Source organism: Ursus americanus, chromosome 22 (assembly GCF_024610735.1).
Source record: "Ursus americanus isolate L20-20 chromosome 22, mUrsAme1.1.p, whole genome shotgun sequence".
Lineage (NCBI taxonomy): Eukaryota > Metazoa > Chordata > Mammalia > Carnivora > Ursidae > Ursus > Ursus americanus.
The window spans coordinates 42,405,060-42,904,047 of NC_142148.1; the positions used below are offsets into that span (position 1 = coordinate 42,405,060).

Genomic DNA, 498,988 nt, shown 5'->3' on the forward strand with positions numbered 1-498,988 from the left:
ATTACCTTTGCTATTTTGTCAAAGATCAGTTGAATTTATTTATGTGGGTCTGTTTCTGAGTTTTCTATTTTTTCCCACTAATCCATTTGTCCATTCTTTTGCAAGGACTACACTGTCTTGATTATCATAGCTTTATAGCAAGTCTTGAAGTCTGGTAACATCAGTCCTCCAAGTTTGTTCTCTTCTACAATTGTGTTGACTATTCTGGGTCTTTTACCTCTCCATATAAATTTTAGAATCAATTTTTCAATATTCACAACATAACTTGTTAAGATATTATATCGGGGTTGCATTAAATCTAAAGATCAAGTTGGGAAGAACTGACATCTTGACAATATTGAGTTTCCTGTTCATGAACGTGGGCCAGCTCTTTATTTATATAGTTTTTTTATTTTTTTCATCAGAGTCTTATAGTTTTGCTCATATAGTTTTTCTACATCTTGTTAGATTTATGCCTATTTAATTTTTTGAGTGCTGTTAAGTGTATCATGTTTTTCATTTCACTTTCCACTTGTTCATTGATGGTATGTGGAAAAGTGATCAACTTTTGTATATTAATTTTGAATTCTGCAACCTTGCTATACTCGCTTATTAGCTCCAGGAGATTTTTTTTTTTTTTTTGGTCTATTCCTTCGGATTTTCTATGTAGACCATCATGTCATTCACAAACCAAAACCAAAACCAAAATATTTTTATTTCTTCTGACTCTGTTTAACTTGTATTTCCTTTTCTCATTTTATTGCATTAGCTAGGATGTCTATGATGTTGGAAGTGGCGAGAATGGTGAAAGGGGGCACACTTGCCCTTTTTGTCATCATTGTGGGAAAGCTTCTAATTTCTCACCATTAAATACAATGTTAGCTGTAGAGGTTTTGGTAGATTATCAAGCTGAAGAAGTTTTATTTATTCCTAGATGACAGAGTTTTTATCAAGAGCAGGTTGGATTTTGTCTGATTTTTTTCCTGCATCTATTGAGATGATCATGTGATTTTTTTTCTTTAGCTGTTTATGTGAAGGATTATATTCATGATTTTCAAATGTTGGACCAAGCCTTGCATACTTGGAATAAATCCCACTTGGTCATGGATTTGATTTGCTGATGCTTTTTGAGGACATTTGCATCTATGTTCATGAGAGATACTAGTTTATAGTTTTCTTTTCCTGTAATATCTTTGTCTGGTTTTGGTATCATGGTAATGCTGGCCTCATAAAATGAGTTAGAAAGTCTTCTCTCTCTTTCTATCTTTTAGAAGAGATTTTAGAGAATCGGTATAATTTTTTCCTTAAATGTTTGGTGGAATTTACCAGTGATTCCATCTTGGTCTGGTGCTTTCTGTTTTAGAAAGTTATTAATTATTGATTTAATTTCTCTTATAGATGTAGGTCTATTCCAGTTTTCTATTTCTTCCTGTGTGAGTTTTGGCACATTTCAAGGAATCAGTCCATTTTATCTAGGTTATCAAATTTGTGGCATAGAGTTGTTCTTAGTATTTCTTTATTCTCCTTTCAATATCCATGGAGTTAGTAATGATGACCCCTCTTTCATTTTTGATATTAGTAATTTGTCCTCTTTTTAAGAAATGAACCTTGCTAGAAGATTACTGATTTTATTATTTTTGAAGAATTAGTGTTTTATTTTGTTGATTTTCTGTATTGATTTCATGCTTTTCATTGATTTCTGTTGGTCTCTTTATTGTTTCTTTTCTTCTGTTTACTTTTGATTTAATTTTCTTTTTCTTGTTTCCAAAGGTGGAAGCCTAGATTATACACTTTTGATCTTCCTTATTTTTTAAGTATATGCATTCAATGCTATAACATCTCCTCTAAGCTAGTGCTTTTCCTGTATTCCACAAATTTTAATAAGTTGCATTTTTTTCCACTTTCATTTCATTCAAAATATTTTAAATTTTTTTCTTGAGATTTCTTCTTGACCCATATATTCATTGGAAGTGTGCTGTTTAATCTCAAAATATCCAGCTTTCTGTTATTGATTTCTAGTTTAATTCTGAAAGTATGCTTTATATGATTTCTATTCTTTTAAATTTATTAAGGTGTGCATTATGGCCCAGAATGTAGTCTATCTTGGTGAATGTTCCATGTGGGCTTGAGAAGAATGTGTATCCTGCTGTTGTTGGATGAAGTAATCAATGGATGTCAATTGCATCCAGTTGATTGATGGTGCTGTTGAGTTCAACGATGTCTTTACTGATTTTCTGCCTGCTGGATCTGTGCATTTCTGAGAGAAAGATGTTGAAATCTCCCACTATAATAATGAACTCATCTCTTTCTCCTTGCAATTCTATCAGTTTTTGCCTCATGTATTTTGACACTCTGTTATTAGGCACAAACACATTAAGGCCTGTTATGTCTTCCTAGAGCATTGACCCTTTTATCATTATGTAACGTCCATCTATATTCCTGGTAACTTGCCTTGCTCTGAACTCTGAGGTGTCTAAAATTAATATAACTACTTCTGTTTTCTTTTTATTAGTGTTACAATAGTATATATTTTGCCATTTCTTTACTTTTAATCTATATGTACCTTCATATTTTGAATGTGATTCTTATAGACAATGTATATTGACTCTTGCTTTCTGATCCTCTCTGATGATCTTCGTCTTTTAATTGTATATTTAAAACATTGATGTTTAAAGTGGTTATTGATACAGCTGAATGGGTATCTACCATATTGTTATTATTTTCTACTCACTGCCCTTGTTTTTTGTTCATATTTTTGCTCTCCACTCTGCTTTTGACATTTGTGATTTTTATTTAGTATTTTATTTAGTATTTAGCATTTTCTTTGCTTTCTTAGCATATCAGTTAAACGTTTTTCCTGATTGCTCTAGAGGTGAAATATACATTTGTAACTAATTCAGATCATTCTCAAACAATGCTACGTGGTTAGTGCAAATATTTTATAATAACAAAATAACCCCAATTCTTCCCCTCCATCCCTTGTATCATTGCTCATTGCCTTCATTCATTTTCATATACATACATATATATATATATGAATATATATCAGAAATTAGATCTATATAAAGATATAGCATCAGAGAAGAAATAAATGAAGGTAAAATAAAAACTTTCATCTTTCTTATTCTTAATTGATCTAAGAGATGACAGTTAGCATTTTCTCCTACCAGAAATTCGGAAGTCTCTGATATCTGTATACCACTATGAGTGATGATGTGATAGCTCTTTATCTTGGAGAAAGGAAAGAAACTGGGGTTTTTGTAAATGAGGAAATGTAGGCACAGGGGGCTTGTGACATTCTCCTAATCATGCATATCAGGAGAAGAGCCAGAAATAGCTCCTGGTTCCTTTGAGCCCTGGTTTTGGTCTCAATTCATTTATAGTTCTGGAACCAGAGATTTTTGCTTAGAAAGGAATAAAAGTGATTTGCTGTGTGGAAAAAGGAGCCGTTGTTGTTACTTCAGGCTCTCTGAGGTTTCTTTTAAATACAAAGAGAGAAGACTGCATGTTTTAAAAACAAAACAAAACAAAACAAAACAAAACAAAACAAACAAAACACCTTTGAACCATGAGGTTTTGAAGTTGGAGGTCACCAGTAACATAATACCCAAAGATTTCTTCATGAAAACTGGTCGAAGTAATCAAAGACAAAATTGCATCTATCAAATACTTTGTTAATACTGATAAAATACGGATGACAAAATAAAAAATACACTCTGTTTAATTGTAATAAATACCTCAGCTTGATTTATGTACTTTACTAACACTAGGTTTGGGATCCTATAGACAGTTATTAGATTTTTCTCCTATTTTGTTTTTAAAGCACGCTTGTTTTAAAGACACAACTCTGAATGATAAGCCTGGATTCCTTGGCTGGTAGATTCATATCTATGGATAGGTTGTGAAATCTGATCTAGGAGGTCTTGAAGTTGGGTACTGGACTACATGGGATACTGCCTGGGATACCAAGACAGGATGGAAACACAGCCTGCTTTCCTCTCCCCTTCTCTCCTTGTTTGTTGTTTGCCCACAGCTCACCTCCCTCCTCAAATTCCCACTTTACTCACAAACACTTAAGTCTTCTCTAATAATTATTAAAGGCTTCAGGGATATGGTCAGTAAATTTTAGACAAAATAGTTAAATACCACACTAATCATTATTGTGGATAAGATCCACCAATGGATGTTAAAATTAATGGGTGAAAATTTGAAGTGAAACAAAATTTGTATAGTTTCATAGTATCTCGTCACACCCCCAGATATTAACTTCAAGCTATCAAGGTTCACATCACCAGTGACAAGACATCTTGAAATCACAAACCCATGATAGATTCAGTATCATTTCCTTGCCGAAAATGTATAACCTCATGCAAATTATGAGAAAACATTAGACCAACCTACATCGAGGGACATTCTACAAAATAAACCATCAGTACTCTTCAAAAGCGTCAAAGTCATGAAAGGTAAGGAAACAATGAGAAATTGTCATAGATTGGATGAAATTAGGGGAGAAATAATAACTAAATACAATGTGGATCCTGAGTAGGTTACTGGAACAGAAAAAGAGCGTTAGAAGAAAAAGTGATAAAATTTGAGCAAGGTCTGTAGTTTATTTTATAACATTGTACCTGTGTTAATTTTATAGATTTGATTTTCATAGTGTAGGTGGATACTAAGATGATAACATTAGGAGGAGTTCATGAGGGGTCTACAGGATCTCCTTGTACTATTTTCGCAACTTTCTGTAAGTTTAAAATTAGCTCAAAACAAACAAGAAAAGGAAAAAAAACAGAGAAAGAGAGAGAGAGAAAGAGAAACCAAGAAACAGAATCTTAACTGTAAAGAACAAGCTGATGGTTACCAGAGGGGAGAGGGATGGGGGATGGGTTAAATAGGTGAAGGGGATGAAGGAGTGCACTTATCCTGATGAGCACTGAGTAACATATAGAATTGTTGACTCACTCTATTGTACACCTGAAACTAATATAACCCTGCATATTAACTACACTGGAATTAAAATAAAATACTTAATAAAACAACATCAGGAAAAAAATTAGCTCAAGATAAAAAGTTAAAAAATTTGTTGCACTCAATTTTTAACACTGCAAAGGACTATTTTTTCCATTCCTTTAATAATTTTTGTCATCCTACTAAAAAACTTGATATTTTTGGACATAATATTCTAACGAGAATATGACTAATGCAAAAGATGGATGGAAACATTTTGAAAGAAAATAAAAAATATTATACCAAGTCAGGGTTGTATTCTCAAATTCTCCAGCTGCTTTTTGAAAGTTTAATTTATCCCCTGTTTTGTGTTTCAAATGCATCTAGTGGTGTTGTGAACTAACATCGTTTATGATAGATATGGGATTTAACTTAGAAATTCTTCTTTTGAATATTTTCTGGAATAGAGGGACTCACTATTCACAGCTAAATGTTTAATGATGTGGCTGAAATTCTTTTTCCTTGGTGATTTCAGAATCTATTGCTTGCAGATTACTTTAAATGCTTAAGCATTTGGAATTTGGTTTTGTTGGTTTTCCTTATTTAAGAGGTGTTTAAAAGCAAATGAGACATTGCAAGTTCAAAAAATAAAATGGTATATATAATCTTGAGTGTTATAATTTGTAGTTAGCCATACATATGGGTCGTTATGAAGTCCTAGAGGAAGTACCAACCCCAGCCATGTTTCTCCATCTTTCCTTTGCATAGGAATCTTCTGTGGATTTTGTTAAAGAACGAATTCTGATGTAGCAGTTGTGCAGTGGGCCCTGAGATCTGCATTTCCAAACAATTCCCAAGGGATGCTAGGTTCTTGGCCCATGGATGAAATTTTGGGTAGCAAGGACCTACCTGGTCCTTTCCTGGTTGGAAAGGAAATGGTACAGATGAGTCCTGTCTACCTCAGGTGTAAATTTTCAAAGAAGAGATTTATTATTAAACAAGTGACATATTTATTTATTTTTTGTTTTAGTTTTGAAAAAAGAGTTTGTTCGTTTATTTATTTATTTGAGAGACAGAGAATGAGCAGTGAGGAGGGGCAGGAGGGGCAGAAGGGGAGAGAGAGAGAGAGAAAATCAGGCTCCCCGCTGAGCAGGGAGCCCAACGCAGGACTCAATACCAGGGCCTGGGAATTATGACCTGAGCTAAAGGCAGATGCTCAAACAACTGAGCCACCCAGGTGCCCCAACAAATGGCATATCTAAGTACCTGAAGGTAGCACCCACGTTATAAACATTTGAGGAAATCTCTCCAATGACTCAAACTCTGGGGACAGAGAGCGCTACATGTGACTTAGCAGTCACCTCAAAGTCAGATGTTGCCTGAGCAGAAAGGGTGGAGACTGGATTCAGTCTGAAAGTAAGCTGAACCAGTCAAGGGCAGGTAGGGTAGGAAGGAACCACTTCCAGGCGGTCGGAAATCACCCCTAGGAGGATGTCTACCACTGCCACCAGGGGGCGCGCTACCACCGCTTTTTAAGGTCCGCTGCGGAGACTGTCCCCTTCTCTTGGGGTGGCTGGTGGCCTGGGGGATGAAATGAGATAAGGAAATGGATACAGCACTGTACAACGTGGGGCCATCCCACTGACTTAGAGCCTGACCTCGGGTCTCTCGAGTGACAAGGGCTTGGTGATGGGTTACGTGTTTACAACTCTAAGGAGTTGAGCTGGGCTTGAAGTGGACTCGATCTGCAGTTAGATTCCAGGTGTTGGGGAAGAGGCGTTTGGTGTGATTACCCTCATTACAGATCACACAGGATTTACTCAAGTGTGAAGAGCAACAGGTTTGGCATCTCTTTCTTTTGGCTGTTTTGTATTTTCAAAATGCTGCCTTGCCGCAAACAACTTTCTGAGGAAGGGTTGGCACCATCTTTGTAGTTATCAGTGAGAACACCATGGAACAGGGAAGAAAAGCCTGCACTTTAGATCTGTGGCCAAATTAGAATCAGAAGTCCAGTTTCCTGCTCCAGCCAGCCAAGGCTGAGCACCTGGGTGGGCGGCCCCTCCTCTGCCATCCTAGGGCTCCTCGGAGACAAGCCTCAGGGCACAGGGCAGCCAGGAAATGCTGGGCAAAGTGGCCTGGAGCACCGACCTGGTCTTCTGCTCAGTCCTGCCAAAGTCAAACCATGTCAATTCCTCTAATTTAAGTCAACTGTCCTAACTACTTACACATGAACAGATTCTTTTAATTTTTCCTTATTTTTTAAATTAAAAAAAAATAGGACATGCCAATGCCAGAAAAATAATTCCAAAAATATAAAACAGTATAAAATAAAAAGTGAAAGTTCCTCTTTATTCACTGATCTCATCCAAAATCCTGTAATCCCACCTCCAGAAGTAACCATTGTCAGCCATCTAAAAATATATATATATTTTATATTACATAAGTGTAATTTTTAAAAATACAAGTATATTTACATATGTTTATATATTATACATATTTATATCTTTCTACATAAATGTAGAGAGATCTATATATTTTATATCCATCTATATTTATATCTATATATATTTTGACATCTATTTGCTTATCTAGAGACACATATGATTTTCCTTAACTTGACAAAAAGGACATAATTCATAATACAGCTTGCTTTTGCTACTTAAGATGTATACCATATTTATCAGGATGAGGTCTTGAAATGCAAAAATGATAAAACATTTTATAGATCTATTTTCTTGATTAAAAACATGGGATTCCTAAGCCTAGTATTTGTATGTTAATAAAAATAAGCCTCCAGGGCCCTCCCTGCCATACTCAGTGTCCTGTGTGCCTGAGTTCCCATCAACAAAATAAAACTAGTGGGGTTTATGTGTTTTCTTTCTGATTATTTATTTTTTTTTTTTTTGGAGAGAGAGAGCAAACCTGTGTGCTGGTGGGGAGGGGCAGAAGGAGGGTGAGGGAGAAAGAATCTCAAGCAGACTCTGGGCTGAGGGTCGAGCCCAACGTGGGGCCAACTGAGCCACCCAGGCACCCCTATAGGAATCACTTTTATTTGTGATTCCACTCATGTGAAACAGAAGGTAGATATAGCCATGGCTATGGGGTATGTTTGTATAGCCTGTCTTTATTTCTTCCAAACATCCAAAACAAGTCAATTAAAAATATTGACAAAAAGGCACGAGGTAATATATTTTTCATTTTTAGATTTGCCCCCCAGGATCCACCAAAAATATATGCCAAGCTGTATTCCCCAGAACAGCAGATCTCAAACCTTAACATAGAAGAACCCCTGGGAGCTTGTGCATACTGCAGATTTCCAGGCTGGGGCTGGGAATTGACATTTCTAGCAAGCTCTCTTGTACTTTTTAAGTCCACTGACATTTGATTGAAAGGCTCCACCACGGACTGGGGTGGGAATCTCTCCTGATGGTACCTATTCTACTCTACTCTCATTTAGAAGTAAAAGAGGGTGGAAAGAATGCACAAGAAATGGGTTGTGTTTTTTCTGTTCAAAGCTGTGTCCGAATCTTATGCACATCTGACAGCTTCTTCTAGGCTTGTCTTGAAAAGCTTGACCCCCGAAGTTTGCTGGTTGACCTGTTGTCCTGCAGTTACCCTGGGGTAGTGTAACCGGTTTGAGAAGCAGCTGGTGACTGTTTCAATTTCAGCCGAAGTTCCTTATACAACTAGCCAATCTGGGAGGTCATTTGTCTCTGATCCAGAGGCAGTGGTTTGGTTATTCTTGGCTTGCACTAAACTTGGAAGGGAACTGAAGCATCAGGTAAAAACAATCTACACCTACGCAGCATGAAAAAAATAAATCACAGCTCTACACACCAGTGTGGACAGATCCCACAGAAGCAAGCATCCATTTACCCGAAGTTCAAGGACAGACTACAATGACCTGAGAGGGATTATCTTTGGAGGGTTATTGCCTGCTGCGGGGTTGGCACAAGGAGTCTTCCAGGGAGGGGGTTATTAGGAAATGCTCTAAGTCGTGATCTGGAACCCATGTAGGGTGTACATACATACATACAATCACTGAGCTCAATGCTTAAGCTGCGTGCATTCTACTGTATGTATATTGTGATACATACTTTTTAAAAAAGATGATGGGTGGTGCAGTCTGTTAAGCATCCAACTCGTGGTTTCAGCTCAGGTCATGATCTCAGGGTCGTGAGATCGAGCCCTATGTCAGGCTCTGCGCTCAGCTCAGAATCTGCTTGAGAGTCTCTCCCTTTCCTTCTGCCCCTCCTGCTCGCATGTTTTCTCTCTCTCTCTCAAATAAACAAATCTTAAGAAAAAAAGATGACGGGCAGCTGTGAATATGACAGTGTTCCACCAGAGAAGAAAAAATCTACAGCCATATCCATGTGGCGAATCCAAATGGCCGAACAAATGCAGATAGTTGGGCAAAAGGAAAATAAAAAATTGGAAACCATCATAAAATGAGCAGTTTCTTTTAACTCCGGTTTTAAACCGAACACTTAAAGTAACGTGAGCCCTGCCTCGTAGACATGGTGCTCTCAAACAGCTCAGGATGTGGAGTGTGGACTCACACACGTACGGGAGTAATCATTCTGTGTTCTTTAAAATGCTGACAGCTCAAGAACAGTCTACAGGAGCAGTTTTACTGGCTTTCAAGGAAGGCAGCTGATAAGAACGGGGGGGGGGGGGTGGAGGGGGGACAAGAGTCAGGCTTCCCAGGGTAAAGTTGGAGCTTCATCCAAATCTGGGTGACTGCATGTGCACAAGGTGACAGCAGGTCACTTTGGTCAGTGCTGTAGTTCACCAAGGTCAGGCGGTGGCGGGAGGCCTGGGTGGTTGTCTCCAGGCACATGGAAGGAGTACTATACCTGAGGTCTGTTCCAGAAACATTCCATGGAAGAATTTCTCCCTTTTATTTCCCCATCTGCCAACATCTGGCCTTATTGTGCTTAAAAGTCTTCTGTGAGGAGCGCCTGGCTGGCTCAGTTAGTAGACCATGAGACTCTTGATCTCAGGGTTGTGAGTTCAAGCCCCTCTTTGGGTGTAGAGCCTACTTAATAAAAACAAAGTACAATAGGTGTAAAAAGGTTTTCTGTGAAAACCTTTGGTGGTCTTCCCTTTTTGCTTGGGCCACATCTCCCTGTGTTAGGGTGCAGCCATGGTGAGTACTTCAGCCAGCAAGTGGCTTCTGGTTTTCTCGTTTCTTCCCTTCCTTCCTTCTCAGTCGGTGGTTTGTCTGACACAACTGGCATTGTTTGGTGTTATGAAGATACGACCTTGCTTTGTTGTGGAAACTGCTCTGTCAGGTCTGGGTGCTGTGGGCGAGGTGAGGCTGGAGACCTGGAAAGAACGCAGGAGGGCCCAGAAGCTGCTGGTTGTCTGGGCGCAGATAAGGCCCCACTCACTGGCTGATGTAAGAGCTCTCCTGGGCTGAGCATCAGCGAATGTGGTCATGGGAGGCTTTTAATTCTTTGTTATAAAGGCAGAGCTAGGAGAAAGATGAATCACTTCTGTGCCCCCGCATCAGGCCCAAAGTCTTTACACACAACGGAAAGTGGAACGTGGATGGGAGGTAAAAACAGGGGGCATGCATGGTGAACCCCAGCACCTCGCCCTGGGTGGGGAAGTGCCTGGCTTATTCCTGGAAGGGTGAAGGCCCCAGGACATCTTGGGCTGATGCCTCTCTTCCCAAGCAAGCTAATCCTCAGACTGACATAGCAGGGCCTGGAATTTTCTCCCTACGGCTCCCTGCACAAAAATGTGAGATCAAATACAAACAGATTAAGAAATAAAAGGCAAAAGCTACCTCAGGATTGATGACGATCTTGATGGTGAAAGATAAGTAGCACATAAGTTATTTCAGCTCTTGCTTCTAACAAAATTCAGTTTCGGGATTGGGGGTGGGGGTGGGGCTTCTGAAAACTAGGAGTGAACAGGTAGGGCAGAAATAACTATTTTCCTTGGAAGAGGAACCCACTGGGGTCTTCCTCCCTTCCCCAGGGCTGACAGAGAACTTAGGCGTCTGGTCTCCCCCCACCCCGCAAGTGTGCCTGTTGGAGAAGAGGGTCTTCCCTGACCCGAGAAAGAACCTTTCCTCACCTGCCTATAGAGAAGCCATCACCTCAGATGAGGTGAGGGACTCACCTGCCAAGGGTGCTATCAAGCCGGGGAACAGATTTCCCCATCTTTCTTCCTGGGTGGTGATTGGCTCAGGGGTCTTTGTTTTACTTCAATACCCTCTTTGCTCTGAAATGTCACAATGAATAATAACTCAAAAGTCATTTCTATGTGCCACAGGAGTGAACTCTCTGTCCCTGTCTCTCCCTCCTGCCCTGTTTCTTCCTCAGACTCACTGCAGGTGCTAGGAGGATGTCTAGGGTATCGCCAGTTCCTGGTCTCCCCTCCCTGCTCCGTCTCGGATACCTCTCCCATCACCGGATTACACAATTTCTCATGCCTGTGGCCATTTCCCCCTGAGCTCGTGTTTGTTCCCCAGCCCAATTAGTTCCAGCTTCCCTCTTTCACTTTTATTTTTCCTCTTTACACTATTTGAGTGTCTTCCCTAGTTAGCTGAAGGAAAGACTGTGGTCTGTGCTCCTAACCTTCCAAAACTTCTGTGTCTCTGAACATTTAAGCGAGGTAGCACCACAGGAAAATCCCCCCCCGCCCCACTCCAGCCTGGAGGAACTTACATAGTTTTAAATCCTCCTCCGTACCTGGGAACCAAAGCAAAAGCACAACCACACCGGCATCATAGGGAAGGTGCTCTGTGTGTCTGGGAAGATGCCAAGCTGAGAACGGGAGTAAATAAATGACATGCCTAAGAAGCAAAAGTCTTCCAGTCTCTGTGAGTGAAACGGTCCCTCTGGGGAAAGGAAGCCACCTTTGAAGGTTTGCTTTGTCCTTTGCGGAGACCCTGCTGTCCCAGGTGCTGTTTGGGGTCATCTGAGAGTCTGTGAGCTAGGAGATCACCCACAGGAAGGGACACACTTGGACTCTGTGGGTACTCGCAGACCTAGAAGTGGAGAAACCTCCTTCCTGCTCACCTGTCTAGATGTCTGTGGCTAGGATATTCACAGAAGACAGTCACCCAGACAGATCCCTGGTTTCCAAGTAATCGTTTTTTGAACCCACCCCTTTTTTTCCCAGCCCCACAACAAAGGCATCTCCTTAGGACTATTCATCTGTCAATCTGCCCAGACATAGAGAGGCACCTGGAAACCCCAGGAGGCATGGTGGCTGGTTCTGAGACCACTAGGTGTTCTTTCTAAATGGGCACCTTCTGCAGGGCTGTGGGCCGGGCCAGACTCTAAGACACCTTATGTAGGTGAGTGATGGCAGGAGTAGAACTGGGGGCAGAGGAATGGGGAAACTAGGGCTGTGACCTCAAGGGGTAGGGGCAGGGTGGTCCTCCCTGCGGAAAGCCAGGGAGGGACCCTCAGACCGCCTCACTGAAGGACAGTGCCAGCTGCCCCCCCCCCCTTCCTTCAGCCACAGCATTGGGTTGGGTCCAGAGCGATCGGGGAGTGAATTGTGAACCGGGCCAGCAGGGGAAGCCAGGGCACCCCCCAGTGAGCCAAGAGCCTCCAGAGTCCGGTTCCAGGTCCAGAGCCTGGCGCGCAGGGGATCCCCACAAGGGGGCGGAGGGAAACCCAGGAGGCCCGCGGGAGGAGGCGCGGCCAGCGGCTGGGCGCGCGCAGCCGAGCGCACTAGCGGCGTCTTAGCTCGGGGCAGAGGGTGGGGAGGGGGCTGAAGAGACCCTCCGTTTCTCCGAAGTTTCCGGTGATTCCTTCAGCCCGGAGACCCGCCTCCCGGTGGCGTGCTCTCCAAGAGGGGGCCTTCTGCGCCGCCCCCCTCTCCCTGGCACCACACGGCCGAAGGATCGCGCACGGGTCTCCCTCCCCAGCGCAGTCTCCTCCTCACGCGCCCCCTCTCCGCCGCGCCGGCCAGGGAGGGCTGCGTCCCCGGCACTGCCCCCTGCCCGCGCCAGAGCCCGAGCCCGAGCCGCCGCGCCGCCGCAGGCTGCGGGAGCTGCGCCGCCCGTGCTCCCGCCTCGCTCGTGCTCCCGGCGCGCCCCGGCCCCACTCGGCCCCGGCTCCTCGCTCCTCGCGCACGGACCATGGAGTGAGGGGGCGGGCGGCCCCGCGACGCGCTCCCGCAGCCGGCGAGGCCGGAGCCAGCCCGGGTGGCCTCGCCAGCCGGCGGAGTTGGCCAGCGGCTGGCCCTCCTCCCGCCGGTCCTTCCCCGCTCCTCCTCCTCGGCCGCCGCCGCCCCCGCCTCCCGGCCGCCCCCGCCGCCCCCGCCGCGCCGCCGCCCGAGGCCGAGCGCGGACGCCGAGCGTGGGAGCCATGGCGCGCGAGGAGGAGAGGGACCCCGAGCGCCGGGAGGCGGCGGCGCGGGCCAGCGGCGAGGAGGAGGAGGAGGAGGGCGAAGAGGGACTGAGCGACAGCGACGACGAGGACGAAGACGACGAGCCCGGCAGCGGCGGGGAAGAGGAAGAGGAGGCGGCGGCGGCCGAGCGGGAGCGCAGCGAGGACGCGCGGCTGCAGCGCGCAGGGTTGCCTCCCGCCGCCGTCCCCGCCGCGGCCGCCCGCGATAGGAGCGGCCGCCGCCCGCCGGGGCCCCCGCCGGGGCCGCTGCCCTGCCGCCCGAGGATGCCGTCGCCCGACGACGAGGACCGCGAGCGTCGCCGGAGCCGCCGGAGGGACCTTCTGCTGAGCCAGCTCTGCTTCCTGGCCTTGGTGGCGCTGCTGCTCTGGTCGCTGTCGAGCATGCAAGAGCATAATGGTGAGTGCTCGAGGCTCGCCCCGAGTGGGCGCTGCGGCTCTGGCAGCTCGGGGCTCTCTGGCCAGGCGCGGGGCGAGCAGGCTGGCCAGTGGGAGGGGGTGCCGGGCACGAGGACTCCCCCTGCCCCTCGGAGGGGTACGGGAGGAGGGGGCCCTGGAGGCGAGAACGGCGCAGCGGAGAGCGGCCGGCATGCGGGGCCGCCCGACTGGCCCCAGGAACCCTTACCTGTGCCTTTTAGCTCCGTCCTTCTTACCCACCGGCCAGAGGGACTGGTGGTAGAGGCGGTGGGGACTGTTATCCTAAAGAATCCCCCCAAGGCCAGCAATAAAGTTGTCCTGCTATGAATCGGTACCTGCGCAGGTAACCACCTGTACACCTTTGGTTTGTTGAGGGCACGAAGAGGGCTGGTTGACTGGTGAACACGTAATTCTCCGGTGTTCCCCATATAGAACAGGCGGTATGGACCAGGTAGAGAGCTCTATACCCGCTTTTCCAGAACAGGTGCCCGGAACTTCGGGTAGGAAAAAAAGTGTTGGCCACCTGGCTGGGGTTTAGGAATGTACTGGTTCTTGTTCACTGACCACTCACTGGGAAGACTGATCCTTTTTGTGCACTTGCAGTTCTGGAAGAAATGGATTAGATTGCCCTGCCCATCGCGCTGTCTACTGCTCTCATGGTGCCCTGCAGTGGGTCCGCCCTTTACCCACAACTTTTGTCTTATCTTTGTCCTTGGCTTTTCTTGAGCTGAAATACACCTTGTGGAGAAATGTGCTCAGAACAGTTGTCCACTGAAAACAGTTTGGACCCTGGGGGGGCAGCTGTCTAAATAACGGAGGGAAAGACTTGGAAGAATAACTGTTGTAAAAACGGTTTTATATCCCAGCCGTTCAAATGGCACAGTTCGTGGGAAAACAGCCGTAAAAATGGTTCTGAGAAAAAACCGTTACAAATACGTGCCTTGGTGTTAAGAGAGATGTAGTTCTGATACAAGGCGTTAGGAGGTACAGAAAAAAAGCCTTTCGATAGTGATGGTAAAAGGGTGGTATCAATTTGAAAAGGGATCTCCCCCCAATTGGCTGGTCTCGTGCTTCCGGGGGGAAAGTAGATGGTCAGGCTTGGTGCAGGTCTTAACAGACCTCTTGACAGACTTCCTCATATATGGTAATACGAGAGAGTCTGCCCGGGTCTTCAGTGGAGCTGTTGGGACTCCACAGCTTTCTTCCTTTCTCCTGAATCCCAGATGATCTGGTGATGGGGGCTGACATCAGGCAGGGGACTGTGCTGGGGAGGGCAGTGCCAGACCTGCCAAAAGCAGCTCCTGACTGATTCTTACGAGGAGGGTTTTCTTTCCCTGCCTTTTAATCTACTGGATTTTTACGAGTGCAGAGCCAGTCTGTACTTGATGCCACCTTTGGAAAGGACCATGTGAAGTCAATTAAACGCCAGCCATTTTTCCTGCGTGCTGGGGCTCTGTGAGTCCTAGAGTTCCCACCACTGTCAGGAAAAGACGTTTTTCTGGATGGAGAATGTGACCCACATAGTTAAGTGTATCAGTGGCAGGGGGCTGCCTGGGCCCTGGGAAAGCTGGGATATTCAGGGGGAGAGGGGTGGCAGACACTCTGCAAACTTGAAACCTGGTGACTCAAATGTCATTTTGAAATGGTTTCCCTAGCAGTGATATTTGTTTTCAGGTGCCACCAACTTGGACCTGGTTCCATAGCACAACTCTTCCCCCTTCCCTTTCTCTCCTCCCATATTCTCTCTGCCTCTCTCTCCCTTCCATAAATGTAGGGCTTCAAGAGACCCCTACCCCAGCAACTGGAGGTAACAGGGAAAAGCCAGCAATGTGAAGGGGGATGCCATCCAGCCCCCAAATGGCATGCCAGTCGTAATTCTGTCTCCAGTTCCCTTTTCTTCAGGTAGATACTCATAATTTCATTACATGACACCTAGCTGATTCTCAGCAAGGCTCAGGTTTTTTGAGCTAATTTTTTTGAGCTAATTAATTAATGTGTGTGAATCTGCAAGTGCTCATTTAGTCTGGGGGGTTGTCAGCATACTGAAGCATTTGAATAGTGACTTTTACCCTGGAAACTTGGGTGCTGTTCTCCTTAAGGGTCCTTTCAGTATGGATAAAAAGTTTGGAATTTAACCTTGTTTTAAAGACACTGTGGCTGGGAGAGGCTGAATGATTCGCTTAAGGTCACACAGCCATTGAGGAGTAGAGGGAGGAACCAACCCGAGGTGGCCTGGCTCTTTGATCCCACCTCTGTTCCCTGGTATTCATGCCACCATCTGGGTGCAGCTTTGTAATATTTATATAACCACATGGGGGGTACCTTGCTAATGATCAAAGGGCGATATTTTTATTTATTCACCTTGAAAGCCACGCAGTGATTAAATGAAACTTCTCAGAAGCCTGTTTTCTAACACATATTGGCTTTTCTTTTCTTTTTTTTTTATAAAGAGGACACTCCTTTCACCAAACCAAAATAGGTGTGGCAGTTGTGTTACACAGTGTTGTATAACACTTCTGATCATATGGAATCTGAGCTCCCTTTCTGGACATCTGACCGAACTCCAGTATAGATTCCTTTCTGCTGAGATGGGACACAAGTATTATGAAAGGAAGTGTTAGTGCTGTAATCAAGACAAAGGTTAACCGTCAAGGCAACAAAAGCGGTAATAATAACTGGAACTTGGTGGGTTCTTAAGTACCAGCCAGGCACTGTGCTACAGTAAGGACTCCTCATGTGCATTGCCTTCTTTAAGTTTGCACACACTCTGCGGATGCTGGAGCCTTCAGCGATGGAGGAAGCAAGAGGGCCTAGGCGCTCTATTTAGTTGTTGCTGATAAAGATCTCCTTTTCTGACCTGTTTTCAAAGCCAATTGAAATAAGGTGTCAGATTTGATAATGAGGGTTTTCTTTTCTTTTTCTTGTTTTTGCAGTGAGAATGGGTTACTTTTGTGTGTTTTGAGTGGTTTGAAAGTTTGAACTTTTTCTTTGAAGTGAGGAACCTGGTCCTCTTTTTTCCAGAAGTCATGTGAAAAAAGCCCAGAGGTTCTAACTCGGTAGTAATTACAGACATCCCCTCTAGGAAGTTCCTGGGTGGGCGAATAATAAATAAGGAAAAAATATATATGTAATATATATATGTATAGCTCAAAGTTTATATATATAGTCTGACCCAGTTACTATTGCTAATCACAGATCACCCCAAAATATAGTGGTGTAAAACTACCATTTCATGTTTTTGTTCATGGATACTTCGGGTTAGGAATTTGGACAGGGTGTAGTAGGGATGGCTTGTCTGTGCTCCGTGTCTGGGGCCTCAGCTGGAAAGAGCGAAAGCCTCGGTGATTGACAGCTGGGTCTGCAGTCATCTGGAGGCAACATCACTCCCATGTCTAGGGTTTATGCCAGCTGTTGGCTGGACCCTCAGCTGCGCTGTCAACCAGAACACCTATGTGTGACCTTTCCGTTTGGCTTCTCCACGTGCCTTAGTTTGAACTTCCTCAGATCACAGCAGCTGGGTTCCAAGGGGATAAAGTGGAAGTACACAACATTTTTCTGTCTTAGCTTCAGAAGTCACACGGTTTGACTTCCACTGTTTTCTTTCGGCCAAGGCAGTGGCAGCTGTCAACCCAAGTTCAAAAAGGGGGGACACAGATGCCACCACTTACTCAGTCAGGGTATATTGTAACGTGAGCAGGTGGGCATGTGTGTTGTGGCTGTCTTTGGAAAGCCAGGGGTCCAAGGGATAATAACGTAGAAATTAGAGACACTCCCACAGTGGTAAATGGTGACTAATACACGCATATTGGAAATACCTTCCAATCATGATAACAGTGGCAGCGCATCTGAAGTCAGGTGTGGGGTCCACAGATGGTATTTGGAAAGAGAGCTGTGTGGGTGTTGGAACTGCAGATTTCAGTTGCAGATCTGAGAGCCCGTCTTTAGCTTTGTGGCTTCACCTTCCTCAGAGGACAGAGACCGCAGCCTCTGGATCCCTCGTGTGGCCGACAGGGAGGCCTTGCTGGATTCTCCAGCTTTATCTTCCCTCCCTGCTTTCCCTTCCATGCTTCGGGCCTTTCTTCTGCTTCTGAAAAGGGTGACACTTCTAGTCCCAGACCTGTCACACAGGCTGGTTCCACAGTCACTATGACAGCTAGTTCATCCTTCACTTCCAGGCTCAAGATCTTCCTGATCAGACTGGGTCCCCCGTTTTGCTCTTGGAACGCCCTCAATTTTCCCTTCATAGCATTTATCGCAGTTGGCAATTGTGTGTTTATTTGTGGTTGGAGCAACCTGCCCTGTTCACCAGATTCTAAGCTCCAGGAGGTCAGGGGCCCTGTGACCTTTTCTCACCTTTGTCATCTGTGTCAGCCACCCATAGCAGATGCTTAGAAGACACTTGTTAAGTAAAGAAGCTGTGTTGATTCCTGAACTACAGTACCTGTGATAAAAACGAGCTGCCATGCATCAGGAGCTCAGTTACTGGCATACATTTTAATCTCATGATTTATAATTCTGCCCCCTGTCCATCAGATTCAGTATTGTTACCCATTTTTCATGGGTAACACAGAGCTGCGGAAGGTGAGAGCTTTGCCCAGTGTCACTTCATTAAGTGGCAGGATTTGAATGCAAGCCCACTTGCGTCCGAGCTGGATGCCACTGCATTCCCTAGCCTCAGCTTGGGAGGACATGAATAGAAAGTGGGAATCACGCTGCCTTTTTCAGTCGACTGGGGAGAGTAAAGGAGTAACAGAAGGTTGCTTTCATAGAAGCAGTATTTTAGAAACACATTGCTTTTCAACCTTTTCTATTTTCTGCCTAAACATATATAGATGTGTCTCTCCTGGCTTTTCTTAGCTGCTCATCAACCCAGATTTTTCTCAAAGATTTCCTTTACTTGCAAGCCTTGAATCCTTGTGGGAAGATTTCTTTTCTTTCTTTCTTTCTTTTTTTTAATACCCCAGAGGGTTGGCAAAGCCAAAAGAATTGCAAAACCAGCCATTTGCTGAGAATTCCAAGGCTTGGTGGAAGTTGGCTGAGAGGACAGGATTTTGGCAACTCTCTTTTTCCTTAAGGAGATTCCTTTTCCTTGAGCGAAGTAAGTTTTTTGGGGGACTGATAGTACACAGACAATTGTGCTGGGGAGACTGAGGTACAGAGAGTTCAGAAGGCATCCTTGAAGTCACATAGCAAATGGCTGGTACTGCCAGAAAGGTGATGCAAGTTTTTCTGCTCTTTTCCTGCCTTCAGTTTCTGTAGAGCTTGTTTGGCAATGACTTCTGTTTATCTTTGCAATGGTGTGAAACGTGGTATTCTCCTGTAGGGTTTGAGAATTAAGGATTCAGTGGAAGATTTTCTCGGAGTGACGTGGTGGTGGGCACCATCCAGCCAGTTATAATCGTGGAATCCTAAGTTCTTAGGCATGGATGGCATCTTCCAGACTGTCTCCTGGAAGATGCAGTTGTCCTCTCCTCGTCCTCATCCCTGGGGGGAGTGATGCTCTTTATTGTCGGGAGTCCTGGGGGCTTCACCATCCCTTGTTGTTTTCCCCACCCTCCACCCCCACCTTTGTAAGTGGTCCCTTAGGAAACTATCTTCAGTGTCACCCCTTGAATGAATTCCTGCTGGGACCCTACTGGTAGAAGACCCAAGGACCTCCATTCATTCACTCAGTAAGCATGTGGCAGGCTTTTTCCTGGTTGTTGGGGTGACAGCAGTGTCTGAGATGGATACCCAGAATATTGTCCTCATGGTGGCTTAGACTTCAGTGGGAAGAGAGGTGTTGAACAGCTAATTTTCAAGAATTACAAGAGAGACGAATGAGAAATATAGGGTGGCGTGGTGGTAAGGAGAAGTTGGAACCTGGAAAATGAAAGGAATTGGTTGGTAATGAATGGAGGACAAAAAAGCTAATTTATAAAAAATGCGCAAAAGACAGGCAATTCACAAAGCAATTGCAAATGACCAGTAGAGACCGGTAAAAATCCTCAGTGTTTAGTAATCAGGAAAATCTAATTTTTTATTTATTTGAGAGAGACAGTCGGGGGTAGGGCAGAGGGAGAGAATCTTCAAGCAGACTCCCTGCCGAGCACGGAGCCCCACAGGGGGCTCAGTCTCAGGGCCCTGAGATCATGACCTGAACCAAAATCAAGAGTTGGATGCTTAACCAACTGGGCCACCCAGGCATCCCTCAGGGAAATCTAATTTAAAAAATGATGAGATACCATTTTTTAATATCAGATTGGCAAAAATGAAGGCGTATGATAATGTCAAGTGTTGGTAGAGGTGCAGGAGAGACAGCTTCTCTCATTTATTGCAGGCGAGAATGTAAATTGGTTCCCCAAACATCGTGGAGAATTGCAAGGTGATAAAGTTTTAGGCACAGACCCCAAACGGAGCCTTGGCTAATTTTTAATGACATGTGTAGAAAGGGGAGTGGTGGGATTAGAATGGCAGTGCCTAGACATTTGAGCCTTGGGTGGAAACCCAAGTTTCCTGGACCCATCTGTGACTGTGAAGTCTGTTGGTCATGACCCTTTGCACTCTAAAGACATTAGGTGGGAATTTGAGTGAACAGGGCAATGGCCTTTGTCATATCTGGAGGTGTTCAAACCAATACAAGTTGCTTATTTGAATCTTGAAATCTAGCCATTGTTCCTTGCTTGTCAATCACTCTTTATTTCTACAGAGCGAGAATAATTATTGTCAGTTAATCTGTGACCTAGGTGGTGGAATTTCACATTTGCAGCTTGGTGTTTCTCTTTTCGTTTCCCCCCTGCACTTTTGCAGTGCTTGACCACAGCAAACGTCATTTTCACTTCTGTGACATACCGTGAATTCTGAACCTGTGGAGGACAGGAAGTAACAAGCAGGTTTCTTGAATAGGACTTTGATGTAAGAACAAAGGGGGTGGGAGTGGGGTGTGGGCCACCAGGAGAGAGAGGATGCCCCCAGTTGACGTCAAGAAGTCAATAACACCATTTTTAAGAAGGAACATGAGATAATCACTTTTGGACGTTTTGATTGTGATTGCTGGTAGGACATCTGGGTGGAGTACAGCTGATCATTAAAAGTCGAGGTTATAAGCAGTTGCTACAGATAAAGGCCTGGGAATAGTATGCACGAGGGTGAAAATTGTATCTTTGTTTAGCTCCGTGGGTCTCAGTCTTCTCTGCACATTGTAATCACTGGGGAACTTTAAACTTTGCTTATGTCTGGGTCCTGCCCCCCAAAGATTCTGATGTAATGTTTCGGGGGGTAGCCTGGGCATTGGGACTTTTCACAAGTGAGGCAGATAGCTCCGATGTGCGGCCAAGACTGGGTGACGCTGGGTTAGATGGGTGGTCAGTATTTACCTTATCACAGCCACATGTACGCGCGGCTGGGTTTTTCTGTCCTCAACATGAATGCTTTGTTTTTTAAGTCTTCACCACTAATGGAAGCCCGGGCTTCCCTCCGGTTGCCTTCATCTTCTCTGCCTCTGTATACTGCCCTTAGATATTCGATCTGGTTCTCTTTTTGAAGAAATCTTTCTCGGATTCTTCCGGCTTGTTCCAGTCTGGACAGGTTGCTTGTTAAATCTGCTGCCCAGCTGTCATCTTGAGATCTCCCTCCAGCTTCCTCCTGCCTGTGGTTTCTTTCCCCCAGCTCTCCCTATGTGGAAAGGATCCCATGTATTTCCTGTCTTTCTTGCTTTATCCCTTCATTTGTGGTGCACGTTTCTGGAGATCACACACTGCAGGTGCCTTCTAAGACAGGGGGTGTGGAAATAACAAAACAAAGGTTTGAGACATTGTAGGTTTGAAAATACATCAATTCTAGCCTCGCACTTTGAAGATTGGGAGTGGGTCGGGAATTCAGGTTGGAACACAGTTTCCACACACTTTTGAAGGCGTTGCTCTTATAACTTGCAGGGTTGTCCCTGAGAAGTCTGATGCTGTTCCACTTTAGTTTTTTGATATGAAACCTGTTTTTTTTTTCCCCCCTCTAAAAGCATGTGTGCTCTTTGCTCTGCTCCTAACGTTCAGGGCTAGCACAGCTCAATGATTGGCCTGATTCTGTTTCCATGCATTTTCCTGGGTACTCACCTGGTTCTTTTAATCTGAAAGTTGATGTCCTTCGGATCTGGGAACTTGTGTGATTTCCTCTGTGCTAAGCTCTCTCTTCTTTCTGAATTGTCTGTTTTTTGGGTGTTCGACTCCCGAGATTCATCTTCTGATTTTCTTATCCCTTCTCTCCTGTGTTTTTCTCATCCTTTTGCTCTAATTTCCATAGATTGCCTAACCATATCTTCTGGTTCTACTGAGCTTTTAATTTCTGCTGTCATATTTTTAGTTTCCCAGAGCTCTTTTTTTTTTTTTTTCCCTGTGAAGGTTATTTTTAGCATCCTGTTCTGCTTCATCAATACAGTATCATTACTTACATCCCAACTCGGGTTCTCCAAGTTGCTGTCATCTATTTGTCTGTTTTGTTTTTCATGTTATGTGCTTTCTTCGAAAGTCAAGGGATCCTTGGTGTCTACTCATATTTATGTGAGGCCATTGAAATGATGATTGGAAACTGCGCAAGGAGAAGGGTCTGTTGACTGTTTCTCTGTAAGGTGATCCGACGGGGCCCCGTCACCGGGCAGTGCTCCCACGTCTCTGGTTCTGGATCTTTATCAGTGGGTGGTCAGATTTCCCAGAGAGGGGTCACCCCTTGTCCTGTCTGGAGGGAGATTTTGTGGGAATCCAGTGGGAGAGGAAGTGGGGCTTAGGGGGTGTCGTTCAGTGGAAACGTTCTCCTAGGCTCAGTGAGTTGTCTCAAGGGTGGTTATGAGTATGACAGGGCTGCGCAATTTATTTTGATACATTGCAGGACCATCCTGAGTTATTTCAGGCTCCCTTCCTCCTGCCCTCCTCCCCTCCTTTCCTGCCTTCCTCCTTTCTCTCTCTTAATCCTGTACACGCGAAACTGGTTAAGAAGTGGTAGGGGAAGAAAGGGATAAAGAAAGCGAGGGTAATCAGAAGGGGGAATGAAGCATGAGAGACTATGGACTGTGGGAAACAAACTGAGGGCTTCAGAGGGGAGGGGGGTGGGGGAATGGGATAGACCGGTGATGGGTAGTAAGGAGGGCACGTATTGCATGGTGCACTGGGTGTTATACGCAACTAATGAATCATCGAACTTTGCATCAGAAACCAGGGATGTACTGTATGGTGACTAACCTAATATAATAAAAAAACATTAAAAAAAAAAAAGTGTTGCCTCCTGGGAGGCCTTATGCTCAGGCATGAGGGGGAGGTGTAGTTTTCACCATCTTCTCAACTTTAACTGACTTTTTTATGGAGGTAGTTGTAGATTCACAGGCCGTTGTAAGAAATAATGCAGAGAGACTCCCTGTACGTTTTCCCCGGTTTCCTTCAATGGTAACATTTTGCAAAAGTCTAGTAAAATATCATAACCAGAGTAGCGCCTTTGATAGAAGCCACCAACCTTATTCATATTTCCCGAGTTTCAGTTGTATTCAAGTGTGCACGTGTGTTTAAGTGTATTTGTGTAGTGTTTGTATGTGCGCGTGTACATATAGTGTGTATGTGTGCAGTATGCGTGTACGTGTGTGCATGCATGTATGTGTGTGCAGTGGGTGTATGTGTATAGCATGTGTGGCATGTGTATATGTGTGTATGTGTGTGTGTGTGTTCTGCACAGGTTTATCACCTGTGTCAGTTGCTGTAACCACCACAGTCAGAATGTTGGACAGATCCACCAGCACGAGGATAACTTGTGTTGCCCTTTTCATAACCACACAGCCTATGTAGCTTTTTATAAAGAAGGAACAGTCAAGGTAAGTAACTCCTGTCATCTCCAAAAACAAAGTTAAAACATTATAACTTCTCCAACAAAAGGCTGCTTGTAAGTTGGGGGTAGGGAGAGGAGCATGAGATCCATCGATGTTCCTGAGCCTGGGCCATGGAGACCTTGCTCCGTGATTGCACTCCCTCCTTCCGGGGACGGCAGCATGCGCGAAGTGCCAGTAAAGGCTGCATGGGGCTGGTGACCGGTTTCTCTGGTGGATCCTGTTTTCTGTCATTTGCACAGCGTTTCTGAATGAATGCTCCATGAAAAATTTATTCAAGCTGCTTGTTCATTCAGGTGGGTTAGCTAAGCTTTCCGCAATACTATTTTCACCATTATTTGTTTCCTAGGGTATTAGAGATGGAAATCTCTTAACATCTGACTTTATGTTTGAAGAACCTGATGTGAAAGAGAATTACACTCGGGGCCCAGACCCCAGTTTTCTGACTCATAGTAAATAATCAAACCCCCAGAAAATTAAGGTTAGAAATATATTTAATGCAGATGGACTCAGTGGAATTATTTCAAATTCTGAAATGTTTCTGAAGTGCTGGAATCTTGCTGGGAATTATTTGGCATGCAGCGTAGTCACTAAATGGGGAAAATTAGGGAATTTCAGGGGGAGCTGCTTCTTTGCATCATAATAAAAGATTTGTTTTTTCAGAAATACTGGCTCTTAGGACACTCGTGGCTTGCTTCAGGAGAAAGTTAACCTCGTTGGTGTACCTTTCACCTGGCTAGTCACCTCATACAGCCATGAGAATGATTGGTTGTTTTGAAGATGTGTGCCCATGAATTTTTCTTGTTGGGGTCTTTGAGTTAAGAAGATTTCACCATTTTTCATACCTGGCGTTGCAGTTCTAGTCTGTGATCTAAACACCATTTCCAAGCAAACCTCGTAGGACCTTAACACCCTAGGTTTGGAAAACCTGATGATAATCCCCTTCTGAGTGGGATTTCACAGTGTGGTCATTTGAAATCACCAGTGTTTTTGGGGTAAGTGCAGAAAGGAAACTCATTGCACCTATTTTTAATAAATCTGGACCAGAAGACAGGTCAGTTGCAGTATTTTCCAACATTGTGGTATATTCCTCTTTTAGATATTACAAAATTGATAGAATGCTATATAAAATGTCTTGGATAATGCTTTTGAAACTAGAAATATTAATATACAAGAAAATTGATGCAGGATGCAGAACAAAAGTATCACCCCCCAGAAACTTTCTCAAACTAACCCTTTGTAATTATACTCTTCCTCATCCCAAACCCCCGATCTGTTCATGGTTTTGTCTTTTTGAGAATGTCATACACATCTGATCCTACAGGATGGAATCTTTTGACGCTGGCTTCTTTCACTCAGCAGGATGCCTCTCAGATTTGTCTACATTGTTGCATGTGTGGGTAGTCATTCCTATTTATGGCTGAGTAGTATTTCATTAAATGAGATGTACAATAGCTTGTTTATCCATTTGCCTGCTGAAGAACATTTGGGTTGTTTTTAGTTTTGATAATTATGAATAGAGCTGCCTTTAAACATTCAAATGCAGGTTTTTAAAAAAAAATTTCTCTTTCTCACCTTATTATAGTGCTGACACTCCAGTACAATGTTGAGTTTGAGTGGACATGCTTGCCTTATCCCTGATCTTAGGGAAAAAGCCTTCAGTCCTTCATCCTTAAGTATGATGTTTGCTGTAGGACTTTCATAGATGTCCTTTATCAAGTTGGAAAAGTTCTCTTCTGTTTACAGTTTGTTGAGAATTTTTATCAGGGATGGATATTGAAGTTTTCAGGTGCTTTTCCTGCATCAATTGATTTTTCTTCTTTAGACAGTTAATATAGTTTGCATGGATTGATTTTCAAATGCAGAATTTGAATCTGTGATCACCCAGGGTATTGGTCATGGTTTTCTTTCCGTGTACTATCTTTTTGTCTGTTTTTGCTGGCCCCAGGAAATGAATGAGAAAGTATTCCCTTATCTTCCTTTTCTAGAAGAGATTGTGTAGAATTGGTAGATTCTGCTTTTTAACTTATCATAAACATTTCCCCATGGCATCAAACTTCAAAAGTAATTTTTAATGTCTGCATAATAATAGTATTAACAATCACGGTATTTTTCTTAGTATTTATAGCAAGTGATATTTATCAAACGCTTTGCATGCTCGAGGCACTGTTTAAGTGCTTTTACCTGTAGTGGCTCCTTTAATCACCATATCCAATGGAGTAGGTACCATTATGGTCTCCGTTTTACATGCAAAGAGAAACAAGAGGAAGCTTATTTGCTTAAATTTTCTATGTGGCTGGGTAGTATTTGAATTCAGGCTGTCTGATTCCAGACCCCATGGTCTTAACTATTCCATTGAATCCTCCAGTTGTACTATAATTTATTTATTCAGGCCTCCATTTGGGGTATTTAGGTATTTTCTATGTCCTCACTGTGATGAATGTTCTTGTACTGAAGTCTTTGATAATCGATGACAATTCCTTTAGGCTGGATTCTTAGAAGTGCTATGTCAGTGTCAAAGTGCATGCCTATTGTAAAGGCTAATAACATCCTGCTATGTAATTTTCCAGGAATTTGAACAAATTAGAAGTTCCAACAGCAACGTTTGAGTGCTCAATTCAGTGTTCTCTGCCAGAATTGAATATTATGATTATTTTACATATTTTAAATTCAATTTGATTGCAGAGAGATGGTATCTCAGTGTTTTACTTTGCATTTCTTTGTACTAGTGAAGCTGAATGTTTAAAAAAATGTTTATATTTCTTGTGAGAAAAACTTATTCATGTCTGTTCTCCATTTTTTTCTAAGGGGATAACTGTTTTTCTTAGTGATCTGTAAAGCTCTTTATTCTATGTAGTCATCTTTTCTCCTATATCAGAAGTTTTGCCGCCTCTTTTTTTCCGGTGTACAGATTTTCACTTTTATCTGTCAAAACTGTATCTCTTTTCTCTTGTATTTTTTCATTGTTTTATTCTTAGACCCAGGATCTCAAGTGTGTGTTTATTCCACATAATCCTTTATGTCTTTTTCCTATTTGTATGGTTTAATTAAAAAAAAAAAAAACCTCTTTATTTCATTTGGAACTTATCTGAGCTAAGATGAAGATTTAATTTGAACAGATGAACAGATTTAACAGTTAAATTGTTTATTGAATAATCTTTCCTTTACCCACACATTTGTGGTATGACCTTTATTCTGTGCTTGTTTTCTTATGTATCAGAGGCAGTTGTTGTGATGTCTGTTTTGTTCTATTTTCTCATTTATTAATGGTTGTAGCTCATTAGCATATTAATTAACAGATAGGGCAAGACTCCTCTCCCCTTGTTCTGGGAAAAAAAATTATTTGCTATTATCACTTGTTTACCCTTCCAGGTGAACTTTAGAATCTCTGTTGAATTTTGCTCAAATGCCTCTGGGTTTTGACAAATCTATAAATAATTTGTGGAGAAATGACATTTTACAGCATTGATTCTTTTCATTCCTAGTGTGCTTCTTCATTTGATCAAGGCTATAAAACAAATCTGTCAAAATTCATAATTATTTCCCTATCTCTTTCTTACATTTATTTGTGAACACTATTGTTGTTATTTATTGACTGCTGTTTCATTCTTTACATATTCTCTTAAAATATTTAGTCTTTACAACTTATTCTTAATTCTCTTCTTTATCTTTTATTCTTAAGTTTTAAACTACGTAAGTAATAAACACAAATTTGTTATACCAACCAATTCCTTATATTTTCCAATAGTTTTCTATTAAAGGGAATTATTGTTTTTAAAATTTATTTTTTATGATAAAAATGCTCAACAAAGTAGGTTTATTTATTTATTTTTGTTAAATTTTTATTTTAATTCTAGTTAGTTAACATACAGTGTGATATTAGTTTCAGGTGTGCAATGTAGTGATTCCACACTTCCATACAACACCTGGTGCTCATCACAACAGGTGCACTTGGAGGGAATTTTTATTTTTTATTAATTAATTTTTTAGGGAGAGACACGTACAAGTGCGAGGGAGCAGGGGGAGAGGGAGAGACTCTTAAGCAGGCTGCATGCCCAGCATGGAGCCTGACATGGGCCTCGATCCCATGACCTTGAGATCATGACCTGAGCTGAAATCAAGAGTTGGATGCTTAAAGGACTGAGCCACCCAGGCACCCCAGAGGGAATTTTTAGATTCATGCTGTAGTTGGGTAGTTTTTTACTGTTGGTTCTTGGTTATGTTAGTTGCTTTTCATTATGCTATGGAAGTTTCCTTTTATTTCTCATTTTCTAAGAGTCTTCTTCTTCTTTTTCTTCTTCTCCTTCTTCTCCTTCTTCTCCTTCTTCTCCTTCTTCTCCTTCTTCTCCTTCTTCTCCTTCTTCTTCTTCTTCTTCTTCTTCTTCTTCTTCTTCTTCTTCTTCTTCTTCTTCTTCTATCAGCCATGGAGATGTTGTATGTGGTCAAATGCCTTCTTAACATCTGTTGAAGTGTTTAGTATAATGTAATGTAAATAAATATCCATGTGAAGCTGCTCCTGAGGTAAACCCCAGACAGCCATGATATATTTTTTTCTTTAATAGGATATTGGGTTTGATTTGTTCATACTCCTTATAGGATTTTTGCTGTTATATTTTTGAAAGATATACAGCTTTTCTGCCAGGTTTTGGTGTTAGCATTGCACTAATTTCACAAAACTAATTGGTGATTTCCAAGTTCTCCTATGTTCCAGAATATTTTACGAAGCATGGGGATGGTCTGTAATTTTAAAATTTGCAAAAACATTTATATAGTACTGTCTGGCCTTTACCTGGCCTGTAGCAATCTTCTTAAAAGTAATTTTGGAGAAACTTTTCAATTTCTGCCACTGCTTACTTTTCCATGGAGCTAATTTGTTTTCTCAGAAATGTCCATTTCATTAAGACTTTTTAAAATGAACCAAATTATGCATTGCATTTTGAAATTTCAGCTTGTTCTGTAATTGTGATTATGTAACACTTTCTCATTACTAACTTATGTGTTTCTTTTTTCCTTGATCAAATTTGACTGTATTTGGTTTTTTTAATTATTTTTGGAAGATCCATCTTGTGTATCTTTATCAATTTTGCTTTTCACCTTGTTTTCTGAAACAATTACAGTTTTAATAGTTCTTAAAAATCTTCTCTTAATTCCTTTGTTTTCTAATAGCTTGAATTAAGTGCTTTATTTATATATTTTTATTCCTTCTTGGTAATGGTGCATTTGCCATTGAGGGCAGCTTTAGACTCACCTTATAAGTTTTAAAGTGTCAGGTAGTCCTTATTATACTTTTCAAATAGTCTTGTTGTTGTAGTTTTATTTTTTCCTGCAATTAATTATTTAAGAGAGTGATTTTTAATTTCCAAGTTTATGTGTATATTTTAAAAATACCAATTTCTAATTGTCTTTCAGTTTGTCTGGAGAATATGACCTTTGCTTGTGGTTTTTCATTTGCTTCGGTTGTGTGTGTGTGTGTGTGTGTGTGTGTGTGTGGAACACGAGCTGTTTGTGATTGGATAGCCATTTGTCTGTCTTTCATATCTGTCATCTTCTCGTTTCATCATTTCCCTCTTTTTTGTCATTTCCTCTTCATTATGCAAGAGTTTCTACATTTTTTTTCCTCCTCAGTGGTTTTATTTTCAGCCTTATGGGTCTGCTTTACTGCCTTTTATTCCATTTAGGTTTTGTTCATGCATTTCCATCTTTTTAATTTCATATCTTGTCCATCCCCATATTAGCTAGCTACCTTTGTAATCTTAGCCTTTCTGCTCATTTTAAATTTTCTTTGCATGCCATTGAGCTTACAAAATAGAGTCCTTCTAAAATTTACTTCTTCTTTTAATAAATTATTTTTAGAAGTATAGTATTCTTTTTTATGTATCAGTGAATTTTCAGGGTTGTTTGTTTGTTTTTGTTATCCACCTTTGAAAGAGAAGATCCAGGCTCTGTGTGTGCCTGTGAAGGGACTTTCCTGTCTCTCCAGAGCACTCACCCTGCCATATTGTGTCCGGTTACTATTAGCATATCTTCAGATGAAGGTCTGGTTGCTGTTTGTTCACGCTCTTGACCGAATTCCCTGTGTTTATGTTGACTTTTCTAGGGTAACTCAGTTTGCTTGAGAGGAGATCTCCTGGTCGTTTGAATATTTAGATGGAGCTTTATTCATATAATTTCATTCAGTTGATAGTTCTTCCATCTAGAGACAGTGCATTAAAATCTACCACCCTAATTTGTATCTTCCCGTGGTTCTGTCTGTCTCTCCTCTTTTTGTTATTCTGCAGATGGCAATATTCCCCCGTCCATTGATTCTTTTCCCTGGGTTGAGTTGCATTTCCAGGAATTGGAGTCTCTGCATGGATGGATATAGAAAGACATATTCATGAGTTGAGGGTCTCCTTGAAAGCATTTCCTTTTAGCAGCCTGGTTCTGAGATAGGGGTTCACACCTAAGGACCGGTGTGCCACAGCCCAGCTGTCACTTCCCACAGCCCACCTGTCTTGTCCCATCCTTCTGTTTCAGGGGCTCATCCACACTCCATAAATGTAGGAAAGGGTGAATCACATATTGTTGACTGATGACCATAGTATCCCAGGATGCCCGTTCACATTTCCGCTTTAAAGTTTTAGTTCGTTACAAAGAAGAAGAAATTTAATTCCTGGATAGGGGGATTCAGGAACAGCTAAATCTATCTAATATTAACTGGTCAGTGTTTTTTGGTCACACCTGGTCACACCTCTTTCACATATTTTATCTCAATTATCTCCACAAAATGATGGATTAGATATTATTATTCTCTTTGGGCTAAAGTGATTTGCTCAAAGTCACACAGGTAGACAATGGTAGTTTCCACTGTGCTGAACATCTCTGAGGAACATTTCCTGCCAGGGAGTTCAAGAGACGTTACCCCAGAGTGGTAGGCAGAATAATGTCCCCCTCGATGGCCGTGTCCTAATCCTGGGAACCTGTGAATCTATCATGCATGGCAAGGGTGAATTGAGTTTGCTGATCAGTGGTTTTGAGATGGGAGAGTATCCTGGATTATCCAGGTGGGCCCATTGTGATCACAGGGGTCCTTGTAAGTGAAAGAAGGAGGCAGGAGGGGTTGAGTCAGGGAAAGTGAGGACAGAGCAGAGGTGGGGGTGGTCTACTTATTGGCTTTGAAGATGGAAGGGGCCATGAGCCAAGGAATGTGAACAGTTGCTAGGAGCTGGGAAAGGCAAGGAATGGGATTCTCCTGTGGAGGCTCCAGAAGGAACATAGCCCCGCAGACACTTCGAATTTAGCCCACTGAGACCCTTGTTGGATTTCTCACTTCTAGAACTACAAGATTTTGGTTTGTTTTAAAGCCACTAAGATTGTGGGAATCTCTTGCCCCACAGCATTGGGAAACTAATACACTTTGTACATCAGACTTTGTGGTCTGATTCTCTGTTTTTTGTTTTTTCTTAAAGTTTTATTTATTTATTTGGGTAGGGGGAGGACAGAGGGAGAAGGAGAGAGAGTCCATGGAGCCTGAGGCATGGCTCGATCCCATGACCCTGAGATCATGATCTGAGCCCAAACCAAGAGTTGGACGCTTAACCGACTACATCACCCAAGTGCCCTGTGGTCTGACTCTGAGAAGCAGGAACAGGAAGTCCTGGAGTGATCCACTGTGTGTGCACATCACACAAGCATTTATCTGGGCAGTTACTGTGTCCTCATTTGATATACTGTGTATTTATTTCTTCACTGTGCTGATGCTACCCTCCCAAGGAGAATGTCAGCTCCTGGGAGTAGGAACATCCTCTGTTGTGTTCACCATCTTATGCCCAGTGCCTGCTTTGGAGGAAAAGCTCAATAAATATTTGTTAGATTATTCCTTTTTGCCCAGATGATACTGTACCAAAGAAATGGAGTCTCAGTTGCTTCCTTGATGGAATACTGCCAACTGTATAAGTAGTAACAAAAATAAAAAGAAGTGAAATAAAATGATTACTTTTCTGTGTTTTTTCTAATGTCTAGTTATATACACTAATTTTTTAAAAATATTCCTTTCACAGATACTCCTCTCACACTCTATAGGCTCCTGTCATAAAATAAGATAGGTGGTCATCATAAATAAATACAATGTATATTATATTTTTGACTTATAAATTGATGCTTCATGTTGCGTTTTTGTGACTTAACATATTTTAATAATGATAACAGTTTTGATAATTATCATTTCATGGGCTGGTTGGCATTCCATTGAGTATGTGGGATATTCCATTGAATATGTAGAATATATGTATTTAATTGTTTATGGTTGGTTATTTAAAATATAGGTTATTTAAAATATTTAATCATCACGAACTAAGCCCCCTTGCCCATGAGTCTGTTACAAGTCACCGTACTCTCTAGTTATTATTGTGTTTGTAGTAATCTAGTAGGTCTGCTAGAGCTGCTGACAATGTCTGTGAAGTTATGGGCTTCCACATGTTCCTGTATAGAGGTCTGTCCATTAGGTTCCCTGTCTCAGAGTGTTTTTTTAAAGATATATGTATTTATTTTAGAGAGGGAGCAAGTGAGCATGAGTGGAAGGGGCAGAGGGAGAGAGAATCTGAAGCAGACTCCACACTGAGTGAGGAGCCCGATGCAGGGCTTGATCCCACGACCCCAAGATCATAACCTGAGCAGAAACCAAGAGTTGGACGCTTAACCGATTACGCCACCCAGGCGCCTGTCTTAGAGTATTTTGAATAGCTTCTTCGTTTCTGTTTACTCCTAAGGCATTCTCTGCCTGGTGTCGAGCGTCCCCGCCTTGTCTCTTCAACCTCACATTGCAGTTCTGTGTAAAATTCTTCCTCGTCAGAAAGCCCTAGAACTTCTACGACACGTGGAGGCAAAGAGAATGTTAATGGGTCAGTGATGGCAAAGAGGTACCAGTTTGGAAAACACATCAAGAGGCTTATGAGAATCCTCCCAAGGCATCGCATTAAAATATATCACATGATGACCTTCCCCTTTGTAAGTAGACACTTTATTTTTTTCTTCTTTTGTCTTCTTGACAGTTGCTTTGGTTTTCCTCTATGCTGATTGATCCTCTGATAACAAAATAAAAAGGAAAAAATGTTCACAATGACTCAGTTTCACAAGAGCAATGAAGAATCCAGGGGTGGGGGAGGAGATCTCTCCAGACGCCCTTTGGCTGTACAAGCCAGCAGTGTTAACTAAGTTACAAACAACAACCCTGACCCTGGGAGGAGAAGGATGTCCACTCTGAGGCCGATCTGGACAGTTGTTTTGCCTAAGATGGCAAGATCATCATCTTTCAATCTTGAGCCAAGGACGCCATACATGGGCACATCTTGTCCTGACTGGGAAAGAATGGTCCTAGAGGCTTCTGGGGTGCCATTGTGTCTCTTGATGGCCCTTCCATTTCAGTGTTTACTTTTTCATTGTTTTCTGAGTTCACTGGGAAGGAGAGTAGGGAGGAGAGAAGGAAGAAGGGAAGATAAGAGGAATGAATGCTTGCCTGGGAGCAGTGTCTTTTGATGAACATTGTGGCAGAATGAGGGTTTATTTTAGGAGACACCAGGAATGAAATCTTTTATGTTGATATTGTACAGGACTGATCTGTATTGTTCCGCCATGAAGGATGATAAAACTTCCTGATCTCCTGTATCTTTATAGTTTCTGCCATGAAAACATTCGTGGGTAGGAAACTTGGCCTATCCTGTCTGGAACAGGAGTACTGGACAGTAAGTCTAGAGACAAGGGTTCAAGTCTCACTCCTGGAAGTAAGCTGCATGTGCACGTGTATTCTCCCTTTCCCATCTGTAAAATGTGCGCCTTTGCGCTATGCTATCTTTCATTAGAAAACACTAAAACTCCCCAGTTTTATCAGTAATTTTAAATCGCTAGCCTCCTGGAAGTTGGAGATCTGCTTCCTTCTAAGGCTAATTTACAGCCAGAGCAATATAGTTTTGCTTGTGAGCATGCTCCGAATCATTATTCATTTTTATTTCATGGAATTACTCTTATAAATGTGATTTTCTGTTGGTTTCACAGAGCCATTGAGATTGCCCAGCTCGATGGATTTCTTCGTCCGGTCATAAATTTTTGCTTGTAGTAGAAGCCACTCGTGTTCAAAGCAAAATCCTCGGATCTGTAACGTCAGTATCAACCCCCTGTGAGCTTGCTAGGCACGCAGAGTCAGGCCCCACCCCAGCCTCCTGAATCAGAATCTTTGGGGATGGGAGCCAGGAAACTTTGTTCTAACAAGGTCTCTTAATTGCATGTGAAAGAAGGTTGAGAATCATCTACAAGCCAGGGCGGCAGACAAGTGCTGTGATTTTGCCCTACGCATGCGAACATATCCCGAGCATATGGTCTGCTCCTGGAGTGACTCTGCTTCCAACGGACCTAATAGGCTTTATCTGAAATGCCAAGAGAGAGACCTTTCTGTGTTCGGGAAGCTTGGGGTGCTCTGTTGAGGGCCTGTGGATGTTGAGAGGGAAATGCAGAACTTCCTGGTGGTAGAAAGGAGGATGCCCTTTCCTTAAAGAGTGGCATCATTGCCCTTGGTACCCCAGGCTTACCTGCCCATGTGGAGTGCCCTAAAAAGAGCTGTAGGAGTTTTAGGAAGGGGACAGCAGCTCTGGCTGGCAGGGTTGGGATGCAACACACACCAGAGGTGGCTCATGCATTCACCTTTTCAAATTAGTTGTTATTACCAAAGTAATTCATGGATTACTTCCTGTTTATGAAAATTGAAGACATGACATAGCACTCACGTCCTCTTTGAGTACCCTGCCTCTGTCCCCAATACTTACAGCCCTTTCCAGGAGCCACTTGTCTGGTTTATCCTGCTTAATCTCATTCAACAATGTATGCTAGAAATTGATCCACCTCCTTCTTTTCAATGCCAGAATAGTATTGCAGGATATCCTGTGCACCCTCAGATGCATTTCTTACCCCTCCCCTGCTCTTCTTTTATCACAGGGAGATACTTTTCCCAGCTCTGTGGCCCTTTGTATTCTAGGCACTTAGACCAACGGGAGTACAGGATGGGGAGAGAAAGAAGAGCATCTCCTTCCTCTTCTCTTTCTTCCCCTCCCACCCTGCTTCAGGCAGCCTGTCTCCATGACTGCATTCAGGCTTTCATGGCCTGGCTCCTGAAAGCCCTGGCTCCCTAGTAACACCCTGTCTCCCTGTTGCCCTTCCCACCCTAGGGATGGTAACAGCTTCCTGCCATTGGTAATCTCTGGTTGCCCCACCAGTCTGTTCAAGCCTCTGACTACCTCTACAGCCCATGTTACCCTGTATGACTTTCTCTTGTGTTTGTTTTCCTCACTGTCTCATTCACATGGGTGTATCAGAGATGATTTTGCTTTTTAGCTTTCCCCGTTCTGTTGGACATTGGAGGTGTTTTCATTGTTTTCCCCATCACAGAAAGTGCTGGAGGTGAACGTTCTAACACACAGCTCCTGTGCATGTGCCTTGGTGATGCCAAGCAGTGGGATCACCACATCCATCACTCACCTTCGGTGTCCCCTTGGGTACGCTCTGGATCTCAGGTGCTGGCAGCATGTAGTGAGTTGCTCTGCAGAGAGGAGCTTACTAACTTTTGAGTGAATGAGTACACGAATGAATGAATGAATGGATGGATGAATGAATTCCCGTACGCAGATGGAAAAAGCATTGCCTCATTGACTTCACATGAAATTGCCTCTCTTCCGTGGCCTGTTGACCTTGAACAGAGTACAAGTTATTTCGGGGTCCTGTTCCTTGGAGAAGCTGATCCAGCTCCAGACGAGCATGGATGTTCAGGAGCACCGTTGTGGCTCATGTGAAGAGAGTGCTGCAGAAAAGCTCCTTGGTTTCCTTATGACAGGGTGCAGGGAGCCAGGCATCTGCTATGACTCAGGAGAGTGTTGTGACTTTGCGGGCGGGCATAGGTGTTGATAATGAGGGTTAAGAGGACGAAACAACTTAGGGGAAGTGAGCAGCTCATGCCCGCAGGTGCTTGGAGTCTAGCTTACTCCCCAGAGAAGCAAAAGGCTGGCCTGTAGTTCCCTATACATTGCTCTATTCCACCCCCACAACGTTTTTAGATAAGAAAAAAACCCCTCAAAATGAGCATCAGTGACCATATTGAGAGGCCAGCAGATGTGACAGGCAGACAGGGATGTGTGTCTGGAAAAGGAGGGCGGGGTCCTTTGGGGATAGTGGACGTTTACAGCTCACTGACCCCAGATTTATAAATCTGACTTTTTCTTTTTTTAACAGTTGAGCTGGTAGAGTTTCCCCTCTTCTTCCATAGGCTGCTGTTCCCCAGGGAACTGCCCAGACTTCAGATACTTCCAAATCCTACAATTAACTTGAAAAAGTAAGGTTAGTTCTACTTTATAGTGCTTGGCCTATAAATGATGGTAATGAGGAGTTAGGGCCACACAACGCATGTTGGATGAGCTCAGTCCTCCTAAACACATTTGGCAGTGATCATGTTGTTCCTCCTTCTCGGGAGGAGCCTTTACGTTTTGAATTGAGAGACCCTCCAGGTTTCAGAAGCTGCAGCTGCTCATTCGTGTTCCTTTCGCTCCCAAAGCAGAGCTCTTTCTGTGGTGGAAGGGGGTGGCGTGATAGCACTGGGACCCAGCGTGCCCTCTGCTGCTGGCCCGGTGTGGGGGGTTGGGTGGATGGAGCGGTCAGGATTTGGTTAGCCAGCAGCACCATCTGCCCCTCTCCTGCCTTTGCCCACTTTACCGTCTGCAGCAGTCATCCTGGAAAGGGATTTCATGAGAAATTACCTTACAAGAAGGCCTGGCATGGGGTCCCTGTAAAGTCACGGGAATCTGTGCTCTCCAGGGTTCAGCATCTGCTCGTGTCCCGTGCAAGCTCAGCCTGGCTCTGGGGTCTGCAAGGCAACTGAAAATTGGCACGATCAGGCTGGAATTTGGGCTGCAGATGCAGTCCTGTACAATGCTTTCCTCGTGCAGAACCCTGACCTCTGGTTCTGTGTCGCATCGGTACACACATTTGAATGAGATGTTGACAACCTGAGCGTCCATGTGTGGCTGGATTCAGACAGATTGTGATTAGCCCCCAGTGAGAGGAAAATTGGTAGAGCGGAGAGATGTGACTCAGGCAGCTGTCCCACGGGACTCTGATTTAGTCCCCTTCTCACCAAATCGCACCGGCAACTCTCCCTCCCAGCCTCACCTCGGCTTCTGATGTAAGCCGGAGCCTGCGTCTTGCTTGCGTTGATGGACTTCCAGAGCCTGAGCTCCTCTGACGTTTTCCTGTTGACTTTTCTGTATTCAACGGAAGTAGGAAATGACAGGGATGGTTTCATGCAGAGAGAATAGGATTCATGTGGTTACTTTTAAAAACTCATTTGGAGGTTTAATGTATACACATACATATATACACATGGAGAAAAGCCTATCTATCACAAGTGTTTAGCTCGATGAATTTTCACAAATGAACAGCGGCTGTCAGATCAAGAAGCAGAGCAGGGCCAGCACCCGGAAGCCCCCTTGTGGTCCTTCCTGTCCCCCAAGACTGACCACTGTCCCAGCATCTAACGGCATAGATTAGTTTTGTCTGTTTTTGTATGTTACTTCAGTGTAACCTGTGTATATATTCTTTTGCTGAATATATGCTTGTGAGATCCATCCATGTCATTTTAATTGGCTGTAGATTGCTCACTAATGCTGTGCATTCTCAAACCTGCCTTTCTGTGGTCATGTGTGCACACTTCGATGAGTTCTATACCCTAGTGTGGAATCACTGGGTCTTGGGATGTGCCTATGTTTGGCTTTTGCAGGTCTGTCCTAGTAAGTAGTTTTCCAAAGTGGGTGTATTTACTTAAAGTATAACTTGGATTTTAAAGCAAAGTGGATAATTGAGTTTAAGCTTCATGGTCACATGTGGCTGGATGGAAAGTGTTCGTGGGCAAACCATAGCCAAGAGAGAGTCAAAACCTTTGGGATGGAGAAGTTGCTGGCGTCATGGCATCTTTACCCTTGTTTGGTGTCGGGGTCCCTGCAGTAGGCAAGAGGTGGCCAGACAGGCACATGTCTTGCTGTCTCTGAGCTGAAACAACAATTATTAACATTTTTGACCCTTCTTTGCATTTCCTCCTTCTTCTTCCCCTCTTCTTCATGGACATCTCTTCTTCTCTCCTCTCAGAACATTTCCAAAAAGCAGTTGTATCCCCATCCCTGCCCCGCCTGCCCCCGCCACTCACACATTCTCACACACACACCCCTTGCACGTGGGAGGACCAGTTCCTAAGGTAGTAATGCAGCCAGGGGAAACATAGCGTGGAGAAAAGTGTTAATTATATTGGAGAAAGTGTGATCACAATAACTGGAGCTCTTTAGAGAAAAGCTTATTTAAGAAAAAAAAAATAGTAAGAACCAGCCTTCCCAAAATGACTGTGCCTGAGGCCAGGCCTGTATGAGACAGCCCTGCTCTTGCTCTCCTGCTGTTCTTGCACATTTGTGATATGGCCAGCCCGTGTGTAGCAGGCCGGCGGCAGAAGCCACCCAGAGACCCACAGATGAAAATAAGGCAGCGCATTCTCTATATAGTGCATTGCCTTTCTAGCCAGCGCCTCCTGTGACTGGGGATCGCACCCCCAGCTCCCTCCTCCAGCTTGGGTCTGGCCCCAGAACCCATGGCTTCGAGTGAAGAGCCAAGGATCTGGACACCCATCTGGCTGCTGTCCCCAGCCCTCCTCAGGGCACCTGTTTGGGAGAGTGGAGTAGAAGCATGCCCAGGGACCTCTGCAGAGACCCAGCTCTTGGGCAGACCTCAGGCTCCTCCTGCCAGCCTGGGGACCCCGAGGGTCTCTGTCGCGGTGGCAGTGCCTCCTGAGAGCCACTGTGCTGAAGGCGTCTGTGCAGAAGCTGACTGGATACAACCCAGGGGGCCGTGGTCAGCCGTGCCACAAGTCCAGTGGCCCTAGACACAAAGAGGTGTCCTGGGGAGCGGTGCCAGCCTGGCTGGAAGTGAACATGCTAAGCAAAGGCAGGTGACCGAGTGGTCCTCGCAGGGTTGTATATCACCATCACTGGCTCCTCTCTGCCCTCTGACCCTGCGCGGCCCTCTCTCCTTGACCACCACAAAGCCCAGGGTGGGGTGGCCGCCCCTGTCAGTTCTGTGGCCTGCTCTTTGGGCATGGTAGGGTACTGATGTGGGAGAAGAATGACTTGGGACCATCCTCATCTCCATCTTCTCTCTGTCCCCTGAGGACTAATAGAGACAGCCACTTTAACGAGGTGCGAAGATGGTAGTTTCGGTACCTCCTATTATTATTTTCTTCCACCCATACGAAGTCTTAGATTTGTTGACTCATAAGGCCATATTAATAAAGCACCAGTCTGTTCATTTTCCCCTGAAAATCATCAAAGACCCATGTGACTGACTAGTTTGGGGGACTTTCAATCACCCTGCAGTACATGGGCTGCCACCGGAGTTTACATAAGTGCAGCTGAGAGCAGAGGCTGGCGGCATTTCCGTTAGCCATCACATTGGAGTAGATATGAGGGTTCCATTCTTCTGACACAGCGTGCAGATCCTCAGTACCACCTCGTCCTACTGAGAGGTGAGGGCAGGCTCTGCAGTGTGAGTTTGCACTGTGAGAGCAGACTGTTTCCAGTGCTCTCCCCATTCTGGGTTGCTGGGAGCTCCAGGGACGGTGACACTGTTCAGGGTGGGTTGAACTACGTGCATGCAGATGTGCAGACAGGCCCGGGGAGGCGAGGAAAGCCAGCATAGGTGGCTGCCTGCAGTAACTCATCCTTCTTGGGAAGGAGTAAATGAGTATGGAGTCATAGACCTCCTTCTACAGGGTGTCCACTGTCTCTGGTCAGCAGAGCCTGGTTCTTGGGCAAGTGAGTTATTGAGGATGGAAGCAGGATAAAGCAGGATAGGCTGGGGGTGAAGGCTAAGCTGGGATAGAGTCTCTGCTGGGGCTCGCTGATCCCACAGGGAGCCCCAGAGCATAGCCACATCCCAGAGTTGATCCTGTCTGGGGCAGAGTCAGCCATTCACTGGCCCTTGGCTGCCTCTGGCATGGGAGGGGAAGGTGACCTGCCAGGCAAGGCAGCTGCCTTGGAGAAGGGGGCAGGTGAACACCATTAACAACCAGTCTTCACAGCTGCTGGGGTGGTGCCTGCTAGGTGCAGGGCACCTGGGTGGGCACCAGCAAGTAAGCAGCACATGGCCCATGGGCCTGGCCAGTGATGGGCTGCTACTGGGCCTGGGTGCTTGGACCCAGTGATGGTAGAAACGAGGCTGGACCCCAAATGTAAAGGCACAGGCAAGGCTTTATTGGGGCAACAGCTGCAGCTGAAGGGAGACACAGTCAGGACAATGGGATCAGACTGGCTCTCTGAATGATAGCCAGGGAAAGTGTTAAATGGCCTGAGGTGGGAAAGGAATGATGCGTAAGCATGTAGGGAAGTCCCAGGAAGGTGGGCACACAGGCGCAGTGGGCATACATCGTATGTTTGGTGGAGTCCCAGGAAGGTGCGTATGTTTCATTTGCGCATTAAGTCTCCACCTCTTGGTGTTTTTTTAAGCATTTAAAGTGAGGGGAGAAGTTGGTAAAAGGTCACATTTGGCGGCCATCCCGTCTCGGTTCAGTTTGAACCCGTTTGGGCTTGCTCCTTGATCTGTGCTCTGCTTTTCCAGGAAAAGTGGTAACAGCCAGCAAGGAATGCCCCAGGTGCATGGGGACTTGTTCCCAAGGTCCCTGTCTTAGGGCCATCACCTCTCCCAACCCCATCCCTGGGAACAGGCCCCCTCTGGACCTACCACTTTGGATTATGCCAGTTGAGCAGGTCTGTGTGGCCCTGCAGGGATCTTGCAGCAGGTTTTGGCAAAGCAAATAGTTTTACGTGGTTGGATCCAAGAAGACCATGTAAGTGAACAAAACTGGGCTTCAGAGATGTGTCTGTGAGAATCAGAGAGGGTTTGGGGGGCTCCAGATGTTTGGGGAGGTGTTCCTGTTTGAGACTGCCAAGAGTTGATTTTTTTTTATTGGTGTATTTGCGCAGCCCGTGCGTTCTCGCCTTGTCTGTGTGTTCTGGGACACCAGCATCCATGCAGGTGCCAAGTGGGGCTTGGAAGCTCCTTTCATTCTCAGCACATGCCCAGCTCTGTGCTGTTGGTCCCCACCACCTACCTCTGTGCTGTGCCCACTCAGGCTGGGGACCGTTTCTCAGAATGGTCTGGCTCTTCAGGCCACTCCATCTCTCCATTTCTCCATTCTTGAGGTGGAGTTGGTCAGGAAAATCTCTCCTGGTCTCACTGGGATGGAGGCAGGCAGGCCAGGTCCGAATTCCAAAAAAACGAAAATGTGCTTCTAGGTAGATTTCCTGAGCATCCCTGCCGGGGAGTGGGGGGGAGGGGGTCCTTGGGCTGGTATTGACAAGTAACGGTGATTTAAAAGTAGCACTTCCATTGGTCTGTGTTGGTAGTTTGTGGAGACATACTGGCATTTTGAGCTCTGTCCCTTCTTGGCCAAGATGCTCCTTCCAGACTTGTAATGGTGGCTCCGAATTCAGAGCTTTTGGCACACTTAGCTCTCATTCAGGGCAATTGCGAAGAATGGTGAATCAACATCCCCAGACAGTGGGGGTCATTTTACTGCAGAATGGCTGCCTTTTGTCTCTCTGGCAAAAGGGTGCTGAGAAATGAATGTCCGGGGCTGTAGAAATGCTGAATAATAAGTGAACTTGATCCCATCAGGCGGCAAGGGCTGAAAGGCTTCCTCTGATTGACCCAGTTACACCTTCAGGGTCTCTAGACTGGTGCTTTGGAAAAAGTGATTGGCTTAAGCATATCTCTCTGTACCTTGATGTTATCAGATTCCCCACCGTGGACTTTCATCTCAATAGTGAGTTGTAAGTTTTGAGACTCAAAAGGGTTTCCTGGAAAAGGCGGAGGAGGGGAGGTAGGCTGCGGGGTTGTGAACGGGTGTACTGGAGACCCAGATCCAAGACAAAGATTTATTTACATGGGGAGGGTGGGGGGGTGCCAGGCCCCGATGGGAGTAAATAAAAACCCCAGTTCTTATAGGTGTTTCACCTTCATTCCTTCCTTCCTTCCTTCCTTCATTCCTCAACAGTTGATTCAACAGACGGTGTGGGATGAGATCAGTTTTGCTGGCATTGTGTTTGAGATGGCCCATATAGATTGGGGTTTGGACAGTAGAGGTCTGGGCTGTGGGAAGGAGCAATTCTTCACTCTTTTCCCAGGACTATACTGCAGGCAGCTGGGATTGCAGCTGACATTTTCTACATGTTTCCATGTTTTCAAAGGACAAGGTCAGTTTTTGGTTTTCTCGCTAAATTCATGGGGCAAGTTCCCTCACTTCTTGTTGAATGATTTTCAGAAATGGTAAACCTCAACTCTCATACAGATAGAAAATGAACATATGTTAAAGATTTTATTTAATTCATGGAGGAGGAAACTGGTAAGATGTGAGGAATATTTTAAAGGGGAATCCAAAGAACAGACACCTTTATAGATCAGGAATGTTGAAATGAATATGTAAATAGAGGCAAAATTGGTTTCTTCCACAGTAGGGGAGAGAAGTCAATTTGCATATATAGATAATAGTTATTATGCATCACTGACAATTTACGGAATGGTAAAGTAGCTCAAGGGCCACGAAAAGGGAGAGACAACTTGGAAAGGTGTGTTCTAGATAATGCTTGGTTTTCTGTTGAAGTGCAGGTTTTTCACTATACTCTTCTTAAGAAAGTCCAGTGTTGTAAGCATTAAACTTGCTCCAAAAGTGCCTTTCTTTCTCTTTTTTGATATACGGGTACCAATAATAAAAGTTTTTTTTTTTTAATTTTTGAATGCATTATGGTTGTTTTTGTGATACTAAAGCCAAGCTTACTACTTTCCAAACAACTTCAAGAGTTATTTTGGAAGAGAATTACTGACCTTAGCCTGTGTAGTTTCCCAGGACCTATATTAATGAGTAGAAAGTATGATTTACAGGAATTATGTATATGATTTATAAGATACTGGGTATATGAGTAGCATGGAAACAGTGAATCTATGAACCTGAAATGAATTGGCTCAGACAACATAGAATATTCCAGAGCACAGCTATTGCAGGGTCAGGGGGAATGGGAGGTAGGGGAAGAGGACATTTGTAGAAGCATCTAGATAATTTCAGAACCCAATTCCTGAAAAAAAATACTTGGGAATTTCTGCATGCGTTAATTTTTAAGATCAGAAAACTTTTAGTGTAATTTAATGGAAGCTGATATTTCTCACAGTTCCAAAGGATCTAAAATCCTAGATGTTTCTTCTATCTTGTTTGCCTTTCTGAAGTTTATTCTGAAAAGGTGTGTAGTTGTTATGAAAAATGGAAAGACTAGGGAATTTATAGCAGGATTAACTTTCATAGCTTCTTCCGGTTTATTGTGAAGATATTCCTTCATGACCCTTTGGCAGCCCTTGACATGGCTGACTCACCTCTCCTATTGGAAGCCTGTCCCTTCTTTTCTGGACCCTCTATAGTCCCTGTTTTCCATTGCTGGGGTTATCTCTGTCTTCCACTGGCCCCCCTTCTGCCCCCTTTCCCTTTGTTCCTGGGATGCCCCCATAGGCACTGTACTCCTTGTTTCCAGCCACCTCCCCACGGACGTTGCATCCTCGTGCAGAGAATGAGATCTCATTTGGATTCAGATGGTAATGATCTTCATTCTGCTCCAGAACACTGTACCAGCATTTCCACCTGCTCCTGGATGTTTCCATCTGAATATTCTTATACATCATACTCAGTATGTTTGAAATGCAAGTAATCGAATTCCTTCAAATGAAATGTAGCTCTTAAAAAAAAAAAAGAAAGAAATGTAGCTCCTTTTTGAACTTATTCTCCCAGCCACTTACCAAATACTGTCAGTTTGTTCTTCTCAGGACCTCTCTCATTGGACATTTTCTTTTATTCCATTGTTGCACCATCATCCAGGCCTTCATTCCTGCATCACTGAGTTGTTGCCACAGCTTTGACGTTATCTGAATTCAGTCAGTATCCCTTTAGTGCCTTAAAAGTGAATGCCATGAGCCAGGCCCTGACGCAGCTGTTAGGGGTCCAGTGCTTCTCAGTCTGCAGAAAAGACAGATGTCAATTAGATGCTCACACTACTAAGTGTATGATTATAAGCTGAGATAAGTGCTGGAGGAAAGTGCTGTAAGAGCCTGTAATGGGAAACCCTAAATTAGCCTTCAGGGCCAGACAAGCCTCCTTGGAGGACACGATCCCTGAGAGCACTGAGGGGTGAACAGGCACTAAATACACGAAGGCGACGACGTGGAGGGTGTGAGTTTATCAGGGGAGGAACCTAGTGTCTTTCAAGTCCTGGAGGTGGTTGGTGGCATGGTGCATTAGCGAGACTGGGCGGGAAAGACCCACGTGCTGTGGTGATGTGAGTGGGAGCAGAGTGATGAGGGATGAGCTGGGGGTGGGAGGAGGCAGGGGCAGGCTGATGCTAAGTGGCAGTACAAATTCAGGTGTCTGCATAGATGGACCTTGAGGCCCTAGGCTACATGAAATAAAAGAAAGACAGACACTGTATGATCTCACTTACACGTGGAATCTAAAAAAAGCTCAGAGAAATGAGGAGTAGAATGGTGGTCGACGGGCTGGGGGAGGGGGCATTGGGAGATGTTGGTCACAGGGTACAGACGTCCAGTTATAAGTAAGTTCTGGGGATCTGATGCACAGCATGGTGACTATACGTTACAATCCTGTATTACATACTCAGAAGTCGCTCTGAGAGTAGATCTGAAATGTTCTCACCACCCAGGTACATACAGTAATTATGGGAGTTGATGGAGTTATTAACTAATGTTGTGTGGGAAGCGTTTTGTAATACGTACTAGTAGCAAATCATTACATTGTGAACTTTAAACTTCCACAATGTTATAAGTCAGTTATATCTCAATAAAGCTGGGGGGGAAAATCAGGTGTCTATCTTCAGAGCCAAGGGGAGTCTTTAAAGGGTTTTAAGCAGGAAGGGAATGACATGCCCAGATAAGCCTTTTGAAAGGGTCATTATGACTGCTGTGTGATATCCAGAGATGTCCAGAAGAGAAGGTAACCTGAAAATCTTCTTGATCTGAAACAACAGGAAATGCTGAGTAGTATCATAGCAGAGCTGCACTTACTAGGAAGTAAGAGACCTTGCAGCAGCTGTGAATAAGGGGAAAGCTGCATACCCAAGGAGCATGCTGGCCCTGCCTGCTTCATCTCCCTGGTGGCATTTGTCCATTTCAGTAAGCAAAGGATGTGACTTCAGTGAATACACAGGGACAATAGACCAAGGGGTATAAATGGATTGGGGAAGTGATCTGAGACCTGACATGAAAGAGAAACCCTTTGATCAGTAAAAGGGGGACCATACACTAAATCTGCTCCCCACAAAAGAAAATGCTAGGAAGTTTGTCTCTTTTGAGCTGGGCTCTGGTTGGGGCTGGGACAAGTCTTCTGCAAAGATCTCTTACTATGGATAGTGCCCCAAGTGGGTATGGGAGTCTCCTTTATACTATTTTCATGGTCCTGGAGCTCCATGCCAAGAAATTAACATAATAATGGGTCCCACGCTGGTAATCACCCTGGGATTCCTAGAAGAAGCGTCACAATTTTCTCTCATGTTGTAAGTAGAATTAAACCTTGCAGATTTTCATATAATTGTAGTCTTTCATATATATGGATCTGTATACATGTATACGGATACATATATGGATAAACACATATGCATGTATTTAATATATATTCACATACATATGAAACATATATTTGAACATATTTTAGATTGTATAAAGCAATATTGACTATGTAAGTGCATGATCAGTTTGGGCAGGTGATCAGTAAAGCATTTTAACTTTTTGTACTTTTGCTGAAGACAGTGATGTATTAATTACAACTTAATTTTAGTACGTTAAATGTGTTTGTTAAAAGTTATGGGGAATTACCAAAATACTATGAATAGGGTATATGATTTCCTGACCAGTAGAGGAGAAAATCAGTACATAAAACCCAGTCAGTCCAAAGAGGGGAGAAAAGAACAAGTAGAAGGAGAGATGAAGTATAAGCAGAAGATACCAAATGAGATGGTAGAAATAAATTCAAATATATGAACAATAATAAATGAAGATGGACCAAATTCATGACAGATTGCTAGACTGGGTTAAAAAAATTTCATCTTTATGCTGTTTTCCCTAGGGAACATATCTTCAACATAAAGGCACAGATGGTTGAAATCGAAAGGACGGGAAAACATGAAGGCAAATACCACCTAAAAGACACCATTGGGTTGGATAAGATTGGATATTATTATCCAATCAAGTAGATTTAAAGGCAGAAATTATGACTTGGGATAAGGAGTATTTAATGGTAAGTGATACAGTTAACTGGGAAGATAGAATAATTCTAAACTTCTAAGCACTTAATAACATAGTCTCAAAATAGCATAAAACAAAACTGATGGTTTTTTAAGAAGAAACTGACAAAAGGGGGCGCCTGGGTGGCACAGCGGTTAAGCGTCTGCTTTCGGCTAAGGGCGTGATCCCGGCGTTATGGGATCAAGCCCCACATCAGGCTCCTCTGCTAGGAGCCTGCTTCTTCCTCTCCCACTCCCCCGGCTTGTGTTCCCTCTCTCGCTGGCTGTCTCTCTCTCTGTCGAATAAATAAATAAAATCTTAAAAAAAAAAAAGAAACTGACAAAAGGACACATTTATAATCATATGGAGAAATAATAATACAATTTTCTTAGTAACTCACGGATCAAATAATAAATCATAAAGGATATAGAGGATTTGAACAAAGTTTTCATCTGATAGACATGTATAGACTATTACTCTCAACAATGTGTAATATATACTGTTTTCAAATGTATAAAATGGAACATATAGAAAAATTCACCTTGTACCAGGCCATAATACAAGTCTCAAAATATGTCACAGAATTGATATCACACAGATTAAATTCTTTGATCATAGACATTTCTAACCTTGTTAAAAGTACAGTATGTTACATTATATCATAATACATTGCATTTTATTGTTAGAATAAAGGGATATTAAAATTAAACATGTTAACTGTTCAGTTTAAGAAGTAGGAGGAAAGAACAGTAAATATACTCAAATCAGAAGGAAAGAAATAGTAAAAAATAAGAGTAGAATGAATGAAATAGGAAGCCAAGTTATAATCAATAGAATTACCAAGACCAGACTTTGGTTCCTTATAAAGCACAATAAAATACACAGACTTGTTGACAAGTCTGGCCAGCACAAATGAATAGTAGTAGGCATGGAAAGGAGGACATAGGTAGACTATGGCAGAAATGAAAAAGAGTAACTCTCAGTGTAGTAGGAAATGCAGATGAAAGTGACATTCTTCAGGAAAGATAACATGACTGAGGAAGAATTGAAAACCAGAAGAGATTTTTTATATTAAAATAAAAATTTTTATATTATTTAATCAGTGTAAGGTGTTTCATCATTTGTTTAGATGCATTAATGTAATTTTCTTTATGAGCATATTAAAAAGGCTAAAAAAAGCGATCATCTCAATGGATGCAGAAAAACATTAAAAAACTCACACCTACTATCTGCCTCCCTTTCAGTTTCTCTCTTGAACTCTGCAAAGCAGAACTAATAGGCAGGTAAAGAATATCAAAACTTAATAAATATGTGGTCATTAGTTAAGAAACATTAAAAGCCTTTTCTTTAAAATCAGGAATAAGCAAGAGTTCTCTTTATCTTTTTGCGATCAACATCTTATCTGAGGTTGTAGCTAATCGTAATAAGTCAAAAACAGATCTAAAGTAGTAGAGGCAATCCAATGCAAAAAATATATTTATTTACAAAGATTGTGATTTTCTAATTAAAAAAAATAAAGAGATTATTATAGATTATTAGAACTAATAAAGTTCTTCCAGATTGCTGGATATAGGATCAATATACAGAAGTTAATTCCATATCTATACATTGGTCACATATACATAGAATACTATACACTGCTTAGAAAGCAAAACCAGTGATGACCTCCCTCGGGTACGATCTCTCTCTGTGGGGCCTTCCCTGACCAGGCAGTCTTCCTACTCAGGTACAGAAACCGTTGCTTGTACATCGGTATGCCCAACCTCCTATCCATCCTTAACAGAGTTACTTCCTCAGTTGCTTGGCTGAATAGTTTTCTGACTAAAAAAATTAAAAACTTGGGGCGCCTGGGTGGCTCAGTCGTTAAGCGTCTGCCTTCAGCTCAGGACGTGATCCCGGCGTTCTGGGATCAAGCCCCACATCAGGCTCCTCCGCTGGGAGCCTGCATCTTCCTCTCCCACTCCCCCTGCTTGTGTTCCCTCTCTCTCTGGCTGTCTCTATCTCTGTCAAATGAATAAATAAAATCTTTAAAAAAAAATAAAAACCTAAAAAAAATTTAAATCCAATTTTTGAACTGTCTTCAGCGTTTTACACGGTCTACAACTTTCTCAGTACGTTCTTTGCAGGGAAGGGTATAATTGACGAGGTAATAATTTTATGGATGAGAATATGAGGCACATAGCTACTGAAATTTTCATTCCTGGAGGCAGAAGGCTGTTTCCAGCCCCATCCCACACGGTAGCCAAGGGTCCCATGCAGCCAGTCGAGCACTTGAGTGTGGAAATGAGATGGGCTCTAAGTATAAAGGACCCACCAGATCGTGAAACTTAGTTCAAAGGGATGTGAATGTCTCATTCATAATTTTATATTGATTATGTGTGGTAGTGGTAGTACTTTTCATATATTGGTTTAATTAAAATGAATTATTAAAATCATCCTCACTTTTCTTTTTTTATTTTCTTCATGTGAATACTAGAAAATTTGGCACACATATGACTTGCGTTTGTCGACATATTCTTTCTGCTATTGAGCACGGTTCTAGGTTTCTCATTCCTGATGGTGTGGTTTGGGGTGAATGCTTCATTTTCTCTGAGGCTCAGTCATCTTTGTAAATAAGGGTGATAAGTGCCTCATGTACCTTGTGTAGTTGAGAACATTCAGTGGAGAAACCCATTCCCCAAAGAAGTACTTGATAAATGGCAAAGCTCTGTAGCTACACTGGATGATTTTGTGTCTGGTCAGTCTGTCTTTGTTCCAGAGCACAGCACAGGTCCAGAAATAGAACAAAAAAGGACTTGGAGAAAATTGACCACATTGTTGGCACCTTGCTGATTTCTTGGAGCCCCAGGGATCAGGACCCACCTCTCGGCAAAGCTTTGCTATTTGTCTTCTTTATGGGCTTCTGCTTTTAGAGAGAATTCTGTGTGCTTGACATCCTTTCCATCCTGCCGTGCTTGTACAGAATGGTAAAAATGACCAGGCACAGGGCAACTGTGCAGAACAATCTTAATCCTCAATCAGAAAAATTATAATGGTTTTATAAACTTTGAAATTTTTTGGTTAAATCCTTAAAATGTATCTTACCATCAGTGATATGTGTAAAGTGAAGTCAAAACAGTCTTACGCCAGTTAGAATGGCAAAAATTGACAAGGCAAGAAACAACAATTGCTGGAGAGGATGTGGAGAAAGGGGATCCCTCCTACATTGTTGGTGGGAATGCAAGTTGGTACAGCCACTCTGGAAAACAGTGTGGAGGTCCCTTAAAAAGTTAAAAATTGAGCTACCCTATGACCCAGCCATTGCACTACTGGGTATTTACCCCAAAGATACAGACGTAGTGAAGAGAAGGGCCATATGCACCCCAATGTTCATAGCAGCATTGTCCACAATAGCTAAATCGTGGAAGGAACCGAGATGCCCTTCCGCAGATGACTGGATTAAGAAGATGTGGTCCATATATACAATGGAATATTACTCAGCTATCAGAAAGAACGAATTCTCAACATTTGCTGCAACATGGACGGCACTGGAGGAGATAATGCTAAGTGAAATAAGTCAAGCAGAGAAAGACAATTATCATATGGTTTCTCTCATCTATGGAACATAAGAACTAGGAAGATCGGTAGGGGAAGAAAGGGGTAAAGAAAGGGGGGTGATCAGAAGGGGGAGTGAAGCTTGGGAGACTATGGACTCTGAGAAACAAACTGAGGGCTTCAGAGGGGAGAGGGGTGGGGGAATGGGATAGGCTGGTGATGGGTAGTAAGGAGGGCACGTATTGCATGGAGCACTGGGTGTTATACGCAACTAATGAATCATGGAACTTTACATCGGAATCCAGGGATGTACTGTATGGTGACTAACATAATATAATAAAAGAACATTAAAAAAACAGTAAAACTAATATTTATGTAGTACACAATTGGTTTTAAAAATATTGATAATTAAAGTGCTCTATTTTTCTGTAAAAAAAACTTATAAAGGGTAGTTTAAGTAGTGCTTAGGATATAGAATGAGCATCTTTTCTAGACTGTGGAAAGTAGTCTTACTCCTTTCTGAGTTTGGATCAGCTCCCAACATTTTATCTCCTCCCTTTCTTCCTTCCTCCCTTCCCTCCCTCCCCTCTTTCCATCCTATAGAGGGGGAGAGAGAGAGGGGGTGGGGAGGGGCAGAGGGAGAGGGAGAGAGAGAATCTTAAGCAGGCTCCATGTTCAGTGTGGAACCTCATGCCAGGCTCGATCTCACAACCCCGAGATCATGACCTGAGCCGGAATCAAGTGTTGGACACTTAACCAACTGAGCCACCCAGGCACCCCTTTATCTTTTGTTTTTAAATTGAAGTATAGTTGACACACAATGCTACATTAATTTCAGGTGCATAACGTCATGATCAGACACGTCAGACACATCGATACATCACTCAGTGCTTGTCATGATGAGTGTTGTCACCATCTGTCCCTGCACGACATTATTACAGTATTACTGACTTTCCCGTGCAGTACTTTTCATCTCCTTGACTTACATATTTTATAACTGGAAAATAGATGAAGGGGATTAAGAGGGACAACATTTTATCTCTTGAACTTCCACCATTGCTGAGTAACTCCAAGAGCTCCTTCAATGTGAAGGCTTTTGCCAGCATCACTTCCTTAGGGACATCTTCATCCTTTGGGTCACCACAGCTTTCTTCATTTGTCCTGGTAAGTTTGTTTGTGCTGAGCTCCTCTGGCTGCACATGTCGAGTCTCTGGACCACACTAGTGCTGAGCGACCCTGCTGTCGGCTCTTCCTTCTACAATGCCATTTATGCCCTGGCCACGTTTCCCTTCTGGCGTGACCACTTCTCATTTCCTTGCTGCATTTTTATCTTGTTGGCCAATTCCTTCTTTCAGTTGTTCATCTTAACAGAATGTCACATGGATTTATCACAGGGAGACAAAGGGGCAGCACAACCACACGATTTGCCGTCTCTTGGCATACTGAGTCAGCAGTGCAGTGACCAGTCATGATGGGTTTTGGAAACATTGACGTGTTGGTCACTGATCATGGTATGTGTGATATTTACATGGTGGTCATGGACAGGGGAGCTAGCTGTGAAGTTTGTACTTTGAGCAGTTCTTCACAGTTTAATATGTCATGGTAACAGAAACTTGAACCATGTTTTTGGGGCACTGCTGTTATTCAGCTCAACTTGTGGCACCTGAAATTAGTGCTTCTCATAACTGTGCAGAATGAGGACTCCTATTCTTGGCATGCTCAGAAGTTATTTCTTCGGGCAAAGACACACCAACCCCTCAACTTTTGTCTCTTGTCCCTTGTCTGATCCAAAAGACCACCTTTCCTGTTTGTAGTTCCCAGATGTTAACTCAAGGGCATGCCAAGTGTGCAGGGGGAGCTGTACAGGGCTCAGTGTTCATTAAGTCATTCAACAACTATGTGCTCCGTATCCGTCTGTGCTGGGCACCGTGCTAGGCTCTGGCATGTTCGCTGGCAACTGAAAGTGCCTTAAATTGCTCTCATTTTTGGGTTTTGGCAGTTGACTTTCCAGCATATTTTCCAAACCACCGCTTACACCATTTTCACAAGGTTTTAAAGTGACTTTTTCTTTCCATAAGTTTTTACTGTCTTGAAGTCACTTTAAAACACGTGCTGTCAGAGCATCAGGTTCCTGAGATTGGGATATGGTCTGCATCTTGGCATGTCAAATGGGACAGTCCCTTTTCTAAATACAACAATCAACTAATGGACACAGTCTGTACTTGCATAGTTGCTGGTTAATTATTCAAAGCATGTTTCATCAAAGCCAGTCTCATTTCTCAGCATCTTCTTTCTTCAGGGTTTTTAATTCACCTGGGAATTATGGCTACTCTACTCTAAAGAGTGTGTTAGGGTTTATTTAGAATCAAATGTCTCTGCCTGGAGCGTTAAATTCCACTGAAAAACTGCTTCAACTGGAAGAGAGGTGTGGCCAGAGGGAGAGGTTCACGATCTTAGAGCTTTAAAATTTTTTAAAAAATCCTTTTGAGATTCTTTGCCATTAAATACATTACATAGTTTTGGCAAATAATGTATTTGCTTAAGAAATCCAAAGCACTCTTTTTTTTTTTTTTTTAAATCAGCTCTCTGGCTCCTAGTGGTGATGGGAACCAAACGCTTATTGAGCTCAGAGTGTGCCAGGAGCTTTTCCATATCATCATACTTAATCCTCATAATAGCCTTATAGGATAGGAACCATTTATCTGCATTTATACAGTTGAGGGACCTGAGGCCTCGGCAGGAAAATTAAGATGCCCAAGACTTAACATCTGTTAAGTGTTAGGTTTGAATTTTGAGTTTTTAGTTTGTCTTATTCCACAGTGCTTATAGTTTTCTGTGTAGAAATGATTGCAGATGGCTGGCATACTGACCACTGCTCACCTATCCTGATCCCATTACAGACATCACCAATTGATAACCCATTTATTCTTCCTGCCTTATTCTATGCTGCTGTCCATAAAGATGCTGAATAGAAAATCCTTCTCACGCCTCAAATGTTTGAGGATGTCTGGACGTAGGGAGGCACTCGTACAGCTGCTGGTGGGCAGCTTTCAGGCCAGTTTGGCCACTCACTACTGAGGGCCAGAGGTGTCCTCCCCCACCCTTCCTACTAGCATTTTCCCCGTGCTCACTGTTTCTATATTTGGGATTCTAAGAGAGAGCTAAAGTGTTCTCTGTGGAATAGGCACAGACGGGAAGAAAAACAATTATGAATTTAAATCCTGTCTTGGTTTGGGTTTTCCTAAAAGCAGACCTTTACACCAAGGACTTGGGCACAAGGAGGTGATTCGGGACTTCTTCCAAGAGTGAGACCAAGTGGGGGAAGGGCCCAACACAAGGTGCCTTCTTCAGCAGAATACTGCTGTGGGCAACTGGGGTCCACGCTAGATCTCTGGGAGGCCGTGTGGGACATGCCTCAGAGGCAGGAAGCTGGAATATTTATCCACCATATCCACTCCCCTACTGACGGACAGCTGCTCACCCCCTGTCCCCAGAATGAAATCTTCTACACTTTTCAGTTGCCTCTGTGCTGATCAGCCTCCCTTGGTGCTAGGGAAAATGCTCAGGCTGAGAAGCTGGCAGGTGCAGCGCTGCGGCAGGGAAGTTTGGAGCGGACCCCACACCAGGGATACTTACACAGGGGCCGTTGGGGCCTGGAGTGGGGCTTCTCCAGTGCCTCCTCCAGCTGACATCTGTTGGGTGATTTTCCCACATGCTGGGCTGAAAGTTAAGCCGATCCCACTCTTCTCCCTTTAGAGAGTCCCCCAGATTCTTTATATCCTGACTGCCTAATGTCATGGGATGGATGGACCCCAAATGGCCTATCTCTGCGGCCAAGCTGCATTCTTAGTGGTTGCAACCCAGCCGTGCGGGTTTGAAATTTATGTTAGTGGTTGAGTCCATCAAGGACAACGCAGAGTGCTGTGTGTAGCTCCTAATAGATTCCTTGTTATCTTTTACAACTTCTTCGGCAAGCACTGTTCCTCCTGACACAGCGGGCCGTGTCAGCCAGAGCGAATGTTATCCCAGACAACCACGAACTGAAGACCAAAGAGTGTTTTGGCCAGAATAACTGGCTTTGAAATGGAGCCAAACAGTCTTTCAGCAGTGGGAGGGGCATGTCCAAGGCAGGGGGATCTCAGATGACCTTGGCACCCATGAGACGCTTAGCTTTGGGAGGCCCTTGAAGTTGCAGGTAGCAAAAATCTCTGCCCCCAAAGCTTGGAGTAAGAAGAAGAAGCCATGGTGGTGACAGGGTAACGATGTATTTGCGGTAATAGGCGCTAATTAACCCGGACGGCTGATTTTAATCATTGCTGTCATCTGCTGAAATCAGCTAGCTGACAGAGTGGTTCAGTTTCATCTTTTCCAATAGGAGGGTATGCAAAAACTGTTCTTTCCCCCTTCTCACTCACTTATTTTTGCTTAAGAAAAACCAGCCTGAAATGAGAACAGAGGGCACATTTCCAAGAACCCCCTTACGGTTTCCCTTGAGTTGACTTGGTACCTTCTTTTGTGTGTGGCTTTGTCTCACTGGATCACGTGAACCAGGCAGAGAACAATTCCACATTTCCTGTTTGACAGTTTTTTTTTCCCCCAATGGGGCTCCCAGGATAAACTTCTCTGGATCCTCCAGTAGAGCTTCCAATATGGGAGAAGGGACGGCGTATACTTAGAACTAATGTGTTGGTAGCTCTGTGTTAAATTCTGAGGAGATCCATGAAGAGGTGGTACTCAATTTCATAATCTCATGGTAGGAGCCGTATGTGCATTTAGATTTATAGAATTATGCAATCGGTGCTTTGCATCTTGGAGTGAAGCAAGGTCATGTGGAAACATCTGGAGCAATTCCTGGATGCTTGGTCTTCCCACGGGATGAGGCAATAGTGCTGGTCCTAATATGTCTCCAGGCAGTGGACAGAATGGTATCATTTATAGAAGGCATCCTGGCATTTGCCTGGCAGTCTGTGGGCTCCTGTGCCTTTTCCTATAGGAATAGGTGGAGGCAAGGGACAGACCTGAAGCTTCACATCCCCTGGGGGTCCATCTGGAGGCCCTAGGGCCCAGATCATGTCCTGGAAATCTCAATCTGTGACCCAACACGTTGAGTGTAAATGATCTGCTACTGTTGGTGTTTGGAGTTTGTCGTTCTTAAGGTATTTCCACTATGGGAGTGGTATGAAATTATTTCAGACCCTAGGGTCTGATGATGGAATATGTGGCACATACTAATGAATCCCTTGCCAAGCGTCACCCTGGCCCAGCCCCACTGTTACCCCCAGGGCCTGAGCTCTTCTGAGCAGTCAAGTTGGAATCCTCTGGGCTTCCCAGATCCTTAAGCCACGGAATCTGGCATTCACTTCTCTGATTGTTTCGTGGTTGTGCATTTTGAGTCATCAGCATCTTTCCTTGTACGAGCCACGTCTATACATCCTTCGTGGTCTTCTGGGGAGCTGTGTAGAGTTGTGCCTCTCCACCCATTGTCTTTCCAGGCTCTCCTTCTCATGCCACATCCCCCTTGTCAGGTACTGACAAGGGGCCCAGCCCAGTTTGGCAGCAAAAGGTGCCAAGGGAAGTGTATGAAATGTTCCTTTCCTCAAAGAGCTTCTGGAACGGGTGGAGAAATGAGGCATTCACATGTGAGAAAAACACAAGATCTGACATTCCAGAATTAAATGTGAGCAAGAGCAGCCTGGAAGTGGGAGGGCGAAGAAACGGGGCTTGGGGGCAGAGAAGGAAGGTGTCACAGACAAGGAGGGCTGCAGGCTGACCGCCGCTCTAAGTGTGGTGCGGGTGTGGATGGTGGGTAAGAACGTGCTGCTTGATAAGCCAGGGGCCTCACCGTCCTCTGCTCACGGTCAGGTCCGGGGTGCAGGCCCCATGTCTGCCAGAGGCCCTTTGGGAGAGAGCAGGGAGGTGGGGACTGTGGTGTGGGCCAGGGAGCTTTCCTTGTCCAAAGGGGAGTAGATGCTCTCCTAGGTGTCCACATGGAACTCAGGCCCATTCTGCCAGGTCTCCCAGTTTTTCAAGAGAAGCTGGAAGTGTGGCTTTCTCTGTGACATCGGGGAACTTTTATAACATTGTCTGAGCTGAACTCAACGCATCTGTGCTGCTCTCCTGCTAGACGGGAACTCTGGCCTCTGCCGTCACAGTGTGCTCTTTCCTCAGGGTGACAGTGCCCGGGAGCCTGGTATCCCCCCACTTCCCACTGGAACCAGAGCCCGGCTGCCTTTGTGCGGCCACCCCTGGTGCCCCGAGGGTTCCCAAACAGGTCATGGGATCCCAGCTTCATCCTCAGTGCAGGGGGAAGAGAGCTCCCCTGTGGGGAAGCTGCCTTTCCCATACTCAGTGGGCTGCTTGCTGTCTTGTTGGACGGGGATCTCGGAAGCTGGCAGTGGGGTGGGGTGGGCATGGTTTTGGGGACAGAAGCAGTGAATCCAAGTGTTGTGGTCTGTCATTTCTTAGCAACAAACTCAGCAGCTTGCGTCCCAGTTTAATAAATCTAGACCTTTGTGGCTCGTACAACAAGCGTGATGACAAGTAATAATAACTCAGAAGAAAAAGGAAGTTTTTTTTGTTTTTTTTTGTCATTCCTGACTCATGCCTCTAGCATGGGAAATCCAGGCAAGGGTGGCCACAGATGTTCTCTGGAGATGGAAAGCACAAACCCAGAGGTGGTACCGCATGGACCGGGAGGTCTGAGGGGGTCCATCTAGGAGGAGGACGCTCCACGGGAGCGCCCCGGGCTCCTCAGATGTCCCAGGCTTCTTGAAGGCATGTGGTGGTTAGGAGCCTGGATTCCAGAGCCAGACTGCCTGGGTTCAGATGACTGCTGTCCTGCTTCCTAGCTCTGTGACCTTGAGTAACTTACTTAACTGTTTGTGCCATACTCTATTCATCTTTAGACACGAATAATAATAGTAATAATAACAGTGATGATGATGATACCTCCCGTGCACTGTTGTGAGAATTAAAACTGCTGTATGTGAACCACTTAGAAGACTCTGGTTTGCAAGAAGCGTTTGCTGTTATTAGTTTTGTTCCTATACCTATACCACATACAGAAGAAAGACGTACCTTCCCTTGCCCATAAGTAGTAAATGCCTTTGACTCCCTGGGTGGGCACCCACGGGGCAGCATTATTTATAAGCAATGGAAATTCATTGACTCTCATTATTCCAGCAGACATCTCCTCCTCGGGTGTGTCCCTATCTCCTCCTCTCTTGAACACCCCATAAAGTAGGGGATGTATATACCATCCCTCTGTCAGGGGGTTTCAGGGAAGTGGAGTGGCTTCTTCGCAGCAACCTGTCAGTTTAATCTTTGTCACCCTTTACCAGTTGTTGCTTTCTGGAGTCAGCTCGTCTGGAGTGGTGCTTTCTTTAGGGAGAAGATGGGTTTGAGCTCTAGACATCTCAAACCCACGTGTCCCCAGGCCCATCCAGTGGCACCATGCTTCCTCCTCACTGACACTTTGGGCCACATAGGGAGGACAAAGATGAAAACCCAGCAGGCCAGACACTCTCCTCTCTCAACAACACTCCAAACCTGGCTGGCCATAGTTCTGTTTTCAGCCAGGGTACAGGCCCAATGGGACAGCGGCGGGGCACCCAGCCACAGTCACCCCCCAAAGAAAGCAGAGTCAATCTGCACTAATACTGGACTCACCGAGCACTTGAAACGCGGCTTGTCTGAGTGAGACATGCCGTGTGTGTAAAATACAAAATGGCCTCTGAAGGCTTAGTACAGAAAAAAAGAATGTAAAATAGTTCACTAATAATTTTTATCCACACAATGGACTATTATTCAGCAATTAAAAGCAAGGAAGGCCTGACGGAGTGTGCTAAGCCATGGATGAGCCTCGAACACATTTATAGGAAGTCAAAGACGCTGGTCACCGAAGACCACATACTGTGTAATTCCACTTATATGAAATGTCCAGAGCAGGTGGACCTATAGAGACAGAACGTACATGATGATTGCCTCGGGTTAGGCCTGGGGGTAGTGGAGAGCGACTGCTGATGAGTGAAGGATGTCTTTTCAGGGTGCTGAAAATATTGTAAAATTACTCACGATGATGGTTTCACAACTCTATAAACATACTAGCAACCATTTAATTGTACGCTTTACGTGGCTGAATTTTATGGCAGGTAAGGTAGATCTCAAAAATAGGTGGTAAAATAGTTTTTATATTTATTACATGGTGAAATGATAATATTTTTGGTGTATCAGGTTAAGTAAAAGGCATTAAAAGTAATGTCACCAGTTGCGTTGTACTTTTTTAACGTGTCTGGGAGAAAATGCGAAATTGCCTCCGTGGCTCACGGTGTATTTCTGTTGGACTGCGCCGCACCGCACGTTCTCGGAGGACCTTCCGGGTTCCAAAATTATATTCTTCCACAAAACGATCCCCAGGTTTGGACTTCTGATGACTCATCTGGTACCATGGCTAAAACCCAACTTGAAAAAAAGTTCATTTGGGTCTTTTTTTAAAACCATTTGCAAAAATAGGTTTTTGGAGAGAAATCCTGGAAGGAGGCACAGAGTCACATAAGGTGAGCCTGAGCACGGAGACTGTCACTTTCTCCTGTCCCCATGAGCCACCAGAGCCATCTGTAACTGTGGACAAGGCTATTTTAAAAAATTTACAATCTCAGCCTGAACAATGGTTTCTTCAGTCGATCCTCCCTTTGCAAAGTTGACTCTGGGGCCATTGCTGCCAGAGGAATGGGCAGTAAATCCCTGGTCGGCAATATGGCTTTAAAGGAGCAAGTGCCTGGCTTCCTTATATCCTTATGGCCCAGCCAGAGACCACAGGAGTGTCTTTCATTCCCCCAAAGGCTCAGTGTCAAAACACAAACGTTGGCCCCCAGTCTCATGCATAAGGAGGGCTGAAGATGATCTCTGGAAGTGTCTTTTGGCTTTAGTCCCCCCAGTAGCTGTTATTCACTAGATGCTGGTTGTCCATTGCCTTAGTGGGCCATCACTTACTCAATGGTGAGCCTGTACCCCTCACCTGGGCCTTGTGGTTGTACTCCATCCACACTGCCCCTAACTGCCTGAGGGCTTCCTCTGGCTCCTGGATCCCGCTGGGCCCAACAGAGGCCAGTCTGCTGCCTTTTGCTGGGTGCTGTAGGGAAATGCAGACTCCCGAGTAATATAGCTTTGTGGAGATACTGGACTCCTCCAAGAACAGGGAAGTATCAACGTGCATTAAAAAAAAGTCCCTGGGTGTGGCTTGTATTTCCCCTGTGAGGGGGTCTTTCCCTTTTGCTCCTTCAGCCAACCCCTAGAAGGCTGGCAGAGTCTCTGAGGCCTTGTCAACTTCTGCATTCTTCAGCACCTGGTCTTGCATAGGTCCCTGTTTAGAATGTTATCCCTAAACTCTACCTCTCTTTTGATCTCTCTTCATTTAAGTGGTCAGTGAAAGTGTTCATCATTTTGGGGAGGCCCAGCTGCTGGAGGCCGGTACCCCTGTCCCACCTGCTTCCGCCCCTGTCATCCCACGTCTCTGGATGAGCTGCTTTCTGCCCTGTGAGCTCTTGCCCATTTCAGCATTTGGGCAAGGACTTGCAGAAGCAAGGGCTTTCTGTAAAACCTGTTTTGTCATTTCTCCAGGGAGCAAGGCAAAAGTAAACTTCTTTATTTCCTGGGCTTCTTTTGAAATAACTGTGGTCACAGATACATAGTCATAGAAACAGTAATGTTGAGGAAGAAAGAGCGAACACTTTCCCATAGCTTTTCCACTAAGTGTGAGATTTCCAGCGATCTACAGAAAAAGAATAAGCAGACACAGAGCTTGCACAGAAGGATATAGCACAAGAGACAGAAAATTCGACCAAGGCCACTGTCCACAGAAATCCACAGGGTGGTTTCCAGGACACTGGGCAAATCATGTCAAGGCCCTGTCTCGTCCTGGCAATAATGCACCGAAGGAGCGTGCCTTGTCACCATTTTAACATTTTAACATTAGCGCAGCAATAGGGCCCATGTCATGATTAAATTAGGGTCAGGTACGTTTTCTTGTAACAATGATATCCAGAGGAGGGATTGAAAGTGGAGCCGCTCGAAGATAATCTGCCTCTGGACCTCCCAGGAGAAGACACTGTGCTGATGTGGCTTCGCTACTGAGGGAAGGCCTCCCCAGCCCTCTGATGAGAAGGCACGTCAGACTGTCTCCAGCAGAGGGAAGGAAACAAGTGTGTAGCCAGCCAGGCAGCGAGGCACTGGGATGTCCTGCCTTCAACGCCTGGGTGTCTCAGGAGCACAGGCTCTGGGGTTCACGAGTGTTGGTTCTGGAATGGAAGGCTTCCACCCGCTGGACACTGCCAGAACATTCTCTTCTCCGCGACTGGCGTTTGCAGTACATTTGGCCACTGTGTCAGTACCAGGCAAGGTGTTGTGATCACCCAGCGGCCAGTGCCCTGCTCTGCCTGGAGGGGTTCCCCATCCACATGGCTCTTGGCCACATCGCTATGATCTTTCTTTTTCTCCCTCCCAGAAACTATAAGGGGGGATGGTATTGATATTCATGTACCTATGGTATCTTCTTTAACATTATTTCCCCTCCAACATTTTATATGAAAATATTCAACCATAGAGCAACATGGAAAGAACACTCAGATACTCACCACCTAGACTCCACCATTAACTTTTTACTATAGTCACAACTTTTTATTTATTTATTTATTTTTTGCCATGGTGAAATCTAGCCCTAACCCTCCCATGTCTCAGATGGAAACATGGATGGGAATATAATGCAAAAGAGCATCTTAATGCAACTGAGGCGAGAATCCAGGTGTTCTGAGTTGAGGGCAGGTCAAGGGAAAGAAAATGTTCCCTGAGTGGGAGCTAGAAGGTGGGGGTGCCAGGCCAGGCTCCGCGCTAAAAAGCCTGTGTCCCTAAGGGGATCACCATCATTCTCACAGGACGGTCCTCATGCTGACCTTGGATGAAGTGCTCCCTGCAGTCTAGTCCAAGGCAGGGACTGGACCTTCAGTGTGGGACCTTTGGCAGATTACTGGCCTAGATTCTGAGCTGTTGGTTTCTCATTTGGGAAGCGGGGATAACGACACCCACTTCACAAAGCTGTTGTAAGATGACATGAGGTATTGAGATGCTATGAAAATGCCCCCAAATGATGCCTGGCGAGGGTCACCCCTATTGTGAATACAAAAACCTTTGTATGGTGTCCAGCACATGGTCTCACAGAGGGTCCACTTATTATATTGCTGAAGGTACATCTGTTCTGTATTTAGAAACAGTAGTAGTAACAAGAGCAGGAGTTTTTGTAGAGTTAAGTAAACCTGAACCAAAGACAAAAAGAGCCAGAGAGAAAAAAATTTCTCGGTTCACACCCTGAGGATCCTCTGCATGCATCTGTGGAAAGAGCTGTTACATTCATCTCTGTGGATGAGAATTTTCTGGCTTATTGCTTCTCATAAAAGATTGAAGCGATGAGAGCACTGTCCCCTGCGGCCCTTTGGAGAAGGCCTGGGGGCATCATGGCTGTATAGGACATGATTATCGGAGCTCTGCCCTCCTGTGGGGCAGCCGCCTCGGGCATGGATGGGCACACTCCCCTCACTCGGTGACTTCCTGCTGATCACCTGGCAGTAGTGACAGTTTGTGCTTGTCATCAGAGGGGGTGGGATCAACTCGAGTCACAGAGGCAGCGTGTTCTTAATTAAGCACCAAGTCAGGATGGCCCTGCAAGCTGGGGAAGGGCTCTCTGTAGCACTTCCGGAGCCCCCAGCTCCTCCTGTGCTGCCGGCTCCTCGGAAATTAGATGCGCCTTGCATGACTTCACGGAACTCTTCGAGGCAAGGAGCCCTCTCGGAGAGGGGGGAATTTATTCTAGGGACTCCTCATCCTTGCTAGGTTTGTCTGCTGCTGTTTGGGGCCGAGAGGCAATATCGCTGACTGTGAGGCTGTCATGATGGGCGACGAGGGAAGGAGTGGAAGTGGGCCAGGTGCCACTGCTGACTCCATCCATGGTGGTTTGACCTGATGGATAATGAAGCCCCGAGAAGGGGGGCAGGACTTTGCGATGAGCTTTCACTGCTTTTATTGGGAAGCTTTGTGTCTAGGTAGGCTCATCTATGGAACAGTTCACGTGTGTAGGGCAGCTTCCAGGAAGAAGTTCGTGCTGTGGGAAGGTCACACAGGTTAGAGAGTTGCACAACTATGGTTTGGGCTAGAGCATGATATTTCTTGAAATGGTACTCATTATCTTCTTAACAAAAGGCTTAATCTGGTATATCAGTCATGGCGCTTCATGCTGTCAGAAATAAACAATTCAGAATGCCTATCACATTGGGGGATTTTTTCCGGAGGGTGTATCTGCAGGTAGGCCTGTCAGTGGACCAGTGATGTCCTTAGGGACCCACTTTTTCCCTCTCCCTTTGCTTCCCTTCTTTATGTGAGCTTCATCCCAAGACCAGCTTCTCCCTTGGTGGCAAAATGGCTCTACAGGTTCTAGGAATCGCCTCTTCACCTAGAAGGAGAGAGAAATAGGACATGAGTAGCTCTGTCTGAAGAGTGAGAGGCATTCCTTCCCAGGCTGTTGGCAAACCTCCCCTCAATGTCTCACTGACCTAAATAGGGCCACTTGCCACTCCTGAACCAGTCTTTTTGGTTGGGCCCATCCCTGGAGATGTGGTGGGGTCAAGCTACCCCTTCTCCATAACTTGCTACTGCTACCCAGTTGGGGAAGAGTGGAAGAGGTCTTGAGAAAAGGACCACAGTGTCGATGATATCTACCTTGAGGGCCATTTACCCTACCACTGTGTCTGTGACCCCTCTGCTTTTCCACCACCCACTCATCCTTCTGCCGTAGAGCGACTTGGATGTGATTCCAGGAGTGAAGGGCATGCTTCTCTGTTCTCAGAGTCCCTCATTCCATCACTGCTTCTCAGCCTGTGTGCATATGTGTGTCCTTTTGTTGACCTCTGGTCTCTTGTTTCCTACTTCCTTCACGTTTAGAAACACTGGAAGAGGCCTTTTTTTTTTTTTCTTTCTGGCATCCTGTCAAAGGGCTTCCTGACCTTGGCTGGTGGTGGCTGTGATGGATGGGGTCTCTCTCAGCATTTGAAATGGCAGGGCCTCACCTTGGGAGAGCACTTGGGCTGGAGGGAAGGGTGCAGACAGGTGTGCATGGAGCAAACTGCACTGACTGTGATGAGGAACCATGTGGCAGGTCCTAAATACTGAACCTTGATTGTTGTTTTCGGCGGGACGTTACTGGCAGTCTGCTTTTGTCAGGATTCTGGAAAATAAACAAAGCCTGATTCTTTAGGCAAACACCAAATCCATAGAAGTACACTTGGGGGGCTTCACTGGGGATCAGGGCAAGGGAGGTGTTGCTCTCTGGCTAGAAGGTTAGAAGCAACCCTGCCCATTTCTCAGGTAGCAGATGATAGCCTGGAAGGTCCTGTGTGCATCCTGACCTAGTCTGGCCATTCGTGTATTTTTCTCTCCATCTTTCCTTTCCTGATGCCGATCTCTGACTTGGGACTGAAACCTGAGAGGGAATGAACGGATCCTATCTTTCTTTCCACTCAACCTTGTTTGCCTCCAATGGATGGCTTCAGTTTCCAACTTGGAAAGGGGCAAGCTGTGGGCCAACGAGTAGGAAAAAGTGAGAAGAACCAAGTGGCTTTGTGCTTAAATGAAAACCGCACTGGCTGTCCTCTCTTTGGTCCTGTCCTTCTCATTGTGAGGCATCAAGAGAATATTTTAGTTCTGGCGTCAACTTCCCTGGTGAGAGAAGAGAGAAGGAAAAGAAAACATTATTGGAAAATCTACATATCCATGGCTCTGGACCAGTCACATCTTCCCACTTGCTTCAAGAGGCGTTCTTTCCAAGATGAGGCCAAGGTTACCTTTGGTAGCTGACATCATTTGGTGTCTCTCAGCCTTCCCGGATTCTAGCTGCAGCTGCGGTGGATAGTTTGATGTGAGTTCAGACTCTTGTTGCAGTGGCCTGCAAGCATGGCCCAGGGTCTTTCCCAGCAGGTGGGAGCTGGCTTGGCCCACTCCAAGTACAGCCCAGAATTTGTGGGGGTTCATGCTCCTGGCGCAGCCCTCAGCTAGCAGGCCATGGGAACCACAGCCTTCTTCCTTCAGGTAGGCATCCTGGATGCATCTCTGAGCTTCTAGTGGGTTTGTACCCTAGTTTCCAGCAGAAGCAGCCTCCATAGTGTGTCCTTATATAGCTAGTGTCCCTTTCCCTGTCTTGCTTTCCACTCTGCCTCCCTCCTCTTACTTGGGATCCCCTTCAGAGGAAACTACTTGCACCCAAGTCTTTACCTCAGACTTAGCATTTGGAGAACCCAAAACAGGACACCTCCAACATGGTAGACATTGCATTGCCATCTAAAGCTTTACTGTGGTGTCACAGCAACATTTGAAGCTTTTGTTTGTTTGTCTTGGCCAACCTCTGGCCATTCATTGTCTGGTCCTGGCTGACAGGGTATTTTGGGCGGGTTTGTGCAGACTCTCTTTCTCTACCATCAGTGGCCAGCCTTCATCCCTTGCAGCCTGTACTTGAACCCCTTATTTCCCAAAGTCATCTCAATCCTCATACGATTTCCTAGTGCTCTCTTAGCTTTATTTGGTTCATAGAAACCATTGGGAGGCTCTGTGTTCATGGTAGGATGAAAGACATTTATTCAGAGAAAAGAAGGAGCTGAGAGTGCACCCCATGGACATGGTGTGGATGAAGGCTAGGGAAGTTTTGGGGACTGGCGTGTGATACAGATGTGGAGGTTCTAATATTTTCTTCCCACCCTTCAGTGAGTCATACAGCCCATCCTCTTGGAGTGCATGACTCTGAAGGATGGGAACAGAGGTACCATGGGACCCTGTTAACCTTTGGTCAGATGACTCTACCCTGTATTTAAAAAAATCTCAGCTCAAGGGACTTTAGAGGTTGGATCATTCATGCCTTTCAATTTTCAGATGCAGCAACTGAGATAAAGTGACTTAGCTTCTCCAACAGCCTGGAGCTAGTTATAGAACTGGCATAGAATTCCAAGTCACCAAATGCCCAACATGGTGAATTCCTGTGACCACAAGCCCTGGGGTCTTGGAACAGACCCACTTGCTTTATTTAGCAGGGCAATGAAAGAAGATGGAGCGATTTTGAAAAGAGAAACTCTGAAACCAGGTTGCTGGGGCCAGATCTTTCGAGCCTTTCCGAGGACTCTGAAGATGGATCTGGGGAGGCAGACATGGCAGGAAGTGTCTCAGGGCACCCGCCCAGGACCATGGGGGCCAAAACACCATCTCTGGCCGCGGTTTATGTGGTGCTCCATGAGGGGCCTTTCCAGTCTCTGAGGGTGTTGAGGGGTCCCTGCATTTCTGACTTCAGAGGTGGAGAGACCAAGCTGGGAACCGTACTGGGAACTGTGTAGGCACGCAACGATGTCTGTGAACAAGTTAGCAGTAAAATAGTGCACACAAGTCAGCTGTTTAAATGCAGCATTTCATGCAGTATGAGTCTGAGGTGGGCCCTGGAAGCTGCATTTCTAGCAAGCTCCCAGGCAACGCTTTCGTGGCTGGTCCCAGGACCTCTTTGAGGAGCAAGGCTGTAATGTGAACAGTTTTGTCCAGAAACCTGGAAATCCTGAATTTCTGGTTCAGGATTGCCACTAAAATTCTTGGCCTGTCATTGAAACATAATCCCCCTGGTCAAAGGGCATGACCCCTGAGGGATGATACAGAATCCCCCCGGGGATCTTTTCCTAGGGATTTGTGGATTACTCCCAGTCCTGCCCAGATGGTGGCTTGAGTGAAGCACAGTAACACTGTGGCTCTCCAGCATCACCTGAGTTCCAGGCCAGGCAGACACAGGGAGGAGGAAAACACAAGCAGGCTGGGTATTCCTGGAGCTTACATACAGATTGGAGGGTGGGGAGGAGCAATAAGGACAGATTATGATTCTGTCTGTGATATGTAATCTGAAGGAGGAGTAGCTCCTTTTCTGGGAGCTTGTGGTGAGAGAGGTCCTGGAAGATCAGGGAGGGCTGCCTGGAGGAAGGGCTTCCCTCTGGAAGCAGTGAGGGACTCAGTCTCACAACCAGGCCTGCCTTGTTTGGCCATGGCGGAGTCTGTATCTGGGGCTAATTTGGACTCTTGGCTCATGCCTTTGGTGGTACCTTGGGCAGGCCCTTGTCCCCAAGGCCACTCTTGCAGGAGCTGAACCAGCCTCTGTGGGCCTGGGGTGGGTGTGTGAGCTGGGCTTGGGGTGAGGAGGGAAGGGAAGGTGCAGCAGGGGTGGGGACTTTGCAGCGGAGTAGAGAGATAGCTGGGCCTTCCTTTGCCCCTCCTATGGGTTCGTTTGCCTAGGGACTGGTAATGGGACCGGTCTTTCTGATGAAGGACGTAATTGAACACCACAGCATGGTCTGAAGCCCCAGCAGTCTGCTGTGTGCTCCCTGCCCTCCCTTTCTCCATTGGAGGCCCTGGCTTTCCTGCACCCCTCAGTCTAGCAGTGGCAGGCAGGGACCATTTCCCTCTGCCCTGCAGGCTCCCTGTGTGTGTTATGCTGAGAAGACTGCCCCTTGTGCCCTGGGAGCAACGGCTTAGGCTCCAGTGTGCCCCATGTGGTTTCTGGCTCTCCGGGCTTGAGATCCGCATTTCCATCCAGCCCCCAGGAGGTGCCCATGCTGTAGCTAACCGACCACCCTGCAAGAGACCTCCAGAGAACAGGGCATCAATGGCAGTGCCTGCCTCTGGGGCAGGTGTTTCGAGGTTACTCTTCCCTTCTGAGTGAAAGGGTGGCCCAGTGGTGGGACCAAAAGGCTTCCACTTTCAACAGGGTTTTCGTTGAGGTGTTAAATGCCTCAGTGCTGGGAGGTTTAAATTCAGTGTGAAAGCTGTAGCCTGTGAATGCCGTATGTGGTTGGAGTGCAGGAGAGGGGAGATCTTGACGCAGCGCACTGGGTTCTCAGGGTCCCCCACGCATCGGACAGTGTGTATAAGCAGCTAGAGAGAGGAGAAGTTTAAATAGAGTGTGTGCCCTTCCCGCCGCAACAAGGCCTCTGGATCTGCCCTTCTCTGTTTTTCTTTAAGCTTGAGGCAATGGAGAAGAACCAGTGCACAGCCTGTTCAGCCTCTGGCTTCTTCCTCTCCTGGTGGTTTTGGAGAGCTCACAACCTCTCCACAGTTCGTGTTCCTTTCCAAGGACCAAGAACAGTACAGAGACACACTCTTCTTTCAGCTAGAAAATCCATGTGAAAATCCACGTGCAGAAAACCGGCGCCTCCATTGCCCCTTCTTCACCCCCAGAGGGTGAGAACCACTGGGCTCACCCTCGAGAGACTCTAGAAGTGGGGTCAGGAAGGGGGCCATGTGGAGGGTGCTGCTGGGGGCCGGCAGATTTCACCCCTGCTCACCGAGTCTGCAGAAGGCGGTCTGCTGGCTGCGGGCTTATGCAAACCTGACCTCCGACCCCGGGGTGAAGACCCGGGGCGCAGAGAGTGGAGACAGCTGTGTAAACTGCGGGGTGGGGTATTTATAGCCATGGTGAGGAGCGCTGAGCCAGCCTAGAGAGCCAGAGCCAGTTACTGCGGCCATTGGCTACGTCTCTTGTTCTCTGTTAACTGAGTTTTCTGGACATTATTTCTTCAGTTTTTGTATTAGGCATTCCAGACTCAGTTTCCTCATCTGCACATGGGGGGCTATTGCCACAATCCTCTGGGCATTTCAGAGTGGTGGCTGTCTCCATCCAGTGTTCAAGAAGAAGTGCAGTATTCCAGTTTTCAGGGAGGGGAGAGTTAACACAGCCTCTCAAAGTGAGCCTTGCTGACCCCTTGAGGCTGTGTCCCCTGGGCTCCCGGAGCTCTGGGACAAGGTGGGATGCGCATACCTGGGCTTGGGAGTCAGATCTGGGCTTGAGTCCTGGTTTGGCCGCTCAGCCCCATCAGCAGCAGCAGTGGGGCGGTGGAAAGGCTGCGGAGAGCATGGGGTGGTGTGGTGCATAGGCAAGGGGCACACAGGCCAGTTGTGATGCTGCTGCAGCATGCCCGCCCGTCTGCTGCCTGCCTGTGTGTCTGCGGGAGTCCCCTCCTCAGAGAGCAGACGGCCCGCCTCTCCAAGGGGTCTGGGGCCAGTATTTGGGAAGGATGGAAGACCCGTGGACAAGGGTACACACAGGAGAAAGCATGTTAATCTTTGGGAGAAGGCTGAGATCTGGGGGACCCAAGGAAGTCCATTCTTGGTGTCAGAAAACTTTGGGTTCTCCAAGCCCCAGTCCCAGGGAGGAAGAAAGGGTGGGGGAAGAGAGTGCGAGTGAGGGGGGGTTGGTAAGAGCAGGAGAGGGTGAGCACACAGCTCTGTAATGGAAACTTGGCACCCAGCCTCCACTTCTTTCCTTCCTTAGCGCATGTGGCTTGAGTCTCGGGTTGAGAACGTCTTCCCCTTTCAGCAGGCACCCCGCACGGTCTCCATGGCCCACTCCTGTCCCCCCTTCTCAGGGCCTGCAGTCATCCATGCTGCCTTCGCCGGTGACACATGACATGTGAGCCTCCTGCCTCCCTCCTCACACGCCCCCTCCCCCCCGGACTAATTAGGCCAACATGCAACTTCCAGGGCCCGGCAGATGAGGAGCCAAGAATGCGGTGGACAGGCGCCAAGTGTTTTTGTTGACATTGCTCAAGTGCAGCTTTGTGGAGCAGCCTCTGCCGGAGCAGAGAAGTCCAAGGAAGCCGGAGATGAGTGAAGGGAGAGCAGGGAGAAACCCAAGTGGGTGCCTCTTCCATTCCCCTCTGCCTTCCCCACGGCCCACTCTCTGCCCCTCCTAAATGCAGCAGTAGAGCCCTCCCAAGTCATGACCCATGGGACCGGCTTAGTCTGTAAGAAGGCCACACTGAGTGGAGCGCCATGCATTCACTGGGGTTTTCGGAGCCGTTTTCTTTTCTGTTTGTGGTGGCTTCGTGCAGTGCATGCCTCGCCACTGTTCCTGATTGTTTCCAAGGAAATGACCTTTTTGGAAGTAGGTTTAGGGAGACTGTCTTCACCCCTAACCTGTTAAAAGGTTCAGGCTGCATTGGTGACCTGCCTCACTGTAGCTGAATAATGCAAACCAGGTGGACTGCATCTTCCCCAGGGATCAACCTGAATGTGGCCATTGGGTCACCAGACCTGGGTTCAAATCCCCATTCTGCCCCTCATTGCTTGCCACGGGACCTTGGGTGAGTCTTTGAACCTCTTTTTGCTTTGATTTCCTTATTTGCAAATGGAGCTAATAGCTCAAAATAAGACTGCTGTTAAAATGAAACATGGATGGAGTGGAAAGTTCTTCACACGTAATAGACACTCAATTAATGGAAGCCATAACAGTTATTAAATGGTAGTTGGTGTAGCTGGCTATGGATTGGCTCTGATTTTAGGCAAATCTTTTCTACCCTGACTTATTTACTCCAGAGGTAGGTCGACCGAGCACCAACTGCCCCTGCCTACCTCACCGGAATATTGTGAGGACAAATGGAGTGGGGTATGATATTGTTACACTTGCTTCTCTGTGGGGAAGGAAGTGAATGCCGTACTAGCTGTCATCACTCTGATTTTCTCAGACTCTGGTCTCTGCATTAGTAGTTCAGTGGTTAGTGGTCAACTATATTTTTGTTGAGATAAAAATTTGTAGGTTTTGGAATCCAGAGGTGCTGCCTTAATAGTCTCTAATGCCTGAAGATATTGAATCATTATGTAAAAAAAAATCCTCTAATTTTCTGCTACAATAGCTGGCTTTATTTTTACATCTCTTAATTGGTATCAGCTTTTCTTTCAGAATTACAGAACCATGGAAACTTGGCCTGAGAAAGAACTTTGGAAGTCATTGGAAGGGACACTTGCTTCTTTGCAAATCTTTGGAGTCTTCCTAAACATTCGGATTGCAGTACCACAAAGCACTCTTCTCTGACCCTGATTATGACAGCAGGACAGTGGCCAATCTGTGGATCCATAGCGCCACTACCTTTGGATCCCATGCAGGCTGGGAAATGCCATTGGTGCCCTGCCTGTATCTCTTTTTCATTCTTGCCTCTTCAGTGCTCACTGGTGCTTGTTTAATGGTTAGCAGCTGCATCTCTTTGTTGAAGGCCTTTTCCTGGGCGCTAGAGCCCACCGCAGACACCCACGTGCCAGGTTGAGGTGCCAGGGAATTCATGTCCCCTGGGAAGAGCCTTCAGCCGTTGGCAGACCAGGAATAGGTGGATACATACCTAAGCTTGCTCACCCCTGAAGGTCTGAGATACCTGTCTACTCTGACCCCCAGAGCTGTCCAGGGAAGCCAAGCTCTAGTTGTCTCATTTTGGTGACTGGCTTGAAGTGTACCGTCTGTTGGCTGGCGCCCCTTCCCTGTCCCATGTTCCTGTTCCCCTACAGGTGCTTCCTGGGATCACCCCTACCCCCTATAGGAAACACCTATGTTCAGATCCTCATTTCCGGAGCTGCTGTGGAAACCCAGCCTGAGACAAACAGGTTGTCTTTCTCCACACTTGCAGATCGTTTGTGGTAATATGGTGCTATATTCACATTTTAGGGCTGCTTGTTGGATTTTCAGGCCACTGACCTTATTGTTTCTTCAGGAGTTTTTGAAATTTTTTTCTCTGCTTGTCACCATTCTTAATCTTAAGAATTAACTGTTGAGGTTAACCAGACGACACACATGCCTTGCTTTCACCTTGAATCATCTCTGGTACTGTTCTCTTAGTTATGACTAAACTGATGTATGTGCCCACCATGTAGGCTTCTGCATTTCAGACTCTAAACTGATTGTTTATTCTAGTTAGGCTCCACATTCTGCATTTTTTTGTGAATATGCCTAAAATAGCTCTTCTGGCTAATGTGTGTAAGTTGTAATGAGGAGACTTGATGATTTTATATCTGAGAGCAAATTCCGTTTGACTGAGGAGGACCTCAGTGCGTGAGCTGCTGTGTTCTGTGGCTCACGTGAGATGCCTGCAAGCATTGTGATTTCCAGAAACTTCCACAAGTCTTACTTTGTCCATCCCCAAAGTGGGAATAGTTATTTCTTTTTTTTTTTGTTAATTTTTTATTATGTTAGTCCCCATACAGTACATCCTTAGTTTTTGATGTAGTGTTCCATGATTCATTGTTTGCATATAACAGCCAGTAATCAAATCGAAAAATGGGCAGAAGATATGAACAGACACTTTTCCAAAGAAGGCATACAAATGGCTAACAGACACATGAAAAAATGTTCAAAATCATTAGCCATCAGGGAAATTCAAATCAAAACCACATTGAGATACCACCTTACGCCAGTTAGAATGACAAAAATTGACAAGGCAGGAAACAACAATTGCTGGAGAGGATGTGGAGAAAGGGGAACACTCTTGCACTGTTGGTGGGAATGCAAGTTGGTACAGCCACTTTGGAAAACAGTGTGGAGGTCCCTCAAAAAGTTAAAAATAGAGCTACCCTATGATCCAGCCATTGCACTACTGGGTATTTACCCCAAAGATACAGACATAATGAAGAGAAGGGCCATACGCACCCCAGTGTTCATAGCAGCATTGTCCATAATAGCTAAATCATGGAAGGAGCCGAGGTGCCCTCATGACTGGATTAAGAAGATGTGGTCCGTATATACAACGGAATATTACTCAGCCATCAGAAAGAACGATTACCCCACATTTGCAACAACATGGACAGGACTGGAGGAGATTATGCTAAGTGAAATAAGTCAAGCAGAGAAAGACAATTTTCATATGGTTTCACTCATTTATGGAACATAAGAAATAGCAGGGAGATCGGTAGGAGAAGAAAGGGAAGAATGAAGGGGGGGTAAACAGAAGGGGGAATGAACCACGAGAGACTATGGACTCTGGGAAATAAACTGAGGGCTTCAGAGGGGAGAGGGGTGGGGGATTGGGAATAGTTATTTCAAGACATACTTACTGAGCACCTCCTCTGAGTCAGGAGTAATTTGGTGTTAGAGAGACAACAGTGGACAGAGTGGACAACATCCTTGTGCCCTCTTTCTTTCCCAAGCAGTGTTGTGAGGTTCAAATTCAACAATGAAGGTGAAGCCATTTGGGAGACTAAAATCACCATGGAAATAGAGGAATGGGTATTATGACCTTCAGCTCTTCATTGCCCATTTCAGAACACCACCCTGATATGACTAGATGGGATGCACGCTCCAGCCTTTCATGAAGTCCACCCGGCATGAATTAGGCCCTTATCTTGTACTTAGATCCATTTTCTGCCCACAGCAAGTCTGGACACTCAAGGGGTGTCCCTTGCCTCATGGCACATCTTTCTTTAGTGCTGTGCTGCCAGAAAGACCATCTTTCCTTGCTTTTTCCACATCCCAGTGGCCCTCTGATGTCCAGTTCTGTTGGTTCTTGCATTCTGTCTTACCTGATTTGTCCATAGTGGTCAAGGCCATTGGCCACTCTTGCAATTCCCTTTCTGCTGACCTTGTCTTATGCCATTTCCCATCCTCTTCCCCTTCCTTTCATGATCCACTTCTGAATTCTTTTAGTCTACTTGCTCTCTGAAGTAATGTTGAGTTCCCCACGACCTCTTCTCTTCTCTTTAGTCCCCTCCCCTCTTCCAGAAGACCCCATACATCATGTCTCATACTCTTCCCTGTTTGCTTATGACCCTCCTGATGCTGTCTGTAGCTTAGCTTACTCCCCTGAGGTGTCTCCACCCACACACACACTGGCAGCTTACCTCCCTTTCCGTGCTCTGCAGACACTTCAAGCTCAACAGGTCCTTAACGGAACGTGCTCCGTTCTCCTCTCTGATGTGCCCTTCATCTTTGTTCTTTCTCCTGGTGCGTCGGTCCCTACAGTTGTCTCAGCTGGAGACCTCAGCACTGTTAATGCTCATCCCATAATGCATTCAGTGGTTCAGCGTTTCCATATTTGTGCTTTCATCTCTTGTGTATGGAAGTCTTGTTATTTGGCGTTCACTGGCCCAGACTCTAGGGATGTTCGCATGGTTCCCTAGCTAGGGCAAGCCTCCAGAAGCAGCTCCTGAGAAAGTGTTCAGCTGTGGGAGCTGTATTTGGGAGAAGTAAATGTTGGTGGGCTTGAGACAGTCATGCTGACTTCATGGACCTAATTGTGCCCATCTCTTCCCAAATCCGTGTTTAGTAAGATCACATGGGCCATGTTGAAATTGGCCATGATGAGAATATTTACACTCTGGAAATTGGCCAGGGGCTCCAAACCAGGACTTTTCCCCCCAGAGTTGGTGGTTAAACATTTTTCAGCATGTTACTGGGAGTGAGGAATTAAGGCAGGGAAGGACAGCTGTTAATATATTGTGTTTTATCAGGAGAGTTCTACTGTAGACAACTGGAGCATAATCCCAGTGGAGAAAAATCTGTAATCCAGTTTAGAATAGACACTTCACAGTCATCCCACTGGAGCAGGTGAGGTAGTAATACACCAGTCCCTACCAGTCAGTGGCTGAGGGCAGCCTCTGTTGGGCCCAGCAGGATCCAGCAGCCAGAGGAAGCCCGCAGGCAGTCAGAGGCCACATGGATGGATATGGTGATAAGGCCCAAGAGGGGAGGGATAGGCTCATCATTGAGCACGTGGTGGCTGATGAAGGCACTGGAGATTCAGCATTGGGAAAGGCCAGAACCCAGCTGTTAGTGATGTGTGGTTATGCTCTTCTTCTCCCTAGACCTCGACTTCATGGACCTCCTAGGGGAAGACCGACAATGGACAGTGGGGAGGAAGTTAATGCAGGTGAACGACACTCTGACTTCAGAAGATGCAGGACTCCGAAGCAGCAAGAACTGCACTGAACCAGGTAACAGTCACAGCTGCTGCTGTGGGCAGTGGCTGCCATTTTCTCTGGTTATGGCTAAGCAAGAGCTGGACTCCATCCTTTCCCTTTGAGTTCTAACCCAGAGAGATCATAGGGACATTTAGGGCAGGTGTCTAAGAAACTGAAAGGTGATATTCCCAGGGACCATTCAGGTGTGATTCTACCTCTGTATTGTTTTTCGAGGGCATGGGTGAAAAGGTAAGTCAAAGTCAGTGATTCTCCTAATTCTGTGCTATCAAATGTGGAGGCTGGTGCTCTCAAGTGGGAAACTGAGTTGGGAGCAGGATGGGTGAGGATGTTCTCTGGCCATCTTTGCTTTGATCCCTGGAATCCTCTCTGGCTGGTTTGTAAGCAGGAGCCTTGTTTCTGTCTCACTAAAGACACAGGGGTTGAACCATATCTTTAACTGTGTTGGTTGGTCTTCTTGGAAGAAGTGAATATTCATTTATCAGATGTCATGTTTGATATCTGTTGTGTCTTTCCTCAGAGAGATATGGAACATCTTATCTCCAATGTATTGAACTTGAAAGGAAAGCAAACACAAAGGGAATGAAGGGGACTTGGAATTGTCAGAACTCAGCTCACCAAATCTCAGGAAAGGCGAGCATCTTCTGGATGGATGAGGGCCTTGCTAGTTTAGACCAGGGGTCAGCGAACTTGACTCACAAATGGCCAGACAGGAAGTGTTTTAGCTTTTGCAGGATATATGCCATGTCTATAGTTTTTGTTTTTTAAAACACCCTGTTATAACCCTTTACACATTTAAAAACCATTCTTCGCTCACAGATGGTACAGAACAGGCACTGGATGGTATTAGGCATGTGGCTGTACCTTGCCAACCCCGACTTGGGCTGTTTGGCTCTCTGGGCCTCCTGTCTGTGTGTGGTGGGAACTTGGGCCCCATGCGTGCCCCCTCTGAAGGGTCGGGCTCAACCATGTGTTGATACCACATCCAAAGGCCAGTCTCATTTTTAGTGTCACGCTGGAAAGATATAAACAGTCTTCATTGCAGCTGAATGAACCTTAGACCTTTGAGAACAGAAGGTGCTCTGTGAAGTTGTACGTCTACCTTTCTCTGGGGGGAAGGTGGGCAGGGGTGTCCTTCACCACCATACTAGAATTTTAATAGTGCATTCCCAAGCAGAGCTGGAAAGAATTAAAACTAGATTACCAGTGCCCACCCCCACCCCAAACCCACAACAACCCACAATGCTACATAATCTGTATTCCTCAAGCTGGAGAATTCAGGGATTACTGTGGCTATTATTAAATGCTCTGAAGGAACACCCTTGAAGGTTAGTAAGCACATGGCTGCTCTGTGAAGTAGAACAAATATGGGTGTGATGGGTTTGAGTGCCGCACTGAGCCAACAGAGCCCTTTGTAGAGAGATGTACCAAGAACCCTGGTTGCTGATCTGGTCATGTAGCCAAATATTTTTCTGTATCTTCCTATAACTAAGAGGCAGGTGGTCAGCGAGATGTCAGAAGACAGGAAATACAGCATTAGGGAGGCCAGTTGGCACCTTTGGTATACCTTTGGTATGGGGAAGAAGGGAGTCACATGCAGTACAGTGACTGGCTCCAGGTTGAGGTCAGCCACCACGCTCAGAGCCAGTGGTGATGGAAGGGGCTTCTGTTCCCTGTTGAGGAATGTGTGTTGGGGAAGGTGGTGCTGTCTCTGTGAGTGGCATTGTTCATTGTATCGAGAAGTGTCTTTCTCAGAGTGACAGGTGTAGAAGAATAAAGCACATTAAAAGCCCTTGCAAGAGAGGAAATGACTCAGCTCCCAGGTAGAAAAGATGTCCAGGTTTTTAAAAAGAGCACCAGGCTAGCCCCTGCTGGTGTTGGCAGGGAGGGCACAGGGGGAGAGAAGAGGAAGGGTTTCTAGAGGGCAGTGGGAGGAGTGAACAAGAGCTCATAATGCTGCTTAGAGCTAGTCCAGAAAGAATAAAGACCTAGAAGGAACATTCTCGATGTCTTTGTTTGGGGGCTATGGGAACTGGGTTTGATTTCTGGGGTCCTTGACTCCGAGCCAAAGGCTACATACAAAGAAGGTGATCATGCCTGAAACAGGAGGGGTCTTTTTTAAGTCCTGACACAGCAGGGGCCTGCCTGGAGTCTCTGTTCTTCACCAATCCTGCTTTGACCACCCCAAGCTACTGTGACCATTGTTTGCTGAATGTTTATGGTACAAATGTCTCTAACTGTGCTGTCCAATATAGACACTCTGTGGTGACTTAAAGTCAAATTAATTCAAATTAAATACATAAAAAATTCAGAATCTCAACTGTGCTGGCTACATGTCAAATACCTAATAGCTGTGTGTGGCTCGTGGCTACCATATTGGAGTGCACAGATAATAGACCATATCTATCATCACAGAAAGTTCTATTGGACAGGCAGGTCTAGAACTTCCAATTGTCTTTGGACATATCTCCTGCCTTCCCAGCTTAATTACAAGCACCTCAAGGTTATCAAGCGGACATGTAGATTTGAGAGCCCCATCTCTTCCTGGGTTTTGGGGGTCACCCTCACCTGGATTTGAATCCCAGCTTAGAAGCTGTGGGCTTTGGGCAAAATAGGCTTTCTGAGCCTCTGTCTGCTTCTGTGAGAAACTGAGGTAATCACTCTGACCTTTCATGACTATTGCGAGGATTGGTAACGAAGTCATAAGGTATGACCAGCTTAGTGCCCTGTGTGTGATAGTTGTATAGTAGGAGCTCACTCGTGAATTTCTCACTGTCTGCTGGGGGCAGCCGTCCGTCCATTACTGGTGGGTCATGGAACTACCTTCTCCAGCCCTTTCTCACAGGAGTGGGCACATTCGGCCCATCTGGTTCTGTCAATAGACCATGTCCTCAGGTGGCCTGGGGTCCGCGCAGTTAGGAAAGTGGGCTGAGAGGTTCAAGCACTCTTTCCTAATACAGACAAGCTTGAAAGATCCTGCCACCATAATGAGCATAGCACCTCTGAGGAATGTTCTCTTTCTACGAGAACATGGTCGAAACATGACCACAGACACATGTGACCCCCAGTAACCTTGGTGCTCTTTCCAGAATGCTGTTGGAAGTCTGCTTCTCAATCTACATGGAACAGATATTTTATGCAAAAATGTCGAGAGCAACAGCACTCGTAAGGTCAGGATTTGGAAGTAGTATTCATCTTCCCTATCTCTTAACTTACTGTGGGACGGCAGGACTGAGCTGGGCTGAGCCAAGGCCCAGTTGCCCAGGTTTCTGTAAGAGGTCAGAGCAACCCTGTAAGCAGTGAATATTGCTTGTATGGGTTGAATGCAGTAGTGTCCTTTCTCAAAAGTCTTCAATGTTGGGGCTAGGAAGAGAGCCATGTGGTTTCTGGACCAGCCTCCCTTCCACTTTGTGATGTCAGTAGAACAAGAGTCTACTTCCAAAGATGATGGATCGAGCTTCCCTCTGTGCTCAGAGGGGTGATTATTTACTCAGGGACCTGAGTACTTGGGGTGCCAGCATGTGCCGTGGCCATGTGAATAATGGTGCCAAGGTCATAGGCAGGAGTTAATTTGGCTCTTGTCATAAGGTACACCTAGTGCTACTAGTCATGTCACTGGGCTTCTCAGACTGTGTTCTTGGAACCCCTGTCTTTAGGTGCCATTAGAGTAAGTAGATTCTGAGCCTGGAGATGGAATGACGTCCATCCTGGTCATATTCTCTCTTCAGGATGGGGGGATGGTTTGCTCCTCAGACGTCAATTTCCTCATCTATGAAATAGAACTGCAACTAGTTTATCCTTTCTACTCCTTCCACTGTACAAATCCAGTAGTTCCACAACATTTCAAGAAGAGAGATTCATGAAAACCCAAGATGCCCTGCTCCACTTTCCTGAATAACTTCTTTGCATTTGCAGAATTCCATGTCGTACCTCACCCCTTCCTTGGACCCTCTTTCCCCTCTCCTCTTCTGCTCTACCCCTTCCCTGCCCTGTCCCCCATCTCCCTCTTTGCCTTCCTCTTAAAAACAGGTGCCCAGAGCACCCTCCCAGGGGACGATCAGGTTGTAGGGTGCTCAGTATAGTGTCAGTGCGGTCTTTGGTTGGTGTGGGAACGTTAAGATGACACATTCTTCATATGACAGCTGCCACTATAAAGACATGTTGTTCTGCAGTATTTTGGATTTTTTTTTTAAATGGCATTCTTCTCTTGCCCCTCCAAGACATAGTTTTGGTGGAAATTGGTAATTTTTTGTGCCTCCAGAACTGCGTGAAAAAGACTAAGCTCTGGGCTCCAATTTTTCTGCAATCGTTCCAGTCCTCTGTGAATTTTTAAGGTTGTTTCCTTAGCCTGACACTGCCGATTTCATCTAGAGCCTGGAAACATATTGTTTTTTGGCAAATAACACTTGAAACTGTTTACTCAGATGACCTATTAAGTGAAATTTAACTTTGAATAAATTTTATCCATGGAAAATTAAGTTAGCTAAATGTAATATTGAGAGTGGTGGACAACTGTAGCAGGAATGAACTCTTTGTAGTATTTATTTGTACACTTTGCAGAATTTTATTTATATACTTCGCAGTCTGTCTCCAGAAAAATCTATCATCTTTTGGTTTTTAGTTCTTTGATGTTTTAAGGAAATGAGCTTTTCCTCAAAGTGCCTCCTTCAAATAAACTTTGGAAGAAAGAGCTATTTAAAATGATAGCCTTTGGCATGGGCTTCACTCTGAGATCACGGGATGTACTTTTGAAAAAGGGCTCATCTCTCTCTCTCTCTGCCTCGCCTTACTTGGGTCTAAGATCCTTGGGCCTGTGCTATAGGCACCTATGGGGCACACCGGTAGTGTTTACTGGATCAGGTATCTATTGGAATATCCAGAAAGCACATGATCTGAGAGTCAAATATGAGTTGTCGTAGAGGAGGGAAGCCAGAGGTCCATGTAAGAGAAACAATATGGGTAAGGTCAAGGGGTGAGTATGGCCACAGACTGGCAAGCAGCGTAGACTGATTCATGGTGTAGGTCATGAGAAAGTTAAGTGTTGGGATCCTACTTTTTTTTTTTTTTGACTTTAAACCATAACATCAAGGCCAGTTGGTCTAGGGAGGTAGGTGGGAGGATGGGTGAAATAGGCGATGGGGATTAAGGAGTGCGTTTGTTGAGATGAGCACTGGGTGATGTATGGAAGTATTGAATCAGTATAGGTATGCTTGAAACTAATATTAACGTGGTGTGTTCATTAACTGGAATTTAAATAAAAACTTAAAAAAAAAAAGGGCCAGTTGGTCTATAATCACAGGGCTGGGCATGACTGATCTACAAAGCATGAGAAGTCCAAATCTCTCATCTTTCATGTGAAAAAAAAAAAAAAAAGATCCGGAGGATATGAGTGACTTGCCTAAAGTCACAGCACTTGTCAGAAGCAGAGTAGAGTGCCCTCCCAAACTGCCATGCATACTCAATACATATTGATAATTAGATAGAAAGCCTGACATTTGCATGATTTAGGGTAGGACTATCCTGTAGAATTAGAATACAGGCTACAGATATAGTTTTAAATTTTCTAATAGCTTTGTTAATAAGGTAAAAAGAAGCAGGTGAAATTAACTTTAATCATACATTTTAGGGGCGCCTGAGTGGCTCATTTGGTTAAGTGTTGGATTCTTGATCTCAGCTCAGGTCTTGAGCTCAGGGTTGTGACTTCAAACTCAGTGTTGGGCTCCATGCTGGGTGTGGACCCTACGTAAGAAAAAAAATACAATATATAATAAAATATATAATAAAATATAATATATTATTTACTTAATGAAATACATACAAAATGTTAAGGATTTAATATGTAATGAAATAGATACAAAATAATATAATATGTAATAAAATATAATACAATATTATGTATATATTTTTTATTTAAGGAAATATGTACAAAATATTAAGAATGACAAATCTCAAATCGCCTCAGTGTTTTATCCCTGGGTTTGAACCCAGTAAAGAACTAAGGTTTTTTTAAAGAAAGTCTTAAAATCTTTTCTTTATTGTACTAGCTTACATAACTTTCACCAACTTCTCTCTGCAGATATGATTTTCATAATGATTCACATAATACCTTTGACACTCTTAAGTGCATGAAGTTAGGAACTTATTGTGATCTGCTCTTTAATTTGTAGCAAACTCATTACTGAATTGGTTAGATAGGGTAAGAATAGCTGCTGTAACAAAGAAGTCCTGCAGATTTGGGAATTTAACACAGAAGTTGTTCATTTCTTTCTTGTGGAAGGTTCTGGCCTCTGGGGGCCCTATTGCAAGAGGTGGTCCATGGATTCTGAAGCCTTCCATTTTGTGACTTTCCCATCCTTACGCTTGGTTCCCAAGGGTGTTGTGCTTCTCTGCTTTCAGAGACAAAGGCATGGAGGATTGTGCCTAGCTGAGTTTGAGGGACTAGATTCTCACTCCTGCTCACATGTCACAGGCTAGGGCTCAGTCACATGACAATGCCTCACTTCCAAGGAGGCTGGGATTTGTATGTATTAGCAGGGTGCCCTCAAGGAAGAGAGAGCAGATCTGGTGAACAGCTAGCTAGTCTCTGCTACCGTATTTCCCCCCAAACTTGTTTTTTTTTTTTTTTTGAAAAAACAAACTTCTCAGTTTTCCTTTACGCTTATCTTATTATAAAAGCCAAATTCTAAAAAAATTCTTGGTTTGACCTTCATGATTCTCACTTGGTCAAGGTGACACAATTCGACTCTCTTATCCCCTCGGGAGGGTCACAAGTGAGGTAGGAACTGTCCCAGTCGTGCCTTTTTGAGCATTGCATCTCTTCTTTGTAAATATGAGAACCCCAGGAAACATAATGAATGTTTGATGCATGAAGTCATGGGCAATAACGTTAAGAGCTTAGGTTCCGGAGGAAATCCTAAATCTCAGTTCCATCACTTTAAAAACCTATGTGATGCCAGGTGAGTGTCTTAAATTCTTCAAACCTCATTTCCACCATCTGCAAAATGCAGATCAAGATGCCCACGTCACAGAATTGTGGTAATCATGAAGCCAGTTATGCTTCATAAACAGCTGGAGCCTCGCTCATAGTACGTGCTTATTAAATTGTAGCTACATTATCTTTGTTACCAAAAATATAATGGAAGACAGACCCACAGAGGTCATTTATAGAGACTTTGCCACTCTGAGGCACATTAGAACATGGTGGGATTATGAAGATTGTTTTAAAGATGGATATCTTTTGAGTGCAGTTTGGCCCCAGCGCGGTATTCTTATAGCTGTGTGAATGAGGCATGTCAAGAAATTAACCAGGAGGCTTCTGACTAATGCTGTTTCCTGGCCTCAGAGGCCACCATATAGACACATAGGATGAAATAAGGAGTACAGGACTTTCTATTGCACACTAATGAAGGGTTTAAAAGTTTCCAGTTCTGGGAGGAAAGGCCAGACGCTATTTATTTCTTCTAGCTTCAGCATCCCTTTAGGACTTGTTTCTTGAGACATTCTTAAAAGCCCCATTCTTTAAAAGTAGCCCGGGCAGACCAATCCAGTGGATGGTGCGTAGAATCTTCCCGAAACACAGGTGAAGGATGATGAGCTCTGCTCTTAGATGCTTTTGTGGGCCCGCCTATTTGCGCAGGACTTTAGACTTTTAAAGCATTTTTACATTCACTAGTTCATCGGGACATATTTGGGTCCTGGAACAAAAATACCTGAAGGCCAGGAATGACTATATTGTTGATAGATTAATTAGACCTAGACCGAGGCCAGTTGGGTTAAAGAATTGAGCATTCATACTCATAAATGTGGAAAGAAACTTAGGGATTCTTGATTCCAAACCCTTTTCCTCAAGCCAGGGCCCAGCTAACTATGGCCCTTGACCAGATCTGACCTGGTGACTGTTTTTGTAAATAAAGGTTTATTGGAACACAGCTATACACGCCCATCTGTGTCTGTGGCTGCCTTTGCTGTAGGAAGGTGGAGCTGAGTAGTTGCAACACAGACCTCAGGTCCTGCAAAGCCTAAAGTATTTACTCAGCGGCCCTGTACAGGAATGTTTGTAGCTACCTCCTGCTCTAGGCCTTGGGACTGGTACCTCAGGTGGCCTGGAGGAGAGGTTAAGGCAAGAATGATACCCCCACCTCTCTCTCTGTTCTTCCTGACCCTTCTCCCAGATGGTGCCCGTGCCATGTTAAAACGAGTGTCCTATTAAATATTTTTAACATCACTCCTGGCCTGGGACTCAGGGACTTCCCCCTTTTGGTTTTCTCTCTCATGCATAGACACACAATCAAAACCCTTCAGCATTGTCTGTCCATGTGTTAGGGATTCTATGTAAAGTAGAAGAGGTAATGTTCACTCCCATAAAGATGCTTGAAACCCACTGGTCTGGACTAACTCCTTGTTCCAGAGCATCCGGGCAGCTGGACCACTGGCCCAGGCTTTCTTACACCTGGAATTGCTTCCCTTTGGGTTCAGAGGGTGAAGCATCCATGACGGGCTGGCCGCTGAAGAGCACAGTCAGCCCCCACCACATGCAGACAGTTTGCCCAGGTACCTCCAGAGCAGTGAGCTCCCCTGTGTGTGGAGGCCACGGGCATCGGATGGGGTGGCTGGCCGTGGGGTCAGCTCAAGGGTCGGTCACCTCCTGGCCGTGGTGCACCCCTGGGCTGCACCTGCATGGCTTTTTGATAGTGGCAGCAAGAGCCACTGCTTCCTTGTGGCCCCGGCTCCATCTCCAGCCCTGTGGGAGTTTATTCTTGCCTGCCTTGGATTCCTCAGTGGTGCCACAGCACACCCGAGGTGACTGGGGGACGTTTTTCTTTTCTTTCTTTTTTTTTTTTTTTTTAAAGATTTTACTTATTTATTCGACAGAGATAGACAGCTAGCGAGAGAGGGAACACAAGCAAGGAGAGTGGGAGAGGAAGAAGCAGGCTCATGGCGGAAGAGCCTGATGTGGGGCTCGATCCCATAACGCCGGGATCACGCCCTGAGCCAAAGGCAGACGCTTAACCGCTGTGCCACCCAGGCGCCCCTGGGGGACGTTTTTCTTGATTTACACCTTCCAAAATGATCTTGTGCCACAGATAAACCCATTTCACGGATGAAGCCAGGACTGAGGTCGAGGGGCACGAAGGGGCATCTCCGGATCCACCTCTGGTTGGACCTGCTCTTGCACTTCCCAACCTTTCCTGCCTCTGGCCATGGGACTGGGCTGTGTCCCCTCACCCTGGGTCTGTGTAGAGTCGGCCTGAAATCACATCTGCAAATTGGGGTCACCAGGAGGACACCACCCTGCTCTCATACAAGTGCTCTCATGTAACTAAGGGCGGCCCTTCTCAAAGTGAGGCAGCCCAGCAGCCACAGCCGCAGCAGCCCTGGGAGCTTGTCAGAAATGCGCATTCCCGGGCTCCACCTGAGACTTCCTGGGCCAGAGCCGCTGGGAAGTGGGCCCACCAGAGGGTTTTCACAAGCTCTCTGGGAGCTTGTTAGATGCACTTGAGTGTGAGGAGCCCTGGCTTTGCTCCCTGGAGTCCCCTGCGGAGATTTCAATCCAGGCCCCATGCCGGACCAACTCAAGTCTCTGGGACTGGAAACCAGGCTTCAGGGGTTTGCAAGCTCCTGGGTGATGCCAGGGTGCAGTCAGGGCTGAGACCATGGCCTGTGGCCACCCACCTCCAGGCACTGGCTGGCTCTGGAAAGCAGGCCCTGGGAATCTGGCCAAGAGGAAGAGAACTGGTCTGGTGAGCCCAACCAACAACCGACCAACCAACCAGAGGGAGGGTGTCAGCCAAATGTAAGACACCAGACCTGTCTTGCCGTAGGTTCTGCATTCCTTCTGCATTCATTCATTCATTCATTCATTCATTCATTCATTCTTTGTGAACCACACAATCATTCATTTTCAGACTCCATTTTGGGGGTCCCTGGGTGGTGTTTCTCAGTTTCCTTCCCCCAAGAAACACCAGGATGGAGTTTCACGTAGCTGTATTTTAAAATATCCGAGGGGGGCACCTGGGTGGCTCAGTCATTGAGTGTCTGCCTTTGGCTCGGGGAGTGATTCCGGAGCCCTGGGATCAAGCCCCACATCGGGCTCCCTGCTCTGCTGGGAAGCCTGCTTCTTCCTCTCCCACTCCCCCTGGTTGTGTTCCCTCTCTCGCTGGCTGTCTCTGTCTCTGTCAAATGAATAAATAAAATCTTTAAAAAAAATGTTAAAAAAAAAAAAAGTCCATCTGAGGATGCCTGGGTGACTCAGTTGGCTAAGCGTCTGACTCCTGATTTCAGCTCAGGTCATGATCTCAGAGACGTGAAATCAAGCCGTGCATTGGGCTCCATGCTGGGCGTGGAGCCTGCATAAGATTCTCTCTCACCCTCTCTCTCTGCCCCTCCCCACCCTCTCTCTTCTTCTCTAAAAAATAAATAAATAAAATAAAAGGTATGTCTGTGAGAGTTGGGTGGGAAGGGAACGGAACTGCCTCGCCTTTCAGGAGATCTGATCTTGTGTTCCCCACCTTGGTTGCTGAGTGCTCACCTCTCCCACTCCCTGTCTCCCTCCTTCTCAGAACACTGGGCTGTCTGGGACCCCTGGGCCAACCCAGGACTGACTGTGGGCCTGGGGCCAGGGCCTTGGGGTGCTGACTGCCTCTCCCTGGGCACTCTGATCCTGACTGGGACACACTCAGGCCTGGGGTAGACTCTGGGAGCTTCAGGGTAGGGTGAGACCCAGTCAGGGCCTCTCTCCCCAGAGGCGCACGGCAGCTCCTCTGGGCCTCAGACTTCTTAAAACAGGCTTTGTGGAGTAATTGGGGCAGAGTGGCTGAGGGCTGTGGGAAGGGCGTGTCTGAGTTAGTGCACTGAGCATGCCTTCCACAGACTGCACATTTGGGCATCAGGCACCCAGCCTATTGCTTCCTCCTGCCTGGGGGCTCCCCATGGCCTGTGGGCCCCCCATGGCCTGTGGGCCGATGGCCACCCCTCCAGTCTGCATTCACTGAGATAGGCCCCATCTACGCCCATGACAAGGTTCACATTCCACCTTGGAGAGTAAGGTTAAATAAGTACATGTCTGGGTTTTTATATTGGTACTTCTGAGGTTCCTGATATAGTTTAAACCATTAGTTTGGCTGAAATTTCTATAAAATTCCTGAATTAAAGATTAGCAGCCTTTTTTAGAAGCGGACTCGGAACGAAATAGATGTGAGCCTGGCCCAGTGGCTTGTCCATCCCTGCTGAAACCTTTGTGCACAGAGCCCAGCCTGGCTTCCCAGCCCTGAGCCTGCATGGAACCTCAGGGCTCACCCAGTGTCCATGCCATTGGGATCAGGGGCACTGAGCTGAGAAAGGGAAGAGAGCAGGATGCAGAGGACTGGGGCAGGCCACTCTAGAAAGAACATAGGACTGGGGTCCGAGGAGTCAGGCTGGACTCAGTTAAGCTTCCATCACCTCAGTCACTAAAAAGTGCCTGGAGTTCCGACCGTGCCTCGGAGTCATTGAGAGAATCAGGAGATAAGGGGTACCCATGGTTTATAATTAAGAAGTGCTTCTGGGTGGAGGGTGGAGGTGGGGATGCAGACCAGGGTTCCACAGACCTGGAGAAGAGTCCTGGTTTGATGCCCATGAGCTGTGGGACCCTGGACCAGTCATGGAACCTCTCAAAGCCTTGGTTTCCTCCCCTGTGAAGTGGGAAAATTCAAACAGCAAGGGTTGCTGTGAAGAGTCCATGGAATACAGTATGTAGAGTGACATACAGCAGATGCTCAACCTGTGAATGGGTGCCCATATTTTGAGCACCCACTATGTGCTAAGGGGTTTCACACACACAGCCTCAATTAGTGATGCATAGGAGGAGATTGTGGTTATTATTCACACATCGATTAGGGCATGGAGATTTCTACTGCAGGAGCAGAGTGAATGGATCTGACACGTACTAATATCATACAGGCGTACCTCATTTTATTGCGCTTTGTTTTATTTACTTCGCAGATATCTGCATTTTTTTTTTTAATACACATTGAAAGTTGTCTGTCGGCACAGTTTTCTCAGCAGCATTTACTCGCTTTGTGTCTGTCACATTTTGGTAATTCTCACAATATTTCAAACTTTTTAGTTATTGTATTTGTTACGGTGGTCAGTGATTACAACTCGCCGAAAGCTCAGATGATGGTCAGCGTTTTTAAGCAATAAAGTATTTTTTAGTTAAGTTATGCACGTTTTTTGACATATACTATTGCACACTTAATAGACTACAGTGGAGTATAAACATAAATTTTATATGCACTGGGAAACCAAAACCATTCATGTGATTCACTTTACTGAGACATTTGCTTTATTGCCGTGGTCTGGAATTGAACCCGCAATATCTCTGAGGTATGCCCGTAATACCTAGGTAGAAAGTAAAAATATTCTTAATTGTCAAATTCTCTGTGCTGGCCCATGAACAGCCTGTTAGCATCAGTCTTAGCCTCCCGGTGGGTCTTTTTCAGGGAATGGGAATGCCACTTAGCTGCATTCATGTTGGTCTGTCCTGGGGAAATCCATAGGAAAATCACTGGTAATGGGTAGACTGAGATGCGAGGTCGGCTGTACAGAATGGACATCAGTGGGTGAAGGGCAGTGAGAAGATGGGAAAGAAGCTGGACTTGTTCTGTGCTCAGTTCTGTCTGCCTTTCACCATGAGTGTCTGCCCTTTGGACATAACTTTAAGTCAAATCATGTGAAAAGAGATAACCCATGTTCCTTGGGGAATAATCCTTTCATATTCCAGAAACATAGTTCCCCCACTGCCTGCGCCATTTTAACCACAAGTACGAGACCAATTTATTAAATTAAATTCTAATTTAATACTGAATGTAAAGGAAGGAAAATCGTAACACAGCTGTACCCAACCCTCTAATCAGGTGTTTTTATCCATCGACCCTAGTTTCATGCAGAATATTGGCCCCCTTGCAGGAATCATTGTGTGTTTGTGGCTCACAAAAAGATGTTTCCTTTAATGGGGCCCAGCACAAATACTTTGGTGCTTGGTGGTTCCCAGTCTTTCAGTAGTAGCCATTATGAATCTAGAATGATTGTCTTTTCAATGCCACAGTTTCATGTGCTGTTTCTTTACAAATTTGCATCCCCTCTCTCCCCATCCAGGCTCAAGAACCTTACCTTCAGGTACTTCTTTTTCTTTTTTTTTTTTAAAGATTTTATTTATTTATTCGACAGAGACAGAGACAGCCAGTGAGAGAGAGAACACAAGCAGGGGGAGTGGGAGAGGAAGAAGCAGGCTCATAGGGGAAGAGCCTGATGTGGGGCTCGATCCCAGAACGCCGGGATCACGCCCTGAGCTGAAGGCAGACGCTTAACCGCTGTGCCACCCAGGCGCCGCCCAGGTACTTCTTTTTCACTCCAATATTTTATTATAAAAATTTGCAAACATACAGAAAAATGGAAGGGATCACCCGCAGACTCTGCACCTCGGTTCTGTAATTAACATTTTACTCTGATGGCTTTCTTACACGTTTACTCATCTCGTCAACCCTATACCTGTCCATCAATCTGTCCTATTTCATTTGAGTGGATTTCAAAGTAATTTGCGGGAATAAATACACTCCCTTTCACCTAAGTTTAGCATGCATATCATTAACTAGAGTGTAAACTGTTCATTTACCCTTCTTTTTGGGTAACATTTATACACAGTGAAGTGCACAAATCTTAAGTGCATCATCAGTGAGTTCCGACATGTGCATTCAGCAGTGCTTCCAACCTCTATCAGGATCTAGGACATACATCATCTCAGGAAGCTCCTTCATGCCCCTTCCCAGGAAACCCCCAGCCCACCCTTCACATACACACTCTTCTGATTTCTCTCACCATAGATTAGCTTATGCCTGTTCTAGAACTTTATATACAAGAATCATGAAATATATACTTTTTGATATAAGGCTTGTTAGCACACTGTTTTTGAGATTCATCCATGTTTTTGTGTATAGACACATACTTTACATGCACACACGCACGTGTCAATAAACATCTATGTATGTGGATTACATTTACACATATGACAAACTTCCCATGTAAATGTTAATGTTAGGTATATTTCTGTCTAGGAAATGCTTTGTAGATTTTGGTTACTTCTCTTAGAAACTTATTTTAGATCAACTTCCAAAGAGACCTTTACGATGTCTAGAAAATTATTAAGAGCTCTGGTTGACCAGGGGCTAGATACAGATGAAAGCGAGTCATCCCTAATCCCACCCTCTCACTTCCCTCCAGAGCAGAACCGTGGACTAGACCCCAAAGCCTTCTGGTTGTAGGAAGGGAAGGGGGAGGGGGTGGGAGGGGCGATCTCCCTTGTCCTTAAGGCCTCTGGATGCAGCCCTGCACATTCAGTTACTTGGTTACAAAAAGAAGTGGGAGAAGCAGAACTGTGAAGGTGGAGAAAACGGTCTGGTTCATTGAGTAAACAGCCATGTGCATTCTGCTGTGGAAGCTGGTTCCAGGAGGCCTGTGTGGCATTCCTTCCTGCTGGAGCTGGGTATGCTTCTCATCACAAACGACGTCAGAGAAAGATATTCGCTCTCCAGGCATCTCCTTGGGTGCTAGATGTCTAGTCAGGGAATAGGAGCAGTACTGCATTCAAGTGGGAACTGTGTGTATGTGTTAGTGTCTTTGGAAAGGATGAGATCCTCATTTTCCCAAACAAGTTCTGTCCCAGCAGAACCCTTTGTTGGCACAAGTCTTCATTTGTTTGTGTTCTTTGTCTGCTTGTCTGCAGTTCCTGACACACAAGTTGATTTGGAGTAGGTAATTGAGAGGCACAAGCCACTGATACAATGAGGAACACCCTTGGTGATCATTAATTTCATGCTGTAGCCATCAACTCCCTTGACTCAGTTTTGGTTCCCTTTGAAGCAGACGCCAAGACAAGGGTTTAGGAACATGTAGTTTATCTGGGAGGTGATCCCAGAAAACACCAGGAGGGTGTAAGGGAAGTGAGCCAAGGGAGGGAGGACAAGGTAGCCAATGTCTGAATGTCAGTCATTTACCACTGGGGACAACAGGGTATAGAAGATGCCTGTGAGATCTCCCACCCAGGGGTGAGGGAGCAGGGTTATGTATACACCAGCTCCCATATACCCAGCCTGCCCCTCATCCAGGCCAGAGCAGCATCCATGACCAGGGACTGGCCCCAGGTGAAGGAGTGTAAGTGCTGGCAGCTGGAAGTTGGGGCACTGTGCACCCAGGTGCTCAGAAGAGGGAAGGTGAGTGAGGCACCAGCTGTGATTGCTAAATGCTGACTTCCTTCTTTCTAACTAAGCGGTTTCGTGTTATAAAGCAGGTTGGAAAGCTCATCCTAAACCAGGAAGAGCTCGTAACAGCACTCCGCACTTCCTCTGTGTGTGCACGGGTTTGTCTCGCTAGGCGCAGGCACTCAGATTCACCCCGCTAGTTTTCACTGTGTCATAATGTGTGTTTGTACAAGTGCTAACTGCTCGCCAGGCCCTGGTGTCACAGGCAGCAGGCTCAGGCCGGATGAACCAAGGAACCTTTCAGGTGGGGGTCCACGAGCAGAGAGCTTTCATGAAGACCAGGAAGCATGCCTTCCTTCCTTATTCATCTTTGAATGCCTCCATGCACGTGTTAGACTTCCGGGGACCCGGAGGAAGCTCAGGACATGTCAAAATCGAAAAAAGAGGAACCCACCAAGAAAATCCTGCCTAAGCTCCTTCTGTAAGCAAACAGAGCCTCTGCTCACCAGGCAGATCTTTTTATTTTACAATCAATTAAAGCAAAAGAGTTACTTCTACAATTGTTGCTAGGGCCTGGGGCCTGGAACTTAGTAAATCCAGGGAGAAGACACCGTTTAAACCCTGAATAGAAATTGGGAAATGTGGTGTCACCACCAACATGTGGCCCATACTTTAGTCTCTAGCATGGGTGTTATTTTAGGGGAATACACTGGCTTTTCTGGCTTCAAAGTTAAAAGAAAATGGATCCATATCCACAGGTAATCGTTTAATCCCTCAGTGGGCTCTATCTTGCATCAAATGGAGTCCATATTTCATACCAAATCTTCTTTCAAGATGACTCAGTATGTTTACAGTAGAGAGCCCTGTAGCCCTGGTCTTTAGGGTCTATATGCTTTCATATTCCAGAGCCCCCCAAATGTGGGACTTTCAAAGGCTTCTAGAAAAAACACATCCAGTTGAGTAAGATTCATTAGCCCAAAGCCTGGCACAAGGGGAGGTAATTCCCACCTGGAATTGGAGGCATTTAGCTTCCTCGAAGGCTATGGGATGTAGTTTTTAGCCCAGGAGGAAGGATTGTACCTTAGTGTTTTAAACCATGACCACAGGTGCTTTGATATTTCTCTGGGTATGGGGTAGGCTCTCATTGTCCTCCTCTTGAGTATGGCTGGCCTTCATGACTCACTTCTAACAGATAGACTGTGGCAGAAGTTGTGTGGCTTCCAAAGCTGCGTCGTAAAAGGCAATACAGCGTCCACTCAGCTCTCTCCCTTGGGACAGTTGCCGTTGGAACTGGGCCACCATGCTGAGAGGAAGCCTGGGCATCATGGAGACTGCTTGCAAGTGCTCCAGGCAGTGGCGCCAGCCACGGTCCTGTGTGATCGCTGATAGCCGGCATTGACAACCAGACATGCAAGCGAAGACACCTTCTAGGTGACTCCAGTCCCAGCCACCATCATAATGCAACCACATGCCATCCCGAGTGGGAACTGCCTAACTGAGCCCAGTTACCCCCAGAACTGTAGCGATAAAAACAATTGGTGATTATTGCTGTTTGGGACTGCCAGTTTGGGCTGGTTTGTTATGCAGCCATGGTGACTGGTACACTCATATACTCAACGGCCACGTTGCCAAAGAAGTTCCAGGGCCAGTAAAGGATCTCCGCTGTTCACTCACTTCTTTTATCTGGTGCGGTGACTCACTTCTTCCTCCCTGGGAAATCAGTGTCTGGGGAGAAGAGACAAGAGTGGGCATGTCTCCTCCTTGCTGCCAGCTTGGCAGCCTAGAGATGCATGAGGCTTCCAGCTGTTTCAGCCTCAGTAGGTTGGGGATTGAGGGCCTGTTCTGGGTCTGGCTGCAAGCACTGGGGGCAGCAGTGGTGGGAAGCAGCCCTGCATGTCCTCCTGATGCTCTGGGCTTCTGGGGCTGACTCTGTACTCCTAACTTGCTTTTTCGTCACGACCTCCCTAGTCTGGCCTCCTCCAAGGGAAGTAGCCTGTCAGAGGGTACATAGCAGTGTGGCCCCACTGTCTCTTCCAGCACTTCAGTCCTGGGGAGGGTGGGTCCCTGTGTGGTCAGCTGGGGGTCTCCCCTCTCACTTCTCCTCTGCGATTCTCCTCCTTCAGCCAGGGAATGGCTCCACCATTTCTTCACTGTCTTGGGAGAGATGTGAAAATGCATGTGAGAGAACTTTGAAAAATCTACAAAGGTCTTATGAAACCAGAAGGTGCTGTTAAGGGATTCGCAAACAATTACTGGATCAGGCAGGAGCAGGACACCTGTGTGGTGGTTTTATCTTCTCCGAAGATCGTAAGTTAAGGGTCATAAACTCTCAACACTCAGAGACCTTAAAAAAATCAGGTGGCCCAGGACTCCATATAACGCCCGAGTTCTCTTTATGGCATTGCCTGAAAACAGTCCTCTGTCATGTCCTTCAAATCCTCAGTGGCAGGGAGCTCACCGATTACCTCCTTTTATTTTATTTTATTTTATTTTATTTTAATTTTTTTAAATAATATTTTTTTATTGTATTATGTTAGTCACCATACAGTACATCCCTAGTTTTTGATGTAAAGTTCCATGATTCATTACTTGCATATAACACCCAGTGCACTGTGTAATATATGCCCTCCTTAATACCCATCACCAGCCTATCCCATTCCCCCACCCTCCTCCCCTCTGAAGGCCTCAATTTGTTTCCCAGAGTCCATAGTCTCCTTTTAGAGGCCTTTTATTCCCTTGGGCCACTGGGATCATTAAAATTGTCGTCTTTGTGCTGAACCGAAGTGATCTTCCTTTTAGTCATCTGGGGTTCTATAAAATAAATCATCTTCCTTTTCTGCATGACATCCCTATGAGGTGGGCTATAAAGGCCTTCCTTGTTCAGGCTTTGGTCTCTTCAGTTTTTTGAGCTCCTTCTACCCATCCCAACTTCATATGGCTTGGTTTGGAGAGCCCCTCACCATCCTGGTTACCTTCTGGACCAACTCTGAAAAAATCAGTCTCTGAATATTAGGAAAGAAATATTTTCATTAACTGTATTTCTAAGTGGTCACTTAAACTTAAATACTTTGTTTGCATCTTGTCTTATATTTTAGCTGAAGGGCAGCAATCACTATTTTTTTTGTTATGTTCAATTCGCCAACATACAGTACATCATTAGTTTTTAATCACCCAGTGCTCATCACCACACATTCCCTCCTTAATACACATCACCCACTTACCCTAACGCCCCCCCCCCATAACCCTTAGCTTGTTTCCTGGAGTCCAGAGTCTCTCATGGTTTGTCTCCCTCTCTGGGGTCCTAGGATCAAGCCCTGCATTGGGCTCCCTGCTCAGTGGGAAGTCTGCTTCTCCCTCTCCCTTTGCACCTCTCCCCAAATTGTGCGTGCGCATGCTTGCTCTCTCACAAATATATATATTTTTTGTTATGTTACATTAGTCACCATATAGTACATTGTTAGTTTTTGATATAGTCTTCCATGATTCATTGTTTGTATATAACACCCAGTGGACTCTGGGAAACAAACTGAGGGTTTCAGAATGGAGGGGGGTGGGGGGATAGGTTAGCCCGGTGATGGGTATTAAGGAGGGCATGTATTGTAAATAAGTAAATAAGATCACAAGTCACAAATCGCACAAATAAGTAAATAAAATCTGTAAAAAAAAAAAAAAAGAAAAGAAAAGAAAAGAAAAAAATCAGTCTCCTGTCATTGTGTTTGTACAATGTGAAGAATTGGACCTGATTCAGTCCCTGCTCAGCTGTTAGATATAATTATTTCAAATGCAGATTCATCTAATGCAAACCCGTGTTCAGATGCAAACCCACTAATTGCTAAGCTAGGATTTAAATCCATAGGTTCTTTTCAGAGACAGGGTCGAGTGTCTACTTGGAGTCAGGGCTGGGTTTAAGTGCTCTGCCTGCAAGTCTCCTGAACTCCGACAGGCGCGTGAGTCAGGCATTCCTTGAGCGCCCAGGGACGGCTGCCCAGCTGGAGTTAAAACCCAGCCGCACCCAAGTGCCCCTTCCCAGCACCGCGCTCCCCTCTACGCTGAACGTCAGGCGCGAATGTTGAGTTGACACGTGATTTCCATAAGTACTAGTCCTTGCCTGTAGGTGCTAAACCCTGTGTGGGCAGGTACTAGGGCTGTTTTGCTCACTCTTCTATCCCCAGGGTCTACAAAATAATCCAGAACATGTTGGTTGCATCTCAGATATTTGTTGCTGTTAAATCTTTGTCGAATGAATGATTGAATGAATGAATGAATCCTTGTGCTTGTAACTTCTATATGACAATTGTGCCTCCCCCCCCCCACATTTCATTTTGAAACAGCAAAAGATTAATACAGAAAACTGTAAGGGAAAATATAACAAACTTCAGTGTCTTTACTGTTAGAATTAATAAATGTTAACATTTTTATTTGCTTCTGATCTTTTTCTGTGTCTGAGAAATACAACATTGCAGATCAAGTTAACATCCCTTTTTTCTGCTTTGTCAGATCTTCTACCTTCAGAAGCAACCATCATCCTTATTTTGGGCATGGTTGGCCTGTGTTTAATGTTTCTATCTCACGTAGATATTTGTATGCATAAGCAATAACATTGTTTGGTGTGCTTTCAAATGCACCTGAGTGTTATTTGACTATGTTAATATTCTGTGATGTTTTTTCCCCACTCATATATTTTTGAGATCTATGAGTATGCATGCGCTGGTCCATTCATTTTAACTGCCGTCTTTTTTTTTTTTTTTCTCTTTCATTGTAAGATTCTGTTGGCATTTATCCATTCCCCAGTAATACATACGTGGCTCATTTTCAGTTCCTCGCTATGGGTAGTTAATATTCTCATCATCCTGACTTGTCAGACAAGGAGACTTAGAGCCAGCAGTGAAATGACCCCTTTAAGGTGCCACAGTTTTAACAGGTAGTAGACCAGAGGACGGGCGCATATATTCCGACCGCAGACCATGGTCTTTCTCACTGCACCACAGCTGTCTCCCTTTGGGAAAGGAGATGACAGGTCAAAGGAAGCAGGGGAGGACTTTATCTCCTAAAAGCTCCAGGAAGGGAAATCACCATTTTTAGAGACCAGTGTAAGCGTCCGATGCAAAAGGAGGTCACCCCCACGGGTTTCAAGGAAAAGACCTGAGTGTCATAGGAGGGGTATCCCTGATGCTGACTCCTGTGTCTGTTGTCAGATACCTGGTGGCCCCCTGGACAGACAGGTCAGGATAAGTCTTACAACCACCTTGGAGCTGGCTCGAAATTCACAAAAGCAGGAGGAGGCCCAGGTGACTTTATCTCCCAGCTCAGAGGGTCCTGGCTATGGGACCACTTTTGTCCTGGGGGTTAGTATCCTTTTTCCTTTTTTCTTTTTTCTGTTTTTATTTCAAGTGAATATAGGGTTACTATAGAGCAGGTTTTAAAACCAGTTAACATAAAAAGAGACTAATCATTTTTGTCCTTGTTTCTCTTTAAAAATTAAGGCTTTGAAAACATTAATCAAATTTTACAAATTTAGCCAAAGATGTTCAAGTTTCTGAGACAATAAAGACCTTCTTTTCCCTTCTCCAGAAATGGCATAATGGCCTTTAGGCCACCTGGCTCTGTGACTCGTAATGGAGAGAGAGCCTCTGGGGCAATTTGCATAACTTCTCGGTTTCCTCATCTTTCAAAGCAGATGATGTTGATAACCGCCTCATTGCCAGAGCAAATTTGCCGGGAAGTGGGAGCCTCGAGGCTCTTCACTTGCAGGAGCCCTTCCAAGACCTTCGATCTAATTTTTATTCATAATTTGGTATGCTTTTTCATGAAGAGGGTCCGCCAAATTGTGTGAGCTTGAGCCCCATGTGCTCTGGATTCACCTCCTTGAGTGTAAGATGGTTGTAAGGATTCCCTACCACATAATTAGTGCACAGTAATTGTAAGCTTTTGTTAGGATGGTTATTTAATTAATAGCATGCGCCTTGAGTGTAACCTCATGACTGGAACAGAGTGGGGTCTCAATTAGCAGGGCCTTGGTTATTCTGTTCTCAAATTTGGCACACAGTTCAGTTTTTATAGAGTCTTTCATCTTCAAGGATAATGTAAGGAGGACCAGAGGTAGCCACCCCAGCTGGACTGTGGCCCCGGATTCTCGGTAATACAACAGACAAAAAATCCCTTTGAGGCCTTAAAAGTTTTCTGCCTGTCTTCTCCATCATCTGGCTCCCCTGAATAGTCTGGTTGACTTCTGCATCCCATTGCTGAGGTGAGCAGTCAGCTAGGCAGGGACACCAAGACATTGACCTCATCTTCTCCCATGCTTTTTATTCTCAAGAGACCATGGATATGAAAGTTCCTCAACTAAAAGCCAGTGGCAAATGATTTTACTGCGCAAAAAAATGATTATAAGAGAATGCTGATCACCAAACAGAAGCTGAGAAAAAGTGTCTTTGGAGGGGATGGGATTGTGAAGGACAGGGAAGTCTGGTCTTAGACACTTTCAGAGCCTCGGCTTCTAAATCCTCCATGTTCTGACAACTTGGACCAGGATATTTGGGCCCCATCCGAATTTTATGACCTGATGAGTTGTTTTGTTCTTTCCTTCTTGAATGCAACATGACAGTTGTGTTTCTAAATTTAACTCTTCCTGTTTTGGCTGTTTGGAGTATTTGTTCACAGAAACCTGTGTGGGATGAGAGCAGTTCTCCCTGGGGCATGAAGCCCGCTATGGGCTGTCATGTCCCTGGGGAAAGAAGCCTGGGCGGGATGGCCTCACTGGCCCATGGAATTAGTGGCTTGTGGATGTCACTTTTCTTTCCTTGGGAATGATATAAATATATGTGTGTGTACGTGTGTGTGTGTGTGTGTGTGTGTGTGTGTATACATATACATACATATATTATTTTCCCCCCCAAGAATTAGTTTCCTTGGCATTCTGTTACTCCGTCTCTTTGTTATACCCCTTTTCCCTAGGAAGTTCTGAGCACTGCCATTTATGGAATCTTTCAGTTTCTAACCCCCTTGAACTTCTTAGCATTCCTGGGTAGCCTGAATATTTGCAGTTGAGGCACCTGAACCACAGGGAGAGTAAGGGATTTGTCAGAAGTATGCAGCATGCTGAGAACGGATGCCAAGCCCTGACGTGATGGCAGTGCTGCTCTTGCTTGGACCTCCCTCCTTGGCTCTGCTTGGCTGTTTGCCCCTGATACATCTACTTTTGGCTGCTGGACATTTGTGCCAATGGAGGTGCTTCCCATTGACTGTTCATTGAGCTTTCTTTTGGGGGGGATGGTATCTGGGCCTTCCAAGGACTGGAGGTCTCCTGAGTCGTCTTCAGGCTCTGGCTGTTCCCTGCCCTGGTGAGGACTTCGGTTGGGGTGGGGTTGGGAGAGGGCTGGGGGTTCTGGGCTAAAATGTGGGGAAGGATTTACAAGACAATTTGGTGTAGAAAAGCACCTGGGATTTCTGTAAACTGGATTTGAGTCATCATCTTTCCATGAATTATAGGTGGGAACTTGAGTCCCCTCATCTCAAGATGGGGATATGAATTACATCACTGGGTTGTTATGAAGAGCAAATGAGATCAGATCTGTGGTCACACCTACTATTCATGGGGTATTGTGTGTACAGTCAATGCTCAGTTAGTGGCCACTCCCTTTTGACCCCCCAATTCTTTGTCCGTGAAATGCGTGGAGTAGACTGGATGATCTTAAAATTCCTCCTAGCGCTAAACCGGAATGATTTTATAGCGAGGAGATGTAAAATCTGTCCTCACGTAGATGAAGAGCTTCCGGAGATGTGAAAAGATAGCAAGCACCTCAGTAAAAAAAGAAAAAAATAGTTGTTTTGTTTGTGAGGCACTTTGCACAAGATTATTGACCCCAGGAACGACCCCCCCCCCAAGGGTGGGTCTTGCTCTAGCAGTTTCTGCTCTGTCCCTAGGGCCTAGAACAGGCCTTGGCACAGCATGGGCTCTGGTCGGATATTTGGTGAATGAGTGAATGGACAGCATGACTATCTTTGTAGCACATGAGACCCCAGCATCATAGTGGTCCTCAGAGCTGGAAGGAGAAATAGCTGATGATGACAGTGGAGGGTAGGGCTGTTGATGAGGAACCGGCTTCAATTATCACTTCTCCTGCTCTAGGATCCACTGATCTAACTTAAATAAAACAAAAAGTTAACACTTGCATGGCCCATCCCGAAAATGTGTCCCATTTTGCAACAGTCTGGCTTGTTGGGAAAATAAAACTAGAGGCAGGGGCTTCCACGATCCCCTAAGTTTAGGAAACATGGCATCATATTCTTGGAGAGACCTCAGACACATTCCCATCAAAGCCTCGGAGAACTGCAGGAAAACTTGTCTGAATTTGTTTCAGCTTATGTTTTCCAAACCAACTGGGCAACAGAACCCCATTCTGGTAATTCTTGTTAACTTCCTAGGAATCTAGCATTGGGGAGAACACACCTGGGGGAATGCCCACGCAGGTGAATGTGAATTATGTTGCAAACCATGCTTTTTGTTCAGGACATACAGTTCCAACTATTTTCAAAACCAGGTGGTGATTCTCTGACATGTCTCAAGCTGGGCAACCGATTAAAATTGTAGAAATGCATCTTTAGTGCCCTGGGGACCTCTGGGCTAGTCATACATCTGTGGTGACCGAGCAGATGCCAGTTTATTAACTGAACACAGCACAGGAATATTTGCATTTCTCCTGTGCCTGATCTTATTGAAGAAACAAAAAAGTTTTCAAAGTGAAATATCATCATCTTTCTTCGTTACATTTCATCTAATATCTGCCTAACACAGAGGTTGCCCCACAGGGGTATAACAAAGGACCTTGGGAAACAGATCGGGCTGCAGGTGCGTGAGCGCCAAGGTCAGTCCTTTTTCCCTTCAAGCTTGGCCACTGTTTACGTTGAGGATGGATCATATTGAGCATATTTGACTTCCATGCTATGAGGTTTTCTAATGGACAAATAAAGAAATGCTTTGAGAGGAGGTCTCTTTCAAGGTGTATTGGCCCACCTTGATATCACTAGCCCCTTGATGTTTCGTTTCTTCAACTCTGCGGCTGTTATCTTTTGCTCAGATGGCCCTTGCAAGAAGGAAGCTCCTACTTAGACTGGGGAATGGCTTCATTCTGAAATTGCAAAAGACTGAAGATGCTTTTATTTGCAGTCCCCAGACACTAACTGGTGGGAGGTGACATCTGTGGTATTTTCCAATAGCAGGTGTTGGAGAACTAAATCATTCCAAGCTCCTGGCCATTTGCCTCATTGGCTGAGGGTCTCTCAGGATAGATTTGATACGTGATGCACTCTTCGAACCTTTATTGAGCTATATTTTTAAATTAAAATACCTGAAATCAGCTGTGTCATATGTGCTGGGCTGTGGTGGGGGCTTTGTTCATTGTTAAGGAGCCTGTGTTATGACCTCAGTACCTCATTTATCTGTATCATTGAGAAATCTTTCCACGTAAGTGGCCACTGCTGATAGCACAGTCTTGCACATCAAGGAACTCAAAAAATGTTTGTGGAATGAACTAAATAAAACATCCTTTCAAATGCTGGATCATTTAAAGGACTAGTAAGCATTTGATTGATGTCTTCCCAAAATCAATTCTATACATTTTTGCCTCTGAGACACAGTGCACTGAGTGTGGATTGGACTTCAACGTGATACATTTAGGCCATCATTTTGTTAAGGAAAGAACATGAGCTTTGGTGTCAGGCTGACCAGACCGAACTTCCAAACACTCCCATCTTCTAGCTGCAGAACTTGATCAGATTTTCTCATCTCGATAGTTGGCTTCTTCATCGGTCAGGTGGAGGGCAGTGCGTGAGCTGATGGCATTGCTAGTACATTAAAATGACCAATGTAAATTAAGGGCCTGACGAGGTGGCTAGCACATTCTCCAGCCTTTTGGTACTCATCATGAGGGGCCAGTGCGGCAGCTTCAGCGTCTCCTGGGAGCTGGCTGGGAATGCGGGATCACATCCCACCCAGACGCTGACTCAGGGGCTGCCTGCTAACAGGCTCCCCAGGTAATTCTCCAGCACAATGAAGTTTGAGAAATACTGGCCCAGAGCTCCCCATTTCTCTCCTGTTTGGGAGAAAAAGCAGTGAACTGGCTTTAGGTAGTCAAGGCCTTTGGCTTTCTGGAAGGGAGACGGATCCTAAGTCTCATGATGGTAGCCTAAGGAAGGAGCATGGGAACTGTTTTCTGATTCTTCTCCATGGAGATGGGTTAATGTAACAGCCCTGTACTGTTCAGTTCTCAGCCGTACACAAGCAGATGTAGAGTCATCTTTTGGGGGATATACAGACAAGGGATGTCCCCTTCCCCCAGGAGAGCTGGGTTCCCACCTGTGCCCCTTGTGCCACATGCTCCTGGGAATGATTCTGGGTCATCCAGCTAGAATGGGGCAGCAGAGCACCACTGTCTCGGCTGCAACATCCAGCCTACCCGAGTCTTGACCCCTACAACACCCAGCCTATACAAGTCTGGACCCTGCACAGTAGGGAATCCAGAAAGTCCTGAGGGCCTGAAGCAGAGCCAGGTTCAATGTCAGAAGCGGCCCCTAGAGATGGGCCTGACCTTGCTTGTTCCTAACAGAGCTGGACTTTACCTGGGCGCCTGACATCCAGCCACTGATTATGCAGTTTCTTGGATGGATGGACCCTTGTTTTCATACTGCCCCTTCTAACATCTTTCACTGTATTCTGAACTCTTGCTACTCAGAGTGTGGTCCAACAGTAGAGAGGCATCGGCATGCCTTGGAGCTTGTTGGCCACCCAGAAGCTCAGGTCCATCTAGACCCACTGAATCTGAATGTGAATTTCAAACATTCCCAGAGGATTCATGTGCATGGTAGAGTTTGACAAGCGCCAGGCTAGTGTATGCTCAGTAAATATTAATTCTCTCTTCCTTTGTTAAACGTTGTGTATAAAATAAAAATCAGTAAGTCTCTCCATGAGAGCTTGGGAAATGAGGGGCAAGATGTCAGGGCAGAAATTTTTTGAAACTGTCTCTTCCCTCTCCAGTGCAGGCCAGTTCTCTGGAAGGCTGGGGCCACACCACAAATGCCTTGTGGGTACCTGGGGAGGAACCTTACTGCTCCCGGCACTGTACTTCCTTGCGGGTGTCTGCAGCCTGGGCGGGAGACAGCCATGCTCTGTGTTGCAATCGTTCGGGCGGCAAGAGTATAAACAAAGCGTGATGCTGCATTCAGCTTTGTTACGTAACTTCGCTTGGGAGTCATATTTTCCAGATGTTGTGTATCGACATGCTCCCCACTTCTTGCACTACCTGTTTCTTTAGCCATGTTCAGCTCTTCTGGAAAAGAAAAGGTCTTTGACCTTTCTTCTGGGAAAAATGCCTTTTTTGAGCTCATTCTAGGTTGTGATTATTTGCTTTCCTGGAGTCTTTCTGAAAAAAAAATTTTTTTCTCTCTCTCTCTGTAATCTTCCCCTCCCTTCTTCCCTTCCTTCCTGAAGAAGCACAGTTTGGGGCCGTTGGGGCCTTGGTTTCCATTGCTCCCATGTGCACGTGGACTTGAGTTCATATCTCCAAGGAATTTGGGCATGAACCTAAACCCATGTTCAAGGGCCTGGGGCTGGGAGAGAACCCCAGACTTGCAGTGGGCAGCTTTGGGACAGTGGGGTCCAATGGTAGTTTGTCACCATGTGATGAATCATTCTGGGGCCGTACACGGGAAATCAGGATGAGGTGATAACAAAGACAGACCCACCCTCTGGAGCTTTCTTGCTGGTCCAGGCCCTCCCCTGGTGGCTGGGAGTCTTGGAGATTGAAAGGACATGGTTTCAGCCTTCAGGAATCCCATGCTGAAGGAAGGGGGAGAGAAATCCAGCTACATCCGTACAGAGTGATAAACACTCCACTAAATGTGTGCACGTTGGGTTGGGTGGGGTCCCAGAAGAGAGTGAGCTGGATGGGAGGGTGCTGGTAAGGAAAGGCTTTCAAGAGGAGGCAGGGTTTGAGTTGACAAGTACCTCCAAAGTAAGATGATTGGTTATTTCCCCCCTGGGAGGATGATGGTGCTCGTTTGGGAAAGGGGGCTGATGAGATCAGGACAGCCTATTGTAATCAGGACAGCCTATTGTACGTTAGCAGCAACACACAACACCCTTCTTTCCACTGTGGTCAGCACAGAATTCGTTTTGCAGCCCTCGCTTCCCATGCTCATTAGAATACATCTCTCAAAAGGATTGCACAAAAGAAATACGGCTGCAGTTGCCTGATATAATCCTTGGCCCATCTGAGAACATGGCTGCCTGTGCTGGGTTTGTTACATGGGGACTTTTCCCTATGAATTCTCTCCCTTTCATCTGCTGTGAGCAGTGAGTAATTTTGCACCCATTTCCTGGTCTCATTCTAATTCATGTTCCAAACACTAGAATAGCAAATGGAAGGGAGCCTATAATATAAGAACAATAAATTCAGGAGTAGCTGGAAGAAAAATTGGATGTGAAAATTGCCATGTGAACCAAAGCAGCATTTGATTAATTTATGAAGGTGATGAGTTTATTTTTAAGTGTCAGTGGATGTCCCTCAGGTCAGAGTATTAGAAGAGTTCTTTGGGAGTGTGAGACAGGGACTCTGTTTCCCCCTCAGTGAAGGGTTTCATTCTAATAAAAAAAGTGTCTTTGATGTCAGCAGGCTGCCCAGTGTATGGACAGGAATAGGGGAAGACATTCTATGAATCTGCCCAAAGCTCCAGTGATGTGAAAGCTTAGAACAGCTTAAGTATATGTAACTTTTATAGTGGTATCTTTGACTTTTTAAAATTACAAGTCATCTAAGAATACATACTTAGATAATCCAAATTGTGTATCCTGAAGTATGTAGAGAAAAAGTTAAAATCCTTCTTTACCCACACCTTGCTTCTCCCAAATCTGTGTTCTTGGAAGATAGCCATTGCAAACGGGGTGATTGGGAGGGCAGGATTTCTCATGACCTCCGTTTATTCACTCAGAAGTGTGCTTATATAGATTATTATAACGTAAGTGGTTAATATCCAAAATATATAAAGAACTCAGCACCAAAAAACAAAACCCACAGATAATCCAATTAAAAATGAACAGAGGACCTCAATCGACATTTTTCCAAAGAACACATACAAATGGCCAACAGACATGTGGAAAGATGCTCAACATCATTAATCATCAGGGAAATACAAATTGAAACCACAATGAGATATCACTTCACACCTGTCAGAATGGCTAAAATCAACAACACAAGAAATAAGTTCTGGTCCAAATTGGTCATGTGGGAGGACCCTGAACTCACCCCCTCCATGGAACACATCAAATTGAGCCTAGCTGTGGAACAGTTCCTTCTAAAGAAGAACTGAAGGCCGAATAAACAGTGTCTGCACAACAGATGACAGAGAACAGCAAAAGAGAAGAGCAAGAGAGACAGCAGACACGGATGCCTGCTACATGGAAAGCCCCAGGACCCCAGCCATGTCAGCCACAGCGCCGGCTGGCCGGCAGAAGTCAGCAGGCACACACAGTCTACATAGGGGCTGAGCATACACAAGACCATTCCTTTAAGTTTAGAAGTAACTGGTCCACCTAATGCATAGAAGCAAACACAGAAAGCCAAGCAAAATGGGGAGACAGAGGAGTATGCTCCAAGAGAACGAGCAAGAAAAACACTCAGAAAAAGAACTGAATGAAATGGACATAAACGCTATGCCCAATAAAGAATTTAATGATCATTAAAATGCTCAGTGGACTGGAAATAAGAGTAGAAAACCACAAGAAATAACAAGTGTTGGTGAGGATGTGGAGAAAGGGGAGCCCTCGTGCACTGTTGGTGGGGATACAAGCTGGTGCAGCCACTGTAGAAAACAGTACAGAGGCTCCTCCAAAAGTTGGAAGTAGAGCTACCCTGTGATCCAGTAAATCTATTCCTGGGTATTTACCAGAAGAAAATGAAAGCACCGATTAAAAAAGATGTATGTACCCTTATGTTTATTGCAATAGTATTTACAGTAGCCAAGATATGGAAGCAACCCAAGTGTCCCTCTAAAGATGAACAGATGAATGTTTGAAAGAGAGGTTTAATAGATAGATAGATGTATAGATATAACGGAATATTACTCAGCCATAAAGAAGAATGAAATCCTGCCATTTGCACCAACATGAATGAATTTAGAAGGATGGATAATGCTAAGTGAAGTAAGTCAGAGAAAGACAAATACCATATGATTTCACTCATTTGTGGAATTTAAGAAACAAAAAAAGAAAGTAAAAAGAGACAAACCGAGAAACAGACTTTTAAATACAGAGAACAAACTGACTTTGGGCGGTTGTCAGAGGGGAGGTGGGTGGGGTGTGGGCGAAATCGATAAAGGGGATTAAGAGTACACTTACCTCGATGAGCACTGAGAAATATATAGAATTGTTGAATCATTATCTTGTACACCTGAAACTAATGTAACAGCATGTTAATTATACTTCAGTTTAAAATAAAAAAAACACAAACGAGATACATCTTACACCTTATTTTACTATTTACACCTTATTTTACTACTTGTTAAACTGTTGCCCGTGATGTTTTTGTTTTGTTTTGTGCACACCTTTTTTGTCTAGATTTGTTTTTTTTTTTTTGAGGGTGGGGGCGGGAGGAACAGAGTGAGAGAGAATCCTGCAGCAGACTCCACTTCCAGCACGGAGCCTGATGCAGGGCTTGATCCCAGACCCTGAGATTGTGACCTGAGCTGAGATCAAGAGTTAGACACTTAACCGACTAAGCCCCCAGGCGCCCCTTTTTGTCTAGATGTCATGTGGACACGTGTGATGGGGAAGACAAGTTTTATTTCAGCACTTGAGTGAACAAGGGAGTTGCTGCGTGCCCATGCTGTTGCCCACAGTCTCAGAGCTCTGTCGGCCAGCTGTGGTTATGCGATAGCAGTGGGGGTACTGGAGCTCAGGGGTGACTGCCCGGCGTCTCCATGAGGTGGCCCAGCCTGACCATGCAAGTTTTCCCAGCCGCCTCCCTCGCACACAGTCACTCTCCTGCCAGGTGTACCCGGGGCTTTCTTTTTTTTTTTTTTTTTTTTTTAAGATTTTATTTATTTAGTTGACAGAGACAGCCAGTGAGAGAGGGAACACAAGCAGGGGGAGTGGGAGAGGAAGAAGCAGGCTCATAGCAGAGGAGCCTGATGTGGGGCTCGATCCCACAACGCTGGGATCACGCCCTGAGCCGAAGGCAGATGCTTAACCACTGTGCCACCCAGGCACCCCATCCCTGGGGCTTTCTAGAGCTGCAACATCAGGACCAACACAGTGAGGGCAGGCAGCTATATTCTTTGGTGTTTTCACTTAGCTCTCCCTTTCTCTTTGCCTTCTTTATTCCTGCTCCATCGTCCCCTGGCAAGAGACAGAGTGAAGCAGAGGGTGTTTCAGATCCTGCTCCTCCACTCGGAGGAGGAACAAACTCTTCCTCTCCCAAGGAAGAGCAGGGGGTGGCTGGTTCCTCGCCGGGTGCCCTGCGCTCTGCACCTGCGTGGCACTGCATGGGCCCAGCAACCTGAGCCAGTCTGGAACCCAGCCCCGTTCTGGGCCATGTTCAACTCCAGCGCCCCCACTTGCCTCTCTGAGGCCTTTCTTTTCTTTTTTTCTTTCTTTCTTTCTTTTTTTTTTTTTTTAAGATTTTATTTATTCGACAGGATAGAGACAGCCAGCGAGAGAGGGAACACAAGCAGGGGGAGTGGGAGAGGAAGAAGCAGGCTCATAGTGGAGGAGCCTGATGGTGGGCTCGATCCCATAACGCCGGGATCACGCCCTGAGCCGAAGGCAGACGCTTAACCGCTGTGCCACCCAGGCGCCCCATGGGGCCTTTCTTTTCTTAGTTGACCCAGCAAGTCAGATTTTAACTAAGAATCTGAGACTTTAAGTCAGTGGCTGTTAATTCCAGGTGGACACATAGCAGCTTCTGTTTTCAGAGTAGGCCCTAAGGATTCCTGTGACATTGGGCAAGATTCTCTTGTGCTTGAACCCTGTCTTCTTCTACCTTTTTGAGGCTGGTAACAGGGAAGTGTCTTGAAACTAGTTTAATCCCCCTGGGGCCTTAGAAACACAAGGTGCCCAGATCCCACCCCTCAGCAGGAGGTTATATGTTTTAAAGGGTGGGCAGAGGGACAGGGCGATGCTGGGCAGCTGGGATGACTCGTGGAATTTCATATATGGGGGTGCAGAAAGGAGATTCTTCTGTGAGCAGTTCCTGATATCGCTCATGGTCCAACTATTCTGATCATTGATCCAGCTCACGTTAGTGGATCTGGGGACTGTGGATGGATGATGAAAGATTTTGACTTGAAGATTCTCTGCCCCCAAGTTTTTCTCTGCTTGTATTGCAAGGTCAGAGGGCTGTAGACAGGATCCTTCCAGGGGCAGAATTTCCTGAGGAAGGTTGGAGTAAGGCTGTCTCCGGGTCCTGTTCTAAACCGTCTTCACTGGTGTTCTGGACACTTGTGTGTTCTCACTCAAGAGCAAGGGTTTTCCTCATCTGCAGGGTGCAGGGAGCTGCAATGGAAGGGTCTTGGCTGTGCAAGCAGCCACGCCGGCGTGCTGCCCATCCTCACTGTCTTCCAGAAAGAGTCAGCTGAGGCTTAAAATAACATACCTTGGCATTGGCCAGGCCGCGACCAGCCGTTGTGTCTGGATGTGGGCAGGAGGCCTGGTGTTTCAAATGTGTGATTTGCACAGGGTGTCTGCAGTGCACAGAATTAGAGTATCACTCTGTTGTCTGAAAACACTAGCGGTGAGCTTCGGCGTCTGGTTGAAGGCTACGCATAAAAAGTACTGAAGGAGAAATTTGCTTGATTTTATGGGTCATGGGGCTAGTGTGCTGGCAATCAAGTCACTTGCTTTCTGGGGCACCCACATTCTGTCCCAGCTCAAGGAGGTCATCTGTTTTGTTTTTGTCTTCCTGAAAACAACAGGTCCTTTGTGTGGCTATACTCAGACCTGCTCACTCTCACACCCATATCTGTTTCTAGCACTTTCACGCATGATAGGTCAGTTTCCTGTGTGCCGAGTGGAACTGTTTTTCCCTCTTTTCTACCAGACTAGGAATGTTTTAAATGAGGAATGGAAAGGAGACTCTTGGGCGGGAGCCTGGCAGCGTCCCCAGTGCAGGTTTTCCAGAGCATGACACTTCTAAGAGCCGTCATCAGGCTGGGCGTCAGAGACTCCCACTCAGGTGCAAAGTAGGAAGAGTTCATTGAAGAATTTTTCCATCAGGCACCACATAGGAATGAAATGGAATGTTCTGGAAAGAGGTGGAGTCATGGTCCCACCCTAAGTAGGTTGAGTGGCTGGGGGCAGATCCTTTACCTTGCAAGGCTGAGGCATCTCTGTCCTCCTGTCATGGCGGTGGGATGGTGTACCGTGCTGGAGATATTACCAAGAACACACATGCCGGTGAGTTTTACGATCTGTATGGATCCAGTGGCTCTGCGGGTGGGAGGGTCACTACTCTGTTATCACTCCAAGAGTTATAACATCATAATCAGAGTTCACAGTTCTTTTGTTCGCTCATGTGCAGAAATGCTTGGAAAGTGCTGGCATAAGGGGCATTTGCAAAGATGAGGCCCCAGGTCCAGCCTCCATCCGCATACTTGCGGATGTAGAAGGGGAGAGAGAGAGGAAGCGAGGCAGAGAACGCAAGTGGAAGAGGGATGAAATGAAGCCTCAAGACACAACCAGAGGAGGTATGCTGGTCCTCAGGGTTTGTAAAAACAGCCAAGGAAGGGAGTTGGCCTGCAGCCACCTTGGGGGCAGTGCACTATAAAACACCAGTGTTTGTGCCTCACGCAAGCAAGTGTGGTGGTCCGTTTGACAGGACAGGGTTGCCCTGTTTAATCTGAGCTATGGTTCATAAATCAGTCAAATAAAAAAAATCCAATCTTGAAAATGTCTAGCAGTTCAAAAACTCTGGGATTAAGTTATGCCAGTGGGAGCCATAAATCAGCCAGAAGCTAAGCCATTCCGATTCCTCTGGGCAGCAGCAGAAGAGGGTCGAGGCCAGGTTGGCTGCGGGGGGGGGGGGGGGGAGGGGGGTTGGGAAGATATGGTGGGGAGATCACCTGACTTGAGGTGAGCCTCGAAGAGAAGACAATGGGGGCGACCTCAAGGTCTTTGCTGAGGATGGGAACGTTAGGTGTTCCTACCTCTCTTAGCAGAATTTTAAAATGTGGAGACCCCTTGATTTCCAAGTGATGAGTGAGTGTGGCTGCCGCCCTTCATGGGTATCGGGATGATCTTGTTTCTCTTTCTCCTCAGTCACCAAGTGAGGCTTTCATGTCTATTCTACTTCCCATGATGATTCCTCTGTGACCTGTATTTATAGAAACGAGGCAAAAGGGAAAAGAGCCCTTCAGGGCAGAGCAGCCATGCAGGGTCTATGGGCCACTGCCCCTCACCCTTATGACCCCATATGGTAAAATCAATTTGGATCCCCAGTCACGCCTCAGACTTGCCTTGAGTAGCCCTCTGTAGAATGCAGACAGGGAGGAGCCACAGGGGAACTGCCTTTCCTCGCTGAGTTGCTGTGGCAGGGACATGGCTCCTTTGGAGGTCCCTATTGTTCTCCCCGAGCTCTCCCCTTCTTTTTTTTTTTTTTAATTTTTTTTATTATATTAGGTTAGTCACCATACAGTACATCCCTGGTTTCTGATGCAAAGTTTGATGATTCATTAGTTGAGTATAACACCCAGTGCACCATGCAATACGTGCCCTCACTACCCATCACCGGTCTATCCCATTCCCCCACCCCCTCCCCTCTGAAGCCCTCAGTTTGTTTCCCAGAGTCCACAGTCTCTCATGCTTCATTCCCCCTTCCGATTACCCCCCTTTCTTTATCCCTTTGTTCCCCTACCAATCTTCCTAGTTCTTATGTTCCATAGATGAGAGAAATCATATGATAGTTGTCTTTCTCTGCTTGACTTATTTCACTTAGCATTATCTCCTCCAGTGCCGTCCATGTTACAGCAAATGTTGAGAAATCGTTCTTTCTGATGGCCGAGTAATATTCCATTGTATGTATGGACCACATCTTCTTAATCCAGTCATCTGTCGAAGGGCATCTCGGCTCCTTCCATGATTTAGCTATTGTGGACAATGCTGCTCTCCCCTTATTGTTGGAGAAATATAATTGCTTTTCTGGGTGCATGGGCATGCCTTGTGTTATGGGGCCCCTCTCTTCTGAGGAGCGAGTGCAAAGCCTTTTACGTGTGGGTGACCTCCGGCACCCTAGCTGGTGCTGTAGCAGCTGGTTTGGGGTCTTTCAGGAAGCAGGTGTTGCCTGCACCCTACTCATGCGTCTTCCACTCAGTGCACAGTGGTCACATTCCCCCTGGTGCCTCCTGCATTCCTTCGCTGAGAGACTGTCACTGACATCAGAGTTCATTTTGCTCCCTGCGTGGCAGGCTAGGAGGTCACGGAGCCAGTGACCCCTGGAATCAGCCCTCACCCAGAGACTGACGAGAGCTGGTGCTCCACCCCTCTGGTGGGATGCCCACAGTGGGCACCTGCTTGATGACACAAGCTGTATTGACTGCTGTCCCCCTATGTCTCAACTTCCCATTCCTTAGTTGTACCGAGTATCTTTTTTTCTGAGTGTCTGTTCTGTGGACTCTTAAACCACGACATTTGCTTGCATCCTTTTGTGCAGGTAGGTGATGGTGGACACAGGGAAGAAGAGATTAGTGGTGAGCTCCAGCGATGCCTGGAGTAAGGCCTGAGTGGTGGGGGGAGACACAGTGGCGCCTCTGCCTGGGGAGGCCATGTTGTTTCCTCACCCCTGGTATCAATGCACATGGCTTTTCCAGAAAAGCCATGTTAGCTTCCCCAAGCCCATTTCCTGAGCTTAGCCGCTGTTACTACCAGATATGAAATCCAAGAGTGGGAGACATGGGGTGTGCTTTTCCAGGTGGTACAGAATATTTTGAGGGGGCGCCTGGGTAGTGCAGCCATTAAGCATCTGCCTTCGGCTCAGGGCATGATCCCGGCGTTCCGGGATTGAGTCCCACATCGGGTTCCTCTGCTGGGGGCCTGCTTCTTCCTCTCCCACTCCCCTGCTGTGTTCCCTCTCTCGCTGGCTGTCTCTCTGTCACATAAATAAAATCTTTAAAAAAAAGAATATTTTGATATTTTAACAACCGGTAGTCCATCTATACTGGTGTACATCAGCTGGCCTGGGCCTGTTTGATGGTGGGGTCGTGCACCACTCACACCTGAGGAAGTTGGTGCACGGGGCTTGCCAAAAGACAGCAGTGCCTCCTGAGCTGGAAGTTGGGGTGGGGAGGGATTCCAGGAGCTCCCTCCTGCAGACTCCCAGGGGAAGTTGTCCTGGGCCTGCCTCGTGCCTGGGCAGCTGGAGGCCTGGATTGGAAAGCCAGGTCCACCCAGCTTGCTCACCTATAATTACATTTGCTTAAATCTGCTGGCGTGTCCAGGCTGCACCTGGAGCCAAATGTGTTTAAATAAAAGCTGGGCTAGAGAGTGCCAATGCCTGTGTTCTGTGCTCAGCCGTCCCGTTGGCTTTGTTTTCTGCTGGGCACCGAACAGTCAGGCTTGTCATTTGGAGAAGGAACACATGTGTGGGTCTTTTCTGATTCAATCAAAATATGGTGATTTACTAACATTATAAAGGTTGCATTATGAAATTAACATGAGGGGATGCCTGAATGGAACTTAAAAGATGACTTCCACTTCATTTAAGAGATTTTCGCTGAATCGCTGTTCCGGAGCTCTTGGGTTTGGACATCTGCTCATTTCTCTGGGAGGGATGTTGTCCCTTGTTTGGTTCCTGCTGTGGTCATTCTGCCTCGCATGAGCTGATCCTTCTGACGCTGTGCACTCTGGCTCTGTGTCAACATCCTGTGGAGGGAGCATCTCATGTGTGTTTCCTCTGTGTGTTTTCCTACGTCACCACCCCCCTCTCCAAATCTGAGTGGACCCTTGTGTATCCTACGTATTTCACTCAATTCTGACACGGCCTGGGGATAGTGTCGTATCCCGCAGGCTGAGGGCTCAGCCCTGCAAGGCTTTCCCCACTTCAGACGCCTGTTGCAAGTCCACGTTGTCACTGGGCTTCTGACCGACTGGCTGTAAGTCAGAGGTTCCCACAGCCCCCTTCCTGGATTCGATGAATTTGCTACAACTAGAATTTAATAGAAGTCTGAGAAGTGTTTACTTATCTTTACCAGTTTATTATAAAGGACATTATATATGGCAATTATATCTTAATACAAAAATTGAGAAAAGATATTAGAAAGAATAAAGATACAGACAGGTGAGAGGTACGTAGGGCAAGAACCAGAAGGCTCTTGTGTGCAGGAGCTTCTGTCCTCATGGAACTGGGGTGTGCCACCCTCCCAGCAAATGACTCTGTCCACCAACCTGGGAGCTCATCAACTGTTGCTGTTCAAGAGCTTCGATACGGTTCACTCTGCAGCCCCTGCCTTCCCTTTCCCAGAGGTTGGTGGGTGGGGTTAAACATGTCAGCACTGATCACTTGGTCTTTCTGGTGACTGAGGCTCTCTAGGGGCCCCACCCTGAGTCATCTCATTTGCATATACTCAGGTGTGTTCAAAAGGGGCTTCTTAAGAGTGACAAAAGACTGCTGTCACTCAGGAAATTCCAAGAGTTTTAGGAGTTTTTTGCCAGGAACGAGGGACAAAGACTAAATATCTTACATTAGACATATTATTATGTGTGTGTGTTTGTGTGTGTAGCTTGTTTCTTTTTTTGGCAAAATCACTTGGCAGTTAAGTTGCAGGCAGACGTCAAAACCCTGTGTCTGTAAATACTTGGGACTGATCTCCTAAGAATAAGGACATGGTATTCCCACCCGTGAACATAATACTGCTTAAGAAATGGAATAGTCACATTGGAAACTTTTGAAATAGTACAAATGAAGTTTTGATCGAACTAAGACATGAGTATCAGAAGCATGCAAAATCATTAGTAATGTATTAAGCACACATTTACCAAGTCACTGGTATGCCCTGGTCACTAGGCGTGGGACCAAGGAAGCCAAAAGCGAAAAGAAAGACTGAATTGGTGAATATACTGGAAGTAAGTGAAGGACAGAAAAAGAAATTCAAAGAACTCATGCTGAAGGACTTCAGTCTTGGGAAAGTAAAAGCTGCTTCTACTTCCAGGCTGTCAGATCATCAAGACAGATCATGTTAAGGGGTGAGATAGTCTCATTCCGTGGGTCTAAGACATGAGCTACATTTAAATGTGTTTAAAATAACTAAAAGTGTATGTATGGTTTTGTATAAGTCCCTTCTGGTGTCAAGTAAATACAGTTAATTTTTTGGCCCCCCAAATCATGTCAATAGCTATATGTGCCCATCTTGACATTTCTCCCAGTTGTCCCCAAGAGTATTTTATATTTTCATATATTTTTTTAAAGATTTTATTTATTTATTCGACAGAGATAGAGACAGCCAGCGAGAGAGGGAACACAAGCAGGGGGAGTGGGAGAGGAAGAAGCAGGCTCATAGTGGAGGAGCCTGATGTGGGGCTCGATCCCGGAACGCCGGGATCACGCCCGGAGCCGAAGGCAGACGCTTAACCTCTGTGCCACCCAGGCGCCCCTATATTTTCATATTTTAAATCTGGGCTGTAGTTGAGGTTCACACATTGTGTGTTTTTTTTTAAGAATAATTTTTTATTATGTTATGTTAGTCACCATACAGTACATCCTTAGTTTTTGATGTAATGTTCCATGATTCATTGTTTGCCTATAACACCCAGTGCACCATGCAATACGTGCCCTCCTTACTACCCATCACCAGTCTATCCCAATCCCCCACCCCCCGCCCCTCTGAAGCCCTCAGTTTGTTTCCCAGAGTCCATAGTCTCTCATGGCTCATTCCCCTTTCTGTTTACCCCCCCTTCATTCTTCCCTTTCTTCTCCTACCGATCTTCCTACTTCTTATGTTCCATAAATAAGTGAAACCATATGATAATTGTCTTTCTCTGCTTGACTTATTTCACTTAGCACAATCTCCTCCAGTCCCATCCATGTTGCTGTAAATATTGGGTAATCGTTCTTTCTGATGGCTGAGTAATATTCCATTGTATATATGGACCACATCTTCTTAATCCAGTCATCTGTTGAAGGGCATCTCGGCTCCTTCCACGATTTAGCTATTGTGGACAGTGCTGCTATGAACATTGGGGTGCATATGGCCCTTCTCTTCACTACATCTGTATCTTTAGAAAACAGTGTGGAGGTCCCTTAAAGAGTTAAAAATAGAGCTACCCTATGATCCAGCAATTGCACTACTGGGTATTTACCCCAAAGACACACATTGTGTTTGATTGAGTATCTTTAATCTGTCTTATTTTAGAACATCTCTTTTGCTTTTTTTCTTTTCTTTTCCTGCCGTTGACATTTTGATGAACTCAGTCCTGTCAGCTTGTAGACAGAGCTTGCCCCACACTCTGCCTTTGTCCTGTCGTCTCTCCCTGGTTAGATGCAGGTTGAACTTTTTTTTTTTTTAAAGATTTTATTTATTTATTCTACAGAGATAGAGACAGCCAGCGAGAGAGGGAACACAAACAGGGGGAGTGGGAGAGGAAGAAGCAGGCTCATAGTGGAGGAGCCTGATGTGGGGCTCGATCCCAGAATGCCGGGATCACGCCCTGAGCCGAAGGCAGACGCTTAACCACTGTGCCACCCAGGTGCCCCAGGTTGAACATTTTTGGTGAGAATTCTGCTTATGGGGTGTGGTGCCCTTCTCAGTGTATTGCGTCGGGAGGCACATGATGCCAGTGTGTTCCATAATTCATTTTGGCCAGCTGGTTATGGCAGAGCCACTGGACTGATACTTTTTATCTGTGTGCCTATCCTGCTTCCCAACAGGGTTTTGCCCTGTGTGGCGTTAGCATTTGGAGATCATCCTTCCCTAGATTAGTTTGCAAAATGGTGATTTTCCTATTCAATCACTTTTACATTAGGTGGCATTCCTCTCTAAAAAAAGAGCGCTTCTGCCCCCATTTAGTATCACTATAGATTCTTTTTTTTTGTCTATTCATTATCATCATTTTTTTTTTTTTTAATGCTCAAATCGTCCTAATTTTGGCCACGGGAGCCCATTCAAGCCGACATGTTCACTAATGACTTGCTAGACTTACCTCACCTTGTTCTTTCCTACAGGGTATTTCAGACTTTCAAAGACCTGGGGGTTTCTTTCTAGCCTGCACCTAGCTCTTCTGTGAAACCCAGTTAGACTATCACAGTTTTCTGGTGACTACTGAGCATTGGTCTTAAAAATCCAGTGCTCCTTTGTGTCCACTTGGCAGACACAGGAGACGCCATCCCCCTGCCAGACCTGGGCCCGGCAGCCATGAGCTCCTGGAAGTCAGCAGACCCACGCTGAGCCCTTTTCTGAGCTTGTCCGGATTAATTCACATTGTCAGCTAGAGCTGATGACTTGACAGTGAGACACAAAACACGGGGACATAAAGGAATCTATTTTGGGTGAACAGCATTTGCCTTTGAGGAGAAATATAATCTTTATTCTTCAGGCTTACAAAAGTTTAAGAAGGGTATTGTAAACAGAATGACCTGGAGCCAAGTGTGACTGCAGATGTGCTAACCGATGGTCGGAGTGTAAGCAGGTCTATGACACAAGCTTTTGGATGGCCTAGCCTGAAAATGTTCTAGACTTCTCCTAGGACCGCAAGGTTTCATCTAGGGTAGTTGTTTCTGGCAAAGTTGATCACTTCTTTTACATTTAAGACTTTCTTTGGTCTCGGGGCACCTGGGAGACTCAGTTGTTAAGCGTCTGCCTTCAGCTCAGGTCATGATCCCAGGGTCCTGGGATCGAGCCCTGCATCGGGCTCCCTGCTCAGCGGGAAGCCTGCTTCTCCCTCTCCCACAACCCCTGCTTGTTGTGTTCCCTCTCTTGCTGTGTCTCTCTCTGTCAAATAAATAAAATCTTAAAAAAAAATACTTTCTTTGGTCAGTACACCTGCAGAACAAATGAGATCAGGCCCTGTGGCATCAGTAGGACCGGATGTGCACATTGAGTGACCACATGCCATGAGGCCAACAGCGTCGTCATCCTGCCCTTTAGAATGCCCTCTCCATCCGCTCCTTTACTGTGAATCCCACCCACATCTTACGGGTTCACAGGAGGTTATATGGAGGTTAAGGCCTAAGGGGGGCTTTTGCTACCATTTACACATTTTCTGCACCTTCTGCCAGAAAGGTGCTGGAAACCACACGTACCTGCACGAGAAACGAAAAGCTTGTGCCTCATTTGCCAAGATGGCAGGAGGATTGGCTTTTGCTGGAAAATTGTTCCTTTTTCCTGCTCAGTTTGAAACAGTTTTTTTTTTTTAATCGCTCTGCAGACCATTTAATTGATGTTACTGTTATTAACACCATCACGAGCATTTCAAGTCAGTCTACTGAATTAAGAATATTTGCTTTCTAGTAGGTCATGGACAAGATGAATATCTGCCTCAGAAGGTGGCTGAGAGGCAGGTGAGGTCAGGCCCAGAAAGTTCCTAGGGCAACAACGCCTGGTGCAGGATAAGAGGTTAGAAATCATGGGTTTTGATTATGGAACATATTTGGTAGCTCTGATGATCTGGCCTTGGAACACTTGAGAATGAAAAATGTTCTTCCTAAGTCACTAAATAATTCCACTTATTTCAGTCATTGGAAATCTCCTGGCTGTCTGCTATAATGGATAAGTTACAAATGGGTGTCAGAGGGCACATGGGACTGGCCTTTCTCCTCATTAGAGGAGGGCAAGTTCGCTAGAAGGCTGCTTTCCTTGGTGTGAAAGCCACACTCGGATCAATTCGAAACCATTTTTAGTTTTAATGTTTTTCTTGCATACTGGTTGTATCTGCGGCGAGATTGGGCTGCAAACATATTATCAGTTATAAATCCTTTGACGATGACCGGGGGCATGTTCACTGCTCTAATTGAGGAGTAGGAAGTTCAGGTTTTAAGAACACGGCTGTCTCGGATTCACCCCGAGAGGTGTTACAATCCCACAAACCCCCTAGTTGGCCAGTCCTCCTGGTCATAGGCTCTGTGGTGGCGGCTGTGCTGGTCATCACCCTTTCCCGACTGCACACCAGGATGGTTTGACGTCTTTACTCATCCGTATAATCAGAGAAAATCAAGTTGTTGGCTCTTAATGAGATGCCTTTAGGCTGTGTCTATAGAATGCCAATTATGCAGCTGGAAATGGGGGGAGAAGTCAATTATCTTATTTTTCCCCAAGACTTTAACACAATCTGATATTTGCATTAATATTGTGACACATGCTGTCCTGGGAATGTCTCAGGCTTTTGTTCGGTGACTTAATCCTCCCGGTATGTTCCCTTTTCAATCTTCACCCAGGCAGCTGACATTCCAGAAGCACAGCTTTTCTCTGTTGTGACAGCTCCTGGAGGTGAATGGAAGGTGGGGCTTTTTTCCCCCCCTTGAGATGACACCTTCTCATTCTTATTCCTACTCGTCATTCTCTTGCATTCCTGAAATAGCTTAGGCAGCCTTTAGGTCAAAGTGGCACCCCCCCCCCAGGCCAAAAGAGAGAAAGGAGCCCAGACCACAGCCCTGAGCACTGACCTAGGCGGACAGCCCCTGCCCCTTGGCAGAGTTGGAGGCCAGTCTGCCAGCCCTGCTCCTTTCTCACCACTGCATGGGAGACAAGGCATGGTTGCCAGGGCTGTAAGCATGTATTTCTCTCTGAATGTGGTGTTCCCCTTGGAACATGCATTCTTCCTTCAGCCAGGGTCTGGGAAACAACAGATGGTTTGCTCCAAAGAGGTGACTGGCGGGGAGTGGGGGATAGTTTCAAAAGGGATATATTTTTACCAAGAAGTGGGCAGGTTGGCGAACGAAGAAGAAATGCTAAAGCTTTCAGAGAGTAGCCATGGCGAGGGGCCATCACCCTGTGCCTAAGAGAACAAGGAGGGGTTGGGACACCCCAACACTGAACTGTGGGCTACGGAGGGGGGACTTGATGGGAGCTCTGGGTTAGAAGAAAACTAGGGGGTCATAAGTGTTCTGCTCTCTCAACCTTTAATCTTCTGCCATTGGTCAAATCTACCTGGAAGCCAAAGGCCAAGGGAGCCAGGTCTGGCCTTTTAGGGCACAGAGCAAGAGTGGGGTCCTGTTGGTTGCGGGTCAGCAGGGACAGAGGGAGAATTTCCAGCACATTCAGTTTTCCTTTTTTTTAACACAGAACAAAGCTTGTTTCCTTTGTTTTACAGAAAAGGATACTTTGGAAAGCCAGGAAAAATAAATCCTGCCAATAATTAGGTACTGTTTAGAGATTCATTAGAACCAGACTTTGCACCAGGAGAGAGATGTGGCCTGACAATTTTTATGAAGGTTTACTGTTCCCTACATTTATTTTGATTAACATTTCTTTATTTCTTTAATTTTATTTTTAAAATATCCTATTAATATTTAACTGTACCCAGTATTGGGTCATTTTGTTCTGTTATGATTCACACAATGGGAAGAGAATTTCTTTTCTTTTTTTAGGGAGAGAATGGGAGTGGGGTGGGGGAGGGCCAGAAGGAGAGGGAGGGAGAGAATCTTAAGCAGGTTCCACACCCAGCCAGCATGGAGCCCAACGTGACTTGATCTCACAACTCTGAGATCATGACCCGAGCCGAAATCGAGAGTCAGACACTTAACTGACTGAGCCACCCAGGGGCCCTGGGAAGAGAATTTCTAAAGGCTTTTCCTCTCATGATTGCCGGAGTGGTAGATTAAGGGAAATACCTTGAGTTTTTCCAGCTTTTAAGCATTGTTGACTCCCTGTGTTTTCCCATTTCGTGGCTGGGCTGGAGACGGACAGAGCAGCACATAGCTACAGTTGCTTTGTTGCTGAAAGGCATAGCACACTGGTCACCGAGAGAAAGACCTTCTTTCATTTACCATGTGTGAGCCCCCTGGGGTAGAGCTGCCAGCAGGTGGAACATATGAGATGACATGGGTGGGTAATCATGAGATTTGTTACCTGCACAGACTTCTGCAGAGTGAGGAAGTGAAATCTCAGTGTGTGCCATACCCAGATGCTGCTCAGAGTCTCAGTGTGAAACCCAGTGTCCTCCAACCTCAGACTTCAAGCGGAGCTCACTTCTGGACATGTCTTTCTGTCCTTGCTAACTATTTACTCCACTTATATATGGGCTTTGTCGTCATAATATCATTAGGATGGTACTGATTTGAACTTGTCAGCTCCCCGGCCTAATGACCCTCTACTGCATTCTTGGCTCACCGTACTTTAATGGTTTAAATGTGTATTCCTTTTTCTTTCCACTTTTCTACAAGATTCTGTGGAGACCTGTGCATTCAGTATATATTTATGGGCCCCCACTCTGCGTCACCAACTATGTGTTCTGGGACATGAGGACAAGGAACAAAAAAGCCCCCAAATTCCTTTCCTCATGGAGCTTGCATCCAGGCTGGGGGAGGGGGTGGTCAAGACAAACAGCAGACAAACACAACTAAATGTCAAGTTTGCTAGAAAGTGATAGATGGTGTAAAAAAAATGAACAAGATAAAGAGGGACCAGGGTGGGTTGCAAATCTAAATCAAGGTAGAAGTCTTTGGGAAGGTGGTATTTTAATCATCTCTGAAGAAAGTACAGGAGGGAGCCATGGAGATATCTGGGGGCAGAGGGACAGCAAACACAAAGACTCTGAGACGGGAGAATGCTGGTTGTGTGCAGGGGATGGTGCAGAGTCAAGGTGGCTGGAGCAGACCAAGGGAGGAGGAGAGGAGCAAGAGGGAGGTGAGAGGGGAGAGGCAGAACCAGATCACTTAGGGCCTTGGAGACCAATGGAGGTCTTGGGCTTTTCCTGTGGTTGGGGAGCTATTTCTTGTTCTGAGAAGTTATGTGGCCAGGCTTATGTTTTCAAAGAATCAGCTGGAATGTCGGCTTGGTAATACAATGCAGGGGGCAAGAGTGGAAAGCAAAGTCTTAGGAGACTATTAAAATGGTTGTGTCTCAGAAGAGGGTGGGAGCCAGGGGGGGTGTGAGGAGGCATCAGGTCCTGGCTACATTTTGAAGACAACAGCAACAGGGTTTCCTGAAGAAATAGATATGGATGAGATGGAAATAGAAGAATCCAGGATTTTTGACCTGAGCGAGAGTGGGTGAGGCAGCCAGTACAGCAGGCTTGTTGGAGAGATGCTACGGTGTTCTGTCTTGGAAATGTTGATTTGGAGATGCACACTAGGCATCCAAGTAGAATTAATGAGTAGGAGGCTGAAGTGTGCACCTGAAGTTCAGTTGACTGGTTAAGGCTGGAGATCTGCACTTGGAATTCTGCAGCCAAAAGAGGCTTATATTTACAGCCATGAGATGGAGGAGATCCTCCATGGAGTGAGGATGGATTGAGAAGGGTCCTACTGGGAGCCAGCAGAGGAGACTGAGGGGAGCAGCCAGCTGCAGGGGAGGTGGGCCAGAGGGTGTGGTCAGTCTTAGAAGCCCAGCACCCAGACAGGAGGGAGTGAACAAGAGGGTTGAACACTGCCCACACACAAGTCTCAGAGCTGGTGGGGGCAAAATTCTGATTGGAATGGGTTCAAGGAAGAAGGGAGGGCAAGAATTGGAGGCAGATCATATAGGCAACTCTTTTGAGAAATTTTGCTACAAAAGGGTGAAGAGAAATAGTGTAGTATCTCATAGGAAAAGTGGGAATAAGAAATATTTTTGCTGGTTGGAAAAAAAACAAGAATATATTTGTATAGTAATGGAATGGTCTCTGTTCAGCCGAACATACTGACTTCTCAGTCTTCTTTCTTTTTACTTAATACATTTGTTCTACTCCTTCATTCCACAGGTGTGTCTTCCCCTCTCATAAGTAGATTGAAAGAGTCCTTACTCCTCTAGGAGACACACAGTAAGACATCCTTGAGCTCCAGTTTTGTTCACCTGTTCATTGGGCACTTGTAAACATATGGCAGTGCTCAACGGATAAGCCTGTTCTCTTACTTTGTTCCTTATAATATTTGATTGTTGTATTCCACTGGGTAGCTATGAAGGCTATTTTGAGTGTACTGTTATTGAATTTGTTCTTCAATTTACAGGACAGTGGGAGGTGTAGAATCATTCCTTGGGGAACAAATAAGACCTCTTCTTCTTGATTTTCTACTCCAGAATTAAGTCTTCCTCTTCAGAGCTAAAGGACTGCGGTCAATTAATTTGTGGTCAAAAACATGAGTCCTGAGTTTGCTGTTTGGCTCATCCTGTCTACTTAATACATAGTGAGTGCTGTCCTTTCACCTGTGCTATTTCAAGGTCAGGAGTTTGACCTTGGCAGCACATGTGGACTCTCCGTGATCTGACATAGGTGAGATCTTGCTTGTTCCAGCTTGGAGCTCTGTCACATACTGGACAACCCTTGAGCTGGTTGAATCAGTGTTTTGATAATCTACAGTCCCTAAGCATGATTTTTATTGAAAAGGACTCCTTAATACACATCATAGACCATCTTACACGTGTCCATTGTAGCATGATTCTTGGGATAACCACATCACACACTTTTATTTTGAAATACAAGTAGGCCTTAATGAGGAATTGTGTTAGCTGTTTTGGGGGACGAGGTGCCAGTATCTCTCGTCCAAAGATTTCCTTGGGCAGGGCTGGCTGAGGCGGGTCTGTCAGGCTCTGGGTTTGAACATTTTTAGACCCCATAGGTCTGGTTTCAGTGCTCCTGAGGAGGTGGACAGGGACTTTACAGAGCTGTGGCTTGGCCAAGGAGATGACTCCCCAAACTGTCCAGAGCCTCCTTGTGGGATGCTACAGACTGCATGTTTGTGTCTCCCCAAATTCATATGTTGAAGCACTAATTTGGTTTAGATGAGATCATGAGGTTAAAGACCCCATGATAGATTTAGTGCCCTTATAATAAAAGGAAGAGCTCAGAGCCCTCCCTCACAGTAAGATGGTGGCCAGGAATAGGGCTCTCCAGACAGACACTGAATCTGATGGCACCCTGACCTTGGACCTCTAGCCTCCAGAACTGTGAGAAATAAATACTTGTTCTTTAAGCTTTTGAGTCTATGTTATTTAGTTACAGTGGCCGGAAATGACTACAACAGGGAGGAATGCTTATGTCTCCATTAAGTCAAACTTTAGGGAAAGAAGGCACCTTTCAACCAGCCAGCGTCTTACAAATGTATTTAAAAATTAGCTCCCTTAACATTGGACCCTGCTTGAAGGGGCTCTGCTAGGACAAATCTGGGACAGTTTGAGTACCAAAACATATAAGGATAGGAATGAAGTATAAAAAATAAGAATCCATGATCCCCTGCTTATAATAGATAAACCAGTAAAGAAACAAATGTGGGAGGAGGGAAGATTCTTGCTTACATTTGAATGCTGAGTACTGATTGGTAAATGTAGAGAAGGTGCTGGATTGGAAAAATCATAATTTTGCTGTCATCCCAGTAAGGATTGAATCAGGTTAAAGTTACCAGTAGGTGCAAAATCCAGAGAGAGATTTGATGAGGAAGAGGATATTTGGCTGATGTTAAACTATCTCCCCATAAATTGCTTTTAAGCAGCAAGAGAAACAAAAGTAACTACAGTGGTTGAATCCAACAACATATTGACTGAAATCACCTTGATCAAAGTGAACATCACCGATGAGACCAGGTGGTCACAGTACCCTGCAGAAGTGATACCCCAGAAGGCACTTTTGCCTCCATGGCGTTCTTGCCAGGAGAACACAACCCATACCTAATTATGAGGAAGCACGGGAAAACCCTAAACAAGGAATTGCATCAAAAATCAGCATCAAAAATGCTGAAGTCATGAGCAACAGAAGGCTGATGAGCTGCCCCAGAGTAGAGGAGACTGGGAAGACTGTATAACTAAGCACAGATCTTGACCAGATCCTGTACTGGGGGGAAGGTGTTCTAACAGACGTTACTGGGTCAGTTGACAATGTTTGAATATGGACAGTAGGCTAGACAAAAGAATTATACCAATAGTAAACTTACGAAGGTTCATGAGTGTGCCATGGTCACGTAAAAGAATATAGGCATAAAAGAATGTCTTTTTGTTGAAAAATAAGCACTGAATTGTTTTAGGGTATAGATGCATGATATTGCAGCTTACTCTGGAACAGTTCAGAAATAGTGGTGGATGGATGGATGGGTGGATGGATGGATGGATGGATGGATAGAAGGATAGATAGATACAGATAGAAATTATGTAGATGGATAAATAGAACGATAAAGCAGATGGAGCAGAATATTGACAATAGGGAAAAGGGTTTATGGGAATTCCATGCACTACTTCAATTTTTATGTAAGTTTGAAATTGCTTCCAAAGAAAAGTTAAAGATCCTTTTTTGAAGGCCTGATTGATCCACTCATTCATACAGGATTTATTGAACATGGGTGAGCCAGGCAGACAAACCCCTGCTTTTCAGGAAGCTTCTGCTCTAGGGGGAGATGTCAGAATAGAGAAATACACAAAGAGCCACAAGAAGGTGTCAGATGGTAATCGATGTTCAGAGAAGGGAAACTGGGTCATAAGGTGGTGATGGGGGTCAATGGGAGGGGTCCTATTTATATTGAGGGCCATGGGAGGAATGGTAACCTGATTGAGGGAAGGAGTCAGTTTTATAGCTGCCCAGGGAAGAACTTTCCAGGCTGAAGGACCAGCCAGGGCAAAGGCCCATTGGCAGGAGGAAGATGGCGTGCTTGAGGAACAGAAAAGGACATTGTGACTGGGGGTTAGGGACAGGGACAAGGAATTGGAACCTGGAGCAGGGCCAGACCATCTAGGGCCTTGTTGGCCATACTAGGGAGCTCAGATTTGATTCTAAATAAGGGAGGGATCCAATGGTTGTTGGGAGGATGGAAGTGACATTAATGAATTCATGTTTGTGAAGATCACTCTGGTTACCTCATGGAGCATTACTTGTAGGGGGACACTGATGGAGGAAGAAGCATCCGTGAGGGACCCAGAGAGGCAGTGGCCCTCTCTGGCCCCCGCTGGTGTGAATGTCTGTGGGACTCCAGGGTGTCTGTATGAGCACACTGTCTTTAATACCAAAACAGATCTTTAGTGCAGTCACTCAGTGCTTCTCGGCAACTCTAAAAATTGACCAGATTTCTTTTTCCAACATCACTTTGACACACGCCAAGAATGACAAAAATGTATCTCTTTCCAATTTGTTTTTCTCTTGAGCTACTTTCAGGCCTGAGTGTTGGGGAATAATAAATAGAAACCCAGAACATGACTAAAGAGGCCCTGTTCCACAGGCAGAAAACCACTATGAGGTTCCAGAGAAGTATTTGGGGGTCTCACTAGAGCCCCAGAAATAGGAGGAGGTGTCAAGGGGACATCAGCCCCATGGCCACTTTGGTGCTACATGGAATGTTGCAAAAGAAATAAAGACTAATTTTTCTTGCTCATGGATTCCCACCACTACGTCTGCCATCTGCCACCAGCCACCCTTTCTGGAGTTTGGAAATCTATAGTCTAGGGAAGACACTGAATAGCCCTGTTTCTCTTCCCAGTGTCCAGTGAACTGTGGTTTTTCTTTTGCAGACTGAAGGGGCCCAGGGATGGGGTTCTTGTAGCTCTTAGGTGGATGTTTTGTTGAGGCACCGTCCTGCAAGAAAGCAGCAACGTGAGGCGTAGGGAAAGGGCCCTTCAATGCAATGATTGATTGTTTAAAGAGTAGGCAGACTCTTTGTAAGACCTTCGTAAGATCCCAAACTTCAGGCTGTTTGTGTGTGTGCGTGTGTGTGTGTCTAGGGTCTGAGCAGGTACCCAGTGGGACAGTGGATGTCCATGGAAAAACATTTACCTGTGATGTCAACAGTTCTGGTAATTCTCGTGATGGTTATACAGAGGGGTGCCCTTTTATCTTCCCTCTGGATGTGTTTGGCTGCTCTAAGGCACTATTCCACTACAACCAGGAAGCTCAAATTAGGGTCTAGGAAGCAGATTCTGGTGGGGCCTTAAATGGCCCCAAACAGATTTGAAGTGACTGGGGGAAGGTGGGAGACTTGGTCTATTGCAAAGAGCAGTGTGGGAAGAGGAGGGAAGTATTTTACCAAAGTGGTTTGTGGCATCAGTAAGAATCAGAACTAGGGAGGAATGGAATTTCTAAAAAGAATACATTTTTGTGTGTGAATTTGCATTTTGTTGAGCAAACAAAATGTTCCTGAGTCCAGTCTTCGTGATTTTTTTTTTTACAGTGTAAATAGATAAATTGATAATTGACCATGGTAATTTTTTTGAAAAATGGGTAGGAAGAAAGCAATACTAGTGTAACTATTGCTTATTCTTTTTTCTATGCTCAGTGATAGTAAACAATCCTTCAGTGAATGTGACTTTGATTTTTGGTTGTAGCCATCAGGTGGTCGAGCAGGACTAATGCGTGTGAGAGAGCTGACTGCCTGTTACCATTTTGGAAAAAAGACAAGAGAGAGAACCCTGCGAATATACTAAAACATGTTGAACTACACACTTTAAATGGGTGAATTGTATGATATGTTAATTATATCTGAACACAACTATTTGAAAAAATAGCCAGGGAGAAGTAGACAGGCAGACAGGTTTCACTATGAAGAAGTCAAATTTTAAAAAGCCATACAGGAAACGGAAAATACAAATGAGTATTCATCATCTCCATGGGACTTGGACCACTTATTTTAATGATTTGATGTGGGCCCAAAGGTCCTTAAGCTGGACTGTGGGAAAGCTTTCAGAACCAGGGACATATTGCCTTCTGTATTCTCAAGGGGGTCAAATGTCTTTGGAGGATGATTTGGTTTTTAGAAACCACTAAAATGACTTAAAGGTAAGCTTAGCAATTAAGCAAATGATGAAGCTGAGAGAAATATCAACACAGTAAAAATAAAAATAATAAAGAATGCTATAAAGTAAGATGGCAGACATTTTCTTTTGGGAGCTCCCATTTATTGACTCCATCAATGACCATCTTCTTCACCAGTGAAATTAGCAGGTTTTCAAACAATAACAATGTAGGCCAAGGGAAATGTGACTGTCTTATGATTTGTGAACTACTGTAGTTAATTGTCTTGGTTGGATTCCTCCGGAAGCTGGTCAAGCCAGTGAGGGGAGTGTTCACGGCAGGTGATCACTGTGGGCATCTGGGACACCCTGTCACCAAGAGCATTCCTCAGAGTTCCCCAGCCTAGGAAGTGAGAAAGGTGGGGTGTTTGCTCACCAATTCTCATCTGTCACTTGTTGAGAACTACTTCTGGGAGTATTTGTTGGCTAGAATTTTTTGCTAGAATACCCTGAACTTAGGCTGAGTGTGCTCTTCTAGAGAGAAACAGAGCCCTCAGGCAGAGTTGGAATTGTTAGTAGCATCTTTAGTCTGAATCAGTGCTAGTCAATAGAATCGTCTTCAGTGATGGACATGTTCTGTAAGCTGGACCATATAGTAAGATAGCCGCTAGACACTTTGAAAGATGACTAATGTGACTTGGGTTTGCTTCATTTCCAAAGCTTCATTTCCTAGTTTCTTTCTACTAAAGGTAAGGGTTGTATATTTATTGTCTTCTTTATAAAGCTAAGCAGCAATAGCTGAAGATATTCAGATACTTGAATTTAATAATTCATATAGACGAAAGGCTGCAGTGACCAATGTGGCTAGTGGCTACCAGCCTGGGCAGTGCAAGTCTCAATAGAATATTAGAAAATGAATCTCTCGAAGTCTCCTAATCTCAACGTCTCAAAATTAGGTATCAAGAGGACTAGAATAAAATGAGTGGTACATTTTATCTAAAGATGTATTTTCATGGATTCTCAAGTCTTTAGTCTTCTGTGCTTTGGTTGAACAGATTTTTAGCTGCTCTTAGCTGATAGGTAGGACTCTGTGTGCTCAGCCACAGATAATTGCTAATTAACGCAGTTCACATTTTTTCAGCGCCTGCTGTAGAAAAGTTCTGTGTCTCTGCATCCTAGCTCTGAACACAGAGAGGGGCGACTAATATGCTAGAGCCTTCACTGATAGGAATCCATGCTGCAGGACTGCCCAAGTGCTTGACTCAGCCCAGGTCAAGACTGCTCAGGTAAATATTGTTGCAAGGGGGCTAATGGAATTACTCATTTGTTCTGATACTTACAAATGAAACAAAGACATTTGATTTGATGCTTGTAATTGAAACAAGGTAGTTAGGCAATTTTGATTAGTCTTTTTTAGCTTCATTGTATTGACCAGCTTTTTACTTTGGGGATGATATGTTTGAAGGTATCAATCAGATCACTGGGTTATAAAGGCATTCAGAAGATTATTCACACCTGTGTCTGGAAAGCAGCCTGAAACACCAACAATTGTTATTGAAAACAAGCAGTGGCATTATGGAATGTAAATGACAAACGTGTGGGACACCTGACTTACTGCATTTTCCTCCCTTCCTTTGCCCAAGGCACACATGGCTAATCAATCACAGTGCTCTTTCTTGTGGACCTCAAATATAGCCTCTGGGTCTTTTCATAATACAATGCTCCTGGCATATACTGCAAGTCAACTAAGATTAGCATGTTCAATAAGAAATAATGAGTCATTTCTGTCCTACCTGATAGAAAAGAGTGGGTAATTCAGAGATCACTTACACATACAAGACTTTAATATACTTGTTGTTTTTTTCTTTTTGACCCTCGGGATTAAAGGTACTAACATTATAATCTATTCTGCAACCACCGCCCCCCACCCCTGCCCTCTGACCCTATCCCTTAGGCCAGGGCTCAGCAAACTACCTCTGTTTTGTAAAGAAGATTTTACTGGACACAGCCACACCAGCGTTTGTGTTGTCCGTGGCTGCTTTTTTGGTACAATAGTGCATTTGAGACTATATGGCCTGCAAAGCCTAAAATATGCACTATCTGCCCCTTTATAGAAAAAGTGATGCCATATTAGACTCTTCTTTTGACTTTTGTACAGGGAGAAGACCTCTCCTTCCTGTTGGCACGGGAACAGAGTTAGATTAGCTTGTGCTTGTCCCCTCCTCCTGTACTGGGTGAAGCTGATGAAGCTTATTGCTCATGCAACTTCTAATCTGTAAAATACATATAAACTTGATATATGGCCAGGGTGTAAACTTGTTAACCCCAGCACATCATAATTAATTACAGAGATAGAACTTCTTTTTTTTTTTTTAAAGATTTTATTTATTCGACAGAGATACAGACAGCCAGAAGAGCCTGATGTGGGGCTCGATCCCATAACGCCAGGATCACGCCCTGAGCTGAAGGCAGACGCTTAACCGCTGTGCCACCCAGGCGCCCCAGACATAGAATTTCTTGAGCACACACTCTGTAAGGATGTGAACTTGGGATAAGTTGGCTGTTGAGTTGCCTTTTGGATCTGCCACTTCGTGTGTGGCCTCAGTCGAGTTAGCCTCTCTGAGTATCTGTTCCCTCATCATTAATATGATAGTATTAAATCACAGTGTCCTTGTTGTGGCTGGAGAGATAATGTTGCAGTGAGGATTAAATAAGAAGATGCCCTAAAACATGCTATCCTAGTGTCTTGCACATGTTTGAAGTCCATAAGTGGTAGCTCTTCTTGCAGCAGCATGTTTTAGTAAATAAGGGGATGGACTAGGAGAATGTGCTTGTTCAGAACAGGCTCATATCTGCCATGTGAGAATCTTGGGAAAGAGTCTCCATTCATATTTTGGGAACCCTATTGTATCAGTTGGCTATAGCTGTGTAACCTTAAAACTCAGTTGTTTAAAAGAATAAGCATTTAAAGATTTTATTTTTTATTTATTTGAGAGAGAGCACGTACAAGCAGGGGGAAAGGCAGAGGGAGAGGAAGAAGCTGGCTCCCCACTGAGCAGGGAGCCTGATGTGGGGCTTGATCCCAGGACCCTGGGATCATGACCCAAGCTGAAGACAGAGGCTTAACCGACTGAGCCAGCCAGTGCTCCCAACAATAAGCAGGTACTCTGACTCATGAGTCTGCAGGCCAGCGGCATAGTTATGCTGGATCAGGTTCAACTGATCTCAGCTGAGTTGGTTCATGTGCATGTGATCGTTGGTGGTCAGCGGGGGTGGGGTGAGGGCTGCTGGACTAGGATGGCCTCATGTTGTCTTGACACCTGTGCTGAGAAGTGGCGCAGCATCATTTCCACCACATTCTCTTGGTCACATCAAGTCACAAGGACAGCCTGCATTTAAAGGAAAGCGCTACCAAAAGATGGAATGAGCTGAAACATCTGAATGCAAGGGGCATGGAAAGGGTTGAATGAAGAATTAGGGCTTTTTTTTTTTTTTTGCAATTAATCTACTGCATCGGCTACTTCAGAATGATAAAAAATAAATCAAGAAATTGCAGACATTGTGCCTTTCATTCATATGAATTCTTAAAGTCGAGCATCTGCATATTTTTAGCTACTACTATTTAGCTTGATAAAGAAGACAATGAATTTACAATTTTTATCTTTGATAGAAGCTAGGAAACAAAGCTTTTGATTAAGAAGTTTCACACAGCAAACCCAGGATTTTCCTTGCCACATCATCTTTGCTACAGACTTTGGCCAGTGGAGCCTTTGAAGGGACAGGATGTTAATTTGGGGCTTGCCTCCCACAGTTTATCTGTCATGTAATAGGGTCAGCAATCCTCAGGCCTGTTGGCTGGTCATGTATCAGTTTTCTCTGACATTTTAGTAAGCACAGCAGCCCTTGGATTCTTTTATGAAGGACCCATCAAGCTCCCTGCTTCTCAGACTTATGGAACTTCCAGAGGCCACATCTGCACGTTGCCACTAAGGCCACTTGGGAAGCAAAAATCGTGGCTGGACAGTGCACTGTCTTGGCCTCTGGGGTCAGGCCACCCTGGATGCCTTGGAGGTTTGATCTCATTGGCTATTCAATTTCAGTTTGGGGTTGGACTCATTGACTGTTGAAGACATGAGGCATTCAAGAGCTTGGGGTCTGGAGCCCAACCGAATGTGGAAGCCTGGCTCCATCACTATAGGTGTGATCTCGGGCAAGATGCTGAGCTGGAGAACTGTACGTTTTACATTAATATCACGGGAGCGTCATGGCCCTTACGATAGGGGGCTGCAAAGATGACGCAAGCTAAAGCTCGCGAGGCATCTGACTTCAGTTTGTGGAATAAACACTCACTTGGCGACAGCTCTTATTATCAAGATTATTTTTAGGGGTCTGACTCCACTGTAGTGTGAGCGCCTTGGCGATTTTTGGGTCTGAATTACATGCCCGGTTTTGCCTCTTCGAAGGGGTCTTCACTGCCTTCCTCCGGCTGGCTCTGGAAGGCCCAGTTTGAGTGGAAACATCCGTGAGTTGCCATGAAGATGTCATTTTTGATTCGCACAGGGACTTTCCACATTTCGAAGGGGATAGCTTCTCCTCAGCACAGGGACCCTTGCCAAGCTTCGAAAGAGCTATAAACTTGCTGAATCGTGGAAAGGCATTCTTGGACACAGAGCTTCCAACAAACCAGACCCTGTTTGTAATTAATTTGAATGTTTCCAGAGCTTCATGTTATACCCTCCCTGTTGTATTTCCATGGGGAGTTCATCGGGCCATAGCTACGGTTCGGAAAACTGTGCAGCCCTCATTTTTATCATGTGGGCTACATTTTAATGGAGGGCAGTGATTTTTTTTTTTTTTTGTCTCCAAGTACCTGTTTTCATTTGTCTTTTTTTTACCTGCTCAGCATCTGTGTGGCTGTTTGCCCTGTAGAATGGAGCTTGTAAATAAATATACTCGATGAAGAATACCATGAGAATATTCATTCATAAACTATCCCTGAGTCCATATAACAATTTATAGGAGAACAGAATGTCAGTTCACTTATTTAGCCATTCAGAAATTTGGCTATTTGCTTTTTTTTTTTTTAGTAATCATTTTTTGCTGTTTTATAAGGAAAAGTAATAGGAACAGGTTAGGAAAACTGAACCTAAGGTATGGCAGTGTTGGGAAAAGCAGAAATTGTTAAACAAATACTGGAGTTCACATTTCACTTGGCTCCCACGTGGTGTTCCAGAGACACCCCACCCTGACCTACCTGCTGGGTAGAGCTGTGTTCTTAACTCGGGGCCGTGAGGTTTGCCAAGTGCTAAGGGCTGAGGGCCAGCAACCAAGAGCAGGGAGGAGGACAGAGCTGAGCTGGGGATGGCCTTTGTCAGGTCCTGACCACCAGCCAGGTCACCTGGCTGCAACTCTGAGTTAGTGACACTTGAAGTGTGTGATCAGTCATGTTTAGGCAGCAGTAGATGGGAAGAGGGAGGCAGAGGAATGTCGGGTGGAAAAAAAGTGAGTTTTGTCTAATCTCCGCAGGACTTTCTTGTGATGGTTTGTGAGGCAAGGGATTTTAATGAAGTGATGTTCCAGCCAGGACCTCACACCCTTGTGTGTGTTTTGCATCCTGTCTCTGTTAGTGGGACTTGGGGCGTGTGCACGACCCCAGGGGGGTGGTCTCAGATCTTTAGGCTGGGGAGAGTGTTATGGGTTGAATTGTGTCCCCCTGTCAAATAGGTATGCCACCTTCCTAATCCCTGATACCTCAGTATGTAGTCTTATTTGAAGATAGGTTTTTTTGTTTTGTTTTGTTTTTTGTTTTTTTTTTTTAGAGGTGATCAAGTTAGAATGAGGTCATCAGGGTGGGCCTTAATGCAGCATGACAGGCATCCTTTTAAAATGGGGGCATTTGGACATAGACACCCTCAGAAAGAATGCCATGTGAAAATTAAGAAAGAGATGGGGTGGTGATCCTCCAAGCCAAGGAATGCCAGAGATTGACAGCACAGCAGCAGAAGCTAGGCAAGCAGCGTGGAACAGGTTCCCTCTCAGAACCCTCTGGAAGAATCCACCCCGCCAACACCATGATCTTTGACTTTTAGCCTCTAGGGTTGTGACAATAAATTTCGATTGTTTAAGCCACCCCATTTATGGTACCTTGTTGAGGCAGCCCTAGCAAAAGAATACAGCTAGCATTGTGACAGAGGGCATGGATATTCTGATACATTGCCCCATTGTCCTGCTTACCCCACCCCCCTCAGCCTGTGCAGGGAGCACTAGTGGTGGGGGGTGAGCAGTGACGGGGCTGAGGGGCCAGGGATTTCCAGGTCCTCTCAAACGACGCTGGGAACCACTTGGCAACAGAGACTTGTGTGTTTCTAATAAACACCCAGAAATAATGTGACGACGTCCCGATTTCTGCCTCTTGTCATCTAGATTTTCTGTTTGTCATAATAATAATAATATAAAAAGTGCAGTTGTAAGGTGTGATTTGGTGAGGGATTTGCCGGTGCATTGGGTAATTGGTGCTAAGGCCACAGTTAGTCTTCACTCCCACTGAATGAGGGTCTTATGGGCCCTTTTTTTTTTTTTTTGAAGGGGAGCTGAGGCTCCAGAGGGTAAAGGAACTTGCGCAAGATGAATGATAGGACCAGAGTTCAAGTCCAGGACCCCCGACTTGTGGGGTTGAGGACCTCCCCACTGTTCTGTAGGATGAGGGCACTATTCCCTGGCTAGGGTCACCTGAATTGCCTCCAGAGGATCTAATGTCATTGGTCTGGATGGTTGGTCTTCGCATGGGGATTTTTCAAATCTCCCAGGTTGAGGTGCACCATGATAGGCAAATCAACAAAGTATTTTAGTTTGAAAATTTTAAGTTAGCTTATGGAGATGTTCTCACAGAAGCTGCTGAGAATAACCTGCAAAATTTTTCCTTGAATACAGATTCTTGGGCCCCACCAAGCACACCAGGTTAGAATTGCTTGGAGTGGAGTCTGGGAGTCTCTATTTTATGAACGCTCCAAAGGGCATTCAAGGATCGTACAGGTCTGGGTTCTAGAGGTTGGTCTAGAGAGATGCTAGGCCATGAAGGGCTCTGTTCCCTTCCCATAAAGCCGGTGCTGTAACATTCTACCTAGTGACCTAGGGAGCATGGCCGTTTGTTCACTTCAAACACTCCTAGGTAGATATTACAGTGTCACGCTAGAAAGGATCCAGGACTTAAAGATGGAGTAAATACTCCTTCACAGAATAACTGGGCGTAACTCCCCTTCACCCAGGAACCACGCTTTGGAATTTTACAGCTTTGTCCAAGTCTGCCAAATGGATGCAGTTTCCATTCCATAAGAAAACCCTAGAAGGCAGCCTTTTTGAAGTCACGTGGCAGGTTTCTTTATTCTACAACTGAAGAAACTGAAGCCTGTAGAGGGTGTGGCTCTCATCCAATCCCTGTAAAGAAAGGTGGGTGTAGGATTAGAGGCTCCTAATGCCAGCTGTGACATTCTTCTCCCAGTCTCTGTGTTCCTGACCCGACACCCATCTAGCTGCAATTCACTGGTCAAATCTCCGAGTGATCTGTGCTCTGGATCAGGACCTTCCTGCAGGAGTCACAGGAAAGCTGTTTTTGGTGAGGAGCTGTGCTAGAACCTGGGGGAATCTGCCCAACAAGAGCAAAGACACACTCCACACTTTGTGGCTTAGGGCAGAGGGAGTCCGTGTTTCCATTGAGGATGTTCTGTAGAGTGAATGATATGGCCTTCCCTGGACGGTTGCCCACCCACCTGAAGAGCCTCCTGAGTCTGCATCCTATAGACCTGTGTATGTCATCTTGTATGTATCAGGGACCCACTGTCCTGGGATGGTTCACTGTTCCCTGTGGGAAGATAGCATCATGTGGTGGAAATGAGCACAACACTTGGGCTTGGGATCCTAAGGTTTAAGTCCCAGCTCCACCCCTTAAATGCACTGGATAAACTCATTAGACTCTCTGGGCTTCCATTTTCTTATCTCTAATAATATCTGCTTTGGGGTATAGTGAGCATCAAAAGCACTTTAAAGCTTTATGAAATATTAGTTATTACTGCTGTTATTACTATTACTGGAATGTTAGCCTGCATTAGGTTTATGTGGAAATTCAAGGTAGGACACCAACTTTGGTTTGTACCTTAGGAACCTTTAAGTACCAATTTCTATTTGTGGACCTGGTTTTCTCTTGCCAGTCTCCAGATGATTTAATAATATAATGCCTTATACAGTGATTAAGCTGATTACCTCCCTGTCCTCCTGAAGCTTAAAATCCAAGACATAAGGTATTAGCAGTGGCAAAAGTGACTGGGCCATCAGCCAGAGCAAATTCATTAATTCATCAGCCTTTATATGTTGTCAAAGCACTGTGGGAACCTGGGATAGAGCCATGACACCTGTACTCTGCCCTAGGTACCCATCATGATAAGTTTTTGCTGAGCTGGCCATGTTAATCTTTGGAATGATTAGATGTTAAGATTCACGATCATATTCAGTTATAGACCAATCATATGTTGGAATATTGAGAAATCATTAAAAATTAGGTTGCTGAATATTGAATGAGGTAGGGACATATTGATTGTAAATGTTTAAGGTACAAAAAGCAGGTTACAATATGGAAACGTATATATCAAATGATAAGAATGGTTTTCTTGCGGCAGAAAGAAGTTATCTTTATTTTCATCTTTGTATCTGTTGGCATTTTTCAAGGAAATGCTAATTGGGACTGATGAATGTAGCTTCACAGAAGAAGTAACACTTGAGTTGGGTCTTTTTTATTATTATTTATTTATTTGACACACAGAGAGAGGGAGCAAGTGAGCACAAGCAGGGGGAGCGACAGAGGGAGAGTGAAAGGCAGGCTGTCTGCTGAGCAGGGAGCCTGGTGTGGGGCTTGATCCCAGGACCCTGAGATCGTGACCTGACCGAAGGCAGAGACTTAGCCACCTGAGCCACCCAGGTGCCCCTTGAGTTGGGTCTTAATGGATGTTTGAAATAGCAGAAGGGGCATCTTGAGAAATGGGAGTAGCATTTGTGGAGGCATAGAAGAATGAAAGCTTATGGCCTGTTCTGGAAATGGTCAGCAGTTCAGTATGGACCACGTGGTCAGCCATTTGGGGTTTGCAGTAAGGTCTGGCTGGAACAAAGAGAAAGACTTGGGAGCTTTGGGAAACAATGTTGGATAAATCCAGTGAAGCCAAATTATGGAGGACCTTATAGGCCTGGTGGTAGATTTCTCACCCATAAAGGGTAGAGGGATTAGGATGTGATTTTACAGATGTTCTATGCTTGTTAAAAGTGTTGGAGCATAAGGGGGTTTGCCTCTGTGATGTCTTTCTATAGTTGTTGGGTCTTGGACCTCACCTGTAGCCAAAATTGATATGGAAGTGTTTTGGATCTCTGTTTTGCCACGGTCATGGAAATAAGCCCTGGTCTCTGAGCCTGGAAAGAATCATGGCGGACTTTACTTCTGAGCATTGGTTTCTGGGTTGGGGAAAGCAGCTGAGTATCTGTGGACACTTGCTCCTCCGGTGAATAAACAGAACAGTGGTCAATGGAGAGAGCAGTGAACTTGTGGAGGCCATAGTAAAGTGTATTGCTACATCACTTAAATAGTGTGCCTTTTAATTTTTTTAATTTAAATTTTTACTACCTCATTATTTTTGAAGCTTAATAATATGGGTGAAACATATACCTGGTTGGGTTTCTAGTGGAACCACCACTCCATTCTGAACTGTATGTACAGCATCCTGAATCTTAATTTCTACACCCATAGATAGAGGGAAACTAGTTATATATATATATATATATATATATATATATGGTTTGGTTTTGGGTTGGGTTTCCCAAAAATTAGACCCTGAGAGTACGATTTAACTAGTTTATTTGGGAAGTGACCCAGGGAGTTCTGGTACAGGAGTGGGAAGTGAGACAGCAAGGGAGAGAAGCCAATAAATGAGGGAATAATAAGTAGGTAACTTTTCTGAGCAATTGGGGTTTTACCCCCTGGGGACCACTGGGAGCCTATATGCAGTACACGCAAGATTGATCTCCTCAAGGGGTGAGGACACCAGAGAATATTTAAATGAACTCCTGTATACCAATGGTTGAAGGTTACTTCTGGGGGAATTAACTCCTGGCCTTCTCCATATAATGGGCCAAACATGCTCTGTGGCCAGAGAAAGCCCTCAGACATGGAAGAGTGAGTGTTAAGGGAATATGGGTAGAGGACCCATTACTCTGTGGCACATGGAAGGTTCAACAGTAAAAGTAATGCCGAGAAACTAGATGCTCTTTCCCTAAGATCAGGAACAAGTCAAGGATGTCTGCTTTCGCCATTTCTATTCAACAGCCTACTGGCAGTCCTAGCCAATGCAATAAGATAAGAAAGGGAAATAAAAGGCATACAGATTGGGAAGGAAGAAATAAAAATGTCTTTGCTCACCAATGTCATGATTGCCTATATAGAAAATCAAAAGAATCGATAAAAAAACTCGTGGAACTAGTAAATGATTATAGCTTAGTTGTAGGATACAAGGATACAAAAGTCAAGTACTTTCCTATATACCAACAATGAATAATTGGAATTTGATATTAAAGATTCCATTTACATTAACAGCAAAACCATGAAATGCTTAGTTATAAATCTAACAAAACATGCACAAGATCTATAGGAGGAAGTCTAGAAAACTCTGATGAAAGGAAACAAAGAGCTAAATACATGTGTGGAGAGCTCTTCCATGTTTATGGATAGGAAGATGAAATTGTGTTAAGTTTTCAGTTCTTCCCACCTTGATCCTCACTAGCTTCAGTGCAATCCCCATCAAAATCCCAGCAAGTTATTTTGTGGATATCAACAAAGTGATTCTAAAGTTTACATGGAGAGGCAAAAGACCCAGGTAGCCTACTCAGTGTTGAAAGAGAACTAAGTTGGAGGACTGACACTGTGGAACTTCACCCTTATTGTAAAGCCTAAGTCATTAGGACAGTGTGATACTCTCCCAAAAGGAGCACAGTGTGTGTGAGACTTATAAATACATACATAAATACATACATACATACATACATACATACATACATACATACACTTCTATGTTTGTTTGTTTGTTTTAAAAGTGTGTTATTGGTGAAAGAATAGATAATTAGATCAATAGAACAGAATGGATGGCGCCCAAATTAGAGGCAACCAAGACGTCCTTCAAAAAAAAAAAATGTCTGTGGATAAACAAACTCTGGTACGTACATGAGATGGAGTATTATTCAGCAATAAGAAGAAAGGGGCTGTCAAGCCTCAGAAAGACAAGGAGGAACCTTATAAGCATATTGCTAAGTGAAAGAAGCCAGTTTGAAAGGGCCACATACTGTATGATTCCCACTATATGACGTTCTAGAAAAGGCAAAATTATGGAGAAAGTAAAAAGGTCAGTGGTTGCCTGGGGTTCCAGGAGATAGAGGCAGGGACATATAAATTGGTGCAACATTTAACCATCTATATAAGATTTCTAGGGTGAGGACTCCTGGTGGCTTACTTGGTTAAGTGTCTGACTCTTGATTTTGGCTCAGATCATAGTCTCAGGGTCTTGAGACTGAGCCCCGCATTGGACTCTGCACTGGGCATGAACCCTGCTTAAGATTATCTCTCTCCCTCTGCCTCACCCCCGCTCTGTCTCAAAAAAAAAAAAAAAAGTTAATTAAAATCTCTAAAAAATGAGTGAAACCATATGATAATTGTCTTTCTCTGCTTGACTTATTTCACTTAGCATAATCTCCTCCAGTCCTGTCCATGTTGCTGCAAATGTTGGGTAATTGTTCTTTCTGATGGCTGAGTAATATTCCATTGTATATATGGACCACATCTTCTTAATCCAGTCATCTGTTGAAGGGCATCTTGGCTCCTTCCACAATTTAGCTACTGTGGACAATGCTGCTATGAACATTGGGGTGCATATGGCCCTTCTCTTCACTACGTCTGTATCTTTGGGGTAAGTACCCAGTAGTGCAATTGCTGGATCATAGAGAAGGAAGGGAAGAATGAAGGGGGGTAAACAGAAGGGGGAATGAACCATGAGAGACTGTGGACTCTGGGAAACAAACTGAGGGCTTCAGAAGGGAGGGGGGTGGGGAATTGGGATAGGCCAGTGGTGGGTATTAAGGAGGGCACATATAGCATGGTGCACTGTGTGTTATATGCAAACAATGAATCATGGAACATTGCATCAAAAGCTGGGGATGTACTATATGGTGACTAATATAACAGAATAAAATTATTTAAAAAATCTCTAAAAAAAAAGATTTCTAGGGTGGTGCGCGTGATACTGTAATGCTGGATACATGACATTATTTGTCAGAACCCACGGAACTGTACCACATGAAGAGTGACCCCTTATGTAAACTGATTTCAGATAATTATAATGTATCAGTACTGGTTCATCACTTGTTACAAATGTACCACATTAATGCAAGCTGTTAATAATAGAGAAAATTGGGGTGAAGAGGGGATGTATGGGAACTCTCAATTGTATCTTCCACTTAATTTTTTTGTAAACCTAAATCTCTCTACACAACAGTCTATTAATAAAGGAGAAGAAATAAAGCAAGCCATTAAGTAGATCACTGTTTTAAAAAAATATTTTTTTAAAGATCTTATTTATTTATTTGACAGAGAAAGGGGGAGAGAGAGCGCACAAGCAGGGGGAGTGACAGGGGGAGTGAGAGGGAGAAGCAGGCTTCCCGCTGAGCGAGGAGCCTGATGCAGGGCTCGATCCCAGGACCCTGGGGTCATGACCTGAGCCAAAGGCAGACTCTTAACCGACTAAGCCACCCAGGTGCCCTTGGAGTTTAAAAAATATTAACATTTGTAATTATAAATTAGAGTCCAGATTTTTCCCATAAAACAATGATTCTAATGTGAAGACGAAAGGGTGACATTAAAGAAATCAGAGACATCGTGTTGGGATGTGTATGGTGTAATAGAAGACCCCGGGCTTGGGAATCACTCCTGTCTCAGTACCATGCCAGCCTGGCTCTTAGCAGCAGCAGGACTTCAGATAAATGGTAACTCAGCCTCAGATTTATCATCTGCAAGGTGGGGATGGTAAGACCTACTCCGTGGGGTGGTTGTGGAGGTAAAGGGAGGTAATGGCTGTAAAGTGGTTGGACAACTCCACGCACGGAGCTCCCTCCCGGCCTCTCCCTGCCTCCAGACTTCTCAGAGTGCTGTACAGAACATTTCACTTCGATTCCATTGAGGGTTGTGCCATCTTTGGCTTATGTTCTGTGGCGGGGCTGCCAACTGATGACAGACAGCTACTCTGGCAGGTCACAACAAAGTGGTAATTGACCTTGCTCCCCCCCAGGACATCTGTTCAGGCTCTGCTAGAAGCCAAGGGCTCCCCATATGGGGTTTCAGTTTCAAACTGTGGCACTCCAAACATTCTTTATGGGCTGGCAAAGGTGTTTCACACTTCGGATGGGCCTCTTGAGGACAATTTGCTTTCTACAAGGAGGATTGGGAATTCCCAGCTGATTGGAAGGTTCTGTTCAGTCTCATTTTCGCATCTCAGACTCTCCCGTACGTGCATAAATGGCCAAATCTGGATGAGCCATCAGTATGTAGCAGGGGATAAACTGTCACTGCTTTGGAGAATGCAGATATAGATTATTTCTATCATCTCAGAAAGTTCTGTTGCATAGCACAGGTAAGGAATATTCTGGCTCTCTCAGTAGCTGCCTTTTTCTTATAATCCCTTGCATGCATCTGTGCCTTGCTGTTTTTGCTGCCACCCTCCCCAGTTCTGGCCCTCAATGCCTGTTAACATGTTGACAGACTGATAGAGTTGTCCTTTGATAAGTCTGATGTAATGCTATGCCTCTGGCTTCTCAGTCGACAGAGCGAGTCCCCTGCTGAGTACTTACCAGGACCCCAGCTCACCTGTGACACTTTATCTCCTCCCATTCCCCAGCATTACCCAGAGTGTGTGGCATGTATGCACCAGATGCTTGGTGTTTTGGGAGCTTATCAGTCCCTCCCCCAATGCCTCTGTTTTAGGTGTCATTTCACTCTCCACTCTTGGAGTGATCTCCCTCCTCTCCATCTGTCCTGACCAAAGTCCTCTCCATTATGTGGCACACTTCTCAAATATCACTCACCCCTCAAAGAAGGCCTGCATGCTCACCCAAGCAGAGACAGTTTGTCTCTCAGGGAAATGCTTTAGGTTTCCCTTCCTTGTGACACCTGGCACATCTTGCTTCATAGGAAATCATCTGTGTGCATTACCCATTCTCACTTCCTCCTGGAAATACACCCCTTTAAGGACAAGTGCTCTACCCCCTTCATCCGTGTAGGCTAGCCCAGTGCTTGACCAAACAATGCCTATTTGGTGAATTGTAAGCCCCTCTTGCCAAGAAACATTCTCCAAAGTCACTCCTCCATGTTCTTTCCTAAACCACCATAGGAGCAAGCCAGCACACTAACACTGTCTCCATGTAGGGAGTTCCTGCAGAATCTCTGTCTCAATGCCTGATCTCTCTGCCTCTAGACCAACTTGTAGCCACACTAGTCATGTGTCTCCTTTTGCACACTAAGGGGATTATATCACATACCAGGCACTATTGATGCCCAGCTTAGTCCCTCGGGCCTTAATATTTATGTTTGTACTGCCCAAGCTTCTCATGGCTTGAATCTGAATCTCTTTGCCTGAGGGTTTTTGGAGGTTCTCCAAATCCGGGAAAGCCACTCTGCTCCACAAAGTCAACCAGAAGTTCCAGGGGATGAATATCCTTGGGAACAGTCCTCAGCCAAGAACTGATGTAGGTTGGTGTATAAATACCCCAGCTACCTCTCCCATTGGGTGGCAAGGCCCTGAGGTACATACTTTAGATGGTTTCCCAGAGGTTCCCCAGAGGATGAGTTTCAGTTGGCCCTAGCGTCACTAGCTTGATAACTTAACCCTTTGTTGGCTGCCTTCCTTCCCTGTCCTGCTCCCTCACTATCCAGTTTCCCTTTACCTCCCAATAGACTAGCTGCCTTGAGTCTTTGTCTCAGATTCTGCTTCTGGGGAACCCAAATTAAGACTGAATGACTGCAGAGTAGTCTTTATTGCTGACACTCTGGCTTCTTTGGTTTTCTCATTCTTCAGTTTGCTCTGGTTGGTGTTTTGTCTGCACAGTTTGTCACCTGTGAGGCAAACATCCCCAAGCTCCTAGCTGGAATGATTGCCTTACTTATGTCACAGGACTAATCCTTGTAAGTTCAACCAGGGACTCAGCAGGATGAAGAATGTGCCTTGAGAGTATGGGCACAATTGGGCGTCTCCAGAAGTTCTGGAGAAAAGGGTGTAGAGATGTTCTTGGCTATAGTAGCTCTGCCTAAAACCAGAGATTACTGAGAGTTACAAGCTCTGCTATTTATAAAGAATGAATTCATAGCTACGGAATTTATATATGAAAAATGGGAAATACTTTTATAATGTTAAATATGATTTTGTTCTGTAGTTGGTAAAAAGAGCATTTAATTAGAATAGAATTTGGTGGAAGACATCAAAGTTACTTTACAAAGTTTCAGACTTACTTCTTTTCTTTCACAGACTTATTTCTATCTGAATTTCTGATCTCCTGTCCTCTCTTTTTATTCTTTTCCTCCCTTCTTTTGTTGTCTCTTTTTACCATTATTATTAGTGCTATTATATTTAGACAACATTAAGGTGCTTTTAAAAAATTCATATGCAGAGATAATTTGATTTAACTCTTTGGCACTTGAACTCATTAGAATTTCCTGAAGAAAAAAAAGGACAAATTTGTGGCACACAGGCTACCATCTCCCCTCCACTGATCTTGCCAGATATCAATAATCAGTCACAACATCCTTCTCAACCTAGAGCTCAAGGAAGCCATTGCCAATTGATTGGTATTAACAGAGGAGATGAAATTTTATAATTTAATGTGAATGATTAGATTTGGGGAGACCAATTTAGACACATAATTGACATGCCTGCTCTTTTCAGTTGTCCTTTGTTAGAAGTCAGAAGAAAAGGACGGTTCTAGGACAACTTCTCCTTGGGTTCTGTGGATTGTGTGTCAGTCTTGGGTGCAGCCCTGTGCTAAGTATTTTATTAGCTTGAGAGAACCCCAAGAAAGATAAGCACCACAAGCTGAGTATTCCACTCACCTCTGTCAAGAGCCCCAGAGGCAGTTTAATAAAGACCTTTCATAGTATCTACACATGCGCTCTTGCCCTTTCTCTCCTCCCATAGATTTTGCACATTTTGATGCCACTGGCATTCCCCATGAACTAGCTCCCAGGTCCCTTGGTCATTGACATCATTCCTCCTCAGATGCTTTGATATTTGGCTGGCTCTGTGATGGTCTTCAGGGGCTCAGGTATGGGGCTGGCCTCCATAGAGTCTGTCGAAGAAGGCAGAGACTTCCCCACATTCATACCTCACCAGTCTTCCCCGGGAACCTCGTTGTGGCAATGTGGGAACCTCTAATTGCTGCTTTGCCTAGTCTACCCATAGGGGTGAGCTAACTCCTTCATACATGTGGGGATCACTCTCCTCTTGCCCACCTTTCTGCCTGACCACCTTTCTGAAGTCAAAAACTTATTCCCTCCCTGTCTTATCTCTGCATCATGGGCCAACCCATGGGACTCAGTTGCAGTGTGTTCTCTATCTCTGTCCACATGTATGACTAAACAGGACCCGCATCCTCTGACTCTCTGGCTACTACCACCCTCTCCAGCTTTTCCTGCCTGCTTGTCCTCATGTTCCAGCTTGACAAACAACTTGGAGAACTTCTCCAGTGTTTGCTTTGTCATCTAAGTAATTCAGCTTCTCATCAGCACTCATGTGCGTATCAACAGGGGTAGTCACATTTGTCGCTTCCAGCCTCCCCAGAATGACTCTCCTGAGGTATTTGTCAGTGTCTTTTATGCCATTGACACTCTGACTAGAGGTTTGGCTTTGGACAGCTCTCTTCTGTACACATCCTAAGGCTTCCAAAAATTCCTTTTGTTTGATCACTAAATTAACCTATTTCCCCCAGGTGATTGGTTTGGGAAAGGCTAAATGCCATCATCTGCAGAGATTCCATGGATTTAAACCAGCACAGAACTCATGGAAAACTTCTGTGACTGTTCACACTCCATTGACTGGAGAGTGTGGCTTCAAAATATCTTATCCTTTGTGTCGTTAACGCATTAGAGAGAAAATGGTCCCTTTGTGTTGTGGGTTTCTAGGAGCAGAGCCTGAAATGGGGATCCGTGAACATGTATTTTAGAAGTCTGCGAAAGAGGGAGAGAAGCAGGACATGGCAGGGGAAGGGGCCAGAAAGGATGTCCCCTCAGGCAGGTTTAGCTTGACCTGATCCAGTGTGGGGAAGTGTTAGGGCTATAGCCAAGTCATACCCAGAATTGTCCCTGCTTGAGTCAAGGGACCTTAGCTTCTCTACTAACATAAGTCACTCATTGAACACCCCTGGAGGCCAGGGGGGGCCAGACTTCCAGGGGCAGTTCTGTGGATGGAGTCCCAGCTTTAGCCCCAGCAGCTGGGGGGACACAGTACCAGCTGCTAAGGATCTCGGCTGGCACCAAGGGCAGCGATCACCCCGAGAATTATGCAGGAAGAAGAAAGCTCACACTTACTGAAAGGCAGCTATGAGTTGGGTGTGTGTGGAGAGCCTCCATATCCATCTCTTCATTTAATTCTTTTTTTTTTTTTTAGATTTTATTTATTTATTTGAAAGAGAGAGAGCACAAGAGGCGGGAGGGTCAGAGGGAAAAGCAGACTCCCCTGCTGAGCAGGGAGCCCGATGTGGGACTCAGTCCCAGGACTCCAGGATCGTGACCTGAGCCGAAGGCAGTCGCCCAACCAACTGAGCCACCCAGGCGCCGCCCTCTTCATTTAATTCTTAAAACAACCCATAAACAAGGGCACTGGTGGCTCAGTTGGTTGAGCATCCGACTCTTGATTTCAGCTCAGGTCATGATCTCAGGGTTGTGAAATCAAGCCCTGCATTGGGCTCTTAGCTCAGTGGGGCATCTGCTTGAGGTTCTTGCCCTCTCCCTTTGCCCCTCCCCCCACTTTCACATGCTCTCTGTCTCTCAAATAAATAAATTTTTAAAAAACAACAACAAAAACAACTGATAAACACAGCATTGTTTGCCCTCAGTGGGATTCGGGAGCTTTCTAAGGTCAGAAAAATAATGAGCAGAGAAATCAGGATTTGAACCCAGACCCCACTTTCTCGGTTTCTCTCCTCAAGGCCCCCAATTGCCTGTCTTGAACCTCACTGCTAAATTGTTGCCTGCACCAGGGACACCTGTTTCGATATGTCATTTCTCAGTCCTTGATGGGGAACAATGCTGTACACCAATCTCCTAGGGTGTTTTCCCCTAAACCATCTTTCAAAGTCTTGAAGGATCTTTTTTGGTCCTTTTTGCCTTTATTTATATAGTTATGCATTTAGAAGTCACACTTCTTTGTCCCACAGTAGATTCAAACCACCAGTTTGGGTGGTGGGTCATCCACAGGCAGTGGGAGGCTCAAAGTCTTCAGTGGGAGAGAGAGTTTTAATCACAGCAATCAGAAAAAAAATTAAGTCTTGGGCCACTTACTATAGAAAAGCCTGCAGTTTAACACTCTTTAGTAGGCCCTAAGAATACTATTATATTACATCCCAGAATTAACTGGAATTTATTTGCTTATTTTTTAACAGACTTCTATTGAGTACCTACCATAGGTCAGATACCATGCTAGAGATACAAGGATTGTCGAGACATGGTCCTTGTCCATACAGGTTTTGCATCATTAAAAACTGCTTAAAACAGAGCAAGAGATGAGAGCAAGAGTCCTTTATCACCTCAACCAGAGTAATAAAAATATATAACTCCATAAACTCATGAAAGGATGCTCACCATTGTTAGTCATCGGGGAGATGAAAAGTAAAACCACAGTGAGATACCACTGCACACCCACCAGAATGGCTCAAATATAAAAGCCGACAATGCCGAGTGTTGCCAAGGATGTGGAGTAACTGGGACTCTAATATATGGTTAATGGAAATATACAACGTACAGCCACTTTGGAATTTCATATACGTTAAGCATACACTCAGCACATGGCCCAGCCATTGGGCACATATCTATTTACCCCAAAGAAATGAAAACATAAGGTTAATAAAAAGGCATGCACATGAATGTTCATCGTGATTTAATTCACAGTAGCTCCAAACTGGAAAAGCTCAGAGAGCTTTCAACTGACAAATGGAGAAGCAAATAGGGATACATGCATGTAATGGGATACTACTTAGCATTTAAAGGAATGAACACTGAAAATACATGAATGGATCTCAAAAGTATTTGTGAAATGAAGAGTCCAGACACAAAAGCATACATACTGTATGATTCCATTTGTATAAAATTCTAGAAAATGCAAATGAATCTATGGAGTTAGAAAGCAGACCAGTGGTTACATGGGGGTCAGGTGTGGAAGAGATGCATCACAAAGGGGCACAAGGAAATTCTGGGACTGATGGAAATGTACACCTTAAATGGCTACAATTTGTTGCAAGTAGAATACACTTCAAAAAAATTGATTTTTTTTTTTTTTTTTTTTTTTTAGAGAGAGAGAGAGAGCAAGCATGTGCACAGGGGGTAAGAGGAGCAGTGGGAGAGGAAGGGAGAGAATCTTAAGCAGCCTCCATGCCAGCATGGAGCCTGACATGGAGCTTGGTCTCATGGCTCTGAGATCATGACCTGAGCCGAAATCAAGACCTTAACTGACTGAGCAACCCAGGTGGCCCAAAGTTGATTTTTAAAAACATCCAGCGGCATGCCTAGCATGTCGCAAGTGCTCAATAAATGGTGGGCTTCATGAAAAGTATATATATATATATATATATATATATATATATATATATATATATATATATATATATATATATCCCACTGCATTCTGGGTTTTCACCAGCCTAACTCCTAAGATAAGTCACTTCTCCTTCAGTGGGAATCAGCGAGGGTTAGAAGCTCCCTAAGGTCTTGCCTGGAGGGCAGAAATATCGACCCAGCTCCCCTCCTCTGTGAAGCAGACAAGGCTGCTTTCTGCCTGAAGCAATTGTGTTCTCTTTTTCATCTTGGCATCTTTTGCCTCCATTCAGATTTCTCAAGGCCTGGCCACATCTCAGGCCAGGCTGAGTCAGGAAACCAGCTGGTTCCTCACGCCTCTGCTCCACCCAGGCATCCTTCTGGCCCGCAGGGAGGAAGCTGCACGTGGTTCCAATCATCGAATTAAAGACTCAACCTTCACTTGGGTTTCTGTTCAGTTTGGAGGCCCCCTCTGAGCCTTTATCCACTAGTTCAGTTCTTGTGTTAATATTTTGATCTGGGTTTCAGAATATTTCACAGGATAGCCCCTGATGAAATCCAATAAGATGAGACAGAGAAGATAGGGTAACAAGGATGGCATGCTGGAGAATAGCTCAGCCTAATTCCTGGGCTCTGCGTCGTACCTCTGCTAAGATAAACAAGTGCCACTAGCCTCTCCTTCTTAAATTGGGATCTGATTTCTATCTCTGACTTCTCTAGCCTGGAGCTGTGGGGTCCCCCAGGGACCTTCCATAGCCACTGACCCAACTCCTTGGGAACCCCTAGTCCATCTCCTCCTCCAGGGGTGTGAAATCCCCTTGGCAGTCTGGGAAAGGATGTTGTTCTAAATACATTGGATAGGGACGCCTGGGTGGCTCAGTTGGTTGTGTCTGCCTTCGGTTCAGGTCATGATCCCAGCATCCTGGGATTGAGTCCTGCATTGGGCTCCTTGCTCAGCTTGTTTCTCCCTCTGCCTGCTGCTTCCCCCATTTGTGGGCTCTCCCTCTCTCTTACAAATAAATAAAAATCTTAAAAAAAATACATTGGATAAAATACACAGGGCAACAGAAAGTATTCCAACTACATTGAAATACGGTTATCAGCATGGTGAATAAACAACCTGGCGACGGAGTAATAATCCATGTGCTTCTTTATTCTCACATCCAATAGCAAGATCTGGTGGTGGGTCTAATAACTACTGTCATTTTGAATTGCTAATAAACATAAATGCTATCTGAAGCTATCTGCCACCCTGCAGTGGGCTGTAAAGTACCTGACAGAGAGGGGTGATAAAGTCAAAGAAATTCCTGTAATACTGTGTGGCTTGCTGCCTACATTCGTATTAGAAGGAGATGCTACATTTCATGTATTTCCTCATCGCAGTTCACAGGTCCCCTACGTTCTATCCATAGATCCCTTGGTGAAGAGCCCTCAGGACTAAGGCCAAACGTTCCCTCCTGCCTGATCTTCCCACTGAGATGAATCATCTGTCACCACTGCTGGTGGCCGTATAGATCACCTCCTAAATTGAAGAAAAAAATGTGACAACCTGTTTCAGACATGAAAGCATATAGGAATAATGTAATGAACATCCATGATCCATCACCCACCTGAGAAAAAAACTATTCAAATACATTTGGAAATCTCCTTTGAACTTCTCATTGCTCCTATTTGCATTCCATTCCCTGCTGCCCAGGGGCAACCTTTGTCTAGAATTGGGTGTTTGTGGTTCCACTGTTTGTCTTTAGGCTTCTGCCACAAATGTACATATCCATAACCAACATCCAGTATCAGTTGCCTGCTTTCGAACTCGGTCTAAATGATTTCTCACCGTGTGAGTCCTGCAACTTGCTTTTCACCCTTGACATTATATGTGTGAGATTTACCCGTGTCAATGTATGAGACTCAGTTTGGTTTTGTTTTAAAGCTCTGTGGTATCCTGTTGCCTGACTCCATCATGGTTTAGTTGATGGACATTTGGATTGTTTCCAGGGTTTCGACATGACTGTGCCATGTTGAACACTCTTGTGGGTGTCTCCTGCTAAAATGAATTTCTCTAGCCGTGGAATGGCTGGATCGTAGGGTACGTGAATCCTTAGTTTTTAGGGATTCTACCAGACTGTTCTTGGTTGTACTGATAGATTTACACTCTTGCCAGCAGGAGATGTGAGTCCCTATTGTTCTGCACTGCTGTAAATACTTGGTATTGTCAGACTTTTTAATACATGCCAGTCTGATGACATGTCTCAGTGTAGCTTTAATTTGCATTCCTCTGGTTCCTGGTTGCAGTGAGATGAATGGTGCCCTCCCAAGATATCAGGTCGCTGGGACCTGTGACTATTACCTTATATGGCAAAGTTTTTGCAGATCTGATTAAGTTAAAGATCTTGAAATGGGGGGATTATCTTGGATTATTGGAGTGGGCCCTATATGCCATCACAGGTATCCTTATGAGAGGCCAAGGGAGGTCAGACATTCACAGAGCAGGAGGTGATGCAAAGGTGGAGGCAGAGACTGGAGCAATAAGGCCATGAGCTGAAGAATGCCAGCAGCTACCAGAAGCTGAGAAAGGCAAGAAACAGAGTCTCCCTGAGAGTCTCCAGAGCAAGTGTGGCCCTGCTGACACCTTGACTCTGGCCTTCTGGTCCCCAGTGCTGTGAAAAGATCCATATCTGCTGTTTTAGGGACCCCAGTATGTGGTTATTTGTTATAGAAGCCCCAGGACACAAATATGCTGGTCAAGTTCAGCTTCCGTTCACAAGTTTATTGGGCATTTGTATGTATTCTTCTGTGAATTGCTTAGTCATAAACCTTGCCTGGTTTTTCTTCCTTAGTAACTGTAAGAGACCTTTACAAGTTCTGGATATCAATTCTTTGTTAGCGTTATATTTTGTTTATGGCTTGTTCTTCTGTTTGATGGTGATTTTTTGTTTTTTTAGAGAGAGAGCATTTGTGCACAAGAGGTGGGGGGAGGGGCAGAGGTGGAGGGAGAGAGAGAATCCTAAGCAGTCTCCACGCTTAGCATGGGCACTATGCGGGGCTCGATCTCAGAACCCTGAGATAGTGACCTGAGCCAAAATCAAGAGTCAGACGCTTAACAGACTGAGCCCCCCAGGCACCCCGATAGTGGTTTTTGATACATGGAATATTTATACTTTAAGGTAGTCAAATGCATCACTTTTTTCTTTATGGTTTGTACTATGTCTTGTTTAAAAAGTCCTTTATCACCCTGAGATCAGGGATACATACATACCCTGCTATTATCTTGTAAATACCTCCTGCTATTTAGGAACCTTCTTTTGGGTGAGAGACCCCAGCTGGGGAGGTGTACCTGCAAAGCCTCTCAGACATTCCAGTGAGCCCGCCAGGGACTGCTGGCCTGAAAACAGGTGTGGGCTACCTTGATTTTCCCAGATGGCCGTGCAAGTTATTTTGATGTTCAGCTTTCATAGTTGTACCCACTCCTGCCCATTTTGTTTGTTTTTACGTAGGCTCCATGTCCTATGTGTGGCTTGAACTCACAATCCTGAGATCAAGAGTTGCATGCTCTCCCCACTGAGCCAGCCAGGTGCCCCTCCTCCTGCGCTTTGTAATCCTCACTTATGGGCTGCTTCTCAGTTACCATTGCTGTAGGTCCAACCAAGTTATATTTGCCCTCCAGCCCAGCCATGCTTGATGGCCTGTTATAGACCACCACCGTGTAAACTTTGGTCTCATTTTGGGAAAAAGAGAAGTAGGACCTCCATCAGATGGAATGACTCCTCCTAATTCCCTTTGCAACCTTAACCAAGTCAGTGACTACTCTGCATCTTTCTTGAGCTTTAAAATTGGATTACTGAGTAGCTTATCTCTAAGGCACATTTGAGCTGGTAAAAGTGTCTCATAGCACTTCAGAAATCCAAAGGTGTCCATGTTCACAGACTTCTGTCTTCCTTTTTAAAAAATTGTGGTAAAATACACATAAAATTTACCATTTTAACCATTTTAAAGTATACCATTTAGTGACATTTATTCTATTCACCATGTTGTGCACCCACCATGTCTTTCTAGTTCCAGAATATTTTTGTCAGCCCTAAGGATACCCTGTACCCATTAGCAGTCACTCCCAACTCCCCTCTGCCCCTAGCCTCTGGCAAACCCTAGTCTGTGTTCTGTATCTGTGGATTTGCCTATTCTGGATATTTCATATAAATGGACTCTTATAATATGTGGTCTTTTGTGTCTGGCTTATTTCATTTAGCATAATGTTTACAGGGTACGTTACATATGTATATATGTACAAGTTATATACAGTTGACCCTTACACAACAGGGTTTGAACTATGCAGGTCCACTTATATGTGGATTTTTTTTATAGTAGAGTACTATAAATTTATAAACTATGTATTTTCTCTTCCTTATTTTCTTACTATTTTCTAATATTTTTTTCTCTAGCTGACTTTATTGTGAGAATGCAATATATAATGTAAGCTACAAAATGTGTGTTAACTGTTTATGTTGTTGGTCAACAGGAGGCTACTAGTAGTTAAGTTTGGGGAAGGTCAAACTCCAACACAGATTTTCAACTGCTCAGGGTCATCACCCCAACACCTGCATTGTTCAAGGGTCAACTGTATATATTATCTTGCATGAGTACTTCATGCCTCTTTATGGCTGAACTGAATGATATTCAATTGTATGGGTATATCACATTCATCTGTTTATCTGTTCACCTGTTGATAGATCTTTGGGTATTTCCCCCTTATGCTAATAGTAATAGTGCTTCTGTGAACACTAGTGTACAATTTTTTGTTTGAATACCTCTATGGTCAGTTTACTAAGGAACTGCCAGTTTTTCATAACAGTTGTACCATTTGTGTCTCTCTCTGCTCCATTGTCTTCCCATGAAAAACATTTCTTATTCTTTCAGATTGCCCATGTTCTAAGAGTCTTCTGTCTCTGCACACATCCTTCATTTATACCTACCCAGTGATTCAAGGAGAAATTTGTTATGAACATCCTACATGGGGCTCCAGCACCTTCTCTACTCACTGACGGCACAATTTTGGGAGCACCCTCCTTAAAAGAGAGCAGTCAGCCCCTGTGCCACTGACTCACATGGGCATCTGGGTGTGAAGGGAGAGGAGGAACCCTTCCAGATTGCCATGTGGTGGGAAGTGAGCATGTCCTCAGCCTGGAAGGGATGGTAGTAGAAACATGAGGCACTTCCATAGATTTCTGTCATCCGGTACTCCTTAGTCCTCAAGGAGCAGGTCCCCACCCCCACGTGCTTCAGCAAACTTAGTGTGTAGCTGGTAACCTGGACTATGGAAGAGGAGGTGTCTCCTCTGGCAGGGATGAATGTACTGACCTTATGCTTTCTGACTATCTGTTTGGAGACAGGACTGGTCTTTGGAGTGCTTTGGAAATCACTTAGTTTGGGTTCCCACCAAAGTCAGAAACATGGATTTGGGTGCAAGTACATTGTTTGGGAGATGATCTCAAGAAATACCAGCAGGGGATTTTACTACTGAGAACAACGGGGCTCAGTTCCAGTGAGGACCCTCTGGGAGATAGTGATGAGTCACTGACAGGTGAGGAAACAGGTATTTACCTCCTAAATCTCATCCCGCCATAGTTGAGGGTGACTTCTGGGCTGTAACCCCCCCAGTATGTCTTGCCTGCCCATATAGAGGTTGAGCACCACCTTGGAAGCTTCCATGGATGATTTCCATCCAATGGGCCTATGGCATCCTTCATCCCTCTGCCAGGGGATGCTCTCTGGCCCCAACACTGTTTGCTATGGAGAAAAGGATGTGGAAGAAGAGTCCACAGATATTGCTGAGGAGTCAGTATCTATCTTTGGCCCGGCTAGTCATCTGATATTCAAAGTCAGACATATGAATGAGAAGATCTTAACATCTCAATCTGTAAATGTCTCAACATCTTAACATGTGAACGTCTCTACTAGTCCTGTGAATGTTTTTACACATCAGCATGCGAGAAGCTCAACATCTGAATATGTGAATGCCTTAATATGTCAACCTGTGAATGTCTTAATTTTGGAACTTGTAAATACCTTAACACCTCATTGTGCAGATGGCTCAATATCTTAACATCTGGATGTCTCAACATCTCAATATACAAATGTCACAACATCTGAGCCTGTGAATGTTTTAACCTCCCAACATGTGAATGTCTCAACATCGCAACATGCAAATGCCTCAACATCTCTACATGTGAATGTCTCAGCCTTTCAACAATGCAAATGCCATAAAACTGAATGTGCGAATGGTACCTCAACATCTCAACATGGCAAATGTCACCACAAATCAACACGTTCATATGTCGATATGAACTTCTGAACGTCTCCACATCTTAACACATGAATGTCTCAGCCCGTGAATCTGATGGTCACATCTCCACATGCAAGTGCCTTGACATCTCAACATGTGACTGTCAACATCACGATGTGTGAATATCTCAACGTCACAACACACGAATGTCACAACACCACAATTTCAAAGAGATGAACGAACCATTATCTTTCTTTTAAAAAGAAAATTAGTGCTTTTATTTTTAAGTTTGTTTTTAAAGCTTTTATTTTAATTCCAGTTAGTTAACATACAGTGTTATGTTTGTTTCAGGTGTACAATATAGTGATTCAGTGCTTCCAGACATCACCCAGTGCTCATCATGACAAGCGTACTCCTTAATCCCCATCACCTATTTAACCCATCCCCCCTCCACCCACCTCCCTTCTGGTAACCAGCAGTTTGTTCTTTATAGTTAAGAGTCTGTTTCTTGGTTTCTCTCTCTCTTTTTTCCCCTTTGCTCATTTATTTTATTTATTAAATTCCACATAGGAGTGAAATCATACAGTATTTGTCTTTCACTGACTTATTTCACTTGGCACTGTGCTCTCTAGTCTTTGCAAATGGCAAGATTTCGTTCTTTTTATGGCTGGATAGTATTCCGTCACATGTATATACCACATCTTCTTTACCCATTCATTAGTCGGACACTTGGGTTTCTTCCATAGCTTGGCTATTGTAGATAATGCTTCTATAAACACTGGGGTGTATGTACTTTCCTCTTAACACCAATCCCGCAGAACCTAGTGAAATACTAGCTCAGAGAAATTTTAACTCCTGAAGAAATTCTGTTCATTTACAGTTCAGCACTGGATCTTATGGATAGAAAGAGAGCTGCTCAAGCTTTATTAACAGTCCACTAGCACTCTATTTATATGGAAATCAGGCTGCTGGCAGTATCAGATACTCCCAAATCCTTGTTGGGGGGAAATGCCTCTCAGCCTCCTGGAAAAGACAACCCCAAGCCCCCTGCACTTTCCTGAAATGGCTTTAGAATTTCTCTCACGATCCCACCCAGATAATTACAGATAAAATGAGGTCACAGATTAGTAACAGAACCTCTGACATTTGTAAAGTGACAGCTGACAGCAGGGGGAAGAGAAAGAAGACCTGTGGAAAGTAGGCTCCCCAGGAGTGTGAGTGAAATTGAATAGGATGGGGCACTGGGGAACTTTCTGGAAAGGGCAGTGGTCATGGTCTGCATCTTCATAAGGTTTCGGGCTACAGAGGTTTGTTCATTTGTCAAAACTCAGTGGATGTTCACTTAAGATTTGTGCATTTCGTTGTCTGTGAATTGTATCTCAATAGAAAAATACCATAAATATTGATGGTACACATGCTAAAATTATTCGGAGTAGTGTGCTGATATCTGCAATATACTTTTAAGTGCATTTTTGAAAGGATAGATTGATAATGGGGATAGATGGATATATGTGTGATAAAACAAGTATTTTACAATGTTACATAAGAATCTAGGTGGTGGGTACATTCTTTCAACTTTTCTGCACATTTAAACATTTTTATAATAAGGTATTCTGTAAAAAAAGTGTGTTTGGAAGGCTAACAAGTCCAGCCATTTGGGGGCTGCTTTACCCACATCACAGACTCTGAGAACATTGCCCAATTGTATCTCATTTTCATGCCTGATATTCATTAATGTCCTGGATTATTTTTAGAAATCTTAAAATTCTGATCCATGTGTATTTAAGACACCAAAAAAGAATGTAATTACTTTTGGAAATTTTCCACTAAATTTTTTGCCTTAAAAAAAGAGTTCAATTCTTAATTAGGGGTAAAGTTTAGATACCTGGACAATCCCTCTTAAGTGAAATCACTCGTTCCCTGACAAGGCAGGATACATGAGATGTCATTTTAATAAGCATTTCTAGGTAGTGAATGATCACATCATCTTACCTTTGACTTGGCTTTAGCATTTTCAGGGCATTTTTACATGCGTTGCTTCAGGGTTTTAGGGAAAGGATTTTGGGTCTGGAATCATGTGACTTTGGATTTCGTCTGTTCATCCATTTGTTGAGTGTGTGACCTTGGGGGCATTTCTTGGTCTGTTTGAGCTTGATCTTTTTATGTGATAAGTGGGAATGATGATACCTAAAATATAGGCTTCTTGTACAAAAGAAATCGTATATATACAGGTTTTCCCCACCATCTGAAAGTAAAGCATTCCTGTGAAACCTTTTGTAAGCCCAAATGGCAAAGTGAAGAAGCAATTACCATTAATTTATACAGAAAAAATGTTTGAGCATTCCCAGACCCCAAAAATAACTTCTTTGGCTTTTCTGATACCTTGGGACACAACTTTCTAAGGGATGCACAAAACAAATCAAGATAAAGCGCAGACGCTCACAGACACAGTTCAGAACTCTCGTGGCTTGATGCTGAGATACAGAGTGTAGTTCCCAAGGGAGGCGCTGGACGGCGCTGGTCCTAGGCTCGGGATGTGCGCTGTCTCTATACAAACCCTTAAAGATACCACCTTCACCTGTTAGAATGTCAAAATATTAACACGTCAGGAAACAACAAATGTTGGAGAGGATGTGGAGAAAGGGGAACCCTCTTACACTGTTGATGGGAATGCAAGTTGGTACAGCCACTTTGGAAAACAGTGTGGAGGTCCCTCAAAAAGTTAAAAACAGAGCTACCCTATGACACAGCTATTGCACTACTGGGTATTTACCCCAAATATACAGATGTAGTGAAAAGAAGGGGTACATGCACCCCAATGTTCATAGGAGCAATGTTCACAATAGCCGAACTGTGGAAGGAGCCAAGATGCCCTTCAACAGACGAATGGATAAAAAAGATGTGGTTCATATACGGAATATTACTCAGCCATCAGAAAGAACGATTACCCACCATTTGCATCGACATGGATGGAACTGGAGGGCATTATGCTAAGTGAAATAAGTCAAGCAGAGAAAGACAACTATCATATGGTTTCACTCATATGTGGAAAATAAGGAATAGCACGGAGGACATTAGGAGAAGGAAGGGGAAAATGAAGGGGGGGAATCCGATGGGGAGACGAACCATGAAAGACTATGGACTCTAGGAAACAAACTGAGGGTTTCAGAGGGGAGGAGGCTGGGGGGATGGATTGGCCTGGTGATGGGTATTAAGGAGGGCACATATTGCTATGAGCACTTGGTTGTTACACACAAACAATGAATCATGGAACACTACATGAAAAACCAATGAAATATTGTATGGTGACCAATATAACATTAAAAAAAGCTATTTCCGCTTTTCACCTTTTTCATATAGTGAAAATCCTCTTTGAATTTCTTTCAGTTAGTGAAAACAGGTACTAATGTCAGTCTTTTGTAAAAGTAAAGTGTTTAACTCGAACTTTCAAAAAGCGGGGGATACCTGTTATGCAGGCAAAGCACATTAAAGAGACTGACACGTCATAGGTCCTTAATCAGGTGGAGTTCTCAGCCTCATGAAGTCCCTATGAAATTTCTATGCAGCAGAATGAATATTGCCCTATGCATTTCCCAGAGAAGATAACTAGTATTTGTGGAAGTGCAGTGACCTGTAGACCCCTACCTATATGGGTATCCCAAAGTAGATGGAGGACGCAAGCCAACATATGTGAGTCGATTGATTTTTTTTTTTCTTTTTACTTCAGCCCGTGGTGCAGCAGTGGCCCTCCAAAGAGCCCTGGGTCCTTTTCAGATGCATTCCCCTTTGATTCCCTTCCTTTGGCCAAAGCTGTGGAGTTTCCACATAGACAAGGATCAAGTTAAAGAACAGTTGTGTTACGTACTGGACCATTCCCCTGAGACATCGAGTCTACCCCACAGCTGGTTGTCTTGGACAGCCTTTAACGAAGATTTGCCCATCTCCTTAGGTCCATCATCCAGAATTGGCTACTGGCCTTATTTGCAACATAAAGGAAGAAAAAAGTGCCCATATGAAAATCGTGTCAGCCTTTTGAGTGCTCCATCAGTGCTGAAAGAGAGAGCCCCAGAGCCCAGCATGTGTATCTGGTGGGGGATGCCCACTCAGGGTGCTGTATGGCATGACAGAAACCATGGTAGGAACAAAGTACAGTCCAACCAACCCCTGGAGAGCGGCCATGGCCAAAGAACACACACCCTCGTGGGGCTTATTGTTTTTAGAGCATGCTAGGGAATTACAACAGACTGTTCGGAGCCTTCACAATCGCTTATTTTGTATTGGATGTTTTAAAAAAGCAAAGGATTTTTTCTTTGTATGTGACACGTATGCCAGGAAAAATAGTTCCTGGAGAATGAAAACATCTCGAGGGGCAGTTTGCAACTTGAGAGGAGGGGCAGTTGGGCCCAGTTGCAAAGATGCCATTTTCTCCCAAGCAATGAGTGTCCAGGGAGGAAACAGATGCAGTCAGGCAGATGGGCTGATGTCAGGAGGTTTCCGGTCTTCAGTGAGGGCGCAGCTGGGTCTTCAGTGGGAGCTGCGGGTGCAGCAGTGACCTTGCCCCTGGCCATGAGGGACATGGGCTCCAGAGCAGCTGGGTCCAAAACCTAATGGGGAACAGGATGATGGGAGTTCCACACTGGGCTGACGCCCTGCAGCCCCGCCTGGTGTCCAGCTAACTTTGAAACCACTTGTTACCTCAGCACCATGCGGGTGCCACCCAGATCCCAGTTTCTCGGTGGGCAGTGAGATCGTCTGCAGGGGTGAGAATCTGCCAGGTCAAGGGCTTCAAGGAAGTAGGCATAGAGAAACAGCAGGAGAAATGAAAAGAAGAAAGTAGCAGGAAGAGTCTAACTTGCAGGCTGTCCAGGGCTGCATGGGGCAGTGCACCCTGTAGACCACAGAGAAGGCTCTCAGAGCTTGTGAGAGCCCTGCTAAGAAGGATGCCCACAGCACAGCCCCTCCGTGCAGCCATGTGGCTGTGCTGGGTGCCGACAAATGCTCTCCTAGGAGGCCTTGCATTTGACACCAGTGAAACGAGGAGAGGGATGTTCCCCTACTGGCCCCTTCAGCTTGACTTTCCTTCCAGGAGTGAAAGGAATCATGAAAGCAGTGAGCATTTCTCAAAGAGCCATTCCTGGGCCACCAGCCTCAGTGACCCCTGGGAGCCTGTGAGAAATGCACATTCTTCGGCTTCTCCCCAGACCTACTGAATCAACAACGCCGGGGGTGGGCCTGGGAATCTGAGGTTTCATGTCCTCCAGGTGAACCTAGTTAGTGCTCCTCATTCCGGGATCCACAGGTGTAGAGGAACCCTCCTGCAGGAAATGGGTGGGGATGGGGATTCCACTGTAGGGTGTCTCCTACTCTCATCCCCATTCTAGTTTCTCTCCACAGGCTTTAGTGGGGTTTCTCTAAGGGAGGACATTTAAGAAGATTTGAGGTAGTGGTCTGCCTGGAATGGGGCACAGCGGGTTATTTCTTTTGAAATTGCTATATAGAAAAGCACAAGGTTCGTATTTAAATGATATAAGTCAATAAAGGCAGTAATGATTTTGTAATGCTGCTTCTGTTCACACTTTACATAAGAAAGGGAAGACTAGTATTAGTGATCCTTGTCTATGGGAGGTGGTGCTAGAGCCCCTGCCCCCAGCTCCTTGTGGAGGCTCTGTAATGAATACATCCAATACCAAAGGTTGCCTACTGTGTCCTTCAGGACACTGCCCTGTGAAAATGAAGATCCTTGTTTTTTTTTTTTTTCTGACTTTTCCCTGACATGTGGGTCCAGGTATTATTTATTATCTGGGTTTGCTCCCTGCCTCCAGGCAAGGACTATATTTAAGCCAATTCAAACTTTGCAAGTCTTAAAAATAACTCTCTCTTTGCTAACCCCTTCCAGGTTTGGCAAGGCTTTCCTTCAAACAGGAAATCCATCTCTTTCTACCTGCCCAGCCCTCGTGATTAACTCACCCCATGATCTGTTCTTACTTTTTAAGCTACAAGTCAACAGGGTGATTTTTTGTGTGTATAGGGGTGCAGCGGTCCTGTTTTCCCCTTCCATTGCCAAGGGTCCTGATTTTCAGTGTGGAGGTTAACCTCTTTAAATGCAAAACAGTCATCATGGCCCCTTGTGAACAGATGTGCCTTCTGTGAGTTCATCTTCAATTAGTTGTTCCTAAAAGTCATCCAAGGCTTCTGGAAGTAAAAGTTACTGTGACTATTTTGAAGAGTGACTTTCAAATACTGCTTGCTCACAGCACACGTTTAAGCTGATAATGATCTCCAAAGTGAATTACTTTCATGCTGAAAGGTGACCTCTGGGGACTTGACTTTTTAGTTGCTTCATTTTAATGGATATTTTGACCATGATTGTGGGTTCTAGTCTCTCTTTCTCCGCTGCCTCCCCATCTATCCTGATGACTGGAGTCCTCAGACTTTTTTCTGTCCTTCAAACATCATTGTAATAAACCGGCTCTCCATCCCTGGGGGGGCCCCCAAACCATGCCCTTCTGTTCATGAAACTCTGAGTAATAATGAGTGGGAATCTTTGGTCCCAGAGAGACTTTGGGTATGGTCAAACTTAAAATTAAAAAATTTTAGATTATAATTTATTAAGGAAAAAATAGGGACCAACAGTCAGATTTTATATTGAGGGAGATGTTTCAGCTTCTTGATAAATGAAGAGTGGAAAGTATGTGGAAGATAAAAAAGGTCCATAGAAGAAAGATAAAGGTCGAGTGCCTCCCATTCCCACCTCTCCACCCCTCAGGTGTACATCCTTTATACCCGCTCTGAGCCCAGGCTGTCTCTCCCATGAAATAGGTGTGTCCATTGACCAGCCCTGCCCTCTACTAGAATTCCCACGACAAAATGTTCTTTGCACTGTTCTGGTAAAGAACCCACTTGCCACATGCGTCTATTGAACACTTGACATGTGGCTAGGGCTACTGATGAGCTACATTTTGAATTTCATTTAATTCTATTTAATTTACTTTTAAATGGCCACATGTGGTTAATGGCTGCCATGCTGGGCAGCACAGAGAGGGAGGGAAGGAAATGAAGTTGCCTGGGCAGTGCCTGCTCCAGATAATTCCTCTGGACAGTGGTAACAAGGACCAGACTAGCTGCCTGAAGAGGACTTCCTCCTCCAAATTATTAAATCTGGAAGTGGAGAAAGGAGAAGATCATTGTTTTACAAAGAAATTGAGATAATTGAGGCTTGAAATTTTCACTGAGGTGAAACAGAGCCTTTCTTCATTATTAACAAGTAGGCTTGGGATAAAAGCAAAGGACTAAACAGAAAGCCCCGAATTTTTTTTTTCTTTTTAAAATCCCATTTCGTCAGCCAGAGATGAATTACTGAAAACTCTGCGAGAATGCAAGGGTTTTGTTTTTTTGTTTTTGTTTTGCCTAGGAAAAGGGTGGAGTAGACAGTTGTCCACTTAGATACCCAAGTTCTCAGAACCTGGTGGTCTGTCTGCTTTCGGTTTTACCATGTGTGGAGCCACACTTTGGGGAGGGAGAAAAAGAGGGAATGAGAACCAGCTGATTGACCTTGTTGGCCAGGTTCAGGAGAGGGTCTGGTGGGAGGTGCCTGACATCCCAAGATCTGGAAGATCCCAAGTAGCCCTGCACCCAGTACCATTTGACATTGGTGTTTTGGCAGTTTTTGTCTGAGAAAACTAGTTCTATTTTGGAACGTTCCTTAGTAATGATCAACCAGCATCCATCGCTGGATGTGTGCTGAGTAACAGGCTCTACATTTCATGCTACGAGCTTTAGGAGAAACATCATTTATTAACACAACATACAGTACCACAGAGTAAGAAAGACAAAATATGTGCTGTTGAGTAAATGGCAGAAAAGGTAGGTATGGAAGTGTTAATTTTTCAGTAAAGAATGAGAGTGTGAGTGTAATTGTGGGTGTGTGCGTGTACAAATTTAGGTAACACATATGTGGCAGCAAGTGAGATAAAGACTTTGTTATTTGAGGGATGTTGGGCTCCATTTAAACTGAGAGCCATCTTGCTGGTGTCTTTACTGAGGACAGTCCAGTAAGTGGTGACTATAAATGCTGACACTTTAAGACAGACAAAGTACAGCCCGAGAGAAAATGGAGCAGACAGAGTTAAAAGCAGACAGGCAAGGTCCACAGACTGCCCTGGGAACCTGGCACCCGTATTTGCCTGTCCCTCCCCTTTATGTTGGCTCTGCATCATGGTCCTTCTTGGCACTTGCCTTTGGCTGGGTGTCTCTGCTAGCAGCACTCTCCAGCTTGGCTCTGGCTTCTGGGCTGGTGTGTGCCCTCTGTCCACGCTCTTGGCTGGCACCCCCAGCAGTGGGCCACTGTATTCAACTGAGGTCCAGGCAGTGGTCCTTCCCGCTCAGTGGGCACCACCCCATTTCGTGCGCCATCCCAGACCCATGTGCTTCACCTCTCTCCTGGGGCAAGCAGCCGTGACAGCTGTTGGCCCCAGTCCCCAGCAGTGTAGCCAAATAATGCTTTATTGAGAGAAAAGCATTTAACAAAAAGTTAAATATATTCTGGAACAAGAATGAGGTCCATGGTTTCTTAGCATCCAGGAGAAATTCTCAGTCCTGACATGTTGAGAGGACACAGCAGCCAGCTTGAAGGAGCTCTTACTGGCCAAATCTGGGACAATTTGAACATCAAAATAAATAACGGCAGTAGCAGGTAATATATGATCTATAGAATTAAATAAGAATCCATGAGTCCACATTTGAATGAATGAATGAGTGAATGAGTGAATGAGATGGAAATAATTCTTCCTTTGAGGAGGAGAAATGATGGAATTAGAAAAATCCCCATATAGCAACCATCCTAATAATTGATTCCATCAAGAACCATAAACTAATACCATAACTAGTGGCTCTATGCTTGATAAGCAGGTTATTTACATTGTCTCTGAGTGTATCCCCAGTAGTAACTTTACAGTGTAGGAAAGTGGGTGGACTGACTCCACCCTAACCAGTGGAGTGAAGGGACACATTGGAATTGTGTGCTTCAGGCTGCGCCGCCCTGGGAAGGATGCAGCGTCACTTCTGGGGCACTCCTTTCAAGAGAAATCAGCAGGAAAACCTAAACTGAGGGGCATTCTACAAAATAATTGGCCTGAAAGGACATGAAAGACAAAGGCAGAGCAAGAGTGAGGAGCTGTCCTAGTTTGGAGACCAAGGACACAGGACAGTTAAGTGCAATGTGTGACCCTTGATTGAATCCTGTGCAGAATTTTTTTCTTTTCCTATAAAAGACATTAGTGAGATAATGAGCAAAACGAGTGAGTTCTGTGGATTAGATAATAGTGTTGCGATCATCGTTAATTTCCATAGTTTGACATTTTGCCATGCTTACGTAAGAGAATGTCCTCATTCTTAAGAAATGTACTAGACTAGGTAGCTATAAAGGACATGGTAACCGGATTGACTGGAAAGGGGCACAGAGGAGCTGCCTGAGGTGACAGGGTGCTCTGACTCTTGACCAGATTGTGGATTACAGGAGTATCTACATTTATTGAAACTTCCTGAACTGTACACTGAACATCTGTGCATTTTCCCATATGTAAGTTATGGCTTGCTGAAAAGTTAAACCAGAAAATAACTAAAAATTTTAAAAAGACAATTCTAAAATTGTTCACTGTGTAAAGCCATTGAAATGAGTATCAATCTTTCCAAATGGCTCTCTTGAAATCCCAGGGTATTCCCTGATCTAAGCATGTTCATTTTTAAAAAATAACTCACTGTTTCATGGTCATATATTGTTTCTCCTCATGGTATTTGGCACCATATGGCACACAATAAATATTAGCCAGTTGTTTTGATGGCCTGTATCTTGGTCTTTATAACAAATACACTTCCTCCTGTTTGAGACCTGGCAGACAGCAAAGACATTTGTGTCTCTAGGGTGGGAGCAGAAAGAGACCCCAGGTCAGAACTTTCCAGACACTCACAACCTCAGTGGAAACATTTTCCCACCTTAGGAAATGCTGCTGCCACCCAACAGGCTGCAGAATGGCAAGCCTGGGTTTGGAGCTGGACAGTATGCTTTTTGGAGTTTCCTTGTTTCCTTTTAAGGGTCCCCAGTCAGCTTCCCACCTTATTTGCACAGGTTGGAAAATATATCTGTTGCTTTTTAAGTCACCCTCCTGTGCCAAGAAGCTTTAGGATGTTGTAATCCTTCCACCTCCAGGTCAAATAGAGTAAAAATGTCATGCCACCCTCAAGTAGAGGGAGGGCGAGGGGTATGGATGTGAAGTCAGGACTCTGAACCAAGAGCAGCATTCCGGGTCTGGGCAGCAGGGTCAGGATCTCACTGGCTCTGGCTCTGGTTGCTCAGAAAAAGAAACCCACCTCTCAGGTCCCATCAGCAGATGGTGTCAGGGGCCTGGCAGGTCGCTGTGGTGGTCCTGACCTTTATCACACACTGGAGTCACCCAGGCAACATTGTGACACTTATTGCAGATGACAAAACTGAGGCTTAGAGATGTCAAGTCCATTAGAACCTGGGCTTTCTTCCCTCCTCTCTGAGGATCTTTCCAGTATATCACATAGTCTTGTTGGGGGGTCTCCCTGGAAACAGACCCTGAGCAAAGATTTAAGTTTAGGTCATCTGTTTGGGAAGAAACCTGGGGAAGGGAAGGAAGCCCTGGTGGTAACTTGCCCTTCTGGGAATTCTGGAAAGCTATGGAGAATCTGTATGTGAGTATTTTTCCAGCCATGGGGGAGGGAGCAGGGGCATATATACCCCAGCTCTCATTACTTGCTGGTTGGGGGCTGCTGGGAGAAGGGTGTGTTTATTCCTGGTACATCACTCTGTCCATTTGGACAGAGAGATGCTGGTGCTGGTAGGTGGAGATGGAACTGGCAGGGGTTGAAGTAGTAGAGACTGAGGAGATGTGGGGAGGGCACCCACAGTGTCTGCCAGGCTACCTTTCAAGCACCAGACCACATGGAACCGACTTTGAGAGCTTTGAGGGAAAAAGGGCATTATGGGCTGGACTCTGAGCCGGATCTTGAAGTAGGCTCACTCTGCCCTGGCCATGGGTGGAAGGGGGGAAGGACAGGATTCTCCAGTTAGTTCCTTAAAAGGGGCAAATGCCTCCCAGTGCCTTCAGTTAGGAATAACCTTCACTGTCCCCAAAATGTGGGGCAGGAACCCTGGCAACATCCCTCCCACACCTCTTCATGTGGGATAGCCTCAGGCTGCCGTGGCTTTTAGTGATGTCGTGATATCCTTGTTCAGTGCCATGACTCAGTCTCACCCAGCCATGGCAGCCCCCTGAGGGTGAGTGATGCTCTGGGAGGCCAGAGAGCACATTGAAAACAAAACAACAACAACAAAGGCTCCCTTGGGAAGAAAGGCCGTGAACTTGGCCTCATTAGCACTATCTGGCAGTGGATCCAATTATCTCCCTCACGCGCTTATTATGGAAACGGTGAAACACAAAGAAACAGATCGACCAATAGACAGACAACTTAGCCTGGGGGAAGCTTCCTGTCTGTTTACTAGCAGTGGAATTGTACTGTGGTGAGAAATCGGGGTTCCATTGTCTGAGCCCCACTGGTCCCCTGTTATTAAGAGAGACACTGAGACTAGGAAGTAAGAGTCTCTGTGGAGAAATAGGAAAACATTAGTAACTGCAAGCCTTTCACTTCAAGTGCTCCACACCATCGAGCAGAGGACATGGGGAACCACCAGTGAATTTCCGCCTTTCTCTGTGGTGGCCACAGATTTAATCAGGTGGCATCAGGAGGCAAATATTTGGACCTGTGTATGGAAACTTGTGCTCCACCATTTCCTGTGGTCGCCTGGGGCTGGTTGGGACCACAAGGGAAGTGAATTACATAGAGAAGGCACATGCCTGACTTAGTTACCAAAAAGGAAAGAAAGAAATCCTTTAGCTTTGTGATTTGTTTTGTCCCTTTTCATTGAAGGGAGATCCTGGCAATTAGCTCTGGTCAGGGGCCTATGGGTTGGCTCTCTGCCTTTGCCCCACTTTGTCTTTTCAAACAGATGCTTTTCGGTCTGGTTTTTGTTTGCTGCTGGTGTTTAGTTCCTGAGAGAGGATCTGACTTATACAAGCCAATTTCTCCTTCAGCAGACCCTAAAGGAAATCAAGACAGAGGCAGAGACTTCTTGTGGGGGGTCTCTGTTCTGTCCCGGCCAACATCAGCCCCATTGTCACCTCCTCTGCAAAGGCAGGGTCCTAGGCTGGGCGGAACTCTTCTTGAACCTGGCTGGGAAGTTGGATGGGAGACTGGTAGTCTGGAAAAAGCAGTGGTTTATGGCATCAAAAGTTCAAAACACCAGAGAGAAATGAAAGTCAAAAAGAGAGAGAGAGAAGGAGAAAAAGACAGAAAGACTTGATTCTCACAGAAGAAGGGGGACAGGCCTTTGTAAGAAAAGCCCTCATGGGGACTCAGAGTCGTGATCTTCACCTTCCGCTTACCACATGACTTTGGACAATCACAAGTTTCTGGACCTCGTTTCCTCATTGGAAGAATGAGTGTAGGGCTATGTGACCTCTAAACCCCAAAAGGAAAACCAGGGAGAACAGGGGCAAAAAGCCAGGGGCCCAGGCAGAGGACATGGTAGGACCCACTGCCATCCTTGACTGGGTCACTTGACTGCTTAGAACCTGAGTGGGTCTCCCTTGCCTCTTCCCTGGGTGCTGGAGACATTTGGGGGATCCTCCGAAGACCACCACTGATGCCATGAGAACTTCTCAAACCCCTTGTCTCCTGGGGTTATCTGCCTATCCTTCACTGAGTACACGAAGCCAATAAACTCAGACTGCCTTCTGAGGTATCAGATTTACTGGAAGGTTTGAGGGAGAAGGATCACTTCTTAGGCCAAAATAAACAGTGACATATTATGCTGTTAATATAAAATGTGCTTGAATTTTAAAGACAGATCCTTGAACAATAAGGCCTGGAAATGGATTCCATGCCTGCCTTAAACCACTTTCTACAAGAGCCCAGTCATGGTCATGGGCATGCCTGTCCTTCATTCCTCTGTTCAGCGACACCTGCTAGTACATTAGAGAAGCCACCCCTTTTCTCTGTGTCTTGGAGATCAGAACAGCCCTTATGTACCTGAATACTTTGTAGTGTAGAGCATGACCCAGCTCCGTGGCTTTCCAGGTGTCACTTTGGTCTAGGATGGTGGTGCTTAGTTCTTGAGGGAAGACTGCCTACTTGCTATCTGGAAAGGTAGCAGCTTTAAATTCTGATTTAGATTTTATGTGGAATTTGAGGGAACTCAGGGATCCATTTCATGCCCACTCAGTAGACCACTACTGCCTGGATCCCAGGTTAAGAAGTCTTTGTCCATGGGGCGCCTGGGTGGCACAGCGGTTAAGCGTCTGCCTTCGGCTCAGGGCGTGATCCCAGCGTTATGGGATCGAGCCCCACATCAGGCTCCTCCGCTATGAGCCTGCTTCTTCCTCTCCTACTCCCCCTGCTTGTGTTTCCTCTCTCGCTGGCTGTCTCTCTCTGTCAAATAAATAAATAAAATCTTTAAAAAAAAAAAAAAAAGAAGTCTTTGTCCAGAGGAATATGGGTAAGGGAAAAAACTGGGTGGGGGGAGAGTTTTAGCTACTGCTTTATATCATTTTTCTGAAGGGGGCGGGCTTCTGGATTTGAAGGTGTCTGCTGAGGGATGACCTGTTTTGAGGCCAAGACAGTATGAAACTTTTTTAGAGGTGGTGGGAGGTAAGGCGTGGGGGGGAGGGGTGTGTGTCTATGCGCATCTCCTAGTTCCCTGTTAGGGTTAATCACAGCTCTTTTGGATTTTTCTTGGATGGGCCAGATACTTGTTGTAAGGTTTTATCTGTGTACTTGCCACCTGGCTACTGACATCAGCTCTCACACCATCATTTTTCTAAGACAGCATGAGTACTGTGATGCCATAGTGTCTTTGCTTGAGAAAGGGCTTCAAGTTGAAGAAGTGTGGAGTGATTTTCTATCTCATGGTCAGAGGGCAAAGCAGGGAGCCCCAGTCATGCTTCAAAAGTGGGAAAGTCCCCTAGTCTCTTTGCTTACCTGACCCCAAGATGTTACTCAGATGTCACCTGGGTGTGACCCTCCCTCTGCTTGAGTTGCCTTCTCTTTCTGGTCTTGTATGAGTAATCCCAACCTTTTTGAAATGAGATGGTTCGCCTGAGTTGGGATGCTGGTGCAGCAGGTTGGATTCACACCCGTGAAAGTTTTAGGCAGAGTGCCTTCTCCCTGCACACCCCAACAAGCAGGATCCTGACTATGGGGTCAAGCTCCCTTTAGGCGCTCTGTGTAAGACACAGAGAAACAAAGCCTGTGCTCCTCTCTTATCTCTCCTGGAGCTCTGGGCACAAGGTGGGCTCCCAGTCCTCCCTGTAGTCCTGGGAGAGTTAATGATTTCACAGGGCTTTCTAAACTGCACAGTTATTTACAGAATCATCTGACTTAATTCTCATTGCAAACATGGAGTAGGTGGGTATAATGGCATAATTTTCTGGATGGGGAGCTTAGGCATAGGTTAGGGAAGTTAGGAGGCACTTCTCAAGTGCCGGCCCTGATCAGTGGCAAGACACAGGAATTCAGTCACTGTCATGGCCCTGCCCGTATCCTTCACCCATACCCATCAGGTACTTGCATTCTCTGCCTGATGGCTTTCTCTGGCCACCTAAGTGTGCTTTGCCTGCCTTTGTGGTAGATCAGAAGTCAGAGGAATAATGCTTCCTGGGGAAGCCCAGAGCCTATGACAGATGGGAGCTGGTGTATAATTACCCCAGATCCCTCACCTCTTGGAGAAGATAACACTGAGGTACCTGGTCTATGCATTTTCCCCAAAATTCCCCTAGGGGTGGTATTAAGAAGTCCTTTGCCCAAGGTGATAACTGGCTTGTGGACCAACCGGCCACCTTCCCTTCCAGGTGTCACTTCCACACTCCCCTGCTGGCTCTCCTCCACCTCACAAATTAGCCCCTTGTACCTGAATCCTTGTCTCAGAGTCTGCTTCTAGGAGAACCTAAACTAAGACCCAGAATCTTGGGCACCAAATCCTGGCTTTGCCCATCTGGACAGCAGTGCTCTTCTCGCTTCCTTCTGGTGTAATGGCTCACTAGGCTCCTGAGAGAGAATCAAGCTGTGTTCTGAGGCTAAGAACAGCCTGTCAGTGCTGTGGTGCATGGCGTGTAGTTGGTGAATTTTCTTTTACTCCGAGGAGAAAGAAAACCGACTGGTACCCCCGGTACATCCCCCCATCTGCCTCCCAGATCAGCACTGTTTCTTATCCATAAAGGGAAGGTGTCTGAAATGGAGATGGGGAGGGCAGAGACCCAGGAGAAAACCCCACTGTCAGAGCGTCTGGCAGAGAAGACAGATTGGGCCCAGAAAGGTTATAGAGTTCACCAAGTTACTGCATTTGTTCTGCACGTTGCCTACGTTAGGGGAGGGGAGGAAGTGCCATTTCAGACTCCATGGCAGATGTCATAAATCATGGGAAGTGTGCTACGGCCACCTCTGTGGGTCACTTGGAAATGAAGCCATCTATCAGACCGGGAGGCCGGGCTGCCTGGCCCTCACTCCCCTGGGTTTTTCTTTGGTGAAGAGAGGGGGATGCTACTGAGGAATCAGTGGGGATGGGATTCTGCTACTCCTTTGAACACCCTTGAGCATCAGAGAAGTTGAGAAAAGCATGTCAAGATTTCCTGAGAAATTTTGTCTGCATTTGGCAAAGGTGAACTAGAATTTGCCATGTGAGAGGGGAGGGATTTTTAAAAATAAAGCAGGATCTCCAAAATTCATATCCCTGTCTAGAAGCTTCTCTTATCTATCTTAAAAGAGATGGAAATAGAGAGAAGGTGGTGAGGACAGCCTGGCTTTCTTTTTTAAAACTTATTATTACAAGTTGGCTTGTTGTAACCCAATATGAGAACTGCTTGTGTGTGTGTCTGCATGTGTGCATGTGTGTGTGTATGTGTGTGTGAGTGCACGCAAGGGCGAGCATTGGAAGAAAATACATGAAGGTGAAGGAAAGTGGCATATAAGGACATTTCCTGAAATACATTGTGTACCTGTTTGTACCTCCTATAATACCATTAATTTGTGATTTTACTTTATTGATGAAACTGCTAGTGTGGGAACAATGTTTTAGGTGCTAGGTGCCATTTCCAACAAGAAACCAAAAAGTGGAAGAAAGAAGAGGTGGAGGGCTATCTATCTGTGTTGCTACTTGCTGGGCGTTCTGGTGAATAATAGTACAGAAAGGATAGATAGACAAGAACAAATGGAAGCAGTCCTACAGAATGAGGCACAGGATTCATCTCTGGATTGCTTGCTCCCCTGTTCTGTGTGTCCTTACCATGGTTAATTGTGGGCAAGCTGTCATTCTAGCCTTCCTGGGAGGCTGTTCCCAATTTATTCTTTCACTCTCTGCCATGAGCAAGCCAAGGGAAAAGATTATTCCCAGAACCAGAGTGTTCCAGGTTTTCTGAAAGGTCATTGCCACTTTTTTTTTTTTTTTTGGTAGCTCCCAGCACGGCAGAAATGCTTGGATGTCAACCCCTGTCCCTTTAACCACTGCTGCAAGCTGACTCCATTTATTTGAGATAAAACTTTCCTCCTGGTCCAGTAGCATTCAAGGCCGAATTGGCCACGAGACAGAGGACCCTGTGTTCCTAATTATTTCTGGATGAAAAGTCCTGCAGGCGAGTGGAGATTCAGGGCAAGGATGGCCAGGTGGAGCAGTCACCAGTGTGCAGCGGATTGTAGAAATGGAGAGATAATTAAATTAAGAGTGCCAGGTGCAGGCATTGAAAAATAACTGTGGGTGTTAATTATGCAGCCCGGCTTTACAGTCCAGTGTTAGCAGAGGAAATGCCACGGGCCGGTTCGTCACATGGCAGCTTGAAAGGCTTGGGAGAGACACATTCATGATTTCTAGAGAATTTGCCAGCGCTGCCTACTTGGGATTCTGGGGAGGCAAGATTATTTATTAGTTGGAGTGTGTGTATTTTTTCTGTTTTACATTGAGCCAAGGTGGACTCTTGGTGTGTGAGGATGGGGTGGGGGGTTAAGTTTGGTCCACATGGAAATTTGAGTGTAGTGGGGATCGTGGTGGAATATGTTGTTTCTGGCGTAGGCCCTTCTAGAAGTACTTTTTCTCTCTCTGATTTGAAATGATTTTGGTTTTAGGGGTCTGGGTTAATGTGTCCCTGTCTGGAAGATGAAGGCACATTCTTACACTGGACAAGATGAAGGCACATTCTTACAGTGGACAAGAGGGGTGGATGCCAATAGTGTGAAACAACAGCATAGCTAGGTTGCTGGTATATTCAGGGACGGAAGCCACACCTCAAAGTCCTTTCTGCCTGATTCCATTTTGGTGAAGTTCTAGATCAGCCTAAACTGGGCTATCGGGATGCATGCTGTGGCTGGGGTTGCACAAGGGAACTTTATAAGGTGATGAGGGAATGTTCCGTTTCTTTCTTGGGCCAAGGGTTAGATGATGTGAACATTTTTCAAAATACATGGGATGGACACTTAAAATCTGTGCATTACATTGCATGTAAATTGCTCCCTGATGAAAGAAACATGAAAAGACTTTACAGCACTGTGCATTTCCGTGGATTTTGAGCCCTAATGGGTCTGCCCCAAATCTCACGTTCATGGTCTATCCTGACCACCCAGGCTTTCCTTGTCCACAGAGTTGTTCACAAAAGCTTCTCATTAGAAGAAAGCCGAGTCTAATGCACGGACAGCGCACTATGGCCCTCGGGCCAAATCCGCTCACCCTCGTTTTTGCAAATACAATTGTATTGGAACACAGCCACGCCTGTTCATTTATGTGTCCTCTGTGGCTGCTCTCATGGCACAGTGACAGAGCTTAGTTGCTGCAGCAGAGGCTGCCGGTCCACCGGCCTGAAATACTTACCGTCTGTTCCTTTGCAGAAAAGGTTTGTGGCAACTTGGTCTACAGGACCGTTTGTTTGGGAGCTTCTCATGACAGTTCTGTGCTGGCGGAGGTTTGGGGCAGAGGATGCTGTCCCGGAAGGGTCAGGTATAGCTGTTGAGCTGTGGTTGCAGTGTGGATAAGTCGTTCTTCGTCCCTTGGGCTTTGCTGGGTTTGCATGGTGCCATGGACCCACAGTGGAGTACAGCTTGGCCTATATAGAGTTTTAAAAAAAGTTTTCTGGGTTGCTGCTTCTAGGGAGGGAGACATAAGTAAGGCCTGGAAGCTGTCCGTGGCCAAAGCAAGACTCCTGTTTTAAACCCCTAAGCCTTTGGCTGTAAATGATCCCTGCTCAGAAAAAGAAAGTCAGCTAGTTCATTTTGATAAAAGTAGGTGTGGTCTGGTGAGACCTGGTCAGCGTGATTGGCAGTGTTCGTTAAGTAAATGAAGGATCTAATTGAACATATGAACCGATGTCACAATTTGGGTTTGCATTTGGAGCTAAATGAGCCATTTTGTTGAAGATACTGTTTTAAACTGTTGTCTTAAAAGGTTTACACCCCCTTCTCTCCTTCACTTTCTCCCCAAGATTCATGCTTGTGACCAGACAGGCAGTCCCTGAAGCCTCTCGTAGTGTGGCACATGGGTCCCAAAGCTTAGGCTTTTGCCATTTTGCAGTTGTTATTTCCTTGGCCCGTCTGGTTTTCTTATTCTGTGGTTACCAGAATTAAAGAGTTCACTCTTGGGGAGGAGGGATCAATAACTGTTTTAATGAAAATAACTAAATGTGAAGTAGATTTCTGTTCTCTTTAAAAATATGTGTGTGTGTGTATACATATGATATGTTAATGATGCATGACATATAAATATGTAAATGGTTCATGCATATGTGATGAAGATGTAAATGAGAAATAATGATATAGATATATAACTGGGGCCTTAAAAAATCCAGGCAGCACTTCAGTGTTCCATTAGGTTGTTCCTTCACAACCCCAGGTTACGGGGCTGGGAGCAGGTTGGGCAGAATTGCCGGAACTGACGAATTGCCATCCAACCGAGAGGAATTCACAAACAAGCAGATGAATTGTGAGTCGTGGAGATGTGTTACATGGAGTAGAGAATTACCGATTTGGTCACGTGGCCTGTGCTGTGCAGTTCGTTCACTTAGTCTGTCGCATATGCTTAGGGCCTTCTAAATGTGCCGTGTCTTAATGTCAGGAGGGTGAGAGGCCATGGGTGTGAGCTCTCACTCACACACCTCGAAGCTCCCTCTGTCAGCTGGGAGCTAGTCAAGGATCAGATGCTCAGCAGAATTAAGCCAGCCACTCCTGCTTCGCGGTAATGTCAAAAACAATTAAATCTCTATAAAGACCTCCCCTCCTCCCTTTTAGGTTGCTGTGCCTGACAGTGAGAATAGCAGCACCACCAACACACACACACACACACGTGCGTGCACATGCACACGCACGCACGCACATACACACGCACCCTATAATCTCATGTTTGTTTGTTTGTTTTCCTTAAACCTTCAGATATGGATTTGGGATTGAGGGAAAATACGATTTTTCATACTTTTTATAAAGTATCTATTTTGTAGGTGTTCTAATAGCAGTGTTAACAATAACCCTGTGATACAGACACTGACTGGGTAGTATGTATATGCATTCCTTCATTGATCCATGCATTCATTAACTCATCTTTATAGATCACATTGCTATCTGCCAGGGGCCATGCTTGTGACTGGGGAGTAAGTAGAGAAAAAAAAAAAAAAGCCCAATTCTTGCCCACAGAGAACTCACAGCTTCCTAGGAGACACAGAGAACCATCAAATAATATTGAAATACATGCTTGCCAGTTTAGAGAAGTATTATAGATGATTCAGTACTATAAGATCACATAGTGGGTTTGGGGGTTGGGAGGTATTTCACAGAGAAGAAAGTGGCACTGGGGCTAGAATCTACAGGGAGAATTTTGACCAGCGAGGGTTGAGGGAACTTATGCAAGGGTCTTGTGGTCCAAAGGAACAGGGCATGTAAAAGGAAGTGAGACAAGGGTGCAGAGTGGGAGAAATGCAGAGTGTAATACAAGATGACTCCCGGATGGCTGAGGACATTGGCAGTGACCTGGCAATGCAGGCTTCTTGTGGGTCGTGCTAAGGAGGTGAACTGGAGTCCAAGAACAGTGAGCAGCTGCTGTAGTGCTTTAATCGAGGTGGATTTACACTGGGAAAATGTACATTTGGATTTACGTTTTAGAAAGCTCCCTCTGGCTGTGGTGCTCGTGTGGAGCAAAAGGGGACGACTCAGCCTACAATGATGACTTTCTGTGGGTTTGTTTTTCTTCTTTCACTTTTCTTCTGGGTTGTGGTGCTCTGGGCTGATTTAGTCGCTCATGGTCTCAGAGCAGAAGGACTGGTCATAAAAAGATCATAAGCAGAAAGAAAGGTGGGATGGAATATTCTAGAAAGGTATTTCTTGGGCTGTGGATGAGTAGGAATACTATATGTCAGCAGCAGTGGGCTACATGGGGGAATTATGGTGCTAACAGGTAAACTGATGTCTGAAATGATTCCATCCACCAAACCTTGGCCATAAAGAGTAAGTTCCTGTTTTAAACCAGTTTTTCCTTTGACATCCAGAATGAAGTGTAAGAGGTTTTCCTTGGCAGCAACTCTTAAACCATAGAGCATTGGGGAATGATTTCCGACTCTGAAATAATGAGCCAGATGAAGATCAAAATAGGTGAGACACCTGGGTGACCCAGAAACTAAGTTGGGGAGAAGAGAAGGATAAAAATGCTTACCTCAGTGTCCTGCACAGTTGTTAGCTGTTATTAAATGGCTGTTATTAATATCAGTACCACTGTTACTAATAGGAATGTCCTGCATTACTCTGTCACCTTTTACTATTCATTCATTCATTCATTTGTTCGTTCATTCATTTCACCCTTTTAACAAGCATTATTGAGAACCAAGTATACCAGGTATTATTATAGGCACTGGGGACATAGCAGTGAGCAAAACTACATTCCAGTCTCCATGCAGCTTACCTTCTGGTGCGGGGAGGTGAATAAATTTTAAAAAGCCAAATAAATTAATGCATTAGCTGGCTGATGAGAATAAGAGCTGAGAGGAAAAACAAGGCAGGAAAAGAGGCTAGAGAGTGATGAATAAGATATTTCAGGCAGCCCCTCTGAGCCAAGAACAGAGTGGGGGGCGTGGACTCCACCAATGACTAGGGAAGCTGAAGGGCAGGTGCAATAGCCCTGTGGCAGGAAGTGCTTTCAGGATTTGAAGGAGGAAGCTAGCATGGCTTGGGGAGTACTCTCCACTGTGTGCTTAGGCTTCCGTTCTTACCTAACCACTAATCCCCAATAACAGGAATGAGCTCCTCTTTCAAGTGGAGGAGGTAAGCAACTCTAATAGATGTGATTGGGACCTACTTTTGATTTTTTTTTTCTTCCTTGGGGCTCTGATCCCACCTCCCTCTCACCATTTCTGTATAGGTTAGACCTGCAGCCATTCATATACTAGGCAGAGGTTCCCAGAAGAAATGTCTTGAGAGGTGTAGCAAGTTAAAGTATTATTGAGTCTCCTTTCTGACAATTTTCAAGATTGACAAAAATCCCCACTTGTCTAGCAACATGGTCGCTGGAGGGGCAGGTGTCCTGTTAAATGTGGAACACAGAAATAAGCAGTGGGAGTTGACATGCTGAAGTAGAAACAGAAGGAAATACATCTCTGGATGAAATGGAGCCACTCAAGTGACATTCGAACTGTCTGCTGTGCATTCGATAGATGATGTTCTCTGCCACGAACATCTCTTCCAGCATTGACGTGGACGTCTGTCTGCCACATGCCTGTTCTCTGCTGGGGCTGGGAAGCATTCTGCAGTGTGTCAGCGTCTTGGTAAACATGTCAACAATTTGTGTGATTCACTACACGTGAATAAATGCTATGATTTTGGCTGATCGATTGATATGCGAGGGCCTGCAGACGTGGGAGAAGATGCCACTTCTTATCTGTGGGCGGACATGGAAAAAAACAGAAGTTCTCCCCAGGATGATAATTATACAATGAACGATGTGAGTCTGTGAAAAGTTCCAGAAACTTGATTACTGTTGATGGTGATAATATGATTAATTAAAGCCACTCAGGAATTAGTCTCATTTACTGCAAGGGGAGGAAGGAAAAAAAAAAGTAGGGTTAAAAGGAAAATAAAGTGAGTTTTATTTTTTTATACCTAAGAGTCAGAATGATTAAAATTAAGCAGCTTCCTAATGTTTTTCGAAGGGAACCTGGAGAGGCTGTTGTCTTTGTTCTCAGGGCCTGGCGGCTGGCAGACAGGTGAAGTGAGCGCACGTATCCCTCCTGATTCAGGAGCTGTCCAAGGCGTAGGTGTGACCAGAGTCTCTCTGCATAGCATCCCTCTCCCTGGCCTTGCCAGGCAACACAGAAACCTCCAGAGTGCACTCAGACGAAATAACGAGACTGCCCAGATATGAAGGGGAGGAAGAGGGTTTAATTCCAGCTTCCCTCCATTGCTTTTTCTGTCTGCTCCCATGTACAAATTAATTTGTGAACAAACGGCATTTTCAGACCTGAAGAAGATCAATCAGGAGGCCCTTGGCTGCAGCCAGCCTAGGTGATGGGGCTGCAGCTTGCTCATATGTTCTGATACATTCACTCGAGTGTCTGCCCCATGTCTCTGTGGCAAAGCCTGCAAAATTGTGAGCATTCAACTCTTGCAATTACCACTGACTCAGCTGCCAAAACATATTTTCCGTCCGTTTCTGACAGAGGCTTCTGTTTAAATAGAGAGGAGGAGAGATGATCTCTTTTCAAAGTGATTCCAGCCTGATTCTCTGAGTGCAAGTGGTAAAGTCACCAAGTCCAATTGGAATGAATTGATTTATCTTTTTTGGCAGCCTTGATCAGCACCCTCCCAAGAGGCTGGGCTATAAATGGGAGGTAATCATGATGATATACATACTTCTCTGGATGCTGCTTGGCTAATCCAGTCCATTTTCCATGGATATCACTTCAGACAGCTGCTATACCATTGCTGGTCTTAAATTTTTTGTTTAACCCTATACTTCAAGAAGAGAAATCTGGTGGTTTTTTAAAATGCAGGTGAATCACCAGAAAAGACAGAGGAGCTCATTCTCCTTTAACATTTTTCTATAGAAGTTTTATTCTTTCACCTGGACAAAAATGGAATGATCTGTGAAATGACATAAGCACATGCAAAACATGCACATAATAATCAACTCACATGCATGTGCTGATGTTCTATGTTTATACTGTAGATTGATGGAGGCTCGGCTTGTCATTTTGCCTGTTTTCCTTGACTCACTGGGTTAGGGGCTTCATTGGGATGACACTTGGTATTTTTATGCCCCCCCCATTACCTCTGCTGACTCCTAGTTAGAATCCTTGAGAACTCTTTGCATATGACCTCTTTTACCCACCACCTGCTTGCACCCCAAAGCTGAAATCTTTCTTCAGGTGTTGACTATGACCTCAGCACTTGGGCTTGTGACCTCGGCACTTTCAACTCTTCAGTTCTTTGTCTTCATTTTCCTTCTCTACCACCAGATCTAAAGGTTCCACAGAATTTGGGACAGTATCTTAATCCATCTCTGTCCCCACTCCCAGCAACATGGTTAATACACAGTCATTAAATCAAACGTTTGTCCTTCCCCAGATATCCAGTGGCTCAGTTCACCTCATCGGGGGCTCTCCTGACTGCCCTATCCAAGACTGTAGTACCCATCATTACAGGCACCTTCTAGTTCTGCTTTGTATTGCCTCATGGGATGTATCATCACCTCTAATATCAGATATTTATATGTTAATTTTTCCCTGCCCCCTACTACAAGGTCTATGAGAAGGAGGGATTTGTTCTGTTTATTGCTGAATTTCCAGCTTAGGGCAGTGTCCGAAGTGTAACAGAGGCCCAATACATATTCTGTGAAAAAAATAATAGCTTAATTAAAGGAAAAGAAAACATAAAAATCGCCCATACCCACAGCTAACATCATACTGAATGGTGAAAGATTAAAAGCTTTAAAAAAAAAAAAGGAATACATAAAATAAAATTAAAATTAAAAAAATTAAAAAGAGAGATTTTCCTCTAAGATCAGGAACAAGACAGGATGCCTTCTTTTGCCACTTCCACTCAACAGAGTACTGGAAGTCCTAGCCAGAGCAATTAGGCAAGAAAAATAAATAAAATCCATCCAAGCTGGAAAGGAAGAAGTAAATTTTTCTTACCTTACAGAGGATAGGATCTTTAAGAAGTTTTCACAAAATAACTATTAGAACCAATAAATGAATTCAACAAAGTTACAGGATACAAAATCAACACACAAAAATAAGTCATGTGTCTATACATTAGCACTGAACAATCCAAAAAGGAAATTAAGAAAACAATTCCATTTGCGGTGGCATGAAAATAAATGAAATACTTAGGAAGAAGCTTAGCCAAGGAGGCAAAAGAATTGAAAACTACAAAACACTGCTGAAAGAATTTTTAATAGACATGAATGAATTGAAAGACATCTCATACTTATGAGTTAGAAAACTTAGCATTGTTGGGGCGCCTGGGTGGCACAGCGGTTAAGCGTCTGCCTTCGGCTCAGGGTGTGATCCCGGCGTTCTGGGATCGAGCCCCACATCAGGCTCCTCCGCTATGAGCCTGCTTCTTCCTCTCCCACTCCCCCTGCTTGTGTTCCCTCTCTTGCTGGCTATCTCTCTCTCTGTGAAATAAATAAATAAAATCTTAAAAAAAAAAAAAAGAAAACTTAGCATTGTTAAGATGTCAATACTACCCCCAAATAATCTACAGATTTAATGCAATCTCTGTCAAAATCCTGATAAGCATTTTTTTTTTTGCAGAAATAGAAAAATGCATCCTAAAATTCATATGGAATCTCAAGGGACCCTGGGACCCTGAATAGCAGCCCACCCCACAAAAAAAAAAAAAAAAAAAAACTTGAAAAATAAGAACAAAGTTGGAGATCTTACACTGTCTTATTTGAAAACTTATTACAAAGCTACAGTAATCAAGACAGTGTAGTATTGGCTCCACGATAAGCATATTGGCCACTGGAGTAGAAGAGAGATCCCAGAAATCAACCCTTGCATATATGGTCAAATGATTTTGAAAAAAGACACCAATACTATACAATGGGGAAAGGACAGTCTTTCAACAAATGGTGTTGGGAATACTGAATATCCACATGCAAAAGAATGAAGTTGGTCCCATACCTTATACCATATACAAAAATTAACTCAGAACGGACCAAAGAGCTAAATGTAAGACTTAAAACTATAAAAAATCTTAGAAGGAAACATATGGCAAAAGCTTCACAACATTGGATTTGGCAATGATTTCTTGGATGTGACACCAACAGCACAGGCAACAAAAGTAAAAATGGGTACATTGGTTTTCGACAAGATTGAAAACTTCTGTGCGTCTAAGGGCACAATCAGTTGAGTGAAAAGGCAGCCTACAGAATGGAATACAATATTTGCAAATCATATATATGTTGAAGGGTTATTATCCAGAATATATGAAGAACTTCTACAAATCAGAAACAAAATGAAACAACTCAATTGAAAAATGAGCAAAGGACTTGAATAGATATTTCTCCAAAGAAGATACAGAAATAGCAAACAAGCATATGAAAGATGCTCAATATTACTAATCATTAGGGAAATGCAAATCAGAGCCACAATGAGATAACACCTTGCACCCATTATGATGGCTACTATTAAAATAAAGCAACAACAATAATAGAATATAAATATGTGGGGATGTGGAGAAATTAGTAAGCCCTGTGCACTGTTGTTGGGAATGTAAAATGGTGTTGCTGCTGTGGAAAATGGTATGGTCATTCCTCACAGAAATTAAAAATAGAATTACCGTATTTCCATCAGTCCCACTGCTGGGTATATATTCAAAAGAATTGAAAGCAGGCTCTCAGACAGATATTTGTACACTCATGTTTATAGCAGCATTATTCACAGTAGCCAGAGGAAGCAACCTAAATGCCCAGCGGCGAATGAATGGCTAAACAAAATGTGGTGGGTACATATGATGGAATATTATTCAGCCTTTAAAAGGAGGGAAATTTTGATACATGCTATAAAATGGATGAACCTTGAGGATGTTTTGCTGAGTGAAATAAACCAGTCATAAAAAGACAGATACTGTATCATTTCACTTACATGGGGGTATCTATAAGAGTCAAACTCATAGAAATAGAAAGTCATATAGTGGCCGCCAGGGACTGGGGTGGAGGTGGCGAGAAGAGTCATTGAATGGGAACAGAGTTTCTGTTTTGCAAGATGGAAAAGTTCTGGAAATTTGTTATACAACAATGTGAATAAACTTAACACTAATGAACTGTATACTTAAAAATGGTTAAGATGATACACTCTATGTTATGCACATTTTACCACAGTTTTTAAAAATTGCCTGTAATCCCACCACCAGAATTAACCCCTCTTAACATTTTGGTATGTAACTCTGTTAGGTTTTGTAGATGTCTTTCCTCTGCATGTGTGTTTGCAAATGTGTACGTGCACACACACACATACACCAACATACCATTTTTTTGTGTTGGCCTGGAAGGATTGTAGTCACATGGAGAGATACAGATGAAAGGAGAACAGACAGAGAGGTAATTGAATAATTACAGTGAAACCTACTTGTGCTCTAGTAATTAAATGCTAAGAATGTTGAAGCACCATGGGAGCAGAACAGGATGATTTTGCCAAGGAGGAGGCATCAGAGTCAGTTGGGTTTTGAAGTATGAGTAGGGGTTCTACAGGCAGAGAAGAAGGATCAGGAGAGCGTGTGAAAACGCATGTGGTCGTGAAAGGCAGCAAAGAGTTTGGAAAACAGTGAATAAGTCTATTGAGGTGGTGGGAGTATTGGGAGGGGGAGGCAGTAGCGGGGCCTGAGACCAGAAAAAGTAGTTCAAGGACACATTTGGGGGCTTTAATCTTCTAGCTGTCAGCCAATGGAGGTGTTGCCTCCCTGCCCCAGGGGTATTTGTGTGTTTATTTTTTGAATAATGAGAATAGCCTTTGGGCTGCGTGACACTGAAATGATCGCCAGGAGTCTGTTGTCACTGCAGGAATTGCAAAATAACCCTTGAAGATGACCATTTAGGGCTCCGAAATAGGAAATTTACTCATATCCTGGTGCTTCCAGAGGATTAAACTTTTACTGTGTGTGGAGATTGACGCCAAGGGTAGTCTGCTTTTTCTGTGACTTTTCATATCTTATATACTTAAAAAGAGACCAAGCAGAGAGTCCAAGGATTGTTTAATCTTTATTATCTAGAAGGACACTATCTAATAAAGATATAATGCAAGATACATATGTACTTGCAGATTTACTAATAGTTACATTAGGAACAGGTGAAATTAACTTTATAATGTATTTTATTTAACCCATTTTATTGCTTGTTGAAATAATATCGTTTCAACATGTAATCAGTATAAAATTATTAATGAAGACTTTACATTCTCTTTTTTATACCAAGTCTTCAGAATCCAGTGTGTATTTTACACTTAAAACATGTCCCAACAAATTAGCCTCATTTCGAGTGCTCAGTAGCCACACGTCATTGGTGACTCCTGTATGGGACAGAGCAAGTCTAGAATATGCCATGTCTGAAAAGAAGTAAATAATAGCCATGTATTCTCTAAAACATGATCAGATCATCACCCATTTTTAACGACTTTGCTCACAGTACAGATCAAATTACTTCTCTGGCATTTAGGAAGGTTTAAGCTGATGGAGTATAATTTTCACTGACACTCCCGTTTGCCAGGATCATATGGTGTCTCAAAAATATGCAGTCATGTCAAATCATGGTAATTAGTGCCAGAAAAAAACTTGTCAGGGGTATGTATTGCAGACTCTATCACCTCCACTTGCCAACCTTGCATACGGATGTTCTTTTGCATTTTCATCGCAGCCAACAGAACTGAATTCTGCTTCAGGACACATACACATGGCCTGTATTAGTATGGGTGGGATTGAGTTTAGAGGAGAATTTGGCCTGAAGGTTAAATGAGAAAGTGATCATTAATGTCATTGAATATTTGAAGTAGCAAACACACGAGGATATAGTAGACACTGGATGTGTGTTTGTATTATATGTGCATTTCAGCCCAACTCAATAGAATTAATGCTTTCAGTCTCAGTGTAAGCACATTCTACCCAATTTTCAAATTATCCCTCATTCTACATCTTGCATATTATTTACATAACAGATTTGGAACTCTAAAATAATGCTTTATCTTTTTCTCATTAGCAAAATTTCTTCCGCAAGCCATATGTTTTTCTCCCCTCAAAATACAAATGATTTGTTTTTCATCATAACCAGTTAGGTCTTGCCAGAGGTATATGCAATAATCATTTGAGATGCATATCGTGAAGCTCAGTCCTCCAATCAAGATAACAAACTAGTTGGAAACCACAGCAGTTGGAAAGAAAATAAGACCTGGGCCCAGGAGTTTAACAGTGTTTTCAAACTTTCAATGAAAACAAAATCCTAAAAACAACTTATTAGAGAAGAGACATTTGTTGTCTTTAAAAGAAGGACTGTTTTTTTTTTCCTTGTCTCTTATTTCATTTTACCTTGAAAATATTAGGATTTCTTAAAATGTGAGTGGTTATAAAGGGAAAGACTGTGCTTTAAAAAAATGTGGTTGTTAAACAGATAAGGGGAACAAGGTGAAGACTCTAAAGTTGAGACTGGAGAAGACAGTGAGGCTCTTTTCATCTGTTATATAAGGTGGAAATTTCCAAGAAAACACCATTTAGAACTATTTTTGTGATGACAAAAGGGGTGCTAATTCTTGACACAGTCTTACGAGGACCTTGAAGATGAGAAGGAGGAGGAGTATTAACCTTGCAACATGATGTAAGATTCCAGTAGGAAGTGAGATGCTAATAGGAAGTGAAAAACCTGTTTTAATGTCGAGTTTTGATTGTTCATTGCTAGCACTTAAAAATGCAGTAGGTTTTTGAATATTGATCTTATATACTGCAGCATGCCAGATTCACACTTAGTTCTAGGAGATTTTGTATATTAACATTAGAATTTCCATATAGAGGATCATGTTGTCTGCAGATAAATACAGTTTGACATTTTTCTCTTCAATCCAAGTGCCTTTTGTTTCTTTTTCTTGCCTTATCACACTGGCTAGAACTGCTGTAATTTGAATAGAAGTGCAGAGAGTAGATATTCTCATTTTGTTCTTTATTATTGGAAAAACATTCAATCTTTCACCACTTAGTATCATATAAATTACAGGATTTTTCTAGATGTCCTTTATCAAGTAAGGAAGTTCCCTGTATTTCTAGTATGCTGAGAGTTTTCATCAAGAATGGATATTTGATTTTGTTAAGTGCTTTTTATACATCTGTTGAGATGATCATGTGGCTCTTGTTTTTAGTATGTTGATATAGTGAATTATAGTAATGGATTTTTTAATGTCAAACCAACCTTAACTCCCAGGAAATCTCACTTGGTCATGAAATATCCTTTTCACATATTTGTTGGGTTTGGTAAAGTTTTATTTTTAATTTTGCATCTATGTTCATAAGGGATATTGGTCAATAGTTCCTCTATTTTTGTAATGTCTGTGTTTGGTTTTGGTAATAACAGGATAATACTGGCCTCATAACATAAGCTTCATGGGAGCTGGAAGAGTTTGCGTAGGATTGGTATTCTTTCTTTCTTAAGTATTTGATACAACTTAATGAAGCCATCTGGGCCTCACATTTTATGCTAAGGTTTTTAACTACAAAATTGATTTCTTTAATAGTTAGTTAGCTGTTCATATCATCTATTTCTTCTTGAATGAGCTTTAGTAGTTAGTGTTTGTCAAAGAATTTGTTCATTTCATCTAAGTTGTCAAATTTATTGGCATAAAATGGTTCATAATATTTACATAGTATCTTTAAAATATATACATGTGCATATGTACATACACATACACACACTCTTCTCATGTCACCTCTCTCATTCCTTATCTGCCTGAATAGAGGATTATTGATTTTATTAATGATCTTTGGAATCGACTTTTGATTTCATCAATTTTTGTCTATTGCTTTTTTATGTTTTCTTTTTCATTAATTCCCACTCTGATCTTTATTATTTTCTATCTTCTACTTACTTTGAATTTAATTTTCTTTTCTTTTTTTTTTTAGAGATTTATTTATTTATTTTAGAGAGAGAAAGAGAGTGCATGCAAGTGAGCATGGGGGGAAGGGGCAGATGGAGAAGGGAGAGAGAATCTCAAGCAGACTCCATGCTGGGTGTGGAGTCTGATGTAGGACTCGATCCCAGGACCCTGAGATCATGACCTCAGCCAAAATCAAGAGTCAAACACTTAACCGACTATGCCACCCAGGCACCCCTGCTTTTCTTTTTTTTAACCACTCTACTGAGGTATGATTGACATACAAAAAGCTGTACATATTGAATGGATACAGCTTGTGGAGTTTGGAGATAAGTACACATCTGTGAAAACGTCACCCACAGCCTATGCCATAAACATATTCATCACCTGCAAAAGTTTTCTTCTGCCCTCTTGAATTAGTTAGCATTATTTTTGTGTGATAAGAACACTTAACATAAGATCTACCCTCTTAGAAAAATTTAAGTAAACAATACAGTATTCTTTTTTGAGAGAGAGAGAGAAAGCGCTTGAGTGTGTGTGGGGGGATGTTGCAGAGGAAGAGGGAGAGAGAGAATCTCAAGCAGGCTCCATACCCAGCATGGATCCCAATGCAGGGCTCAGTCTCATGACCCTGAGATCATGACCTGAGCCGAGATCAAGGGCTGGACGTTTAATCGACTGAGCCGCCCAAGAACCCCTACGATATAGTATTCTTAACTGTACACTGTATGCTGTATGGTAGATCTCTTGGACTTACTCATCTCATGTAACTGAAACTTCACTTACACCCTTTAACCAATGCCTCCCTGTTTCCTCCTGCCCATAGTCCCTGGAAATCATTAATCTACTCTTTGCTTCTGTGAGTTTGACTATTTTAGATACCTCATGTAAGTAGTATCACATAGTACTTGCACTTCTGTGTTTGCCTTATTTCACTTAGCATGATGTCCTCCAGGTTCATTCTTGTTGTCTCAAATGGCAGGATTTCCTTCTTTGTTAAGGCTAAATAATATTCCATTATATGTATGTGCCATATTTTCTTTACTCATACATCTGTCAGTGGACATTTATGTTGCTTCCTTGTCTTGGCTATTGTGAATAATGTTGCAGTGAACATAAGGGTGCAGATATCTCTTTGAGATTATGATTTCAGTCCCTTTGGATATATACCTAGAAGTGGGATTGCTAGATCATGTAGTAATTCTCTTTGGGGACTACAACAAAGTAAAATGCATCTGCATAACAAAAGAAACAATTAACAAAATGAAAAGGCAGTCTATGAAATGGCAGAAAGTATTTGCTTACTGTATATCTGCAAAACAAATATTCAAAACAATATTCAAAATATCCTACAACTCAATAGCAAACAAGCAAACAAAAAAACAACACAAAAACAAAAACTGCACAAATAATCAAATTTAAAAACAGGCAAATGAACCAAATAGACATTTCTCTAAAGAAGACATACAAGACTGGAGGAGATAATGCTGAGCGAAATAAGTCAAGCAGAGAAAGACAATTATCATATGGTTTCACTCATTTATGGAACATAAGAAATAGGAAGATCGGTAGGAGAAGAAAGGGAAGAAGAAAGGGGGGGGTAAACAGAAGGGGGAATTAACCATGAGAGACTATGGACTCTGGGAAACAAACTGAGGGCTTCGGAGGGGAGGTGGTGGGGGAATGGGATGGGCTGGTGATGGGTAGTAAGGAGGGCATGTATTGCATGGTGCACTGGGTGTTATACACAAGTAATGAATCATGGAACTTTACATGAAAAACTAGGGATGTACTGTATGGTGACTAACATAATATAATAAAAAATTATTATGAAAAAAAAGAACACATACAAGTGGCCAACAGATATATGAAAGGTGCTCAACATCACTTATCATCAGGGAAATGCAAACAGAAACCATTATGATTTCACCTCACACCTGTTAGGATGACTGTGAATTAGAAAACACACACACACACACGTACAAAGGTAAATGTTAGTGAAGATGTGGAGGGAAGAGAACCCTCTTGCACTGTTGATGGGACTGTAAAATGGTGCAGCCACTATGGAAACCTATATGGAGATTCCTCTTTTCTTGTTTTTTTAAGGTAAATGCTGAAGTCATTGGCTTGAGATTTTTCTTCTTTCGCGGTATAGATATATAGTACTATGTATTTCCCCTTACTTGATGGCATTCCACAAATTTTGATATGGTGTTTTTATTTTCATTCAGCTTAAAATGATTTCTGATTTCTCTTTGCATTCTTTGACATACGGATTATTTAGAAATGTATTATCTTGTCTCCAGGTATTTGGAAGATTTGTCAGATACCTTTTGGTGACTCATTTCTATTTTAATTCCATTGTGGACAGGAACAAACTTTGTATAACTTAATTCCTTTCCAATTAATTGAGACTAGTTTTACGGCCCAGAATATGGTTTATTTTGATAAATGTTCCATGTGTCCTTGCAAAGAACATGCTTTCTGCTATTGCCGGGTGGAATGTTCCACAAATGTCAGTTATGTCTTATTGGTTGATATGATTGTTTAAGTCTCCTGTCTCCTGACTTATTTTCCATCTACTTGTTATATTAATTATTGAGAGAGGGACGTTGAAATATCTTTGTGCTCTGTTTTATTTTAGTTTCTATTACTATATCTTGAAAGTCACTAATCTTTTTTTTTTTTTGAAATGCCCAATCTGCCATTAATCCTGTCCAGTATGTTTTCATCTCAGATGTAGTTTCCATCCAGAGAAGCTCAGTTTGAATCTTGTTAACATCTTCCATGTCTCTACGTAACTTTTTGAACTACGGAATGCAGTTGAAACAACTGTTTTAATGTCCTTGTCTGCCAAGTCCAACATCTGTGTCAGTTTTTGGTTGGTTTCGACTGATTGCTTTTTCTCCTCATTATGGGTCCTTTTTTCCTGCTCTTTTGCATTACTGGTAATCTTTGACTGGCTGTCCAGACGTTGTGAATTTTACCTTGTTAGGTGCTGTGCTGTGTATTTTTGTATTCCTGTAAATATTCTGGAGTTTTGTTCTGGGATTTGGTTAAGTTACTTGGAAACAGTTTGATCGTTTTGGATCTTGCTTTTTATATATATATATTTTTTATTTGTTTGGCAAGGTCAAGATCATGGTAGTCAATGCTTAGGAGGGCTCGTTGTTTCCCACTGCTAAGGGGAGACCCTACTGTGTACTCCACCCACTGCCCCATGAATCTTGAGCTTCTCCAAGCTGGCTGGTGGGAACGGGCACTGTTCCCAGCCCTTTGTGAGCACCGGGTACTGTGACCTCTAATCCTTTCGAGTGGTTCCTTCCTGGCTTTGGGTCGCATGTGCTGGTCAGTACTTGGCTGAATGCTTGAGGCTGGTCCTCTGTAACCCTCCAGGGGGCTCCTTCTTTGCAGCTCTCTTCTTTTCCCAGTACCCTGTCCTGAGATCTTGGGCTGAGCTCTGTCTCCTCTGTTCAAGGGTTCTGACAATCTCCCTCCGTATTCTCCCTCCCCGTGTTGTGCAGCCTGGGAACCGTCTCAGGGCAGCAAGCTGGGGTGTTCCTAGAGCTCATGGCATTTGTTTCCCATCTTCCGAGATCTCTGCTCTTCCATGTCTGATGCCCATTGTCTTGAAAATTGTCACTTCACATATTGTGCACATTTTCCTGGTTGTTTCAGTTAGGAGGATAAATCTAGTTCCTGTCACTCGGTCTTGGCCAGAAGCTTGATCTGGGGCAAATATTTACATCTCTATGCCTGGGTTTTCTCAGCTTCCACCCATGTCCTGTAGGGCTGTTGTGGGAGGAGAGCAGTGGGAAGCACTTAGATTATAGCTGGCATATGATAAACTCCCTTCCTATTTTGGGAGGGGGACTGGCTGCGGTTTGAAGGAACAGTGGCCCCTGAGACAGCACCTAGGATGTCAGGAAAACCCACTGAGGTCAGAAAGTAACTAAAGAACCAGTCCACAGAAGTGGGTGGGCACCGACAGTGATGGTATGAGGTTCTGTCTTCTCCCAGGGGACTTACTTATGGAGAGCCAAGAACAGTTCAAGCAGCCAACAGCCCCAAAGTGGCTGAGGTAACTACGAAAGTTTTGGAGACCAAGGGCATTGTTGTAGCTGATGTCCATCTCAGGCTTGGGAGTGAAGTGGGGCCCTATCTTAGCTCAGACTGCTGTAACAAAAATACTGTTGACCAGGTGGCATAACTGACATTGATTTCTCACAGTTCTGCAGGCTGAAAGTCCAAGATCAGCATGCAGCATGATCAGGTTCTGGTGAGGACACTCTTCCTGGTGTTTAGACAGCCATCTAATTCACATGGTAGAAAAAAAGCAAGAGAGCTATCTGAGGGCTGTTTTATTTGGGTATTAATCTCGTTCAAGAGGATTTCACCCCATGGCCTGATCACCTCCCAATGGCCGCACCTCTTCATACCATGACATTGGGGGTTTAGGGTTTCAGCATAGGGATTTTGTGGGGGGACACTGCACAAACATTTGGTTTATAACAGGTATCCACTCAGATATCTGTTGGAAAGCAGTTCGGAACCTGAAAGAATTTACAAAAGCTCACAGATCCTTTGGGATCATCGACTTTGGACCCTCCTTTGGGCTAATGAGAATACTGAGAACACTGGGCATGGAAAGGTGATATGACTTGTCCCAAAGGATTTGCCAAAGGAGGTTGGTTAGGAACCAATTTGGGGGCAGCTGCTCCAAGGACCTTGCCCAGAGCCACTTGGCCTTACCGCTCCAGGGCATGGCTGCCCGGGGTTCTTACTCCCAGTACCTGAATTTCTTTGTCTGAGGGCATTCTTTGGCTGATGAACCATGTTTTGCTTATCTAATGGAAGCTGAAAATGTGGGAAATAATGCCCTTGTCTAGGAACCAACAAGCCACTGTGAGAGTTGGTGTTTAAATACCCCAGCTCCCTTGCCTCAGAAGTGCATGGGTTACATCACCTCCTGGAATTCCCCAAGCAGATTCGGTCCTGTTTGGTTGGCCATGGTGGTAGTTGGTTTTGTCACACACGTTTTAACGAATGCCATCACTGCCCTGTCTCATTCCTGCATCCCCTACTGTGGTTCTTGGGCTCGCCTCCCAAAAGCATCACTTGCCATTGAATCTTTGTGTTGGTGTCGGCTTCTGGAGGAATGCAAACAAGGCTGGGGGTGGGGCTGCATGAGGACGATTTACAAGCATCAGGAAAGGCAGGAGCAACTAAGGCAGAAATCCCTTTTTAATGTAACATTATGAAACAGGGAAGAAGGAATTACAGCTCTAAAGCTCTAATCTAAAGATTAGACAGAAGCCTGGGAGGAAATGATCACAAAATAATCAAATCCACAGTGATCTCAGTGGGAATAAGCCAGAAAATGAAGAGACACCATCTAAGGAAAGCAGATTTGCTTAGGCTTTCTCTCCAGCTGCTTTTCCCAACCATGATATGAAAAGAGAGAGATGCATGCAGACATCGGTGCAATTCTTCAGCAGCCTAAAGTTTTCTCCAGAAGCAAATGAACCAGGGTCTCAGAGGCACAGAACTGTTGAGAAATCAGGCAAGGACTTAGCCCAACTCCATAGAGTTAGGGCACATAGGGAATGAGGCCAGATCCTCAAAGAAGAGGGTAATGAGACAGCCTTGAAAGGAAGTGTTGCTGGCAAAGAGCATGAAAATAATGAAAACAAACAGGACATTTAAAATCTACTGGGCAGAAGGAACGGATCAGAGAAGTTAGCTTCTTTGACAGACGAAAGCTTTTAAAATCTGACTTCTGTCCTTTCAGAAAGAGCTGCTGTGAACATCCGGCTGTAGGTAGTTCTGGCTTATGATGTTAGGAAGGAAGGCAAAACCCAGACAGAGATCGGTGTGGTCCAAGATGACCCAGAAGTATGATATGTGTTGAGCTTAGCAGATGCTAGCACCGTGCTGTCCAGAAGAACGTTCTGCAGTGGCGGGAATGGTCTGTATTTGTCTGCACTGTCCAGCACAATAGTCCCTGGCCATGTAGGGCTGTTGAGCACTTACTTGAGAGGTAACTTGTGTGACTGTAGAACTGAATTTTTAATTTTATTTCATTTTAATCACCGTAAGTTTAAATAACCACATGTGACTAGTAGCTTCCATATTAGACAGCCGAGGTCTGGAAGATGCACCCCTGGGCAATGGCTAGCCCATTCTGACTTGCCGCTAGCCCATCCCTTGGAGGTATCACATAGGACAGAGAATGAGCCAGAGGACTGGGGAGGGGCCAGAATTGCTTCTCTACCTTTCTATGAGAAGTTTGACTCTGGCCTTGCCTTGTCCAGCATCTTAAGGTACGTGGGATCTACCCCCACAGTAATTAACTGTGATGCAACATTTTATGCAGTTCCTACACAGCATCTGAATGCCTGTTAAATTTATCATTCATTCATGCATGCATACATTTATTGATTCAAGATGTAGTTACTGAGTAAGACATAGGAGTTCAGGTCTGAGGACAACATCACAGAGCCGGTCTATGCCGTCATCCTCATGGAAATGATAATCTAGCGAGAGGAACAGACATCAGACCATGATCACATTGATTTATTTAATTTTAACTTCGGATAGTGCTATTAATAAATAGGACAGAGTGCCATGAGACAAATAACAGGGACTCTGACTCATCTGAGGATAGCAGGACACAGAGGGAATTATTCTGGCAAAGATGTAGCCATGGGTGGCCAGAGAAGGGCATTCCAGGTAGTGAGGACAGCGTACGGATATGGGGGTATTCTGGAAGCCATAAGGCCAGTGTAGCCAGATTCAAGGAGTTATAAATATTGTGGGGTGGGAGAGCCTTTAGGGGGCAAAAGAGTCAAGTGGTCTTAACAACCTTTTATTATTATTATCAGTGGAATCCATCAGTCAAACAAAAAATTGTGGGAGCTCTCATGATAAATCAGACGAAGGATGAAGGCAAAGTTTCACGTGCACCTTCGCATGGAAGCACCTCTGCTAAGCTTTGGGGCTTGACGTAACTTAGTTGGAAAACATTGCTGGAGTCAACTCTTTTCTTGGCACAGATGAGGAAACCGAGGGTCAAGGCAAGTGCATGACTTTATTAAGGTCCTATAGTTTGATAAGGGCCAAGGGAAACCAGCACTGTGGTCGTCCATCTCCACTCCCTCCCACCACACATTCTCTCTGCTTTACTACAGGAAAGAATTCTGAGCCTGCCACTGGGGATTCCTTGGTATCTCTTTCAGAACTCAGTTCCATTTAGCAAATATTTTTGAGCATCTCTTGTATGTGCCAGGTGCTCTCCAGGGAGCTAGGAATATATTAGTTAACAAAACAGCCCACGGTCCTTTGCGAAGCTTAATTTTTATGTGCTTATATTCAGACAATGAAGTATTGGGCTGGATAAGCCGATGGCCTTTCTCCTTGTCAAAATCTGTAGGTTCTCAGGATATAACACTGGGGCAAATAAAAATGCCTTTACCAATTTGCTGTGGTGGTCGGTGAGAGCCACCGAGTACAAGGTACCTAGTGAGTAGACCTTTATTACACGTTATCAGAAAATAGGAGCCAAAAGGGGGGGGGGTCCAAGTTTCACCCCCAGTTCTTCCTCTGCACTTCTATGCATTTGTTAATTCACCTCAGCGCAAGGGGACAGTTTGCCAAGCTACTCATGCAAGGGGCATGAGGTTTCATTCCGTTCCATGCAGATGGTGTGTTACAGCATGGTGCTGATGAACCCAGAAGGCAGCTTGGTGGGTTGTGGTCTGTTGCAGGTACGAGCCAGTTGTCGTGTAGCACATGCTCCCTTGCAGGAATGATAGCACTGTCGAAGAAGTGTAGAGGCTTCTCCCCTCACTGTGCTGTTCTTCTTTCCCCCGACTCCCAAGCAAGACGGTCCTGCACCCCTGGTTTCTTTCAAACCTATGAGGGGTGACATAGCTTTATGTATGTATGTATGTATGTATGTATTTTTGTTTATTTATTTTTAAGTAGGCTCCAAACCCAGCGTGGAACCCAACATGGGGCTAGAACTCATGACCCTGAGGTCAGGACCTGAGCTGAGATCAAGAACTTAATCAACTGAGCCACCCAGGTGCCCCGACACAACCTTATTTTTAAGAGCCTGCTCAGTTTCTTTCCATCTGCTCTCCCAGAGTACCGAGAGCAGAGATAGCATGCACAGTGACACATCCCAGAGGGGTTGCTCCCTGGTGATGGTCTTCTGGCCTTAGGGTGAGCTCTTGCTGGCATGGCTGTCTCTGAAAGTCAGAAATCCCCCTTGCTTCCCTTTCCCTCAGCTTCTGGAGTCTTAATTCCAAGATCTAATGTATTTTACTATGGTCCTTGGTCACTGTGTCACTTAGATGGCTTGCTCCCAGCATCCCCTCCAGCATGGTGGGGTGGAGGGAGCGCTCAAGTAGCTGTGGGTATGACTGAGCCTTGGGACTCCCCCTTCAGTCCTTCTTCCTCCAGGCTCTTTCAGAAAACCAGAACCCACCAGGACCACTAGACCATCTGTCTTGATTCCATCTTCCCATTCCTTCTGTGAAGTAAAGCTTACAGCTAGGAAAATAGATTCTTGCTTGAGAAAACAAAATTTGGAGGAAGTGTCTATACTAGATGCTACAGATTCCTTTTCATTTTGAGACAAGGACATAAATGAATCACCGCACGCCATCGGTACCCTGGGCACATGTATGGGGGCATAATTGAAACATACAAGGCAGAGTGACAACTTGGGATTGATAGCCATGGTGAAGGCATAATTTCAGCTGCATCCACTTTCACAGTTGGTGTTTTTCCTATATTTTCATCAAAAATCATCCTGACATAAATAACCTAATTCCTAGGTGAACATTTGACATCAGCACTGTTTTCCAGCTGGTTTAAAACAAAGCCCCAAACCTTTGAAGTATTTGAAGAATTTAAATTTTATTTGTACCAAGAAAAATTACCAAAAGGTTCAGCTGCTTGGGCTGATGGGACTGTTCTGGCTGGACAGTGTAAAATTAAGGTGCTTTTTTTTTCTTTTTGTAGAGGGAACTTTGGATGAAATAATGGAACGGTTTTAACGCATGGATTTGGAAATATATTCATGTTTGTTCAGTGAATGATTTCCTGTGCTGAAGGGTTGTTTTAATAAATACTCTGTCAGCAAATGGAATTTCAAAACCTCTCCAAATCTGATTTTGAATTGCTTCATAGAATTCACTAAAGTCTTCTGCCTACCTTTCTTCTTTATTTGATTGCTTTGGAAAACTCTTAGAACTCGGTCTGAGAGCCTTGATGGCCTTCAACAATATTTGGGTGGCCCAACCCAAAGTACCCATATTTTAGCAGAATGTCTAGTGTTCTTAAATATATATGATTTGTGTGTGTGTGTGTGTGTGTGTGTGTGTGTGTGTGTGTGTAAGGAGGGAGGATTTGAATGTTGGTGCCAAATCATACCCCATCTGGAAGATTCCATTTTCTTTGAAATTCCACATGAGTATCCTTGTACATACATGTGAGAACAATTGTGAAATTATAGAGGATTGGCACAGTTGATTTAGAAATGGTGGGGCTTGGAGCTCAATTTTACAGCATATCTGCCTCTCTTTTCCTTTAATGTCCATACAGAGACTAAGAGAATTGACTTTTAGATCTCTGTCCAGAGATTCAGTCCAATTCCATTCAAAAATGTTTTTTGAGGGCCCTTTCTAGGCCAGTCCACTCTGAACAAACTGATCCCTGCCTTAACAGTCTCGACAGTCCGACTGGGGGATAAAGGCACATGTGATGGATTTATTACGATATAGAAACATCAGTGGAGCAAGAAGAGTAGGGATAAGTATAGGGGTATAACGAGAAGAGAGAAAGGCAGCATAAAAGAGGAAAGGATTAACTTTGAAGGTCTGGACACAGCAGGGATCCATGGCATTCTCCATGTCCTCAGTGGCTAGTTCAGTTCCCCTGGCTGGAATGAGACAGTGCTGTGGCCTGGGCATCCCAATGCATGGGTGGGGTTATTCAGTTGCTATTTCTATCGCATGTGAGAGAAACCTCCCACCCCATCTAAAGGTACGAATGAGGTGACAAAGATAGAAATATCAGCCTCGGGGGAGTGGGGGGGGGATGGATCCAGTAAGAGATAGTGTGGTTGGCAGGTGTGGTATTCCTGGGTCCCCCTCACAGACAGGCACCACTAATCAATCATGGCATTGTTTTCTGTTGGTCTCTGACAAGCTCGTCTCTGACACCTACCAGTTGGTGAGGTTGACTCTTAGAGTATCTGTTTCTGAAGACTGAGTAGGAAGGTGAGAGCGAATTGGGTTTTTTGGTCCAGGGACAGTGGAGGCTTCCAAGGACCAGAGCCAGTTCTGTTACTGGGCCCATGGGCAGAGGGTAGCCATCCTGGGGGAGAGCATTTGGACAGTGGTGTTGAGAGGCTGCCTAAGAAGGTCCAAGGCAAAGAAATAGTAATAGGGCTGTTTGTGATGATCAATTGAAACGACGGTGGAGGGAGATTTGGGGATGAATTGGACATGCTCTTCAGATGGAAGGTGTTTGTCATCTTTAGTTTCTCTGTGTCCCGATGCTGTGTCCCAATTTCTGTGTTCCTCCTGGGAGTCAAGAAAGGGGCGGGTCGTGCTCTGATGGCGTGCACTCCAGCTGCTTCAGGCATCGATGGAGGCCACCTGGCAAAGCGGAGCTGCCTTTCATGTCAGAAACAGAGGAGGGAAAATAACAACAAAGTTTTCCTGGCTTTAGAAGAGAACCGCAGGAAAGATGAGCAGGAAAAGATCTTCGAGGAGAAGAAGTGAATCACAAAAGGGTCTATTTTAAGAGGCTGGTTACTGGTGATTAATGTCAGGCATGTAAAGAAAAAACAGGAAAAACTAACCCACCATAACAATAATAATGAGAGTAATCTCATGTAGATGTGTCAGCTTTGCCCCTTGTGTTTTATGTGAATCTATTTTCCCTTTTTCCACCATATTGATTGCTCAGCCTTCTATAGCCGAGGAAGGAAATGTTGGCAGTGGTGTTTCTTTCGTGGTGTCTGCACCCTAACTACCTAACCACCCCAAAAGAACTTGGCAGAAGTTGTCAGTGAGACAGGAGTAAGTCCTTACACTTCTTTCTGCATTAGTGGGGGCTGGGGGAGGATGAGGTGAGGACTGCTACCAGTTCCAAGGGAAAGTATGGTTTTATAGGACTAACCCTGTAAAACCGGTTCCTACTTTGAACATTCTTTCTGTAACACTTAAAAAAATACCTACTGTTTGCAAAACACCTCTAAGAATAGAAGAGGAGGAGGAGAACTCAAAAAAAGAAGTGGGAGAAAAATGTTGAGTAGAAATACCTTTAAACTCAGACATGGGGTGGGGGTTGGTTTATATTTTACTTTATCTGTAAAAGAAACACATTCTCATTGAAGAAAATTTGTACAACACTGAAAAGTAGAAAGGAAATTGTCACCCTAATTTTATCACTCAGAGATATACCACTAACATTTGGTACATTTAATGTCATTCTCATGTCCTTAAAAATTCTTTATAAATATGGGTTTTTTAATTTTTATTTGTTTATTTATTTATTTATTTATTTATTTATTTATTTATTTATTTATAATATGGGTTTTTTTAAAAAGATTATTTATTTTAGAGGTGGGGGGAAGGGGCAGAGGGAGAGGGAGAGAGAATCTTAAGCAGGATCCACACCTAGTGCAGAGCCTGATGCAGGGCTCCATCTCACCACCCTGAGGTTACAACCTGAGCTGAAACCAAGAGTCAGATGCTCAACCGACTACACCACCCAGGCACCCCTATAAATCTGTTTTTTCATGGCTGCATCATATTTCACCATTTCCATATGAGATTAACATGTGCAACAATTTCCCCATTTTTCTTTATATTAGAGTTGCTTTCAGTTTGTTTTTTTTTAATTCCAGTATAATTAATGCACAGTGTCATATCAGTTTCAAACGTACAATATAGTGATTCACTTTTGGTTTTTAAAATTATAAATCATTGTCTGATGACCATTCTTTGCCAGAATTGGCATCTCCATTCCCTTTCATGTTATCACAGACATTCCTTGAAGCAAAATGCTAGCCAAAGGTATATGGATATTTTCAAGATTTAAGAAAATCTCTGGGTATAAAGTACATCCATATAATGTGGCAAATATTATATAGAGTATTTCACCAAGAAAAGGAGGTTGGCTTTCATGTTTTCATTCATTCATTCATTCATTCATTCATTCATCAGGAAACATTTATTTAGCTCCTGTTCTGTATCTTCACTGTTCTGGGCAAGGTGTCATAATAATGAACAAAAGAAACTGGGTTTAGTTGATGGGATAAGACAGTGAAGGAACATATTTAGAAAGCAGATATTTTCAGAAAGTGCTAGGTGAGGAGCTCATTGAGAATGACTGACAGGGAGGGGAACCTACAGCTTCTTTAGATTGTAGATCCGAGGAGGCCTTTGAGCAGGTGACCCACAGGCTGGGACCTGAATTATGAGGAGACACCTTGCAGAGACCTTAGGGTTGGCCTTTCCAGGCAGAGGAGCGACAGGTGCAAAGGCCTGGCATGGGTCCTCTCTGTGAAGGTTCAGGGGGTCAGAGCCAAGACTGGAGGGGCAGCTGGGGCCAGACTCAGTGGAGTTAAGGAAGCAAAAAATGAGCACAGATGCTGACCTTCAGGGATCTGGAGGCAGGATGTACCCCACCAGGTGAAGACTATGACGTGCAGCTTTTGGCCAGGACACATACCCTAAGAGGAAGGAGAACATTCTGTGCCTGTTCTGACCAATAAACTGGAAAGGGTTCAGGGCATGTTTGTGGGTAAGACACTGAGTCAGAAGGATTGCAGTCCAATTAAATTCAAATGTTTGTGTGGAGAAGAGGTTGAGGGAGATAAATATATTTCCTCATACAATTAGAGCCAAAAAGGGAAAACAACCCAAGTGTCAAGCTAGGAAAATGATACAATAAATAATGATAGAGCCATAGTATAAGAACATTATGCCACTATTTAAAATCATGGCTTTGAAGAATTTTAATAACATAGAAAAATGCTAATGAGACTATATGAAGTTAAAAAAAGATCGAAAACTATATATAGTAGCACAGTTATATAAAAAATATACACATGTGCACAATATGTAAGAACAGAGCGGTCTCAGGTGTTAACAGTGGATGTCTCTGGGTGGTAGGATTAGGGTTATCTTTCATTTTTATCTTTATAATTTTCTGCATTTTCCAAAACTTGAGTGATACAGACATTACATCTGTGATCTGAAAAATAAAATATATAGATGCTTTTGTGAATGCAAGAATTCAGATGAAATACATTGCACAGATATTCAATTATAGGACAAGAACAGCCATAATAAGAATAGGGGTGTTTGTTAGAAAGACGTTGAAAAGAGCCACGGAACAAAGGAAGTGCCTTATAAGGAGCCTGGAGACTTTATCAAGCACCTTATTAAAGGCCTAGAAAAAATACTTACAGAGAAGCAAAAAGATGTTGTACCCAAAGGGGGAAAAAAAATAAACTGCCACCTGACAAACTGACAAAAGGCATTAGATAATGTCCTTGCAGAAAGTGACCCACTGTGTGGTCATGCCCCTGCCAAAAAAAAATTAAGACTATGGAAGGAAAAGAGGAAGTCAGTGCCTTGCTGTGCGTCTCAGCACACATTTGGAGAGAAACAGGAAATACCATGCCCATCCAGAGCTGCAAGATGGGGCTTCGGCCATTCCACCACAAGAAAGACGGGGCAGAAGAAATGGGAGTGGGAGGTGAGGTGGGAGAGGTGAGTGGGAAAGGAGGCAGCTCTGGGTTTTATTTTAATATTTAGTCAGATCCCATGAGGTGCACCTACTCTTCCTGGTACGTGAACCAAAGTGCTGAGCAGGCAGGCCACTTGCCCAGGTCTGATTTCCAAGCCCGAGAAGTTTAGGCCACTCCTCGCTGGGTTGGTTGGGGTGGTGAGGTGCATACATCCCCCAGTATGTGTGGTGAAGTGTCCCCCTGTAAGCCAGGAAGCAGGGGTTTGAGGCTGTGAGAGGAGAGATGGTCACTGGAAGACAAACTTAAAAGATGAACAGCATTTGGGGTGGAAAGACTGTAAGCATCTATCAGATCATGAAATCATAAAATGGCAAAACTTATGGGAGTATGCCGCTTCATCCTCGTTTCTGTCAAATCTGTGTATTCCAAGAAGGCAGAACCATATCCACTTTTGTTCTCCCCCACAGACCCAGAACAAAGAACACCATCTGGCACATAGTAGGTGCTCCATCAACACTGAAAATATAGGAATAAAAGAATTCAGTGACGCACGAGTTGAAGGTACCTCAAGAGCTCACACTATAAACAACTTCACTCACACATTCACTCCTTCTTCCTGCAAATATTGCACATTTTCCTGCACAGGGCACGAGTCCATGAAAAATTTGACCGAATCAGTGTGCATACACTGGATTGTGATAGGGAGCGGAAGTGGATGATTTTCCTGGAAACATCCCCGCCCTTTAGAGATGGAGTCTTGTTCCTCCTGGCATTCCTTGGACTTCAGAACAGCCATGCATCTGTGGACCTGTTCCTGAATCCCTTCCTCTCTAGTCCAGTTGACACTGTCCTCCTTGCTGTTTAGGGCCGTGTCCTGAATCAGCAGCGATGGGCAGCACTGACTCTTGTACATTGACCCCACTTTATTTCTCTAGCATGAGTCTTCACACTCCTCTAGTGTCATGTGAGTTGGCAGGGAAAGAAAGTATTTTGGAAATGTCAGGATATTCTTGGATTCTGCCTCAGCTCTCACCAAGCAGCTTGATGGTAGCTTCGTCCCAATTCTAGGGTCTGCATCTTTCAAGGGCATCCAGCAGCAAGAAGTAAGTTGGGTTTTTTCAAGCAGCTGAAGGCTCTGGCTGTCAGAACAGTCTTGTTTTGATGCATGAGTGAGTCAAGCAAGCTTCAGGTGAAAGTAGCATAAGGAAAATACATATGAGCAATGGGAGGTCTCTTGGGGAGCATCTCATTTGCTTCCCTCCCTCCACAGGTTTGGTATTCTTTCCATCAGTGTGAATAACTGCAGGTTATGGTTTTGAGAAGTGAAAGCCCACGTGTTTCCCTTTAGCAACCTTCGATGCCATCAGTCACCGGCAGCTGTACACTCCAGCTTTGGGCACGGGGATATGAAATTTCTCTTGACACTTCCAAAAGCGTGGAATTTTGTTTCTTACCTATATGATGAACTTATTTCGTGTTCATCTCAGGATCTACCAGGGTGTAAGAAATTCACAATGTGATCTAAAGAAAGTAGTCGGCCCCCATCCCCTGTACTTATTTTTCATCATATTTTGAACTCTGAACATGAACAGGGTCATAGCCTCTCCTTCTGCAACAACTGGGGGAAACTTCTGAAGATATTAAACTACAGTATTCTTTATCGAGGCAGATTTCAATCCCAGTAACTAGGAATTTGGAGCATTTGGCCTGTGATTTTGTTCCAATTCATCCAATGCATCTTTGTTTCAAGCTTAATGAAATTAAGTCCTAATGAAATTATTCAGGGAGAAGGAGTGACCCAGACAAAGAAAAACACTCTGGCTTGGGTTGGTAAGACAGAGCCAGGAAGCTCATGGAGAAAACTTTCCTATAGGACGGGGATGGGAAAAGCATGAAGATTGTGACCATTGAATTTCCGGCATGAGTGCAATGCCAAATTGGGGAAAAATAAAAAAAAGAGGAAGAGGAAGAGGAGGAGGAGAAGGAAGAGAAGGGGAACCACCCAAAGGCAACAGCATGGCCAGCCTGTCCTGATGAAATCATTTCAAGATCTCTCACAACACAGTGTAGGAAGCTTATTTTGGATGCCCCTTTGGCTTAATATCTTGCAAGAAAGGAGGAAATGGGTCATTTGCTCACAGCCTGAATCCCCTGTACTTCCTAAATGTGGAGTTACAGTTTGCAAAGCATTACCTGATCGGCTTCTAAATGAAACTCCCAGTACCCGGCCAATTCATATTACTTGGTAGGCTTTCTGCTTTTCAGTATATCTCTGTTGAACACATTGCAGTGTTTTCAGGATCAAAATAAAAGATAATCAGCACTTAATTTTTTGAAATTGTGTAATGAAATGTGTCAAAATTTGGAAGTTCTGTGTAACTCAGTGAACCACTATTTTGCAAATGACCAATGGCTGATATTACAAAATCATGCATGATTAAAAGACCCATTAAAAAAAAGAAGAAGAAGAAGAAGAACTGAAACAGTGGCTTCACTTGGGAAGAGCCTTCTCACCTGACACTTGCCTTGGGAATGCATCATTTGGTATGAGTGTTCCACTTAGGGAAGTCTATGCATGTGTATCTGGGACACTCTCATCGTCTGTTAGCTCTTGAAGTAATGGGCAACTCTTTCACCTTTGGCCACCTACTTAGTCATTGAGCAAGGTCAAACCCAGAAGTCTAAGGCTGAGGGAGTTGTCCCGGACCTACAGGTAGTTATGTTTCCATAACTCAGACCCTTTTCTGAAAACAAAAGAAGAAAATGAGAAAATAAGAGCATGGGTTCATGATGCCTCATGGAGAGTCTTGGGCAAAGCCAAAATGCAATGGGTATTTATTGTATCCATAAATAAATGGTACCATGCCTTGAGCTCTCTGGTCTTGGTGACAAGGGAAAAGTGCCAAAAAAAAAAAAAAAACGGGAAAATACTGAAAGATTAGAAAAATTTCCCAATTTCTCTTCAAGGAGAGGATTACCAAGTTCCAGGTAGCTTTTTGAGCTCCCCAGTGGTATGGTCAATCTTTTCAGAGTTCTGACCAAGAAGATGCCCCAAGCTGTAAGTTCCAGCTGCATTGATGGCCTCCTCTGGCCCCTGATTTTGGTTTCTGTCAAGGATTCGGACACGCAGTCATCTGCTCAATCCACCTTTGCCTCACAGACTAATGATGACGTTTTGATTTACAACTTCCTGTTCTGAAGCAAGTAAACAGAAGGAAGCAAGTCTCTGTGACATTCTACCATAGTTCTCTAGGACAGGAATATTTTAGTAAAGATTGCTGCTGGGATTGCAGAATGTAGATGCACTGAAAGGAAGCAACCAGGAGGTTTGGCTTCATAACATTTAAAGATTTCCCTCCATAACACTATCTCGTTAGCAGAGTTAGTGGGTAAACACCAGCTTGGGAAATGTTTGAAACAAATGGGACAGAACAAAAAGATTAATATTCCTAATATATAAAGAATTCATGCAAATCGATAAGAAAAACATTAAGACCCAAAATAGATACCCAGGTAAAGGACAAACAAATCTCCAAAGAGGAAATGCAAATGGCAAATCAACATATGATAAACCATCCAGCCAGGCTGGTTTTTAACAAAATGCGAATTGAAATAGCAAGGGGACATCATTTCCCCTATCAAATTAGCAAAGATTCTACAGTGATGGTCCAGAAAAAGGTGCAGTGAGACAGAATGGTAAAGCACAGACTTTCTAGAAAATAATGGGTCCATACACATCAAGAGCTTTAAAATATGCACATGGCCAAGAAGTCAGCTTCTAAGGAATGTATGTTGAAGAGATCATCAGAAATGTGGATTTGTCAAAGGCATTCATAATGAATATTTGATTTCTTTAAATACTTACTTAAAAAGCCAAAGTGCACCAGGTAATGAGAATAGCTCAGTAAATAAGGCTGAGCTCTTGCATGAACGATACAAGCATTAAACGTGAGGTGTGAGACAACTTTTCATGGCGTGGAAAGACTCTTAAGATAGAAGTCTATTAGAAAAATAGGAAAATAGCACTACATGTGATTTCATCTGTATTTTTTAAATGGGAAGAGAGTGAAAGAAAGTTACCAAATCCTCACCCTAGTTATCTCAGAGTAATAAAATTACAGAACCATTATATTCTTTTTAAATATCTACCCCAGGTTTTCCAGAAATAGACAAATCATAGTGATCCGTCATAAGTATCGTACAGCATGCAGTCCATCTGTGGACGACTAACCCATAAATTACACAGTGTGTTCTATTGCTTGGCCTCTCTGCCTTGCCGGTCAGAAAGCTGAGACCAGATTGAATGTTCAACCAAAACAAATAACAGTCTTGCCTGTGTATGCCCTCCCCCCACTCTCTTTATAGTACTTTGTATATTTTTAATTCATTTATATAGTGTGTATTTTCAGTGAAACCACTTTAAGTTCTTTTTATTTTAAAAATGCTTAGCAATTACATTATTAATACATACAAACATGTTTAGGGGCTTTTGAGTTAATGAAAAGCATTGAATACCTTTGGAGTGTGTGCGTGTGTGTGTGTGTGTGTGTGTGTGTGTGTGTTCTGCTCAATAGTCCAGACACATTTGTGTTTTTTTTTTTTTTAGTATAGTTGACACACAGTGTTACCTCAGTTTCAGCAGACACATTTGGTTGTAATATGTCCTCTAGCAGGAGGGACAGGTGGGCAATTGTGCAAAGATCCTAGCAGAGTTGGGGGTATACACACTTGTAGGTATGGTAGCACACACATAATATGCATAACTGAGCACACATATACCTGCTCACATGTGCGAGCACACACACACGCACACACTCTGCTAGACCTTCCATGTTCAGCATAATTCCTAACCCCTAGCCACATCCTTGATGCGTTACTTCAGAACCGTGTTGACTCTGTGCCTTTAGTTCATGGTGTGGTCTGAGTGACAGAAGCCACCTCACAAGGCTACCATCAGCCCTCTCTCTTCTTGGAAGAAGTCTATCTTTGTTTTCATAGTGCAGCAAAATTGTATTACAGACCCCAGGCCAGTCCCCGTGCATCTCTGCAAAAAAAAGTTGAGGTAGAAACAAATGCTTCAGCCGTACCATTCATTTTTTCTAAAATAAACAAAAGAACCTAAAAGCATTCAGAATTCACCTTGGAAAAAAATGTTAGGATTGAAACAGCCTTTCAGAACGAACTCTGGAGCCCTGTCCAGGAACTTCTGCTTTCTGGTGGTGTGAGTAAACCTGCAGGAATTTCAGAGAATTTGCTCTGTCAAGTGAATTCTGTCATCATATGCCATTTCTAGGAGGGGAAACAGAGCGTATACAGTTTTGGCCTCCAATTAATGTATTAAATTAAAAGGAAAACCATCCAAAGCTCTATTGTGTTTTGGATCCTTTGCACCTTTCCTTCTGGATGTGAAAGGTTGTCCATCATACAGCCAAGCACAGATTTGTGGGGTCTCAGGCCTGGCTTTGTGAGTTTTTTCAAATAAAAATTATGTATATTTAAAGGAGAAAGCATGATGTTTTGATATACGTATACAGAGTGAAATAATCTGTAATCAGCCTCATTGACATGCCCATCTCCTCACATAGTTACCTTTGTTTTGGGGAGGAGAGCACCTGAGATCTACTCACTTAGCAAATGTGCAGCATGCAATACAGGATGATTAATTATAGTCACCAAGCTGTATGGCAGAACTCTAGAATTTATTCATCCTATGTAACTGGAACTTTGTACCCTTGGAATGGCAGCTCTCCAGCTTATCAGCTCTGCAAACTTGGCAGTGATATTTAACTCCCCTGAGCCTCAGTTTCCTCATTCGCAAATACAAACAAAAATCACAGCTCCTGTACTGTGGATTTTCTCTGTGCCGAGGGCTGGGCCGAGGATCTTAACAATGTATTGACTCATCTCAGCCCCCACTTCACCGGGTGGGCGTTATGTGGACTCTGTGGCAAAGAAGGAAAACCAGCCACAAAGAAGTGAAATCATTTGCTGAAGTTCACATGGCTTGTAAGTGGCAGGGCCTAGATTACAAGTAGGAAGCCAAGCCCTGGAGCCTGTGTTCTTAACTGCCCAGCCTTGGCTGGTAACAACTAACTCAAAGAATTCCCCTGAGGATTAGGTGAAGTAGGGCAGGGAAAGTGACCAATTGCCCTTTGGCCCCCAATTCCAGACAGTGATATCCAGGGGAAGTCATACTTAGGGAAGGAAATGTTATAATACCCCCCTCACCTCACCCCACCATGCAACATGAATAATGCCCTGGTCTCTAGTCAGATGTTGCTTTAGCAAATCTGAAATTTCCATTAAATATTTCTCTAAAGAGTGTCACAAAACTTGACCATACCTGGGATAGGCTGTAAAAAAAAAAAAAAAAAAAAGGAAAAAAAAAGCAAAAAAAAAAAAAAAAGTCCCTCTCCGAGATAGGCTTCCTAATCCTCAGAACCTATAAATATTACCTTTTTATGGCAAAGGAATGCGTATTAACCTTGAATGGCCAAAGATGTAATTAACTTAAGGGTCCTGAAAGGAAGAGATTATCCTGCCTTATCCTGGTGGCCCCCAGTTATCATCACAAGTGTCTCTATAAGAGAGAGGGAGAGGGTGACTGGACCCACACAGAGAAGGAGGCCATTTGAGGACAGGGACAGAGAGTAGAAGCTGGAAAAGACAAGGAAGTATTCTCTCCTGGAGCCTTGGAGGGAGTGTGGCCCTGTGGACATCTTGATTTTGAACTCGAGGCCTCCAAAACTGTGAGAGAATAAGTATGTGTTGTTTTAAGGCTCCCCGTTTCTGGTGATTTGTTAGGGCAGCCCCAGGAGACTACTGCAGTACCCCATCCCTACTAGGCTGGGGGCATTCCTTTTATTTCTATAGAGGCAACCACAGTCAGCCTCCCATGGTCACCTAGGTGGTAAGAGGATTTGCCTAGGCTCTTATAAGAAAGAATATCATCCGCGGACATGTCAGTGGAGGATGTTGTAGAAATTAAGGTGTTCAAATTATATTAAGGTGTGAATTCCATAAAATATTTTGCCTGTCCATTTTGGAAAATGTTGGGAACTTTTCTCTGGAGATCTCCTTGTAACATCTCCTAGAGTTGGGGGCAAGCTTCTGACAAATGGGGCCACGAGAAGCTATTATCCCCATTTTACTGATGAGGACACTACAAGCCAGAGTTTCCCCATGTTACGTCAGTGGAGGATTGAAAGAACTTTCTGTATGGATAAGAGAATCCTATATAATTATGAAATGTATTATTTGAGCTTTGGAAAGAACGGGCATTTGATTCAGGGAAGAGAAATTCCACTAATTTCATTTGCATTCTGAAGTGTTAATTGATATATCTGGGCAAGCATGAGGGACTCAAAAGAAGTTAAAAACCCAGTCTCCATCAGTATGGGATTGATTCAGAAGATGAGCTGTTGGCACACAGAGCAAGTCAGAGCCAAGATGACTGTTTGAATGTGAGAAACAAATATGTGGGTGAATAATGCAGGGAAGGGAGTGTGTGGTTCTAAGAAACACTATTCAGGGACAAGTCAAGAACTTGCTGCATGGCCCAGCTCAGCCATGAACACCCTACTGGTACCTGGACAAGTTTTCTCACTGCCCTGGATCTTGGATTCTTATCTGTAAAATGCTAGGACAGAGTGGACTCCATGATTACCAAGGTCCCTTTTAGCTCTAGTAGAGATCCCAGAAACTAGTGGAGCTAAGAGATGGAATATTGTGTCACACCAGACAGCAAAGCAGTTACTTTTCTGTTTGGGTCATGTCAGTAGGACTCAGAAGCTAATTTGGGAGGTTTCCCATGGGCTAAAGATATGATGTTCTGAGCCCCACTTAGAGAATAAAGCCTGTAGTGCATGGAACCACAGTCCTCAGTGATACTTGAAAGGAGAACTCGTTGATCACCTTTGGAAGATGACCAGTAACCAACTCATTATTTTGAAAGCTGGTAAATAGCAAGAAAGAATCAAGCATTTGTTTCGTCTTTCTTGTAAAACTGTACCTCAGGTCACCAAATAGTTGATGAGAGAGGTTTCTCTTAAGAAAGCATTTGAACTAATAACCAAGGAAGGAGTGACAAAAGTGAGAACTTCACCATGTTGCATTGACCAGTGAAATGAAAGATTCAAACTAAGATCATTGGTGGTCACTGAGACCCCAAAAAGAGTGATGTCTAGGCACATCATGCCTCAAAATAGAAGTACCTGAGAATAGCACCTGGGAGGTGGTATGGCCACGTTCCCACCTCTGTTGGCACAGACCAGACAGTAAAAGACCAATTTCTCATATTTCTGGCTATTTAAGACAGGAGAGAATAGTTTAGGCTGAGGTTCTGTTTATATTGAGTAGAGAGACTGGGGATCTGGCATAAAGTCTTTTGTAAGTGATTTCATTATTTAATGAGCAACCCAGTGCCCCAAGTGAAAGTTCCTGAATCTCTGCCCAGCAGGAATGTTGGAGGTTTAACCCAGAGTCCTTCCATCAGGTGTGCCGGTACTCTGGCCCCTCTGGAACCCACCTGGGGAAGGACATGGAAGAGCCAGGAAAGGAGGGCTCAGCCTCAGGGCTGGGCAGTCCCAGCAGCTGACCTTTCCTCCCTCTCCCCGATGCAGGCAGTGAGTGATCTCCTCCTGTGTAGTGTCACCTTTTGCTTTCACAGGCTTTTAGAGGCTGAGGCAAGCCAGGCTCCAAGGTGCTAATAGAATCGCACAATGTCTTAGTTTGGGTGCCCCCAACAGCCAAGCCTGAACGAGAGATCCCAGGGGGCACAGGGAGGGAGTGAAGAAGCTAGACAAACACCCCCATGCAAGATACATTGGGAGCCCCACCATGGGCAGCTGGGGCTCGGTCCCCCTGGGGACCTCCAGGAATTGTCCCATCAAGGGATGAGGAAGAGGGAGTATTCCTCCACCAGTCATTGTCTCCCATTGGCTGAGGGCTGTGCCTGGGGTGCTCACTCCCTGACGCTTCTGGCCAGTCTTACTGAGCATGCTCTCTGGCCAGACAACCCCTGTAGACAGAGAGACTTGGGGAGCCAGCTACCGGTAGGGCAACTTTCTACAGGTGACTTCTGGGGTGAATAGAATCCAGCAGAACCAGACCTTCCTGACCCTAATGCCATGGTGGTAACTGTTGCATTAGATCAGTATTGGGGGTCTTTCATAAGGTGCAGACCTGGAACTCGGGGAGAGAGGACAGCTGGACTTGCCTAAGCCTGGCAGGTGTCACGTTGGGGGAGCACTTAGTACTGTGCACAGGTGACTCTGACATGATGCGCCCCAGAAAGAAACGGGGACACTTTTTCCACTCAGCGTGCTGGCGGGGTCCTGGCTTCTGACCCAGGCAGTCCTCCCAAGTTCAGCATCTTTTGTGGCCATTCCTTAGGGCTAATTCTGCTCCTCACCTGGCAGCTTTGGTGGAAATGCTTCCAGTGGATCTCAACCTTGGCTGCACATTACAGTCATCTGGGGACCTTTCAAATGACGGATGGCTCTGTCCCATCCCCAAAGTGACAGAAGTAATTGGTCTGAGGTGAGTGCTGGCACAGGGAGCTTTAAAAATCTCTCCAGGTGTTTCTAATGAGCAGCAACAGCTTATAAGAAAATTCTAAAAGCTTAAGCAGGAAGTCCCTATTGCAAGCAAGTATTATTTTAGCAATCAAGAAGGAATTTCTCACTTCTTTATAAAGCTCCACCCACTGAGTTGGGGAGAGGGGGAGAAGGAGACCCAACGGGGGGGGGGGGCGGGTGTGTGAATAAAGTCCCTTCTGCCTGCAGGCCTCTGATGGATTCAGAGAGTTCATAATGTAATTGATTAGTGATTGATTGATAAGCAATTGGGAGAGATTCACTGTTGGGAGCCCTGTCTCTGTCACCTCCTGGCCATAAAAGCCTGCTTACCAGCTGTGCCTCTTCAACTCCCCAAGCCTCATCTCTAAAATGGGGATCTGTGTGCCAGAGAAAATGCACATAAACCATGTGTCTACCGTACTCAGGGCGTATGGGGGCAGCCCCTGCCCCACATCCAGCTGGACAGGCCGAGGGTGGCCACATCGAAGCTGCTTTCATGGAGCAGATGTTTGTTCCTCTCTGCAGTGCTGGGCAGTCAGATGTCATGTGAAGGAGACAGTTGAGGACCCAGACTCAGGAGTGGAGATCACACTTCCTCCAGCTTTTCCTGCTGCCCCCTGCTCAGTCCCAACCACAAACGCAGAAAGCCAACAGCAGGGCAAATGCTATGTGATAAAAGATCCACTCAGTCTGAAAGAGCTGGCTCTAATTAGGACAAAAGAAAATGTAGCCGGGCCATTTACAAACGTTGCAGGATGCTTTCCCTCCCAAAGAACTGCTAAGCAGGAGCTCCCTCAGAGGTGTTTTTAATGGGCCTAAGCAGCAGGAGGGCTTGCAGAATTGTTTTCTCGGCTCCCAGGGGTTCAATTTCTGTTTTGGTGTGGGTACTGGTCTTCTAGAACTCCTTTTGTTGTTATTAATAACACTGCATCATCCGGAATTTAAGCAAAGACAGGCAGCCAGGGAAGCAGGAATCCTGATATGTAGAGGGCAGCCTGTTCACAGACATCCCTGCCCAGCTCCCGCAGTAGGGCCAGCTCTGTAGACATTTGAGGGTGCCAGGTCCCAATGGTGCAATCACGATTTGAAGCCAGTTCTATCTGGGGAGCGTACTGTTGAGTGCAGGATGCCAGGTACATCAGCAGATCGTTTCAGTATTACATGGTGCATGATTTAATGGAAGTAGGCATGGAGCCTGGAGAGAGAGGTGGGGAAGTACAGAAAAGGCATTTGCCCAGCAAGGAGCCTCTTCTGGGACAAGTTTAAAGGAAAAACAGTTACAGTATGAAAAGGAAGGAAGGAATCCTTCATGGTGGAAGGAACCACATGAGCCCTTATAGAGCCGGGAGGAAAAGCATGGTGTGATGGAGGAAAAGCAGGCAGAGCCACGTGGTTACAGCAAACGGTGCCAGGACTGGGGGGTCAGCTGGGGGGGGGGGGCAGGTTTGAGGAGAGATATAGCTGGGAGACTGAGCCAAGACCAAATAGCCAAGACCTTTTGCTGGGTCAGAGTCTAGGCTTCACTCTGAGAGTGACTGAGGAAAGTCTTTCTCTCCAACTTTTTATTTTGAAACTTCCAAACCCACAGAAAAGTTGGAAGAATAGTACAATAAAGAACAATGCAGCCTACACAGGGATTCTCAGGTTGTTAACACCTGTTATACTGACCTTCTCTCTGCCTTTTTTTTTTTTTTTCAGAATCTTTGAAAGTAGATTACAGACATCATGACTAAATAATTGAGCATGGGTTTCCAGGAAGAAAGGACATTCATTTTCCCACATTAACCACATTTCCCCATTAACCACAATGCCGTTATCACACCCGAGGACCAAACACTGGTAATACACTGAATGTGTTATCTGACATCTGGTCCACAGTTAAATTTCTTCTGTTTTCCCCAAAATGAACTTTAGAGCTCTTCTAGTCTTCATGCAGGGACTGATCAAGAAGACATGTTGCCCTTGGGGACACTGGCTCTTTTGTCTCTTTCAAGGTAGAATGTCTCCCACCTTTTGTTGTTTTGTGTTTCTTGACATTGTCCTTTGTTGAGAGTACAGGCCAGTCGCTCAGTGGAATGCCCTCCATCTGGATCTGTGTGTTGGTTCAATAATAACTAGATAAAGGTTAAACATTTTTGGTAAAAGCACTCCTCCGTCCCATTGCACCACTTCTGGAAGCTCGTGATGCCAGCCTTGCCCAGTGTACTGGGCTAAATTGTTCGCTCAGCTGTCATCACGGTCTCTCCATTGTACAGAAACATCTTATTCTTTATAACTAAGGATGATTGTGCAATTCTGTCTTTTCCTTCTCCGTTTGTAGATTGGCATTCTCTCAAAAAAATCTCCCCACCCCACCCCACTTTTAAAAAATCATCACTTGAGGCTCATGGGATTCATATTTTATTCAGGGTGTTAGAAAATGCCATTGTGTTTGTTGGTGCTCAAATTGTCCCAAATAGGGCCCGTGGGAACCACTTCAAGCCAGCTCGTGTGTCTTTGATGGGTCCCCATTTGACTCTGAGGACTTTTGGGCTTTCTGCCTCACTTGGTACTTTCATGTTCCATACTTAGAAATGACCACTTCTCTAGGGAGCCCTGGTTTCTTTCAGCGAGGAATGATCATTGGAAATCGTGGCCTGGGTACCAGCTGTGCTCCACAACTACAGAAATGTCATCGTTTCTAGGCCCTTTGGGTGGGGAGTGCTAGGAAACGTGTATTTTTTTTTTTTAACTTGCAAGTATATGCAGATAACACCAGTTCATCACCAGGTTCTTTTTTCCCCACATCTGTATCCCCACATTGATCCCCAAATATATGAACTCATACTTTTTTGCTCTATTCTATGATATCCACAGTCATTCTGGGTTACTGTACTAGTCACACCACCACAGACAGCAGGCTTACTAGGTAAAATGCAAGATTTCTTTGCAGTTCCTCTCCTTTTTAGAGCGTGTCTGACCGAGAGTGTATAATCAGGGTACCTGAATGTATGATTTGTTTGTACGGCTGTCTTACCAATGTGTATGATTAGATTCATTTGAACACAATTTAGGGTTTGTTTTTCATCTTCAATTTTATTTTTTGGAAACGTATGTTTTGGAAATTTTTAATGTCCTAGGGACGGGCACCTGTTCATTTTCAATGTTTTGCTATTACAAATAACACCGTGGCAAATGATTTTGATTTGTGGACATGCATCTTGCACGTAAACTACTGCAAATGGGCTTCCAGCATTGAAGGGCAAGTGCACGTGTCTTTTTTTTTTTTTTTTAAAGATTTTATTTATTTATTTGACAGAGAGAGACAGCCAGCGAGAGAGGGAACACAAGCAGGGGGAGTGGGAGAGGAAGAAGCAGGCTCATAGCAGAGGAGCCTGATGTGGGACTCGATCCCGGTACGCCAGGATCACGCCCTGAGCCGAAGGCAGACGCTTTAACGACTGCGCTACCCAGGCGCCCCAAGTGCACGTGTCTTATCATGAGATGTTGCCACATTTCCTTTGCTACAGACTGTACGTTTGAGTTTTTGGTATGTTCTGTTGGAGAGTGGACTTGAGAGCAAATGAGGTCAGACATAGGAGGTCACTGTGGCTGTCCAGACGAGTGACAGCCAGTGCCTCAACCAGTGGCAGTGAGACCGGAGAGGGAGATGGGGACTGGCTGAGGGCTTGACTGGATGTGGGATAAAGGAAATACAAGGACTCCAGAGTGGTTGGACTAAGGTAAGGAGGCAGTTGAGTGTCCACACGAAGGCAGGGAATGGGAGGAGGAAGAAGATGTGTATCTGGGTTTATGTGTATGCATGTGCATATATGTGTGCATGCATATGTATGATGATGCGTGTGGGTGCATATGAATGAGTGTGTTTGTGCCCGTGTGTGTGTGTGTGTGTGCATGTGCGTGCATGCACACATGTGTAAGTGTGTTTGGAAAAGAGATGTGCAGAGGCCTGGAGCACAGGGTGGGGCGGGGCTGGCAGCAATGAGCCACTGACATGAAGAGGGCAGTCAACACCATGACCGTGGCTGAGATTAGTACTCCTGTGTGTCCCCAACTTCTGGATGCACAGGGAAAACGGGGATTTTATTTTACCTTTCTTGGATGTATGCATGGACCTGGTGCCTTAGACTTAATGGTACTCACCTGAAAGTGTAACTGGAAGTTGAGGAAAAGTAGAGCGAGCACGTTATGTCAAAATATCACTGACTGCTGTTAAAAAAAATGGATTTGATGTTTCTTGGCTTCTCAAGTACCACACAGGCTTTAGCAGCCCCCGCAGGGGCGGGTGGGTACACACTGGCCCCGATCGGAGGCGAGATGACTCTCATGAAACACGCTGCTGGCCGGGACCTCACAAGTCATTCCTGGGGCGCTTCTGTCTCTTCCAGACTCATCCCTGTCCTCGTCCTCCACCAGGCCTGTCCTGAGCTGACCCAGGCACGATAAAGATCACTCTTGGAAAAAAGTTATTTGCCAGAGGCTGGGAGCACTACAAGGCAGTGGGAAATCAGTTCACTGATAAGCTCCCGTGGGATCTGCAAAGGTTCCCTAGAAAGGGGTCCTTATCTTCCAACAGGAAACATGTTCTTTTCTAGAGGCCACTGTACGTTTGGGCTAAAGGTGCAGCCTGGGGAATTTGTGTGCAACTTAAATAACAGTGGATAAATCCCCATTTTTAGAAGCTTATCATTCTGTTCTCCGCACACATGTAACAAACCAGCATATTTGCAGTAACACGTCAGGGATTGGGCATTGCTGTGCTCCTTATGCTTCCGTTACTCAAATCATCGAAAAAATTCCTTCAAGCACCAACTCAGCAACAATAAAACACAACCCCCATTGGTTTTCATTCATTCCAGTGCAATCTTTCTAATACGCATTCCTGCCTCCCTATACTGTGTCTAGGGCCCATTATTTTGTTCTTTCTTAATAACTCAGTAGAATTAGTAGAAGCATTAGCCCGGCCTGGTTGTGATTATTATAGTTTCTGTTCGCTCTCTTCAAGGTTGGCTGCCAGTGGCCACTTTTCTTCCCATCCAGGTTGCTTCTAGTAGCCCTTTTCACACTAGTAAAATCCAGTCATTCTCCTTCGTCTGCTGGCTTGAACATCCCGTGGGCTTGGACACCGCTACCCAGTCTCTAATAGTGTCACTACTAGGTGTGAAGTAGGAATCACGAGACTCTGAGAGACTTCTTGAACATAAATGCCTGATTCGGGTTCATGGCACCGTTAGCAAGGGCTGAGAGATTCCCATTGAGAGCGAGGATGTGAAGAGTGGCTTTTGGAAATGTTCCTTTTCCTCAAACTGATAAACCCTGCAATGCAACTGACCAGAAATAAGGTTTGTGTTGAATTTCTGGTATGAATTCTGTCCTTTGTGTGGGCGGGGATGGCATGGGCAAGCCCTCGCCGTCATCTGACAGGCAGAAGAGAAGATGCTACAGACTGGGGTTCTGAGGTCTTATCTACCCCAGATTCTATCACTTCTGGACCGTAGGGACTTGGGCAGGTCAGAAATTCCTTATCCTCCTGTCTCCTCCCTACAAATGGAGCTCTTACCTGCCTTGCCCAGGCGGCAACTGTGGAAAGGCTTTATATAAGCAGTGTGGTCTACATACACTGAATGCCCTCGTCTACACTTTGGGAATATTTTAAATGGATGACAGACAAGTTATGGTATTTCAGTTGTGACTTTTCTCAGCTGCAGCACACCTGGGACCTTTTCTTTCCATCTTCAAGGTCCCCCTTCTCCTCTAGGGATTTTTTTTTAACCTCTCTCTGCCCCTGAGGACTTTAAAAGGAAATATAATACTGTTTTCTTAGAAAATCTGAAATAATGCTTCCCCCCCCCCACCATGGGCTGCAATTATCAGCAGCCAGAGTTTCATTTCTCTGAAGGTTACCGGCCGTAGGAAGGGTGTGAACTGTGTGGGCAAAAGCAAACAGCTCAGCTGTCCCCCACTGTCCTCACCTTTATCTCTATTATCCTCAAGAAAAGAATCGAGGGGCTGGTGTGCACCGGCTTGCCAGTAGGAAGCTGCTGGCATTTGACCACTTCTAACATGCAGAAATGCCAGTTTCCAATGATTTAACCTAATGATTTCTGGGGAAAGGGAATGACATGCACGATTCAGGGTTAGTCAATCAATAGTGCCACGTACTGCTGAACCTCTCGTTTTTATGGTTGAAAAGTCTAGGAAATAAACCCCAGGAGTGCCGTGTAAATAAATGCAAAGGTAATAAATACACAGCATTTTGATTACTCTATTCTCCCCCTCCCCCAGCCCCCCCCCCCTCCCATTCAGTAGATGCTATTCTTTCTAGAGTCCAGGATAAAGCCACATGTTTGTGTGGAAAACGAAGGGAAATTGGACTTGAATTTACTGTGTCATTTTAATATACTGCCCCCTTTACTTGACAGCCAGGTTCACTGAGGGCTGTCTTCGGAACACTGCCGACCTGCTAAATAAATAATGTGCCCAGCACAGAACCTCTCTAGTGCATCCCAGGGGCTCATAAGTACCCTGTCACCGGAGCGCGGCAGGGTGGTTACTCCAGCTTCATTTCTGGCTGACCCATAAAAGGCATCCTCCGTGTTGCTGATTATGAGCCCGTCATCTGATTTGAAGTTATGTCACCCTAAAGCAGGGAGAATTTCCTCACAATAAATCTCATTTTTAATCCAGAACTGCAGCAGGGAAAGCCTGTCTGTACAGTCTGGAGGAAAGGGGTGTGGGGGCTGGGCCTGGGATTAAATAGTAGGAAGGCAGCCTACTGTTCCTGTCTGCTGGAAGGCATTTCTGGGATGGCCATGGGTCTAAGGTTCCAGGGAGGGAGAGATGCTGGGGGGAGGATGGGGCTCTGTTTGATCTCTTTCACCCTCCCCAGGCCTCCTCTCCTTCCTGCCCCTCCCTGCCCCACTCTCCCCACCTCCCTACCCCTCTCCAGTGTCCTCTCCACCCCCACCCTTCTCTTCCCCGCTCCCCCCTCCCTTCCCTTCTCCAAACTCCAAGCCCTCCTGGACCCTCACCCTCTCCCCTCCTTCTGTTCCCCTTCTCCAACTCCCTCCCCAACATCCACCCTTCCCTCCTCACCTGTCTTAATCCTTCCCTTGCCACCCCAGACTTTTCCTTTTGGGCTAAGATTCCTTGTGGCTCTTGCTGGAAAAAGCCCATCTTTGGGTTTAGGTCCTGGAGCTGTAATCTCTGTTGGCACGGGTTTTATAGAGACATGCCACAGACACCCTTGTTTTGTTTTCTGGGCTCACCACGGAGAGGAAGGAGAATTAAAGCAGAGAAGGCAGGAAATCTAAAAGGAGTTCTCCTCTTGTACTCTGTTCAGGCAGGTGTTGTCTCCAGTCAGACCAAGGGCCTGGAACCCAAAGAAAGGAAATAGGAGATGGGAGGGAAATTGGGTGAGAAGGAGGAAAAACATAGAGGGAAGGGAGGGAGGAAGGGTGGAGGAAAAGGGGAAAGGAGGGAAGGGGGGAGGAGAAGGAGACAAAGGGGGAGGGAAAGGCCATTCTCCCAATTGATTTGTGTGGAAATTAAAAACAGAACCCATACTCCAGGATTTCTGCAGCCTTCAGGGAGAGAGTTAATGGGGAAAATAGTGCAGAAAAATGCAGCTGATCCATGTTAGCAGCCCCACTCCCTTGAGATGCTCCTGCCCCAGCCTGTGACCACACACACGTATGCCTGGACGTGTGCACACATGCACAGACACATGTTTGCACACATGCACAGGTACACACATGCACATGTAGGCAGGCACATACATACCCACATGCATGCACACGTGCACTCACTGGTCCACACTTGCACACGTTATCACACACATGCATGCAGGCATGCACACATACACAGAGACACACTTGTGTACAGATGCATGCACACAGAGACACATGCACACTGGCACATGGGCACACACGGACCTACACAGGCACACAAACACTTGGATGCATGCATACACACTCATGCCCCTACACACACAGACACACAGTCATGGTCACACATGCACGCACACACACACAGGCACCATCACACTCTGCCCCATTCTTTCTGTTTTGAGTCTTGGCCTCTGTGGTTGTCTTCACCCTTGATCCAGGGGTCCACCGGGGTCGTGTCCTCTCATCCTCTGCCTTCCCTCAGGACCCCAACCACTCTTCTACTTCTGCTGGGTACAAATAAGGAATACCTCGGACTTTGGGGTGGGGTGGAATAGTCTCTTTGTACACCTGTGAAAGTTTGAACTGACCAGGTAATTAGTGGGAAGAAAATGTTGACATGAGTCTGTCAAGGCCTTGGGTGTGCCCTTGGCTGAGCCTCCATCAGACGTCCCAAGGTCATCATGGGAGTCTCGGAGATACAGATACCAGGATGGGATGAAACATGCAAGGACTTTCCTAGGGAAGTGCCTGTAAGGGGGGTGGAAAGGAGAGGGAAGATTGTACAGAAGTGTCCTGTGGGATAGCCTGAAGCCTAGGGAAGATTTTGCAGGACTGTCAGGGAATCACCAAGCCATTGCTGGCCCTCATGGGAATCCCCCATCTCCTGTGGACGGGCCTGCCTTGGTGTCCCGGCAATGTGGCTGTGGATCCCGTCCTTCCATGGTCAGTGGGCGAGTTATGTCAAGTGCATGGCCACAGAGCAGACAGAGAAAGAAATTGATTGAAGCTTTGCCCCAAATCAAAAGCAATGACCCAACTCTGTTTTGTACTGATTCGAAACAGAAAATTAACAGTTCACTCAAGAAATAGGTTCACTTTTCAAATAATGATATATTTGGTCCAATAATCATTTGCTCACAAGGTGTCTGAATTCCAGGGGTTTTCTCTGCCCATTCAGCTGGGCCACATGCAGACACCCCTGTTATCAGCACCAAGGAATGCCAGCGCTTTCAACAGGGTAAGGGAGCTCTTGGCTTGGGAATAGGGAAGTCTTTATGGATGGTGAAGGGAACTCTAAGCGTTGCCCAAGGTCATAGAACCATTTCACTTCAGGATCTTTAAAAATCAGTTTGGGGTAGGTTGAGTGACCCTGGCTGAGGGGAGATACTTTGTCATTCTAACTTTCCCAGCAAGCCCGCTCCCCTGATGCTGGGGTCAGTGAAAGGCACTGGTGGGGTGACAGGAGGTAGAGGTCCTCATGTGGAGGACAAGAAAGTGCCAAGAGTGTCCATTTAAACACAGTGCTTAGCAAAAGCTAACCCCAAAGCTGATATCCTGAGAAGATTGGTAGTTCCCTGACATCATTTTTGTGAAATCAAACAGGTTTAGATGTAATTTTAAGGATCATCCTAATAAACAATGGAAAATTTCAGAGTTTAAAAAAAAAAAACCCAATCCATCATAGAAGACAAGAAAAAGTGCCTGCATATTTCTGGTCTTTGGTTGTTCTTTTTCTGCAAACATTTTTAAGGTAACCTGTAGAGCTTTCTCTCATAGCCTGCAATAATTCAAGTAGAGGCAAATGGCCGCACAGAGAATTCCAAGCTAAGGTCTCATTCCACCACTACACACATATCTCAGGCCCCAAGACATTCATAAGCGAAGGGGGAAAAAATCAACCATAAACATGAAAGGAAGTTTTCATCCGGGAGCTGGGGGCTCTGGTCTGCCCTGGTAGAGAGCCTGTAACGTGACGCTGCGGGGACCCGCTCAGCTGTGTTGCCTCAGCTACTGAGGAGAAAGATTTGCCAGCTCTTAGTAGCCAGATGCATTATTTAACATGCATTCACCAAAGCATCTTAAAACATCGATGTGGTGCAAATTATGAGAATTTAAATTCATGTGAATGTTGCAAGCTTTCAGGGATGAAAGGTGATGGTTGTCACCGTGTGCATCGTCAATCATTTTAGAAGGAGTATAGTTCCCTTCCTCAGGTAGTTCCAGTGGAGATAAAGAGATTGTATCCAGTGCAAGTAGCTATTTCTCTAGGAGGTGCTCCCACTCAGGGTTTAATGGAATATGTGCCTTCCTGGTGGTGCCTCACATGGAGCATTTCAAGTTCTGTGTGGGACAGTATGGCCCCACATTTTATTAGTAGACTAATGACACATGACCAAATCCTCGTACAGAAAACATTTACATTTTATTTTCAGACTTTGGGAGTTGAAACTGGGTCAAATCCCAGAGAGCTCTTACACAAACTAATGAGGTTACAAAATCCAGATCCTCAGAAATGATGCTTGCAGTGGTTTTAATGAATGTTCCATGGGGAAGATGCATCGAGATTTTTTGTTTGAATCAGGCAGTAACTAAACTTAGGTCACTTTGGGTAAATTTCCTCCAAAATGCAGAGTATTAGACTTGCATCTGCGTATCTTTGATTCTTTTGATTCTTCTTTCAGTCACAACTGTAGGGTTTTCGTCTTTGAAAAGCATGACGAGGCCACCCAAAATTTTTTCCCCTTGTCTTGTAGGGCATGGGCTTGGAGTTTGGTGAGAGTGACTTAGTAGAGAGAAATTCCCAACTTGGTTTAAAGTATAATGTGTTCATAGATAAATGGGAGGTAGGGTAGGGCCAACAGATTAGAAGCAGACTGACATTGAAACAGCTTGTTCCTCACCATTCCAGAGAGAAGAGGGCATTCCACACCATTCATGGCCACCTGGGGAAGCACCTGGGGAAGTCCAGAAGGTTGAGGGCACATCTGGGGGCAAAGCTTTTATTGTGGTTTCATGGGAAGGAGTGGGTGAGGCAGGGCAAGCAGGCTTAGAATTTGCTAGTTTGAATAATTTTGGTAGACTCTGGGGAATAGAGCTGTCCCTAGTTGCCTAGTGCTTGGCCCTGGGTACCAGATTAGGGCAGGTGGATAGTGGCCCAGAGTGTGGCAGGGCAGTAAAGGAGGTGGGCTTTGGATTGATTGGTTTGCATTTGAAAAGTGTGCTCCATGTTTACTATTCATTACTCATATATTTACTCAAGGAATTGGCTTCCCCTGAGAGAATCCCTCCCTCCGGGGTCAGCAGGGCCCCAGATGTCAAACCATTAGAATTTAGAAAATAAAAGACATGATTAACACACATCTCCAAGCTGAAAATCCTGTGGTTTATCAAACAAGACAAGTGAAGATTTAGGGCTGCATCTGTGCTCACGGAAACCCTCATCTGAGGAAAATTTTCTTGGATATTGAAACCAAGAAATGACAGAACCTTATTCTCCCATGGAAGTGCATGAACCTGGTATTCACCAGCCCCTGCAGGTCATGAAGTCAAGAGGCTCTGGAAGGCTCTGTCCAAAGCGGGAAGCTAAGCAAGCCGCGAGACAAAAGAGGGCACAGCTCTGAGTTCGAGTGCACAATGAGAATAAATTTGAAAATGTTTTTTTCAGATGGCCTCAGCCCAGGAAAATTTATGCCGCAGGAATATTTCAGTTGGTGGATAAGGTGGAGAATATTGTAGAACCCCAGCCTGTACTGTTAGTATTGGTGACAAATGACCTTGTATTGGAGAACTTCCCCTGTGCTTAGAAAGGTTGGAGGGTGAGCTGTTGGTAATTCCTACAGTATAGCCAGAGTATCTACTTTTCTCTCTTTGCATGCCTTCAGCCACTCGCATAGCCGCCTCTTGGTGGTTATTTGCTCTTGGCTAATCACAGAATGAAGGACTTACAGTCTTACGGGTAGAAAAGCAAGGAACTCACCCTCTTTCTTTTTTCCTAAGAAAAACGGAACTCCTCCTGCCTCATTAGAGAGTCATGGATGCAGGGGAGGGAAGATGCTGACTGCACACCCAAAGGGAAGGAACCCCTTCCCTTCTTGCTGACAGCATATAGGGATTCCACTTCTTGGTTTTGGAAGCTACACAACAGCGGGGTCAGGAGTCCCCTTTCCTTTGTGTTGCTGCTAGTTCCGGGATGCTTGCATATCTTTCAACAGCTGCTTTTTTTTTTAAAAAAAGATTTTATTTATTTATTTGACAGAGACAGACAGCGAGAGAGGGAACACAAGCAGGGGGAGTGGGAGAGGAAGAAGCAGGCTTATAGCGGAGGAGCCTGATGTGGGGCTCGATCCCAGAATGCTGGGATCATGCCCTGAGCCGAGGGCAGACGCTTAACCGCTGTGCCACCCAGGCGCCCCTCAACAGCTGCTTTTTGATCAACTAATCCAGGTACTCTGACATTGGATTTTTGCCAAAAATGGTTACAAGATGCTTCCCTCTCTATTTGGGGACAGTGTGTAATCGAAAGATAAGAGACTTCTAAGTCAGGCAATCCCAGGTTCAAATCCTGGCTGAACCACTTAGCAGCGAGATAAATTTGGGCCCATTACTCAACTTCCTTGAACATGAATTTCCTCCTCTGCAAATTGAACGCAACAGCACCTACCCTGTAACTTCACAGGAAGGTCAGATGATATCATTTGTGAAGGCCTTGCCGTGCCATAGGCTTATTGTTTGTATTGAAGTATTTTTAATACTTCTACCCCAAACAACGTACAAAAGTATTTTATTTTATTTTTAATTTTTAAAAAAGATTTTATTTATTTATTTGATGGAGAGAGAAACAGCCAGCGAGAGAGGGAACACAAGCAGGGGGAGTGGGAGAGGAAGAAGTAGGCTCCCATCAAAGGAGCCGGATGCGGGGCTCGATCCCAGGACCCCGGGATCACTCCCTGAGCCAAAGGCAGACGCTTAATGACTGAGCCACCCAGGTGCCCCCATAAAAAGTATTTTAATAAAAATATATTTATTGTCACCATTTATGTTTTATGCTATAGCAATAAGTACAATTTCAAGGTGGAATATTTTGGGAGGAGATTCATCTGCCCACTGAAGATGTTAGGAATCCAGAATGATCTACTTGACTAGATGTTATGTTCACAGATGGGTATTGGCCCTATTGAGGTATTTCAGGGTAATTAATTAGTATGAGCTTAAAGTGGTTCTGGTTTACCAAGCTGTCTGGCCAGGCACAGGGTGACCCAGTTGGAGTCTCCACTCACTTGCAGCGGGCAGTGTCCAAAGGTGACTGCCCTTTTCTGAAGTGTCCCATGAGAGTTTGTGACAACTTCTTAAATTTTTTTTTAAAAGATTTTATTTATTTATTCGACAGGAGACAGCCAGCGAGAGAGGGAACACAGCAGGGGAGTGGGAGAGGAAGAAGCAGGCTCCCAGCGGAGGAGCCCGATGTGGGACTCGATCCCAGAACGCCGGGATCACGCCCTGAGCTGAAGGCAGACGCTTAACGACTGCGCTACCCAGGCGCTCCTTTTTAAATCTTTAGGGTATCTTCCATCTGGAAAAATCAATGATTATAGGAGAAACATAGAACAGAGAGGCAAGTTTTATTATACCACATTGTAGTGGTCGCCCATCCTGGTTCCAGGAATGAATGGAAAGAGGACCTAGATATTCAGTTTGATCACCTGAAACTCCCTGTACCAAATAACATAGTTGGATGTAACCTCTCCTTCCTGCAAATGCTGACTTGTGCTTGGTAAGGAAAGGTTTGAGGTCTCCTCTGTTTGGATACAAATAAATAGATGATAGTAGGGACACCTGGGTGACTCAGCTGGTTAAACATCTGCCTTCAGCTCAGGTCATGATCCCAGGGTCCTAGGATCAAGTCCCCCATTGGACTCCTTGCTCAGTGGGGAGCTGGCTCCTCCCTCTGCCTGCCGCTCCTGTTTGTGCGTGCACTCTCTCTGACAAATAAATAAATGAAATCTTTAAAAGAGAGAGAGAGATGATAGTAGCTAACATTTATTGAGTAACTGCCATGTGACAGATGTGTTCTGAGAACATGACACACATCAGCTCACTCAGTCCTCATACTCTATATGAGGTGAGGACCATTATTATGACATCATGTGCTAACACAGTATAGCACTTGTGTTTGCCCAGATGAGGAAACTGAGGCTCAGAGAGATTCAGTGCCTGGCCCCAAGTTACACGGCTGGGGAAGGGAAGCTGCAGACATGGATTTATGCTGAGCCACTAATAGGTCTTCTCTCTGACCTGCCATTCTTCAGAGGCTGTGAGTAGTCTCCTCTGATTTCCTTTCAACAAGCCCAGCCAAAGGGCCCAAGTAGAATTTCAGCTCTGGCTCTTGGCACCATGGAGCCTGACTCTCTCATCTGTGTCTCTGAGACTTCCTGTATGAACCTGCTCTCCATGGGGGAAAATCCATGTGCTCACGTGGATCAGAGGCCCTGGTACTCACATGGGCATCTCCAGGGATGTCTTCCCTCCAGGTTCTGGCTGGCTGCCATCAGGAACTTTGTGGCCAGTGGCCAGCTGCTGGAGCATAGGCCCCTACATGGGTGTATGGGTGCACCGCTCATTGTATTGTCCTTGTTCTCCTCTTGCAGCTCTCCCCAGCCTCTAGAAACTGGACCCTCTTCTCGGCTCCAGTTAGGAAAACCCCAAGAAAGGGTACTGATTGTTTTTAGCGGTTGCAATGGCCAGAGAAGTAAGGGACTGTTTTTGGTCCGGTGTCGGCCACGTGTCCATCTTTGACCAATCACTGCAGCCAGAAGAGTGGGGTCCCATTAGAAGATAGCAGCCCTCTTTCTGGCTGACAGGATTAGAGGAGGGGTGGGGGACAAGATGTCCCCTGACAAGAAAGAGGTCAAGTTCCGAAAGGCAGAATAGAGAGGTGAGTATACAGAATAACAACATGAGCAGCAAATATGGAAAAATAGTCCTCAGAGGGTGTCTCAGAATGAGACAAACTGAGAGCATAGCCCTCTGCCAATATGCCTCAGAAGTTTTGGCACTGGGATATTGGGGAGCTTCAAAAGGAAGAAGAGGGGTAAAAGGTATGTGTGAGGTGTTATTGGGGAATACAGAGGAGGGGTTGGCTCATACACCCCACCTCTACCAGTTTTCTTCTCCTCAAACTAGTTGAGCCTACTCACCACTGGGCCTTTGCACATGATGTCTCCTTTTTTGTAATGCTCACATTTTCACACTAACTGTGGCTGTCTCTTTTTTCATCCTTCAGACCTTTGTGTAAGAATTATCTCTCAGAGGCTGATCTTGAGCCTTTGATTAAGTCAGGTCCCTTTTTTTCCTTCTCTTCCATAGATCCCTCTTTCCTTTAAACACTTACAATAAATTTTAATCATTTATTGAATTATTTCTTTATTTATTCCATGTCTCTGGACTATGTCTGTTGGCTCCCCTGTATATTGCTAATGCTTGGCAATCAGTAGGCACTCAATACATATTGCAGAAATACTGTCCTTGTATGAATGATGGTTTGATGGGGGTAATCAGAAACAAATGGGCTGTGCCAATGAGCCGAGGAGAGAAAGGAGATAGGATATATAGAGGAAAGACAGGAGAGTCTGAGAGTCGGAAGTCAGAAGGAAGCGAGAAGGGACTGGGCCAATGTAATGCCCTCAGAGATCTCTGGGTCTCCCAGAATTTTCATGTGGGGTGAGGGTTTAACTAGGCAAGCATCTGAGTGTCCAAGATGGTGATGCCAGGGGTCATCTGGGTTATCACGACATGACCCTGCTCCACGGTTGGTGTGACTGAGAGATGGGTTTGCAAATGGCTGGCAGATGCCAGATGGGCTGTGGGTGCTTTATGTGGTGTGGGTTCTGTTCCCTGTCTCCATTCTCCTCTCCTTTTTCCCACTGGTCTTGGGGTGCAGCTGTTGGATGTGCCTGCCTCTCACATTACAATTCCAGAAAATTCCTCACCACCACTTCCACCATATGATGGTGAAAGCAGGCCAGTGAGGCCAGTGCAGGGCTCTGCTGTATTTTTAGGGCAGTGTTCTGTGCACACGTCTAACTCCCAAACAACCCAGTCGAGGTTCCCCTGAAAGGCTCTGGCGTTGGTGTCCTGAGCAGTCTCCTTGCTTCAAGGTTGAACCCAGTGGCCCCCTGTTTTCAAAATGTGAAATGATCATTGGGAAAAATAAGTCAATTGAGCTTGGTGAGTCCCCAGTGTCTGGGCACCATGCGCTCTGCTGTGAAAGGAAAATGCTGGCTTTTGAGCATACAAAAGGCTCTGACAGAGTTGGGAGAAGTGGCTTTTCACCACTTTGAGGAGGAATAAATTGAACTTTTTGAAGGAGGCCTTCATTTCAGGGAGGCCTGGTTTGTACAGGGACTGTTTCTGAGTGACCTAGAAAGCTGATCTTGGGAGACCTTCCACATTGGGTTCCTCCTGACCCATCAGCTATTCAGGGGTGATAGTAGTGTAGACAGCAAGCCACTCCTTGGTCTCTGCCCTTACCCATCACCACCACAGAGTGATTTGCAGCCTTCATCCCATGGCTGACCAAAGCACTTTCATCATACCCAGAGATGAGTGCATGGCCAGAGTGAAGATGTCCTTTGGTTGTTTCTGGAATTCAAAGCAGCTTTCTTAAAAAAATTGGACTTATTACTTCTAAGTGGGCACTCCTCTCCACAGTATAGACGTTCCATTCAGCTGCTGTCTGTGTCTCCACCAAGGCATCCACTGTCACTGGCAGGCCTGATGCCCCTTGAGCACATGTGGCTTCCCTTAGGGCTGGGACCACGTCCTGTGTCAAGCAAGCTGTGTCATCGCGCTGGCCCGCCATGCCAGGTCTGAGGGTCAAGCCCCACTCAGCTTTCACTTTGAAGGCCTGTAGGAGCATAGTACCAAATTTTTGTCTTTATAGTGTTGTTTTTATTTAATTTTTTCTTCGTGAAACACACACACACACACACACACACACACACACACATATAAAACCATATGTGAGGAGAATAGCATAGCACCTTCCAAACGGGTAGATTTGGCTGGATTTCTCTTTTAGAGACGTACTTGTGAAACACTTATGAATGACTTTCATTTCATGTGATTCTGTACCTATTTTGTTGGTATATGTAAGTGACTCCTTAGGACCTCACAAGAATAATGACTAGTCTTAGCCAGAATTCACCAAAACAAATCAGAACTCATTTCCTTCCAAGGACTTCCAAATTTCTTGCATTCTCCCTTTTTGTTTGTCCACAAACTGTATCTGCATAACGTCGGAACAACTGGTGGATTTGATCTGTGTAGTAGGTAAGTTCAGGGATCTCTGAATAAATCAGAACTTATTAAACAGAATGCCTCACTGATCTTAGTGTCTGAGTTGACACAGAGCAAGACCTTTCCATGTGGACATGGCTGACTTCCTTTGGGGAACAGGAAGGGAGAGAAAGGTTGACACTGGTTTTGCATTTAACCAGAATTGGGTGGTTGTGTGTTGGAGGGGGTGATGTTCATTGCTGCGTTCTGATTGGTGGATTTAGGGGTTTTATTCCCACATAAGTAGTACATATTCCTATGGATTTATTATATTTCCCTCTTTCAAATATGCGGAAATGAGTCAGACCTAACTTTGACAATTTTCTTTGCTAAAATATATGTGAATCCTTGGGCATTGTAATCAGACATCACTCTGGAATTTGTATTTTCTTCCTGTTTTGGTAAATTTCACTTATTTCAAAGCTCAGACGTACCAAGTGTAAATTTAAGAGCAACAACATACCCCATACTTTACTTCCAGCATACCAGAACCATCTGATCACCTGCCCTCCCGCACACCTGCTGAGCACCTGTTAGGTGATGAGTCTCTTGTCTGTAATCTAGGATGGAGCTGGTGGGATGGGTGGGAAGAAAAGGGATAAGGGTCTAAGGAGCTGTTACATCTCTGATTGTGGTAATCCTCCAAAATCCTGTGCTGCAGAGCTATGAGGAAAATAATAACCCAGCCCTGTGGGCTCCCTAGTGAGGGCCAAACTCTCTTCGGCACCACTAACTTGGCTTCTCAACTGTGAAATCAGAGTGAGAGATGGTGGCCACAGTTGCCATTCCCATACTGTGCTAAGCAGAAGAGATTTATGTACTTGGAAAAAATCCAGAAGCAGTTCCTGAAGGAGAGGCCGGGCTGGGTTAACTCTTTAAAGAATGAGTAGAGTTTCAGCACCTGGAGATAAGTTCGAGTTTAAGAAACAGTGTCAGAAGAGGTAGAAGGAGACAATGGTGATGGTGGCCAGGGCGCTGTCAGGTATCTGAGGAAGATGGATGGGAGGTGAAGTCCAAGGTCCCCCGGGTGGAGGGCACTATTGCCAGCTGAGCACTGGACTCAGACGAATTTCATCAAATGTGGTTGGTAGGTAGGTTAACAGCAAAGCCACTGGCTCTCTGAGTGAGAAGTAGGCTGGATCCCGAGACTCTGCTGTCATTGGATGTCACATTGCATACCGGTAGCACTGCTTCAGACCAGCCTGTGCAATAATGCCTGGGTCAGGCCATTTTTGAAATCAAGGTTGGAATCCTCAGCCTTCCTGCTGTCCACTGAGCCAGGGACAGGCTGACCTCTTTCTGGGCTGTCCCTACCTCACACAGTAGGAGCCCACTTCTAATCTCAGCTTGGATGCTGACAAACTGTGACCTGAGTTTTCTCACCTTCTTGGGCCCTGGCATCCCCACCTGGGGGCTGGAAGTAGTGGCAGTTGGTGACTTACAGCCATGTACAGGAACCTCACACAGCTCTCATTTTCAGCTGAGACACCCTGTGCATCCAGAAGGAAAGGAGCAAAGGTCGGATGGGGCTGAAGTTGGAGTGGACTTACTCAATTCACGGTCCCTCCTTAACCAACCAGTCCACTTAGAATCCCAGGAAATAGAAAAACATGTATAAATTTAAAATATATAGGCGTGTATATACATGCATAGATTTAATACTTTTTAAAGATAGTTTAATAGACTTTAAAGCTTTCGGTTTATAGAAAATGGGTGGAAAACACCATACATGCCTGCACTTCCACCACCTAGTTTCCACTTCTGGTAACATCTTGCATCACTGTAGTTTATTTGTTACAACTGATGAACATATAATGATGCAACATTATTAACTAAACTGTGTGATTTACCTTAGGGTTCGCTCTTGGTGATATACGGTCTATGAGTTTTGTCAAGTGCATAGTGTCATGTGTCCACCATTAGAGTGTCCTGCAGAATAGTTTCCCTCTGTGTTCTGCCTCTTCATCCCACCCTCCCCCCAGCCTCTGGGAACCACTGATCCTCTTGTTGTCTGTATAGTTTTACCTCTTCCAGAATGTCACATAGTTGGAACCATATAGTAGTCTTTTTAGATTGGTGTCTTCTTCTGAGCAATGTGCACTTAAGGTTCTTCCCTGTCTTTTTGTCAGTGTCTTGTTTCTTTTTATCACTGGATAATATTCCACTGTATGGATGTTTGTTTATCCATTCACCTTCTGAAGGACCTCTCAGTTGCTTCCAAGTTTTAACAATTAGGGATAAAGCTGCTAAGAACATTTACATGCACGTATTTAAGTTTTCAGTTCATTCAGGTAAATACCAAGAAGTACAACTGCTGGATTATATGGTAAAAGTATATTTAGTTTTGTAAGAAACTGCCAAACTCTTCTCCAAAGTAGCTGTACAGTTTCACATTTGCGCTAGCAATGAATGAGTTCCTGTTGCTCCACATCTCACCAGAATTTAGGGCTGTCCGTGTTTTGGATTTGGGCTATTCTAGTGGGTGTATAGTGGTATCTTCTTGTTGTTTTAATTTTCAATTCTTTAAAGACATATGATATTGAGCATCCTTTCATATGCTTATATGCCATTTGTATACCTTCTTTTGTGAGGTGTCTGTTCAGGACTCTTGCCCTTCTTTTAATCAGGTTGTTCATTTTCTTATTGTTGAGTTTTAAGAGCTCTTTGTATATTTTGTCTGTCTTTTATCAGATAGTCTTTTGCAAATATTTTCTCCCAGTCTCTGGCTTGTCTTCTCATTCTCTTGACGATGTCTTTTACTGAGCAGTTTTTAATTTTAAGGAAATCCAGCATATCAGTTCTTTTTTTCATGGGTCATTCCTCTGGTGTTGGATCTAAAAAGTCATCCCCAACCCAAGGTCATCTAGACTTTCCTTATGTTATCTTCTAAAGGTTTTATAGTTTTGAATTTTATGTTTAGGTCTATGATTCATTTTGAGTTAATTTTTGTGGAAGGTGCAATGTCAGTGTCTATATTCATTTTTTTTTTTTTTTGCATAGGGATGCCTAGTTCCAGCACTTTTTGTTGAAAAGGCTGTTCTTTTGCCATTAAATTGCCTTTGTTTCCTCATCAGAGATCAGTTGGCTGTATTTGCATGAGTCTATTTCTGAGTTCTTGATTCTGTTCCATGAATCATTAATCCATTAACATTCTGTTCTTACACCAATAGCACACTTTCTTTTTTTTTTTTTAAGATTTTATTTATTTATTCGACAGAGATAGAGACAGCCAGCGAGAGAGGGAACACAAGCAGGGGAAGTGGGAGAGGAAGAAGCAGGCTCATAGCGGAGGAGCCTGATGTGGGGCTCGATCCCATAATGCCGGGATCACGTCCTGAGCCAAAGGCAGACGCTTAACCGCTGTGCCACCCAGGCGCCCCCAATAGCACACTTTCTTGATCAGTGTTGCTTTATAGGTAAGTGTTGCAGTCAGGTAGTATCAATATTCTGTTTTTGTTCTTCTCCAGTATTATGTTGACTATTCATGGTCTTCTGTCTCTCCATATAAACTTTGGAATCAGTTTGTTGATATTTGCAAAATCATTTGCTGGGATTTTGATTGGGGTGCATTGAGTCTGTAGATCAAATTGGGAAGAACTGACATCTTAATAGTATTGAGTCTTCCTAGCTATGAATATGGAATATCTCTACATTTATTTAGTTCTCTGATTTCCTTCACCAGAGTTTTCTAGTTTTCTTCATATAGATCTTGCACGTGTTTTATTAGATTTATACCTATGTAGTTATCTGTTTTGGGTACTACTATAAATGATACTGTGTTTGTAATTTCAGATTCCAATTGTTTATTGTTGGTATATAGGAGATAATAAAATTTTGTATATGAACTTTGTGTCCTGCAACCTTGCTATAATCACTTAATTCGTTCCTGGAGTTTTGTTTTTGTTTTGACTCTTTGGGATTTCTTGCATCTAATCTCTGAAAAAAGACAGTGTATTTCTTCCTTCTCAAATCTGTATGCCTTTTATTTATTTTTCTTGTCTTATTGTATTGACTTGGACTTTCAGTATGATGTCAAATAGAAACGGTGAGCGAGGACATCCTTGCCTTGTTCCTGATCTTAGGCGGAAAAGCACCTCGTTTCTCGTCATTACTTTTACTGTTAAATCCTCCATGTGACGTGGAGTTATGGGTGCTCTACCTATATTCCCTTGCCACCCACTCTTCCTTGTGGAAGGGCTTTCTCTGGCTACAGAGCAGATTCAATCCATATTCAGGAAAGGCCAGGAATGCTGGGAGTTAATAAAGTACCTATTTTCTCACCATGAAGTATGATGTTAGCTGTAGACTTTTTGTAGTTGTTCTTTACCAGATTGAGGAAATTTTCCCCTATTCCTAATTTACTAAGAGGTTTTTTTTTTTTCCCCACCATGAACTGATGTTAGCTTTTGTCAAATGCTTTTTTTTTGCATTTATTAATATGATCATATCATTTTTCTTCTTTGGCCTGTTGATGTGATAGATTGCAGTAATTGATTTTTAAACATTGAATCAGCCTCTATACCTAGAATAAATCTTACCTGGTCATGATGTATATTTTTTTATACATTTTTAGATTGGATTTGCTAGTATTTTTTTCAGAATTTTTATTTATTTTATTTTTTAAATCCTTTAAGACTTTATTGAACTGCTACAGTACATCATTAGTTTTTGATGTAGTGCTCCATGATTCATTGTTTGCATATAACACCCAGTGTTCCATGCAATACGTGTTCAGAATTTTTAAATCTGTGTTCATGAGAGATATTCTTTAGTTTTCCCTTCTTATAATTTCTTTGTCTAGTTTAGTAGTAGGGTAATGCTGTTCTTATAGAATGAGCTAGGAAGTATTCTGTGTGCTTATATTTTCTGGAAGAGATTGTGGAGAATTGGTATAATTTCTTCCTAAAATATTTAGCATAATTCACTGGTGAACCACTGTGGGCCTGGGCTTTGTATTTTAGAAGGTTATTAATTATTGATTCAATTTCTTTAATAGATTCAGATGGTCTGTTTCTCCTTATGTGAGTTTTGGTAGATTTTATCATTCAAGAAATCGATCCATTTTATCTGAGTTATCAATTTGTGGGCAAAGGTTCTTCATGGTATCCCTTCATTATCTTTTTATGTCTAAAATCAGTGGTGATGGTCCCTCTTTCTGATATTAGTGATTTGTGTCTTCTCTCTTTTTTTTTTCCTTGTAACATGGCTAAAGGGTCATCCGTTTTAATGATCACTTCAAAGAACCAGGTTTGGTTTTGTTGTTTACTGTTTTCCAGTTTTCTTTTTCTGCCATTTATTTCTGCTCTAATTTTATTATTTCTTCCTTCTGCTTAATTTGGATTTAATCCATTTTTCTTTCTCTGGTTTCCTAAAGTGAAAGCTTAGATGATTGACTTAAAATCCTTCCTCTTTTCTAATATATGCACACAATGCTATAAAATTCCCTCTAAGTACTGCTTTTGCTGCATCCCACAAATCTCGATAAATTTTTGTTCATTTTAATTTTACTTAAAACACTTGTAAAATATAGAAAAGCACCAAGATATTTAACATATTCTGTGTAATCACCAACCAGAACTGACTTTGTCAGTAACCTTTCATTTTGTCTCTTTTTAATAAAAGTCAATAGAACACTACATGTGATATAGGTGTCCTGTCCTTGTCACCAGTCCTAATCACTCCCTGCCTGCCATTCCCAGAAACAACTACTATCACGAAGGTGGTGGTTTTCTTCCTATTCCATTTACTTCTACTGACTTAGATGATGACCTCGATTTGTCTTACATCAACAGTGTGGACCTCATGGTGCTAGAAAGGAGAGTGGTCAGTACAGAAGATAGCAGAAGCAGGATTCACAGTTGTCTAGTCTGGAATGCAGAGTTGTGTATTCATGCACAATGCATCTGTCTTAGTTTGGGTTCTTCTAGAAGCAGGCCCAGGGTCAAGGATTCAAGGACAAGTCATTTGTTTGGCATGCAACTTGTGGAGCAGTGAAATTAGACAAGGAAGGGAAGAGCACCAGGAGAGGACATGTCATCAAGGCAGGTGTAACTGGTGAATGGAGCCCTGGCCTTCTGGGGATATGGGACACAGTACAGAGCACACATGAGAAATGAGGAAGTGGGATGTTCACTGTTCACCACAACTCCCATCAACTTGTGACTGAGAGGACCTCCTGGGTCCATTGAGCCTCTAGAATTTCTGGCCATGGACAAAGTTGGCTCTGACAGCCAGAAAGAGCCCTTGGGCACAAAGGTGCAGGTGCTGGCAGGCAGAAGTCAGGTGCCCTGTGTTGGTCAAGGAGGGGATATGGGTCACCCACTGACGGCACCTGCTAAAACCTCTCATTAAACGTCTCTTTGCTAAGCTTATTTAATAAATAAATAAATAAATAAATAAATAAATAAATAAATAAATAAGCAAGCAAGCTTATTTAATAATTATGTAAAAAGAAAAAAAAAAAGGAAGAGCATGTGCTCTGTGCAAGGTTCTGGGATCTCATTCCATCCTTGTAAGAACACTGCAAGGTTGGTGGTGTTACCTTCCCCTGTTGTCCAGATCTGGAAAATGTGGCTGGCCAGGCTTCAATGCTCAGCAGTGGCTGATGCTGGCATCAGGACTCTGACACACCTGTCAGGACTCCAAGCTGCCTCTCAGGGACTGTGGCTCCATTAACCCTTAAGGACATGCAGAAAGGGAAAGGCTGTCGTGTCAAAGGAAGCTTATTTTGAGCCAACTTTTTAGAGGGCAGCTACGATGAGTGCTGGGAGCCTTTTAATTAAACACTGAAAAGCACAGGAGTTTGAAAGTAAGCTGCTTCAATGGGAAAGCTAATATTTACAGATTAAAAAACATGTAAAAGTCTGGAAATGCGGGTCTCTGTCTCGTGATATAATTACCAAGTTCTCGTTTCCTAGCAATAGGGACAAAGATATTAATTCTTAGTTCACAGTTTGCCTTGAGGCAGTTCTTGGATTTGGTTGCTGACTGAAGCCTGTTGCCAGGGGACATGTCTTTGGGTGTTCTTTTGGAGGCAAGTGTTGCAGAGCATCACTCTGGGAAGGAGGGAGTTACTCTTATTCTCTGCATTCAGGTGACTTGGGTGAGTCCTTTGAGCAGCAAGTGATGGAAGAGAGACTACCCTTTATGTGACCTTGACTCACTCTACAGAATGTCTGCCTATGGGGAAATCCCCTGGGCTAAAAATCAAAAAGAGTTCAGGTTAGCCACTAACCAGCTGTCAAACTTTGGACAAGTCCATGGAACTTTCTGGATTTAGTGACTTTTTAGTCCATCCTCTTCAGCTCTAACAGTGCATGGTAAACAGGTAACTGCATGCAAGGAGCCTGCATCAAAAGCCCTGCATGCACTGATGGTGCTCCGTCTCTGCCACCAGTGTCTGCCACTAGTTCATGCCACCTTGTGCCATTAAGTGGGTTCTCCACCAGTCCAAGCCTGGTGGTTCACTACAGGGCTCCATTGTTGGACATCTTCCCTGTGACTTGGATGAGGCCACTGAAAGCATGCACACCCATCTATGGATCCTATAAAACTGGAAAGATAGGCAGAAAATGGCCTTGTTGAATTATTTAAGGTAGTTGTAGCTTTTGTAATAGGTAAGACCTCAAATTTCAGTGGCATAGCTCCATGGAAAGTCCTTTCTTACTCTTGCAAGGTCCGATGCAGTATCCAGCAGGCACACTTCCATACAGTGACTCAGGGATCTAGGGACCTCTGTCTTCAACTCACCATCTGCTGAGACCTCAGGTATTCCCCTCCACCTGGGATGGGGAAGGAGAAAGGGTGGAGGACCACAAGGGAGATTTGAAAGGGCCAGACTTAGAAGTGGTGCATATCACTTCTGCCCATGTTTTATTGACCAGAGCTCAGCTATGTGGCCACACGTTGAAGGTAAAGTGGCTGGGCATGGGTTTTGCTGCAATTATAGCCAACTCTGCTTCAATCATGTGAGAGCAGAAGCAGGATTCACAAAGGTCTGAGAGCCTTTAATAAGGGAGAATATCTGAAAAGATGAAATTTGGTGGAGATTAATGTCTAAAGTCAGGCTCTTAGTTTGGTGAAAGCCTTTCTACAGAAGTGTGGGATGGAGAGGATGTGGCTTAAGAGCATCACACTTGTCAGTAGCTCTTAGCTTCCTTGGGTCTGCACTGCATATACTGAGTAGCTAATGTGTGTCAAGTGCTATGTCAGGTCAATGTGGCAGGCACTGTACTGGGCATTTGCATGCATTATCTCATTTTCACAACCACCCTCGGAGTTGACAGTCTCCTCATCCTCATTTTACAGATCAAGAATACAGGGCTCAAGGAGATCAGCTAATTTGCCCAAGGTCACATGGCTGCTATGGGGCAAATGAGATTCAGGTCTATGTCAGCCTTATTCAGATTTCATGTCTTTCTAAAGGAATAGATATCTGAAGCAGAGTGGAGTAATCCTGCTCTCCTCCCTGCTAGGTAGATACCCTGGGATATGCTTGGTTGCTCTCAGTACCATACTCTGGCAAAGAGGGAAGGGTGAGCTCGGGGGTGAGGGGCAGGCATGGTGTCAAAGCCCTGTCCTGCAGGGGAGGCTGGATGCGTGGTGCTGTTTGATCTGGAGAAAGGGCATTTTGGGTGGCACTCTATCTGCTTGAAGGAATGAGAGTCTCAGTGGGCTATTTTTTTTTTAGAGTCCTGAGCAGTAGTAGGACCAGGGCCTGAACAGGTGCAGTCCAGGGAGGCCAAGTTCTGTTCCGTATAAGAAAGAGTATTTTTTGCTTTTTTAATTTTTAATACCGAGACAGGAAGATGGCAGATTCACTATCACTGGAAATATTTGGGCCAATGCTAGGCATGATTTGCTGACGGTGCTTTGAAGGAATTCAAACACCCCTTGGGGATGATGGGCATTTCTTAATGATGTTGCTCCAGGACACCCCAGTGCTGGATGGTCCACTTTCTCCTTTCCACCCCCACAATGCCCTTGAAAGATCCTCATTGTTGTACTTGGGACACCTTAGTGAACTTAATTTCTGCAGTAGATTTAATATATCTTCACATCTCCAGTGGTTAGCTCAGATTGGGGACTTAATAAAGGCTTATGAATGAATGAATGAATGAATGAATGTTGGTTTGGATGGTAGGGACATATGATTTCTTGGGTCCCTTCCAATTCTGGGATTTCATACTTCCGTGCACAAAATGAGCCCTCCTCCTCCCAGTGCTAACCAGTGCATTTAGCTCCTGCCCTAGCTGGTTCTGAGTCCTGGGGGAGATCACTGAGTCCAGGGGGAGGTCACCTCCTCCTCCCCAATGCAGAATCCGGGATCACCACCAATCCTGCACAGACAAGGATGGCAGGACCTAGTCTCCAGACCCTCAGCTCATGGCTAGACACAGTGCCAGACTCAATGTTTTGAGATTATTTTCGCATTACTAATACCAGTGTCCATACTGATAGTGGCCACATATACGATGCTTATTATGTTGAAATAACACATGGTTACTTTGCACAACCTCTTTTAAATAGTCTTTATAATCTACATTTTCCAACATAAAAACAGAATCTTAGGTTTCAGAGAAGATACATGGCAGATCCTGATTGCAAGCCTGGTCCTCCCTAGGACCGCACTTCCCCAGCAGGGTATCACACAACCTCTCCGAACTTCCGTGAGATCACAGCATCAGACAGGTTATGATTTGCCCTTTCTCCCCAGAAGCAGCCTTTAATGGTTCCCCGGGTCAAGATTGTGGCTGTGCCAATGGGTAATTGGCTGAGGCCCCCACTGTTGTCATTAGGGGTGTGAGGTTGGACTCAGACCACCTTTGGATCAATCTAGGCCCCACCACCTAGGAGCATGTCACCCTGAAGCGACACTTGTGCCAATCACACAGGCAGTTGTCAAGGATTTGATCAGGTAAACCATGCAGAGCCACTCAGCACAATCTTGCCACCTCGCAAATGCTCCATAAATTACTAGTATTGGAGCAAGAGTGAAAGGCTGGAGGTCATTTCTCCTCTTCTGATCTTTTCTTTTTTAAGGTTTAAGTATGTTATTTTATTTTATTATTTTATTTTATTTTTTTAATTTTAATTCCAGTGTAATTAACATACAGTGTTATATTAGTGTCAGGTGTACAATGTAGTGATTCAACACTTCCTTAATGGAGGGAAGGCCTCACTCCCTGGGAGGGAGTCACAACAGAGCAGCCGTCCTTTGGCCCCCGTGTGTGGGCAGCCCTGGGTTGGAGACACTCAGGGACTCTGCCCGTATTACCCAGGATCCCCTGAAGGTAGAGCCGAGGTAAGAACCCACATGGTTTATGAGGGGAGTGATGGCAGGAACTCTAAGTGGGGGGGCAGATGAGTAGGGAGGGAAGGAGGAGGCCCCAGTCAAGGGAGCAGTGTTGAGTGCGCTCTGCTGGGCGAAAGGGGCTCCGTGGTGCTCGGGCTGGGTAGAACACCCTGCAAAATTGTCTCTCTACAGAGATGGCTGCGGGGAGGGTTCTTCTCCAGTCCCTACACCTGTGGCTGAGGCCCACTCCTCTGCACTCACAGGGCCTGAGCAGCCTTGCTAGGCTTTGGGAGAGAGCAGAGACAGAAGGCCGAGAACTGTTGCTGGCGGTGGAGGTGGGACTCTGCCTGGAGACCCAGGTTGTGCCCCCCAGCCACAGCTAAAATAGAGGGCCCAGGGTCCACTGACCTCCCTGGCCCTCAGAGGAGCTGCAGGAGCTCAGGGGCTGCCTTTTCAGGAAGCTCACCCTGATGCTGGGGCCTTGAATTGGCAACTGGGAAAAAGCCTCAGCCTTTGTCAGGAAAATGGCCATATGGCACCCCAATGTTCATAGCAGCAATGTCCACAATAGCTAAATCGTGGAAGGAGCCGAGATGCCCTTCAACAGATGACTGGATTAAGAAGTTGTGGTCCATATATACAATGGAATATTACTCAGCTATCAGAAAGAACGAATCCTCAACATTTGCTGCAACATGGACGGCACTGGAGGAGATAATGCTAAGTGAAATAAGTCAAGCAGAGAAAGACAACTATCGTATGATTTCTCTCATCTATGGAACATAAGAACTAGGATGATCGGTAGGGGAAGAAAGGGATAAAGAAAGGGGGAGTAATCAGAAGCGGGAATGAAGCATGAGAGACTATGGACTATGAGAAACAAACTGAGGGCCTCAGAGGGGAGGGGGGGTGGGGGAATGGGATAGACCAGTGATGGGTAGTAAGGAGGGCACGTATTGCATGGTGCACTGGGTGTTATACACAACTAATGAATCATCGAGCCTTACATCGGAAACCGGGGATGTACTGTATGTTGACTAACATAATATAATAAAAAATCATTAAAAAAAAAAAGGAAAATGGAAGAACTCAGGACTTCCCAGCTGGGGTGTCCTGTCCAGCAGGATGCCCAGGCCTGGGGCTCATGCCCTAGATGCTGCCCGTGTTCCTACACTGTGGATTGTCTCCCTGTCCTTGAGCTTGCACATTCTACCTGCTCCACAGTCCCTGGAAGATGAGATGAATGACAGCCCATTCCTGGCCGGCCATGTTGGGAGAAAGGGAAGAATATATTTCTACTGTGGGCTCCCTTGGGAGCCCCACCTTCCTACCGCTGTTCTATGGCTAGAGGTCCAAACTCTGGCCCTGGAAGTATTGCCAGGCAGGCAGAAAGCATTACAGATACTCTCTGTGTTGAAACTTTATTGGAAAGAAACATTAAGTAGAAAATAAGGGGAAATGAAATGCCTTTCTTTTTATTATTATAATTTTTATTTTTTTTTTCTTTTTTCTTTTCTTATTTTTTATTTTTAGAGAGAGATCATGTGTTACCTGGAAGGGGGAGTCATTGGGGAAGGGGAAAGGGGCAGAGGGAGAGGGAGAGAGAATCCCAAACAGGCTCCACACCCAGCATGGAGCCCGACACAGGGCTTGATCTCATGACCCTGAGATCATGACCCGAGCCGAAATCAAGAGTCAAATGCTTAAGCAACTGAGCCACCCAGGTGCCCCAAAATACCTTTCTTTTTTTTTAACAACCTCAAATTCATTCATTCATTCATTCATTCATGTATTATTTCTTGAGCATCCTCACTTTTTCCAGAGGAACAGAGCTCAGGGTTCCAGTCCTCAAGTCATAAACAGTCTGGGGAGGGGGCAGAGGTGTGTGTCAGTTTGAAGAGAACCAAGGTGTGGTTCAGAGGAGCTGTGTCTCCGTAGGTGAATGAGATCATAGCACATGCCTTTCCTCTGGCTCATGAGAGGTTAGATGATGAAGCTTCGGATGACACGATGGGGATCCCTTACACTAAGCAGTAAACTGGACTCTTCTGACATTCAGACAGTGGTCAACAGGCAACATCCAAATTCAAGGCAGCTCTCAGGGCTGCATCTCTATGCTTGTTCTGTCTTCTTTCCACCCTCACTGCCATGTGCTCCCCATTCTGGTGCCATCTCCCTGCACCAATGAGCAATCTTACTGTGGGGAGGAGGAGAAGGTGGAAGGGAGGTGAAGAGGAGTGTGCACAGAGGAAGGAAGCCCTCCTTCTGTGCACTGTCACTTGTCATGTCCTGTATCAGAAGGTTGTCATCTCTGCACATCCACCCCCCTCACCATACGGTAATTTCTTTTTTTTTTTAATAATTTTTATTTTGTTATGTTAGTCACCATACAGTACATCCCCAGTTCCATACGGTAATTTCTTAAGGTTAGTGACAACTTTTCTTTTATTTTTTTAAAGATTTTATTTATTTATTTGACAGAGAGAGAGACAGCCAGCGAGAGAGGGAACACAAGCAGGGGGAGTGGGAGAGGAAGAAGCAGGCTTCTAGCAGAGGAGCCCGATGCCGGACTCGATCCCAGGACTCTGGGATCACGCCCTGAGCCGAAGGCAGATGCTTAATGACTGAGCCACCCAGGTGCCCCTAGTGACCACTTTTCTTGAGACACCACTAGCCCATTGAACACTTTTGTACAGACTAGACAGAGGTGCCCTTTATGCTAGTCACAGCCTTGTGGTCACTGGCATAGTAAGCAAATGGCACCTTGGTTCACATTTTTTTAAAGATGCCTTTTGGAGGTGACTTCTCGGGTTCGTGCTAGTGTTTATTTCTTGACCCAGGTGCTGATTACATGGATGTGTTCAGTTTGTGAAAATTCATCAAACCTGCAAATTATGATTTACGTACTTTCTTAAATGTATGTGATACTTCAGTGGCATTTACAAAGACATTAAAAGAACATGATGTTCTTTACATATGTTTTTAAAAATACTCTTTCCTCCATCTTGGCTTGGCAAGGGCACCCAGTTGCTTCTTCAGCCAAGGGCCTTTGTGTACTGCACATCCTACATAACTGTGCATGGCTGCCTTGACCTTACTCAATGTCTTATGCTCAGGCAGTCTTCCTGAGACTGTTCCTGGCCTCCAGCAGGTCATCTTTTAATGGGTGTCTGCTTGATCTATTTGTCAGTTGTATTGAGCCTCTGTGGCCCTCTGAGTAGAGACAGCTCTTTGTCTCCTTCATTGCGGCTGACAACTCAGCTGTGTGGCCCAGTGGGGAGGTCACTTGTGTGAACTTGAGAATTTTGTCACTTGAGCTAATCCTGCTTCTGCAAGAGCAAATGAAAGGTTGGCCAGCAGCTCCCTGTGCATGAGACATTTTGAATGATGGCTGCAAAGGCATGCAGGACTGGGAGATTCTCAAGGTCATTGAAGAGGTTGCATTTTCAGCTGTTGATAAATAACTTTCAACTGGTTTCTTAGTGACTCCATCCCTTTCTGGTGCTATTTTCCTCTTCCCTGCATGCCTGCCTCAAGAGTGGACTACAGAGTCTTTGTCATGCAACTGAAATCTCAGATCTCAGACCACCAAAAGAAAATCAGATTTCAGCTCATGTTTTTTTTTTTCTTCCTAGCAATGTTCGAATGAGCTTTCAGCCCCAGTAAAGTAAAGATTTACCAAGAGCAGCCCTCCCCATCCTTATTTGCTTTTCCTGACATCCTCAGTCTGTGCACATGTCATAAGACAGGATTCTCTGTGTGGCTATTTTCAGGAGCCCAGACCACATCTCATCACAGCTCAAGAACATAATTCAAAGAAGCCCAGCTCTGCTCTGGGGAAGCATTGCATGTGAGAGATAAGACGCTTGGGGCTTATCCCACAAGTGCAATAGTTTATTTCAGCCACAGACCAACAGTTGAGATGCCAAGGGGAAGAGATGGTGTACTTTTTAAAGAACAGGGTTAGAATTTTCCAAGGAGGGTTATGATTTATCAAAGGTTCACATCAGAACCTACTATCTGGCCATCAGGCTCCCAGCAGTATTTCTGTCCTAATTGTATTTACTGTTGTCAATGGCAAAGTTTAAAAAATGGAAAGCACGGAGCTGATGTAGAATCTGACGGGTGTTTGTGTGTGTGTGTGTGTGTGTGTGTGTGTGTCTGTGTGTCTGGGGGGAGGGGAGGTGATGGGGAGACATATCATTAGGCAGGGAGGATGTTGAGAGAGGTGGGATACTCTGGACGCTTAAGTGGAAAAAATTGAGGTGCTCGGTGGGGCTGGGAAATAAGCAGAGGACAGCAGTTGACCCTCAGTGAGAGGACCCACCAGGAGCCCATCCACAGGGAATCCCTGAGGGGCTGCAGGTAGATCCCTTGTATCTCACACACTGATCCAGCCCTTTGGAGAGAGAATGAGCTGATGCACACAAGGAACATGCTGTCTACCACCAGAGTCCTTTGGGAGCCTGACCAAATTTTGGAGGTCCTTGGCTGCTGGTCTCAAATGAAAAACTACCAAATGTCCCAGGAGGCACGAGGAGTGGTAGGGGGCAGTAGGTTATGGTGGAGAAGATGCTGGAGATGGGTGGCGAGCATTCAGGTTTGGATTGAAGCCCTTTTGCAACATTTGCTTTAGGTGCTCCCAGTGTCCCTGGGCCGCCTTTGCCCTCCATGTGCCCAAGCCCCACCTTTCTTTTATGCAGGACCCCTACATGCTCTCACTCCCCTCTGAGCTGTTCCCTTTCTTCAGCTCATGTGCAGGCCCTGTTTTGTCCCTTTCCAACGGGGGCATCAAAAACATGCTCAGGAGAGGGACTTGAGAGTCTGAGAATGTTCCCAGGCTGCCCTGTCTGCCTTAAACAAGACTAAAAATACACCTGAAGTCTTCACTTCCTGCAAGCATTTGGAAGAAGGATTGCCAATGCCACCGACAGGGCCCGTTTCCATTTTACAAGCCACTGTCTCCAAATGTTAATGAATTACTCCTTTCAGAAATCTGACCACCTTGGTAGCGTTACCATCTCCTAGTTCAAAAGGCAGAGATGCTGGAGATTTCCAAGTGTACTCAAAGCCAGTGATTTAGAGAGCTCTGATGTAATTGAATATTTATGGACCCACAGCGTGGGGAGAGGGTTGGCAGCCACCTTGTGCACTTCCCGACCATCTAGGGAGCCAGCTGTTACGGGGTCAGTGAAGGGAAGATGCGCCAATGTTGTGTGGTCCCCAACCTGTGACCCCCTGATTCGTGATGGATTAAAAGTTCATGGACGGCATCTTTTGCACTTGTCATTTATTTCCTGTTTTGTGATAGGATTTCCAAGTAATTCGGGATTATGAGCTATATATGGGGGGAGTTCTTGATTACAATATGAGATTTGTAGAATCTGTTACTATTTTCACTGGGGACCAGACAGATAACTAGGCATGAATACAGTTGTTATGTTAGTAGCCGGTGGACAAACTGCTTCAAAAATGTGACTACTGGGGGCACCTGGGTGGCTCAGTCGGTTAAGTGTCCGACCCTTGATTTTGGCTCAGGTTATCTCAGGGTCGTGAGATGAAGCCCCATATTGCACTCCACACTCAGCAGGGAGTCTGCTTGACATTCTCCCTCTCTCCCCGTTCTCATTCTCTCTCTCTCTAAAATAAATAAATAAATAAATAAATAAATAAATAAATAAATAAATCTTTTTTAAAAATGTGATTAGGGCATCTGAGTGGCTCAGTTGGTTAAGCATCTGCCTTCGGTTCAGGTCATGATCCCAGGGTCCTGGGATCGAGCTGCACATCAGGTCAGGCTCCCTGCTCAGTGGGGAGTCTGCTCTCCCTCTCCGTCTGCTCCTCCACCCCCATTCATGCTCTCTCTCTCCTGTCTCTCAAGCAAATAAATAAAATCTTTAAAAAAATTAAAAATGTGATTAATAGCCTCAGTGTGGGGAGGGGTCCTCTATCATGGCACGTCTGCACTTGACTCTCCTGCAAGTTCAACATTTTCCCAAATGATAGTGGATTAGAAAAGTCAAGCCATAAAGAATTTCAGCAGAGACTTAAAAGGCATAATTATCACATTTGCAAGAGACCCGAGGGTTGTAGTAGTAACCACAAAGTGTAACGAAGGACCAAGATGCCAGGCTGTCTCCACAGCCTGCAGATGGAAGAGATGAAATTTAATTGGGATAAGCGCAGAGTCCCACACAGACACCCCGAGACCAACGATGCAAGTTGGGGATGGTGAACTCTGGCTGAAGAGCACTTTCTGTAAGAGTGTTTGGACCTTCTGGTTTTGTTCATGTTCCTATGATCCAATATGGTTGAAGATGTATGTTACCAGAAAGAACCCAGGTGATAGCATTGCCATCAGACTTCCCTCTCTTCCTACCCCCAACTCTTGCTCTGTGTGCCTTGTTATCAGCAAGGAGACTTTTAATGCCCCTTCTTCCTCGTATCCCCATTCCTGAGTCAAGTATTTGTAAGCAGAATGGAACCACCATTGTTGGTCACTGAATGGCTGGCTGTGAGGAGAACTCCTCAGCCAAGCAGAGTAGGGATCCTGATAGAAAGGAGGGAGGAGGGGGGAGCAGGCTGCCAGGCAGGCAGCTGAAAATGTCAGCGACTCCAAGTTCTCTAGTTCCTTTTTATTTTCTGTAGAGCCTACTGCAGTGTTGGGTCATTGGTGGGTCGATTAATTAACTATCAGATTCTTCATCTTTCTCCCTTATGGTGTCCTCTGGTCATGGCTGTGTGCTCAGCCTGAACATAGAACAAGCGGAAAATGCTCGGGACTCAGTGCCCCGGGAGCAAACTTCACCAGTGCTATACAAGAGTTGGCAGATAAATGCCAGCTTCTCTGCGTCTTCGTGGAACAATTCAAAGGTGACTCAACATCGCCTCTCAGAGCATCCTCGATGGGGTTGCCCACTGAGGTCACAAGCTGGGGACTACACCCTTCCTTCCCCTGTCTCACTTCCCCGCTCCCCTCCTGCCACTTCCTGCCACCACTCCCCAAATCAACCACTTATCTCAGGGTCAGCTTCTGGGGGAACCCAGATGAAGATAGAGGCTGAATAACTAGGACTGTATTTGGTAGGGAGATGAAAATGACAAGTGTCACCATCACATATCAATTCCTTCAGTGACATTTAGTAGGCACCTGTTGTATACAAGGAACTACAGTCTATGTTGGACATTCCTACACAAATGAGTGAACTTTGAGCTTATAGGGTCCTGAGGAAGGTCAAGTATCCATGTCCACCTTGCAGGTTCTCTGTGCTGCCAGGCAATGCAGTGTCCCCTGAGAATCCTGCCTTCTTCTTTCCTATCTTTATTCGTAAAACTCTTTCTTAACCTTGAAGGAGAAATCCTTAGGAAAAGAGATGTGGGAGGATGCTGTTGCTTTGGGCCCACAATTAGGAAGCCTGTTGAGGAATGTGTTGTTCATTCCCTGGTAGAGCGAGCCTGCATCCCATTCTTCAAACCCTGCCGTGTCGTCTTATGATGGCCAGCATTTCAATGACCACACTCTCTCCTGAATTGTCCCTCCACAGCTAGCAGTGGCTCAGAAATCCTCTGTCTACTTACGAACCCCAAACCCTGGTCACAGGGCAAGGCAGGCTGGTGGGAGCAAGGAGTGGCTGTGGGCAGTGACTTCAGCTTGGCAGGGGTGGGGGGTAGGGGGCTTTGACCCAAGAGGAGTCACTGCCATGTCCAGGTCACCAGCCTGGGTATGTAGCGCTCCCCATGCTCTGGCAGCCACGTTGTATTCACAGACGCAAGACACAACACCGAGACTTTGTGCAGAGCCTCCCCGTTAATGTCTTGGAAGCTTAAATATTAGAGCCTGAGTTTTCTCTTGGGATTAATATAAGGGGAGGCGTGTGCCAGACATGGCTCCTCCATGAGCTCTCTGGTGCTATAAAAAGAAACACTGGAAAGGGCATCCAGAAAAATGTCTCAACCCAAGAAAAAAATGAATAATGTAGCACTTACCGACATGTGGCCTGGGATGTAAAGGGAAGCCCTTGTGGCATCATCCCAGATCTTCTTGGAGCCTCACAGAGGCTCTAGTGGAGGCAGAGAGACAATATACAGGAAGGCAGCGTTCGGGGGCCTGATTTGCTGTGTGACCTAGGGCAAATCGGTTTACCTCCCTGGGCTTTAACTTTCAAATGAAGGAATGAGATTGGGTCATTTTCAATCACCTTTTTTTTTTCTTTTTGCATGATACAAATTCCAGCTATACTATAAATTATTCATGGCCTTTTTTTTTTTACTCAAAAAGAAAATGTTTTATTAAATTCTATTTGAAAAAAAATGTGTACTCTAACAATTTAGATGTTTTACTTCACTGAATAGAAGAACACCAATGAGAAATTACCCTCTGAAATGTTAATAGCTAGGCATATTTGAGAAGTGGTAGAGTGGGGGAAGCTTGCCAGTCGGTGTTCTACCCTAAAACTGTCTCTCTGCACTGTCTTGTGAAGCCAGGCAAATGTGTGCATCCTGACGGCCACAGATCACTCATCATGGGACAGAAATCCCCTTGGGCCCGTGACTCTGACCGGCTGTCATCCCATCTGGAGGTGGGTGAGGGAGTCAGCTGGGAGAGCGAGCCGGGCAGTCCCCAGAGAAAGAAGTCCAGGCAGCTTCTCTAGGAATTTCCTCCAGCTCGTGGTAATCGACAGTGGCAGCTCCAGCTATGAGGCTGGGAGGCTGCAAAGCCTCAGGACTAAGTGCCCCCAGGAGAACCCCAGAGAATCTGGGGAGCGGCAGTGGATTGGTTCTGCAGATTTTTCCTCCCCAGAAAAATCCAGATTGCACACACTCTGCAGTTACATAATTATCCTGTTATATGTGACTTCGGCACACCTGGGTGGGCGGGGCTGCCGCATCCGTCAGGATGTGTTCTGGACTCATTCCTTCTACATCCTGTACAAAGAGGTGGCTTCGGACCTGCCTCTCACACACATGCACGTGTGCACACGCACAAGTCAGAAGCAGGCTTCCTACACAGCCTTTAAGTGTACCCATATAGACATTATTTTTAACCAACTCCAGCCTTATATTTGGCATTAGTCCAGGCTGGTTTTTTAAAATGTTCGATAGACCTGTTCTTTTACATATAAAATGTGTCATATTAACCCTTTTTTTAATGTTCAGTAACATTAAGTACATTCACATTGTTGGGCAACCATCCATCTTCAGAACTGTTTTCATCCTGCAGAACTGATATTCTGTCCCGATTAAACGGCAAATTCCCCATTCCGCTCTTCCTCCCAGCCCCTGGCAGACGCCATTCCGCTTTTTGTCCTTCTGTGAATGTGATGATTCCAAGTACCTTGTAGAAGAAGAATCATATGGTTTTTGTCTTTTTATGACTGGTTTATTTCACTTAGCCTAATGTCCCCTAGGTTCATCCACGTTATATAGCACATGACAGGATTTCCTTCTGTTTTAGGGCTAATCAACATTCCCTGGACAGGTATTCCACATTTTGTTTATCTCACTGTTTTTCACTGCTGACTGAGCAATCTGTTTCATATTATTGATATATACTCTGTGGTCATCAATGTTTGAAATAAGAATTACATTTAATTCTGTGGGGAGGTGGGAAAAAATGGGAAGTTTTCACTCTGTGAGCTTTATCAGGGCACTTACCTTGATGGACTTGAGAATTGTTACCTGTAGACACTGGAGAACTTGGGACTAGTGGACACACTTGCTTTGGCTCACAAGAGTGGTTCAAACAGTAATGGTATAGTCAGATTTGCTCAGAACTCACTTCTCTCCAGCATGAGCCCATGGGTCATCAGAGTATCCTTAGATTTTGGAGGACTCAGATGTGCAGGACGCAAGCATGGTGGGTGATAGATCAGTCTTGGTTGACCTGATTGGGTGATGAACATGGTTTATTGAGTTGCGTTGATTTTAATGGAAAGGATATACATTCCAATATATTTAAAGAGATACTGATCATACCCCTAACATCCAGGCCAGTCTTGTTACAGTTTCAGCAACTTCTTCCCATTTAGTGCTTCTCTAGCATCATTCCCTTTAAGGCTCCATCAGGTAAAACAGGCAAGTATAAATGGACTTCTTGCAATACTTCCTCATATTAATAACCTGCTCATTGCCATTCTTCATATCTTTCAGTTGTGGAAGGAGTGGGAACATGGGCATGTGCCTGACACATTGTTCTTCTAAGTTCTGGATCCATTTGAGACACCATGTAAATATTTATTGGTTTTTATTGCTTGGACTGTATTGACATAATGCAATATTAAATAGACTCTTAGTCCTGGATGGAACTTTACAGAGTGGTTGTTCTTCTATCCAAATACAACGTGTGAGCTTTGTTAAATATTTAATAAATGGTCAATAACTATTTCTTTTAATATAACCAATGTGATGTCTCTCTGGAAGTTGAATGTAGATTTGTGATCTTCAGTAGTTGAGAGACTCAGGGAACCCCTGGGAGTATCTTCCTGATATCAGCCACCCCTCACCCCAGCACCACCAAGGCTGAGAGATGGCAAATGCCAGACGAGCCTGAAATTTCTGTTCCTCAGCCCTGCCAGCTCTCAAACATTAATTTTGCACACACGAATCATCTGGCATCTTGTTAATCTGCAGATTATGACCCAGAAGGACTGGAGTGGAACTGAGGTTCTGCATTTCTAGCTAGCTCCTAGTCCCATTGCTTTGCATAAGCAAGGCTCCTGGCAGCGCAGGGGTATAAAAGGAGTAGAGCTCGGACCAGGTGAGTGCGGCATCTAGGGCACAACACATAAGGGAGCTCCAGCTCTCAGTGTTACTTACCCAAGGGCACCCAGGGCGGCTCTTCCTCTCTGGGTGTGCAGGTGCAAGGCTGCCTTGACCCCAGGGGCCTCCCTACAATCTGCGTCGCAAGTTCCTCTCTCACCCCACACTAGTCCTGGTCCTGAAAGGAAGCTTTTGGTCCAGGGGATTGGGGGTAGGATGTGCTGCTCTAACCTGAGTTACCCCATGTGCCAGTGCAGTGGAAATGCCTGTGTTTGATCAGAGATTCCCAGTCCTTCTTGCTCCCTGAGCAGACTCTGGATAGCCAGCGAGGTGCACCTAAATTACCCGCCACCTAACCTGGTCGGGGGTGCTCCCACATAGCTCAGTCTGTCCTTTCGCTGCCTGGCTGGTGCAATTTTTTAAAAAGAGCATGTTTTCTCCTGATTGCCCCATGGTGTGAGGTGCGTAATGCCCTCCATGGCAGCAAGCTGAGGGGATGTGGTGTGAGTCTGTGGCGGGACCATGACTTGAACCCAAGTGGATCCTTCACTTGCTGTGTCTTAACCACTTGCTCAGCTGAGGCGAGACTGATGAAGCATGCTCCGTGTAAGCTGTCTTATGTTGATGTTTTTCCCTCCAGGTGCTTATCGTGGGTAATTAGGCTCTCTGCCACATGTTAGCCTGTGACAAGTCACTGCAATGCCCCTACACTGTCCTCTCTGCAAGTCTCTAACTCTTCAGCGAAATCAAATTACCCAAAAGCAAAAGAAGAGAAGAATGAGTGGGTAGCTGACAACTGCATAGCATGGGCTTTCCTGGATGGTTCCGGTGGGGGGGGGGGGGGAGGGTGGCAGGATGTACATTTTCTGCTGGAGTCACATGATGGAGAAGACCAGACTTTGGTTGTTCTCAAGCTAAGAGTTTATTTCTCAGCCCATAGAGGGACTGATGAACCTGTTCTCATCCCACACCCAGGTCTGCAGGTCCCAAAAAGGACTAGGTGAGGCTAATGACTTCCATACCTGGGAAATGTCCTCAGCATCCCCTGCTTTTCCAGACTCTACTTCTCTCTGCTCACAGTGTTCATTCCCTGAGAAGGAGCTTGGGATGCTAAGTCTGAGTTTACTTCATGTTCTCTAGATGGCCTTGGATAAGTCCTTTGTCCTCTGTCTCAAGTTTGGCAGAAAGATTTGGCTCTTAGTTTCTCCACCAGAAGAAAAATGGGAAAGGAAAAAAAAATGCATACACACATGTATATGCATATATCCATATATGCATACACATACTATACATATACACACATATACACATTCTATGCATATAATATGCATGCCTTGAACGTTTTTTATTTGCCAGATACTTGGCTAAGTACTTTACCTACATATCTCCTTATATCCTAGCAGCAATCTTAAGAGGAAAATACCAATACTCTTTTCCACTTACCCCCAAGAGGTGAAGTAAAGTATTGAAGGGTGAACAGATATTAAAGGGCTGATTGAGGATTTGAATCCAAATGCTCTGACCCCAGTGCCTGGAATCTTAACCCCTATGCCAGTAGTTCTCATATGTCTGAGTTTGTGATTCCCCAGAAGCAGTTTGCTCTTTCCCTGAAAGTGAACATAATTTATTTGGAAGGTAATTTCAGGAATCACTGATGGATGAGTAGAGAAGTGAGACAGGGAAGGAAGGCAGCCAATACAGTTTGCTTTATTCAGCCAGTTACCTCTTTGGACAGCTGAAGCCCAATCCCATTGGGCGACTCCGGGACACAGAGTAGAACACATGCCTCAGTGTTACCCAGCCTGAGGGGTAAGGGAGCCGGGGTATTTATCCACCAACTCCCATTATTCACTGAGTACTGTTCATTCCCTGGCCATCCAGGGCTGCTATGCATACAGGCAGAGAAGGCTGTGCTAGCAGAGAAAGCTAGCTCACACGGGCACTGATGGTATTGGGATCATCCCACACACCTGCACAGGGGCTACCTGGTGAAGTGCAAGCCTTGTCTTGCCCCACCCCCCACAACCTAGGGGAGAGGGAGAGTGCCATCTGTCTCCTACTTTTGTTCCCATTTCCAAGGGAAAAGAGGAGCTGGGTGTGTAGATACAGTTCTCAGTTGAACTTCAAAGTCCAGGAGAAGCCCACAGTCCTTGGAAGCTTTCAGCTTCCCACCCCTGGGGCAACCCCCAGGGCTTTGTGCCCTGTCCCAGTCATGATACTTTTCTCTTCCATACTCTCCTGCTAATAGTCACCAGGTGATCCTACAGAAATCCAGGTCCATATTTGTCTCAAAATGCCAAGGGCACATGAAGAGCCCAACAATGTCACTGACAGAAGCAGATCAGCTAAAGTATAAATGGTGGGAAGCAGAGAAGAGTAGTAAAATGACTGTTTTCAGACAATCAGAGGCAGTCAGGGATGTCTTGGGAGCTCCAGCTCTTGAGGCATTTATAACTGAACTTCAGAGAGGTGGAGGGGAGCTCTCCCCACCCAGACGGTGTGGCAGGGGGTTGTGCAAAAGCACTTCTTGCTTCTTGTGTTCTGGAGCAGGGAAGCAGCAGGTGGGCAGTCATGGGCTCCCTACGGGCCTTGGGTCCTGTGGTGAACCTTGGTCTCTGGGGACGGGTGGTGTCCTCCCAGACCATTCACTTGGGTCCTTTGGCTTCTGGAGCATGAGTGATGTGCTCTCATTTCGTTCAGGAGGGCTGGTGGAGGGCAAAATACTTCAGCCTAGTTCTTTGGGCTTCAGCCCCAGCCCTGACATCTGGTCCATATGCCTCACACTCCTCTGCCTGTGGTCTCTCACTTTGGCCCCACTCACCAAGGATGTATTTGACGCCAGTGATCTTCCTTCTTGCAACCCTCCCATTGCACACTACTGAGCCTGCATCTTGGCAGCTGATGGCCCTCCCCTCACCGCAGCCCTCTGCCTTTGCTGTAGTCTTAGTGCTGTTCCTCAAAGGGTCTCAGTCCCCTTCTTCTCTAGGCACTCAGCTGACCTCGCCATGCCCTTGAAGCCAGGCAGAAGCGTGGTGTATTGTCCCACGTGGGAGCTTAAGAGCCGATGGTGGTTCGTCATGTCCTCCTTCCTTGCTTGGCTGGTTATGGGAGCAAGGGTTGAAATGAAGCCTCCCAGAGTGATTTCAGGGAGCACAGCCTCCTGCTGACCCACACTGGGCATGTGGTGTGAATGAGAAATAAACATGTGCTGTGTTAAGCCGTGAGATCCCGAGTTGTATGTCACTGCAGTGTAACTTCATGCACCCAGGGAGACACAGTATTTGTTAGGTGCAAGGTTACCTGCTCACAGGTAGCCCAGTCTCTCTGTGTCAGGCAAGTCCAAGTTCCTGCCCAAGCATTTCCCGGAGTGACTTGCCTCCTGACGACTGTGGGCTTGTTTCCTTTCTTGGGTCTGGACTCCTACTGGGCACTCCAGGCACTCCCCAAAATGTATTTGGAGAAATTCTTCTGGTCAAGTCTGTTAGCAGTGCCCATCTGCCTGAAAAGGTCCCTCTTGTTCATTTTCAAGCAAGTGCCTCTTACCATTGCCTTGAAAACAAAGTATCTGCACAGAGTTGGGATTCTGTTCAAAGAATCCCTTTGTTCATTAGGGGGAATCACTGACGAATCCCCTATACCGTCACTGGTGGTGTTCTCAGTGGTGAGAACAGTGGATCTGTCTTCCCCGATGGACCACCCTCCAGGTATCCAAGGGCTACCATCTCAGGGTTTTTGTTCAGTTCATACCATGTTAGGAATGCCTTTCCTTGTCAACATAAAGAGAAGTAATCCATGGCTTTTAATCACTGTGTGGCATTTCCCTGCATGGAAGCTCCATGTTTATTTTCATAGGCGTCTCTTGTGAGGCCTGGTTCACTGCCAGGTTCCCTGGGTCATAAACACCACTGCATCCTTGTCTGTTCACCTTGCCTTACAGCAGATTCCTAGAGTGCTTGCTGGGTCCAGTAAAGCCAGTATTTCCCGAGGGAGGTCATGTACATGGGGACAGCTCCCTCTTTGCCAGGACACGCACGCCCACCGCAGTCCCTGCATTATGAACATTTTGGTCTGGATGGAATCATGGTGGAGGTGCGCATTCATATATTTGTGTGGAGAGATCCCCAGAAGTCCTCCACCGAGGCATTGATCCTTCATCGGGGTGTTTTTCTAGTAGTAAATCTTAAGATACAGGGGAGCTTTTTATGTCTTTTCCATGGTTTGTTCTGCGACAGCTGCCCGGGCAAATGCAGAGCATGAATGAGATGTTGGAGCAGGAGAGGGAGAGAGAAGAGGGGTGTGGACCCTTAGACACAGTGGGTGCCGGGGTGGACTTGGCCAGGTCACAGGGGCAGCTGAGTGCCCTGCTGAGAAGCTAAGACATGCAGATAGGAACCCTCTGCCCTCCTGCACATGCAGACCGAGAAATTCAGGAGAAGGTCCCATCTGCTAGGGGTGGCCTGGAGACAGAATTAGGGCTGAGAAAGGCAAGGGGAACGGATGCGTGGGGCTCCTCCTGGCCTGGGGGTGGGGGGTCTTGTGGGGAGAGGGCTCAGCGTGGCTATGCTGCCTTTGTCACGTAGTTCTCCCAGAATCGCTGGGAGACAGCCTGGTGGGGGTGGGAGGCTGCCCTGGGGCTTTCCTTGTCCACTTTCACAGCCTGTCGTGAAGAAGGCCATTCACACGGCATCCATAGGCCTGGACACTCAGTCCTGACTTGCCAAACACTAAGACGGAAATCGAGACACGCTGTCACCAAGGCCATCAGGAAGTTAATGGTTTTCTATTGACCTTTTTACAGGTTAATAGAACCTGTGAGAAGCTGCCGCTGCAGTGGAAGGTTCTTCATCACATGGGCTGTCAGGGCAGGCATGGCCTCTGGGCCAACGCTGGCTGCTGGAGGTGGGCTTTCCTGCCTCCTCGGAGCTGCGACTTACCCACCTTCCTCTGCGATCACACGCATGTGTGCATATCCACACACACCTGCACGCAGGTCTGCACCCGCACTGCCAGTGGGTCTGTGTACGGATGTGAGCCCATTCACGCATGTGCCCGGAAAGAGGGGGCAAAGGGAGAGCTGGAGTCAGCTGGGAAAGCAATGACCCTGCGAAGCTCTGTCTCGTTTAGAACACCACGTGGAGAACGTGTGTGCTCACTCATTCATTCGCAGTGCTCCTGGGCCTGGTTTCTGGGGGGCTGTTTGCTAGTACTCACTGTTGTTAAAAGTAACAACAATAATAACACATTCTATGTACATACATCTGTCTCAGGAATTTAAGCCTCCCTTTTTAGCAAGGCTTTAAGTATATTGAAGCTGAGGCTGGAGTGGGGGTGGGGAAGGAGGGAACGTGCCCATTATACAGATTAAGAAACTACGGTCTGCATCATATGGTTTCTCTCATCTATGGAACATAAGAAATCTAGGAAGATTGGTAGGGGGAGAAAGGGATAAAGAAAGGGGGGGTAATTAGAAGGGGGAATGAAGCATGAGAGGCTATGGACTCTGAGAAACAAACTGAGGGCTTCAGAGAGGAGGGGGGTGGGGGAATGGGATAGGCTGGTGATGGGTAGTAAAGAGGGCACGTATTGCATGGTGCACTGGGTGTTATACGCAACCAATGAATCATGGAACTTTACATCAAAAAACCAGGGATGTACTGTATGGTGACAAACATAATATAATAAAAAAAAAATTAAAAAAAAAAAAAGAAACTACAGTCTGCAAACACACCATGAGTTCCCCCATTCCTCATCCTATTCATTAGAGAAAATATAATCCCATATTTTCACCATATGTAGAAGTTTGGGTTTTCTTGAATATAGGAGTCCAAATTATAAATCTGAGCATAATTTCTGTAAAATGTCAAATGATGGCTGATCCCCTCTACTGCCGCTCCCTACAATAGCTCTTTTGATCAAAAAGTCTTGTGGCCACAGGAAAGATGCCGCGAACCTCTCCTAAATGGGGATTAAGTAAAATACGCCCCAGAAAAGAGGTCAGTGAGCATCTGTGATGCCTGAAGAGACACAGGGAAGGGAGTCCAGCCAGAGCCACCTCTTTTTTCAGCCTCTGTGCAGTGGAAGTGGCTCGTGGGTGTTTTGCATTTGCATCGGAGAGCAAAACATAATCCCTGCTTGAAGAGGGAAGCCTCCTATGCTTCTGGAATATTGCCCTGGTCATCCTTCCCTCAAAAAGTAATAAAGTATATGCATTTTCTGATTAGGAACAAATGTCAGAGTGTCCACCATGATGGACGTCTCCGATTTCCACGGCGCTGGTATATTGCGGCAGGAGCTCATGAATCTTTAATAGCTGGCCTATATTTAGGGGCTTTCAGTTCCTGAGGGCGATAAAAGGTTCTGCAGAGACGAGTTCTCCTAGTGCCCTGTGTTCTGCCAGGGCTGGTGCCTATTTAAAGCACATCTCGTCTTTCTAATGTACAGAGATTCTCCTGACCACGAGAAAGTATCCTGGACCTGAGATTAGATTATAAGTCCTTCCACCCAAAAATGTTGATTAATTTAGGCAGCAGTATGGTAATGATGACCCATGACGGGTCAGACCTGTGCTAATGGGTCAGACCCCTGAGCTTTTATTCTAGGCAGAGGAGATGGACAACAGACAAGAAGACAAATAAGGTGATCATGGGCTGTGATAATTGCTGTGAAAGATATAAGCAGGGTGGTGTGTCATGTTCTAAGCACAGAAATGACATACCCTGATTTGCATTTTGAAAGATCACTCTGGCTGCTGGGTGGGAAGATGGATCATAGGGGGACAAACAATGAAAGCCAGGACAGCAATTAAGAGGCTGTTGCAGGGGTCCAGGGAAGAGATGGTGATGGTGATAAAGGTGGCGAGAAAGGGCGGATTTGCAACATACTTGAGAGTGCAAGAGGGAGAACTTGCTGGTGATTTGAACAGGATAGCAGGAGAAAAGGAAGCAAGAAAAACTCCTAAACATGCAGCTCAACAACTTGGTGGATTGTTGTAACATTTCTGAAGATAGGGGAGATCGAGGTATGAATAGAAGGCAAGGGTTTGCGGAGAAATATTGAGTGTACTGTCATCTAACTGATCTAAATATGGATATTGTAAGTGCAGACGTGCCTAGAGTTCTGGCAAGAGGTCAGGCCTGGAGATACCATTTTGGAGACATAAGCTTATAGGTAGTATTTGAAGCTATGTACTGATGTGGAAAGACAGCTTGGTTAGAGAATGAGCCCTCTGATCCATCACCACTTGGAATCTAGTAGGAGAGGTACAGGTGATAGAAACCAAGGAGTGGCCAGTGAGGAAGAAGGACAAAAGAGTATGGCATCCTAGAAGCCAAGAGAGGTTAAGAAGGGTGGCCACTAGGGACATGGCATCAGAGAAGCACTCAGTGAAGTGTCCTGTACCATGGAGCCTGTAGCAGCCTTGACAAGGGCAGTTCTAGAGGGAGGCTGGAGGGTGTGAAATGGGTTGAATGAATCAGAGTAACTGAGTCAAAAGAGCAAGATAAGAAAGTTGAGCTTACACCTTCACAAGTTTTTCTTTGAACACTGAGCACAGAAATGGGACAGCAGCTAGATCTACGATGCTGAACAGGGGAAGGATTTGTTTGTTTGTTTTTTAAAGATTTTATTTTTTTATTTTAGAGTTGAGAGAGAGAGAGAGATTTAGAGTAGGGGGAGGGGCCAGAGGGAGAGAGAGAATCCTAAGCAGCTTCCCTTCTGGGCATTGAGCCTGACGCAGGGCTCAATCTCACAAGCCTGAGATCATGACCTGAGCCAAAACCAAGAGTCAGAGTCAGATGCTTAACCAGCTGAGCCACCCAGGCACCCTGGGAAGGATTTGTTTTAAAGAGATATTTTTGGGTGGTGATTCTGTATAGCATCTTTGTTTGCTGATGGTAAGATGGAGTAGTAAGGGAGAATTGATGTTTCAGAGCAGAGGGGAGAACGATAGAGGTAAAGCTGTCAAAAATCAAGGAGGGGCTGGCACCGAGAACACATGTTCACCAGTCTTCCTTCTAAAGCAGCAGGGATGTCCCACTTTCACAGCAGGCAAGGGAGATATGGTGTGACCCAGGGAGGTATGGGGATTTGGTGGAGGAAGACGAGAGTCTGATTGCTTGTCTTTTTTCTGAACATAAGGCAAAGTGATGAGTTGATGGAGAGGATGTGTTTGAAGAACACCCCAAAGAGCAGGGAGCAAATTCCTGTAGAAAATGTAGTCCAATTGCCTGGCTCCCTAGGTGACCCTTGGAGTTTCAGTGGCCTGCAGCCCAGGTGTGCCATTTTTTCTGGCCAGGTAGGTTGCTCAGGTGGGGCCCAAAATAGGTAGAGAGTTGGACTGAACTATAGTCTGAAAAGTTTTGCCCCTTGAGTACCATGCAAGATATGAGGGGTAAAAAGGTGAGAGTACTTGAAAAGCAGTAACGAGAAGGATAAACAAGGCCGTGAAGAAGGGAAAGTGATGGATAGTGAAAAAGGAGTTGTGGTAGTTGGGGTTCTAGCGTAAGTGGTCTGGACAGCTTTGGGGGTGGTCAGAAAGGATGCTTGAAACCTGGATGTTGAATGTAATGATGTCATTCAGGATGACAAGAGTCAAGCCACAGCAGGGGGAGAGAACATGAACCTTGGGGGTAATGAGGTCAGAAAGGGGAGAGGTCAGGGCTCTGGATGGTTGTCCCCCTGGATGTTAATGTCACTGTGATGATGACAGAAGCAGGGATGGGGAAGCAGGGACTAAGCTGGAAGTTGAAGAAGGAAGAGGAGACGTGGTTTGGAAGCCCCAGTTGGGGAGCTTTGATGGAAATGAAAGCTATCTGGAATGCTTGAGTTTTCTCACTGTTTGGGCTTGGAGCCAGTGTTTTACTGTGTGCTGGAGAAGTTTCTTGGAGAACTACATGTCCCCAGGCTTGAGGACTCCCAGCTGCCCCAACCAACCTGCAGTGCTGGAGAAATGACAGCACCTCACCATGCTGAACAGGGAGCACAGCATGTGGCTGCCTCCACTGCCAGAAGGCCAAGTTCATGATCACATAGTGCATTCACCTGGGGACCTCGGAGGACCAGAGCACATGCCCAGCTCTGCCTGTATGTACCTATGTGACTTTGGACCTGTGATGCCACCTCAGTTCATTCATATGTCATGTGAGAGAGTAAATGTACTCCTTGATCTGGAGCCTTTTTTGCTCTAGCCTTCCATGACTTTTCATGTCTGCACCTGGCCTGAGGCCTCTGTCTATAGTCTTGAGAAAAACCAGCACACTTCAAGTTGTTCACATTGAAAATGACACCATCCATGTATGAATATTAACCAAGCCCATCGAAGCATGTCACCTTGCCACCTTCACCTCTTCAAGCCTAAAAATATTCCTGTACAAAAGGGACGCCCATCACACTGCTAAGGGGTATCTGTCCACACAGACCTCCTCCCTGAAACCTTGGAGGGGCTCTCAGGTCTGCCAGGGATGCTTGCTTGAGGAGCACCTGGCCAGCGAGGTTGTTCCCACAGTCCAGGGCCATATGTGTGTGTGTGGAGAGGCCCCACCACCCTAGCCCTGCTCCGTAACTATCTTGTCTGATAGGGATTCAAACTAGGGGCCTGTGTCCTGCCCACAGCGGTGAACCCAAGCATCGTCCCCTTCGTTCCTGCTGTAGAACTGCTGACGTGTCTGGCTTCCCAAAGTGGCTTGGCATACGGCTCAGAGGTTGACACTGCCCAGGTTTGATTTACGGTAGGGGGCCTGGTGGGTCCCTGAGCAGGGCTCTTATCTCAGTGACTGCAGGTGTGGAATTGGGGGGCTGGCTGTCCTTCACAGAGAAAGGAGTGGATTGGAACTAGCAGGTCAGGCTGCCCTGCCTGGATGTGAAGAGAGGGCTCTTCTGTCTCCTGAGTAGCACTTGCTCAGACCCTAAAATATGGGTCACATCCCAGACTGGGAGATGACTGCTCAGATACACAGCACTAAGTGTGCACACTGAGTGTGCCTGTGTGTACATGTGCACACATGCATACACATACACAGACCACCCTTGGCTAACACTGAACTTAACACACAGTCCCAGAAATTAGACACCAAAGAAGACTGGCCCACTGTGTGTCGCCTGGGCCTCGTCTGGGCCTTGAATTAAGTAGATCACATGTGCACACGTCTTTGTTGATTTGTATATTCTCCATTCACGTGTGAGCGGTGTCAAAGCCACATGGCCCCAGGCATTCAGAGAGGTGCAGGCTAGTGGAGGCGAATACACACACACACACACAACACACTGGCCATGATGCAAATGTACTAAGTGACATGGGATACCCATCAGCAAAACACCACGGGAGCTCAAAGCAGGGTGAACGTCTCCCAGAAGGAGGGTTGGGGAGAGGCTTCAAGGTGAGGTGGCATGGCACTGCCTGTGCTTACAGCAGGCAGGGCCTGGGGAAGGGCAAGGGCCCAGCAGAGTGGGCATCAGGGCCTTGGAGGGCACATCAGGGATTCTGTGCCTGTCGTGGTGTTTCTGGCTCAAGGTATCTTTGGGGAATTTGAGGGAGAAGCAGAGTCGGGGGGAGCCTCTGTGCTGATGCCGCATGTGGCTTTCTGGCTGGTGGTGTCTGCAGTTGTGGCATCGCTGGGACGCCCTCTTGACAGGGAGCCCAGATTTGCCTGGTCTTCACCCTCGACCACTGTTTCGGTCACTCCACGAATGTGGTCGTGAAACATCCACAGAAACTCTTTCAGATTTCAACCTTAATTAATGTGCCATTAAGATCAAATGTAGCACCAATTTCTTCCTTAGGGTTCACAGCTAATGCATTTCCGTTTTCGCTCTGGAAGCCAGAAAGCTAGGTGCTGTCTCTGTGAACACTTGTGGGTGTTGACTGCACGTACGGAACTAGGGAGTGAGGCAGGGGTGTCCTCGTAAATTGGCTCTCTGAGATGGAAAAAAAGACCCAATTTGTGATTTGTAGCCTTTGCTGACTTCTCTGGTGTAGATACCCCCACAATGGCCAACGTCACAGTAGGAACGATTTAACAAGTGGCTTGTAACATTTCTGAATGTTTAACACATGGCTCTAGGGGCTGGTCCAGCCAGCCCATCACTGGGTGGTAGGGAGGGTAGCGTGAAGAAATGAAAGCTTATGCAGTTAAGTTGGAAAAGTTTCCTTCCCTTGGTGTCACAGTATTTCTGACAGCGTGTTCCATCCACAGCTGCATTTACCTACAGAATTGTAAAATAATAACGTTTGTATTGTTTAAGCCCCAAACAATTTTTTTTTAACTGAGTGGGTACAGCCAATTTACCTACACCCAAATTTCAAAAGCCCTTTTTTAAAATACAGCAACATCTGAAATTTTAAAATATGAAAATAATAGTCTGCACATCTCTGCATGACAGAGAGATTATTGCTTTGCAAAGGAAATTACCATGTACTTCTTTAAATACCAGGTAATCTTGGGGTGTTTTAATTATTCACTTTTGCAAATATTTAGCTTACTGTTTCTTTAAAAATTCTGCTTGTATAAAGCAATGGTTCTTAATTTGGGATCCAGGAATCCCTGGAAGGAGCCACTGGGGTGACAGTTTAGGGACTTCGTGCAGATTTCAACATATTTTTCAGTATGTTCATTACTTAGAAGGTGATGGCCTGTCACCAGCCATGGGGCTCTGTCATGCACGTCTTAAATGCATGGGTGGTTAGCTCCGCGGATCCAATGATGCGTTTCCAAGTTGAGGACACATTTAAAGTTGGCGCAGATTCAGTTCATGTAGATGGTCTCCTTTTCCTGCTAGGGATGTTGAGCTTGTCCTGGGATGGCAGGTGGGACCTGGGCTTCGCAGGGAAGGTCTACAACAGATTTTTGATGATGACAATGACAATGATGGTGACACCTCAGCTTTACTTACATATGTGGGGAAGGAAATCAAATGAAACAGAAAGGAAGCTAAAGCCAAAGGTCATTACCTTCCTTCATGCACAAGGCCACTCCACATGTTTATGCTCGAGTCTGAGGGTGTTATATTTGTTCATCTCACCAGGGCTGTGAGGGACAGTCCTCCGTGACAATATTCATCACCATGCTGGGGTCTCTCAAAAAGCAGATCTCCATCTCCTTGTGAATTGGGGGAACCAAGGCCTCTGCACCTGGCCTTCCTAAGGACGGAAGAATTTTCTGCAGAAGGGAGGGGGTTGTGGCTGGCCATCTCCCCTCCATTGCCAGTCGTGGTGAGGTGTGCCGTCCCGTTCCAGTCACACATGTTCACACCCATGAGGACACAGACTACCCAGGCCCTCACGGGGTCTCCCTGTCAGCTTCACTCTCACATGTTTGGAGAGGCCCCAGGTGTCAGCAGGAGTGAGAGCGCTTCTGAGGACCCTAGGAAGGCTGAGGAGGGCCCAAGGAGCCTCGGGACCATTGCATGGAGCACTCAGCCACCGGGGTCGCCGCATCGGTGTTGGGGCTGAAAGGGCTTACCTGGCCATGCGGGACTCCTGCTGCATCTGACATTGAATTAGTCCTTCTGGCCTCGCCATGCCTCTCTAACCCTCATAAGCTGAGTTTTGCCACTTTCAGGACCAAAGATGCAGGACCAAAGTAACTTGGTGGGGCAGGGTTTCGCCTATACATTTGCTATGGTTATACATCAGCATGTAAGCCTCACGTCCACATGACTCTTCGGGATTTTATTTCATGTGTTTGCATTTGTCCACGTGGTGCTAATTCAAAGAGAGGGATTAAATTCAGTTTGTCCATCACTGATTGTAAGTGGAAAGCTCACTAAAACAGAAACATTTTGCTTTATAACTGCTGCACCCCAGGTTTGTGGGATTCTCCCAGTACCCCCTGCAGCTGGATTATCACGATTTAGTAAATGCCCTGTGTTGTCAGTCAGCCAGCCAACCTCTGCCTGCCTTGCTCCAAGTGCATCCTGGAGCTGGTTGGTGGGTGATACTTTTGCATTTCTCTGTGCATTAATTAATCTCATTTTCTACAGAAGCAATGCTTTCTTTAAAAAATCCTGAGTGAACACTACATCTTCATAGGGTTGGTATATAAATGAACTATATTCTGAGGAATATCATCATTTCAGTCTTGATATAGTTGCTATTTGGGGAATATATTCTCTTCAGTGAATTGTGTTTCCAGACTAATGGGATAGTTTCTTTCTTTTCTTTCCTTTCTTCATCTTCAGGACTTTAAAACACTTGTTGCTTGGAACTCTGTAGAACAAGATAGACAAATATTACTTATTTACATTATAAAGATGAGAAAACTGAGCCACAGAATTTATGGAATTGGCTAAGGCAAGAGCTCTAGATTGCTAACTCACAGTCTACTCCAGTTTGCCAAGGGGAAATAGTAATAGTAGTGACGGTCATAGTCCTAACAATGACAGCTGGCCTTCCTTGAGCACTTCTGGAAATGTGCTCAGTCCTTTATGTGGCTTTACTTCTTTCATCCCACAACAACCTATGACACAAATAAGTACTATTATTATTTCCATTTCCGGGGTCACACAGCAAGTGAATCACTCACCCATAGCCAGGCAGCTGGGGAGTGGGGAAGCCACAACTGAACCAGCTCTCCCTGACCTTACTCACTGCCTCCTAGTAAGTTCCATGTAGGTCTTGGAAGACCTACAAGAGCATACAAGACCTTCCCAGGGGAGCTGTTGTCACTGCCACAGAGGGTCTGATAGCTCCGTTGTAGAAGCTGATGAAGAGCTTGGGGACATGCCCTCAAGGAGGTGCAGGAATGATGAGGTTGGTGCAGGCCTTGGCACCAAATACCTCTCCCTGTCCTTTCCAATCAGATCAGTCTGTAATTCGGTGGTTGGGTCTGCAGAGACTTCTAATTAAAAGATGGATTTTTTTAAATGAACTTTTATTAATTCAGCAATCTGACTGAATGCTGAATTGTCATTTTTGCTAATAGAGAAAATGGTTTGGTTTATTTTCCAGAACAGGGAAAGTCACTCAACTTAATTAAACTGTCTGAGGAGATTTTCTACTTGTCTTACTCAACACGGACCCAGGAGCGTGCTCCATAATGCCTGTCAGCCACAGTGGCAACTCAAGTCGAGCTTTCCTTTTGAAGTTGGGGTGGATTTGGTGTCAGCTACTTCTAAAATTCCCACTGTGGTCTCCAGTGGCACCCTCCTAAAGCAAACCACATGATTGCTACATGATTTCAGATGATTGAGAAAATATCCGAAGGCTACGAGGGATTCTCCCACCGCCCCTGAGCAGGGTAGCCCGGGAACGGCGGAGGGTAGCATTTACTTCCCAATAGCTTAGAACGTTACCATCATTTTAGGATTTTAGGTGCTATTAGAGAGCACCATGAAAAGAAAATTATTAAAAACTCAGACCTGCTGAAGAAAATACTTAGTGTCGTACCTGAAAGGAGTATTTCTCATGAGCAGGCGGGAGTTATCTTAGTGATGCAAAGATTGATTGATAGTAGAATATCTACCAATGCCATATTTTATAGAGACGAGACTCCATGGGAAAAAAACATGGGAAAAAAATATTTGATGTTGAAGGGAAGGTCATTCCCTGATGTCAAAAATACTGTCTCTCTCTGACACCAATGGTCAGCAAAGGAGGTGACCAGGAAACAATGATACGTAAAAATCACATCCATAACACAGTTTCCACCATGACCATTTTTATTTAACGTATTTTCTTTTTAAAAGGTCCTGGCGAATAGCTATTGTCAATAGAAGTATGAGTGTTATTTGCAGATAATATATTTGTAAACCTAGAAAATCATAAGAATTTACTGATAATCTCTTAAAATTAATAAGAAAGTTTTAAGTGGTCAAACACAGGATGCAGAAAGCAATAGCTTTCCCAAATACTGACAGTGACTAGTTAGACGATACATTGAATATTTTTTTCAGCTAATAGCAATAAAAGAGAGGCAATATAACACATTAGCTAGGATTAATTTTAACAGTGCACATCTCTATAAAGGAAACTTCACCCTGCATCTAAATATATATTAAAATATTTTTTAAAGTTGGTGTTCTTGGGTAGAACATGGAAACCTATTTTTAAATCCTCTTTCCAATTTAACTTAAAAATCTATAGGGTCTATTTTTGGATTTACCTGAAGACCTAAAAATATTTTGAGGAAGAGCCATGAAGGAACATTTGTCCCCTCCTCTATCCTGAAATGTGTTTTACATTTTGTTAGAGCTGGAGCATTATACCAGGCAGATGAGTGGAACACAGTAGATAGACTGAGACTGTTATCAGGTCAGGAGCCTAGTCTCTAACAAAGGGAACAGCCTTGACCGAGGTGGAAGGGAAGAATTTTTAGCAAAATGCATGGGGAGATTGGTAAATTACTTGGGAAGACTCAAGGTAGAGTCCCACCTCACCGGATATATATAACCCTCCCTGCTCTCCCATTGCTTTCTCAGACCCAAAGCAATCCACTCACAGATGGGAAAGTATGAACCATCTGCCCTTCCAGCCTCTTTCTTGCTAGCATTGCAGCTGGTTATGTGAATGCACCCAGAACCTCATTTTGAGGAGCAATTGCTATAAATCCAAGATGCTAGTGGTTAATAATGATAAGCCTGAGCTTGCCTCAGATGCAAATCCCAGGCTTGATTAAAGACGGATAAAGGCAGTCCTGCTGTTCTTACTACTTAGCAAATGACTTCATTTTTCTGCTGTGCAATATAAAACAGAAGCCTAAGTATAAAATGCAAAACCTTAACTCCTAGAAGATAACCCAGGAGAAAAATCTAGTTGGATTTGTGTTTGGCGCTAACTTTTCAGGTAGGACCCTAGAAGCACGATCCGTGATAGACGATGGTAAGTTGGACTTTCTTCTAATGAAAAGCTTGGACTTCTCGAAAGACACTGTGAAGAGAATAAAAAGACAAGCCACAGACTGGGAGAACATCTTTGTAAAAACACGGATCCGATAAAGGGCTGTTATCCAAAATATGTAAAATTCTGCAACCTGCTGTTGGAGAGGGCTGGGTGAGTGGGTATGGAGGGCAGCTTCAGAGGAGGAGGGGGACACAGTGGGGAGGGTGCAGACTTCACAGCAGGGAGAAGGGAGCAGGCGGGGGGGGGCAGTCATCGTCCAGTTGTGGGAATTCAGAGCACAAAGAATCCCAAAGGCAGCCCTTGGAGGAGGGATGCCTAGTACAGGCTTGCTAATCCTCCTTTTCTCTGTTCGTATCACTGTCCTCACTCTTCTGGGCACCGTTCGGGACTTTCAGGAGCTGAGTTAGGCAGAAATGACAATACAAGGTGAGGGCTCATTTCCTTCCTGTGGATGAGCCCCCTGGGTGTCAGCTGGGAAGTATATAGAACACCATGGTAAGGACTCTGGTCCCCACTTGGGTGGCAGCTGAGCGGAGCCAGGGTTCTTATCTGGGTGGAAGTGAGCAGGAGAGATCGAAAAAGGAACGTTTACGGCTGGAGACACGTGCTTGTCATGGCACAAGCAGGTGGGCCTGCTAAGGACCCGCCCCCTGTGGTGCTGAGGGGAAGGAGGGTTGATGGGTAGAAGAGATTTGGCAGGAAACAGGCCTCCTGATTGGGAAGCTGGCTGGACATGGGCTGGGGCAAGCGTGAGGAGGCCGGCTGATTCCGGACCTTCTGTTGCGCACCTGTGTAGGTGTTGCTGCCGATGGCAGAAATAACGAATGCGGGAGAAAGATGCAGGTGTTTGCAGCTGGAAGGGCCTTCAGGGAGCGGATTGCCAATTTAGTTGAAAGTGAGCTAAATCCACAAAAAGGAGGGATTTTAATAGCAGATAAATTAATTACCTGGAGGTATTTTTGAATTACAAAGTTTCTCTTCTACGGTGTAGGTGTGTGCTAAAAAACTCTGCAGAGAAAGAACAGTGTTTAACCCAGAGTTAAGAACACAGGTACCACAGTTCTCGAATTGGGGCGGGTCTTCAGCCAATGGGTCAGTCTTCTCCTGGCCAAGCTGGCCTTGCCTGTCAGGAGAGTACCACCTGCCACATGCCTGAAAATCAAGTGTCCGTGACATCACAATCAAGGCAAATGGCTTGATTATCTTCTTCCTTCTCTGAGAGTTTCTTCTCTTTGCCAAACTTATCCATGAATATAGTATAAACTCTGTATACAGGGATGCCTGGGTGACTCAGTTAGTTAAGCGTCTACCTTTGGCTCAGGTCATGATCCCAGGGTCCCGGGATTAAGTCTCACATGGGGCTACTCGCTTAGCGGAGAGCCTGCTTCTCCCTCTGCCTGCAGCTCCCCCTGCTTGTGCACACTCACTCTCTCTCTCTCTCTCTCCCTCCCTGATAAATAAATAAATAAATAAATAAATAAACCCTTAAAAAAAAAAACCTCTGTATACACTGGATACTGTATGTAAACTGTATATAATCTGTATAGTATAAAGCCATTTAGACTTGATGCCGAAAGAAATTAAATTACTACTATTACGCCTTGAAGGTATTGAAAGTGAATGAAATAATCTGTCATTTTCACAAGGGACAACCTATAGAGGGGATAAAAAAAAAAAACCCTACAGAGAAACAGAATCCCCAGGTGTCTGGATATTAATTCCCTCCCTTCGAAGGCCTTCAAGAATCCCATCCATGGGGTCAGCAAGAAATTCTTGGTCATTCTCATTTATTGCCATCTGTCATCTTGATTATTTGTAGGAATTTCATTTAGTGGATCTGAATCCAGAGGTTGTCCATTGGAGTCGGGAGCCAGGGGATGACCTTGTATGGCTGCTTCTGGTCCTGTCCCAGCCTTCCTGCATTTGATAAATGACATACCCCTCCTCCCGCCCCCTGGGAGAAATGAAGTGCAGGCTCAGGGCCTTATCGATTTTCCATAACAACAGATGCATCTTTAGGACTCTATTTTTATTTCAGAAATGGCCTTCTGACCTGATTCAGGTCTGTAAATCAGCTGACAAAATGTATTGCTGCTGTTCTTCTTGGCATGACCCTTCATGCCATGGCCTTTTCTTATATATATAATGTGGAGAATATCCTTGGTGTTCAGGTATATCCCCTTCTTCATTGGGGAGCATTTCTGAACTTTAATTTCAAAGATTTTTTTTTAGAGGGGAAATGAAGGGACCCCAGAGTTTGATTGGCTGTGGTTTGACCAGTGAGGCTCAGAAAGCTACAGTGTGCCCCAAATGTGACTGCACTCCTGACCACCAGCAGTGTTCCTTAGCTTGGTTGGGGTAAGGGTGAAGATTTCCACCAGCAGAGTCTGGCCTCTGGAAGAGCCGTCCACATATGATAAGTTCAGGCTCACCGGGCCATTCCCATTATGGGACAAGGTACTGGGCACCATGAGTATCTTGAGGATGAGAACTGAATCAAGTTCCTCTGTGTCCAAAAACACAGCCCCATGCCTGGCACCATCTACTCCTGGTCTCCTTTGGGAGACCACTCTGCTGTCTTGGAGCTCGTTATAGGTTTCGGACGACGGTGTGGCCTTCTCCCAGGCTTCTCCCAGGCCCAGGCCAGGTTCGCTGACTGGCTACCCCTGAGTGGAGAGGGCAGAGTCCAGAGAGTCACAGCCCAGGTCACCTCAGTGTTCCGTGGCTAACATACCTGCACACGTGGTGCCTGTTCCTGCCAGGGTCCCGTGGGTTCAGCGACTGACTGCAGCCAGGTCCTCAGGTTAACTGCTTATTGCCAGAGTCTTTCACTCTGTCCATTCCCCTGCAACTCTTCTTGGCTTTGTAGCTTCTTGTCGTCCATGTTTGTGGGAGGAGCCCCCACCTCCTGACTGGCTTTCCTGACATCGCTCTTATGTGTTTCAGATGTCTTCTGTGCTCTCCACGCTCACAGATATGGAGAGAGAATATTCCTACTTGTTTCTCTCAGTCTTAGCCTGGGTTCCCCAAAGAGCAGCCCCTGAGCAAGGATGCAGGTACAAGAGGTTTACCTGGAAGTGACCCCAGGGAACTTGGTGGGCCATGAGGAAGTGAGATGGGAAGGGAAGGAAATCAATACAAGGTGTATTGAGGAGCAGGTGGGGTTCAGTCCTACTAGGGAGCTCTGGGAGGTGGTTTGTAACCTCCACTCCCATCTGTCACTGGCTGGGACTGCCCTTGGACCATTAACCCCCAGCTGTCTGGTCTGTCCCACTGTCCCACCTGCAGGATGGGAGACAGCCCCTGGGTAGAGAGTCTCAGGCTCTTGGCATGAGAGCTATGAGTGCTCAGTACACGCGGCTGGGAGATAAAGAGCGCTAGCTACACTCAGGGTTTGAGGCTTCAAAGCAGGCTCCCATACCTGCTTGCTCAGCGGACTGGGGCAAGCAGCCCAAACTCTGTGAGACTCAGTTCTTCTCTCAGAAGAACAGGGACAGTTGTGGTACACACTCATATGGTGGTTGCCAAAACTAGAAAATGCATATAAAGTGCATGGGGCCTGGCTGAGAAAGCTCATACCTGTCTCTCGCTGATTGTTTCAGACTGAAATTTGCTCGTTGCGGTGTGATCAGGTATCTTCAAAAACATGCAGCAAGAAGTTGCAGTTACTAGGAGATGGGGTGGAGGGTTTGGGGGCAGATGTCTGGCCTTAAGATGAGTGAGCTAAGGAAAGTCATTTCTCCTCTTTGCACCCATTTTCTCATTCAGGAATTGGGAAAAGGTTCTAATCACTGATGAGTCTGTGGAATGGCTACTCATGGAAGGCTGCGCTTTACTCCCAACTGGTTTTTTTACCTCCCAAACCCATTTTCACACACCTTAACGATCTTCCCTTGGGAACCATATTTATATCACTGGACACACACCTGCCTCCATTTCCGTTCTCAAAAAGAGAAAAAAAATGGTGCCTGATTTGAGGTGCAGTATTGTACTATCTCATTAGGGACTGCCCAGCAGGTTGCCTAGCTGACAAGTGGCAAGTCCTTAGCTCTAGATTCGGTTCCGTGCCTTTGTCAAACAACTAGCCCGCTTAGCTCCTGACCCCTGCTCACAGACGAGTCCAGAACATTCCGCAGACCTCACACTCAGCTGTGTGCGAGTCTTGGAGAAGGAAAGTTTCCCAAGAGGACCGTTGACTTACCTGAGATCCCTGGGTCAGTGGACTCAATCTGAAAGCTGCATTTATTGCTCGGGAACATTTGGGTCATGGGAGACCTATCTTTCCTGGAAGTGAGGCTCTGGTGTTCTCCTGGAAAGCTCTGAAACAGCATAACTGAGTTTAGTAATGTAAGAAGAATCCAGTAGAATTTAACAGATGCATATTGACCACCCTGTTTAATAAAAAGCCTCTGAAAATACTCTGGCTTCTTAACAGGAACATTAGAAATGCTTACCTTTCCTACGACTTACCATCTACTTGGACTTGTAAAATTACTTGTGGCTACGCATTCAGTGAAAGAGCAGTCATTTGTGGAGTGTGTGCAGGCATTGTAAGGCGCACTTGGGAGCCAAACATGAATGACTCCCAAACAGCTCCTGCCAGTGAAGAATGGCCAGTCGAGATAAAGAAACAGGTATTTGAGGCAGGGCTTTCAAGAGAAGGTACTATATTGCCATGTCTTGGCTGTCAGTATGCAGTATGTGAAAGAGATTTTGAAATGATAACCAGTATTTATTGAGCAATTACTGTGTGCTGGACACTAGTTTTAGCACTTTACATACATTAGTGCTTAGCTTCACACACTACAAAGTAGAGGAGGCAAAAGTCACAATTTTAGATGAGGAAATTGAGGCCCAACATTGCCCAGCTGGTAAGAGGTAGAGTCAGAATGAGGATCTGGAAGGCCTGGCTTTAGACCTTACTGAAAATCCACCCTTAAATATGAGAAGAACCTCGTAGGGATAGAGAGAAGGGGCTGAGAGAGCTGGGTTTGGGGTGAGGGTATGAAGGGTCGGGAAAATGCGGGCCAACTCTGATTTTTCAGTTGGGTGCCTGGGGACATTCGTGGCCCTACCAGTCCATAAGATGGATACAGGTTGAGTGGGTAGCTCTGAGATGGGAGATAAAGGAGTGGGTCTGAGTCAGGATAAATTGAGTGAGATGTTGGTGGGATAGCAGGGAGAATGTCCAAGGATGGGGTGCCTGGGTAGTGCATTCAGTTAATGCCTCCAACTCTTGGTTTTGGCTCAGGTTGTGATCTCAGGGTCAAAAGATTGATGCCTGTGTTGGGCTCCGTGCTGAGTGCGGAGCCTGCTTGAAATTCTCTCTCTCCCTCTGTCTTTCCCCCCTGTGTGCTCACTCTCTAAATTGATCGGTCAATCTCTTAAAAAAAAAAAAAAAAGAATGTCCATGGGGTTCTCTGGCAAAGTCAGGAAAGTCAAGGCAGCATTTTGGTCCACCCAGAGATGGCCAGTGAGTATTCACCAGGCAACTCCACCGCATGACACTCTTCTTTGGAGGGGGCACTAAGGCCTACTGTATTTTCCCCTGCTGTCATGGCTCTCCTCTGAGCTCTAGACCTAGCTGACACCCCTTCCTGGAAAGTCACCCTCCTCACATCCAAACTGAGCCCTTGACCATCCCCCCAACCTGGTGCTCCTCTCGGGTTCCCGTTTTCTGAACACCCACTCATTGCCGAAGACAGGAACCTAGACATCCTCCTAGAGCCACACCCTGTATCATCCACTAACAGATCCTCAGGAGTTCTCAGATCTGGCCACGTATCCTCCATAGGACTACCAAGCACTTCTTCCTCTCTCCTGCATGGTGCCATGGGTCACGTGGCTTCTGTCTCCTCCAGTGTTCTCACCACACAACAGCCACAGTGATCCTTCTACACATTTAAGGTCATCATGCACCCCCTTTTGGAAAATGCATAAGTGACTTCTTGTTGCTCTCAGGGTAAAGGGCAACACTTCTAGCTTGGTCCACCTGGCCTGCATGGTCTGGCACTTCCCTTTCCACCTCCCCTCTCTCCGCCTACCCCTGACTTTCTCCCCTCCAGCCTCTCTCTCCTTCTTGAATCACACAAACACATGTGGGCCTCCCACCCCCACTCCAGCATTTCTAGGCTTTTTATCTTACCAGTTTGTCCTCTGCTTATTTCCTGTTTCCCTCCTACTCTTCTTCCCTCCCTCTGTAGGCAGAGGAATCACAGCCCTCCCTTCACGAGCACTTCGAACCCCAGGGAGCATCTTCCTGTGCTTATCACAGTTGAAATTTTATATTCCTTAGTGAACTTAAATTGTCAATTACTAGACAGTAATCTCCCTGTACCCGGTGCCTGGCAGATGGCAGGCACATAACAGGCTCAACATTCAGATGTTACCTCAATGAATGAATGAATGAATGATGCAAACTTGGGACAGTCTCACTTCTCCCCCATTTGGAGATTGTTCTTGCCTTCTGTGAGGACAGAACGCATACCTTGCTGAAATGTTCTGGACAGCACCAACTCTTCTGCTGAGAAATGACCCCTGGGCAGAGTTTGAGGACATGGCTCAGCCAATGCAGGGCTCTGCAACCATGTACACTGAATTGAATTGCAGAGTTTATGATTCAGGGTGAAGACCAACCTAGCAGCGGGGAAGTATGCTGAGTTACAGCAATGCACTGTGGTGTTGCCAGGGTCTTCCCCTCTCTGAAGCATGGCAGAGCCAGCCCAGCCTTCTGGTTGAACTCACGTGTCAACACACCTTCTGTCTCCACCGCAGGGATCAGGGCTCTGCCGCAAGAAATTACCTACTAATGATTAGCTTGTTTGCTTGCAATTAATGATGCTGAGGGCAGGCACATCAGGGCCAGTGATCAGTCCTGATTCATTGATCAAACTGTCCCACTGACCAGGGACTCCAGGAAGCACCTGCACTCAGTCACCAGTAATTCCCCTCCTACCCTCTCAGCAGGGGTTGACATTTAACAAGCGATAGCTCCTTGGCAGATTTTTGACTGAGCTTGGCTTTCCAAAGTAGTGGGAAAGGAGACCAAAAAAGAAAAGGAGCTATTTTCAACTGAAACAAAAGGAAAAGAGATTCTAGAGGCAGCCAGCCTAGGACGCTGGACACAGAACTGGCTATCACATTTCGGTGGCTTGTGGGACTGTGTGTGTATGGTTTAACCAAACCTAAATTTAGGGTTTGGAGTATTTTGGCGAGATCTTAAGGGTAGGTAGCATTTTTACCAGCTGTACCAGCTGTTTTTCTTGCCTCTGAGGTTAAATGATGTTCCAAATGCTCTAAGGAGCTGCCTCCTTTGTGCGTGCACCAGAGCCACTGTATCTGGGACCAGGAGAGAAGCCGATGGGTCAACATGGCCAGGAGGCTGAGCCAAGTGCCCTGGGGCCTGAGCACATGCAACCGCTGTGCCGGGAGCTTTGAGAGGGGCTCTCTCTGCTCATGGCCCAGCTTCTCAAAACCGCCAGGCCAGGTTGGGTCCACACTATTTGGGCTGGTTCCAGCTTTATTCTGAGGTCATGTTGGAAGGCAAAAATCCCAGAGTATGGTAGAGTGATGAGGACAGATCCAGTGATAGACTTAAAGGCTGAAGAGAGAAGATTCCTGGAAACTGAGGTCCCGAGGGTGTTAAAGGGTCAGCTGGAAATAAATGGCATTAAAATATACTGAAGGAATTAAAAATAGAAATACCATATGATCCAGCAATTCCACTTCTTTGGTGATTATCCAAAAGACTTAAAGCAGGGTCTCAAAGAGATATTTGAATATCCTGTGTTCATGGCAGCATTATTCACAGTAGCCCAAAGGGGGAAACAACCCAAGTGTCCACTGAGAGTTGAACGGATGCACAGAGCCTGGTATATACATACAATGGAATATTATCCAGCCATAAAAAGAAGGAATTTCTGAGACATGCTCCATCATGGATGAACCATCAGGTTATTAGCCTGAGTGAAATAAGCCAGCCACAAAAAAACAAATATTGTATGATTGCACTTACATGGTATGGGGTACCTAGAGTGGTCCAGTTCAGAGACAGAAGGTGGAATGATGGTTGCCAGAGGCAGGGGGAGGGCAGAATGGGAAGTCATTATTTAATAGGGACAGAGTTTCAGTGTTGCAAGATGAAAAATTTCTGAGGATCTGTTGCACAACAATGCGAGTGTACTTAACACTACTGAGTTGTACACTTAGAAACGGTTAAGATGGCAATTTTATGTTATGTGTACTTTACCACAATTGGGAAAAAAAATGAAACCTTAAAAAAATATGGAAAGATACACAATCTAATCAGTTATAAGCAAAAATGCAAATTAAAGCTCCATTGAACACCATTTTCCCTGCATCATAGTGACAGTGGTCAAGAAGCTAGAAAATTCACTGTGTTTGGAAGCAGGCACTCCCATACATTGATGGTGGGTGTAAAAATTGTTCCATATTCTTTGGATGACATTTTATTTTTAGCAAAGTTATAACATGTGCATTGCCTTTAACCATCAGTTCCCCTTCTGGGATTGATCCTATAAATATACTAGTCCAGGTACACAAAGGAGCATGGAGGGTAATGCTGCAGTCCTGTTTGCATATTGAATGACTGGAAGCAATCTAGGTGCCCATCACCAGGGCATCACCAAGGAGATGAGTAGTCTTGCCTTTGCACCAGGCAGTAGAGATGAGTCTTTCCTTTGCACCAGACAGTAAATGAGGCAGCTAGGTTGATATGCCCACATGGAGAGAGTTCCAAGATGTGTTAAATGAAAATGGCAGCATGCAGACCACCATGTTTAATTAGCCATCATTTTATGAAAAGAAAGGAGGCCAGATTTATGCCTTAGTGCTCATATGTGCTTAAGAATATTCATGCCAGGGGCCCAAGGGAGACTGGGCATTCTGGTGGTCTCTGAGCCTGGAGTTGGGTGACTGGGGCCATCATTCCTTCTTATGTCTTCAGGGATTGCCTTCCATAAACTTGTGTTCCCGATTCTAAACAATTACATGCACACATCAGATAGTCATCCAGACACACATACGCCTTCAGAGTTGGCTGTGAAAATGAAGGCCCAGGGCCTAACAGTTTTTCCAGAGACCTATCTGGGCTACGGCTTAGTGGGCAGGACCACCAAGATTCACCCACATCCAGAAAATGCCCCTGTCCTGACAGTCTCCGCATTGCCAGATCCAGTCTGGAATCTTCATAACCAGAGATACATGTGGTAACTGCAGGTCAGGTGTCCCTATCTGTCATTCATAACTTCTGCGTTTACTGAATTGGTTTTGTTTCCTCTTAAAGTTTCATGATTGTTCTCATACTGGAAGAATGAATTTCAGTTGCGAGAAACACAGAGGGCATGAAGCAGTGTGGGAGGCAAGGTCACTTGAGGGGTGTGGAGCAGGGTTCATGCTCATGGAACTTTGGGTTCCACGCTCACCAGGGAGGGAGAGAGGAAGACACAAAAAGTGGAAGACAGGCCAGGCTGGTGAGGGGCTCCATTGCCACAGATCTGCTTTGTTCCTCAAAGCCAGCCTCTCTGAACCCTCTCCAGGAGAGGGTGTGTTCCCTCCAGAAGAGAGAGAGAGAAAGAGAGTGAGCCATCTAGGTGGCCAGAGCAAACACCTTTGTCTCATTCTGTTGTCCCCAAAGCGGGCTGACTTCCACATTTAGGGTTAGCCCTGGGGGTGAACCATAGAGGACTTTGAGTAATGGACCCTATTGCTTGCAAGGGGTCTGCTGTAGACAGGTGCAGGGACTGGAGCAATGGTGATAGGGAGAGTGTGCTGGGGCAGTGACTGGGTGGACAGAGTTGGTGCTCAGAGGTGGCCGTGGTCAAGTTCTGTCTGTGCTGTGGACTCCTGCCTCTTTGAATGGTGATTGAAGGTACAGACGCTGGGATGAGTCAAACCTGGGATTGAGTTCTGGCTCCGGATCCTTGAGCACAGTTATGTAAGTGCCTGATACTCAGTTTTATTCATCTATGAAGTGGGGAAAATAATATGGATATGTTCTTCATAGACAAGTTTGGAAGATCCATTAGGTAAGTGTGGAGGATTGGTTATTTTCTTACAACCTTTCTTTGGCATCTCCATAGAACCAAGTGCTCAGAACATGGGAGATGCCCAAAACATTCTTCTGGGATTGAATTAAACACCTGGAATATGCTAAAAGGGTCTCCAAGCCTGGAGGTGTCCTTGCCATTGGGAATCCTCCTCTCGTCCTCCCAGAGGTACAGGGAGGGCTCTGTCCCCTCTCCTCCTGCATTCCCTCTGTTCCTTTCCCAGGTCATTGTTTTCATTTTCCTCATCCCTTTTTTCCTCACTGCCCTTCAACTGAATCTTATTGGTTTCCCCGGCACCAGAATCAGTACTTCTGAGTAATAATGGTGAGGACAACAATGGCACTTCAGAGTTTCTAAAGCAGAAAATGTCTTTTGCCTGATTTGGTAGATGGGGAAACCAAGGCTCAGTGGGACCCCACAGTTCAGCCTCGATGGACCCACAGCTTTCTGGAAAACTCACACCAGCCTGTGGTGCAATTGAGCATCCATATTAGAAGACAACAAGAAGTTCCATCTTGAGTCTGTCATATCCCTAAGCCCAGTCAGTCACTGAGTGCAGAAGAGGAGGACCAAAATCCATACAGCACACCAACTGCCCAGTGAATTTATAGAACTAGATGTAGCTACTGAATTCTGGAAATATTTGTTGATCCCCAAGGTGCTGATACCACTCCGAGGTCATGAAGCTCTGTGCCAAGCCTCTCAGAACGATGTCTCTTTGTGGTTAGCTGCCACTTCAATTTTATTGTCAAATTCCCTGTGGAGTTTTGTTCTGTTTGTTTGTCTTTTCCTGATGAGGCTAGAAATGTGGGATGCTTCCTTCTTCAAATTAAGGCTAAATTGAGGGATATATCCATAACCCTCTCTGCATGTTTATGTCATCACATCCCAAACAGTCTCTTAGGTCCTTGTACCCCCTTCTCCAGAGACTGATGGGGATGGGAAGGCATCAGCAAGGGAGACTTCGTATACTAAGCAAGAGAAATTAACATGACCCGGGTAATGTGACTCTTCCTATTTACTCTGGCGTCCATCTCACGGATACAGCTGCAGTCATGGGACCTCAGGCAGTGCTCAGTTCCCTCATCCGGGCCAAGCAGAGGCCAGAGGGCAAGTGCTATGGAGTGCTGAGCTGGACCCCTCACCTCAGCTCCATTCTCTACTCACCTCCGAGGATGGCTTGTACCTCCTCCTTCCTGCCTTGAGCACTTCAAGGATGAGACTGAGAAGTCACACAGGGGGTCTTAATGTAGGAAGGTAAAACAAAACCAGGACAATGCTTTGTTAGCGAATTTCATGGGTTAGGTTCTGTTCTGCATCATCCTGTGATGCCATGAAGAATTACTAGAGTCTCAGTCCCATTCACAGGGACTAATAAGTAAAGACATAGGTCCCTTTTGCAATAGGATGGACCCACTGACTCTGTGAGCTTTATATTTTCTCAATGTATGTGAGTTTTCATGTTTCAGAATCCCAAGTTCAGATCACAGGTTTTAATAGCAAGTATTCCATTTCATTTTATATTATTTGATTTTAATTATGATTGCAGAGAAATCATGACTACCTGATTACATAATGTGTGACCGAAGAAAATTAAGTAAACACTGTAGTAATATATTCGACAGGGGCTCATATGCTCTGTTTTCAGTTCATAATTTACATTTACTAAATACCTGAAGTGTGGTAGATATAGTCTAAACATTTACATATTTTTCTCTTTTATGAATTTTTTTCCCCAACTTATTTTGTCAAAGGAGCTCAAGGGTCTTTGGAAGCAAAGTAAAAGTGGGGTGTTGTTCCAGGAATTCTATCAGCCAGAAATCGCTATTCAGAGCTACCAAGGTGCTTATCAGTGAGTTTTAACTTGTTGAATTTAATAGTGGCCCTGAGGGTCTGTGGGTCCTGAGTTGTGTTTGAAGCATGGAAGAAAAATCAAATTCTGTCCAGAAAAGTGTGTGTGCTGAGTGTATTTTATAGCATGTGGTCTTTTTATTTAGATGGGCTGTATGTTAACACATGGTAGGTAGCTCTCTCTCTGGAATGTGCCATTCCCTTTACCATACTGAATAACAGAGTTTAATGTTGCCCCATTGTCTTTCTGAATACAATACTAGATCCTGGAACCTTTGGGTAGAAGGTAGGGAAAAATGTCTTTAGGAATTAAGTTCCTATCATTTGTGGATGTGCATGTGATCCTGAATTGCTATATTTTTTTCTAACTTTATAAACTGCCAAAGACTGCCAAGGATCCCAGAAACCATGCTTCCCGATCATCAGTGGCCCCATAATGGCCATATGAACAGTTGCAGGTTCACTCAAACTGTCTTCTTGACCCCAAAGGCCACCACTCCTCCCATCTGTCCCTACAGACAGTAATGAGATGGAACTCACAGCTTGTAGCCCTTTGGGAATGGAGAAAGTGGCTCCTGGTCTACTTCCCCAGGACAGAAGTTCTTCTTGGACTCGTGAGAAAGCCGGCAGTTGAAAAATGTCTCCTGACCCTCACTCCTTCCTACTCCATCCATAAAGCACAAGAGAGAAGCGGGTTGGAGCCCGAGGTCCTATAGACTTTCTTTGTTGCTGAACTACCTAGCTTTCTGGGGAAAGAGGTGTCTGGGGGTTATCATCTGAGTTTTTAACTACCTTAAAGAAAGCTTCAAGACCTGGACACCTGCTAAAAGACAACAGTGATTCAGTGACTGACACAGTCAGAGCTATTAAGATCAGGAAGTGGTGTGAAGGTTCTACTGAAGACACTAGTGTTGAAAATGAACATTGCTACCGATCTTCCTACTTCTTATGTTCCATAAATGAGTGAAACCATATGATAATTGTCTTTCTCTGCTTGACTTATTTCACATAGCATTATCTCCTCCAGTCCTGTCCATGTTGCAGCAAACGTTGAGAAATCGTTCTTTTTGATGGCTGAGTAATATTCCATTGTATATATGGACCATATCTTCTTAATCCAGTTGTCTATTGAAAGTCAAGCAGAGAAAGACAATTATCATATGGTTTCACTCATTTATGGAACATAAGAAGTAGGAAGATCAGTAGGAGAAGAAAGAGAAAAAGAAAGGGGGTGTAAATAGAAGGGGGAATGAACCATGAGAGACTATGGACTCTGGGAAACACTGAAGGCTTCAGGGTTGGGGGTGGGGGAATGGGATAGGCTGGTGATGGGTATTAAGGAGGGCACGTATTGCATGGTGCACTGGGTGTTATACGCAAGTAATGAATCATGGAACTTTACATCAAAAACTAGGGATGTACTATATGGTGACTAACATAATAAAAAAAATTATAAAAAAAAAAAAGAAAATGAACATTGCCTTTCAGTTTGGTGGTTCCACACCCTGCTCTCCAGGCCCTCTTTCCCGAGGGACACAAGATTGCATGGGCTCTTTGCACAAAACAACATGGGATCTGCCTTGGGGGCACTTGAAGACTTATCTCCTCCCCCTTGTTCTTTGCCTTCCCTCAGAGGTGTTAAAAATATGCATTTGTGGATGTTACACAGGTGAATGACTAGCTATGGGGCAAAAAATTCTCTTTCTCCCCTCCGCTTCCTAGTGGCACTTTTAAAATGCAGATTGTCTCAGTTTTTCAGTGAGCAGAGAGCATTTTATTCATATTTTAAAATGCGAAACTTTAACAAAATTCAGTTTGCCTTTTCCCCACTTCCCATTCATTAATAATTCAGTTATGCCAGTTCTCATTTGAAACACCTGTGCTTGGCCCTGCCATTCCTCAGAGAGGATGGGTCCTCACTGCCAGCCTTGAATTTGGGTGCCAGGGTACCAGCACCAACTGCCTTCTCCAAGCCCCTCACCAGAGCTGTGTGGGCCCATCCCACCAGATGGCGTTGATTCTTTCCTGCCCTTCAGGTGTTCTTCTCCTTGTTCTGCTTTCTCCTGTGCATTGGTTCTCCCCCTTCCCCTTTATTAGGGGTACTGTCTATGTAACCAGCCTCTTCAGTGCTCCCTTCCCCAGCCTCGTTTGCCCTGTTTCCCCATTGACTGAACCAACTGTCTTCTATGCCCACAGTTGTAACCTCAGGGCCGAAGTGCCCAACCTTTGTGCCTGATGGACAAAGGCAGCCTGATATGCACTGAGCTTCTAGTCCTCCTGGCTCATGTGTCCACCCACCTGCCTCTCCTCTGTTCCCACTGTCTGAGGATGGGCTGTCCCAAAGCAGCCCTCAAATGAGGATTCATGTGCTATCTCTAAGGACAGATAAACTAGTCAAGGAGTGGGGCAGGAAGAGGAAAAGAAGAAACCAAAGTGGGGTGTGACCTCAGTAAGAGTCCTGCTCAGGATGGTTTCCCCTGATCCCACGGTGGCTGTCAAGTATCAATTATGCCCTCTCGATGTCCCAACCCCAGGCCAGTTTGCTGCCTCTGTTAGGGACTGGATAAGGCGCCTGGGAAAGGGAAGAGTGATGTGTTAGCAGCCAGACTCTTCTGCAGGTGCCCTAGGGCCATCTGGTTGCTGGTTGTGGGGAGATGGAAGCACAGGAAGGGGGTGCATATCCAAATGAGGGGGCTGGCAAGTCTTCACTGTTGTCCCCCGTGAACCAGGAGAGAGGCAACTCTGGGAGTATTTCCAAAATAGAGCCTTCTTGCCTTGACAAAGTTGTACCTGTTCTTCCTTATTTTCTGGGCCAGATGCTTTTTTACTGGTAATTAGGATAACATTGTGGTTAAAAGTGTGGGCTCTAGGATCAAAGGAAACTGGGCTTTGGATCTGGCTCTGCCACTTGGGAGTCTCGTGGCCTTGGGCAAGTTATTTACCTTTCTGGAGTCAAATCTCCACATCTGTGTAACAAAGACAGCTCCATTTATCTCCCAGGGTGTTTAGAGGAACATTTGAGACAATGTGTGCATGGCCTACCACTATGACCCAACCCACGACACCCACTCAATACGTGAGAGATCTTAGAGTCACACATCTTTCCCAATTTGAGAGCAGAGGAATTGGGGAGGTTAATGCTACTGTAGGACCCTCACTCACTGTGGACCTTTGACCCTTGAATTTTGAGGCCAAGGTGTCCATATTTTAGCTGCTTGTATCCCATAGTTACATGTTTGCTATGGACAATTATTACCTTTATACTTTTCTTAAATTCACTTTTTTAAAAAAATATATTTATTTGAGAGAGAGAGAGAGAGAGAGAGAGAGAACGAGTGGGGAGAGAGGCAGAGGGAGAAACAGAGCCCAGTGCAGGGCTCAATACCAGGACCCTGAGATCATGACCTGAGCCAAAGTCAGACACTTAACTGACTGAGCCACCCAGGCGCCTTTAAACTCACTTACGAAAAAAAAATTTTTTTTTTACTCCTGACAGGAATTTTATTTTTATTTTAGTAAATCACAATGTCAACTTTCCCATCTTTATAGAGAACAAGATTATTCAAGTATACAGAGTTAGAGATTTATTTTCATGCCAAAAATCCCTGTGAGATTGTTAATTGTCCTTTTCTGTGGATATATCCAATTATGGTCACTTAACTCCCGAATCATTCCCATGCACAAACAAGAAAATTCATTCGTGGTAGAGGGGATGAAAAGCAGTCATGGACAAGCTTCTGCACATACATATACAGTCATTATGTATGTGTACTCCTCTCCTTAATCCATTCTGAAATTGTATCAGTAGAACAAGACTGCACAATAAATACTCTTGCTTAAACATATGCACACAGACACTGGGAGTACCCTGACAGTACAAGTTTGGGTAAATTTCAGTGCTCATGAGAAACAAAAAAAGGCTTCCACACCACTATAAATGCAGAATTAAGGAATTTATTTTTAAAGGTGATTTTATATATCTTCTGTAAATGAACACTGATATTTTTATAGTAACATTAAAATAAGCATTATATAACTATCGACACTAAGTTTGTTCTTGTGTGGCCCAGTATCATCTCATATATCCCCCAAAACACGCCAGGCATTCCTGCTGACAGAACTTTGTTCATCAAATGCTATCCAAGCACAGCGAAGAACCTCAACAGCCCTATAGCCCAGGGAGCAGTTATGAGTCTGTTATTCCTAATCTTTCCGATAACATTTGATATTTCATTGCTAGTGTCTGACTCTAGGTAGAGAATTATTTTTGGACTCTGAGGTTGCTGGTGGGGATGACAGATAGCTCTCGGAATTAAATGGTTGGGCCTGGCCTCGTTGTCACCATGGTGACAGGAATCAGCACCAGCTGACCAGGTAACCAGCTGGGTGGGGAAGCTTTACAAGTGTGAGCTATTTCTTTGTCAACGTCCCAGGGTCTCGCATTCCCACCCCTGAGTGGGTCACCCTAACAGTCACCATCCCAGATGTCACCTCTGCCCTTTCAGTTGGTAGGACCTGAAAACCATGGAATGTAGTCTACTGTACGTACCTTGGAAGAGGCACATAATGCAATGATGTGTTTTAAAAAGAGAGAGAGAGAGAAAGATAAGCAAACAGGGTAAACATTGCCTGTTTACTTAGTGAACACAGTGCCTGGTGCAGAGTAGGTACTCCAGAATTTTTATTGAACAAATAAACCAAGTACTAAAACCATTCTGCATCATAGTCAGGCATCCACTCCTGCAAACAGCATCTCCTATTTTCTGCAGTCTTTAGGACCAGGTCAAGGATAAAAGAGTAAAATAATCTGGAAGTACAAAGCGCTGTTGGAATGCAAAGGGGGTAGGTGGAGGAGTGGGGAAGAAGAAGAGGTCATGGGAGTTTCTCGGGGAAAGGGGACCAGTCAGAAAATGGGAAGGGTCAGGAGTCTGAGTTAGGGGTCCAGTGTTGGGAGCACACCTCTCCTGCCAACTGCCTGCTCATGCACCGCCCCAGCCCTCCCACCCCCAGAAACACTGCAGTGGAGCTGATGAGGGATGGGCTGCAGGTGGCCCACTGTGCTGCCTGCCTCTGTGGGTCCTCAGAAGAGACGTGGTTTGTTGGGAAAGTGCTCTCTTGGGTGTGCTTGCTGTACACTGTATCTCTTGGCTGTGGCTCCTTTGGCCTGCTTGCTGCATTCCAAGTTAAAATAGCTCACGCTCCTTCCGGGTGGGAACGAGGAGCCTCCCCAGAGCCTGGGGTGTAGATCTGCGTGGAGGGAGAGAAAATCCATGGCTGCTGTTCTTTTTGTTGGGCATTTATCTGTGCCTCTCACCCTCAGCCACCAGGCCATCATGTGACAGCTGAGATGCCACCTGTGTAATCTGAATATCCAGACCCCAGCATGGCCCATCTGCTGTCCCTCCCACCCAAACAAATCATACTTGAGGAAAACGTTTTAAATTTTTTCATCCTTGCCATGAAGGAGAACAGTATTTCCCTCCAGATGTCAAGGTGGGAGTCCTGCAGTAGAGAAGCACTTCTGTGGTGATAGGGCTCTGTCTTCAAGAGCTATAGAATTAGCCGAGGAAAGCTTTGCAAACATGAATCTTTGGGGCATCTCAACAAGGACGCCTGGTTTCGTCCAAACTCATTACCTTCCAAGTGACGGAATCATCTGGGAAATAAATTTCTTATTAAAATCTAAGACCTCCCCAGAATCCATCTGCAGACTTCAAAGGAGATTTGGGGGAAAGGAAATCCTACCCAATTTTAACTATTCCACGGATGTTTGTAGGGGGTTGGAGGGAAGGAAAATCATTTCTTGGTGCCAAATCGGAATCTGGTTCCATGCTGTGGGTCAGTTTCCAGGGCACACTGCCTTAGCGGCAACTTTTCTCAGGCCAGGGGCTTAACTTGGAACAGAAAGAGCTAGAAGCCCTGGTCCAGCTCTGGGCTGCTGTGATTTGGAGGGATTAAAAAAGGTGAAGCTTGCTTGGGCCATCTCAGAGTGCACAGGGATTCACCTTTCCCAGCTGGTGTGCGTTTTCCATTTCAGAGAGATGCCCCATTCCCTTGGAGTCTAAGAAGCAAAAGCCAGCCCAAGGGGCTGTCTCAGATGGAGCCCCAAGACTAGAGATCCTTGTGCAGGGGATTTATTGATGGAGAGTTGCCAGGAGAAGGCGAGCAAGAGAAGCAGGATCAGGCAGGAGGACGAGTCAGCAGAGCTGTGTTCTCAGCCGCAGACTGGCCTCCGCCTGATCCCAGAGGGCCGTGGCTCACGAAGAGCAGCACGGAGCTGTCTCAACTTCAGGCAGGACATTGGCTGCACCCCACTCTAGGCATGAGGACTTCATCTTCCAGGCATGTAGGGTGAGGGTGGCACCCATTCGCTGAGAGCAATTCTCCGGAGAATGCACGCTGAGCCATTACCAGACAGCACTCTCGCCACTGGGGAGTGGGTGCACCAGCCTGGTGAAGGAGACTCAGAGCATGCGTCAAACGGTCCACTCCAGTGGTATGCACTCACCCTGTTGTCCTGCTTGACTTCCCACAGACTGGGTGCAATAAAACCACAAGTTTTGTTACCTTGACAAGGAAGCGCCATTCATCAGTCTAAGAGATTCACTTTCCTTTCCAAGCCATTATACCGTAGCAGGTTTTAGACATGTTTTATGGAGGGATGGGGAGGGGAGTGGGTGCATAAGCTCACAGAGCTAGTCAGACGTTATTGCCTCCCCCGGCATACAGCACCACCAGCCGTGGACGTAGCCACTCAGCTATTCAGCCAGGCTTGTTAAAAATGAGGGCATAAAAAGAGCTGATTTCATCCATTTTATGGCAGTATAGCTCCCCCCAGGAAAGGCAAGGTTGGCCAACATGTGTGTGGTCCATACCTTTTGTGTGGAAGATGTTTTCAAAACTTGACTCCCTTGTATGTGCCTAGTCTTGCCCCTGACCACTACTTATGCTTCTCGTCTTTTCTCAAGCTCTTGCCTTTCCATTATTTGGAAATGGTCACAAAAAATTACAGTCTTTTCCGTTCTCAAACCCAAGCTGCCACCTTCTTTCACACATACACACCATGAGGTTCTAATATCCAGCTCCTCACAACACCCCAGATTTGGGGCTGCGTGTTCTGTTGTCACCTGAGTCCGTTTCCCCTTCCAGTGAAACAACCACAAACTCGTATTCTCTTGACTGTTTGGATCTGAGCTTCCTGGTAAAAACAATTTTTAAAAAATGATGTGACAGGAGAACATAGAAACGTCTGGAATGTGTTCAAGACCAGTGAAAACCCTGTAAGAAGACATTCTCGCTGCCGGCTCTTGGTTCAGACAAGTCAGACGTGCCCCTGGGACACCCCTGGCTCCCATCAGCTGGCACCAGGAATGGAAACTTTGGCCACGGGTAGTTGTTTCTGTGGCTTCTTTGCTCCCCTTTTCGCCGATGATTTCCCAGAGCAAGTCCCGTCTAGCATCAGTCTGTCCTAAACGTCAGCCAGCTCATCTCTATGCAGCAGGGACCCATAGGCATGCTGCGATCTCAGTACAAAAATGCTTGTCCACTGAGCTCCCATTAGGTCCCCTAGGAATTGACAGGCTGATGAGTGATGTGTGTGGTTTGTTTGGGAACCTGTCATTTGAAGGAAAGGATGGAATGCCGTCCCCATACCCAGGGGTGTAGGGGAACAAGCTGCTGCCCACCACCCACCCTCCAGCCTCCACTCATGTGGTCTGGATCCCAATCTCTGTGGTGATTTAGTGCAGGATTCCTTTGGGATGATCAAGGGAATGTTTGTGGAAGAAGCAGCATTTGTGTGGTTCCTGGGTTAGCCTGGGTTCCCAGAAGCTGAGCCTGGCATGAATGTTCATGCGAAAGTGATTTTGAAAGTGCTCCCTGGAAAAACTGGTAGAGAGTGAATGGTGGGACCAGGGAGCGAGGAGAGAGAAGAAGGATACAGTGTCAAACAGACTTGAAGGTGCAAAGTAGGTATTCCAGGTATTCCACTTTAGCTCAAGGCAGCCCTGGGTGCTGGCCATCAGATATTTACGCACCCAGGGAGCAACAGAAGGAAAATGGCAAAGGGATTTGCGGGGAGGGCGTCAGAGCATGGATAAGGCTTCAGTTCCCTTCTAGCAAGTTCTGGAAGAGTTTACAGGGGCCATAACTGCCCCAGGTCAGTTCTGCACCAATGTCTAAACCTCACTGTGTTGTAATTTGGGATCTTTGGGGAACCCTGATACGAACTCTTTTCTGCCTTACCCCTGTGGATCCAAACGTGCTAAGCAGATACTGGGGTACCAGCATCCCATGGCTACAAGATGTACAAATGATAAAATGGGGGCTCCAGGGCACCGATAGAGGGACTGCAAAAGGTGCCAACATGCTTTCCATCAGGATGTATCTCAGCTAACAGGAGGATCTGAGTTAACTCCCAGTTTATTTTCAGTCTCTAACAAATGCTGAGATGCAGGTAGACATTCCCAATACTTAACTAAGGCAGAACTCCGAACCAGTTCCTTTTGGGTAGAAGGGGTGGGAAACCATTTTGTCTGAACAGGAAACCCTTAGATAGAGAAAGCTATCCACCACAAGGCCTGCAGTGGAGTAGAATCCCAATGCATGCCAGAGTTATATTCTCTAGCCCGAGGCTTAGTAAAAGGCTAATCAGGAAAACTGGCCAATTTTAGTCTTGGGTCCCATTCTGGGTTCTAATGCACCATGAAATTCAATGTAATCCCCTGTGCTTTCTTAGATTCTGGGTGAAGTCTTTTCCTTTGGAAGAAAAAACAAAGCTGGGCTTTGCATTAAGTACGTGCCTGATCTCTCTGGGCCTGGGGGAAAATGTGAACTAAGCCCTGACTCATGTTGACCCTCAAGAGGCCACTTGACTTAGATCTGGCCCCAGGATGGTTCTCGCTAGACCTCAGTTTCCCCCTCTATAAAGCACAGAGCTCTCGGAATGGCCATGAGGATTAGGAAAGATCATGTAAGGGAAACGGTGATATGTTAACACATTAGTAGCTATTTGTGTTTTCCCTTGGAGAACTTGGCTGTTCATTCAAGGACAAACCCATTGAAGAGTACCCACCTCGTTAGCACAGAGAATGGCTCTGCTCCTTCCCACCTCCGTACCTCCGTCTCTGCTTCCTGTCCACTTGGAATGCCTCCTCTCCAGCTCTGTAAGCCCTTTCTTCTTGGGAGGCTCCACACATCTGAGTCACCCATGCAGTCTTTATCTGCTGCGCTGGCTCATGCTGATACTTTTCTTCCTGACCTGAAATACCATTCACTCTCTGATTCACCTTCATCTAGATAAAGATTTGTTGTAAATATGGCCGTAGATGTAATTCTCATTTTCCAATAGAGGTGAATAGTGGCAGGTTACATCTTCCAAAATGGCCGCAGCGATAACTCTAGGACCGTATGCTCTTCTAGATTCTTGTTGCTCCCCCTTGAGGCCAGCGGTACCTTTGTAACAACCCTCTGCATGACTTGCCAGGCTAGATCATAAAAGGCCAGACAACTTCCTCCTCTAGCTCTCTGTCTTGAAACTTGTGCCTTGTAGCTCTGAGCCACCATGGGAGAAGTCCTCAAGCCAAAAGAGACCCCGAGGGAAGGCCATGTGGAGAAACCACATAGAGTTAGAGAGGCCAAGGAGCCTGAGTGGTTCCAGTCCCCAGGTGTTTGAGTCTCCCCAGCACAGGTACCGGAAAGGCAATGAATAAGTGTCATGTTTCCAGTTCCAAATACTTAGTCATTGCAATTACATGAGCAGCCGCATAAGGGCCACTTACCCCAGAAATGTGACACATAGTAAAAGAAGTATTGTTGCCTTTAACTGCTATATTTTGGGATAGTCATTATTCAGCAATAGGCATGTATAGGATACATATGTGTGTGTGTGTGTATATATATATATACATGTGTGTGCACATACATACTTATGTGTTTGGAGGGTATAGCCTGCCTGTTACCACCCTCCAATTTGTGTGTTTGTGCACTTAAATCTGACTTCTTCAATGGGTCTGTAAACTCCACGAGGGTAAGACTGTGTGGTATACTTCCTAGTTATCCTCTGCCAGAGTTAGAGCTGCGTGGCAGATGTATAACCACGGCACCATGCGTCCTTGAGCAAAATTGGCAGGGAGACATCTGGGTGCATATCTTTGTCCCGGGAAAGCTTGCCATCCTTACAGAATGCAACTGTGATCCTGAAGAAATCAGAGTCTCTTTGGTACTTGAATCTTTCTCAAAGGAACCCTGTATCTTTGGAAAGAACCGTTTGCCTGAAATCACTGAGAGCAAGCCGGCCAGTCTGCTTCCGTGTCATAGACTCAGGGAAAGACAACACAGCTCTCACCAGCCCTTCCACCTGTGGGCACTTGACAGCCAGACTCTTGGAGGCGATTAGGCAGGACCTTGTCTCCTTGGTCCAGGACCCCCATGGGATTTGCAGCTGCCATCTTTAGACTGAAAAACAGCCCCTTTGCCTGTCTTCTCATCTTAATGCTACCTAGGAGATCAGAGGTTTTTTATTCAGATATCTGTGATAGTATGGTCCTGCTTATTTGAGCTATGCAAAGAAAACTTAAATGTTGGAGTCTGTCATAGAAGAATCAAGTTATTTATATTCCTCCCCCAAAACGACAACAGCAACTAAACCATGAGTCTCAAACATCAAAAGGGTCATTTTTAAAAGAATTATTTTAATAGATTTTCTACTTAGGTCTATATAAAATGCCCTGAAATTTAGCATTTTTGTGAGAAAAGATGGAGGAAGGTATGATACAAACTCTTCCATTCTTTGAAAGTCTACCAACTCCTTTTACCCACCCGCTACACAAATTCACTGTCCAGGCAGCTCAGGTGAGCTGCATGCCAGCATCCCTCAAGTACACATTAAAGCAGTCTTTGGATGGTGGGGACGGCAAGGGGGGGTCATCATTTTCTCTGATTGGCCTTTCCTCAAGTGAGCCCAAGATTTGTCCTGGTTTATGACAGTAAATACATATATTTGCACCCAGCTTCTGTGACACGATGACTGAGGTTAATGCATCACAAAGTTTATGTTGCCTCTGCATTTTTTTTATCTCAAAATAATGATGTTGATTTCTTTGAATATGTTTTCAATTCCAACAATCCTACAATGACATGCAAGCGCATAGAAAGACACAAGCTAGCCAACAATGACAGTAAATTCTAAGTTCAAGGATGAGGGGGTGGCAAAAGGTCATTGACTTGTAACAGGGAATATGATGGAGTTCTGGGGCAAGAACAAAAGTGGAACCTCTTCCTCCTCCTTCGTGGATGCCTTTCCACTTTAAATTCAACAGAAATTATAGTATTTATTATTTTGTTCTTGACTAATTCAGGAATTTAGCAGAATTTTCCTTTTCTTCCTTTTAAAAAAATTAAGCACCAATATGTTTATGTGCTTGATATAATGGCCAGATTTAGTCAGAAGTTTGATTTGCTGCCTACCTTTCTTTCCTATTTCTGAAGCTTCACAAATTTGTCTGGACTTGAAAGGCACTTATTAAACACCTACCTTCTATTGCTGTGAATTTCAATTTGCCAACTTCATGTAGGATGTCAAAATTTGACACTTGCGGGAAAATGTATGAGAACCTCCAGACTCCAAAAGAAGTAGAACATGATTTTACTTCCTTGGCGGTAACTGGTTTCCAATATCCTTTGTCCCCTAACACACATTCTTGCCTCTGAGCCTTCGAGTATCACCTGTCAGAGACATCAGAACTGCCATAGATGTTTTTCTGGGTTGCCTTGACCTTGAAATATTTGTAGATGAGGACTGTGGAAGGCTGTATCATCACCTCCTATAAGCTCTGCTGTGTTGAGGACCCTCTTTGTCCAATCCCTGGTTCATCCATATAAGTTAGTATGCAATTAAATTACCTGCTGGCCCTTTACCAAATCTTGCCGGCCCATTCCAGTGACCTCCACTTTCCCTAGGTCCTTATTTTTACTACTGGGCCACATGGTTCCTTCAGGTTGCCTTAGTTCATGGAGAACTTAATGTGGCTAATAGCAACTTTTGAGAACCTTTAATGTGAATTTAGTTTCCTGTAAATTTTCTGCCATGGGTGATGATGTAGAATATATTCTGGACTTTTGACTTCCATGCATGGTAGAATAGCTTGCATTGGATTAATTCTCCAGTAGGGGCAATTATGGACTCTGGACAAAATAAAGAAAAACAATTGTTTGAAAACTTTGGAAAGTGAAAAAAATAAACAGAGACTGGAGGGAGTATGAAACTTGAAAGAAGGAAACCACACCTGCAGGCTTTTCCCTTGTGAAACTCCCTAGTATGTGTGGATAGAGCTGGAACAGAGCTGGGGGATAGAGCTGGAACAGAAAGCAGGGATCTTATTGGGCTGAGGTCTCTGAGATTGGAGTTTGGAGCTCCTGCAGGAGCTAGAAATTGGGGGGCATCCCAGAAAGGAAGGATTCAGAGAGGGGGAGCCCTAACATGCATATAAATTCCCCTGAAGTCTTTGACCCTTGAACTGTCCGTACTTAAGGGCCCACCAAGCAGCATGGGGGGAACAACAGCTAAAAGGTTGGAATTGCTGAGTAGGGATTTCAGATTGCTCTAGAGAGACAAACTCTGGAGTTCAAGTCCTCATTGTTTAAGGGGCTTGGTAAACAGCTCAGCCTTCCCATTGAAATCCTGTGAGGACCACATCCCAAGATAAAGAGCATAATCAGAACAGACTTCTGTTAGAAAAAAGCCTAAAACCACCACCAGAGATGACCCTCCAGTAATTTAACTGCCTACTAGAACAAATTCACAAATTCAACACTGTTCGAGGAAGACAACAGAATCCAGGGTCTCCTCAGCACATCATCTGTAAAGTCAGATATGTAATTAAAAATGACTAGACATACATCAAGTAGATTCTAAATCCTTTTGCTTTAATCTCGTCTGCTCCAAACTGTAACCAGTCTTGCTCTGCTAACTACAAGACAGCACAGTGACCTTCTTGAGAGATCTTTCTTGTTCCTACTCTTGGTCTATACCCGGAAAAGCCTAATTTGGAGGAGAAAGCACATTGTGAAAGCAGAAGGCATTTAACCTGTTTCATTCAAATCTATAATGTGCCATCACAACAGCCCAGGGATAGGCCAAAAAAAAAATGTAGAAAAATTGATATAGGAATTACTTTTAGTCTTGGATTAATTATAATTTTCTCATAATTTCCATTCAGATTGAGCCATCATATTTGGAATCTCGACTTTGAATGCACGGACTTAGTGATCCAACAAAAAAGCCCTGATTTCAGACCTACCCTTAAAAGAGTTTCAGATGTAATTAGATTCTTGAGTGTTTTGACCCAAAGCCATAGGTATCTAATATTTAATATATGGCAACGTAAAAAGGAAAATAATTTCCTCCAGGTAACATGTTAATTTTTTCTTCCAAGGAGAAGCAGAGGTTGCCAAGTACTAAATGAGGAGTAAACACAGCTTGTATTTTGCCAACTGAATTAGCCAGTAGTTTGTCTATTTTATTTACATCTCTTCCTATAACTAACTGTGAATTTTTTTAGATATTTATTTCATTTTTATAGACCAGATTTCAAGCTACTGTATTTTAGGTGTGTAACAATCTAATGCATCTGCTTGAATATATTTGATATCTTTGGGAGATTGTATTGAAATCCTTTTAATCCCCCCAACCTTTAAATAGATGATATTCAAAAAGAGAGGCACATTAAAGGAAATTATGGCAGTAATCACTTTACTAGGAGCAAGGAGTGCCAGTTATTCTTTCATTTTAGGTCTTTGTCAGCAAAACTCCAGTGAAGGGAAATAGGAAGCATACATACCCCGTTCCCATTCCCATAACCAATGTGGCAGCATTGTTAATAGATCAAGTTCCTCTCCCACACTGTACCCCATCTAAGACTCAGCCTAACAGCCAGTCATTACCACTCAATTGATGAACATGTGAGATGAGATCTATTTTCTATCTCTGTCTTTTTTTTTTTAAAGATTTTATTTATTTATTCAACAGAGATAGAGACAGCCAGCGAGAGAGGGAACACAAGCAGGGGGAGTGGGAGATGAAGAAGCAGGCTCATAGCGGAGGAGCCCGATGCGGGGCTCGATCCCACAACGCTGGGATCACGCCCTGAGCCGAAGGCAGACGCCCAACCGCTGTGCCACCCAGGCGCCCCTATTTTCTATCTCTGAAACTGATGATCATGGAGTATCATCAAGGGTGAAAGAGAAAAAACAGGTTTTGAAAGGTGAAAACAGAGGAAAAACTAACTGTGCTTCTCACCAAATCCTCTGTTACTACCTTTCCATCTGTAGACTAACAGAACACTAAAGGTTACTTCTAGCTTTGAAATTTGATGGGTTAACACTTAAAAAAAAAATCACTGATTTTGGAGTCTCCAGTCATATAGCATGCACACTTCAGCTCTGCTATAAAATAAATACATAAAGAATAAAATCTGTCAATTTATATTCTTATGGGGAATTACTACCCTCAAAAAGAACTGTTTAAATTGCGTTTGTCCTAAGAAAGGTTTTTCATACACCCTCATCCCCTCCAAGGGTGCTGAGGAGGAATGGCCATTTCTTTTAACAATGTGCATCCTCTTAAGGAGCTATATAGTGGGTTTCTGTGCACATCACCTTGTTGGTCTGAATTTGTCTGCATCAGTAAGCAGACATGAGAGCATGAGAGAAGCAACACCTGGGTCAGACCCCACCCACTCCATCCGTCTACATGTTCTTTGACATCGGCACCAAGGGACATTTTGAAGAACAGAGCAGTCCATGAAGGCCATAAAGTTCTGAACACCACAGGGCTATTTAAATACCATAAATATTCCATTTCCTTTAATAAGAATTCATTACTGATACAGCCATGGTAATCTCACATGAGCAACAAATACAGGTTGTAAACTCCTGCCCCTACAAATAGGCCTCCTTCTATGTGCTGCCATGTTTGTGGCCTGAGAACACTAAATTAGTCATGAGATCACTGTATTTTCTACAGTAGCTACTGGCTTGGAGACATGAGCAACACTGATGCCACGGCTTTTTATTATTGATAAAGAAATATGTTCCAGTTCATCAAATTACATTGCAGTGCCTTGCCAGGCCAAAAGTCTATGGTAACTAATGATTGGGGTTCTTTAGTTGCAAAGAATGTCTGTTCCCTTCCAGGAGAAAAGCTTGTGGGATGATTTTTTTTTAAATCTTCTGCCAATATGGATATGAGAAAAAGAGCTCTGAAGTGGAAATCAAGGAGCTTCTCATGGGTATGTTGGATCAACTTCAGCACCATCAAAAAGGGGCAGTCAGTCTTCCAACCTGCATTCAAGAGTTAGGTGGTTCCATGCTGCTGTCAACAAAGCAGGATGCAGCATTCCCATATAAATGTATAGAAATAAGGCCATTGAAAACTATTGCCATTGAAAACTTCTGTGGGAAAAATTCACCTGAATATGGATGAGTCCTCTGCTGGAAAAATGAATCTTTGTTGAAATGGAGAGGTGCAAAAGTGCAAAATTCTTAGCTTCCCTTGTCTAAGTATGGGTTCATCAGAAGTAGGCCCTGAGGCAGATTCAAGTACAGGTTTATTTGGGAGACGATCCAGATAGGGGAATCAGAAGTGAGACAGGGAAGGGAAGGCAGCCAATCAAAAGAGTGTTGTAAAGCCAGTTGTCACAGTGAGCAGCCAGAGCTTAACCCAGCTGAGGGTGCTAGCAAACATGCAGGACACACCTGAGAGTTATCTCACCCAGGTGGTGAGGGAACTGAGGTGTTTATCCACCCACCCTTTCATCAGACTTTGGTTAAGGGCTTCACCTGGGGAAAGAGCAGTATTAATTCTCCAGCATATCCAGGCTGCAGTATCTGGGAAGAGAACCCCATCTCCGCTTTGGGGAAAGCCCTCAGGCAAACAGATGAAGGTGCCGGTAGTTGCTTCACATAAAAGTGGTAGGATACCAGGAATGTGGGCAGTGTCCCAAGACATTGGTGTCTTGGGAAACACCCCTTGTCCATATTTATCTTTCTCTGCTATTTAATAAAGTAAAAGGAGCTATCATTTGATAATTACTTGCCTGATTCTAGGTATTGCAGGTTTCGTAAACATCATCACAATTAATCCTCATAATAATTACATAAACTGGTATTATTTTCATCTTTCCATTTTGCACATTAAGAAATTAAGACTGAAAGAGGTTGAGGAATTTCCCCAAGGCCACAGAACTCTTAAGTGGTGAAGGAAGGCTTCAGGTCCAGGTCTTCAGGCTCTTACAAAACCCTGGTTGCCTGTAGTAAACAAATGTCACCACACAAGCATTTGGATGAAACAACCTTTCTCAGCAAATTTGATTGGTAGTATCTTTTTGATTGATAGCTTGATGGTCCCACATTGAGGCTCTTGGTTACCATGACCTGTGGTTATATCCTCCTTCACAGAGATGCTGTTCATGGTCTTATTTCCATGCACACATCAATCAATTCGAATCCAGACTTGTTCTGGCTTTTGAAGTGAAGAAGTTGTGCCCTCAAAAGTCAAGGGGGAAAAAAGCCAATTTGCCCTTTCTAATACAAAAGAATCAACATGCTAGAAAGTCAGACCCCAATCATGATCTCAGCTTCTCCACTACCATCTGTGGGAACTTGGGATCATGACTTGCCTTCTTTGGGTCTTGGTTTATTTATCTGTAAACTGAGGATAAAGATTCCTATCATAGAAACCATAATAAAGTGAAAAATAGGTATTTTCAGGACTCAATAAAAATTAGTTCCATCCTTAAATATTGGGATGATTGCAAAGAGAGCTGAGTGTTCTCTAATCCCCAAACTATGTTTTGGTCCACTCAGCTGGCCTCAGTGACCAGGATGGTGCATCCTTTGCCTTTCTGTAACTAGGGTTGAGTAGGCTACCTGGTGCATGGGAAGGTCTGAGTAACTGTGTGTTTATTTGCACATGATTGATTTGTTAATAAATTTTCCAATGTTTTTGAGACACAGATTCCAAAGACGACCTCCCAGCAGCCTGCAGTTCTCTGGGACACCCTGCCCTCTCCCATTGCCATATACGTCCCACTCCACCCCCAGCCCCGCACTTTTGTGGCTTGCTGATCCTCACTGAGCATAAGAGGAGGGCACCGAAATGTCTCTGAAACTTTTCCAGAGACTAAATATTTGGAGAGTTAAATTGAGAATATATCCATTTTCACACAGATTCCTTTGTGGGTAATTTTGTTCAGGGGCCTTCAGTTATGACATATGTGTTCATTTAATCAACAAGCACTCTTAATTAAGTGACTGTTCTGTGCTGGGCACCTTGCTAGGCACTGGGAATGCAGAGAAGAGAAGGATAAATTCTTTCCAACCTTAATTGTCCTCGCCCAGTCAGGGACAGAAGACAGAAGAAACCAAAAATTGATGAGGCAAGGCCTCATGTGCAGAATGCTGAGCACCATATTAGCTCTCACATTACTCAGGGTGGTCTTGGCTACACTGGGTAACAAACAGCCCCAAATCTCAGTGGCTAAGAGAAGAAACACGTTATTTTTTACTCATGTTGCATGTATAAAATGTGCATGGCAGAGGGGTGGGATTGCTCAGGGACTCAAGCTGATGGAAGATTCATCCTGACGTATGTTTCCATGAATATTTAGACAAGAAAATGCAAAGCAAAGAATCAGACACTGGCTATTAAAGCCTGACTAGAAGTGTGACATATGTCGTTTGCTTCCATTTCATTGACCAAAGCAAGCCGCATGGCCCCACCTATCCTTAAAGGGAACCTAGACGTGTATTCCTTCCAGATCTCCAGAACAAGGAGAAATAGGTTATTTGCGAACAGCCCAAATGGCCACTCCCAGTTGCTGAGGGTTTTACTGAACTGTTTCTCTCAATGTCATTTCTTAGTTCGTAATTCTGTCTTGTGTTTGTACAAAAACCATCCCCTGGGAGAAAGTCCCTCTAAGTTTGTTCACACTTGTCTTCACGTGGTATTTATTTTTCTCTTTCATGGACCCTGGCCCAGTGGGTGCTGGCCACAGAGAGAGAAAAATGCAGGGTTCCTGTCCACAGGGAGCTCACAGTGTGAGAATCAACGGTGACTGCAGTTGGGTTGGAAAACCACTTATTGGGTACTTGCATGGGACGAGAGCACCACAGAAAGAGTCTGGAAGACTCCATGGGAAGCTGAGTACTACCACAGCTGGCTGATGATGTTCTCCCAATATTAATGCCAGGAGAAGAAGGAGCAGAGGGCTTTATGGGATGGAGCACCGGACGGATGAAAGTGTCTAATGCAGAAGCATGAAGTCACCCATGCACGGGAGAAGTTGGGTAGCGTCAGCCCTAAATTCTTAGGGCAACTCCCAAGAGGCCAGTCAACAAGATGCATGAGGTATTTTCTTATGCTCCTGGGATGAAAGGCCAGTGTTCTGATGGTTGCAGCAGCCCAGATTCCTTTCGCTCAAACATGTTAAGGTAGCTAAATTTTTGGATCTTCATCTTGGGTGGCTCCATGTGATCAACATGAGATCAGTATGTCTACAGATGCCATGAATGTCCCTGCTACAGTTTTTTTCCCCTAAACAAAACAGAAAATACTCTCCATCCCTTGCAAAGCTCCATTTGGACTCATCAAACTCAGGACTCAGGAAAGCAGCCAGGAGAAGCAGGATGACTGACTGCTGTTGCCTTGGTAAGGGGAATCCACTCTGAGGTTTCTATGGGAACAGCACTGCTTGCCTTTGCTGGCTCCCCGGAGCTGGCGAGATGTACTAAAAGGAAAATTGGGGGAGAGAAAGAGAGGAGCAGAAAGAGATTTTGAGGATTTTTAAGGCATTTGGGGGAACCCTCCACTAGATGTGTATCTGTTTCCAGCACACCATGTGGGCCATTTGGCTCCAACACAGCCTGAACAGGGGAAGCATGTACCTAGAGGCACATGCATTCATGCAGCTCCCTCGGACTAAACACCATCCTGGAGAAACAGACGCCAGCACAAAGCAGACGGGAATTGTCAGTAGGAGGATTTCAACTCCAAGACCAGAAAAGAATGTGTCCTTGTCCCCAGGCCGGACCAGCATCCCATCATTGTTATAATTATGAAAACTCACAATAGGTGGCCCAGGAAGATGGTGGGAGGCATTTTACATACTCTGCCTGCACTCTTCCCAGCTGCCCTGCAAGGAAGGCATTCACGCACCCATTTTACGAATGAAGGAAATGGGGCTCTGAGAGAGGAAAGGATAACCCGTGAGTTATAAAGGTGGTATACAAACCCAGATCTGATTCTCCATGCTGGGCCCTTGTGCAAAATCTAACCACCAGCCCAAGAACAATGTCAGGTTCCCAAAAATGGGTAACCATCCAGCTCTCACCTTGACCAGAAATGCCTGTGGTTCTTTAGATTTGGGTGTGAGGAAGCGTACCCGAATGGAAGGCAATTGGGATGACATCAGCACTGCCATTAGCTCTGCAGGAGGCTCTAGCAGCCCTACCTTGTTTTGTAGATGAGGAAACTGAGATCAAGAAGCACTGGGAAGAGCCTTCTAGTCCAGTGTGCCACCCTGCATCTGTACATTCTTGTTTCAGACAGCTGTAGGTGTTCTGAAAGCACCAATTCTCAGGTGTGTTTGGAGCCTCAGGGTCTGTACCAACCAGGTAGGGAGTTTGCTCGGCCTCAAGGAAGCAAGCTCAGCTGCTGCTGGCAGCCCTTTTCTTGACCGGTGGGGCCAGGTGGACAAGGTGGGCATATTCCATAACCAGTCAGTGTCCAGGGTCTGCTTCCTTAAGCATTCTTCATCCTATTAACACTTATTAGACACCTGCTGTGTGCACTAACCATCCTCTGAGCTTAGACTGGAGGGAGCAATGAAGAGGAATTGATGGGCATTTTTCACATGGCCAACAGACATGCAGATGATTTCTTGATGCACCTGTGACTCTGTCTGGGGCCTTCTCTGGTCCCACGAGCACACTGACTTTGCCAGTGTAGAGCTGAGAAGTGTTAAGGGTCAGCCCTAAAGTGTTTAAGGCAGCCTTCAACAGTGGTGGATGAGTATGAGTGGACAGCACTGAGGCATATTCTACACCATCTCTCAGAGGGACCCCAGCAAGTATGAGCCTGCTGTCTTAGCCCCTTACCTGATTTGTCTCCCTCCTCTCCTGCAGTGGGATCATCTCCCAAATAAACTGTTGCCATTCAGATCTCTGTCTCAAGGTCTGCTCTGGAGGGACCCAGTCTCAAACATAGGTATGTGGGACCTATGTAGGAAGGCTTATTGAATGGAGAGCAAGAGGAGAGGGCCTCCATCTGAAGTTTTAAAAACCTTTTCTTGTGACTTTCATCAAAAGATAATGAATCTATAAGAGTAAATAAAATATATGTATTCTTCTTTGCAAACTGTGCATTAGCTCTTTGAAATTATTGTTATAATTTCATCACCAGCCCAATACATGTTTTCAGAAGATCTATAATGAATAAGTAGCCAGAGTGGGATCCATGTCGTAAGCTTCCTGGGGAGTACTGACCCTGGTCATTCTTTCCACGTTGCTGTGAACCACCAAATAAGAATTTTGTTGTTGTTCTCAAAGCAGACCAGTTTGAGAACACTGACTCTCCTCTGCCTTTCCCACCAATCCCATCACACTCACCCCTTATCTAGCCACCAACCAGCCCCGTTCAGTTTTAGGAGGATGTCCACCAGTGGCCTGCTTGGCCACGACTTCGGACAGCACCTCAGGTCTTCCTGAGCCAGCACTGGGCTCTGTGGGTCCCACCTCATCCAAAGGCATAGCCTCCAGCATGGTCTTCTCCAACAGCCCCCGCCAGGTCCTAGGGTTGGCTGGGCATCGAGACCTCTGCCAAGACCCTTCCCCAATGAAAACATGAAGCCTAGTGGGTCCATTTATTCATGGTCATCACACTCATTCACTTGGGTGTTTGTTGAGTGCCAGGGGGATTTAAAATCAAAGTGCCTGGATTCAGAATGTAATGTATCACTTACTGACATGGTACCCTTGATCGAATCATTACACCGTGGGGTCCCTGGGTTACCTCACAGATGAAGCAGAAGAGAAGCAGGGAGGATGGAGCTGGCATAAGGGTGGGCACCTTGCAGATGCAGACTGGTGGGTCTGCAGTGCCGTGGCCTCCACTCCCCTCACACGCTGCCCTCAACCTCATTTTTGCTCAAAACCATGTTACTCCTCATCTAGGAAGCCCTGAGGGGCAGGAAGTAAAGAAGTAGCTGGCTTCAACCTGCCAGTGGCAGAACATACCTCAGTTCCCACTTCTGTACCCACCTCTACTCCTCATTGACCATAAGTGATCCCCACGTGTTATTGCTTTGCGTGGTACCCATCACAAGGTGGCTTCGGTTTCTTAAGAGTGATGGCTGTTGTGATCCATACATTAACTTAGCATACTAGTTCTGTCTCTGATTCTCTGGGGATAGGAGGGCAATAGGATGGTCACATTTAAGCCATGAACTGGCCAGTGCAGAGAAGCCCCACAGCAACTACACAGAGAAATAGAAAGAAAAAAAAAAAGCAGCCTACCTTTTCCCTCTGCTGTGTGTGGGCAGAACATAGATCTGATCGGATCCCTTACTTGGAGGAAGTCCCAAGTAGGAAGAGGCCACCTAGCAGAGTAAGACTGCAACTTGATGCCAGGAGCTGGAATAACAGCAGGAGGGTTGTTACCAGGCCTGCATCTGCTGTGTGGGTGGCCCTGCTCTGCAGCTTCCAACTGTGGATCCTCGAGTATGGAATTGAATCCTCTGTCCCGTGGGCTCCTTGTCTACAAAATGGGAATAATAGCCTTCTTTGAGGACAAAAATGGATAGTGGGTATAAAGGGCAAGGCATGGTGCCTGCCAGTAGCTGGTGCTCAGTGATCGTGTCATCTTGCACAGGTTTGTCATTGGACATCTGCCCACCAGAGCCTTTGTCTCAGCCCATCTCAGCCCATCACCAGACAGCCCATCCCAAGCCCCACCTCCTCAGGGCACTGAAATGTCTGTGTAATACAAAGGGAACATCAGAAAGGAGAAGTTGCCAAGATGTGGATGGTGGTGGTTGTTTTTTCAGAACCAAGGATTGGGACACAAGGTCTAGGCAACTCCAGGTGAACATAGGGACCAGTCAGTGCTGGAAAGTCTCTAGCCCACCTTGCAGGGCCTCTCCTCTCCTTACCTTTGTTGTGCTCCCTATCACGGGGGTAGCCCACAGAGACCATCAATGTCCTGGGTTTGGGAAGTGGACAGAAAGGGACATTTCTCGTGGTTTCTGACCATACTGAGCAACTTGGAGAGGGGAGGGCAATGTGAGCCATGGGATGGTCATTTGGGCTAAAATTTATTCAGAGGAATTCAAAGAGAAGTTCAAAGGAGAAAGTGTGAGAAAGCATCTCGTAAGAGTATAAGACATCCTGTGTGCACAGGAAGAGCCAGGAGGTGGGGAAGGAAGGACAAGCAGGAAATGACTGGGGGCTGCAAAGGCCAGGTCTCCCAGGTCCAGCCTGTGTAGGCACTGTTGGCGGCAGGGAAGTTTCAGGGAGGAGGAAGTCAAAAGGTTTCTCATCAGGGAGGCTGGAGGGCTTCGCTAGCTCGGCTCACTGGACAAGAGCAAACCAGCCAGAAGCATTAGGCCCATAGAGGGAAGATGCTGGAACAGAGACACTTCAGTAAAGTGGCTCGAATCCTTGCAGTGCCCAGGGCCTGATGGATGAACTTCAAGCTTGTTCTATGAACCTTGTCTCCTCCTGGTAATTTCTAGACCATAGTGTCATTTGGTCTTCAAAGTGAAATCCTCTAAGGCTTGCCCTCATTTTTCCCATCCATTGATCAGAAGGACTCAGTGCAGCCTGTTTGGAACAGTTTTAGCTTGGAAAGCCACTTGGGGGTGGATCATGATCTCCTTGTCTTTCCTTATCTCCCCCATTTCATCACATGAAGGATCAGACGAAACTAGCAAGTGTGATCACACTTGTGACATGCACAGGTGATCTATGCTTAATATGCTGGATGTACCCTCCAGCCTTACCACCACCACCACTGTGGCTCTGGCGAAGACTTGCACGATGTCTTTATCAGGTGTTGCCCTGGAAGCAGAGAGCAGAACTTTTTCAAGGAATAGCCAAAGGCTTGTGTCTTGGGCAAACCCCTGGCCAGCAAGCTGCAAACCAGAGGTTTGTTCTGTGCAGTCTTCCTGGGTCTGTAGCAGGACTGGGCCCCAGGTGTCCTGAGCGGTCACCCATTCATTCTTCAATGTCACTGTCTTTGACTCCCCTCCTTCCCTGGTCTCCTCCCCTTCCTCACTCACAGTGTGTCCAGGAGTCACCTCCAAAAAAACTATGTATCCCCAAATCCTTGGTTGAGGGTCTGCTTTGGGGGAAACCCAAAAGCAAGACACGTGGCAAGCAGGTGTCATCTTGTACATCCTCCCCATCGACTGGTGATAGTTGTCCCACCTGTGCACTGAAGAAGGACGGGGAGCTTGTGGAGATCTGAAAAAATGCCACTTTCATCAGCTGGTCACATTTGCTGAAGATGGGGTCAAGGGCGGGGTAGTGTGCACAGCTTCCCATGGAGCCTGGTCTGATGCATCTTCTAGGGAGGAGGGCCATGGGTCCCATAGGAGGCCTTATGGAGGCCCTAGCCATGAGGCTGTTGGGATTTTATGAGAGGCAGGGAGAGATGATCATTTGGGGATGCAGGATATCCCAGGCTGATGTTATCATCTGTGCAGATAAAGATATAAAAAGAAAGCAAATGCACGGTGTGCTCAAGAAATGGCAAATGATCCTGTCTGGCAAGAATATGAGAGCACACGCAACAATGCTGACTGTCGAATTTCCAGCAGTGAGAACATAGCCTGGCACCCAGTAACTGCGCAGTTAGTAATGGAGTGAACGAGCACATGCGAAGTATAAAAGGGTGGGAAAAGAGAAGAAAGTTCTAGTAGGGAATAGCCAGGACCAGCTTGGCACTGCCAGTGTACAGAGTGGGGCTTCCATCTCCTAGCAGAGAAGGTTTGGGAGCAGGGAGAGGGGTACGAGCAGCTCTGTGCTTGATAGCCCAGTTCATTGGTGGCAAATGTGGGTCACATTCGAAAAGGGAATGAAAGAGCAGGGGGGTGTTGTACCAGGCCCTCGGCCAAAGGCCCAAGGCCCCAAGCTAAGGCAGTCCTGGTGGGAAAGGAGGGACAGTTTAGAGGTAACCCTGTGTGTACCATGGACCCCCTTGGTAATGCAGGAAAGCCTAACCTGACCACATCTGCTCAGAAAACCATTTTTCAATGCATGTGATCAACCATATAAGCTTGCAAAAGGAAACTAATCATATTGAAATGAAGTTGTCGGAGTATTAGAAAATAAACTTGCATGAAGTTAGTTCATGTAGTTGCTCATGAACACTTTAAATCACAAGGGGTGATCCAAAACCCCCCAAATGTTGCAGCAGTGAGTGAGAGTTGCCATGAGTGTAGTCATGTATCATGAAAACATCTGTTGGGGGCTGAGTCCCCAGTGCTTCTCACACTCTTGAGGTTTGTCGCCCACCTTCTTATCTGGAGAAAACACTAAATTCCACTTAGAGATGTGTGAACATATAGATGTAATTTTTTTCTCATCCAAGTTCATGGATTCCGCATTAAAACAAGGACTGGTGTAACCATCCCAGTCCTCCAGCACTGAAAATATTGTCCTCTGTTCTGAGCTGGTTTTCTCTCTCCATTCTTCAGCCCTGCACGAATTCCCCAATGACATCTTCACCAACGAGGATCGAAGACAGGGGGCGGTGGTTCTCCACGTGCTCTGCGTAAGTACCCTTCTCGGGGCTCTGCCTGGAGGGTCCGGAGGGGAGGCCTGACTGGTGGTGGGTGGGCACAGTGAGATGCATAGCTGGCGTGGGTCCCCTGCGCCCCATGGAGGACAGTCTCCAAATGCACCTTCTGTAGGAGGTCAGCCGGGAGATAACAACGTGTTCTGTTCTTGATATCAGAGTCCAAACCGTGGGCTCCAAGGTCAACCAGACTTGCTCTCTATTTAACCTTGCTCTCTCTCCTCCAGTGCCACCCTCTTGGGGGACGCTTTTCTAACCAGCCTCTCTAAAATGCCATCGCCTTTCCCCATCCTGGGCTTTTTCTCCACACCACGGATCACTGTCTGACATAGTATGCTATCATTATTTGTTTCTTGTCCCTCAACCTCACTCATGCGCAAACCCAGGAGACCTGGGACTAGGTCTCTCACATGGCTTCTTTCCCAGACCTGTTTCTGGCACACAGTAGAGACAAAGTGTTTGTGAAATTAATGGATTACACATCACGCTACTGACATAGCATCTGATGCAGAGTAGGTGGCAATAAATGTTTGTTCTAGTTTTTAACGTCCACCGCTGCCCTAGCACTTCCTCAGCAGACCCAGTGGAGGGAAGACCTTCAGTTTTCCTCATCCCCATTTGGACAGCGTGGGGAGAGTGTGTGCGTGAAAATATATCTAAGGAGTGGCCGCAGAATCAGAAAGACCCAGGCCAAATTCTGGACTAGGTACGTCACTGTGCTTTCCCGTCTCTATGGTATTCACTCTCCCCCGGAATGCTCTTAATTCCATTTTGGTTATTTATTGCTGTGAAACAAATTCTCTAAATTTAGTGACATAACCAATGACCACTCTCCGTTACTCACGGGTTCTGTGAGTCAGGAGTTTGGAAGGGGCACAGAGGGAATGCTGTGGCACAGGACCTGGGCCTGGGAGGGGACAATTCAGATGTCTGGCAGTGACCCCGGCAGCTGGGCTGGAGCCCCTGGTGTTGGAGAACCCCCCTCCCAAGAGGGTTTCTCCGCCCTCATGTGTGGTGTCCGGGCTGGGGTGACCCTCCATTGTGGCTCTGTGTGACAGCCCAGGGCTTGGAGAGGGACATTAGGTGAACAAGGAGGAACACCCCCCACCCACCGGAGATCTGTAATGCCCTGGTTTCTGAAGTCACATGTATCATTTCCACCAGATTGTATTACAGTCACAAACCCACCATGACTCAGGGGCAGGGGACAAAGACCTTCCTTTTCAGTCCATACGCTGGGCTCTGGAGTCAGACTGGGCATGGGTTTGGAGCCCAGTTCCACTGTCCTTGTTTTGTGTGTGGCTTCTGACAAGATGTTTAGCCTCCCTGGACCCAAAGCTACCCTAAGCCTGACTCCCTCTGCGGTGAAAGCAATCAACTCCTCAGGTCTTTCCCCACTTGCCCCAAACCCCTGGAACGTTCCCCTTGAAGAAAAGGCGTGAGAAGTCTTGTTTTAGCAAAGACATTCTATAAAAACACCAGATAAAGTAGACTCTTTGCCATCCTCCCTGCCCTTCAGGAGAGTCACACGTGCAGAGCAATTAATATGGATGCCAGCTGCCACCTTTGGCACCGAGAAGGCTCCCCTGTCTCCAGGCTGAGGAGACCCAGTCATTGAGTTGGATCCAGAATTCCCCTGTAGCCGTTAGCACCCGTATGCTTTGACAGTTGCGACAGGAGAGTCCCACTTTCAGCACAAATAGCACGAGCTTCCATTCTTCCGAGGTGTTGTTGTGGCCCTAAGGTGGCAGGGCCCTTGTCCCCACCTCCCCTGGCAGATCCTCCGAATCCAATGAAGACAGAGCACAGTACATTTGCCTTGCTCTTCATGAGCCAAGACTAGCCATAGGCCTCTGGTCTCTGTGATAATACAGTTCTTAGGGGGAGTATGAAGGCAAAGCAGGACAAAAACAGATCAATCCCCCTTAGACACTCCCTTGCAAGAGTAGACACAGCCTGCAGGTTAGCGCTTTGTCATCACTAGTATTTAATACCATAGTTAGCTCCTGCCTTGGGCCCTGCATTGTAAATATTACAGGAGCAAGGAGTCCAGGGGCCACAGTCAGCTTCCACCCCTTTAAGACCATGCTCTCGGCAATTCTCTGCTCAGATGGCCTGTTCCTGCTGCTACAGCCTCAGCTCTGGCTCTTGGAAGGGAGAGACCCAGGCAGAGAAGCTTGAACCTGCTGCCTGGGGCATCCACACACATGCACGGGGGGGCGAGGTGGAGTCGGTCTCAGATGAGGAGTAGGGCACCTCTTCTTTGTGGCAGAGGAGCATGGTAGGGTGGGCCTGCTGGTGCCCTCCCGAAGTCAAGGGCCAAATCTTGTGTTATCCTCCCCAACAAGGATATAAGACGTAACCCTCATGAGGAAGTCTCTTGGTACAATGTCTGTCACATTGAAAAACAGCGGTTGCACAGTTGAGCGCAGGAATGAAAGATTCTTTTTATCCCTTCATGTACCATGCTCGCTTGAGCACTTAGGATGCTCAGGAACTGTTCGATGAACTTCATTGGATGTAAGAAGAAACACTGCCAGGGTCCACCTGTAGCCAGATGGATGCATGAGTCAAAGCTGCAAGGAGCCAAGTGTAGATTTCCTGTTCTCAGCCATCTAGAAAGAATTTCTGAGCCCCCACGCATGGGAGCGCTGGGCTGGACCCCTCTGGAAGCCCGGATAGAGCCTCGTGCTGCAGCGGCCCACAGCCTTGTGGGGAGAGCCACTTATGGACAGCTCCTGCCACATGTTAAGTGCTGGCCACGCTCTGTGCCATGTGTTGTGGGAGAGCAGAGAAGGCCTCTTCCAGCGTTGGAAGGTGAAATTGGGTTGGAGTAGGTTGGCATTTTCCAAAGGAGGGAGAAAAGGAACTCTAGGCAGGAAAGGGAAACCCATGATCAAAGCTGTGGAGACTCAAGAGGGAAGGACAATGCAGTGAACAGAAACTAAAGACAGGGAAGGTGGGGGGCGGGCATCAACTGGGAAGCGCCATGAGGTGACTCAGCTACTGAGTTGGAAGTGGGGGGAAGCAGATTCCTGACCTGGCCATCCCTCCTTGCCTAGGCATGGCCAGAAAGGACCCAGCATGGTCTGTGCTCTAGTCAGGTGACGAAGACCCAGGCAGGCCACAGAGAAGGGCTCAGGGCCATTTGGGCAGAGGTCCCAGAGTCCCAGTACCCCAAGAACACTGCAGGCGTGGGAAGGGGCATCAAGAGGGGTATAGAGGACTGAATGTCATCCAGCTGCCTCTAGGCCCCTGAAGAGCAGGGTCTGCCCATCCAGTGAGGTGAAGGCCCCAGAGTTGTGTCCTGTCACCCCAGCCTGCCCCAGGGAGAGGGCCATGGGGCTGTCCTTTTATTGCGATTCACTGATGGTCATTTCAGATCTAGACCAGAGAACCCAGTCCTTTCAGATCTTACTCTGAAACCTGACTAAACTTCACATTTGCACTCAAACTCCAACTTCCCCATTCCAGTTGGGCCTCATGGGTTTGCTTTTCATGTGGGGCCCCATAAAGCTCATAGCCTTCAGCCCCAGTCAGTTCCTGGTCTGTGGACATGGATGCTTCTGAGGATACCCCAAAACAGTCTTTTAAACTGTTGCTATCATAACTTGCTTCTCTTTTCCTTTGACTTTCACACAAATACTTTCCTCTCTTGTGTGAGCTTCGTGGAAATCAAATAGCCGTTCTGGTTAAACTTTCCGAATGTGCAGCTTTCGCTTTCGCTTGGATCTTTCTGGTTTTGTGGATTTCAGAAACCCTAAATCCTGAGGTTGCCCTAAAAAAAATATTTCTATTCCCTCTGACTGTTCTTTATGTATGGGTTCCTTACTAGTGTGGAAAGTCATCTTTGGTATAACTTTATCAACAGTGAATATCCCCAAGAAAACACGCTGGTCTTAGAACCTGCTTTGTAGCCAGTCTTATAATGTTGAGACACGAAAAGCAGTATTCTCTGTCTGTGAGGAAATTTGCACCCTACAAGCTCATGGAGGCTGCCCTAAATAGAGCGAGAAGCCTGTGGATAATTTTGTGATTTATGAATATCTTGTGAAATTTGCTAATTATCCTGCTAGTAGATACTTGAATCTTTGAGATTATAAGCCAAGCTATACATTTTCTCATCTAGTAAAAGAAGCTTTAAATAATCAATATTTGAAATTCTTTCTCAAAATGGGTCTGTCCTTAATAAGTCAACTTCCATTGCCGAAATACTCTCTGTGTACCTTGTCAGCTTTCAAAAATATTCTTCCTAAGCTTCAAGTCGTCTTTTCACATTTTTAATGTAATTCCTCTTTTCTGGCAGACGGATATTTCTATATGTGTGTGTGAGAGAGGTTGTATAAATGATCACACTCCTAAAAATGAAGGTATAGCCTTTATGAAGGCAAATTTCTGCTAAGTGAATCTGGTGGGGAGATGGTCCAACAACTCAGACCCATCCGTGGACCAGCCCAGGAAAGAAAGCAACGAGAGTGTTTCTGATGTCCATCTTTGTATTCTAAAACCTGGGTATGCTTGGAGAAACCCCACAGGAAACTCGGGTGTTGACTCTGTGCACGCAGAAGGGACTTCCTCCTCTGTGGAGCATTAGGGCAGCCACCACTGGGGCCACACCAGGCTTCCCAAGGCAGCAAAAAGGATGCACGGACCACTGGGAGGTCCCTGGCCATCTGCCTCAGGCCCACTCTGCCCAGTGGTGGGGACTCCCTTGTCCACATCTCCGTCTTCACTGCACCCCAATATCCAGTGCTGATTTTAGGGGCTCATGTATATTCACAGGGTGGGACATTTCAGAATTAGAGGCAGGATTTTTGTGCTGGGTCATCAAATCAGGGCTCCCACATGTGGAGGTTCTCCGGGAATGGCAATGAGGGCCATTGATGTCCATCCCTGTGGCATCTCCATATGGTGGTGACCGGGGCTGGATCCCAAGCATGGGGGCTTTCCTGAACTATCACATCCTGTCCGTATTTCTTTTCTCCAATAGCCCAAGGACTTTTTAATCTGGTCGGGGCATTTAGGGAACCTGGCTCTGTGAGCCTCCATCCAAATTGTCTTATTCCCAGATCACCCTACTTTTTAAACTCAAAGAATTGCTAATTTCTGTTTCATGGTTCCATTAAGACCTGTTTGCTCTCCAAAGCTGAGGAGGAAACCGGTTGGCATCGGAGGAAGTGTTGGGGATGTGAGGCAGGGGGGATACCAGGCTCCGTCTGGAATTGTGGTTTTGCTAGGTCCATTCCATATTGTTTCAATGTTGCTGTATTCCCAGGGCTCCCAGGCAGGCAGAGTGCCTAGATGACCTGGATGTATCCATCCCACCCTCCCTGTCCACCCCATCTCTATTCCCATGCTGGCCTCCTTGTGCACCTGCTCTCCTTGCTCCCTCCCTGTACCATTCACTCTTTCTTAATTCCCAGCCCCAGAGTCGGCTCATTTCTTCTGCCTGACCATGGGTCACCAGCCAGCCTATTGGTTGCCCTCCCCTGGGTCAGGTCTTAACCAGTCAGCTTGATCAAAGCACAGGCCTGCCAGCAGCAGGTGCAGAGGGTGAGGCAGCTCCTGAAGGAGGAGTCTGGGCTCTGCGACCCCAACCCCAAGCTAACCCCCTCCACCCAGAGCGGAAAGTGAAGGCTGATTCGGATGTGTTCTTGGAGTGGCTGGGTGGGGGACCTTTCTGGGGAGAGCCCACGTCCCAGGCTGTCTGTTCCCCTTTCAGTCCTGGGGGAGGAAGCTGTCTGGAAGGGGTCTCACCAAGGGATGTCATTTCCTTATGGCCTGAGTTTCTTCCAGTTCTCTCTGCTATTTAATTTTAATATCTGGAGTAGTTTCTCTGGATGTGCTCCTCTCCCTGGGGCCCAGATTGCTTTTGTTAAGAGCCAAGGAATAAACTATTTGCTGCAACAGCCGGTTATTAGGGGGCAGAAGGGCCAGGCTACCAGCAGGAGGTGGAGGGGGCCCCTTCCGCTACCCGCCCCCTCACACCAGCCCTCTAAGAGGCAGCTTTGCATGTCAAAGCTCTCGGTCCACCTCCACCCCAGGGGTGATTTTTTTTTTCCAAGGCTATCCCTCTGCTTTTTTGGCTCTGAAACAACTCAACTTTTATACACCAGCCCTATCTAATAGAACTTTCCATGCTGGTGGAAATGTTCTCTGCCTGCGGGGTCCAGTAGGGCAGCTGCTGGCCTGTATGTAGCTGCTGAGTATTCCAAGTGTGGTTAGTGTGATTGAGGGACAGATTCTTTAAAAATATTCATGTTAATTAACATAAATTTAAATAGCCACTTGTGGCAGGGGGCTGCCCTAGAAAACCTTCAGATGGATTCTGATTCAGCACCTGCCCTTCCTTTTTTATGTTGTGAGCTTGAAATCAAGAAGCAGAGACAGGAAGAAAGGTTGCCTGCAAAGAGGTGTTGCTCCCTCACTCCATTTAAGGGCTAGCCTGGGTTTAGCAATTCAAACCAATGGGATGCAGGAAAGACATTGCCAGGGTCCAACGGGATGTTCGAAGAGGAGGCAGGACATCCAGATTAGGCATGAGGACACTTGTGTATCACCCACAAGCTCAGTGCCTTGGAACAGGTCACAGAACTTCCGACCTCAGTTTCCACATCTGTAGACTGGAAGGTGCATAGTTGGTGCTCAGTAAATGGTAGGTTTTTGATCTTCATCTTCTCTCCATCCCACACCCCTCTAAGGACGGCTCACCTATGATTAACCAGTTTCAAACACCTGTCATGGGACGAGAGCCAGATCCATTCAGAAGCAGCCCTGTCCTTGGGAGCAGCCAGACAGGGGGCATCGGCTTCTCTGCAGCTGGTGTCTTGCCAGACCCAGGGCTCTGGGAGAGAGGCTGCTGTGGGGTTTTTGAAATTTAAAGGAACCTGTATGATATGGTCAGCAAGGTCCCAGCAACAGTTCACTCGCTGGGCAGACGTGTTTAGTTAAGGGATTTCACCCTGGAAGAGAAAAAATGATTAGAAGAGCTTGTGGAATTTTCTGTTTATTCTTGGAAAAGTGCTGAGCATGTCCTTAATTTGTCAGTGTCAACACAAAGCTAAAACTGGCGTCCAGAGAGGATTAGCACAAAGAGAGTAAATTATTATGTTTCAATAGATCTTAAGTTATTCTCTCCCCTCCTTGCTCCTGGGATGTACTTCAGAAGGCTCAGGTTTAACCATTAGGTCCCATGGGCTTGCTGGGAGATTGATGTCCCCCAGCACCCCTGAGCTGGCATGAAGATGGGGTAGAGCATGTTCTGGGACTGAAACCCATCTGCATTCCAGTCCTGGTCTTCATTTATTAGCTCCATAGCCATGGGCAAGTTGCTTTGCCTTGCCAAGCCTCAGTTTCCCTCATCTGTCCCTGGAGATAAACATGGCACCCACCTCATCAGGTTGCTCTGAGGAATACCTGAAGGCAGGCACGCCAAGCTCTTGGCAGACAATACCCCACCTCTACCCCTTCAGTACTTGCAACCTGTGTGTGCCCCCCCAACTTCCACCCCCCATGACTCTGGGCTTCTTCTGGTCCCCGGAGCCCATTCACCAGAATGCAGGACAGCCCAGAAGCAGCCCTCAGATGGAGTGGGCTTGGTTGGTAAATACCTACATTCCTTCATGCCTCACTTGGGCTAAACGAAACATTTGTTCTGCGCCGTCGCCCAGAGTTGCCAGAGCAGGAAGAAGCTCTCGGTGCCCAGCCAGCGCCTTGCTTGATAACACCTTGATTATCTGCCCAGTCTTCCCCGGCTCCTTTTCCTGCTTGTCTGCTGCTGCTTTCTGGGAACCTCTGCTTCCAACTGAAGGACTTGCCCTGGAATCCTGGTATCCAGTTCTGCTTCTAAGGCACGGGTTGAATAGATATGATCCGCTGTTATTGTTATGCAAACTAGGTCCCTCTCTAAAAGGAGAGTTGCAGAATTTGGAGATTCCAGTCCCTTTTAGACATCCACAGACCAAGGGGGGACATGAATTCATCTACTGTCTCTGTGGTTCATGTCCTGAGCCCAGTGTAATATAAGAAGAGCTTGGGAATGAGCCCTGGAGCAGACAGTATGAAATCTGCCCCTAACCGTGAGGGCAGAGAGTGTGCACATGACTTAGACACCTAACATTTCCCTGTGGGGGCCAGACACCTGCAGTCTGCTGTATGCTCCTCTTCATCTTATGTATTTATTATTTGCTTCACTCATCCCCACTGTCTGTATTTTTTAATTTATTTTGTTATATGGAAAATAAATTTTATTTATGTGTTCCTCTGAGATGATTTTGCCAACAGTCACAATTTATGCACAGTAGCTATGTGTTGACTTTTTAAAATTTTGTAGTAGTTTTTCCTTTGAAAAGTGTAAGTACCAAAGCTAAGTGAGGTACTGCTATTTGGATTTATCATATGCCCTAGTTTAAGGAACTGGTCTGTATCAAATATTCAACAAAACACTGTGGATAAAATAGTCCCGTAAGTGCTCTAATTTATCAGAAAATACTCCATGTATTTTAAATGTTGGTACCCGGTGGTGGGGATCTTTGTCAATGGTTTCCTGATGATTCTGTTCTCTGGAGAACCTCAGTAGAAGACCTGCGTTTATCATGCCTCGAGGCATCAGAATTAGTGCTATCTGGAGGGAACTTTGTTTTTTATTCCCTCTATCATGCCTCCCACCCTAACCTTGCCTCTGGTATAATATAGAGACTCCAGATAGGAGTTCCAAGTTTAACAAAAAACCTTAAAGCCCAGAAGCTTCTGCATCCAGGGACCCAGATCTGCAGCCTGTTCCACAGTCTGAGGAGCCAGTTTCCACCTCAGATCTGTATCTGAGGAGCTCCTGTGGCCAAGATGCATGTCTAGGGCAGGGTTCCCCCCAAAACGTTGACCCCGAGACAAGGAGTAAAGGACAGGGGCTTCCTCTTGGGGATGATGCCGGGAAGCACCCTGCAGGGTGAGGCAGAGGAGGGAGGCAGCCTGTAAAGGCTGTGTGGTAAGGTCAGTTATACATCATGGTCGTGGTGGCTGGAGCTTAGCCCCACGCAGCCTGGCAGAGCGTGGAGAACCTGCCCCTCTGATTACCCTGAGGTGCGGGAAATGGCAGCCTCCTGTCCCTCACTGCGGTGGGCTGCACCTCTGGGAAAGCTGAGCTGCTCCAAAGCCCCGGTCAGTAGACGGAAGTTGTTCGGTTGGTGTGCCAAGAACGTGAGTGCCAAGGACAAGGGTGGGCATGACACGTCCTAGCCAGGCCGCCCCAGATAGGAGCAGACTTGCACCTGTGCCCACACCCTGAGCTCCTCCTGAAGATCCTGGCCAACGCCTTTCTCTGCATCTTCTCCCCAGCAACACCTTCAGAGTCAGATGCCAGCAAGTGTTCTCTGTATGAGTTCACCCAGTTAGGAACTCCTGAGGCTGGTTGTTTGGCAGAGGTCCTGTAACTTTCCACGGACTGTCTGAACCCCCTTGGGTTGGCGGGAGTGGAGCAAGCTGTTGTCCCTCTCACTGAGTGAACTCCGTGGAGTGTTCCCATACTTCCCTAAGGAAGACCAGTCAGCACTCCCCTCATGTGTGCCGTGTCAGACCCTTCTTGTCTTGTCCCAAAGCCTTTGTTCTCTTCCATGGGTTCCCTCCAGCATGGTGTTCGACTTTGAACTTGGCAAGTTCTGTTAGTTCTACCATTTCTTGGGATTTGTGCGACAGTCAAGAGTGCGAGCCCTGACTCCTACGCAGACTGCCTGCATGGCCTTTATTACTCAGGGCCTCAGTTTCCTTATCTGTATCTGCAGATGAGGCTAGCACCTACCTCATAGAAATTTCACTGCCAGGTAAGAGAAAGCAGGCAACATGCTTAGTCCAGTGCCTCTGACATAATAGGAACAAGAGGACCGTGGATCTGTCTTGGGTCCCCTTGTGTCTGGATGGTGGCCATCCAAATGATCTTCCTGGCTTCAGTCTGTTTCCTTTCCATTGAAATTCAGCACTACTCGTACCAGATCAATGTCCTGAGTGCAGTGTCCTGGTCATACTCAGAACTCTACCCCTGTCACATCCCCTACCAGCAAAGGGCCAAGCTGGCTTGGAAGGGAGGGAATTGGGTGTCAGAGTCAGACCACCTGGGTTCAAATGTCGGCCTCACTCCTCTTTTTAGGTACATTAATAGCCTTGGGCAAGTAAACTTCATTCTCTGTGCCTTAGTTTCCCTGTAGCATGAGGATAATGGTAGTATCTGCTTCTGAGATGCTATCTTAGTGCTTAGAGCACAACCTGGCACTTAGGAGATGCTCCTAATTATTAGTTATTGTCCTTATTTTTATTTCAGAGTGTCCCCACCATCCATGTGTCAACCAGTGTTCAGTCTTTTTTCTTTTCCTTTCTTCTGTATACCTGTGTATGATAGCATAGCAAAAATGGATTCTTCACCACCCACTAAGAAATCCCACGGGCCTCCCTGCCCCTGTTTACTGGCCAGCTCCCCATTATCTGTAGTCACCTTGCAGTTCTCTTGCAGGCTCCAGCTGGATGTCCTCTCCTTGAAGCTTTCTCTTACTTCCCATAATGAGAAGTAGGAAATCCCTACTTTCTTTGTTCATCCCCCAAGAAACTTCATGCAGGCAGCCCTCCGTCAATAACATGTGTCTTGCCTCCCCCCTTCCCAGATGAGTGTTAGCGAGCTAGGACCATGCTTTAGTCATCTTTATGTTCTCATAACACCCAGCATGGCACCTTGCATACAGGAATTGCTCACTGAAAGTGTAGTGTGTGAGTAAATGAATGAATGAAATCGACTTGGTATCTTAGCTACTGGGGATAGTGTCTGTTCACTAGGCTGGTAAGAGTTAAGTAATGAAAATAATATTATGCTTTCCTAAGGCTCTGGGGATTCATCAATCTTGAGTATAATGAGATGGTCTTTTGGAGATAGATCTTCATTGAGGGAAGTATATTGAGTTAAATGCTCAGGATACCCTAGCATCCAAGGCAGGAATGAGTGAGTTACAACAAGAATCCACAGGCTTCCTACTTCAGTGGCATGCTTTTCTCACCATGATGTCGGTGCTGTCCAGGTAGCTTGGGCATTACAAAGATCCAATGACAGCAGAGACCCTCCCCTACAGATATGTGTCTGTTTCACTATGACTCAAAGTCCTTCCTGAACATTTGCACAAAGGCATAGCAACTAAACAGACATCATCATTAATGATAATCACAATGTCCTCTAACTCTGTTAAGCTTAATTCTTTACCTAAAGGGTTGGCCTTGATCTACTGAGGCATTATTTCAGCAACCAAAGGCGGTGCGCACATATGAAACGTACTCAAACTGTGTTATCAGTTAAGGATGAGCAGAGATGGGCTTTGGGAACGTAGCTTTGGTTTCTTAAGCCCATTCAGCCTGGGGGACCCACCAATGAGAAAGGCCTGTTTGCCCAGACACCAGGATTCTACTGGGACCCCTCCCTTTCCCTGAGATCCCAGGGAACTTCTTGCTCTCTTCAAAAGCTCCTGAAGATTTTCCAGAATTGTTCCCATTGCTGTTGGTGCTCTCTTGTTCTTATACTTTCAGGAACCACAAGGACCCCAAAGATAATTTGCCCTTTCAGTGCTTACCAGCTGTTTCATTGGGGAATTTGGAGCCAGTTCCCCTGGTTCACATGACATTTAGAATAAACTGTCAACCATCAACTCTTCCTACTCACTGAAAACTGGGCCCAAGATGGCGCCTATTTACCCAACTCTTTACCCTTGTAAAGCCATGTGTCCTTGACAACCTATGGCACTCTCTTCAAGAGTTTTATTTCCTAAGGTTCTCTTCACATTTCTCCCATCAGTTCTAGGAGCTGTTTGCAAATAGATTTCTTGGTGACGTGCTTTTTCACCTAGAAATCTCAAAGCAAGTATGCAAATCATGTCCGTACATGGCCCTCATTCTTGGGTCTTTGGTTGGGATGCTTTTCCTTGATTCTCCTGATGTATCCTTAGCTACCTGCCAGTGAGTAGATTCCAGAGGTAATCATGGAATCTGTCTTGTCATCTATTTCTTTGGTGCTTGGACGGTTCTGGTCTTATGCGCAAAGGTAGAAGCCTGAGGATCTATTTTTTCCCTTCCTGAACTTGTGAAAACTGTCTTTTCCTTTGTGCGTGGGCTGCAGGGATTAAGGCAGACATGTATTTTTGGCAGTTAGCATAATACTTTTCAGCATCTGAAGCTGTGATGGGACCAGCAGTTTTGGCATTTGCTGGGCCCTCTCATCCTCTCCTGGACACAGGCCCAAGTTTATTTGACTTCATCACTTCTTTTGGTTTTACAGAGTTGGCTTGAGGCAAGACCCATTACTCTCCTCTGTAGGGGAGCAAAAAACATTGAGGCTCATATGCACATAACACATCAGAATGGACACATTCCACACACAGACGCACATCTATGGATACGATTGCCCTTTTTAGAAATACAATTGGAAATAATTTTTAACATATTAGGCATGACTACTTAAAGTGAGACTCCGGAGAAATGAAGGTTGTGTGTGTGCGCGCGCTTGTAATCTCTCCCTTGTCAACTCAGCATGGATTGCCATGGAGTCAGAGTATAGTTTGAAATGGAGCTATGAATTTTTAAAAGACAGCTGCCTTTCATTCTCCCCTGTAACCCATTTATCCCTTAGTTTGGCCACCTCAGCAATTGTCACCACCACCATGCACTCCCCCTGTTGTTCAGGCTGGACTCAGGAATCAGCATTGACTCCTCCCCTCCCCCACATCCATCAACAAGTCCTGGCCATTCCACCTTCAACCTGTGTTTCCATCCCATCCCCTCTCTCCACCTCCACTGGGATGGCCATCATCCAGGGTACCATCATCCTTTACCTAGACCAGAATCTCCCTCTCAGGTGCACTTCCTGGCCCTTCTGATCTCTCCAAATTCACCTCACCTGAAGAGCACACCACACTTCAACCCCACACACCTGTCCTCCTGTTGCTCAAACGTTTCAGGCTCATCCCACCTTAGGTAGCTGGGTATACACCCTTCCTCTGATTGCACTTGGACCATCTGTACTGCTGTCTTGTGTGCCCACATCTCAATCCTAGCTCGCCTGTGAATATTCACTGATGGCCAGCTGCCTGAAAGTCCTGCTCCACTTTCTGCTCTGCTGGCCAAGGAACCATATTCTTCTATACCAAAAATGGCAAAAAAAGTGAATCGTCTTGTCTCCCTTATAGTAAATAGACAAGTCAGCTCAGAGAGGAATCTGTTCAAACTAAAGGGCTCAGCATGACTGAAGAGATAATTGACCATATCATCCCTTATCAAATTTGCTGGCCCTCACTTAAGAAAAGGAAAAAAAAACTGTTGGTAAGGAAGGAAAAAGCTCTTCAGTGAATATATTCATGTAATTTGATTTTGTGATGATGTTGCCATGGAAACGCAGCATGACAAGTGAAGGGACTGGGGTATCCTGTGCTGTAGGACATGGAAAGACTTCAGTTTTTCCCCATTGTGCTATTTTTCATGACAAGATGCAAAGAAATCATACTCACTGGACATCAGCAGGTTAGCCATGCTGCTTTGGATATCTTCAAATCAGTTGAGTGAGGAGGGGCTCTCTCTGTTAGTATTTGGGGTAATTGGGTGATGACATTGGACCTGCTACCAAAGGAGAGAGGGTACGACTAGGGGAGGATGTTAATATCTTAAGCTTGTTGAGTTCCATGATGGCTCAATGGTAGGGGAGCCTTCTGTCCGGAGCCACCAGTGACCAGCTCTGTGACCTTGAGTAAGTCACTTGCCCTTTGGGATCTTGGCTTATTCAACTTTAAACGAGAAAAATATTCTCAAGGTCCAGTCTGACTCAAAGATCCACCTCCCCCCAAAAAACTCTGAGATCTATAGTTTGAACAGTAAAAGCCCCTGAGTGACTTCCCCCTTCTGAAGAGCCTGGAGTTCCTGGATACACACGGGAGTCTTGATATTGCCCAGCTAACACTCACCAGGCAAGTCACTGGGAGCTTCAACCCTGGGGTATAACCAGGCACTCTCAGAGGCTCTGTACCTTCTTGTCATGGGTGAATGGGCATGCCTCCATGGCCCTGGGGTTAGATCAAGTCACATGACCAGCATGGGCAGAAGGCCTACAGCTGCTCCATATAAGGAATAGGACTCCTATACAGAAATAAGAGCCGGTGCCCCCCAGAATATTAATGGCTACGGACAAGATGCCAGATGATGCCAGACTTGATTTTCCAGTGGCCCACTACGTCCACAGCACTTCTTGTCAGCCCACAGGCACCAGAATGGGACCTGAGCAGAAAGGTCACTCGATGCTTTTTGCTCCTCTCCTGTAAGCTGGCCACCAGGTTTATGGGCCAGGGATGCCCCTATTTCATTTTTCAGGTGCAGATGGGCCCAGCAGCAGTCCAGGTGCATCAGAGTTGCCCCAAAGTTCAAAAAAAAATCAACCAAATCGTTAAGAATTCCTCATCTCCTACGAAGATGCTTACAAGGGAGGGTGGAAGAGAGAGAAATGGGACAGGTGTGAAGAAATAATGTACAAATCCAGCTGTCCAGTTGTGTTGCTCCCAGACCAAGGAGAGAAACAGGAGGGGAGAAGTGTGCTTGGGGTCTTCTGCACATCCTCTCCTCTGATCACCCCCACTCAAGTGTCTGTCACCCTCCCCATTTTATAACCAAGTAAGCCAAGACCTGGAGAAGTCACTAGTCCCTGGGAACAGATTGCTTATGTCATGTTTAGACCAATTTGTGTGTTAGATACCGTGGGCTCCATCAAATGAAGAAATATTTCCTGGGAGCTTTGTAACGAGTGGTGCAGAGCAGACACAGGGAGGGACAGATAAGCATAGTCCTCACCTGCTAGGAGTCCAACATCTTGTAAGACATGACTGGGAAGCATTACACAGCAATGAAAGGTGTAACTGTGTGTGCGTTAGTTTGTCCTGCCATGTAGCTGTTTCTTGTTCCCATTGTGCTGATGGAGGGGTAAGGCTCCGAGGTGTTAAGTGACTTGCCCCATATGATGTAGGTATTACCTTCTTCCATTTCACAAGGTGAGGAAACTGAGGCACAGAGAAATTAAGCAACTCACAGGGCACATACCTCAGTAATCAGAGCTAGAGTTTGACCCCGGGCCTTGAGGCTCCAGAGTGGGGGTGGCAGCAGGGAGAGTCCCCTTCCCAGGACAGCGACTTGAATGGCGAGTTTGGAAGGGGCTACAGGCTGGGTCAATGGACACATTGTCTGATCAGGGTTTTCAGTCTTTATTCTAAATATGGCGCTGGAAACAACCTCCTGATGCCTATAAGCTGCCAGAGAAGCCAGGGGGTCCTTGGGAGTGGGCATGGGGCCTGTGGCCGTGCTCTCAGGATAGTGTCAACCAACCTCAAGTCCAGTACCAAGTGGGCTGGGATTCCTGGACAGGCTTCGCATTCCTCCATGTCTAGATCCCAGAGTTACTAGGGTCTGTCCTCACCACGCCTTCATCTACATCCCCAAGAGAGGGACCACAGGCCAGACTCTTGTCACAGCTGGGGCCTGGGCCCTGCTTTGGCTCTTTGCTCTCCTCTGAGCAGCTGAGCTGCATGAGAGAGTGGGAGCCTGGGGCCGGTGATGTTTGCTGGGCTCAGCCGGCTCTATCTGTTACCCTCATTTGTTTGAAATTCCGGAAGCCTTTGAATAGCACGTGTGATAATTACAGAATTCCCACATATATTGATGAGAAACAGCTACATAAATAGCATAGCTTGGTATTTACGAAGTGCCAGTTTTCTGTAAATATAGAATTTTGGCAATTACTGCCAAGCAGCTCGTCCACCTTCTGGAGTCAGCACTTGTCTTATTTCAGCTCTTTCCAGGGGACATGTCACATCATCTCTGTGGCCAGTCTCATGGCGTCAGCGGGCACAAGTCCATGAAGCAACCAGGCTGTCTGAAACCAGCGATCCCCAATCTATTTTGGATTGTGGGGATTCCTTTTTGACAGCCAAGGAGTGTGTTGACCACTCCTCCACCATCTATGCACAAATGCCTGTCCACCCGTCCAATAAGTCATGCATCTCAGTGGGCCCGTGGTCTACAGATTGGAAACCAATGCTCCTTTACTGACCTAGAGCAGCATCTCCCACACTGTTTTCTCAGGGCACTGCTGAAGGGAAGGTGGTCATAGGTATCACATGGAAAATAAGGATTCTTTAATAGAGTGTTTAAGAAATGCTAAGGTACTGTGTATTTATTTTCTCAATGCAGGATTTCTCACAAACTCTAAATATGCTGCCTTGGGCCGTGGCTCTCCTTATGGGAAGTAATAGCAGGGCTTTCAGAACTGACCACAGATTTCACCTTTTCACAGAGCTTTTCGTAGGATGCAAAGCATCCTACTTTGAGGAATGATGACTCACCATCCTCAGGGCTCATTAATTGACCTTGGCCCAGCTCTCAAAGGAATGGTATTGTATCCGTTAGCTCTTACTGTGTAACAAAAGACTCTCCATTTTAGTAGCTGAAACCAATAGCCATTTATTCAGCTCTTGGTTCTGTTGGTCAGCAGTTGGGCCACGCTCAACTGAGTGGTTCTTTTGATCTTGGCAGGCCTTCCTCATGTGTCTGTAGTCAGCTCTCAGCAGCCAGAGAGCTTGGCCTTAGGTAGTTGACCAGCTGTTAGTTGGGGCAGTGAAAGCAATTGGACCACATGGTATATCAACCTCAGTCAGGCTAGCCTGGGTTTATCTACATGGCAGCTGGACAGGGTTCTGAGAGAGCAATCGGAAGATACACTACACTCACCTCTGCCACATGCTGTTGTTCAAAGCTATTCATAAGGTTAACTCCCATGAGTCCTAAGCCAGGGAGACATGAGCATGAGAAATGGAGGGTTCTAAATGTCTAGGGTCTTTGGAGAGGTGATTTGCTTGGGAGAACCGGCCCAGGATTATTGTTGGAGCTGTGATCATGTAACAAAGAAAAAGAGTTTTGGACCTAGATTGCATGTTTATTTAGGGTGCTAGAAGGGGAAGGGCCACTGCTGGAGATTACACAGGACTAAAACCCTTCAGTCCACTCCTCCATGGACCACTAGAGGTGAGTCTAAACTTCTCTTGCCCAATAAAAGAGTATTCTTAGACATCGAAGGCCACCAGTGAGAGATGACCAGGAATACCCCTTTAGTCACCCAAAGTACAAAGTTAGATTCTTTCAGCCTGCTGCTGCAAGGGAGAACATGCCTGGAGGAGCCTTGGGAATATCTCTGGAAGAGGGAAGTTAGCCTTGGGCCACATGCCTCTGAGGAGGAATAAAGGAAGAAGGGGTGGTGGGATCCCCAGAGGTGGGATGGTGGTTATTTGGGGTTTGGGATTCAGTTTTATCTGTGTGGTGTTAGACACATTGCTTAAAATTTGTTGGTCTGTGCGGAAATGTCAGAAATCTGTTGGGATCATTATGATTTGGTTGCTGGTGGGGAGATTTGAACTCAGTGTCAAGAGTGAACTCCCAAATGGGGCAAAGAGTTATGCTGCCAGGTTGTAACCTTGGCCCTCCTCTGAGATCTCCTGTTGACTAAGGGAAACACTACACAGGTGGCCACTGCTCAGAGGAGTCCTTGCTTTGTCAGCCTTCAAAGTAGCACATGGATTGAAGGAGTGGCTCTTGGAATATCCCTGGGCAAGCCGTTGGACTGCCAGTAGTAAAACCAGTGGGTGGCTGCCTGCCCCTACCAAGCTCATAGATGTTCAGGGAAGTTTGTAGAAAATTATGAAGGGAACACTTTGAGAGCACATCAGCACATATGGTGCCTCTGGATGAATGACAAAGGGCCGTGACAAAATGGCACCCCTTCCTGAGTGGAACAAGGCAAACAGGGCATGGGACTTGACCACAGAGTGGAGGCTGGCAGCTTACACCCCTCAGCGGAAAGCCTTGTGCAGTGTGCAAACTGCACAGCTGTTCTCAGCAATCTACATTCTTTGGAAGAAAATTTTCTATTCATCATCTGTAGCAGGGTGAAGAGTGTGGCCATTACTCTGCTTAGTTCAGGACTTTATGTGAGATTTGTTCTAACTCATAGCACTTAATAAAGAAGATTCTTTAACCTGCATTCATTAGTCAACAAACATACAGTTGATTCTCATTAGTCCCAGATTCTATATTCACATATTCACCTACTTGCTAGAATTTATTTGTAACCCCAAAATCAACATTCACGCTCACAGACATGCACAGAGTGGTGACTCCACGTGCCTATTCTCAGCTGAGGTTGAACGAGGCAGTGCTCTGTCTTCTTGTCTCAGCCGATACTGTCAACAAGCATCCTCTTCACAGTATTCTTAGTGCCAGGCTTTGTGCATTTTTGTGCTTTTTATTGGTGATTTGCTGTTTAAAACTGCCTCCAAGCATAACGCTGAAGTGCTGTCTAGCATTCCTAAGCATATGAAAACTACGACATGCCTTACGGAGAAAATACGTGTGTTAGATAAGCTTCATTCAGGCATGAGTTATAGTGTTGCTGTCTGTGAGTTCAATGTTAATGACTTGACAGTATTTATTAAATGAGGTGTTTTTAAACAGAAACACACATATAATAAGGTTCTGTGTTAATCATTTGATGAAAATGGTGTGACTGGGGGCTCATAGGAACCTAAGCCTGCATTCCCTCTGTGAAGAATGGTTCAGTATTCCCAAAGTCTTTGTTCACAGCAATGGTAAAGGACATAACTACTGTAAATAAGGAGACTCAGGGATGTGGCCACTGCCTTCTTAGGATTCACCAAGTCCTCAGTGGCTGTTAATGGAGAGATGACCACTGCCTGCCTTCCTCAGCAGAGAACAGAGAGCAGGAGCAAGGAGCAAATCAGAAGTGTATCAGGCGAGAGTATCATTTTATTTCAACCATTTGGAATTGCCTGAAAGGCGGAGACACCTGTGTTCACGTGCTAATACCAAGACACATTCAAGAGCCAAATTGTCTGTGTTAATGTTCCTCTCCATTAATGCAAATTTGAGAGTTAACAGTATTTTCATTTGCTTTGTAAATTTTGAAACTGGGTCTCTCTCTTTAGTTAATAAGCTCCAGATTCCTACATCCCTGTAATGATGAGGTGTTCTCATAAAAACTGGACCTTTTGGGGGTGCCTGGGTGGCTCAGTCGGTTAAGCATCTGACCCTTGGTTTTGGCTCAGGCCATGATCTCATGGGTGGAGAGGTTAAGCATCAGGTTCTGTGCTGTGCAAGGAGTCTGCGTGAGGATTCTCTCCCTTTTCCCCTCCTCACCTCTTAAATAAATAAATAAATATATTTTTAAAAAATTGGACCTTTTGTACAAGGAGGCCATTTCTCCTTCTTTGTTCCTCACCCGAAACCATTTTTGCAGAGCATCCTTTTTTTTTTTAAGATTTTATTTATTTAGAAAGGGAGAGTGCACTTGTAGGGGGAGGGGCAAAGGGAGTGGGAGAGAGAGAGTCCTCAAGCAGACTCCCCGCTGAGCATGGAGTCCACCATAGGGCGCGATGCCAGGTTCCTAAAATCATGACCTGACCTGAAAGCAAGAGTCGGACACTCAACCAACTGAGCCACCCAGGCGCCCCTTTCAGAGCATCCTTATAGACAGTCCCTGAGAGAAAGGGCTACTTGGGAAATGTGATGTGTGCTCTGCGCAATTGTTTACTCTTTTTTGGCTAGATTAAGGGCCCTTGTATTTTACAGATCATAACAGATTTTCTGTGTTTCTAATTTCTCATCTGACTCTGCATCTCTTCACTCTTCTAATTCCTTTTATGTCCTTTCCCTTCTTGCCTGGCATTTTCAAGACTTTTTTTTCCTTGTTATATGCCTACGGTAGTAGCAAGAATTTCATTAACAATGGACAAAAAAATACAAATTCCCCAACTGTGTCTGCTGAAGAGAATTCCTGACAGTCACTTCTCTTACTCCCTCAGCATGCTCATGTCCTCCTCCAGGTTCAGGAGTTCAGGTCTAAGTAGGGAACCCAGTTCCAACCTCATCCTTTCCCCCCATTAATGTCTCTTCCCAGGCTTCTTTCTTATTTCCCTTTAATACCTCTTTACCCAGTGGCAGAGTCCCAAGTCTAGCGGTATTTTCAAATCATGATAATGTGTGTGTGTGTGTGTGTGTGTGTGTGTATCTGTATCAAAGGGTGCATATCCAGAATATGCAAAAAAACCTGTTACATATCAAAAAGAAAAAGACAGCACTCCCAGGAAAGGAAAACACAAAAGTCTTAAATAAGCACTTTCATAGAAGAGGAAATTCAAATGGTCAATAGACATATGAAAAGTTGCTCAGTCCATCATTCATGAGGGAACGGCAATTAAAACGAGAATAAAGTACCACTCCACATCTACTGGTATGGCTGAAATGAAAGATTGACAATCCCAAGTGTTGACAAGGATGTGGAGCCACTGGAACTCTTCTCTGCCAGCAGTGGGAGTATAAATTGATGCAGTCACTTTGTGAAACTATTTGATAGTCATTACTGAAGCTGAGCAGCAGCATGGGGTAGCTCAGTGGCCTAGCAATCCCTCTCCTGTGTTACCAACAGAAATGTATAGTATGTGTGCACCAGCTGTACAAGAATGTCCACAGAAGCACTGTTCATAATAGCCACACACTTTCTGGAAACTACCCAAATGCCCATCGGTAATGGGAGAGAAAAATAAATCCTGCTATATTCACACTATGATAATGATCCACACTGATCTCTAACTACTTGCAACTCTGAGGTTGAATCTCACAAACACAGTATTGAGTCAGACACGAAAGAGTGTGGACTGTAGGTTGCCACTTCTATTAAAGTATAGAAACAGAAGTCAGGATAATGGATGGCCTTAGGGGTTAGTGACTGCAAGGGGGCTTTTGGGGGGGTGGGTCATGGTCTGTTGTTTCTTGATCCGGTTGCTAATTCCATAGATGTATTCATTGTATAAAAACGTATTGAGTTGTTCATTTATAACATGTCCATTCCATTAAGAGGGGAAACATAAAATGAGGATCCCTGTGTCAGTGGTGAAATGGTGGCTGTAGCCACACCAGAGCTCAGAGATTCTCTCTGCCCTGCCCAGCCTGACTCTGGGCAGCTGCCTGGGGTGTGGTATATACTATATACCATGTAATCTGCCCCATTGTACATATGAAGAAACCAAGACTCAGAGAGGACAAATGGCCCGTCCAATGTCATTCAGGGACTACATTCATGGTAGAGCTAGAACTGGAACCAGGGTGACCCAGACTCCAGAACTTGCCTTCCAAAGGACAGACCCTTCTGCCATGAAGAGGAGAGTGGGGGACTCAGCTGGTGCTCCTAGCAAGGGTCCCGCTCTGGCACAAGCGGAGCAGGCCAGAAGCAACTGGAAGCCTTCTGCACAGTTGTCTCTGCCCGAGTGCCCATTTTAAATGCAAATGAATTCTGTGATCTGCCTTGAAAACGCAAAAGCTGTTACTTTACACAAATATGAAACCAGAAGGTTCTCAGAGGCCGGTAACACCCAACTCCTCCACATCGTACATTCCAAACAGTATGGGAGGGATGAAGCCAGAGCCAACGTGCGGAGTAAACATCACATGTGTTACGGGTGGGTGGTTAATGCTGCCTGAAGACTGGCGAAGCGGATTTCCTGACTTCTGCTTCTACAGCAGTGCTGCGGGAATGGGCGCGTTTGCATTGGACTGGCCTTATTTCCAGAATTATTTTCAGAAATGGGAAAGGAACCTGAGGGAAAAAAAACATCTTCGGTCTTCCTTCCCCTTATGGCGTGGTCCTGATTCATTTGTTACAATCACCAAAGATCAATGACAAGTGTTCACAAAAAGAAAGTCGATCTGAGTAACACTGCCGCTGCAAATGTATTTGACATATGTAAATGTTGAAGTAATTTACAAATTACAGATAATTTTGTACTGATATCCTCCCTGCGCCCAGGCCCTGCTTCTTGTGGGAAAGCTCTACAAAACCATCCGTGGTAAGAGCCTGAGACGCTGAAGCCTTGAACCCCAGCTGCTTGAAAAAACACCCACGTGTACAACTCACGTTCTGATTTTATAGCAGCTTTTTACTCTATTCTTTCTTTTTAGTGAACATATTTTGTTTAAACCTTTCAATACAATGTACCTTTTCGGCTAAGTCTATGATGGAAACTTTTCAGATGGAAAAGAACGGTTTGTTAGCAAGACAATCATAGTAATAATGGTGATGATGGCATTGCAGCAAGGAGACATTCTAGAAGACGTTGGCACTGCCCTAATCCTCCTCCACCCCCGTACATGTTTGGCTCTCCAGGAAATGGGGGTCCTGCTGCACCCCAGCTCTCTCTTTATCTTTTTCACTTCCTTGCTGTGGTCAAGATAACATTTTCATATGCAAGCACTGTTAAGTGCTTACTCCTAGATGTGGACAGGCCCTGCAGGAAGAGGATTTGCAGGTGTGATCCAAAGATGTGGGACCTTCCCCCCATCCACCACCTGCCTGGAATCACAGACTCCTCACATCTCAGGATTAGTCTTGGGATGCATGGTCTCATTTCTTATCATTTCTAGGGAGACCTGTGGGATGGGAACTGTGTGTGGTCAGTCTATGTGGGTCCCTCTTCTCCTATGTTCTCCTGGTTTGCAAGTCCTTGGCTGCCATGAAATAGTCAGCATGCATCATGATACTCCTACAGTGGACAGGCTACTGGGCCCTGGGGGGTAGGGGGTGGCAGGGGCAGGATGAGCAAAAAGCTTCTAGTCCTACCCACCAAGACTTTACAGTCTGACAGGGATCCCAGCTAAGGGCAATTCCAAATGAGAATCCAAAGGATCCTAGCAGCAGAGCATTATCACATCAACCAACTGTGGGGACCCGCAGCCAGGCTGGAAAGGGACATCAGAAGGGGGGATAAGGGTTTCAAGGCAATGCCCCAGGAGACACACCTGAGCTGGGTGCCGAATGTTGAGGCCCAAGTGAGAACTGCACTCTAATCTATGTTGAAATCCTAGAGCTGGTGAAGTTGGGAGATTGTGCATGTATGTATTTATTAGATTCTGAAAATACGTCAGTGAGTAACCACTCTTTGGGACCAGGACATGCTGCTGGTCATCTTTTTGCAAACTAAGTCTCCTGTTTTCAGACTTCCTCTTACTGAGAATGCAAATGTCAGAGTACAATTTCTGCATCAGGGATGGTCAATTGGCTCAAACCCGGGACTGGTGTTTCCAGGTGAAGCACCTCTGTTTTGTTTTCGAAGCCGAAAACATTTGACTTTTCCTGTTGCTGTTGTTGTTCCTTATGACTGCAAGGTGCATGTTAGAGATGGGGTAAAGTCCGAGTTTTGGGCTAAATTAGATTCCTGGACTTAATGCCAGTATGTGGGAGGAAGCTGGGGATGGGGCTCCCACCCAACACTCCGCCATTCTGGGACACCAGCAGGGTGTCCAAGAATTCAACTCAATTCAGCTCAATTCTGACACCGTCTACCCAGAGACAGCACCCAAATCCACAGGTTAAGGGCTCAATCCTGCAAGACTTTCCCTTCCCCACTTCAGACACTGTGCTCAAGCCCGTGGTGTCTCCTGTGCTTCTGAACCACCAGTTATAAATCAGATATAAATGATATAATTCAGGAGCAGCCAGATGGAAAAGCTGCACAGGGCAAGTATGGGGGAAAGGGAGCAGAGCCTCCATGGCCTCTCTAAGCTCCCCACTCTCTCCAAATCTCCATGTGCTCACCAAACCAGTGCTGGTGCTGGGGATGCAAAGGTGAATACAAGGGAGACTGTGTGATAGGCCTTCTTGCAGGAGCACTGGGGAAGGAGTCCAAACTGCCCCCCCAACTCCCTCCCTTGCGATGGGAAGTCCTCACAGGCTGTGAGAGGAAGCACAGCATTTTGTGATCCTAGAAAACCAGTGACTGCTTTGTCGGTATCCGGCAACTGATAAGTGTTGGTTGAATTGACAAGTAAACTAGGTTTCCAGGGACAGTCTATTATGCTATTCTTTGCAACTAGGACGGCAGAATTCTGAGCATCAGAATCCAGTGCTGCCTTAGGTGCAATTTATGGCTGTAAATAAGGTTTATCTTCACATACATTCCAGAATGTACTCATTGAAGTGAATTGTACCCTCTTCAGAATGATAACCCGGGAGGCCACACATTTATTCTGCTGATGCTGTTATTGTCCCAAGTATTTTTGGAACTCTTCTTTGCCAGGTGAAGAGTTTGAGAGTTTATGAGTTCCCATGGAAAGTCAAAGTCCTGATGTTCCAAATGAGATTACCCTGGCCATCCACTTAAATTCACATATTTTTACCTCCCGAGGATTTTTGGCCAAAATCAAACCACCTTCTGTGGACCTCATTTGCTGCATTGAAGTTATCAGAAAGGACAAGCTGCAGGCTCTGAAAGCAATTCCAAAGGACAGTAGTGACAACACAGAACCCCTTCCTCAAAGGGCCCTAAGTGGTATTCAGTTCACACTTGGCCCTGTGGAAGCCCAGCCAGGTAACATGATGCTATAACTTCCTGCGGAGATGTTAAGAGTAGAACAGCATGGAAGGTGGACATTTTTCCATTCTGTATTCTGAGATCCCAGCCATCCAGGCTTGACACAGCAGTAGCATCAAGAAGGGGCTTGAAAGAAAAAAAATATAAGCATTAAAAAGACACCCGAAATTCTAGCTCTTGCGCATAGATGGGCCAGGAGAATTCTGCCCGTGAGACATTATTCTTGCACCAGACTAAAATTCACAGCATTCAGGGTTGTTGGGGTAATCATAATCTAACACCTGCTCCTCCTTGTTTAGGGCATGTCTTAGCCAAGGACAACAGCAAAGTTAGGGATTCGGTGTGCCTATGATACCCAATAGTGCAAAACTCTGATGAGGTTTGCTGGACTTATACCTGCAAGCCTGAGGTTCAATGCAGCTTCCTTCTCTCCCAGCCTATCTAAAATGGCACAGTTTCCAGAATGGACCCGATGGCCTCTGTGGGACAGAAAGAGAACAGGCACAGGTGCAGATCATTCTGAATAAACAGCCTGCCTGCAAGTAGCACATGCTCACCAGAAACTTGAACTCTGACCTCAGATTAGCTTCCTTGCGGGAGAGGAATGGGGAGGAAACACAAGTGTGGGGAGGAAGCATGGATGCTTCCTCCTACCAGATCTAAGAATTAAGAAGAATAAAGCCATACAGCATTTAGGACCATAGTATCCACAATTAAATTCATAATTAAAACAAAAAATTTCATAGTTAAAAAAAAAAAACTTAGTAGGAGAGAGACCCCATGGGGTTTAAAAGCAGTCCCACTTGTTTGTTATGTCTTGTGTACTTACTGGGCTCAAAGTGGTGAAGGAGAAGGGGGAAAATATAAGAAATGGTTAGCTATAGTGAATGAGCACTGGCTGTTTTATGTAACTGATGAATCACTAAATTGTATCTATGAAACTAATAATACACTATATGTTAATTAAAATTGAATTTAAAAAAACTAAAGTAAAATTAAAAGGAGTGGTTAGTAGCACAAAATGCTTATAATGTAGGTAGGAAGACAACACATAATTACATAAACTTAGTAAAGTCTGTAAGAGCAGATACGAGGTAGCGAGCAGTTCAGACAATAGGGGCAGACCAGGTCTGGAAGAAAGGAATTCCCAGTTTCTGTGTGGATGACAGGCATGTGTGAATGCTCAGCTCCTGCCATCAGAGACTCTCTCCCTGGAGTCGGCCTTGCTTCCCTGCTTGTACAGAGCTGTCCCCTCTATGCAGATTGTGTTTAATTAAGACCAGATAAAAGGGCTTCTTTTTTCTGACTCCTGCTCCCATGTGGAGTCAAAAGGAATCAAACATCTAGGTCAGCCACACTTTCTGGCCCTGGGAAGGGAGTGATGTTGTGAGCAGGTCTCCTGAGACAGGGTTGGAGGTGCAGGGGGCTGGGCCCTGCTGCTTAGCAACCTCCCCATCCCTCAGTGTGCTCACGAGGCCACCTGCTCCCCACTGGAGGATATCTGCAGTATTTCTGCTGTGGTATGGCAAAACTCAATACCAGTTTGGAGCCATTACTTCTTGGGTTCCTGGAGGAGACCAAGGACTTGTTGAAGCATTGTTTTCATTTTCACTGACACAAATTGATTGATGAGTCAGATGCTTTCCTTTCCTTAGAAGTAAATACCATTCTTTAAAACCCATGAAACAGGTAGCTGGATTTCTTACCTGCTCCCTTCCCCAGGATGAGGCTGGGAGGAGCATTTTGTGGCTGATGAGGAATCCTTCACCACACCCTTCCTGCACCCCTGAGCTTGTGCAGGAACCCGGAACTAAGACTATCAGAGCTGAGAAAAGAGTTTTCTGTGACTGCCAAGAACCAGGCCACATTCTCTTGATACCACATGATACCAAGCCCTTTCCCTGCCCCCCATCTTATTTTTTTTAACAATAGGTTATAAACCAAATTTCGTCAATGTGTAAAATAGAGCTGCATCACAAAGGTTGGCTGAAAGTACCAAAGCCATGCTCCCTGTATCCCATCACTCCTCACCCCACATCCCACTCCCATCCCTGCTCCCCACAAGGCAGCTCCGTGGAGACTGAGACCTGGAGACCATAGCGTGCCTTCATTTTCAGGGATGGCGGACTAGTGATTCTTATGGTCATTTCCTATTTGGAGGTCCTCTGATTGTCTATAGCCATCTGCCCACAGGAGAAAATCAGTCTTGCCTCCCACACCTGGCCCCTTTCCAGCCTCTCCTTTCTCTGAGACTGTAGCTGCCCTTTCTACTGTGCTGAGCCTGGAAACCTGGTCCCATATCCCTTGATGAAATCACAATCTGGCCTGCTCCATCCTGGCTACTCAAAGCTTCATCCATGGACCACCAGTATGGGTGTCACCTGGGTGCTGGACAGAGTGCAGAATATCTGGCACCATCCCAGATCTACTGAATCAGAATCTGCATTTAAAATTACAGTGTGAGAAGCAATGGCACTCAGCTTTATCAACTTTTCATCTCTACCACCCATTAACCCATGGCTCTTGCCTAGACCTTTGCAGTCACGTTGCCTCCAGGTTGGACAGCTCTCTGGCGCCATTCATACCATGGAAGAGTCTAACATCCCCCAGGGTCTTCCCTATCTACCCACCCACTGCACCCCATGGTGTGCTCCAACAACCCTGACCTCCTTCCATTTCTTCAGACATCAGTTCTCTCTTTGAAAAGTTAACTGCTGTGCATTCCTAAGATATCACTGGAGTGGTCACCTCCTCTCTGTAGCCTCTTCTAATGCAGATCAGATTACATCCCCTGTTTGTGTGAACTAGTAGCACTCTGTGCTCTTCCTCTGATAGCTATTTTCGCAATATGCAACTATACATCTATTTGTAGAATTGTTCAGCTAACATTTCTCTTTCTACTAGTCGGTGGTCTCCATGTGGGTAGAGACCATGTCCGTTTCACTCATCACTCCATCCCCAAGGCCTAACTCAGTGCCTGACACATGACAGATGCCCCACAGGCATTAAGCTGAGTGAAGAAGAACTGGTACAAAGGACTAGATGCTGTATGATTCCAGTTATGTGAAGCTTCGGAAAAGGGGAAACTGGAAGGATCGAAAGAAAATCACTGGTTGTCTTCAGATGGAGATAGAAGTAAGGAATGTCTGCAGATGGACAAGGGGGGATTCTTGAGGGGGGCAGGGGATGGAAGTGTCCTAAAACTTGACTGTGGTGATGGTTGCCTGATTGCATAAATCTGCTAAACATCATCAAATTGTACAGTTACAATGGGTGAGCTTTATGGTATGTAAATTATAACTCAGTAAGGCTGTTGAAAAAAAAAACGAATGCAATGAAATGAACGGAGATCTCACAGGTGACTGCATGGACATGGCTGCTGTCATATCCCCCTCTCTCCTTCTTCCAACCAAGAGATGTGCATGCTCAGCAGCAGCTGGGGGAATGACCAGGCCAAAAACAACTCCCTCCCTCACCCTCCCCTTGCCCTGAGCTGAGCTCACATACAGATGCTGAAATTGCAGTTCCTTTGATGGTGTCCCAGAGCCAGGGCAAGAGAAGATTCATGATTTCTAATAACTGTCGGCCCTGGTTGTACCTCTGTCCTCTCTCTAATTAGACAAGTCTCCTTTGGACACAGCCCAGAAATCAGAACATCTTTGCAGTTTACACTGCAAAGTTTAGCAAAATAACCAGGTATTGGGAGCTATGGTACAGGCAAGGCTTTTTGCCCCCAGATTATAAAAAATGCCCAGCCAATGTTAGTTATGTTAAAATTCTTCTCCTGACCACATTCCTTTCTCCTCTGAATTTACATGGTTTTCTCAGTTACCATGTGGATAAAATTGGGCCCTATGCATGAAAGATATGGATCAGACTGACATGCAGCCCCTCTCAGCAATGATTGGGTCAATAACTATTCTGGTTTGTTTGTGCTCATCCTTACCTGGTGTTACATATCTAGAACGTTCCCTGTATCTACAAGGACCACGTTTGGCAGAAATTAGCAGGCTTCATCTCCATTGTAAGTTCTTTGTTTTCATATACCCTGACAGTATAAATGATGACCTTGGAAAATTTCTGTCATCAATTAGGAATACATCACTAATTTTTCTAAATTTTGGTGATATCTAATATTCAACTCATATAATCATTTTCATTCCTTCTTATCAGGGAAGGTGTGTTTGAGAGAAATACAAATAAAAGCTTTGGGTTGCCAAGACAGCATTTACTAAATTTAGCCTTGACAAATTTCTGCAAGTTACTTTTGTCATGCTATTCTAGATGAAACCTAAGAACTATAGCAATTTCCTTTTATTCCCTACTCTAAACTTTTCTACCATACTATCTATCTATCATCTGTCTATCTATCTATCTTTTTGGCTCTTTAAAAGGCAACAGATTAAAAAAATTTTAGATAAAAAAAACAGTTGTTCTACTAATGTGCCATTTGAGAACCCCCCAAAACACACATAGCATCACTGAGCTAAGTTCTGTTATGTCTTGTAAGACTTGACATTTCTCGTAAAGAGGAAGGGAAAAGGAAGATCTGTTGAAAGGGAGTAGCTGGCAGTAGTTTTCAAAGACTTTCCTTAGTTCGTGCAACGAAACAAGTGAACAACTGGCAACTGAAAAGAATTTCACCTTCTTGACTTATGCATAGCAACACAATCACAACTAGAGAAAAATGGGGTTTGGTGTGTGTGTGTGTGTGTGTGTGTGTGTGTGTGTGTGTTTGTACAAGGAAAATGGAAACTGCATTTCTGTATTTTGAATTTAAGTTAAAGACTAGCAGCACGATGTCAAAGTGAAATTAGGTTCTTGGCCAATATATTTTCCTTTTGTCTTTGCACAGAGATTTAATCCCTGGCCACCTATCTGTAGCCCATGTAACCCTTACATTGTACTTGTGTAGAAAGGTGATCACTAAGTCTGGTTGAGAAAGGAACTGCCTTCAAAGTTGTGACCAATTTAGGAACTGTATTGAAAAAGTTAAAAATTAATTGAGAGCAAATTAGAATAAAGGTGAGAATGGTAAGTAAATTTGACCCAAGTTGGCAATGATGTCTGAGAGTAAATTAAAACTGGTGGGGGGTGCCGATTACATAAGGCACAGACCAAATAGGCTTAGGCTCTGTGTCATTCCAGTTCTGTTCAGCTGCAGGGAATAGAAAACCCAACTAACGATGGCTTAAACTCATAGGTGTCTATTTTTCTCAAGGAAAAAAAGAGTTCAGGAGAGTCGCGTCAAGGGCTTGTACAATGCCTTTGCAGTGTTATTAATGTGCCAAGATCCTTCCATCTTTCTGCACTGCTTCTCCTTGGTCCCCATGGTTTCAAGATGGAGGCTCCACTTGGGAGAAAAAACTGATGGTTGTGGGACGTTAGATGGAACACACTGGGAAGGCAGGAGGCAGTGATCAGAGTGGAAGGCATGAATTTGAGATTGTGAAATGGACGGGAGGTGTTAATAATGACAGGGTCTACTATGATGTGATTATAGAGTTAAGGTCTGAGAAAAGATGGAAGACAAGACCCTTGGAGCAAAAGAATTCAAGAAACCGGGAGGGTGTTGAAAAGATTGTGTGCATATATAATGAAATTTCCAAAACTTGAAACAGAAGTGGTATTATTTTAAAATTAATTATCATTCCTGCTTCCCCATTCCACATCTGTATGACCCTCCATGGCCCTCATGATGGGTACAGAAAAATAAATTCCTTGATGGAGTTACCATGACATGCCATGAGTCTTTTTTATACTTCATGAGCTGTGTCCTCCCAGCCCCCTTTAAAGACCACGTACTGCCCTGTATTGGAGGCACAGGCGATGGTTAGCTGGGGAATGCCCTGGCCCTTTGACTCCTGGGAAATAAAGCATTCCAATGCAAGGCTGTTCTCCTGCTCATCACCCACAGGGACACCCTCAGCTTTCTTCTAATGAGTCCTAGAATCGATTCCAAGAAGCTGCTTCATTACCTTCTTTCCTCCTTCCCTTCGCTCCCTAGAGGACCAGATAGCCTGACCTCAGCTGCTTGATCCATTCTTGGGGCTTAAATTATATCAAAATCTCTCAAAAGCCAAAATATGAAAAAATAAAATAAAAACCCTTAAGTTGATTTTGCTGACCATGCAAGAATCCATTCACTTCTTTGCTGGCTTATACTCTATTTATTTGCCTGGAAGTGATTTCCGATTTAGTTCCCTCTCCCCTAAAAAAATTTCTATTTCCTTCAAGATCTACCTGTACAGAAACTTTTTTTTCTCTTTTCAACCATCTCCTTGTTCTTACATTCTGGGAATATTCCTCCCTCCATGAGGAAACAGTTTGGGCGGTCTGTTTTCAGGCTTCAACCTGGAATAGAAAGGTAAACTGGTGCTTCTAAGCCTCTCCCTTCAGTAGAGGAAAAAACAGACATGAGCATCTCTTCTTCCATGTCCACAAATACCCACAGACAGATCAGTTCTTCTTGATGTCTGTAAAGTAAAACTCATCCCTGTTGTGTTGCTGTCTACACACCTGCTTCCCAACCAGGGAGAGACCAACGTGGCGTTCTCCTGATTTGGACTTTATTCTGACACCAAATTATCCAGGTCTTTAGAGTATAGCTGCTCCTCACTGTGGCCATCTACTTCGAAGTTTAGGGAAATCAAGGCTGTATTTCTACTTTCCTCCAGTGATGACATTCTTTCCATTATTCTGTACACTGACAGGAACCATTCCTTTTCTGTGCACCAGCTGGATCTCTGGGCTGCAGTGAGGGGTGAAAATAATTTCATTATGAAACAACATCTGATTTCAGCTGATGCCATTTACTTTTTACTTTGAGGTTAAACATTTCACAAGATCTGATTTTCTTCTTTCTGCCCCCTCTTGAAACTCCCTGTTTTGATTTTCTCAGCTGCCTCCACTTTGCCTGGCCTGTAGTTCTCGCTAACTTGAGACTCCCTCCCCAGCTACCTTAAGTGTCAGCTTCGGAGAGCAAGAATGGACAGGATTAGGGGACAGCCTATGCCTGTGTCATCTTGCTTCATCAGAGTAAGAGGGAGTCTGTATTTACCAAGGTCCACAGACAGCAATCAGCAGGAATTTGTCATGTGCAGTGTGTGCAGTGTGGTAGGCAAATGGCAAGGAGTGCAGTTCTCAAAGCTTGCAAAGGCTCCATACTGGCTTGCCTTTACCTATTTGCCCTTCCTTTCCTCCCTCCCTCCCTCCCTCCCTCCCTCCCTTCCTCTCTCCCTTCCTCCCTTTCTTCCTTTGTCTAATATCTATAGAGTTCTTCTTCCAAATCACAAACCATTCATACCAAACAGGCAGCCTGTGTACCTGAGAGTACACCTGTGTGCCTGTGTGTTGACCCATGTGCATTTGTGTGTGTCATGAATGCAGGTGGTGGGTGGTATTGACAGAACACCTTAAAAGCTATGAGGAGTTGGTATATAGATTACCATTACTGTAAGGTAAATCACTGCATCACAAGAAAGTACAGTGGCTCTTGTGGTGACAGGGATACACTGAGCTCAGAAAATGTGAAATCATGTGCACCAAAGGGTAGAACAGCCTCTCTATAACACAGCTGTGTAAACTTCAAGAGGCTGGAGTCCAGATGGAAATAATCCTTACTTCTCCGTTGGCCCCTCAGAGTGTGTCTTTGACATTGTGGGTACTAAGTAAATATTTAATAACAGAATGACTGATGGGGTGCATAAAACTAATGCTGATAAAACCATTTATGAGCAGTGGTGCTGTCCACATCAGCCGGCTGTGGAATGGCAACCTCGGGGCCTTTAAATGATGCTGCGAAACCTGTAAGACTAAGGGCACAAGTGGATGGGTGGAATGTACAGGTCTGCCTTAGAATGCTTCCAGTGATGTATACCTTGGAAATAGAATAAAATTTTGGGGGACCAAGAAGAGGGAGCACTCAGGGAACCACACAAGCCTGTGCATGTCTAGGTAACTTTGTAGAGGACTGTGCAGGCTGGTGGACAACATGAGGATAGCAAGCGGCAGGTGGCCCAGCCAGTAGACAGAGCGTGGGAGAGGAGGGAAGTGATACAGAAAACACAGAGAGCGATGGCGAATGCAAAGAGGAATGGAGCCAACAAGAATAAGGTAATTTAAGAAGAAATATGGTGGAGATGGGAAATAGGGCATTCCTGGTGCACCGTCCAGCATGGTGGCCACCAGCCACAGGAGTCTCTGAAGTGTGTGAAAGATGATGGCAAGTCCAAACTGAGGTGGGCGGTAAGTGTAGAACACACATTGGATTGCAAACACTTAGGATGAAAAGGAAGAATGTAACATATTCCATGAATATGTTTACATTGATATTCAAATATATATGTTCAGTCTTAAAATTACATATTGAAACAATATGTGGGTATATTCATTTATATAACATATTAAAATTAATTTCACCTGTTTCGTCTTTTTCTAAACTAAAAATTTTACTTCCAAAAGCAGAACATTTTAAATCAAAATTTTAAATTCAATCTAAATCAAATTTCAAAAATCCAGGAATCTCAAAAAACCTTGAAAAAATATAAGTCAATAAATTCTATGTAGCTCACATATTTCTCTGGACACTTCTGCTCTAGATGTGCTTCTAGCAAAGTTTGGGGAAGAGAGGGAGGGTGCAGGAGAGAGAACGTTGTGAGAACAGAAATCACTTAGAGGTCATGTCCTGGCTGTAGGTCACTGGGAAAGTTACATAAGCTTAGTGAGCCTCAGTGTCCTTATCTGTCAGATGGTGCCTACTGATAATGTCTATTTCATGAAGTGATCATTAACCTAAATTAGAAGCCTCTAATGGATACCTTGCATGTAGCCAGAGGTCCTCAGATAATAGTTGCGTTCTCCTCTTACGTTCCTTCAGCCAGAGTAGCACACTGGGAGCTCCAGAGGCAGCAAGGCAGAGCTAAACTAAACTTTAGCAAATTCTGAATGTGTATTTCCACTTTCTGAATGCTCTGGTTTGCAGCAGACTGGACAAGTGAAAAAAGGACTAGAAAGTCCAGTGAAGAAACCAAACAGAGGCAAGAAAGGACTGTACCCAGACAGGGATGACAAAGCCATCCTTATGATTTGGAGGGAGGCTGGGATGGCAACGGAAGGCCCTGAGAGTTAGTGGGGAAGCAGGGAGGGTGTACAAGTGCCCTATCCAATTTTGCTAAAAACTGCTCTCAGATACACCTGGATTAAGCAGATATCTTTGTCCCTCTTAAGTAATGGAGCATGATTTTCTCATTCTCTGCAATTTTGGATAGCCAGCTTGGAGTTAGCCACAGCCTGAACCACTGATGACATCAGTAACATCCCCCAAATAGAATTTAGCATCCCTGAAAAAGACAATAAAACCCATGCTTACTGTTCTACTCCCAAAGAGAAAAACTCATATACCAGCTACTTATAAATTTATAAGTTGCCAAAGGGACATCCATAATAGTGAATGTGAATGTTCCCTGATCCTGGTGAGGCTGGGTGGGAGCAAAAGGGAGTTATTTCAGAGGTCCCTCGTGGTGACGTGACACTTCTTAAATAAAGGAAAGTGAGACCAAGGATCACTGATCGATGAGAAATTCTGTCCTCCGGTTCCAATCTATTGGGTTCAAAGTTCAGGAATGGCCATAGTTCTTCCACTTGTTCCAATAAATGGAAAAGAAAAGTGAACACATGGATAGCCTAGAACAGTAGATACTTGCCAGATTGCTCCAGGCAGTATTCTAAAAACCAGTTGTCTAGAAAGATTTCAGGAGACCCGCTTCTACTGCAGTGGCACCGGAGATTTGCTCCAACCCCTTGGGAACATCCCTATCTCAGTTTCTCATTTATAAAATGAAGATCACAAGTGCATGAAGGACATCATTAAGCCAGTTCCTTTATTTTATCATGGGGCAAAGAAGGCCCCCAAAGTCATCCTGTAAATGACCGGAGGGGATTGTGAACTGCTCTGCATTTTAAAGGACCCCTCTCCTCTGTGGAGGAGCAAATACACCACAGAGAATTTCAGCAACTCAAGCTGAGTAAATGCTGACAGTCACAGAGACACACAAAAAGATACACCATGGGCACCAAAAGTTACCTGTTACGCATCTCCTTCACTGTGTGCCTTAGGCAGAAAGAAAATCCAAGAATAAAACTCCTTTCATACTGGCAGAGCATTCTAGTGGGGAAATTGGTCATGGTGTTAATAATCAGTTTGTCTTATTCAATTGTCCTCTCCCCCGCCCCTATCACCCAAGCTGGTATAGACTTCAGAGTCAGCTGAATAATTTCACCATTGAGTTAAGCCATTTAATAAGTGTGGGTTTTCTTCCGGCAAACCCTAAATAATTATGTCGCATTGAGAAGGAGGCATTGTTTTTAGCTGGAGTGTAAAAATGTTGCTGTAGTAGCCAGTGTGTTAAAAAAGGAAAAGACAAATACAGCTTGGCAGCCCAAACAAAGCATATGTAACCTGCTTCTACAACAGGTTTTTGGGACACCTTTCCCCAGACTCCCAAGTGACTAGGTTCGTGTAATCTTTCCTCTGGTAGCGTCTTCTCTCTTATTGCACAGACAGGGCTGTGCTACATCCTTACTTAGTTATAGAGAAAGAATTTGAATTAGAAAATACCAGGCAATCATTAGATCTACAGATGGCTTATAGGAGCTCAATATTCCCTGCATTTCTCAAAACTTGTCTAAAAAAAAGTCTTCCCTTCATTCCTGGCGGCCCAAGAAGTAGGGTCCTCTCTACAATCTGACTGCCCCTTGGGCTCTGCCCCATGCTGTCAGCGAGATGCCTAGGCCCCCTGAGCTTGTCCAAAGCCGTAGCCCTTTGGGAGTCTACAGGCATCATGTTCTTCTCTGACACAGCATTCTTCCACTTGGGGCTCGGGTTCCTGGATGACCAGGAAGTCTGTAGTTCACACAGTCTGAGGGCATACTGTGGCTCTTCTCTCCCAAGTCTTCTTTGCTCTTCTGTGATGGCAACATCTTCATTCTTCTGTGGCTTTTATCAGACAGATAAAGAGGCCTCTTCCACCTCCGAACACTTGTGAGATCCTCTTTCCCGTTTATCAATATACTGAGTCCTGCCCCCTTCCCCAGCCATATCTATCCGGGAGTGTACTGGAAAGGGCTCGTCATAGCTCACAAGAGCCAAGATCTCTTCCTGGTTTCTCTGGGTAGCCTAAGATTGGCCATGGTGGTAGTATTTACACCATGGAAATTGACAAATGCTACCTGTCACGGCTTTTCCCCCAGAGTGTCAGGTATTAAACACTTACTAGCTCACCACTGGGCCCATCTATTGGCATTACCACCTCAAACTCAACATCTCTAAAACCACCTGCCCACTTCCATTTTCCTTAAAGATGGGTTTCTTCTAAAAAAAAGACATATCTAAACTGAACGTTTAAAAATATAATCCTGGGGCGCCTGGGTGGCACAGCGGTTAAGCGTCTGCCTTCGGCTCAGGGCGTGATCCCGGCGTTATGGGATCGAGCCCCACATCAGGCTCTTCTGCTATGAGCCTGCTTCTTCCTCTCCCACTCCCCCTGCTTGTGTTCCCTCTCTCGCTGGCTGTCTCTATCTCTGTCGAATAAATAAATAAAATCTTTAAAAAAAAAATATATATATATATATATATAATCCTATTGTTGAAACCTTTTTAAATTTTTAGCAATAATATCCCCCTTTTTGAATAAAGTAATAAGCAGAATAAATCTGTGTGTGTATATATGTATGTATACATGTATATATGCATGTATGTATATATAACAGAAAAAAATGGAGTTGAATTGAAGCGTGACCTAAGGTAGGGGATGGGGAAGAGAAATGAGGTCGGAGCTCCATATGCTTACTATTTCCTTATCTTGGGCCCCTCAAAGGAACCTCACACTTTCTGGGCTACAGTTTGAGAAATGTGGACCTGCTTATTTTTTAATTACTTCAATTGAGGTATAATTGGCATGCAAAAAAATATATCACCTTTTAAAAAAGATTTTTGTGGGGCACCTGGGTGGCTCAGTCAGTTGAGCTTCAGACTCTTGATTTTGGCTTAGGTTGTGGTCTCAGGGTCCTGGGATTGAACCCCACTTTGAGCTTCAGGCTCAGCACAGAGTCTCCTTGGGATTCTCTGTCTCCCTCTCTCTCTGCCCCTCTCCCTGCTCATGGTCTCTATCTCTCTCTAAAATAAATAAATAAATAAATAAATAAATAAACAAACAAACAAATAAATAAAATCTTTTTAAAAATTCAATAAAAAATAAAAGAGCTTTTTATTTTGCAATAATTTAGGCCTATAGAAAAAAACTGCAAAAAGAGTACAGAGAATTCCCATATACCCTTCACCTAGCTTCCCCCAATAACATCTTATGTAACCATAGTAAGATCAGAACCAGGAAATTAACATTGGCACAATGCTATTAACTAATCTGCAGAACTTATTCCAGTTTCACCAGTTCCCATTGAACTATTTTTCCATTCCAACCTGGGACCCACGTTGCATTTAGTTGTGTGTCTCTTTAGTAGCTCCAATCTGTGACAGAACATTGGTCTTTATTTTTCATGACCTTCACAGTTTTGAAGAGTCCAGGCCGGTTTGGGTTTGTGCTGTTTTCTCATGATTTGACTGAGGTACACACGTCCAGCAGAATACTGCAATGGTGTTATATTCTCTGCAGCATCTCATTTATCAGGAGGATAGGATGTTGATATGTCTTATTACTGGTGATACTAACCTTTATCACTTAACATAATGCTTTTGAGATCCATCTGTGTAGTTGTGTGTACAAGAAGGTTATTCTTTTTTGTATTGCTCAGAATTCCATTGTACAGGTGTACAATTTGCATATTCATTTACCAGTAGGTAGACACTGGGTTATTTCCAATTTGGGAGTTATTATGAATGAAGCTGCTATAAATATTCATGTGCAAGTGTTAGTGTATACAGATGTTGGGTAAATACCTGGGAGTGTTATGTAAGTATTTGTTGGGTTTTACAAGAAACTACGAAATGTTCTTCCTGCGTAGCTATACCCTTTTACATTCCCACTAGCAAGGTATGGGAGTTCCAGTTGCTCCATTTATTCACCAACACTGGATATTGTCAGTCTCTTTGACTTCAACCATTCCAGTAAGTGTGTAGGGGCATCTCATTGGGGTTTTTATTTCCATTTCCCTAATGACTAATAAGCTTGAGCATCTTTTCATGAGCTTCTTTACCATTTATTTATCTTCTTTGATGAAGTGTCTACTCAAATACTTTACCCATTTTAATTATTTACCTTCTTATTTTTGAGTTGTAAGTGTTTGCTATATATGTGGAATACAAGTACTTTATAAGATGTATATTTTGCAGGTTTTTTTCTCCCAGTCTGTGACCTGTCTTTTCATTTTATTACCAGTGTCTCTTGAAGAGCAAAGTTTTGTTTTTGACATGTTCCATTTTATCAGTATATTTTCTGTCTCAGTTTCTTTTTATATTCTGTCTGATAAACCTATGTGTAACCCAACCTCACAAAGTTTATCTCCTGTATTTTAGTCCAAAATGAGTTTCAGGCAGCAATATCTCCTAACACTGTTTTTTTGGTGGTGGTGGTGGTGGTGTTTTTGTTTTTTGTTTTGTTTTGTTTTTTTTTTTTTGCTCAGTTTTTCTTCCTACTCTCTTAACTGTAAATTTAGAAACAGATTCTTTTCCACTCATTAAGCACACTAAGAATCATTCATCCTTGGACAGTAAAGGAATGCTTATAATCATGATGGCAAATTTGATTCTTTTGTTACCGTAAATGCTCATGTGTTGGCTTCTGTGAGGCACCTTCTACTCACACTCTTAGTTTGGGTGCTCCCCAAAACAAACCCTGAGACAAATCTAGGGTGAAGACAGTGGTGTGCTTGTCAGTATTTAACAACTGGTCCCCTGGGGGTGGAGAGAAGCCCTGATTTGTAGCATTTATCTGTGGTGTAAATACCTATACCATGACCAATTTTAAGCTATCAGTACATCACCAGATATGCAGGTTTCTTGAAAATTTAATTATTGGCCCTTGTGAGCTGATATGAGCCTGCTCCAGCATACCACCAGTTGAGGCAGTTCTTTTGAGGTGATGCTCAGGATGCAGAAGTGAGGGAGTGAGGAGAGCAAGCCAGGGAAAGGAGGGGAGCCAACAAAGGGGCCTTTAAGAGCTGGTTACCACTGTGAGCATCAGGGGCTCCATCCCAGTAAGGACTCTCAGAGAAATGGTGTAGATTCCAACCCAGAATTGTCCCAGTCAGGGCTGAGCAGGCTGGCTACTGATTTACAGATTCCTTCTTCTGTCTCTCTTTTCTTGTTGATGGTCCCTGAGCTGTTAAAACCTGGGCACTTTCAGGCTGCTCTGCTCATGGCTAAGGAAAGCTCTCGAGCACTGGTGGCTTTCTCAGGCAGAAAAGCAGAGAGCTACAGGTGAGGTGGGAAGCTGCTTTGGGTAGGAAGCTGCCAGTGTGTCTTAAGTTGCTCATTGTCTGAAGCAGGACAGGGAGAAGCAACAGGGTCCACTCCACATACCACATACTTTTTCTAGACACTGAATTACCAGTAGTCAGCAGCACCTCCCATTAGGTCCATAGTCAAAGGCACAATTCCCTGCCCAGTGTGAACTTAGGTAATGCTTTCTTTGTTGGCTCATATCAGTGCATTTGAAGTCACCACCAGACCAGACCCAGTGGCATTGCCATTCCCTATAGAAGCCACAAGGTCACTTCTGTTCAACTGGTATGTTCTGTTTAGAAAGAGAGAGGGGAAATCACTTCCTTATCCATTCTTAAAAACATGGTAATGTAAGTATGAGTAATAGAATCTAATCAAGTAATTTCCTCATCCAGGCCACTTATTAATTAGATTTCTGTATGTCCAAGAGGAAGATTTGTCTTACAAACCAGTAGATAAGTCATATTCAAATACTTTCTTTTCTCCAGATTGTCTCACTAGTGATGACATCTTGAGCTTGAACAGCTGTCTACATGCCCAAAGTGGTCCCACTGACCTTCCCTTGTTGGATGTCTGACCTAACGTTTCTGTGGTTATGTAGATCAGAGAAAGTCTTATCATGACAAATAATAAGATGTTTTCTGAAATGCAGAAGTCCAGTCTTTCTTGGGTCAAAAAGAAGTTGGCTATGGCTCTGTCTTCTCCACCGGGGAAACTTCCCACAGACAGGGAACAGATGGGCTTAGATCGAGGCACCATCTGCTTTTCAGTTGTAATTACATCAGATCCAGGGGTGGGTTGGATTTTACCATAGCATTGGCTGTCCCCCTTGACTACCAGGGAATCCTAAATCATGTGTTTGCTGGAATGTGAAACTTGAGTTGGGTTTCTTTGGATGGGCAACAGCTCTTATGAGACAGGAGAAGAAAAGGAAGCCAGGCTGTGCAGCAAACCATTTCTGTGTGCCCGCTTCCATGCTGAAGTGTCCACCACAGATGCGGTCAAAGAGGAAGAAGCCTGCTGATCTTTTCTTGTGATTCCTTGATTCCATTTCAGTTCAGTTGGTCCAACTTTTCTAACAAGTATATTGAAATAATAATGACCTCTGGCAACATTAGTATTACTCAGCATTTATTGAATGCTTGCAATATTCCAGCCATGATGCTAAGAATTTTGCATGAATTATTTAGTTTCAAGACAACCATATAAGATAGATACCATTATTTTCCCCACTTTACAAACAAGGAAAACTGAAGTCCTAATGAGGTTTAAAATACTCTCTTCAGGTCACACAACTCATATATGGATCCAGGCTATCCGACTTTGCTTTGTAACCATGGTTAATCACAGCATCCACCAACTTATTTACATTAGGGGAGAGCAGGAGTTAGTGGCTGGCAGACTTCTCCCAATCCTGTTCTGTAAGTTGCAAGAGAGCTACAGAAACTCAAAGATAACTAGTGTTTTTAGTCCCTTTATCACCTCAAGGGAATGTATCTCTCCTGTGTTTCAGTGTTCTCTACCCCCATGCCATTAGGTGATCTCCTGGTCTCTTAGTTGCATCTCTACTCCTTATTTATCTGAGCCCTGGGAGAGGCAAGTGAAAATGGTTAAATTTTAGCTCTCTGCCTTGAAGCCACAGCTCATAAAGTTGGTGTCAGTGTCTACACACCGCAGTGAGAGTTGGTCTTTCTCGTTATCAGTGACATTGTTCCTCCAACAAGAGAGAGGATTTTTAGTAGGATGGTCTGGGAACATCTTTGTCTTGAGCCCTGATTGCCTTCTAAGGGCACATCAAGTGAACAGAATGCAAGAAGGACATCCCAAGACTGGCAGTCATTTGTACTGTTGTCTGGGTACACAGGATTCCTCAGAATACTCCCTGAACATCAAGCCAGCCTATGTCAGCCATGGGGAAGGAGCCCGTGTGCCCAGCTAAGCTAATTGGCAAGACAGATTTTGAACCTCTTAGTTAAAAGTCCCTTGTAATCATTTGGTAATTATTTTAATGGACTGTCATTAAAGTGTGAAGTTGGAAATACTGTAATATGAAGCTTTGGTCTGGCTTCGTTAGTTACACTAGATCTTAAGTAATAAAATGAAGGTCAGAGTTTAAGCCCCACACAAGCCTGTTGGCTTTGTTCATTTATACACACAGTCCCATACTGTACCCTTACCCACAGGCATCCAGCCATTAGCCCTTTATACCATTCACAAGCAGGATCAGGCTGGGGATGCTAGTTGACCCAGTGTAGCCCTTCACCACTAATGGGAAATCACCTTCTGTTCCAGGAGCATATCCTGTGATACTGGGTCAGTTTGGTAATTGGACACAGTAAAGACATACAGTTAAGGAAGTGGTCCCAACCTGGGAATGCCGCTATGCCTTTCAACTGGGTGCCCAAAGCTATATTGCAGGGTGGCCATCTGGGCACCTTCTCAGGAGTGCCAATCTACCAAGAGCACTAAAACATCACTATAATAAATGGAAAAGATGGTGCCACTTAACTCTGGCTTCCACATGATAGAACTGAAGACAAAGAGATTGATCCCCTCCACCTGAAACAAACAGCCACCTAAAGTGGAATAAAAAGGATGTTTCTGCCTTTTGCTACTGCTGTCCTCTTTGGATTACATGTACTCTGTAAGTATTCATATGTCCCACCAGCTGAAATTTTAAATTTGCACAGAGCATTGTATATATCAACATTGAATAAAATGTGTTTCATTATCTAAATGTTAAATACTAAAATTTTGAATTCACCAACAAGAAGTTGCCTACTTTAGGGTAGTTCTTGCTACGAAAGAAACTCAAAAGAGGTAACAATTACAGAAAAATGGGGGAAGATTTTTCAGAATATTTTTCAGAGCATTGGCTCTGCTTACACCAGTGGAAATGAATAAGTAAGGGGCTTAATATATATATATATATTATATTTTTAATTAATAAATATATATTAATAAAATATATATATATTAATTAATAGAAGATTAGTTTTCTCCTCCCTTCTCCACTAAATAAATGTTGAATAAATATTTAAAAACATGGGTTTGAAGAGGCGCCAGATGATGAGCCTGTTTGGATGGCCTGCGTCTCCGGCTGATTCTGTGTTTGGAAGTGCTGGTTGCTTGCCCATGATTGGCTTGCAGTTCCACTGTTTGATGTTATCTGGCCATTGTGGTGCCCACCAGCTCCCAAGACTGTTTGGGGAGAGAATAACAAGAAAATGACAGAAAGGCAAGAATGCAAATATCTTGATAACTTGATAACTTTAATCAGCCTGGTGTCTTTCAAAGATACAGTATTGTGCAATAAGCTTAGCTCTAACTCTGGCATGAAAATCCCTACCCTATTGTGGTTTTCCTCAGAAAGGCTTGGCTCAGGATACTAATAAATACTTTGAGGCAAGAAGCAGGTTTCTCACCACACCAACCTTGAAGTGAAGAGTTCCACCATCTTGCAGAGAGTTGGGGAAATTTTGAAATTCCAGAGTCCTCCAGAAAAGTTAAATTCTCTAATATTTGCAGTATATTTTTAGGGGATAAGTCATTGTCCTCATTTTCTCAAACAAGCCTGAAGAGGAAGAGGCCACTGTTGGCAGACAAGCCAGTTGTCAGCTAGTCTCTGCATGAGATTTTGAGAACTCCCACAGAGCGTACCAACAGGGTTTAGTGGGGAAGGATGAGATGGGGGTGTCACTGAGAAATGGGAGAGGAAGAAAGGGAAGAAAAAGATATTGAGAAATCTTCAAGACAGTGGGCATGCTGAGCCTCCAGACCCCTCCACTTCTCTTGCTGCTGAAAGCAACTGGAGTTAGAGTAATGAGCTCTGCCTTGGATTGGATTCATACAAATGGGTTTGAAGTCCAGTTTCAGTCATGGACTGGCTCTGTGATCTTGGACTTATAGTCTCTCTGCCTCAGTCTTCTTGTCTGAAAAGTGGGGATGACAATAGTTTCTATTTTGTGGTGTAGTTGAGAGATTAAGCTTTAAAATAGTTCTAGGCCCATGTTCAATATTCAGTAAATGTCAGCAATCATAATTACCACCATCATCATCTGTCTCTTCATCACCATCCTCATCATCATTGTCTCTGTCATCATCATATCACATTCACTATATCACCACCACTGTCATCATCATCACCACATGGTCAAATTATTATGACACTGTTCAGTTTCACCATCGCCATCATTCGTGTTCATCACCATCACCACCAGCATCACTGTCATCATCATCATCGTTACATCATCATCACCATCTTTATCATCATTATCATCACCATCATCATCACCATCACCATCAACACCATCACCACCACCTTCCACCATCATTGTCACATAATCAAATCATTATCTCTGTCACCATCACCCTCATCCTCATCATTATCGTTATTACTTATCACTATTACCACCAACCTGACCACCAATATTATCATCACAATCACTAGTATCATGATCATCATCATTGTCCCCATCATCATCACATCATAATCACTGTTATCACCATCATCATCACCACCATTACAACTATCATCACCACCGTCAAAAACACTTTCATCATTATAGCATTCACCTACTGGAGTCAACAGTAATTCCTGTTCAAGGCAGACAGTCTGCATTTATGCATCCAAATAATGGCCCAGAATACAAGAGCCTCCCCAAACTGACCTTGCCTATTTCTGCAGCCTCATCTGTCTGCTTTCTTGCTCACAATCTACACTCCAGCAATAGTGAATAATTTGTCACTTTCAGCACAAACCATGTTAATTTATGATACCATGATTTTATTCATGCTGTTTTCTCCCTTATCTAGTCACTTCTTTGCTTGGCTTCTCAGACATGATGTAACTATCTACTCCTCCCGAGAGTCTTGCCGTATCATTCCCCTCACTCTCTAAAATGTAGGTTAGGTGTCCTTCCTCTAAGCTCACATACAATCTTGTGAATAGCTCTGTGTTTAGCTTTAATACCAAATGCTCTGCTTACATATTTAGCAGACATGTTGGTGCTCCATCAGATCAACCTGAGTCCTCTATACTCATTTGTGGCTTTTGGATGCTGTGCTTCTCATGGATCACCGCTGTGACCTTCTAAGATCTTGGGCTGCTAGAGCTACTTCACCAGGGTTCACTGAGTGGCAAGTACCTGATAATTTGCATTCCCTGGGGTGGGGAATAGCCACCAATGACTGGTTGATACAGTAATACGAAAGCCCAGCTCCATTGTTTGAAGGCAAGACAAAGTCTGAGGAGCAACTTATACTCCAGAGTTATGTGCAAGATCAAGTTGTGGGTAGGCATTACGTCTTTCCTTAGTTTCTTCTCCTTCCTTGTCCTATTCCTCTCCTACCTTATCAGACTCCCATTGTTTATGGATTCTCACTCGAGGGTCTGTTTTTGGCAAACACAGCCAAGATCCAGGAACCCTTTCCTTTGGGCTGGTGGATACTACCTGAGCACAGATTGCTCTTTCACAGTAAATGTCATGTTTAAATGAATGGATGGAATGGCTGCCAGGCAGGTAGAGAGTTTTCCATCCTCAGTTCCTGGAGTCCACTGGGAGTGGAGACCATGTGATGAGGACTGGGGGCTTTGAAGTCACACAACAATAGATTTGAGTGATTGCTGACTCTGCTGATAAGGTATGTTCCTTATTCCTTCCAGACCCCAGTTTCCTCTGTAGTAAAATGGAGACTCTATAGGGCCAACTGCTGTATGTGGGTTATTGGGAGGGTGAAATAAACGAATGCATTTACACATGGAACCTAGGGCCTGGCCCATAGAAAGAGCTCATTCATTCATTCAGGCATTCATTCAAGAAACATTCCAGAAACAGTGTCAGGCACTGATGTAAGCCAGGGGATACAGAAATGAACAGAACTGTTCCAAATCTCTGTCCTGAGTGCCATCCAGATGTTGTTGGTGTTTTCATCAGCACAGACTCTAGGCTTGAGGTGTGGGATGCCTGGGTGTAGGGCTCTTAAAGTTTACACATGGGTTCAGTCTTTCAGTCACCAGGTAGTTAGTGCCTATCTCCTGGAATAAACTGGAAAGTAGGTAGAAAGATGGTGCCTGTTATCTCAGATTTCCACTTGAGCAAAGCCCTAACGGACATGAGTCATAGGTCCTCATCTGATCCCTGTTGTTAGGAACCTTGAGATTGAGCATGAAGCTATGGGAAGAGCCTGGCCCAACAGTCCAGGGATAGGAGTTTCAGAACAAGCCAGGTGGAGTGACTGCAGAAAAATTATTTAACTGCCCAGGGCCTTAATTTGCTGATCAAAGAAATGGGCAGTTGGACCTGACCTAAGATCACCATTCTGACTATTGACAGGTTTCATTTGGTTGGCTCAGTGCTTTACAATTGTTGAATTCAATCATTCATTCATTCAGTACTTAGTGAGCATGTACTATGTGCAGCCCTATTCTAGGAACTTGGAATACATCAGAGGATGAGATAGGCAGAGCCCCCTGTCCTCATGGAGCTTATATTCTAAGGAAGGAGGCAGACAGTAAAATAAACATAATACCTAAATTGTTTATTATGCTAGAAACTAATCCATATGGTGAAAAAAGAAATAGGGGAGCAGGATTTGGACAGTGAGGAGGGGAGGTGCAAGAGAGGCATATTGCAGGGTGAGGGTAGGTTCAAAGAGGGTGATACTTGAGCAAAAGTGAAGGGAGTGAGGGAGGGAGTCATGTGGATGGCTGGGGAGAGAATGGCCAGCCAGTGCAAGGGCCCTGAGGTGCAGCCACCCAGGTTTATTCATGTAACAGCCAGGAAGCCAGTGTGCCTGGAACAGAATCAGCAAAGGAGAGAGTCGGGGTGAAGCCAGTGTTGCTACATTAGTTTCCATCACTCAGAATCAGGAGATTTTACCTAAAGTCCAGATTTGCAGCTTCTCTCTTAGAAAATTGGAAGCTCTGGCTACATTGAGCATATATTCTCATGTAGGGTTGGCCAGGGCAGACACAGGCTGCCCACCTGAGATGGGCCTCCACTGTCCAGCAAGCCAGAGACCCCACCTCATCCACTTTTCTTATTCCTATACCTTGTGGGCCCCTGCGGGCAGTTGAGACTATGATGCCTGGTGGCAGCCGGTGACAACACCAAGGTGCCCAAACTCGTCATCGCTCACTGAGTCCGCCCCTTCCTTCACTGCCGTTATTTCCCTCAGCCCTAACTCTGTGCTTATTCTTGTGTAAGCTAAACAAAGACTTCTTCTAGATTAGACTTTGAAAAAGTAAATCCATATAGATATAGAGAAATGATCATTCCCAATTCTGCAAATGAGCCTCTTCCTTTGGGAAGAATTAATGGACTTTACAGGGTTTGTGCATGTGCTTGGGGAAAAGGCTGCAAGGGAACAAGGAAATATTTTTCCTCTTCCACTCAGACTTGTCTCCTGTCCTGGCAGCAGGGCTTCAGGGAGATTTTATTTACTTTTTCGCCACCAGTGAACTTATTCACAAGACCCCAAACTGTATTGTGATCACACCACCTCATACGCATTCAGATGGCTACTGTCACAAAACCAAAATAAAACAAAAAAACAGAAAATAGCAAGTGTTGGCGAGCATGTGGAGAAATGGGAACCCTCCTCGTGTATTGTTGGTGAGAAAGTAAAATGGTGCAGCTGCTGTGGAAAACAGTATGAAGATTCCTCAGAAAATTAAACATAGAATCACCACATGATCCAGCAATTTCACTACTGGATATTTACCCAAAAACATTGAAAGCTGGGACTTGAACAGATAATTGTACACCTAGGTTCACAATAGCCAAAAGGTGGAAGTAAACCAAATGTCCATACGTGGATGAACAGGGAGACAAAGTGTGATGTATACATGCGATGGAATATAACTGTATGATTCCACTTATATGAGGTGTCTGTAAGAGTCAAATTCATAGAGACAGAAGGTAAAATGGTGGTTGCCAGGGCTTGGGAGGGAGGGGGAATGAGGAGTTGGTGTTTAATGGGTACAGAGTTTCAGTCTGGGCAGATGAAAATGTTCTCAAAATGGGTGGTGGTGATAGATGTATAATGATCTGGATGTGAATGTGAGTATGTGTAATGGCTTTGAACTGTATACTGGAAAATGGTTCAAGTGGTAAACATTGTATTATGTATATTTTTCTACCGTAGAAAAGTTAAAATTAAATTTTAAAAATTCAAATATACCTAATATGTATTATATATCTATAGAGAGCGATGGAGAAAGAGAATGATCCATTCCCTCTCAGAGAACTTGGCCCTCCTCCCCCAGCTGGGTTTGCTTTCTTCTGTCTTATGTGAGGAAAAGAAAAAAAAAAAAGCTTACTTAGAGATGGGAATGGTCTGCAAACCCCAGGAAGCAGTTCAGCCCATGACCCCAAAAACGGGTGTGTCAGAGAGCCCCCTTGGGGGTTCAGACCTAGCCAGCCAGAACGTGCCTGTCCCCCAGACCCGCAGCAATTCTGGGTGTCCCTGTGGGGTGCAGTGTGCATGGCGCTATATGTGTGTTCTCTTTCTTTCTGATCACAACTTCCTACTTGTATTTTTATTTTATCTCTGCTTCAGTGCTTTACACTTATTTTTGTTTACCACTGTTTTATTGTATCTGTGTTTATTGTGAGTCTTTGTAAATCCCCAGTGGAGAGAAGGAAGTAGTGAAGGGCTGATGTCTTCATGGATGAATTGTGGTTGGCTTTAAGGACCTGTTTATGTCCCTTTCCACCTCCTTCTCTGGCCCCCCTCTCCCATCATGTTCCCGCCCTTTTTTTTGCATCTCTCTGCAATTTTCCTAGGTGGTTCTTCTCTGCACCCCCATTTTTATTGTCTACACTTCTCTGCCCCACTCTGTACCCCAGAAGGCCAGCCTATAAGGACCATATCTCCTGGGCTTCCATGCCTCTGGGGAGGGACAAGAGAGGGGTCAGAATATTTCTTTCCTGCTCACTCTTGGCTTTCCAGACTCTGGCAGCAGCTGCTTCCCTCCACCCTCTGTGAGAACCCACCTGCTGAGCAGCCCATCCCCACTCTACCAGGCTGCTGCAACAAGATTCCCTCCTCTTGCCCTTTCAGGCCACTTCAAGGGAACAGCTTCCTGTGTTGCTAGGCGCTGGACGCCTGACTTTCTCTGTTCATTTCCTTAGCCCTGCCTGTACTACTGTAAGTAAGCCCTTCCATCAAACTCTGCAGTTAAAAAAGAGTTCTCTCTGGTTAAACCATTTTGAGCGACCTTCTGTTCCTATGCAGACCCTGACAGATGCACCAAGCGTCCCCACTATTCTGGACTTAACCCTCTCTCAAGGGGTCCCACTGGTGGTCTGCAGAAATAGACCGGGGAACCCCTAGACCACCTGCAGCAGCACCTGGTGCTGATTAGAAATGCAGATCCCTGGGCCTCCACCCAGACCTGCTAAATAGATCTTCTGTAAGTTGGGCTGTGGGACCCTCATTTTGTATGCATTTCCCAGATGACTCTGGTATACTTTAAAGCACACAGTGATGTAGAAACCTGCATGATTCTTTGTTAATACGTTAAATACAAGATCTAGCATCAGATTTCATAACTATATTTGAAGTAGTGACAAATATGCATGTGGTCTCTGCAGTGCTCGTCATGTGATATGAAAGGTCCATTGGGGACTTATTCCCAGGTCTTGCCAATACTACTGTGGCTTATTGCCTATATTCTTAGTGGAAGGAAATGCTGAATTCCACTCAGAGGCTAGTGAAAACAGAGATGCAATTTGTTCCCATCCACATAAACTCCTAAGTTGTTCTGAGCCCTCCCTGGTGGGGTAGGGGGTTCAGGGATTCCTGGTTAAGAGCCCCCGTCTCACAGGAGATCTCCATAGAAGGGGATTTGAGACCTGGCATAGGTTAGAAAAGTAGATAGTGCTTATATAAAGGACAGTTCCTTAAATAAAGAGGCATATCTTCCTGAGATGCTGTGTGGTGTGATGGTTAGGAGCATGGACTCAGGAGGCAGGTCCCCTGGGTTTAAATCCTGCTTTCACTACCTACTAGCTGTGTGACCTGAGCCAAGTTACTGAGCTTGATTCCCACCTGTGAGGCTGGATTAAATCCAGTGTCCCATTCTGTACCATTGTGCAGGTCAACGGAGAATGTGTGAGCTTCCTGTAAGGACCACATGGGCATCAGCCCAGCCACGTAAACCTGTCCCCAGAACTTTCCTTTAATGAATATGGAGGGGAAGTGGCAGTTATCACCCCCACTTTTTTGAGAAGCTAACAACCAACAGAAATAAATGATGAATCATGAGACACTATGTACTCTGGGAAACAAACTGAGGGTCTTAGAGGGGAGGGGGTGGGGGGTTGGGTTAGCTTGGTGATAGGTATTAAAGAGGGCATGTATTGCAATGAACACTGCGTGTTATACACAAGCAATGAATCATGGAACACTACATCAAAAACTAATGATGTACTGTGTGGTGACTAACATAATGTAATGAAAAGAAAGAAAAGAAAAGAAAAGAAAAGAAAAGAAAAGAAAAGAAAAGAAAAGAAAAGAAAGAAAGAAAGAAAGAAAGAAAGAAAGAAAGAAAGAAAGAAAGAAAGAAAGAAAGAAAGAAATGACTTCCTCAGGGACTTAGTAACCAATATCTCAGAGTGGACACCATGGGAGAGGAATTTGGGGTAAGGAAGAAACAGAGAGAGAGAAGGAAGAGAACACACAGGGGAAAATTGTTCTTCTCTTGCCAAACTATTTCTCCTGAGATGGCAAATGTCTCATTCCCAAGGCTCCAAAATAGTCACTCTGATGTGGTGACCTCCAAGAACACTGATCAGTTCTGGGCATTATATGGCCATCATAAAACTCCTTTCAAGTAACATAATTCTAGGATTAATGCTAATGGAGCAAGTACATTACCAAACTCATTTCCTTTAGCATTTGAGTTCCTGCAGGAGAAACCCTTTCAGTTGACAGTGGTTTCAAAGAACTTCACAGTGCCAACTGACAAAACAACCATGGGGGTGAGACTAAGGGATAGAGTCCCTGTTTTGTGTTGGTCTCAACCTACAGTTAGTGATGCTATCTTCTAGGGGTGCCTGGGGCACACACCTGGGCCCCAGCTACTTGTGGCGAGCTCTCACAGACATCTCCCTGACAGGAGCCAACGTTGTGGCTGAATTGGCCTTTGTGGTTCTTTTTATGAATGCAAGGCATCCCTTGGCAACAACCATCAGGGAACTCTGGAAAACTAAGATTTATTACGTATAGGCTCTGGAGGTTACATGATACAGCAGAGCCACATGGTGGGGGGCATGGTGAAGGAGTGCAGATCTGGGGCTCTGTCTTCTTTGGGGTCGAGGTTAGAATGCCTAGGGTTTCATAGGCTTACTCTTTATTGTTGGATTTAAAACGTAACAGTGGAAATTAGGGCGAGGGAAGGGAGAAGCAGGGTCACTCACACGTTCAGTCATCTAGGTCACCCAGGGCTTTCTACAATGGGAACCTCATGGTGGGGCAGCCCAGCTCCTTGCCTAGTTGTGTAGCTGGCAATGTGTTTATCTGAGATGGATGTCTTTGAATTATATGCCCTTACACTAGTCCCTCTGGATTTTTGGAAAACTTTTGTTTCTGAGAGTGGCCCATCTTGATTGCAGACTGCATTTCATTCAATCTTCTTTAACCCCCTTCCTTCTTGTTTTAATTTGGGCTCTCCCAGAAGCAGACTCTGAGACAACGGTTGGAATGCAAGTGGCTCCCTGGGGTGGAAAGAAACATCAGTAGTGCAGTAGGAAGTGGGGCAGAGAAGGGAGGATTGCTAATAGAAAATGGGTGGTCAAGTTTGCAACAGTGTGGGCACCTACCTAAAGCTTAGTCATCTGGGGAACCTAGGGAGACAGTGCCAGAGGGCAAGGGAGCTGGGGTACTGATACACCAACTCCCATCGGTCATGGTGGGAGGGCTCCCAGGAGGCAGTTATGCCCTAGCACTTCTTGACTGCATTGTGTAAGGTTAAATCAAAAGTCTTGAAACAAATTGAAGCAGATTCAAAAGACGCTCTAGATTAATAAAGCCTGAAGAATATGGTAGGACGAGAGGGTCCACATAGTCATCTGCTACGTTCCTCTTCCCTGCAACTCCCCTCCCCCAAATCCTCTTATGCAGAACCCTAGTCTGACTGTGAAGCTGAGAGTTTTTCTCTCTAGTCCCCAGAGAGGGTGGGTGTTTCCAGGAGAATGTTTTCTGTAGTGGTATTAGAACCCAAAAGTGAGCATGTACGTCAGTCCCACCAAGGCATTTTGGGGCCATTAGAGAACAAGCCTGTAATGGGAGGAAATGATTTTAAAAGAAATACCATTACCCCCCCCCCCCCGTGTTTAATCATATATTATCACTTGAAACTATGAAAAAGACAAAGAGAGGAAAAGGAAATCTTTTTTTGTTTAGTATTCAGACCATATTCCCTGGGAGATTTAGAACAATTTCCACCAAGGCCAGAGTTCTATAGATCTTCCCTAGGAATTGCTTGTCCAGCACCACCTTCATTGAAATTAAAGACAGAGGGACATGAGTGCAGATGATGTAGTAAAAGGAAATTGTCTGTGAAAACTGCTGACTGTAGATGCCACATAAAACAGCGGGGTTAATGTCGCGCTGTTTAGAGACATTTGCCCTCACAATTCAGAAGCCCTTATGTATATTGACATTTCAGCTAGAGCCTGTTCACCTCCATTAAGCCACAGGCCACGATAATTTCCTGTTACTTTAGGTGCTTTCCAGTTTAACCACTATGGCCAACGTTTCTCTGCTTTTATTAGTCCCAATCAACATTTGAAACCACCTGATGAGATGGTATTTATCTTCCAAAATCCCAGTTCAGCGGCCGCTTCCTCTGTGGAGGCTTCTCTGGCCTCCCTTCACTAGCCTTGCCCAGCAGAATGAACCATCTATGTCCAGAATCAGATAGGGAGGGGCACCTGGGTGGCTCAGTTGGTTAAGCATCCAACTCTTGATTTCAGATCAGGTCATGATCTCAGGGTCACGGGATCAAGCCCTGTGTAGGGCTCCACGATCAGCATGGAGTCTTCTTCTCTCTCTCCCTCTGCTCCTCCTGCCCGCTTACACTCACTCTCAAATAAATGAATAAGTAAAATCTTAAAAAAAAAAAAAAGAAAGAATCAGGGAGGCACGTGGTTGCAAGTATGGAAACCTGCCTAATGGCCTTTGAGGCAAATGGGGATTCATTTTTCATTTTCTCACATAAGAAGTACAGAGGAAGATGGTTTCTGGCATTAGAGCAGCTGGTGAATGGCATCCTTAGGGCTCTGCCATCCCTTGCATGTTGGTGTATATCTCTTGCTTGTTATCTCATGGTCATACGATGGCTGCTGCCACTCTAGACATTAAGTTCAAGTACAAAGCCAGAAAAAAGGGTTACTTTAGTCACATCTGTCCCTTATCCTCATTGACCCAAACTGCGTCATATGATCATGGCTAGTTCCAGGGAGCCTAGAAAAGCAAAGAATATTGTCAGTCGGAACTTGGAAGTTAACTTCTCGAGACCATGGTGTGATTGGTCTCGTGTTGAAGGCTAAGCGAGGCAAGGAGAGTCACTCAAGGTCACAATGTGGGATTTGATGCAAGGTCCTTGACCCCATCCTGGGCTTCCTCCAAGGCTCCAGGCTGCCTCTCCTTCTGCAGCTGCTGTGCTAGTCAGTGCTATGCAGGCATTTCCCTTGATGGCTTCCAAAGGTGACACCATACTCTGTGGGCACCACCCTGCTTGGACACATTCATTTCATATAAACAGGGCTCTCATTCTGTGCAAGCCTGCCCTGAGATGGGGTATGAATGTGAGGAGAGTACAGCTGCTGCCCTCTTCAAGAGAAGAGAAGCCAGGTACATGAACCTAAAACAGGGCTCACGGTCCAGGCAGCATAAAATCAGTGCCCAAGTACAGATGCCCACCGCAAGGGCCCCGGTGAGTTCCCAGGAAAGTGAGGACCCTGACATCATGAGCTTGGAGTTGAACCTGAAACGGACCCCTCCTCTCCTCTCCCTGCAACCCCCGCCCCCACTCATCATTTCCGGAAAGCATCCCACATATGCTTGTTCTGGTGGTTGTAGCCAGCCCACAGGCTTAGGTTCCAGGGGGCGTGGCCACACATCTGCTGCCCCGGGGTGTTGGCTCACCTCGACCATTTTTGAGGGTTTAAGTCTGTCTTGTATTTTTTAGTGCACCTTGTAAAAATAATAATATTAAAAGAGAACATCACCCAATAGTTCCAGCAACTGGAAGTTGATCCTAGAAATGCAAAAGGGTGTACATTTAGAGATGTTCATTGCAACAGGGTTGATAGTCCATTTATTTATAGAGGAAAACAGGAAGCTGCTACAAGGAAAGAGGTAACTAAGGTTTACTCCTGTTCGTGCTGATCACACTGATACATTTATGTAAATGGTATATGTGTATGTGAATATGTAATCAAAATTAAGCTTTTAAAATAAAAACAAATAAGAAAGAGCATCAGTGACTCCAGCCAGCAGCCTCCAGAAGTGGATGGCTGGGATTCCAAAACCATCCCTCCCTTTGTGTAGTTCGAGAGGTCAACTTATTCTTAGGCCAACTGAAGATAGAAGGTGTCGATTGGACAGCAGTTCAGGAATGGCCTCTGTTGGGGGACGCAGCTGGCCTCGGTGGGAAGACTCGGAGAGTCCTGGGGTCACATCCTAGGCGTGCCATTTGCCATCCATGTGTCCTTGGACAAGCTACCGTACTCTTGGAGGTATCTGGGAAATGGGGCCAGTAACTCTCTGCCTCCCCCAGGAGTTAGAGAAATTACATGGGGTGTCCTCATAAAGTACGTAGTATGTGCCTGGCTTTCTTGACCCAACAAATAGTAGCAAATGTTAATAGTATTGTTATTAGTCATTACCACCAATCATATTATTATATCCTTTGGCCATAGGAATGGCCAACTTAATGCAAAAGTGCCTCACTCTAAAGTATTCAGGCCAGTTATATTGATGGTACTATCAATATCATCAGGCTTTCTTCAAGGTTGAAGGTTCTTCAAGGTTATATCTTCAAGGTCGACTTTGTATGTTTATTTTGTTCCTTTGTTCTACTTAGGTTGTTGTTGTTGTTTTTTTTAATTTCTTATTAGTAGTAGTAGACCCTTTTTTAGAGCATTTTTAGGTTCACAGCAAAATTGATCAGAAGGTACTGATTTCCTTATCCTTCCCATCCTCTACCTGTACAGCACCTCCCCCCCATCAATACTTTGTTCTATTTTATTTGTTTTCCCAGTAGGAATCTGATTTCCATTGGGTAACATGGCAGGAATTAGAGCAGAGTTTCTTCTAAGCAAAGTGTCAGGCCAGGAGGTGCTCTTTGGCTGGAAAGGAGCCCCATTGCCTGGCAGGCCCCTCCAGGTCTCCAGAGGGGTGTCTAATCGAAGGTGGGCATCCCCGTCTCACACTCCCCTGTGCAGGGGAATTAATGTGATAGTAATCACCCTTGAAAGCACAGAGAGCCTGGAAGACCTCTTGACATCTCAACCCAATCCAAGTCTTGATTTGTGATATATTAGATGGAGCTTCTTGCTTCACAACAGGATCAATACATAATATTGGAACATAGTCTTAAAGAGATGATTTATAGACTTGGCTATTTCAGTGAGTTGAGTGTGGTAGCTATAGACAGCTTATTTAGATCTTGCTTAATTCACAAATGTGCAATTCTGTATTCCAATTACTACATCTGCATCTGGCTGTTCTTTCAAGATAATGATAAAGCCCACATATCATTGGATCAGCCAAGTCATACAGCGAAAGAGGGGTTGAGTCCATTGCAACTTGGAAATGTATATTCTCACTCATCTACTAGCTGTAAGTACAGCATTAATTTTTCCCCCAAAAATCCACAAATAATTTTGTACAGATTATGAATAGACCAATCAATAAAAGTTATTTTTAAGGCTTTTCTGCATGCCAGACATCCCAGGCTCCTTGGAGATTAGAAACGTGTAAAACAGAATCCTTGCTCTACACCTACAAAATTCACACAAGAAATACTAATTCAAGGTGGACAAACAGAAAATATAGACAGGAATTATAAAAACAGAGTCACACCAACAGAGGGAGAAGCTATTTTGATTTATGGCCTTACAAACTCTTATATGCAAATATATTTATGTGAGTGTGTATGTGTGTATGTATGTGCTTATACAATAGATAATACCCAAAAGAGATTGTACATACTGTTTTCTAATATTTTTCATTTAGCAATGTATTATAAATGCCTTTTCTTGCTGTTAACCGTGGACTTAAATAGCCTCTTTTAGCAGGATTTCATTGAATGATGAACCACAGTTTATATAACCAACCCCCTATTGTATATTTTGTTACGTTTTGATAATTTATTATAGTCAGCATTTTGGAATGAAAATCCCCGCTGCATATGTTTTTGTGAACTTGTCTGATATTTCCACAGAATTAAGTGTTAAGACACATTTTAGAATCTTACAGTCTGTTCAGAGAGCCCAAGCACATATGTGTGAAAAGGAAAATGAGTTCATAGCATAGGGGAGAGATGGCTAAAATAGTGCACCAACCAAGAGTCAAAGGCCAGAGAGATCATTTCATGCTTGGGTTGCTACAGAAGGCTTCATGAAGGACAGCTACGAGTGACAAACTCCGCTCAAGTCATCTTAAGCGTAAAAGGCATATTATTGGCTCATGAAATTGGAAAGTCGACTTTGGCTTTAGACTGACCTGGGTCCAGAGTTCATGTGGTGTCATTGAACACCTGTGTGTATGTGTGTCTGTCTGTCTGTGTGAATGTGTGTGTTTGTATGTGTGTATGTGTGTGCGTGTCCGTGTGTGGGTGTGTCTGTCTGTCTACCTGTCCCATCTCTTGGATGGACTTCTTACTACATGAGCTGCATTCTTGGACAAGCTCTCTCTATATGGCAGCTGCTTCCAGAAGCTCCAGACTTGGGTGGTGTTTATGTCTCATAAGGAGAGAGCCCCTCTCTCCCAGCTTCTCTGTCAATCCCTCCTTGGCCCCTTGCAGACCTTTTGCCCACCCACCACTGCGTGACACAGAATGGGATGCCATGGTGGCTAGCCTGGGTCATGTGCCTGTGCCCTGTGCTGAGGGAGGTTGGAAATGTGTGACTGAAGGTTTGTCTGGTGGAGCAGTTCTCAAAAGGAAAAGATGTTAAGAGATGAAAACATGAAAGCGATGTCACTGCTAAGGATGCTGGAACTTGAAGGATGAGCTGCTGTATGCATTCGATGCTTTGGGCTGCAAGTAACAGGAAAACTCCAAATCAGACCAGCCAGAATGCCCCGTTACAAAGTCCAGAGGCAGGCGTGCTCCAGCACCACGTGCTCAATGGCTTGGTGATGCCATTAAGTTACTCAGGGTCAGCTTCATCTCATGTCTGATTTCCCTCAAGATGGCTGCCAGAGGCTGTCAGGACTCCCAGTTTCCTTGTCCATAACTGGTGCCAGAGGTTGAGAAATGGCACCCACTGGCAAGGACTATAAGACCTTTCCTGCCATCTCATTGGGTCAGCCCTGGTCATGTGTCCACCCTTGAACCAGCAGCCATCAGTGTAAAATACTGCATACTGATGGGCCAGTCAGTGTCTACTCTTGGAGGAAAGGGTGGGGTCACCTTCCCAGGGGATATGGTGGATATTGGGATAAAAATGGGGTCCCATTAGGAAGGAGTGGAGGATAGATGCTAAGTGGTCAACCAACAATGGAATCCAAATAAGATTTTACTAATTAGAGAAGAAACTTGCAGTTAAATAGGTAGATAGGTGATTTATGGCCAGGGTTTTCCCTGGTAATAGCCGACAGGAAGCAAGATTGCAGAGCCTGTCCTGCAGGGAACAGCACAGTGAACAACCTCAGTTGAAGTATTTGTTTATTTATCCCTTCATTGCACATGTATTTATTGAGCACATACTATGCACAGTGCCCAGTGCTGGAGATAAATAAGATAAAGTTCATATCCTCATGGACTTCTAGTAATGAAGACAGACAACAAACAAATTAATATGTCAAGAAAAACAAACGAGGATAAGGTGGATAGAAAGAAATGTGAGGGAGGGGAGTCCAAGGTCCGTTGCTTAGGTTGACATTGAACCAGCGACTTGAAGGACATGATGGAGTGAGCCAAGGTCATCTGAGGGAAGCATGATTTGGGCAGAGGGAACAGCAGGTGCGAAGGCCCTGCGGCAGGCATCCATAGTATGTTTGGTGGATGAGGGGGAGAGTGGTAGATAATAAGGTCAGAGAGGAGGCATGAGATCGCAGAGGGCCTCCCAGGCATTACAGTCTTTGTACTTTGAGTAAGATGTTGCATCCATGATGCCAGAAGGTGTTATTGAAGCAGAGGGTAGCCAGGCCCTCACCATATGGCTCTGCCTTGACTCCAACTTTAACCCCTTCTTTCCTCTCTTCCAGGCTATGTACATGTTCTACGCGCTGGCCATTGTGTGTGATGACTTCTTTGTCCCCTCCTTGGAAAAGATCTGTGAGGTATGTGCCTTATATTCTCAGCATGTCCGGGGAGGCAGTGCACCTGTCTGCTCCAGCCCCCTTCACTGAGCTCCTGGGGAGCCCTCCATGCCACCTGTGCAGGAGCACCAGGCTTTAGAGTGCTTCTGAGTGACCAACAATATTAGCACAAAAGCTCCATCAGTCCATTTAGAACGTCAGGGTACTGACCCATAGTTGGGCTATCACCCATGTGGCTGGCTCTGCCTGCTCAGTTTGGCAACTCGTAGTGCTATGTGTGTTCTTCCCAGTTCTCTTTCCTCTTTTAAATCCTGCTTTCTCCCTCTACGTCCCCCATCCTTCCCTCGTCTGTTTCCTTCCACAACTGTGACCTCCCTCATGGGGTCCTCGCAGAGCGGGAGGTCTTTAGCCATACACCTCCATCATCCTGCCCCTCTGTACATGTGCAGAAATGCTCCAAGCAGAGGCCGGAGAAGCGAGACGATGAAAGAACTGGCCAGAGAACAGGAAAGGAGTCTGTTTGCACTCAGCCTGGGAATGCCAGGTTGAAGACCAAGTGACAGCCCTTTCATCAGAAAATATTCAGCATATTTAGAACACTTCCATTCCCTCGCCTCTTTCATCTCCGTCTGTTTTGAAATGTAGTTTCCTTTATCTGGAAGCTTTCCACTTCGTTTTATTTTTAATTCAGAATCCTGTTTTCCAAAAGGCTCTCTCCCAGACACGCCTCCCATCTGGGACTCGTGTCCTCACGTAGTTCTCAGACTTGGTCATCCTTCCCCTTCCCTCTCCCCCCACCCACCTCCCCGAGTGTCTGATTCATTAGTTCTTGGAGGGCAGCGGAGGACCCAAGTTGCATTTCTGTGAAGTGACCAGGTGATGCTGAGGCTGTTGGTCCAGAAACTGCCCTTGGAGGTCGCTCACTTAAGCAATTTCTTGTACATCCTAGAAGTTTGTTTGATTTTTGTACTAAAATAGAGTAGAGTAGAGTAGAGTAGAGTAGAGTAGAGTAGAGGAGAGAGAAGGGGAGGGGAGGGGAGGGGAGAGGAGGGGAGGGGAGGGGAGAGGAGGGGAGGGGAGGGGAGGGGAGGGGAGGGGAGGGGAGGGGAGAGGAGAGGAGAGGAGAGGAGAGGAGAGGAGAGGAGAGGAGAGGAGAGGAGAGGAGAGGAGAGGAGAGGAGAGGAGAGAGCCACAGGAGCCCTGGAGGGGCCCCGGGATAGGTTCTTTTGTTGGATGGAAGGAGAAGGAGAGCGATGTGGTGGCATCTGAGATGGACAGTGGGCACATGTGGGAGCCCTTTGTCCCAAGCAATGTCACCTGAGCACAGGGTCACCTTCTGTAGCCTGAGAGGAGGCACTGAAGCACCTGTAACCAGGGTCATTTGTGATCTCTGAAATACCACCACTTGGTGCTCTGTTCATTATGCAAAGCAAACTACTCTCTTTCCCACACAACTGTTTTTTATAGCAAATATACGACCCTGCTCTAGACATGTACGTATTCTTATCAGGAGGTGTTCTACTCCACAGAGGAAATCCATAGCACCTGTGAGCACACCCCATTGGGAAGGACGTGAGATGAAATAGAGCATGGTCCTTGCCATCCACGGGCCATAGGGCACAGAGCAGCTCCGGGTGAGGCCCACAGGGGGCTGGAGGAAGTTCTGGGAAGTTGGAAAGTAGAGAGAGGAAAGGGGAGGGACACCTTGATTGGGCTTTGGGGGGGGGGGGCAAGAGAGGGGCTCATACAAGGGCACGATTGGAACAGCCCTCGGAGGCAATTTTCACATTTGAAGGCAACACATTTCAAGGAAGGATATTTGTGCAGAGACGAGTCTGAGCTCTCGAGAACTCAGGACTGGAATTGGCCTCTGGGGAACCCTGGGGAAGGCGAGGCTGGGGCATCAGTGGTTACCAGGGCTCAGGAGGGAGCTGGGAAGGCTCTTGACAACTATGTTCTGATAGATAGAGGCGTCCAGAGGCAGGAAGACCCTACCCCTCCCTAGCTGGTGGTTCGGAGGATCCAGCAAGATGTTGCCAGGGCCCAGGTGAATTAGGGATGAGAGAGGAGAGGATGTAAGGAAACATGGGGGAAGAAGCAAACTCAGTTGATAAAGGAGAGAGAGGGGAGCTGGAGATGAGCTCAGGGTGTGGACTCTACACCTAATGCCCATCAGGGACCCAGAGCTGGAATAGACACAGCAGTCCCGGGCTCACCACTCCTGGCAAGTCTTGACCCACCACCACTGAGTGTGAGCTCTGTGTTAGGTTACCTTCAGGGACTGGTTAGGTTACCTGCCCCAGGGGACTCACCTGCACCCCTCACAGCCTCCATCTTAGAGTCTTCTCAGAACCGCATGTGAAGTTGAGCTGTTCAGTCCAGAATGAGGGATCCCCAGGACTCCAGATCAGTGTGCTCCATTAGGGCTCCCACTGCAGCCTGTTGCTGGTCAGTGGAGCCAGTGGCCTACGCCAAGGCCATGCTGCCCCTCCATGGCTGAGCAAGGAAGTGCAGCTGGGAAGAAGGACTGTGTAAGACTCGCATGTCCCGGCTGGGACCTAACAGGGAACCGGCTAGTTACTGACAGCCGCAGCTTATGTTCTGGGTCGTGATTGAATGCAGAAAGGCTAAACAGGCTGACCAGCCTCAAATATATATATATTTGTCTCATCTTCTTGCAGATCACCTTTTGGGTTAACAGACAGGGTAACGTGGAGGGTTCATTGGATAGGACATCTTGGCAGGGCTCCTCATTCTTTCCACTCAGTCTCAACCCCACCCCCCATCCTCCCAAACCCAGGGCTTCAAGACTGCATTAATGATGAGCAGTAGGTTTCAGGAGGGTGACCCTCCACCCCCAAAGCCACTGTAACCTCCTAGAATCAAGACTTGCAAACTGGTTACAAGGATCCTCATTTAGCCTGTGTTAGGCATGGCATTGAAAAAAAATCAGAATGTTTTGCATAAAAATGTGGATTTGGACATCTCTTAAGAAGTAAGGCTATTTGGGAACACTGAGGGAAGTGAGTGGCATACCGTTTAGAAAGGAGGCGGGTGCCCATTGTGCCTCACACCAGACCACCCCACCCCCCTCTGTCATCTGCACAACACCCAGGGTTTCTGGGTTAGGAATTCCTAGATCTTGTCAAGAGCCTTTAACTCACAGGGATATGCAGCCCTCTCCCTGCCCCCACCCCCGAGGAGGATGGCCAGAGGAGCTGTGTCCCAGCAGGGGATGGTGCAGGGAAGGCCGAGCTGGGGGGTGGGAGGGTTATGGGAGGCCCTGAGCTTGGGACTTCAGGAATCATGATCGCTTCTGTTCCCAGGGGAATCCCAGCTCACCTGTGCTTTGTCCTTCCTCCTCTGCAGCGCCTGCACCTCAGTGAAGATGTGGCCGGGGCCACGTTCATGGCAGCCGGCAGTTCGGCCCCAGAACTGTTCACATCCGTCATAGGTAGGTGATGACCGGGGAACATCTCAGCCCTGCCCTCTCCTAAGGACAAGGGCTGTGGGGACAGACAGCCTTCCAGTGGGTTGGCTAATAGGAAATGAGACTCTCAAGACCCCAAGGATCAGAATACCATCTTCCCATCCCTCTGTGGTTGCTGTTATTCCTTTGCTTCAGTGATGCTTTCACTTTGCATGAGTGTGTCCCAGTTCCTGAGCCAATACCCCATGAAGCAATAGCCCCAATGCAGATTTTAGAACTCTCTCCTGTCCTCAGCTGTTTCCTGTGGACCCTGACAACAGTCTAACTAACACTTGTGACAACTCCCTCACGCCCACGTTGGAATGCAACTGGCCACAACAGCCAGGCTGACATTAGGTCTGTTTCAGGGGTCTTCATTACCAAGGGCGACGTGGGAGTCGGGACCATCGTGGGCTCCGCGGTGTTCAATATCCTGTGCATCATCGGTGTCTGCGGGCTCTTCGCTGGGCAGGTAAGGCCGGCAGCAGAACACGGCATGGGGTCGGAGGGGACGGCATGGAGGTGGGGCGGAAGCACCGTCAGCATGGGGGCCAGCGGTCTCGGGCAGCGGCGACATGGGATCTCACGCCCCAGGAGGCTGCCCAACTGGGACTGGAGACTGTCAGGCACCATTGTTTGGTCTCTGTGTTGATGGCGTGCGGAACGCGGCGTCCACATCAATAATTAACCAACCCGAAGTGCAGGCTATGAATCTGAAGGCGTCAGGCTCATTTTGAATGTCAGAATCTGAACTGCAATGACCTAAAAAAATTTAAGGTATGGCTTTGCCTCACTGGCGATAAAGTAAATAGAGAGAGGGAGGAAACGACAGGTGTTTTTTCTGCTAAAAACCATTCGCGGCTGTCACAGCGTAGGACAGTTTTGTGGCAGCCATTAAGCAATTTATTTACATGGTTACTTTAGCTTACTTTTGGGATCCTGAGGGGCTTTGCATGCCTGCATTTTGTCTATGGAGACTGTTCTACTTCCAGGGAGTGTCATGGGGTCTGGTATCTGTTTTGGAAAGCCTTGGGAAGATACCCAGAAATCACCTAAGTGCGAGGCTCGCTGGTAGCCCGGGCGATGCTGAGGCACGCAAGGGTTGGCCAGCCCCGATGTCCTGATTCCCTCATAGGAACTTTGATCCTGAGCTCTGCCTGGACATCCAGGCTTTGAATGTCTTCTAGGAAAAGCATCTTCTAGAAGCCTGTTTAGAGCACTCTGCTTGCATTATTGAGGAACCGGTGATCCTAACCAGCTCCCTCACTGTGGAGGACACAGCTAGAGGCGGCTGGCTGGTTTGAAGTCTAAAGAAAATGCCTTCAAACCTCCTTCCACATCCTTTTCTGGGCCCCTGTGCTGTCCACTCAGCTGGCCGGGGGTGCCCACCCTGCCTGTCTCTCTAATGCAGACTGGAGAGTCTCTGCAGGAGGCCTCTGGGACACCATTGCCATTCTCCACTGCCCATTTCTAACTGCCACCATTTCATGCCCATCAGTTTGTTCAGGTTGCCTGATGGGTTGGCTGCTTGTGGGTGACAGGCAGAGGGATACCTCGATCTCACCAGGAATGGGCTCCAGCGCCCACAAGTATGTCCATACGTGATGACTGAGTTCTGCCCAACTGACATTTTCTTTTTTCTCATCCTTTTGATCCATTATCTCTAGTCTTAAATTTTGTGGACCCAGAATATGGTGTTTTTTAGAGCTCTTATAAATATAGTTAGTGCCCCCCCAAAACCCAAAAAACAAAAAACGAGTCTCCACCTTTGCCTTCGGTGCCATTTGCACTTGCGTGGATCTCATCTTGTTGGCCGTCGTCTCGTTGCCCTGCGGAGATGAAGAGCCACATCCTGCAGAAGAGGCTGTTGCTGTTCACACTCTCTTAATTAGCATTGTCACCATTAGCAGTATGATTATTAGCCTGGCTGTTATTCGTGTTGTCATTAGTTCATTAGTCATTTGTACCTGAGGCTTGATGGAAAGGCGAGCCCAAAGAGGGAGAAGGAACGTAAAGAAATGAAACAAGTGACCGGGAGGTATCTAGTAAATGCCAGGCAACTAATTACATATGAAGTGGCTTGCATTCATTTGTATTCATAATTTATTAGCAATGCGGTTAATCACTGGCTTGGTTAGAACACCTGCTTAAAAGGCAGATTGCTTCCCAGACTTCAGCACGTGCTGGTCTCAGTCACTTTCCTCCCTCTAGAAGGTCTTTGCAAGCTCATCTCGCAGAGAGAAGTAGCCGCCACGATGTTGTTAGAAGTTGCCCACGTGATGCTTCTGGGTGCCAGCACTTCCTTCTGTTTCTTTCCTTGTCTTGTGCCCACTTGGAGATTGCTAAGGCAATTCACCTCTCTTCTTTCTGCAATTTGTAGAATCCCAGAAGTCTTTGAAGAGGGAGCAAAATTAGGTTTTGGAAAAAACATGGGTCCGGGAATCAGACTGGCCTGGGTTTGAATCCCTGCTTTGCCCTTTGCTGGCCGTGAAATCTTGGAGAAGTGACTACCACTCCTCTGAGCCTGTTTTCAAATCTATGGAGCAGGTGGGGATAAGCCCACCCACCACCTAGCATCACCATCAGGGTGAAAGAGAACATGTTCAGCATTAAGCAGGAGTCAGCCCACATGGTAAATGCTCAGTAAAAGATGCCATTATCAGCTCTCAGAAGAATAACAATCCATGTGGTTCTCACCTCCAAATCCCACCGTAAGTCACTGTGATCGTTTGGCCAAGAAGTTGGTGGAATCTTGTAACTAGTGGAACATCCATGAGGTGCCAGGTGGGGAAGGAAGGGAAGGTCAGGGAGAAGGTCTTCTAAATGAAAATCACAATGAGAAAATGTTGACAGAAGAACGATCTCAGAGGACTGGCCTTCGCCTCCGTGCTGTCTCATCAGTGGGAGGGAATGGAAAAATCGGTGAGAAATGAATCCTGCCTTACATACGGAGAAGTGTTCCCAGGTGGTGGGGCCGGTGCCGTGGAAAACCACAGCAAGGGATGGATATTGGGAATTGAACCGATTAATAAATCCAATCATGGGTCTCACTTAGCTTAGTTATTTCTGTGACTCCGCACTTTCATTTGGCTGGGAGAATTCCCCGCCAGTGCCCTCGGGCCTCTTTCTAATGTATTCCGGCCTGAAGGGCTGCTCATGACCAAGTCTGTTACTCATCTGAAATCAAAGTAATTAAGCAGTAAGGTTTGAGTTCCTGTCTCAATTAGGGTTCTGATGAATTCGATGTAATTAAATGTCTGCCGTATTTGCAGTTTGCAAACATACCCAGCGCTCTGGTGTTCGCCTAAGGTGCTTTGGGGAGTTTATGGGACAAGAAGAAAATTGCTTCTTAGAAAGTGGCTTTTAGAGCAGTTCTTGGCATCCCCACAAGACATGTACGGGGCTGTGGTCCTACAAACTTGCTTTATTTAAAAACAAAAAATAATAAGAGGGAGAACACCAAGCTCCCAATGCAACATACTAATGTATTTTGCATATTGTGTGGCATGCACTTCATGCCAATTTTGCAAAACAATGTACTTATGAATTTAAATCCACCGTCCAGTGCATGTTAGGCTTTAAAGACATAACCACAGAGTAAACAGTTTAAGTGCATCCCAGATTAGGACATTATACTCCAGTTATTACAGGCTGGCAGATGGCTCCAGTTTATAATAAAGAACTCCAGCATCACCTCTCCTGGCATTCTCGAAATATGCCTGATGTTCCCTGGCGAGGTCCATCTAACCTTGGCTGACTTCACCTTTCTCCAAATAACACCCTGTCTGTGCTGGCCTCTTTACACAAACCCGAGTAGCACCCAGAGGTTGTACATCTGAACAGAAGCCTACCTTCAGTTGGGTTTCCATGGAAGAATCTAAGCAATGATTCCAAGGCAGGTAGTTGATCTGAAAGGTGATCCCAGGACATGCCAGGGAGGGGGTAAGTGAGGCCAGGAAGAGAAAGTAGCCAAGGAAAGTGTGTTTAGCAAGTAAGTTACTGCAGTGGGCAGCTGGGATGTACTTCTTCTGGGGGGAAGGGGAGACTGTCTCAAACACAAGGTATCCAACCCAAGGAAAAGGGAGCTGGGGTGTTTATCCACCAGCCTCCACCAGTCGTTGGTAAGGACTGCTCCTGCTGGACATGGGCAGGGTAGACTTTGGGAGAAAACCCCAAAGCAAAGAGACATAAAGGCTGGGTCCTGGAAGTATCCAAAATGATAAAGTTAAGAGAGACAGGAGTGAGGCCCATAAAGCATTTTCTAGATACTCAACTAAGCCTTTAAAAATAAGCCATCTGCACAGTCTCATTTTCAGCTCTCCTGGATGAAACACAAGCTTCAGCACTAGGCTGACTATTAAGAGTTTAGGGCCAGGATGTCTTGCATTTAGGGAATTTCCTCTTGTGCTAAAAATAACAGCTACCACTCTAGGCACTTACTGCTTCCATTTGGGACCCAGAAGACGTTGGCTCCATGGGAACACCAAAAACCAGTCTGGAGAATATAAAATCATACTCGTATGTGAGACTATCAGAGAACAGTGGAGGCAGGAGAGACTTGATGAACTGACCTCCAGAGAGAGGAGACCTCTGTCAGTGAGCTGAGTCCTGGCAGGTCTGGATGCAGGGAGAGCAGAAGGCTGTGAAGATCCAGAATTTGTGGGGTGGGGATGAAGCCAGCCGAGCTACTGGCAGTTTTGGACATGGCTGGGATGTCCTGGAGTCTGAAAGATTATCACGTACAGTAATAATTTGCTCAACAAAGGATAGTTCTTGACATCCCCAAATTTGCTGGGAAAAACACAAGTGAAGGCAGGACTGAGAAACAGAAAGAGATCATTCCATCTGCACCATCTCACATTCTCCCAGACCCTGAAATCGAGGAATCCCAAATCCAACCCTAAGAGCTAGGAGACTAGCCCTTCCTGTAGAAGCTGGGGAGGTGGGGCTGACCACAGGTGACCCACCTTGCTCGCTTTAGCCAGCGGATGAGAGCAGAACATGAAATTTCTGGGGGGGAAAATCAGTATTATTCTTCAGTTCTCACTTTTCTTCTGTATATAATCTCCAGGATGCAGTAATAAAATTCAGAACCTGTGAGGAAGCAGGAGTAGGACTCATAACCAAGGAAAAGCAGCAGCAGAAGCAAACCACAGATGATACAGATACAAGAATTAGCGGAAAAGAATTTTAAATATCTATCTTAAATAGGGACAGATAGGAAAAATAAATAAATGGATGGGGAATTTTGGCAGAGAAATGGAAAAAAAATAAGAAAACCAGATCAAAATTATATATAATTTATAATATATATAATATTTGTAATATATATATTTATAATATATATTATATAATATATTGTATGTATATATATGATATAAACAACCCCCATTCTCATTTATTAAACTTCCCCAGTGTGCAGGCACTACAATGTGCTTTATAAATATTTGTAGAAATACACCTACTGAGTTTTAAGACAGTATTATCATCATTTACAGCAAGGAAGAAGGTACCTGGGTGCAGCAGAGGCTACCTTGAGCTGGTGAAGTCTGGATTGGAGCCCACATCTGCTGACTGTAAAATCCATTCTCCTTCCTCATGGGGAGCCTATGACTTAAAACTCCCCAGATGTTATTATTGCAGCATTACGATTATGTCTAGTGTTTATGTGTTCCCTAGAAGTGGGTAGTGTAGGAGCTAGGGGCAATGCAAAGAAGGGACTTGTCCGCACAATGGTGGTGCTCCAGGATGGGTGCTGGAAGTTACTCTGCCCAACCAGTGCTCAGCTAGAAGCTTCTCTTATAATCAGATGGCATCTTTTACTGCCGGACTTTCACTTACACTAAACAGATGGACGATTCAGGCTGATAAACACAGTAAGAGACCCACAGACCACCCCGGTTTACCCCGTTCACCTTGGTTCCTAGCTTATCGTTCTTTACACAAAACCCAACACATCACTTAACCATGTTCCAGTTCTGAGCATCCAGATTCCCCAAGAGGCTGAGGGACCGAACAGGTGAGACTGAAAAACCCCACACACATCCCTGGAAACGAGCTGGCGGTCTATCATTCCCCCTAGAAAGGGAGATGAGAGTGAACGAGGGAGAATGAGTGATCTGTGGAGTACTTGAGGGGCAGGTCCTGCCAAAGGCCTCACCCTGGAGGCAGGATGCTTTACTATTTGATCAGTGAGTAGGAGAAGAAAATTTGTGGTGTGGAGGAAACGAAGGCCAGGGTTGGGTCTGTCTGGAGCAGTCACTGGATCTATCACATTCCAGTGAAATAAGAATTTCTCCTTGTGACATCTGCCGGCCACCCGCCTCAGGAAGACCTTGCTAGAAAGCAGATCCCCAGCCCTAGTTTGAGACCAACTGAACTCAGAAGGGCAGATGCACCTGCTTGAGCCCCATCTGCAGGCTCAGCTCAACTCAAATTCGTGGACCATGCTTGGCCTTGGGCAAGAGGCAGCCCTCGTTGGGCAGTTGGCCCAGGCAGCGTGAACTGTCCCCACTTGATGTCTGAGTCCTATAACTGGCGGTCTGCCCTCACTGTCTCCTGGTCATTTCTTTTCCCTGGCCATTCCCACTGCCCATTCAAGGCCAGGTACTGGCAGGGCTCCATACCTGATCTTCCCCCTGACACACACTTGTTCCCAGCCCCGAGTTCCATTAAAGTCACCCACCCACCTCTGTGCTGCCCCATCTTGATAGCCACTGCATCCTCATCCCAGATCTCTTTGTTAGCTTTGACTTTGGCTTACAGCACTTGTATCTGGCTTATTCTGCATCCTTGAAATGATCTCCTGAAATCAGATCCATTCCTGGACGCACATGTACATTAGTTAAGAGGCTTTTAGTTTCGGGTAACAAAAAGTCCCCACCTCTAACTGGCTTCCTAAATGAAGGGAATTTATCAGTGTCTCTGAAAAATACAGATGAAAATGGACATCATGTGTGCTTTGCTCAGGGGTCCAGCCCACTTTCTGTGATTGTCTTATCGCTAACCTTCTCTGACTCCTTCCTCAGACTATCCTTCAAGGCAAAAGATGACTGTAGCGGTTTCATGTCTTATAGACACACATCACATTGACCAGAAGAGAAAGAGAATGTCTCCCCACCCACCCTACCTCTCTTCCCCCACCTGGCATGATCAAACAAAAATCTGAGTGGGCCAACTTGGGTCACCTGACCATCCCTGAACCAGTAGCAAAGGAATTAGAGTAACCCAATTGGCTTAGGGTAAGCAAGAACCACCTGCCCATTTTCTTCTTCTCCCCAGAGCTAAAAATGTGATCAGCTCTGCCCCAAATATATAGCTTTTGATCCCTGATTATTATACAAAACAGATAAATGGCTACTGTGCAATATCCCATGCTGCCTCGGTGGCTGCTTCCCCTTAGCTGGTGTAACAGAGATGATGAAGTGCACAGATCTGTCACAGGTCTTTGTGTGAACGTAGGGTATTATTTTGTTTGGGTGGATAACGTAGGAGTGGGATTGCCAGGTTGTATGGTGAGTACGTTTATAAGAATATGCCAGCAGTTTCTCAATGTGCCTGAACCATTTTGTGTTCCTCACACTATGTGAGGTTGCAGACGCTCTTCATCTTCGACAGCACTGAGTGTTACTGGTTTCCTTTTGTTCCAATTTTAGCCATTCTAGTGAGTGTGGGTGTCACTTCACTGTGGTTCTAATTCGCATGATCCCTGATGAGTCATGACGGTAAGCATCTTTTCACGTGCTTACTTGTCATCCAGTGTATTCTTTGATGGAGACTCTGTGCAAATCTTTGCCCATTTTTTTTTTAAATGTAGCTTTTGTCCTCGATGCCACTGTTCAGACATCCTCTAACCATCACATTGGACCTCCCCTCTGAGTCCTTCCGTCTAATTCACTTCCGTTTCCAAATCAGTAGAGCCTGAGGCCATTAGAAACAATTGAAAGTGGTCTTGGCCATGTTTTGTTTCTTTCATTGCTTGCACATGGGTTTGTAAGAGAGGTACTTAGAAACAGTACTCCTGAGTTGTGTGGGAGAAAATGCAGAGGCCGCCTCTCTTCGTCCAGCCTGACTGTGTGTGTAGCAGTCACTGGGAGCTGAGATGCACCATTCCAGAAATGGCAGGAGGAAAGCAGGAGCCTCTGGAAGCCAGGGCAGAACATTCCTCCCATGTAATTAAGTCTCACGTTGTTCCTTGAAAGTGAGCAAAGAAGATGGGGTTTCAGGTTGCTGGCTCCATCCTTGGAAGGGTTGTTCTCAGTGTTGGCCAAGACTTTGAATGCACTAGGAGACCAGAACCTTACCCCATTGTGGCTGGGCACCACCCCATAAAGAGAGTCCATCTTTTAGGCACAAATGACATTTCTTTTCATGATCTTGCCCAGGTGAACACAGCGTCCCCCACACTGACTCTTGTTGTAGATAAGTGGGGCTTTTTGCAGGAATCTGCCTTCTGGGCTGGTGCCAAATTGAACCAGAGCCAGGCTACCCCTTACTGAAATCACAGAAAGAGATATAAATTGTGGGCAACCTGGCCCTCTCCCCTACCAGCAGCTGAACCTGGGGTTGAGGGTAAATGCAGGAAGGACAAAAGCCCATCTGACAGGCAGATGCATGTTTTATATAATATTTCTCTTTAACCAGCACACTTCAAGTCCTTTACCCTGTGCCAGGCACTGTTCTTGCCATTTTGCATAGATTAATCCTCTTGGTCCTCACAACAGCCCTGTGCCAAGGACACTGTTTTTAGAAAACGAGAAACTGGGCTCCGAGAGGCTGAGCAGTGTGTCAGTCACAGAACCAGGAAGTTGAGAGGCTTTTAAGGCTGCAGGGGTCCGGCCTGCAGCACTGAAGTGACTGGTTCTCTCTCAGGTCCAGCTCAGAGAGCCGATTTCGCCTGAGCTTTACCCAGCAAGATCCCTCTGTGTTCACGGCAGGCAGTCATCCTCACCATCTCTCGAAGGATCCTCAAATGCCCCCTTCACCCCCAAATGGAATGTGAGTGTGGCATTTGCTGAGCTTACGTTCTTCTGGCGGATTCTGGCTTCTTGGGCCTGTACACCCACACTTGGACTCCATGAAAGCTCCAGGGGGGCTCAGGCACCCCAGCACTTGACACTTGCACTTGGTGAGAGACCCCCTCACCAAGACACTTGCCCTTTATTCACAGCCAGAACCTGCAGACAGTACTGGGGAAGGTGAGGAATTCTAATCACAACCTTCTAATTCCACTCCAGGCAAAAAGTCACTGGAAAGTTCCTTGTGATAAAAGAACACAGAATTTTAGCAAGTCACGAAAGTGTATCTGCAGCAGGACAAAAAAGGCCTTCTGCTGGGTGGCCACCAGAGTCCTCCTGGCTTAGCTCCTGCCTACCCCCCCACCCCAACACATAGGGCATTGCATGGGCTGTGACGGAACAGACCAGATTTCATGCTTTGGATCCAAGCAGCTATGGTCAGAGTGTCCATGGCATGAGGCATGGCCAGCCCCTGACACTGAGAATCCCCAGTACTTAAAATCCCAGCCCTGTCTGCATAATAATGTTAATTAAAGGTGGTTTGTCTTTTAGTATTGCCATCTATGAATTTAAAGCCAGGGTAATAATCCATTGATTGTGTTCTGGGAGGGAATGTTTATATTATATTCCTTTTTTGGGCAGTTAGTTCATTCATTGATACAACAAATGTTTATACCAAGTGCCTAGCATATTCTAGGCACTGAAGAGATACTAGTGAAAAAAATTACATTCTAGTAGTGGGCTGTGGGATGTTAAATACCCAACAAAGATAACAGATTGATACATTAGATAGATGACAAATAGGCAGGCGGACAGATTGATAGAGTTTGAGATAGTGAGGGAGTCAAATGAGGAGATGATATATTATCCCAGGTGGTGGTCAATGCTATGAAGAAAATAAAGCAAAGTAAGGGTCACAGAGAGTAGATGGGAGAAGGAATACAGATTTATAAAGGGTTTCCAAGAAAAGTACCTTTGTATAAGTGTTGATAGTTTAATGGGGGCAAGAAAATACTGCTGTTTTCCACTCCATGAAGAAAATGGCACCATCTAAAATGAAGACTCTGGCTCTGGGCACTGTTTTGAACATTTGAGTCTCTCTGAGCAGAAAGAACATGCCCCCCCCCCCCAAGCAGATAGACAGCTCTGGCCCTGGGACAGTGTAAAGGCTGGTCTGCTAACCTCACAGGGTAGAACAAGAACACACAATGCACAGCAGGAAGAGGGGTGTGCAATGACCACCACCATCCCCAGCCACCATGAGATGCAGGAGGAGGCTGCAGAATTGTAGGGAAGCTCTTTCCTGCCAGTAGGGAATCACAGTGTGTGGTGTGCGCTCCCTGAGGGTCTGGCCCAGCTCCACCTAATTCCAGTTGTATCTGCAGCACCAAGAGTACTGCACACATATGGTAAGCACTCTGTCGATTTTGATGAGTGACAGACTAATACACTGATGTGGGGCAGGGGGAGGATGGGCATATGGGTCAGAGATACAGTTCACTGTGCCCCCTAGCCTGGCACAAATATGCTCAGGAACTGCTTGACAGGTGTTTGGGGCTTAGACAGATGCAGAGATGAATGTCCCAACTTGCACCAAGTACCCCAAAGACAAGGTGGATTGAAACAGCAGAAACTCTTTGGGAAGAACTTGAACTTGAGACATAGTCATGAACTCTAATTAGCGATTGTATGTGGACTTTGATTCTTGGATCCATTCACTGCCTATTATGTACAGGCACAGGGCATACAGAGGTCAACAAGAGAGGAAAGAGGAAAGAGCTCTGCCTTTCTAGAGCTCATAGACCAGTAGGGAAACCCAGGCAGGAGCATGTAAATCAATAAATGATGAAGTAATAATACAAAACAAGAAGTTCTTGAAGACAGTGCATTGGGATATGGGATGACCAGTGGGGAAGATAGAGGAGCAGCTTCGGCAAGAGCGGTCAGGAAAAGGGTGTCAAAGGAACCCCAAATCATGAAGGTGACTCCATATGCAAATCTTGGAAAGAGGAACAAGTTCAGACAGGAACAAGTGTGGCATGTTTGTGGGTCAGGAAAAGGGCCCATTTGGAGCCTCATGAAGGCAGAGTGTGGCTGAGAGAGAGCTCTGGTTGGAGGCAGATCACGATGGGATTTGGGTGAAGTGGGGAGCCATTGGAAAGTTGTAAACTGTAGAGTAACATTACCTAAATTTATACTTTGGGAAATTTACTTGAACTACCCTGGAGGGAAAGGCACCCTATGGAGACAAGATGGTGGCAGGGAGACCAGTTAGGAAGTTTGTGGTGAGGCATGACTTGAATTTGGGCCAGTAACAATTATAAGAAGTGGTTGTTAGACAATATTTTTGGAGATGGTGCCAAGAGGATTTGCTGACAAATTGGAAATGAAGGTGACAGAATGAGATAAATCATGGAAGATTGGGGATTTTGGTCATGACCCATGTAAACGGTGCCTAGCAATATAAACAAGTACAAATCAGTCTGAGAACTGAGGAGGGTTAATTTTCAAAGAATAGCCAGCATATTATCTAACATATTCTAAAGTCTGCCCTGGTGTGTCAGAACCAGAAACTTGGTAAGGGGGCCAAAATACATTGTGAGATTTTTTTTTTTTAATTCAAAGTCTGATCAGCCATCTGTTACTCACCAGCCACTTTGCTGGCCAGCTTTTGTCACTAACAGCCCTACTCAGCCTGCCTGAGCAACCCAGCCCAACTGTCATAGATAGCCACTGCTCCAGTTGGTGTCACTTGGGCTGAAAGTACTGATTAGCTCCTTCTAGGACCTCAGATGCAGTGACACCTGAGTCCTGGATGGCACTGCCCATCTCATGTCAACCTCAGTCTTCTCGAATTTACAGCTGACACCTGGGAGCTCCATAGACCGCTGATTGTCATGATCTTGCATTTGGTGAAGTCAGATAAGAACAGTTGAAATCCCCAGCATTTACTGTGGTGTGGCTGGACCCATCATTTTCTCTATTATTTCCTTTCCCCTACCTACCCTGGGTCCAGATAGAGCTGAGATATTGTATCGGATCACACTATGCTACGGTACCATGGGGGTGTCTTTATTCCAGGTTCTCTGAGTTCCAGTGAACCCTGTCTTTACTTGCTAATTCATCGGGACTCAGTTTGCAACTTGAAAATTGGGGAAGCAACCAAGGAAAATTTTGTGAATTTTTTTTGCCCTTTTTTTTTTTAATATGACAAAACACTTTCATAGTTCATTCTTTTCTATTCCAGGCCAGTCTTCTTTTATTTATGTGAAGTAAGACATTTATGCCCTCTTGATCCAGCGGCTCTTTCCTGCAGGGGAAATATCACTCTGCATTTAAATGGAAACCTTAAGACTGGACCTGAGCCTGAATCTCCAAGTGAGAAATAAACAAATGTCATTAACCTTTCCAGATAGCGTGCAGACCGTTTGGGGCAATGAGAGAGCTCATGTACCAAATGTCTGGCTTTTACAGGCAAAGTCAGTTGGAGTAGAGGTTGGCCTGGGGCTTTCCTCCCCCTGACTCAGCTAAGGGGTGGCTTATGTTTACATGGCAGGAAGGGGAACTCTCTTTCCCTGAAGCAGATATACATGAGCTGCCACTCTCCAGGAGACTGGGGAAGAAAATGGCTTCGGTATGCTTTATTTGTGATTTTTTTCCCCCAAGATCAAACCATAGCTGCAGTTGGGACTTGGAAAGTGAGAATTAGGGTACTTGATGCAGTAGCCCCCAGTGGGGGGACTCAAGGCTAGGTCAGCTGTTAGACAGCATGAGACCCCTAGCCTTCATCATGTCAAGATCTTAGTCATTATACAGTGAACCTTATTTTCCCATTCCCTTGCTCTGTCTCTGATCACTGTGACATGCAGCTGCTAAAAACATGGGTTCTAGGTTCTCCGTAGCATCTTTGCCTTTTTTCCTTTTTTGTTTTTTAATAATATATAACATTCTTCTGCTTCCAGCTACCATCTATTTTTATTTTCAATTGAAGACAGTTTTAGTATTAACAGCTCATCTTTATTGGGATTTCATCTGAGTTAATATAAAATTTTATAGATATAGATACATACTCAGTTCATGCTTCCATCAACCCTTAGGGTAGCTATTGTTTTTCTCATTTTACAGATGTGAAAATTGAGCCCAGAGTGGGAGGTGGGGTAACTTGCCCCAGACCACACATCCAGGAATAGCAGAGTTGGGATTCAGAACTAGGCCATCTTGTTCTAGAATTTGTATCCTTAATCCCCGTGGAACAAAAACCAGCAGAGAAAAGCAATGTGGGGAGGTCTCTGATGGTGGAAGGTTGTAGAAAAACACGTTTTGCAGCTGAAGGAAGAGGCCCTCCGAGATTGTCAGATAGCTCTTCTCTCTGGTCTAGAAGTGTCTACATGTATGGGGTTTCCTTTAAGTCCTTCTGTTTTAGAACTTTTTATAGAAAGTGCTGAGACCAACAGCTTGGGGAGGGGGGCTGTCTCTGAGTGAAAAACCAGATGATGTCTCCTTTCAGCAACGGAGACTCTGTTCTGAGCTGCATTTATACATGCTCTGACTATGACTGGTGTTGAAATGTGTTGTGGGACAAAATGGACATCAAGACCTTCTAATACCACTGCTGTGGTGCAGTGACCTTCCACAGCACAGAGCAGCAGCTGCCTGGCCCTTCCACTGCCCCACGTTGATTGGGGTTGTGCCTGATTGATTTGTGCAGCCCATTCTGCCCTTGGCCTATATTCTTGCTTTTAGGGGAGTCCATACTATTTCAGGGAAAAGGAGGAAAGATTGAGAGGGACAGCCGGGTGGGTTCTTACTTGACCCAGGGAGGCAAAGCCCAGGGGTGTCCTGGTGAAATGTCAGTTTCCTTTTCAGAAACACATTTGTTTTGGAACCCTTCGGTGGCTTGGTTTTGCTTGTACCACCTGTGAAGGCCCAGGGGCCGGGTTGAAAGCCCACTGGAGTCTTCCTGAAAGAAGCCTCCATGTTCTCTGCACAAAGATGTGAACCAAACTGAGGCAGGAAATCTCTTGCTTTTACCCAAGTGATAGGTTCAGCTTCTGGCCGTCTTAGTCTCCCCTTGCCCCTGGCTCCAGCTGCCAGACCCTGCCAGCTCCCCCTGGACGAACCCAAGTGCTATTTAGAAGCAAAAGGATCCTTATGAATAATTAAGTCTCTGGCCCTGATTTGGCCAGGATTGGGGCTGATTTCACTAGTCCTGCCTATCCTGGCCCAAAATTCTGTGGGATTTTGGTCTGAGCACTCCTGGCCATGCCACAGCATCTGTCCACTAAAGGTCTCCAGCTCTCCAGCCAGGTCACTCAGTGGGGGGTGGTTGTGCATGCTTATTTTTTTTTTAAGATTTTATTTATTTATTTGACACATACAGAGAGATAGCACAGGCAGGGTGAGCTGCAGGCAGAGGGAGAGGGAGAAGCAGGCTCCCCGCCAATCAGGGAGCCCGATGCAGGGCTCAATCCCAGGACCCCGGGATCATGACCTGAGCTGAAGGCAGATGCTCACCTGAGCCACCCAGGTGCCCCAGATGCTGACTTCTTACGTTTCCAACTTTGTGATCCCTAATTTCTCTCCTTTTCCAAAGAAGAGAGCAGTGAGAAAGGGTGCGGGGGTCCATAGCGAGTATTTCTGAGGTTGTTTGTGGGCTTTTAGTGCTCAGGTGTCAAGCCAGCCCCACCAGACATAGAAATCAATGAACTCCATAAATAGTCCGGAATTGACTTTGTGTTTGTGGGGTGCCTAAATACCCGTTTGCCCGAGTGGGCTGACTGGCGTCAAACCACTTGGCCATTGTTTGAAAGGGAAGTCCTTTCACCATCAGAAAAAAGAAGAGGGTTCCTGGAGCTTTCAGCGTTTCCAGACACATATTCCCTTTAGTTCTTTTGTTGTCATTCATTGAATTGTTTGTTCATTCTGGAATTAAGTGAGTTATCGCCAGCCTTGGAGCCATGTATGCACATAACCCAAGAAAATCCTGTGAATTCCTGGGGTACTGACTGTGGCTGTCCTTGGTGCCCTGTTCCCACTGAGCCTGGTATGCAAGTGAGCCCCATCATTTCAGGTCTGTGGAAGGATTTCCAAGGAAGGCCTGGGACTCCAGTGGCATTAGCCCACTAAGGGCAGCCCCAGACAGTGCCAGTTTGGTCCAATCACTTAATCCTTTACTGAGTGATAGTTCCAGTGCTTGGGAAAATGATTACAAGGCCGGATGGGCCCCCAAGCCTTTGTGTTGCTTATATTCCAGCCGAGGGAAGCCAGATGAGGAACAAGCACACATTAAATTAACAAGGTAGTTTCAGATAGAAATAGTCTGAAGATACTAAAAGAGCAACCTTGGTGACTAGCAGAGAGTGAGGGGCTGGAATGGGACCACCTCACATGCTGCAGGGAACAAAGAACTCTTGGGGCTAAGGCCAGATTGGTAAAGACCTAGAACATTTCCAGGCAGAGAAATTCCATGCAAGGGCCGTGAGATGGGAACAGAGGGGCAACTTGGGGGAACAGAAAGGAAGCCAGTGCTTCTTGAGACGGGGGTCTGCGGGGAGAGCCAGGGGTGAGGCAAGGCCTATTCCTGAAGGTCCTGGTGAGGGGTTTGGTTGCAATCAGAACAGTGTTCTAGGGAAATACTTGGGGGCACTTTCCCTGGCAAGATGTCACAGAGGGTGGTAAGGATCAGAAACTTGCGTGTTAACCTAGGTCTGTCAAGGTGTTAGATGGTTCTAAACCAGCTTAATGCCACAGGGGCAACATCTCTAATACCACCCCATATCTGCCTTTGGATGTTGGCTCAAAACCCCCAGTCGCTGCCTCTGAGGAATTTCCCCAATGACCCCCCCAGCACCCTCCCTCACTTCTCACCAGCTCTGTATCCTCACATCAAAGCACCCCCTTTTGGCTCAGCCTATGTTCCATTCCTGAAAGATATGCAATCCATTAGCCTTAGCCACCTTCTCCTCTTTGTCTTATTCCAAATCCTTTTATCCTTCAAATTCTCAGCATTCCCCTCTTGCAGTGACCTTTCTGATTAGCTAGTCCCAAGCCCAAGTATCTGCCTCCCCCACTCAGGGGCCCATTTTCCCCTTCCTCCCACACCCATGTTGGAATACTTGGTCTGACCAAGGTCTATGCCACTTCCAGGTGCAAGATTTAAATTGGGAAGTCATTTGGGTGCTGAAAAATTGGAATTTGCTTGGGTGGTCTGGTGGTTATTATGAACAACAGGTCAGAATGTTTGAACCTGGGGACTGTCTATAGATAGGCCCCTTTGTCTGCCTCTCACAGTTATCTCTCGGATGTTACTTTTGAGTTGTAATTTGACAGATTTCTATTCAGGCTGAGCTTCCCCTACTTTCCAGACTCTCTGTGTGTTGCCTAAACTGAGTGTACCCTGCAGTTTTAGTTTCCCCCAGACTAAGATTGGCCTAAATCCTAGTGAAAGAGGACAGGCTTTACTGAGAGCTAGGCATGATACGTGCATTTTTTTTGTTGTTGTTTATTCCTCATAACATCATCAGGGTATAGTTACCCCTAATTTGAGAAATGAAGACATTTGACAAATGTGATTACCAACCTCCAAGATGCGTCCCATTTCCTGGTATTCAGACCTCTTTGTTCCCCTCCCATCCTGAACAAGGATAACCCAGGTAACCAACAGTATATTGTGGAAAAGGCAGTGTGTGGCTTTGGAGGCTGGCCATAGAAGGCATGATTACTTCTGCCTTCCTTTCTCTCTTGGATCACTTGTGCTGGGTTAAGAGGCAGCTATGTTGTGAGGACACTCAAGCAGCCCTGTGGTGAGGTCAATGTGGGGAGAAACTGAAGCTTCCTGCCAACAGCACCAATGTACCAGCCCTGTGACTGAACCACTTTAGAAGCAGCTCCTTCCACTCCTGTAAGTTGTCAGATGACCGTGGCTCCAACCAACATCTTCCCTGCGACCTAGTGAGACCGTGAGCCAGAATGACGCAGCTGAGCCACTTCCAGATTCTGAACCCTCAAAAACTCTGTGAGGTAATAACTGGGGTTTCTTGTGTTTAGTTGCTAAGGTTGGGGGTAGTTTGTTACACACGGTAGGTAACTAATACAGTAAAATTTACCCCATTTGGTAAATGACAAAACAGGCTCAGAGATATCAGGGATTTGCCAGGAAGTGGCAGAGCAGGCACTCTGGCCCATACCTATTTCACGGTAAAGTCCATGCTCCCACCTCCCTGCATGGCTGCCTGTGCCATCTGACTTTTGACAGGCAGATAATACCAGGTAAAAGCAACAGACCTCATTGACTTCATCTCAATCCTGCAATGGTTCTAGATTTGGGGGACCCCAAAACATTGTGGAATGGTTAAAGACCAATCTGCATGAAGTGCTTGATTGATCATATTTAATTAAAGCTCCATACTCACCCAGTTCAACCACAGATGTCTAATGTTTAGATTCTCACCCGGTGTTTATTTCTAGTTTTCTTCTCTATAATTTTTTACATCACTTAAATCCACTGCCTAAATAGTCTGTTTCCAATTAAAACTTTTACTAAGCTTTCTCCACAAAAAAAAGATCTTTTCTTTTTTTCAGTTCTTTTCTTCTTCCTTTCTCCCTCTCTTCCTTCCTTTCATCCCTCCCGTGCTTCCTCCCTCCCTCTTTCACTCCTTCCCTCCCCTCCTTCCTTCCTTCCCCCCTTTCCTTCCTTTCTTTCTTTAAAATATAGCTTTGGTGCTAGAATGTAATAGCAACATGCAAGTTTCTGAAGCTGGCATCAATGATTTTTAGGACTTTTAGCAACTTATATTGACTGCCATTAGGAGATGCAGGTCCAATTCCACAAGACTGCCATTCGAATTATGGCCAGATTTGTGCATCCAGAGTCATAACACATGCTCTGTTCATTTTGAAAAGATATTCTTCCTAGCACAGGCTTTCTGATATCCACCTGATGTTTCATCCTCTTCTCCAGCAACTCACAACCACCAAATTGTCAAAGCTTCAGTTTTCCCCGTGAATCAGTCTGGTGAGCTTGTCAAACCAAAAGAAAAGGAGTACACCCTAATAGCTTTGAAAAGGAAAAGGAAATTCTACCTATCAGGCTGCTTTTTTCCCAGCTCTTCCACTGAATGGTGGCCGGATGCAGTAGCATGAGGTTTAGTAGGCTGTGAAGGGAAGAGGCTGCCCCTCGCCTGTTCTTGCTCCGAACAGCTGTGCCCACTCTCTGAAGCCAGTTCTGACACCCAGTTTGAATTCCTAGCCTGACAGTAGGTGGGACCTCCTAACACCTGCCCCCCGCCCCCGCCGCCCAGCTGGACTTGTTTGGCTCAGCAAAGGAGAGATGGGCAAACTAGCCAGCCCCCCGCTTTCTGTCCCTGAAATAAAGGGAGTCTATGACATCATACCCGGAGCTCTGTGCTCAGCAGACTCCTCCCCTTGAGAGTTATTCTGGGGTGCAGATGAGAGCAGGCTGCCTCTTGGGTTCCATGTGAACATGCTGTTTGCTGGTGTGTGTGGACTTGTCTTGTTCCAATTACTACCTGCTGAGTGCTTAGGGCTTCCAGTGTGGGGGAGGGGACTTCTGTCACTGAACAGAGCTTCTTACAGCAGGGATGATTCTGGTTGAGAATGGTTCAGGCAGTGCCCACAGAAGTAATGGCAGTAGATATTGGTCTTATTTTTTATTCCATAGCTGAGAGTGTTTAAAAATTGTTTGGTGCTGAAATGCAGAAACACATTTCTTATAAGGGATTTCAAGCTCCAGTGAAGCTCTAAGACTTCTCAGTAAATTTGAATCTGAACGATTACTTTGCAAATGGGATTCATCTGACGTTGAGGAGTGAATTTTTAGAGCCTAGGAAAGTAGGCTAACTAACCTCTTCTCTGTCCATAAATATAAATAGAAGGCATTTGTATGTCCCTTACATGTAGGAGGGAGGTCAGAGGGAGCATAGGGCATGTGGGACTGAGGATGTAGGGGGAAGAAAGCCAGAAAAGGTCACGAACCACAGAAGAATGACCAGGGCAGATGGGTGGGCTGATGTTCAGAGGGGGCAGTGGCTTGTCCACACATACAGCTAGTAACTATCAGACTATGAACTGAACCCCACTGTTGTGCTTTGGGTCCAGCCTCCTTTGGCCATTCCAGTGCATATGTGCACAGTGCGTGACTAAGCTGTGCTTTGTACCTGGTTCGCCTGTCAGTCCTGCCCTTCTGCAGCCCCTCAGGCCCCTTCATGAATTAATGAACAGACAAGTGGGCGTGAAGGAGACATGGACAAGTTGAGTGGGTCCAGATAATTATCTTAAAGGAAGCCACCAGAAAGATGAGTCAACTCAAAGATACTCTTTGAGAACCTATAAGATATGACTCTCCTCCTTCTCCTGCCCTAACTCCCCAATACTCACTCACTCACTCACTCACTCACTCACTCACATACCTATAAAGTGATTTACTATAAGGAATTGACTCACATGATTGTGGAGGCTGAAAAGACCCAAGATCTGCAGGGTGAGTCAGCAATCTGGAGACCCCAGGAAAGCTGATGGCATATCCAAGTCCAAAGGCCTGAGACCCATGAAAGCTGTTGGTTTAAGTTCCAGCCCAAGTCCAAGTCTGAAGGCAAGTCCAATGTCCTCACCCAAAGACAAGCAGAGAGAAGGAATTATTTCTTTCTTAGCTCGTTATTCTCCTCAGGCCTTCAACAGATTGGATGAGGCCCACCCATACTGGGGAGGGCAGTCTCATCCAGAAACACCCCTGTAGACGTGCCTGGAAGTAATGTGTAATGAAATATCTGGGCACTCCATGGCCCAGTCAGGTTGGCATGTAAACTTAGCCATCCCACCATCCCACCATCCCACCTGAGTTCTTCAGGTGCCCTGAGTGTGTACCCCTTGGGTTCTGTCTCACACTTTAAGCCTCAGCTCCATGACAGACACTCCACATCCAGCCTGTTGTCAAATCTGATTGATTCCTCCATCACAGCATTTCTTGTATCTGTCCCTTCCTTTCAAGTCCATTGATACCACCTAATGCAGACCTTGACTTGGGCAACTGGACTGTCAGAGTCCCCTCACCCCTATCTTTCCGCCTTTTATCTTCTCTTCCTCAAATCCATTTTCACATCGACTACCTGAATCTCCTCTCTGATGTCATCTTTTACCTGCAGAGCCCACCTTCTGTGGTCACATCCTGGTGGCCATTTCCCATTTCTGGCTGTCTCTCACCTATCCATATTTTCAGCAGAACTGAACAGCTTGTTGTGTTTGTCCCCATTTTCTTACCTCTGGACAAGTGCGTACATATATGTTGTTCCTTCTAGCTGACATGCCTTTCTCCTCTCTGTTCACTCTACGCCATCTCCCAATTCTGAAAGTACAAGTCATGTTTGTTCTTCAGGGCTCTATTCAGTGTCACCCCCTGCAAGAAGCCTTCCCTGATTTCATCAGGTGGACACATCTCCTCTTCTTTGAACTCCTGTAGTGATCTTTCAGTTTTGTTCTTGAAGTGTGCAGATGATAAGCTCTAATAAAGTCCTAAACTTGGCTGTCCAAATGGATTCTTCTGATATTTGCTTTCTCTGGTGATGGTGATATGAGGGTGGGGAAATACATACACTTGTGAGTATCAATTAGCAGTGTGAGGCTTAAAAACACCTTTAAGGCAACAAGAAATGTGAAGTTACAGTTTAGTAAATGATTAACTGCCAAATGAATTGCACCGTTTTCAAGATCCCAGTGCATTATTCTATAGCAGGAGTTAAAGTTGGTCCTTTGGTATCTGTGTTGTTTGCTGGTGTCTTATGTCCACACACACGGTTCAGTGAAGAAACATCACTAAGTCAATAGCTTTTCTGTGCAGATTGGCAACACTTGCTCCATTTTTCAGGAATGCTTTTATAGTCTCTGTGGAATCACCATGTAACAATAAGGCTTTAAAAAGAAGAAGGATGATATTTTTTAAGTAGACAAAGAGTATAATGTATAATGGAGCCAGGGGTCCTCATTGATCTATGTACAGGATTCATTACCTGAGCCCCTGCTGTTAAGCGCTTTGCATAGAGAAGCAGAGTTCTTAAAACACACAATGTTCACTAGTGAATTAATTGAGCACTTGAAAAAAAAAACAAGCCGCCCTCATCCACCCTTCCCTGCTAACAATAGCATCTTCCACCTGTTATGTCAGGCTTTTTGTCCAGTTTATGGCTATTTGTTGGACGGTGTATCATCCCACAGAAATGCAAATCTCATAAAGTTGGAGAATTGCTTACACCGCATACATGAAGGTATTACTAAATGAGGATCTCACAATTGAGGATGAACTTAAAACAAGGGTGATGACACAAGGTTCTATATCCTTCCAAAGAAAATGACTCAAATAGTAAAGAATTAGGATTAGAGACTTGGAAAACTGGACAAAACCCTTGAATATTTTCCCCCAAACTCTCTATCATTATGGGAATCGACACGAAAGGGGCATTGTTATCTTGTGCGTTCTACTGCGTTATGGGGAAATTACACTAATGAAAAATCAGCACTTGACCCCTCCCTCATTCATTATAACAAGTAGGGCATGGTTGCTCTTAGAACATAAATTTTTAAGGAAACCTTAGGTCTTTAATTTTCACAATGAAATCTCAGTGCAGCCTTTTTTATGCAACTTTCCTTCATTTCAAGTAGTCTGCATGAAGTCATCCTTCTTTTTTGGTTATCCCCATGTATATTATATTTAAATAACGGAAGAAGTTTCTACCTCTGAAAAAGGACTTGAAGATCAAAAGCATTTTGTTTGGGGGTCTCCGTATTTTCATGAATTGGTGGAAGAGATAACAGTAAGTGAACTTTGTGGTGTTTGCCATCAAATTGAACAAGTATTTGTTCATCTTGATCATAACTGTGGATCTTTGATTTATACTCACTGAGTCAATATGCCAGTGTTGGCTCGCATACCAGGAAACTCAGGTGGAAAACTGTTTGTTCGTTTTCCTTATAAGCCAGCTATAGTCCATTGCTCAGTTCCAATGAAATAAAATTTTTCCTGGAAGTTGGTGCTTTTTTCTTATTCTTTCTTCCCATTTTCTTCTGTCCTTCTTCTTTCTCCTCCTCCATTGTCCTACTCCTTCTCCCCCCTTTTTTTTTTCTTTTCGGGTTTTGTTCTGTTGTTTTTTTTTGGTGTTTGTTTTTGGTTTTTTACCAAATTTTACTTCACTTATGCAGAGATAGATTGGGATCTTCTAGCTACTCTTTCTCTTCTTCTAAGTGTAGAATGTGAATACTGAAAATGACCTTAGTGATGATCTAGCCTACCCCACTCATTTTAAAGATGAGAGAACTCTGGCTAGAGACAGAATGATAGAGCTGGATCAGGCCCCTACCCCATCCATTCATGGCTCTAATCCGTGTCCTCTAAGCCACACCCTGCTTCCTGTTGGGACTGGCCATGAAAGGGAATGACACAGAATCTAGGGACACCAGATCTTGGAACCTTTCCCCCATATCCAATTTTGTATTCCCTAGAAGTAGACTTAAAGACAAAGAATCAAGAGCAAATAATCTATTTAGGACTGGATCCCAGGAAACCAAATGTGAGAGAGACAAAGGAGACAAAGAAGCACCCACAGGTGTGCTGTCAAGCACATTACTGCCCTAGACATCTGGGACTCAATCCCATGGGGAAACTCTGGAAGATGGTGGGGAACACACACGACAGGGTTCTCCCCCAACAGTGAGAGAGTGGGGATATGTACACACCTACTCCCATTAGCCAATCAGGGCTGTTCCTCAGAGGTGTGACTCCCCAGCACTTCCAGCCTTTCACATGTGAAGGCAGGGTAGAGAATGTTCTGGCAAAGCTGCAGTTGCTGGAAGTTGGAAGTATAACCTATGTCCATGGAAATGGTTGATGCTGATGGGATGTGGGCGGGAGATTAGCTACATCTTCTACACACTGTATCACAGAAACGCACCATGGAGAGGATGGGATCCCCTTTCCTGCTCTCAGGGAGGAAGATACTGGTTTTATAGATGCTAAATTCCTTTTTCAAGGGTAGGAGGAAGGGGGAACTAGTACACATGACAGCCCTAAATTTAAGCGACTCCCTTTCAGCAGGAATCCTTTGGGGCAGGTCTCACCAACACACAAAACCCTGCAAATTCAGTAGGTTTGTGGATAAGTTTAAGATAAAGGCCAGTCTTAGCCAACCTATCTCCACTGCAAGATTCTACTCTTCTCTGCCTGTTTCTCTACCTTTAAAATGTTGGTTAAATCCATCACTGACCTGGTTCTTGGAACAGAGAGGGAAGGAAATGGTTGCAGCATGTTCAGAGATTCTTTGAAAACAGTGATCAGTCTGATACTTCACCTAAGATTCCTAATATCTCAATCAGGACCCCCAAGCAGAATGGCCCATACACAAATGATTATTGCCATTTTCACCTATAACTGGAGGCCAGATCAGCATGGGGAAATTTACCTGACTGCTCATGAGCTTTTGTCAATGACATACCTTCTCCAAAGGCTTTTTGGACCTTTGCAAATTCAGATAGTTTACACTTCTTCAGCTGCCCTCCACAAACCAAAACTTCCCAAGTGAAAAGAATAAGAATGTAGAATCTGAAGGTTCGAAGGGCACATCTCTCAGTCCAAATTTTCTCCCTAATCCCTGAATAGATTCTTTTTTTTAAATAATATTTTTTATTATATTATGTTAGTCATACAGTACATCCCTAGTTTTTGATGTAATGTTCCATGATTCATTATTTGCATATAACACCCAGTGCACCATGCAATACGTGCCCTCTTTAATACCCATAACCAGCCTATTCCATTCCCCCACCCCCCTCCCCTCTGAAGTCCTCAGTTTGTTTCCCAGAGTCCATAGTCTCTCATGGTTCATTCCCCCTTCTGTTTACCCCCCTTTCTTCTTCCCTTTCTTCTCCTACCGATCTTCCTACTTCTTATGTTCCATAAATGAGTGAAACCAATGATAATTGTCTTTCTCTGCTTGACTTATTTCGCTTAGCATTATCTCCTCCAGTCCCGTCCATGTTGCAGCAAATGTTGAGAAATCGTTCTTTTTGATAGCTGAATAATATTCCATTGTATATATGGACTTGATATCACTCAAATCAGGTGTGTGCCCCTTCACTTCCCTATAACTGCTCTCATCAAAGTCATGGTGACCTCCAAGTAGCTAAATCTGAAGCAGATTTGCAGCCTTCTCATTTGCTGTAACAGCAGTGAGATGTTCACTCCTGGGGAGACTTCCTCTCCTTGGCTTCCAGGCTCCACACAGCCCTGGCTCACCATCCCACCCCTCCCCCTCAGTGTCCTTAGTTGGTTTGTCCTCATCTCCCCACTGGACAGAAAACTAGAGTGCTCTGTCTTCTGACCAGTTCTCTTTTCTCTCCACACTCATTTCCAGGCTTGTGGCTTTAAATGCCATCCACATGCTGATGATCCTAGACCCCTATCCCTAGCCACCTATGGGACTTCTCAAATATGTTCAAACTTGGACTCCTGACTTCCTGCAAATCTGTGCCTTCCATGGTCTTTCTTATAAGTAAATGGTGTCTCCATCTTTGCAGAGGCTGAAAGAAACCTTGGAGTCATCCTTGGTGACTCCAGACCCCATAACCCCATGTCCAGACTATCTGGTAATCTTTTTGGTGTACCTTCAGAATACATCCAGAATCTGACCACCTCTCACCACCTCCACAGCTTTGGTCCTTGGTGAGCCACCATTGTCCCTCCTCAGGATTGTTGCAAGGGCCTTGGATGGATTCCTTGTTTTTTCCTCATCCTTTCCAGCTCTGTGCCCCACAGAGCAGCCAGAATGACATTTGAGGGTCTCGGGGGAGCATATCACCACTGAGCTTAAGCTTTCCATTAGGCTCCTGTCACACTCAGAATGAAAGCCAAATAATGGCCCCTAGGGCCTTCTGGCCTCATCTCCTAGAATTTGCCCCTCACTTTGTTCTCTCTGGCGTCACTGGCCTCCCCGTGGTTTCACAAACACACCCCGTGCCCCTGCCTTTGCATCTGCTCTTTGTCCCTTCAAGAACACTCCTGCCCCAGACATCTACACTCTTACTCTCCCAGGTCCCTCGTGGATTATTCAAATGTCACCTCTCATTAGATCTTCCTTGGTCATCTTGCTGAAAGGTTCACACATGTCCCCACCCAGAGCTCTCAATCCCCTTTCTCTGCCTCATTTTTCTACATAGTACATATCATCATTAACATGCTATATAATTTACTATATATTTATTTATTATACACCTTCCTCCCATGGGATGTGAGTATTACCAGGTGCAGTCAGGTTCATTGATGTTGCTTCCTGCTATATCCCCAGTGCATAAACAGTGCTGGGTATCTGTTTGGTGACTAACTGGTGGGAGAACAGACATCATGTCAAGTGTCCAGCCACCATCAATGGCTTGTCATTCAGTGATACAGAACTTACAATTTTGCAAAGTGCTCCTACTATGAATTTTTGGAAGATTTCTTCCTTACGGTATTCAGCTCAAATGTCCCTCCCTAGAACTTGTGGCAACTGGTCCCATTTCTCTGCCTTATCTGCCAAAACAAAATAGATCTCTTCCCTCCTTAATCAATAATGAAAGCCAGATCTCAGATGGACCCTTCAGATGGACCCTTAGGCTTCAGTTCAAAATAGGAACTCCTCCCTGAAGGTTCAAAATGCCTCTCCCATAGACATTCTCAGTTCACTCAACTGGTCTTCTGGAACTTGATCTCAAGACCCTTGTCCTGCATCCAGTTGTTAACCCATAGTCAATGTCTCTTCTCTGGAGTGGGATCCAGACCTGGGGTATACTGTTCACTAAGTGTGTAATGACCAGTGCTGAGCACAGGAAGATGTCACCTCCTGTTCAGCATACAAAATGCCCCTTCAGGCAGCTGGAGCCTGTGTTTATCTGTGTAGCAGTTGGTTCTGATTCTTTTTTTTTTTTTTAAGATTTATTTATTTGAGAGAGAGAGAGAGAAAGCCCAGGGAGGGGAGGGGGGAACAGAGGGAGAGAGAGTCCCAAGCACAACATGCCAAGTGTGGAGCCCAACATAGGGATCAATCTCATGATCCTGAGATCACGACCCTAGCCAAAACCAAGAGTTGGACGCTCAACCAACTGCACCACCCAGACACCCTGGCTCTCACTCTTGGATCATGGGAACTTTTGAGCAGCTCAGTCTCCAGGTATTTTTCCCATGCACCACCCTGTCCTATATTTAGGTATGAGATTCTTTGCATTCGTTCCTCCCACACCACCCTTGTTTGTCTTGGCACAGGCTGCTAACATCCTTGTAAATCATGATTCTCTCCTGTAGTACATTCCCATCTCCCAGGTGTGTGTGTCCACAGATCTGGTAAGCAATTTCAATAGTGTGATGAGGGTGGAGGCAATTCGCCTATTGTGAGTTTCCAGGAAAGATTGGTCTTCCTCCAACTCGTAGATATGAGTGCTGATGAGAACAGGGCCGGAGCAGGTGGCCCAGCATCACCCACCATGAATGTTGATCATCTTTGGGTAGGTGGCAGCCTTGAGAATGGTCTTCTCCGATTCCCCACTGCAGGAGAGTAATTGACTTACCGACCTGGCTGCTGTGTTCTGAAATCCATCACAGCATTTAGGACAGGGCAATGCTTCCCACAGGCTGCTCCCAGGGATACTAAGTTGTTCTGGGAGACCCAGGACTCCTCTGATCCATGAGCCAAATTTTCTTATGATCTAGACTTAAATCCAAAATGTAGACTGCTCTCACAGACATTTCTACAGCCCCAACTGTCTGCATCCTCCCTTGAGTCCAGTAACGCCCACTGGGCTCTACAAGTCAAGCAAAGTGGGCTATTATATTCTTTGCCATTTCTGTAGAATTGTAGGGGTTGGCTGGAGTGGCATCTTGAAAAGATTGAGAGTATGATTAAGGGCTTGGAATCTGGAGTCATACTGTGGGGACTGAATCCATTTCTGCTACCTGCTCCCCATGTGACATTGAGCAAATTGAACAAATTATTTAAATCTTCTGTGCCTCAGTTTCCTTATCTATAAAGTGGGTTAATAATAATAGTTTTTATCTTGTGGGGTCATTGTAATAATTGCTTGAATTAATACACATAAAGTACATAGAATGGCAGCAGATATATAGTAAATATTCGGTAAAAATGACCTACTAGTATACTTGTGCCCATGCAGTATCTTTCTCCTAGAAGGTCCTTCCTGTGGGGCCTGGCCCAAGCCTTTCTTCTCTGGGGAAGCTGTCTCTCAGGGCCGCAGGCCCATTGATGTTCCTTCATGCAGATGTTGGCGTTTACCACAAAACCTTGCTCTCGATCCCATTCTGCTTTTCTTACCCACTGTGCATGTGCCATTCGGGGTCACCACGCTGGCCTGTGAGCACTGGGAGAGCAAGCACTATCGCTCATACTTCTGTTTCCCATCCAGTGCACCGTACACAGCGGGTTCTTATTAACCAAAGATCCAGTGCAAATTGTGGACTCAGAGAAGTGCAGTCATGCTCTGAGGCCCCTCTGGATACCACGTGGATTCTTATTAAAATGCCACCAGCTCTGCAGCTGCCTGTGACCTTGCTTCTGTTGACCCACGTAGATCTCTGACTTGGATCACTCTGCTAAGAACATAAAGACTGGTCCTGAATAGCAAGGATGAGTTAGTAGTAGTGTTCAAGGAAGATCAGATAAGCCCATGGGGTAGCATCTCACAACCCAAATTGAAATTTGCTGGTGGGATGTGTGTGTATGTATGTTTTGATTAGTGAACCTTTCTCTGTTTGCTCATCATCTAAGCCATAATCCCCTTTTTAAGCTATAATCTTTTAAGCTTTAATTTCACCAACTATGAGGTCTTTAGCTTCATCCTCAGAGACCTTTATGGGATAAATTATTCTCACCAAATGGTTTAATCCCTTTTCCAGTTGGTTTTCTTGTTGTTGGGTCCAGTTTGGCTTAGGGTTTTTTTTTGTCCTATTTTAAAATCAGGGAGAGACCAATCAGAGCCTAGACATTTTAAATGAATTAATTAGGTGCAGCCAGCAGTTGGGTTTTCTGTGGGCAGACACTGAGACAGAGTTTTGGGTGCAAGGTATTTTTTAGGGATTAATACCTGTGAAGGGAAGAGGGAGGAAGTTGAAGTCAGGCCCCAAAGCCTTGGCGAAGCAGGCAGAGTTCTGGAACAAGTATGGCCCACGTTGGGCCCAAACTTCCCAGCCTCTGTGCCACTGCCTCTTTCCATCAGTGGATGAGTGCCACCCAGGACGGATGTGACCTCAAGCAAGGCTGCTGTCTGCAGAGCCAGCTCAGGGGAGATGACAGCTAGAAGCCACTCGACCACACTCCTGCAGCTGAGCATCAAGTCCTTCCCTGAAAGGAGTTGAGCATCGCCTCTCCATGTCTCCCACCTGTGGTCAAGCAGAGCCATCCAGGATCTCTGAGTTCACATGCACCCAATCAGGGACAGTGGAGAAGTACGGTGGGTTCGTGACCACATTTTAGCAAGTGCTCTGACCTCCCAGTTCCCAGGCCCTCTGTCTATCTTGAGACAGCTGGCCTAGACCGGCCCACCAATGCCAAGGCCACCCAAACAGTGGGCACCTGAACTAGAAAGGCAGCTTCTGTGTTGAAATTACCCCGAAGGAAAGGGGTCCCAGGGAGGGTCTGGTTATCCAGAGGACACTGGAAAGCCTAGGAACCATTTAGAAATTTTTATCAATTGATGTTGAGTCACAGTTGACGTGAGCCACATCAGCTACTTTCCAGCATCTCACTCCTGCTGATGTCCTCTTCAGCCAAGAGCCCAAACTTGGCTCAGCCCAAAGTGCTACTTATGCAGCTGAGAACTCTCTCCAGGGTCTCTTTGAGGAGTGGGAATAAGGAAAGGAACAAACCACCTCTGCAGGTACCCCCAGCCCCCTGCAGGACAGGAGACCTATGGACCACTCACCCACTCTTTCATTGAGTATTTATTGGGTACCTACTAATGGTGAACCAGGCCAGTGAAGCCTGTATCCTTATGGGCCTTACATTTGGGTGGAACTTACAGGCTGTAGACACCATGTTGAGCATTGCATGCCAGGTCAGATGGAAATGGCCCCAGCCTTCAGAGCTTGTAGTCCTGTGGGACAAGGTTCCAAATGAAACTGATTTCATCAGACTCCTCTGGATCAGACCCAGTCCTTCATCTGGACTCCAGACTCTGATGAGGTGTGAGAATGAGTCACAGAGAGTGCCTGGTGGTTTTGGTGCCAGTGCATTTGTATCCCTGCCCCCAGTAGTTAAGAAGAAAACACACCCCTAGAGCACTTGGAAATGTTACTGGGAGAAGTTGGGCGAGAAGCCCGCAGGACTATGGCAGCCATGGACATATGTCCGGGCCCTTCTTCCCACTGCCCTCCATCACTGGCCATCGAGGAACAGAAGCAGCCTCTAAGTCTTGAAGCAGCAGGGCTTTGAGATGTCTAGTGGAGGTGACCTTGGCATTGAGGCCTTTTCTCACATGGGCATACAGGACATCAACCATGACATTCGTGTCAGAGCAGATCTGGGAGGGTAAACAGTGGTGGAACCAAGACTTGAGTGTGGGAGGGCAGTTCTGGGATCCCTTCTCTGAAGTTTAGAGCAGGGGAAGTCTCCTGGGACAAGTCCGCCATCCAAGGTCTTTATCCCGAACCACCCACCTGCCCACATACTCTCACATCCATCAACGGCCCCATACACTTTCTGCATCTCACAGGAGCAACTGTAGAAAGAAAGATTTAATAAAAAGAACAGGGGTGTCCCAGCAGGAATTTCTGGTGCCTGGTTCAGCCAGGGCTGCATATTATATAACTGCAGGGTAATGAAGTCAGGGAGGCTCTGGGGGGCTCTGTGACTTCTCTTTTTGATCTCCAACTTCTAAGCCAAATCCCAGGGAGCTATAAAACTCCCCTCATCCTATTTTAAATAATCTCATTTCAGGTAGGTTTTTTCCCCCTCACTTTTAATTGCTTTCTCCTCCCATTTCCCCTGAGCATCTACCTTGAAATTTGCAGGTGAGGAGGGCCAGCCTGTCTTAAAACACATTGATTACTAAGGGTGGGGAAAGATGGGGAAGAGGATGACTGATGGAGACCCCCACTTTCCAGACCCAGGAGTAGAATGGGTGGGAATGTAGACCAGAGTCAGGATATCAGATTCCCATGTCACCATGCATTAGTCTGCTAGGACTGCCTAACAAAATACCACAGACTGGGGGGCTTAAACAACAGAAATCTCTTTGCTCACACTCATGGAGGCTGGGAGTCTGAGGTCAAGGTGCCAGCTGGGTTGGTTTCTTCTGAGGCCTGTCTCCTTGGCTTGTAGATGGCCATCGATCTTCTCACTGTGTGTTCATGTGGTCTTCCCTGGATGCATGTCTGTGTCCTAATCTCTTCTTATACAGACACTGGTCGTATTGGATTAGGGCCCATCCATAGGACCTCTTTTTCCTTAATCATCTCTTTAAAGGCCCTATCTCCAAATTCAGTCACATTCTGAGATAGTGGGGATTAGAACTAAAACATATGTATTTGGGGGACACAACCAAGCCCATAGCAACCATGTACCAACTAGGTGGTTTTATGCCTCATGTGCTTCTGTTTCTTCATCTGAAAAATGGACACAGTGATAATGCCTGCCTCATGGAGCCATTGCAAGGATTAACTGGGTAGATACCTCTTGGATTAAGTAGGAGTTAGAACAGTGTCAGGAATTGTTATTTCAGAGGGAAGCAGAAGAGATTCTTAAGATATAGCCTTTTCATTCTAGTGATCTGTCAGGACAAGGCATGCCTGACTCTGTCTTCAGAATTGAAAGGGTCTGTGATCAGCTGTTTTTACTCTTTGGGAGTGCCGAACGGTTCATATTCCCACAAACCAAAATGTAAAACCATGGCAGGATGGACCATCAGGGTAGACCAGAGCTCCCAGCCACTTCCCTAGCATTGCTTCCTGGCACCCATACATCTCCTCATGCCACTCCTGCCCAACTGTGGTGGCTTGAGACAGGGCAGCAAATTCCTTTACCTTTCTCCTATCCAGAAATAACAGTCTGGTTACCTTCTCATTGACTGTGGGCTGGTTAGTGCTTCACTTCCATAAAATAGAATGAGATGCAAGTGACATTGCCTGGCTTTCCAGACTGGATCAGAAGAGGCAATAGGGCTTCCCCTGCTCTCTCTCAAGGTTCTCAGGACATGGACTTTTGGAGCCCTGAGCCAGCACAAAAGAAGCTCAGCTACCCTGAGCTGCCATGCTGGAGAGACAGTACAATGATAGAAAGAGAAGGCCAAGGAACCCCAGATTTACTATCCCAGCTCTTTGAATGTTTCCAGCCCAGAAGCCAAACATGAGAATAAGCAATCTTCATATGATTACAGTTCCCAATCCTCAAGCCACACCAACCTATGGCAGCTAGAACAGATGAGCTCTCTCAATGGATCTACAGGATCTGTGAGCTTGGGAATGGTTGATTGATGCCACCACATTTTGGAATAACTTGTTATACAACTGACATATCTGGAGCACCAACTTAGCTATCATCTAACCACTATGAGCAGCCTTTGTGTGGGGTGCTTCTCTGGGCTGCAGCCCCTCCCTTTGATGCATTAGGTTACAGATCTATGATAAGGAGCTCTAGGCCCTGTTTGGATTTGGGTTTAGGTTATTGGAAACTGACAGAAAGAACTTAATGTTTATTGCCAGTGACAGTTGATAGTCATAAAAGAAGAACAGTTCTGGTTATGGCTTGTTATGCAAGTGATAAATTGTGGGTGCATATTAAATTATGGCAAGGGAAGATCTTAACTGAAAGGAAAGTTGATCGAAAAGGAAAAATGGAAGGTGGGGGATAATTGTAGTTTTAGGGTACCTTGTCCTGCAGAGAAAAAAAAAAGAATAATTAGAACCCACCAAAAGGGTCACAAAACCCCTCTGCTACTTCCCCCACACAGCCCACCCCCACCCTACAAAGGCCTTCCTTTGCATTTTCAGAGGAACTAGACCAGTTTTCCTTGGTTGACTCACTCCATAATCCCCAAAGTTAATTCAGCAACTGGGAATCCCATCAAAATCTGCCTAGCCTGAGGGTCTAGCAGTGCATCCAAGCTATAATCCTGCAAAGCCTCCCCACGTCACCTTGACTAGTTAAGCAGATCTTTTATCATCAGGGCAGCTTCCAGCATGTTAGAAATAAGATCAAATGGTGATTCTTTTCCCTTTGGGATAAAAGAAATGATGAATTGGGGAGTCTTAAGAGCCTATGTGCTGTCAATCTTCTTTGGGGTGAGGCTTGAAGAGATAATGATTGCACTTGAGCATCTCAAGTTCAAAGCTCTTCAAAAACAGTACATTCTGCAGTGCTCTGTCATGGGAAACCCTATAGATGGTGAGAGATTAGGCATTCTTGAGAGAAAGAGACAGGAAGAATAAGAACTGACATCACCAGAACCTTGATATTGAAGCTTTGATAGCAAGGCAGGAGTTCATCTGCGGGGCAGGCAGCTGCAGCGTCCATACCAGCTGTCATCTGATGTCACTGGGACACCCGGCACATTAGTGAAGGAAATCGGATGAGACCCCACCTGCTGGGACATGACTGGGTCTTCTGTCTTGTGTTTGCAGAGCAAATGAATGGGTAATTCACTTGTTCCTTACCTGAAAAATGAGATGTAAGCTTCTGTCCTAGCATGAGAGATCAGAAGGGAGAGCATTTTTTGAGCTGCTGCAGCCCTGGCCTTGTTGTGAGTCTGCGTTACACGGAGAAGGAGAAGGTTGAGCTTCCTGGCTCTCATTACATCTGCCAGAGTAAATGTTGGCAAAGCCCAAAGACATTTTTCAAGGGACCTACCCTAATGTCCTGCAGAATGACAGTATCACTGGCTCTAAAAAGGTTTCTTACCTGAAAAGTACAAGCGTAAGAGCTGCTGGTCTCTTTCTTGTATAGGTTTGATTTGAAAGGTGACTGGAGGATTTTCTACTCTCTTTCTTTAGCGGCCAACTGCAAGTTCATTTTCCAGACTCTTCACTCTCACCATCTGGAGGTAATGAAAGGAGGCAAAGAACATAATTTCTGACAACCCCCCCCAAATTCCACCAAACTTCCATGTTTTTAAGGATCCCTCTTGATGGGCATCTGCCCAATTGTGCCTGCCTCTGTTCTGGCAGCGTTCCTGTATGGATGCCTGAGTGGATTTCCAGAGATTGACATTACCAAACCAAGAGTCATTTCCCCCTAGATCTCTTAGTTCTTTGAATATGTATCCCCACCTGCCCCCTCCACAGTAGCTGTTAGCCCTAATTTCCTCAGCCATGTATATGGGTAAGAGTTTTATTTTATTTTATTTTTTAACTAAAAATACTTAATATTGTTCACCCACATAAAGAACTGGATTTTGGCATTCTTTCTCAGAGTGTATTGGTCTGGTCCCTTCCAGAATAATATCAAGTTTTCAAACAATGCAGTGAAGTGAAGTGTTCCTTTTTACAAGGACTCACACTCCTTAGGTATATCCCAAATACCTGTTTACTTCTAGACCAGCATTTCTCAAATTTTAATGTGCAGTTGGATCACTGGGGAACTAGTTAAAATGCAGATTCTGATTCATATGGTCTGGGGCAAGGCCTGAGACTCAGCATTTTTAACCAGTTCTTAAGTGATGCTGCTTCTGCCCTACCCCAAACCATACTAAAGAACAAGGCTGTAGGGCATATCCAGTCTTCTAGCTCTTACCATGCTACCCAGAACCACCTGTTCCACTGCCTTTCCTTCAGAAATTTTCCTCTCAGCTGGTCTGCTCATGGCAGATCATTACCAGGAGGCACTGAAGCCCAGAAATGCCAAATCTCCTGGTTGCAGATGCAGACCTGTGGCTCATATCAGCCCTTCCATCTAATGTTAGGCATCCTTGGAGCTCCTTCTTGTGCCGACATCAAGCAAGATGCAAGGAAGCGATAGGTTCCCAGGGGCCCTCTTAGGTAGCTCTTGCAAAGTTCCTGCTGTGCACTTGCAAAGTCAAGGACGCAGAAAGGGTACCAGATGAGAAAACAAGATGAGTATTGAAGCACAGGATTGCACTGTGCCAGCACCACAGCCTTCAGGAAATCGGGAAGAGCCTTTGGAGCTTGATGCAGGATGGGGAGCTGGAGCTGGATGCTTAGATGTGCCAAGACGATGATCAGAGTGAGCACACAACTCATTGGAGGGATGAGATGGGGCCATTAAGAAACTAGCTTGCTGGTAGCTGAAAGTCAATACAAGTTTAAAGGAATACAAAAGAGGGAAACTGAGGCAAAATGGTTAGGTAATGTCTAGAGAGTCTGAGTGATCTGGTACCAGTGCTTGAAGGTCATCAAACCAGCAGCCACAATTCATACCCTTTGAGGAAGCATTTCTGATCAGAAAGAGCTGAAAAATGACAAATCTGTTTCAGGCAACACGGTCCAGAACATTTTGCACTCTCATTCTTGAAGTCTGTTTAGACTTCTGAGAAGGCCTTTTGCAACACGCCCCACTTTTGCCTAAACTGGGGAATAGTATATCTGAAAGCAAACTTCACATTCCAACCATTCTGCATTATTTTCCAACCCTGGAGCATAAAGATGAGTTCAGTTGAGTTCAGTTATAAATGTTTTCTGCTTTTTGTTTTGTTTTGGTTTGGTTTTTAAACAATAGGAGCCACCAAATGTTGTGACTTGAGTTCCGAGTCTCTAATCAAGCAGGAGAAGGGGGTTCCTATCAGCGGCTGCTGCATGCTCCAGAACTTGCCCAGGAGGCTTGAAAACACTGCAGGCCCATTGTACTAGGTGTCCATTTTCTTTTGATGGTGGCAACTCTTTTACCATAAAACCTTCCTCAGAATGAGTGGTTCTTGGCCTGGAAATTTAACCTCTGTCACTTCACGTGCTGACTGCCAACACCTGGTTTGCTTAGCTCTGAAGCAGGAGCTGCAGGAGGGGACAGCAAGCCCGTGGTTCTTGTTGGAGAGGCTTGGCTTTTCAATAGGCTTCGCTTTTTTAATGAGTGATATTTATTAAAGCTTCATAATATAGTGGGTTGGCCAGCACACTGCCCTCTAGAATTGTGCTGCACAGTGTAGCAACCACTAGCCACATTTAAAATTAAATTAAATTTTTTGATTTTAATTAACTAAAATTTAATTTAATTTTGAAATTCAGTTCCTCAGTCACACCAGTTACATTTCAAGTGCTCAGAAACCACATGTCAATAACAGTTACCATATTGGACAGTGCAGACTATAGACTGTTTCCATCATCACAGAAAGTTGTGTTGGATAGCTATTCTAGAAGCTAAGCACACACGTTGTCTTGATACCCAAGGGTGGATGGGAAATGGGTCTACCAGAATGTGAGCAGAACATCTGGAGAAGAAGAGCAAATACATGTCCCTAAGAAGAGAGACCACACCTGTATCACCCCAGGGGGGCTGAGTTAACTACCAACAGGTGCAAACACCTGGTGGCGAGCCACATCCCTGTGGCACCAGAGGAAGAGAAGGAGTTGAAGAGCATACTTTATTCTCCACAGAAGCCCCCTTTTTTGAACTGATTTAACAACTGTTTCTCATCAGGACTCAGAACACAGACCTCCCTCAAAAAATCCAGGTACTTCATGAAATCTCTTTTCTTCCAGAACTTACTTGCTTTGCCAGCTCTTGTTTGGAGGACCCTTTACCTGGCATCTGCCTTTCTGCCTTGTCCCTTCTCTCTGATGCTTTGATAGGACTCTTGGCTTGGTTTGATCTTGATGTGGCCTCTGAACATCATTCTTCCAAAGTTTCTCAGTGACTGTTCTGCAGGCAGAGGGCCCAGAATCCTGGAGCTCAGGCCTAGAATAGTGCTTGAGGCACTATTTATCTGGGAAGGGGGTTTAGATGTGGTCTCTGTGTCAAAATAAAGCTGTTTGTTTGAGTCAGCTATTGCTGTGTAACAAACCACCCCTAAATCTCACTATCTCACTTGTAAAAAACAGTAAGTGTTTATTTCATTCATTATTTCATATATATACTGGGTCCCAGATTGAGGCAGCAGCAGCTACTAAAAGGAAAATCTTGTGGTGATGGTAGAAATACAATAGAACAAGTAAAATATGCCAGACCTCTTCATTCTAGGCTCAGAACTGATGAACAAGTAAAATATGCCAGACCTCTTCATTCTAGGCTCAGAACTGATGAGCCCTCACTTCTGCTCTCATTCCAGCATCCAAAGAAAGTACATTCTACCTTTTATAAGAAGAATTGCAAAGTTATGTGGAATCGAGTGTAGATCCAGAGTGAAGAATCAGAACTCATGATTTGGTCTGAGACACTGCTAGATCCAGGTCTTGAGAAGAGAGAATGGGCTGGTTAATCAGTCATACAGCTTACATTCATTGAGTTCTAACTCCACGGATGAGGTCTGGATATTATCAGTTATCTATTGCTGTGTAATGAACTATAGAAAAACTTAGTGACTTAAAACAACCATTTTATTTTTTTTCTTTTAAACCTTTTTATTGTAGTATAGTTGACACACAATATTACATTAGTTACAGGTACAACATAGTGATTTGACACCTCTATGTGTTATGCTATGCTCACCACAAGTGTAGCCACCATCTGTCACCACACAGCATTATCACAAGAGCATCGCTATGCTGTATCATTCACCCCTGTGACTTATTCATCCCATAACTGGGGATGTAGCTTCCACTCCCCTTCATCCCTTTTTGTCCATCTCCTCCATCTCCTTCCCCTCTAGCAACCATCAGTTCTTTGTATTTATGGATCTCTTCTTCCTTTTTTGTTTCATTTTTTAGATTCCACATATAAGCAAAATCATATGGTATTGGTCTTTTTCAGTCTGAGTTATTTCACTTGGCATAATACCTTCTAGGTCCATCCATAAAACAACCATTTTATGTTGTTGGTAATTCTGTGGGTCAACAATTAGAGCTAGGTTCAGTGAGATGATCCTTCCGGTCTGGGCTTCTCTTGGCTGGCCTAATGTCTCAGGCTGGGAAGGCTGCACCTCACATTCTCCAGCAGGCTAGCCCAGGCTTGCTCATATAATGATGGAAGAATTCCCACTGATAGTCAAGCTCAAGGCCTCTAGAGACTGAGGCTTGGAACTGGTACCCCACCACTTCTGCTGCATCCTATGACTAAAAGAAAGAAGCCCAGTTTCAAGGGAGGGAGTAGGGAATAGTTTCACCTCTTGTTAATAACAAATAATCTTGGCTCATTTTTGCAGCCTATTGGATGGATCTGGCATATATATTCCATGTTTGGATATAAAAATATGAGGCTTACTCCACATCCAAAATTTACTATATAAAGGTATCCTAAGGAGTGCAAAGTAAAAGTGCAGGTAGAATTCAGAGAAGGATGTCTCTCTTTCCTAATTTCTCCCCATGCAGTGGGGCATTGTTACATACTCTATCTTACTTGATGAGACAACATTAAAAGCATGTTGACATTATATGATATATTATGATAACAGCCAGTTATTAATCCAACATCACACCAGCAATTCCCTGTGTCTGAATTTACCAAGACAATCCCCATGGATGTCCTTCCTCAGCCAGTACCACCTGTCAAGTCTTTTCTATGAGATGGAGCTGCAGCTGCTAATAACAGCTGTCAACAACAGCTGTAACAATCACACTAAACCCCAAGTTTCTATAATTTCATTCTTTCTTGGAGCCAAAGTGCCTACAAGCATATATTGTGTCATTGATCCCTACAGAGGTATATTTATTCAGGAACAGTTGGCCATAAGTGAATGCAAGTAGTAAATCCTTAACATATGTATCTTTTCCATGGAGTCCTAGTTTTCTGCTTCATCCCACCAAGAGTTTTAATGCAACACTGTCTTACTTCAGACATTTTTAATCTATTCATCTGGTTGAAATTTCTTTTGGACTGCCCTTTCTCCATCTTTGCTGAATTCTGTCTTTCTCTCCATTTATCTGTGGGAATAATTTGTTCATTTTCCACCACTTTAGTCCACCTGCCCATAGCTTTGTAGGGTGTTAGTGAATCTGTTTTAGTAATAGTTATTATTTTTTAATATTAATTGGGTTTATAAAGTATTTCAACTTAGTCACTGCAGTAAAAATCTGCCAGAATTCAGAATGAAAGGGAAATTAACAATTACTGAGTACCACCTACATCCAAGCTCCACAGTGAGACTTACCATTATCCTGCTCATCCTCCCATGTTCATCCTCTACCTCTTGTGTAAGGGGTAGATTATTATTTTTGTGTTTCAGATAAGAAAGCTGAGGCTCAGAGCAGTGAAGCACCTAGCCTAAGTCCTAGGATGGAAGTGAAGTAAAGCAAGCATATTATTCATGTCGCTTATCCTGATAATAAATCTGTGACATGTTACATATAGAGTAAGTCAGAAATTTTGTACTTTGTTCATAGTAGGAGACAAAAAATGGTGTTTAATTGAACAGAGTAAAATCCGTCTTTTGTGCAACTTATTTCAAGTGTAAGTGATTATTTCTTTGTTCTATCCTCCTGGTTCTGAGTAGGTCTTCCCAGGGAAACATAAGAGACATTAAACTCAAGTAATTAGTGCCTCCTTGTAAATGGTTATTAGTCAATTCCAGCACTCTGTATACACCACAACCTAAAAACTTCACATAAAATTACTCTAGGACTCTTTCTCCACCCCGCAACTTTTCTAACCATCAGGCATTAGGAGTAAGGGTAAACAGTGTTGATGTAGAGGGAAAATATTCATTTTCACAGCCTAAGTCCCCCAATTCTGAGATGGCACTGAGTATTTCAGTTACCAACAATATGTCTATTTGATCATCTCTCCTGTCCTTTTCAAAATGAATATGGACTGTCATGGAGAGCCAATTGATTCCTGGGAAAAGATCAGTTAGAAAGTCTTAGGGTAGATCATGGACAAGAATCTGGATCCCCCAAATTCTAATTGAGCACTCCCTCCTACAAGGTTATATAACCAGAAAATGCCTGAATTACTGGAGATCTACAGATGGACCAGGAGTGAAGCTCATTAGAGCCCTTCAAACTCCCTTGTTAATGGCAAGGCAAAGGTGAGCCAGTTTAGTGTCAGAGTCAGCATATGAGTGCACTTAAGAAAGGTCTAAGGGTCCCTTAAAAAGTTAAAAATTGAGCTACCCTATGATCCAGCCATTGCACTACTGGGTATTTACCCCAAAGATACAGACGTAGTGAAGAGAAGGGCCATATGCACCCCAATGTTCATAGCAGCATTGTCCACAATAGCTAAATCGTGGAAGGAGCTGAGATGCCCTTCAACAGATGACTGGATTAAGAAGATGTGGTCCGTATATACAATGGAATATTACTCAGCTATCAAAAAGAACGATTTCTCAACATTTGCTGCAACATGGACAGCACTGGAGGAGATAATGCTAAGTGAAATAAGTCAAGCAGAGAAAGACAATTATCATATGGTTTCTCTCATCTATGGAACATAAGAACTAGGAAGATTTGTAGAAGAAAGGGATAAAGAAAGGGGGGTAATCAGAAGGGGGAATGAAGCATGAGAGACTAGGGGCTCTGAAAAACAAACTGAGGGCTTCAGAAGGGAGGAGGGTGGGGGAATGGGAGGCTGGTGATGGGTAGTAAGGAGGGCACGTATTGCATGGTGCACTGGGCATTATACGCAACTAATGAATCATCAAATTTTACATCAAAAACCAGGGATTGGGGCGCCTGGGTAGCGCAGTCGTTAAGCGTCTGCCTTCGGCTCAGGGCATGATCCTGGTGTTCTGGGATCGAGTCCCACATCGGGCTCCTCCGCTGGGAGCCTGCTTCTTCCTCTCCCACTCCCCCTCCTTGTGTTCCCTCTCTCGCTGGCTGTCTATCTGTCACATAAATAAATAAAATCTTTAAAAAAAAAACAGGGATGTACTGTATGGTGAGTAACATAATATAATAAAAATATTATTATGAAAAAAAAACGGTCTAAGGAAATGAAAGCACTCATTTTGGGGATTCATTCTATTGAAGGATATGCCTGCTACCAGGATGCAGTTACCTGTCTGTTCTTTCTGAAGAGTGACATAGTTGCACAGAAGCCATTATTTCTAGTCACTATCTCCCCATTTTTACATGTAAAAATATTGCTATTGTTATTTCGTTATGTCTGGATTTTCCATTTTCTTGACTGACTCTTCCATTTTTACCATAGTATCCCCACCATGCAAGATTTGGGTTTTTTTTTTTTTTTTTTTTTGAGAAGAGGGAATTCCTTTACTTAGTTTCAGCACTCATAAGCCTAACGTGATTCTTGAGCATTCTGCTTTTACAAACCTTAAAACTACACTTATACCTCTATGGACATAAAGGAGTCTTGACTCTTGTGTTTACTTGACAGGTAGGTTGAAGATGGATAAAAAGGCACAGAATGAAAACTATTAAATGTTCTTGGAGAGAGAGGATTATGATAAAACTGATAAGGGAGCAAAAACTGTAAGAGTCAAGAAAGAAAAGAATAAGGCATGACTGACCAACATTATTTTAATTGTTCCAATATATTAGTTAGCAGAGAAAGGAACACCATGTTGCCTTCCCTTAAGAAGAATGTTCAGTTGAGTGATTTGTGAAATATTTACCTGTCACATTTGTTGAACAAGTATAAACACTGAGCAATGGTGAGTGACAAGGATTTCATAAGAAGACATATATTAGCACAGGTAGAAGAAAATTTGAAGTTACTTTAAGGAAAATTTTAATCAGCTGCCAAGATGAACAGATATCTTAATGAAAAACCTGCAAAAGTGTGAGTGCTTATATCACTAATGAATACAGAGAGGATCAGAGTGACATTAGCAAGAGGGTGGAATAGGAAGCCCCAGAGAGTCCTTCCCCATGGAGACACTGGTTTAACAATAATATGGACCAGATATATAAACACTATAATTGCCTTTGTGAGAACATCAAAAACCATTTGAGAGGTTACAGCACCCCCAGATGAGTGCAAGGCCAAAGAGAGATGCATTGGAGTAGGTAAGAAAGCCCATAGCACTTACCCACCAAACTCCATCTCACTCCCAGCTGCAGCATGTTTGGAAGAAAACTCCCAACTCACTCTCTCTGCCTTGGGAGGGAAAAGAAAGATGGAACACGTGTCCAGTGTTGTGGTTTTTCAGGGTTCTTCCAAAGAGTGGTTTCTATCTTACCTGACTCAAAGCACTGACAGTAAAGGTGGTAGTACACTTTGGATGCCTGGGGACACCGAGAACAAAGGTGAGCCTTTTGACTTAACCACAGCATCGGAGAGATTGCAGTACTGCAGACAGGCACCAAGGGAAGTTGGTGAGTAAAAACACGCACATTTCTTTAGGTGGGAAATTATACACACAAGCCTAGAGAAGACACAACCCAGAAAATGTTGGAGAGACCTACTGAATCTCTAGCTGGGCTGATTGGTGAATATTTTCCCCTACATGAAGATAATACATAAAGACTGGAAGAAGTGGCTGTTCTTTTCAGTTACCCAAATCTCAACAAAAGATCACAACGCATACAAAGAAACAGGTTTAACATGGCCAATCAAAGGACCAAAATAAACCTCTGGAAAAAAAAAATAAGGAAATTGAGATCTATGAGTTATCTGACAGAGAATTCAAAATAACATCATAAAGATTCTCAATGAGCTAAAAGAGAACACAACACACAACCAAATAAAATCAGGTAAATGATATATGAACAAAGTGAGAATATCAACAAAGAGAGAGAAAACATAAAAAAAGAACCACACAAACTCTTGAGGTGAAGAATACAGTAACTGAATTGAAAAATTCACTAGAGGAGTTCAACAGCAAACTGATTATCAAGCAGAAGAACCAGCAAACTTGAAGGCAAGTTTGATCATTTGAAATAATCCAGTCAGAGAAGGACAAAAGGAGAAGAAAAGAGGGAGAAGAGGAAGAACAAGAAGAAAGAAAACTGAAGAGAGTCTAAGGGACTTCTGGGATACCATCAAGTAGACCAATATAAGCATTCTGGGAGTCTCAGAAAGCGATTGTGGAGGGGGGCAGTGGGTGATACTGGAATGGACAGAAAGTCTATTTGACGAAATAGTGGCTAAAAACTTCCCAAATTCAAGGACAGAAATAGATGTACAAATTCAAGAAGCTGAAAGAACTCCAACCAGAGTTAACCCAAAGAGACCTACACTAAGACACATTATAATCAAACTAACAAAAACGCAGAGGCAAAGAGAGAGTCTTAAAAGCCAAAAGGAAAAACAACTCATCATGTACAATGGAACTCTCATAGAATTAGCCATAGAAATTTTGCAGACCAAAGGGAGTGGAATAATATATTCAGAGTTCTGAAAATTAATCAATCAATCTGCCAACCAAGAATACTATATCTAGGAAAACTATTTTTTAAATGAAAGAGAAAACAAGACTCCCAGATAAACAAAAGCTGAGAGAGTTCATTATCACTAGACCTGTCCTATAAGAAATGGTAAAAGGAGTCCTTCAAGTTGAAATGAAAAGGTCCTTGACAGCAATATGAAAGTGTATGAAAATATAAAGCTCTTTGGTAACAGTAAATACACAGACTAATATGGAGTCCTGTAGTGTTATAAAGTCGGTACATAATCACTTTTAATTCTGGTATATAATTTAAAAGACAAAAGCATAAAGATGACTATAAATTATTGATGAGTAGAGAGGAATAATCTCAGAAGCTCCACGTACATGAGACACTGTGGAAAGCCACTTTGATTTATACTCAGAAAATTTTCTGTTCTGAGTAAAGTTGTCCAGCTAGAAATGAGGGAAATAGTCAGAGGTAAAAGCATTAGATAAAGTCACATGATAAAAGGTAAATAGCATGTGACTTTGAAGATACATCTGTTCAGTAATAATATTAATAGCAGTAGGTTTTGTGACAACAAGAAGTTACCTGAATACTCATGAGGACCCTCCATGTTTGACTTGAATGATCTCAATTGACTTGTGATAAATGACATGAGTTTGCTCAATTTCCAGAATCCTCAGGTCATTTGCTGCTTATGCTGATTAGGTAACTCAGTCTCTGTTTTGAAAGACATTCTGATGATGAAAATAAACAGGTTAGGATCAAGGAGACCATTTGAGAAAGAAGATGACCCCAATTCTGGTTCTGGAACAGAATCCCAGAAGAATAACAAAATATAACTGTCCTGAAATGTTCTCTAGCTAAAAGGTGGGGTTTTTTTCTACAATGGGATGCAGTTTTCCTTTTCTTTTTCTTTCAACTCAGCAATATTTAATCTCATTTTATTATTTACCTTATTTGTTATATCTATGACATAAGCCAAATTCCATTAAACCAAAAACATTTTTCAAGTATCTAATCAGACTACAGTGAAAAGAGACTGACTTGCTACATAAAGCTAGCCAGGGAGGTATTCCCCAGGGTGAAAACGTGCCACAGAACCAGAAGAGCAAGGAGGGATGGGTCTTCATGGACAGTGCTTGAAAATGGCTTCATGGAACCTTAGGTGCTGACCCTCTAAGAGCTAATTAATTGTGCAGATGGTATGTGTTAGCTGCTTAGAAGTAAAAACTAATTACATTAACAATTATGTAGTACATAGTCACCATGACCATGTCACTATGTGTGTGGAATATGGATTTTTAAGTATTTTTTTATAAAAAACATTGTGAGTGATGAATCAAATATTGTGTTGTTTTACAAAGTAACATAAGTACATATCCATCGGAATGAGCAACATAAAGTCAAAATAGACCAACTCTTCCTTTTTATTATTTTTTAAGTCTGTAGAATACTAACACTTCTTGCTTCTCCCTCTGTCATGTTTCAGACCATCAGGAAGAGCAAAGGAAATCAATAGTGAGAACATCATTCTGTGTGACATCTGTGTTTGTATAGAAGGAGGGTAGGTGGAAATTATGAGCTTGAAGGATTTTACAGTTATCTTTCATTCTCTTGTAATTAGTAAACCTTTCTGTGGACAGTGCAGGGACTGTTGGACCACACTTTTAGGCTCAGAATTGAGTGTTACAACATTCTTTATGACCAGGAATGAGATGAGTCCCAGGTTCTTCTGTAAATTTGGGCTGTGGGCACTGAGTCAATCCATACAGCCTCCACCCTGAGCCATGTCAAAGCTTCCCTGTGGGTAGCTGGAAATGATGCCAAGGTTAAAAGTGTGGGCTTCAGACATGGACGAATACCTTGCAGACATTGTTCTGAGTGAAAAAAGCCAGACACAAAATGACAACTCCCGTAGGATCTCACTTATGAGGTACCCAGAGTAGTCAGATTCATAGAGACAGGAAGTAGGATAGTGGTTGCCAAAGACTGTGTGGAAGGAATGGCGATTTATAGTTAACGGGTTCAGAGCAGAGTTTGTTGTACTTACACAACAGAGCGAATGTACTCAGTGCCACTGAAGTGTACACTTAAAAATAGTTAAGATAATTCTTATGTTGTGTATATTTTACGACAATAAAAAAGTTAAAAAAAAATAAAGCAACTATGTGGGCTTCAGGCTCTGGCAAATGGGGATCTGGACCTGACCCTGCCACTCTTAGCTGTGGTGAGTCTCTCCACTGTTCTCTGTAAAATGGGATGAAACACATGGGCCTGCATTAGATTGTAGAAAGAGTTGGAGGCCGTGGCGGATTCATTAAAGACACCCTACTCCCCACGCACAGCCTCAGGTGCAGGGCTCTGGGGCCCCAGCTGGCCTAAGGAAAGCCAGACATTTTTTATCTCAGGAAAACAATCTGAACTATACTCTTATTCAAGCACCTGCCAACCATGGGATTGGTGGAGGTCAGCAGCACCTGGCACGTGGACACAGGTGTGTTCATTTCCTATTACCACTCTTACAAATGTAATGACTTAAAACAACAAAAACTGATTTTCTTATAGTTCTGAGGGTGAGAAATCTAAAGTTAGAGTGGCCATAGGGTTGTGTTCCTTCTGGAAGCTTCAGGGGAGAATCTGATTCCTCTTGCCTTTTTCAGCTTCTAGAGGTCACCTGAATTCCTGGGCTTGGGCCCCTTCCTTACATCACTCCAAACTCTTGCCCCCATCACCACATCCTCTACTCTCTCTGACCCTCCTTCCTCCCTCTTATAAAGACCATTGTGATTATATTGGGCCCACCCAGGAATCCAGGCTAACCTTCCCATCTCAAGATCCATGAATTAATCACATCTGCAAAGACCCTCTTATCACGTAAGCTAACATATCCCCAGGGTCCAGAGATCAAGACATGGACATCTTTGGGGGGCCATGATTCAGCCAACAATACCAGGCAGTCTTGTTTGTTTGTTTGTTCTTTTCAGGAAACTATTAAACTGCCCCTTTATGTTGTCCCTGAGCCCAGCTCAAGGGGTGAAGAGCAGTTGTGCTGTGGGTTATTCAGATTTGGGCATACAGTCCTAGACTAGCCTTTTAAAAAATGTTCAGCCTGGTCTTGCAACTCCTTGGGCTGTTCAGACTTGACAGCTGGGCCATGTAGACTGCCTCCCATTGCAGAAGCTTGTCTTCACAGTGAGTTGTAAGTTCCTGCAAGATAGGGACCTGCCTTCAATTTTATTTTTATCACTTGAAAAAAAATAGTTTTATATATATATATAATGCTTACAAGCATGGGCTTTTGAGTCAGTCAGCTGGCTCCATTACTAGGCATATAAAACTTGTTAGCAAGTTATGATGATCCTTGATTTTCCATGGCTGTTAAATGGAGACATTATGTAGCGCGGCATTAGTCAGCTGGGGTTGTCCTAACAAAGTACGACAGTGGGGGGGGGGGGTCTTAAGCAACAGAAATTTATTTCCTCACACCTCTGGAGGTTGTATGTCTGAGATCAAGGCATTGGCAGGATTGGCTCCCTCTGAGGACTTTCTCTTTGGCTTGTAGATGGCCACCTTCTCCCTGTGTCCTCACATGTCTTCCCTCTGTTTGTGTCTGAATTTCCTCTTTTGTAGAGACACCAGGCATAGTGCATTGGAGCCCACCCTTGTGACCTCATTTTTTAACGTAATTACCACTTGCAAGACCCCTCTCTCCAAATACAGTTGCATTCTGAGATTCCGGGAGTTAAGACTGCAGCCTATAAATTTTGTGGGGGTCACAAATCAGCCTATAAGAAACATCCATCTCAATGAGTTATATGACAAATTAATTAAGGCATGTAGAGAAAAGCTGTTAGGATGGTGCCTGGCACTCATAAATATTCCATAAAATTTTGTTGCTGCTATTGTTTTTAAAGGAAGTTGGCCAACACTCCCTCCCACCCCTTTCTATATCTGTTATAAAATAGTTCACATGTTTATAAATTCTTTTAAAAAGCTTCCTGTGTCTTCCATTTCCTTTCGGGTTCCCTACTTATTTTAATATGCATGGCCATTCCTAAATACTAAGACAGTATTGCCACTGAAAAGGGATGCATTTTCAGGCTTTTGCTCCATGGCGGTGGTACTTACATGCTATTTAAAGGGAAGCTGCTTGAATCACGAGAGACTATGGACTCTGGGAAACAAACGGAGGGCTTCAGAGGGGACTGGGATAGGCCGGTGATGGGTATTAAGGAGGGCACATATTGCATGGTGCACCGGGTGTTATAGGCAAATAATGAATCATGGAACACTACATCAAAAACTAAGGATATACTGTATGGTGACTAACATAACATAATAAAAAATTAGTATAAAAAATAAAAATAAAGAGAAACTGCTTATCTCTTTGAAATGTTTATGACCAAGGCATATCTGAGTCAACTTTTTTAATGTGGTATTCTGGCTTTGATTTTCACAGACCACTTTTGATTTGGTTCACTCATTCCCTATAATTCCTGGGATCCAGAGTTTCATCATTCATAGAAAAACTGAGAAAACAAGTTGTTCATTTATGGATCCCCGTCACCAAGCTGGCACCAGGAACTCTGCCAGGGAAATATACTTCCTCTAAGGAAGAAATGAAGGGCTTACAATATGTGGATCTAGAACATTTATCCAGTGTCCATCAAGAGACTTGTGCCAAAAGGGTGAGAGCAGCTTTAACCACAGTACCTCAGAATCAGTAACATCCCAGATATCCATCAACAGGTCAATGGGTGAACAAAAGGGATACTGCTAAACAATAAAAAGGAGCAAATTATCAATACACACAGCAACATAGATGAGCTCAAGAAGCAGATGCAAAGGTGAACATACTGCATGATTCCACTTACATGAGGCTCTAGAACACTGAAAACTAATTTATGGCGATAGAAATCAGATGAGTAGTTGACCAGGTGGGGATAGATGGTGTGAATGACGGGAAGAAAATGGGGACACTTTTATGGATGATAGAAATGCACTATATCTTGACTGGGGTGGTAGTTAGTTTACATGGACATACGAATTTGTTTGTAACTCACTGAGCTATACATTTAAAATGTATGCATTTAATTGCCTATAAATTAAGCTTTCAAATTTTATTTAAAAGCCAATCAATAAATGAAATAACATCCTGCTCCATGCAGTCTTCTCCAAATTAGAATTTGAGGTTATATTGACACAGCCCTGAAGCCAACTGGCCTTTTGGGCTCTCATTATATTCTTGTGTGCTTTACCCACAAAGGACCACATTGGAGATGAGAAAGTAAGGCTGAAAGCTCTTGAACAGAGAGCCATGGAACATTACATATTGGAGTAATGCACAAGCGACCAGGATGCCTGGAACAAATAACTTTTTGCTGATCCACTGTGAAAATTCAGCAAACTCAAAAGCCCTCTAAATTCCTCATTTCATTCCTGAAGACTAAAATAGGTTCTCGTACTTATTTGCTGACTAACATTCTGTCCTGAGCCTTTTAAGAAAGAATTCTTATAAATTATCAGCAAACGTTCTGCCTGAGTTTCAGTGCTTTAGATAGTGAGCATTGCAATTTGCCGGTAGACACTGTGCAACAGAGAATATTAACCTCTGCCATTCCTGTTCAGTATTCAGAAAAATTGGGCACTGTTTAATACGAGATCTGTTATTTACTAAGGCACCATAAATGATATGACTAGCAAATGGATCCAAATTCATCATCTGTATATGGGAGATAATATCACCTTCTTATGCCTACGTCATGGAGTTTTGGTGAAGAAATGAGAAGTTGGAATAACTTGAAAAGATGAGAATCATAGTATTATGTCACACTTACTTTCATGTAGGTCCATGAATGTCTACCTGGACATCAGTGAAATTCCTCATTTATCTCTTCTCTATTTGGTATGATTTCTGTACTCTTAAAGGAAGCCATTTTGGACTGTCTTCTCTCTCTCTCTCTCTCTCCCATTAATATAAATTCTCTGTACTTCCACCCCATTCTTGCTTTGACCCCAAAGGAATTTATCTCTTCATGTGCTTGGAAGACTTTGTTCAATGACAGGGGCAGGAAAAGAGGAATTTAATTGAAAGAAAGAGCTGGATACCTGCCAGACACCTTGAGCTGATTCTGGTTCTCAATGGAGAAAGGGAATTGAGAGGTAGAATCTAATGGAAGCAACCCTTAAATATATGAAAATTCTGGGCATGTGCAGAGCTAATTGTCCCAGGAGACAAAGTATGTCGCAGAATCAAGAAGACCCTTCTCCCTCCCTACCTCTGAATGAAACCCAACACTATGCTGACACTCAGTGCTTTTGGTAAATCTAAAGGCAGAAACTATGGCATGCACACTGACTTTTTTTAGGGACATAGTGGAAGTAAACTTTTTTCTAAAAGGATTTGCAAAAAAACAGATGTAGAAACTGGAAAAAGGAAAAACAGGGTGCAAGTTACATGGCAATTATGGTTAACAAGTGGGCCAGTACCACACCTGAAACATCTTTGGGTACTCTTAATTTTGTAGGAGCACATGGGTGAGGGGGATGAGAGCCAGCTCTTACTGAGTTTATCCAGTCAGTACACATGAGACTATCGCTTTGACAGCTCTAGCCCTCTCCTTCTCTTTGTCCCTCTCCCATTCTCTCCCTCTTTCTTATTCTCTTTTTGAAGATTCATTATGGTTGGCTCTATGTTCTGAGCTATTTACGGATTCACTTAACATTCTGGTTTCTCATCTGGTAAATGAGGAATCAGGGCTATATCATGTACAAGAGTCCTTCCACAATCATCAAACTGTGATTTTCTGATAGAATGGCAGAGAATGTGGTTTGCAAAAGTGTACTATATAGTTGTCCGAGGTGGGGCTTATATCCCCTGTGTCTAATTATGAGGGAGAATCTTTAAACCTGTTGGGTTGGGGAAGAATGTGAAAACTGGAATCTTACATTCCCTTCTCTATGTAAAACCATAGGTTGGGTTCTGGCATGTATTTCTTCCAGCTTCCATCTGACAGGAGGTGACATGAAGGAGTGATGAAGGGCATGCAACCCAAAGCAACATTTGTTTGAAATCCAGTCCTCCCAGTTACTATATGTGGCCTTGACAATTAATTAACTTCATTATGCTCTCATTCTCAACTGTAAGATGGGGATGGTTACAATATGGCCTAAGCAAGAAATTTGTAACAAAGAGTAAGTGAATTTCTATAAATGTTTGAAAGAACATCAGGTACATAATTTATACAATATATAATTTATTTATACAGTATAAATAAATACAATATAATTTGATTTATACAATATAAAATTTATACAATATTTAAAAAGCTACAAATTAGGGCATGTGTCACATTGACATCATTGTCTGATTATATTTCTAATGTTCCTTATTAAGTCTGTGCATCCCATGAAGACTAGATCAAATAGCACATGATAATAAATATTTGATTAATATTGGGCAAAATTTTAAAAATCTAACCAAGATAAAAGAAAATTAATGTAGTCAATTTCAAAGCCTGTGTGATTAGGAAAAAAAGACATTTGACTACATTTTTAATATTTGTGCCTTTGTTTTCTCATAGACACAGCCTGTTTCTAATTCATTACTGGTTATGAAATGTACCCATTTTTGAATGGAGGATCTGTCTCTTCATCTGAACTACCTCATAGTTGGTTCTCAGGAGGGACATTTCCCCCATCTACAAGCTTGTTGAAATAACAGTTGTGACACACAGAGGGAATGAACCCATTATTATTTCCCAGACCAGGAAAGCATGACAAGAGTGTCTAGACACTTTTCATGAATTTCTAGAAAACAGAAATCAGATGTAATTGTTCTGATGCAGAGCAGGGAAAGTCTCAATCTGGAGCACATGTAGGAGAGAGTTAAAGTAGAATTGGGTCCACTTGACCTCTCAGAGCTTTGAGCACAGAATCAGAAAGTGTGGTGTGTGCAGAGGTTGGTGAAGAAGGAATAATTAGGGTAATTAATTAAATGACTATACTCGTGCTTCAGGCATCTATTGCTGTGTACCTAGCCACCCCAAACTTGGTCATGTAAAACAACAACCTTTTAAATCTGTGCTCTGAGAAGTTGGACAGAGCACAGCAGGAATGATTTATCTCTGTTCCACAATGTGTAGGGAAATACTGGAAATATAAGGAAATACTAAGAAAATACAATGTCACTGGAAATTCTGGACTGGCTAGAGGTGACTTGATTAGCTAAGGCTGGGATCGTCTGGAAGATTCTTCACTCACATTTAACCCTGGACTGGGATGACTTGAGGCTGGGCTCAGCTGACACTGTTATCTAGAGTACCTGCATGTGGCTTGGGCCTCCTCACATATGGCAGACTTGGGCCGTGTCAGATGACTTTCATGGTAGCTCCAGGATCTCAGGGTTAGTGTTCCAGAAAATAAGGCAGACATTGTATGGCCTCTTATGACCTAGCCTCCAAAGTCATATAATGCCACTTCTGTCATACTGTGTTGACAGGCCCACCTGGATTCAAGAGGAGAGGATATATATCTCCAATTCTTGATGACAGGAGTGTCAAATAATTTGTGACCACATTGGAAAACCACCCTGCTTTAGAATAAGTGAATCAGCTGGTTCTTTCTCATCTCCATCAATTGACCAGTGTCTTTACCTAGGCAGGACCAGAAAAATGGTCTTTAAAGCAAGTGTATAGGAAGGCTTATAACTTCTGCTAGAGAAGAAAGAAAAATCTGAGCTATCTCTGGACCTTTACAATGCCTTATATTGTAGAGGGACTCAACAGGAAAGTAGGCAAGTAAATCACACTCAAGTATTATATCTCTTTTTTATTTTGCCTTTTGGAGGCCCTACAACAATGACCACACACCCTCAACTGAAGCTTGCCTGTCTACACACCCTACATACCTTCAGAGAGCTAGCAATCAGCTTCCTCATTTAGAGGACTTCGGGGAAGCAGGCCTATATACCTGCAAAGAAAATTCATGCTGGTTGCCATATTACTCAGCCACTAGTTCCTATGTATGAGCATGCTTCCAAAGACTGTTGGGTATTTGAGAAAACTTCCCAATGGAAGGATCAAAATGGATAAACAGAAGAGCTCTCCAGCAAGTAACCAATAATTCAGGTGATAGAAATAAACTTTAAAAAATCAAGAGTTGCACATAAAATCAGAACAGACTACTACAAAAAAAAAAAAAAGGAAGGGGGGTGGGAGTTGAGGAGGGAACAATCAGTAAAAAACAGAAATTTTTTTTAAAAATTTATAATGTGACTTCCAAAATGTAAAAAAATATGAAAAATACTGAAATAATAGAATGGATATGGTGATGACCAAAACAAAGACTTTAGAGATATAAGAGTAGTGGCATTCAGGGCAGAAAGAAAACATGAAGGAAAATATGATGGAAAAATTAAGAAACCTGAAAGATCAAGTGGGGGCTCCAATATGAAATTTAGCTGGAGTTCCAGACAAAGAGAGTACAGAAATTAGAGGAGAAGTCAACAAATATATAATAAGAGGAAATGTCCTCCAGCAGAAGGAAACACAAGTCTACATATTGAAAGAGTTGACACAATGGTGAACAAAGAGAAGGAAAAACATGTATACTTAGAAACATCTGCATGAAATGTTGAAACATCAAGGCTAGAGATCCTAAAATTTTCAGAAAGGAAACAGGTCATGTACAAAGGAATAGAATGGGACTAACTTCAGGCTTTAACTGGCAACACTGGATGCTAGAAGACAACAGAAATATACTTCATTAAGAAAGATAATAAATTTAGACCCAGAATTCTATAGTTAAACTAGAAATCAAATGGGAGGTAAGATAAAAATGTATTTCAGCAAAATGAAGCTCCAGAATTTTACCTCTTACCTAACCTTTTTTTTTTTTTTTAGGAAGCTACTTAAGAATGTACTCCAGCAAAATGAGGGTAAAACCTAAAAAAGAGGTTGGCAAAATTAACACAGAAGTCCAATAAAAAGAAATACCCAAAAACAAGCTGAACAAGCCAGTCAAAAAGAAAATGCTTCAGATTTTCAAAGAGAGAGTTCTAAGGTCTCCAAGAAGAAAAATAGAATTAATTGCAAGTCATGTATATTTTTTAAAAAAATGTATCTTGGGGCACCTGGGTGGCTCAGTCGTTGAGCATCTGACTCTTGATTTAGGCTTAGGTCATAATTTCAGGGTCCAGGGATTAAGCCCTGAGTTGGGCTCTGCACTGAGTGTGGAGTCCACTTGAGATTCTCTGTCTCTCAAAAAAGAATTTTTTTTTTTAAAATGTGTCTTCACATGTTGGTAATATGGGGAAGAAGGCACACATAAAGTCTCCCAACAAGGAAAAAAAAAAAGGTAGTTTCCAATCCCAAGACAAAACTCTATGCAAGAAAAGTACTGCAAATATATAATGCAAACTAAAATATGGAATCTCTTTTCTTTTTTAAGGATGATGTTTAAGATCAAGCTGAGGGCTTCGGAGGGGAGGGGGTGGGGGAATGGGATAGGCTGGTAATGGGTAGTAAGGAGGGCACGTATTGCATGGTGCACTGGGTGTTATATGCAACTAATGAATCATCGAACTTTACATCAAAAACCAGGGATGTACTGTATGGTGACTAACATAATATAATAAAAAAATATTTTTATAAAAAAAATTAAAAAATAAAAAGCATAATGCAGTGGGTAAAAAAGGATGATGTTTAAGATGATAAACTATTTTATCTTGACATAAGAACATTATCTTTTGGGGGCGCCTGGGTGGCTCAGTCGTTAAGCGTCTGCCTTCAGCTCAGGGCGTGATCCCAGCGTTACGGGATCAAGCCCCACATCAGGCTCCTCTGCTATGAGCCTGCTTCTTCCTCTCCCACTCCCCCTGCTTGTGTTCCCTCTCTCGCTGGCTGTCTCTCTCCCTGTCAAATAAATAAAATCTTTAAAAAAAAAAAAGTGTTGTTGGGGCGCCTGGGTGGCACAGTGGTTAAGCATCTGCCTTCGGCTCAGGGCGTGATCCCGGTGTTCTGGGATCGAGCCCCACATCAGGCTCTTCCGCTGGGAGCCTGCTTCTTCCTCTCCCACTCCCCCTGCCTGTGTTCCCTCTCTCGCTGGCTGTCTCTCTGTCGAATAAATAAATAAAATCTTTAAAAAAAAAAAAGAGCATTATCTTTTGAATAGCAAGTGGGTGGTGACATCGAACATGAAAAGATATACATTTTAGCCTGCTGTTTGGCTCTACAGTGAGCAATATTCACTTCTAGTTGTTCTAGCATAATTGCTATTTATTGTTTTCTACATTTACACTCAACCTTCAGATAAAATGTGGACAATTAAAAGATGGTGATAGAACGTAAATAATTTCATGTCGACAATGTAAAAAATCAAGTTATACCTGAAAGAAGTTTAAAGTAGAAGGTGGGTATGGTGACTAACATAATATGATTTAAAAAATTATTATAAAATAAATAAATAAATAAAAATTTAAAAAAATAAATAAAGTAGAAGGTGGGATAAGAAGGTGGCTCGAGACATGAATTAGCACTCTTCTCCTACCTCATATGGAATCAAGACATATTTCCAAAAGCTAATGGAATGTGAGATAGAGGAGGAAAACTTTGAAGATTTATTAGCCCTAATAATAATAATATAACTGTTAAACATTAGGAGTGTAAGAAGATGTAGGAAATAATATGAGCTAAATCTTCATTTTTCAAGTGATGATGTCTGAAGTGGATAAATCTAGAAAGAATTACTATGATCCCTTTATCTGGCATTATAGAAATAAGAACTAAAAGAACCAAAAAGGAAAATGATTAAAATTGTATACTGCTGGGAGGTGGGAGGGATAAGGCAGGGATGGTTGTTTCTTCATTAATAAGACCCTGTAAGTACTACTTAGTTTTTGTAATACATGGTATTTAATTTCCTTAATAGGGATATAAAGTCATTAACAGAAGTCCCAGAAGAATTAACTCAAGTATCAGGAGAGGGGGAAGGGCAGGTAGGAGAGAAGCACAGCAGTAGCTGTCACCGTTATATAGACTTTAATATTGTGCCAGGCAGAGTTCTAAACCTGGTACATGTATCAGCACATTTAATCTGGGCAATAACCCTTGACCGGCGGGGGGAGGGGGTGCTATTATCATCTCCATTTTGAAGATGAGGAACGGAAGCAGAGACTTGAAGTAAGAGCTTGCCCAGGGCTGTATAACTAGTAACTGCTGGAGTTGGGGTTCAAACTCAGGGAATACTGGCACAGGGTCCTTGCTCTTCACCGTTCTGCTCTATGCTGTGGTAATTCCTGTGGGATTATTGTTTCCTCTCCTTTCCTTTTTTTTTTTTTTTAAGATTTATTTATTGGGGGGGAGGGCAGAGGGAGAGAGAGAATCCCAAGCAAACATCTTTCTGAGCTCACTGTAGGGCTCGATCTCATGTTCCTGAGATCATGACCTGAGCTGAAACCAAGAGCCCAATTCTTAACTGACTGAGCCACCCAGGTGCCCCTTCCTCACCTTTCCTAAAGAGAGGTCAAGAGCGATGAAGATATCGAAGTAGAAGCAAACTGTTTGTTTCGTGGTAGCTTTGTGACACCTAAAATTACTGAAAGCAGAAATTTTAAGAATGTCTACTTATGGTGAGTGAGGGGAATGGCGAGGTGGAAGGCATGGGGAGGCAGAAAGCTTTTACTTCCCTTCATGCTCAGTCTACCGCTTGATTTTTTTTTAACCATAATCATCAATTTTGTGTTTTAAAGTTCGCGTTACCCAAAACTTAAAATTTCAGTGGACTTTTATTTTAAAATCAGAAAGGGGTAGGAAGACATTTATGAAAACTCAAATTTATGTTTCTTCTGTCTCCCAAGATAGGAGATAATTTGTATAAATGTGTGTGATTTATGCAACCAAATGCACTCTTTGGAAATTTGATTTAAACATTTTATTACTTTAAGTGTTTGTTTCATTCAAAGGGAAATATATTAAAATTTTCCTGCCAATGCTTCTATCCAATTTAAAAGCTCCAGGCAATGATTAGACTTTATCAGTCTTCTGACCATAAAATGAAGCTGTGTGATTCCTGAGGCCAGTTCCTAAAATGCTATAGAGCTTCTGCTTATTCTCTTGGGACACTTGCATTCAGAGCCCTGAGCCCCCACGTAAGTGTCTGACTGCCCTGAGGCTATCCTGTGAGGAAGCCTTGGCCACATGGAGAGACCATGTGTAAGTTCAGTCAGTAGCCCCCACTGTGATCCCAGTCCATGGCCAACAGGAGCCACGAGTCATGCAAGCGAGCCAGCCTGCCAATGACTCCAGCCCCTAGCCTTTGTGTCTTTCTGGCTATAGAGTAAAATCCAGCAATTCTACACTTTCTGTTTTACACTGACATGACTCACAGAGTGAATTTTTATTATAAATCTGAAAGAGATATTAAAACAAATTACCTTATAAGCAGAGTGATGGATGGCAAACACTCCTAGTGTGTAGACTATGAAATATTCATAAGGAATATATAAAATTCATTGTCATTTCTCAAAACCTCATACACAGAGGGTGGGGTTTTCGTCCATGTTGTGTGGGACTGGAAAGTGCTGGGTAGTTTCTCATTTCTCATTATCTGGAGATTTGTCAGACTAACAGGTCATAGCAGGAGGGGACAGGGGTATCAACCCCTGCTGCTCGGGGTAGAATCACCTGAGAATGAAAAATTCCGGTGGCCAAACCACAGTCAAGCTCAGCTAACTCACCATCTCTGAGGGTGGGACCCAAGCATGAGTTTTTCAAAAGGCTTCCAGATGGTTCCAACGAGCAGCCAAGGATGAAAACCAGGCCTCCCTGAGTCTGATTCAGAAGGTCTGGGGTGAGCCCAGAAATCTGTATTTGTCAAACAGACCCAGGTCATACTTATGACCAGGTAAGTTGAATAGTCACCTGTAAGGGGCTGACCATGTGGGCTCTGTGGTTACTCACACCTGGTTCAATCACTTCCAAACTGTGAGCTGTGGGTAATTGTGTAACCTCACTAAGCCTTAATTGATTCATCTGTAAAATGGGAGTATTGAAAAATTGGAAGGAAAAAAGCATATAAGGTGCTTGGCATAGTGTTTGGTGCAGAAGAACCAATTTTAAGACATTGGCCATTATAAGGAAGAGCTCCACTGCCGACCAAAGCATCTTGGGAAACAGCCCATAGTGGTCCCTGAAGGTTCCAAATTGTTCAGAGAGGCCTTTTCTTGCCTGGAAATGAGATAGGGTGCTCCAGATAAAGCCACAACTTGCAAGAGCTCTTTGTCTCGAATGCACACATGCCCAAGATCCCTTATACCTCCAAATTAGAGGATTTTCTCAGACATTGTTGAATGGATCCATGCACATTGCTGAGAGTCTGGTGTGGGTAAATATTATCATTCCAGGTAGAGGACTGATATGTGAAGAGCATAGGCTACACCCCTGATCACACAGCACCGTAAGGGTGAAGCTGGGGAGAAACTCTCTGGAAAGTGGGGAGAATGAGAGCCACGGTAGAGGGTGCAGATGGAGGGGCAGGGGCCCATCCCCAGTCCTGGCAGACACCTGGAGGCCACCCCTTGCCTCGGCTTCCTCCACCAGTGTGAACACGTCTCCCTACTGTGTACTTCCCACACTGCACTTTGATGACATTTCCGAGTCCATGAACAGCAAAAGTACTAACTGCTATCCACTGACACGGTCATCTGCAAAGTGAGAAAATTAACCTAACTACTTAGACAATCTCTCGCTATGTTTTTGGCTAAGAACTATTCTTCAGCTCTTTTGGGAAGAGGTTTTGGTTGGCCGGCTGGTGACTTCCCCCCCACCCCGCCACTCCACTCCCTCAGCTCTCTGCTTTATTGCCTAACGCAGATGAAGCCAGGATGTGTTATTGATGTTACATGTTTTAATTCTCGGTTTCTTTAATGTGGGGAGAAAATATCTTCCAAGCACTCATTAAAGAAATGTTCTTGTGTTCAATTTGCCCTGGCTGCAGAATCGATTCATGAATGTCACCTGCTGTCCCTACCCTGAGTCACAGAAATTGCTTAAAATAGATTTCCTGACGGATCAGCTGGAGCTGGATGAGCCACACAGACCTGGCAACCAGTATTTTTTTAGTATGAAAATATCACCGCACTGCATCCACTCACAAGTGGGGGACAGGTGCTTCCTTTGCAACCTACAGCCCCCACGGGTGGTGGCCTCCCACATTTCCTCTGAACACATACTCTATTATAAGTCAGATTAACTCCTGACATTGCAGAAGTCCTATTCTTTGTCAAACAGTGGGGATAAGTCTTAATTTTGAAAGTACATGATCCACGTTGCCTCTCCTCGATAACTTGATGAAGCCAGGGAAACATGGATCCTGCCAGGGATGAAAGGGACACTTCTAAATCCATACTCAAGTCTGTGGGCTGAAATAAGCTGGCTCTTCTGTATTTCCGTCCTCTTTGTCTTGAGCATTTTAATGTTCAGAGACTAGAGGGAAATGGTGTGTCTGTCCCCCATGATTCCACTACCAGCATTCCGTCAGCAAGAACAGCACCAGCTTCTGCATGTGGTGATATTATAGACACCAAACACTTATGTAATAATGTGTGTGATTGTAGCCAGGGTCTTACTTCCAGAAGCCTAACTAAAATCCGTGGTCTTAGCTGTCTGATTTCTGAACTCACACAATATGTATTAATTTCCTTTCTCATCATCACTTCAAATGCAGAGAAGCCCCACAGCATTTTGGGGGACCCTACTACCTATGATGAAGTGTCACAGATCAGGACACTGAGATGATCCCTCGAGCTTGAGATCGTCCTTCTAGGTTTCATAATTGATGAAATGAGGAAGTACTTGCCTCCTATCTATATTTGGCTACTACCCCCAAATGGTATAACTTTAAAAATAAATTCAGCACCACTCTGATTTGGATTCTTTCTACCGTCTTTTCAGCAGAGTAGGAGAGTGTACAAGGGAGCTAGAATATCCCCGCCATGGTTCTCCGAATGGACGGGACAAGGGATGATCCCCCAGCATCTTCAGCAGGCTTGGTGCTAGAAATGGACAAAGTAGGAAACACCATACATAGAAACATTAGGGTGCTTCTAATTTTCAGCTTCAGCTCAAACACATCCAGTTGCTGTTTGGTGCAAAGATCCAGCACTGTGTCCAGCCCCACTGCCCAGGGTGAAGGCCAAGAACCACCCCACCAGCCTCCTGCTCTTAACATTTCAGTTCCACAGGTGTGACCTGGACTCGGAAATTCTCTGTCCTCTGGGTCAGCACTTCTCACACTGTAACGTGCACATGGTCACCTGGGGGCTCTTGTTAAGATGCAGAGTCTGATTCAGCTTATCTAGATTGGGGCCTGACAGTTGCATTTCTAACAAGCCGTCCCGGACCACACGTGGGGTAAATAGCAGGAGGCAGGCACCAGGCTGTGGCGAGAGCATCTCTTCAGCGAGGGGACTGACACCTATTTTGCATTTCCCGGGCTGACGTAGGAGAATGAATGTTTGTGGGCCACTTCAGTTCTTCCTGGAAAACGATATAAATATAGCCAAGTTTCTCTCCATGATAATGGATGAAGCAGAAAGCACACATAATTGAAATTGTCAGAGAGCCCCAAACGGTGCTTTTGCCATTAGTTTCAAGCCCCTCCATCTGAGTGCTTATCGGCATACCCAGAAGGGACTGAGAGCCACCTCACCTCCCACCACCTTTCTGGCAGATGGGCAATTAAGTAAATGACGAAAAGCCAGGAACCGAGAAGGAGTAGAGAACCTCAACACTTCCTTTTCCAAAAACTAGATTAGAGGAGTCTGTGAACTTGAGTGAGAAAAAAAAATTACATCTTTATTTTTACTGACCACGTAGGTTTAACATTTCATTTCATTATTCATGAGGCACCAAACCAGCAGTAGCTACTCGTGACTTTGTCTCCAGCAGAAATACAAGAATTTTCATGCAACATTACAGCTATTGCAGATTATCTGGGACTGCTCTCCTTACTCATCACTACCTGAAATGACTAACTCTTCTTACAATAAGGAAACTTCCTGGCTCATGTTAATAAAGAAGCACATATACTACTAATGTCTCCATTTCTCCATGTTTTGATAACCAGATTTCAGTACATCGGTTTCTTTGTCATTCTTTGTTATTTATTTTATATCTTTTACTACACAGTTCTGGACAGGAGTCCATTAAGTACGAAGGCGCGCATCGCAGAAAATGTTTAAGACCTCCCTCCCCTAGCACAACGTTGGGCTGTGAAGAAATGGCAGCTGGTGCGTTCAGCATGGTCAGCACTAGTTAAAAGAATTCTTTTAGGTCAGGGATCACAAATGCATATTCCTGCAGAGCCCAGGTATATAGGAAAATGTGTAAAGTGGTCCAGTCTAAGAAAAAAACAGCACAGAGAAAGTTGTATATGGCATCCGACTCTTGCCTTTGGAGTTGAGGACAGTGGAGTCGAGGGGACTGTGGCAAGTGGAAGAATATGTGTCCTGTCTAAACAGGGCATCTCTGACAGCTCCACAGTGATGTGAGAACACCCCCTGTTGCCAGGTCTTCAGATTTTTCTAAGAGAGGCCAAAAGTCTTGGTGTTGTGGAAATCCTCCCCATCACACACACAATGTTGTAATGTCCATTTTGGCAATGACTGCAATTAACAAGAAACGGGGTTGGGGGGGGAGATACTTGGAGCAGGCCAAACAACCAGAACAAAATAGCAATCAATATCCAGCATGAGCTAAATAGACAATATAGAAAAAATACCTTAGAAATATTCTAAGGCAAAGGGAAAGTTGTGTGCATATTTTTGTTTATAGTATATTGTACAGTATAAAGAATAGGTTATAAACGTTTTTACAGAGCGATCCTGTTTTTATTGAAAATACCTACAACTTTATCCATTGACGGACGCTTTGTTTCCATATTGTGGCTCTTGTAAATAATGCTGCAATAAATGTAGAAATGCAGATTTAAAAAAAAGAATATTTCAAAATCACTAAACCTCCAGTTTTGTACTTAAAGAAAGGCAGAAGAGTTGTCTTAACAACACCCAAAATTTCATAAGGAGGGTTATCAGATTTAGCAAATAAAAATAGAGGGCACCCAGTTAAATTTAAATTTCAGATAAGCAATAAATATATTTTTAATATATTTCCCAGGTGATATTTGAGATTATACTTATATTTTTAAAAATTACTTATTGTTACCTGTAATCCATATTTAACCGGGTATCCTGCATCTTATCTGGCAACTTCACTCATAAGCCAACTCCAAGTGTGATGGAGTAGTTACTACTAAAATTAATATGTAATTGACAACCAGCACTGCAATTGCGTTTTTCTTTTGTTTGGGTAGCATTTTTATTGGAGGACCACATGCATTCAGGAAAGTGCACATATCATCCGTACAGCTCAGTGACTTTTCACAACCAAGCACATCCAGTAACCAGTGCCCTGGTCAAGAAAGAGAACAGTCCTGGCCTGCAGGAGCCCCTCGTGCCCTTTCAGACCTTATCCCTGGCCCAAGGGGAACACCATTCCAGACTTAAAACAGCATAAGTTCGGGGTGCCTGGTTGGCTCAGTCACAAGAACATGTGACTCTTGATCTCTAGGGTGATGAGTAAAAATTACTTAAAAAATCAATAAACTTTAAAAAAACAGCATAAGTTAGTATGTTCTGCTTTCAAATCTTATGTAAATGGGATTGGGTTGTATTTTTAAGCTTACAAAACTGTGTATGTGTGGGGCGCCTGGGTGGCTCAGTGGGTTGAGCGTCTGACTTCAGTTCATGTCATGATCTCGGGGTCCTGGGATTGGACCCTACGTCGGGCTCCGCCCTCAGCTGGGAATCTGCTTCTCCCTCTGCCTCTGACCCTCCTCCCGCTAGTGTTCTCTCTCTCTCTCTCTGTCTCTCAAATAAGTAAGTAAAATATTTAAAACAACAACTGTGTGTGTGTGCATGTGTGAGAGAGAATGCTTACTCTGACTATTGGATTATTGTGTATAAATCTACGTTTTGGCATACAGGAGACTCTGCTGGTGCTCCACCCATGGTTCCTTGCCCTTGCCTTTGCAGTTCCCACTAGCCTGACTTCGAATACCAGTACCTGCATTTCTCTTTCTGAAGGCTCTCCATGGTCACTGCCCCTGGGCAGGGAGTGCCAGGGATTAGCAGTCCTCGGTGCAGGCCTCAACCAGTGACTGATGGGAGTAGGTGGATAAATACCCCTGCTGCCTCTCCCCTTGGGTGTGTTCTCCCTGGTCTCCCAGAACTCCCCACCAGGAATCAGGATGGTACCCCAGTTGCACTTGCTGTAACTTGCTTCTTGTCTTTCTTCCACCACCTGCCTCACTTCCCCCCGACCCCAGCACTGTTTCCTAGAACCACCTCTCAAATAACCTTGGTGCACTGAGATCCTTGCTGTGGACTCTATTTCTGGGTGGAGCCAAGCTCACACATCCAGTGACATGAAATTATCCTCAGTACCCTACCTTTATTCAACCAACTCGTCCCTGGGGCTGGTACCTAGTGCTGCCAGATGCAGCGGTGAATGCAAACACTATACCTTGTCCTAGCATGGGCAGAGGGCTCCAGGAGCACAGCAGGCCACAGTCCTCTGGCCTCAAGTCTGGGATTTCCTTCCCTAAGGCAAAGCTAGCTGACTCCTTGTGAATTCTGTGTGTGAGCACAGTCAGAGCCACCACATTTCGAAGACTTACCAGGCAATAACTTAGATTTAACATGAAAACGACTGCACATAATGTTTTGGATGATTGAGAAGGCACTCCAGAGTCCTGGGCGTTCTGGGTCATGATGCACATCCGTGGTTATTGTTCAGTACAATCAATGAAGAGCGAGTGTTCGAGAGATTACTGTGTGTCTGCACTGCCCTGGTGCGGCCTCATCTTTATTTAAATATATATCCAATAGCGGCTTGTTTACTTGTCATTTGCTTTCCCCACATACATCTCAAAATGAGATTTCTTAGAAAAATAAAATTAAATTAAACAATAAATTCGCTTTCACATTTGCGAAGATTAATTAATAAGCAAAGATTCACTGTGTTTTGCAGAAGCATGGTCTTTTTACATGGCCTGATTGTTATGGTCCATTCCTGACAATAAACCAGAAAGCAGGAGCCTTTTATATATCAGGGTTTTTTCCCGGGATCGAAGGATTTAAAAACTGTACTTGAATAATGCACAGAAAGCAGCACCAAGCCTTCCCTATGGGAGGAAGACCTGGGTCAGGCCCTCACCCACTCTCGGCACCACTGGGCGTGCTCAGACTGGGTGGGGAATGCCCCAGGGCCCCATCCTTGCTCCATATTGTGTGGCTGCCTTTCCTGAGATAAGAATTGGCTGTAGAAATTGTGTCAGCTCAAAAGCTTGGAACAAAACTCATGTTATGATTTTTCAAATCCCTTTTCTGTGAAATCTGTGTGAAATAACAGCATTTCTGAGATGTTAGTTGTATGTTTTTTGTCATGTAACTATTATGCTGTTCAGACTGCTTCAATAGTTTTTCAAAAAGGCAAAGCGCTTACAAGTCGAGGCTATTTGTGCCTTTTAAAATGTGTCTGCAATGTCAAATTCTGCTGTTCATCGAGAAAAATTGTCATATGTACTACATTATATTGTATATATTTACACTATATATCTGCATATATACTGTGTGTATATTATCATGTATATAAATAGCCATATATCGATTTGCAATATATAGCCAGAAATATACAGAAAACACACCATTTTATCATAAACAATTACTTTTAACCTCCTGGAAGGAGCCAGAATTCCAGAAGATTATCAGTCAACATTTGAATAAAGGAGAATGTGTTTTCCTCTGTTTTAGAAGGGTGGTTTTTTTGTTTTTTGTTTCTTCTTTTGGCATTATGCTACTCTGAAACTAAATGAAATCATAAAAAGGAAACTAAAGCTGCATATTTAATAGAAAAAGTGTGAAATGCACTCCAGAAATAGAAAAGATGATCAAGAAATATCAAGATGAAATTTCAGTTGGGAGGGATTCCTAGAGCTAGGCGGGAAATAGAGCGTCTGCCTTTAATTTATGGGGGCAGTTTGCCAGCAATGGCCTTCTGTAATCTGCACCATCTGCATTATTGATTAATGAGGTCAAGGGCAGAATTATTCACTGTTGGTTTCCTCCCAGGAGCCCTGTTCTGGTCTCTTCGCCAGAGTGACTTCTCGGTCTTCCTTGCAGCCACTTTGCAAAGTGCTAAGGAGGCATTGTCCTCCTGTAAGTGTCCCCCGGCCCCCCGAGTTGGGTGAACACCTGCCGACAGATGACAGAGAGGCTCCCATTTTGATGCAGAGGTGCTAATATGTCCCTCTCTGCCAATAAATGTGTTTGAGATCAGTCTGATGGTTGCTGGCCTCCATTTAGGGATAAAACACCCTTCACTGAGAAGCAAAGGGAACCACTTGGACTCCGTGCACCCCATTTTGTGGAAAAGTGAAACATCCAATCACCAAACAATGGTCTGTATTGGTGTGTGTTTGTTTGTTTTAACTAAACTAGCTAAACAGAGTAGTTTCCAATTTATTTCATGGACTCTCTCCCTCCTGTAACACATCCATACCATATCCATATCTGTTGTGGTCCTTATGGTAACTCCTTTCTGCTTGGATTACTTGGCCTGAATCTCTGTAAAGCAGCATATGCTTTAAATTGAGCTGTAGTTACTGCTTTTTTTGTCTCTCACCTTCAATTTTTCCCTCCTTCGGCTACCATCTCCAACACACCTGCTTAATGGTTTAGGGCCATAGAGAAAAGATGATCTCCATGGGAGGCAATCACAAATGGGTGTCTGCTTTTCATCCCTGCCTGCAGTGAGGCATTGTGCCATGGTGTGAGGGGACAGGGGCTTGAGACCCCGGCTTCCTGGTTCAGATCCCAGCCCTTCCCGCCAGATTGCTGGCCAGCGAGGGTGACAGTGCCTACCTTATTAGGTCACTATAAGATTGAATTAACCCTTCCAGATCCCCGGATTTGCAGAACGTGTCAGGTAAATATTTGCTGTTGTGATGAGTGGCAGTCACAGAAGTGTAAGGAAGAGGTAGATAGGAGGTCATGGTCACAGCTCTCAGTAGAGACACTACAGGCTCATCAATGGTGCTTTAATTCCCTCTAGAGTGTGGAAAGAAATTACTCTGGTTTGACTCTTTCTTACTTGTCTTCTGGTTCATTGCTTCTACAGAAAAAAACTGGTTCCGCTCAAGTGTGAGCTCTGAATCTGAAGCTAAATTTGATGATGGTCCAGCGGTTGAAAGCTATTCTGGAGGATAAAATAATCACTACTAGTCCAGAGTTGGCATGTAGGCTTAATGCAAGGTGTATTTCTTGCAGCAGTAAATCTAAGTGGGTAATTTGTATTATACTTTCTTATTTTTTAATTTGTATTTAAGTTATATATGCACAGAACTTAAAGAGGCAACCAGTTCTAAAAAACTTATTATGAAAGATAGCTCTCTTCTGGTCCACCAGCACCATTTCCCTCTCTTTTGATGCAACTGTGTTTTTTAAACGACGTATAGTTGATGCACAATGTTAAGTGAGTTCCAGGTGTCCAACATCGGGATTGTGGGACACATCCTCCAGTAGCTTGAGAAAGGATACATAGGAAGTAAAGGTTTTGAGACAATTACACATTTATTTTTACTCTTCTCTCACTCTTAATGTGTAGTTTCGTTGGGCACAGAATTTCAGGCTGAAATAATTTTCCTCTCTAATTTTAAAGGCGTCACTCCATTGTCTTCTAGTCTCCAGTGCTTTTGTTGAGAAATAAAATGTCATTCTGGTTTTGATCCTTTGTATGTAATCCCATTTCTCTCTTTCTGGTGGTTTCTAGACCTTTTTCTCTGTGCCAGTATTCTGAAAATTCCTAATGATATGCTTCAGTGTACATGTTTTTTTGGTCCATTGTGCTGAACACTCAGGAGGCCGTTTTACTTAGAAAATGCGCATCCTTAACTTCTGGGAATTTTTTAAAAATTATTTATTTGATTATTTTCTCTCTCCTGTTTTCTGGAACTTCTGTCTTCAAGTGCCAGGTTTCCTGTTTCTGTTAAGGTGAGGGAGGTACAGTCACTGGTCTCTTGAAGTGAGGGAGATAATTTGTGGATTAAATTTTCAAATACTCTTTCAGTTATCCTGTCTTCAGACCCTCTTTCACCCCCCACTTCTAAAGCGTTGCCCACTGCCAGCTGAGTAGTCCACTGTTCTTTTGCTTTCCAGCATCTGAGACGCCTGGGTGGCACGTTGGTTAGGGATCTGCCTTTGGCTCAGATCATGATCCTGGGATTGAGTCCTGCATTGGGCTCCTTCCTCAGCAGAGAGTCTGCTTCTCCCTCTGCCGTCCGCTCCCCCTGCTTGTGCTCTCTCTCTTTCTCTCCCCCTCTCTGACAAATAAATAAATAAAATCTTTTAAAAATTTTTTTGTTGCTCTGATCAGCTCTTACATTCGGTTTTCTTTGGGTGGGGGGGCGGTTATGCCTTGTAAAAAAAAAATCCCTCTACTATTATCTTGTTCTGGTTAACAAGAAAGAGCAAAGGTCGTGGTATGTATCCAGTCTGTTATCTTTAACTAAAAGCCCAAGTGATTTTTAAGGAAATTCGGAATTGATATTTGCCACATGTTTTAAGTCCATTTTTCTAATCATCAGACACTGAATAAATATTCACACCTTTTATGACCTGCTGGAAAATGGACAGTCCAGTACAATGTAAGCTATTCCATAGATGACTGTGGATTCTAAGAGCATATAGTACAAGGAGAGAGCATAATAAGAGGATAAAGAACACTTTACATTCGTTCTGAAGTGATTTCTGTGGCATGAACCCTCTTCTTGACAACCCCTTCATCCGTAACTTAGATCTGCAAATACAAGACCTAATAAGGCAAAATCAGCAACAGAAAAATACCTTAAGTGTCCCTATAACAAGTAGAAGAATGTGTTCATGGAAGGAGACCTCATTACTCATTTATGGTTCTATTTAAGTCCTATCTTTCATGTTATTTGAATCCAGAAAGCCTTTTCTGGTTTGACTTTGCCTGATCTTTTCTTTGTAGACTGACACAGTTGTCAGGGAGAGAAAAGACTCCAAATGTTGCCTTGTCCCCGAATCTCTTTTCCTATTGTCTTTGGTGCAGCATGTGGCTGTCATTGGCCCAGCTGACAGCCGACATTTGCTATGTCCTTCTTCGCTTATGAGGCCAAGGGCAAAGGCAGCTAGACAGGTCCTGTGGCCAGAGGGAGGTTGACACTTGTCCTGGGAGGCGGGAGGAAGTTGTGAGTGACAGCCAGGAAGCACTTCAAACACCACTCTGCCGACTCTCCACCCTTCTTGGTGAGACCCTGCCAAAATGGACCCACTCCACAAAGCAAAGAGAAAACAGCAGGTATCCCTCAAAAGGAGGTTTGGAAGGGCTTACCAAGGAGAAATGACTTTTCCTCCAGAACAGGGATCTTAACCTGGCGTCTGCAGCTCCCCCGTTTCTGGCAGCCTCTCCTCCCCGTGGCCCAGCCCAGCTCCATTGCCCTCCTTTGTCTCACCCAGGGGCCTCCTTCTCCTGCAGGAAGTCTGGACACAGCAGGCCAGGGCTGTTGTAGCCTCCAGCAGTGTGTCTCCTGGCCTCATCACAGCGGAGCCATCATATCCTTAAAGGGAAATTGCCCAGCTGCTAAGAATAACATTTTCTCCAGATAAACATGCAAACCAATGTTTTAAAAATTCTGATGAAATCAAGAGTCAGGTGCCCACAAGGACAGGCATGTAATAGAGGTGAGGGAAGGGGGCTGCAGACTGGGCTTGTCCAGGCCCCTTGTGAAGGGCAGTGGCTGCCCAGCCCTGGGGCTCATTCCATGAGCCCAGGCTGCAGCAGACATGACAGCCTTGACAAGGACACAGGGTAGGTGCCTCCTCCATCCCCTTGGCGTGAGGAATGCTAAGGTTGGTGGGTTCCTGGGAGACACAGGTCTTTGATTCGGCTTTGCTGAAACTTCTTCGTGCTGCCCAGCAGCCTGGGACACGTCCACCTGACCTTCCCTCCCTCCTTCACAGGGGTCAGACCCAAGACGTGGTTAGGTGGCCCTCCTACCTTCCCCCTGGCTCCCTCCCTGTTTTCTCGCATGAGTGTCTTTGCGTCACAAAACTGTTGCAGGTTTAATCCCATCTTGGAATCTGCCTTTCAGAAGATCCAAACTAATACACCCAAAGACCTTTAATAAATTCATATCGATGGGCAGACTAACTGGGACCAGCACAGGAGACAGACATACTAAGTTGTGTTCCTGGTTTATCACTGGCCAGAGCCACCAAGAGCCATGCTTTCACTCTCTGTGCACTGTTGAATATCCCGTTTCTTACTGTTTTCTGCCCTTTTCCTTCAGGTTGTGGCTCTTTCCTCCTGGTGCCTGCTGAGGGATTCGATTTACTACACGCTGTCGGTGGTGGCGCTCATCGTGGTAAGTGTATGATGCACCCCTCACCTGAGTCCCCTTGCCATTTGACTCTTAACTCATCCTTCTCACCACTTGGGATTATGTGCAGCCACTCTGCGTGGAGCAAGTTCAAGGTCTCTGGTGACAAATGAACGAACAGATGTCTATGCATAGAGGTGGCTTCTCCTTCTTCCAGCTGCTTTGATCACCCAGAACCCCAGCGTGATAGTTTGTGCTCAGAACAGGAGTGTTGACTCTGGTTCCATGAGAGTCCTCTGCTGTTTTCCTGTGACCCCCTCTGACCATTCCCTCTCACTTTCTCACGGCTCCTCTGGAACTTCTTCGGAGTCAGTGACCCCGGGTTTGGACCTTACTTCCCCCTCTCCATATGCTCTCCCAGGACAGCACCCATGGCCATTACCACCTTTGTGGTGGACACCTCCACACTGTATTCTCAGCAGTGGCACCTCCCTGAGGTCCAGTCACCAAGAAGCCCCTCTCTACTGGACATCTTCCTGTCCCAAATTCAATGTGTCTCTAAACTTACTGTGACTTCCCCAAGACTGGACTCTCATTCTGTATTTCAATCCTCGTTTCTCTCCTAGCCACGAGACCTGTGGATGATATTAACTTGACCTTTCCCCCAATTCCACCATACCAATTTGGCTTCATTGTAGATTTTCATCTTGTAAAAATGTCCCCAGTGTGTCCCTTCTTAGCCCATTTTAGTTGAGGCTTCTTATGTCTTTGGCCCAAACTGACAGCCTGTCGTGGGTCAGTATGACTATGAGAAGCATCGCTGCCACCCACCCTCCCCTCCGCCCCCAGTCAGTCCTTGGAGCTTCCAAGTGATAGCTCTGCGAAGAACACCCTTGTGGCTCCATGTCACCTGTGGGGACACATCTAAACCCCTCAGCTTGGCAAGTCGAGTCAACCAGAAGAAGGGTGGTGAATCAGAAAGACACTGAAATGGGAGTTAGGACATCTGACTCCTACTCGTGGTTCCCTCCCTTCTGGCCAGCTCTAATGACCTCGGAAATATCAGTCTCTTCAAGTCATAGTTTTCTTACCTACAAAACAGAAATAGATCCACTGACGGGTTTACTCCCCTGTTTACAAAGTATTTACCTGTAGGTTATTTAATTGTCAATATCTGTACAAGTAAGTTGCCCATGATGTTTAGTACAAGACTTTCTACAAGGAACCAGTGCGTACTTCAGCCAACAGCAGTTCCTGACAGTGAAGATCTTGGGTTTGCAACCACAGTCCCCTCATTCCAGGGGCCACTGATAATTGGAAGGGTCAAGACCTGCCCAAACAGAACGTTGGGATCCACCATGTTGGAACTGAAGACAGGCCACCTCTACTGAACTTCTGGTTGGTAGACTTAAGGACATGCATGGATTCTGTGTTCTCATTCGCAGTTACTACCTGTGGGAAAGGTATTATCACCCCCAAATCTAGAAGACTCTTCTGTTCACACAGACTTCTCAAACACTTGTTGCAGCGAGCTTTGGCCTGAGACGTGGAAACCCACGTTGATCACGTGCACCCTCTGCTCTCCTGCCTTTAGGGTAATTTAGGACGGCTTTGAAAGTTACTATTTCGAAAGGCATGGCTTGGGGATGGCATAAATATATGCAACTCTCTGTTTTGCAAATTCCAGAAAGACATGACCATTCCCAGAAAGATGAAGTGATGAGGTGGAAGGCAAAGGCTGAGATCTCCCAGAGCACAGACTCAGCATGTCCACTCCCAACAATCAATTGCCCACACTGGCTTCTTCTCTGTTCTCAGCATAGATGCCTCCTGGATTCCTGGACTCCATGTGAAATAACTTCTCTTTGGTTGGATTTATCTGAGTATGCCCAGGATTTTTTTTTTTAATGTTATTGTTGCTAATGATGTGTGAGGAAGTAAAGAGTTTTGCTTCCTTGGGCTGCAAGTAATGCTCACCTAAGGGGGTCTTTGGGCAAAGCCGTCCTCTGCCCCATGTGTGGCCCATGAATCACAGAGCTGAGCCAGCTGGACACCCAGGCTGCCACAGCTCTGCATTTCTCTCAGATGGCAACAAGATGCAAAAGCAAGTGATTCTCTCCTGTTACCTGCAGATTTGGACTATGTATTTACAGCCCAGATGTCAAGGCTGGAGTTTTCCGATTTTCAGAAAAATTACATTTCTCCACTGTTAGGAAGAAATGACAGAGATAAAGCTTGAGTCTTCAGGGTTTGGTCTTGGTTCTTCTTATTTTTACCTGTGTTCCGCCAACTTCTGTACACCCTGGAAACACCCAGCGTGCTTATCTAGAAAGCGCAACCTGGAGATCTTAATCCAGTAAGTTCTGGAGCCCACGAATTTCCACTCTAACCAGGATCTGCCCTGTCCCTCAGGGGATTCTGATGCATCACACTCACTTGGGGAAACTCAACTGCAAATACAGTTGGACACCGTTTCCTTGGGATAGTCACCTGCTGCATGGCGATGATCGCTTCTGGAGGAAACATTGAGATTCTCCAACACAAAGCATCATGGCAGCTTGTTTGTCTGGATTGTTGCCTGCTGTTTGTTCTCAGGGTCATTTTCACATGAGACTTGAAACCGGGGTGAGGAATAGAACAGTCTTCTATACAGAAGCACAGCATTTAGCAAAGTGCGTTTCTCAATGTCCCCAGATCTGTCCCATGGCCCAGCCCCACCCAGGCTGCTGCTCACAGCCGCTGTTCGTTTTTGTCAGGGTGTTTTATTCTCCTCCTTCTGCATTTCCCCCAAATGTCATGGTAACAAAATCACTTTTCTTCTGGCCTTCTTTATAGAATATTAGGCTTCTCTATAGGACCCTGCAGTAGGCACTTAAAATTCCTGTATTTAAAAGCCTTCCTCCTATCCACAAATAATTACCAACCATCCGTACAATTTATTTTAACTATTAGGGTTTTTTTTTTTCACCCTCTCCCCCTTTTTATGGTTCTGAAATGTTCAGAAGACAGAACTGCCAGTCTCCGGAGGTGATGCAGTAAAGAGCTCGTTCACCCAGAGGGAAAGTCTTGACTAAGTGGGTGCATGAGAATCACCTAAGTGGGACCAGATGTTGTGTCTTTGTACATCCCTGTGGAGGCCCTACAGCCCCCAGAGCCCCATGCAGAGGGGCGTGGGGACCCAGAGAACAGGGGAGACAGCTATGGGAGGGATGCTCTTGCTGCTGGGCCAGGAGAGCGTGGACAGTCGCGATTACCTGGGTCTGAAACAGGTTTGAGCTGGAGAAGACCAGATGGCAAACACACACCCTGAAACCAACAGAGCTTAAGACTGTTAACTTAGAGACAAGGGACTCGTTCCCTTGGGCATTTGGGTTTTACCTACCTTGTCTTTGTACTATTTTCTGGTGGGTTTGCTGTTCTCTTTCAGGAAAAAAGCAGAAGAAATTAGGAACGTGTTACTGTCGAAAGCAGTTATGATATCAAAAACATGCAGTGTGTGTGTCTCTCTGCCCTTCCTGCCCCATCAGGTGTCCCCCCTTTAGCCCTGGCAACATCCTGTACAGTGAAACTCCAGGCCCTGGAGAAGCTGGACATGGCCCAGCAGGCTCGCCCCATGACTTGAGTCTCTCTCTGTAAGACGAGTGTCACCTTTTAAGTCCTGAAAGCATTCTGGCTTCTTTGGAGCATGTCCTTGCATGCATCTACCCAGCAGATAGTCTGCACATCCTTACAGACCCTCTTGCTGCTTCTCTCCCACTCGAGTGACCCACGTCTGACCCATGTCCACCACCACCGGCAGCTCTGCCTAGCCCTACCCTTTCTCCAAATTCCAGCAGGCCCCACAGCCTCTTTTATTGAAATGTTACTGTAATTTACATAATCATATAATTTACATAAATGCAAATGATTCATTACATCCTCGGTCTAACAGCTGCCCTAAAAAGGAATACTTTATTTTTACTCTTCATCTCTGCTTTGAGATCGGGGATTGTGAGCAGTAAGAGAAGGGAAACCTCCTGGGGGAGTGGATAGGCCTGGGAGACAGGTTCGGATCGCTGAACTGGCTCACAGATCCAAAGTCAGGAGTGCTGCCTACCCAGAGGGGGGCCAGTTGGAGGTCCTTAGGGCCACCTGAGCACAAGCACAGCAGCAAGGCCCCTCCAAGGTAACGCTTCCCTCTCTTCCACTCAGCTGGCCTGGCCACCAAAGGTGGCCTGGGTGGCACTGTCCGGTGGTGTAGCCACTGAACACATGTGGCTATTGAGCTCTTGAAATGCAGGGACTGAAACTAAGGAACTGAATTTTAATTTAATTAATTGAAATTTATGTAGCCACATGTGGCTTGTGCATATCATACCAGATAGCACAGTTGTAGAGAGCAGATCCATCTGGAGAAAATATATGCATATTCTCACAAGCATCCCTCAGTTTTAACCAGCATCAGCTCGATACTTACTACAGGACTGGGTACTGTGCTGGGTCTGTCCATGAAGAATTTCCAGTTCAGTACTCATGACTCTGCAAGCTAGCTAATTACATGAGTCCCATTTTATAGATGGCAAAACCGAGGCCCCAGAAATTCAGAGATTTGCCCAGGGTCAGGGAACTGCAGTACCTCAGGTTTGCCAGAGCAAGTGTCTAAGATGGTACATCTCCACCCTCCCCAACTTCCTTCCAGGAAATGAGCCTCTTCTCTCTGATTCAGCAACATTGAGGCTCTTACAGTCATGGTACCTCTGTTACATCTCAGCTCTCCTTCTGGGGAAGCGAGAACTAACCATGGTAGCTAGATTCTTAGAGGGAATGAATGTGAGAATTTTTTAAGTTCCTCAAACAAATCAGCTATGGTCATACAAAGGGTGGTGTCCTTATCACTGCCCCTGAGAGGAAGAAGGGCATGCTCTACAGGCTGCTTGGGGTATACCAGCAAGCTGGGTCTTCCTTGCAATTGCTCCTAGAGCAGGGAGGTGGGTCAGCCAGACTGTGGGATGCACAGAGGACCCTCTTCTCTTTCGCGAGGAGAACGACTTGGAGGTTTCCGTTATGTGCCTGTGATTGATTTTGCACTGCTCTCAGCAAATATAGCCCTTTTGGTTTGGCAACTATCCTCCCCTGTATCCTAAATCCATGCCCTTATCCACTTTCTTTCATCCCATAGCCTGCCTCTTCATATTTATGCGAGATGGCCAGCTCTGCTCAAGCCCTGCCTTGAGGTTGTCTTTATCTCCTACCCTCCCGCAGCCCCCACCACTGTTGTGGGCCTGCTAGAGATCCTGAGGTTGAAATTCCCGTTTAACTTTCAAGTGTAAACCATAATGGTGCTTAACAGCAGCTTCCCGGTGCATTCCATTGGATTCCTCTCCTCAGAAGGAACGCCATCTGCACCCCCAGTCCCCAGAGCTGAGGAAGTCAGAACTCCCATTTGGGCACATCTCCCCAGGGAGCCTCCATGCTGCTGAGTGAGAAGTCGGGGGGTAGAGGGGGAGTGCGGTTTCCATTTCCAGCTAGGGAGGGAAGATTTTTCAGGATTTTAGTTTCTTGAAAGAGAATGGTGGTGTTGATTTCCTATTACTTTTGCTGCTTGAAATTTTAATGGTGCCAGTGAATGTAGCATAAGCTGTGGAAATCATAGGTTCTTCAGTGCAGCTGCTTCTGCTCCGTGGCCCAGGCTTACAGCGGCCACTCCATGGACTGACATGCAATGTGAGGACAGCCACCTGCCTCCCTGCTCAGAAGCCAGCCCGGCTGTCTGCTGCCCATACACCTGGGCGATTCCTGGCCCGTGTTCTCCCTGCTTTTCCATCTTGAGCGTGCCACTTCCTTAGCAGTTCCCTAAGAAGCTCTGTCATCCAGGGATTCACCTGCCTGATGTAAGCCTGTCTCTCTTAGAAGAATTCTAGAGCAGACACCAGGGCTGAAAGCTGGTTTCCATGGTACCCAACTGTTTCTCTGAGGCCTGAAGGAAAAGAGTGTTTTGTGTGTGTGGTTTTTTTTTTTTTCAAATTCGCTCCTGTATGTTCACATTTAGCTCGTCTGTGGAACACATGGAAAGCGTACGGGCGAAGCCAAAGGTAGCTTTGGATGAACCACACTGGGGTCAGAGAGCGGGTTCCCTGACAAGCTGTGTGCAGCAAATCTGGGGCCCAGATACCAGTTAGTACCACCCACATGTGGTCATGGGGGGCGGCACCAAACACAACCAGCAAACCACAAAGAGCTCCTTTCCCAAGCAAGACTTGCTTTCAGAAACCCAACTGGGATAAAGGAGAGTCAGTTCCGAAGGCCACACAGCATGTCCCTCAACCGCAGCAGGTCCTGGAGTTTGTGTGGTGGCATGAGTTGAGGGACCTGCCTGTCCCCAACTCAGAATGCGTCCTGGCTCCAGAACGTTGGCTGAAGACTTTGTTAGGAAGCCGTCTGTCTTGAGGTGTTTACCTTCTTCCCAGGAGGTTTAATGGAGCCTTGAAATGGACTTGATCCGACTTCCAATCCCCCTCACTGCCTTGGCAGAGTGGACAGGCAGAGGGTAGGACGTGAGCACCACCTAGTGGTAACCGACTGGAAGTGGGGGCGCGATTTCTTGTTTCCGATCTGTATAAATGATTTCAGCGGTTTTTCTACCCTGGTAACACCGGTGGGACAGTTTTGTCTTCTTTTACCCACAGATAGAGCATGAAATACAGAGGGATATGCAACATTTGTCTTAAGTATATAAAAGAATAGAATAGAATAAAGTAAAATAAGATAAGATAAGATGAGACACCTGTTGGCAAAGTAACGGATCCATTCCCTGAAACCATCAGCTACATCAAGTGAGAAAGTTGCCTGTCCTTGTCATTTCAGGACTTTTCAGACCCAGTGATTTCAGCACTCTGTCAGGGTGGTCCAGGAACTAGAAGGAACATTCTGTGAGCAGTATCAGTTTCCTCATTTTCAGTCTTCTGAGTGGGGGGTGGTCAGTGGGAAGTTCAGCCTCATCCAGGTGCTGCCAACAAGACCCAGAGGCATTCATAACTCACCGTCTGCCTCCTTTCCCACCACCAAGAAGCCTGTTTCCAAGTAGATTTTCTTAAAGGCCTGACTTCTAGTTCCTTTTCTCTATTTTACTGTTCTTTTTTTGAGTCCTCTCATTTTTCTGTCCAGTCCTCTACAGGAAGTCAGATAAATCCCAGGCGGTGCTTCTCATTCTCCCCCAGGCAGCTGAGAGCTCCTGGCTCTGAGTGGTCAGTGAGGGGGCGCGCCACTGCGTCAGTTATCTGGAGGCTTCCAGATCACCTCCATTTGTTAGGACTTGTAGCGAGAGCAGGGCCTTTCTCCTTGTGTGCTTCCCTCAACCCCATTCCCACCCCCGACTTCCCTGGCCACGGCCGCTACCTAAACTTCAGACTCATGTGGCTCTTCGTTGTGTATCTAGTCCAGACCCCACTATTCCCTGATTTATTGTGTCCTCCGTAAATTCCATTCTCATCTGGGGATCCTTTGCACAATTCAGCCTGTGCTGATTTTTTCCCCGTTGATATGATCACTGAAATAATCACTAAAGAACTATTGATCTGTGCCCCCACTGGTCACTCAGATGGCGTAAAATAAGGGCTTCCCGAAAGCTGCTTTTATATTATACGTTATCACCCACCTTCCCTGATAGATGAAAATTAAATTGGCGCTTTAATAAACTCTTTACCAGTATCTCGGGCTCTCTTAAGTAGCGATGAATTGATTGCTCCGGCACTCTGCTCAAGACTGATACTAAATTAACTTCAATTAATAGAAAGATTTTCTAACTTAAATCATTTGTTCTGTTCCCTGATTTCTTGACAACGACTTTTTTTTTAAAAGCTGGTGATGGTACAGAAGGATCCATGAGTGTCTTCCAGGGGTGGACCGCGTACCATCCAACCTGGACCATGGGGTGGTTTCCTTTATTTCTTGAATTCTCTTCCCCTTCTGCTTTGACATTTTTATCCAAATGTCAACCTGTTGAATCCGATAACAAGAGTCACAAAGCTGCTGAAGCCAACGTCTTCTTCAATGTCTTGTCAGGAAGTGCGAGCTACAATTAAGCGGGGCCCCTTTCTTCTCATCTTCTCTTTGCGCCTTCGGGATAATTGGAGAGAGGTCCTTTCCGGTGCCGTTGGAGCTGCACCTGCTTAGCTGTGTGGTTTTCTCTGCATGTCTCACAACTGCTGCTTATTATCATCTCTGGGGACTGAAGGGATGCCCGTGTCTTTTGCTGGGTTTACCAGCTCCATGCAGTAATGACCCCTTGCATCCAGAGGTTTCTGCCTTGGAGTCTCCAGAGGGCTCCAGGCCCTGAAAGAAAAGCGCTCAGAGCTAGTCATACCCAGAGCAGTCATATCCCATGAAGTTGGAAAGAGCGAGCTATGAAGCAACCCTCAGCAACCACTTGTTTTCAACAGCGCTCCGTCCGGGCATGGAAATATGTCATGGAAAGAAGACTTAGTGAAGAGCAAGGCCTGAGTTCTAGAACCAACTCTGCAGCTAATTGAGCGCCCTCAAGAAAATTCCTCGTGTTCTCTGTGGCTCCGTTTCCCCGTATAAATCAAAAGGCCAGGATGATACCATTTTTTTTCTCAAAGTGAGAAGTGATTTGGGCTCAGGCTTAAGTGAATTCAGTCATTGTTGTGTATTCCCTTTGGATCCTAGCCAATTGGGGGGGGGTCTCCGTTTGGCACTGGTCCGTCTTTCCAGCCACCTTGACCCTTGCAAATCCCCTTGAATGAAAGGGCAGGCCCGTGGCCCAGGGCATGGGCAGCCCGCGGTGCCCCACTGGGGTTTGCAGTCACTGTGGGTCACTGCATTGATTTCCCACCCTCTGCACAGGGTGGCAGGCGGAGCAGAATCTCTGCTTCTGGTTGTGATGCACAGTTTCCTTGGGAAATAAATTATTTTAAGGAAACAAACAAAAAACTAGGTCAGCTAAAAAAAAATATATTGAGTACATAGAAATCCAAGGGCTTGCCTAAAAGCTTGAAGGAGCCCAGAGACATGCCAACGTCTTACAGGTGGCTCCCAAGTGGCTGATGTTTGGAAGCACCTGCCAGGCTCCCCATCCCCGTCCAGATCTAAAATTCGACAGCACATTGTGGTGGTGCACAGTGGGGTGGTTGTGCTTCCCTGTTCCTCCGCTGTTAGAGGGAAGTTGCAGGAAGGGTGGGATGACCCGATGTTTCTCCCCTCCACAGCGGGCCGCCCCAGCCTGCCAACAACACCTCCTTCCACTAACATTAGCCACAAACAGAACCAGCACAGAGGGAAACTTATCTGCAGATCCTTGTGTTGTAGGCCAACCCTGACCTGATTCCTGCCAAACTAGCTATGTGGGTGGACAATGTGCAGGCGTAAAGTGTGTGCGTGTGCGTGCAGATCTTGCGTGTGTGTGTGTGTACACATGTCTAATTGTCCTTTTTACTTTTTTACAGTTCATTTATGACGAACAAGTTTCCTGGTAAGTACCTCTTTTTCCCTTCTGATTTCCCCTGGCCATGTTGCGGAGCTAAGTATACTGAAGACCAGAGTCAGGGTTTAGAAGGAAAGGGGAATGTTATGGCAGCTTGGAACAACTGGCACCTCCTGGGACCCCTCTGTGAACATCAACAAAGACATTAAATTAGCTTTCACAGAGAAGAGACCTTTTCCCCTGGGCTGGGGTGGTGGCCTTCCATTTGGGAGGCTAATATCCCACTGTCCTTGTCACCCAGGATAGATGGCTTGAGCTTAGCTGGCCTTTCTGCAGTCAGCCATTTGCTGGGCCCTGGTTAGGATTTGACTGGTCTTGACTGGATACAAATTGTATCCAGACTGCGTTGGCATATTAAAAAAGCCATGTATGTCTCAGGAATCAGACGGAGACACTTCCATTATCCTTAACCCATTGAAGTTCTGCCTGATACTCCAGATGGTCTGAGACCTCTGAAAAATCAGTGATTTTTCTTGATAGATACAAAACTTTAACCAAGTTACATCTATGAGAACATTTGCATTTGGACAAACTATCCAAATCCCCATTTCTCAGGTGGGTTTTGAGCAAGTCAGGTATGTTTGGAATGGAAATAGAAATTGGGCACACTGTGCATTCTTACTTCATTTTTCTCAAATACTTGATCTGTAGATATAGAGAAATATAAAATAGTATCTGAGGGAGTGTGGCTGTGTAGCTAGGTAAGTAGACCAACTTTCCATGGTATTATTTAAAGCTAAGAATGAACCCTTGGCAAAATGAACACTAGCCCATTGTGGGAATGACATCCCTTTGTCTTAGGATCTCTGATTTTCAGAATTCGGGCATGACAGAGGAACTTGCCCCATTGATGGCAAATGTGATTCACCATGCCAAGGTATTAAGTATAGTGTTGCCAGCTCTCTCTCCTCTGTCCAGGAGGGGTAAGGAGGAGACCCCTAGGAGAACTTGCTTTAAGATGCATCATCTTTCTATCAACCCATAAAAAATAAGGTCTTCTTTGAGAAGCTGGGACCAGCAGGCTAAAAGGGATTAAGATGTCTGGGAACACCTCAGGTCAGAGGTCAGGAGAACCTCTTCATGGGATCTGCCTGGACGAGGTCACCAAGTGGAGTGGTGACATCTTCCCCTCAAGTCCTTGGGGATGAAGTGCAGCACAAGAAAACTTGCAAAACTATTCTTGCTCCAAATGATGGCACACTTAGCACAACCACCGCTCTGCCTAAGCAAACAGTAGGTGCTTAAGTGTTGCTCAGTGTTGGTGCTCTTAGCTCACAACACTGCCATAAAGACAAGTTATGATCACAGTCAACCTCAGAAATTTTTCTGCTGTTTTTTTACAGAAAACCTTAAGAAAGGGTAGCTGTGGGTGGTTTACTGTTGGTTTTTCTTAGAGAGAGCTCTCTTTTCTCCACCTCCCTGGCTTTGCCAAATCTCCTGTGGATGTTATGAGGTTAGAACCCTGGGTTCTGGGTTAGAATCCCTGGCCTTCACTGAAGGGCTCAGATTCTGAGGTCCTCGGACCCTCAGACTGAGCATCAAGGCTCACATGAAGAAGAAGACAGGAAGGCCGTGAATGAATGAGTTGCAAATTCCCAAATATGTTTCGTTCCAGCCTGGGCTACATTAAAATCCTAAGTTGTGCACAGGAGTAGCTGCAGGGAAGAACCATGCGAAGGCTTCAAGGCACCAGGACATCATTCCCAGACTACCAGCCTATTACGTGTAATTACTGTTATTATGTGAATGGGCTGATGGAGAGCATTCTTCACATGAGTGAGGCCAAGAGATTAAAGTCTGCGCCACTGGCCCATACTGTTCTGGGACTTCCAGGGATCTCAGCTCCTCATTTAAATGCAAAATATCTTGAACTTTAAGGTATTTTTCACTCTTCACTGAAAATACTGGGTATTTTTCATGCCTGGCCAACCACAAGCATTTGTTTTGCTGAAAGGTTGTGTCTAGGAGCTGACGTCTCTGATTTCTCCCTTTGATGCCAGATTCTTCAACCTGTGCAATTAGAACACAGCAATACTTCACGAATACCTTTAACAGTGAACTCCATTCCTTGTTGTAGAACATTCCATCATGTCTGAGTGAATTCAAGGAAGGTGACCAATTCATCCCAAATCCTCAAAAGGAAACTAATTTCGCTGTGTTTCTTTTGAAACAAGAGTACTCTGCAGGACAAAAGGAGCCTTGTCGAGTACAATACACAGGGGCAAGCCTTCCCCATCATCCACAGCTCAGATGCCTTTGCCACTCCTGAATCAGCATTCTGCAGATCTCAAGCAGCCAAGAAAGGGCAGACAGAAGCTTTTATAACAGAAAACCAGCTCTAATGGGTTAAAGAAACAGTGGTTTATTTTTCTTACATAACAAGTACCCCAGCTGTTGGCAGCATGATGGCTCTGCATTTCCCTTGGCCTCTCCCTCATGGTCCCAAGAAGGCTGCTGTAGTCCCAGGCATCACGTTTGAATTGAAGGCAAGAAGGAGGAAGCAGGAAGAACATTTTTCTACCTTATATCTCTTTGGTCCCCATGAGGTCTGCCTTGACCAATAAATGGCCAGGCAGGATAGAATTACAACTCTAGACTAATCATTGTTTATCCTGGAGGTAGACCCACCCTTCTTCAGATCCAGCGGTCTTCATTTGCTGTCTCAACCTTATAGGCTTCTATTAGCAAGCAAGAGGCAGGCGAATATGTTTGGTGCTTTTCAGTTAGGTAACTCCCCTAAAGACATTTAAAATAGAAAGCATCAAAGATGCACCAGTAGGATGGATGTTCATCCCGAATCCATAATGACGCTCAGCAAGGCCCACGATGTTTCCAGAAGGAATTTGGAATATATCTTCAGTGAGTCTGAAGGCCTGACAAGGAAACAAAAGGATCCAGGTTGATGTTCTTGTTTCTTCTTTGAGCCTCAAGCTGTGACTTTGGGAGAGAAAAGAGAGCCTGGGGACATGAACTGGAGAATATCTACCTGTGTGGCACTTGGAACCAGCATGGAGTTTTCCGGACCATAGTCAGAAAAGCAGAGCCATGCCCTCTGGGGAGAATGGGGAGGAACAGGGAATAAGCCTCCCAATACAGGAAAGAACAATGTTTGGCAGGAGAAACGGGCCATTTGAAGGTGGTTCTAAATGGAAGTTTGTGGGAAGGGAAGGAACAAACCCAGATCGTGCCACAAGACCAGGTCCTTGGAGGACGGTGGATGGGCTGTAGTCAGGAGAGGCAGATGGAGAAGTGTCCCTGGAGGGGGAAGAAGAGGGACAAAAGAGCTGTGTGACTTTAGAGGTCTACATGTGGAATCTGTCTGATTCCGCCGCTGTTTCCTAAACACCTCCTGAATGCCAGGCTCTGTTCTAGAACCAGACATAGAACACAAAACCAAACTTGGCCCTCACCTTGGGGCTCTCGGGGACTAGAGTGAAGGCAGACAGTTGACATATAATCATGGGGTCATTGGAGACACTCACGGCATGGCGTAGGGGCGGGGGATCCCTGGGACTCTAAAGAGCATTAAGCCAAGACTGGATCAAACACTCAGGCCCTAAAGCAGAGATGACAGCATCTGCCTAGTGTCAAGGCCTCACAGAGCCTGGTGTATTTCCTCTGCAGGAAGCACTGGGTGAGCCCTGAGTCTGGGCACCCACCAAGCAAACCTGAAATGTCAGCAGAAGCAGAGAACCCCTATCTCATGGGCATTCCTGAAATGTAACAAGAGAACTTGAACATTACAATGGAAGGGCTTGTTTTAAGGGGGAAAAAAACCAAAAATACCTAAAGGAAGTAGAGACTATCTATCTACCTGTTTACAAAGTGCTGGACATCATTCATCCTAGCCGAAATATTTCACTGATGTGGGTCTATTTCCTGGTGACCCCTTCCTGAGTCTATTAAAATGCATCCAAGAGACATGGCATCCCTTTGAATCTCGAGTATTTCTGCCTTCAAAATGAACACTGTGAATAAGCCTCATTTTTCCCAATTAACTTTATGCCACACATACACTGGTTTCAATAAGGGCCATGTTCAAGAGGTGTTTTGCAACTGAAAATGGATTTTAAAGGAAGTCTCAGCCTGCACAGATGAGTTGAGGGCTGCTCTGTGCTGGGGAAAGGAGAATAGTGGGCAGCGGGGGAGGGAAGGGGAGTCAGCTGTCAGGGCGTCTGCTCTCAGTCTCTGGAAAATGAGAAACTGGAGAGCTGGGGTGGGGGTCAGGTATGAGGAGTAGTGCTGTCCAGGGACTGCCTGAAACAGGCATTAATGAGCAATGAATAAATAAATAAACAAGGTAAGCACAGACTAGTCAGCGGTTTAAAGAACATATACAAGGTCATGTGATAGGGAAGGAGGAATAGGCAGGGAAGACTTCTTGGAGGAGGTGGCATTTCCACAGGCATTTGCAGGATGAAAGGGGCCAGCCAAGGAATGAAGGGAAGAGTATTCTTGGCAGAAGGAATAGTGAGTGCAAAGGCCCTGTGGAGAAGGAAAGAGCTTCTGGCCTGTGCAAGCCAAGGGAGGCCAGTGTGATGGAGCACAGACTGGGCACAGACAATTGGAAGAAGCAAAAGAACTGGGTTTTACAGAGAGGGGGTCCTTTTTGTTTTCTGAAGTCTGTTGGGAAGGAGCTGGAGAGCTTGAAACAGAAGAACGACATGATCCAGTAGCCTTGCAACAACAGTTCAAAGGCTGCCATTCAGGGGCCCTGGCAGGTAAAGGTGGGGAGGGCAGAAGCCAACAATTCAGGGAATATTTTGTAAATGGGGTTCCGAGGGATGAGAGGCGAGGGTCAAGGAGGGCTCCAGACTGATTTCCAGATTTGGAGCTTGACTCGGCGCGGGGAGTGTTACAGTTGACTGAGTGGCAAGGCCAAGGGAGCATGAAGCCAGGAAGTAGGAATTTCGGATTCTGTTCTGACGTGCGTTTAGACGCCACATAGAGAGGCCATGGTGGGTATAAGCACCTGTGCCAGGGAGAGGTTCAGGGTGGAGGTGTTGGCCAATGTTTACAGCAGGATGACAAGATGATGTCGTCTAGGGAGAACGTGTAGGTAAAAAGAGAAGTGGGTCCCCTATTTAGAGTTTCACCTGGAGGAGGCAGAGGGAAGGAGAAAGTAGGGGGCCAAGAGGAGGAAAACCAGCCGTGTGGCCTCTCGGAAGTCAGGAGAAGAGAGTGTTGCATGCAGGAGGGCAGGTGGTCAGCCTTCAGATGCTGCAGGGAAGTTGAACAGGATGGCCGAGAACCATCCCTGGATGTGGGCAGATGGAGGTGGCTGGTGCCCTGGACCAGTGTGTCAGGGGATGGATGGCTGTGGACCTTAGACTCGGGGAATTTGCTGAGTGAGTGGGAGGTGCTGCAGTGCAGTGCTTGCAACGCTTCGAGAAGGTTTGCTGAGAGAGGAGCCAAAAAATGTGGTGGAGGGTGGAGAGATTTGGACCCCTGACTTCTTCTCTTAGTAGTGGCAAGAGCACTTTCTATACCAGATACACACACAGTTTGCATAGTGATTCCGAACTGACATGCAGGAGCCCAGTGTGTGGACGGATTTATGGTGACAGGTGGACCCAGCCTCCCCTCCAATTGTCTTGCCTCTTTCCAGCACTTCAGGGTTATATACACGGCTGCAACAAAAACCCTTGCGTGCGGCCTTTTTAAATTTGACCACATATTTCCCAAGGGTCAATTTTTAGACACAGAACTAGAGAAAACAGAAGGGAAGGCATAACCTAGAATTTCTTCATAGACCATTCTCCAGTAACCTTTCTTGAAACCAGAATTACTCCTTCAGTTCTACAGCTAAAAGGGAACATAGAAATCAAATTTCTTGGTTTTGAAACTGGAAGTTACTAAAATGAAGAAAATAGAAGTATTCAAATTATCAGAAGGTCAAGGTACATTCCAGTGGGTTTACTTTTTACTTTCTTTTGACCATTTTCTACGTGTCCGTTCTTATCCTTCCTGCTGGTACCTTCCCTGCCCAGGTGTCCTTTCTCCCTCTCTTCCTGCCTCTCCCTCCCTCTTTCCTTCTCCCTCCCCTCTCTCTTCCTCCTTCCCTGTCTCCCTCTCTCCCTCCCTCTCTCCTCCTCCCTCCCATCTCTCTCTCTCTCCCTCCTTCCCTCCTTCCCTCTCCCTTTCTTTCTCCTCCCCCCTCCCTCTCTCTTTTCCCTCCCACCCCTTCTCTCTCCCCCCCACCCCCTCCTTCTCTCTGTATGCCTTTCTCCTCCTATCCAGCAATCCCTGGGTCACCCCTGTTAATTCCTCTAGTTTGCCTTTTGTAAACATATCTGAATAGTTTTAGAGAATGGTTAAACTGTGGATGGTTATAAGTACAGGCCTATAATCAGCAATATTATGATAGACTTGTGCTCTCACAGAACTCTTTTGGGTGAGTGAATAATGGAATGGAAGGAGCATTTGCCTTTTAGGTAGAGAAGGAAAAGAAAGCCCATTGAAAGCTGTGTCTATGGACCAGGAAGTACTTGTAACCAGTCTGCACATGTGCCGCCTCCTTGCCCTGCTTGCCAGGTGCAACTGCCCTTCACATGGCATGGATGTTTAGAGATCGGCTGGTGTGTTGCACATCTGTCTGCAGTGACTTTCTTTAACTAGGCATTCTTGGTTTTACACAGGTGGGAGTCTTTAGTCCTCGTGCTGATGTATCTCATCTATATTGTCATCATGAAGTAAGTAAAATGCCTTCTCGGTTTTCTTTCTTTCTTTTTTTTTATTATGATATGTTAGTCACCATACAGTACATTCGTTTTTCATGTAGTGTTCCATGATTCATTGTGAGCATATAACACCCAGTGCTCCGTGCAATACATGCCCTCCTCAATACCCTTCACGCTAGCCCATCCCCCTCTAAAACCCTCAGTTTGTTTCCCGGAGTCCATAGTCTCTAGTGGTTCATTTCCCCCTCTGTTTACCCTTCCTTCATTTTTCCCTTGGTTTTCTTTCTCAAAACTCTTTCCTACATCGAGCACAATGGGGTAATGTGGAAGGAGGAACTGGGGCAGGGCAGGTAGCGGGCTGGTTTCAGTGCTGACGATCACAGACTCATTGGTTCCCTCAGCAACCTGCTATGAGGCACTGTAAGTTCTGATTTGTAGCAATAGTAAAGACCCTTCCAACCCCCATGTGATGATGGAATCAAAGCTTTAAGTGTTTAATTTGAGAAATCTCTCAAACCCTTGTACCCTCTTTAATACCTGGCAACCAAGCTTTGGGCTGTTTTCACTCTCTTTCATAACAGGGAAGGAGGTGAAATTCACTAAGTCATGCTTCTGTAGAGGGTGACAAAGATGGGACTGGAGCTAATTAAGAGATGACTAAAACCATGGATCAAATACCTGCAGACTTGCATTGTTTGTATTGTATTCATCACCTACCACTGTGTAGCAAATGAGACCGAAATGTAGTGTCTTAAAACTACAAGCACGTGTTAGCTCATTTCAGTTTCTGAGTTAGGCATCCAGGAGCACGTAGCCAGAAAGTTCTAGCTCAGAGTCTTCCTTGAGATTGTAGTTAAAAGGTTGGGCAGGGTGGCTGTCATCTGCTTAACTGGGCCTGGAAAATGACCCACTTGTGCTGTTGGTGAGCTGATGCTGGCTGTCGGCTGGAGCCCTCAGTTCCTCAGCACATAGGACTCTCCTTAGGGCTGGTTGAGTGTCTCCACAGCATGGGGGAAAGTGCGTCAAGAGAGAGAGCAAGCAGGACCCTCAGTGCCTTTTCTAATCTGGTCTCACAAGTCACACATCATCGCTTCTGCCAAATTCTGTTTATTAGAAGTAAGTCTACCCCATGCTTAAGGGGTCTGCTTCGCCATTTGAAGAGAAAGGAGTGTCAAAGAATTTGTGGATATATTTTAAAACCATGACTTCGTAGGTCCTTTCTCCCCCTAAGTCTGGGAGGCTTACTGTTTGTATCAAGAATTATATCGCTGGTATTTCCCATACTCTAAGGCAAAATGTAAGCACCATGGCTGTGAACCTGCTGGTTCATCTTTTTGCCAAGTACCATTGAGATGAGGAGCTCATAAATAATGCAGAGCCATTCTATACTGCAGCTGCTGGACCCCATGGGAACTGTTTCTTTCATTCTAAATTAACCCATTCTTTCCCCAGCATTTGTGACTACCTTCTCGGGGGCGAGAAAGTACCACACGATCAGAAATTGCCAGTTGGACATGTCAGGTAGCAATCTGGAATTTGACATGTCAAATTGTCTTTGCTGTTAAAGTCTGACAAAAATTAATTCTGGCCACTAGTGTCCGAGAGAACTTTTTTGAGAAATAAGCATAGCCGTGGACAAACATTACATGAACGGTAAAGGTAGGAGCTGGCTCAGCTGATGTCCACTGTGGGCTGTAAGCAGTCTGCTGCCAATGCACTCAATATGGCATCCAGCCTTCACCTCAGGAGCTGTCCAATAGTCTGTGTGGAGCTGATATCTGGGTCTTGTTCCTGGAAGAGGGTATTTCTAGAGTATCCTGGTGTGGAGTTACCCTAGGATAACTGGTGAAGAAATCAGGTCCTTTTACCACTACTCACCTTCCATTGAAAAATATCAATTGATGGGCTCCCATGAAAACCAGAGTTGGCCCAAAGGCCTTCCAGAGTTTCCAGACTCCAAAGGAAAAGTCTTTACTCCTCCTTCTCTCAGATAGAAAAACCGTTAGGGAATCAGTGCCACTGTGGGGAGGGCTTAACATTACACACATCTTCTTTCAGTGTGTTTTAAATTTGATTATTTCACCTTTTTTTTTTTTTGTAATTTGTTGAGGCCTGAAGTTTGACTTCCCCGAGAGTCAAGAGTCCTTTTCTTCCCCTTTGAAACGGTGAATCAGTCAATCATTCCAGAAGAACTGACTGAGTGTCTGCTATATACCCAACATTGGCCTTGGGTTTTGAATTCAAATTTAGAGGACAGCATGTCCCATAGTGCATTCACTGGGGGCTTCACAGAATAAGGAGGGCTTACACCAGAGTTGGTCTAAAGGGAAGGAAGGTTGAAGAATTTTGCTGGTATGCATCTTGTTACCACTGCACCCCTCTACCAAGCCATCATAAAGCCCATGAGTTGCTGGCACGCATGTGGACATTAAGACAACACAGTGAACAATTTCCCTCCTCTCCCCCAAACTATGCCCAGTGTGAAAGCTAATGAGGTGCGTTTCTGCTGATGCCTCAACTTTCCCAGCCTTCCAGCTGTTCAAACCAGCAGGATACAAATAAAACAGGGAATGGCAGCTACTGTGCTCACAGAATTTTCTGCATAAATTCTGGTCCCAAGTTCTAAATTGAAATCTCTGCTCTTTAGCCATCCCTGTCCGCAATCAGAGGCTTTAATCATAGGGTTTTATAAAATCTGATTTATAAAATTGCATGCTCCACAATAAAATAGCTTCAGGGTGCAAGCACAAAATTTAAAACATTCAATTAAAAATATAAAACTGAGTAACAGCAGTTAAAACCCGCATATGTTAGAGTTGTCAGCTGCCTCCTGGGTGGATGACTTTAAACATTCTGTCTGAAGGTCAAAAAGCAATTTCGGTTTGGCCAAGTAGATAGAAATCTTAAGGGAGCATGAGGCATACCTGGCCTTGGTGAGGATTGATTTCTGTATGTCTGGGTCCCTTCTTTGGGACTTGGTCCCCAGGTGAGGCAATGTAGTCTGGTCGTTGAGATCAAGGGTTGCACGTTCAGCCTTGCTGCGTCACACTTCACAGTCTGCCGCTTGCCAGCAGTAAGACCTTGGGCCAAGTTATTCCAACATTTTGAAACTGTTTCCTCTCTTACAAAACAAGGGTCTTAACGCCTCCTACTGCAAAGATTGTTTGTAAGCGTGAAATGGGACAGCATATTTAAGTTACTAACCCAGTATCTGATTTCAAGAAAGGTCTCATAATGATACTAGACATAGTGTTATTACCTTGTTATCCAAATTCAAACAGATGTGTAACACACAGTTGTACTTTCAAAGCAAGGCTCATGCAAGTTGGCATATCTATGGGGAAATGGATTTTGAGTCAAGATGACAGAAATACTGCCTCTCTCCCATAGCTCTATCAGTAAGGCAAGACATTCTTCTTCAGTCTAGAAAGTGGGGAGACTTTTTCATTAAGAAGAATTTGAATATTTACAGAAGCTAGTAGAATGGTATGGCAGCCCCTGTGCCTATCATCAGACCTGACAACCAGCAGCCCACACCCCTATCCATTTCCTTCCCTCCAGGTGGTGTGAAGCCCCAGAGAGCATGCCAGTTCATCTATAAAAACCTCAGTCTACGTCTCTAAAAGGACTCACCTTTCACATAACCACCACATCATTATCGCACCCAAGATTAATGCTATTTCTTCAATATAATTAAATATCAAATCAGTGTTCAAACCTTAAATGATCTCATGAATGCCATTTTTTACAGTTTTCTTTTAATCTCCTGAATATTTTTAAAATCAGAATCCAAAAAATCATACTCATTATCATTGGTTGCTCCAGCTTTTTTTTTTATTTAGAAAGTCTTTATTAAATTTTATTTAGAAAGTCTTTTTATGTGTATCAGTAAAGTTTTATAGTTTTCTTCACAAGGGTTTTATATGGTTCTTTTTTAATCTATGAATTCCCCCTCTGGTTTTCTTTTTGCTTGCAATTTATTCTTTGATGTAGTTGAATTGTTAGCTACACAGTTTCCCGCAGTTTGGAAATTGTTGATTACATCCCGTGTTGTGGTGCGGCCTGTTCCTTTGACCTCAGTGTTTCCTGTACGCCAGCCATCAATCCAGTTCAGGGTAGACTGCGTCCCAAGTGGTGGTGAGTTCTGCCATCAGTACGCACATTGATGTCTCCGGTCTCTCTGTCTGTGATGTTGGCAGTCATCAATGCACAAGGTCTGGCTCCATTATTTCTTTAGGGTTGCAAAGTAGGGATGCTCTGGTTCTATTCTTCACCTTGTATAAAGCCTGAGAGTGCCCCAGGACTGGGCTGCCCACTTCCCTGCTCACAGAAAGCACCATCACTTTTGACTAGTTTTCTGTTCTCCCTCATGCCATGGAGGATGAACCATAAGCTCCCAGGGAGTACAGGAAGGGGCTGTCCAGCCACAGAGGGTCCCTCCATCTGTACCATGATGGCCCACCCACCCAGAGCTGCTCTGACTGAAGTACAGGCATAGGTTACAGTGAAGGGGATGTGGAAGAGAAGCTTGTGTGGGGAAACACAGCTTGAATGGCCTACCAGCTGGCCGTTTAGAGTTGCCGTGCCTGGCTGTGGTTCCTCTGGGAAGCCAGAGATCAAGCTGGGGGAACACCTCAATGGGTTTTCCCATGGCCAGTAAGCCATGGAGGCCTTTAGGTGTTTGAGTGGGGCAAAAAGCAGCAGTGGCCTCCAAAGCCCTAGAAACTCTGCCTGGCTATCTTTGCCCAAGAATTTTCTAAGATTCCTCTTTGGGGGTCTTCTAGTATCAAAGATAAAGGGACCAGAACATTTACCTGCCAAAAACATGCTAGGAATTTGTATAAGCTTCTTCCCTTCCAACACACGTGTATTAAGGACTACACAATGTTTTCACCCAGTCATTCTGGACAATCATAGCCCAGAATTGTTTCCTAAAGCCAACAGCCCACCGGACCTGGAATTATGGCCCAGCATCTACAGAGATTCACAGGATCCCAACCTGTGATCTTAGAAAATCAAACACAGACAGAGACCTAGAGTGCCAGCCAGCCTATAGCCCACAAACCATGGCACACCAGGGCAGGGCAGCAACATGGATGTGACAACTGCTCCTTCCCCCACCCAGCACACCAGTGACAGCAAAGGTCCTAGAGACATAACCAAGAGAAGGTAGACCTTGCCCAACCTGCTGAATCTCATCGTGGCCCTTCCATGCATGGACTGCGAGCAAGGGAACTCAATCCCGGGATGCCGGGAAAAGTTGCAAACAAAGCAGTGTGTCTCTATTTATTTATGTGTTGTTGGTTTTATTTTCACCTACCCTATATCCTGAAATCGGGAAATAGGACAGATTTCATTTTTCTATGGGGACATGGAGGACAGAATAATGATAATGATAACTTGAGGCATGGGGTCCCCCACAATGTGCCTGGACTGAGACCTGCAGGGCACACACAGCTGATGGACTCCTTCTGCTCGTTACTTTGTTCAGATATAATGCTTGCATCCATCAGTGCTTCGAAAGGAGGACAAAAGGTGCTGGAAACATGGTCAACGGCTTGGCCAACAATGCTGAAATTGATGACAGCAGCAACTGTGACGCGACTGTGGTGCTACTCAAGAAAGGTACCCGTGGAGAGCCTGGGTCCTAGGAGGGAGCGCTGGGAGGCTGCTTGGCTGCCCACCATCACGGCCACCCCTGGGGTACCACGACTGGCCTGGTGGGAGGCTGCCTACACCAGAGGAGACCAAGGGAGAGAAGCTTCTGGGCCTCCTTGCCTCCCTTTGGCTACATCCTGGGGCAGTCACACTTGGTGATGAGCCACCTGGGAAAGCTTCGTGGAAGTTCTTGGGCAAAACATTTGCTGGCAGTGACATGGGGGATGTAGGACAGGGCAGTAAAGGAGACAAGACCAGGGGTCTTGAGGTATTGACTCTATCACATTTTGGCTGTGTGACCATGGAGCAAATTAACTGAACCTCTCTGAGCCTCAATTTTCTCTTCTGCAAAATGGGAATAATTGTAATGAGTAAAGGAGATAAAGTATGTAGAATACCCCATTAATGATAGTTGCTGTTAGTATATTATTATATCCACATTCATTTTCAGGCTACATTACCTCCATTTCCAACGTGCAAAATAACATAGAAAATTACCGCCCCCCCCTTTTTTCAATGTAATTCTTACATTCAATAGATTTTCATTAAGCAGTCGATACACTAAGAGAACTAAGATAGTGCTCCCTAATAAAGAATGTTCTTTCTTAGAGGAACACAGAAAATTATCATTTACTTTTTGCCTTAGAATGTGTTTGGTTTTTAATTGCTTTTAACCTTCTCTAAAAATGTGTGGGTTTATTTCTTCTTGGTCTCATATGGTTGCTTTGCAGGAAAAACACAAAAGAAATTTGAAAATCTATAGGTTATTCAAATCCTTGAGTTTGAAATCTGAGGTAATTATTAGAATTTGAAAATTAATTACTTGATACATTTTTCTAGTTATGTTTAACAAAAGACTTGAGTATTCAGTGCCATCCCATATAAGGATTTCATTGAATTTCTTCTCTTCTGGATAGTTGATAACCATAAAAGGAACACCCTTAGGGAACCAAAAAGAGCTACCTCATATTAGTCAGTGTTTCCTGGTTTCCTGGTTTAGTGGTTTAGAAAACAGGAGTGATGACCAGGAGAGTGTGTGGCCAGATACCTGGGAGTTGTGTGCTCATATGGCACGTTCATAGGGAGGGAACTTGGTGAAACTCTTTTATCAGGGCTGCCAGCAAATGTTGTGTAACAGTTTGGGCTGCTCTGGACCTTTGGCCTCTGTCATGTGGCTGGTTCATCTACCCACCCTTTTGTCAGCCTTGCTCATAGACTGGGCTGTGGCAATCTGTGCATTCCCCCACTAAGCCCTCCTATTGGCTTAGTCAGTTCTGCAGCTTTTAATAGCTCAGAACATTGAACATTGTTGACATTTGGAAGGCATAAAGGGTTACTAAAGATTATTTGGGTCTTTCCTGTCCCCTCAGGTCTGAATGGTGGGAAAAAATCCTTTGAGGACACAGAGGAATTCTCTTAGGTTATCCCTCTTTCTTACCATGCCAGTGAATGATGTTTATATTGTTTCAAGTCATTTTAAAAAAACTATCAATGAGCCTCATGGAAAGAGGAGTTTGACTCTTCTCCATATTTTGCTCACTACAACCCTCCTTGGATGGATGGATGGATGGATGGATGGATGGATGGATGGATGGATGATTGGTTGGGTGGATGGAAGGAAGGATAGATGGGTAGATGGGAGGATAGGTGGATGCATGGATGGATGGATAGATGAATGGAAGGGAGGAAGGAAGGAAGGAAGGAAGGAAGGAAGGAAGGAAGGAAGGAAGGAAGGAAGGAAAGAGAGATGAGTAGATGGGAGGATGGATGGATGGATGGATGGATGGATGGATGATTGGTTGGATGGATGGAAGGAAGGATAGATGGGTAGATGGGAGGATAGGTGGATGCATGGATGGATGGATAGATGAATGGATGGAAGGAAGGAAGGAAGGAAGGAAGGAAGGAAGGAAGGAAGGAAGGAAGGAAGGAAAGAGAGATGAGTAGATGGGAGGATGGATGGTGGATGGATGGATGGATGATTGGGTGGATAGAAAGAAGGATAGATGGGTAGATGGGATGGATGGATGGATGGATGAATAAATGAGTAGAAGGAAGGAGGGGCTGAGGGAGGAAGGAGGGGAGATAAGACTAAATAAATATCTCTTTTCTGCTACTACCCTCAATGTTATCTTTATTTTATGTTTTTAATTTCCCTAGCCAATTTCCACCGCAAAGCGTCAGTGATTATGGTAGACGAGCTGCTGTCAGCCTACCCTCACCAGCTTTCTTTCTCTGAGGCTGGACTTCGAATCATGATCACCAGCCACTTTCCCCCCAAGACCCGACTCTCCATGGCCAGTCGCATGTTGATCAATGAGGTATCTGGGAAAGCACACTCCATTTGCCACTGGACAGGGGTGGGAGACTTTGGGAAGGGGAGAAAGTTTCTTGGTCTGAGAACAGAAATATCAAATTCAGTATTTAACACAATAATATCCCTCAGCTATTTCCCAACATCTTTGCTCATGGGGCCAGCTGTGCATTCTGGTTCTTGCTCTTCTCTCCATGTGTTAAAAGACATGATCAGGCTCCCAGTTATATAGAAAACTCTCCTGTTCCCTTCTACCTACCTTTTTCTTTTCATCTTCCATTTGGGTAAAGCCCTCTGATGTGAACTTGCACATAAGTACTTGCTAAATCAAGGTTGCCTTACTTTAAAGTAATGCAGTCTCTAACCTGAATTTTCCTGTGTATCCCTTTTTCTGGATTGGCAGCCTTATTGATACACTAATCCAGACACATTTGTGTGGCTTTCTCACATATGGTCCAAGGGATTCCTACAGTCTGGAGAAAAAAGATAATATTGCAGTGCACAGGGAATCAAGAACGCTGGTAGAAAAGACGGGTGCATCTGAGACATAGGAAATTTCCTCTAAAGGGATTTGCAAGCTCCAGTGGGTCACAAAAGGTTAATCCTTCTTCTCAGAAGGAGTTTGTCTGAGTTGCATCCCACTTTGAGGAATCCCTTAAGACTTCACTGCAGAATCTCCTGGAAGCATCTCCTTGTGAGCTGCCTGAAAAAGATCCCAGTAGTTGGTGTTCTGGGTGTGAGGATCTACAGTTCTTCTGACTGTGGTAAGAATGTGCCTTTCTCTTTCCAGAGACAAAGACTGATAAACAGTAGGGCCTATGCCAATGGAGAATCCGAGGTGGCCATCAAAATCCCAATTAAGCACACCGTGGAGAATGGGACAGGGCCTAGCAGTGCCCCAGACAGAGGCGTGAATGGGACTCGGAGGGATGATGTTGTTGCCGAGGCTGGTAACGAGACAGAGAATGAGAATGAGGACAATGAGAACAACGAGAATGATGAAGAGGAAGAGGAGGATGAGGATGATGACGAAGGACCATACACGCCATTCGACCTCCCCTGTAAGAGGTCCTATGTCTAGGCTGGGGTTGTGAGCTATTTTGAGGCCACTGAGTAGATGCCCTTGACTTTGGTGATCTTTTTGACATTCAATTCAAAGAACTATCTCTATATGAACATAAAAATATTTATATTAACTTCTACAGTGGGCAAGACTCTGTTTTAGAGGGACCAAAGATGAACAAGATGGGAACACATGATCACTGGTTGAAATGTGGGTTCTTTGACCAAATGTATAATTCTTTGGCACTTTGTGAAGGAAGACTCTTAGCTTAGCTTAGCTGCTCTGTGGGACCTTTTGGTGCTAAGGAGGAAATGCACGTGACCCATGTTGGGAAGGCAGCTTGGTGCTCAAGGGAAGGGACACTTCACCCTCCTTCACCCATCCCATTACATTTGGCCAGGGGAGCTGTCCTGCCAAGGCAAGCCTAGGGGGAAACATGCTGACCTCCCATTTGGCCTTTGTTCTCCTGCTCACTTCCTGCCCCTTACCCTCCACCCCCATTCAGGTTTCTCCTCTCCCATGACCTGCTTGTTTCCAGGATGGACGCCACAAGAGATACAGACCTGGGCAAAAAGCAACCCAGCCCCAGATGAGTCTCACACAGTGAGGCTGAACAAGGGCATCTCGCTGGTATCTTGAAGGGGAAGCTCAGGCATGTATAGTTTTCAGGACCCCAGCCACCAAAGCAGTGTTCTCCCCTGACCGCTACCCAACAATGACTTGGCCATTGCAGAGACCTTGTCCCCACCCCACCCATTAGTGGAACAGGTGGACCAAGCCCAAAGAATTCTGCCTATTTGCTAGACCTTCCAGGAGCTTCCGGCTGTTTCAGGAAAGCACCCCGGTCAAGTGTAAGAGGCTTAATTAATAAGTCCGTGACTTCTCGAGGACATTTAAAATTACAGGAGAACTGTGAATTCTGGGGAAGTATTACTTGACCCACTTGAAAGGTCATTTAATGATAGGTTGTGGGCGTGGAGTGGCAGAGTTCTGTGTTAATTTTAGATGTAAGGCCTTTCTGTGGTCCAGGGGATAGCAAGTGAAATTAGGACCAGAACTGCTCCTGTGTACCCTCAGGGCCCCTCACATCTCAACCTCATCAAATGTTTCACAAAACTAACAGAGAATATCCTCTCAGATCCTATACCCCAAAGTCCCAAACCACCCAACCAGAGTTAAATCATTATTTGTTAGAAGATTATCTTGATAGAAAAAAAGCATGCTGGCTCTTTATCCATTTTGCCATCTTTGACTTTATTTCTTAGCAACCTTCTTCCCTATCAACAGGACAAAAACATTTTAAGGATTAAGTGACCAGGCCCTCTGTATCCTCCTTATGAACTTTTGTGTTCATTTTCTATTGCTGTAGAACAAATTACCACAAATTGAGTGGATTAAAACAACATGCCTTGGTTAGCCCCCAGTTCTGTAGGTCAGAAGTCCAGCACAGCCTGGCTGGGTTTCAGAGGCTCCAAAGGCCATATTAGAGGTGTAGACAGGGCTATAGACCTTCCCAGAGGCCCTGGGGAGAATCACTCCCAAACACATGCAGATTATTGGCAAAATCCGGTTGCTCCTGTGGTTGTAGGGCTGAGTCTAGTTTCCTTGCTGGCTGTCTGCCGGGGGCTACTCACTGCTCGTGGAGACCTGAGTTCTTCAATCAGCAATGGTGCTTTGGGTCCTTCTCACACTTCTGGTCTCCTGGGCTTCCCCTTCTGCTTCTGAGGGGCCTAGACTAGGCCCCCCTGTGTAACCTCCCCGTCAGGAGGTCTATTCTGCCACACAGCATAGCAGTCGTGGGACTGATAGCTCAGTCTCCTCTTTGCAGCGTCTGAGAATCGGGGCACAGACTCTTGGGGGTCTATGTCTAAAATTCTGCCTAGTCTGGCCTTTGCTTTCAGAGCTCACCATTGGCAGCCCACAACCAAGCTCCAAAAATGCCTATTTTGCTCAAGTCTTTCACTGATGAAAGAAGCTCTCGGACCAGGTGAAGAGTGTGTAAGGGGCCAGTGTCAGCCCCCCAGAAGCCCCGAAGCCCCATGCACACTCCTCCAGGCAGACGACCAAAGACATGTGTGTGACACCAGACAATTCATCTGGCTCCCACAGCTGGGCCTCTTAGTGGGACAAAGGGGCCCCTTTCCGGTCACTTGTTTCCTTTTTCTCACCTGAATGGAATAAATGCCAGACCTAACTGTGAGGTTTCAAGGTATCTTGTAACTGTTGCTGCCCGCCCCCCACCTTGACTCTGTGGTTAGTTGCAGATGAGGCAGCCCGGGGCTCCCAGCCGCATCATCTTGTCTCCTCGTGTGTTAAGAGAGGTGGCTGCAGGTGTGGGCTCAGGAACTCCCCCCACCCCTGCCAAGGCACCTTGCATCCTTTGGAAGCTCAGGCACGAGAGGAGAAAGGATGCTGTGCGTGGTCCTGCCAGTCCTTAGGGTCTCTGCTGCATTCCAGGGCCCCAAGCTGCCAAGAAAGGAAGTGGAACCCCAGCTCTGTCCCCTGGGCATCCTTGATAAAATGCAGACTCTGACTTGGGAGGTTGGGTGGGGGGGCCCCAGATTCTGCATTTATCACAAGCCCCCAGGTGAGACTGGTGCTGTTCAACAGCGGGCCACACCTGAAGCGGCGGGGTGGGGGGGAGCACCCTGGAGTCACACCAGCGATCTTCAGTGTTCTTCTGAGCCTTAGGGGAGCCTCATTCAGAGCCAGGTGCTGCCTCTGAACTGGAGAGTGGGTTTGTCCAGTTATGATCCTCTGTTCCCTCCCAGCACCGAGGCTAAACCCCGTTCCAGGACTCAGGAACTTCCATCTGAGGCTCTCGGGCTGCGTGTCCAGCAGCCCACCCCCCCACACACCCAGGGCAGGCAGACCCCTCACAGCAGTGAGCGGGCCAGCAGACGCCACTTGAGGAGCCGGAAGGACGCAGTCCTGGGAGCCCCCCATCCGGTTCCTCTGCACTAAGTTCCTTTGGCCTGAAAAAGCTCTGTCCAAATGATGAGGACATTTTTCCCTCTCGTGGTGATCTTGCAGAGTCATGGCTCTGTGTCTGTCCCTCAGATGTAGGGCTTTCTTCTCTCCAGGACTTGAGTATAGTGAGTGTAAGTAACGAATAAGTGATTATGTGGAAATATGTAAACATAGACATAGATAGGATGTATGTATGTGTAGACACATATATTGTGTACGTATCTATGTGCACATACATGTACATACATGAATACAAGTGTGTGTGCGTATATGCAGTGTGCACCTGTATGGTTGATATCATGTATACATATAACATGTTTGTTCATACAATGTGTACATTTTTATATTGAGTTGTATGCTTTTATGGTTTATGCACAGATATTAACATACCTGTGTTTTTATATGTGTGTATAATGTACATATAGGTTAAATTCATATAATATATATTTGTATATATACCTATGCATAGTATATGTGTATGCACATATATTTACATATACATCGCAGATGTATTCTTATCTTTTGCATGAAGAAAGACTTACTATTGACTGACAGAAATAGAAATGTTTACGTGTGGGGGCGCCTGGGTGGCTCAGTCAGTTAAGTGTCCGACTCTTGATTTTGACTCAGGTCATGATCTCAGGGTCCTGAGATTGAGCCCTGCATCAGGCTCTGTGCTGGGCATGGATAAGATTCTCTCTCCCCCTCTCCCTCTCTTCTTCCCCCTCCCCCTGCTCCAATGCTCGCTCTAGAAAGAAAGAAGAAAGAAAGAAAGAGAAAGAAAGAAAGAAAGAAAGAAAGAAAGAAAGAAAGAAAGAAAGAAAGAAAAGAAAAGAAAGAGAAAGAAAGAAAGAAAGAAAAAGAAAGAGAAAGAAAGAAAGAAAGAAAGAAAGAAAGAAAGAAAGAAAGAAAGAAAGGGTTTACATGTATACATAGGCAAACATACTTCCACAGAGGAAGACTGAAAAGAAGTATACCAAAATATGAGTGTGTTTCTTCTAGGTGGAATTCTTTCCCCCCCCCCACTAGATTTTCCATTCTCAAACACTACATTTTTATTGCCTGTGTAGTTAGAACAAATTGATATATTTATCTCTAGGTCCGTAAGAATGAGCAATGACTTTTTCTTCTCCATAGAAGTAACCTTCTTTAAAAACTCAATAAGGAATACAAGTTAAGAACAGGTCCTTTGCTTTTTAGAGCCAAATCACACTCAAAGGCATACTGTAATGCTCGGAGTCCCTGCTTCATGTCCCTGGCTTCATCTCCCAGCTGCTGGCTGCCTTCCAAGAAATCACATAACCACGGGTACATCAGGTTCATGCACAGGCAGTTTGGTTTTCTGAGCTCACTGCTCTGTCCTCAGCACCCGGAGCAGCACCTGGCACAGACTGGCAGATGAGGCATTCAATGAATACTTGTTAAGTGAAGGAATAAACCTACCCCCTGGGGGTGGGGGGGGCTCTGTTTGGACCACATAGCAATGGAAGAAAAGACAGGAAAATGTCCAGAAATACTGTTCACTCAAAAAGGAAAGGAAGCCATTTTACCCCTTTATTCAGAAATGGAAATTTAGGCCAGCTAAAATGTGCACATATATTAACATCCCTGTGTTTATATGTGCATATAATATACATAGAGGCTAAATCCACATAGTCTATATGTGAATTATATGCACCTCTGCATAGTATAAGGTATACAAATATTATCCCTTGCATAAAGAAAGCCTTACTGTTGACTAACAGAAACATTTATGTGGGGATGTAGGTAAACACATTTTCAGGGGAAAAAAGACTGAAAAGAACACACCAAAATATAAATATGTTCCTTATCTGACGGCTCCTGCTCCTCAAAATCCCTTAAAAAGCACGTTTCTGTATCACTTGGTTTGCTCAAGGAGTTATATTTGTTACATTACATTTAAAAGTTCTTCCGGATGATACTGATTGAATTTCTACTGTAAGTTTGTTGTTAAAGTACAACTGTAACTTAGAGAAAGCATCTATATCCTGAAAGGGAGAAAACTGTTTTCTAGATATAAGGCCACTCGAGGGTCAAGTCAGAATTTCCTAAAGCAGCCGAGAGAAAAAACTCAAAATTCACTGGTGCCAATGTGTTGCTTGCAGCTTTACTCAATCAATATCATTTTTAATCTCCCCGCAGTCTTAAGTTCCGGTTTCATTTTTCTTTTCTTTCTTTTTCTTTTTTTTTTTTTTTATTTTCTGAAGAATGACAAAGAGCCAGATTGCAATCATTTCTCTTCCCATTCGTGTATTTCTTTGTAACTTCGATTGGGTGTGTGTTGTACACTGGACCAAGTCTCTCTGTGTGAGGGCATCAGGAAGACTGCAAGGCCAGTGAGGGGATCCCCAGAGCCCCAGATGGATAAATGACATCACCACATTACAGGATTTAGGAGCATGCAGAATTCCAGGATGCCTTTGGGATCCAAGGGTCTGACGATATGCTGGATTTTGCAGCATTTGGAAGCCCCTCACAGAAAAACCTCTGACAGCTTTCTTGCTTTGAAATCCAGCCAGCCAGTCTCAATGTTGTCATCATCCATTCCCAGCTCCATATCTGCAGAGCAGCTAATTGGAAAAGCGCTGGATACTGGTGTAAAATTATGAAACAAATTTCATTTAACATTTTCTTAATCACTGTTCAAAGTGTAATTTTAAAAAATACCTCCTTCACTCTGGTGGGAATATAAAATGGGATGATCATTTTGGAAAACTCCTTGGCAGTTTTTTGCAAAGTTAAATGAACACCCACCCTGTGACTCAGCAGTTCTACTCCTGGGTCTTCCGCCCAAGAGAAATAAAAACATGCCCACGAAACAAAGTGTACAAGAATGCTCGTAGCCCCTTTAGTTGTAATACCTGAAAACTGGCCACAACTCAAATTCCCATCAGCAGGAGAATGGATAAACGAATTGTGTATTTGTAGGGTGGAGAAGTACACAGCAATTAAGAATGAATTCCTGACACAAGAATGAATCTCAAAAAACATGTTGACTAAAAGAACATAGTTGATTTTGAATGTGGATAACAGGAAAAACTAATGTATGGTGGTAGAGGGTGGAAGGTTGACTAGAAAGAGGGTCAAGGAACTTTCTGGAAGGCAGAGATGTTCTTTATTGAAGCAGGAAGTGTATACAATAGATATTTCTTAACAGAAGTGTTAACACTTAAGCAGGATGGTAATAAAGGCTAAAGGAGAAATGACAGGTTTGTCAAATCTGAGGTTACAAGAACTCATGGCAACATAGTCACCAAAATAAGCATTTATGGGTATCTCTGAAACACAGTGCTCAGGCAACACAGAGATGATAGGATGAGGTCATCACTAGCCCATTCATCACCATGTCCATGGCAGCAGGTATTTAGAGAGCCAGAAATCAATGACTAATTTGCAAATTCACATCAGCTTGAGATGCAAACCTCACCTTGAGAGCATTGACATCATCTTCCAAGATTTCGGTGAGTTGACAATGTCGAGCGATTCCGCTAGATGGCGCTGTGACCACTGACACCTTCTAATCTGGCAAGATTTTATCTAACCATGGGGAGAACAGACCCCAGCTCTCCTCCCAGATCTTCACCTGCACCCCCAAACACTCCCCTCCCTTTGTGTCTGAGAATCTTCCTCATCTTTTACCAGCTGGCCCCATGCGCCAAACCATCCTCCTAGCCCTGTATCCTCAGAAATAACTCATCTGTCATTTGGGTGCCTAACTAGCAGGTGAGCGGTGGATAACTTTACTCTGCTTGGTTTTGTATGCCAGGTTTTGTCGCTGGTGGAAAGCCATTGTGTCTTTTATAAAAAGAACAACATAATAAGGCTGATTTCACAGGTCATCAGTTAGGATGTAAATGTCTGGGGAAAGCAGCGTGGAGGGCTGGTAAAACAGAAAAATGAAGGACACCTGGGTGGCTCAGTTGGTTAAGCGTCTGCCTTCAGCTCAGGTCTTGATCCCAGGGTCTTGGGATTGAGTCCCGTGTCAAGCTCCCTGCTCAGCAAGGAGCCTGCTTCTCCCTCTGCCTCTGCTCCCCCTGCTTGTGCGCACGCTTTCTCTCTTTCTCTTTCTCTCTGACAAATAAATAAATAAATCTTTTTTTAAAAAGAGAGAGAGAGAAACGAAACTAATTTTGTTTTGCCTTTTTTCTTTTCCCAGCTGGAAAACTGGAAACAGTGAAGTGGGCGTTCACCTGGCCACTGAGTTTTGTCTTATACTTCACTGTACCCAACTGCAACAAACCCCGCTGGGAAAAATGGTTTATGGTGACATTTGCTTCTTCCACGTTGTGGATAGCAGCCTTCTCGTACATGATGGTGTGGATGGTGAGTGTACGGAGGACCCCGTGGCATTGCTAGACTTCTTTAGAGAGAAAAATACGCTCAATCAGAGGGGAATAGGAAGTGGCGTTTCAGCCCAGTAAGTGTGTTAGTCAGCTAATGCCTCAGTAAGCTGCAAACAAGCCACCCCTAAACTCAGTGGTTTAGAATCGCAAGAAGTTCTCCTCCTGCTCACATATGTGCAGATTGAGTGTGGTTTGACTAATCTTATCCGGCACTGACTGCATGGTTCTGCTTCAAGCCACAGCACAGTTAGGTGTGCTTCAGGCAGCAGGTGGGTTTCATGTCTACTCCTTATGTTTGCTCATTTTCCTTGGACCTGTGGCTACATGGGGAATGCTCTTGTCATAGCAGATTGTTGGGATGCTAGAAGGTCAGTGGAAACATGTAGTGCCTCCTAGGGCATTGGCTTGTGACTTCATCAACATCAACATCAACAGAGTAGGGGACATATACTCCACCTGCTCTCATGGGAAGAACAACAGAGCCACAAGGCAAAGAGGGTAAAGGAAAGATGTGAGGAATTGGGGAGTAATAATCCCAGCTGTCATAGTCATGTCCCCTAATTGAGTCACAGTTTTGTCAACCAGAAAATAAGGTCATTGAACCAGGTGACCACTCAAGGGTCTCTTCTGAAGCTAAAACAAGGATTCAAGAACTGGCACTGGTTATGGTGGGGTTATGGCTCAAAAGAGCCTCTGCCCCAAAGTCATTTTAGGAAAAACAACCATCCAGAATGCATTGCCCATTTATGCCTCTACTTTTTAACTGCGGAGCAAATCTAGTCCAGCACAGCATGGCAGTCATCCATCCTGGGTTTCCCAGGACCATCCTAAGTTCAAATATTCTGTCCCAAAAATCACCCTTTCCCAGAAACTGTTTCTCCTCTCTCAAGCCTCCTGCCTCACTTGAAAGGAGCATGTATAAAATGCCAATCTTTGGTTAGAAAACATGGGCTCCATAATTGCACCCTGGTCCCCTGACCTGCAGTCCTGGTCTGCTCTGTGCAATGTTCTTTGCTCTCCACATTGACACTGAGAACAGACATTGCCCCCTGAGCAGACCGCCCAGATTGAAGTCCTTTGTGCTTCTTGGGCAGAGGATCCACTAGCTGGTAGGGATGGCCTCAGCTCCCAGCTCACCACCTCTTCCTGCTTCTTCCAGGTCACGATCATTGGATACACGCTAGGGATTCCTGATGTCATCATGGGGATTACCTTCCTGGCAGCTGGAACCAGTGTGCCCGATTGCATGGCCAGCCTCATCGTGGCCAGACAAGGTAGGACCTCCAGTTAGATGGGGACAGGGGTGGGGGAGGAAGGAAGGCCTCCCTGTGAGTGGGGGGAGTTTTGGGGATCCACATGGCAATTGTCAGGGTGATGGGTGACTTCAATGCTGTGTTGGTCAAAAAGCTAACTGGCATCAAAAGAACAGGGAAACAAGCCAGATCTACCCTTAAGAAAGTGAGAGATGGGGGCGCCTGGGTGGCTCAGTTGTTGAGCGTCGGCCTTCGGCTCAGGGCGTGATCCCGGAGTCCTGGGATCGAGCCCCACATCGGCCTCATCCGCTGGGAGCCTGCTTCTTCCTCTCCCACTCCCCCTGCTTGTGTTCCCTCTGGCTGTCTCTCTGTCAAATAAATAAAATCTTTAAAAAAAAAAAAGAAAAAGAAAAAGAAAGTGAGAGATGATTTCTAGGTAGCACGCAGAGGCCCTTCTGGAGGTTGTGTTACTGACCTGTTATTAAAAGTAGTAATAAATGTAATGAGAACTAACCTTTGTTGAGCACCACACACCAAGCAAAGCTGTTTGGGTGCATTATCTTATTTAATTTAAACAACTCCGTCAGGTAGGGAAAACCAGACCCCCATTTTATGGATAGGGAAACCAAGGCTTAGAGAAGACAGACCCCATAGCCTAAGGTCTACCCAGCTGCGGTACCCTGACAATGGTGGTTGCCACAGGTCAGTCCTCAGTGTATGGCACAGCCTCCCCTCCTTCAAAACCAAGCTCACAGATGGGTGCCCATTCCAGATGGCCATGCCCTTTGCTAGCACCCACTCTAATTTATATGCCTGATTTGTGCTGGATTCCATTTGTTTTCAACAAACACAATGTGTAGCTACAACATGTAGTACATTGTCCCCAAGAAGTCCTCAGGAAATTCTCCTGTTTTTCTTAATAGTGCTCACTTAGAAAAAGAATTGAAGACAGTGTAGAGCAGTTGGAGATGGCACTAAAATATATCAGTTGGTGAGCTCATGAGAGGTGTGATAGAACTGTCGAGTTTATTCCTTTCATTCCTTTCTAGAAAGAAGTTTCAGAATCTGGGGAACTATATTTGATTTTTGGAATCTTTCACATTTTGCCAGTGATCATGTTTGAAGGTCAACAGTTCAGTAGAATGTACATTTCATTCTACTCTGTTCTGTTCTGTTCTATTCCATTCCTTTCTACTGAAAATACATATTCTATTGAAAATACAGGTGGTGGCCTGGGAGGGAACCACCTAGCAAAGGAGCCAGCAGAACTGCCAGCTAACTTTCTGGCTGTCAGACCAAAGGGTTGGGAGAGTCCCTTAGGGAGCCCCTGTACTATTCTGAGATCCCCTCCCTCACTCGAGTGACCTCTTGTCCTTGCAGGCATGGGAGACATGGCCGTGTCCAACTCTATTGGGAGCAACGTGTTTGATATCCTCATTGGCCTTGGTCTCCCATGGGCCCTGCAGACCCTGGCTGTGGATTATGGATCCTATGTAAGTGGGTTTTCCCTGTGATTTCTCTTTAAATCTTGGGCTATGCAGAACTGTTTTCAGGGCAAAGGAGATGCGGAAACACTAATGCTGAGAGGCAAACAAAGTCTTCCTCATTGAAGTCCTTCCAAAATCAGGCTTAAGTGGACATTCAGGACTTGAGAACAGGATTGGCAAACTTCTTCTGGGAAGAGCCAGATAGTAACACTTTAGGCTTGTGGACCAGATGGTCTCTGTCACAGCAACCCACCTCCGTAGCTGTAGCCTGAAAGCAGCCATAGACAATATGCAAATAAGTGTGCGTGGCTGTTTCAATGCAACCTTATGTATAGAAACTGAAATTTGAATTCCATATACTTTTTTATGTGTCATGATCTATGGTATAGGATTTTTCATTCTTTTTAGCTATTGAAAAATAGAAAAATCATTCTTAACTCATGGGCCATGCAAAAATAGGAGACTGGCTAAATTTAGCCCATGGGCCATCCTCTGCCACCCCCTATCTAGTGTGTTTGCTTTGTGGGCAAAATCATTTCATTCGTGGAGGAAGGGACACAAAATACAAGATGACCCCCGCCCCGCCAGGGGTCTGGAGACATTCAGGCCCCACGGTGATGGCCTCCATGCTTTTTCTCAAAGCTAAGCTGATTGTGACTTCAGGTAGATTTGCAGGTGGGTAACACAGAGGGTCAAGCCCTCTTTCCCAATTTGTTAAAATGTTCCCTCTCCACTAATGGCAACTCTGTCCCAGACACTCAGTGTCCAAGAACTGAGGAAGGAACTGCAATTGGAGATTTTTGCCTAGACACAGAAAGAAAAGAGTAACAAAGCTCCAGAGTTTTTACACCCAACCCAGTGCTGGTGCTTCTGTAAATGTCCTACCAAGCATTGCCTTAGTCTATCTGCGCAATTTGTTGTTAAGCAATTGTATATGCTGTAGAAAATACTGTGGCTCATTTTATCAGATGATGGTTGTCTTCCAAGTTGCTTGACGAATGGCTGTTTCAACCAGGGAAGGTGTGTCCAGCCAGTTGCAATGAAATTGAAATCCATGCAGACAGTCCATGTGTTTTTGATTCATCTAAAGTTACCTAGTGGCTGAGAAATCTCAGCAGAGGGTAAAGATAAGCAAAAGGAGATGGAAAGAAGTAGAATGTGTTCTAAGGAGTGAAGATCTCTTCTCTGTTGTCAGTGAAATTGGGTAATGACATGGTGAGAAGCCCCATTCCCTTGGGGGGAAAGTTGCTTTCAGGAGGTAACTATGACATGAAATCTGAATAACTAGAGAAAACCAGCCAGGAGGAAATTGGGGCAGTGTGGATCATTCCAGGCAGAAGGAACAGTCAATGCAAAGGCCCTGAGGCAGAGATGCACTTGGCATGTTGGAGAGACAGAAGCAAGTCCAGTGTAAGTCGAGCAGAGTGAGCTTGGGGGAGGGTCCCATGCTTTGAGAGACAGTTGGGAGGCTAGGCAGGTCCAGATCCTGTGGGTGCTCATCAGAAAATTAAAAAATGATGATATTCAAACTTACATGACAACATGAATTTAGAAAATGATGTTTTTGATGACTTTGATGAGAGATTCACCAGCACGAGTTTTAATACTGTGCACTAAGGTATAAGGACCCCTTAGCCTTAGCTAATTGTCATATAAACAGATATCCACCAGAAAGACCAGTTCTTCAATAGCCCCCAACAGTGCACCCTAAATATCATACCTCCCAGACTACTTGCTGTCTCAGACATTACACAGAGCCAAGCTAGTGCCACTCAGAGTCACTGTCCCTCAAGGTGCTCTCCTTCAGAGGCAGACGGCTCTGCCTCGGATGCACACATCCCATCACTCTTCCCATTGGAAATGATGTCTCTTCTTCTAGGTGTGTCTCATTCAGAACTCCTCTCTGGACCCTCCCTAGTACCACCACCAAATGGAATCTCTCTCCACAGTCTTTCTATCTCACTTACGGCCCTTATCCTAAATCTTGAACTTGCTTCATCTTCTTAAGTGACACATATAAGAGAGACACTGAAGAAATGCCCTCCAGGTTGGTCACTGAGAGGACATCACCCATTAGGTGGTCACAGGGTTCCAGATAATCTTCTGCAGGATTCTATGAGTGACATTGTTGTCAGTCAGGCACTTATGAAGGGACTCACATCAACCAAATTCACAGGAGTTTGATGTCTATGCTAATGGCAACAGGTGGTAGTAAGATATACAAGTGCAAGATAGAAACCATACTTATTCTGGACAGTTTGTGCTCTATTTTCCTGGAGAAAGATCTCATGTGGGAGGTATTTTGTTTTTCAGTTTTTTTTTTTACAGTACTCTATCATTCACTCTTTAATTATGCTTGTATCTTGTTTTTTTTAATAAAAGTATATTTTTTATTATATTATGTTAGTCACCATACAGTACATCCCTAGTTTTTGATGTAAAGTTCCATGATTCATTGCTTGCGTATAACACCCAGTGCACCATGCAATATGTGCCCTCCTTACTACCCATCACCAGCCTATCCCATGTTTCGTTTTTTTGGTTTTTGTTTTTCCTTTTTTTCAATTGAAGTGTAGTCGACACAAAATGTTAGTTTCAGGTGTATAGCATAGTGACTCCACAGGTGTCTGTTATGCTGTGCTCACCACAAGTGTAGCTGCCATCTATGACCATACAACACTATTATAATACCACTGACTATACTTCTTGTGCTGTGCCTTCCATCCCCATGGCTTCTTCATTCCACAACTGGAGCCTGTACGTCCCAAAGGTGGGAGGTATTTGGGGAGTCCAATGACACCCTCAAGTTCATTGACTCACCAGGAGTATTCACAGGACTCAGTAGCAGGTTTTGGTCATGGCCAAGGTTTATTATAGCAAAGGATATGGAGTAAGACAGTGGAAAAGTGAAATGCATCAGGAGAAATTGAGAGAGGTCAGATGGGGACTTCCAACTCCTGCCCTCCCGGTCACGTAAGATGTTCTTTCTCTCTAGCAGCAAACTATAGGGCCATGTGTGAGATATCTCTATCCAGGGAAGTCCACTGGAGTCTGAGGCTTTTACGGAGCGCTGGTCAGGTAGGCATATTCCTCCTGCTCGATGAACAGCCATGATAGCAGAATGCAGAATCCCAACCCATATACCAGATATACATCATAAAGTTTACTAACCAATCCTGACAAGCTGGTAGAGCATGCCCCATTACTTTTGGAGCACAAAACAACATCTCTGTCAGTAACACAGAGAACATTCCAAGGGCCACATTCTTGGAGATTGGCTGAAGGTCAGTCATGGTTCTAGGCTCCCCTAGAGGCACACAAAGATTAAGTCACTAGACCTGATGCATTAACAAATTCTGCATAGAAGATCTAATTAGAATCTATAGGTTATAGCAGTATCACTACTACTATATCACAAACAACCCCCTAAATTTCACTGGGGTAGCCCAACAAAGGTTTATTTCTTGCCCCAAATCCATTGCAGGTATTTCCATTCTGGTAGCTTCCATGGCTCTCCAAACAGAAACTTAGGGATTGGGGTTTATTTTATCCTGTGGTTCTATCCTCTTGGAGTCCTTCTCCAATAGACACACAGAAAGTAGAGAAAGCAAGGGCATATAAGATTATGTAGATCTTTTTTTGACCCAGACAGAAGGTGGTGTGTATCCTGCCTGCTCCCACCCATTGTCCAGATGAGTCAAACATTCCCACCGAGATGCAAGAGGGATCCAGGACACTTGTTTAGCTGTGCATCCAGGAAGAAGAGGAGATGCAGGTGTCAGTGGACACTAGCAGCCTCTAAAGTCTGGGGCATCAGGTTGAGAGTGGGAGCCAACAAGAGGGTTTGCTGGATAACCTTTTACTGGAGCTGTTGAATTGCTATTTTCTGAGGCATCAACCCATATCGTAGGGTTTTTCTCCCTGCCGCAACAACCATCCTGGGGCACATCGACCACTCTTGCCTCTTTGAGCTCCTTTTTCTGGGTCATATGTGGACCCTCCCTCTCCCAGTGAATACACGTTTCCTGTACTTAAGTTGAGAACAACAGTATTATCGATTGTATTGAATCTCTCTCATTAAAGTCACTGCTTCCTTCAAATACAAGTTCATCTGGATTCTGTTTTGCCATTCCTCAAATAATCTCTTGGGTTTTCCTACAGTCAAGTCATCTTACCTTGACTTTGTTATTCCTTTTTTCTGATCATAAATACAGCTCATGATCTTTTTCGAAAATCAGAGAAACTCTAATTAGAGAACACTCTGGAGCAGTGCCTGCCCAACAGAACTTTTTATAATGACAGAAGTGTGCTATATTGTCTTGTCAAATGTAGTAGCCACTAGCTCCATGAGATAAGAACTTGAAATGTGGCTGGTTCAAGTGAAGACCTGGATTTTTAAATTTTAATTTGATTTTAATTAATTTCAATTCATGTAGCCACATGTGGCTTGTGGCTGCCCATGCAACTCTGCGGGTTCAGAGGATGCAATAAAAATCATGCATAGTTAAATCCGTAAACATCAATTGTTAATATTTTAGCATACTTTTCTTTCCACTTTGGTTTACATAGCTGAGACTTCACTGTACAATGGTGTGCATTGCTTTTTTTACTCCTTATTATATCAAACACATTTTCCTTAAAATCTTACAAGAAACATCATCTTGAAAGGCAACCTCATATTCTAGTTACAACAAAATTTACTTAAGCAGCCTGCTGCTGTTAGACACATATTGCTTCAACATTTTCACAGTTATAAATAATGATGCAACACACATCTTTGTACATCGATCTTATAGATCTTAGAGATCTATAAAAATCCTACATAAAACTGTATTTGCATTTGAAGTTATTTTCCCAAAGCTGGAGTTGTTACATAGAATATGAACAGCTTGAAACTCTTTGAAGAATATGAACATGTGCCTAATTATTTTTCCAAATGACAGTATTCCTTACATTTTAATTTGCCTTCATTTAATTTCTGGGATTTGGAGGACAGCTTCGTAGCACCCTCCTATTCTTTTTTTTAAAAAAAAACACAGGCTTTACCCAGACATTCTGACCACAAGAAGCTCCACGAGGGTGAGCTTCCTCGTGGCACATAGTATGGGGCGTGTACATACTTGAGCCATGAAAAAAGTGTCAAATATAATGGGAATAGCACAACCTGACTTCCTTTGGAAGTACTACTAGTGACCCTCTATCATTATTTAATCATACTCAGTCTTGGGTGTCTCCCTTCCTCCACAGGCTCTAGCTTTGCTCCATGCAATGTTCTATCTCTCATTTCATGGTCCACATTTAGATCCCATCTTCATTGGCACCCCAGACTCTGCCTAGCTTGTGTGCCCCTTAACCCTGCTCAGAGCACTGGATGGGGATCTGTTGAGTTCCCCCAGCAAATCCACCTGGTGTGTTCCTCTGTTTCATTTCCCTGCTTATCTAAAAGTCAGACCTGTGTGAATTTTAACTACTTTTAACTACTTTTTGTTGTCTGTGGTGAAGACTAAAGAGTAGTGGCTAAAGAGCAGGTAGCAAAAAGATGAAAAGAAACCATGCTCTAAATATCCTGGAAAATTGATCCATGAATAATAGACTTTTAGAACATTGACCCTCTCCAGCAGCAGGGGATGTGCAGAGAGGGGCAGGGGATGCACATCCTTCCAGTGTCCCTAAGGTCCATTGGTTCACTGTGTTTATTTTTCTTTACTGTGGTTACAACATACAATCATCTAAGGTGAAATCAAAACCTTTCCAAACAACAACTCATTCTAGATGCAAACCAGTTCCTCCCCCAAGCTTTGGTATCTCCCTGACAGAACATGGATATCAAACCTGAAATTCCAATTCAGCAAAGCACATTGTCTGCTGTAAATGAGCCCCAGTGATCTGCCCTCCTTTCCTGTCCTTCTGACATTCTCCCAACACTCTTCAGAGAGCAGAAAATTAAGCATAATTCTCATTCAGTAACACTCACAGCCCACATATGCTTTTCAGGTTCTAAACTTTAGTGACAGGGTGACATCACGAAGACAAAAATTCAGGCCCTATTAGATGTTTGGCCCAAATTCATGTTTTCCATCTGTAGATGATATAATTGGGTCACTCTGGTCATTCTGCTGGGATTGTGCAAGGAGCACATCTAATCCTGTGGTTGAAGATTGCCCTGAACTGAAGTGGAGGGGAAAATATAGGAGAAGAAACAGGCCATTTCTGTGATCAACAGTTGTGGCACACAGGGGAGTGCTGCTGGGGGAACTTTTGGTCAGAAGACTGGAGAAAGACATGTCATGTTGCATTTTCATCCAAATGCTGTTTCTGTATTCAGTTCCAGAGAGATCTTCATTTTATTCCCAGGATACAAGCATCCAATGTAGGCCTCGCTTTTGAAAGCAGAAAATCAGTAATATAATCTATAAACAGTTCATGAATCCCAGGGAAATCAAGATTTTTTATATGTGGTGTGAGGTAGGGGTCCACTTTCATTCTTTTGAATGTGGACATGTGGTTGTTTTAGCATTTTGAAATTTTAAAATTCAAAGGAAAATATTTGTTAGCTTATTTTTCTTTTATTTATTTTTATGACGTTTGAGTACAGTTGGCACACAATATTACAGCTTTGTGTTTTGACAAGTTAATACATTATGTTTTGTTCACCACAAGTATAGCTACTGTCTGTCCCATTACATCACTATTACAATATCATTGACAGTATTCCTTATACTCTCTTACTCCCATGGCTTACTCATTCCATAACTGGAGGCTTTCACCCATTTTGCCCAACACCCCTGCTCACTCCCCTCTGTCAACCATCAGTTTATTTGCTGTACTTATCAGTCTAATTCTGCTTTTTGTTTGTTTATTCATATTTTTAAATTCCACTTATGCGTGGAATCATAATAGTATTTGTCTTTCTCAGCCTGACTTATTTCACTTGGCCTAATACCCTCTAGGTCCATCCATGTTGTCTCAAATGGCATGATCTCATCCTTTGTTATGGCAGTGTAACATTCCACTATAAATATATATATGTATATATGCACACACGCACACACACACATGCACACACACACACACACACACACACACACACACACACACACACATCTTCCTTTTCAAGGAAGCATCTATTGATGGATGCTTAGGTTCTTTCCATGTCTTAACTATTGTAAATAATGATGCGATAAACAGGGGTCCATTTATCTTTTTGAGTTAACGTTTTGTTTTCTCTTAGTAAATATCCAGTAGTGGAATTACTGGATCATATGGTATTTCTACTTTTAACTTTTTCCACAGTTGCTGCACCAATTTACATTCTCACCAACAAGGCAAAGTGTTTCTTTTTCTCCATATCCTTGCAAATACTTGTTATTTCTTGTCTTTTTTATTTTAGCCATTCTGACAGAGGTGAGGTGATATCTCATTGTGGTTTTTATTTGCATTTCCCTGATAATGGGTGACATTAAGCATCTTTTCATGTGTCTGTTGGCCATCTGTATATCTTCTTTGGAAAGATGTCTACTTATTTTTCGGTAATATTCACGACAGGAGTTATTATGAAGCCCATGATTGTATTTAGTTAAAGCTATGTAGTCTAGAACCCTGCATTTTATAAGTAGTAAAATCTTAACTCTCAGGAAAAGTTTTGAGCCTGAGTCAGAATGAAAAGGTGAATGGTCAAGAAGGAGGGAAGGACAGCCAGTTGAGCTGAATTAGGGAGGGACAGAGTAACAAAACCATACTCAGATCCTAGCAGCATTCTTTAAACTGCTACTTTTTAAAAAAATTTTACTCAGATAGTTTGATCTCTTTGGTTGAGAGGGCATTCAATGAAGAGGAAATCCCATAAGCAAAAGAATACCCCAAGTTCTGACCACATGCTTAGCTCTCTAGCCCTTCCACATGCTGCCCAAATACAGCATCACAGTGCACATTGCATAATCTCTTCTCCCCATCCCTGATGATCCATTCTCTTTCGTACCTTGTCTGACGGTTATGCACCCACATCATCCACCTGCTACTAGAGTTTGAATGTAGGACCATGTCCACCCCATGTTTGCTGTTCACACTGCACACTTTGCCATCTTACACATAGCAGGACATTTTACTTGTTTAAATAGAGAATAAATTTTATTTCCTCAAAGGTGAGGGCAAGCAACTCCTCGTACTTCAATAGCTCCTGAGAGCTTTGCCATATTTCAGGTCAGGTTAAAAAAAAAATATATATATATATATATATATATTCATGGTGGTGATTCTGAGTCATCAAGAAAAAGTTATGAAACATTTTCATCAAAAATAGTTAAGTTGCTGGCCTATAGAGAGATGGACTTTAATTTTCTGGGAGACTTTACTTGTATAGACTACATCTTTTCCTAGTAATGGTAAATCAAAATAGTGGCCCAGCATTTGGTCCACCCAAGCTGTGTCTTTTGGTTTTCCTGGAAGCCAGGAGTCCCAGAAAATAGCCATCTGGAACCAGATCACCTCACAGAAGGAATAAAGGGACTGCTACGAGGGACTTCTCTTGTCTTTTTCCAGCTCATTGTTCAGGTGTTAGCTTGAATGTCTATTGTGATCTCCCAAGCTTGGATCAGGTGTCGTTCCTGCATTTTTGAGCAGCTCCCATCATAGCTTACATTTGATCCTTTGTCTGAGTCTCCCCCGGACAGGTGATCTCCCTGAGGGCAAGAACTGCACCCATCTTATGCATTTATAGTTTCCTCTATGCCTGGTGGTGCCTGGTACTTAGAAGTCACTCAAAATTATTTGTTGGATGGATATGATGCATGGATGCATGGATACATGGATAGATGGATGGATGGATAGATGATCCTAACTTTCCTGCCTTGGGTGGAAGACATGTGAATAGAACAGAATGAAGGGAAAGGATGACCTGAGAAGAGAACAAGGGGGGAAGAAAACAGCAATAAGAATAGCTTAGGGGTGCATGGATGGCTCAGTCAGTTCAGCATCCAACTCTTGGTTTCAGTTTAGGTCATGATCTCATGAGTCATGAAATCAAGCTCCACGCTCAGTGGGGAGTCTGCTTGAGATTCTCTCCCTCTGCCCCTCCTCTCACTCACGCATGTACTTGCTTCCTCTCTCTCTCTCTCTCAAATAAATAAATAAATATTTTTTTAAAGTCCTTTAAGAAAAAAAAAAAGAAGAGCTTAATATTCATTGAATACCTACTATGTGCCAGGCACTCAAGGGACACCATGCCAACATGGCCTCATCTAATCTTGACAACAGCTAAATAAGGCAAGGATTATTTCTTCAACCAATGTTGTTGTTTGCGCAGCTGCTAAATGTGCCAAGAACTTGGCAGGGTGCTGGGAACACAGAATGACAAGATAGAGTAGACCCTCCCCTTAGAACATGCACCAAGGTGGGGAAGACAGACAGTGTCTGAGTGACAAATACATGAGTGTGCTAACTTGGTAGAGCAAAAGCCTCATGAAGATAATGACATGATAGGGTGGGTGGCATGCATCACTCTGGATTCTTTGGATAAGGAGGTGGGTTCTGTGCTGAGGAGTGAATGATAAAAAAGAGCCGGGTGTTTGCAGGGCAGGCGGAGCATTCTAGAAAGAGGGGGCCGAAAGTGCCAAGGCACTGAGACATGCTGTATCTGAGAATAGAAAGGAAGCCAGACAATAGACATGAAGGGGTAAGGCAGGCAGGGGTCATGGGTTTCATTCTAAGTGCACTGCTGTCCCAAGTACTCTTCTGGAGATCTGGCAACCACGGCTCAGAGAGGTTGTCACAGCCAGAAATAGGCAGAGATAAGACAATGAGACTTTTTTCTCTCCCCAGAACACCAGAGACTAAAGCAGGAGGGAGAAGACTATTGCCAAAAACAAATGGCACCACAATGCCGCCATGCACAGTCGAGGGCACAGGTGCACAGAGGACATTGCTGGGGTGGGATTTTAGACCAGATCCATCCCTGAGTTTGAATCGTCACTAGAAGAGAGGACAGGGTCTGCCTATAAGGCTAAAGCAAGCTCTGTAGCTTTACGTAAAGAAAGAAGGACCTGACAAACCATAAAGACTCTTAATCATAGGAAACAAGCTGACGGTTGCTGGAGGGGAGGGGATGGGAGGACAGGGTAACTGGGTGCTGACATTAAGGAGGGCACGTGATGTGATGACCACTGGGTATAAGACTGATGAATCATTGAACTCTACCTCTGAAGCCAATAATACATTATATGTTAATTAATTGAAGTTAAATTTTTTAAAAAAGGAAGCAGACAACTCCTGACTCTCAGATTCCCATCCTAAAAGTCCCACAGACATCGTGGCAGCTAAAATCCTCACTGTCCTAGGCCATGGTGCATTATACGTCTACGATGGGTTCTGACTGAAGGCTGGAGGAAACATTCTGGATCCTTCCATGAGGGTTACACGTTTGTTCAGTCCCTGGGTCCCTACCTGGCTTTCACTAGCGCCCCCACCCCGGCCAGCCCCCAATGCCTAGCCACATTTCGGGGGCATCTCTGTGTAACCTCATGACACGAAACGGAACTCACTTGGAAAAATAGTTCCAGGTTCATGAAAAAGCAAACGTAAGGGTTTATTTGCCTTGAGCATTTTGCCTTCCCTCTTCACCTCCAGCTTTTCCTGGGAGAGAAGCTTCATTTCTGGAAGGACACTCAGGGACTCCTTCCATGTAGCATGGCAGTAATCCCATGACATCTCTGCATCTCTCACATCAGAACCCAGAAGCCCGTGTGGGTTTAATAGCCTCTCCTGCCCTCACAACGGATGTGCTGACAATTCTGAAGCAATTTTTCCATTTCTACTAGATGGGGTTTCCAAGTCATAATTACTGGATAATTACCATCAAGACAGCTGTTCTGTGCATAGTATTAGGTTCAGGCATTTGATAGTGAGGAATAAATGCAGTTTTACAGATTTTGACATTTCTTAGCACTTGTGGTTTGCTCGGAAGCCAGCTAGCTACCTAAGTGCCTGAAATATTTCTAAAAGTCAGAGTTTGGAAAATGAGCACTTCTTGTCCCGTTTTGGTGATGAATGTCTGTTCCACATGCTCTAACAGAATTAAGAAAGTCACCAGGCAGGCTCCAGGATGCCAGGACAAAACTCAGATCTCTGAGCTAGGGCTTAGAAATGCAAAATGAATCCACAGAGTAATATAGGGAGAAAGAGTCTGTTTTGTTTTGTTTTGTTTTGTTTTGTTTTGTTTTGTTTTTTCCAAGCCAAGAGCCCATCTAACTCCAGAATCCACAAAGGTAAAAGGAAGAGGTGATCAGAAACATTCTTTTCCCATACTTTCTGCCCAGTTCATTCTTTTCCTGATCAAACATTAACTGAATGCTTACTGTCCCATCCCACTGGGGATGCCTCAGTGAGCAGGCCAGACACCGTCCTTTGCCCCTAGAACTGCAGCCTCTGGAAGGAGACAGTTACACAAGCAATTCCAAAACAAAGTGTGATGTGTGTCCTCCTAAGGGCTGGCTGTGCAGGAGATGCACAGTATATGGCAGGGGTTGGGGACCTCCAATGCCTGTAAAGAAGTAATGCTTATTCTGAGAATCTGAGATTATCGGGAGCAAAGCAGGTAAAAAATGTGAGAGGAACAGCTTGTAGAAGACCAAGATCTAAGAAAACTTCACACACTGAAGGACCTGAGGGTAGCACCTGGGATGGGAGGGAGACGGTGGGGGGACAGGAAGTGGCAAAGTGAAGGGATGAGTGGCCAGGATGAATTTAGAGACAGAGAGGGGCCATGTGCTAAAGGATATGGTGAACTAGAGTCATGGCAGTGGGAAAATGAAGGATAAGAGGGAGGGAGTGGTGTGACTGCATATGCCTTTTAGAAAAAAGATTCTGACTACTACATAGAGAAGAGGTTGGAGCCAGATCAGACTGATGACAGCAAGACCAGTTATGAGGCATTTGCAGGAGAGAGAAAACATCGTGACCTAGACTAGAATAGTTATATAAGTTAGCTATTGCTACCATAATGCTGTGTAACAAACCATCCCCAAACTCAGCAGCCTGCATACATTATCATGTATTTCTCCATCATACATCTGCGAGGTGACAGGTATTTGGCTGATCTAGGTTTGGCTCCAAGCTTCAGACGGGGCTATTCCTTATGTCTCTCATTCTCTTTGGACCAGTGACTTCCTGAGACACATTCTTTGCAGGATGAACACACAAGAGGTCATGTCAATGATGGAAGTACATTTCAAACCTGTGTTTGTGTTAAATCCACTAATATCCCATTGGCTAATGCAGATCACATGGCCAAGCCCAAATCCAAGAGGCAGAGAAATGCCTCTGCCCACCATGAGGCTGTGGAAAGGGGGTAAACACAGAACTCTAGTACAGGGGAGAAGAATTGAGACCAGTGACCCACTCGGCCTCAGTTGTAGCAGTAAAGCAGGAGAACAATAAAAGGTGCCAGAAGAAACCACAGAATAGAAATCAGCAGGACCTAGTGGTTGCTTTAGCACCAGCCCCTAAATATCTGTTAATGGGAAGGTGCGTTGGGACAAGACAAGGGTCTGGTCATCCAAAGATTTTGTTGGCTGTTGTGAAAAGTTCGGATTGTATTCTAACTGCCGTTGTTTATTCAAGCAAGGTAAAGGCATGATTCACTTTATGTTTTAAGATCAGATTTGATACTCTTTGGAAATGCATTACAAGAAGGCCAGGAAGAGAAGTCAGGGGTGGTGGTGACAAGATGCTGGTGACATGGGCTAAGGTGGTATGAGTATAGAGAGGGAGAAAAAGAGATTTTTCAGAAGAAATGACAAGATTGTCTGATGGATGCATGGAGGGGATGAGAAAGAGAAAAATTGAAGGTCACTTCTGGTGCCCTTTACGGAGATGGGGAAGATAGGTGGGGGGAAATATTTAGGAGGAAATATCAAGGGGTCCATTTAGGACAGATTAAGATTGATATGTGTGAGGGTCATCCAAGTGGAGATACCAGGTAGACAGTGACATAAATGTGCCTGAGTTCAGGGGTGAGGCCTCAGCTGCAGGCATAAACTTGGGGGTCAGTAGCTTTAAATGGTTTTCAAAGCATCAAGCTCATAAAGGAAGTAAATGTAGCTAGAGAAGGGAGCCCAGAACTATATTCTAATGTTGGGTCAGGAAAAATAAAAATATCCAGTGAAGAAAACTGAGGAGCAGTCAGCCAGAAAGTGGGGCTATGGAGCCAGGAGAATGTGTCAAGGATGGAGTGTCCAAGTGCATCAAAGCTTTCCCCAAAGCGTTTCTTCTAAGACCAATTATCAGCCAACATCTCCTCCTCCAAGAAGGCTACTCCCGCCAAATTTACTCCCTCTAGAATCACATGGGACTGTCGTCTCTGATGTGCAGGAACTGGATCTCTCTCAATGAATGAGCATCCCCAGCACCCAGGAGAGGGCCCGTGTGGAATGAAGCCATGGGCCTGTCAGTTCTTAAGTCCCTTCCACATCATTCCTTCTCATCTTTTGTAGTAAGCGTTCCCAAATCAAGTTCCAACACCTGGACACTGCTCCAACTGCTAGAAGGTTTTCCTTTGTTCTAAAAATCCCTTCCCCAACCCCCAGGGTACAGTGGGGCACTGAAGCCGTCTCTTATAGGCTCTGGAGAAGAGACGGAATGGCTCTTTGTAACCCCACCTTCAGTGAGGCCATATTGGTGGCTTACATCCAGCCAGAGTGGAGTATTTCCACCATTGAAAGCAGCAGAATGCCAGAATGCCACTAACAGGGCCAGTCTACAAACTGTTCCCACAGCATCTGGATAGGGAATTTGGGTACAGTTTGCTGACATCTGACTGAATGGTTCTTCTTGAGGTTGTCCTAGCAGAGCTCCTGGGAGCCACCACGAGGCTACCTAATCCCATTAAGGCAAGTCTTGTGTCAGATTTCTGGCACTGGGGGTGCCTGGGTGGCACAGCGGTTAAGCATCTGCCTTCGGCTCAGGGCGTGATCCCGGCGTTATGGGATCGAGCCCCACATCAGGCTCTTCTGCTATGAGCCTGCTTCTTCCTCTCCCACTCCCCCTGCTTGTGTTCCCTCTCTCGCTGGCTATCTCTGTCTCTGTCAAATAAATAAATAAAATCTTTAAAAAAAAAGATTTCAGGCACTGTGTCAGGAAATTGAGGTGATATTTGGGGGAAGGCAGGGTCCTTACAGGTCCCCCATGTATCGGCTTACCTGGGTTGCCTAAGGCCTGAAGCCTATTCATTTCATTACCCCAGTTTAGATCCCCTCAGAAACTATTCAATCCTGAGACAAATATTTGAGATGAGGTGGGTATTGGGGAGGGGTGGGAAACTCCAGCAGGGGCGTGGGGATGGGCAGGGAGATGGAGGGAAGGCAGCCGCGGACAGCAGTCACGGTAACTGCAGCTGAGTCCCTGGGGAGTGGGGGGCTCTAACAAATGGTGTACACTCCCATCTCAGAATGACCCCATCTGAAGGGCAGGGGAGCTATGTGTTTATGCACCCACCCCAAGAGTCATTGCTACAGGGCAGCTTGGCACTTCCAGAGTTCGGGAAAAAGCCCTCCAGGCACAGACACTGGTACTGTTTGTGGAGAGGCAGCTGGTCCCACAAAAATGGTAAGAAAGGACACTGGGACTAGGATGGGGTCCCAGAGGCATCTGCCACACTGACATTTGTGGTTCTTACAGTTTATGCAGGACGGTTTTAGAAACGATAAGCAAGAAAGGCCAAGATGCCACTTTTAAAGGTTCTTAGTGGGTGAAGAGAACTCTGGCATTTTCCCTGTGCCCTGCAGGGTTCAAGGAAGAGTCTAGAATTCACTGTCAGAATTCTAATTCTCAGTCTACACTGATCCTTTACCAGCTCCCTGGCCGTGTGTGATATTGTGATTTATAGTAAGAAATACATGTTTGAGGGCGCCTGGGTGGCACAGCGGTTAAGCGTCTGCCTTCGGCTCAGGGCGTGATCCCAGCATTATGGGATCGAGCCCCACACACGTCAGGCTCCTCTGCTATGAGCCTGCTTCTTCCTCTCCCACTCCCCCTGCTTGTGTTCCCTCTCTCGCTGGCTGTCTCTATCTCTGTCGAATAAATAAATAAAAATCTTAAAAAAAAAAAAAAAGAAATACATGTTTGATCTTCATCCCTGTTTCCAGCACAGAGCTCCTAAAACTTCTGGAATTTTCACAATGATGAGAGCTGTAAGATTTCTTCTGTTATGTTAATGATGTGACTTTCCTATCCCACCTAAGGGTGGGAGCTGGTTACCAGGAGAACCAACCACATGATTAAAAGATTGAAACTTTCAGTCCTACCCCTGACCGCCAGGGAGAGGAGAGAGGCTGGAAGTTGAATCTGTTTCCAGTAGCCAATGATTTAATCAATGCCCTATACAGTGAAGCCTCTATACAAACCCAGAAGGACGAGATTCGGAGAGCCTCCAGTTCAGTGAACACGTGGAGATTTGAGGAGAGTGGTTTGCTCAGAGACAGCATGGAGGCTCTGCTCCCTTTCCCCATACCTTGCCCTGTGCATCTCCTCCATCCGGCTGCTCCTAAGTTAGATCCTTCTATAACACGCTGGTCACCTAGTCAGTAAACTGTGTTCCGGAGTTCTGTGAGCCGCTCTAACAAACTAACCAAACCCAAGGAGAGGGTCCTTGGACTCTCCAATCTATAGCTAGTCCATCAGAAGCACAAGTGGCATCTGGACTTGTGAGTGGCATCTAGGGGCAGGAAGGACAGTCTTGTAGGACCAAGTCTATCCCCTGTGTGATCCGATGCTCTCACTGGGTAAGTAGTGCCAGAATTGAGTTAAATTGTTGGGGCGCCTTAGTGGCTCAGTCGGTTAAGCATCTGCCTTCTGCTCAGATCATGATCCTGGAGTCCTGGGATCAAGTCTCACATCGAGCCCTGCATGGAGCCCCGCATTGAGCCCTGCATAGGCCTCCCTGCACAGCAGGGAGTCTGCTTCTCCCTCTGCCCCTCCCCCTGCTCATGCTCTCTCTCTCTCTCTCTCTCTCTCTCTCTCAAATAAATAAAATCTTTTTTAAAATTTAGTTAAATTGTAGGACACCCATCTGGGGGTCACAGAAATGCTTGGATGTGTAGGGAAAACCCATACCCACACACAAATGGGAATCGGTGAGCAGAATCTTACCTTGGCCAAGTGCTGAACTTGCCAGATCATCAGTTTTCTCATCTTTACACGGGAAAAACGAAACCCACCCTACCTACCTCCAGAGTCACCACTAGAATTACACACAGCCCTGTGTTTGTGAGAGCCCTTTGGACGGGACAGGACTCAGGCACCAGCTGCCATTGAAGCGCCTCTTCTCTGTAAACTTATTCACTTCCTCACCTCATTTAATTGTTCCGGGAAAGAGATTCCTGCCCGGTGATATTTTACAACATCAGACCAAGGCTAGACACATCCATTTGGAGCCTATATCTACACCAGTGTTCAGTTACCCAAATCTGAAAATGCAAAGCGACATGCAGCATGCGTTCCAGGTCATAAATAAATTAGCAAAAATCCAGGGGCTCCTTATTTTTCCTAAAAGAATTCCTCTGGATGTGTGGAGCTGACCTCAAAATATAGAGAGATTTTAAACGGTAATGTGGGGAAGTCAGAATCTTTGAGGCTGGGGATTTTGGATTCCCAAACTGTGTAGGACTTAGGGAACTGTTTATGAACCACATGCTCGCATAAAACTAGGTGAATGGGTGTTTGTGCATGCATCCAGATGAAGAAATATACATGCATCATGGGCTAAATTTCTGTTGACTTGGCAACCAGCCAGCCTTCTGTTTTCTCTGCAACAACTGCCATGACGGAATTAGAGAATGAATTCACGTATTTTGAAGGCAAGAAATAAAAACAGTGCTCAATGTTAGGTCAGTTGTGCCTTGCATGCTCTTCGGTGGGCATTGCCACGGAGATTTGCTGCATTTGCACTTAATGGACCCTGAATCTGTGACTCAGGAAGCAGGGAAACCATTGTTTAGATCAACACTATGCACAGCTAGAACTCCAAGTCTTGCAAAGGTAGTCCAGAGATGAGAAGGGTCCATGCTATTGTCTGGCTTAGCACGCCCCAAGAAACTAGTTTTTGAGGAGGTCGAGTTAAATTTGCTGCCTTTGGGAAACTTATTGGAGTGATGGAAATGTTTTATATCTTTTGGGGTTGTAGGTTACATGGTTACATGCATTTGTCAAAACTTAGCCAATAGGAGAGATTTGAACCTTTACTGTATGCAAATTATGCCTCAATTTTTTTTCACAAAAAAGCCTATTTTTGGTGCCCTCTCATTTTGTTGCTTAAAAAGATCAGCCTACGCAAATAATGAATCATGGAACATTACATCAAAAACTAAGGATATTCTGTATGGTGACTAACATAACATAATAAAAGATTATTATTAAAAAAAAAAAAGATCAGCCTAAGGCCACCCCTACGTCAGTCTCTTCATCCAACTCTGCAATCTTGCCCCTTGCCACCCAGCCTGCCTCCAGTGTGCACACACACCCCATGTGTGTGCACACACATGCACATATACACATGCACAAACATACACTGTGTTCAACATCACCTACAGATGCTTATTTAAACGTACAGTGTATGTAGGCAAGTGGGGAACTAGGTACTGGGTGGAAGGAGAGAAAACTGAAGACCCAGGCATCTGCCATCAGGGCAGTGGGACTAGCTGGGGAGGTAGGAAGGCTACCCAGACAAGGTCAGGACATGATCTGCATCAGAAGTGGGGATAAGGCCAGCGAGGGCTCAGTGAACTTAGAAGAGACAAAAGGACTAAGGGAGTGATGGGCAGAATAGAGGTGAGGTGAGAAGGAGGTATGCACCCCATCTGACCAGACTGAGGTTTCAAAAGGGAGACAGCAGTGTGCCAAGGTGGGGAAGGTGCATCTCCCCTGTTTGGAGAGGCTCCTCATGACCAGCCAGAGAGAGGGGATGCTGGGGTGTGAAAGAGTGTGTTTGAGATCCCAGCGGACCCCCTGGCTGTCTTCACCATCTTCATTCTTGCTTCTCCTGTGGGTGAGAGGGGCCACTGTAGGTCTCCTTTCATTGTGTTTGTGAATTATAAATCGATGCATGTTAGTAGCCACAAGCAAGCCAGATGTCCATAAATAGGAGAATAATTAGATAAACCGTGAAATGTTTATGCTGTTATAAAAAGAAATGAGCTATTGATGCAATGAAAAATGCAAAGGAAATGAAGAAATCTTTAAAAATTATGCTGAGTAAAAGAATCCTGGTGTAAAAGAACACACATTATAGGGCTCCATTTATATGAAGTTTCTTGGACTGGCTAAGCTTAGAAGCAGTGATTAATCCTGGGTGAGCCTGGTGAGGAAACAAGAGAACTTTCTGGGGAAGATGGAAGTGATCTCTATCATGGCTACAGTTTAGGTTACACAGGTATATGCAATTCTCAGAGCCCATTGAACAGTGCAGTTATGATTTGTGAATTTCACCATATGGAAATTACATCTAGAAACAGAAGACCTGTGAACTATAATCGAACCCTTTTGTAAAATGACATAATAAAATGGTGTAATTCCTTCAATTTTTCTGAATGCTTGAAAACTTTCATAATAAAATGTTAGGTAAAAAAAAAAGGCTATATGCTTTCATAAAAAAATAAAGTGGGGAATTTTGGACAGGATTGCATTGTTTCTGGAACACCATCCAAAAATGGTGGCCAGGGTCTCCCTGCTCCCAGCCTCTCTCTGAGCAGTGTGCCCTGCTCCATTTCACTTCTGCAAGGAAATGGATTCATCATTTATTTATTGATTACATATTGAAGCATGTGGCCTGTGCTCACTCCTGTGCCAGGCAGAGGATAAAATCAGACGTGGTCCCTACCCTCATGGTGTTTGTCATCTACTGAGGCTTTGATCAGGGGGCTTCTGGGTGGTGGGTTTATAAAAGAAGTAGCTAGGGGTACCAGGGAAGGAATTAGGCAGCTCTTGAGTTGAGTGGAGAATAATGGCCTAGACACATTGAGAACTCACTATACACTGGGTCCTGTTCAAGCTTTTTAACATGGAATAATTCAGTTAATCCCCACAACCACCTCATGAGGTGGGAATTGTATTATCCCCATTTTACTTCTCAGAAAACTGAGGCATGGGGAAGTTAAGTCACTTTTCCATGATGATACAGCAAGTGGGTGACGGAGCAGGGATTCAGAAGGGGTTCAGTGAGCTGGATCTGGAGCCCATGCTCTAAACCAGAGGTCAGCAGACTTTCTGGAAAGGTCCAGAGGGGAACTATTTTAAGCCTGGTGGGCTATATTGTCTCTATGGAACTTCTCAGCTCTGTCACTGCAGAAGTAGACAATATGCAAATGAACGAGCTGAGCTCCAATAAATTTCATCTACAAAATCAGACTCGGCCCATGGCCCATAGTTGGCCAACTCCTGCCCCAAACTATCCATAGTCTCCAGTGATTGGGAGATGTTCAAGTTGGACCCAGAGGCAACTGAAGGAACCCTAATTCCTGACTGTCATGTCTGTGTGGAGGTGGGGGTTCAGATAGCAAGGAATCAATACAGGCTTTGAGAGCCCAGGTCTGTAATGAATGAAAAAACAAAAATTACCCCTGGGTGCATGTGGCAATCTGTTACCAAAGGAAGACTGCAGAGAAAAAGGTGAAAACGTGAAAAATACTCAGAAACCCCACCAAGTCAGTTGTCTTTAGTCTTTGGAGCCAGATTTAGAATTTTAGAAGCACCACTCTATGAGATTTTATGTCAATGGAGGAAGAGTAAAGTTCCAAAGCTCTAATTGAATATGATTGAATTTGAAGACAGAAGGCTTGGCCAAAGAGAACTTTCCTGCTTAGAACTTGGCTGTCACTGGCTCTGGGTTTCCTAAGGGCAAGAAATCACTTTACTCAATTCTTCTTGCTGACAAGGATTCAACCCTAGAGCTCAAAGGGTGAGCTGGGCTAGGAATGCACTGGCCATGTGCTTAGCAGAATCCATGCAATGTTGACAGTTAAGAGCTCAAAAGGGTTTCTGAGTGTGTGTTCACAGTTTCAGGGTGAGCCCAAGGACTGCGTGACGTGGACAGCTCCAGCAGGCTCTTACTCTGCCGTAGGAGCTGCCATTTTGCTCTGAGGAGTCCTGCCCCTCCCCTGCAACTCTGACCAGGGTACATGTGGGATTATCGTAGGTTCAGTACGGACAGAATACTTTTTCATTAGAAGGCATTCATGATATACTCCTGGATACTGGCCTCTCTATACCTACACAGCTGATGAAAGGAGGAAATCTCTCTACAGCCAGGTGGCGGGTTTGCAGGAAGATAAGCTACCAGCTGGACAGGGGTGGATCCGATCCCTCATTTTTTTTACACGGACTTATCCAGGTCAACCCATTGCTTTAGTGTCACAGAGATCTGATTTGAGTCCTTTGCTCTTAAGAAGGCATTTGGTGGCTAGGAATAATTTCCAGCTGGGGTTCAGCAGATGGTTGGCTCACATGGATTGTGCCTGCAGGGGAGAGGGTCCAGTGCATTCCCTCTGTGACAGAACATTGCATAAGGAGATATGCTCTTGAGTCCCACACAAAGGTTTTGACTGTTAAGGGCATGGAGTTTCCTGTCACCAAAAGGTAAACCGAACACACCCACCTACAGAGACACCTACCTGTTCCCATATCTACACCCCAGAGGTGACCTGGTAAAAGTGTGGCAAGAGGCACCTTGAACCTTGTCAGAAGGGCCCCAAACCACTTCTACAAATAATAACCACTCAGTTCTCTAATGAAATGATCAACCTGCCTTGCTTTTCCTTCCTGTGGACAGGTGAGTCTTTGACTCCTAGCAGAACAGTGTAAGTTGGTGGGGGCTGTATGGTCCCCAAACCTCAATGCAGATAAGGCTTTCTAAGAGACCTGGTGAAAATGAATATCAAAATCCCAGCCCCAAAACCCGTGGAGATCAGAGGTGGATTTAGCCTCAGTACTGGCTCAAAGCCAGTGGTTCTTAAACTTTCTCATGCATCAGAACCACCTGGAGGGTTTGTTAAAACACATGGATGAACCCATCCCCAATGTTTCTGATTCAGGACGTCTAGGAGGGGCCTGAAATCCTGCATTTCTAGCAAGCCCCCAGGCGACACTGGTCCAGAGAGGAAGCTTTGAGCATGGGTGCTCTAAGGCATACCTCCTATTTCGGGGTAGCCGACCTCATGACCTTTGACCTAGGTCAAGGCAGAAGAGACATCTTCTCTACACAATGAAAGAAACTCTATGTAACCTTTTTTGGCTGGGTTGGCCTCTATATATTCCCCACCCACCTGCCCAATACTGCAGCCACAAATCACATGTGGCTCTTTAAATGTAAATCTGAATTAATTGAAGATAAGATTAAAAATTTTGTTCAGTTGTAAGAGCCACCTGTGCCTAACGGCTGCCGTATGGAACAACACAGATAAAGGACATTTTCATCGTGGCAGAAATTTCTACTGGACAGCGCTATTTTATAAGAATTCCAAAAATTGTTTCTCTCTTTCTCTTCAGTGTTCGGCAGCTAACCCCACTGTCTTACTCTGAAAGACTAACAAAACAAAATCCTTTTACGAATATCAGGAGTGGAATGTTAACTCTTTCCTTGTCTTTGCTTGCTTACAAGAGCAAGACTCATCCACCTCTTCCCGTCCAGTCTGGGGGGAGTTCACAGACAATTTAATGCAAAAGAGATAAAAAGTTTAGGGGCGGCTGGGTGGCTCAGTCGGTTGAGCGTCTGCCTTTGGCTCGGGTCATAATCCCAGCATCCTGGGATCAAGTCCCGCATCAGGCTCCCTGCTCTGCGGGGAGTCTGCCTCTCCCTCTGCCCTTCCCCCACTGCTCGTGATCTCTCTCTCTCTCTCTGTCTCTCTCTCACTCTCTCTCTAATAGAGAAATAAAATCTTTTTAAAAAAGTTTAGTAATATTTTTCAAAATATTGCTCCCATCCCTCATGTCGTGAGATTTACCTTAAAAGTTGTATGTCAAGAAAGCACATGCTCCCTGGAGATCAGGTCCACAGGATAGTGTTGTGGACACCAAGAATCAGGCCAAACATGACAGAGAATTCAAGTGGCCATGGGACAGCCCAGTGGGTACCGCCTCTGGAGGGAAGGACGGGGTTGGACCGAGAGGGAACAAGACAAGGGCACCCCGGCTGTCCTAGTAAAGTGCACGTCCCTGCTCCCCATGGCAGAGCGTGGCTGTCCAAGCTCCCTTTTCTTTGCCATCCTAAAGGAGAGATTTGGACTGACCGCTACTCAGAGTTGCTTCAGCCCCTGCACTGAGCAGATGCCTTTTTGGAAGCCTAACTGCACATCCTTTCTTACAGATTCGGCTAAACAGCAGAGGACTGATCTACTCCGTGGGCTTACTCCTGGCCTCCGTCTTTGTCACGGTAGGGCTACAGCTCATCCCCTCTCAAGTTCCTGTGACTCCTCCCCCCACCCCCGCCCTTGGGTTCTTTGGCTACAGAGTTTGTTTGGACACCAGATGGGCTTGGCTTCCGGGTGGATGGGGACAATCAGCCTCCAGATGTCCCGTCTCCTTCATGGCTGTTTCCTTTAGAAGTGGATCCTAGCAACTCACTAGAAAGCCTCCCCTCTTTATGAAAGGAGCCAGCCCTCCTCTGAGAAGCATGCCCTGCTTCATGTCAAGCCCAAGCCATTTTATCAAAAGCAAAGGGGAGATCCCATTTCTTCTGCAAGATTAGTCAAGAGGAGGGCAGATTCCAATTACTTACCTGTTCCAGGTTAATAAGCATTTCATAAACCCATGCATTTGACCAATACTCAGAGACTAAGAATACATTATTTTACTGACAATGTACGTTTATGCCATTCTGCTATCTTGGCCATTATATCTACTTGTATAATTTGATATTCCAACTCAGCTGACATGTTTTGGTGGGAATCGATTCACACCAATACATGGACTGGTCCACATGAAGTATCTGTTAACATACAAGAATGCAGTTGAATTCTCACATTAGAAAACACTGAGATGCGGTCATTAAATTACACTAGCACATGAACGTCTATACGCTAGGGAATAGGAATTCAGAAGGGCAGGCAGAAAGCTGGAGGTCATTGACAGGGTCAGGATGTGAGTCAGATGTCAAGGATTCACTAAGGCAAATACTGCCTTACACAAAAGTGGGTATCTATGCAATCCTTTGTTCTGTAGCTTAGGTTCTTTAGCTCTCGTGTGACTTATGCTTATGATACCTGTCATAGCCACACATTGTGCTTAATGCTTTGTATACATTTTCCCATTTGGAGCTCACCACATGCCCATTGGGTAGACACTACATCAACCCCATTATACAGGTGAACATCTGAGGGGGCGCCTGGGTGGCTCAGTCATTAAGTGTCTGCCTTCGGCTCAGGGCATGATCCCAGGGTCCTGGGATCGAGCCCCACGTCGGGCTCCCTGCTCTGCTGGGAGCCTGCTTCTTCCTCTCCCACCCCCCCTGCTTGTGTTCCCTCTCTTGCTGGCTGTTTCTCTCTCTCTGTCAAATAAATAAATAAAATCTTTAAAAAAAAAACTTAAAAAAAAGATGAGCAGAGAAAGACAATTATGATATGGTTTCACTCATTTATGGAACATAAGAAATAGGACGATCAGTAGGAGAAGGAAGGGTAGAAGGAAGGGGGGATAATCAGAAGGGGGAATGAACCATGAGAGACTGTGGACTCTGGGAAACAAACTGAGGGCTTCAGAGGGGAGGGGGTGGGGGATTGGGATAGGCCAGTGATGGGTATTAAGGAGGGCACATATTGCATGGTGCACTGTGTGTTATATGCAAATAATGAATCATGGAACATTATATCAAAAACTAAGGATATACTGTATGGTGACTAACATAACATAATAAAAAATTATTATTAAAAAAAAGATGAACATCTGAGGCCTTCTAGAGAAATTGACCACATGAATGTAGGGCCAAGCCATCTGACATCAGAGCACATGCTTACAGCTACATTTGTACAACCTGTAGGAGATGGGGCTAGCCACCATCTGGGATGTTGAAATGGGGTTGCGGGAAGATGGAAGAGAAGCAGGTTTTTCAGGGGTGGGGGAAGAGCAATTTCGAACATCTTGAGCTTGCAGCGCCTGTTCGACACCCAAGGGAGAGGTCAAAAAGGCCATTGGAAAGATGAGTCTGAGTTTAGAGAAACATCCAAGCTGGAGGCCCCAGAATGTGGACAGTATTTAAAGCCATGCAATTAGCTGCAGGCAGCAAGGGGGTGAGCAAGGACAGAAAAGACAAGAGGCCCAACATCCAAGTCTTGGTGTCCTCTGGTAGTTAGAGGTCAGGATGATGATAATAAAACACCAAAAGAAACAGAATGAGCAGTCAGAGAGGTAGGAGGAAAACCAGGAAAGTATGGCATCTGGAAGCCAAGTGGAAAGGTATTTCAGGGTGGAGGTAGTGATTGGCTCTGTCACGGGAGATGAGTCCTGAGCATTGGCCATTTAGGTTAGTGATACAGTGTTGTCAGTGTTCTTGATGAGAGGGTGCTTGTGTGGGTCAATGAGGCAGAAGGTTGAGTAGGACAAGTTAACAGAATAGAAGGACAGAAATTGGACACAGTAGTATTTACAACTCTTTCAAGTCATCTTGCTGTAAAGAAAGGAGAGAAGTGGCAATCCAGAAAAAATGTTGTTTTTTAAGAGGAGAGAACTAGCAGCATTCTTGCATCCCAGTTGGAGTAATCCAGGGGTGGGGCGGGGAGATGGAGATGGAGATGACAGAGGGGCAGTTGCCGGGGCCATGTTCTTGAGTGGTGAGGGGAGGTGGGGTTGTGTACACATGTGGAGGAGTGGGCCGTGGGCAGGGCCGAGGGCAGCGGGGCCTCACCAGCAGGAGAGAAGGCAAGCAAGTAGGTCTGGTGGTGGGAGCTCTGTGGATGGGAACATGGTCATGTGCTGAGAGTAAAGATGGAGAAGGAGGTGAGGGGGTTCTGAGAAGAGGGGAGAGGCTGGAAACAGCCATCCAAGAAAGGGAGAGACAGTGCACTTAGGGAAATGTGGGATGATTGCCATAGATGGTCCCCTCAAGGTTTGTGGTATTGAGTTTGAAGTGAGACCCTTCGGCATGGCCAGACATTTTCCTCCAGCTTGGGTCAGCAGCATGGAAGCAACATGGAGTCGCTGGAGGCTGGGCTTGAGCCTGAGGCTGTGGCTCCACCAATGGGAGGACAATAGCGCCAGAGAGAGGCCAGTGAATGGTGGTAGATGCCCAGGGGTGGTTCTAGAGATTGCTGGTGGGATTTCAGCAGGGTAAGGTGGGATAGGGGTGGGTCCAAGGGGTGGTGTGCAGTGGAATGGTGGTGGTAGCAGTGAATTCTGGGCCCTGCTGGTCTGCAGAGTTGTGGGAGGGAGGGCACCAGATGGACTAAGCTGGAAAGAGGAGATGGCAGAGAGCGGGATGAATGACACTGAGACGATGGAGTTGTTTCTGTTCTTGCTCATCACCGGCTCTCAGCTGCGTAGCTGTCCAGCAGAACTTGTCCTGTGGCCTGCGCCTGTACCTGCCCTGACAGCACCCACTGGCCACGTGTGGATGTGGAGCATGTGACATGTGGCTGGTACAACTGAACAACTGAGTTTTTAATATTATTGGACTTACGTTCAGATCTGGGCAGCCACATGAGACTAGTGGGTGCAGTGCAGGTGCAGGGTGGGAGATAGGGTAGAGGACAGGTGTTGGGAAGAGCCTCTCTGGGGACCAGTGAAATCCTGGGGAAGGATGCCAGGGTGCTGTAGATAAGAGTGGCAGTGAGTGGGACTCGGGGTTCTGAGGAAGGGAAACGGGGAGAGGCTGGGTTCGCATGTGGACTGTAGCCAGGTAGGATGGAGTGTGACTATTCAAAGGCTTTAGAATTCAAGCTGGGTGTTTTGGGGAAGCAGCAGTGAGGAGCAAGTGGTACAACTCCCTTGCCTCCAGGCATGGGAATGGAAGAGATGTGGCCACCACCTGCCGGGAGATTCGTTCTCAGGAAGAGCCACGGGCTGCTTGGGGACAAGAGGGTGAAGAGTCAGAGCAGGTGCTGTGGGCACAGATCAGTGCTGTTTTGGAGTCCAGGGGAAGTGTGGTGGCCTCTGTGCCTATGTCAATTGGTCACATCATTACGACTTTTTAAAGTTATTTTAAAGTTCTGACTTCCCTTCTTCTTGATTTTGGTGTTCTGAGCTTCCAAAATGAGAGCAATGGGCTTGGGGGGCTCAGAGACACTTGGTGCCCTGCGAGGTCGGCCACTGTTGGCCCCTCCCCCGCAAAGCCCCCCTCCCCGCCTGATGCCGCCTCCTGCAGCGCCCTCTGACCCCGCTGTATGTGTTGCAGGTGTTTGGTGTTCACCTGAACAAGTGGCAGCTGGACAAGAAGCTCGGGTGCGGGTGCCTTTTCCTGTACGGCGTGTTCCTGTGCTTCTCCATCATGACGGAGTTCAATGTGTTCACGTTTGTGAACTTGCCCATGTGCGGGGACCACTGACACGCCCGGCCGCCCGCCGAGCCTTGGTCCTCCTTTTCTGTGCAATACAAGATCCAGCCGCACCCCGAGTCACGCGGGCCCCCTCGGGGCCGGGGCCTCCGGCTCTCCCGCGCTGGTCACAGGCCTCCGCTCCTGCCTCGGTGGCCCAGGCTGTCCCGCCCCTCCCTGCTCCCTCTCCTCCTCCGTGGGTGCCTCCCGCCCACCCCTTCCTGTCTCCTCCGTGTGAAGACTCTGACATCCGCGTGAATTTTCAAGCTCCATTTTTGAACAGCGACTGAGATTCTAGAAAAAACAAAAACAAAAAACAAAACTGGCTGCTAACTGGCCCAAGCCAGGCAAAACTTACTACAATCCCTCCTCCTTTTTTAAGTTATTGGATGGAAGACAAACCTAATTTATGACCTGAGACTGTCAAAGGAATAGAGAGGAGAGGGTATATCGATGCTAGGGAGTGTTTGGGATTTCCTGATGTTTTGAGATGATGCCTAGGTGACTGGGTTTGGGGAGATGATTTCACTTTGGGGGGGGGAGCTTCCCCCTTTTCTTCCTTTTCTTCCAGAGATGGAGAGCTTCTCTTGCATCTTCTTTCACTGGGCTCTGGATTAGCAGACGATCCACAGGTTGTCCCTGCCATGTGTTCTGGGACCGTATCCCAGGCACGGCAGAATATGCATGGATTTAGTGCTTAGTAGAGGAACATGTGGGCGGGGCCACCGGGAACAGATGCGTGACGTTTCCTACCCAAGGACGCCTCCCGGAAGTCCTGTAGGCATTACCAAGGGGGCACGAGGCTTTCCAGGAAGAAGACAGATTCCCACATAGCCATTAGGATCATCTTTTTCTCACTAGGTTCCTTCTAGTCTCTCAAGCAATAGTTCTAGCCTGCCTGAGGCCTTGGATGAGGGGCCCTGGTGACACTCCCCACCCGCGAGGAGCCAGGCAGTCAGCACCAGAAGCTTCCCAGCCCGTGAGTCCCTGAGATGCGCACTCGTCGCTTGGTATTTGGGGTGACAGGGAGTGACCCAGAGGCCACCACAGCTTTTCGTGCAGGAGTTACAGACACTGGTTTCTTGGAAAATGGAGAGAAGCACACTTTGCACAGACGTCGTCAATAAAGTCCCAATTTGCCACTCGGTATTGAGTACACTGGACCCTGACAGCTGGCTCTTGGGCCAGCGTCCTTCCTCATGGGACGCCTCCGCCAAGCTGCCCCAGCTCCACCCCTCCCATCCTGGAGGGATGGCTGGGGAAGGAGAAAACAGAGAACTGACTGACACCTTTGGAACCCCAGAATGTGTTCAATGCAGACTCGCTCAAGGGCATAAGTTATTGTGAACGTTGTTGCCAATCACTGCTCAACAGCCCTGCTAGATTTTGTATGATGCTGAATTATTATGCAGACTAATTCCACCGAGTTGAGACCCACCCATGCTTGTTACACTTGTATTTATTGAAACTGTGGATTCTTGCCTGTGCTGCCCCCTGTATTTACTTTAAGCACTGATCACTTATCATTCATTCAGTATGGTTTTCCCCCCCGTCCCTTGTACACATTCTGGTACGAATTGTAAAAATAACCTGCTACAAATTGGTTGAATGTTTCTGTCAATGGTGCAAACCGAGGCCAGCGTTAGCTGATGGGGCACCTGCCCGAAGGAGGACCAGGAGAGGAAATCACCAATTTGGGCTCTCAGAGCTAAGACACACGTATTGATTCTGTTGCACATTTTGCACTGGTTTATGGAGATTGTTTTCTTGGACGGATAGTGTAAAATAAACTTCTCTGTTCTGTATCCTTTCTTGAGCAGCGCGCTTTACTTCCCCTCCTAGAGTGTTGCCTGTTTTAACTACACTGACCAGTATGCGTGGAAAGAAGTGGCCAGGTATTCATGCTTCTACTCTTTCTGGGTGGACTCAGCTGGATAGCTGGCAAATGTCTGGTGGACTGCAAGTGTGAAGTTGCAAACCATGGGTCTTCTCTAAATCTTTCAGGGACTTTGGATCTACCATCCTGTAGAATCCATGCAACGCTCTGTTAGGAATTCTTACAGCAGAGGAAGAGATTCCAGCACTGGTGATAATGTTCAGCAGCATTCAAGTTCTTTATCCTGTCTGATCTGACTACTTTTCAGTTGTGAAAATGCAGACTTCTCTGAAGCTAACTCTTGAAAAGAAAGAGTAACGTGTCGTTGTAATAAGCCACATTCTTACCCTGAGTGACTCCCAAGAAATAATTACCCAGATCTAAAAGTAGACCAAGGTTAGTGAACAAGCCAGGTTTCCACCTGAAGCAACAGAATTCATTTATAGAAATCAGAAGAAAAATTGCCAGTAAGTCACAGCACGAACTTCTATTTACGTAAAAAAATATATATTCCCCTGGGGGCACCTGGGTGGTTTAGTTGGTTAAGTGCCTGACTCTTGACCTTAGCTCAGGTCTTGATCTCAAGGTCATGAGTTCAAGCCCCATGTTGGGCTCCACCCTGAGTGTGGAACCTACTTAAAATATATATATATATATTTTTTTTTTCCCCCTGATTGGTGGGAAAAAGTACATAGCTTTGAGTGTTGACATCTAAAAATGCTTTACCACTCTATTTGTGCTTTTTTATAAGTATATGCTGGACACGGACAGGATATTTTCATTATTCTGATTAGTGCTTTCTATATTGGTCTTAATTAGTTTTAGTCTTAGGGAAAACATTTGATCTGAAGCTTGATTTTTTTTTCTTTCAAGCACACTTTCTATGATATCTTTAGAAACTGTGGTTCCATGCTAAATTTCTCAGAGAAAAAAATCATGGCATAAGGTAAAGTTCCCATGCATAATGATTGCCAACCTAGGAACTGGGAGGGTTTCCTATATGAAATGAGCACTTGGCCTATTTCTGCCCAGATCCCTGCCATGCACGATTATGTCTTGAGTTATCCACTGAGAATGTGGTTCTAAGTGAGCTGGCTCTCCAATGATGCAAAATAGCTAATGTTGCTATTTTCACTGCTTCCACTGTTCTGGGATTTATTTGGGAGGGGTTAGAATGGATGTGAGGGAAGAACTTTGATTCAATATGCCATACCTGACAGTAACACCAGAGAACCCTCTCAGCAATTTTCTGGAGTGTGCTGGTGAACTCCTCAGGCTGTGATCTTGGGCATAAAGGGGCAAGGGAAGGTGGATGCTGGAGTTTGCCCTTCTTCTTCAGCACATCCTGGTTGACTCCACAAGGAGGAACTGCGAGAAAGTCCTCTTTTTCTGGAAAATATATTCCCAACCAAGCCCTGGCCTGCTGGGGCCCCTGCCAGCACACATGTCTGTTAGGTGGCATTGGATGCACTGAGAAGCCACAACACAGGGAAGTTTCCAGAAGGCTTCTGTCCCCCTTCTGAAGGAAGGCACTGGCTCTACCTTTTTAGGGGTACTGCCCTTTTATAGGTACTTATTTTCTCTCTACTTCCAAAAAGACCTGGCTGGAGGATAGGTGGGTGATTATGTTTTCCTAAGTCTGTTGCTGCAGACGCCTATCATGAATTCGAATGCTAAAGATTTGAGATTCTGTATGTCTCAGTGAATCTGGACTCACTTTAGGCATGCAGGCTTCAAAGAAAAGCCTAAATGTTTAAAAACGGGGCGAGAGGGGTGATAATATTTTAAGGTCTCAGACGGTTTTGAAGTGTGGTATATAAAATAGGAATAACACCGAACTTGCAATAAATGTAATAAAACATAGCCTTAGAGCTTTACCTAATTGGTCATGAAAATACTCAGATTGTTGGGAGAAATTGGAAGTGGGAAATTGGTGTTGGTGATGCTCCTTCTAAGATTTATTTATTCTCACCTTTTCAAAATCGGATAATTGTTCCATTAACAGGCTAATTATCCAATTACTCTGACCCATTTTGATCAGCTCTTTTGAAGTAGATGGGACATTTCCATGTTGAATTTTGTGTAGACTCATACTAATTATTGGTCTCATTTATTTTTATATTTTCTGCAATAACTGCTCAACACACACACACCATCTATCTGACATCAAAACTCTCTATGAAAACAATCTAATGGATCTTTGAAAACTTTCCAAATATCCAGCTGTCTGTTATGATATAACTTCAGGAGGAATTGGGTAGGTTCAGCCAACGTTTCTCTGATAAATAAAAAGCCATGTGTCCATTGCATCATCCTCCGGAGATGTGGGGCACTTAGAGATGCTGAAAAGTCAGGCGCTGAGGCCATGGACAAGCAAAGGATTAGCAACATGCATAAGATAAATGATGTGATGCCCCAGAATTGATTTCACATTGAGCTTTATGCTTAGTTTCGAAACCCAGGGCAGAGCAATAAAACTCCACCAAAAGCTCTCAAATGGCTTCCTGTTGCACTCAGAACATTTATTTCCTTAATAAATTGTGACCAGTGGTCCCATTAATTTTTTACTGAGCTTCAATTTGGCAAACACTCTTACCAAGTTGTAGAGATTTTAAATGTAGTGAATAGTTGTAGTTACTACTCATTTTGGTTTTGGTCTTTGCTTTTACAGCAGGTAGGAGAGAAGAGAAGATTTAAGACCACATTGGCATATATGCCACTTCAGGGTTTTCCTGCTAAAATTAACTTACATAAATGTATGCATATATACATACAATTCTTTACAAGACTTCAAACTTATCCTGTTTATCAAAAACTGAATTTGATGATATCACATCTTCTGGTAACTGATTCCAGAAAACTGCATACAAAACTTGAAATGACGTGTGACAAGGAATTTCAGGATCCTGGCAGTTGTTTTGAGGGATTCTGAGTCACGCCCACAGGCCGTTGCTAAAAAGAGAAGCACCTGTGTGCAAAGGTGCTTTCAGCAGAAAGCTAACACTTTTAAATGTTTGCAGAAGAAACGATGTACTCAGTTTTGTATCCTTCTTTTTGATACATTAATCATATGTATCATCTCCCTCCCAGATGCAGGATGATAAGTTTAGATGCTCTGTCCATCATCAATTCTCTAACCACCAATGGGTTTGAACAAAAATGCCCATTGCTGTAGTTTTAGGAGAATTTATTTTGTTGACTTTTACAGGTCCAAACAACCAGTTCCAGATTATCTGAAAATTTATTGTCATATCAGGTTGAATTATTCCCTCCAGTTGCTTAAAAGTTAAATACTCTATTCAACTTCATGTATGAGAAAATGCATTTACCTACATTCGCTCATGGTCTGAAATCCAAGCTTCCCAAAGTTAAGCGCCAATTGGAATTACTTGGAGACTTACTCAAATATAGATTTCCAGTCCAGTAGGTCAAAGAATTTGCATTTCTCACCACCCCCCAGATGCTACCCCTGCTGGGTCTGGGTCCCACTTTGAGAACCACTGGTATAAATAATGTCCTTTGTCCAGAAAACCTATACTAGCCTCTACCGATATTACTGGTATACAGCTTGAGGAAAACACACACACACACACACACACACACACACACACACACAGGTGTACTATTTCTTTCATCCTTTCAAAATTCTTTTTTCTTTCTACTTCCATTGAGATCTACCAATGGCTGAAAGTAAGAAAAGAAATTTGGGCAACTCCATAATCTACATTCTCTATCATCCTGCAGCATCTTTGCTTCCTGCCAAAAACAACTTTTAAATTAAAACCGAACAAGATCTTGGGGCGCCTGGGTAGCGCAGTCGTTAAGCGTCTGCCTTCGGCTCAGGGCGTGATCCCGGCGTTCCGGGATCGAGTCCCACATCAGGCTCCTCGGCTGGGAGCCTGCTTCTTCCTCTCCCTCTCCCCTGCTGTGTTCCCTCTCTCGCTGGCTGTCTCTCTGTCACATAAATAAATAAAAATCTTAAAAAAAAAAAACAAACAAGATCAAAGTTAATGATTTAAGATGAGAGGAGAGAAAGCCAAGATTCTGGGTGGAGTTATTAGCTCCGTAGAGATGGAACTTAGGCAACCACCAATTCTTTCACGGTAAAAAGGTTTAGTTATAAACTCCAACAAGAGAGGAGTGCCTGGGTGGCTCAGTACCTGGATGGCTAGGTCGGTTAAGCATCTACCTTCAGCTCAGGTCATGATCCCTGGGCCCAGGGATGGAGATCCCCATCAGGCTCCCTGCTCAGAAGGGAGTCTGCTTCTCCCTCTCCCTCTGCCCCTCCCCCCACTCGAGCACGTGCTCGTCCTCTCTCTCTCAAATAAATAAAATCTTAAAAAAAAAAACCTCCAACCAAGAGAAATTAATGGTGAATACAGGAGAAATTTCCTGCCCATGAACTCCCATTCACACATTACGACTATGTACAGCCAATTTTCTAATCTAAAAAGGTTATTTTGATGCAAAGCTATCCAACAAAGATGTCATGGTTCAGAAAAGAAAGAAAAGGTTTACACCAGAATTGGCCTTCAAGGCCCCAAATGCTTCAAACATTCATGCATACCCACTTTACACTCTTGCCTAAGAAACCATATTAGAACTTGGTCAGCCACACACCTCCTGCCGGGTGTGCAGAAACCTCCATACACAGGCTGTGGCCCCAGTCAGTGTCCACGTGGGAAATGATTGTGACTCCCAGGTGCAAGCACAGGCTTGGTTTGTGCCTATGGCCAGATCTTAACTCGGACATGGGCTTTTTCTACAAGAACCTCAGGGGACACCCTGTGCTCTAAAATGACATGGTCAAAGCCACATTTTTCTATCCACTAAAGGTGTTGCGCAGAGTCAGTAAATGGGTTTAGATATTGGTATGCATAATCAGGAGGGGAGGCAAGGAGGAGGAGAATATCTTCCTTTGCAGAAATAAAACATTTTATGGTTAGCCTATGGCAGCAGTAGGGACGTTGTGTCCCAAAGCAAGGAGAAGTTCTACATCACTCCCTGAAGCTCTCTGTGCCCTATGGAGCCACAGCCAGCATCTCTTCCTAGAGGGGGCATCACCGAACATGAAACATGCTCCCAGGGTAGCAGTGCTAATGTGACACCCACACGGGCCATGTTACAACCAAATGTGAAGTTTTCCGTTTCCTGAATGCAAAGACCCCTCCGTCGTGGAGGCAGCACTTTAGACTTCGAGGCAGGATTTCATCTGCCACCTAAATATTAACTAACAACATGCTTTAGGAGGAAAAACAAGTTTGAATATATAAAAGAAATCCATGCCAGGAAATTCACTCATCTGTTATAAATGAAGCAAATCTGTTATAAATGAAGTAAATCAATCCGTTGGAGTTGGAGGCACTGGGTTTTAATGTGTTTTGGATGAACATGGTAACAGAATTGTTAACATTATTCTCAAAAGGGATCTAATAGAAATCCAAATTTTAAACTGCATTTTAGTGTTTGTTTCAGAAAGAAATTGTGTCCCTTTAGTATTTTAACATGGGTTGACTGGCTATGCAGAAAGTTTCACACTTTATATATAGGAATTCTGGAACAAGAGAGCCTTTTAGTGTGAATGGTAAGCTTTCCCTTGTACCTCATCAGGGAAATCGATGTCATGTATCACTGTTACCTCTGAGAGTCACCGGTTGTGACTCAGTGGTTTGGAAAACAGTGAGAACCTGTCTCAAATACCGCCTGGTCCCTCTTTCTTCTCCTGAGAGCTTTACTACTGTCCACGGTCCTGAGTGTTCCCACTTGAATTTTTTCACATGTCATAGGCTGTCCGGCCCGATTTCTCTCTCTTGCTGGCTCAGAGATGGCCAGAGGCGGGTCTCTCAGAGCTTCTCATTGCCAACTGAGCAGTGATGTGATGTGCACCATCCAAAGACCTCAAAACAGCAAGGAGAGGTCACGGCATAACTCTAGGTTATGTTTGCTGCATAATCACAGGTCCTGTGATACATGGAATAAAAACTGGAACATTTTTAAAATTGAATTGTAGTTGGCATACGAATTATATTAGTTTTGGGTATACAACATAGTGATTAAACATTCATATAGAGACATTATATATACTTTACAAAGTGATCACCACAATAATTCTAGCTACCATCTGTCACCATAAGAAGTTGTTACCTATTACAACTATATTCCCTATGCTGTGCATTGTGTCCCCATGTCTAAAAACAGGGAACATTTCTAACCCAACTTTCAAACTCTAGATAATGACATAGTGGCCATAATAGTATCCTTCTTCCTGTGAAAGCCATAATTCAGTGGAGCCAGCAAGGTCTGGACCCCAGGGCAGAAGTCCTATCCTGTCCTGTCATATGCATATCTCAATTTCTCCCAAATGACTGTGTAGGATCACATGATCACTAAGGCCCCTGCCAAAGCAGACTTTCTATTAATTTAGACCAAAGAAAAGATTATTTCCCTCTTGAAATGAATATATGTTATGTAAAGACAGCAGGCCTGGTATGAGTTTTGAGATAAAAAGAGTTTGCAAGTTATTCTGGATGCCACAGTGCTCCTATAATTGGAATTCCTTCTCTACTGTTGCTGGGATTGTTTTTGTTTTTGTTTTAATGTATATAATTTGGATAGCATCTCTTAGAAAAATAAAAATTCTTTGACAAAGTTTCATCCCTTGTCATGCTCAGAAAGAATTTTTGGGTTTCAGAGATGAAAACACAGTCATTTCAAAGAAAAAGTGGCATATCTGCTTATTGCTGGCAATGGCTGGAAATACATTTATCCTTTCTAAGCCCCAAATGTAGTGTGAGTTCTGGACCTCTAAAAAACTCCAAAGGATTTACTGTCTGGGGGAACAAGGAGTTCCACAGAATGCACAGACTCCTGGGCTATCGGAAGCCAGAGCAGCCAAGCTCTGATGAGCAGATGACATGTGTCAGAACTTTCCAGTAGGGCTGGTAGAATGTGTCCAACCTTAGTCTGCTGGCCTGGAAAAGAGGCCAGGCATCTATAATGAAGCCATTTTAACATACATCCAAGTTGGAGAACTCCTCATGTAGTTGACTTCCCTTGCACATGTAAGTCAATCTGGGGACAAAGGCTATTTTAAATAGTTACAATATGTAGAATAGAGAGAACATTGCAATCACTGTGATTATAGGTTATTCATTTTCTTGTAGGTCTCATGACCATCAGAAAGTCAGAGTTGCTTTTTATCTTTGCTCACACTTAAAATTCATGATTTGATGCAGCACAACGAGTCACAAATGTTTATGAGGGCTTGGAGGGGTTGAGATTGAAGGAGTAGCTGTCGATCTCTGAACCCACCGCATGCTTTCCTTGGGGAAAAATGACAGTACTTGGTTCAATGCTTACTAAATTTTGGCAGTTTTCCCCCAGAGAAAAATCATAACCATAAATGGTAAAATCTGCACAATATATTAGTAAATATTAAATCAGCAGCTTGTTAAGGAGATCTCCAGGCATTTTTTGGACATGGACCATAAAACGTGTTTGTGATGGTCCAGCTTGATGCAATTCAGAAGACCTAGATGCACATATTCTGCTGAGGTCATGTGTGCTTTCCACAGCGCCAGCAGAGAGCAGTTAGGCTGGCCTCTCCAAACAAAGTGGAGGCCCTGCTCATATAAAGAAAATTCCCACTCAGGTTCCCGCACTGGGTACAATATGCTAATGAGGGAAGGAGGGGGAGTGCCACATTGTTCTGATTGGTTGGAAAGGCCTCGTCCTGATTGGTCGATATTGGCAGGCAACTCAGGCGATGCATCAGTGTGTTTTGGAGCCGTCCTGTTTTAGGTCCTGCTTGTATGTGGGGCGGCATCCTGCTTCTGCTCTGTAAGAGAAGCCGTTTAACAGTAACAGCAAACAGAAAACGCCCCAGGTGCATAAGTTTTTCACTTGGGGCTTCTTTCCACGGTCCCTGTCTCAACATCACTGGGCAGAGGCCCCAGTTTCTTAATCCTTATTAAAATTTTAAAAGAATAATTTCTAGGGGCGCCTGTGTGGCTCAGTCGTTAAGCGTCTGCCTTCCGCTCAGGGCGTGATCCCAGAGTCCCGGGATGGAGCTCCACATCAGGCTCCTCCGCTGGGAGCCTGCTTCTTCCTCTCCCACTCCTCCTGCCTGTGTTCCCTCTCTCGCTGGCTGTCTCTCTCTCTCTGTCAAATAAATAAATAAAAATGTTTAAAAATAATTAAAAAAATAAAATAGTAATTTTTAAAGCCTCAGTCTTGTTTCTCAGAGACATCACCGGGAAATGCAGGCACTGAAAAAATCTGCGAAGACGTAAGCAAGGAGTGTGCTGGCTGCTCTGACAGACGCAGCCCCTGCACTCCACACCTCCTGCTAAGGAAAGTCGTGCATTTTGACAATCCCAGAAAACATTTCCTAAACTTCCTCACTCTGCGTGCCTGTGCAGGTCATGGTATCAAACTCCGGCCTAAAGCAGTGACTCTGCACCGTAGTCCCACATTAGAATCACCTGGGGTGCATTCAAGACTCCCAATGCCCATCCCACTCCTGCCCCCTTCCATTCCCCCCCCCAACGCCACCCCCGCTCCATATTAGCTAGTTATCTTGCCCGGCTGCCAGGTGTTTCTACATGTGTCCATGGTTCAGAACCAGGGCCCACAGAAGTATAATCACACCATTTGTGATACTGTGCAGATCCAAGAAAAAATGCTGTGTGTTCCATAGGTTTTTGCTACTCAAAGTGTGGATGGGCCTTTAACGAGCAGCTTTAACTAGAACGAGATTTGGAATTCTTACAGAACACCATTGTCAGGTAGCACTTTCTGGAGTGATGGAAATGCCCTGCATCTTAGCTGTCCAATAGGGTACCTGTCAGTACATGTAGCTGTTGAGAATTTGAGAGGTGGCTCGTGCAACTCGGAATAAAATGTTAAATCTTTATAAATTAATTTAAATTTACAGTTAAAGAGCTGCATATAATTAGTGGTTGCATTATGGGGTAGAACAAGTAGGGAATTATTAAGGGGCTGACTTGGCTGACAAAGATTACAGTTCCTTCCATAGTATAGAGAAGGTGCCCCTTCTGCTTTGCGCTCGGTCATGAGGCTGGCTGTCCTGAAATAGGAGGTATGCCTTAGAGCAGCCGTTCTCAAAGCCTGGTTGCTGCACCAGCAGGAACACCATCACTGGGGGCTTGTTAGAAATGCAGGATCTCAGGCCCCACCCAGACCTACTGAATCAGAACCTGCATTTCAACAGGTCCCCAAGTGATTTGTACAAACATTGAGAAGTATAAGTTTGAGAAGCTCTGCATGTAGATAGCTGCTCTGCCCTCCAGAAGACGCATAGCCATTTGCATAGACAGCCTCTACATTGTCCCTGGTATCAGTGTATACCATAAGAATTGCCAGTTGTGTGTGTGTGGGGGGGGTGCCTGCATGGCTCAATCGGTTAAGTGTCCTACTCTTGATCTCGGCTCAGGTCTTGATCTTAGTGTCATGAGTTCAAGACCAGCATTGACTCCATGCTAGGCATGGAGCCTACTTAAAAAAAAATGCCAACTGGGGATAGACACAGATTATGGAGAACAATACATTTGAAAATGGGGGTGGATTGGTGAATTTGGAGGACAAAAGAGTTATAATTTAGTTCAGTAAGTTGGGGATAAAGGAGAAACTATAGAGAATCGAAAGGCCAAGATCTAATTCAGGGTGTATCTCACCTCATCTTGAAATTCACCCCACTCTTTAGATGTGGACCCATGGCGGATATGCTGCCAGATACTTTGTTAATATTGGAAATTCCTGCATTGTACTGATCGATTAAACAGGCCTGTCTCCTTTCTACAGTGAAATTGGGAATCGATTCTACTCTTTACCTTCCAAAGTCCCACCAGATTTTGTTTCACTTGCAAGATGAGAGATTTCTCCTTTGAGGCTATTAAAAACAGCAACCAAAAAAACTCAACCAACAAAGTAATTGCACTTAGCAAAAAGGGGGCAGAAAATAGAACAAGGAAGAGAGTGGTTTATGTAACAGCAATTTTTTGTAATAAGTATGGGGACAGGTCCCACCGGGAGGACATTTAGGCTGTAATTTTTGAAACGACAATTGGGCCCCAGCTGGATAGTGGTAAGGTTCGAAGCCAGGAGCCAGCACAGCCAGGAAGTGGAGTAGCAGATGACTCAGCCCACAGGGCATGGGAGGTTGGGATGATTGCTTTACCCAGGGGAGCACCAACAGTCATCTGCTGTGTTGATGGTGGTGTGTAGTCATCTCAATGTGAGCAAGAATAAAAATCGGTCTTCCTGCAGCTCATGAGAGTAATTCATTCAGTTCTGCGTGCCAAATCTAGATATTTAGCACCAACTGCCCCTGAACTTTCCTTAGGGTTGAATTTTCCTTGCCTTGGGACCTCCTGTCCCCATACTCATTTCCTCACTTAGCACCCCCAATCCAAATCTAAAGCTAAATAGCTGGGAATTGGTTTTAAGTGCTTCTTTCACAGCTGTTCAGACTATCCCAAGTACCTTAGAAATCAGGTTCAACTATTTAAAATTAACATTCGTCTCTCCCCCCTCCCCTTCTTATACAAAAGCTATTTTTTAAAGATTTATTTACTTGAGAGAGAGAGAGTGCAGGAGCAGGGGGAGGGGCAGAGGGAGAGAATCTGAAGTAGACTTCCCACTGCACAGAGCCCCATGGGGGTGCAGGGAGGGCTCCATCTCACAACCCTGAGATCAAGACCTGAACTGAAGCCAAGAGTGGGATGCTTAGCCAACTGCGCCACCCGGGCGCCCCCAAAAGCTATTTTTTAGGAGCTATCATTACAGAATTTAATTTGCAAATAAGCACGAGATGAAAACAAATGAGGTATTTTATTCTGGCATTTTATGTGATTCTACCCACATGCAACAGCAAAGCCTTTGAGGGGATTTGATCCATTGCTTCCTCCCCCCAGGACCTATAACGTCCTGGCACAAGAAAACACATCACTGGCATTTTGACAGATAACTTCTTATGTTCTGCCGCCAAAATAAGGATACAGATAAAAAGTCCAAACACGTGTCAAAAGTATCTACTCAAAAAAGTTTTTCAAAATTACTCTCCTGCAATAATAAGGGAAGAAATAGAAGTTGAAGATATATTAACTCACGGACATGGGAACCAGTAAGAGGGTGAAGCTGGTCCAAGGAGTATGGGAGGGTGTGGGGACTTGGAGCTAAACACAAAGACCCCGAAGAGAAAAGTGAAAAGTGCTACAGATAAGACCAGTTAACAAGCACCAGGGCAACCAGCCTTTGGTGATGTTTCTCCTGAGGGAAACTATTTGCCTCTCTCAAACAAGACCCACAAGTTAATATTCTGAGCCTTCATCAATAATAGTGAGTCAAACAGAGGTACATTCCCCAACATGACTCCATAATCTCTGAGTGGACATGTTGAACAATGTCTCAGTAGGACACAAAAAGGACAGACTAGCCTCATCCCTAATCCCAACCCTCTCTTGGCTTTTTTTCCAGGGGCTGGATAATGTCGTGGAACTCCAACCGGTTTCAATTGAAATCACTTATTATATATGCATGTTCACAAGGGATTCAACTAAACAGGCCTGAGATTCCTCTAGTTTCCTAGCACGTTCATTAAAAGCATGGCCTTTCCCCCCACTAAAATGTTCCCTTTGTAGCCCACCACCCCCAACATGGTACAAGATATTAATTCAAAGGAATGTCATGCGATAGCTAGATTCCTCTCTCTTGCAAACCCGCCTTTGTTTCTGCTCCACGGTGCCCACATTTCATTCAAGGCAGCAAGAAAGCATAGCAGGAAACATTCAGCTGGGCATGTTCTCTCCCATATGCAAGTGAGAAATGAAGCACGAACGTTCGACTGGGTTGAATTATAAGCTCTTCTGAGTGTAATACATGCATGAAACACTGTAAAATTGAAACACTTATGTGATTTAATGTTAATTTCTATTTGGGGGAACTCTACAGTTTAAAAAAAGAAAGGAATTAATGAATTATGGATATTCTCAAGAGAGTGTTCTCATTCTCAAATATTATGTTCCCCTCAAAGAAATTTTTCACCCTAAAGTAAGATGAAGTAAGCGAAAAGTTTTGGTTACCTTCTTTTAAAAAGATAAACTGATTTTTTTCATACTTATGTGAATATGATTTCCCTATGTTCGTTTTTGCCACTTATTGTAGAGAACTATTGTGTTTTTCACTCTCCACTTGGATGCATTAATTAGGAGCTTAAGAGAAGTGGCAGCATGTATTTTTCCATTTCTTAGGAACCTAAGTATTCATAAACCTGTCTTTCACCACTGGAAAAAGTATTGATAAACCTAGGGAAATTTCTCAACATTGTTGTTTAAAGAATAACAAGATTCATCACATGTCACTATTCAAATTATCTTTTAATTTACTTTGATAATTATTGATTCAGTTGTGTCTCCTGCCTCCAAACTATGTTCAGTCCTACCCTCTGCTACCTGTGAATGTGACCTGATTCGGAGAGAGCCTTCGCAGATACAAACAAGTTAAGATGAGACCATATTGGCTTCACATGGGCCCTAATCCTGACACTGGTGTCCTTATAAGAGGGAAATTTGGACACAGACACAGGGAAAATGCCCTGTGATCACAGAGGCAGAGAAGTGGAGTGATGCCGCCACAAGCCAAGAAATGCCAAGGACTGCCAACGATCACCAGGAAGCTGAGAGATTGGTGTGGAATAGACTCTCCCTTGAGCCCCTGAGAAGGAACCAACTCAGCTTGACTTGGGACTTCTAGCCTCCAGAGCTGGGAGAAAACAAATATCTATTGTTATAAGCCACCCAGTTTGTGTTCATTTGTTACAGCCGTCCTAGGAAACGAATTCCATGATGATTCAGATAGCGACGCAAAAATAATACCAAGTTTATAAGCACACTAGGTCTCTTTGATTGGATCTTAACTAGTTAGGAAAAAGCTACAACTATTGGAAAATTGCACAACA

At 44.9% G+C, this 498,988-nt stretch overlaps 1 protein-coding gene across 1 annotated transcript; it reads left to right on the forward strand.

Annotated features, from left to right (window-relative positions):
* The first annotated feature begins 13,013 nt into the window (after window positions 1–13,013).
* Window positions 13,014–485,941, forward strand: SLC24A3 (solute carrier family 24 member 3). The gene is made up of 17 exons (XM_045809788.2): window positions 13,014–13,701; window positions 73,144–73,272; window positions 293,511–293,587; window positions 350,999–351,073; window positions 354,422–354,506; window positions 354,890–354,993; window positions 422,343–422,417; window positions 431,813–431,838; window positions 438,489–438,542; window positions 444,022–444,155; window positions 446,349–446,509; window positions 447,293–447,563; window positions 454,713–454,879; window positions 456,059–456,173; window positions 457,533–457,645; window positions 479,982–480,047; window positions 483,999–485,941. Exons 1-17 carry the CDS (start codon window positions 13,263–13,265, stop codon window positions 484,146–484,148), a joined length of 2,241 nt encoding a protein of 746 aa, XP_045665744.2. The 5' UTR covers window positions 13,014–13,262; the 3' UTR covers window positions 484,149–485,941.
* Window positions 485,942–498,988: the final 13,047 nt, after the last annotated feature.

Bases quoted from the DNA above. Each gene is read 5' to 3' on its own strand.
- SLC24A3 (XM_045809788.2), top strand. From the start codon at position 13,263: ATGGCGCGCGAGGAGGAGAGGGACCCCGAGCGCCGGGAGGCGGCGGCG. The intron at 454,880-456,058 runs GTGAGTGTACGG...TGCTTCTTCCAG, and splicing joins CGTACATGATGGTGTGGATG to GTCACGATCATTGGATACAC. The intron at 456,174-457,532 runs GTAGGACCTCCA...TTGTCCTTGCAG, and splicing joins CCTCATCGTGGCCAGACAAG to GCATGGGAGACATGGCCGTG.